Below are 511,000 nucleotides of genomic sequence, written 5' to 3' on the forward strand. Positions count from 1 at the left end.
TGTTCTTGTCTTCTATTGTGTTACCTCCACCTCCTTCATCCGGTCAGTGATACCAGCCTTGTCTGTCCAGCTTCTCACACAAATATTTCCATGCCCTCATCAGTCCTTCGCTTTCCCTCTTCCTTGTACCCTTGAACCACACTGTAAGGCTACTGCCCCCTTCCTCAAATCTTTGCTCAAGACCAACCTCTGCTGCCATGCATATAAGAACTCAGACAACCAGGAGTAGCGGGGGGGAAGGGGGGAAAGTAATGCTTACTTTATGATTTTTTAAAAGCTTGATTGGTTCCCTCTCACACCCTTTATAAGCCTACTGCTTAGGCCTCAATCCTGCACAGTGTTGTGCTGGAACGGACTGCTGTACCCACCTAGAGCTTCAATAACTTCAAGGGGACTCCATGCAGACACCGCAGTCCACCTGCACACCACTGATCAGAGGGGAGGAGCTGATCGGCGGGGATTCTGGTGGGTGCTGAGCATCCACTTTTTTTTTTCGTGGGTGCTCAAGCCCCAGAGCACTCATGAAGTCGGTGCCTATGAAGGGTGTTGCTACAGGGGGAAAGGGATAATTGTAGGATCAGGGCCTTCGGGCAGAGACCTGTATTCTGTGAAACACCTAGCACACTTGCGGGCACTATTAAATAAAGATTTTTACCCCTGTACTCCTAACATTTAGAATGTGGACAGAGGTGGATAGTCTGTTCTTATTTAAGGCCTGGATATCTCCATTTTCCACAACATTTCCCAGTGTTTAAATTACTCAGGTACTTATATGACCCAAATAATCACAGTGTCTGAGCACCTCACAATCTTCCATGTATTTATCCTCACAACACGCGGGGCAGGTAGTGCACTGCTATTATCCACATTGTACGGATGGGGAACTGAGGTGCAGAGAGGCTAAGGGCCAGATTTTTAAATGGATGTAGGCACCTAAGTCCCAAATCAATGGGAGTTAGGTGCCTAAATACTTTTTATCCCTTAGTGATTTGCCCAAGATCCCACTCCTTCCTATTGCTCTTGCAGGACCTGTGCAGCTATTAGGTGGGTCCCCCTGCAGCTCAGTCGCATCCAAAAAAGGTGCCCTAGGGAAAGTGAAAGCTGGTGACACAGCTCAGAGATGGGAAATCTAGAGAGGCAATGCTGTGGAGCATGGCTGGTCCTGTCCCCACTATCTGTGGACCCAAAATTCTATGTTTTGCTATTATCCCCCCACGTCATACACACTCACTTTGTCTCCTACCTGGTTTTCCTTTCCCCCTTTGTTATTGCCCACTTCCCTATCCCTCCACCTTTGTCTCTTTCTCTTGTATCAGGCTCAGGATGACTAAGAGGCTGCTTAGGGCTACTCTCATGCTGCCCTAAGTACTACTAAAGCTTCCCCAGAACCTCTTTCCAATAAGCTCGCTTCATGGCCGCAACAGCTGCAACCACTGACCAGACACACTACCGCATCCTTAATGGGATACTACACCCAGCAGCAAGGACCCACTGAGCACTCACTTGGAAGTCCAGGCCTTTGACAACTGCCCCAGATTTCCTCCTCTGGTGGCAGTTCTGCAAAGAGGAGTACCTGCTATGGACACTTTCCTCTTTGTCAATTAATGGGAAATATTGGACTGTATAAGAGTTAAAAAAGCCTTTGTGAATTTATATTTCAAGGGTCATTAATTGGTTAATATTTGTGCAGTGATCTGAAAATATAAAACATTATAAGTGTTAATTATTAAGTGGCATATATCAGCTTGGTACAATGGACTCCAACAGCACTACTCCTTTTAGCATACAAATTTTGCTGCAGATGTTAAACCCAGCTCTCAAGCAAATTAAACATGAGCCCCTAGCCCTGATGCTACTGCAACTGAAATCAATGTGAACTTTACTATTGACTTCAATGAGAGCAGCACTGAGCCCTTCTGTTTATAACCTACGTTCTCACGAAATCTTTCCCATAAGATGAATTCAACGGAGATGACTATTTTAAGAGAAATTTTATTAGAAAAATGGACAGTTTATCTCTTTACCATGATGCCTCACTGCTCATTTTTCATTCATTTTTTTTCCTAAGTGGAAAAATTTTAAAAGCCAATTAAGCTTAAAGAAATGCTTTAATGTCTTATCACAAACATGATTAATTCACAGATACAGCATTACCAATTAATACTCAATTTTGGCCATTGATTGTTCAGTTAATTTCAGAACTCTTTGCATTCACTATAATTTTAAATATCAGCATTTTACCTTATCTTGAGGAAATATGAAATCATTTATGTAAGCAGAATTTCAACAGCCGATAGAAAACTGCAAGGGTGAGGATTAGTATTAAGTAAGATAAATTGCATTAGGGGAGGGAAAGCAAGTTCTCTGTAGATGCTAATGGGATAATATTATATCATATCATACAGTCATGACTATTTTGGGTCCTGATCTTGCACTCTGTATTCAGAAAAACTTTGGTGAAAATGTTGCCTGAGAGCAGGATCAGATTCTTATGCAGCCTGGCAGTTATAATCACATGGATGAATACACCAGTAGATACATATTAGTACAAATCATTAGATTTTTACTTTGGTTGGGATCACAGAAACATTGAAAGAGACAGAGATATCTGCCTAAACTACAAGAAAAGAGAGAGGGTTACCATGTCTGAGTCATTTTGCTCCTAAAGACGAAGGCTATAAACAACTTCCAGTGAACACATCTGCTCACAATTTTAAATGAATTTACTTTACACACACTCCCAGATTTTTTTTTTTTTCTGATTATTGGTTTAACAGGCACAAGTATTCCCAGGTACTGAATTTTAAATTGATAATCACAACTATTTGGAAGTGGTTTCCACATTGATCCAATCAGGAAATAGAAGTGATATCCTGTGACTTCTGTCCATTCAGAACTAATTAACAACTCAAGTCATAATTATTGAGAGAGAAATTTGTGATAGATCTCAAATATCCCTTTATTCCAAGGGACATTATTCCTTTTACTCCCAAAATTACCACAAATTTGACAAATTTTATTGTTGAAAATTATTTATATTGAAAATTAAAAAAATCATGAAAACAGATTATAGAAAGAGTTATTGATGCTAAAGGAATGAATCCCAGTGTTTTAACTTTCCTGGATGAATGTTTTGTGCCCTCTATTTTGGGTCTTTGTCACAAATAGCATCACATTTGGGCCTTGGGAGGTTGAGAGATGAATCCATACAGTTAGGAGACATAAAAAGAGCCAGACAATGAGGAAATTGTGATATTCCATGAGCAGAAAGGCTACACTTCTGTAGTATGTTTTTATTTGTTGAAGCATTTTTTTCAGCTCTATTCTTCAGAAAGCCTGAGGAGCATACAGAGTAAAAAGCACAACAAGATATGCAGATTCTAAACTAGTGAGGAGCAATAAAGAGATAGCCAGATAGCAGAGCTACCATAGACTACTGAGATTTGCTGTCCAGGCATTTGAAAGAGAGAAAATGGTACCACTGATTCCTTCCTCCCCAAGGCTCTTTTGGTACTAGCTGCATAGACCTTCCATGGATTACTAAAGGAAGTCACAGAAATGAGTCAGTTCACTGTACCCAGGAGTATCAGTCTATTTTAGGATGTTATGTTCCAACTTCACAACAACTAAAAAATAAACAAAAAACTCCAAGGGAAGTTATGTTTTTGCTGCTTTGTAAAAGGTTCTGGGGTAATTAACTGCATTCATGTTACTGTTATCACTCTACAGATAGGGAGCAAGTCCCCTCCCATTGAAGTCAATGGCAAAGTGTCAATTGACTTCAATGGGAGCAGAATCAGGCTCTTGGTGATAGATATCCAAGGCCAACTTTACCCTAATATAAGGACATACAGTTTCCACTAAAGACAATAGTACTTGTATATGTGTATCTTAGAAATAGCCTTGATCCCAAAAATATCTGAGGTGAGAATATTAATTTGCATGTGGAAATCACAGCTACACAACTCTAGAGGACTGCTTGATAGAGTAATTCAGCTGTAGACCTGAATCAAATGTTACTATTTATAGTTTATTACTAAAGGTGAATAAAGCATCATGAGAAACATGCTTAACTCTAAGCTTATAACCAGGGTCCCAACAGATCATCTGAAAACAAAAGCTTTGAATTAACATACATGTTTAAAATGTTTGTGACTTTGATCAAACACAAAATTGCCCATGTCTGTGATTTATTTATCAGGGCTTGTCCATATTTGAAATGTCACAGCTTCACCACTGCTAGCGTTGCCAACTCTGACTGAAACTATTCCAGGAGAATTTTTTCCCCCAATGTGATGTAATGCCATTTTCTTAAAATATCCTACTCAAAAATCTCCCAGATTGCTTACAATAGTCATTGGGGGATCAATGCCAATTCCAGGGGACTCCTGGCCAATCCTGGAGGCTTGGCAACACAAAAACTGCAGCTGCACTGCTGAATTACCTCAGCGTAGACACTACCTACACTGATGAGAGGGGTTCTCTTGTCAGCATAGGTAATCCACCTCCTCGAGAGGTAGGTAGTTAAATAGAAGAATTATTCTATTGAGTTAGCTCTGTCTACACTGGGGGTTCGCTCAGGGATGGATTTTTCACACCCTTGAGTGACATAGCTGGGTCGCCCTAACTTTTTAGTTTAGGCCAGGCCTCAGTGTGGTCAGAAGCCAAGGAGCAGAGTTTCCCTGATCCAGTGATTCCTGAATTGTTTTTTTTAGCATTGTCAAGGTTCCTCCCCCACTCTGAACTCTAGGGTACAGATGTGGGGACCTGCATGAAAAACCTCCTAAGCTTATCTTTACCAGCTTAGGTCAAAACTTCCCCAACGTACAAAATATTCCACCCGTTGTCCTTGGACTGGCCGCTACTACCACCAAACTAATACTGGTTACTGGGGAAGAGCTGTTTGGACGCGTCTTTCCTTCCAAAATACTTCCCAAAACCTTGCACCCCACTTCCTGGACAAGGTTTGGTAAAAAGCCTCACCAATTTGCCTAGGTGACTACAGACCCAGACCCTTGGATCTTAAGAACAATCCTCCCAACACTTGCACCCCCCCTTTCCTGGGAAATGTTGGATAAAAAGCCTCACCAATTTGCATAGGTGACCACAGACCCAAACCCTTGGATCTGAGAGCAATGAAAAAGCATTCAGTTTTCTTACAAGAAGACTTTTAATAAAAATAGAAGTAAATAGAAATAAAGAAATCCCCCCTGTAAAATCCAGATGGTAGATATCTTACAGGGTAATTAGATTCAAAAACATAGAGAACCCCTCTAGGCAAAACCTTAAGTTACAAAAAAGATACACAGACAGAAATAGTTATTCTATTCAGCACAATTCTTTTCTCAGCCATTTAAAGAAATCATAATCTAACACATACCTAGCTAGATTACTTACTAAAAGTTCTAAGACTCCAATCCTGGTCTATCCCCGACAAAGACAGAATATAGACAGACCCACAGACCCTTTGTTTCAGTCCCTTCTCCCAGCTTTTGAAAGTATCTTGTCTCCTCATTGGTCATTTTGGTCAGGTGCCAGCGAGGTTACCTTTAGCTTCTTAACCCTTTACAGGTGAGAGGATTTTTCCCCTGTCCAGGAGGGATTTCAAAGGGGTTTACCCTTCCCTTTATATTTATGACAAGCATACAGGCATCCTTACCTCCAACTTTCTAATTTGAGATCTTAAGTAGAATGTAAGTGTTTCACAGGCCTTGTCCTGGCCCTCTGTATAGCAATGAATTTCGCTTAGACAGCTGTATTTAACAATTGTCTCCATTCCCAGATCTTTTGAAGCTGCCTTGAAAGGCCTCAGGCTTGCCAGTGTATTGCTCAGTAAATTTAACTAATTTACAGAACACGTAGGGTAAAATCCTGCCCCTGCTGAAATAAATTGGAGTCTCTACAGACAAGATAATTATAAATTTAAAGCTGTGTTAAAAATTAGGGCAGTTAAAGCTGCTCCTGAGTTAGTTTAACTTGCACAGCTGATAAATATACATCAGATAACCCAGGCCTCCAGGAGCTTAATCATTTTACAGGAGAGTCTGTAGGTCTGAGAAACTATTTATTCACTGTAACTAGTACAAGTAGGTTTTCTTCTTTTTTTTAGTTCATGTTTTTCCTTCCCTCTCCACTCCCATTTTAATGGACTGTTAACAAGATTAAATTGTAGAAGCAGTTTTTCCTGTCTATGAAATTAAACCAAACAGTTCATATGAAAGCAATTCATGTACATCACCAGTGGAATGATGAGAACTATTTTCTTACTGTGTCCTGTATAAAGTGCACAGTCAAGCGTAAAGACAGCTGACTTTCAAAAGTGCTGAACACCCACCATTCCTATTTGCTTCAATGGGAGGTGCTGGCACTCAGCACCTGGAAAATTCAGGCCCCCTTCTCCCAAATGGTCCAGAATTAGGAAATGTGTATACATATGCTTGCAGAAAGATTGTGTTGGACCAAATTCCACCCAAACACCACTTCCTTTGAATGTTTAATTACTTTACATACAGTATATCCTTCCTGTTATATAACCATATTCTTATGGGTTTGCTTATTTGTTTTATTATAATAGGTTTATACTTTGGCTGTAACACAAGGGACCTGTAGGCCACAGCCTGTATTTTGAGCTAAGGCAAAGTTAACATACATATGTTTGGGACCTTTCACCTTGATAGATGGCGATGAGCTAAAGCATAAGATCCACTTATGGCTGCGACCTTTAACAGAGAGGATGCGTTAAAGCAGGTTGGTATAGGAATTTTCCTAAGTTCATACCCTTTTAAACTGAACAGGTACACCACAACTTGGAACTTGGAAAGAAGCAAAATAACCAGTTAGGACAGAAATAACAAATGTTATACCTAATCACAAAAGAGCCATGGTAACGAATTGATGTATATGATAATAAGTTGAGATCACTAATATACTAATCTATAGGAAAAAGACACTCCAACATTAATAAGGTGAGGAAATACAAATGAGGAAAAGGGGGAAAAATCCCCTACTGAATATGCATCAAACATAGCGGTGTCAGCATAACATATTATAAAAGTGGCATCCCAGCAGTAGGAGAGAGATATGTAGTTCTTAGGAGGTGCCAGATTGATGGTCACTGGTGATGAGGGGGAAGGTGATGATGATGAGGAAGACAATGGCTAACATTTCAGATTGTCTGCTAGGGTTGGTGTGAGTATGTGGATGTGCAGATGTACATTCTGTAGTATCTCTAGATATATCTTATTAAGCTGGGGTGTTTGTGACTGTGCTAAATGTATTAATAAACTATCTTTGTCAATATAAAAGAGTTTCTATAGTGTCAGTGTTGCACCTGTGCACATCAGAGTTCCCAACTATGTAATAATTTGAATAATACTGGGCCTGATCTTGGGGCAAGAACCTGGCAACTCTCAAAGTGATAACTGGGGATTCTTAAGTAATCAATATAATTAATACATAATTTAAAGGATTGGGCAACAGGAACCCAGGAAGTAGAAGAAACGCTTCAAAATAAAATTAGATATGTTTAATTAATTCATGAGTGAGCTATACCATGTTAAATAAATGATGCACATTATTTAATAATTTAAGGCCCTGATCCTACCTTGAGAACTGTGCATGCACAGTGACCATGCAAATCCAGTGTAGGATCAGAGCGAAAGCCATATAAAAAATAACCAGCTTCTTGTCAGAGATATCAGGTTATTCTTAATCAGGTTATTCACCTCTTCTGTCTAAGGTCCTATAGTAAAGGATGCTTTACTATCTACCTCTGCTGAGAGGTATAATTTGATCACTATAGAGCTCCCAGCATTCTGTGATTCCCAAAATTTTTAAAGAGGTGAAAGAGCATCTCTTAAAAACCCAAAACTTAAGTTGGCAAAAGTCAGGGTTTTGGAGATGTGACATTTGGAGAGACAGATCTGAGTAGCACATGAGTAGATATGGAACCTTCAAACAAAGCCAGAGGGTTTTCTGATTAAATATTACATTGAAAACAGAGTCCCAGGTTTCTGATTTATTCCACAAAAAAGTCCTTGCACAAAAGTTCCAGCTCACTTCTTGTTTACTTGATGTTGCAGAAAAATTACTTAGGCTTTCCCGAAGGAATCATGTACTCCAGTGATACAGCTTCCTTCAGTCAAATGCACAGAAACACGCAGATAATCCCATTCTTTCAGTATAGTCAGGAAGAAATCATCTATCCTCAACATTTTTGGTTCTTGTACTACACCAAGAGCCAAATAATCAACTTTTTCAAATGGCTTTGTGTTCTGAAAAGCATCTATATCCTTATCTGTCAGGTTTATTCATGGCATCGTCTACTTTTCATTTTATGAACAAGTGAGATGTAAAGTAATGCTGATTAGGTGAACACTGTAGGTCTGCAATTTTGCATTTTTACTGATGGGAAATACTCTCTGAAGACTGAGGTTCAGATCTGCAAGCTCTACTCACATGAATAATATCACTGAGATGAAACAAACCTCATCCTGCAGGCCAACGTAGCTTTTTAGCCTTAATGGGAGTACGACAGGGCCCAAGGCAGGCTACAGTACGGTTGTTCATAAAGAAGGGTTTATGCACAGTGCACAAAGCTTAATGTGCTCCCTAGTTTGGTATTGATAGAAGCACTGTTTAATATTAGTCATTCACTGGGCTACTGTTATAGTACTAAGGGCCTAATACAGGGACGGGCAAATTTTTTGGCCTGAGGGCCGCATCGAGTTTCTGAAATTGTATGGAGGGCCGGTTAGGAGAGGCTGTGCCTCCCCAAACAGTCAGGCATGGCCCAGCCCCCGCCCCATCTGACCCCCCTGCTTCTCGCCCCCTGACTGCCCCCTCAGGACTCCTGCCCCATCCAACCCCCCTGTTCCCTGACGGACCCGCCCAGGACTCCTGCCCCATCCACCACCCCCCGCTCCCTGACGCCCCCCCGGGGACCTCTGCCCCATTCCCCTCCAACCCCCCGCTCTTGGTCCCCTGACTGCCCCAGACCTCCTGCCCCTAACTGCCCACCACCACCCCATCCAACCCCCCCGCTCCTTCCTGATGCCCCCCTGGGTCCCCCGCCCCATCCAACCCCCACTTCTCCCTGACTGCCCCGGACCCCTCACCCCTAACTGCCCTCCACCACCCCATTCAACCCCCCCTCCTTCCTGACTTTCCCCCCTGGGACCCCTGCCCCCCCCCCCCCCGCTCCCTGTCCCCGACTGCCCTCGCTGCCCCATCCAACCCCTCCTCTCCTTCCTGACTGCCCCTCCGGGACCACTGTCCCCATTCAACCCCCGTTCCCCGCCCTTTGACTGCCCCGACCCCTATCCACACCCCTGACCACCCACTGAACTCCCCTGCCCTCTATCCAATCCCCCCCCCCCCCGCTTCCTGCCCCCTTACCGTGCTGCCTGGAGCACTGGCGGCTGGCGGCGCGGCTGCACCAGGACAGGCAGCCGTGCCGTGGCCACGCAGCACAGAGCACCTTGTCAGGCCAGGCTCTGCAGCCCCGCCGCCCAGAGCACTGTGCTGCGCAGCGGTGTGGCTGCGGGGGAGGGGGGACAGCCTCCCAGGCAAGGAGCTCAGGGGCCGGGCAGGACAGTCCCATGGGCCAGATGCGGCCTGCGGGCTGTAGTTTACCCACCTCTGGCCTAATACAATGCCCACTGAAGTCAATGGAAGGACTCCCATTGCCTTCAATGAGCTTTGGATCAGGTCCTATGTACTTGACATCTTTAAAGTGCCATTCTAACCTGGACTAATTAATCTTGACAAGCACCCTGTGAAGGAGGTATTGTCTCCATTTAACAAACAGGGAAACTAAAGCAGAGAGCGCTTTTAGTGACTTGTCCAAGGCTACACAGGGAGTCAGTGTCAGAGGTCAGATTAGTGCTCAGAAGTTCTTGCTTCATATTGCATGATCCAGCAGATCACACTGTATCTTGAAATATATCCTTAGCTAGATCCCTGAATTGTAACAGCAAATGTATTGAAAAAGAATACTGAGATTTTTTCCCCACATAACACTGCTCAGGCTATGCCCACAACTGCACAGCTGCATCTCCACTGTTTCCTCTGAATCCCTGAAATGTATAGCACACTGCACATTCACTGAGCCTTACGCAGCACCACACAGCAGGAGTTAATGCTTAAACTAAACTTTTAATCTGCTGTTGTGAAAGGATTGCATGTTGTTTAAAGTCTGGGTTTAGTTCTGCTAAGACAAATGGAAATTAAAGGTTTTGGCAACCATTTTAAGGTCACCGTATAGACTATGCACAAACTTTGTGGTCACTTTTGCCACTACAGTCAGGACCAATGACTCACCCTAAAATATTTTTGTTTTCTTAAAATATAATTTTGATCTCAACTCCAGTACAGCACATATGGCCACATTTACTGGACAGCATCTTCAGGCCTAGAGGATATTTGTAAAATGCTCTCTGTTCTGCCTGTGAAGCTAAGATTGAATTCAGTGTTCCCAATAGGCAACAGATAGGGCTATAGTTCATTATTATTTTCAATTATTGTACTTTGAATCCAGTAGCAAATTGCTGGCTAAAAGTGTTTTAGTTACAAAATACCATTCACTGGATTCTTGTGCCCAATGACTATATATTCTCTATGACTGTGTCTAATCACATTAATGGAGAATCCTGAATAAACAAAGTCAATCAGTGGAGGCTGGTGACATGTGAAAACGGGCAAGGACACTTGACGTAAACCTTATTTTGAAAGAACAGAAGCAGGTTGGCTTAAAAAAGTAAAATAAAATAAAATACATCAGACTCTGGCAACTAAGGCTTCAAATTTGGCTGTCCAATGTAAAAGAAGTTTGTCCCAATTTTTGGTATGTGATCTCATTCCCTCACTGAAATTAAAATGAAATACTATTTAAGCTAAAAGAACAAGGACTTGTGGCACCTTAGAGACTAACAAATTTATTTGAGCATAAGCTTTCGTGGGCTAAAACCCACTTCATCGGATGCATGCAGTGGAAAATACAGTAGGAAGATATATATACACACAGAGAAGATGAAAAATGGGTGTTGCCATACACACTGTAATGAGAGTGATCAATTAAGGTGAGCTATTATCAGCAGGAGAAAAAAAACCTTTTGTAGTGATAATCAGGATGGCCCATTTCCAACAGTTGACAAGAAGGTGTGAGTAACAGCGGGGGGGGGGGGGAAACGGGGGGGAATAAGCATGGGGAAATAGTTTTACTTTGTGTAATGACCCATCCACTCCCAGTCTTTATTCAAGCCTAAGTTAATGGTGTCCAGTTTGCAAATTAATTCCAATTCAGCAGTCTCTCGTTGGAGTCGGTTTTTGAAGTTTTTTGGTTGTAATATTGTGACTTTTAGGTCTGTAATCGAGTGACCAGGGAGACTGACATGTTCTCCAACTGGTTTTTGAATGTTATAATTCTTGACGTCTGATTTGTGTCCATTTATTCAGCGTAAAAAAAGTTTGTCCCAATTTTTGGCATGTGATCTCATTCCCTCACGTAAATTAAAATGAAATACTATTTCAGCTGGGATTGTCTAACTTGGCAGCATCTAAATTGGGGATCTAGACCTGATTCTTCTTGTTTTTCCAGGACCCACCAGGGGGGACCAATTCTGTCCCTATGACCTTCCTTAGTCTGCCTACCTCAGCCCTTTCCCCGAGAGAGAGAGAGGGCAGGAACTCCCTACCTCCTCTCTCCTGGGTCTTCCCTCCCCAGCTGAGCACCCTCTTTCTAGTTATAAGGCCAAGCTTTGCCTCTTCTTGCCAGGAGGCAATTAAGTAATCAGCCACCCCCTAGACAAAGAGCATGACTAACTAGTGTTTTATCCCTTACCTTAGGTGATGGGGGTTAAGACTCATCACATCCCTAAAGATTTTTTTTTTTAACGTAAGGGCCAGGATTGTCTCTCAGTGCTGAGGCTGGGTCTACACTAGAAAATTGGGTCGGTTTAACTACATCGGTCAGGATGGGGAGAGAGGGTGTGAAAAATTCATACCCCTGAGCAGTGTTTTTAAGACAGACTAAGTCCCCATGTAAACAGCACTAAGCTGACAGAAGACTTCTCCCATCAACCTAGCTAACACCTCTTGGGGAGGTGATTACCTATACCAATAGACGAACCCCCCAAGTCAGCGTAGGTAGTGTCTACACTGAAGCGCTACAGCAGCACTGCTGTAGTGTTCTAAGGATAGACCCTAGACGCTTTTTCAAACCCTCAGACAATAAGACTTCCTTTCCTTGAAAAAAATGGGAAGGACTTTCATTTACAATGGTGATTAAATCCATTGTGAACTCCATAAGAATGTCCTCAGGACAACTCTAGCTATATTAGCCTGGCTTGATTTCTGCAGCATGTTCCAAATGGGTGACAAGCCCAATTACCATTTTTGATTGTTACCTTCAATTTTGGGGCCTGACTAGCAACCCAATGTACATTATATTTAGCTACAAACTGGCATGCAGTTACACCAAATGGCTCAGCATGAGCTTACAGTTACTGTCATGTTTTGGGACTTAAATAGTAAAATTAAAAAATATCCTTAAGCTAAAATGTAACTTTTTAAAGATAGGGATAATCTTTTTTTAAGAGCCAGAATAGTAAGCTCATGGTTGTCTGACTGCATAAAAATAATGAAGAGTATGGTGATATGCCGCTGGTGATATGGTCTGAGGCTTGGCTTGCACACTATTTAAACAGCTGCTATCACTGCTGCACTGTCTAAGTTCAGGCCAGTCAGTTTTGGTGTGAACTCCTTTGCCATTAAGTCAGTGGGAGTGGAAGCTGTTCCACACCTTGCAGAATCTGGCTAGTTTTAATAAGAACATTACAACTAATATCATAAGGCCTTACTCTGTCAGGTGCTGAGTGTCCTCCGCTCCCATTAACTGGAGCAGAATTTATAGGTTTGTTTCAGAAGAATTTCACTCAAATGTATGGGTTTTTCATGCACAGAGGGCTTGTAGGATTGGAGCAGATCTCACAGCATCAATTCTGGCAAAGAATATGGCTGGGAATTTCAAAGGGGCCTAAGGGAGTTAAGTACCCAACTCATAGAATTTCAGTGTAGCTAAATCCCTTGGGCTCCTTTGACAATCCCAACTCAAGTGTCCAACATTGAGTCTGTGTGCCACAGAGTTTGAGACATCCCAAGGGAAATGAAATTTCTGTGCTTTTCTCTGTCAACATTTATTATTGTGCAATAGAACAATGAAGCCTAATAAAAGAGAGAGGCTCTCTTTAAGCAGGTACATTCCAGTATTTTTGTTTCCTTAATAAAATTGATTAAAATTGTTTGGCATAAGACAGCATGTGCCCATCAATGCCAGGTCTAGAAGTCTGTAGGAATTCCTGCAAGGCAAAAATAACTGGGCATTCTTCTAACTGAAAATATAACTATCTACATCAGCAAGGTGTTATTGCTCATAGACTCTGCAATTCTAATGTAGCTGTTAAAAAGAAACACTGAGATTGGTTTTCTCTTCAGTATTTTCTGATAGGTCTAAATCCCATTGTTCTGCAACATTTACGGACTCTTTTGGGCAAAATTCTTCTCATTATATGCATTCTGGTTAAGTGGGAAAAGGGCAGTATTGCAGCCACAATAAAGTAGCAAGTAAATCTTTACTAACAAGAATCATGCTTCTTTTAATGGCCTGATTCAGCAAAAGAACTTAAGCATGATCTTAGCTTTAAACATGTACTTAATTTCTTTCGTAACCAGGCGTGGTTTTAAAGTTATGAACATACTTCAGTGCTTTGCTGAATTGGGGCCCACAAACTTCCTGGAAGAAGAAGAAAAGGGCCAGTGTGGTACAGAAGCCATTACAACCCCCTGACATAATCTGCAGCACACTGGGCCAAATTGCGTTCCAAATCTGCACAGGGGAAAGGGGGTTCTCATTGTGTTCATCTCCCATCCCCTACGCGAGGAAGGGATTCCTGGGCACTGTCCCCAACTTTCCAGATCCCGAAGAGCCTTCTCCACATGGTCCAGGGTCCGTGCAAGTGGAGAAGGGGAGAGCAGAGCAGCGGTGGGATGCGGGGGAGGCACCTGGGAGGGCAGATAGTTACCTGAAAAAGCTAATGCAACCTAGCCCAAGTGCCAGTGTACTGAAGTTACCAAGAAATTATGTATTATTAACATGCTTCCGTACAGCTGTTCTCAGACTGTAGGAACTAGGGTACTACTTCTCAGGGCCAGTCCTAGGCCAAATAGTGTCCCAGGTGAGGAGTATCTTTGGTGGCCCCTTCCCCCCCGCATTTGTTAAACTCTTGACTACCTTATTTTTATTGCATTTGTAGCCCATTTCATTACTTTGATGCACGATTTGCATGCATGATTTAGCCCTGTCACATAAGACGATATGTTTTCACGCTAAGATCTGTAAATCTAGGAGATTTGAGGAAAATGTAGTTCTAAAAAAGTCTGGAAGATTCCATGAGATTCTACAAGGATCCAGAACATTGTAGGAGGTTAGTGAAAAATGAATCCACATAGGGAATACCTGAAACATTTTACTTCAAACATTCTATTTTCCCTTTTGTCAGTAACAACAAAAACAGCACTCCAGGCTCGTCATCCCCTAAGTCCGGCACTCCAGGAGGTTGCCTTCCCCTAAATCTGGACCTGCTACTTCTGAAACTCATAAGTACTTGGGGTACCTCCTTTGTAATTTTAATCAGTGCAGATGGATTGTTACATTCTGATACTATAAATCACGCCATGTAACACCTGGTTGTGGCTTTCACACTACAGTTTAAAAACCATTTCCACATACTAAATAGCATGGTAAATAGGAAAGATGGTCTTATAGAGATGAAGGTTCAAGGTGCTGGTCTGGAAATCAGGAGATCTGGGCTCAATTTTTGATTTCACCACAGATTTCTGTGTGTATTTGGACAAGCCACTTAATGTCTCAATTCCCCCAACTGTAAACAGATGATGATACTTTCTTTCTCCCATGATTTGGCTGTCTTGTCTATTTAGATTTCAAATTCTTCAGGCCAGGGCAGGGACTGTCCTATTATGTGCCTGAACAGTGCTTATGAAAATAAGGCCTCAGTTGGGGCCTCTAGACACTATTGCAATACAAATAATTTAAGACAAAAATGTGTGATAATGACATTGTAACTAGTTTAGCTACAATGAAGTTAATTTCCTGCACATTGTAACAGCAAGGTGACTGCAGTGCAGTTCATGTATAAAATAGCATGGTGATTATCAAAGTTAAATTAAAATGTTATTACATTATACCCTTTGTAACTTGTAGGAGGTTTAATAGCTGTAATTAGTTTTCTGAATCTTTTAAAATCACAAATTGTGCCCCCAAATCTGTATTGGGGGGTTCATTGTGTTCATCTCCTATCCTCTACATCAGTGTTTCCCAAACTTGGGACACCGCTTGTTCAGGGAAAGCCCCTGGCGGGCCGGGCCGGTTTGTTTACCTGCTGCATCCGCAGGTTCAGCTGATCGCGGCTCCCGCTGGCCGTGGTTCACCACTCCAGGTCAATGGGGGCTGTGGGAAGCGGCGGCCGGTACATCCCCCTAGAGATCTATATAACCTCTCTGTCAACCAAGACATTTAATTTACACCCTGCTTATCTCCATAATACCTGAGCACCTAATATTGTATGTATGTTATTTACATTGATATCGGCCTTTTTTGTTTTGGGGTGTAAAGAAGAACCCTGCAATGAATGTTTTAAATATAGCTCTGGAAAAATAATGTAGACCTGAAAAGTCAATTGAGCAGTTTTCATTTCCATAGAGCAATGGTTCTTCACCTTTCCAGACTACTGTACCCCTTTCAGGAATCTCATTTGTCTTGTGTATCCCCATGTTTCATCTCACTTAAAAATGACTTGCTTATGAAATCAGACATAAAAATACAAAAGTGTCACAGCACACGATTACTGACAAATTGCTTACTTTCTCATTTTGTCTGTATGAAATTTTAGTTTGTTTGACTAACTTTGCTAGTGCTTTTTATGTAGCCTGTTGTAAAACTAGGCAAATATCTAAATGAGTTGATGTACCCCCTGGAAGACCTCTGGGTACCCCCAGGGGTACACTACCCCTGGTTGAGAACCACTACCATAGAGCACAGCCATTATCAGCCTTGGTGAATTGAGCAAAGGAGAGCTACAGATTAAAATTTGCACTTTTGGCTCAAAATAAACTATTTATTGCAAGGACATAGGGCAGGAAGGTGAATTTGATGAGGCTGGAATACTAGCCAGTAAACAGGATAAGCACTCTCACCAAGAGGTTATATGTTATGAAGTGAGAGTCCTGAGAGAGAACACAGGAACAAGAGAAGTAGGTGGTAAGAAAAGAAAGTAAGTAGGCAATGATAATATTGTTCTGCTAAAAGAGTAAACAGGAGTAGCCTGTAATGAGATTATCAACTCATTCTGTGAGGTGACACCCAAATAAAATAACAAGGGAACAGGAGGAAATTGGAAGACAGCATTGGGTTTATGACAGCAACATAGTCCACGAGGTTACATAACACGAATAAAGACCTGTTTATAATATATTTCACTACAGTTGTAGCCACAGGACTGAATTATCATAGAATCATAGAATATCAGGGTTGGAAGGGACCTCAGGAGGTCATCTAGTCCAACCCCCTGCTCAAAAGCAGGACCAATCCCCAATTAAATCATCCCAGCCAGGGCTTTGTCAAGCCTGACCTTAAAAACTTCTAAGAAAGGAGATTCCACCACCTCCCTAGGCATGGTTTATATTTATATATTTATATTTATATTTAAACATGGTTTTTAATAGCAAGGGTTTCCCTGCCTAGTGCACTGCAAGCTATAGCATGGGCCCCTTTTGGCGAATGAAGTGTTTTTTCTTAGTCATGCCACCTGTAAACTCAGTTTAGTAAAATGATGTCTGGTGTCACATCCGTGTGGTGAAACTGCATTTTTCACACACCTCTGAATGCCTCTCTTGCCCAGTCCTTGTTCAGTAACTGGAGCAAGAGCAGATTTAAAGTCCCATGGCGAGATTCTCTAAGAAACACAGCACAGAACTTGCAGCCCCATGGGAGGGTAGCTTTAAGCCTTTGTACTCTCCTGATACTGGGCTTCTCCAGGGGCTGAAGGCCCCCAGAGTAACTGAGTCAGCCCTGCAGGAACCTCTCTTAATTACAGCTGCCTCCATGGGCCACCACCTAGAATCTCCATGGGGCTGTGGCCTGCAGTGGACACATCTTTCCAACCCCCACCCTGCTTGTGGCTCACCCCATTCCAAGGCTTGTGAAGGGGTTCTCAGGAGCCAGCCGTATGGCTATCTTCCACTGTGGCTGTGCCAGGGCGATCCTCTCCCAGCCAAATATAGGGCTTTTGGAACCCCTTTATGATAGCCTTGCCCTTTTGCCTTCGGTACAGGAACCAGACTGGGAGTGAGGTTCTCATACTCAATACCTTGTTACTATTCATGGCTAGAAATGGGAGATTGGAAAAGAGAAGATTCCCAGCTACCCAGTGGAATACAGAGCATTTGCCTCTGATCTTGGAAGGCCCTCCAGTACTGTACCTCAGAATTATTACATATAAATCATCCACTGCAGGGTAATTTTTAGATTTCTATATGTTTTTGTTATAACCTCTTTCTCTGTGGTCTGTATACTTGTCTGCATACCAATAACATTTTTTAAAACTCTTTAACCACTTCTAACCTCATGGGGTTTGGGTTTTGTTTATAATGTAGCATTGTGAGGAACTCAGATACTCCAATAATGCAGGCCATATAAGTACTTTAAATAGACAGATAGCATCTACAAAATATATGCTGGTTTGGCGTAATGGTTGTATTGGTACTTGTTTGGGATGACCTGCTTAACTCGCTTATGGTGCAAGATGAACATTCCAAGCTCATGTCTATAATAAAACGGTTATAGCACAAACATCTGCCATGATTGCAGGGATTGCTGAACATCCATCCTCTCCCTGGTTTTTCTGAGTGCATTCCCACAGCTAATACCTAATACTCCCACAGGCTTTACCTTTGTTTGAATGGAATCATGTGATTTCTCCACTCATAGACTGGGTTGGGGCTACAGTGCATTGATCGTGTTTACCCAGAAGGTACAAGTAGGTTTGGGTACCTGCAGTTCTTCCTTTTCAGAGTTTGAGACTAGTGGTGAACACAGATCAGATAGCCTTCTCCAACCAAAGCATTATTTAATCTTAAAAGTAGGAATAAAGTATAACATAAGAGAAAAAGGATTTGAAAACAACAAAATTTCTACACATGTTTATCTCACCTAAGGGCTCATCATCCTCAGGATGGAGCTTAGGAAGGCTTTCCTTTCTTAATCTCCCCAAACCTTGGGGTCTGAGTGTCAGTCGGTTTCCTTCCACTGTGTCACCTCTCTGACCCCTGCTTGAGGGAGTGTCTTTTCAAAAACTAGTTGGGGGTCTTTATTCTCCTGTGTTTACAAGCTTAGACCCCAATCTCAAAACCAGTTTGGTAGTAACTACAAAGTTACCAACTAAGCTCAGCACTGGCCACAGCTGTTGAAAATAGAACAACAAAGAGAAGCTCTGGGATTGTCCTTTAAATGTTGGCAAATGGGTGGCTAGAAGAATATAAGAACGGCCATAATGGGTAAGACCAATGTTTCATCTAGCCCAGGATCCTGTGTCTGACAGTGGCCAGTGCCAAATGCTTCAGAGGGATTGAACAGAACAGGGAAATTTTGAGTGATCCATACCCTACCATCCAATCCCAGCTTCTGGCAATTGGATCTTTAGGGACACTCAGAGCATGGGGTTCCTTCCCTGACCATCTTGGCTAACAAAAATTAACGGAAATATGCTTCATGAATTTATCTAATTCTTTTTTTAACCCAGTTATTCTTTTGGCCTTCACAATATTCCAACGCAACAAGCTTCACAGGCTAACCATGTGTTATGTGAGGTACTTCCTTATATTTGTATTTAACCTGCTGCCTATTAATTTAATTGGGTGACTCCTTAGTTCTTGTGTTATGTGAAGCAGTAAACAACACTTCCCTCATCACTCTCTCCACACCAGTCATGATTTTATAGACCTCTATCATATCACCTCTGAGCTGTCATTTTCTAAGTTTATCTATCCATCCCTTTCCAAATGGCTCTTAACTTTTTGTTAGCTTTTCTGACTGCTACTGCACATTGAGCAGATATTTTCAGAGAACTATCCACTATGAGTCCAAGATCTCTTTCTTAAGTAGTAACAGCTAACTTAGACCCCATCATTTTGTATGTATAGTTGGGATTATTTTTTCCAACGTGCATTACTTTGCAGTTATCAACATTGAATTTAATCTGCCATTTTGTCACCCAGTCACTCAGTTTTGTGAGATCCCTTTGTAACTCTTCACAATCAGCTTTGGATGTAACTATCTTGAATAATTTTGAATTGTCTGCAAATTTTGCTCTCTCACTGTTCTCCCCCTTTGTCCATATCACTTAAGAATATGTAGAACAGCAGAGGTCCCAGTATTGATCCTTTGGGGGAACGCTCCTATTTACCTCTTTCCATTATGAAAACTGACCATTTATTCTTACCCTTTGCTTCCTATCTTTTAACCAATTACTTGTCCCTGTGAGGACCTTCCCTCTTATCCTATGACTGCTTACTGTGCTTCCGAGGCTTTGGCGAGGGACCAGTCAAAAGCTTTCTGAAAGTCCAAATACACAATATCAACTGGATCACCCTATCTACATGCTTGTTGATTCCCTCAAATAATTCTATGATTGGTGAGGCATGATTTCCCTTTACAAAAAAACATGTTAATTCTTCCCTTACATATCGTGTTTATCTATGTGTGATAACTCTGTTCTTTACTATCATTTCAACCAATTTACCTGGTACTGAAGTTAAACTTACTGGCCTGTAATTACCAGCATCACCTGGAACTTTTTTTAAAAACTGGCTTTACATTAGCTGCCTTCCAGTCATGTGGTACAGAGGGTGATTTAAGCAATAGGTTACATACCACAGTTACAGGTTTCAGAGTATCAGCCGTGTTAGTCTGTATTCACAAAAGGAAAAGGAGTACTTGTGGCACCTTAGAGACTAACCAATTTATTTGAGCATAAGCTTTCGTGAGCTACAGCTCACTTCATCGGATGCATTCAGTGGGGAGATTTATATACATAGAGAACATGAAACAATGGGTGCTACCATACACACTGTAACGAGAGTGATCACTTAAGGTGAGCTATTACCAGCAGGAGAGCGGGGGAGTGGGGGGGGGGAGGGGGGGAGGGGAACCTTTTGTAGTGATAATCAAGGTGGGCCATTTCCAGCAGTTGACAAGAACGTCTGAGGAACACCCCCCACTGTTCCTTCTGAACTCTTGGATGAATACCCTCTGGTCCTGGTGTCTATTACTGTTTATCAATAAGTTCCAGTATGCTACTCTATTGACACCTCAATGTGGGAAAGTTCTTCAGATTTGTCACCTAAAAGGAATGGCTCGGGTGTGGGGATTCCCTATATCAGGGGCCGGCAACCTATGGCACGCTGCTGCCTGCCTCAGCCGCTGGCCCCGCTCAGCCCACTGTCGAAACCAGGCCGGGACCCCGGCAGGTAGCAGCGTGCCATTAAAAATCTTGCCCCCCCCGCCCGCTCTTCTCCGCCTCTCCCCCTCCCCCCACGGGGGCAAGGTGAAGAAGCTTGGTCCTGCCGGAGGCTGCTGCAGAGCAGGCAAGGTCCCCCCTCCCGCGCCTCTTCCCCCAGCGCGCTGGGTGCCTGCCCCTCCTCCGCTCCCTCCCTGATGCCGATCAGCTGATGGCCCTTGCGAGGAAGGGGGAGAAGCAGAGCCGCAGTGCGCTTGCTGCTCCGGGGAGGAAGCAGAGAAGAGGTGGGGACGGGCCTTGGGGAAGCGGGGTGGAATCAGGGCATATCCCCTCCAGCCCCCTGCCATGAGCCGTTCTGGGCAGGGGGCTGGGAGCACTCTCATGACCCTAGCCCACACCCCCAGCCCTCTGCCCTGACCCCTGCACCCCCCACACACCCCAGCCTCCTGTCCTGACCCCTGCATCCCCCCACGACCCCAGCCCTGACTCAAGCACCCCACACACATACCCAGCCCTCCATGCCCTGACTCCTGCACCCCCCTCATATGCCCTCAGCCCCCTGCCCTGACTCCTGCACCCTTCTCACACACCCCAGCCCCCTGCCCTGACCCCTGCAGCCCCCCATGACCACAGCCCTGACTCCAGCACCCCCCACACATACCCGCAGCCCCCTGCCCTGACTTCTGCACCCCCCACACCCCATGCCCTGACTCTTGCACACACCCCCAATTCCTCCCCCCACCCTGAGCACCAAACGGGAGCTCCTGCACCCCCCCCCCCCATTCTCACCTGCACCCCTCGCACCAAATGGAAGCTGCCCAGGTAAACACTCCCCACCCAAACCTCCTGCCCCAACCCTGAGCCCCCTCCCTCATTCTAGCTCCTGGCCAGACCCTACACCCCAACCCCCAGCCTGCTCCTTCACCCCCAGCCCTCTGCTCAGTGCAGAGAGAGAGGAAGAGAATGGGCTAGAACCAGGGAGAAGGTAGGTACCCACTCTATGTGGGCAGGGCCGGGTTCCCAGACCGGCAGCATGCTGAGTGGGGCCGGCAGCCAGGACCCTGGCTGGCAGGAGCCAGCAGATGGAACCCCAGATTGGCAGCGGGCTGAGCCGCTCAGCCCACTGCTGGTCTGGAGTCCTGGCCGCCGGCCCCGCTCAGCCCGCTGCCGGTCTGGGGTTCTGGCTACTTGCCCCTTGCCAGCCGGGGTCCTGGCCACAGGCCCTGCTCAGCCCGCTGCTGGCCTAGGTGAACGGAACCCCAGGCTGGCAGCGGGCTGAGCGGGCCGGTGGCATAAGATCAGCATTTTAATTTAATTTTAAATGAAGCTTCTTAAACATTTTGAAAACCTTGTTTACTTTACATATGACAATAGTTTAGTTATATAATATATAGACTTATAGAGAGAGGCCTTCTAAAAAATGTTAAAATGCATTACTGGCACGCGAAACCTTAAATTAAAGTGAATAAATAAAGACTCAGCACACCATTTCTGAGAGGTTGCCGACCCCTGCCCTATATGCTCTGCAGTGAAAACCAATGCAAAGAATTCATTTAGCTTCTTTACAATGGCCTTGAGTGCTATGTTAGCACCCTGATCATCCAGTGGCTCCACTGACTGTCTGGCAGGCTTCCTGCTTCTGATATTCTCTAAAAAAATTTTGTTAGTTTTTGTGTCCTTAACCAGTTGCTCTTCAAATTCTTTCTTAGCCTGCCTTATTATACTTAGTGGAAACCAGTTTGTTCTCTGCTTTTGTGCATTTCAAGATTCTTCCTAATCCGATTGAGTGTGACGCGGGTGAAGACTTTATACACTTGTGAGAGGAGTGTGATCAGATGGTAGTTGCTCAGTTCTTCTGGATTGCCTTTATTTATCAATAGTATTGTTTTTGATTTCTTCCATGCATCTGGAACACGCTTGCTATTGATGTAGATGGTGAACCGTTGCACCAACGCTTTGAAGAGAGTATCTTCCCCTGCTTTGAGATATTCTGGCCAAACATCGTCTGCTCCCGGACTCTTCCCTCTCTTTGTAGTGTTATGAATTATGTATTCAATTTTTTCCCACATAACGTTGGGAACTTCTTCTGTAACCTGCTGCGTTGGTGTATGCTGGACATTGACATGCAAGGAGTAGAAGTCATTGTAGAATTTTGTACATATTTCATTCATCTTGCTCCTTTCCAATGTCCTTTCACCATTTTCATCTTTCAGTGCTGCCAGGATAATCTGTTTCAACCTAACACCTCTTTCTACCTTCTTCAGACTCTCATTCTTTTCAGCCACCTCTCTCAATTTCTTCTTTCTAGTCTTCTTTGATCTTCACATGAATTTCCTTGCATGGCATTCTGTATTCTTTGCCCATTTTTCCTTTTAATTTCATGCACGCCCTCCTTGCCACCAGATTCTGTTTCCTCGCTGATCCTCAGAGGATCAGCAAATATGAATGTGACAGTACCTAAATAAGACATTTTTAGAATGAAATATTTATCATACAAAGGCATTTTTCCCATTGCAGGACTGCAATATTACAAGACTTCTTATTCTACCCAAAGTACATAAAGCAGAATCTTTTGATAATTGTGAACCACTTATCACCTACGAGTAAAGTATGTACTTGTACACCATGATTTCATCTTAGCCTGCTTGGAATGGATCCTCAAAGTCATATTTTGCATGCAGAGCAAATGAGCTCTTCTTATACTAGTCTTAGTATGGACATGGGCAATGGTAGTGCGGAAGTGGCTGAGGCACTCTTCTTTGTGGAAGGGGAGCAATCTACATGCAGAGAGTTCCCTCCATCCATGGACCTAGGCAGAGAATCTGGACCATCTGTCTATTCCACTGGATGCATATTTACTGGACTTCATTCTGAAGAAACCTCTACTTTTTCTTTCTTTTCCTAAAAGTTCACTCTGTTTTATGCTTGCTATTTAAAAGTGGGTTTCTGCTTTGCTTTTTTAACCTTTTCTGTCCATGACCTTTAAAACAATAATTAGTAAATAAAGGCTCAGCTGGTCTCAATCCAACTGGCGGGCAGCAGCAGCTGGAAGGAAGCCAAAGTAAGCTTGGATCATGGTTGTGTAAATAAATATCAGCAGTACCTTGTTATTCCACTGTTTATCTTCTGTTATTCCCATTCACCTGCAAGTGTATGGCTGTCAGTTGCCTCCCCCATAGATGCTATGTCAGTGTTGCTGCAGGAGTTATGTAAGGAAGACAGAGGTGAAAGTAAGCCGGTACGCCCCTGTACGGCGTACCGGCAAGAGACAATGAGCCGTACTGGGGTGGATCAGCTTCCCCAGGTGCAATTTAAAGGGCCTGTGGCTCCCAGCAGCAGCTGGAGCCCCCAGTCCTTTAAATTGCTGCCAGAGCCCCGCTGCTGGAGCCCTGGGGTAACGGCGGCAGGGCTGGGGCGGTGATTTAGAGGGCCCAGGGCAGTAGTGGCCTTTTAAATCGTCCCCGGAGCCCCACCGCTACTTCCCCAGGGCTCCAGCAGGCTCTGGGGACGATTTAAAGGGCCCGGCACGGTAGTGGCAACCGGAGCCCCGTCCCTGGAGCCCTGCTGCTGGAGCCCTGGGGAAGCGGCGGTGGGGCTCCAGGGATGATTTAAAGGGGACTGCTAGAGTCCCCGGCTGCCGTTGTTACCCCAGGGACCGGGAAGGAGGCACTTGCCGGTACAGGGAGGGCTGGGGCTGGCTCTGACCTCCCCGAGCCATGCCCCTTCTGCCTGAGGCCCTGCCCCTTCTGGGGGCCAGAGCCGGCCCCAGCCCAGCCCCATACTAGTAAGTCCCTAGACTTACTTTCACCCCTGAAGGAAGAGAACTGGAAAATGAAACCAGTAGCACTAGATATTGCTCTGTGCTGGTGTGCAAAGGGGCTGTTAGTTCATGCATACCTGAACAACCTGCAGGTAGGATGGCATCAGTGGATGGGATATAGGTGATGTCTCTCTCACATCCTGCCCTCAAGCAAGCAGCAGGGCAGGATCCTTCTTCCCTTGCATTCATGACAGCACTAGATAAGTTGCCTGTTTACTAGCCAACTCCATGCACTCCAAGGATGTGCGGTCCGCCAGCTGGTGGTGGGATGTCCAGCCTCTTAGCACCAATGTAGACAGCAGTATGCTCTAGCCTGGCACATGCTGTTCCTTTTGATTTGCAACTGCGGTGAAGTGCAATCAACGGCATGCTTCCTATGCCCACTGAACGGAATGCAACAGGTGATCAGATATGGACAACAGGGGGTCATCTGGAGCCTGGGCTAAAATTCTTCCAGTAGCTGAATGAAGGATTAAGATAATTTCACTGTCTCTGATGGAGTCACGCTCTCCAGATATCACTACAGTAAACTACCCTTCACTAAGGCTCATAAAAATGCTTCTGAGGAGCATATTGTCTGCTTTTGGAATGGACTGTATTGCATGAATGGCAGGTATTGTGTCTCTCCTTGGTTATAAGGTTTGACTCAGGGTAAAAAGGGAGGAAATTGTGTAACCCCATTTTGTGAAAAATTACTGGCAGCATAGCACCAGCCTTCCAAATAAAGCATTTCTGTTCTCCTTTGCAGCATCAGCCAGGGCAAAATTTGGCCTTCACTCATTACATATCGTGAAACATTAGAGCAGGGACTTGGAGCCAGGACTCCTGATTTCTAATCACTGCTGTGCTAATGACCCACTGCATGTCACGGGCAGGTCTTTAAGGCTTACATTTTCAGGTGTGCCCTAATGGGTGCATCAGTTTTTGGGAGCCCATCTTGGGCCTATCTTCAGAGTGTTGAGCACACACAGCTCTTATCGACTTTAAAAGGACTTCAGCATTGCTCCTTCATCACTGATTTCTGGCTCTCTCTCTCTCCTTTCTGTTTATAATTATTCCACTCCTGTCTCTTAGCAGCCATTTACAATCATACCTTAACTCTAGCCAAGAAAGCAAGCAAATGTCTCCCTTTAGCACTCAATGCAAGTGGAGTTAATGGACTGTCTCCATGGGGTGCTCCCTGAGTGGTACAGTCTGAATATCTACACCAAGCTCCCATCAGCTTGTACTGCCATCAGAAATGGGATGCTGAGACTACCATCAAAACAAGTGTCTCCTGTGTGATCAGCAGAACAATATGCTGCTGGCTGATCAGCTAGTGTTACAGTATATGCTTTTCTCTCCTAAGATGTGCCATAAGGACTTGATGCACCAAATCCAGATTTGAATCTTTGGTATGTTGTGCTTCCTTTGAGCCTTCCCTCTCCTTTACAATGAGTATTAAACATTATGTCAAAACTGAGGAAATCTCTTTCTATATTTCAAGATATGCCTGCATCAAGATAGATGTAGCATGTGCATACATCTGTTTGTATGCACATGCTAGCTTCATATGCACATGCTACATTCTTGTAACATGACTGCTGTCTTCTAGAGTTTTCTCATCATATTTTGAACTTAAATTTGTCTTAAGTATTTCAAAGGAACCCTAAGTCCTGCAGTAAATGTGCTGAATACTGAAACTAGTAAAATGATAAAAGCCAAATTTAATTTTTTACTCCCCAAATGCCCCCTATTTAACCCATCTCAAGGCATACACCTAATTAAACATACATATTTTGCTTCCTTTATCAACAAGAACACGAGTTCAGATGACCTAGACTGGCTGCGTACTGGGCCAGTCTCTCAGCAGATCTTACAGCTGCCTGAAAGGTGCTCTAAATTACACTAACTGCCAACAGCTCCAAGGGGCCAAAATGGCAGCTAGGGAGCAGTGAGATGTAGGGGAGCCCCAGTGATGCCTCCTTTCCTTAGCCTGTCCCCTTTAGATGGGCAGGTTGTGGGAGCTACTACACTGATTCCATGTCACCAGATGATCCTGTTGTCACACAGGAGTGATCCTCTGACAGTTGGCTGCATTGGCTCTACAGCCAGATTCTGATCTCAGTGAGTGCAAAAGGTCACACCCCACCTAAAGATATAACCCTCCACCTCAGTTGGACCAACAGGAGAAGCAAGCACCAAAATCTATGGCTCACTGAGCACCATCTGTCAACAAGTCCTCAGATATTTAAATAAAGGGATTGTTAGCTTGAGCGTTCCAGCTGACCAGAACCACTGTGGTGATACCATCTACGGCTAAAGTGTCCTCACTAGGTAGATTGTAGTTGAAATGTTCTTCGCTCTGAGGAGACATAAGTGATTAATTCCTTATTTGTGACAACACTCGCACACTGAGAACTAATTTCTCTGTTGCTCAGACATATTGTACACTACACAAAATACATGATAAAAGATTATGATAATCCTAATTCTCTGTACTTCCATGGTATAATAAGGCAGTGAGATGCTGAGGCAATGTTATGTGTAACTTTATTACACTCTCCTTCTTCCTATACTTCATCTTAACTCTGCTGCAGCACAGACAAAATTTGGTCTTTTCAGAAATTAGCAGAGTTAAACCTCAGGGTTATTGTATGTAAAACCTTGGTAAGCAGGTGTTAGTAGTTACCATTGACTTCAGAGGGAGTACCTACAGTTTCCCAGTAAACAAATATTTAATGCACACAGAAAACATGGTAAATAGTATGTAATATACTAGTATTTAAAATACTATGAATAACTTTTAAACAAAATCTGACAGGCAGCAAATCTACTGGTGCTCCTTATACAGCCTTCCCCACTATGTTGATGTTACATTTATCCTCTAAATCTTCAGAAACAACTGCTGAGCCTGCGTAGAAACTGCCACACACCAGTTCTGGGAGTTTCTGGGCTATTTTAGGTGAGTTGCTCTGCCCTGCACTATGCACGTGTGCAGAGACACAGAGCAGTCAAAACAAAATTCATGTCTCCTCCTCACCGCCTCTCTCCTTTCCTTTGAGTTGTAGTATAAAATTTGTGGGTTACAATAGCAGCCAAAGATCTAAAAGCACTTATAAACTTGAATTATACATCACAACATGCTTACGAGGTGGGAAGTATTTTAACCATTTTGGCCCAAGCCTGCTCCCTTTACTCATATGAGAAGTCCCATTTAGGTCAAGGACTACTTGCATCCACAGCAGTTTTCAGAATTGGGCCTGATCTTGGGAAAACTGCAGCCGAAAAAGGTTCAGGGCCAGATCATAAATAGTGATGAGCAACCTCAAATCCCACTGCTGTAAAGGGAAATTGATAACACTCAGCACTGAACAAGCCCTCATTGACAGATTTTCAAAAGGGTTCAGCGTCCAGAAGCTCCCTTTGTCCCAGCCCCAATTGTGAGTGCTGAGCACTTTCACCAGTCAAACCCAAAGAGTCAGATTTTTAAATATCATTAGGTGCCTAAAGATATACCTAGGGACCTAGTAGGATTTTCAGAAGCACCTGGGACCAGATCCTGTAGCATATTTAGGCATCTAACTCCCACTGAAATCCCACTCGGAACAATCTACATCTTTAGGTGCCCAAATACCTATAAAATTCTGATTCTGACTTTCCTAGTTAGTGGATATGTCAAGAACAGAACTCAGTGGTTGTGCCTCTCAGTACTCTGGACAAACTGCATCTCCCCACAGCACACCCCTCTCACGTTACATTGTTTTCTTGCAATATCTGCAGACACTGTGGCACCAATGGGGCAATCTCTAGCCATCTTCTTCAAATCTAGTCCAGCAAAGTGTTTATAATGTGTGAAGGACTGTTATTTCCTGTTTTTAAGCCGCTTGTTATCTGGCACAATAAGAACTTTATTATTACAATGTTATTATTCTCCGGCACAATGAAAATACATTAAAGCTGAGAACATAACAATGTCTGGAAAATTAGGCCATTTATATTCACACTGATTAGTTTCATTCCTTTGGAAACTACCTGTTGGGTTAGAATTAGAGACTCACCCTTATCTACCCCCAGGATGGAACACTCACAAAATTCAGACCCAGATTCAGATGCAAATTTCACAATGGCCCCTATATTTACAACGTTTTCAACCACCTCCAAATTTTAAACCCTCTGATGTTTGGGTGTTCAAAATCCAGAGCAAAATTTTGCATATCAAGCCCATCCCTGTTGTTATTTGTATAATAGCAGATTGGAGCCTCATTGTGCTAGGTGTTGTACAAACACACACTGTGGGACAGTCCCTGACAGATTAAGACTGGGAGGAGAAACAATGGCACGGAGAGGTGAAGTGACTTGGCTATGGTCACACAGCATGTCAGTTGCAGAGGCAGAATAGAGAATTGTTAGGGAAGGAGGGAGAAAGTTCCTATTCCTTCCCTCACCCTGATTCCCACGACTACCTTACTCTAAATCCCTATAACTCTTACTTGATGTGAGGAATGGAATTTAGCCTTTATTGTGTTATTGCATTTAATTTGCCATCCCAACTGAAAATAGATGAGTTCTGAGATCGCCTATGGTCTTATTTCTTGTGTCTATCATGCCAGTCTCCTCACCTACTCTAGGAGGAGCTTGGGAGAGACCACTTATGGGCTTCCTTTTATCTTGGATATGAAATAAAGAGATCTTTATATTGCTGGAAACAATCACAACTACTATAACAAAAAAAAGCAAACAGACAGTTCCCCTCAGCCCAGACAGTACAGCACTCCCAGCCTGAAAATACAGTTTTAATTGAAATTACAAATATGTGGCCCAATTCTGGCCCTCCCCACATTTTGCCCCCTTTACACTCAAATCCTGGCTGTCCTGAGATGTACAAACCCAGCAGGATTCCTTGTGCTGTGAGCATGAAAAAAACAAATGAAAGAGGGCATGTAGGAGCTGTGGGCTGGTCTGGGCAGTATGTGCTAAAAAAGCCATAACATGCTGAACCAAAGATTCAGAGATAGGGAGCACCAGTATTCTCCAGGCTGGAGGAATTTTCTCCCCAGCAACCTGGCTAGGTTCCACATGCCTACTTCCTTAGCCATGCCATAAAATGCCACAGGGATCTGCAAAAGGTCAGATATGATATAATTTGGGAAGGCACCCTCAGGAACAGGGTACAACAGTTTTGCTCACTAATTCCCCTGCTCACCATAGCTTGGGATCTGAGTTTCAGAAATGCCCACAAAGAATTGTAACTTCAAACAGATTAATAAATTCATAGATCTATAAGGGCAGAAGGGATTATCAAATCATCTAGCCTAACATCCAATACAATACAGGCAACAAAATTTCATCCACTTCCTCCTGCACAGAGCCTAACTTATCTGCATTTGACTAAAGCATATCTTCTAGAAAGTTCCAGTTTGGATGTGAAGACTTGAAGACACTACAGCCACAATTGTTTGCAAGTGCAAATGATTAGGTCAATTAAACGTCTGCCTATCTGATTGCACCTTCTAAAAACCAGGCCCTGAAAATCAGGATGGTTAAACACAAAATTTAATTAAAAATAATAGGCTTGCACTCTAGTCAGCATTTTTATATGCTATCAAATACCAGTTCCTTTGTCTGTAAAAACACAGCTGAGGAGATAAAAAGTAAGAATCTGTAAGGCACCCTTATATTTATTATGCTTGAACCGATCCATTGTAATGTACATTACCCACCCACCTTTCTCCAAAGGAGGATGGATTTATGGGTTCAGCTTGCATGCTATTGTTGCATGACTGAACTTTTTTTGATTCTGGAATAGCACTATAATTTTTTTTAATCACTTGTGACATCTATCCCACTAGATAGTGAGCTCCACCACAAACATAGGTCTTGTCTACACATAAAACTAATCCAGAATAAGGTATGGTGCAATTTAAAGTGGATTAACTATTCCTGATTAACTCCATTTATTCTTATTCATTTAATCCACTTCCAAAATGGATTAAGCAAATTTGGAATAAGGTGTTTTTATTGAGGAATAAAATCATCCACACATGGAGTTAATCAGAAATAAGTCACGTGTAGACAAGCCCATAGGTAAATATCCCATGTTATTTATGTAGATCATGTTTTGGGAGCTGTGGTGCCTAAACTGATATTGCTGGGTTAAAATTCATTCACTAAAGCCAGAGATTCCTTGGCCCCTGCACAAGCATGCAGTGCAAGGAGGTCAGAGGGGGGACCCAAGAAGCCTACTTCCCCTTTCTGTCGCATGCGCGGCCTTTGCACTCGGCATCTCTGAAGATCAGACACTTATTTAGGTCAATGGGCCTGTGCATATAGGGACAAATCCTGGTCCCATTGAAATCAGCTGCAAAATTCCCATTCAGTGGGATCAGGATTTGACCCACAGGGGAAACCTGAGGACCCACACCAAATCTGAGGACAGTAAATCAGCTTGGCACTAGGAGGCTGAGATGGGATCCTTCTCCCCCTGAAGAGCAGCAGTTGAACTCATCTAGCCAGCTGCAGAAAAATTCCATTTCTGCTGTCTCCACTCTGACATGTAAGGAAAGAGGAGAGGTCTGGCTGGTAGGTATGCATAGTTATGGATCCACTGGCTGGTAGGTATGCATAGTTATGGATCCACTGGCCCTGCCCCCAAACCTCCTGTATCCTGTGTCAAGAAAGCACATCTGTGCTAGGGCATAAGGAGCCTACAGTGCAGCACAAGGGACGTGGACCCACTCTCTGCATCCTGTCCCTCCATGCTGGAGGATGTGCAGGGGGATTCAAACTGCCCCATCATGCAAGTGTGAAATCCTCCGATGGTTTGTTTGGTTATTTAAACTTGTACTGGAAATTTCTGGAATCCCGAGGCATTTTGTTTTATAATTTAACCCTTTATTGTAGTGTATTGGGGTGTACAGTCCCCCACACAGAAACTAAGGGACGGAAAAAGCAGTATTCGGTCAAGAGGGCCCCACAAGGATTGTTAGGCAGAGACGGGCTCCACCTAATGAAGAGAGGGAAGAGCATCTTCGCAAGCAAGCTGGCTAACCTAGTGAGGAGGACTTTAACCTAGGCTCACCGGGGAAAGGAGACCAAAGCCCTGTGGTAAGTGGGGAAGTGGGATACCAGGAGGAAACACGAGCAGGAGAGCGCAAGAGCAGAGGACTCCTGCCTCATACTGAGAAAGCAGGATGATCAGAGAGTTATCTTAAGTGCCTATACATAAATGCAGGAAGCCTGGGAAACAAGCAGGGAGAACTGGAAGTCCTGGCACAGTCAAGGAATTATGATGTGATTGGAATAACAGAGACTTGGTGGGATAACTCACATGACTGGAGTACTGTCATGGATGGATATAAACTGTTCAGGAAGGACAGGTGTGGCAGAAAAGGTGGGGGAGTTGCATTGTGTGTAAGAGAGCAGTATGACTGCTCAGAACTCCGGTATGAAACTGCAGAAAAACCTGAGACTCTCTGGATTAAATTTAGAAGTGTGAGCAACAAGGGTGATGTCACGGTGGGAGTCTGCTATAGATCACCAGACCGGGGGATTAGGTGGATGAGACTTTCTTCAGGCAACTAACAGAAGTTACTGGATCACAGGCCCATGTTCTCATGGGGGACTTCAATCACCCCGATATCTGCTGGGACAGCAAAACAGCAGTGAACAGACAATACAGGAAGTTTTTGGAAAGTGTAGGGGACAATTTCCTGATGCAAGTGCTGGAGGAACCAACTAGGGGCAGAGCTCTTCTTGACCTGCTGTTCACAAACAGGGAAGAATTAGTAGGGGAAGCAAAAGTGGATGGGAAGCTGGGAGGCAGTGACCATGAGATAGTCGAGTTCAGGATCCTGACACAAGGAAGAAAGGAGAGCAGCAGATTGTGGACTCTGGATTTCAGAAAAGCAGACTTTGACTCCCCCAGGGAACTGATGGGCAGGATCCCCTGGGAGAATAACATGAGGGGGAAAGGAGTCCAGGAGAGCTGGCTATATTTTAAGGAATCCTAATTGAGAACAAACCATCCCGATGTGTAGAAAGAATAGTAAGTGTGGCAGGCAACCAGCTTGGCTTAACAGTGAAATCGCTGCTGATCTTTAACACAAAAAAGAAGCTTGCAAGAAGTTGAAGATTGGACAAATGACCAGGGAGGAATATAAAAACATTGCTCAGGCATGCAGGAGTGAAATCAGGAAGGTCAAATCACACTTGGAGTTGCAGCTAGCAAGGGATGTTAAGAGTAACAAAAAGGATTTCTTCGGTATGTTAGCAACAAGAAGAAGGTCAAGAAAAGAGTGGGCCCCTTTACAGAATGGGGGAGGCAACCTAGTGACAGAGGATGTGGAAAAAGCTAATGTACTCAATGCTTTTTTTGCTTTTGTCTTCATAAATGAGGTCAGCTCCCAGATGACTGCACTGGGTAGCACAGTATGGGGAGGAGGTGACCAGCCCTCTGTGGAGAAAGAAGTGGTTCGGGACTATTTAGAAAAGCTGGACGAGCACAAGTCCAGGGGCTGGATGCACTGCATCTGAGAGTGCTAAAGGAGTTATCGGATGTGATTGCAGAGCGATTGGCCATTATCTCTGAAAACTCATGGTGATTGGGGGAGGTCGCAGATGACTAGAAAAAGGCTAATGTAGTGCCCATCTTTAAAAAAGGGAAGGAGGAGGATCCTGGGAACTACACGCCTGTCAGCCTCACCTCACTCCCTGCAAAAATCATGGAGCAGATCCTCAAGGAATCAATTATGAAGCACTTACAGGAGAGGAAATTGATTAGGAACAGTCAGCATGGATTCACCAAGGGCAAATCATGCCTGACTAACCTAATTGCCTTCTATGACGAGATAACTGGCTCTGTGGATGAGGGGAAAGCAGTGGGCGTGTTATTCCTTGACTTTAGAAAAGCTTTTGATACGGTCTCCCACAGTATTCTTGCCAGCAAGTTAAAGAAGTATGGGCTGGATGAATGGACTATAAGGTAGATAGAAAGCTGGCTAGATCGTTGGGCTCAATGAGTAGTGATCAATATTTCCATGTCTAGTTGGCAGCCGGTATCAAGTGGCATGCCCCAAGGGTCGGCCCTTGGGCTGGTTTTGTTCAATATCTTCATTAATGATCTGGAGGATGGCGTGGATTGCACCCTCAGCAAGTTTGCAGATGACGCTAAACTGGGAGGAGAGGTAGATACGCTGGAGGGTAGGGATAGGATACAGAGGGACCTAGACAAATTGGAGGATTGGGCCAAAAGAAATCTGAGGAGGTTCAACAAGGACAAGTGCAGAGTCCTGCACTTAGGATGGAAGAATCCCATGCACTGCTACAGACTAGGGAACGAACAGCTAGGGAGCAGTTCTGCAGAAAAGGACCTAGGGGTTACACTGGATGAGAAGCTGCATATGAGTCAACAGTGTTCCCCTGTTGCCAAGAAGGCTAACGGCATTTTGGGCTGTATAAGTAGGGGCATTGCCAGTAGATTGAGGGATGTGATCATTCCCCTCTATTCGACATTGGTGAGGCCTCGTATGGAGTACTGTGTCCAGTTTTGGGCCCCACACTACAAGAAGGATGTGGAAAAATTGGAAAGAGTCCAGTGGAGGGCAACAAAAATGATTAGGGGACTGGAACACATGACTTACGAGGAGAGGCTGAGGGAACTGGGATTGTTTAGTCTGCAGAAGAGAAGAATGAGGGGGGATTTAACAGCTGCTTTCAACTACCTGAAGGGGGTTCCAAAGAGGATGGCTCTAGACTGTTCTCAGTGGCAGCAGATGACAGAACAAGGAGTAATTGTCTCAAGCTGCAGTGGGGGAGGTTTAGGTTGGATATTAGGGTTCACTAGGAGGGTGGTGAAGGACTGTAATGGGTTACCTAGGAAGGTAGTGGAATCTCCTTCCTAGGAGGTTTTTAAGGTCAGGCTTGACAAAGCCCTGGCTGGGATGATTTAGTTGGGGATTGGTCTTGCTTTGAGTGAGGGTTGCACTAGATGACCTCCTGAGGTCCCTTCCAACTCTGATATTCTATGATTATATGATAAGCAGGGGGAAGAATGAAGGGGAGACTTTCTGAAGAGAGGAAGCTGGGTTGCAGCTTCTGAGAGCAAAGTGATCCGCTGGAGAAGGCTTTGGACAGAGCATAAGACCCCAACCAGAAGGATAGGGACCTCTTTTCCCTTGCCCACTTCCTGTGGAGGGAGGACAACTGAACACTGGGGAAGAGAGCTGGCGAATACTTATTTGACCAACTGAGCCGGTCAGATTTTCTAAACCTTTTATTATTTTTGTTGCAGCCTTTGGAATCTCTCCAGTTTGTCCCCATCTTTCCTAGAGTGTGGCACCTCAAATTGGACACAGCACTCCAGCCAAGGCCTCACCAGAGCCGATTACTGTGGGACACCTACCTCCCATGCCTTACATACGACACTCCCATTAGTACACCGCAGAATTATATTAGCCTTTTTCGCAACTACCTCACATTGTAAATTCGTATTTATTTTGTACCATTATACCCCCCAAATCCTTTCCAACAGTACTACCACCTTCTGAACCAGCTACTCCCCATTTTGTAGTTGTGCATTTGATTTTTTTCCTTCCTAAGTGTAGAACATGCACTTGTCTTTAGTGAATTTCAGAACACTTCTCCAATTTTCCAGGTCATTTTGAATCCTAATCCCATTCTCCACAGCTAGTAACCCCTCCCAATTTGATGTCATCCGCAAATTGCATTAGCATACTCTCAACTCCATGATCCAAGTCATTAATGAAAACATTGAATAGTACTGGAACAGCATTGACCCCAGAGATCACACTACATATGCCCTCCCAGTCTGATAGCGAATCACTGTTAAATACTCTGTGAATATGGTCTTTCAATCAGTAGTGCACCCACTTTATAGACATTTAATCTAGACAACATTTCCCTAGTTTGCTTATGAGATTGTCATGTGAGACGGTGTCAAAAGCCAACTAGAATCAAGATATATCATGTCTACTGCTTCCCCCGCCCCATTTTTTGCCAGAAGCTAGGAATGGGTGACAGGGGATGGATCACTTGATGATTACCTGTTCTCTTCATTCCTTCTGGGCACCTGGCATTGGCCACTGTCGGAAGACAGGATGCTGGGCTAGATGGACCTTTGTTCTGACCCAGTATGACCGTTCTTATGTCATCCTGTCAAAGAAGGAAATTAGGTTGGTCTGGCATGATTTCACAAATACATGCTGGCTAGTCCTTAAAACCCTATTATCCTCTAGGTGCTTATAGATGAATTGTTTGCTAATTTCTTCCAGTATCTTTCCAGGTATTGAAGTTAGGCTGATTGGTCTGTAATTCCCTGGGTCCTCTTTGTTCCCTTTTTAAAAGATAGGTATTATATTTGCCCTTCTCCTGTCCTCTGCGACCTCACCTGTCTTTCCTAAGTTCTCAAAGATAACTGCTAACAGTTCTGAGATTGCTTCAGCTAGTTCCTTAAGCATCCTAGGATAAATTTCCATCAGGTCCTGTCAACTTGAATACATCAAATTTATCTATCTATTCTTCAACCTGTTCTTTTCCTAAATTTGGCTTGCATTTCTTCCCCTTTGTGGTTAATATTGTGTTGAGTATCTGGTCACCATTAACTTTTTTTAGTGAAGACTGAAGCAAAATAGGCATTGAACACCTCAGCCTTCTTGTTGATGGTACAAGCAATGTGCCAAGAAATGCATATCAGAAATGAGACTGGCTCCTCAAGCATCAATCAGGTCTGGATTCAGCACTTACAATAGGCAAACTGGTGCATGGCATTAAAGGTCACCCAGTATCTACTAGGCCAAACTACGCAGCCCTGAATCTGCTGATGCCTCAACAAGCCACAGAGAATTCGGATTTCTGTGACTCTGGAGCAATAACAATGACTTCAGTGGATTTATACCACTGCTACTGAGGTCAGAAACACTATGTGGGCCAATGATCCAACCAACAGGGCAATGCAAGGAAAATGTCATAAGCTGCATTGATTGAAATAGTTGTCTGTGCATTACCTTCAAGAGGACCTAACCATGTGAATGTTCAATTGTTTTCAAACATCCACTGTTTGTCATTCTTTTCTAAGTATGAAGTAGGCTTTTAATTCATTCACAGTTTCACTTTAGATTCTCCCTGCCAGGGTGTTTGGGTTGCAACAGTGGGAGAACATTTAATTTGGTATAAAAAATAATGTTCATTCAGATTTCTCTTTATGGAAACCTTTCTATTATTCTCAAATTTGATAAAAGCTTTTTTTTTTTATCAAATCTGAAGTTGGTGCCAAATTGGAGCTTGCAATATCTCTTTTAAATGTGTTATGCTAAACATAAACAGGAAACTTTTAGCGTGCTGAACCAATGATTAGTGCTTCCATATAAATATAGGAGCCACTCTTTTCTTTCCTTGGAGGACTCTCTGTTGCATAATCTGCAAAAGGTCAATGACCTGGGAGCTGCCCAGGACATCCAAAACAGAAGCATGTGAAAAATAGCATTTATATGCAAACCCAAAGCCTCTTCCCCCTGAAATCAATGACCAAATTCACATTTACTTCGATGGGAGTGCAGTCCATGCCAATTTCTGAAATATTAATGCTTATTTCTCCTTTTGCTGCCAAAGATGCTTCCATTATAAAATTGCATAGGAACTCTCAGACCCACATTCCACACTCTATCATTAATAATTCTTTCATGGATGCCACTCAGAAGTATTAGATCTAGCTAGAGTTTGGTATAAACCTATTGATTTAATCCCTTTTAAATTGCACAGCACTTTTTCATTCTGAAGAAAAATTAAACTGTCTCACTGCTTCCAAGCCAAGTGGTTGTTCCAGTTATATGGATATGAATCTTAGTTAGCCACCCACATTTCTCATTTAATGCTGCCTGCCACCTTCCAAATGCATGTTAAAAGCAGAACCTAAGAAAAGGAGCTCTCTAATGTCCAGGCATGTTTCCCAGACAGTGCCAACTTAGGACAACAAAAGCACAGGACAGAATTTGTTAACTAGTACTCACTGTCCCCAGATCAATACACTCAGGAAAGGGGGGCAGGGAAATAGGAGTGTGCATTTCTTTAGCCATTTCTATTCCTTCAACAAGGATATAGGAATCACAGGAGCCTCAGAGATTCTATGACCTTCATGTGCCAGTCTTAAGCTCCAGGCCAAACCAATAAACAGCTTTGAAAAAAAATAGAAACAGCTCTGGCTGAAGCATCTCTGAGCAAACCAAAAGGGAAAACTGATTGGTAAAAGAAACTCATGCACCCAGCTTTCTAATTTACTCACAGACAAGTTTAGACTTTACGCCAAGAGCCAGGTGGCTGCTTGCCTCCTGAAAAGTATTGAGAGCCCTGAACTTTCACTGCCACCAAGGGGAGATGATGGAGTTTAGCCCTGGGCAGGATGGGGTTCCAGAACAAGATTTCTCTCTCATTTTAACTGTGGATGTAGTTTGACTTTTTTTTCTTTCAGTTTTACCACAGGCAAGACCCCATTGTTCTTGCCTTTGGGAATACTGTGCATCTGAGCTCTTTGTGCAAGACGTATAAATCTCTCTGTAAACACTTACGTACAATGAAAACACCATATTGGGCAATTATTTGGCAGAACTAATTTCTTCTGTAAGGGAAGTTGCACCACTAAAAACAAATTCCACCATGAATCTCACAAGAGCGAAGAATTACTTAAAGTTAATAACTAACTGTAAAATAGTTAACTTGCGAAAGTTTTTGACTGTTAGTTTTTACAGCAGCCTGTTGTGGCGCAAAAAAAGAAGTAGTGATGCTCTACTCTTGATTAACAGGTGTTGAAAAAATTCAATACACAAAGTCTATAGATGAGACACAAATACATGCATCAAAGACCTGATCCAAAGCCCACTGAAATCAGTGGAACTGCCATTGACTTCAATGGGCTTTGGATCAGGCCCAGATTGTCTAGCATAGTTGCTGGAGCCAAAATCTTCACACTCGGGTGTTTCTAGTTAGGCACCACCTTAAGTGGCCTGATTTTTCAAGCTTCAGTTTTAGCTTGAGGTGCTCAGCACCTCTGAAAACTCTGGTAACTTGTTTAACATTTCTACCTACAGATGTAGGTGTCCAATAGGATGCAAGTTTGAAAATATTGGTTTGTATTACTGAACCTGTCTATATGTTTAGAGAGGATTTCAAAGCTATCTATCTGCCTGTGCCAAACTTACACACAAATCAAATATTTTGTATATTCACATGGCTACATGCTTGATTTGTTAACATATATTAGGTATGAGCTTGCAAAAGCCAGGCATGAGCAAATGTATATTCACGTGTCTAATCCTGACCATCTGCCCCTTTATTTACTAGGATTTTTTAGTGATCTTCTTGTAGCTTGATGATACCTGAAGCCTCATAAAACTGGTGTGGGTTTTGAACACTGAATGAAAGAACTAAAAGCTGTGAATATATTGCAAAGTTTGCTTTTGTCAAACATTATGAAAGTGAAAAGAACTTTCTTTTATTAATTATTTTCACATTTTTTATGTGGTTAGACTGGATTTTTGCTCTGCATTTGACCTCTGGTTTGACTATTTAACTTACCCTGGAATATTGCCTTTTTTTTTTTTCTTTTCTTGCCAGAAGGTTTGGAAATAGGTATTCGCCATCTTTAATGGGCGTGAACTTGCAGTCTGGATGCCGGAAAAACTCTCAAGAAGGTTACATTCTTGAAGTGAAATTAATGAGATTTTTGCCTGCATAAGGACATTGGGTCGTCTCCCATTTACTGCAGAATGTTTTCTCTCATATACAGATTCTCTACATCATGTTTGTTAGCAAGACAGCATGCACACAAATATTCTGGCAAGCAAATCTTCCACATGACAGATATAGATATGGGTTTAATTATGTAGAGAGACCCAAACCAGAACACTAGAGCTGAAATCCCCACTTTGGGGGAAATTTTAAGTGTGTGGTGTGTTTTATGGCTTGGGTCTTAATTTGTAATGAGCTAAACTAGAACACCCTGAACTTTGGGGCATTTGGATTCAGATCTGACTCTGTATCTGAGCTAGCTTGGGTCTATTTCCAAATGTACATTAGTTATATATAACTGCAGGTGGGCCCAAGTTACCAACCCTGAAAGTATTCTGCAGTAAATGGAAGTCTACATAATCTTTTATGCAGGCACAATTTAATTATCTTCTCTTAAGGGGAAGTCTTTTTGAAGTGGTATAGACATTTTGGGCCATATTTTTAAAGGTAGTGAGACACATAGGGAGATTTTCTATATCATATAGGTGCCTAACACCCACTGAACACAATGGCTGTCAAGTGCCCAGGTGCTTTTGAAAATCCCACCAGGTGCCTAAATACCTTTTAAAAAATCTGGCCCTTTGGGCTTAGTTGTGATTTGGGGCCTAGCAGTGTCACTTTAAGAAAAGAAATGGCAACTGCAATTTGTGCCATTGTGAGTGGATCTTGCCAGTGGGTATCCACAGCTGTACGCACACATTATGCACAGTGCGTACCATTGTGGGGGGCAGGGTAGTCAGTGGGGCAAGGGGCACTGTGCCCCAGGGCTCCCAAACAGAGTGGTGTTGTGACCCCACACACTGGGTTGGTGATCCTGCTGGGGAATTAAGGAGCAATCCAATCTGGATAATATTCTCAAATCAACTCATGCCAAGAATTAGTTCCTCAGTGAATTCAAAATGATCTGGAAATAATCACTGATGTTCCTTTGCCCATGATTGTACTGCAGATTTCCATTCAGTTTTCACTGGCTCTGCTGGTCTCTCAGCCAGCATCTACCTTCATATTGAGGTTTTCATTTGAAGAACCCTGACATCAGGGTTTTTTTGCCACACACTTGCAACACTGAGCTCTGTCCTTGAAACCCACCTGATGTAATTCTGCCTACACTTGATCAGTCATGTGCTGAGCAAGAAGATACTTAAGTCCTCCAGTCTGCAAATATTTTGATGACAGCTCAAGACAGTAAGAGCCTATAACTTTTCAGAAACCGAGATGTTAGATCTGGTCACTGCAACTGCATGCTCTGGTTTCACTGTATGTTTTTGAAAACAATGAGATGTGAGGGTGTTCAGTCACTTATGCTGAGAGTGAGACACATTATCAGTGTCAAACACCATGACTAAAACCATAGCCTGCACCATCAGAGAAGAAACAAAGATTTAGAAGAAAATATTCACAAGATTGTTTTGTTTTTCTTTAAGTTTTAATTTCTCTAAGAATTAGACTCTAGATATTCGCAAAAAGAAAAGGAGTACTTGTGGCTCCTTTTCTTTTTGCGAATACAGACTAACACGGCTGTTCCTCTGAAACTCTAGATATTAAGCACGTACAGCTCTGCGACACTTGCTTTGGATGTTTCTTTTGAGCACAGTGCCTCAGATCTCTAATCTCAACAGTATCAGAATGTTTAACAGTATTATTATTTATTTGTATTACCACACTAGTAAACATTACAAACAGCAGGTGCCTTAATTTCAGGATTCCATCCTGAGCTTAAATACGTAGAGAGGAGGCTGAACACACTGGTCTCACTGCAAATTTTACAACTGCACTGTATTTTTTGAAATGTTAAACCACCGTCAGGTGCCACCCCATATATCCCATCTGCGCCTCATATTTACATCAGCCTTTTGTTACGTGCTTCTGTAATACACATTAAAGGGCAAATATTGGGGACCTAGTAGGACCAGCAGGATTCTGCTGTGCATGAAAAGAGTAAGCTGCATGGAGACTGCATCGAAGGTCTACATCACCTGTGCTTTGCAGAGCACAACTTCACAGAAGCTGCCTGTCCATATGTACGGAGGGGGAACTTTGGAGGCTGGGCAGGGCTGGCAGATCTGCAACTGTGTGTGGTTCCACGCCCCCAAAAATGGGGTTATACATCAGCTATGGGAACTACTTCAACCTTCAAGATGTAGTAGCAGCGGCTAAGTGGAGTACCTCTCCACTGCCTCAGGGGGTGGATCCCTTCTTTCTCTCCCCTAAGGCTAAGCTCTTAGCAGAGGATTTTAGCCTAATTGCCCTTTAAATCAATTCACCCTGCTTGCAGTTGCACAAACATAGTCCACAAACAGCTGAAGACATGTGGGTTGGTAAAAGTCAAGTATTTCTCCCTGACGAGTATAGCAACTTCTCATCAGTCTCATCTCATGGCCTCCACGGATGGGGCTTGTGCTGTCTTGTATGACACTGAGTGCTGAACTTTCTATTACCTCAGCAAAAAAAGCCCAAACAAAATCATATCCTAGCTTCCTTGCTAGGAAATAAATTTAGAAAACTCATTTGTTCTAGGAATGACTTTCTTGCAAGTTGAAACTTAGCTGCCCTGCTCCTCATATTTAGTTTGCTGCAGTTCAGTTTCTTGGAGCTAACACAAAAAGTTCAATCTTAAAGTTTAGCTTCTAGTGGAAATACTGTGATGTAATGCTCCTAAGCAATTAAGTCTATAACAATAATAGTAGCACTGATCACAGGAACAACCTAGCACATATTTCCAATACATAGAAGTTAGCACTGAGCTGATGGATTATATTCATTTCCATTCGGCTGTGAATTGTCTTGATCTACTTAGCTGTTTACAGTCTGATTATCCCATTCTTATCAAGATCCATTCATCATTACAGTTGTTTGGTCTGTTTTAGCTTACCAATATTATGACTAGGATCTCACCTAGATATATATATATATCTATATATATTGATGTGTTGGCAGTACAAAGTTAACAAGGAATTAATCATTCTATCATGGCATAAACATGAACAAAGAGTCAGGTTGTCTGGTATCTCCGTTGCTCTGTATACAGTAAGGGGAGAGGGGTGTGGTTTTATTTTACGTTATATATTTTGCATTTCTCTCAAGCAGGAGCGGAGAAGTTAAATTACCTCAATATATGACATTGGTGAGACCACCATTAGAATGTCCAGTCGGGTGCCCATGTTTTTAAATGGATATTGAAAAGATTTGAAAGAATTCAGAGATGAGCCACAAGAGAGATTCTTGAAAACCTGCCTTACAATGAGAGAGACTAAAGGAGCTTGATCTTCTTAGTTTATCAAACAGAACATTAAGAGCTGACATGATCATGGTATTTTAGTACCGACACAGGGAGAAGAGATCTGATACTAGAGGGGTCTTTAAGCCAGCAGACAAAGGCATCACAAGGTATACGGCTGAAAATTGCAGTTAGAAAAATTCAAACAGGAAATAAGATGCATATTTTAATAGTAAGAAATTAACCATGAAAATGGACGCAGTAAATTCTTTCATTTGAAATCTTTAAATTGGAATTTAATGTCTTTTCTAAATGTCTTGCTTGCATATTTATACCTGCCTCTGGAAATTTCCACTACATGCATCTGATGAAGTGGGTATTCACCCACGAAAGCTTATGCTCCAATACGTCTGTTAGTCTATAATGTGCCACAGGACTCTTTGCCACTTTTACAGATCCCGACTAACACGGCTACCCCTCTGATACTTGACACCATGCAAGGCACTGCATTTAGCCGTATAGAGTGGAAATCCATCAACCTCATGAAGAAACTTGCATGAGTACAGACAGATGTCATTTTCCTTTCCAAATGCAAACAGGTGGACATCATACCAAATGGACTGAAGGTGAAAAATCCCTTGCTATCTACACACTGCACAGACCACAGTGAGAGATTATGCCATAGACTATTAAAGAAACTGAGGAACCACCTGATCAGCATCCTATACAGCAAACAGGAAAACATCAAAAAAGAGCTCTCCAACCTGGAGACTCTCATAAATAACCAACCTTCCATACAAACAGCCTTTACTAAAATAAGACAGGAGATCTACATTACACACTTCACCTCTCTACAAAGGAAAAAGGACTGTAAGCTGTCTAAAATCCTACCTGCCACATAGGGCCCCAACAGCAATATTGTCAATCTATCCAGCTACACACTCAGCCCAGCAGAAGAGTCTGTCCAGCTACACAGTCAGCCTGGCAGAAGAGTCTGCCCTATCTTGGGGATTCTCTTTTTGCCCCACCACCCCCACAAACATGATACAGTTCTGTGGTGATCTGGAAGCTACTTTCACTGTCTCTGACTCAAAGAATACTTTCAAGATAACACTGAACAGCACACTGATACACAGATACCCTCCCACCAACAGCACAAGAAGAAGAACTCCACATGGACTCCTCCTGAGGGTCGAAATGACAGTCTGGACCTATACATAGAATGCTTCCGCTGAGGTGCACAAGCAGAAATTGTGGAAAAACAACATCACTTGCCTCATAACCAAAGTCATGCAGAACGCAATGCCATCCACAGCCTCTGAAACAACCCTGATATTATAATCCAAGAGGCTGATTGTCATAAATATAAAGGGAAGGGTAAACCCCTTTGAAATCCCTCCTGGCCAGGGGAAAGCTCCTCTCACCTGTAAAGGGTTAAGAAGCTAAAGGTAACCTCGCTGGCACCCGACCAAAATGACCAATGGAGACAAGATACTTTCAAAAGCTGGGAGGAGGGAGAGAAACAAAGGGTCTGTGTGTCTGTCTATATTCTGTCTTTGCCGGGGATAGACCAGGAATGGAGTCTTAGAACTTTTAGTAAGTAATCTAGCTAGGTACGTGTTAGATTATGATTTCTTTAAATGGCTGAGAAAAGAACTGTGCTGAATAGAATAACTATTTCTTTCTGTGTATCTTTTTTGTAACTTAAGGTTTTGCCTAGAGGGGTTCTCTATGTTTTGAATCTAATTACCCTGTAAGGTATCTACCATCCTGATTTTACAGGGGGGATTTCTTTATTTCTATTTACTTCTATTTTTATTAAAAGTCTTCTTGTAAGAAAACTGAATGCTTTTTCATTGTTCTCAGATCCAAGGGTTTGGGTCTGTGGTCACCTATGCAAATTGGTGAGGCTTTTTATCCAACATTTCCCAGGAAAGGGGGGGTGCAAGTGTTGGGAGGATTGTTCATTGTTCTTAAGATCCAAGGGTCTGGGTCTGTAGTCACCTAGGCAAATTGGTGAGGCTTTTTACCAAACCTTGTCCAGGAAGTGGGGTGCAAGGTTTTGGGAAGTATTCTGGGGGGAAAGACGCGTCCAAACAGCTCTTCCCCAGTAACCAGTATTAGTTTGGTGGTGGTAGCGGCCAATCCAAGGACAAAGGGTGGAATATTTTGTACCTTGGGGAAGTTTTGACCTAAGCTGGTAAAGATAAGCTTAGGAGGTTTTTCATGCAGGTCCCCACATCTGTACCCTAGAGTTCAGAGTAGGGGAGGAACTTTGACACTGATAAAGGAGGTGCTGTTGTCATCATGAACAGGGCTGACTACCAAAAGATGGCTGCCAGACAACTCTCCAATACCAAATTCTACAGGCTACTTTCCTCAGATTCCACTGAGGAATACACTAAGAAACTGCACCATCTACTCAGGACACTCCCTACACTAACACAGGAACAAATCAACATACTCTTTGAGCAGTGGTTCCCAAACTTGTCAGCCGCTTGTGCAGGGAAAGCCCCTGGTGGGCCGGGCTGGTTTGTTTACCTGCCGCGTCCGCAGGTTCGGCAGATCGCAGCTACCAGTGGCCACGGTTCACTGCTCCAGGCCAATGGGGGCTGCTGGAAGCGGGAGCCAGTATGTCCCTCGGCCTGCGTCGCTTCCAGCAGCTCCCATTCGCCGTGATAGGCCAAATCTGCGGACGCGGCAGGTAAACAAACCAGGCCAGCCCACGAGGGGCTTTCCCTGCACAAGTGGCGGAACAAGTTTGGGAACCACTGCCTTAGAGCCCCAACCGGGGCTATTCTATCTACTACCCAAGATCCACAAAGCCGGAAATCCTGGATGCCCCATCATCTCGGGCATTGGCACTCTCACTGAAGGACTGTCCGGATATGTGGACTCTCTACTCAGAACCTACGCCACCAGCACTCCCAGCTATCTCTGTGATACCACTGCTTTCCTGAGAAAACTACAATGCATTGGTGATCTTCCAGAAAACACCATCCTAGCCACCATGGATGTAGAGGCTCTCTACACAAACATCCCACACACAGATGGAATACAAGCTGTCAGGAACAGTATCCCTGATGATGCCACAGCACAACTGGTTGCTGAGCTCTGTGACTTTATCCTCATGCACAATTATTTCAAATTTGGTGACAATATAGACCTCCAGACCAGTGGCACCACTATGGGCACCCACGTGGCCCCACAATATGCCAACATTTTTATGGCTAACCTGGAACAACGCTTCCTCAGCTCTCGTCCACTCACGCCCCTTCTCTACCTATGCTACATTGATGACATCTTCATCATCTGGACCCGTGGGAAGGAAACGCTGGAAGAATTCCACCACGATTTCAAAAGCTTCCACCCCACCATCAACCTCAGCCTGGACCAATCTACATGGGAGATCCAGTTCCTAGACACCATGGTGCAAATACATGACGGTCACTTTAACACCATCCTATACTGAAAACCCACCAAACGCTATGCCTACCTTCATGCCTCCAGCTTCCATCCCGGACACACCACGTGATCCATTGTCTACAGCCAAGCGCTGAGGTAGAACCGCATTTGCTCCAACCCCTCATACAGAGACCAACACCTACAAGATCTTCACCAAGCATTCTCAAAACTACGATACCCACATGAGGAAATAAGGAAACAGATCAACAGAGCCAAACGTGTATCCAGAAGCCTCTTGCTGCGAGACAAGCCCAAGAAAGAAAGCAACAGAACTCCACTGGCCATCACATACAGTCCTCAGCTAAAACCTCTCCAATGCATCATCAGTGATTTACAACCCATCCTGGACAACAATCCCTCACTTTCACAGGCCTTGAGAGGCAGGCCAGTCCTCGCCCAGAGACCACCCGCCAACCTGAAGCATATTCTCACCAGCAATGAGACACCGCACCATAGTAACTCTAACTCAGGAACCAATCCATGCAACAAACCTCGATGCCAACTCTGCCCACATATCTACACCAGCGACACCATCACAGGACCTAACCAGATCAGCCACACCATCACCGGTTCATTCACCTGCACATCCACCAGTGTAATATATGCCATCTTGTGCCAACAATGCCCCTCTGCTATGTACATCAGCCAAACTGGACAGTCCCTATGTAAAAGGATAAATGGACACAAATCAGATATTAGGAATGGCAATATACAAAAACCTGTAGGAGAACACTTCAATCTCCCTGGACACACAATAGCAGATTTAAAGGTAGCCATCCTGCAGCAAGAAACTTCAGGACCAGACTTCAAAGAGAAATTGCTGAGCTTCAGTTCATTTGCAAATTTGACATCATCATCTCAGGATTAAACAAAGACTGTGAATGGCTCGCCAACTACAAAAGCAGTTTCTCCTCCCTTGGTGTTCACACCTCAACTGCTAGAAGAGGGCCTCATCCTCCCTGATTGAACTGACCTCGTTATCCCTAGCCTGATTCTTGCTTGCATATTTATACCTGCCTCTGGAAATTTCTACTACATGCATCTGATGAAGTGGGTATTCACCCACGAAAGCTTATGCTCCAATACATTTGTTAGTCTATAAGGTGCCACAGGACTCTTTGCCGCTTTTACAGATCCAGACTAACACGGCTACCCCTCTGATACTTTTCTAAAATAGAGGCTGTAGGTCAGCCACAAGCTATTGGGATTGATAGTGTTCACTTATCTAAAAAGGAGGAATCAATTTCTTCCACTGTAGGAATTACTGGGTGACATTCTATGGCCTGTGTTTTGCAAAGGGTCAGACTAGATGATCATAAGGGGCTCTCTGGCTTTAAAAATCTATGACTCAAAATAGTTTCCCGGGTTAATGAATTAAACATCACAATTCTTTTACAAAGAGGAAACTGATGCACAGAGAAACGAAGGACCATATTTTCAAATCCAGATGCTTAAATTACCAGCAAAACTTGTGCACAAACCTGTGTGTGTGTACAAACACAAATAGGTATTAATGTACACACAAAAATTATTGCACATACAAATTATTTGGGCTTGATTTAGGCACCAAGTAGTGTAAGTTTGGCCCTCCTTGAAAGCCCCATGACCACAGCAGTACATGAACATTGTCCTCATGCCTATGACTAGATAGATAATGCAGCCCTGTGGGGACAGTTTACATTATATTATACAAGAGGGAAATAGAGTGGTTTCATGGAAGTTTTAGAACCTAAGTTTCAAATGGAAGAACAAGGAACAGCCATATTCCACATCTGGATACTCAAACATGCTGGATATAAATGTTTATTTTTTTCATGAATTGAGCATCCAAATTCAGAATGTGAATACTGAAAATTGTGCTCTAAATGCATATTTCAACTTCAATTTTGGTCATGAACTGGGTCAGGGCCTGATAGCTCTTTGCCTTATCTTCTCTCAATGCTTGTTCTTCGTGTTGTCATTTCTTTTATGACACACTCATGAACATGGATAACTTCTGCCATTCAGCATCTGCAGCAACCTCCTCATAGCTCACTCACTAGCCTTTTTGCCCAACAGCTAGAACCCCCTCTAATGCTCAGCTTTCACAAGCCCACCAGCTCCCGTACCCAACCTCCTTCCCCGAGTGCTCCTAGTACCCACAAGCCCTACATCCTCCACCTAGCATCCAAAAAGGTTGAGAAATACTCATCTATAGGGAAACTCCAGCATCTTTGCCTCCACAAAACTTTTTTTTTGTATTAATGGCTCACAGATTAGGGTCATGAGCATAACCAGATGTTGGTGAATCCTTTTCCACCAGCGCCACAAACTTATTCCTTATGTCTGTTGCACTGACTAACATTTTCCCAGGTTCAGCCAATTGCATATGACAAGGAGGTGGTTTGTAGCAGAGGTAATTAATAGCAGCAGGATCAGACTGGACTGAGTGAATATTCAGAAGTACATTTGCAATAGTCCTGTGGGGTTTAGCAGTCAGATTTTGAACGTTATGGACTTTGCCTGTTGTATTTTCTCCTTTTCAGATTCTTCGCAGTCAGATGTAGTATAGCAATTTTTTTTCCACTTCTGGGATGAAATACTCATTGAAAGAGCATGTCAGTGATATCAAAATGGATCCCTCTGTGAAAATGCAGCAACAATATTCCTCATATGTTCTGGCTAGTGCCCACAAAGCAGGAAGTTCTTTCAGTATGTGGATCCATAAGTAGGGGTTGGCACCACCATGTTGCATGATGGACACATGACAAAATTACCGTACTTAGTGATGGACATTGGGGAGGAGGGGTTTATGTCATTCAATTTTTTTGAAAAATTACCACGGACCTCAACGTTTTTACCACAGGCACTTGTGTCCGTGTACAGACACGTTGCTGACCCGTCCATGAGAAATGGAATAGGCGGTAGGCAGTCTGTCGCCTACCCTGTTCTGAAGGAAGCCATGACTCTGAAAGTGTGGCATGGCAAAGTGAGACCTCCTGACAACAGTTATGCAAACAGCTTGTTACACTGCTTTGGCGGCAGGATGGTACAATATTCTGCTGTGGGCAGAATAAACTGGCTTTCACCATGGCCACACCTTCTTTGTAAACAGTGCACCCAGACTGCCAGTAAACCAGCACAAACATCCAGGCACATGTGCTATAGCCTGCCACAGTACTGGCAGAATCTCACCTGGGCACAGTGCAGGTGTGGGAAGAATTTCACAAAAATAATGCTGTTACTTCCCTTCATTACTCTTGCTAGGACCTGAATTGTTTCCTTTCCAGCCAACAATGTTCTCCTTGATTTGCTGACAAGTAGAAGTTTCCATTTCTTTGGTGAGATGACACTGGTAAGAAAAATGACAAGCTAGCGTGTTTCCTTATCCAAGCGTCTAATTTGGGTTTACTTTCCATGGGCTGCTTGATTTTCACTGGTGTTCATTGCTGAAAACCAATCTCCCTTTGGGGCTCTGTTTGTGGTTCCCTCAAGGAGCAGCACTGCAGAAAGAACCCAACCTAGCAAGGGGCAAGGACAACAAGCTTGAGTGATTACACCATAAAAAAATGTCAGTTGCAAAACACAATTTAACTTTGATTCCACAAATTACAGATAAACACAGAGGCAGAAAAATCAAAAGCAGAAACACACTGTTCTCTTTATTTAAAAATCCCCAAACTCCTATCAAATTACCCAGTCCAATTCCAGACATTTACACAAACAAACTAGCTTCTTCCTTTTGCTCTTAGTCCACGTACAAAACATGTCTGGATATAAAAGCAGACCAGAGAACTTGAGTTTAAAACACATTCTGTTTTTAAAATGCAGACATGCTCATCTTTACTTAAACACAGCAAGCACAGTCCTTTCCCATTCCCCCAAGATGCACTGGTGAGGAGGGGCCCACATATAAGATCCATTCTGTTGGAGCAGGGCAGAAAGCTTAAGAGGCTGTATAGGATGTGAAGTTTCAAAGAGTCTGGGGGCAACATCATCTCTAGCACACTTTGCTCTTCTCACTAAAAGGACCAGTGTGTGCTTCTCCACTCTCCCTGCCTCTGCCTAAGACCCCTCTACAGACTGTGCCATCCTTGAGATGGTGGGCTGCCAGCAGGTGCATTAGTAGGATCCCTTCCTCCTGAGTATTCAAGAGAGCAATAGACTTATAGTCTGTCCTGCTCCTGCTTGCATGCACAACAGGTAGGGGAGAAGGCTCCCAGAGCTCTCTGCCTTCACCCCATAGTACACCCATGCAAGACAGGGCAGGATTTTGCTTTCTAATATACAGGGAAATACATCCAGGTGGCACTTTTCTATTTTGACATACATCATAATAATCCTTTGCACTTCTGTAGCATCTTCTAGCTGAGGATCTCTAAGTGTCCACAAGCAGTAATGAATTAATCCTTTCAGTACTGAGGCAGGAAAATATTACATCTGCATTTCACAGATGGGGAAACAGTGATTAATTGACTTGCCCAGGATCACCAGGGAGCCTGCGGCAGAGCTAATAACAGAACCATGATCTCTTGACTCAGACCTGTATGTTTGCCACAAGACCATCCTTGCTTTCATCTACTCTGAGCCCTATGGATATTACACTGACGTGGTCATGTGGACGTCTGTAAAATCCTCTCATCCACTCTACATATAAATCTTTGACAAACAAGGGCACAGAAATTCTGCCTCTTTCAGCTTCTCTGCATCCTGTTTTGACTTTCTGTCTTCTTTGTAGCTGTCTGTAGTTTTCTAGACTTTCTCTCCGAGGTTGTCATCATTCAGACCAGGGTGAGAAGAGGCAAGTCAGAAGTTCTAAACTGCTCCTCTCCTGCAGGTCTCATCATAATCAGGGCTTATATACAGTCAACTACATCTAATATTTTATTGACAACATAACTCACAAGTTATTAAAAGATTAGGGGCAAACAGTTCGACCTTCCTGTTCCCACACAAATTTTTCATGATTGTCCTCTACACTAATTTTAGTCTTGTACAACAATGGGAGGAAAAATATGCATTGCAAAGTATTGTATATTGGGCATCAGGGGAGTCCATCGGAACCTCCTGCATCTCTGAGTCTCAGCTGGAACTTTCAGATTTAGCATCTGGAATCCCCACCTGATTTGCAGAGCTTCATCCTGTACCTGGCTGTGCCAGCTTTTAACTTGCCTTGCACTTTAATCTTTGCTGTGATACTGTTATGCTGAGGGGTTGGACAAAACCTCATTGAGGCTGGTGGGCAAAAAAGCTGCTCTTCAGTTAGGAAGAACGTAAGAAATAAACAAGCTCTTTTATGGAACCACAGAGTTGAAACAATAGGAGCCACCACCCAAAACACAGGCACACAGCAAGGCTTGAGTAGAAGCTGAACCATGTAGCCCAAGGGGTTTCTCTGGAAACTGACATAGCAAATGCTGGGGCTGGGACATTGAGTGGTGGAGCTGTGTGTGCCTGTATTTGTTGGAGAAGCAGTAGCACAGACAAAAGGACACAGAGAAGGAGGAAAAAAGCTCCAGACATAGCTAGAGAAGCTGTGGTGGCATGACCCTGAGGAAAAAAACCAAGAGAGAACTTTTGGGTAAAGTTTTGACTGAAAGTGTCTTGGAATTACAAGCAAAAAAACTCTCTCCTGCTGTTTCTTTCCTGCTGTGTTCAGGGAAACCGAATTTGAGGTCCATTCTCTGTAAATAAATAGGATTGCACCCAAGAAATAACCTGACTCCATCAATTTATCCTAATGGAAGCAACCTGCTAGATCCCCAAAATTGGCTAACCACTTGGATAAAAAAGGGGTAACAATATTTTTTTTTATGTTTAAATATTTTTGTCTGATTAACCCATCAACATTATTTGATTAACTACCTTGCCACAATTTATTGGTCAGAATTCTCATTTACTCCAAGACCCTGTTACACAGCCAAAGTGGTCTTAGGCCTTGACTGCACACAAAAGTTGCACCCCTTTAACTATACTGTTGTGAATACAGTTATGCCACTATAGCTTATTCCTGTATGCAAAAAAGAATAAGTTCTAGCAGTTCAGTGCAGCTTTATACCAGTATAACTGCATCCACACTAGGGGATACACGGGTATAACTATTCTGATATAAATGAAAATCAGCCCTTTATCTTTATCGATTAAAGTCACACTCCACACCCCAAACTGGCTGGTGAGCATGGCCAGTGACAATAACTGACTCTGAACCTTGGAGAAAGAACCCTCAGCAGACGACAGTATGGTAAGCCACTGGTCTGAACAAGTTCAACACACCACAGCACAGCACTCGTTCCTTCATTAATCAGACATATAGGTAGCCAGATTGTTGGCGGTGTTGACAGAAACATGATCAAAAAACACTGAAATGGAATGATTGCCTTGCTTGTTCCTTCTGGCACCCACCCCAGGAAGCATTTCCCTGTTACACTCTATGCTCTGTTAAGGAAAGTCCCCATTTCCCTCCAAACCCAACCTCCTTCCTTTTCCTCCCTTCAAACTACTCTAACCTGTCACATGCTGTGCTGCCACTGCAAAGGGCTAATCTCCCGCCACTTGTTTCTGGATGGATGGCATTGCTTCTCCTTGTACAGCTTCCCAGAATAGCGATGGAATCGTTGATTTCTGATGCTCCATAAAATTATTAGTGGGGGCTCGCGCCACCAAGTGGTCAGACGGAGGTGTCAGGTCCTCCTCTTTCCTGGCACTCCTATGGACAGCTGCTGTGGTCCAGCTGTGGCCTGTCCTTTCCATGAGCCAGCCCACGTGTTTTATATCCACTTCTTTCGAGGTATATAGAAAGAGTTCAGCAACAAGGTAGCCCTCTGGGTTAGGCGAGGGTCTCCAGGTCTCTCCCCATGCTGATGTCTCACAGTCTTGATCCCTCAATCCTCAGGACTTTTTCTCCCCTAGACTCCTCCTATCAGGGCTCAGCTTCTGCCTTTGACACCCCCTAGTGGCTGATAGGGGAACTCAGGCCCACCCTCTCCACTGGGTTCCAATCTGGGGCCCTGCACCCCAAAGTGCTATACTGCTGCCTCATTGGCTCACTTCCTATCAGTCCCCTCTTTCCCAACAGGTAAAGACATTAAATAACTGTAAATCAAAGAATGAATTCTCAGGAGGCCTGAGACTCCCAAGTCTCTACATTGCTATAATCAAGGCCTCAGGCAGCAAGAGCTCCTCCTCCAAGCCATGTGTAAGGGGACTGTTGCCCCCCTACTAACATTCAGTGGGGGTGTTTTGGTTGGCTAGCTCCTAGTACTAAAAAGGGGGAAGGGTCGAAGGGGAATCAGGACCCTAAGACTGACAGCCCCCAGGAACAATGGGGAGAGGCCAATGCTCCAGGTCAGCCTGAATGACAGGGTGGGCAGGCTAATCAGGGAGTCAGGAGGCCAGGGAGGTCCCGTCCTCCGTGTGAGCTGGAATTGCCTGGGTCAGACAGAGAGGGGCCGAGCTGAGGAGAAAGCAGGGCCCCAAGCTGAGCTGGGGGGGGCAGAGCTGTGCCAGATCCAGAGGGACCAAAAAAGCAGCCCAGAGAAAGCAGACCCTGTCCTGGGAGCAGAGCTGCAGCCCCAAAGCCAGAGGCACAGCCCAGAGAGAGCAGACTTGCCCTGGGAGGAGGGCTGCAGCAACCAGAGCCAGAGGGGCCAGGAAAACAGCCCAGAAAGCAGGTCAGTGCTGGGAGCAGAGTCACAGAAGCAGCCTGCAGAGCAGACCTGTGCTGGGAGCAGAGCTGCAGCAACCAGAGGGGCCAAAGAAGCAGCCCAGGGAGCTGGAGGCAGAGCAGCAGCAGTGCAGAGACAGAGTGGTGCAGCTGGGGCTGGAGCAGTCCAGAGCTGCGTGCGGTGAACAGCTGGGGAGAGCGAGGGGGACCCTGGGCAGCGGGCCCAGCACAGGGAGACGCCTCAGCCAAAAGGCTCTGCAGGTCAGGCTTGGATCGTAACCCCGACGGGGCGGGGGCAACACTGGGAAAAAGGGTCCTATCACTTAGAGCCTGAGAGCGTGTGGCCACCACCAGAGCAAGTGTCCAGCCAGGGCCTGAGAAGAAGGCCTGGGGCTTACAAGGAATAGACTGAACTGCCCTGACATTCCAGAGATACTGTTTGTGATGTTCCCTGCCACAGAGTGGGTTGATGTGTTTCCTTTAACCTTTCCCATTTTCCCTTATTCTTTTTAAAATTAATTGTTGATTAAATAACTTGCATTTGCTTTAACTTGGATGTAATGGTCAGTGGGTCAGAGAAGTGCCGAGTGCAGAGAGAGTGTACCCCGGAGTGGGGACACCCTAGCCCCTGTCCTAGGTGACCACAGCAGGGTTGGGGGTCGAGCCCCCCAGGAATCCTGGGCCCAGCCTTATTGGGGTTATGAGGACTCTGCCATACAGGAGAGTGGAAGGGGAGTCCTCAAGGGCAGGGAGGCCACTGGGTAAAGGAAGTGGGAGTGAGGACTCAGATCCTTTTGCTAGCCCACTTCACCGGGGTAGTGCAGAAACCAGGAAAGTTCCCCACAAAAGCAGGACTATTCCCCTGCTTACACGTGCATGCTTTTCAGGTGTGGCAGGGTGGGGTTGCTTGGGCCCAAAGCAGCTGCTTAACCCCTTCCTTACAGGTGCGGGGTTTGTATACCTTTTGTGACATCTCCAATAGCCTCCCATTGCTTGTTTTGTCAACCTAAAGCTACCGCCTGATTGATTAATTTTCCTCTGAATAGAGTTGTTCAGGAGCACCAAAAAAAAGGCTCTGTCCACAAAACACTTACACCAAATGTGAAACTTGACAAGATGGAGAGCCTTCATCACATCTGCAGATGAGTTAAAAGAGCTACCTATGGAAACCCTGACTAAACCCAGTCCAGCTGTGTTACCAGAACATCCTCTCATATTAGATCTGTTGTTATGTTGACATCATTACAGATTTATTTTTAAACTGATAATATATAGAATCTTTCATCCTAAAGGACTGCAATGTATTTTATAAGCTGCTTTTTATACACATGCCGGGGCAGAGCCACATGGACAACTGGAATGTGAAGCCTGAATAATAAATTCTCTGAATGACCAGCATTATTGGCCTCTCCAGGGAACTGGAATGTTGCCCACACAATGTGCATATAAGCCTATTTCTCCCTTCTCTGGGACTCCCTGCTCCTAACCCAGGCCTTGCACCCCTCCCTGCCATAAGCCCCAGGACTCTGCTGTTTCCTTTGAGGTTCTCAGTGACCTCTGCACCAATCAGATGCTCTCTGAGGCTGAGTACCCACTCTTCTTCCTCCCCGATTATCAAGGGCGTATCAGGTTGCCACTCTCCAATCAGCTCTCTTTAGGAGGGGTGCCTGGGGTGCCTACTGCTTCTTACTCCCAACCTCAAGATCATTTTGGGGGTAGGTCAGGAGCCTGCTCTCTCTTCCCATCTGGTGGCAGCGTGGACAGGAAATACTGGCTTCCGCTGAAGATATTCCAGTGCCCTTTTGTCACCCAAAGTCAGGTAAGTAGTTGATCAAACTGTCTCCTTATCTGTGTTTGCACAGAACCCTGCACAACTGGGCCCTGATCCCCAGTGGTGTCTTAGGGATTTAAATACTAAGTAATGATATCCCCACTGGGTGACTCTATATATTTTGGATGTTGTTTGTCTGTAGTTACCACTGTCCGGATGTGAAAAACAGATCTGACGGGCAGCAGTAGTGAACTTTGACTCGAGTCGATCAACATTTTTTTCATCAAAGTGTTGTTTTCAACAAAAAGTGGCTTTTCAGCTCAAGAAAAACTAATTTTCCATGGAAAATTTTCATTTTGGTTGAAATTTTTCATTTTTTTAAGCCAAAAAATCTGACTTTTTTTGAACCAAAACCTGAAAATTGTTACCCAAAACAGTGTTTCTTATAAAAATTCCTAAGAATAAAGAAAATTTTAAAATTTCCCATGAAAAATTCACTGATCAGGTCCAATTAACACCATGATCAGTGAATCCCAGATGTGTCAGAACGAGCACAATTCCTCATCCCTGAGCCCTGGTCAATACTACAAACTTATGTCAGTATAACTATGTTGCTCAGGGATGTGGAAAATCCTGAGCAACACAATTAGGACCCAATTCCTGGTGTGGACAGGGCTGTGTCAATGGGAGGGCTTCTCCATGGGCATAACTACCGCTTCTTGGGGAGCACCTACGCTGATGTGAAAGCTCTCCCGCTGCTGTAGGTAGCCTCTTCAATAAGTGTTACAGCAGTGGGAGAGCTTTCACATCAGCAACTGCAGTGCTGTAAGCTTCAGGTATGCAGATGAACTGGCGGAGACAGGGAACATTTCTCACTTGTATTCCAGTCTCCCTGCCCCATTTCAAAATACAAATTGCAGCTAGGGAGCAGCTGTCTGAGGAGCGACACAATGCATCACATTGTGTAAGCAGGGATTGCTGTGAAACCAACTGAGGCTAGAGCAGAGATTTCTGGGATACTATCTGAAGCAGACGGAGGAAAAACAAGCTAGTGAAATGGCCCGAGAAAAGAATGCAAAGTGAACATTGTGAGTTAATTGGGCAGGCAGGGAAGTATTTTTTTATGTGAGATTCCAGTATACAATCAATCAAGCAATAAATAAATCTGGTCCTCCCTCAAAAACACAACAATGCAATACCCTTACATTCTCATTTATCAAGAGACCTGACAGTCAAGACCCCATGTCTCAGGAAAGGGGTCAGATATACAGCTACTTCGCTTCCTTAAATCTCTTATGGCTCTTTTGCAAGTGACAAGAAGCATACCTCTTTTCTTTAAAAAGAAAAAATGGAAATGAGGTTCTTGTCAACAAATAATACCAGAGCTTGCATTAATTTGCTTTGCTTTCCACGAAGACACAAGAGTTCAAAGAAGCTGTGACCTCCTGTGATAGCTAATAACTTGGCTCAGTCTAAAACTCAAGAACTAGAAATAAACAAACCAGGGTTGTAACTGGAAATTCAACATGACCCTTCCCAGCAGTTATAATCTCTGGAATGCTGCACTTTGTGTATGAAGACTCACATTTGAACTCACAAAACAGCATGTTTTGACAGTGCTCTGTAAAACATAAAGCACAATATAAGTGCTTATTTTGTGCTTTTGGTTAAAAAGATGAGGGCATTCTGTTTTCAGTGTACTGCAGTTCTAAATATGTAGGAGTCTTGCTGCCAATACCAGAGGCAACTGTAAGGCAACTGCCATATTGTGTGTTAATTCAGCTGTAGAATGGTACAGGGAGTCACACTGTGTTCTCTCTTGTAGAAGTTTATAATTGTACTTACTTGGTTAAACTGAAATAAAAAATGCACGTCTCTGCTCTTTGTGTACAGGAATACAGAACCATGCTACATGTCATTAAATGAAATCTGGTATTATCAGCTTTATGGGCATAATGCACCACTCTGAAACACATATGCTACTTTAATGAAAATGAGCTACATCAAAAGCTGGAAGTAATAACATGCTATAATTACATGCTCTGAAAGTGTTTACATTAAACATGTGAGCGAGTAAAGCTCAATTGATCAAGTGTTCACACAAAGCAAACAGAAAACATGCGGGAGTGTGGCAGGACCAAAGCAAATTCATTACAAAATTGGAAATTCACAGACATTTTTAGCATTATTCTCCAGCCGTGGTTGCAAAGCAGAAGGCAAATTCTAGAGTGTGCAGCCTCACCAGGTTTCAGAGCTCAGGGCCCAGCCTAAGTGGGAATATCTACACTACTGTTTCTAGCTCTGTAGGATCAGCCCAGTGGACCCAGGCTCTGAGACTTCCTGTCATAGTTATTTAGTTTTTTTGGTTTTTATTTTTGTAGCGTAGCTTTACTCACAGATTCGTAACCAATTCCACATCCTACTAGCAAAATATTGGTTCTTAAACCTTTCGACTTTTAAATAGATTTCATTCATAGATTGATAATATAGGGCTTGACCTTGCAAACCTTTAATCATGAGAGGGGTCCCACTGATTTCAGTGTGACTACATGTGTGAATTCACACAAACAAATAGAGGTTTGCAGGATTGGTCCCAGAACAACAAGCCACACCAACCTGTGTATTCTCCAGATTCCATCTCCACCCACCCAACTGAAAATAATATCTATACACACACAATAGAGCCTTGCAGAGATTAATGAATTAACCCTTACAACAACCTGCTCCCTTTTTCTTCCCAGATATCAAATCCCCCTCTATATGTCTCATAAGATGGTGTCCCCTGACTTTACTTTGTTGAGGCCCATGCCAGTACAGAATAAAACAGCCCTGCCCTAATTAATTATTGCTCAGATTATGCAGACTGGATTTCACAGATCCTTCACTTGCACCATGACCTGATCCAGCCACTAATATTGATTCTTAAAGCTTCCTCCTTTTAACCAGACTTGCTTAAAATGGAAGTCATGCTGATGCAAGTTTGGCGTCGATAATCTGCTTTACTGGTATCAGACTTCTTTCTTAGCTAGCAAATTGCCAGTTTCAATGTAAACTCTATTGCAGGCTGCAATAGGACAGATAATTTCTGCATACACTGTATTTCTTTTCCATGTTTTCCATTTTCTTCATTTTATGTAAATCCAGTGTATATTTTCATTTACAGTATAATTCCAGTATCCAAATTCCTTTTATCTGAAAATCCTAGTTATCTGAACCACAGGACTATATGGGAGACATACTAAATTAATTAATCAGCACTTCTGTCCTTCTGAATGCCTATGATCTGAAATTTTTGGATGTATTGCATGCCATTCAGCTAAACGGGAGTGTACAGTAAATGTGGCAGCTAAGCATTTCCTTGTCTTATTTCCTTCACATAAAGTTACTATGTTCTTCTAGCAACACTTTTTCTCTTTAAATAGCAGTTCTCTTCCAGTCAGGTTCAATGGCTTCCACATTAAACATGAGAAAAATATTGAAAATCAGCTTTAAAATATTTGGTAATAAATTACTCCTTTATTACACAGAACCATTAGGGTGTCTCCAAGGTATTGCAAATAAAATAATTTATGGTAAATGAGATTATTATTGCTGGGAAAAGGACCACTTAATGCCAGTTTTTATGGGCAAAACCAAACCAGAGCAAGTCAATGGGGGTGATCAGAAATATATAAAGCAAATACTTAAAAGCTTCAAGGATACAAGGTGGTAAATGGAAAATATATGCTGAGACTGCAGAGTTTAATATTTTGTAGAGATTTGGAACTCAGTCTATTTATTCTTATCTCAGGAAGATAGTGTGTCCAGAACATGAAGATAATAGGCTTGATTCATGACTCTGTTACTGTCACGTTACTGTCTGTTACTCTGTTAGATTTATGCTATGCTACTGACAGGAGTTACGCCAGTGTGAAAGTGGAATAACATAGCGCTGAGTCAGGCACAGATAGGGTGTAACTGAAACAAAAATGTTCAGTGCTAGGAGGATTTGAATTCCTACCTGGAAACTCAGTCAATGGATCATCTCTGGTGTAACTACACTGCACTAAATAGTCACACAAGGGGAAAATTTGGCCCAATGTCCTGATGTATCAATAATATATCACTGCCTTACTTTGAAAAAAATTGTATTACTGAAAAATGAGATGCCAAGACCAGCTATACTGCTGCATCAATAAACCAACTGTTCAAACAATTAAAAGAGTAATTCAGAAAATACAAAACAGAAGGGCGTAATACATATGGGAGCCTATTTATTATCATTTGTGTTTTCAAAGTAAAGCTAATTTTATTTCCATATTTCTAGTCCTTCATTTAGTTCCCTGTTGCCAAATGACATCACAACAATTCCTTAGTCAAGGAGAATGGCGATGGAAGTATGTTAAAATCAGACATTCCCCTTCATCAATCTGGACAGCAAGGACCAAATCCTATAAGGAGTTCAATACTCTCAGCTCCAGATTTGGCCTTCAGGGCCTGAATTTCACACTGCCCAAGCTATATGGATCTGGCTCTTCTGGATGGCTGATGTCAAAATTCTAGACTTTTACTAAATTAATCTGGATCTTAAATCACAGGTTCAGCTAATCCTCAGATTATCATTAAGTATGAAAATCTGTCAGATAAATAATGGTCTGATTGATCTCAACAGGAACTGTATCTGTGAATCATTTTGAAAATCTTATTTAGATGCCTAAATACAGCTCTCAGTACTTAACTTGAGGCACTCACATTTAAAGTTTTTGAGATAAGGCTCACATCCTCACAAGGTATTCTTCCTCACAGTATTCTTGCCAGCAAGTTAAAGAAGTATGGGCTGGATGAATGGACTATAAGGTGGATAGAAAGCTGGCTAGATTGTCAGGCTCAACGGGTAGTGATCAATGGCTCCATGTCTAGTTGGCAGCCGGTATAAAGTGGAGTGCCCCAAGGGTCGGTCCTGGGGCCGGTTTTGTTCAATATCTTCATAAATGATCTGGAGGATGGTGTGGATTGCACCCTCAGCAAGTTTGCAGGTGACACTAAACTGGGAGGAGAGGTAGATACATTGGAGGGTAGGGATAGGATACAGAGGGCCCTAGACAAATTGGAGGATTGGGCCAAAAGAAATCTGAGGAGGTTCAACAAGGACAAGTGCAGAGCCCTGCACTTAGGACAGAAGAATCCAATGCACCGCTACAGACTAGGGACCGAATGGCTCAGCAGCAGTTCTGCAGAAAAGGACCTCGGGGTTACACTGGACGAGAAGCTGGATATGAGTCAACAGTGTGCCCTTGTTGCCAAGAAGGCCAATGGTATTTTGGGATGTATACATAGGGGCATTGCCAGCAGATTGAGGGACGTGATCGTTCCCCTCTGTTCGACACTGGTGAGGCTTCATCTGGAGTACTGTGTCCAGTTTTGGGCCCCACACTACAAGAAGGATGTGGAAAAATTGGAAAGAGTCCAGCGAAGGGCAACAAAAATGATTAGGGGACTGGAACACATGAGTTATGAGGAGAGGCTGAGGGAAGTGGGGATGTTTAGTCTACAGAAGAGAAGAATGAGGGGGGATTTGATAGCTGCTTTCAACTACCTGAAAGGGGGTTCCAAAGAGGATGGCTCTAGACTGTTCTCAGTGGTAGCAGATGGCAGAACAAGGAGTAATGGTCTTAAGTTGCAGTGGGGGAGATTTAGGTTGGATATTAGGAAAAACTTTTTCACTAGGAGGGTGGTGGAACACTGGAATGCGTTACCTAGGGAAGTGGTGGAATCTCCTTCCTTAGAAGTTTTTAAGGTCAGGCTTGACAAAGCCCTGGCTGGGATGATTTAATTGGGGATCGGTCCTGCTTTGAGCAGGGCGTTGGACTAGATGACCTCCTGAGGTCCCTTCCAACCCTGATATTCTATGATTCTAAAGTATTGAGGTGTCCAACTCCCATTGAAATCAGTGGGAGTTAGGCAGCTAAATACTTTGAGATTCGGGGTCTAAATGACCTGTCCAAGGTCACACAAGTCAGGGTCAGAGCCAGAATTAGTGCTCACTTCCGATCCTTGAATTTGTGCACATGTTAAGGCACGCCATTCATACGGTTTTAAGATGGACACGCTTCTTTTTCTGTGGTTCAGTGCCCTGACTGGTACGGAGACAAAACTGGATGTAGTTTTCTCCAGTATAACAGAAGGGGACGCCATTTTACAAAGCACACTGCTCTGCCCCCACTGGCATGACCTCGCATGCACCAGGCATGGTAGGTCATGCTGACAGGGCAGCACACTCTTCAAAATAGCATCCTCTGTGCAGCATGACCTTGCACACGCTGTGTGCGTGACATCATGCTACCGGGGTTGGGCCCAAGCCATTCCAGGAAGCACCAGAATGTCCAATATTCTGGGGATGGTGGAGGGATATATGTGTGTGTGTGTGTGTGTGTGTGTGTGCACGCAAGTGAGCAAGAGAGAGTGCACGCACATGAGAGAAAAAAAAACATATTCTTTTTCTTAAACGTTTTCATTTACATTTGTATATCGGTGATCAGACTCTCCTGGAATCACTAGCACATAACATGCTATAAATGATTAAATGGACAAGCAATAAGTTATTGATAAATTAAAAAGAAACAGATTTATTCTGAAGACTTCTCACTTCACTTCCCTGCTGATGTGTTTTCAGGTAAAGAGCTCTGCTAAGAGCACTGGAACACCCATCCTATTAATAAACAATGAGGAATTGCTGTCTGTTGTTGATTATACAGTGAAGAAGCAAATCAAGACAGCAGCTAAAGAGAAAACATACCACTTAACAGAGAAACAAGAAGCAGAACATGATGAAAACTATGAATAAACTGCCATTCTGGCCTAGGTGAACAAACAAGGGCCAAATCCTGCTGGTAATGAAATCAGTGTGAGTTTTGTTGAAGGTGCAAGCTAGATACAGTATGTACTCTGAACATCATGTACTGTGCCAGCTCATTAATTTTGCCTAAATTTTCCTGATCAAAAAAGCACACTGCTCTGCCCCCACTGTCCAAAATTTGAATCATGTAGTAATTCATAAAGACATAAAGGAGGAAGATTGGACACTTACTTAAGCATAAAAGCGTTGTAAGTGTAAGCACCCTGAGAGCTACATTTTTAGTTGAGAGCGTATGGGGATTGAGCTGCACGACTCCCTAACATTAATTGGTGGGAAATTCCTACACATCACATTAATGATGCACCCCAGCAAGAACAGATTTATATATATGAATAAGATATCAGGGGAAGAGAGGAAAAAAAGAGAGAGAATTCACTGGGTTTATAAACTCTGACCTAATCTCTCACTTTACTTCTCAGATTTTATTACAGCCTGTACAGTATGATTGTCCGCGATCTTTGACCAGCATGTTAATAAGCACCATTCACAGCACAGCAGAACAATATGCACAGTGTATGCTGAACTGGGAAGTGAGGCAGAAATATTTCCACTATATTCCTTTTATAGTGCATGTTGGAGTCATCTTTGCCCTTTCCCCCCGACCCCTCAACCTTATGAGCTTTCAGGTTCAACTCCCCTGCCTGCTATGAATGCTCAGTGAAATGCTTGGGCAAAGCAGACCCCCGAGCAGTCTTTGTTTGACCCTCGGATCTGTTATAACTTAAGCATTTCGGTGGTTTGCTTGGTAACAGAGTGCCATTGGAAACAAAGAACACCGCAGGGTCAGTTTCTTCTGTAGCAAGGAGTGGGATCACTGAGTGTTGTAAAGCCCCCAGACAAGATTGTGAATTCAGTGAAAGGGGCTTTAAAGAAAGATTTTGGGTGATAATATATTTACTCAGCATCAATGTTTATTGTTTCTCCCACATCATGTATCTTCTCTTTATCATGACTGTCATTTTGAAAGTCTTTTCCATGGTTTCTGGAATTGAAGTAACCACTGGGACGATAAGAACAAACAGAAATATTTTTAGCAAATAGGCCAATTAGCCAGAATTTTCAGCAGTTTTTTTCGGTTCACAGTCTTGAGTGAATTCACAGTCTTTGTCAGGACTGGAATGTGGGCAGTTTCACCTAATGGTTAGAGCTAGTCAGGAGCTGGGAGCCAGCACCACAGACAAAGCCGGACTCAGGAACCAGGAATCAAGCCAAGGGTCAGGGTCAGAGCCAGGAGTCAATAACCAGAGGCAGGGGTGAAAGCCAAAGCTACAGCAAGGGGGCAGGGCTGGGTCGGACTGGAACAAGACCAGAACAGGAGCAAGGTTAGGTACAAGGCAGGCACAGGCGCAATCACAGCTGCAGGCCTAAGCATTGAGCAGCCAGTGTGCCCTGCTGCTGCTGAGCTTAAATGAAATCTTGGCTCCTTTTAGCCAATGGGGGCCTGCCAGTCAGGAAATTCTGCTGCAGTCCCGCTGGGTTTATTAACCTGACTGAAAGCTGAACTGGCTAACCCCAGGCTCAGCGGAGGGAACTCAAGCCCATGGTTCCTGACACCTTTTGTGTTCTCCGTCTGCAAAGATTTGAGCGATCAACTTTTATTAGCACAAATTTGTGCAGAAGTGTGTACATTTTAAGCTCTTACTCTGGAATGCTCAAAGTAAGCAAATTGCTTTCTTGTGAGCATTCGTGGTAGAAATCTGATTCTAAGAGTTATGCTCATCCAATCAAGGAACAGAAACAATATCATGTGACTTACTAACCAGCAGTTAGTAACAACTAACCAGCAATTAGGACAACTAGCAGCAGTTTGAATTTAACCTACAAGCTAGAGAGAGTTCAAAACTTTGTGAATGATTTTTAACAATTTTTAATTCAGCGATGACTAAATTTGAGGAAACCACAATATTGTTATGGACAATCCCCAAACAAAATAGAAGCAAAAGTACATGCTGAATAGATCTAATTTACTTTAAACTCTGATTAGAGAATCTAAACAGGAATGTAGAAGGAACTGGTCTGAGTGTAGCAGAAGAGTGGCAAAATCATTAGGAGGCTCTCCTTCAGCATGTAATTTTCATTTATTTAGCAGACAAAAGCCAATAGCAAACAGTCTTGCCTTTTCTCCAAGAAATTTTAACAAGGTATTAATTAAAGAGAGAAAGAGAGAGACTAGCAGAAAATGGACAGTTTAAGCAGATATATGCCAGAGATCTGACACACCACCGACTTCCTGAGGAAACTACAATGCATTGGTGATCTTCCTGAAAACACCATCCTGGCCACCATGGATGTAGAAGCTCTTTACACCAATATTCCACATGAGGATGAAGACTACAAGCTGTCAAGAACAGTATCCCTGATGAGGCCACGGCACACCTGGTGGCTGAGCTTTGTGACTTTGTCCTCACCCACAACCATTTCAGATTTGGGGACAACTTATACCTTCAAGTCAGTGGCACTGCTATGGGTACCCACGTGGCCCCACAGTATGCCAACATTTTTATGGCTGACTTAAAACAATGCTTCCTCAGCTCTCGTCCCCTAGCGTCCCTCCTCTACTTGCACTACATTGATGACATCCTCATCGTATGGACCCACGGAAGGAGACCCTTGAAGAATTCCACCTGGATTTCAACAATTTCCACCCCACCATCAACCTCAGCCTGGACCAGTCCACACAAGAGATCCACTTTCTGGATACTACAGTGCCAATAAGTGATGGTCACATAAACACCACCCTATATCGGAAACCTACTGACCGCTATACTTACCTACATGCCTCCAGCTTTCATCCAGACCACACCACATGATCCATTGTCTACAGCCAAGCTCTACAATACAACTGCATTTGCTCCAACCCCTCAGACAGAGACAAACACCTACAAGATCTCTATCAAGCATTCTTACAACTACAATACCCACCTGCTGAAGTGAAGAAACAGATTGACAGAGCCAGAAGAGTACCCAGAAGTTACCTACTACAGGACAGGCCCAACAAAGAAAATAACAGAACACCACTAGCTATCACCTTCAGCCCCCCAACTAAAACCTCTCCAACGCATCATCAAGGATCTATAACCTATCCTGAAGGACGACCCATCACTCTCACAGATCTTGGGAGATAGGCCAGTCCTTGCTTACAGACAGCCCCCCAACCTGAAGCAAATACTCACCAGCAACCACACATCACACACCAAAAACACTAACCTAGGAACCTATCCTTGCAACAAAGCCCGTTGCCAACTATGTCCACATATCTATTCAGGGGACACCATCCTAGGGCCTAATCACATCAGCCACATTATCAGAGGCTCGTTCACCTGCACATCTACCAATGTGACACATGCCATCATGTGCCAGCAATGCCCCTCTGCCATGTACATTGGCCAAACCGGACAGTCTCTACGTAAAAGAATAAATGGACACAAATCAGACATCAGGAATGCTAACATACAAAAGCCAGTAGGAGAACACTTCAATCTTCCTCGACATTCTATAACAGATTTAAAAGTAGCTATAGTTGAATAGAAAAACTTCAGAAACAGACTTCAGAGAGAAACAGCAGAACTAAAATTCATTTGCAAATTTAACACCATTAATTTGGGCTTGAATAAGGACTGGGAGTGGCTGGCTCATTACAAAAGCAGCTTTGCCTCTCCTGGAATTGACACCTCCTCATCTATTATTGGGAGTGGACTGCATCCACCCTGATCGAATTGGCCCTGTCAATATTGGTTCTCCATTTGTGTGGTAACTCCCTTCTCTTCATGTGTCATTATATAATGCCTGCATCTGTAATTTTCACTCCATGCATCTGAAGAAGTGTTTTTTTACCCACGAAAGCTTATGCCCAAATAAATCTGTTAGTCTTTAAGGTGCCACCGGACTCCTTGTTGAAAACTGATATAGGCCTTTAAAATGTAAAAATATCTCATCACATCAAATTATACCAAATTGCCCTAGTGCAAATCAGGGCTTACTCTGTCTGTACTAGGGATTTGCATCTCTGCAGCTTCATCATGGGTTGGCTTTGATGGCAGGAATTGCAGAAGAACCCCATTGTAAACAAGGCCCATGCAGCCTACTTAATATCTGAACTTGGTCCATGACACAATTAACTTTGCAGCAGCATAAAATTGTCTTTATGTAAACAATTTAGACCTTTTTTTAATCTACAGAGAGAGAAGAATTTCTGAACATTCAGGAAAATATTTAGGAAAACCAGTAACTACTGCTCACCATATAACACCCAGAGCACAATTTCCCAGGCTGCTAAGTACTGCCTGCAAAGTGCGAGGCACTTTTAACTCTGCAGAAGTCAAGGAGGCAATCAGGGCTAGATCCGCAAAGGGGACTTAAACTCAGTGTCACAATTGCTAACTTTAGTTCCCCTGCTGTCTGTGGAATCCACAGGCTGGAGGGAGGCACCAATCTCAACCTGGGATTCTTAGCCATGAACCCTCTGCTGAAGTTAGGTGCTTAAGCAAGATCAGCCCTTTCTTGCACAAAAATAAAAGTGATGTGCTGTCTCCTTGCATAACCCAGCTGATAGGGAACTCCTCTGGATGTGGGAGAGTCAGGTTCAAGTCCCTGCTCCAATTAATATTTAAGTATATCACCATCTCTCTGAATCCCGCGGCCCCACCCCCAAGCCTGGAGCCCCCTCCTACACCCCAAACACCTCATCCCCGGCCCCACCTCAGAGCCAGCACCCCCAGCCAGAGCCCGCACCCCAACTCTCTGCCCCAGCCCAGAGTCCCCTCCCACACCCTGAACCCCTCATTTATGGCCCCACCACGGAGCCTGCACCCCCCAGTTAGAGCCCTCACCCTCTCCCGCATCCCAACCCCCTGCCCCAGCCCAGTCAAAGTGAGTGAGGGTGGGGGAGAGCGAGCCACCGAAAGGGGGGGAACGTAGTGAGCAGGGGGCGGGGCCTCAGGGCTAGGGTGTTTGGTTTGGTGCGATTAGAAGTTGGCAACCGCAGGGATTGGAGGAAGTACATTTTGGATTGAGGTACCTAAATCCCTTTGTGAATCTAGCCCTCATTGTTTTGGAGGAGTAGGCCACTGGAGAAGAGCACTCCCATCTATTGAACTCCAGTTCACACCTTTTCCTCGAGGCCAGCTGCGCTATCACTACTTTGTTGTTTTCCTGTCTCTCAGAACTATACTTTTTTACAGGCTGGCAGTCCTTAGGTAATTGCTTTACATTTGAGAATGCTTAACTATAAAGAGAGGATAGAAGTATGAGGTTAAGCAATGCCATTTTCTTTATATTTTTCCAACTAAAATGCATAATGGTACTTCTATAAGGAGGCTGGCCCTGTATGGGGAGCTGGGCCCAGCTTCAGGTGTGACTGATCAGCTGTCTCCCAGACTGATCTGCTATGGATCTGGTGATTTTAAAAGCCAGCAAGTGGCTCCATTTGGGTTAAGAGCTGTCAAGAAGCCCAGGAGTAAAAGGGGGAGTTGCAGGGAGGAGACCTAGAGGAAGTGGTTTGACTCCTGTGGCAGGAGAACTTCCAGGCAAACAACTTCTAGGAGGACTGTAAAAGCACTGCCAGGAAGCAGGAAGGCTCTGGCAGGAAACCCTTGGGGGAGGGGTAAAAAAGCACAGTTTGTGGATGATTCTAAGGCAAATAGCCTGTAGATAGGAAGCCTGAAGGGAATAGATAGCTCTTGCAGAAGATGCTGGATTAGGGAGAAGAAACGATTGATGTGGAATTTGTGTTACCAGCTTTTATTAGCAAGAAATATAGCTGAAACCCTGAGGAAAAGGGCCTGAACCAGATGCTGGATGTGCTATCAGGCCTTCCTGGGCTGGGGAGACAGGCCAGCAGCCTACAGGGACTAATGAAGAGTGAAGAACAAATAAGGGCAAGAGACAGGAATATAGTGTAGGTAGCTACTGGGTAGCCAATACGTCTCAAAACTAATATGTATCTGCAATGCCTTTCCCTCCCCTATTTTTATTCTCAGCTGATCTAAAACAGAGACTTCCAAGAGTGCCAACTATTTAGACTTGGGTATGTAGAGAGAAAGCCAACTGATAATAATAACCTAATACATACAAAAGATTAAGTACAGTACTCCCAAATAGTGAGCTACTAATAATCTGTAGGTTACCTGGTGATAATATAAAAAGTGAAGACCAAAGTACATTAAATCCTTGACAGATTTAAAGAAGCAAGATACAAATTTAGCTAAAACACGCCCCCCTCCCTACACCCCCCCACAAATCACTGACTCAGGTTTTACTATCACTTTATTTTAGAACTTGAATTTGTATGTTACTGTTTGCTCTGTTCTCCCATTAAATTATTGGTGGAGTTGGTAATGACTATAAAGTTGCCCAATACTTTCCATTATACACACCTGTTTTTTGTCACCAAACTTCAGCCATTCAAGATGAATTTTTAAGTTTCAGCAAAAATGATTCATCCCTTTCAGAGAATGAGCTTAGTGCAAAATAGGTAGGTTATCCAATGCTAGATGTTTCCAAAGTTATCTTTGAAGAGCTCTAAGAACTTCATGCTTTGGACGAGGATCTTGAAATATGGCACTGGTTCAGTCCCTGGGATATGAGCTCTTTTGCTATCTGCATGAAAATCCACCCAGATCTGGCCACGTTACAGGCCACTATAAGGTATGTCTACACAGCAACTAGACACCTGTGGTAGCCAACTCTGTCTTAGCATGTCTACTGCAGGGGCAGGAAGGATGATACAATGTACCTCATATACATCATACACTAAAGTTCCACATAATGAGTTTCGCCTTTAAACTAGAGCTGGTTGGAAAAAAATAATATTTGTCACAAAAAATATCATCATTCTGTCTCTTCCTTAAACCAAGCAGCGTCAGGGAAGAGAGGGTGCAAGCGGTTAAGGCCTCTCTGGTTAGACTGTTTGTTTCTTCCTGGGCTACTTCCTATGTTAGCTCACTTTCTTCCCATGGGGCTCGTATTCTCATCAGGGCAGGGAGAGAAGTGGGAAGGGTCTGGCTCAGGGTCAAGCCTCTAGTGCCTGTTTTCTAGACAACAAAGGAAAGGAAACTAAATTAACAGAAATAAAGAGCAGCATCAGCTTCTCTGTCCTTCCAGGATCCTCCAGCCACCTGTCCTACCGCTTCTGTGCTCACAGGCAACTGAAGGTAGTTTGGCTCTCTGCTGTGCTCGTCTAGGAGTGGAGGATGAGATGCCTCTCTGTCTTCCCAGACTGGGCTTTCTGAATTGAACTTATCTCTTTTTTAAGCTCCTCCGAGACTGGCATACTTGGCAGGTGCAGTGGCCAGCTCCTGTTTGAGCCCAAGGCTGCTCTTTAACCCCTTCTTTCCTGATGTGGAGTTTGTACACCGTGTCACAATGACCATTTGTTTGTTTGTTGTCAGTAGTGCTCCTGATACACTAGGCAATTAAAACGTATGATATAGGGCCAGTCCCTCCCCAAACAGGTTAAAAACCCAACCTGGACAGACAAGAGTAAAGTGTTCAGGTGGCAACTGGCCAGTCCTATGTTGCCATGCCACCTTACCCAGGTGGGGGTCATGCTGGCCACTGCCTCAGCATCTCTTCTTGGACTCCTTAGCTTACAAACGGCTTTCGCATGTCCAATACTAATACCCCTTCCCATTGTCTTGTTTATTAACAACGTTCAAAAGGAAGACAAGGCTTCCAGCTGAGGCTTTTCCTTCAGCCAGCTTGTTCTCTACATTGCAGCCTCTCGAGCTAGTATTGGCTCCTGTGTTGGTGACCTGTCCCTCTGGCCAGGTCCCTTCTGAAATTCTTACCAAGCACAAAAGAGAGTCTTCTGCCTACTCTCCAACTGGGCCCAGTCCCTCCTTCCTGAGGATCTCTCCTCTGACCTCAAATTTCAGAGGCTCCTCCTCTGAGTTCAGCCTGCAGCCTTTCCCAAGCTCTGAGTCTTTCCCCTCAATCCCTTCTGGGCTGTTTGAGTCTCTCCCTGCCCTTTACCGAGCAGGAACACCCAGAGCTTCCTGGAATCTTCCTCCTCTGTCTGGCTTTTCACAGACCTTTCTTAGCTACCTCCCCAGAGGCCCCACATGACCTATCTGTCACAAGACATAACTCATTTCCCTCACCACCACCTGGGGAGACAAGTTAAGTGTGTCCCAGGTGGGGCTGGGACCCATCACGCCTTAAAGAGTACAGCAACCTGGTGACATCCTGATGCTCTCAGGTTGCTCTAACACAGCACAGAGTAGAAGATATGCACAGAGCAGAACAGGATTAGGGAAAGCTTTATGTTGGTTTGAACTTCACTCTCCATCTTCTAATCTATGCATTTTGCTCTGATCCTGTGTCCATTAAGTCAATAGCAAAATTACCATTGACTTCAGTGATGCAGGATCTGACCCTTTGAGAATAACTGAGAATCTGGTGCAATGAACATTTTAATCTGTGTTGAAACAATGGGATCCCAGCTGTACACCATTGGCAGTTGTTGCATGACTGGCATCATCAGAAAAAGGCCTAGCCAGCCAATCTGCATGCAGTATGGCATTGGCTAATCAGTGACTCCTTATCCTTCTGCCCTTGTCATATTATAATCTTTATTAAATCTAAAGAAAAATAGAATATATAAAGGAAAGGCATTTCATTATACATCACAGCAGTGTTTGCTTAGAGTCCCTGAAATTTGTCTTTCCTAAGAGGCCTTGGTACAAATATAGATTTCTCCTGTTGTCTAGTACACACTTACATATGACTTAAATTTGCTGAGGAAGTTAGCTTTGCTTTGTCTTAGTATTTAAAACAAGCTATTAAACTCAATAAATCTGTCTGTAAGGAAAGAAAATGATAATTTTCCAGTGCTGATGCTATAAAAATTCTTGGAATCAGCCCAGATGAAAAACAAGCTTTGGGCAAAGTTTCATGTATCCCAGAGTAGCAGTAGTATACTTTCCATTGTGGTGATTGCCCCCAAATTAAACCTGCTTAATAGTATGTTACAAGGACGTGATCCTGTAGAAAATACCACTGCCTTTTGGGCTGTACAAATCCCAGGAAAGTTGGTGGCAGGCCGAATATCAAAGAGAGAGTGGCTCAGTGAAACAAGGAGGTATTAGCAAGCTCATAAGAACGGCCATACTGGATCGGACCAATGGTCCATCTAGCCTAGTATCCTGTCTTCCAACAGTGGCCAATACCAGGTGCTTCAGAGGGAATTAACAGAAAGGCAATCCATCCTGTCCTAGCTTCTGGCAAACAAAGGCTAGTGACACTCAGAGCATGGTGTTACATTCTTGCCCATCCTGGCTAATAGCCATTAATGGACCTAACCTCCAGGAACTTCTTTAGTTCTTTTTTGAACCCTGTTATAGTTTTGGCCTTCATAATATCCCCTGGCAAGGAGTTTCACAGGTTGACTGTGCGTTGTGTGAAGTACTTCCTTTTGTTTGTTTTAAACCTGCTGAGTATTAATTTTATTGGATGGCCCCTGGTTCATGTGTTATGTGGAGGAAAAAATAACATTTCCTTATTCACTTGCTCACACTAGTCAAGATTTTATAGACATCTATCATATCCCCCCTTAGTTGTAGGGTGACCAGACAGCAAATGTGAAAAATCGGGATGGGGGTGGGGGTAATAGGCACCTATATAAGAAAAGAACCCCAAAATCAGGACTGTCCCTATAAAATCAGGACATCTGGTCACCCTACTTAGTTGTCATTTTCCAAAGCTGAAAAGTCCAAACCTTTTTAATCTCTCCTCATACGGAAGCTGTTCCATACCCCTAATAATTTTTTTTGCCCTTCTCTGTACCTTTTCCAATTGCAATATATATTTTTTGAGATGGGGTGACCACTTCTGCACATAGCATTCAAGGTGTAGGCATACCATGAATTTATTATATTTTCTGTCTTATCTATCCCTTTCCTAATCAAATATTAGACACTGTAAGCTTTTTTTGACTTCCACTGCACATTGGGCAGATGTTTTCAAAGAACTATCCACGATGACTCCAAGATCTCTTTCTTGAATGGTACCAGCTAATTTAACCACCACTATTTTGCACGTATAATTGAGATTAGGGGGGGGCATGGATCAGCGTTCTTGTCACACTCCCCATCAATACCCGGCCCAAGACAGGGAAGCTAATGATCCAACCAGCGGATCCAAATTTGGTGATGAATTCTTGTCACGTGCCATGTGTGGCACATTGCGCATACACTAAGAAATCTGGATTATGTTTTCCAATTTGCATTACTTTGCATTTATCAACATTGAATTTCATCTGCCATTTTGTTGCTCAATCACCCAGTTTTGTGAGATCACTTTGTAACTCTTTGCAGTCTGCTCTGTGCGTAACTATCTTGAGTAATTTTGTATTGTCTGCAAATTTTGCCACCTCACTGTTTACCCCTTTTTCCATATCATTTATGAATCTATTGAACAGCACTGATCCCAGTTCAGACCCCTGGGGGACACCATGATTTACCTTTTTTCATTCTGAAAACTGACCCTTTATTCCCACCCTTTGTTTTCTGTATTGTAACCAGTTACTGGTCCATGAAAGGACCTTCCCTCTTATCCTGTGGCAGCTTACCTTTCGTAAGAGCCTTTGGTGAGGGACCTTGTTAAAGGCTTTCTGAAAGTCTATGTCCATTGGATCACACTTGTCCAAAAGTTTGACCCCCCCCCCAAAGTATTTTTGAGTCTTTTGGCAATTGCTCTTCAAATTCTTTTTTGGCCTGCCTAATTATACTTTTATACTTGACTTACTAGAGTTGATGCTCCTTTCTATTTTCCTCAATAGGATTTAACTTCCAATTTTTAAAGTGTGCCTTTTTGCCTCTACCCACTTCTTTTACTTTGTTATTTAGCTACGGTGGCACTTTTCTGGTCCTCTATGTTTTTAAATTTGGGATATACATTTAATTTGAGCCTCTATTACAGTGTTTTTAAAAAGTTTCCATGCAGCTGACAAGCATTTCACTTTTTGCTCCTATGAGTATTGCTGCTAGTGGAGAGGCGTGCTTCTGAAGTTCACTGTTTATTGCTGCAAGGAAGGGATAGTAACCTTTGGAACTACAAGGCTTCTCTTCAGGGTCCCTGGGTGACAGCTCTGCCTGGAGAGACCTGCTGGAGAACAACTGGAATGCCTGAACCAACATCCTCTGGCTTCTGTGGAGGGAGAAATACTCCCTACGGAAGGAAACAATTTCTAAGAAGTATATAATTCTCAGAAGCTTATAAAGCCTGCTGCAGCTGAACAGGGGCTAGATAGACTCCTTTGTTTGGAGGAGTTGGCCTCCCTAGCTTGCAGTGGTTCTGCCACCTATGCTTTGAGAAGTCAAATCTAAGATTCAAGATTGTGGTGGAAGTGCTGGTAATGGTAACCCCATTAAGGAGACAAAGTGTATACAACAAATTAGTAATCAGTTGGAGCTTGAGAAATATTATTTGAAATTATCTGAATTTTTAACACATGCTCCTTTAAAAGCTAGATTTGAAAGCTTCTCATTTACACGAAGGCTTCTTTTTCTTTACCTTCTGAGACCCTATGAAATATGAGTTAATTTGCAGAGTACAGGAGAAAAATGCAAAAAACCTCTCAAACCATTGGTTGGCTGCTGATTTACAGCTCTGTTATGCCTTGCGGGGTGAATAGCACTAGAAGTTAGGGTAAGTACCTAATCATTTCCCCAGCCTTCTGTTCATTCAGCTCAGACTTTCTTGAAGGGAACCCTATTGAGAGGCAGAAGAGATGGTTTATGGATCTACGCTGGTGTATCGAGCTTTCATTGATTCTTTCTCCTTCACTTGTGCTTTTATATTACCTTTTGTGAAGACGGACATAACTGCTTTTCCTCGAAATTAGCCCTACTTGCACAGATATTAGTATACTCTCAGAGTGCTTATGAAAGGTTATGTTACCAAGAAGCTATGTACAGATTGCATTTTTATTAAATCACTTACAGTAATTCTGTTCCAAAATCCTGACTGTCACAAAAGATCTTGAAGCAACTTAAAAGAAACTGAAGCATCTTCTTTGTTTCTCTCATGTCTAAATGAGTTGCTGATGCAAGTCCTCTCTGAATGTAAGATTAAAGGGTTTTATAAGTATTAGGTAAAGGTTTTGCTATTTTCATAGGAAGCAGATGACCAGGTTGATCTATAGCTCTGGCCACAAAGAACAGCTACATTTCTTTTTGTATTAAAGTTCACAACTTGGAAAGTCTACCGCCTTCTACCAAGTGGTCAAGAAAAATCAGGAAATATGCTACCATGTGAAAAAGTATGTACAGATCCAGCTTACTGTAAAGCAAAAAGTGCAAGCATAAAATGGCACGATTGTCAGCAGCAAGTAGTTCCATTAAGGATGGACTTTTTTGTTTATCTTTGCAGAGCTCTTCTGCCAGGTAGAGCCAGCAGCCAAAGTTGATTATTTGACACATCTGATAAATATGTAAACTAAGTAGGAGCAAACTGTATTTACATAAACACACCCATAGTCTCTTTCCCTCTCAGGTAGCTGTCAGGGAAGCATTTATTCAGACCCTGCTTACACAAGCAAGCTGGGGGAATGTGGAATAGTGCTGCATTGCCAAAACAAATAGCGCCGTTGTAGAAGTATTGTGTTGTATTGTGCTTGATGGTTCTGCAAGAGACGTCAACCACTATGAGACATGTTAACCATGGTTCTCCTCAGAAAAGAGACCAGGTGGTCTTTTGGTATGAGGAAAGGCCTGGGAACAGGGAGAATGCTAGCTGAGCAATCAGTTCTCTAATCTCTGGGAAGCCCCTTAATGTTTCTATTCCAATTAACCTGACTTGAAAAATTGAATAAAAGAACTTCCAAATTCAGAATATTTCTGAAAACCAGTGCTACAGTGTAGTTGAGCTTAGGTTTCCTAGACATAAACTGAATGTTAGTTTCCAAATTGTTGGGTTTTTGATTCAAACAAATGAGTCATGAGCAAAAGGGTATTCATCAAGGCAAAATAAACATTCTCTATGTTGAGAAGGGCATTATTAAATCTTCATGCCTCACAGAAAAAGACTGTGGGAATAAACACTGGATAAATTTAGCTTGCCTGTATAGCTATTTATTACAAGGTCAGATCTGAGCTAAACACTTGCTCCCAGGTCTAGCAACCAGCCTTACATTCCAGACTCATAAGACACCTGGTATTCTTATTAACAGTAGTATATTATACTCTGAAGACACTAACTGAGATCAGGGTTCTTCTGTCGGTTAGGAATAAATACAACAGTATTAGACTTGTCAAGGGATGGCCTGGCAACTAGGAGACCACACAGTGTCTGTGCAAGATTCTGAATTTGAGGACAAAGCAATGGAGGAGCAGGGATGATTTATTAATGCTGGTGCATCAGGAGTTCTCCAGACAATCAGAAAAACGTGTGGAGTTGAAGGAGAAGCAAAAGATGAAAGGGAAGAAGGCTGAGGAGAAGAGAAGGAAGGAAGAGAAGGAGCTGCTGGCAGAGTATGTCTGCCATGATTGTGAAATGAGGGAATGAGACATGGAGTTTCTCTCAAAACATGAGGGACATGTTTGAGAATCTATTCAAGGTCATGAGCCAGAGGGATGAGCCCCCATGAATCTTGGAGCCCCATGGAATTGCCTTAAAGTTACTATGTAGTACAAAATATGCGGAACAATTCCTGAGAGAGACAGACACTGAGCCACAGACCACTACACCATCAGCAGTATCAAATTCACTCCATAACTGATCCTGTGTGCCAGAAAGAGATACATTAGTGAGCATACAGTTCTTATGAGTGACAAGGTTTTGTCTAGAGTCTTATGTTTGCACATACTTTCACCAAGCTAGGGCTGCTGATATGCCCACTTTTTTAGTCTCAAGTGAATTTCAATAAATATAGATCCCTTTCTTTTCTCTTGTATTTAATGCCTGAAGAAACACAACATTTGAATACCAGTCAAGAGCATCAGTGTACCATAAAACAACCCCAGTGTGCCAAGCAACCCCATTATTTAGCCCCACGGTACTTGTCATGTAGTTCCAATATATTATCACAAATGAAATGGCATCCCATACAGCCTTTCCTTTAGCAGATCCTATGGCGGTAAAAAGCTAATTTGTTAGTTATCTGTAACTGCACCCCAATTCATAACTGTCCATCCCAAAGTATTCCCTATGATCCTCACATATACAAAACACACCCCAGTCACATGTATGGCATTAAAGATACTATAATCCAACCGAATTAGTAAGCAATGCCATCTTGTCTTTAGTTGACTAAAGGCATATTCCCGCACCATCCTGCAATTGCTCAGCCTGTCTTTTGTCCTATTGGTGCAGATCACGATAAGACTTTATCATCCAAGGCAGTGTGGAAACTGGGTCACCTGGGTCCCTCTTTAAGCTGGCCCAGACACCCCACTGATGATGACTGAGTTGTTAGAGAGGAACAATGTACCAGCTTGCCCACATTGAAACAGGCCAGATCGCCACAGCACCCTTGCATCATGCACCCTGCCGGTGCATACAATATAGATGTCCATGAATATGCCATTGTGGTCCACAAGGGCCTGCTTAAAGAGGGAATATGATCCTTTCTTGATAATGTACTTGCTTGTTTGAAATGGCAGGCATAGGATAGGTGTATGCGTCCCATCAGTTGCACTTGTGCAATTCAGGAACCCATCTGTTCAAACCCCTCAAATATTACAGAATTACAATATTTCTAGTTTTTACAATCCTGGGGGACAGCACAGCATTAGTTGTCTTGCAAACCCCCGTGTGCCAGCCATAGATTTTCCAACCCCAAATTGATGGCCAAGATCCATAGCAGTCTGGGGTTCCAAATTTCCTCAAGGTGATAGCATCACGCTTTTGGACCATTGTTGGCTCTCTCATATCTGGGTGCTCTGCCACTCAAGTGCTGGGGCAAGCTCCTCACACAGCTCCATGTATGGGCCCACTGCTGGTCATCCCATGTTTCCATCACAATGTGTGGCCTTGGCCCAGAAACAACAGTCTACGCAGAAGTAATCTGCCATTAAAAACAGCATCAGCTTGGTCCATGCCAAAAATTTCTAAAAGATAAACAGAAGAGGGAATTGGATTTTTCTTGCTTTCCATCACTGACTGAATGCTAATGGCCTTATCCTGCCAGTAGCTAAGAACCTCCTGAAAGGAAATGAGTTCCCTCAATTCCCATTATTTTAATGTAATTTGGGCTCACGCAGTGCCTCACTGAGGCTGGCACTCAACACCTCACAGAAATAGATGCTAAATTAACTGTCAGGCTTTAAACCCACCTGTTCCCCAGCTGAGGTATTTAAAATTCCTCAGCTGCAACAATTTTCTTACATGCAGCTGCCTGAGTAATGATAACTTCTGTGTGCTGACCTTTTCTAGAGAATATAAATAAATTATTAGTTGCCATACTGTTATCTCCTGCACATAATGATATATGGGATGCACTCTTATATTTGGCCTCATTTAACTTAACAAAATCATGTCTTTGTCTGACAAACTGCCTTCACGCAAAATGCTAATTTAGTAGCAAAGATGTGCTCGATCTAACCTTAGTTCATGAAGCTTTGCAAAACTATCCATTTTGGTTTTGTGATTTTTCCTCATTTAAAAATAGCAGCTTTTCACCTCCAGAAATCAACTCCTGTTTTCATGGAAAAGAGCAAAATATTTATAAGAAACCATAATTGCACATTTTTGGAGTACTCTATAAACCTGAGATTTTCCCTAAAAAGCCAGTAATGAGGCCTAATTAACTAATTAACTTCCCCAAGTACTTAGCCAACATTCTAACAAAGTTGATGCAAAGGACTGTCATTGTTATGTCATGAGAGTCTGCACATGGCTTTTCTATGTGGACTTTCATTTAACAACCAGTATGAAAAGTTCCCATTCATTAAAGCCACAAGGAGGAATGTGCTGCTCCCATGTTTATTAATGCTTCACTGTGTCGAACATGTGACTCTGTGGAAATTTACAGGATTTTAGGGACTAAACTTTTCTGGATATTTTATAATGTATTAATCTACGGCGCCACCTAGCGGCCACTAGTGGGTATTTTCTCTTAGGCCTTGTCTACACAGGAAAGGTATTGCTATAAGTCAGTGGTTCCCAAACTGGGGTTTGCAGAAAGTTACAGGGGGTTCGCCAGAAAAATTTCACTAATGGCGGACAGAGGACCCAGGGCATTGGAGGCAGCAGGTGGGACCTGGTTGCAGGGCAGACAGCTCGAGCCCAAGGAAGAGCGGGGCTAGGCAGTTGGGGCTTGCAGCCCAAGCCCTACCACTGTCAGTGGGGGAGCCACCAGCCCGAACCCAAATGCTCCGTGGAGGACTGGCAACCCAAGCCCCAGCAAGAGAAGGGCCGGGTGCTTTGGGCTGGCAGGCCGAGCCCTGCCCCTGTCAGCGAGGGAGCTGGTAGCCCAAACCCCAGCGCTCCATGTGGGGTTGGTAGCCCGAGCCCCAGGGAGAGTGGGACTGGGCAGTTGGGGCCGGCAGCCCGAGCCCTGATGGTCAGCGGGACCTGCAGCCCAAGCTCAGTGGAGCTCAGTTGACCGGGGGGTCAAAGGGGTCCAGCAGCAGGAGCCCCACGGCGTGCAGAGCTGGGAGCCTAGACCGTGGCACAGGGCCAGTAGTCTGAGTCCTGTGGTGGGCAGGGAGGCAGCTGAGACCTCAGGCTTGCAGGTGGCAGCTCGGACCCCTGTCCTTGTCAGAAAAGGGAAGTTGGCATCAAGGGCAGAGTGAGCAGGGGCCGCGCTGTATGTGGGGGGTGGTCCAAGCTAATTTGTCCCTCGCAGGGCACCCTCATAGGGACAGACCTTGTGGCAAAAGAAAAGCTGTTTACGACCCAAACCAGCCAGAAGCACATTGTAGCCAGTGTAGCAGTGTTAAGGTGCCTCAGTAACTGTCATTCTCTCTGGAGTGCTGTTTTAATTCAGTGAGACGTGAGTGAATCTTCTCATTTTCTAGTTTGTTGGTTGTTCGCAGTCTCTCTGTGTTATTTTTATTAGAACTTTTGTACACAAGTTCAATGGATAAGTGGCTGAAAAAGGAGAGTGTAAAGACGCAAGGATCAGCTAGTGTTTCCTCAAGTCCACCCTGGAAAATCTAAGTCTAATGATCATGATGGTCCTGGAAAGTCAATTACAAAGAAAAGAAAATATGATGATAATTATATAAAATATGGCTTTACATGCATTGGTGATCAAGAATGTCCAAAACCACTGTGTGTGATTTGTGGTGATGTTCGAGCAAACAGCAGCCTCAAACCTTCTCTACTTCGGCGCCATTTAGAAACTAGGCATCCTGCACAACTCGACAAGCTTGTTTTTTTCCAAGTGAAAATCAGCTGAGAGGAAAAGTGACATTACCAGTTTTATATCCAAAGCAAGTACTGATAATAAAATGCACTTGAAGTGTCATCCCGCGTGAGCTACCGAGTAGCGAAAGCAACAGAAGCCTATACCATAGCAGAGAACTTGATTGATCCATGTATAAAAGATGTAGTTCATATGCTTGGAGAAAAGGCTGCAAAAAGGATTGACATGGTACCTTTGTCCAATAATATGTTATCACGAAGAATTAATGACATGTCAAATAATGTAAAGACCACAATTGTACATAGAGTGAAATATAGTCCATATTATGCTATACAGTTGGATGAATCAACTGACGTAGCTAATCTAGCTATTTTGCTACTATTTGTACGTTATGTGAACGAAGGTATGGTTGAAGAAGACTTGTGATTTTGCCGACCACTGGAAGAACATACAACTGGAGAAGATATCTTCAATGTGACTAATGCATATTTTCAAGAAAAGGAAATAGATTGGTTTCGTTGCCTAGGCATTTGCACTGATGAGGCCACATCAATGATGGGGAAGTATACTGGATTTGTAGCTCAAACAAAAGAGGTTGTATCAAAAGCCTCTTGGACTCATTGTAGCATCCATAGACAAGCCCTCGCAACGAAATGCATGCCTGAGGGACTGAAGGAAGTGCTAGACAATGCAGTGAAAATGGTGAATTTCCTAAAATCATGGGCAACAAATTCCAGAATACTTCACGTACTTTGTGAAGAAATGGGTAGTATACACAATTGTCTGTTGACCCATACGGAAGTTAGATGGCTCTCACAGGGCAAAATCCTTGTGCGCTTGTTTGAGCTTAAAATGGAAATCCTAGTTTTTTTCAACAGCCACCCTTTCCACCTTGCCAGCTGTATGGAAAATAATGTCTGGCTCCAGAGCCTAGCTTATTTAGCAGATATTTTCTCAAGAATTAATTACCTAAATTTATCTCTTCAAGGCCTCAGTATAACAGTTTTCAATGTACAAGAGCGAGTTGAATCCATGATAAAGAAGTTGCAGTTCTGGGAAAGTTGTTTGGAAAACAATTAAACTGAGCGTTTCAGTACTCTTCATGACTTCCTGGCAGAACATAAACTTCAGTTGGATCAGTGCACTAAAACCAATATAACTGCACACCTACAAGGACTTTGCACAACTTTCAGAGAATATTTTCCAGCTATGTCAGGCGATAATGATTGGATTCACAACCCTTTTGATGATACCACTATCTCAACACAGATATTGAACACTGAGGAAAAAGAGAAATTGATTAAGATCTCCTGTGATTACGAACTGAAAAGGAGTTTCAGAAATCTGTCATTGATCAACTTTTGGCTGAGTTTAAGAAACGAGTACCCCCTTCTGGCAGAAAAAGCTGCTGCAGTTTTGTTACCATTTTTGACAACATACTTATGCGAGAAAGTGTTTTCCTCGTATGGACATCTGAAAACCAAATACAGAAACAGACTTGATGCCAAACCAGACCTGAGACTTTATCTTTCTCCAGTGGTTCCGGACTTCCAAGAGCTATGCAGAGCAAAGCAAGCGCATCCATCTCACTGAGGAAATTTACACTTAAATCCCTGGAAATATTCATTTTTAGGAGGGGGTTCATAAGATTTCACAATTTAGTGAAAAGGGTTCGCAGGCTGTTAAAGTTTGGGAACCACTGGTACCAGTGAAGGTGTGAAATTAAACAGATATAGTTATATCAATATACCTCCCTGTATGAAAAAAAATAACACCCCTAACTAACACGGCCAGCTAAAACTATCCCTTTGCCAACATAGCTCATTTAGCTTTGTGAACTGGCATAAGCTATCTGGGAAAAAGAGTTCTTACATCTCCATTATGGGTGTTTGTTAGTATAGCTCTAATGGTACATCTATGACAGCAAACCCTTTTAAGGCCTACAAGCATCCACACAGGGAGTTATAACTACATTGGTTTAACTCTACTATTATGACTGGTAAAACGTTCCCTGGTAGACAAGCCTTTAATTTTTGTGACTGTGTAACAGTGTGGCCTAGTCAACACTTAAAAATTTGATCAACCTACTGTGCCTGAAGCCAATTTTGAAACACTGAAGGGGGGAGGAGGTAAAATGGGGCCCAGGTGGGGCTACCTCTCCCTCCCCAGCATGTTCCCCCTGGAACCTGAAACTGTGCAGGGGAGACATCCCCATACCCCAGGGAAACAAGATGACATCTCCCCACCCCCTACTGCAGAGAGGAACCACCAGAGACTCCAGGCAGTAGGAGCAGCTGCAGAAGTAGCTTCAGACATTCAGAGAACTATCTACAGTTTTGACTGGACTTTCTCTGCCCTGTGCTGATTGACTGTTTGCTCCAATCCTCTTGCCCTACTTCTTTCACGTCTCTACACCTGCCCCCAATCTTCCTCTCCCCTAACCTGTCCCCCTCACTTCCCTTCCATGTTCCCATCCCTTCACCTTTCTTTCCATTTAGCTGATCTCCCTCCAAATAACACTCGCCCCCGCAAATCATGAAACTAACAGGATGTTTGCTACCAACACATAGCTCACTCTGCTTGTTGTGTTCTATCCCCTTCCTGCACCCTGCGTCCGTCTCATCCGTTTACATTCTAAAGTCTTCAGGGCAAAGACCATCTACTACTCTGTTTTTGTACAGTGCCAACCATAAAGGGGCCCCATTATTGGCTGATCTTTGGGCACTACCATAATACTAATATTAATAAATAATAATTGTAGCTGTTTCTTCTCTCACCAGAGTGAATATACTTTCTTTATGAGATGTCTACTGGAAGTTTTGAGTTGACAATTGGAAGTTCAGTTTTAAGTTATGTGGTTTGTAAAGAAGAAATTACTGTTGCAGTGTTGCCAACTCTCAGTGAGGAGGGAAAGACAACAACAGAAAATGTAGAAATGGCTAAAGTGTTAAATCCCTCTTGTGTTTCAGTTTTCACCAAAAAGGTTAGCAGTGATCGGACAATGAACATAGTGAACATCAGTGTAAATGGGTAGTATCTGGCAGCAAGTTAAAGAAGTATGGGCTGGATGAATGGACTATAAGGTGGATAGAAAGCTGGCTAGATTATCGGACTCAACAGGTAGTGATCAATGGCTCCATGTCTAATTGGCAGCTGGTATCAAGCGGAGTGCTCTAAGGGTCGGTTCTGCGGCCGGTTTTGTTCAATATCTTCATTAACGATCTGAAAGATGGCGTGGATTGCACCCTCAGCAAGTTTGGAGATGACACTAAACTGGGAGGAGTGGTAGATACTTTGGAAGGTAGGGATAGGATACAGAGGGACCTAAACAAATTAGAGGATTGGGCCAAAAGAAATCTGAGGAGGTTCCACAAAGACAAGTGCAGAGTCCTGCACTTAGGACGGAAGAATCCCATGCACCGCTACAGACTAGGGACCGAGCGGCTAGGCAGCAGTTCTGCAGAAAAGGACCTCAGGGTTACATTGGACGAGAAGCTGGATATGAGTCAACAGCGTGCCCTTGTTGCCAAGAAGGCTAACGGCATTTTGGGCTGTATGAGTAGGAGCACTGCCAGCAGATCGAGGGACGTGACCATTCCCCTCTCTTCGGCATTGATGAGGCCTCATCTAGAATACTGTGTCCAGTTTTGGGCCCCACACAACAAGAAGGATGTGGAAAAATTGGAAAGAGTCCAGCGAAGGGCAACAAAAATGATTAGGGGGCTGGAGCACATGATTTATGAGGAGAGGCTGAGGGAACTGGGATTATTTAGTCTGCAGAAGAGAAGAATGAGGGGGGATTTGATAGCTGCTTTCAACTACTTGAAAGGGGGTTCCAAAGAGGATGGATCTAGACTGTTCTCAGTGGTACCAGATGACAGAACGAGGAGTAATGGTCTCAAGTTGCAGTGGGGGAGGTTTAGGTTGGATATTAGGAAAACCTTTTTCACTAGGAGCGTGGTGAAGCACTGGAATGGGTTACCTAGGGAGGTGGTAGAATCTCCTTTCTTAGAGGTTTTTATAGCCAGGCTTGACAAAGCCCTGGCTGGGATGATTTAGTTGGGGATTGGACTACATGACCTCCTGAAGTCCCTTCCAACCCTGATAGTCTATGATTCTATGATCTGATGTTAAAATAGGGAAAAAAGTTAAGAATTACTTAGACAAGTTAGATATCCTCAAATTAGCATGGCCCGATAAAATACATCCTAGAACTCTTAAAGAACTGGCAGAAGAGATCTGAGCCATTAGAAATTATCTTTGAAAACTCATAGAGGACAGAAGAGATCCCAGAGAACTGGAAAAAGAGCAAATACACTACCTATCTATAAAAAGAGGAATAAGGACAACCCAGGCAATTATAGACCAGTCATCTTAATTTGCTACTGGAAAGATAATGGAGCAAATAAATCAAATAATCAATTTGTAAGCACCTAGGAGATAATAAGGTGATAAGCAACAGACAACAAGGATTTGTCAAGAACAAATCATGCCAAACCAACATAATATCCTTCTTTGACAGGATAACAAGCTTTGTGAATGGGGGGAAGGAGTAGATGTGGTGTATCTTGACTTTAGTAAGTCTTTTGATACTGTGTCACATGACCTGCTCATAAGCAAATTAGGAAAATATAGCCTGTGAGGTGGGTATACAACTGGTTGGAAAGTTGTACTCAGAGTAGTTATCAATGGTCCACAGTCAAGCTGGAAGGGCATAATAAGTGGTGTCCAGCAGGAATCTATCCTAGGTCTGGTTCTATTAAATATTTTCATAAGTGATTTGGATAATGACAGAGAATACATTTATAAAGTTGATGGACAATACCACGCAGGGAGGGTTGCAAGCTCTTTGGAGGACAGAATTAGAATTCAAGATGATCTTGACAAATTGAAGAAACGGTCTGAAATGAATAGAATGAAATTCAGTAAGGACAAATGCAAAGTACTGTGCTTTGGAAGGAATAATCAATTGCACAAATACAAAATGGGAGATGATTGCCTAGGAAGTAGTACTGCAGAAAAGGATCTGGGGGTTATAGTGGATCACAAACTAAATATGAGTCAGCAATGTAACACTACTGCAAAAAGGGTGAACATCATGCCGGAATGTATCAGCAGGATTGTTGTAAGCAAGATATGAGAAGTAATTCTTTCACTCTACCAAGCACTGATAAGGCCTCAACTGGAGTACTGTGCCCAGCACAGGCAACTGGTAACTGCTGATAGTGGGTGGTTACAATGGCAGGCCACTTCCCCTCACCACCACAGTCATGGTCAACTTCCTGGTGACTGCCAAGGCACCCTCCAGCAACACCCTCTTGACCACGGGGCCCCCCTGACCATGACAGGTGAATCTTGCCCATATGCTCAGGGTTTAGCTGATCGCCATATCTGGGGTCAGAAAGGAATTTTCCTCCAGGGCAGATTGGAAGAGGCCCTGGAGGTTTTTTGCCTTCCTCTGTAGCATGGGTCACTTGCTGGAGGATTCTCTGCTCTCTGAAGTCTTTAAACCATGATTTGAGGACTTCAATAGCTCAGACATAGGTGAGAGGTTTTTCGCAGGAGTGGTGGGTGAGATTCTGTGGCCTGTGTTGTGCAGGAGGTCAGACTAGATGATCATAATGGTCCCTTCTGACCTTAGTATCTATGAATCTATGACACACTGGGAGGTCACTCATATCGCCCACCCTTAAGGCTGGTCCTGTCAAGGTCAGCCTTAGGGAAAATGGCACCCTGACCCCTACTGCCTCCCGCCTCCACTGGACTCCCACCCCTCCCCACTGCCTCCTTGGTCCCCCAATCCCCTCTGGCCCCACTGCCTCCCTGGGCTTCCCTCCCCACAATTGCTCCTGGCCTCCACTGCCTCCCCTGAACACTGCCTATCCTGTGCACCGAATGAGGCAGGGGTCCTCTGGAAAAAGATAGGATGTGATCATGTAATTAAAGACTGTATCACAATGGATAGGTACAAGGGGGCTGAATTAGGTTTGTAATATTAAATCTGTCATTTCCTAACTTTTTAGTGCTTGACTTTGGAACCTGACATTTTTTTTAAAAGTGTGTGTGTGTGTGTGTAATTGTTTTCCTTAAATAATGGCATATGACCCTGAGTATTTTTTCTGATAATGATCTTGTTACTGTTATTTATGGTATTAAATTTTCATTCTTGTACAAACCTAAGCATTCTCTTACATGTTATAATAAATGTAGTCATACTGAGCCAATCAGATATCTCTTGATATAACACTTCTCTGCATCACCATGCTGCTATGTACTACAGTTGTTACCCAATCAGTGATACGACTTATGAATTCAGACTTTTAAAGAAGAAATTTATGCCAGGGCAGTACAAGGCTGTGGTACATGTGCTCAGATATTTCTCTCGACAACTCTCCTCCTCGGCTACTGCAATAGCGAAGCTCATTTGTTCAGTAGATTTTAATTTTCTCAGGGGTTGGTCAAAGATTGAAACTCCCACAGGAACGAAGATCTGCCATAAACCTCGCCATTTTATGGTCCAAACGAATAGTACACTTTATCTTCCCAAACACCATCTCATAGCACGTCAGCTAACAATTAAAGTGGTTTCTCACTCCAATGCTGCACCTTTTATATGTACTAACTCCTTTTTAAAATCCATTTTGGTTAGAAATAAAATCTTGCGGGAGGAACCTGCCCACAGAGTAAGAAAAGGGTTGCTATTACTTTTTTGTCAACTGCTCCCATGTATTATTTTCCATTTAAAAGGGCTTTAGATTTTTTTCATACGAGTTAGTTGGCTTTTAAAAGAGGCTCCACATATGGAATGAGCTGCCCAGAGTATCCCAGGGGATGCTCACAATGAATTCCTGAAGACTGTTTTCAAGAAACAACAGACACTCATAAAATATAGAAAAAGATATTTCTTCGATAATGTGTTCCTGGAAGGTCTTCCATTGCCATGGTCTTTTGTGAAACATTTCACAAGCCTGTTACTCTTATTCTGTGGAGTCTCTGAATCAGTGCCTGCCACATGCAGTGCTTTTTCATATATACTGTTTCCACCATGGATACTGTACATATTTTCCCCTTTTCTTTAGAAGAGTCACTGTGAATGTAGGTAGCATTGTTCCAATGGCTTCATTCCATCCCAAATAATTGAAAAACCTGCAAGTTATTCATAAGGGGCATATTTACCACATTGTAAAAGTCAGTACTCAGTAAAAATAATTGGCACGCCAAAGTAAATATAATGCTTAATCTGTATTTAAAGAGAGATGAAAGAAGATGCGGGTAAAGCTATAAGTGCTTTTGTGAAATATAGACCTTACCAGAGAAGAGCTGGGTTTAAAGGCTCAGATGCTATCGTAATTGAGTTTAATGTGTAAATGTATACACATCATCTTCAGTTTTAAGTATAGATAACGCCACAAAAGTGAAAGGTTTATTGTTCATATAAAGATCTATTAAATCATTAGATTTATACTGACAAAAGTAAGGTTGATATTCAAATCTAAGGCTAAAATCAGCACCTGATTTATCATCTTATGTAGCTAGTTAATTCCAGAAACATTTCCATTTCCAGAAACATTATTTTATAGCGGTGCCTAAAAGCTCCAGCTGGGATTGGGGTCCTTTTGTGTTAGGTGTTGTACAGACAATAGAAAGAGACAATCTGTGCCCTGAAGAAATTACAGTATACATGGACAAGACAGAAAGGAAGTATTATCCCCAATTCCCAGTTGGGGAACTGAGTCAGTAGAAGTTAAGTGACTTTCAAGGTTACACTTGAAGTCAGAAACTGAACCCAGATCTCCTGGTGTCCACCACAAGACAATCCTTCTGTAGATCTGATTCCTCTCTCTGTTTGAACAGATCACAATCATCTTGCATTTATTCATTGTTCAAAATGATGCAACCACATTTTCCTTAATTTGTTTATTCTATGTTTTTTTATTGAAAATCCAAAACATGGACTGTATTGCAAATTTGTGACTGTTCACATAAATCACATGATGCTGTTTCTGTTTCCGAATTGGAAACTCATTTAAAATTAGCATGAGCTCAAAAGTAATTTTCCTTGAGCATCCCTACTGGTAAAACTAATTTACATGAATATTTGCAGAAAGTGAACACAAAAGGGACAAGAACGTAACTACATCAAATTCATGTAGCAGTCTAACAAATATTTGCAATAAGCTTTTCTATATTTACGTGTCTAGGTGCAACAGCAAGAGTGACCCCAGCTAATCACAGCTGCCAGAGAGAGCTGCTCTCTCAAATAACATGCTCCCAGATCATGCAGTGTCATTTCAGACATAACCATACCTTGAATTCTACCAGAAGGCAGATAGGTAGCCAGTGCAGAGCATAATGCTGTGGTGCATTCAAAGGATGAGCTGCTACATTCTGCATTAGCCAACTTCCAGAGACTTTTTCAGACTTTTCCAGAAGGGTTGCTGCAAGCAGAGCTTCTGTAGTATGGAAGAGCCACATCAGAGAAGTCACAGCCCCTGTAAGCCAGCCACAGAATTTGGGAAAAGGCAATTTTCTGACCACCCAGGAGCAGAGACAAATGTAATGTGATCCAGAAACTATTAATACCTAGCTCCTATGTAGCACTTTTCATGAGCAGATCTCAAAGCAAAGGGAGTCATGATCATTACTGGGGATGTATTAGCAGGAATGTTGAAAGCAAGACACGAAAAGTAATTCTTCCACTCTACTCCACGCTGATTGGGTCTCAACTGGAGTATTGTGTCCAGTTCTGAGAGCCATATTTCAGGAAAGATGTGAACAAATTGGAGAAAGTTCAGAGAAGAGCAACAAAAATGGTTGATTAAAGGTCTAGAAAACATGACCTATGAGAGAAGATCGAAAACACTGGGTATGTTTAGTCTGGAGAAGAGAAGACTGAGAGGGAACATGACAACACTTTTCAAGTACATAAAAGGTTGTTTAAAAGGAGGATGGCGAAAAATTGTTCTCCTTAACGTCTGAGGATAGGACAAGAAGCAATGGGCTTAAATTGCACCAAGAGCGGTATAAGTTGTACATTAGTAAAAACTTTCTGTCAGGGTAGTTAAGCACTGGAATAAATTGCATAGGGAGATTGTGGAATCTCCATCATTGAAGACTTTTAAGAGCAGGTTAGCCAAACACCTGTCTGGGATGGTCAAGAAAATAGTTAGTCCTGCCATGACTGCAGGGGACTGGACTAGATGTGTTGAGGTCCCGTGCAGTCCTATGATTACCCTCATTTTAGAAATAGGGATGCAGAGTGACATGACTTACCCAAGGTCACCCAGCAGGCCAATGGCAGCACCAGAAACACACACCAGGTCTCCTGAATCCCCATCCAGTACTCCATGCACTAGTCTATAAGGACTTAACAGCACCTCCAACAGAATGTGCCCTTATCCTTCAAAGCAATCTTCTGCCTCCCTCCACCCCCACCCCTGCTTATCAACTCCACTTCCATTTTATCAGGGCTGAGCCTAAGCTAGATGCTCCCAGCTGTGTCTATAGCTCTCTGACCCTGTGGGGAAAACAGAGTCTGCAGTAGGTGGGTCTCTTGATAAGTGCATTCCAGATGTACATATATTGTTCATGTATTACTTGATCAGTGCTACTAGTGTGCTCTGCCCTGTGCGAGACATGGTTTCTTCCTTGAGTTTATAATCCAAGGTCCCAGTCCTGCAACATACAAGATGGGAATATTACTCCTGGGGGAATTCTGCACTACTGCGTTTGTGCAAGATTAATGAGCCATGCATCTTTTAATTTTTTTGCACAGAAAAAAGCTTCTGCTGAAATGTTGCTACAGTTCCACTTTTTGACCACCAGAGGGTGCTGTAGCATCAAAACAGCAACAGCTCTCAGCCAGCCACGGAAGAGAAAGAGCCTGCCTTTTTTGCAGCATCCGTCAGGCCAGGTCAAGAGATAGGGACTCTGGGGAGACAGACAGTGTGGAGTGGAGGAGGGGTCAGGTATAGGCTCATAAGGGCTAGTGGGGGAGGACAGACTGGGGTAGAGGCTGAGTGTTTGTCTCTGTCTGAGGGGTTGGAGCAAATGCGGTTGTATTGTGGAGCTTGGCTGTAGACAATGGATTGTGTGGTGTGGTCTGGATGAAAGCTGGAGGCATGTAGGTAAGTATAGCGGTCAGTAGGTTTCTAATAAGCGATGGTGCTAATAAGCGATGGTCACATAAACACCACCCTATACCGGAAACCTTCTGACCGCTATGCCTACTTACATGCCTCCAGCTTTCATCCAGACCACACCACACGATCCATTGTCTACAGCCAAGCTCTACGATACAACCACATTTGCTCCAACCCCTCAGACAGAGACAAACACCTACAAGATCTCTATCAAACATTCTTAAAACTACAATACCCACCTGCTGAAGTGAAGAAACAGATTGACAGAGCCAGAAGAGTACCCAGAAATTACCTACTACAGAATAGGCCCAACAAAGAAAATAATAGAACGCCACTAGCCATCACCTTCAGCCCCCAACTAAAACCTCTCCAACGCATCATCAAGGATCTACAACCTATCCTGAAGGATGACCCATCACTCTCACAGATCTTGGGAGACAGGCCAGTCCTTGCTTACAGACAGTCCCCCAACCTGAAGCAAATACTCACCAGCAACCACACACCACACAACAAAAACACTAACCCAAGAACCTATCCTTGCAACAAAGCCCATTGCCAACTGTGTCCACATATCTATTCAGGGGACACCATCATAGGGCCTAATTACATCAGCCACACTATCAGAGGCTTGTTCACCTGCACATCTACCAATGTGATATATACCATCATGTGCCAGCAATGCCCCTCTGCCATTTACATTGGGCAAACCGGACAGTCTCTACGTAAAAGAATAAATGGACACAAATCAGACGTCAAGAATTATAACATTCAAAAACCAGTTGGAGAACACTTCAATCTCTTTGGTCACTCGATTACAGACCTAAAAGTTGCAATTCTTCAACAAAAACACTTCAAAAACAGACTCCAATGAGAGACTGCTGAATTGGAATTAATTTGCAAACTGGATACAATTAACTGAGGCTTGAATAAAGACTGGGAATGGATGTGTCATTACAAAAAGTAAAACTATTTCCCCTTGTTTATTTCCCCTCCTACTGTTCTTGTAAAGTGCTGGAAACGGCCCACCTTTATTATCATGACAAAAGGTCCCCCCTACCCTCCTGCTGATAATAGCTGACCTTTCCTGGTCACACTTGTTACAGTCTGTATGGTAACACCCATTGTTTCATGTTCTCTGTGTATATAAAATCTCCCCACTATATTTTCTGCTGTAGCTCATGGAAGCTTATGCTCTAATAAATCTGCTAGTCTCTAAGGTGCCACAAGTACTCCTTTTCTTTTTATGGATACAGACTAACACGGCTGCTACTCTGAAACCTATGCCTAGTAAGAAATCTATTTGTCAAAAAAAATCTCCTGAAACTTTTTTGTTGTCTGTATTGTTACAGGCATACTTGCTGACAGGTATTTTGAAATAAATGACCAAAAATAATTGAAACTTGATTATATTGTGTTATTTTGACAAGTAAAATACACAGAATTTTGCAGAATTTTAAAATATTATGCTCAGAATTTTTGGCACAGAATTCCCCCAGGAGTAGAGTGCACATGGAAAAAATGGTTACTTACTTTCTCGTAACTGTTGTTCTTCGAGATGTGTTGTTCATGTCCATTCCACATTGGGTATGCACGCGCTGCGTGCACGAGCGTCAGAAACGTTTTCCCTTAACGGCTCTCGTCGGGCTGGCGGACCCCCCCCCGAATGGCGCCACTGTGCTGTGCATATATACCCCTGCCGGCCTGACCCCCTCCAGTTCCTTCTTGCCGGCAACTCTGACAGAGGGGTAGGAGGGTGGGTGGTGGAATGGATGTGAACAACACATCTCGAAGAACAGCTGTTACGAGAAAGTAAGTAACCATTTTTTCTTCTTCGTGTGCTTGTTCATGTCCATTCCACATTAGGTGAATTACAAGCTTACCTCTGGAGGAGGGTAGGAGTCACGAAACAACTGCTCGGAGGACTGCTCTGCCAACCGCCGCGTTCTCTCTGGCTTGCTGGTTGACAGCATAGTGGGTCGTGAAGGTGTGCACTGAGGACCAGGTGGCTGCTCTGCAGATCTCCTGGATTGCGACCTGTGCCAGGAACGCCATGGAAGTCGCTTGCGCCCTGGTCAAGTGGGCCATGACCGCCGGGGTCAAAACACCTGCGAGCTCATAGCACCTCTGGATGCAGCTTGTAATCCAAGACGAAATCTGTTGCGCTGACACCAGGAGGCCTTTCTTTCTCTCGGCTACAGCCACAAACAGCTGTGCGGATTTGCGAAAGGGCTTGGTGCGCTCCAAATAGAACACCAGCACTCGACACACATCCAGGATGTGCAAGCTGCGGCGACCTGGTCCATATGGGGTTTTGGGAAGAACACCGGCAGAAAAATGCCCTGGCCCAAATGAAATTGGGAGAATACCTTGGGGTGCGGTTGGAGCTGCACCTTGTCCTTGTGAAATACTGTATACAGTGGCTCAGAGGTAAGGGCCCTCAGTTCAGACACCCTTCTGGCCAAGGTAATGGCAACCAGAAATGCCACCTTCCAGGAAAGGTGGAGGAGAGAACAGGAAGTGAGGGGCTCGAAAAGGGGTCCCATGAGTTTAGAGAGGACCAGGTTAAGGTTCCATGGAGGGACTGGGGGGCATGAGTACAGAAACACCCTCTCCAACCCTTTAAGGAACCATCCCACCATTGGGTGGGAAAACACCAAGCCCCCCGAGAACCCTGGATGAAGGTGGAGATGGCTGCCAGGTGTGCTCTGAGTGAGGACAGGGCTAGCCCTTGCTGCTTGCGGTGCAGGAGGTACTCCAGAATGGCCTGCACCGGGGTCTGGCATGGCCACACCTGTCAAGGTTCACACCAACAGAGAAACTTTTCCACTTGGCCATATAGGTTTCCCTGGTAGAGGACTTTCTACTGCCAAGCAGAATCTGCTGCACGGGAAGGGAGCACTGGCTCTCCAGGGCGTTTAGCCCACAGAGACTCCAAGCCATCAGGTGCAGTGACTGCAGATCAGGGTGAAGAAGCCGCCTGCTGTCCTGCGTAATGAGGTCCCAGTGTAGGGGCAGGACTACTGGGGCCTCCACCGACAGCTCTAGGAGCGATGTGTACCAGTGCTGGCGGGCCCAGGCTGGGGCGATGAGGATCACCACCGCCCTGTCCCTGTGCACCTTGAGTAGGACCTTGTGTACCAAGGGGAGCACGGAGAAGGCATACATCAAGCCCCCTCTCCACGGGATCGCAAACGCATCTGCGAGTGAGCCCGGGCTGCGGCCCTGGAATGAGCAGAACCGTGGGCACTGGGCATTGGCCCTGGTGGCAAACAGGCCTACCTGGGGAAACCCCCACCTGCAGAAGAGCAAAAGCATGACGTCCACCCTGAGCGTCCACTCTTACATGCGGTATGACCTACTGAGGGAGATCTGCCAGCTCGTTTCATATCCCCGGGAGATAGGACGCCTCGAGGTGAATTGCGTGGGCTATGCAAAGGTCCCAGAGGAGGAGAGCCTCGTGACAGAGTGGCGAGGAACAATCCCCGCCCTGCTTGTTTATATAAAAACATGGCAGTAGTGTTGTCCATCAGAACTGTCATGCTGTGACCACTCAGAGTGGTGTGAAAGTTCTGGCAGGCAAGACCAACCGCCCTGAGCTCCTTCACATTAATATGGAGCAACCGCTCTGCTCCGGACCACAACCTCTGCATCATGAGGTCCCCCAGGTCAGCCCCCCGTCCATGGTCTGACGCGGCAGGTCCGGCTGTGGGGCGGCGAAGGGGATGCCTTTGCAAATCACAGGCTGGGACTGCCACCACCGCAGGGAGTCCAGCACGTCCCTTGGGGCTGTGACTACCAAATCCAGGGGGTCCCTGCCTCGGCGGTACACCCGAGCGAGCCATGCCTGCAGAGTCCTGAGTCTCAGTCTGGCATGTCTGACCACGTGCGTGCATGGTGCCATGTGACCCAGCAGCCGCAGGCAGCACCTGGCCGTTGTCATTGGAGACTGGTGTGGGGAGGTGACCGCTTGCTGGATAGCCTGGAATCGGGATACTGGAAGGCTTGCTCTGGCCTGCACCGCATCCAGGACCACCCCTATGAATTCCACTCTCTGCGTGGGTACGAGTGTGGACTTGGGGACGTTGACCAGGAACCCCAGCTCGCGGAACAAACTCAGGGCCACCTCCACATGGCCCCACACTTCCGCCTCGGATCGACCCGCCAGGAGCCACTTGTCGAGGTATGGGTACACCCGGATTCTCTGCCTCTGTAAGAAGGCTGCCACCACCGCCATACACTTTGTGAACACCCATGGAGCCGCGGCTAGACCGAATGGGAGAACCGCAAACTGGTAACGTTCTTGGCCCATGGTGAAGCATAGGAACCACCGATGTGCTGGGTGGATGGCGATATGAAAGTATGCATCCTTTATGTCGAGGGCGGCGTACAAGTCCCCCGGATCCAGGGAAGGGATGATGGTGCCCAGAGAGACCATGTGGAACCGAGCCTTGACCAGGAACTTGTTGAGCCCATGCAGATCTAGGATGGGGCGAAGGCCCCCTTTGGCCTTGAGGATGAGGAAGTACCAGGAGTAGAATCCCTTTCCCCTTAGGCTGTATGGCACCGTCTCTACCACCCCCGCCTCTAGCTGCAAGCAGACTTACTTCTCTAGGAGATGCTAGTGAGAGGGGTCCCTAAAGAGGGACAGAGAAGGGGGATGGGAGGGAGGAGAACTGCAGAGAGTACCTGTTCCACACCGTGCGTAAGACCCAAAGAACCCAATGCACCGCTACAGACTAGGGACCGAATCGCTAGGCAGCAGTTCTGCAGAAAAGGACCTAGGGGTGACAGTGGACGAGAAGCTGGATATGAGTCAACAGTGTGCCCTTGTTGCCAAGAAGGCCAATGGCATTTTGGGATGTATAACTAGGGGCACAGCCAGCAGATCGAGGGACGTGATCGTTCCCCTCTATTTGACATTGGTGAGGCCTCATCTGGAGTACTGTGTCCAGTTTTGGGCCCCGCACTACAAGAAGAATGTGGATAAATTGGAGAGAGTCCAGCGAAGGGCAACAAAAATGATTAGGGGTCTGGAACACATGACTTATGAGGAGAGGCTGAGGGAACTGGGATTGTTTAGTCTGCAGAAGAGAAGAATGAGGGGGGATTTGATAGCTGCTTTCAACTACCTGAGAGGTGGTTCCAAAGAGGATGGTTCTAGACTATTCTCAGTGGTAGAAGAGGACAGGACAAGGAGTAATGGTCTCAAGTTGCAGTGGGTGAGGTTTAGGTTGGATATTAGGAAAAACTTTTTCACTAGGAGGGTGGTGAAACACTGAAATGCGTTACCTAGGGAGGTGGTAGAATCTCCTTCCTTAGAAGTTTTTAAGGTCAGGCTTGACAAAGCCCTGGCTGGGATGATTTAATTGGGGATTGGTCCTGCTTTGAGCAGGGGGTTGGACTAGATGACCTCCTGAGGTCTCTTCCAACCCTGACATTCTATGATTCTCTGGTCTGATGTAATGTTGGACCATGCACGGGAGAAACGGGACAGACAGTTCAGGAAACAAAGGGACGGATCCAGTGACTGGTCTGGTACGCTGTCCTCGAGCGCACCTGGCTTAGTGACCGGCTGGGGTTTGTGCTGGCCTTGGTTCTGGCCCGGTACATTATTGTTACTCTTGTTGTTGCACCGTCGCCTGTTATCCCTGCCTCGCCTACGGTAAGGCTCATGCCTATGGCGAGGCTGGTACTGGCGTTGAGGGGGAGGCTGCGGCTTAAAGGGCTTCTTCTGGGTTGCTGGGGTGTGCATACCCAGGGACTTAAGCATAGCCCACGAGTCCTTAAGGCTGTGCAGCCTTGTGTCTGTCTGGTCCGAGAAAAGCCCGGACTCTTTGAAAGGGAGGTCCTGGAGCGTATTCTGGACCTCGGGCAGCAGGCCTGACTCCTGGAGCCAAGCCGAGTGCCTCATGACCACCCCGATGCGATTGTTCTAGCTGCCGTGTCTGCCGAATCCAGGAGGCCTGCAGAGAGGTCTTGGCTACTGCCTTGCCCTTGTCCACCAGGGCCATGAACTTCTGCTGGGAACCTTGCGGGAGGTTGTCCTTAAACTTCTCCACTGCCGCCCAGGAGTTGAAATTATGCCTGTTGAGGATGGCCTGCTGGTTTGCAATCCTCAACTGAAGGCCCCCAGATGAGTACACCTTTCTGCCAAAAAGTTCCAGGTGTTTCGCCTCCTTGGCCTTAGAGGCTGGGGCCTGCTGTCCAGGGTGCTCCCTTTCATTTACCGCTGAGACCACTAGGGAGCATGGACTCAGGTGGCAGAACAGGAACTCATAGCCCTTAGATGGGGCAAAGTATTTACGCTCCATTCCTTTGGCCACTGGAGTGCTGGAGACCGGGGTCTGCCATATAGTGTTATAGTTGGACTGAATGGTCTTAATGAGCGGGAGTGCTATTCTGGATGGACCTTTGGGGCTCAAAATGTCCACCATGAGGTCCTCCTGCTCAACCGTCTCCTCAGCCTGCAATCCCAAGTTCTGGATGACCCTGCGCAGCAACTCCTGATGGGCTCTATGGTCTATCGGTGGAGGGCCGGACACTGCCGTACCCGCCACCGCCTCATCCAGGGATGACGAGGAGGATAGCTGCTGCTCGACCCCCTTTGGCTGGTCCTCCTGCTCCCCTTCTCCCATGGGAGGGGCCTCCGGCTTGGGCTGGGGCAGGAGTCCATGGGATGGCACCAGACTCAGTGCTGGTCTCTCCAGTCTATCCTGGGGGGATGCTGGAGGCCTGGATACTGTAGCCTCCGGCACCGTCTGGCATCGGTGCGAGGACCGGGACTGCTGCACCGAGTAACTTGCCCTTGACAGGGCCCCTTGGTGCTCCTAATAGGCCCAGGGGGTCCAGAAGGGCCAATGGCCTGGCAGCCCCTGTTGTGGTTGCCAGCCCACTTGAGGGTCCCTGCTGTCCGGGGCCCGGTGTGGGTAACTATAGCAGCTGGAGTTGGTGCCAGACTGCGGCGATGCTGATCGCGAAGGCCACAGTGGTGCCAACGATCTGCGTTGGTGGGAGAACGAGTGGCTCCTGACTGAGCAGGAGCGGTACTGGTATCCCCAGGACCGGGACCGGGACCTGGACCGGTGCCAGCATTCCCTGGACCGGGACCGTCTGCAGAAGTCCTCTGGCGAGGGCCGTCTCAACCCCTCCCAGTGCCAGTCTCTGGGTGGTGCCGGAGAGCGGTGTGCCCTTTCCGGTGCTTCCTCGTGCCGACCCACTCCCGGTGCCGCGACCTTCTTCTGGGCTGCTGGTAACTGTGAGTCTGCGGAGTTGGAGCTTGACCAGGACCAACTCTGGGAGCGGTGCCAGGATGGCGTCATCGAGCGGCACACCATTGCCAGCTTACCCCTCGACAGCACCTGTGGCATGGGTGCCAGAGGGTTCTCCCTATGCTGGAGGGGACTTGCTGCCGACAGCTCGATGAGGTCCTTTGCAGCCTAAAAGGTGCCAGGCCTGGAGGGCTGATCCATTATGTCCTCGAGCGCATTGTCCGCACTGAGCTCATTTAGGTCTGGGCTTGGTGCGGCTTGTGCTGCCGGGACCACCGGTGTCGGTACAACGGCCTTCCCGGTGCTTGGGGCCTTGAGAGGCGCTGGCCTTCTGTACGGGGAACGACTGCGCCTTCCTTTCAGTTGCACCGGGGGCTGCACCGGAGAGGACGAGCAGTGCTGGGGCCTAGTCTGGCACTCTGGGGCTGACAGTTTATGGTGCATAGCTGGTGCCGGGTCTCTCGACGGCTCCGGGGCACTATGCACCGAGGAAGCCTGAGCCGTGTCGGGCACTCCAGGCCCGTTGGCTGCAACGTGGCTTTAAAAGAAAGTCTCTTTCTTTCCTTGTTCTTGGCTTAAACACCTTGCAAATCCTACACCGCTCAGTTTGATGTCCGTCCCCCAGGCAACGTAGACACGAGTCGTGGGGGTCACTAACTGGCATAGGTTTGCGGCACGTGGCGCAAGCCTTGAAGCCGTGTGCTTGCCGCATGCCCTGCGGCCTGGGGCGGGTGCTGGAAGCTTCCAAGCACCTAATCACTTAAGTGTCCACAAAAAAGGTATGTTAACTAACTGATAACAGCTACTCTGAAAAGGCTAAGGGACTGCTCTTCTACGAGAGAGAGAGAGGTTGTTCCAGCACCACCATGGACGGTAAGAAGGAACTGGAGGGGGTTGGGCCGGCAGGGATATTTATGCACAGCGCAGTGGTGCCACTCGGGGGGGGGGAGGCCACCGCCCAAAGGGAGCCGCTATGGGAAAAAGTTTCCGACTCTTGTGCATGCAGCGCACGCGCACACCTAATGTGGAATGGACGTGAACAAGCACTCGAAGAAGAAGAACCCTATTTAGGGGCGGCAGATTTGTAGAAATTTTAGTGGTGCCCAAACTCCTGCCCCCCAAACTTCACCCCCGACCTGCCTAAGGCTCTGGGAGGGAGTTTGGGTGGAGGGAGGAGGTCTGGGGTGCAGGCCCTGGGCCGGGGCAGGGGATTGGAGTGCAGGCTCTGGGAAGGAGTTTGGGTGCAGAAGGGGTGAGAGGTTGGGCTCTGGCAGGTAATTTGGGTGGGGGAGGGGGTCTGGGGTGCAGGCTCTGGGATGGAGTTTCGGTGCTGAGTGCAGGCTGGGGCAGGGGGTGGGAGTGCAGGAGGGGATGAGGGGTGCAAGCTCTGGGAGAGAGTTTGGGTGCAGGCTCCAGGCTGGGGTAGGGGGTGTGGGGGCAGGAAGGGGTGAGGGGTGCAGGCTCTGGGTTGGAGTTTGGGTGCAGGCTCTGGGGTGGGGGTTCAGGCTTTGGAAGGGAGTTTGGGGGTGGGAGGGGGCATGGGAAAGGGGTGGGGATGCAGGCTATGGGAGGAGGTGGGGGGGTGCAGCCCTTACTGGGGGCTCCTAGGCAGGGCAGACTGGGGGGGCCTCCGTGTGCTGCTACCCCCAGGCACAGCCCCTGCAGCATCCTATTGGCCACAGAGGCACTTGGGGCAAGAGCAGTGTGGGTAGACACAGACCCGCCCTCCCCAGGGACCGCAGGGAGAGGCTGGCAGCCATGTGTAGCAAGCAGGCAGGAAGCTGCTCAGCTCCGCTGTGCTGCCTGGTGGTGGGTGGGGGCCCTGGGCTGTTTTAAATTGCCTGGGGGACAAGCGGTGAGGGGAGCACCCAGGGGTGGAAGGTGGGGCCGAGGGAGAGACCCGGCCGCAAACATTGCTAGAGCTGGGTCCCGGGCCAGGAATATCCCTGGTGCCGAGGCACCAGGTGCCCACAGAATTCGCCACCCATGACCCTATTGATTTCAGCAATGTTCCAGGTGGATGCTTATGTGGATGTAATTGCAGAAGCACGGCCTAAAAGACAAATATTCAAATACAGACTAGGAAACTCAGATGGACTTGGCTTCATATCATGTCTTTAAAATAAGACCCCCACCACACATTACCTTAAGAAGATATTAAGGTTGCAATGTCTCACTCAAAAGTTAGGAAATGCCCGAAGTAAGGTTGCCTGTGCAAACTTAATTCAGCCCCCTGGTTACATGCATTATGATACAGTCTTTAATTACTTGATTACACACTATTTTTCCCAGAGGAAAAATATACTCCGTGCCATCTTTATTATTCAAGCCATGATCTGAATACAGAATTATTCATTTCCTCATAGGCTTTTCTGTGCTGCTCATCACAATGGTATCTGAGTGATTCATAAACATTAACTGATTTATTTTCATAGTATCCCTGTGAGGTGGGAGGGAACTGAGACACAGAGAGATTAAAATCAAGTGTCCACTAATTTTGGTTGCCTAGGATCTGATTTTCAAGGTACTTAGCATTATATAGGATTGTACTGATTCAAAGCAGCACTCCCATCGACTTCAGTTGCAGCTGTGACTGCTTAGCCCCAGTGTTGCAAGTAGAGCCCTCAAAAAATGACGAACATACAATGGCCATCTGAGAAAAGTTTGCTTTAAGTGACTCACCCGAAACTTTGTGGAAGAGGCAGCAATATAATCCACTTCTCCACGGCAGCATTCAACTGGCTTAACCATGAAACCACCCTTGCTCTACCTGCAATCCCCTACTTCACTACATTCATTCACTACACACCTTCCAGCTTTTGCACAAAATGAGACAGGGCACTTACAGACAACAGTCTCCTTCACTACCCAACCCTGATTCAGTCACAGAACTTGGTCCATCCTGTGTACTGAATGAAGCAGGATTCTGTGGAAAAATAGAATGGGATCACATAATTAAAGACTGTCATAATGCATATGCAGAGGTAGCCTTAATACTGGTATTTCCTAATTTTTAACTGCTTGCCTTTTCAATCTAGCATTCGTTTAACATAGTGTGTGTATACTATATAATTTCCTAGGTTTCTCAAAAAACCCCAAACTTTAAAAACAGAATTTCAGTCATGTAGAATCATACTGGGTCATTAACAGGATTGGAACCTTTAGATCCACTGCACAGACCCCTTCCACTTCAACTACCTGAGTAACAGATAAGAGTACTTGGTCCTCATCCACTATACTAGACAGAGGGAGATTTGAGATACAGGGATGTTTGCTGAGAGCACAGGAAGGGTGATGAGACTCAGGAGTCTTGGATTCCATTCCAGGTTTTGGAGAGAGCGTGTTCTAGCGATCAGACTCTTCTGCCTGTTCGCCCTCTTCCCCCAGCCCCAGGTCGACCCCTTTCTGTCCCTGCACCAACTCCTTCTTATACCCCCACAACTGCTCCTCCTCGTGGCCTGAGTCCTGTCTCTTTGCTGTGTCCGTCCCCAGTCTCGCCCTCGAGGCTCCGCATTCAACCTCCAGTCTCCCCCGCCCCCGTACGAAAAGCGGTCGAGTTGAGGTTGGGTTTAGCCCACACTCTGGCTGGGTGACAGCCCGGAGGCAGGAGCCCAGAACCCGACCAGCTAAAAGTGCTTCCTAAGGCCAGCGCGCGCAGGTCCGGGGTAGCTAACACGTGTTAGCGAACCCGGTGCGAGACTCAACCCCGGCCCCTCTCCGCACGCGGGACACCAGCAGCGCTCTCGGCCCCTCGCCTGCTTGTCGGACTAGCTCCCTGCACCCCGCCCGCGGCCCTAATTCAATCCTCCTCCTCGGGCCTGCCTCCCCAGCAGGCCCCGGGGGCAACGGGCCAAGATAAAGCAAGTCCCAGCCTCCTCCGCCTGGGAAAACGGCGCCTCCAGCCCGCGGAACTGATTCAACTTCCCCGAGCTGGAGTCAGCCAGGCAGGGAAATTCCCACCGCACCGTCGCGGCGGAGAGCGGCGGCCCCAGGAGGAATGCGCTGGCTGCCCGCCCGTCAGCCTTGGCGGGGGTGAAGCACCCGGCCCCGGCCTGAGGCACTGTGGCAGCGGCGCAGGCCCCCGCGCCGCCGGCCCCAGAAGGAGCCTGGGAAGCGCAGCCCCCTCCCGCTCCAAGCCGCGGTTCCCGTAAAGCCAGCTGGGGGCGGCTGGTTCACCGCGGGGGCAGCTGGCGAGCACGGAGTCGGGCCAGTCCCCGCTAACCCACACGGCAGCCCGGCCCAGCTGCTAAAACTCCCAGTTTCCCAATCCCTGGTGAGCGAGCGGGGAAGGGAGGGCTCTGCATGCGGCGTGTGCCCCGCTTCAGGTGCCTTCCCCTAGCCAGGCAAGACGCCTTCGTAGCGAGCCCGCGGCTACCCAGCCCCCGGCAGCTCCAGCAGCCAAGGCAGTGAGTACCCCTTTCCCCCACCCCCTCCTGCTGGCGCTCTCTCCCGCTCTCTTTACTCCGTTTATTTTCCAGGGCAGGATGATTCCTGGGCACTTAACATGGGTGGTGATTTGAGGGACGGTGGGAGTTCAAATTTATCTCCCCCACACACCATCCATGGCCAACAAAAGCCCTTGTGGTTCCACTGGTGGCGTTTGAAAGTGGGCTTTTCTGTCACTAGCAAGTCTTTATTGCAAAGGTCTCCTTTTTGAATTTCAAACCTCCTATTGCTTGGTAAGGGTCTAATTAATTAACACATCCTGCAGTTTTGTTCTCCGACTCCTCTTGCGGTGACCCAGAGAGGGATGAATATTTTGCCCACAAATTAGGCCTAATTAGGGCTGTCAAGCAATTAAAAAAATTAACTGTGATTAAGCGCACTGTTAAAGAATGATAGAATACCATTTATTTAAACATTTGTGGATTTTTTTTCATTTTCAAATATATTGATTTCAAATACCACACAGAATACAAAGTGTACAGTGCTCACTTTATATTATTTTTTATTACAAATATTTGTAAAAAACAAGAAATAGTATTTTTCAATTCACCTAATATGAATAATGTAGTGCAATCTCTATCATGAAAATTGAATTTACAAATGTAGAATTATGTACAAAAAATAACTGTATTCAACAATGTAAAACTTTAGTGCCTATAAGTCCACTCAGTCCTATTTCTTGTTCAGCCAGTCACTCAAACAAGTTTGTTTACATTTGCAGGAGATAATGCTGCTTGCTTCTTGTTTACAATGTCACCTGAAAATGAGAACAGGCGTTTGCATGGCACTGTTGTAGCTGACATCACAAGATATTTACATGCCAGATGCGTCCATGCCGATGACACATTCTGCTTGATTACAATCCAAAGCAGTGCAGAAAGATGCATATTCATTTTCAACATCTGAGTCTGATGTCACCAGCAGAAGGTTGATTTTCTTTTTTGGTGGTTCAGTTCTGTAGTTTCCGCATTGGAGTGTTGCTCTTTTAGACTTCTGAAAGCATGCTCCACACCTCATCCCTCTCAGATTTTGGAAGACACTTCAGATTCTTAAACGTTGGGTGGAGTGCTGTAGCTATCTTTAGAAATCTTACATTAGTACCTTCTTTTGTCAAATCTGCAGCGAAAGTGTTCTTAAAACGAACAACACGTGCTGGTCATCATCCAAGATTACAATTCTCCCCAAGTTTGAGTAGCAACTGTGTTAGTTTGTATTCGCAAAAAGAAAAGGAGTACTTGTGGCATCTTAGAGACTAACAAATTTATTTGATGCATCCGATGAAGTGAGCTGTAGCTCACGAAAGCTGATGCTCAAATAAATTGGTTAGTCTCTAAGGTGCCACAAGTACTCCTTTTCTTTTTGCAAATTCTCCCCAAGGAGTTCAGTCACAAATTTAATTAACGCATTTTTTTAACGAGCGTCATCAGCATGGAAGCGTGTCCTCTGGAATGGGGGCCAAAGCATGAAGGGACATACTAATGTTTAGCATATCTGGCACGTAAATACCTTGCAATGCCAGCTACAAAAGTGCCATGCAAATGCCTTTTCTCACCTTCAGGTGACATTGTAAATAAAAAACGGGCAGCATTATCTCCCATAAATGTAAACAAACATGTTTGACTGGCTGAACAAGAAGTAGGACTGAGTGGACTTGAAGGCGCTAAAGTTTTACACTGTTTTGTTTTTGGGTGCGGTTATTTTTTTTGTACATAATTCTACATTTTGTAAATTGAACTTTCATGATAAAGAGATTGCACTTGAGTACTTGTATTAGGTGAATTGAAAAATACTATTTCTTTATCATTTTTACAGTGCAAATGTTTGTAATAAAAAATAAAGTGAGCGCTGTACACTTTGTATTGTGTTGTAAAAGAAATCAATATATTTGAGAATGTAGAAAAACATCCAAAAATATTTAATAAATTTCAATTGGTATTCTATTGTTTAACAGTCCGATTAAAAGTGCGGTTAATTTTTTTGAGTTAATCGCGTGAGTTAACTGTGATTAATCGACAGACCTAGGCCTATTATCTGACACACCAACTTTGATTCATTTATCTTCCATTTTTTCCAAGCATAGTCCTTAGTCATATCAGCATGGCCTTTACTGTTTGGAGTAATGTAGTCTCACTGTCTGGTTCTCTTGCACCTGTTTATAACATTTATTACTGAAAGCAAATTAACCTACTTTCCACCACCATTTTTTTATTCTATGTTATATGAAAGTTCACAAGATGTTACAATACTTTTTACAAATGAGGTTACAACTAGGGCAAATTTGTAGCCTCAAATATTCCAACCGTGACCATAAAGTGGCTGGTATGTTGACTCTAGACACATTTGTCGTAGAACTTAGAAAGAATGTTGGGAGGGGGAGCTAAAAGCTGGATCCTGACACTTGTTGGTCTCAGTGCAACAATTTCTACTGCATAAACAGAGAACAAATATCAATGCTCCTCTTCAGACACCCTGACCCTGATGCATCCTGGCCCAGCAATACAGTCAAATATGACATCTAGTATCTGCTGGAGCAACTAATACTTGGTCCCGATACTTTGTTTCGTTGTTTAAATACATTGTTCCAGCAACAACAACAAAAAGCTGAACACATCCCAACAACGATGCTGCAAATCCTGCTGCTAGATCCTGCCAGATTTTGGCTCCAGTTTCCAAGATGCCACTACTTTAGAGAACATGTTTACCTGCTCCTAGTGCATCTCAGAAATCCAGACCTGGACGCATCTGATCACAATAGCCCTGCAAAAACTCAGCTTTCTCATCTGGATCCTGTCAAATCATACCAAATTTTGGTCACAAATGCAACTGTAAATCAAAACAGAGGAAAGAAGTACTGTATTGCTTCTGCTGTCTCTCTCTCCTCATCCCCCACGCTTACTTCAGCAAACCTCAACATATTTGGGTGGAAGCAAGCAGCAAAAACTTCAATAGATCACCTGTATCCTGCTGGATCAGGCTAATTTTTGGTTGCATGTCTCCCTCCCCTCCACCCCCGCAACCCACATTGCCCCCCTTTTACCACCCTAATTTAGGAGATATGCAATTTCCCCTAGTCCAGAGTAAACCAAATCCCAACATCAGTTCACATAGCTGATGCCTGAAGTAGATCATGATACTAGCCCTCTTATTGCTGCAGGATCCCTTACGTTGGGCTACTGATTCCATCAGTATCAGTCACAGACCTGGACCGTGGCACTTTACAGACTGCGATATAGCGCGTCTTCCTTGAGAGGTATGGGGAGTGCAAGGACTTCACATATTTGAAGAGACACATGAGCATGTAATGCTCTTTTTTTGGGGGGCGGGGGGGGGGAATAAAAGCCTTCACAGGAGACTATTATTAATTACATAATATCTTCCCTGTTTGGGTACTAATGCATGAGGTTAGGTTTCTAAAGAGCTTTGTATTTATCAGAAAAACAAGAGTAAGTGATGACTTAAGTACAACTTTATGTGTCTAGGAGACCTGAATGGTATCCGTTCATTTCTTCCATATGCGTTTTTAGAAGCCTGTTATTTACCCATTAAACACAACAGCTCATGAGATGCTTTCTGTTTCTCTCTCATGAAGATTTTATATATATATTCAGAAAAAGACTGCATATGTAAAAGAGATTGACTAATTTGTAGAATTCAGCTGTGTATTTTTTCAAAATACTAAGAGTTAGCAGGTCATATTATGACTAGTCAATGCCATATTTAATTTCTTAAGGGTTCTGTTCGGTTCCAGGCTGCCTCAGTGGATGCTACTCCACAGAATCTTTGTGAGCCTCCAAATACATACTAAGAACAAAGTAAAGGAGTACTTGTGGCACCTTACAGACTAACAGATTTATTTGAGCATAAGCTTTCGTGAGCTACAGCTCACTTCATCGGATGCATTCAGTGGAAAATACAGTGGGGAGATTTATATACATAGAGAACATGAAACAATGGGTGTTACCATACACACTGTAACGAGAGTGATCTCTTAAGGTGAGCTATTACCAGCAGGAGAGCGGGGGAGGGGGGAACCTTTTGTAGTGATAATCAAGGTGGGCCATTTCCAGCAGTTGACAAGAACGTCTGAGGAACAGTGGAGGGGGGGGGGGAATAAACATGGGGAAATTGTTTACTTTGTGTAATGACCCATCCACTCCCAGTCTTTATTCAAGCCTAAGTTAATTGTATCCAGTTTGCAAATTAATTCCAATTCAGCAGTCTCTCATTGGAGTCTGTTTTTGAAGTTTTTTTGTTGAAGAATTGCAACTTTTAGGTCTGTAATCAAGTGACCAAAGAGATTGAAGTGTTCTCCAACTGGTTTTTGAATGTTATAATTCTTGACGTCTGATTTGAAGATGTCATCCCATGTAGCGCAAGTAGAGTAGGGGCATTAGGGGATGAGAGCTGAGGAAGCATTGTTCTAAGTCAGCCATAAAAATATTGGCATACTGTGGGGCCATGTGGGTACCCATAGCAGTGCTGCTGATTTGAAGGTATACATTGTCCCTAAATGTGAAATAGTTGTGTGTGAGGGCAAAATCACAAAGTTCAGTCACCAGGTTTGCCGTGACATTATCGGGGATACTGTTCCTGTTGGCTTGTAGTCCATCTTTGTGTGGAATGTTGGTGTAGAGGGCTTCTACATCCATAGTGACCAGGATGGTGTTTTCAGGAAGATCACCGATGGATTGTAGTTTCCTCAGGAAGTCAGTGGTATCTCGAAGATAGCTGGGAGTTCTGGAAGCGTAGGGACTGAGGAGGGAGTCTACATAGCCAGACAATCCTGCTGTCAGGGTGCCAATGCCTGAGATGATGGGGCATCCAGGATTTCCAGGTTTATGGATCTTGGATAGCAGATAGAATACCCCTGGTCAGGGTTCCAGGGGTGTGTCTGTGCAGATTTGTTCTTGTGCTTTTTCAGGGAGTTTCTTGAGCAAATTGTGTAGTTTCTTTTGGTAACCCTCAGCGGGAACAGAGGGTAATGGCTTGTAGAAAGTGGTGTTGGAGAGCTGCCTAGCAGCCTCTTGTTCATATTCCGACCTATTCATGATGACGACAGCACCTCCTTTGTCAGCCTTTTTGATTATGACGTCAGAGTTTTTTCTGAGGCTATGGATGGCATTGTGTTCTGCACGGCTGAGGTTATGGGGCAAGTGATGCTGCTTTTCCACAATTTCAGCCTGTGTACGTCGGCGGAAGCACTCTATGTAGAAGTCCAGCCTGTTGTTTCGACCTTCAGGAGGAGTCTACCCAGAATCCTTCTTTTTGTAGTCTTGGTAGGAAGGTCTCTGTGGGTTAGTATGTTGTTCAGAGGTGTGTAAAAAACCTGTGTAAAAGAGTATGTTACTCCAGAGGAGATCTAGTAACTTAAAAGTGAAAAAGACTTCCAGCCTGCCAGACCTATTAGCACAACGTTGAAACTGTTAAAGAGTCATGCAAGTGGTAATAAAGCCATTTAACAGGCATTTGACAAACCCCAGGCATATTCCTGTCAATTTCTGAATTTACTGACAAAAGCAGTTGTGCATTACTGTAATATTTACTCAGAACATGTTAGTCTACAGAACCTTAGTTTAAAATTTGCTTAAAAAATATTTCATTAGTGAGTTGGTGAAGATTATAAAATCACATCTCTAAAAAATCCTTGCATAGATTTTTAGATGCACAATCATCTTTAGCCTTAAATGCTTGGATCTTCAGACATACAGTTTTTTAAATAAATCCTTCAAAAGACCACATTTATCTAAAATACACATTTTAATTTTAATTACTATAGTAAAAAAAACTTGCTTCCAAAATCTTCCTGTCCTTTTGATCCATCCCTTTCTCCCTTTTCCCCCTTGCCCTGGATGAAGAGAGCCCTTATAGAGACAACACCCCTTTCCTTCCAGATAGCTGGACAGAGAGTTTCCCTTTCTTTACTTCTGACTATCTGATGAACTAGTTTTAAAAGAACCCTCCAGCAAAATCAGTACCTAGTAAGATATAAAATCCTTTATGCCATGCCTAAAATCCATGGAAACATATTTTTTAAAGTTGGTGAAATTTCATAAACATGTCTATTGTTATGGAGATCACACAAAGTAAAATAGTGTTCCCTTTTTCTAAGGGCAATGAACATTGTTATGAACACACTAAATCTCTGTGACTTATTATTTTAAAATAATGTCTTTGTTTCAGTGAGTTAAATATGTAGTGATCTGGAATGATTACTTTATGAAGGCTTAAGAGTACATTTAAAATATAAAATCAGCTTAGAAATACTGATTAAGAAAATGTAAAAAAGAGAAGAGCTGCATCATGTATTCCATAATATTTAATGCTGTATTCAGCAAGACAGCTGACTTGCCCTTACTACAAAGTTTTTGGAAATAAATCTGACAAACTTCAGGGCATATCAAAAAACCTGTGACTGACATTTATTATTCACAAGTTTAGTGCTTTTAATTAGGTACCTTCTGCATGTCCAGTCTTCACCATCTGGCTTGCAGTGGAAAACATGCTACATTTTCTTTAGAAAGAAATTGCAGAAGAGTGTTTTTTTTCAAATGTCATTTGCTTCATTTGGGTTCAGGGATTTGGCTGGAAGGTGGTGAGCAGGGTGAGGGAGGGAAGAGAGAAGGGAGACAGTGGGGAGGGGTGGGGCCTGTGCAGAGTGGGGGCGGGACCTGGGGCAGAGCAAGGGTCAAGTATATGCGGGGCCACAGGCAGAAGAGGTGGGCTGGGGAGCTAGCCTCCCCAAGTGGCAGCTTCACCCACTGCCCAGGACAGCAGGTAAGAATGGGTCAGCTCCCGCACACCCAGCGCGCACTGCAGTCTCCTTAGGCAGGGGCCGTATTCACAGAGCCGAATACGCTGGCGCTGCGCATTCTGTGAGAGGGAGAAGGTACGGGGGTCTCTGCGGGGAACAATGACTCTCCACCGCCGTGAGGCGGGCAGGTGTCTTGGTATCCTTTGCTGCCTCCCCTCTGCCTCCCGGGCTGCCGTCAGGCATAGGGGCACCAGTTTTATAATACTGCATAGGGAACGCTCCTGGTGGCAGCATTCCATGTGATTCTCCCAACCCTTGCAACTCCTCTCACTGCACAGAGCAAAACCTACGTTGTCACAGAGCAGCATTAGATTACGAGTTTCCTTTGGCTGCTCTTCACACGTTTTCCTGAGGAAAGAGAGAGAGTGAGAAGAGGAAAACAGGAAATACGTGCAGGGTTGCGAGAGAGAGAGAGGAGTAAGCCAGGGAAAGGGAGAAAGGAATTAGCAAAGTGGGACTGAAGGACAAGAAAATTGCAGAAGAAAGTCCTACAGGGAAAAACTCAGCTGAAACCTGGTAGGTATTTGTGTTAGCATATTGTTTTTCAGAGTAACAGCCGTGTTAGTCTGTATTTGCAAAAAGAAAAGGAGGACTTGTGGCACCTTAGAGACTAACCAATTTATTTGAGCATAAGCTTTCGTGAGCTACAGCTCACTTCATCGGATGCATAAAATCCGATGAAGTGAGCTGTAGCTCACGAAAGCTTATGCTCAAATAAATTGGTTAGTCTCTAAGGTGCCACAAGTACTCCTTTTCTTTTTGCATATTGTTTTTAACAGTTTTCTTTGGTTTGTTTTTGCTTTTGAAAAGGACAGGCCTTTTAGAATAATGTCCCGTACTTCGGACACTCTTTGTTATTATTTGTCTTTTCTTTTTTTCCTCTTCAGCTGCAGTTTCTTTATTTCTGTCATCATCTGTCTCCCACGGTTTCTTTTTTTTTGTTTTGTTTTTTTTAATTCCTTCACTGTCACACTCACTTTCATGCTTGACAGTTCTTAAGCCGGACCTGAAAAGGCATGGGAAGGATTGGTATAAGCAATGTTGCTGTTAAAGGGTTCTTCCCATAGCCACTGCGGGGAAAGGGAAAGGTAACATGTTAGTCGGGACAGTTCTTGAAGGAATAAGGTTGGTGGATTGCTAGGTGTGCCTAACATCAATTATCAACTATCCGATGAAGTGAGCTGTAGCTTACGAAAGCTTATGCTCAAATAAATTTGTTAGTTAGTCTTTAAGGTGCCACTTTGACTTTTTATCCCCTCTACGAATCAAACCTTTCTTCATAAGCTGACCTCACTCACATGAATTGAGTTTGCATTATCAGGTTTTAAAAGTCACAAACTGAGGGTCCTTAAACTTGAGGAAACAGGCCAAACAGAGAGCAAACATTTCAAAGAATAGTGGAAACTTGGATCCTTAGCTGGTGTAAAATGGCATACCTGTACTGAAACCAATAGAGCTACACTGATTTACACCAAATGAGGATCTGACTCTGGGTGTTGAAATGTCCAGAAGAAAAATGTACATGACTAAAATAAGGAGAAAAAAATATTTGGCAAGTAATCAGTTAGCCTTATGTGTATTTCTGATTTTAGTGCAGATGTGAAAAATACTGTTATGCAAGCATGCAAATTCCGCTGTTTATTGTACTATGGAAAATATTTTTTTTAAAACCCACAATTTAGTAAAATAGTTTATTTATGGAATTAATTTCTTACTGGTAAAATTTATGTAAACAGGCATCTTTGCAGACACAAAATTAGCCCATAAATGTAATTTGAAGCAGCAGATTTTTCTCTTCAAGCTAATGAAACTTGTAAATAAAAATATGTCAAATTAGCAGTAAACTGTAAAATAAAAGACTTTGGAAACAGGGCCTGATTATCATTTATAGTAAAGGTATTTTACAGCACTCTGGCATGGGTCTTAAAGTGAGTTTCATTTAACATCCATTTAAGGCCCCTTTATATTACTAGAGTGGTGTAAAGCGGTTTAGTGTAAATAAATCTACTCACATATAGCCTATTAAATCTACACATATACAGCCTGGTCCTGTTGTGCCATACTCTAATATGGGACTGTATGTGCAGGTCACAGAATCCATCCCAAAATATGATGCTATCTTTTTAATCTAATCACTGAGTGATATTAGTATAAAATATTTGGTTGAACCATCGTAGTCAACTACCAAAGAATTGCTATTTCAAAATATGGAATTATTTTGATGACTCAAGTAAATGGCAAGGAAAAAGTATGAAAATTCCATGTCTACCTTATTCAGGCTACTCGAGTGAGAGTTAATCTTAAAATGACTGTTCAAGAATTATGTTTTATTGAAATTGAATTTGCATTTTATTCCAAGGTTGCAATTCTTTTTGTCCTCATGATGACAGCTGTATATTGCCTTCCTGTGTGTTGCTTCCTGATCCCTGTTCCTGTTCATTTTCTGGCTCTCTAAACTCAGTGTTCCAGTTCCTATTCCTGTGTATGTACATAGCATTGGGTGTGTGCAGTTACCCAGGGCCTGCTGCTACAAACCTGCCATTTGTACTGTTATTATGTTTTGTTCACACTGTTGCTGACTTGCGTGGTTCATGGTTATTATATGTTTTGGTTTGATTGACCACTTACTTGCTTTGATTTCCTTGTGTTTTGGGATAACTGTTCTGGGGTGGACCAGAGTGTAACATTATGGTAACGAGTGCTTCTATTCTGCAACACATGCTACCTGCACATCTTTGGCTGTTGACTGGCAATACTTTATTTGGAATTTTCTGAACTATGTGCAGATTCTGAACTTTCTGATGCTGCTAGATTACCCTCGCTACAGAACTGCTTAGCCCATGATGCTGTTGATATTTATGATGGACTCCCAGAGCCCAAGTCCTCCTTAGTCACTGAGGCGCTGCACAGCCACGTCAATTTTGAGACTGGAGATTCTGTTTTGCTAAAGAGGAAAACATATGTTGAAGCTTGCCCGCAGTCCAACAAAACCATATGTGAGTTTGCGTATCATTTGTGGTGGTTGGCCCAGGACTGTGAATTTGGGAACATTATGATGACTATGCTTAGGGATATTTTTGTGACTAGCATAGCCAAGGACTCCCTGGGTGAACAGTTACTGGCTGAAGATGTTAGAGCTCTAACTTTTGATGCTTCAGTTGCTAGCAGTGAGGCATTTGAGAGGGCTCGGGTTGAAAGGGGTCTGTGTCTCAGACTGCTGCTACCCTTGTGTCTACCCTTAAACTGTTGCCGGCACCCAGTGCCGAGAGGCTGAACAACAGCTTGAGTTGGTTCGTTACCCGGTGTGCTACACCCAATAATCACAACGGGGTGGAGAAGCAGAAAAGTTTATTTGCAGCTGCAAAAAGGTAGAGGGAGAATAAAATCTCAAATCCTGCACCCAGAGCAGGAAGTTACACAGGCTTTTATACATCCTTTTTCCCAGCATACTTATCCAATAGCAAGCTGCCCCAAGTATCCATATAGCCAGCCAATCCAGTTACCAGCTAGTTCTCTGATTCTCTGTATCATTTATTAAACTATACATAAAGCTGCTTTATTCAGCATTGTTCTTCCATATCTGCCCTGTGTGGCCTTGCTTAGTTTCAGGCAGTCTGACTCTGCAACATATTGTTGCAGATTCTCAGCATAACTGCTGTGTGTGCCTCCAGGCAGGGGGGCCAAGGGCACTTGGGCCTAGTACGCGGAGCTGCTGCGAGTGGCTCCAGGCGGGAGGGGGGGCCAAGGACACCTGGGCCTAGTGCAAGGGGGCTTCATCGACACTCGTGGTCTTCCATCCCCTCGAGTTACCTAGTGGCCATGCCCCAGTGTCCCCAACAAAACCATTAGCTGCTCCTGCTTCCATCACCCAAAGAAAGTCATATAATGCTACCTACTCCTGCTCCACACCCTCAGCAGCAAAAGTTGCCAGCTTCTCACTGTTTCTGCTGTGGTAGTACGAGTCACTTGGTCAACTTCCCTGCCTGCCTGTATAGAACTGCTGTGTGTTGGGCTCGTGGGAATGAAGAACACTTTAAATTAGAGTACTGTCGTATACTGGTTCGCAATGATGGGAGGCCTGAAATGCATGCTGTAAACATGGAGCCACATGAGACCACTTTTATCAGGGACTCTGATGTTTCCTTTCATATGGCAAGGCCCTGGGATCCCATATCAGATAAATTTATGATATACCTCTAAATGCATGGTGGATACAGGTGCCAAAGTTAACATTCTCCCCTCTGGATTAGTTCACAGTCTGGAAATTTTCCTGAATACAATGGTTATAAAAGGATGGAATTTGTACGCTTTGCAGACAGTGGGTGAAGCTATATCCTCTGTGCTCTACAAAGGCATAGCCTTGACTGCAACGTTTTATGCTGTTAAAGACACTTTGTGAATGCTGCTCTGTTGCGCTGTTTATAATGATTATTTTTATGAAATAAGTGATTGACAGTAATTGGTATTAATCATGAGGTAGTTTGTTTACTACAGGTATTTGCAATCTGAAGCTTTTGTATAAATGAAGATTGAATGTTTATGGCTCTGTGGAAGACACTTGAGTCAAAGCATTAGCCATAACTATATATTTTACATATTAAGAATTCTGTTTGTTACCTAATTCCTAATCAGATGTTAGTTATTTAAATGTTTAATACATATTTTTTGGTTTTTAATGGGGTGTTATAGCCTTTCTCCTTGTTATTTGGTTTAATTAACTACAATCACATACAAATATGATCAAAATATAGCATTATATTAGATCAGTGGTTCTCAAACTTTAGCAACCCGAGGACCCCCATTTTGGTTTAACATTTTTCACAGACTCCCAAACCCCCCACTTAGCTCTAGGCCCCACCCGCACCCCACCTCTTCCCACTCCACTCCTGCCCCTTCTTGTCCCTGCCTCTTTCTGCCCCGTCTCCACCTCTGCCCCTCCTCTTCCTGCCCCTCCCCTAGCATGCCCCATCCCCTCCCCTAGCATGCTCCTCACCCTCCCTCCCAGCGCCTCCTGCATGCCACTAACAGCTGTTCCTCGGTGTGCAGGAGGCACTGGGAAGGAGGGGGAGGAGTTGAGCAGCAGGGTTGGCAGACCCCCTGGAGTACCCTCGCAGATCCCAGTTTGAGAAACGTTACATTAGATCATTATAGTGCTGAATGCTGCAGCTAGCTCAGGAATATATATGATGCATAGAAAGGAATATAATATTGTACCAGCCATTCTTAATGTATAATAAGTAACAATACAATATCCTAAATGAAATGCACTAAATCAATTGATGCTGCACATGGATGGAGTTAGGTGGTCACATTTGTATTCATATTTAGAAAGTAGTTTAAAATTTCAGTTTAGATAAAAACTTTTTTTTTTAAACGAAAGTAGTTTAGGCAAAAGGCCTGATGTTGCAGTTCTTACTCAGTCAAAATTCCCAGTGAATTTAGAATAATAGAACCATAGGGTTAGAAGGGACCGCAAGGGTCATCTAGTCTAATCCCCTCCCAAGATGCAGGATTTGTGTGTATACCGTACAAGACAGATGGCTATCCAGCCTCTTTTTGAAAACCTCTAGTGAAAGAGATTCCACGACTTCCCTAGCAGTTTATTCCATTGTCCTACCATACTTACAGTTAGGAAGTTTTTCTTAGCTGGTTACGTCTATGACATCAAAGTCAAAGAACAGAAGTGCACGCAAATGCAGATGTGCTCTCTCGCCTGCCCATGCTAGTTGAAAGGCGACCTGTAATCGAGACAGAATTTATCAGATTTGTCAACTTTTTTCACATTAGGTTTGCCCCAGTGACTTGTTTAATGGAAAGTTAGCTTGTATAAGGACTACAGGATTGACCCCCCTGGTTAGAGATAAAGACCAGATAATTTCTGCTTTCTCATTTCATTGTGTGTGTGTCGTGAGTGAGCTTGATCCTATAAATTGCTGAGTATGCTAGCTCCAATCTAGAACAGCACTTATGTAAGTATTTAATTTTAAGTTGCTAGGACTGCTGATGTGCTTATGGTTAAGCATGTACTTAAATGCTGTGCTTAATCAGGGCCAGGGTATTCAGCATTTCACAATATCAAGCCCATAATGAGCAACAAATCAGATAAAATAATTTGGGCTAAATCCTACAAAACACTACAAGACATGACTCCTTTTGGGCTTAATTATCTTCAAACTGATACTAGTGTAAACAGGGAATAATGCAATAAACAGAGTTATAGATTGAGAGTCTGAAATAAACAGAGTTATACTGGCATGAAATTGGTGCGAGTGCAAACAGACTCAGCACCACTGACTTTAAATGATTTTTCCCCTAAATAAGGAGAGAAAGAGCTGTGTCTCTGAACTCTTTTGGTATAATTGAAATAAAATCCATTAAATAGAATGTTGTCTGAGGTTTAATGTTACTTGCTTTGAAAGGATTCTGCTTCGTTGCATATTGCACTTATGCAGCAGAGACCATCCATTAGTCTATCAGAAAGGGAAATTTGTGCAAAACTCATATGAATAATTTTCCATTGATCTCTCTTAAATTAGATCAGCTAGAAAAAAAATTTCTAAACTTTTAACAGTGCAAATAACTGGTTTGCTATAGCTAGCTCTTGCAGCGGTCCTTTGGTTATATGTGAATTCACTGAATATGAACATACTATGTGTTATAAGTAGGGAGATCAATTATTTGGCTAAACAGTACAAAAATTCACTCCACATGACAAATTAATATATCCCTGAATCGGTAATATTTTAAACAAATAAAGTAGGTATTTCCATTCCTTTGACCCCTCTTAACTGGCAGTCTCATACAACTAGATTCTGTGTTCACTTACTTCAGCATAAATGCAGGGAAACTCATTGAAGTCGGCGCTCGTAGTACAGTATGTAAAGATAATTGATGTTCAAATTTGGGAGAGTCCACTGAATACATTTGTACTTGTAAGAATTTTTTACAGTGGGTAGGGGAGTGGTTTTTCTTGCTTCCCTAGCATGAGAAATTAAACCAAAATTGCTTCTGTCTGTGTCTTTAGAAAATGAAAGATTGCATAGCACTGTTCAAAGAGAGTTGAGAATAACCTGAATATCCTAATCAGCATTCTCTCTCTCAGTAAAACAAGTTCTAACGTCCAGCACTCTGTGGCTTATTGTAAGCAGGCACTAGTTCCTCTCTTTGTCTACATTCAGTTCACTGTAATTTATTATTTTGTAAAGTAACCCACATGGTTTCACATAGCGCTTTTCAGATTCTGTTCTACCTGCGAAGTGAGCCTGACAAAGCTATAGTTATCAGTTCTTTGAGTCTTGGACAGACATGAGAACAGTGGATTTATGTTGCGTGCATCCACAAAGACATCTTATTAGCTTTCTTTAATCTTATAATATATGTATGTTAGAGTTTTTAGAGAAGTTTTCCATGCCAGCTGTAATAGATCTATACACAGTATGGTTTAAACACAGATTTTACTTTTAAAGCCTTGTGCTAATACAGAAACAAATGTGGCTGCATTCTGTTTGCCTTTACTAGAATGAGACAAGCAGCAGCATCAAATTAGATGAGCAACAGTTAAACTCCTGCTACTACGTGCAGTGCTTTAGGGCAGGGGTTCTGTGCTTCAACTTTTCCTAAACAGTAACATGAGATTGGAATGCCATAGCTGATTCATGCTTTGGGGGTTTTTCTCTCTGATCAGCATTTCTTTTACCATCAGGAATTGTCCTTTTCTTGTGCTAGGTTAAGATTACCACAATTGTTTATTTCTCATGAGATGAGTAAACCCAGCTCCACCACAAATATTCTATAGTTGGCAGTTTTAGTTAGTGATAAATTGAGGAGATTTTGTCCTGATTTTTGTAGTATGTATGTGTCAGATGATGGTTAAAACTTAAATAATGTCACAGGTCACATCATTGACACAAAGAACAGATGGTGACATCAACACCATGATTATCACAGGAACATGAGCATCAGCTAGTATTTCATGGTTTAAACAATTTTGAAGAAAGCAGAATGCAAATGGGAAGATCCTCTTGACTGAGTGGAAAAGAAAAACTTCCAAAGAGGAGGTTTGATTTTGCAAGTTTCTGAGCACCCATTAACCAATTCAAAGAGTCCTCAAATAGAGTTGACCTAAATCAGGTCCATTAAGCATGGAGTACTTTTCACAACTGCCCAGGGATACTAAGTTGGAATAACTGTTTCCTGTGGAAAATATCTTCTGCAGTGACAGGGCAAGGTGTTGAGACTGTGATGGGAATTGAGGGTGCTATGTATCTCACAACATCAGACAATCAGACCATTAGGCTCCAATGTTGCAAGTCAAAGCAGAATTCCTGCCTATCGCAATGTGAGTTCCAGAGAGCAACTCAGCCTGTAAATGGTTTAGACAAGGCTGTGGGTAATTTCCGGAAAGGCAGAGAACTGTACATTTATGTCATATTAAAGCAAAGTGTGAAAACAAAATGTTTTCATTTAATTTCAAGTAGGTGCTAAGGGTTTGATCCAAAGCACACTGATGTTCATGGGAGTCTTTCCATTGACTTCAGTGAGCTTTGACTCAGAACCTGTGTAAGGCAGATTTTGGTCCTAGAGCCACACGGTATTTTACAATTTTGTTGTTGTTCTCTCCTTGCTGAGGGGAATCTCTCTTTCACTTACATGGCAGACCCCTAGGAGATAAGATATGTGGAGCTGAGGGTGAATATTCATGTTTATTGTTCAATTTAGTAAGATTTATTCCTTGAAAGGAAAACCCTCACAGCATTTTAAAGACAGATTGTTTTGTTAAATTAGCTTAATTTAATCTTTGATGGGATTTGTGGATGTTTCCACATAGTGTAACCAGATCCAAAAAGATAACTGTAATTTCTCTTTATGTCTTGTTTTCCTTTGTTCATGCTACCTATATTTAAGTGATATGAGGCTCAATTTTCTAGCATGAAATTCAAACTAAAAGAAAGTTTATTCTTTCACAATTTGTCCTTTTCAGGAGAAGGTGGATAACTGATGGATAATTTTGTACTTTGGACAATATTCCTCTACACGGCGTTGTGCTTCAGTATATACCAAGGTCAAGGTAGAGATCTGAATGCATGCTTTTTACTTAGAAATGCATATACAACAAACAGAACTTTCTCTGTAGAAATTAGGGCTGACTCATTTCCAGCTCTACGGTTATTAGGTAACCTATCATGCTAATAAATCAGTCTGTCTTCATTACAAAGCATGAGGGAGGGTCAAAAGCACCACAGTTCACCTTGTAAAATTACCTTTTGTTAAATCAATAATTTATGTTGATTTGAAATCAGACACATTTATCTATCTACTACTACTTTTCTCAGCCATTTTTGACCTGTATTTTCTTCTCTGGATTATTCATTTCCAATTTGCCCAGTTTTGTACTCCTCCAAGACTCCTTCACGTGACACGGAGGCCCATTGCTGCCAGCTTGTTCATTGTTCTGTAACAGCAAATCCAAACAGGCTTCACAAACTCATTACACCTAGCGCACCACTTTTAGAGTATTTATCCAAAAAGGAAAGGAGTACTTGTGGCACCTTAGAGACTAACAAATTTATTTGAGCATAAGCTTTCGTAGCTCACGAAAGCGTATGCTCAAATAAATTTGTTAGTCTCTAAGGTGCCACAAGTACTCCTTTCCTTTTTGGATAAATACTCACTAAAACGGCTGCTACTCTGAATCCTATCCAAAAAGGGTTATTGAAGTCTCTAATCAGGCATACTGATCCTCATAATTGTTGTGAGATGTATGTACAGATGATATTAAGGAGTTATGTATATGTACTGAAAATATGTTTTAGGGATATGTCTCAGGCAGGGTTGACATACAGGTTTTGGCCAGACAAAGGATGTAGTCACATCTGTACTCGATTCATATGTTAAAAAAGAATTGTAAGCCAACACAATGGAATCTGGTTTGCATACAATGTCAACATAAGATGTAAGTCAACATGGAGCCAGCACACCAGGGAGTAAACCGCATGGGGTCATCCTGACTCTGGGGAGAAAACAATGACTTTGGGAAGTATAAGGAGAAGGCAGAAAGATATCCTTCATCCCTCACTGAAAAAACAAAAAAGACAGCAGTTTTTGCATTTATGAAAGGGGGATCCACATCGTGTTGGTTGGAGATGTTGAGAGAGAAACCCTCTCACCTAAAACAAATTTAGACAACAGTTTAGCCTGTTAAAGTTAAGTTTAGATTGTAGAAAGCATGGTATACTTTTTGTTTTATATGTAACCATTTCTGTTTACACCATTATACTCATTCATTATCTCTTAAATCTTAGCCTTTGATAATAAACTTATGATTGTTTTCACTGTAAATATATCTCAGTGCTGTGATGTTATATTGCATCTGATCCTCAGTTGAACCAAACAAGCTCATGTTTGTACCGTTCCTTTGGGAACAGCTTAGCTGGTAATTTCTGGGAGTGTCCAGTGGTTAAGGGCTGGACACTACAGGGGAAGTGCTTCAAGGGGGTTCAGGGGTTGGGATGCACCTATTGCAAAGTAAGGGCTGGTAGAGCCCTGAGGAGATTGTTTGTGTAGCCAACAAATGGGTGACGTCAGGGAGCTGACGCTCACTTAAACACAAGCAAGTCTCTCTCTCTCTCTCACTGAGGCAGGGGGATAACAAGGTGACTCACAGTTCTGGGCATCCCAAGGAAGCATCACACTTCTTGTTGCATTTGTCTTGGTTGTCTCATCCATGTAAATGTCAGCATTGGTCTTCTGCCTTCTAGTCACACTTATCCAAATCTTAGGGCTAAATCCTCAAAATTTTGCACCACAAATGCATGTGCTATTTCCGGACACGAGCGCATATGCTTAGATGGCAAGGGAAATTGTGTGGACACCTTTCACTAAGCCTGTGTATATTTAAATGAACATGGCTTGTAACAATAGTTTTGGAACCATGCGCATGAATCCATAATTAAAGCATTGTGTAGGTTATTGTGTTATTGTATTTTCAGTGGTTATCATGAAAAGACAGCGGTTACCAAGGGCTGATCTACACTAGAAAAGTTATACTGGTTTGACTATATTAGTTTGGTGGCTGATTTTTTGCATAGTTATATACTCCTGGGGCAATTCTGCACCTAAAAATTCTGTGCACAATATTTTAAAATTCTGCATATTTTATTTGTCAAAGTAATGCAGTATAATCACTCTGGTTTCAACTATTTTGGCAATTTATTTAAACTACAATACAATGGATGGAGATTGGGAATGGGGAGCATTGAATGAAATCCCCAAATCCCCTTGCCTAATAGTAATGTAGATAGGTTTCACCCTTTATTTCTAGTTATTAGTCAACAAATATATGCAACCATATGCTCAGTGTTACATCATGGGCAACTGAAGAGCAAGTGAGGACTGGGGAATCAAATTCATAATTTATATTGGCTACTGACCATCTCCAGAAAAGGAAGTAGCAAACAGTTCATGGAGCACATTTCGATAGGAAATTTTTTCTGTCCAAAAAGTTAGACCAGTTCTAATTGCTAAAGCAACATATGCATTTATAAGGCCATACTATCCTTTACACCACTCTGGCAATGTAAAGGAGCCTTAAAATTTTTACACCTGTTTTATGCTCCTGGGGGAATTCACAAAGACAATGGGAAAAATTCACTAAGCAGACAGGCTGCTATACTCTGCTCTCCTGAGGAGACAGAGCCTGTCCCACACCTACCTCCTCAGAAACACCCCGAAGCCCTGCCCCACCACATCAAGTGTGCTGCAATAGCGAGCGAGAGGGACAGAGTGTCTCTTTCTCTCACACACGACTTCCTAAACCCCCTCCCTCCCCTCACCACTCCCAGTGATTTACATTTCTACTGGCTGCTCCGGGCACCTGAACCAATCTGCCTGCACTGCTGGGGACGGGCATGTGACTGCTCTTGCAGCTTCCCTTTGCTTCACCGTCAGAAGCCCTTTTTCTGTAGGGAAGCAAAGAAATCTGTGGGGGACATCAATTCTGCGCATGTGCAGTGATGCAGAATTCTTCCAGGAATAAACAGTTATATTAGCTCTAGTGTGGATGCAATTATACTGGGAGACGGGTGCTTATACAAGATCAGTATAATTAAAGCAGAAAAACATTCTAATGTAGACAAGCCATTATCTGAGATACCACAGTTATTTCCCTTTTCTAAAAATCTCCATCACAGAAGTGCCAATTGATGGTTTCTTAAAGGAGTTGACTCTGTATGTGTAAGTGTAAATTAAAGGAGGAAAGCTTCTAATCCACTTATTGTAACTCAAATGTCTGTAGAGTCTTGAACTAGAAGATGAGCCCTTACAAGCACAAGAGTAGTGCTCAAAAATGCAGGCTGCAGCAGACCCATTAAGATCAGAAAACTGAGAGTGATCTACAAAGTTTCTTGAAACATGCAAAGTTTGACCATGTTTTTGATGAACAATCCACAGATTGTTCTGCAACTTGCACTTCTGAGCTTTTCTTAGTTAGTGAGGATGTTGATTTGGGTTTGTCAGACTTATTGAATGTCAGAGTCTCTGATTCCAGCACGGAGTTTAGTGCTGAATTGTTGGGACCCAGAGTGTCTGATTCTGGGACAGAAAGTTGTCCACTAGTTGCTAGTGCAACTGTTATGGGCATGGATGCCGAAAGAGGTTCAACTATTGAAAGCATGGGGCAGAATTTTGACTTTGACAAGGCAGATCTGGCTACTTGGCCACAGGAGATTAATTTTGTTCACTATTTTTTCATAGAGAACAGTCCTGTTGCTAATTTAGAACAAGACTTTTTGCCTAGCAAATGCAAAGGAAGGCAAGTATTAAAATCATGGTTCTCAAAAGTTCTAATGGGAAGTTACATCAGTAAGCTTGGTTGATGTACAGTCGTACTTTTACCTTTGCTTTGTTTGCTTTTCCAGCCACATTCTTCATCTTCTTTTGCGCACTGTCAAATTGGGTTCACTCTCTTTTTTCCATCTTAGTGAGCATGTATGCCAACATGAGCGTTCAAAGGAACACATTGCTTATTGGATGGATCTGGTTGGAAAAGGGTCTCACAAAAGACATGCAAACCTGCTGTAAGTTGTAGAAGGACGCGTGGAACATTGTTTTGCGTCATCTCATGGGTAATTTGCTGCACTTAATTGAGAGGTGAGGTGCAGTGCAGATGAGAAATTATACAAGCCTCGTAATGGCAGTGTCATAAATATAAAGGGAAGGGTAACCACCTTTCTGTATACAGAACTATAAAATCCCTCCTGGCCAGAAGCAAAACCCTTTCACCTGTAAAGGGTTAAGAAGCTAAGATAACCTCGCTGGCACCTGACCCAAAATGACCAATGGGGAGACAAGATACTTTCAAAGCTGGAGGCGGGTGGGAAACAAAGGGTCTGTCTGTTTGTGTGATGCTTTTCATAACTCCTTAAGTTAGTAAGTAATCTAGCTAGAAATGCGTTAGATTTCCTTTTGTTTAATGGCTGGTAAAATAACTGTGCTGAATGGAATGTATATTCCTGTTTTAGTGTCTTTTTGTAACTTAAGGTTTTGCCTAGAGGGATTCTCTATGTTTTGAATCTGATTACCCTGTAAGGTATTTACCATCCTGATTTTACAGAGGTGATTCTTTTACTTTTTCTTTTAATTAAAATTCTTCTTTTAAGATCCTGATTGCTTTTTCATTGTTCTTAAGATCCAAGGGTTTGGGTCTGTGTTCACCTATGAAAATTGGTGAGGATTTTTATCAAGCCTTCCCCAGGAAAGGGGGTGTATGGCTTGGGGGAATATTTGGGGTGGGGGGGGAAAGACGTCTCCAAGTGGGCTCTTTCCCTGTTCTTTGTTTAACACGCTTGGTGGTGGCAGCATAGGGTTCAAGGACAAGGCAAAGTGTGTAACTTGAGGAAGTTTTTAACCTAAGCTGGTAAGAATAAGCTTAGGGGGTCTTTCATGCAGGTCCCCATATCTGTACCCTAGAGTTCAGAGTGGGGAAGGAACCTTGACAGGCAGTTTTTGGGTTTACTTGAATTGCTTGCAAGTCATGATAGTGTGTTGTAAGTGCTATGAAAGCGCCCATTGATCTCCCTAGCTACATTCACAAAAGGCCTTTAGCTGGGAGCTCCCTAACACAGAAACAGCACTGTGTATTTTTTTGCTGTCTTTGTGCAACTGCAGATGCTTATGAAAGGTGTTTTAGCAATGTAAAATTAATTATGATTTCAGAACATAAATGATACAGGAAAGGTTAAGCGATCTCACAGTTTTTCTATAGAGAACTCAAACAAAGCGGATAGATTCAGAATATCTGATTACTGAGATTGCTTCAGGGAAGGCTAGGAAGGTTCCTTTGTAAAAGAACTTGATGATGATAGCATTTTTGCGGGGTGGGAGGGTGATGGAAGGGTAGGATTTGAGTTTTTAAACCAGCACCAGAACACTCTTGGCATGGCACTACAAGGAAGTCTAGCAAATCCCTACCAAACTCCATGTTCTTATAATTAAAAAAAAATGAAGTAACCAGAAGTTGGGTCTCTGTGACATTACCCAGGCTACAATCTGGACATCTGAACAGCGGTGTTCCCTCAACTCTCCAACCTGGGGTGCATTTTACATTGCTTTGCTGTGAGAACAATCACTCCTGGCCTATTCACACACAACCTCTAGCATGCAAAATCACTCCCAGCTGGATTATATGAGTGCTCTAGCCAGTCACTCCTGAATTAATTGCAGAGCGACACCAGCAAATTCTCAGTCCTAGACTTGTTCCCAGAAATGTGCTTCTTGTACTGCCCAGCACCCTCCTGGACAATACAAGCTCATAGAAAGTCTGTCATTTCATTAATAGAAAATGATATGTACAAATGCTGTTATCTCAAATGGAGGTTCCCAAACACTTCAATCCATGGAAACCTCCAGCTGCTCCATTGCCAATATGTAAGGTTCTCGCAAAACCCCTTCTTCCTGCCAAAGAATGTCCACTTAACTAGGTGATGGTCCACTTGATTTTCTTGATACCTGGTTGAGGTGTTGGCTAGCATTTTGTTTCTGGGGAACTGGTCTGAAGCTATTTTTCTAAACTTGGGACATGTCTTAGCAATTTCGTACAGTAGAATCATATAACTTTACATACAATGTTGACACACATTTTACCAGGACATAATGTTCCGCAGATTGAGTTTTCAAATGATACCTCACAAGGCATAATTTGTACAAAATTTATCATCATCTTGTAAAAAGGATGAACATGGGGTACAGATTGTCAGTGTCTCCATGCCATATGTTGCCCATGTGGTGAATGTAGTTCTTCAATCTTTGGAATGTTATAGTTGTCACATGCTGAATTCCTAGAATGTACAGTCTTCTTCCTACTTCCATCTTAGTCCACATAAATGGACTTTTACCCAAGTTAAACTGATACAGGGTGGCTTCCTGGTCTCCTGGAGAGCAGCCTCCCTGAATACACACACACCACCACCCGTAAAGTTCAGGACATCTCTAGTTATGTTCATATTCTTTTTAGGGGTCCCAAATGCTAAGGACTGCATATGTTTGCCTGCTACTTTTAGTATGTTAATTAGCATGACCCATTTCTGTTCCTTTTCCACCTGCATTGCTTTACTGATATTCTGTACATGGAGGCATCCTTGTCTCTCTCTGTGGGGTGAACCGCTTCATCTTAGTCCTGTTCTGGTTGCGGCTCTGCATTGTAGTTCCTCTGATCGGTGAAAGGGCCTTTTTCACCTTCTTCTTTTCTAATTCTACTTCCTCTGCGTTCACATCAGGGTAGCTCTTATCTTCCTCCAGCAGAGGTACCTTTGAGGAGCCAGCCTCTCTCTTTGCATATGTCCAGTTCCCTTTGCAAGGCAGCCACTTCAGCCTCTAGGATTTCTAGCTTTTATCCATCTCAGAATCAGATTTCAATCCTCCCTTCCTTTGAGGGTACATCTACACTGGAATACACGGTATGGCCATGTCTGGCCTGGGTCAGCTGACTTGGGCTCACAGGAGTAAAAATTGCTGGATAGACATTCAGGCTTGGGCTGGAGCCTGGGCTCTGGAACCCTCCCCTCTTGTCTACACAGCAGTTTTATAGTTCCACAGCCCAAGCCCCATGAGCCGAAGTCACCTGACTAGGGCCAGCTGTGGGTGTTTATTTTGCTGTGTAGATGTACCCTGAGGTTGATTCTGGAGCTTAATCAGCTCCTTATGTAGCAGTAAACACTGCTGTTCCCTGGTCCCCTTTGAGGCAGGTCAGCTCCTGCTCTTGCTGTGTAACCTGCACTAAGAGCCTTCCATGTGAAGCACTTGTCTCTTCCAGCTCCTACAGGTATTTAGCAATGTGCGTCTGTAGTCCCATCAGCAGTAGCAGTCTTCTCTTCCAGCTTTCTCCAGTCCATTATTGTATGGGTCTGCTAGGTAGCTGAGGGATCTATTGCAATTATCACATCTTCTATCACATCTTGGGATGATTTAATTGGGGATTGGTCCTGCTTTGAGCAGGGGGTTGGACTAAATGACCTCCTGAGGTCCCTTCCAACCCTGATATTCTATGATTCTGTTTTATGCCCATCCTCAATGTTTGTGCCACAGAATACACAGTCCTTTGATGAACTACTAATTGTCCTTTTTGGAAAGTCTTTCTGGAGGAGTGATGTCAGTCAGCTTCTCTGTATCAACACAGACCTCCTGGTAATCCCCTCACATGCTCCACCATTTTATCGTACATCTTATCAATATTTCAATGCCTCGGCCCTGCATTTCTATGTAGTGCTGGTCCGGCTTTCTTGGCAACCCAGCTTCTTCTGCCAGGGTGCGTAGTGCTACTGTTTCATTGACCAGTTCCTGGAGCTCACTGGTCTTAGTCTTCGGCTCCTTTTTCATCTAGCTCTCCAGGGAACACTTGACCTTCTCTAGCTCCAGCCTCTGTTTCAGAGCTTACTCCTCTGTTGAAGGAGAAGTCTGCTGTCTTGTGTTCCTGTACACTTCTATTTCCGTATGTTCCAACCTTTCAACAAGCAAGTCTTCTAACTTTTTCTGTCAGGACTTTATATTGGAAACTGCTTTTTTATGGTTCCTGTTTACCTCTGCTTGTTCAATTAGCTGCTTCTTCAGTCTTTCTTCTCAGCCTCCATCCTGTTTCATCTGTCCATCCACTCAAAGTCAAAAATATTAGCTGGACAACATCTATGTGCCCCAGGTCCCCACAACTTGAACAGCTTGTCTCTGGATTCTCACCCTTCCTTGCCCCAAGTTGGGTCTTCACAGTCCTCTGTGGAGGCTTTGCAGTAGCTTGGGCTCCAGCACCTTTTGGCAGGGTACCTTTAACAGCCCAGTGCTCTATTCAATATATTTTATATAGTCATTGTCCATATAGGGGCAAACCCATCTTACATGCCCCACTTGTGCACACAAGTGGCCAAGCCCCTCACCTTTTTCCTTGTCAGTATCCATAGCAGCCGAATTCTCCCGGTCACTGGACCTCTTTGACATGCTGCTGCTGCTGACACTCCCAAGGTTGTTGCTCCCCCTCTATATGCCACCTGGGGAGGGGGAACATCTGCCTGCCAAAGAAGGTATCCATGCTCTATCACTCAGTCATTCTTTCTTTATGGGAAGGCGTTTTGGATCCCGGCAACTACGCCGGTTGTGGATGGATGCCGTCCCAGGGAACCCTCTCTTGTCTACCCCGGCAGGCACCCTGCCCTCAGTTTCATCTTAGTTCTTTATAATGACTTGCTCTCAGGGCAGAGTACTTAAACAAGGTTCCCCCCATGCAGTCTTATTTAGTTAGTCTTTTCCCAAAAACACAGCTCAGCCCCCACCCTTCTTCATTTAGGACTCCTACAACTCCTCAGGGGCCGCGTCTGTTCTGTCAGGCTTGTTGCAGCCCTATAACTAGCTTCTCCCCACCTGGCCTCCCTTTGTAATTTCTGGGCAGAGAGGGGTCAGGTCCCAAACTCTTAAAGATACAGTAACCTGGGTCTTCTCCAAGCATTCATCTGGGATAACCATCCTCTCTCAACACCTGCCTCTGCCCTTCTCTAGGTCTTCTTCATCTCCAGTAATCCCAAAGACCTTAAACAGACATACCACCGAGCAAGGATTGACTGACATCTAGTCCCTACTACCTTTAAGGGTACAGTTATCCTGTTACAGGCAGCATGGGAAAAAGTACAAAGGTGCTTGTTTAACAAGTGGATGATGGAGACTGCCAGTATTGGCAGAGTGAAGGTTGGTGCCAACATTGTGATAGTGTGTGAGAGATAAGTGGCATTGGGAATAGGCCATGAAGGAGCTTGAATGTGAAGGCAAGTAGTTTGTGCTTGATGCTATGCAGTAGGGGGAGCCAGTGAAGGGATGCAAAAGAGGGGTGACATGATTAAAGTGACAAGCTAGGATATAAGTGGGCCAAGACTGCATTTGTGAAGGCCAGAGATCAGGATGTTACAGTAATTAAGATACAAGATAATGAGGGCCTGGATGAGAGATCTAACTGTGTGGATGGATAGGAAAGGCCAGATCTTAGAGATATTATGCAGGAAGAATAAGCAAGATTTAGACATGGCCTGGATGTGAGGCTTTAGAGTGAGATCTGAGTTGAAGAGGGTGTCCAGGTTAGCAATGTTCCCTCTAATTTTTTCCATCCATGTATGGAATAAATTTTGTTATTGCACCGAGCTATGTGTGGATGTGCGCCACCAGTAGAAACAAAAAACCTAGATATAATATACATTTAAAAAAAGTTAAATAGGGACAAGTACTCCAGTCAGAACTGGTTAGGCATTTTACAACTCACTATTCAAAGAATTAAATTTCAGTGTAAGAGAAATAAAAATGATGAAATACCTAGACCAGTCAAAACACTAAAATAACACACTTTGAAAGAATTAAATTATAGAGAATATATGTGCATTGCAGGAAGTACCAACAACAACAATACAAGTATGTGTTGGGAGGTGAGTGTGACACAGAGACAGTGTGTGTGTGTGACAGATTGTGTTTTTGTGTGTTTGACATAGTGTGTGTGTGCGTGACAGTGTGTGTGAGACACACTGACACAGAGAGAGTGTATGTGTGACTGATACAGTGTGTGTGCGTGTGTGATAGTGTCTGTAACACTGTGACAGTGTATGACGGAGTTTGTGACTGATACAGTGTGTGTGTGACACAATGTGACATGTGTGACAGATTGTGTGTGTGTGACAGCGTGTGTGTTTGACAGAGACAATGTGTGACACAGTGTGTGCATGTCACAGAGACAGTGTGTGTGCTGGCTGCTGGGAAAGTTTCTGAGAGACACGCTGCGCTGTCTCTTTAAGACACTCACTGAAAGCTCTCGGGCTCTGTCCTTAGCCCTGTTGTCTCCCCTCCCCTGCTCCGTGGAGATGGGGTACATAGGGAGGGAGAGAGAGAGACTGTGTGAGTGGCTGCTGGGGAAATCTCAGAAACATGTACTGTCTCTTTAAAAAAGGCACTCAGCCACTCAACCCTTCCCTGCAACAGCTCTGAGTCCCAAGTCAGGCAGTCTCCCCTGCTCTGTGGAGATGGGGTGGGGGACAGGGGGGCACCCTGACATCAGCACCCTCCCCCCCTGCACAGCCAGGGGAGCAGCTGCAGGACGGAGCAACATGGGGGGAGGGGTACCTGAACACATGATGCCAGCTGTGAGGGCTCTCCTAATCAGCTGAGTGGCACTTAAATCTCTCCAGGGCAGCCACTCAAGTGCGCAGCTTTACCGGGAACACAGGCTGAGTGACAGAGACGATGGTAACAAGGAGTCCGGTGGCACCTTAAAGACTAACAGATTTATTTGAGCATAAACTTTTGTGGATAAAAAACTCACTTCTTCAGATGCATCCAGAGAGGATGGTGGCACTGACCACAGTGACTGAGAAATGAGGTTAGAGGAGAAAGTATGGAAGGGGAGGGATTAAAAGCTCTGCTTTGGTCATGGTGGGCTTAGACATCCATTAGGAGATGTCAGACAGACAAGCTGAGATTTTTAGCTTGGACAGAAAGAGATAGATCCTATCTCTCTGCTCCAAACCTGTGAGTCACTGGTTGAATTTGTGTTTGCAAATAATACTGCCCAGAAACAAGATGCAGAGGAAGAAAAGATGGGGGTGAAGGACCCCAGTAGTTAGTTGGGTGGGAATAAGGATGATTCTTTATATGAAAAAACCTGAAGGAGAAAGTAGTGAGGTAGGAAACCTAACTAAAACTCAGCACTTTCTAGTCATTTAGAACTCTTTACAACCAGACAGTACTAATATACTAATTGCTGGGCTGAAATACAGTGGCAATTCCCTCTCAGCTTTCACAGAGAATAAATGTTAGATAGATGCTATGACGCTTATAGATCATCCCCATCTGTGGAGTTATTATTGTTTTTATTATGATAGTGCCTAAATGTCACAGGGTGCCACTGGCCCTTTATGAGGGAAGAGGCCAATGCACCTGTGTGGGGCCCGCTGACTCCTAATTAGGCTTAAAAGAGGGCACCTCCGTGACTTCAGGGGTTGGGCTATCAGTGTACCTCCCCTGCCCCCAGGTGGGTGGCAGGGCTCGGGCTGTCAGCCCTCCCATCCCAGGGCTGTCAGCGCCCCCCTCTCAGGCCGGGATCGGGCTTCCATGAATTCTTGTTTATTGCCCATGATCTACCTGTGACTTTTACTAAAAATAACCATGACAAAATCTTAAACTTATTCATTATCCACCTTCAAATCTCTCCTTAAAACTCTTCTGCCATGAAGCCTACAAAAAAACCTTAACAATTAGGTTTCTGGTGTGCTAAAACCGTTGTCTGCCATGCTGAGCAATACTGTCACTTTGTTTTCTTGTACTCCCCCATCGATGTCCTCCGTATCCATCTGTTGTCTCTTGTCTTATACTTTGAACAGAAGTTCTTTGGGAGAGGGACTGTCTATTTGTTCTGTGTTTGTACAGTACGTAGCAGGCACAGGATGGAGGAAAGAGATAGAACATCAGCATGAACAAACACGGTGGTATCCAACAGCATTCTAGTTTCACATTTGTTTGTAGTTTTTAAATTTATTATTTGCTGTCGCCCTGAAAGGAGGAATGTCAACATCTGCATGCCCCAGGTTCAGGGACTGTGAGGGGATATGTGGCTGGGCCCAGGTATGGTCAATTAGATTAAAAGAGGGGTATGCTCTGAGGAGCTTGGTCGAGCTGCCAGGTGGAGTCAGACTTTCCATATGAGAAGGAAATCTTGGCTCAGTTTTGTCTTCATAAAGCTGTCCTTTTAAGTTCATTTTGAAATGAGGCTAAAGGAAGCTTTTTGAACTCTCAGGTTTGTGATGAAAATGTTGACAGGCCATTTCTCTAGTGGCCCCGGTATTACAGCCTGTCCTGGCTCAAACAAATTTGATGGAGTTAAACAGGCATCAGTGTTAATATTTTTAAACCATATTTATTCTTCCAGAAATCCAGGAATTTCCACCTACATTCCTTAAAGTTTCCAAGAATTTGCCTCTGCAGCGTTTGTTGGTGGAATGGGATGTTAGTGACTCAGCCCACAAGTTTGAACTAGAAATGGTTTTTGACATTCAAGTTAGTCGAACTGAAGAAATGAATGTTGTCTGGACAGTAAGTATCTTTTAAAAAACATATATTTCAAATGTCTTCATGTATCAATATGATCAAAATCAAACATTCTGATGTGTAGAGGTAGCTTTGTCACATGGACATGTCCAAGGCTTCAAAAGAAAGGTCTACATCAGGGATTGGCAACCTTCGGCATGCGGCCTGTCAGGGAAAGCCGCTGGCGGGCCGGGACGGTTTGTTTATGTGTAGCATCCGCAGGTTCGGCCAATCATGGCTTCCATTGGCTGTGGTTCACCGTTCCAGGCCATTGGGGGTACAGGAAGTGGCGTGGGCCGAGGGATGTGCTGGCCGCCGTGTCCCGCAGCCCCCATTGGCCTGGAATGGCGAACTGCAGCCAGTGGGAGCTGCGATTGGCCAAACCTGCAGATGCTACAGGTAAACAAACTGTCCCTGCCCGCCAGCAGATTTCCCTGATGGGCCGTGTGCCAAAGGTTGCTGATCCCTGGTCTATATATTTTACTAGCGCTACACTCAGTTTAACATAGAAACATCGTCTGATCATGGAAACAGAATATATTAAGAAGGATCATTGAGTTCTAAGTCCATTACTAAGGTTTCTCCCAAGTGCATGAGGTGCCTTGAGGACTCCTCCACACTGCTCTAAACTCCATACTAAGGGTCCCTTATTAGAACCTCTATCCTTCTCGCTAAGAAAGATAAGACATAATTTCCATTAGAGTTTCTCATAGCTTCCCTCAAGAAACATGAGTCTAGAATGGGGAAACAAGCTTTGGTCTCCTGTGTGTGAGCACACTACAGCTAGGCCATCAAGCCTGACTATTGATTTGTGAATTTTATTCCTGTTTTCTTCTACTCACCTACTTTAGATGGCTATTGCCCTTCTTGTTTTCCATGCCGAGGAAAGAGCAAGCATAGGCCTTAACAGTTGATGCCACTGCTGCCTCTGAGGCATTACCTACCAGAATCCAGTGCATTGCATTGTTTGTATATTTTTCTGTGCCTTCCTGAGAATCAACACACACTGGGAATACATGTGTGATGGGATCCCCGAGGTGAAGCCTGGCACTGCGGGACCGCTGTGCCCCCTTAACTCTCCAGCCTGGCTTGTCTCTCACAATGCTTTGCTAGTGACAAGCAGCAAACCCCTCCAGGTGCTGTGATCACTCAGCACAACAACATGTGGAGCCCCACACCCAGCTAGATCGCATGAATGCCCCCAGAGCCACTCATGAATCACACAGAGAAAGGCACCAGCCAAACCCCGCCAGCTCCCAGCCTTGTACCTCAGGAATACACCATCCTGCACTGCTCAAGACGAGTTGTGCAAATTTATTAATTGGTTCACCACTTCATCAATGAAAAGTGGATATACACCAGCCTTTGTAAACCTGAGCAAACACCCTTACCAAACACTTCAGGCAAACTCATTGGTAAAGATAAACAGTTAAATAAATGTATTAACTACAAAAGATAGATTTTAAGTGAATATAAAAGTGATAAGCAAAAAGTCAGTTAGTTACCAAAATAAAATAAAATATAAGCAAACAGTCTAAACTGTCAACCCTATTAGAGTGGGCAACATCCCGATTAAGCAGTTTTTCTCACTCCACTGGATATTACAGTCCTTAATATACAGGTTTGTCCCTTAAACCTGGGCCAGTCTCCTTTGTTGAAGTCTTCAGTCTTCTGAGTGCCCTTGTTGCTTGCAGCGTAGGTGGGGGAAGGAGAAAAGTGAAGCATGGGCCCCCTGTGTTCTATTTTATACCCTACGTCCATATGCTTGGAGAACACAAGTCCAGGCATGTCTGGTGGGCATTGCTGAGTAACAAGGTGAAGCAATCCCTGGGTGTGTCTCCTGTGAGTGAGTCATTGAATTGTAACTCCTCTGCTGGACAGTGGCTGGTGATGTCTGTTCAGCACTCACCCGGGCACTGGTTACCTCTTCCCTTTTCATTGTTTCTGGAGAGCTAGTATCTGGGCACTTCCCAAAACCACAGCATATTTTAGTGACAACCATACAACACATTCTCATAACTTCATATGCATTAATGATAGACACATTTAGATTAAAAAAAATGAGTTTCAGCAGATCATAACCTTTTCCTGATACCGCACACGGCCCGCTTTATACGCAATATCACAATTATATACAGATGAGTAATATGGGGGTTACAGGACTTTCCCCCAAGGTATAGAATGTCACAACATAATCAAGAGGGAATAGCCTAAAATTGCTGCTAAGCTTATGCTCCAAGTGACCAAGTTAAATCGCCTAGTAAGCTGGTGTGAAACAAATATGCTCCAGAAGTGCTTTAACAAAAGTGATATTTTTGAAATCTGTGTTTGTAGGGCTTTTAAATATATTTTTTTAAACCATCTGTTGATTGAAATGTGGGAGAATATTAACCACAGATGTTAAAAACCTAGAAAAATCTGAGGAATGTTCTAATTCTCAAGGCCAGTTTATTATACAAGAAAGCCACTACCCAGGAGAATAGACCGAAAGGGTGGGATTTTTAGATGCATTCAGTGTTGATTGAACTCTGCTTCTGTTGAAGTCAATGGGAGCAGAATTAGAACTTATGCTGAATACTTTTGAAAATCCCATCTGCTAGGACATCAAGAATGCAACATACAGAATCATGCTTGTTAAAAACTAGTCTATACTAGAGGAAGGGAGGGTCCACACAGCTGAAAGCAAGAATTGCAAAACTCCCAGGAACTTAAATAGGGCCAGGATTTTGCCCATTGTGTTTTAAGGAAGCAAAATGCCTCCCAGGCTGAGTATGGTTCACAGTAAATTGCCATTTACACCTCTCTAATTTGTGTATGCAGCACAGAGGATGCTCCTTACCAATGAAACGCTATCACTCTCATACCTTACACAAGCTAAGCTGACTTTTGGGCCTTTTGCATCTAAGGGCATGGCTACACTTGCAGATGTAGAGCGCCAGGAGTTAAACCATCCCTCAGGAGACAGAAGCAGGGAAAGTGCTGCCGTGTGTTTACACTGTCAGCTGCAAGCGCAGTGGCGTGGCCACATTAGCAGCTCTGTAACGCCACAGAGAGCAGTGCATTGTGGTAGCTATCCCAGTGTGCAAGTGGCTGCAGCGTGCTTTTCAAATGGGAAGGCTGGAGTGTGACAGGGAGTGTGTTGTTTGTATGGGGGGGGAGAGACTTTTGGGGGGCAGAGAGTATGTCAGCATGCTGTCTTGTAAGTTCAGACAGCAGCAGGGGGAAACCCAGACATCAGCCCCCTCCACCTCCACACGCCTGCCTTAGCAGCAGCAGCATTCCACAGTAATGGTTTGCTTTGTCCTGGAGCAGATAAGCAGGCCGGGTGTCAGACACGGAGCTTTGAAAGGGGATATCTGCATGCCTGCAGCCGGAGTTCAAAACAATGACAAGAGTGGCCACTTGACTTCAAGGAATTATGGGACGTTTCTGAAGGCCAGTCACAGCGCCGTAATGCAACACATCATCCACACTGGCACCCGGGCGTTTCAGCCAGGGCACAGCAAGCTTTATGCTTCTTGTGGAGGTGGATTACCAGGAGCGCTTCAGCTGCAGAGTCCGGGCGCTCTAAGTGCCTTGCCAGTGTGGACACCTGAGGAGTTAGGGCGCCCGGGGTTGATTTAATGTGCTCTAACTTGCAAGTATAGCCAAGGCCTTAGGAAGAGAGAGTTTTGGCTGTAGATCCATTTTGGAAAAAAATGTGATTAATGCCAAGAGGACAAATAGCCTTGATTAAGGTAATAGCTAGTGCTTGGAAACAGACATGGCGTCCCATTAGTCTAGCAATAAAGCTAATGTTTCAGTATAAAATAAATGGCCATTTGTGGCACCCTTACTTAAAGAGTAATAGACTCATTATAGTTATTTAGATTTATTTACCATTTAGGGAAGAATATGGGAGCTCATTAGGTATTATCACTTCCCATAGAAATTGAAGTGATGGATTCAAAATCAACATGGTGTATGCTTGATTTGTCTTCCACCGAAAGACTGACAGGCTTGTAAATCCCAGGTCAGTAGGCTGAATTTATATGACTAGTATCCAATGCATAGGGTAAAAGCTTAACATACAAACTCCATTTGGTCAGTTGTTGTGTGTCAGTACCAGCAGCTTATGTTCTTTCTTCTTTACAATAAAATAGTAGTAAGTACCATAATAATACAGTGGATGAGTGATATAGTTCACATTGAAGCAAGTACAGTTTGCATACTATTCAGAACAGAAGCTAAAGAGTTTCCCTGTAATTAAAAACTAACATTAAATCATAAAATACTACTGAAATCAATTGTAAAAGTCTGGGGAGCAAAGCTATTGAAGAAAGCCCAGGTGTTATCTTATGAACAGAGATAGGTGAATTCTAATCCTAGTCAGAGCTGTCAGTGGAGCTATGCTGATTTACACCAGCTGAGGATTGGACCCAGTTTATTGTTTTTAAAAAGTGAGAAGCGTTCTGAACTGTACACTTGCAGCAGGCAATTTAATTAGGAGTGTGTGTGTGTGGGTTGTTTTGTCGTGGCCTTGAGCCATGCTCCTGCACTGGGGTTGTGCAGACTTGCAGCATGCTGGGAAAAATGCACCCCCCGCCCCTTCAGAAAACAGAGCAACGTTTGCCTGCATGGCTATTCTGGTCCTTGAATCAGTTTGAGTCGTAAGCACCAGGGGCTATTCCTGTGCACTATGTGCACTGGCAGGGATAGCCTCACATGGTCTCTGTACTCAGGAGGATGTCGGGAGTGAGATTGCAAGGGATCTTCCACCAGGCAGGAACCAGCCTCTGTCCGGCCCTTCATTAATTTTGCTAGTATGTTATCATTCCCTTTTATATGGGATTAAAACTACTGACTTTCTGTATAAATGATTTCCTAAGACCTCTTTGCTATCATCAACGTCTTTTCCATTGTATATTTTAGACAGTCACTATCCTCTTGACTTTCATAGACAGATAAAAAGAAAGGGAGTACTAGTGGCTCCTTAGAGACTAACAAATTTATTTGAGCATAAACTTTCATGAGCTACAGCTCACTTCATCGGATGCATTCAGTGGAAAATACACTGGGGAGATTTATATACATAGAGAACATGAAACAATGGGTGTTACCATACACACTCTAACAAGAGTGATCACTTAAGATGAGCTATTACCAGCAGGAGAGCGGGGAGGGGGAGACCTTTTGTTGTGATAATCAAGGTGGGCCATTTCCAGCACTTGACAAGAACGTCCCCTGAATAGATATGTGGACACAGTTGGCAACGGGCTTTGTTGCAAGGATAGGTTCCTGGGTTAGTGGTTCTGTTGTGTGGTGTGTGGTTGCTGGTGAGTATTTGCTTCAGGTTGGGGGGCTGTCTGTAAGCAAGGACTGGCCTGTCTCCCAAGATCTGTGAGAGTGATGGGTCATCCTTCAGGATAGGTTGTAGATCCTTCCACTAACCCAGGAACCTATCCTTGCAACAAAGCCCGTTGCCAACTGTGTCCACATATCTATTCATGGGACACCATCATAGGGCCTAATCACATAAGCCACACTATCAGAGGCTCGTTCACCTGCACATCTACCAATATGATATATGCTATCATGTGCCAGCAATGCCCATCTGCCACGTACATTGGTCAAACTGGACAGTCTCTACATAAAAGAATAAATGGACACAAATCAGACGTCAAGAATTATAACATTCAAAAACCAGTTGGAGAACACTTCTGTCATAAATATAAAGGGAAGGGTAAACCCCTTTAAAATCCCTCCTTCCCAGAGGAAAAATCCTCTCACCTGTAAAGGGTTAAGAAGCTAAAGGTAACCTCGCTGGCACCTGACCAAAACGACCAATGAGGAGACAAGATACTTTCAAAAGCTGGGAGGAGGGACTGAAACAAAGGGTCTGTGGGTCTGTCTATATTCTGTCTTTGTCGGGGATAGACCAGGATTGGAGTCTTAGAACTTTTAGTAAGTAATCTAGCTAGGTACGTGTTAGATTATGATTTCTTTAAATGGCTGATAAAAGAACTGTGCTGAATAGAATGACTATTCTTGTCTGTGTGTCTTTTTTGTAATTTAAGGTTTTGCCTAGAGGGATTCTCTATGTTTTGAATCTAATTACCCTGTAAGGTATCTACCATTCTTTTACAGAGGTGGTTCCTTTACTTCTATTAAAAGTTGTCTTGTAAGAAAACTGAATGCTTTTTCATTGTTCTAAGATCCAAGGGTTTGGGTCTATGGTCACCTACGCAAATTGGTGAGGATTTTTACCAAACCTTCCCCAGGAAGTGGGGTGCAAGGGGTGGGAGGATTTTTGGGGGAAAGACGTGTCCAAACTACGTTTCCCAGTAAACCCAGTTAAAGTTTGGTGGTGGCAATGGAAATTCCAAGGGCAAAGGGTAAAATTAATTTGTACCTTGGGGAAGTTTTAACCTAAGCTGGTAAAAGTAAGCTTAGGAGGTTTTCATGCAGGTCCCCACATCTGTACCCTAGAGTTCAGAGTGGGGGAGGAACCTTGACAACTTCAATCTCTTTGGTCACTCAATTACAGACCTAAAAGTTGCAATTCTTCAACAAAAAAACTTCAAAAACAGACTCCAATGAGAGACTGCTGAATTGGAATTAATTTGCAAACTGGATACAATTAACTTAGGCTTGAATAAAGACTGGGAGTGGATCGGTCATTACACAAAGTAAAACTATTTCCCCATGTTTATTCCCCCCCCACTGTTCATCACACTTTCTTGTCAGCTGCTGGAAATGGCCTACCTTGATTATCACTACAAAAGGTCCTCCCCCGCCCCCGCTCTCCTGCTTGTAATAGCTCACCTTAAGTGATCACTCTCGTAACACTCATTGTTTCATGTTCTGTATGTATATAAATCTCCCCACTGTATTTTCCACTGAATGCATCCGATGAAGTGAGCTGTAGCTCACGAAAACTTATGTTCAAATAAATTTGTTAGCCTCTAAGGTGCCACTAGTACTCCTTTTCTTTTTGTGAATACAGACTAACATGGCTGCTACTCTGAAACCTGTCAGACAGATAAGTATCCTTTCAACAGTAGTATATTTTAAAATTACTTTTTGCAGATTACAAAGCCCCACCGTATCTTTTAAACCATTTCCTACCATGCCTTTTGTTCCCCATCCCATTGTAGGACTTTCAGCTCTCTTTCAGTCTGAGGACTACAGTCAAATATAAAATTAATTCTCCACCAATACAGATATATATAGTAGTAGTGTAGAGTGAGGATGTACATAAGCCTCCAGATGATCAGAAAACTATCAAGTGTGCAGCTGTGCGTGGAATGGTGTGTGTGCAAATTAGCATAACTGCAAGCACAATCAACCTATTGGTCACCTGAAAGTGAAATTACTGCTTTTGAACATACAGGGCCTGATCCACCACTGCATGACTCTGATTTTATGCGGACATAGCTTAATTGATTTCAGTAGAATTGCACCGGCATGGAGTGGAAACTATATGATTGTGAATCAAGCCTGTAATCATGCATGTGTAAATGAGGTCCATAGTTACACACAAATTTTTCTGAAAATCTGAGATGCAGGATTACAACTGGGATTTTCAAGGAGCTTTAGGGAGTTACACCACCAATATTACCTGGAGTTTTCAGAACCCAAAACAGTGGTAACTTACCATTTTTTTTCAGGCTGTGTTAGGAATAAATTAATAGGAACACAGTGCTTCTGTCTGATAAATGATTGATATAAGGGAGCATGCTCTTATTTAAAACTACTATTTATTAGATATTAAGCACACACACACACACACACACACTTGGTTTAGGAAATTCCAGATATAGTTACCAACAATCTGAGATGGTTTTGAGTGATAAACAGCCAGGTTTCCGGGGCCCTTTCCCCATACAGCTGATGGGGAGTTTAGCTGTCAGCTCCTTGCCCGAAGAAAAGCTCCCTCAGACTGCTCTGAGGTATTTACTTTTGCCTAATTTCTATGGCGAACTTTAACAAAGCACATAACCTATAGTGACTCCTAGTCGGTTAGCATAACAACCTCTACTGGTTTTAGAATTTTTAAAATTTTAATAAATTTATTTTAAATATTTAAAATATTTTTACCTAACAACAACATGTCAGGGGCACCTAAACCCAGGTTGCTATTGACATACTTTTAATAATTTTTGTCCTATTTTATTATTCTGATTAACAAACTACAAGCATGCAGCTGTCTGACCTTGTGTCACAAAGGCCTAAGATTATTCCTAGCAATGTGATGTTTGGTTTTCAGTTGGCACTGGCAGAACATACAAAATGGCTGACTGTGGTACTGTCAAGTTCTGGGGCACACACAGGAATGTCAATTCCAGGGTAACAGCAACTCCTACTAGCCTGTCTTATGTCGTAACAGCTAAACCTAATTCCAAACTAAGCATTCTACACGTGTCTTTGTTCACCACACTCCGCCTTAATAGCATGCTTACCTATTGTTTGTTTTTAGGAGTATTATAACACAACTCTCAGTAAACTGAAAAAAACTCTGCACTGGAGTTGGGATTCAGAATTACCTTTGGAATGCTTGTCCCACTCTGTAAGAATCAGGAGCATGGTGAATGATGAAAGATTCTCTAAACTCTGGAGTCGCTGGAGTCAGTGGGAGACTGTGCTGGGTAAGCAAAGCAAGACTTTGGAATATTTCCTTGCTGATTTAATGCTGTGGTTTAATTTGCTAGTGTAAAGCCAGTAAAATACTGGAGTTCATGTCAGCAGTGGCTATGCAACATCAATGGACCATTTTAGAATATACTGCTAATACAGCAGAACCCTGTTTATCTGATTTAATTGGGATAGGCCGGGCTAGATCAGACAAGCAAAAATCCGGATAAACCAGACAATGGAAAAATGTGATGCTGCAGCGCCATCTAGTGGCCACAGGAGAGATCACCCGCTTCTGGTCTTGGAGTCCTGCTTGTTCTGTAAATGCAGGGAGCCAGTTAAGGGAGGGTCAGATAAATGGGGTTCTGCTGTACTTGTGTGCATGGTTTCATAGAACCATAGAAATGTGGGACTGGAAGGGCCCTCATGAGGTCATCTAGTCCTCCTCCGCCTTCCCTCCTGTCCCACCCCTCAGCACTGTGCTGGGGCAGGATTAAGTATACTTAGCACATCCCTGTAAAGCGTTTGTCTAACCTGGCCTTAAAATCTCCATTGGCAAGGATTCCACAGCCCCCCTAGGTAACATGTTCCAGTGCTTAACTATCCTTATAGTTTTGGTCTCTCAATCAACATCAAGAAGACAGAAGTGCTGTACCAGCCTGTACCAAGAAAGCCTTATGTAGAGCCTATTATCACAGTGCATGGCCAAACCCTCCAGTCACTGGACAAGTTCACCTACCTCAGCAGTACACTGTCACATGCAGTTCATATTGATAGTGAAACCAGCACCAGAATTGCCAAAGCTAGTGTGGCCTATGTGCAAATGTGTGGGAGTGCACAGGGATTAGTCAACAAACAAAACTGAGCTATCATATATAATGAGCTACAAAGCTATCATGTTTCTAACTTTGATGTATGCATGAAAAACCTAGATGGTGTATAGACGCCATGTTATGAAGCTGAATCACTTTCACATGGGCTGTCTGAGGAGACTGATGAGGATAAGATGGCACGACAGGGTTCCAGAGAGGGAGATTCTCATATGGGCAGGTATTCCAAGCACCCATACTCTGTTGATAAAATCACAGTTGAGATGGTAGGCCATGTCACCAGAATGTCAGATGGGTGACTACCAAAGATCTTTTATGGTGAACTAAAGCAGAGAAAGTGCTGTCAGGGACGCCAGAAGAAATGTTTCAAAGACTCCCTGAAGTTGTCCTTGAGGCATTTCAACAGAGTTTTGGGAAGATCTTGCTCATGATCATTCTACCTGGAGAAGTCTCATCCATACTGGAGCACCAGTCTGAGCAGAGGAGAACTACTGAGGCAGAACAGAAGTGCCAGCAGCATAAATCTCACAACAGCAGCATGTCCACTGTTAATCAAGTAACCCATAGTGGCATCTCTTGTTCAGTTTGCTACAGACAGTTCAAAGCTCATAGAATCATAGAATAACAGAATTGGAAGGGACCTCTGGAGGCCATCTAGTCCAACCCCCTGCCCAGAGCAGGACCAGTCCCAACTAAATCATTGGCCTGATCAGACCTCAAATTGGCCTGATCAGACAGTCATGTATTCACAGAAACCAAGTCAATCAGTGATGTCATGGTCATCTTCAAACTCGAAGGACGAACAACAACAACATCCTTATAGTTAGAAAGTTTTTCGTAATATCTAGCCTAAATCTTCCTTATTGCAAACTAGAATGTTTACTTCTTGTCCTTTCTTCAGTGGATATGGAGAACAATTGATCACTGTCCTCTTTATGACAGATTTGAAACCAGATATCAGGTCTCCCCTCTGCCTTCTCTTGACTCGAATAAACATGTTCAGTTTTCAATTTTTCCTCATACATTTTCCAGCCCTTTTTCCATTTTTTGTTGGACACTCTTCAGTTTGTCCGCATCTTTCTGAAAATGTAGTGCCCAGAACTGGACACAGTACTGACCAGTGCTGGGACAGTTACCTCCTGTGCCTTACATTTGATGCTCTGTGACATTGACACCTTGTATTCAATTTGTGATCCACTATCACCCCCAGATCCTTTTCTTCCTAAGTGAAATATTTCACACTTGTCTTTATGGAATTTCATCCTGTTGATTTCAGACCAATTCTTCAGTTTATCAAGATCATTTTGAATTCTAATCCTGTCTTCCAAAGTGTTCGCAACCCCTTCCAGCTTGGTGCATCTGCACATTTTGTAAATATACTCTCTACTTCATTATCTAAATCATTAATGAAAATACTAAATGGCACTGGCCCCAGAACAGACCTCTGCAGGACCCCTCTTGATACATCCTCCCAGCTTAACAGCAAACCATTTCAAACTACTCTTTGAGTATAATTTTTCAGCCAGTTGTGCATCCACTTTATAGTAATTTAATCTAGACCACCGTCCCTAGTTTGCTTATGACAATGTCATGTAGGACTGTGCCAAAAACCTTCCTTATATATTGTATCTATTGCTTCCCCGCTATTGAATAGGCCATAAACCTGTCAAAGAAGGAAATTAGATTGGTTTGGAATGATTTGTTTTTGACAAATTCACATTAGCTATTACTTATCACCCTAGTTTCCTCTAGGTTTGAACAATTGTGTCATTTAGTGCATTTTTTAAAATGTTTTTAATGTCCTAGAAAAATGATAGAACTTCCAAGTATTGTTTAATCTCATTAGAAAAACTGTAGTCCGCAAATTAAAACAACAGATAGGAGTATTACTGTATAAAAGCAGAGAAGAAAGATAGCTGCTGGGTAGAGCCAGGAACTCTTGCTTCTTTTCCTAGCTCTGAGGGCATGTCTTCACTAGCAACATTAAAGCACTGTTGCAGCAGTGCTTTAACATGGCTGTATAGTTGTGGCACCGTAAAAAAAACAGCTCCACGAGGGGAGTAGCTACCAGCGCTGGTGCACTGTCTACACTCGCACTTTACAGCGCTGAAACTTGCAGTGCTCAGGGGGGTGTTTTTTCACACCCCTGAGCAAGAAAGTTGCAGCCCTGTAAAGTGCCAGTGTAGACAAGGCCTTAGTCTTTGAGGATAAATTTAGTCCTACTTCATTGTATATCCGTGATGTCCTTGGCAATGCTGCTGTAGTAAACAAGGAAGGTGTAATATCCTTACCACTGAAGTCTGACTTGTTCCTTTGATTAAGGCTCTTCTAGGAAGAAAATGTCTCTTCGGAAGCTGTTGCATAATAATTCTTGGACTCAGTGCAGAATCACTTCAACAATTTCACAAAATTTGTAACAGCATCATGTGTTCTGTGAATGTGGGGCATAAATTAACCACCTGTGATTCTTGCTTCACTGTCATCAGGCTGTAGTATTCATATAAACTAATACTGAGAACCAAGAGTTATTAATGTTTCTCTGAAGTTTATATTTTATGCTTCTTTTTTCCTAAAGCAAGATTGTTGATTTGGCTCTGCATTCATGTACTAGTTTAATATGAATACACAGAAATCTCTCTGTAGCTAAGGTTATAACAAGGTTTCTATTGTAAGTCTTCTGGGACTTAGATCCACAATGGTTTAGGCTCCCTTGGTGAACTCCTGGCCACATGGCAGTCAATGGTAGAACTCCCATTTGCTTCACTAGGGCCAGGATTTCACCCCTTAACTCTGTATTTCAATATTTCTACATTTTTTCAAAAATGTAATCTTAATTTAGAATTTCTAGACATTTTTATCATTTAATTAGTGTGGGTGTGGGATGGGGAAGGGATGAGGTTGGGGGTTAGGATTTCAACTACAGCTCTCTAGTAAGTTTTTTCCTTTTTTCTTTTTTTATGTTTTGATACAGACTTATAACCTTAACTAGTTTCTCACAGGTTTGTGTCTGGCAATCGTAATTAATATTAAGGACAAGAGACACTAGCAGTAAACCAACTACTTACGTCACTTCTGAATGAACTTCTGTGAAATGTAATCGTAGAACCCAGGAAAAATTGGCTGAATACAAGGCAGTGATTAGTTCTTTCAGATTGACTGGAACAGCATAGTTTCTGGTGAACTTAGATGATTTTTAAAAATGTGTTTTGAAAGGATCACTAAACTTTCTTCCTTAATTACCAGGAAATGGTGTGTTTGATCCCTGTCCAATGTTAATTCATAAATGGATCCCTTATGGCTTCAGTCTAACAAGAATAAAAAGATTTCGTCCATTAAAAGGTGAGTTTGAAAAGCTTTTTATCTGCCAAGTTTAGTTATCCACACTGGTTCAGGTTTGCACAGGTCGTGCTTGGATTTAGATACTAGAAATGTTACCAAATGTAGCAGGGGAAGCACAGAGCCCTTAACTTGGGTCTTGGCAGATAACAAGCTTTTCAAACTCACCTTTTAATGGATGAAATCTTTTTATGCTTGTTAGACTGAAGCCATAAGGGATCCATTTATGAATTAACATTGGATAGGGATCAAACACACCATTTCCTGGTCATTAAGGAAGAAATGTTCACACCTATCATCCCAGCTTGCCTTTGCAAAATCGTATGTACAAATCCTGTGTTAGAGGCCAGATGTAAAGCTCACTAAAGTTAATGGGGCAAAGAGTCCTGTGGCACCTTATAGACTAACAGACGTATTGGAGCATAAGCTTTCGTGAATGAATACCCACTTCGTCGGATGCATGCCAAGTTAATGGGAGTCTTTCCATTGACTTCATTGGGATCTGGATCAGGTCCTAGGGGGTGAAATTCACCACTGTACAAAGGCTCATGCACCACTTAAGTTTTATATCTTACGGGTTTAAGTAGGACTGAAGTGGGAGAACATCACAGGAGGGTGTACAAATGGATGTTTGCATGTTGATAGTTGAGGTACAATTACCAGATGTGTGCAAATGCCCAGTTATGCATTCAAAGTCACAATCACCTATCTTGAACACCCTTTGGAAAACTTGTCCCTAGTGCTTTCTCAGCTATCTAGTCATGGGGTAGACTGCTCACAAGAGACTCCACAGCATAAAGAAAGAATATTCAAGTTAAAAGATTTATTCTTTTGTATCTTGCAGGCCTAGATACTTCAGATGACAACACACCATACATCTTCCCAGAAGATAAAGTTGTAGAGGAAGGTTCAAATGTCACTTTTTGCTGCATTGGAGGCAAAGATAGCAGAATTGAGTATCTTTTGTTTAATTACACTGATTATTATTACCCAGATTCAAACACCAGCCAGCAAAACATGGTGATTACTATGAAGAAGGTGTTGCATGCAGAAGTGCCTGGCATTCCTGTCTTTTGTAAAATCTCTGGTAAAGAAAACAAAAAATACAGTGCAACGCTTCTCTTTGTGGGCAGTAAGTACACACTTTGCTTTGGGTCTCTTTTTCTGTTGCTGATGCGTGTGGGAGGGATTGCGCTCTACAAAAATCACTTGTAAAGTTCAAGGGGTCGGTTCTGAGCAGCTATAAATTGACATTGCTCTGGTGGCCTCAGTGGAGCTATGCCTATTTACACCAGCTGAGGAACTGGCTCCAACAGCATGTCCTTACATTACACATTCCAGAGAAGAAAGAGAAAACTTTGTTTTCAAGTTTAAAGAGTGCAAGTAGATTTTGACTAAAAGAGGTTCATGGATGAATCCCAAAACCTATTAATGCTTTAGCAAACAGATAAACCAGGGAGCTTAAATTAATAACTTTGGTAGATACTAAAAATCATGGACTGAATAAAGACACTGGATTTATGGCTTATTACAGCAATTTACAACCCATTAACAACCCCTCCTTTTCCCCCTGCAGCTGCCTTCCTTCCCAACTGGAGGGGTGTTAACAGGCCACTTCACCTTGAACAGTCCCTTGAAATGTGTGTTAACTACTTATGCTAAACAATCTGTTCTACTTTGTATTTCCCTATGACATTCTGAATACATTTCCCAGGCTATGTCTCCACAACAAATTACTTCGGTAAAAGTTACATCTCTCAGGGGTGTAAATAATCCACACCTGAGTGACGAAAGTTATACTGATCTAAACTCCGGTGTGGTCAGCACTTTGTCAGACATAGCTATCGCCTCTCGCTAAAGCAGGAGTTGAGCCGACAGGAGAGAGCTCTCTTGGTGCTGCATCTGCTGTAGTGTAGACATACACAGAGCTCTTCTTCAGGTCTGAGGCTAAGCTCGAAAGCTGGTCTTTCTCACCAACAGAAGTTGGTCCAGTAAAAGATGATACCTCACCTTGTCTCTCTAATATCCTGGGACTGACGCAGCTACAACACTGAATTAACAACCACAGACAAGCTGGGTGAGGATCTTTTATTGAACAAGATTGGAGAGAGAGAGAGATTTCGAGCTTACACAGCTCTTCTTCTGGTCAAACACAGTCACCTAAGAATTCAGCCTGAATATGCATAATACTAGCATAGCATAAAATGTTTCCCCTCCAAGTATAGACGTAAGTTTTAAGTTGGGTGACACCCTAAACATTGAATAGATCTTTATTTTACATAAATAACATGTTTGGAGTGCAGTGATCTTTCAGAGTACAGTACATTTTAGTCTGCTTTCTTCTCTGAGGCTGTCTTTGTATGAGTGCAATTGAAATAATAATGTCTGTAGTCAGCCAGGCTTTGTACATGTTAATCGTTAGTTTGTCATGTTGATCTTCTCCTTGGTTTTAATTACAAGAACCACCTTATGAGCCTGAAGATATTTCCTGTGACACTCGGGACATTAAGACATTAACTTGTACTTGGAATCCAGGAAAAAATACCTATCTTTATGGGGCTCATTCAACAAAATACCACTTGTTTGAAAGGTAAGTTTTCTCAACTGATTAAATTAGTTCTATGGTCTGCACTATACAGGAGGTCAGACGAGATGATCCAACGGTCCCTTCTGCCCTTGGAATCTATTATTTACAATCTATTAAAGTATTTTTCTCTGTTTGCTATAAGAAGTTGCACCCTTTTCCAGATCATTAAGCAATACATTCAAACAACAAAGATTTAACAGCCCAGGACTTTGGAGCACCCACCATTAACACTTTCTCATGTTGAAAACTGACCAACTAGCCTCACTCTTCGTTTTGTCTCCTCACCAGTTTCTGATCCATCACACTAATAAATTACCTCTTTAACCAGGACTGACTAATTTTCTTTAATAGTTTCTTGTGAGAGGCTTTGTCAAAGCTTTTTGAGTGTCCAAGTGAGTCCTCGAAATATATTCTCTGTTACTCACTATTTTGTTGTCAAAAGGGCTGGATGGCTCATTCTGTTCCCACCATAGAATCATAGAATATAAGGGTTGGAAGGGACCCCAGAAGGTCATCTAGTCCAACCCCCTGCTCGAAGCAGGACCAATTCCCAGTTAAATCATCCCAGCCAGGGCTTTGTCAAGCCTGACCTTAAAAACCTCTAAGGAAGGAGATTCTACCACCTCCCTAGGTAACGCATTCCAGTGTTTCACCACTCTCTTAGTGAAAAAGTTTTTCCTAATATCCAATCTAAACCTCCCCCACTGCAACTTGAGACCATTACTCCTCGTTCTGTCATCTGCTACCATTGAGAACAGTCTAGAGCCATCCTCTTTGGAACCCCCTTTCAGGTAGTTGAAAGCAGCTATCAAATCCCCCCTCATTCTTCTCTTCTGCAGGCTAAACAATCCCAGCTCCCTCAGCCTCTCCTCATAAGTCATGTGTTCCAGACCCCTAATCATTTTTGTTGCCCTTTGCTGGACTCTCCAATTTATCCACATCCTTCTTGTAGTGTGGGGCCCAAAACTGGACACAGTACTCCAGATGAGGCCTCACCAATGTCGAATAGAGGGGAACGATCACGTCCCTTGATCTGCTCGCTATGCCCCTACTTATACATCCCAAAATGCCATTGGCCTTCTTGGCAACAAGGGCACACTGCTGACTCATATCCAGCTTCTCGTCCACTGTCACCCCTAGGTCCTTTTCCGCAGAACTGCTGCCTAGCCATTCGGTCCCTAGTCTGTAGCTGTGCATTGGGTTCTTCCGTCCTAAGTGCAGGACCCTGCACTTATCCTTATTGAACCTCATCAGATTTCTTTTGGCCCAATCCTCCAATTTGTCTAGGTCCTTCTGTATCCTATCCCTCCCCTCCAGCGTATCTACCACTCCTCCAGTTTAGTATCATCCGCAAATTTGCTGAGAGTGCAATCCACACCATCCTCCAGATCATTTATGAAGATATTGAACAAAACCGGCCCCAGGACTGACCCTTGGGGCACTCCACTTGATACCGGCTGCCAACTAGACATGGAGCCATTGATAACTACCTGTTGAGCCCGACAATCTAGCCAGCTTTCTACCCACCTTATAGTGCATTCTTCCAGCCCATACTTCCTTAACTTGCTGACAAGAATACTGTGGGAGACCGTGTCAAAAGCTTTGCTAAAGTCAAGAAACAATACATCCACTGCTTTCCCTTCATCCACAGAACCAGTAATCTCATCATAAAAGGCGATTAGATTAGTCAGGCATGACCTTCCCTTGGTGAATCCATGCTGGCTGTTCCTGATCACCTTCCTCTCATGCAAGTGCTTCAGGATTGATTCTGCTCCATGATTTTTCCAGGGACTGAGGTGAGGCTGACTGGCCTGTAGCTCCCTGGATCCTCCTTCTTCCCTTTTTTAAAGATTGGCACTACATTAGCCTTTTTCCAGTCATCCGGGACTTCCCCGGTTCACCACGAGTTTTCAAAGATAATGGCCAATGGTTCTGCAATCACAGCCGCCAATTCCTTCAGCACTCTCGGATGCAACTCGTCCGGCCCCATGGACTTCTGCACGTCCAGCTTTTCTAAATAGTCCCTAACCACCTCTATCTCCACAGAGGGCTGGCCATCTCTTCCCCATTTTGTGATGCCCAGCGCAGCAGTCTGGGAGCTGACCTTGTTAGTGAAAACAGAGGCAAAAAAAGCATTGAGTACATTAGCTTTTTCCACATCCTCTGTCACTAGGTTGCCTCCCTCATTCAGTAAGGGGCCCACACTTTCCTTGGCTTTCTTCTTGTTGCCAACATACCTGAAGAAACCCTTCTTGTTACTCTTGACATCTCTGGCTAGCTGCAGCTCCAGGTGCGATTTGGCCCTCCTGATATCATTCCTACATGCCCGAGCAATATTTTTATACTCTTCCCTGGTCATATGTCCAACCTTCCACTTCTTGTAAGCCTCTTTTTTATGTTTAAGATCCGCTAGGATTTCACCATTAAGCCAAGCTGGTCGCCTGCCATATTTACTATTCTTTCGACTCATCGGGATGGTTTGTCCCTGTAACCTCAACAAGGGTTCCTTGAAATACAGCCAGCTCTCCTGGACTCCTTTCCCCTTCAAGTTAGTCCCCCAGGGGATCCTGGCCATCCGTTCCCTGAGGGAGTCGAAGTCTGCTTTCCTGAAGTCCAGGGTTCATATCCTGCTGCTTACCTTTCTTCCCTGCGTCAGGATCCTGAACTCAACCAACTCATGGTCACTGCCTCCCAGATTCCCATCCACTTTTGCTTCCCCCACTAATTCTACCCGGTTTGTGAGCAGCAGGTCAAGAAAAGCGCCCCCTCTAGTTGGCTCCTCTAGCACTTGTGCCAGGAAATTGTCCCCTACGCTTTCCAAAAACTTCCTGGATTGTCTATGCACCGCTGTATTGCTCTCCCAGCAGATATCAGGAAAATTAAAGTCACCCATGAGAATCAGGGCATGCGATCTAGTAGCTTCCGTGAGCTGCCGGAAGAAAGCCTCATCTACCTCATCCCCCTGGTCCGGTGGTCTATAGCAGACTCCCACCACTACATCACTCTTGTTGCACACACTTCTAAACTTAATCCAGAGACACTCAGGTTTTTCTGCAGTTTCGTACCGGAGCTCTGAGCAGTCATACTGCTCCCCTACATACAGTGCTACTCCCCCACCTTTTCTGCCCTGCCTGTCCTTCCTGAACAGTTTATAACCATTCATGACAGTACTCCAGTCATGTGAGTTATCCCACCAAGTCTCTGTTATTCCGATCACGTCATAGTTCCTTGACATCACCAGGACCATCTTGTTGTAGTCAGACAGCCCAGAAGCCCAGATCTGTTCTCAGAGTGAGCCACACTAATTTTCCCCCTTCTAGCCCTGCCTAAGATTAGGCATTGCTAATTAATTTTTGTTTAGAGACTACACACATTTACTTGCACAAACTCATCCCAGCCCCTTTCCCCCCCACATCCCATACCCACCCTCCCCATAGGTGTAGTTTGGGCAGCATTTCCCCCCAAACAGAGGCGAGGCATGTGGGGGCACCCAGGGTCACATGCAGCAGATGGTGCTCCCCCATTAAGCCGGTCCTTCTCCCCCCCAGCACTGGCAGCCTAGGTATCACTCCAGATGGGGGAAAGAGACAGTGAACCAGGGGAACTGGCTTCAGTGTGCATGCCGTACCTCCCCCACAAAATAGCAGTCAAACTATGCCTATGCCATGCCCCCCCACACACACACACAGTTGTTGGACAGTCTGGAAAGCATCAGTGTTCTATGGCCTGGATCCTACAAACAGCTATAGACATGAGTAACTTTGTGCATGTGAGTTCAATCCATTCAGTATAACAGCTTAACCTCTGCTGAAAAGCCAACAGTACTGAAAATACTTATGGGCTGTACTGAACCGTCTTGCACAAGTGCAGAAGTGCAAGACCAATTCTAAAATTGGTCAGAATTTTAGCATTTAACTCCCATGGAAGTTTTCTGTGGTCAACAGCAAGAACATGGGGAATTCATCCAATTCTCCATCCCCACAGATCTCCTGCAGAATACTGAGTGGCATGAACAGTCAGCCCATGAAACAAGATAGAAGTATTAGATCACCTAAACAACCTCATTAGATAATCAGCCACAGTTGCTTACCAACTTCTGAAAGCCTTTTGCTTTTCAAATAAACCACTCCTGGGTACCCTCCTTTATACCACAGTTCTTTTAAAATATAATAGAAATTACTATTTCTGTTACATTTGTTGATAGAGAATTATGCACATACAACAACTATTTTTATTTAAGTTTTAGTTCTGTTCTAGATAGGCATCACAGTTTCTGAATCCATTATTGCGCTTCTGCAGCATCTATGATTTTAAACCAAAGAAAAATAAACCAATGACTTTTTCCTCTCTCTTGAAAGGTTTTCCCAAAAAACATTTTGCTACCAAGAAACAGCACACTATCTAGAACCCATCCATTGTTCTTGGGCTATAGACCAGCAGATGATATACAACCTAACACTGACTGCCCAAAACCCTCTTGGAAAGAGAAGTGCTAATTTTGTCCTTGATGTAGCTCACAGAGGTAAGGGTTTTTCTGCTCCTTGTTGATGTTTTGAAGGGTCTTTTGGGTAGGCTGAAGATCACCACCATGAAACATTCTGGGGCCGCCTGTCCTATTTCTCTATGGGGCAGTATTGTCTGAAAACCTCTCAGATTTAAAGATAAATGATTTTTCCTTCCCAGCTTGCCCTGATTCCCATCTTCTCTGTGCCCACACTTGCCTGCTCCCTCTTCAGTTTCAGTTTTGCAGCTGCTGTTACTGATGAACACAATCCGATCTCCAGGTTGAGAGCTAAGTGATCAAAATGATCCCTTTTGTGGCCTCAGAATCTGCCAAATGTCCAAATGTGGGGAGTGATATGCAACAAAGGGCCTAAATGAGAGGCACAAAAAAAGGAGCCACTCAGGAAACGAAGTGCTGTGGGATCATTCCTTTGTTGTACAGAACTTTGACACCACAGTTTCACAATTACACGTTTCTGATGTAAATCTTCAAGAACAAAAGGGAGAGGACACCAAATTTGTGTGGGATGGACATGATTTTGGCACTAGAATGAATGATTCCCTCATAATGATTGGCATTTGAGTGGTAAACGCATTATTACAGCGCCTGAGGGAGTGGGCATATGCCCCCCAGGAGCAGTGGATGACAGGAGTACCAACATGCTAGTGCATGAGACAAGAAGAGCAATTTACCATAAGTGAAGCAGAAAAATTGACTGTACACAAAATGCTTTCAAATGCATAAAGGAAACACACTGAAAACACAAGAAAATGAGTTTCTTTCTCCAACTGCTTTCAGTTCTAGGAATTGTGGGTGCTTCTTGTAACAATACTAGCTGTCTCTTTCTGATGGCATAAAGCTTGAGTGCTCTTCTAACCAGTCTTTTTAGGCAAGTCTTGCCATTTTTCTATTGCTACAGATATTTGCTGTAGATTTTTTGCGGATTTAAAAAACATTAGCAAATAAAGCAAAACAAAATTTACACCCTATATTGTAGCTCTGCAGTATCAATAATGGAAGCATTCAAGGGTCAGATTTGGACACCATCTAGCCTAATACTGCTTATAGAGCACATATCATCTGAGGATCTCAAAGGACTTTAACAAGGGAAGATGAATAGAAGTAGGCCCTTTTTTTGGATGCAGAAGCTGAGCCACAGAAAGTTTAATTGATCTGCTCACATTCAGTCAATAGAAGAGTGGTGAATAGAACTGCAGGTCTTTGGCTCCAAGTCCAGTGAACTACTTCTGGGATGCAGAGCCCCACTAGAGAAGTAGATAAACAATAAAAGACTCAATTTCTAAAAGCATCACTTATTTTTACTAATACATATGTCTCTCTGCCTGGAATCCCACTGGGAGAGATGTAATGAGGAAATCCTAGACTAAGCCTCGTATTCACTTTCATTGCTCAATGAGAACATTTTGAAAGTTCTTGAATTCAAGTTTTTCAGAATCTAACTTATCTTTCCCTTTGGCAGTTCATCCATATCCCCCCTCTGACCTTTCTGTGGAACATATGAAAGCCACAGAAGTCAGTTTATACTGGCGTATGCAGCCCAAGTACAAAGCAATTAAGCTGCTATGTCAGATTGAAAATCGCCACCCAAGTGGGCAAGTGGAACTGGTAAGAAACTTAAGTTTCAGTCTAAACAAGCAACTGGGGTTTTGGGGTATGGAGTATAGTATATTTGTATCATGGTTTTTAATGCCATCGGTAGTGGGTGGGTGAATCACTGGCCCTTAGTAGGTGGAATGCCAAACGTGCACAATATGTGTGATGGAATCACATTCTAGGAGAAATGTTCAGGTCTTTGAGGCTGTCAGTGTTGGTGGAGACCAGGTGAGAGACAAAGCTATTGTGAGAGGCAAGGTGGGTGAGGTCCATATATTTTATTAGATCAACTTCTGTTGGTAGAAGGGACAAATTTTCAGGCTTCGCAGAGCTCTTCCTCATGTCTAGAGAAGATAATCAGAGTATCACACCACCAATAGATGTTATCTCCCCTGCCTTGTTTGTCTCATATCCTGCCACCAGCATGGCTACACCACCACTGCAAAGGCCACTGAGAACATACAAATTATTGAGTCTCTGTAGGAGCAGCAAAAGAGATCTGATGAGAGATGAAATTCAAGAGCTAGGTTGGGACAGAGCCAATGGAGAGACTTTAGTAGTGAGTGATGTGGTCTGAGCAAGTGAGGAAGAGAATCGTAGCAGTTGCATAATTAATAGATATTTAAAGTCAAAATGGACCGCTGTTGTCATCTAGTCTGACCTTGTGCATAACACAGGCCATAGAATTTCACCCAATGATTTCTGCATCTAGCCCAACATGGTTAAACAAGAACAAAACTTGTAGAAAGACATCAGCAGGCAAGCTGTCCCAGTTGTTAATAACCTTCACTTAAAAATGGGCATTTGTTTCCAATTTGAACTTTCACTTTCCAGTCACTGGAAATCTTGGGAGAAGCAATAATCGAGGCTTCAGGTGAGGAAGGTGCATGTGTCTCGGTGGTGGGAAGGGAATCGGGCCATGGACAAGTGTTTTTAAAATGTTGTGGAGGAAATAGCAACAAGATTTAGTGACAACCTGGTTGGATGAGGAGCAGGAAAGGAAGGAATCACAGATGCCCTCTAGCTTGTGAGCCTGAGACACAGGAAAAAATGGCTGTGTGAATAGCAATGGTGAAAGGAGAGAATGCAGAAAGCTTAGGAAGGAAAATAAATTGCTCAGGCTTGGCCATGTGAAAGCTTGAGGAGCTGAAAACCATCAGGCTATGTCAGAGTCAACTCCATCAGAGTACTGCTGATGACTGTGATGTCACTGTGACCAAAGAACTGTTGCAGTTGGCATTTAGACTTCCAGATGTATTATGCAGACTAGTCTGCATATACATTACTGCCCTCTGTTGGATAGAATGCTAGACTTGCTGCAGTGTGTAAGAGCTTGCTACCATGTACTGGCAGGAGGCCTTATAAGCTCTAATATTACTGGAGCTAATGGAGATTTCAGCGTCAGTTCCAGTGGTAGAGGCTGATGTGGAGGGGGCAGAATGTCCTGAATTACAGCTTGGTGTCTGTGCAGCTACAGCATGTAGTATAGCTGATGTCCGTAAAGACCTGTGTGAACATATAGCTTCCTGGAGGGGGAGGAAGGTTGCAGCAGAGTCCATAACCTTGTTCCACATACTTTAGTGAGTGTTCAGCTCGCCTGTTCTTCACAAGTTCATCTAGGTTTCCCTGTGGTCCAGTCCACACAGGGGCAGCTCATCTCCAGAGTATTACAGGACAAGTAAGCTTGAAAGCCTGTCTCTCTCACCGAAGAGAAGTTGGTCCAATAAAAAAATATTACCTCACCCACCTTGCTTCTCTAACTAAAGCACAAGCAGGAGTGCTCCACTTTTGTAGGAAGTGTACATGGACAGGCCTCCCTGGAGACCTCCCAGTGGATGTTCTGCCTCAAGTGTGCCAGCTGCAGGAGATCATCACAGATGATCGTTTAGAGGAGGGGACTATACAAAACATGGGGTCCCTACGACATACCCACTTTATCTTGGGCAGAGTTGCAGAGTTCATCCTAATCCTTTTGAGGATGGTAGCAAGTTGTGGGGACACCCAAAGGGAGGGTCCAATGTGGAACATGTGTATGCTAATATCCCAATGGTATGTACGTGTCCAGAACAGCATCCTATTTACCTGATCCTAGTAAGGAGGTCCATGTTTTAAATATTTTAAATTTAAGTTTTAGATATTTTAAATATATGATAAAAGAAAGGGGCATATGGACAACAACAGAAGCACCACAGGCAGAAGTGGGAGAGAAAGGCTCACTAATTACACCTTTTTCAACCTACATAGATAAAAAATTAAGTAGCAATTTTGGCAGACCAACATGAAGGGATCCTGTCAACAGCATTGGCCAAAGGGGTTAATAGAGCTCTCTGTGCGCCTCCCATATGTCCATGTATTTGGACCTACTCTGACTTTTCCAGCATGTTTCCACATAATTTTCTGCATTGGGTCAAACCTGACAAGGCAGATGTAATAAACGTGCTGTTGGTTGAAGCAGGGGACAAAATGACTTCCCGAATCTTAGCCAAAAACCTCTTTCTCATGAAAGATGTCTGAACCCTAACCACGTCACATTTCTCCTTTGCTTTTGCAGCACAATAGTTCACCTGTTCAGTCAAATTCATATCCACACCTCACCCTAGGTGGCTTGCAGCCTTTCACCTATTACACCTTTAGAATGCGCTGTGGTGCAGCTAGCCACTTCTGGAAATGGAGTGAATGGAGCAAAACCCTCAGAGTCAGAACAAATGAAGCAGGTGAGTTCAATCCATTGGGAAATGGGGTGGGGGGAGGGAGGGGTTTGCAGCTGAAACTTGCTCTTCAAGTTGCTGTTCGCCATCTGCCAGACTGATGTCTGGAAATACCAGAAAGCTCGTTGTTTTTGGTGTATGGGGCTGCAAGCCTAAGAGCTGCAGGTATTGGGTCAAAACCATTTTAAAATATGCGCATATGTCAAGGTTCCTCCCCCACTCTGAACTCTAGGGTACAGATGTGGGGACCTGCATGAAAAACCTCCTAAGCTTATCTTTACCAGCTTAGGTCAAAACTTCCCCAAGGTACAAAATATTCCACCCTTTGTCCTTGGATTGGCCGCTACCACCACCAAACTAATACTGGTTACTGGGGAAGAGCTGTTTGGACGCGTCTTTCCCCCCAAAATACTTCCCAAAACCTTGCACCCCACTTCCTGGACAATGTTTGGTAAAAAGCCTCACCAATTTGCCTAGGTGACTACAGACCCAGACCCTTGGATCTTAAGAACAATGAACAATCCTCCCAACACTTGTACCCCCCCTTTCCTGGGAAATGTTGGATAAAAAGCCTCACCAATTTGCATAGGTGACCACAGACCCAAACCCTTGGATCTGAGAACAATGAAAAAGCATTCAGTTTTCTTACAAGAAGACTTTTAATAAAAATAGAAGTAAATAGAAATAAAGAAATCCCCCCTGTAAAATCCGGATGGTAGATACCTTACAGGGTAATTAGATTCAAAAACATAGAGAACCCCTCTAGGCAAAACCTTAAGTTACAAAAAAGATACACAGACAGAAATAGTTATTCTATTCAGCACAGTTCTTTTCTCAGCCATTTAAAGAAGTCATAATCTAACACGTACCTAGCTAGATTACTTACTAAAAGTTCTAAGACTCCAATCCTGGTCTATCCCCGACAAAGACAGAATATAGACAGACCCACAGACCCTTTGTTTCAGTCCCTCCTCCCAGCTTTTGAAAGTATCTTGTCTCCTCATTGGTCATTTTGGTCAGGTGCCAGCGAGGTTACCTTTAGCTTCTTAACCCTTTACAGGTGAGAGGAGCGTTCCCCTGGCCAGGAGGGATTTCAAAGGGATTTACCCTTCCCTTTATATTTATGACAGCATACATGTGCACAGAACAGACTGATCGGTGAAACTCGAGCTTTGGGTGAAACCAGATAAGGTTTCAGAACTCCAGGTGCATTATCTGAACCTTGTGCCAAACTCAATCCCATCACTTTTTTCCCTGATCAGTGAGACGTGCTGGCCAGCTCCTCTTTTTCCCTCTGCAACTCCCAGCATATCTTCAGCTATCTTCTATGGTACCTCTGCCTTGGCTCCCTCCTCCCTGTAACCCCCTCTTCTTATGCCTCCCCTGACTGTTGGCATACCACATCTTTAAAAGGTTCTGTTTGTCTGGAATCTGTCAACCTCCTAAGTCTCCACCGCTTTAAATCTGAAGTTGTGGTACTTGATAGAGCCCAGAATGCACCAGATGAATCAGAATTGGTGAGATATGAAGTGGGTGCAGCTGGACCACTGAATGGGCATAGTAGTTGCTGTGCGTTTTGTGTGTGGAGGCATCATTCAGTGGTGGGAACATCCATGTGTGTTGGGGAGGGAGGGGAAGTGGGGCTCGGCACGGAATGAGCCAGGAGTAGTTTTTGGTATGGAGGCACAGGGTCGGTGAGTTTTGAGGTCTAGCTGAGTTGCAGGTGGGATGGTCTCCTTAACAAATATTAGCAAAGGTTTGGACAGTTCACCCTTCCCAATATACAACAGCTTTGTTTTATGTGATTGATCACAGCTCCCTCAGGGAAACTTGATGTCTGGAGAGAAGTTACCCCAGTTTTGGGAGGACGGAATGTGACCTTATTCTGGAAGGTGAGTCTGGGCACAGAAATGGTTAAGAAAGTTTACAGAAATGACCGGCACAGTATCTGGGGTATTTTTCCTGGCAGGGTGCAAGATTTCTCTCTCATTTTAGTTTTCCATTATGATGTGTGGCTCTTGTGACAATGGAAACCATAATCACCACACTGCTTACACTGGTGCTGAGAGAGTCTGGATTTTTGTTCAAGCCATGGATTTGGACCATATGTTGCTTTTTTTTTTTCTTTTAGTGGAACCTGCATTTCTCCCCAAGAAAATGTAGTTTGGGTGCCAAAATGTTTTTTAAAAAGTGAATGAAAGCCTACTTTTTTTAAATTGTCCATTCAGTGAGCACAAATAGGAAACAACATACACAAAACCTTCAGGTTGCCTTATTTCAAAACTCCCAGTCACTTAAAAAAATATTTCTATATACTTACGGGTTAAGTAGAAATAATTCTGTCATTTGTTTAATGTCATCCATCAAGTGAAAACCAATTTTCTTTTTTCTGTAAAACAGAATATCACAAGTACAGTATCCTTCGTACCCTTAAAAGCTTCTACTATAAGAATCATGCCAAATACAATTTGTAGTAGTGTAAATTTAGCTGCAGATTAAATAGGTCTTGAAATATTTTCCATTTTTTTCCCCAGCCATTACCAGACTTTAGAGCTAATGGTGGAGATATTTCATTTGAGATAACCTGGGAAAAGTTAAAGAAAGCCTCTGAACTTGAACACATCTCCATTTCTGCATTACAAAACAGTACAACAATTTCCATCGATAACCATTCCTACAAAATCAGCGTGGCAGCAAGGAACAATATTAATTCTTCACTTCCTTCAGTGATGATCATCTCCCGAGCGACAGATAATGGTTTGTGTATCTTCAATCCAATTAAAATAACTTTTGAGGGCGCTTATCTTGTATAGTTATTTTACAGTCAGTAATATTTTATTTATCATCATGGAATAATTAATCTAGTCTTGGAATTAAAATGACTGTTTGCCACTGATGTGTTTAAAAACTACTTCCTTCTATCAATGGAGATCACTTAGTCTGTAAGATAATAGCAGTATATGTATCTTTATATATTCCCCATTCTCTACCCACCTGGGTTTTTTCACAAATATAATATGGTACATTCATGGGGTTATCCCAGTGAGCAAAATACATATAGGTTTAACCAACAAGGTCCTCTGTCCTGCATTTGCATATGGATGCAAGGATCCCACTCACACAGAACTCATTGCAGAATCAGGGTCTAGTGACCTATTATTTCAGGCTCCAGTTTTGTGAGCCTGCAGTTCAGTTCCTGATGTTACAAATTTTGATGTTAACTGATGTTAACCAACTACAAGGTATTTGAGTGATTAGCCTCTTAGTGGTAGGGATCAACTTTCAGGGTCCTTTCCCTATTGGGGGCGAGTATTTCGTAATGATGAAACATTATTGAAAAGACAAAATCTGCAGTTTTACCGGTATCCAGTCATCAGGTATAGTAATGGCAATACTAGCATCCTATGAAGTGAGCTGTAGCTCACAAAAGCTCATGCTCAAATAAATTGGTTAGTCTCTAAGGTGCCACAAGTACTCCTTTTCTTTTTGCAAATACTAGCATAGTAATTCTACCAATCTTAATTAGACCTAAAGTATAGGTCTTCCTGCTAGAAAACATATATTATAGATAGATGATAAATATACTATTTTGTGAAGTGCTTTAGTCCATTCTTTCCAAGGTGCTGAAGAAAAGGTTGATCGCACTGACCTTGAAGAAGAAAGAGTTAATGGCACAGTTGATGGCATTTATATTTCTTGGAAGGCCACAAATGCATTTGATGGATACATTGTCGATTGGTGCAACTTTCCGAGGTCCCAGCATTGTGACTTTCAGTGGAAGAGATTCGATTTCAACACCTCCAGTTGTTTTATCAAGTCAGGTGAAAGCAGAACAATTCTTTATTAAGATGTTTATGCTGCAACTCTTTGTTAGGGCATTGAGTGGCATGCACCTGAATTTTAGGAAACAGATTCTGGGAACTCTATTAAAATCTAACAACTGCCCAGTGTGTCAGTTTTTTCTTTCACAGAATCATAGACAGGTAGGGTTGGGCAAGGACCTTGAGAGGTCATAAAGTCCAGCCCCCTGCACTGAGGCAGGACCAAGTAAAGACCATTGCTGACAGGTGTTTGTCCATCAGGACCATCTGTGGTATTGTTTTGTTTACTATTTTGATCAAACACCACAAACAGGTGGTCAACATTACTAGGGTTAGCTGGGATTTGGTTTAAACACCTCCAGTTGTCTTACCAGCACTAAGTAAGAGCTGTGTTTTCTAGGGCCTCCTTTTGGCAACTTCAGTGGTGCAAGATCAGGATTTTTAATGAATTATAGAGCTCCATATAAATCAAATGTGGTTCCATTTTGTTACCTAAAACTACTGAAGCTTAATTTTTTAAAAATGGCTTTATTATTTTCTAGCTGCTTTCATGCCTGGGGTCAGATACAACTTCAGGGTTTATGGATCTCTAGCTAATGAAGATTTTTTCCTGGGGAAGAAGGTTGGGTATACCAAAGAACTGGGTAAGCTGAAAATATTTTACATGTGTACATATTTGCTAAATGGGGCTCATGAAAATAAAGGGGAGTTCTGTAGCTGTACTGTCTTTTCTCTGCCTCCTTGCACTAACTACAAGCAATGTTTGACATACACAATATTGCTTCCCCCATTCCCATTGCATATATTTAATAAAACACTACAAAATGGCCTCTGGTGACTGCTATGAGGCAGTTTGGTTAGTACAGATGTCAGGAAAACAAGAGTCCACACCAGTCAGGAAAACTGAGCTATAACTACATTAGCATATCTTAAAACAAAAAAACTTCAAATCCAGACTCCAGCGAGAAACTGCTGAATTGGAATTCATTTGCAAATTGGATACTATTAATTTAGGCTTAAATAGAGACTGGGAGTGGCTAAGTCATTATGCAAGGTAGCCTGTTTCCTCTTGTTTTTTCCTACCCCCCCCCCAGATGTTCTGGTTTAACTTGGATTTAAACTTGGAGAGTGGTCAGTTTGGATGAGCTATTGCCAGCAGGAGAGTGAGTTTGTGTGTGTATGGGGGTGGGGGGGATGTGAGAAAACCTGGATTTGTGCAGGAAATAGCCCGACTTGATTATGTAAAGAGTTGTCACTTTGGATGGGCTAGCACCAGCAGGAGAGTGAATTTGTGTGGGGGGGTGGAGGGTGAGAAAACCTGGATTTGTGCTGGAAATGGCCCACCTGACGATCACTTTAGATAAGCTATTACCAGCGGGACAGTGGGGTGGGAGGAGGTATTGTTTCATATTCTCTGTGTATATATAAAGTCTGCTGCAGTTTCCACGGTATGCATCCGATGAAGTGAGCTGTAGCTCACGAAAGCTCATGCTCAAATAAATTGGTTAGTCTCTAAGGTGCCACAAGTACTCCTTTTCTTTTTGCGAATACAGACTAACACGGCTGTTACTCTGAAACCTATGATTAAACAGTTGTTTCTGTGCATGACGTAGATGGGTCCACAGGTGTTCTGTGGTACCAGGAGGCTTTCAGGAAGAACAGGCTTAGTTCAGTTTTTATTTGAAAATCAGTGATGTTCAGTTTATAAACAACGCAAATTTAACAAGAGGCAACAGATGGGAATTCAGGAGCAATGCCAAGTGGGGAGATAAACTTTCTAGAAATCAAACATGTTTGTCAATTTCCTTCCTTCCAGCTCCTAGACTTAACCCTCAAGGGGAAATAGCTGAGATGACTTCCCATACTGTGACCGTAACTTGGGATTCTTATCCCGTAAATGAGTCACAGCCTGGATTCATAAGAGGTTATCATGTTTATGTGAAAACCATGGAAGAAGAATGCAGTTTGAAGGGATCAGCAAAACATGCTCTTTCAGGTAATTGATTCTTTGAACCCAGAAAGCTGTACACCCATCAATCCATCACATGCTGAAATGTGTGAAAAGCTGCAGATTTTTTGCTCAGGAGATCAATAAATTGGAGCCTCCTGAAAAGTTCCTCACATGTACATGTTAGGCAGATAAACAAACACACTGGGGAATAAATGGAATGATGTTGATCTCTAAAGTGAGGTAGCTGTTGCCTTCTCTCCAAGAACTGAGTGTAGAGTGCTTTTAATTGACAGAAGCAGGACTCTACCAATATACAGAAGATTACATAGGGCCCCATTTTGTAGGCCATTATGCAGGGAGCTTCCATTGACTTCAAAGTGCACTTCACAGGTGGAATGGCTGCAGTATCAGCTCCCTGTGTGTCACTGAGTTTTCATCTCTGATGAACTGAGCTCTGGCAGAGTTTTCAAAATTCCCACTCATTCTCTTTTTGGAAGATAGACAAAGAAGCTGCTATCAGTTTTATTATGACAGTGGGGATTTTTTAGAGGTAGTTGGGTCTGATTTGTGTGCTGATGTTTTCATAGCTTTAGGGTTGTGGCTCTGTGAAAATTCCCCATTTATTCCATTAAATGAAGATGTGCGTAGCTCTGCTCTACACAGCCTGTTTGTCTAGTGGTGAAGCTGACCTGGGGACTGTGTTAAGCATTTGCAGCATGGAGCTACTTGGCATATCGTCTCTGATTTTCTTGTCTCACATTGAACTCTACTCGAGATGACAAAATTTCAGTGCAGCCAAATTCTCAGACCCTCCCACTGAATGCAAAAAAAATTGTTTATTCTTACCTGTTGATTTCTCTTCTCCAACATGGACCGTGTCCTGATTCACCATCTGTAGGTCCATTCCCCTCTTCTGAGGGGACTGGTGTCAGGTAAAGCTGCGTGTCTGTGTGACCCTGGGCTGTCAGGGGCCTGCCCACCAACATCCTGTCAGAATAAGATTAACTGTGTAACAGTTGGCACTACTGTAACTGTACATACTTGCAAATATTCCCACCCGGGAAGGGTGTAAGAGCAAAGCCCAACCACCTCCCCATCTGAGGTACTGATTGGGGCTGGGGCAGGGGGGTTGTTATCTCAGGCAGAACCGGCATCGAGGCTGGGAAGGATGAAGGATGTGGCTAAGAAACACTTGAAGTGGGAACAGATTGCTAGCCCTGGTTTCTCTGTGTCCTTTGTATTGAACGCATTTCTGCCTCTCAGCTACCAGTAAGGTGTTGCGGGGTGGGGGATGGAGGGTGCAGAGAGAAGAAATGGACAGAGGCAGACCAAGAAAACAAAACCTGCTGAAAAGCTACTAGCAAAAGGTAAGTGAATTGTGGAAGTGGAAACAGAGTTTGTAGCTTGGCAGGAGCAGAGACTTCTGACAGGAAGTTGGTGGCTGGTCCCCTATTGGATTGGCTCTCTGAGACACACTGCTGCTGCTATCTCCAGTCCAATCAGAAGAGGCGCCATCCAACCCAGCAGTAATGAGGTAGAGCAGAGATTCTCAAAGGAATGTATTCTGTGGGGGTATGAGAAGCCGCTCTGCCTTCAAGCTGGGAGGCTTCCAGGGAGCAATGTGCCACCCTTACTTCTCTGCTGCTGCTCGCGGCAGCGCTGCCTTCAGAGCTGTGCGCCTGGCCAGCAGCTGCCATTCTCTGCTCTGCCTTCAGAGCTGGGCAGCAGCATGTGTATTTGTGTGGCGGGAGCTGGGAGGACGTAAAGGACTACAGACACAAAGAACGGGGACGCGATCAAATAAATCTGAGAACCACTGAGCTAAAGCATATCCCCCTTCCTGAAAGGCAATGCATATTAAAAAACAATTGAGAGTAATGGTTTGTAACATCTCCTTTGATTATAGATGGTTCAGTCCTATGTAAATACACTATAGAAAACCCAGAAGAAAAGAGATACGTGGTGAAACACCTGATGCCAGAAACAACATATGCACTGGCAGTTAAAGCTTACACTGGAGGAGGAGAGACCCCCATTGATGCCTATATAAACGTAGATACACTACATGACTGTGAGTTTAGAAAATGAAAATATGATTTGGAGGAGCCAGCAGAGGAGGGGGGCAAGAAGGGAAATTAGCACCTGTCACTGCTGGCTTGTTTTCTAAAAAGATTAGGTAGAGATGAATGGATTTGAGAAGGATCTCAGTTCGAAGATTTATTAATGGATGCAGTCAAATAATACTAATTGCCAAATTAAATGTTATAGTACTTGAATAGCTCCTTTCACCCTAGAAACATTGCCGCATATTTAAAGCATTTTACCATGTTATTTAAACCTCATAATCCCCCTGTAAGGTAGCTAAGCAAATTTATACCCACTTTGCAGATAGCAACACTGAGGCTCATTTACAGAATGGAACCAGTGACAGAGTTGAAACGAGAACCCAGGAATGCTGACTCCTGGTCCTCTTCTCCAAATATTAGAGAGGAATTTTATTTAGTTCCAGCTAATTTTATAAACTATAGAAGAATATAAAACTTAGCTTATATTGGCTGTTGCTTTCATGACCATGTAGCTAATTTTTGTGCAAATAAGAGCTCTAGACTTCCTAACACTGATTTGTATGAAAAACTGGCTTACAAATCCACCAACTCTTGCATTCCATGCTAGATGTGACCAAAGAAGGGTTGCTGCATTAGAATCATGCTCACTAACTGTGGCCAAATTAGACATCCAGAAAAACAAAAGTAATTAATTACTTATCTGTAATTCTGTTCGCTTGAAGATATCACACCAGAATCTCACTCTTGGGACTTGTGTTCCCAAGCTGAAACTCCCCAGCTTTGTCCTCAGAAGAGGTGGAGAGTGGATTAGTGCATGAGAGCCGTACATTTTACACGGAGCAGCATGCACTACCATTACACTTCAGTGCCTAGACCCTCCCCGACAGCTAGTGAATTGTATGTAAAAGCAAGGTCTCCTAACCAAAACCAGTGAGAAGTAAAATAAAAATCCATAAACTAACACTTAAAAATGTCCCAAGAGAAGCCATCCCTTCTGTCCCCCCTTGGTTAATTTAATATCAAAACTCAATTTCCTTCTTCGTTACACCACTGCATGACTCCGTTGGTAACTGTTGTGGACACTTAAGCTCTGGGGACTCACTTCGGTTTGGTGCTGAGCTCCCTCAACTCCCTTGCTTTGGCACTTGGAACACTGTAGTATTGGGGCCTTTGGCCCCCATTAACTAAAGCAGTTAAGCATGTCCTTACGTCCTATTTACGGCAATTCTTTCTTGCACAGGGATAGATGGACTAGAGATGTTTAAGTGCTTTGCTAAGTAAGTGTCTTCAGTGCAACCCCCCCACACCCAAAAATGTAATTTTTACATTGATGTAACCATTTCAGTGTAGCACCCTAGTGGAGACAGGGCACAGGCAGGTTTTGCTTCAGTGTAGCTGCTTGAGGTAACTCCTAGAGGGACATGGGGACTGAACTTGAGCAGTTACATCGAGGTCAGAACTACCCATGCTTTGTCTCCATTGGGGTTTTACTGCAAGATAGCAATCTCAGCATAAAAACACACCTTTTTTTTGCTGTGAAGACATAGCCAACGGGAGGGTATTTATTTACATAGCTACTCCTTGAAATCTTTGATAGTTAGCAAATCAACTCAGGTAAAATGATGGTGTCTGTAAGTAAAAGGCAATTAAAAAATAAAAGGACTGGTAAAGCTGAACTTTTGGCAATAAAAATAAATGCCAAAAAATACATGTGTTCACTTATAGATTTGCAGGCCAGAAGCTCTAATTGTATTGATTCAAACAAGGGAAAGTTAGAAAACTGTTTTTTGAAATACTATTTTTCTTTCATAGCAAAGATTTACCTTCCAGTTCTGCTAGTGATCATTCCTTTTGTAGTAATAACTGCTGTGTGCTTCTGGAAAATCAAGTGGTAAGTTCATTATAATACATTTTCCTTCTGTGAATAGAGAAATGGTCTGTTTTAATTCAAAATGGAGTTGTTGTTTGTCTATTTAACCCCCCTTCATAATACCTCCTTCATTTCTCTCTTTGAGCGTCTTAGTAAGTGGATGCCCTGAATATTTGGCTTCCTGTGGTATATAGTACATGGCATCTCCACTTATTTCTGTAAGAATCTTAGCCCTGCTGTAAAGGTGAAGGGAGAATGAATGTTGACAAATGAAGAGAACAAAGTTTACTTGTTTGTCTGTGTTTTTCTAGGGTGAAGGATTGCTGTTATCCTGAAATTCCCAATCCTAACAAGAGCCAAGTCCTCTCATTTAATGGATTAAAGGTGAAGTCATTAGACAAATCCAATAACTTTAATTTTTCTATTCTCAAACTAAGGTCCAGCAAAACGTATTAGAAGAATTTTCTTTCTGTATTGACAATTATTTTTAATAATGATGCTCATTTTACAAATGGCTTGTCTGATTAACTTTACTTTTGGTTGAAAAAAGTCTCCATTTTCCATCGACATGACTCTGTAGTGATTAGTTTACGCTTTGAAGTCTGTCTTTGCAAGGATAGGCTCTAGACAGTTACTTCAAAAGTTATAAAAGCTCTTTCCACACTCTCAGACCTGTCAGAGCAAAGTCCTTCTAATGCCCTTTGATATCTTAGCTTTCAAAATTAGAGCTTAAATTTGACTATTCCTCTGAGACATGCACTACATCTTGACTATGGGAGTCCTGTAAACTATGCATGATTGCTGCTCCCTCTCCTGATGTTTGCTACAGCAAGAAGTTAGACTTCTGGGAGAACTTAACCTGCCAATGTTTATGTTCCTTGTGGATTTTTAGAAGGACAAGCCCCCCAGACAGGTTTAACACAGTCAGGATATGTCTACACTTACAGAGTTTTTGCGCTGTAAGTTTCACCAGTGATAGGGAACTGGTGAAAGTAAAGCGCTGGTTTGTGTACTCACTCAATTCCTCAGGTGTCAGAGAGTGTTTACACTACCAGCACTTCCATCGCCAATGAGAGCAGCGCTGTAGGGCAGCTATCCCACAATGCAGCTCTCTCAATAGGTCTTGTCGGAAGGGGGGTGTGCAAACAGAAGGCATTCTGGGTCCCGTGCTGCCGTGCTTCATGTCCCAGCAGCCCCATTACTTCCTTGTTTCTTCTGTGGCATTTTTTAAAAAATCTCCTGCTGTCTGGCTGCTTTCCCCGTCACATCTACAAACTAAGGGAAAGGGAGCTTCAAACGTCCCAGGGCTTACAAGGGAAGGGGCAGATGTCTGTGCGTCAGAGCAGAGGAGGTGCTGAACAGAGTGGTCACTTTTGGAACTGTGGGATATCCTTCGGAGGTCAAAAGGGGTTTACAATAGTAGAATGTGTCTTCACTTTCACAGCAGCGCAAAAAGAACAGTGGTAAGAACTGTATGCCTCTCGTGAAGGTGATTTTGTTTTTGCAGTGAAACTTCTGAGTTTCAATGCAAAAAGGCATTAACAAGTGTAGATGCTCCCGTGGTTTTAGTGCAAAAAAGGGACTTTTTGCACTTTAAATGGTAAGTGTAGACATACCCTCAGTTGCAGTCTTAATTATGGTTTGCAGTGTTACATGACGGACACTAATTTAAGAACTTGTACATCTGTTCAAAGGGGCATGGTCTCTCATTGCTCAGCAAATTTCCTCTGTTGAGATGAGAAAAAGAGCTCTCCAAAACTGTCTTGTAATTAGATCCAGCTGAAGATCAAACTTCCAGCGAACTAGAATGATGTGTATGCCCTCCCCCTCTGATCCTATACATCTTGTAAAAATTCTGACTATACCGAATTTACTCTACATTTCTAAAAATGCTTAAAATAATCATTCCCTTTTCACCTAGTCAGTGTATTTTTCATTGTTCTAAAGTAACTGTCTTCTCATTGCTCTGCAGCTTAATTCTGAAGCAGTACTGAAGCTAAGTGACTGCATTCCTGATACTGTAGTATTGGAGAATACATCAGAAGCCAATACACTACAGCTGAGGAGCCATGGGACTATTTTAGAAAGTGAAAGCAAAGTTATCAATCCTTCCTGGGTGTATTTTATTCAAAATGAAGTGGGAAATTTGATGTGCACACAGTCGGCTCCAGAAGCTTGCACTTCATTTGAAAACTTAGCCTATTCTTCCCAGACTGCACTTGGTTCCAGCCTCTATCAGAACCTGTGGATGTCAGAAAAGAGTGAGCCACAGTTGTCTATCTTGTTGTACCAGCCACAGCATTACATTGAAATTCTGAGTAAAGACACTGTCACATCATTAAGAGAAATCACTGAGAGAGAAGGTAGTTTGAGATATATTTCACAAATGGAAGTACCTCGTTCTGAGGCTAAGTTGAGTGATTTGCCCCATTTCACTGAGCCCATAGAACATTCAAGTTACAAAATACAAACAGTCTTGGGTTCAGAGCTGGTCACATCTACATCTGATGAAGGCATTCAGAGTCAGGACAGCTCTACTTCTAGCAACTCAACAGCGTTATTGCTTCCAGGCCGGCATTAAAAACTGACCTGCACATTTAAACAATCCATATGCTGCAGTTCAATCAGAAGTTAAGGGCATTAAGTAGGAATTACAGGGTGAGATGGTATGGCCTGTTGTATCTACACATTCAGATCACAGCTGTCTCTTCTGGCCCTAAAATCTATGAATGCGAGAGATAAGATGCACCATGATTTGTGCAAGGTCACTAAACTACAACAGAGAACATTTTCATTCTCTGATCACAGCCAAGGGACACCCTTCACATGTATTATCCGGCATGGACTTATTGCATTGCTGACGCTAGCATAGAAGGCATGTATTGTGAACCTCAGCATGGAACATTACTCCTAACTTTGAACTCCCTGGCTTTGATTGGTTGGGGTCAGAATGTTAGTTAACTGTGTTTATTTAATTTTCCACATAACAGTAATAAAAAAAAATTGCCACGAAAGATCAGCTGAAGCCTTCATTCTGGGGGCTAAGTGCTTAAAGGAATTTATTGTGGTACACAGCACTAGCTGCACCTTTGACCCTTCTCTGGGCTCTCTGAGTGCACCCCTTCAGGTGCTAGGCCCCATGCCTTCACCACCTGCCTCTAGGGGGAATCCCATGATTCTCTCACTCTAAGACTGAATCTCAGGCAACAGCCCTCCTTCCGTGTACCAATCATGATTGCCCAACTGGGTTCGGCCTTGCAAACCCTGCAGCAACTCTGATCAGAAGTGAATATCAGGACCCAGAATGGCCTTTTCAGAAACAAAGGATTGTTTCATCTCAACAGTAGAAACAAAGCATAACAAGAGCAAGGGTGTTTTAACACAAGAATTACATACATCTCAATTTTACCTAAGCTTAGGGTCCAGGCACCCTCACTTCTGACTGCTGAGTTCAGTCTGCAGCTCAGTCCTGGTCTACATTACGAGTTTAGGTCGAATTTAGCAGCATTAGATCGATTTAACCCTGCACCCGTCCACAAAACGAAGCCATTTTTGTCGACTTAATAGGCTCTTAAAATCAATTTCTGTACTCCTCCCCGACGAGGGGATTAACGCTGAAATCGACATCACAGAGTCAAATTTGGGGTAGTGTGGATGCAAGTCGACAGTATTGGCCTCCGGGAGTGCTCCATTGTGACCGCTCTGGACAGCACTCTCAACTCGGCTGCACTGGCCAGGTAGACAGGAAAAGCCCCGCAAACTTTTGAATTTCATTTCCTGTTTGGCCACTGTGGCAAGCTGATCAGCACAGGTGACCGTGCAGATCTCATCAGCAGAGGTGACCATGGAGTCCCAGAATCGCAAAAGAGCTCCAGCATGGACCGAACGGGCGGTATTGGATGTGATCGCTGTATGAGGAGACGAATCTGTGCTATCAGAACTCTGTTCCAAAAGACGAAATGCCAATATATTTTCAAAAATCTCCCAGGGCATGAAGGACAGAGGCTTTAACAGCAGTGCCGCGTGAAACTTAAGGAGCTCAGGCAAGCCTACCAAAAAAAAACAAAGAGGCAAACGCCCACTCAGAGTCAGAGCCCCAGACATGCCGCTTCTATGATGAGCTGCATTCAATTCTAGGGGGTGCCCCTACAACTACCCCACACCTGTACGTGGACTCCTGCAAGGGAGTCTCATGCAACAGGGATGAGGATTTTGGGGACAAGGAAGATGAGGAGGGGGAGGTTGAAGATAGCGCACACCAGGCAAGCGGAGAAACAGTTCTCCCTGACAGCCAGGAACTGTTTATCACCCTGCAGCCAATACCCTCCCAACCTGGGCTTCCGGACTTTGAAGGCAGAGAAGGCACCTCTGGTGAGTGTACCTTTGTAAATATAATACACGGTTTAAAAGCAAACGTGTTTAATGATTAATTTGCCCTGAAGACTTGGGCTGCATTCATGGCCAGTACAGCTACTGGAAAAGTCTGTTAACGTGTCTGGGGACGGAGCGGAAATCCTCCAGTGACATCTCAATGAAGGTCTCCTGGAGGTATTCCCCAAAGCCTTTGCGAAAGGTTTCTGGGGAGGGCAGCCTTATTGCGTCCTCCATGGTAGGACATTTTACCATGCCAGGCCAGTAGCACGTAGTCTGGAATCATTGCATAACAAAGCCTGGCAGCATGTGGTTCCGGTGTTTGCTGGCATTCAAGCAACATCCGTTCTTTAGCTCTCTGTGTTATTCTCAGGAGAGTGATATCATTCATGATCACCTGGTTGCAATAGGGGAATTTTATTAAGCGGACATTCAGAGGTGGCCGCTCCTGCTGGGCTGTTTGCCTGTTGCTGAAAACAAATCATCCCCGCTGTTAGCCACGTGGTGAGGGGAGGGGTGAAGTGATCATCCCAGAAAATTGGGCGTGGGGAGGGTTTAGTTGGGTTTGTGCTGCACGTTAACCTGAAAACATCAGCCCCTCCTTTTAAATGACCAGTGTGTCTTTTTCAATTGTACTCTCCCTTTTTTTCCCTCCTGCAGCTGCAAATGTTTCAACGCTGCCACTAGCATCTCCGTCCCAAATGCTAGCGCAGATAAGAAGCCAAAAAAAAGTACTCGTGCCGAAATGTTCTCTGAGCTCATGCAGTCCTCCCACACTGAAAGAGCCCAGCAGAATCTGTGGAGCAGACAATGTCAGAGTCCAGAAAAGCACAAAATGAACATGAGGACAGGAGGGACACGTGAAAGGACAAATGGCTGGAGCAACAGGAGAGGTGGCAGCAGTGTGATGAGAGGAGGCAGGATGCAATGCTGAGGCTACTGGGGGGATCAAACTGATATGCTCCGGTGTCTGGTTGAACTGCAGGAAAGGCAGCAGGAGCACAGACCACCACTGCAGCCCCTGTGTAATCAACTGCCCTCCTCCCCCAGACGCCCAAGAACGCAGTAGGGGTGGCCCCTCCGGGCACCCAACCACTCCACCCCAGAGGACTGCCCAAGCTACAGAACGCTGGCATTCAATAAGTTTTGAAGTGCAGTGTGGCCTTGTCCTTCCCTCCTCCCCCACCCCACCCGATGCTTCCGTCCTGGCCCACCCCTCCCAGGCTACCTTGGCAGTTATCCCCCTATTTGTGTGACGAATTAATAAAGAATGCATGAATTTGAAACAATGACTTTATTGCCTCTGCAAGCGGTGATCAAAGAGGGGGGAAGGGAGGGCGGTTGGCTTACAGGGAAGTAAAGTGAACCAAGGGGGTTGGTTTTCATCAAGGAGAAACAAACCGAACTGTCACACCATAGCCTAGTCAGCCATGAAACTAGTTTTCAAAGCTTCTCTATTGCGCAGTGCGCCCTGCTGTGCCCTTCTAATTGCCCTGGTGTCCGGCTGTGCGTAATCAGTGGTCAGGCAATTTGCTTCAACTTCCCACCCTGCCATAAACATCTCCTTACTCTCACAGATATTGTGGAGCACACAGCAAGCAGTAATAACAATGGGAATATTGGTTTTGCTGAGGTCTAACTGAGTCAGTAAACTGCACCAGCGTGCTTTTAAACGTCCAAATGCACATTCTACCACCATTCTGTGCTTGCTCAGCCTGTAGTTGAACAGCTCCTGACTACATTCTGCATAGACTACATGATAATGCATGAGGTGTTTACAATGCTCATAACTGCCATGGTGAGCTGAGTGGGCTCCATGCTTGCTGAGGCATGGTGTCTGCAGGAGAGCAGAATTGCAGGGGAAGCGGTGGTTTGGATGACCAGTTTTGCAGACCTACTGCACTGTCTGCTGCCAGGACACAACAGCTGAGCGGGCTGCACGCTTGCCATGGTATGGCGAGACAAGAGCAGCCGAGCAGAGTTGCAGCGGAAGCGGCAGATGACAACAGTCTTATAGAGGACCTGCGAGACCACCAGGAGAGCAGAGTGGAAGCGGAAGCGGTTGCAGCCCTACTGCACCGTCTGCTGAAAGCAGTATGGCGCCCGCACAGAAGAAAGGCGCGAAACGATTGTCTGCCCTTGTTTTCACAGAGAGAGGGGTGACTGACGACATGTACCCAAAACCACCCACGACAATGTTTTTGCCCCATCAGGCATTGGGAGCTCAACCCAGAATTCCAATGGGCGGTGGAGACTGTTAGAACTGTGGGATTGCTACCCACAGTGCAACACTCCAAAAGTTGACACTCGCCTTGGTACTGTGGACACACTCTGCCAACTTAATGAGCTTCGTGGGGAGACACACAATTGACTGTATAAAATCGCTTTCTAAAAAATTGACTTCTATAAATTCGACCTAATTTCATAGTGTAGACAGTGCTTGGTTAGAGACCTTCATCAAAGCCTTCTTGAAGAAATTGAAGATAAGCCCTAGAAATCCAGGAATTCTGGCTGCTTCATGTTCTGCAAAACTTGGTCCAGACAGAGTATGCTTTCAAGGTTGATAGTCTTCTAGATGAAATAAGTGATCTGATGACTTTGGATGACAGACCCAACAGTACTAGTGCTTCCCTTTCCAATAGGAAGGCTGTTAGATGCAGCCAGTTTGGTCTGGATGAAGCAGAAGACCTTGTGAGAGGAAGTCCTGTCTCTTTGGAAGCTGTAGTGGCAGTACTATTTCAGCTCTAGTCCAAAAACCAAGGTCTCCTTGGCCAATGTGGGGTTACCAATATTACCGTAACCTGTTCTCATTTTATTTTCTGGGCCACATTCCCTAATAATGGGAAGGATGGAAATGCAGAGGGGGCCCTGTGGCCGTCTGTGTGATAGTGCATCTGTCTCCTTGGATCTGGGGTCCACTCCTCTGGTGAAGTACTTTGATCTTGTCACATTCATGTGGTTTGTGAATGTGTCAGTTGAGGGTAGGCTGAAAGATTGGACAATTAACTTGAAGACTTCCTGATACAGGCACAATTCAGAATTGCTCATTTTGGGCCTGCTGAGCCAGTTCACCTTCTGGTTCAGGTCTCCCTTTACATGAACTGCCCTCAGAGAGACGAGAGAGTGCTCCGCCCATTACGTGATTTCCATTGCTCTGGCATGTAACCCTGATCTTGTTCTCCTGTGGTTGTTCACATATGTGACTGTGGTCATGTTATCCGACTGGTTCCTCTCTAGGCTGGAATGAACCTTGGGTAAGCTCAAGCTTGACTGCATAGTTCTATGAGCTATATGTTGTGGGTCCTTTCCTCCATGTTGTAGATGTCTTGAGCTGTTTGGGATGCCAGGTGTGTTCCCCTGCCCTCCAGACTGTCATCGGTTGTCAGGATCAGGGGATCTGGAAGGCATATGTGCATTTTCTGGCAGGCATTGCCCTGGGCTGACCACTGATTTAAGGAGTTGATCACCTGTGCCGGAATCCTTATTTGATCTTTTATGCATTCTGGGAAATGGGTTCCATACCTTGAAGATGAAGCCTTGAAGGCACCTGATGTGTGCTTATGCACAGGCCTGTCCCATGGAGTGATCCCTACGCACAATACTAGAAGGCCTAGCAATTGAATTTTCACTGCAATAGTGGGCGCTCCTGCAGTTCCAAAACAATGTGAGGTCTTCTTGAACCTTCTGGAACCTCTCTAGAAGAGGGATATATCCTTGCTATCAAGGTATCTATGTCCACTCCCAAGTGAGTTATTTGGGTGGACAGAATCAAGGCGCTTTTCTCGAGGTAGATAATAAAGCCATTCGCGTACAGGAGATTCAAGGTTAGGGATGTAACAGTGTGTGCTGTTTCTGATTAAGATGTCATGCAGGAACAAGTACAGATGGATCCCCTGAAACCTGAGTCTGGCTATGATTATCACCACCACCTTTGTAAAAACATGTGGGGCTCAAGACAGGCTGAATGGGAGGCATCTGATATTGAGATTGCTTCCTGCTATAGGAAAACCCTAGGAACCTGTGATGGCACAGTCTGCCAGGGATGTGGCTATATGCATCTGCCAGGTCCACTGAAGTCAGAAAGGTTTCAGAGGGGTAGCCATGTTAGTCTGTATCAGTAAAAACAGACAGGAGTCCTTGTGGCACCTTAGAGACGAAAATTTATTCGGGCATAAACGTTCATGGGCTATAGCCCACTTCATCATATACATGGAGTGGAAAATACAGTAAGCAGGTATAAATATACAGCACATGAAAAGATGGGAGTTACCTAACCAAGTGGGGAATCGGTGCTAATGAGGCCAATTCAATTAGGGTGGATGTGGCCCATTCCAAACAGTTGACAAGAAGGGGGTGAATATCAACAGAGGGAAAATTACATTTTGTAGTTCTAACAAGGCCAATGCAATCAAAGTGGATGTGGCCCATTCCCAACGGTTGACAAGAAGGTCTGAGTATCAACAGAGGGAAAATTATTTTTTGTAATGACCCAGCCATTCGAAGTCTTTTTTCAGGCTTAATTTGATGGTGTCAAATTTTCAAATTAATTCCAGTTCTGCAGTTTCTTCTTGAAGTCTGTTTTTGAAGGGTTTTTTTTGTTGAAGAATGGCAACTTAAGTCTGTTATTGAGTGCCCAGTGAGATGGAAGTGCTCTCCTACTGGTTTTTGAATGTTACAATTCTTGATGTCCGATTTGTGTCCATTTATTCTTTTGCGTAGAGACTTGGCCATTGTATATGGCAGAGGGCAATTGCTGGCACATGATGGCATATATTGGTAGATGTGCAGGTGAATGAGCCCTTGATGATGTGGCTGGGTCTTATGATGGTGTCCCTTGAATAGATATGCGGACAGAGTTGGCAACGGGGTTTGTTGCAGGGGTTGGTTCCTTGGTTAGTGTTTCTGTTGTGTGGTGTGTAGTTGCTGGTATTTGCTTCAGGTTGGGGGGCTGTCTGTAAGTGAGGACTGGCCTGTCTCCCAAGATCTGTGAGAGTGACGGATCATCCTTCAGGATAGGTTGTAGATCCTTGATGATGCGCTGGAGAGATTTTAGTTGGGGGCTGTAGGTGATAGCTAGTGGTGTTCTGTTACTTTGTTGGGCCTGTCCTGTAGTAGGTGACTTCTGGATACCCTTCTGGCTCTGTCAGTCTGTTTCGTCACTTCACCAGGTGGGTACTGTAGTTTTAAGAATGTCTGATGGAGATCCTGTAGGTGTTTGTCTCTGTCTGAGGGATTGGAGCAAATGCGGTTGTATCTGAGGTCTTGGCTGCAGACAATGGATCGTGTGATGTGGTCTGGATGAAAGCTGGAGGCATATAGGTAAGTATAGAAGTCAGTAGGTTTCCTGTATAGGGTGATGTTTATGTGACCATCACTTATTTGTACTGTAGCGTCCAGAAAGTGGATCTCTTGTGCGGACTGGTCCAGGCTGAGGTTGATGGTAGGGTGGAAATTTTTGAAATCTAGGTGGAATTCCTCAAGGGTCTCCTTTCCATGGGTCCATATGATGATGATGTCATCAATGTAGCGCAAGTAGAGTAGGGGCATCTGATGAAATGGGTTATATCCCACAAAAGCTTATGCCCAAATAAATTTGTTAGTCTCTAAGGTGCCACAAGGACTCCTTTTTTTTTTTTTTTTTTTTTTTTTTACACTAAAGTCAGAAAATTGCCCTGGGACAGTGATGACACCACAGAGATTAGGGTCTCCATTCAGAACTTAATTTTCTTCATCTACTTTCTGAGCCTCTTGAGATCTAGAATGGATTGGATTCCCCCCAACACTTCTGAATGATAAATATGGAGAAGAACACTTTTGTAGTAGCCAGGCAAGGTACTAACAAACTTCAACAGGACTTTATTTTTAATAAAGTGGAAACCTCTTTTCCAAGCTGCTGCTGCACCCTCTGTAGCTCTCCCTCAGCCTCTTCAACTCCTCCCTCCTGTTTCCTGTCCTTTCAGACTCCCAACAGCCAGTGCTCCCAATTCTAATAATTACAAGCAACATCTAAACACCACAAACACTGAGATTCTTTCTTCTGAGGGAATGGTCCCTATTACTCCCATATCCAGGAGGTGAAAATTTTTGTTCTGGACTAGACCTTGCTTTAAAGGGTCATTTGAGATGGGGGAGCTGAATGAAAAACAGATGGGGTGGAGCCTATAACTCAAGGGACGATCCCTGGCTCACTGATCTATTTCCTCCAGAAATGGGAAATCCTGCCCCTAGGCTTCAGCTCCTGGTGGAAACCTATGCAGTCTTTGTCATAAAGAGGCTTTGGGAGCAGCAGAATTCCCTTGGGCTTGGCTTTCTTCCCAAATCAAGATTCTACAGCTTTTTCTGGAGAACCTGCTGTCTCTGTGTTGGTAGTTCTGTGAGGATGAAGGCCAAAAGGAGCACTTTCATCTGAAAACTGGTCTCTACTCTCTCTTAAAGGCATGGTGTGATGTCAGGAGGGCCTCTCTAGATTTTGCAGCATTGTCTGCCACTGCCTTGTCTAGCTTCTTTCCAAAAAGCAGGGCTCCTGTGAATTTGGCAGAGCACAGCACCAGCTTTGAGCGTCTATCCATCTTCCACAAGGACTGAGCCATATGTGATGCCTGGTCACTGAGCTCGTGGCCATAGCTTTGGTTGAGATTCAGTGTGTCCAATGAGGGAAACTTTCTTTAAATAGATCCAAAGTCAGGGTGACCTCTAGCCTTGATGGCTCAAGAAATCTTCCAGCCAGGAAAAAGATGTCTTAAGAAAGCAAGTAGCAGTCAGGGACTCTCTGAGGGAGACCTCAAAGCCTTTGAGAGTAGCCTCCATTTTTCTATCCATGGGATCCTTCAGATAGAACCATATCTTGAGAGGGGGATGCTACGGCAGGGTCAACCTTTGGTATCTCAGTAACTGGAACTTTCATTCCTAGATCCTACAGAACCCAAGATCCTTTCTGTTAACATGCTTGCCCTTGTTTGGCTTACCCCATTCTTCCCAGATTAATTCCTTGAAGGAGGAAGGTAGGGGAATCACAGCCTCAGGGGAGTATTTTGAGGAGAGAAATTGGCTCAGAGGCTTACTCTTGGGATTTTTTTAGGTTGAATCTGAATAGTAGATACAACCTTGTTGGTATATGGCCCTGAATTTCTCATGGTGGGGGGAGACAGGGGAAGGCTTTCCCCAATCCTGATCAAAGTCAGAGCCTGACAAGTCACCATTCTCTGTGGAGGGGGAAAAAGAAGAGGACTCATACCACCTAGATCTTTTTACACTTTCTTCCTCTTTTTTTGCATCCTTTGATTTTTTTTTAGCTTACCTAGAGAGCTTATGAGCTGTTGCGGCTTTGGTGAAGACTTGTGCAGCTAGCATTGCTGAGAGCCTGATCTCAAAAGATCTCCTCCTGAGTCTTCCCCTGCTGTGTCCCATTCCCCCAGGGATGTGGAAGAGAAAAAGTTTCTAGAGTCCTCCCGGCCAAATTGGGAAGTGCTTATGAGCCCTGCTTCTTTCCCCAGTATGCTCAGGACCCATTTTGGGACTTGGGGGTCAGGGGAAGGAGGAGGAGGGAGGGATTTGTTACCCTGCAAAGTCTGCCCTCTCTGTTTTCCAGGGGCCCCTTGGGACTTACCCCTTGAGTCAGCTGGCTGGGGTCCTCCTTGTCCTCGGAGCCTTTACCTGCTCTGCCCATTGACTCCTGGTTCATTTTACCCATGTTGAAATCACGGCAACTCTAGCGAGTAGCGGATCCCACATGCCTATCCAACTCATAGCCCTTGGACCTAAAAGAGTTAGATCTAGAAGGCTGGGTGCAGCCTGGGAACAACTCACTGTCTTCCAAGCCTCAGGAGGGCAGTCTAACAGATGGAGCACTGTATGGATTTCAGTTGGAGCTTTTTAGGCTACTCTCCCATACCTGGAAGTTGCAGAGAAGCAAGGGAGGCACTGCAACTGCAGCTCTCAGGAGTTCCAACACCCAGCTAAAAAACTGGCCAGGGAAGAGGAGGGGCTGAGAGGGAGATCACCACTGCCCCAAATTTTGACAAAGAAGTCCCCCACACCTTCCAAGCAGAAGTGAAGGTGGGAGCTGTCTGCATGCTGCCACAAAGGCAGAGAAATTGGAAACAAGTGGAAGTATGGCCAGACAATGCGACTCCAGAACTCTGATCTGTTTCCATCAGCAGCAGAGAGAGAGTAGCCTAGATGTCAAGAACTGAGACACACACTGGACTGCAGAACAACTGGGAAAGCTTCACTGTTCGCCAAGAGGACGTTTGAAAATCCTACATCAAGACTGGTTATCACTTACCTCAGAAATGAAGAGAACCCACCCACTAGTCCAGACCAATGGCAGCCACATCACATAAATTAATTGTACTTCAAAATAAGATACGATATGAAAACAGTCAAGCATTAGTAAGCCGATATCCAAGCAAGGATAATCCTTTTTGTGTTATTTTCTAATGACATATTAGTCAAAGAATAGTGGGAACACTGTAATAAAAACTATACACCAGTATAGTATATCCTGTTGAATCCTATGTCACTTGATATCTATACTATTATGGAAAAATTTCTTTATGGGTTATACTAAGAACTGGTCAAAAACTAAAAAAAAATCTGAAATTTTCATTTAGTTTTCAAAATGGAATTTTTTGCTTTTTGAAATATATCAACATGTTATCATTCATTTCCAAAATAGGAAACTTTCAAAAGTGATTTTTAATAATTTGAATTACTTTCCAAAAAACCACTTTGGTAATTACCACAAGTAAAAGATCATACGGTTAAAACTGTTTAAACATTTTTCAAAATTCAAAAATCATTTATGAAAATTTGTAATTTAAGTGATAAAAATTAAAGTTGATTCATCAATTTATAAAAATAGATTAAAATATTTTTCGGAAAATGGGAATTTTTCCTCAAATGGGCATTTCTGCCCAATTTTCATTTGAAAATTTAAGTTGTTCTAGTTATATTTAGTAACTCAAATACACTGTATAATAAGAAATTCCAACTCATTTCCAGTGCTTAGAGGTAGTTAAGACACCAGGACAAATGTAAGTAATTTAAGCATTTTATTAACAATGCATCCCTTTGATAAGATTATACTTCAGGAGGCTTTTAATGCCCATGAACATGAACTGTACGCACTATACAAAAACCAAAAAACACAAAAAAAAGATCAAGGTGGGCAAAGCCATGATGAGACAAGCCTCTGTTTAAATTATACACAGCTCAATGAAATATTCTTACGGAAAATATATAAATACTTTTTCTTTCTATGTTACAGGTATACAATATAAATCAGATTTCAATGTCTGTTCAGTGACCTACAAACACTAGAACCTCCAAATATGTAGCAGCGTATTACTAAATAATAATAATAATAATAAAAGTAAAGAAACCACATGGGGCAGGGAAAATAAGTCTTGAGATTTTAACAATCCCTTCCCTCTTCAGAAAGACTATTTTACATCATCTCTTATAATGCAGTTTTAGGGATACTGACAGCCAAAATTGGAACATTTTTTCAACTACATCTACAAAATGTCTGCCTTTTTCCCCTAAGACATTGCATTTTGTGCTAAAACAACCTATTCAGTGGCAAAATGGCAAGTTACACTTTTTTGGCATAAATTACATTTCTCAAATTAAATAGTGTATTTTACAAAGCAAGTCAAGCAAAATGTGCAATTTCTGCATGCTGTGGCATTGCTATCCGCCTATTTTACAAAAACAGTCCAAAGAAAATCCACATTCTTTAATGAACATAAAAATCTGTTGTGAACAAAAATATCTAGGAAATCAGAACATGGAGCTAATAAACAAATTGAAGAAACAAAAGGCTAACCTTTCCCACTTCCTACCAAGGGGAAAACTAACACGGTTTCTAACATGTTCCCAAAGGTCTTTCATAAATTTAGGATTTTACTTTCACTACTAGTATGCCTTTAAATAAGCAGAGTGGTATAAGTGAATGTAACCGAAAAAGATTACAGAATCTTTTCAGCTGCCTCCACAGCGAAGCACAACTCGTTAGAACCTTCTGTGTAAGAGCAGAAAGGGTATGAGTAGACGGCTACAGGAGACATTTCCAAACCTAATCTAAACTTCTTCCATGAAGGAGGATTCCTCATTATGAATGTACATTCACTTTACAATGTTACATAAATTTGCCCAAATCTAGAAAAACAACTGTGGATTACAGTGCAGACTGTAATGGAAGCATCTGAAAACTTCGTCGCTCATTACTCATTCTCTAAATATTTTAGAACTATTTCTAGAATAATTATTTCTCTTCTTTATACTACTATCATAGCCGTTACTGTTTTTTGTTCAACTCCCTCTCACCATAAATTAGATTCACATTCAAGATCACTGCATATGTTTCTAAGAATAATGGTAAAATATATGAATGATTTCTCACTGCTGCCTGGAACATACTTTAAGATGTACATAAATGCAACTTACTTCTGAGTGTTTCAACCCAACCCTCAAGTCACCCCCACCTCCAAAATCTCTAGACAAGTAAGCTTTTATGGTGTAAACTATTGAATACTTTATCATTTTAGTGTGTCATAACAAAAATCAGAAGACATCTGTAGGTAAATATTTAAGGTCAGATTAAACAGTAAAATTCTTTGATGAGCACTATTCTGTTTCTCACATACTTTATGTCCAATGGCCAACATTACTGAATGTGCACACCTAGCCACAGATAAGTGATGAACTACTGCAACTTTCCTTGACATTAGAGAGCTAGGAGTGTTCAACACCTTTGAAAATTGGACCTCTAATCTGATGCCTAAATATGGCTTTAGGTGTTTAACTTCAGGGACCCTCCTCTGAACATTGTGGCTAAACTGTAATATTGATTTATTCATGAGTTCTAAGTCACAGCAAATGCAACTCTTGTGAGTATACTTAAAATGCAAATACTGTAACTGAATGCTATAGGCTTTAGCAGATGTTAAACAGCATTACAAATTTTTAGGTTTGGAAAGATACAGAGTGGGCAGAGTCTGTCAGCTTCTTGTCTCCTTCTAAAATGCAGGAGGGGAATTAAGCATAAGGATTTTCAATTAGGTCTAAAATAAGCTGCATTTTACAATTCTTATTTTTCTCTTTATGTAAATATACCTAAATGATATTAAAAGAGCAGAATAAATGCTCTTAAATTAGGAACTTTGCAAAAGGATATTTTGAAAATTCACTCTAAAATTCAAAATTCACAGCTTATAACTAATGCAAATGTCACAAATTACTCCAAATCATACAGTACCCCTTCATTTGTCAATTAACATTAAAAATTAGTGTGAACTAAATGTAAGTGAGTTCTAGAAATGCTGTATCTATGAAGCTTACAGAACTGACATTACATCTATTATGCATATTTTGTTGAAATCTAATAACATTGATATAGATATTTGAAAAATTAATCTTCTGCTACCATTGAGATCAACCCTTAAATTTTTAGCAATGTTTCCATACATTAACTTCTTGGTGTAATGATTCCCCACATAATTGAGTACTTCAAAATACATAAGCATTCAAGGGTGGAGATCCAGACCTGGCGGCGAACAGAGGAGTTAACAGAGTAGCATCAATTTTTAGAAGTATACTGAAATCTTCATTTGCTTGCTTTTTGTTTATTGAGAGACTTTCTAATGTTCTTTCTATATTGTAGATAAAAACATTGACAAAGTTTTGTTTTTTTTAAATAAAGGTGGATAAATGGTTTACATTGCCTTAACTGCAAAAAATAAACAGATTTATTTGATTTAACACCATCTAGAGTTCTTAAAACAAAGAGTTCATACTCTATCCTAACTGAGGTAGTGTTGGAAACTACTGTATAACATATGCTAATCCCATTTTTGATGGGAATACTACATTATTTGCTTTGGAGTTTATATCACTATTTCTTATATTGTGGTTATTTTGGTTTTGCAGAAATGTTTATTCCTTAAGACCAGAGAAGTCCAAATGGGTACCCTACTACTGTTGGGTAATGTTTTCCGTTATCGAATATATTTCATAGACACAATATACTGTTATTGGTGTCATTGATGGTAAGAGTTAAAGTGGTTTCCTTCTGCTCTTTCCTTCAGTGGGATCTCATAAAAAGATGAAAAACTCAGGGAACTAAATTTTACTGTGAGAGAAGCAGTCTGTAGCCCTTCAACTGCTTTGCTGTCAGGTGTTGGCATAGAGTGACATGCAGTGCACTCAGTGAAATTAATTCTGCAAAGCAATGTTAGGCAACAACATGAAATTGCTTTGTCCCCAAAATGAATTTCCGATATGATAAAATTAATTCTACATGTCATTAGGAACTGTGTTTTGCTCTTATTAGCTCACAGGGCTATGGAAATCTCCAATAGCACATTATTTAATAAGGTAACATGAGGGTTATCAAATATTGGGATAAATTTAACCTATCTTCATCTAAACTATCTAATCTGACACTTTAATTATAACAAAGGTAAAAGTGAATGGGTTAAAAAGATGTTCTATCTAATACAGTCCAGCTGAATGATTCACATATCAAAATCAGGCTTTCTAATGAAGGTGGCCAAGCTACTGTATATACAGATTTGCATATATTTGTATTTAATTCTTGTCAAGGCTTCCAAATCTCTTTAGATACATAAAAGATTTTTTTTTTTAGGTTGCACTCAATTTATCAACCTCACTAATAACATGATGAAGGCAGTTATTGTACCCATTTATCGGTCATTGTATCAAGTAAATTGTGCAAAAGATCCTAAAGAATACCAATATAAAATTAAAGTACTGCTCTTTCAAAATTTGGTATTTAAGGCTTTTCGCTACAATTATTAGCATTATCTGGTGATCAGTCAGACATGAAAATTAAAGCAAACATTTGTTTTAGAAAAATGTTTCCCATGGAATGTGGAAATTACCTACTACTATGTATTTTACCAAAAAAAGCAACAATGATCAAATATTTTCTAGTTTAGCTGATACAGTATTCACCCCATCTGATACAAATCATGCTTGTTAAAGATTTTCATTTAAGAATAAGACCCATGTTCTCAATACATGAGCATGAATATAGAAATCCCAAACACCACATGCATAATGTACAGGGAAAACAATCAAATTTCAGTTGATTTAAAAAAAGGATTTGTTGCTTTTTAAATCAGAAACTGTAGTGAAAATCCTTAACCAATTTAGATAACATGTTGTATGTAATTGCCACAAAACTGGAGAGAGTGCTAATAAAATAAGAAATCTTGCAACTATAGTAACATTAAAATAACTTATAAGAAAACCCCGGATTCACGGAGGCTTTTCTTTCTATCTGAGGTTATGAACCCCTCAAGTAGTGTTACAAACATTAAGAAAACTAACATAGAAGGGCCAACATTAGTCTCTTGGTGTCCATGGTTACAGTATGCCCCACTGTTGGCAATGGGATATACTCTCATGTATCCGGACTCCTGGCGTCCAGGGGTTAATAAACAAGGCATCATTCTGTTTATCTGGAACAGAATTTGAAGTCAACCATTTAAAAGAGGTCTCTGCACACTGTCGTATATTGTTTAACTGTCGTATTAAAAATGAAATGAAAACCTGTGCAGGCGTTCAGTGCTTGTTTCTTGCATATATTGGTAACTACTATTATTAAAACTATGGTAATGAATCACAATTCCCCAAGGGCTCAGAGGGCTGGGGCAGTCCTTTTTGTTGAGAAAAGTCTTCAATTCACTCTTCATGTACCAGTAATTTCTGGAACTGTCTAGGAGATGGTGCTCCTCTCTTTGCTGTCCAGTCAATCAGAAGTTGTCTGAGGCTTTCAGCAAGTCCATATACCATGCACTGTACAAAACTGAGGTCAGGATTCAGCGGATGTGTCAATTACTGGTTGTTTTGGTGGTGTTGTTAGAACAGCCTCTGCTTCTTCATGCATCTAAAGGGCAAAGAGGATGCAGTATTAACTTACAGGTGTTCTACCACGAACACATCATAGAACCACAAAATTGGCATGAGTGCTCACTTCAGTTACAGCACGATGAAACCTGAATCCAATTGGTGCATCTTTTGAAATTAATACTGTGAAGAACTGGGAAATACCTATTTTTTATGAACACTGTGCATGCCTCTATATGTTGATGGGTTACTTACCATGGAGGGAATGCCAAATATAGGTAAGACACTATAAGAATAGATGTCTGTTTAAATCCCTGTCTCAGAGTGATGTGCACCTTCTGGCAAGTAAATCATACTTTGTTTTAAATAAACTGCTCCTGAGTTACTGCATACTAAACAGAGGCTCCCGAAAGGAAACCCTTCCCAAGACCACTGGGGCCTAGTAGATATCATGGTTGGAAACCTGGGGATGTAACTCAAAGACCGAAAGATCCAGTAGCTGGATTACAGGGTCCTACCGAAAGAGAAGTAGAGGCCTGGACCTATCACTTGAAAAGAGTACACATGGGATGACAAAAGGGTCTCAGAAGGGGCAGCTTACCCAAGGATCATGACAAATAAATCTTCACTTCAACTTACTTGTAAAAACTGTACATCTTGAAATAGCTCCTGAATGAACCTTCGAGATGGCAGTCGAAATGTGCAGTGTGCTAGCAAGTAGGACACCTCCGAGTAAAGGCATATGTCATCAAATGCTTGGGGGAATTTCTCTTTAATGCTAATTATTTAGGAAAAGAAAGCAATTTTAATATAATCTCACACGTAACCATCATAATATATTTGTTAAAAAATTGTTCAGCTAAATGTTGGTCATAATGGTTAACAAAAACTTATCTCTTCAACAACAGAAGCTGAGAATTTTGAATTTGATGAGCCAAAACAAATCAACTCATGTAAGAAGAGAAGCACCTAATCCAAATGATCTACAGCGATTATTATACTGTTTGGGTTACATTAGCTAATATTTTGTATCCAATTAGGGGAAATTTAGATTAAATGAAGTTCTATACAAGTATACAAATAAAAATCTCAAATTGGAAAGCACCGTTCAAATCCTGAGGCTAGATTTTATTTTAAAGTGAACAGCACAGCATAGTAGTTTATAACCAAATAGTACAGTATATAATTAAAAGCAACAGGCACTCACTCATTGCATGTAGTGAAGCATTAAGAAAATTCATACAATAAGGACTTCAAGCAGTCAAACTTTTTTTAAATGTACAAAACCACTGCATATCAGATGCACAAAATATCATAATGGTTAAAGGACTATTATGAAAGAAAACGACACAGAGAAAACAAGTAGATATTAATTTAAGGTTTATTAATAAATCTTAAAAAGGCAAGTCCTTAAAGTTTGTCATCCCTCAACCTGTCCTTAACTCCCACCAGTATACATAGGCATGACAGAGTTCCTACAAAATTGTACAACCATACCAAAACAAATATGTGCAGTGCTTAGAGTGCACTTATTAAGCAAAAACTGAGCCCTAATTTTGGATTCACTTAGTTGAGACATCATGCCAACCCATCTCTACAGACTTATGATGAAATCAGTTTTGATGCTTTTTAAAGCCAGGAGAAAAAAAAATGAAAAAAAAATATTAGTTACGATTTTACAAGATATCTACACTGAATGCTGGTAAAAACTATAGTTTGAAGGACATGTTTTACTTACGTTAGGAGTCCAGTTTCATGGCCTTTTGTTCCTACTGAACTACTCAAATTGATTACTAAGCGTAAGACTTCTTTTCGCAGCAGTATTCGGCACACTGGTGTATCATCTGGGATTGACTTTACTCCTTAGGAAAATAAATTCCACAGTATTAATTTCAATCAGGACACTGTTTCATTGTGTTAAATGGAAGTGTCATGTACTATATACAGCTGAACTGTGCTAATTCACAAAAATTGCTGCATTTTGTGAATTACCAACACACACACACACACAAGCTAAAAAATACAAAACCAACAAAAATCACTAAATATACTTTGTTCATTTATTTTCGCACAACAGTAATTTAGTTTTAACTAGTTAGATTACAGCTTCTTAAGTAAACTAGTAAATATTGTGCAATATATTTTACAACAACAAGGTCTTAAAGATGCAACACCTAACTACACTTCTGTCCCTGCTGCGGCACTGGCAGACCAGGTACCAGCTCTAGCCACGGCTTTAGGCCTTGGCCAAGCACTCACAAATTCACTGCTGCAAACCAGGCTGTTTCACCCGTGTGTTAGTATGGATAAGATGGGTACTGGACTTATATCAAAGTGTTGAGTCTTTACGAAAAACTTAAATAGCATGTGATAAAGGTATTGTAAGTGAGATTGCTGCATGCAATAATCTCACTTATCATACCTTTATCACATGCTATAAAAGTAATATTTACGTTTTTGCTTTGTAACCACAAAAATATGTTTGCGCTGACGCTATCATCTCCTGCCCATCAAGAAAGGCCATCCAAACTAAATGGGCCATTGTGGAACATCGGTATAGAAAGACTTTGTTAATTGCCCCCTCACACCATGAAGCAGCTACATGAAAAAGGGCTCAAGCTGATGGGATGAATTCTGGAAGAAGGAAATAAAAATAGCTGACAAGAACATTTTTCATCTCTTTTGCTATCTGGACTCTCACAGGGCCAGAGCTATGAAACAGAAGCAGACATCCACAAGGTCACCCTAGGATAGCCCTAAAAGACATTCAGAGCTGACATTACTACAGCTCGGTCACCTACTGGAACCACACACTAACTCATTTGTGTATATATGCTTGCCTGCTTTAACCTTGTAATAGCTCTCTCATTTCTTTTTCCTTAATAAATCTTTAGTTTATTACTGGATTGGCTGCAAGTGTTGTCTTTGGTGAGAGATTTAAGGTACAGATTGACCAGGGGTAAGTGACTTGTCTCTTGGGACTGGAAGCAATCTGAATCTTGTGTGACCCTTGTTGCACAGCAACCAACTATCATAAAATCCAGCTTGCTGGGGTGGCAAGAAAGACAGGAATACCCACGTGGACTATGCGACTCTAAGAGTTCACATTTGTTACTGGGTTGGTGAATTCCAATTATAGAACACACAACGAGTCTGGGATCTCTGCCCTGGTGCTTGACGGTATGCCCTGAGGCTGGCATTCGTGGTCATGAACCATTCCACACAACATGACACTTCCCACTACATTTTTGCTCAGAATTAGGTGGGAGAGCTGCCTTTGTATGTGAATTATACGCTGTTTGGGTTAGAAAGGTTCTACTTTATATGTAAAGTAATTACAATAATTCAAATTATTACAAACCAACAAGGAATTATATTCAAAGAGAAAATGTCTTCCCTAATATTTTAAAAGAAATCCAAACTATAAAAAGCTTAACATTTATCAGTTTATAATTGTGTTTAAATATGGTCCCCTATTCTATTTTGAAGGTCCAAAATATGGAATAGAATATTCTTAAGATACAAACACCTATTATACAAACACCTTTAAAGATAATTTTCAGTCTGCTAACACTAGGCTGGAAAAATAAGATGATTAATTTGATTTAAACTGAGGTTCAGAGAAGTTTAACTGACCTGCCAAAAGGCCACACTGAGTAAATGATAGAGCCAGAAACAGAACTCAGCTCTCCTGACACCCAGTTTTGGTGCTCTATTCATGCTATCTTCCTGATACTGACAGGAAAGCACCTAAATCATTTTAAAAAAACCACTGCTGCTCTATTACAGTAAATGCAAACAAAATTGTCTTTTAAAATATGTAAGTATAAGAAAGAAAATACTTTAAAAAATGAATTAGTACTTTTCTAATACTAGCAAGTTTGCATGCTTACCTAGTACAAGATCTGTACTCTTGGTACTACTAGCTGAACCATGCGATACTGCATCACTACATCCTGAAATCCCAGAAAACTTTGAGGAATGAGAAACCACATCTAAGTGATTATGTATGGTCTGCCCGCACCAATCAGAATACGGAATGTCAGGAAAATCTGGAAAAAAAATTGCCTATTTCAATTAACAAAAAGTACTGAAAACATACAAGTATGCATTTGAAGGGAGAAGAAAACAAATTGCAATGTTTAGTCCACAATATGTTGATGCATTAGAAATGGTAATTGTCGGTAAGTGTAAACAAACCCTCAGTATTTGCAAAAAGAAAAGGAAGTACTTGTGGCACCTTAGAGACTAACAAATTCATTTGAGCATAAGCTTTCGTGAGCTACAGCTCACTTCATCGGATTCATTCAGTGGAAAATACAGTGGGGAGATTTATATATATAGAGAACATGAAACAATGGGTGTTACCATACACACTAACGAGAGAGATCACTTAAGGTGAGCTATTACCAGCAGGAGAGCGGTGGGGAAAAAACCTTTTGTAGTGATAATCAAGGTGGGCCATTTCCAGCAGTTGACAAGAATGTCTGAGGAACAGTGGAGGGTGGCGGGGGGTAATAAACATGGGGAAATAGTTTTACTTTGTGTAATGACCCATCCACTCCTAGTCTCTATTCAAGCCCAAGTTAATTGTATCCAGTTTGCAAATTAATTCCAATTCAGCAGTCTCTCATTGGAGTCTGTTTTTGAAGCGTTTTTGTTGAAGAATTGCAACTTTTAGGTCCGTAATCGAGTGACCAAAGAGATTGAAGTGTTCTCCGACTGGTTTTTGAATGTTATAATTCTTGGCGTCTGATTTGTGTCCACTGATTCTTTTACATAGAGACTGTCCAGTCTGATCAATGTACATGGCGGAGGGGCACTGCTGGCACATGATGGCATATATCACATTGGTAGATGTGCAGGTGAACCAGCCTCTGACAGTGTGGCTGGTGTGATTAGGCCCTATGATGGTGTCCCATGAATAGATATGTGGGCACAGTTGGCAATGGGGCTTTGTTGCAAGGATAGGTTCCTGGGTTAGTGGTTCTGTTGTGTGGTGTGGTTGCTGGTGAATATCTGCTTCAGGTTGGGGGGCTGTCTGTAAGCAAGGACTGGCCTGTCTCCCAAGATCTGCGAGAGTGATGGGTCGTCCTTCAGGATAGGTTGTAGATCCTTGATGATGTGTTGGAGAGGTTTTAGTTGGGGGCTGAAGGTGAGGGCTAGTGGCGTGCTGTTATTTTCTTTGTTGGGCCTGTCCTATAGTAGGTGACTTCTGGGTACTCTTCTGGCTCTGTCAATCTGTTTCTTCACTTCAGCAGGTGGGTATTGTAGTTTAAGAATGCTTGATGAGATCTTGTAGGTGTTTGTCTCTGTCTGAGGGGTTGGAGCAAATGCGGTTGTATCAGACTCATCCTGAAAATTTGATAGCAACCAAGAAACAGATTTGGATGAACAGGCAGAATGGTGTGACCAATGGCTCCAAAGGGTAGTGCTTTCAGCACCTGCAGTAGGTCCCGTTTAGGAAAGGCTGGTCTGACCACAAGTCTAGCCACTCTGACTGCTCTGAGAAATCTGGATACTTGAAGATTTTTTGACAAGGAACCTGCATGTAAGATGCTGCTTAAGGCAAACACCTGGCATGATATGGTGTTGGGCTCAAGTCCCTTGCCCATACTGTCCTCAAGAAAGTGAGAATAGCTGGGATATCAGGGTACACGGGATTTTTATTGATTTTAGACACTATGCACTAAACATCAGCTTGGAAAAGAGGAGACTAAGGAAGGATATGATAGAGGTATATAAAATCATGAGTGGTGTGAAGAAAGTGAATAAGGAAAAGTTATTTACTTGTTCCCATAATATAAGAACTAGAGGCCACCAAATGAAATTAATGGGTAGCAGGTGTAAAACAAATAAAAAGAAGTTTTTCTTCACTCAGCGCACAGTGGAACTCCTTGCCTGAGGAGGTTGTGAAGGCTAGGACTATAGCAGGGTTTAAAAGAGAACTGGATAAATTCATGGAGGTTAAGTCCATTAATTGCTATTAGCCAGGATGCACAAGAAATGGTGTCCCTAGTCTCTGTTTGTCAGAGGGTGGAGATGGATGGCAGGAGAGAGATCACTAGATCATTACCTGTTAGGTTCCCTCCCTCTGGGGCACCTGGCATTGGCCACTGTCGGTAGACAGGATACTGGGCTGGGTGGACCTTTGGTCTGACCCAGTATGGCCATTCTTATGTTCTTGTCCAGATGGAGGAATAGGCATTTAGCATTAAAGCCAATTTCGAGGAGATTAGAGTCCCAATTACTAGGGAGGATAGAGTGTTTAAAGCTTCCCTGTCAATAGCCAAGCTGTCAGTTGTAGATGGTCTAGGTCTAGATTGAGGAGAGGACCTTGGTGAAGGATATCTCGTCTCACTGGTACATACAATGCAGTTTCAAGGCCAAGTCTGCCATATCTAAACACTCTACTCAGCCAGTGTGAAGCCGAGCTATCACTTTTGCTTCTTCTTGCCTTATCTTCTGAATCACCTTCCCTAAAAATGGGAAAGGTGTGAATGCATAAAGCAGGCCTTGTGGCCATCTGTGTCAAAAAGCATGCACTTTGAGGGACCTGCTTCTCTGGTATAGTACTTCAACAACTTTCTGTTCTTGTGACTGGCAAACAGGTCAACTGCTGGAGGCCATATTTCTGTGAAATCAGGCTGAAGACTTCCTAATTCAGATATAATTCTGAGTTGACTGCACATCAAACCAGCTAGTTTACCTTCTGGTTCAGTTCTCCCTTTGTTTGCTTGTATTGTATATGTACTGCTCTTGTGGAAAAGAAGTTCTTCTCATCTCATTCCATTATTTCTATTGCTTCTGCATGTAGAGTTGAGCTCCAAGTTCTCCCATGGCTGTTGATACATGTGACTGTGGTAGTGTCCAACTCAAAGTCCTCCCAACAGCTCATTGGGCTGACACAGCTAAGGCATGTGCATACCTGCTTATGACTTACCCTTGTTAAGGAATTCACATTTCTCCCTGATCACACCTTCAAAGAATGGGTACAGTGGGATTGCTGTCTCAGACAAAGATTTGGAAGGCAGGCATTTGCCCTGAGACTTTTCCTCACATATCTGCTCCTGTTGCATCACATGGTCTCAAATTTAAACAGAGGAAAATACCTTTGCTGCATTTCTTCCATGCCCTACTCAGAGCCTGAATATGAGAGCTCTCCTTCCTTACCTCAAGGGGTGGTGCTTTAAGTCAGGGCACAAACACCTCTTAGATTTCTACGTTTTTTCCTCATTTTTATTCTTTTTTGGTTTTTAAAAACTTTTTTTCCCACCCGCTTTGAAAGATTTACCACCCAGGTGTGGCTGGAGCAGGGTCTCTTGCAGCTCTTCTAGCAGGGTCTCTTGCAGCCCTAGCTCTTCTGGCTCCATGTCTAGTTGGCAGCCGGTGCCAAGTGGAGTGCCCCAGGGGTCGGTCCTGGGGCCGGTTTTGTTCAATATCTTCATAAATGATCTGGAGGATGGTGTGGATTGCACACTCAGCAAATTTGCGGATGATACTAAACTGGGAGGAGTGGTAGATATGCTGGAGGGCAGAGATAGGATACAGAGGGACCTAGACAAATTGGAGGATTGGGCCAAAAGAAATCTGATGAGGTTCAATAAGGATAAGTGCAGGGTCCTGCACTTAGGACGGAAGAACCCAATGCACAGCTACAGACTAGGGACCGAATGGCTAGGCAGCAGTTCTGCGGAAAAGGACCTAGGGGTGACAGTGGACGAGAAGCTGGATATGAGTCAGCAGTGTGCCCTTGTTGCCAAGAAGGCCAATGGCATTTTGGGATGTATAAGTAGGGGCATAGCGAGCAGATCGAGGGACGTGATCGTCCCCCTCTATTCGACATTGGTGAGGCCTCATCTGGAGTACTGTGTCCAGTTTTGGGCCCCACACTTCAAGAAGGATGTGGATAAATTGGAAAGGGTCCAGCGAAGGGCAACAAAAATGATTAGGGGTCTGGAACACATGACTTATGAGGAGAGGCTGAGGGAACTGGGATTGTTTAGTTTGCAGAAGAGAAGAATGAGGGGGGATTTGATAGCTGCTTTCAACTACCTGAGAGGTGGTTCCAGAGAGGATGGTTCTAGACTATTCTCAGTGGTAGAAGAGGACAGGACAAGGACTAATGGTCTCAAGTTGCAGTGGGGGAGGTTTAGGTTGGATATTAGGAAAAACTTTTTCACTAGGAGGGTGGTGAAACACTGGAATGCGTTGCCTAGGGAGGTGGTGGAATCTCCTTCCTTAGAAGTTTTTAAGGTCAGGCTTGACAAAGCCCTGGCTGGGATGATTTAATTGGGGATTGGTCCTGCTTTTGAGCAGGGGGTTGGACTAGATAACCTCCTGGGGTCCCTTCCAACCCTGATATTCTATGATTCTATCTTAAGCGATCTGAATAGATCTCCCTCTCTGTTCTCCCGCTCCGGGTTCCACTCCCTCTTCCTGGAGGATGGGGTCTCATTGCTAGAATCCCCAGACTTGTGTTGAGAAGAAGCGGAGCTGCATATGGTCTTACTTCTTTCCCCAGAAACCTTAGGACTCACTTTAACATCTGGTGGGGAACAGAAGAATAGGTCATGGTGCTGCTTAATGGTTTCCTCTTCTGACCTTGGTATGCCCTAAGATTTACCCCTTGGGCTGGCCAGATGGTGTCCTCCCCGTCCTTTGATTCTCTCCTCAATATGCTCTGAGACTCCTGATCAGGCTTTTCTGCATTTAAGTCATGGCTCCTTGGGGTAAAGAGGGACCCAATAAGACTGTCTGACTAAATCCCAGGCCTTGGCAGCATGAGGGTCGGCTGGCTATGAACAGGCCCTTTGAAGAGCCTGTAAATGATGCCTCACACAGATTTAGCTTGATGTTCGAAGGAGTGCTCCGTCATGCCTGTACCGGCAAGGTAATGGCCAGATCCTGGTGGCAGATACCACTACATTGCTTTTTACCTGATCGGAGGAGGAAGGAGAGTAAAAGCTCACAACTACCTGAAAAATTATTAAAATGAAAGCTGGCAAAGAAATGGTTGAGGGCAAAGTGAATTGCCTATGAACTGCTGCTGTGGAAGCAGAAGATCTGCACCAAGCTAGAAAATGGGATGTGACCAGAAGGGGCTATGTTACAGCACTGAACTGCCTCTGGAAACGGAAGGCAGAAAGCAAACAGCCCATATGTATCAGAATTGTGGGAGAGGCTGGACTGCAGAAAAAGGAAGTGTTAAGCTATTTTAACAGATGGAGAACTGAGGCATTACTCCAGTTTTACACCAGCATAATTCCACTGGACTTCTGTTCACTACATCTCTTCTCGGACAGACTCCTCAAGCATAAACTGGTTATTTCCATTTTAACATACATATTGTCTGACATGGAAAAAACTATTTTTTTTCCCAGTTGGTTTGAAAGTGAGTCTCAGTTTTCTGCATGCTGATCTATGTGCAGGCTTGAATTAGGTTTCAAACTTGCACATTTTAAATAACGTTCTTTGGTGAGCTTTTTAAAAAAAATTAGAAAAAGAATGTATGCACACAGTTGCATGAACACCAACAGAAGATGCAGAAAATTGGGAAATTACCATCTAGAAATATCACTGCTGATTGCACAAGATTTTAGTGCTATACAAAGACAGCATAGCCATTAAAAAGGATGTATTATTTTTGTTCATCTTCACAACAGACTACATTAGTATTTTTATTCAGCATTTCTATAAATCCCATTGAATCATAAGCAAAAGCAGATAGTAATGGAGGCAAACTAACCTGTATGACTATATGCAGGGTTCACTCTGTTATTATGCTGGTATCCCAGCATCTGGATACAGACACAATAAAGGCAGTTATCATCTGTGTGCTCCTGTAACCCAGTGTCTTCTGTGTTTTCTAAAAACTGCGAGGCATCTGAACGACTTGTATTCATTATCTCTGTGAGGCTGATCTGCTGTCTAAGCATTTGGAAGGGACTTTTGACAACATCCGCAGTCCCAGATGGATGGCCTGTAGACACACAATTAGAAATCAGAAAAAGCAAGATCAAAGTTAAGATTACATTCTTTTAATTAAATTCCTTTTAAAATTAGCCAAAAAACAACAAAATATTTTTAGTTGGGAAGTGGGGTATCTCCAAGAAGAGTTGTTAGTATTAAAACCCTGATTTCCTTTCTGTAATAAATCTCAACATCCCATACAACCTCAATTTCTTTATGAGTAAGACAGTCAAAATATTGCAAAATTAATACATCCATAAATTCAATTGCACATTCAAACTGAAGAATATATACACAGCCAATAATTAATCTATTTCAAAATATACATAATAAATATTGACTCCCTTTCAAAATAAAAGAATGAAACTTTGGTATAAACTCAATATACAAAAATAGAATCTGGTATTTGACCTTCTCTTTTACGGGTGCAACAAACTGATGTATGCAATCAAAATGTTTTGTATAATAGTTTTTGTATGTGACAAGTTTGACAACCACAAAACTTACCAAGACACTGCAAGTGCTGCTGACATACAGTTAAAATTACAACAAAGAAGAAAAGCAACCCCATAACATTAAATAACTAGGAAGCCCAAAAATAAACCAAATCCCCCACTTTCCCTTTACATTGCCACTAACAATATTTCTTTCTTCAGTAGCTCTTTAAAAAACAAACATGTGTCTTGCAGTGAGTCCTGAAGGTCAGTGGATTCTGACTATTTTGGACTAAGAGGGAAACACATTCCCAAAGAAAACATGATATCCACCATCTTTTACATCAAAAGAACACCATCTTTTACACCATACTGGAGTAGGGTGGGGTGTCCAGCTCAAGCGCCCTTGCTGATTTCAATTGTTACAATATGTCACAAGGAGAGAGGTGGTATTTCAGTAGAAAAATCACAAGCGGTAAGGCTTTGTAGGTCAACACCACCAGGAAATACAAAAGTAGTCAGAGAAGATCATGAGACAGTGGTTGAATATGCTTATGGCAAGAAAGTCAGGTTACCAAGCAGGCAAAGATGATCATCCAGAGGAAACGGGAATCTAACCAATCTTCCAGGTTACAAACAGTGAGCAACAATTGGCGGAGACATACCTTACTATCAATGCGGGAGAGAATTTCTGCCTGGTTTACAGTTAGTTTGCTTTCTCTAACCCATCATGATCAGTTGTTTCTCATTTGGGCTCTAGTTCATTTCCCTGGTCTGTTATCTTGCTTCCAAGCAAGACCCGGACACCTTGCAAGCAAGATCTGATAAGGGGCCAATGCTCCGTTATCCTGAAAAATCTAAATTCAGTCCTCAAAACTGAACAGCTAAGAATAACTTTTTCAAGAAGGGTAAGGAAAAAAAAAGTATGGTAAAGTCAAGCTATATAGTTAAATGGTATTGAAAAGAAAAAACAACTACCTCCTACACCAGATGCAAGGACTCTAGTTCCACGGTCATCAAATGGAGGCATGGTTTTCTTTTGGAAATAAGGAGTCTCCTTAACCTGAAACATTTTAAATGAAAGTTATGCAAAAGTGTTTCAAGAAAGTCAATAAAGGATCTTTGAACTAATATGCAGAATTTTTTTTAGATTTTATTGAACAGCTGGAAACTGAAGCTTACAAAACAAGATGATCGTAATTAGTTACGTTTTTATAATCTATATAGCCAACAGACAAAGTGCACACAATAACCTGAAGATTATATCATTTGCTGCACCTACAAATATTTCTACAATATCATACATGTGAAAGGTGCTTTAAAGACAGATCTCTGCTCAATGGAGTTTAAGATGCAAGTAAGGGCTTGATTACATGGGGAAGTTAGTGTGCAGAGACCCCAGAGAGTGTCCACGTCGGAAGTTAGTGTAGCATATCTACTCCGCACTACCAGCTACTGTAGGCTTCCCCCTCCCCCCGCCCATGTAGACAAGCCCTTATGTATGGCAAAACAACTAATGGTAGAGGGTGAAAGGAAATGTTGAAAGGAGGATTACAACAGTAAAAATCAAGGAATAAATTACTGTATGTAGTTACTATCTTATTAGTTCTTTGTTTTTTCCTCTGTGTACATAGTTTTTATATATTATATATTAATATATTATATGATAAATTTAATGGAATTAGGCAATATTGGTGAGAGATCAGTACTGAAAGTCTAACCAAAGTGAGTCATGAGCAGGAATTTGAAGGAGGACTGAAACTGCATCACACAGGATCAGAGGATATTCTATACTCCCCTAGGAATAGCTAGGTGCGCTGAGCTGGAAGTCAGGATAGGGAATGAAGAACTAGGCACAAGCAGTGGTATCTGCAGCCAAGATGATGAGAATGCGTGAGTTTGAATATGATGAAAAATGATCAGAAAAGAGTGCAGAAAAGCAAAGAGTGAGGGACATTCAAGGAAAATTATTTTAGATACAGCATGCTGGATAGGAGAGTAATATAGCCATGGCATCAATCGGGTTTTTTAGCACTAGGGGTGTAGAAGATGGGTCACACTTTGAAGATAAATTATTCATTACTTAGATTACAGTAGCACTTACAGAACTCCGTCAGGATAAGGGCCCCATCATGTTAGATGCTGTACAAATAGTAGGAAAGAATTGGCCGGATTTATCAAGTCTGAATGTGTGCACTGAAGAGTACGGTAAAAAAAATTCCATCCAGTTTGTGAAGCAGGGTAACAGGGAGATTGGTGCAATTATTAACAGAAATGAGGAAGAGGGCTTTGGGGATGAACAGAGTTCCACATTGCACTATAGTTGTTTTGAGCTGGCTGGCAGCTTGATGTCCATAATTGTATGTTATCATCTGTATAGCTATTTAGGTATGTGTATGGGTAGAGAAAGTTGCAGAACATTACTGAAGGGATACAAAGTTAGATTTGGGAATCACCAGCAGAGAGATGGCAGGTCTTAAAAGAAAAAGTTTACCTAGGAAAAGCGTGCAGTAAGAGGAGGGGGCCAGGGACAAAACCTTGAACACCACCAACAAAGAGGAGGTGAAGCCAATGAGGAAAATTCTGCTGAAGGAGAGTTTGATGAGAAAGGCAGAGAAACAGTCAAGTGAATGTTAAAAGAGGGGGAAGTGACAGGCTATCAGTAGATCAAAGAGGATAAGGACATGGAAGAGCCTCTTTAAGTTGGCCAGTAGTGAAAACAAATAAGTGGAGCAGAGGAGAAATGAAATCGCAGAGGACTTACAAAGGATTAGAGAAGAGAAACAGGCGAGAGAGCATGTAGAGGAGAAGAGAAATGAAGCAGTAGTTATTTAATGAGGGGAGTGCACTGGGAGTGGCAGAAAGAGGGAAGATCAAGTGCAGATGTAGGGGGTGCAAAATGATCAATTATGCCATTAGTATAAAACAATGTCAACAGGAAGTCCTATTGTAATGAACTACAAAGTAATATCACATACGTAGCTGTTAGCGACTGCTGAGATTTCAACCACAAGAAGCATAGGTTTTCTACTTTAATTCACTAGCATTTAGTCTAAGAACAGGTAACTTAAATGAAGAACACCCTTCCAAAATCATGTCACTACAACTAATTGGAACTTTTTTGTAAACAACAATGGTAGGAAAGTGTCCCCAGTTCAGAAACGTGTCCAACTCAGAAATTTCAGTATCCTGATATTCCTACATATGTAGATCTTCTCACTGAAGTAGATGAGAATTTCACATATCCTAACAGAATCCTGAATCAGTGGGGGAAGTTTTGCCATTACTCATGAAAATAAATGCAAACTCATTTTTATTCTGTACATCAGTTAAACACATTGCTGTGTACATACCTGAAATATTTCATTGATATCCACTGGGAGAGCAAGGCCAATGTAATCATCAGTACTACCATATGTAGCATTGGACACCATGGACCGAACAGAGGAGGAACGCTGCAGTGTGTTTTGGTTAATAGGGCTTAATAAATCTTCTTTATCTAGTGAGGCATAACTTAAAGCTTTCATGAACCTGTAACATAATTAAAAGAACAAATGACAAACTTCTGACAATCACTCCTTTTTAGATTCTGCATCTATAGGTGGGAGCTGTTAAGGTTGCCAAACACATCCCAATATATGACCCCATTTCCTGTTACTTATGACTTGGCCAAACTTTAACCACTTGGGCTTAACTTTTCCATGCTAGGTGTCTCTTCAGGTTGAAATTTTCCAAAAGAAATTTCAGCCAAAATAGTTTATCTATTTCCAAGAACAAGGTCAAGGATATATACATTTTGCCAATGTTAAAAAATTTCTGACAATCTTTATTTGGGAAACTAGCATCCCCATGATTTGGGGAAAGGACTTGAAATCTGGCAAGGTCTTGCCTCTGTGCCAAGGATGTGACTTTTGATATCTGTTCGAATTTGCCAACTTACAAGCCTCAGGATGGAAAAAAATCACATTTCACATATGCTCAACAGAGATTTCAGATTTCAGTGGCTAAATCAGGGGTGGGCAAACTACGGTCCGCGGGATTGCCACCCCCGTGGTGCCACGGGCCCCGCAGCTCCCATTGACCAGGAACGGGGAACCGCAGCCAATGGGAGCTTCGGGGGAGGTACCCACAGGCGACGGCAGCGCGTGGAGCCCTCTGTCCCCCTCCCCCAGGGGCTGCAGGGACATGGTGCTGGCCGCTTCCAGGAGTGGCACAGGGCCAGGGCAAGCAGGGAACCTGCCCTGGCCCCGGTGCATGCCGCTGCCACCCCGGAGCCGCTCCAGGTAAGCGGAGCCGGGCTAGAGTCTGCACCACCAACCCCTCCTGCACCCCAACCCCCTGCCCTGAGCCCCCTTGTACACCCCGCACCCAACCCCTTGCCCTGAGCCCCTTCCTGCACACAGCACCCCCTCCCACACCCCGCCCCAGCCCTACATTCGTGACCCTGCATGCAATTTCCCCACCCAGATGTGGCCCTCAGGCCAAAACGTTTGCACACCCCTGGGCTAAATTCTCTAAAGATTCTGTCTTCACTAGGCATGTTCCTGGTGCTGAGCAGATCTCTTCCTACAATTGCAGCTCTGGGCTGCTGCAGGCCATTCCAGGTCTGGGCATTAGAACTAAGAGCAGGGACTCTTTCTCCTATGTGCTTAATGATTTCCCTACCCTGGATGGGCTCAGGAAGACTGGAGGAAAAAAACACCTGAACTGAATGCAGAGGGGACAAGATCTGTACCCAAGGATGGAGAATGGAAGAAATGGGGACAAGGAACCTGGGAGGGTGGACTGGCATTGGTGAGAGGAGGAGAGGGAAATTGGGACGGGGAAGTCCGGAACTGGCTATGCAAAAGACTGGGACTGAAAGCCAGTGGGGTGGGAGACAGATCTGATAAAGAGCCAGAATGCAGGGCAAAAACTGGTACTGGCTGGAAAAAAACAGACAGGAGTTGGGGCTGAAGGGCACAATGAGATGAACCAATGCGGGGCTTGGGACTGGGAGCCAGTGATGATAGTGTATGCAGGAGGCAGGACTGGGTGAGTGGGGAGAAAGAGATCATATGATGTGCCAAGCAGCGGAGAACGGGACTGACTGATCAATGGGATGAGAGTTTTGAGGAATGGAGACTGGGAGTGGCTATGGAAGAACGGGAGGACTGGGAGGGGTGGGGAAGAGACAAGAACATGTTGGAGGGCATGGGGCAGAAGGGGGACATGTTTTGAGGGAATGCGAAGAAGAGTCTGTGCCCACTAGAGCACTCCCCCTACAGATCTTGGAACAGAACCCAAGATTCCAGAGTCTCCCCATCCCCCTGCTGTCAGCAAATATATGGCAAACTGTCTCTCTCATTCCCCTTTAGTACTGGTCCACATAGAGGACAACCTACTAACACCTATTAGTTACTCTGTTAGCTCAAGTGGCAGAGGTATGTGGTGGATCTAAAGGTCTCAACCCCACCAATGACCCATGGGGGAGGGGGGGGGTCAATATTATGCCATATAATTAAATTTCTTTTTCCCCCCCTTTCCCATTTGTTTTTTAAAAACATAGGAAATTAAATACAAAAACTATGTTAAAAGAACATTGTTTGCCAAGTCAAGCACTCAGAGCTTAGGAAATAGGACAATTAAGATTACCTGTTCAACCTTAATTCAGTCCCCTTGTGTGCATACTCAATCTTTAGTTACATGATCAAATACTACTTTTTTCACAGGACCCCTGGTACACTCAGTATACATGAATCAGGGTTGTGTAGTGAAGGAGATCATCTGTAGCACCAGTGCTTCATTTGCTGGTCTCATGGTTAAAGCAGGTAGGAGAACTGGATTTTATTCTTGATAACTTATTCTACTATCTCTGTGTATCAGCACTAATTAGAATGGCAACTGATGCAGAAAAAAATTCATGCCATTAATCTAGACCTAGACAACTACTTTTTACAATGAGTGAACACCACAAAACAGCCATACCACTTTAAATGTTCTAATGACACCTATTTGCCACTATTTTCCTCATTTTCAACTGCAGTGCTACGAATTTAATATTAACCTATGAACTTTATTTTTCTCAGGGAAAGACCAGAAGAAAAAACACTAGTGTAGGTAAAGAATGAGGACATTTTCCTGAGATCTAGTAAGTAATAATGTCGGATCATATTAAAGAAGTTCTATATTAAAATCACAAATGAATTTGATTCCCCATAGTTTAAATTCCAGGGTTTTACTAATTAAGAGGTCTCTTGGTTTTTGGTACTGCTTCTCTCCCTCTCTGTGTGAAACTTGGAAGCTGCTAATTGTGTTAGTACATTCTAAGACAGAGTCTGTTCTCAGAGCAATACACTGTAACAACAGAAAGAGCACACAGAGACTCCCCGCCCTTTTGTTGTATTTATCTCGCTTTGTTAACAATTGTGATTAAAATAGAGATTGAGGATGTATGTGGATGGATGCTTGGTGTGGATAATAAATGAATGATCAGGGAGGTGCCAGCCTAAGAATCCAGTGTCCATTGGCGAAGAAGGCATCAAGTGGAAACAACCAGAGGACCCCCCAGAAGGCAGACTGGAATCCACCCAACAGCCTCAAGGATGGGAGAACCGAAGAACAAGATAACATCTGGCAGCACGGAGCCATCAGGAATGTGCCATCTGCTGATTGATTCAGCAACAGCATGATGAAGCAATTCCCATAGACTGGCATAGGAATAAATTCCTATAAAAATGGACTCTAGAAAGTGAGAACTTTGGGGGTCTGATTCTTCAAACCAACTTCCAGGAGCATCGGATGTGCATCTGACAAGGCCCTGCTCTCTCCTCGTGTCCAGGCCACCTGGCCAGCGGCTTGGCATGCGCAACTCTAAGGCTGGTAACTATGATAACAACCTTGCAGAACGTGCGTGTGTGTGTGTGTGTGTGCACGTGTGTGTGAATAAATATGAAATTGAATGGAATATTATAGCTATAACTAACTGCTTAGTATGATTCTTTCTGTATTCACAATAAATGTGGCATTTTGCCTTTTCCCCTTTAAGACCCTGCTGGTTTTTATTTTATTGGTATAACAACAAAACAGGTGAGAGCTTATATGATGATTTGGGGCATGACCTGAAAAATGCTCAGTAATCATAACTTAAAGGGAAGTTGCGGGCACTAAGCATCTCTCGAATTACATTTGACTAAACAAGGACCATATCCTATCATAAGATCAAGATTTTCAAAACTGTGCACTTCAATTTAGAACATATGAGAAAGTCAAATATGTCCTATTTCATGCTGCTGCTGCTGCTTGAGAAAGCAATGAGCAACAGAGACAGGCAGCAGATGCCTGCCTCCTGTGCAGCAGCCAGGAGGCTCCAGAGAAGAAACAGCTATGGTAATCTCTCCCCTTTCTCTCACATCAACCAGTATGCTGGTGGAAGGATGTGTGTGTTGAAGGGAGAGGGGGGAGATGGACCAAGAAACAGAGCTAGAAAACTCCTTCTCCCTGCCAGAAGCAATCTCAAATCTGAGACAACAGTAGTCAAAGACTAACACAAAAGAGAAAACTCTGGAAACCGAGTCCAGGGACCGTGACCTGATAAAAAGGGGGCGTGTGCTGGGACTTCAGCAGCTGGTGGTTTCTCTCTAGCAAAGGCAAGACTGTCAATGTCATGAGACAAGCATTTTATGTAATGGCCTAATCGTTGCTTCAGTATGCCTGATATCACACTCATATAAAGGAGACATTGACTTTCTCTAAAAATGGGTCCCACGGATGAAATTCTGGACCCAATGAAGTCAGTGACAAAACTCCTATTGACTTCAGTGGGGCAAGAATTTCACCTAGTGTCTCCCTGTGCTGGACTTAATCCAGGTCTAATCCAGAGGTAGTGCTCTCAGTTTAAAATCTCAGTAAGTGAAACTCTGAGAAACTCAAGAAAATAAAACACTGTTTGTTCTCCTTGCATGAGCCTAGGGAGATCAGCCTGAATCATTATTATTTCAGCTTAAGTAATATTAGTATTTATTAAAAAACAAAAACAAAACAAAAACCTACCAAAAAAGTTAAAAGGGAAAAAACACCAAGGTAAATAAGAAAATAGTTGGTCCTGTGCCTGATCTACCTGGCAGAGAGGAAATGAAGACAGTTATGTGTGCTGGGCCTTTTAGAACAGCAACTAGGAAGTTCAGATCCCTAGTTGATTAATTATTCCTTAACACAGTTACACTTCTTCCAAAGGACTTGCAGATCATTAGGCATTGAATGTTACCTATCATTAGCAGAAAACTGAAGAAGTAATTTTCATGAGAAAAAAAAATTAATTTGCAGATATGCTTGTGAAATAATAAGTTAGCATGGATGTCTCTTACCTGCTTGGCGTTAGCCGAGAATCCAGGCTCCCAGACTTCATGGTAATAGCGTCAGTAAACAGCACATCCTTTGCTGGAGATGCTAAGGCTTCTGAATGCGACAGTGAAGGATGCATCCTTTGCTGCTGTAAGCGTTTCAATGTAGCGTAGCCGAAGGCATCTCGAGAACTTGTATAACTAAAGTTGTAGTCAGCAAGACTCTTTATGGTAGCAAGAGAAGGAGCTTTAAGGGACTGTGCTCTTCGAGGAAGTGTATGAGAAGACCCCGGCGGCACCAGGGATACAGAAATTGATTTTGAAAGAGGCAGGTGGTTAGATTGCGGAGTTGAACAGTGGCTTGTCTTAACTGTTTTTGTACTTACCACAGTACTCAAACTTCCACAGTCAGTGTCTACATTTGTAGTGTCCACACCCATCGTCTCCCTTGACGGACTTGAGCTCATTGAGCTTATGCCACTTGTTGTGGTATCCGTATTAAAACTTAAGCTACGACTCTTGAAATGTGTTTGTGTAGAACCATCTCCTATTAGTCTCTCTCTGCTTGTGTGTTCCCTGTGATTTTCATTTCCAAGACCTTTTGGCAGCTTTAGATCATTTTCTCCAATACTTGGGGTACTACCTGTATCTTCCATGTGCTTGCTCCCAACAAATGAAGTTTCTAAGCGTAAAGTATGGATTTTAGGAACTTTGAACCCAGGAGTGAATACATCCCCAGGAGTAAAGTCTATACTACTGGAAGGCTCTGTTACTGTACGATTTCGCCTCAAGCCTGACTTACTGTCTGATGATGACAGTTTGCCTCCTTTAGGATCGCTGCTACTTCTATGTTTTTTATTAGGCAGAGTAAGTGAATTTAGGATGCGATTCTTCACAAGTCTGCTGGAAGCAAAAAAGGGAAAAGGACTACGATCCTTATCCTTTAAGGGTCCAGGTTTGTCAGAAAATGTTTGTTCTGCATCCTCACTGATATCTAGGAAAAATGTGCTAGTGGAAGTACTGCCAAACCGGTCATCCTCCATGATAAACATACCTGAAATTAAATAAGGATTCTTATTGCGGAATGCTGGTATTTCCAGAAAGTGTAGCAACTAAACTGTAAAAAACCTACTGAAAAATTATTGGAACTTGATACACAGCAAGATCAGGTAAATACATTTAATAATTCTAAAACAAAAAGAAGTACACATGTACGTTATGATGCACAAATCACATTTTAAATGAGCATTTGTTTCCTGCTTAGAAAACAATCCCCTTCCCTTGCCCTTTCTTAGTTTTGTGCTTTGGAAAAGATGGCTGTTAATTCCACCTAGAGCCAACGCTAAGAAATTTCCATGAAAACAAACTGTAGTTACATTCTTTGTTAATAGAAGCTGCATGAAACCTAAAATCTGAATTACACAGCTTGATTTCACCTTTACTATTCATTCGAATTTTGTTCATTTCCTCATATGACATTTTTAAAATGTGGATGCCTAAATGGTTTGTACAAATATGAGTTTTGAGCATAAGCTAGATAGCCACCTGCACCAGAAATTTTAGTCTTCATAAAAGGGGAACAAAAACCAAAAAACCAACCAGCTATTTCAAGGGTTTTGAAAGGTATTTTCTCTGCACGTATGCATCTGCTAACACTTTGAGAATTACATTTTTGTGATCTCCCAACCTACACTGTTTGTTTATTCCTGATGACCATAATTATTGAATCTTATGATCTACAGAACAATTGCTTAAAAAGAGCTGCCTGTCACAAATTTTCTAGGATATCCTTTTGCCTGTCAATATGTACAATTTCTTTAAAAAAAAAGTAAGGCAAGTAACCTGACAACTGAAGGCGTCACATCTAAAGGATTTAGGCATACAAGTCTCACTGAAATGCAATGGGACTTGTGTTACTAAATTCCTCACAGGCTATTGAAAATAATCATTTCCTTTGGTGTTTACAATGACAATAGCAGTAAGTATTACTATGCTTTTGTTTCAATTTCTGCAACATGCAGTACTTGCATATACTAGTTTCTGTGCCCATCAGAAAAGGAAACCATCTTTTCAAATCCTGGTTTGTCAGGTTACTTATCTTTTACAAAATCCTTTATATGTTAAAGATTTCTTTAAAAAGAAAAGGAGTACTTGTGGCACCTTAGAGACTAACAAATCTATTTGAGCATAAGCTTTCGTGAGCTACAGCTCACTTCATCGGATGCATTTCATCATTTCAAAGACATAGCTACATTATTGTATTTAATACTTAACCTCAGACTAACCTTCAATCAGCAATGCTGCATTCTTTAGAGCTATTTAAAGATGTCTAAATAAAGTATGTTTAGCAGCAGATTTAAATTCCCAATATTGGTCACAAAATGAATGTATTATTATTATTAAGCCTAGAAAGTTTACACCAAGGTTATAGGTATAATAATACTGTACATACAAAAACATTTTCTAGACGTTGTTTTGAAAACTTACAAGGAAATATTTACCACTGTATCATTAATTCTAGTTATGCTTACTTGATGGTGCAGATTCACTTTCACTGTTATGCCTAGAACTGGTGGACCCCGAGTTCAAGCTAAGAGTGCTGGGTATAGAAGAGAGTTCATTGCAGAGTTGCTCCATGTCATCGGGGACTACTGGCCACAGCTGTCTACGACTGTGCCTCACTGCATCCCAATTGTGCTGCTTCAGAATGTCACAACCTTGTTTAGTTTTGGCTATTAAACCAAGCACGTAGACACAGGTTCTGTATTTAATAAAAACAGTAACAATAATGTGATTTAATCAATAGATCTGAGTTACTCAAACATACATTTGATTTTTAAGAGGAAACAAAGTTGCAAGATAATCCAATATAGATAGACCTTGCAAACCAGTTGAGTAGCTTTTTTTGTTCTATCTAATGGAAAAACAAATCAGAGCAAGTGTCGTACAGGTAACAACTACACATTAAATTTATAAAATGGAGAAAAAAAACCTTGTGTAGTACAATGTTAATATTCCACAGTTTTAAAAAGTTAATCAGGAAAGGCTAAAGTTAAGGTTCTTACAGCAATGTTAACCAATTCATACTTCCTGTTTGTTTTACGGTACAGAACTAAACAAAAGGTAAGAAACTGCCCATGTAACAAGAAATACAGTAATAGAAAATTATAGGCTGAACCGGTAGCCTAACACTTTACATTATAAGACCGCTTTTTCAGTTGTTTATAACTATGACAAACTAACTGTTAGGGCTGAAATTTTCTGTGTTGAGTATCTGCCTCAGACTGCTGCTCGTTGTGGGTTGTTTTCTGTTTTTGTTTTTTTGGTGGGTGTGTGGTTTCTTTTCCTGAAGTTTCAGATAATATTCCAAAAACAAGTTTAGGGGAAAATGTCATTTGCCAATGTTAAAAAATGACCATTTTAAGCAGAAGCTATAGCATGTCCATGCTTTGGCACAGGAACATGAAATTATGCAAAGAGATGTACTGATGTTAGGGATATGCCTTTTGCTGTCCTTGTGAAAATTCAGCCAAATGTGGCCAAGTTATAAGCCTTCTAAAATTCTCAGTTCACCCAATCTCTATAGAGATTTATTATGGCTGCAGCGGACTGAGCAGAACTGCAACTGTTCTTCCTGCCAGATGGGGGCTAATCTGGTGCCACACACAGGAATTGAGAGAAGGGAGACATCTCTCCTGTCCTCTCAATGCTCCTCATGCTGGCAGCTAGGTAACATAGAGAAACAGAAGCAGTGGTTCTGATTCAAATGCAGAAAGGTGAGGAATGGAATGGGGTGGAAGGGAAGAGAGAGAAAATACGAGTAGAGGAGGAGACAAGGTTGCAGAAACCAGACTGGGTGGGTGGAGCAGAGGGGAACAAGGGAACAAAACAGTCTAAAACCACTAGCATGCACTCTGCTGCCACAAAATTGCTATGGGATCCATTTAACTCAACATATTAACTGTGTTTTTCTCATTTTCTATTACATTCAAAGAGTCTATGGGGTAATGTGATAATAGGCTTTTGGAGACCAAATACATTTTATCGGTTTCCTCCTAAAATCTTGTACAAATATTACTGAATAAAAATCAAAAAGAATAGTGGTATAGATTTAAGAACTTCTAAAAATTTTACTTGCTTCTTTAAAAATAAATAAATTAATGCCTTCCATGATGGCCTTTTCCTAACCTAGTTTCCATGACACTTCCTGCAAATAAACTTTTGACCTATTTAGAGGACCTGGAAAATTTCTCAAACTTTGTCAATGTTTAATAAAGGACATCCAGTGTAAGCAAAAGTAGAAATCTTTATACATCTTAGGCTTGTCAGGAAATACTATTTTCAGACTTTAATTTTAAAATTAGATATACATACCCCCTAATGGACAGAACTTCACAGTGCTGGGCAAGTGCCATTATGTCAGGAATCACATTCTCTTCTTGAAGCAAGTTAAGGCCCCAATTTGATGATCCGATATTTCCCTAGAATGAAGTTGTTATTTGCCATCAAATATAATTAACTGCTGATGTCATTTGTAGTGGTGCCCACAAAACTCTTGGCATGCTAATAAGGTGAAATGCCACCTGGCCACAATTTTAGTATAACTTCAAACCTTTAACTTTTAAGATCAGATAGCCAATCCTTCTGGTATTTTTCATCTGTGAGCAATGAAGGACTCAGGGCACCATATGTCACCTTGGGCTCTGGGATAACAGAACAAGGATAATCCTACATTTCCGCTCATCATACAGGCACTTTACTTGTTCCCATCAATAGTCAACTTGGACTGGGGCATAGAGAAAAAAACATTGGTGAGGGAGGGAAGACAGACCCATGATATATGATGAAACTAATGTCCAGTTTTGTTCCTGCTCCACCCCAAAAGGATTTCAGACTTCCCTTCTATCTCCCCCCAGTGGGCCAATTGAACCAGGTAGGTTCAAACCCACCAGTCGATGTCTCCCCTCAAATGTTTTGGGAAAATGATGGTGACACTAAGCAGGTCACAGCAAGTCATATCCCCTGAAGATTAGCCACACATATTACCATACATGCTACATTATGGCAGTCCATTCTTTTGCTTTGTAAAAAAGTGAAGAGTAATAATGATTTTTTAAAAAGAACAGGAGTACTTCTGGCACCTTAGAGACTAACAAATTTATTTGAGCACAAGCTTTTGTGGGCTACAGCCCACTTCATCGGATGCATAGAATGGAACATATAGTAAGAAGATATGCATATATACACGTACAGAGAATGTGAAAAAGTGGAGTAAGAAGCTAATTAATTAAGATGAGCTATTATCAGTAGGAGAAAAAGAAAACCTTTTGTAGTGATAATCAAGATGGCCCATTTAGACAGTTGACAAGAAGGTGTGAGGATACTTAACATGAGGAAATAGATTCAATATGTGTAAACCCAGCCACTCCCAGTCTCTATTCAAACCCAAGTTAATGGTATCTAGTTTGCATATTAATTCAAGCTCAGCAGTTTCTCCTTGGAGCCTGTTTTTGAAGCTTTTCTGTTGCAAAATTGCCACCCTTAAATCTTTTACTGAGTGGCCAGAGAGGCTGAAGTGTTCTTCTACCGGTTTTTGAATGTTATGATTCCTGATGTCAGATTTGTGTCCATTTATTCTTTTCTGTAGAGACTGTCCAGTTTGGCCAATGTACACAGCATTGCTGGCACATGATTGCATATATCACACTGGTAGATGTGCAGGTGAACAGCCCCTGATTGCGTGGCTAATGTGATTAGGCTCTATGATGGTGTCACTTGAATAAATATGGCAAAGAGTCCTGTGGCACCTTATAAACTAACAGACGTATTGGAGCATAAACTTTCGTGGGTGAATACCCACTTTGTGGGATGCATCAGTTGCATCCAACAAAGTGGGTATTCACCCACGAAAGCTTATGCTCCAATACGTCTGTTAGTCTATAAGGTGCCCCAGGACTCTTTGCTGCTTTTACAGATCCAGACTAACACTTTTACCCATCTGATACTTGAATAAACATGTGGACAGAGTTGGCATTGGGCTTTGTTGCAAGGATAGGTTCCTGGATTAGTGTTTTTGCTGTGTGGTTACTGGAGAGTATTTGCTTCAGGTTGAGGGGCTGTCTGTAAGCGAGGACTTGTCTGTCTCCCAAGATTTGTGAGAGTGAGGGATCATTTTTCAGGATAGGTTGTAAATTTTTGATGATGCGCTGGAGAGGTTTTAGTTGGGGGCTGAAGGTGACAGCTAGTGGCGTTCTGTTATTTTCTTTATTGGGCCTGTCCTGTAGTAGGTAACTTCTGTGTACTCTTCTGGCTCTGTTAATCTGTTTTTTCACTTCAGTAGGTTTCCGGTATAGGGTGGTGGTTATGTGACCATCGTTTATTAGCACAGTAGTGTCCAGGAAATGGACCACTTGTGTGGTTTGGTCTAGGCTGAGGTTGATGGTAGATGGAAATTGTTGAAATCATGGTGGAATTCCTCAAGGGCTTCTTTTCCATGGGTCCAGATGAAGAAGATGTCATCAATGTAGTGCAAATAGAGTAGGGGCATTAGGGGACGAGAGCTAAGGAAGCGTTGTTCTAAGTCAGCCATAAAAATGTTGGCATACTGTGGGGCCATGCGGGTACCATAGCAGTGCCGCTGACTTGAAGATATATATTGTCCCCAAATGTGAAACAGTTGTGGGTGAGGACAAAGTCACAAAGGTCAGCCACCAGGTTTGCCCTGACATTATCGGTGATACTGTTCCTGATAGCTTGTAGTCCATCTTTGTGTGAACAGTTCTACGCAAAAGAATAAATGGACACAAATCTGACATCAGGAATCATAACATTCAAAAACCGGTAGGAGAACACTTCAACCTCTCTGGCCACTCAGTAAAAGATTTAAGGGTGGCAATTTTGCAACAGAAAAGCTTCAAAAACAGGCTCCAAGGAGAAACTGCTGAGCTTGAATTAATATGCAAACTAGATACCATTAACTTGGGTTTGAAGAGAGACTGGGAGTGGCTGGGTCATTACACATATTGAATCTATTTCCTCATGTTAAGTATCCTCACACCTTCTTGTCAACTGTCTAAATGGGCCATCTTGATTATCACTACAAAAGGTTTTCTTTTTCCTCTTGCTGATAACAGCTCATCTTAACTAATTAGCCTCTTACAGAGAACATGAAAAATTGGAGTGTGTGTGTGTATCTATCTATCTATATATCTTTTTACTATATGTTCCATTCTATGCACGAAAGCTTATGCTTAAATAAATTTGTTAGTCTCTAAGGTGCCACAAGTATTCCTGTTCTTTTTGCGGATGCAGACTAATACGGCTGCTACTCTGAAACCAAAGATTTTTTAAAGAGCCACATGCAATGCATAGTATTCCATCAGCAAGACCAGCTAGGATACCAGAAGAGTAAGTCTTGTGAACGACTTTTACTTAAAACTAATTCCTTAATTATTTCAGTATGTGAAAAATTACAGCAGAAATAAGAGGAAAGAAAAGCAATAGACAGATATTTCTATTACTAACCAAGGCCCAAAGGGCTGCTTTCAGATGTTTAATTCCTTCCCACTTATCCAACATCGGGGAACGAACAGTGTAACTTAAATCTGGGACAACACTCTAGAGGACGAGAACAAAACAAACTCAGTTCAAAGTGACTAAATATTGAAAGTTTTAATACATCAGGTTCTCCTGAAGCTTTTAACAAATGTTTACATACACACACTTTAAATTGGACAGTTCCAGCATATAAAAACTTTGACTGATTAACACCAAAAATGCCGAAGGAAAATTATAAACTTAACACTACCTCATCTGCCAAAGAAGAGCAAATGATTCTGTAGTCAGTGCATACAACATGTTAATACTTACTTTTACACCATTGGAAAGCCTTCTCATTGCAGTTTTACAATTCAAAGGGTAAAGAGATTCCTAGTATATTCTTTTTCCTTTCCCTCATATCCAAATGATTTACAAATCAGAGATTAATAGCATGATTATCTTTATTTAGGGATGGCATTATGTAATCTCCCCAGCAGAGCTCAATCCAACATACTTCAAACCTAATCACAATCCCCCTGTTGTCTGGGTATTCCAAAAGGAGGACAGGAGACACTTGATATGGATTTTAACCAGGCTACAACTTTATTATATAGATGTATGGGATTACCCGGCAGATAAAGTGTACAGTGTAGGCAAACCCATGTTTATTCAAATTGTTACCCGGGGCTTCCACCAGCCACCCTTTATTTTCCAACCAAGTTCCCCCAGCCAACCCATGGCTTGGACCTTACCATCCACCCCACTTGTAGAGGGTTAAGGTTGGCTATAAGAACGGGGGGCAAGAGGATTTGGCTCCCTGCCATACCAATCATAGGAGTCTCCAAGCCCCCTCCCCCATTCCGTTCCTTTATCCAGCACGTCCTTTTTAGTCCTTTACCAGGTCATTTATCTGGTAAGTGGATGCCTTCCCTAGGGAGTACCTGCATAGGACAGCCGCCCCACACTTACAAAATGAGTTGCGACATAAGGCCTACCACCTTTTCTTCTTACCAGGAAAGGTCCTCCCTGACACCTGTTGGTGGAGTGAGGATTTTTTGCCTTCCCCACAAGGCCAATCTGGTGGTGCAGGAAAAATTACTTCCCAGCCTTCCTTAAAAAGGAGCAACCAGCACAATGCCCACAACAGGTCCTAGACCAACCTGATATTTGCCACCTCTTGGGGAGGGACGGAGGGTGCTGCCTTGCCTGCTGTGTGGAAAAAGGGGCTTACAATGCCCAGGTCTTGCACCTTTATAGCCTTCCGACCTCACATTCCCAGGGGGTGAGTCAGCGCCGCAAAGCTGACCACTGTTCACTTTTTGCAGCAGTTTCTGACCTCATTTCCCTCCCTCCCCGCAGCCATAAAACACAACTGCCTTCCCTCGCCAAGCTGAGACACCATTCCCCCTGCTTTTGGTGCGGTCACTATCTGAGTTTCGGGCCTCTTTTGTACAAAGACTGTCAACAATTTCACATTCTGTCCAATTGTGCGATGGTTTTAATTACATGAACAGACAGAGGCTCACCAGCAGCTTGAGTGAAAGCATCAAATATAATTGTTAGTGAATTATGCAAGTTTAATTCAGGTCTCAAAAGGGGACGGATTCATTGAATTAACTCAATGCATTATTTGACCCTCCACTTGAAGTTATTTTATTTAAACAATTCTATAAAACTCACTCTATAAGATAAGTTTACAAGTTAATTTTTAAAAATGAAAAAAAGACTTATTTATTTCTCTCTCCATTTTCATGGACCTAAAATACACATTTGTTTTAACAAAAATTCTCAATCCATATTTTCTATATGCATAAAGCAAAAGCATAGCTTTACTAATCATTGCTTATAGTGTTCATCCAGCTAAAATATACTCTCCAGAAAGCATTTCTTATTGGTGATGTGTTTGCCTTTCCTATTTCGGTCCTGACCATTCAGAATGATCAGTTGTAAGAAGCAGATTGAAAGATATTTCTCTGATGTTTTCAACAACAGGGAAGAATTTCACATGATGACAGAATGCAGGTAAAGATTGTCCTTGCAAGATATAACTTCTTTGAAATTTGGAAAGTCCATAGTTTTATGAATCTTCATTTAATGACTGTTCAAATGATGATCAAAACAGAGGTTATCCAAGTCAGTTATTCCAGAAGGGTTACATTACACTTGAAAAGTTGTTTTTACTTTCAGTTAGGGCTGCCAAGTAATTAAAAAAATTAACAGCGATTATACATACTGTTAAACAATAGAATATCATTTATTTAAATATTTTTGGATGTTTTCTACATTTTCAAATATATTGATTTCAATTACAACACAGAATACAAAGTGTACAGTGCTCACTCTATATTATTATTTTTGATTACGAATATTTGCACTGAAAAATTGATAAACAAAAGAAATAGTATTTTTCAATTCACAGGGGTAACCGCTGCAACCCCTGGAGTGGTGCCTCTATATCGCGCTAAACGGGGAGCTGCGAGTTCCCCCCCACCCTCGGTTCCTTCTTGCAGGACAACTCTGACAGAGGGGAAGGAGGGCGGGATGTGGAATAGACATGATCAACACATCTCGAAGAACACCAGTTACGGAAAAGGTAACTGTCTTTTCTTCTTCGAGTGCTTGCTCATGTGTATTCCACAGTAGGTGATTCCAAGCTATATCTGTTGGAGGTGGGTAGGAGTTCACGAGTTCCTGGGACACAGTACTGCTCTGCCGAACCCAGCATCATCCCTAGTTTGGGAGACGATCGTATAGTGTGCAGTGAACGTGTGAACTGAAGACCAGGTGGCAGCCCTACAGATGTCCTGGGTAAGGACATGGGCTACATAGGCAGCCGACAAGGCCTGAGCCCTCATTGAGTGCGCCCTGACGATCGGTGGTGACGGAACCCCTGCCAGATCATAGCACGTGCGTATGCATGAGGTGATCCAGCGACAAAGGCGCTGGGTGGAAATAGGCTGCCCCTTCATACGCTCAGCCAAGGTAACGAAGAGTTGTGAGGATTTACGGAACAGTTTAGTACGAACCAGGTAGAAGACCAGTGCCCTGCATACGTTGAGCGTGTGGAGGCGGCATTCCTCATTGGAGGAATGGGGCTTGGGACAGAGCATGGGAAGGAAGATGTCCTGTTCCATATGGAAGGCGGAGACCACCTTTGGGAGGAATGCAGGGGATGGGCAAAGTTGGACCTTATCCTTGTGGAAGACCATATATGGAGGTTCTGAGATCAAGGCCCTGAGCTCCGAGACACGTCGGGCCGACGAGACTGCTACAAGGAAAGCTATCTTCCAGGAGAGGTGAGACCAGGAACATGTGGCCAAGGGTTCAAAGGGAGGCCCGGTGAGGCGGGACACCACCAGGTTTAGGTCCCACTGCGGTACAGGGGATCTAGCATACGGGAATGAACGGTCAAGGCCTCTCAGGAAGCGGGAGGTCATAGTATGGGAGAAGACCGAGTGCCCTTGCACTGGTGGGTGGAAGGCCGATATGGCCGCCAAGTGTACTCTGACAGAGGCGGTTGCCACTCAAGGATACACTGGAGTGGTGTGGACAATGAGGGAAGTCCCCGCTCCCCCGGAAAATCTGGACCACTTCGCCAGGTACGTCCGGCATGTGGACAACTTCCTACTTTCTGGGAGGACCCGCCTGACTTCCTCAGAACACCTCCTTGTCTAGCCACTGAGCTGCCATGCTGTCAGACGGAAAGCAGCCAGATTGGGATGAAGGAGGTGGCTCCCCCGTTCTGGGAGAGGAGGTCTGGGCGAAGTGGCAACCTCCTTGGAGGGGCCGCCAACAGGTCCAGTAAGGTCCCATACCAATGTTGACGGGGCCAGTCTGGGGCGATGAGGATGTGCCTTGTCTGTTTTCACTTTTTCTAGAACTTTGCCTATAAGGGGAAAATGGTGGAAAAGCATAGAAAAGCTGGTCCAACCACTGCAGGAGGAAGGCATCTGAGATCGAGTCCCTTCCCAACCTCCGCCTTGGAACAAACCCGGGGGCAACGCCGGTTCTGGCGGGGCGCGAACAGATCCATGTGGAGAATTCCCCACTCCTGAAAGAGCCGGTGAGTGACCTCCGTGGGGAGCGACCACTCGTAATGGGGGGAAAAAGCCCTGCTGAGGCGATCGGCCTGTGTATTGCGGGTGCCTGGTAGGTGGAAAGCCCTCAGGGAGATGTTGTGGGCTATACAGAACTCCCACAGGCTCAGGGCTTCCCGGCAGAGGGCCGAGGACTGTGCCCCACCTTGCCTGTTGATGTAGAACATTGCGGTGGTGCTGTCCGTAAGGACTCTGACCACCTTGCCATGAAACTGTGTGACGAATGGAGGGACGTGTCCAAGGTTGACCACACATCCCTTGGGTTTGCATGCTCCCTATGTGGGCTCCCCGGCCCAAGTCCGACGCATCGGACACCAGGTCTATTGACGGGGCTGTCTCCCGGAAAGGAACCCCTTGGAGCATGTTGCCTGGGGAGGACCACCATTCTAGGGAGGCAATTACTGGGTTGGTACCGTGAGGACCTTGTCCAGGCCGTCCCGTGCCTGGGAGAAGTGGGAGGCTAGCCATAGCTGGAGGGGCCTCATTCGGAGCCTGGCGTGGTGGACCACATACGTGCACGCCACCATGTGTCCCAGAATCTGAAGGCATGCCCTTGCTGTTGTCACCGGAAAAGCCGTGACTGATGCGATGAGACCTTTGAGGATTTCGAACCTGCCCACTGGGAGAGAGGCTGTGGCCCTTAAGGAGTCCAGTAGTGCCCCTATGAATTCTATGTGCTGCACCGGGACCAGCATTGATTTGGTCTCGTTTACCAACAGGCCGAGATTGGAGCATGTAGACAGGAGCAGATCCACACGGGCCCTCATCTGAGACCGTGAGTTTCCCTTGAGAAGCCAATCATCCAGATATGGGAACATCTGGACACCTTCTCATCTAAGGTAGGCTGCCACCACCACCATACACTTTGTGAATACCCTGAGCGCCGTGGATAGGACAAACGGGAGAACTGTGAACTAGTAGTGGTCGGGCCCCACCAGGAACAGGAGGAAGTGCCTGTGCCTTTTGAAAATATGGATGTGGAAATATGCATCCTGAAGGTCCAGGGCAGAGTACCAGTCCCCCGGGTCCAAGGAGGGGATAATAGAAGCCAGGGATACCATGCGGAATTTAGAGCGGACCATAAACCAATTGAGATTCCGCAGATCTAGGATTGGCCTGAGACCCCCTTTCGTCTTTGGGATCAGGAAATAATCGGGAGTAGAAGCCCCTGCCCTGGAATTCTACTGGCACTCTCTCCACCGCCCCCAGGCGTAGTAGTCGTTCCACCTCCTGACCTAGGAGGTGAATGTGCTCTGGGTCCCCTGAGTCCACCAGGGATGGAGGTGGTTGGGCAGGGGTGAACTCAACTGCAACATGTAGCCCTTGGAAATGGTGTTGAGGACCCAGCTGTCTGAGGTTATTTGTGATCATTCGCCACGGAAGGCAGACAATCGGTTGCCGAACACAAACTTTATTAGTAGAGGGGTTTCCATGGCAACTACCCTGGTGCCCCCCTGCAAATAGTCAAAATCGCCTCTGTCCCTGCCTCTTGACCTTAGAGGGCCCAGGCTGTGGAGCAAAGCGGGACTGTCGTTGAGGCCGGCAATTTTGGTCTCTCAGCCTCTTGAAAGGGGACTCATATCTGCTCTGTGCAGGGTGAGCCGACGTCTGCGGTTTGGCCTTGTCCTTAGCTGGAGGGACGCACAGGCCCAAGGTCTGCAGGGTGGTGTGAGAGTCTTTCATCCCGTGCAGCCTGATGTCTGTCTGTTCGGCGAACAGGGCTTTCCCGTTGAATGGCGGGTCCTGCATGAGGGACTGGACCTCCCCCGAAAGCCTGGACAGGAAGAGCCATGACTCCCTGTGCATGGAGATTGCAGAGGCCATCGAGCGAGCTACCGTATCCGCCGCGTCTGACACTGCCTGCAGGGAAGCTTTGGCTGCCGTCGCCCCCTCATCCACCAATGCCTTAAAGTCCTTCCTATCCCACTCTGGGAGGAGTGGCTCGAACTTTGGCAGGGACTCCCATATATTAAAATCATATCAGCTCAGTAAGGCCTGATGGTTGGCACCCAGAGCTGGATGTTAGGATATAGATATTCAGGCCTGTCTGTAAAGGCCTATACTCTAAGAATTTAGGTGTATTCTTATCGCTTGGCTAGTTCTAGAGGTATAAAAGAAAGAAATCACTGTCTGCCGGTGTAAGGGCCTTCTCTTACTGTGACAGTCTGAGGCCCTGTTCTTAGGCTAAGGCCTTTGGCTAAGCAGCAGAGGCAGCCATAAGCTGGGAAGCGAACAGTCACATCCTCACATTCCAAACTAGTCACACTGAAATAAGGTGCTATTGGGCTGTTAGGCATTATCAGGACAGGATTGTATTCCTATCACCTCCAGAGAAAGGGAAGTGCCTAGAAAATGTAAAAGGAAACTTAGTTTGATAGCATCCTGTCTGGCAAGAACTCACTTATCAATAGCTGGGATGTGAAATCCTCACTTCTGTATTGTTTTGTCATTATAGTTCCCACTTTGCTATTGTTTGTCTGTATAATCTCTGTCTGGTTCTGTGATTGTTCCTGTCTGCTGTATAATTAATTTTGCTGGGTGTAAACTAATTAAGGTGGTGGGATATAATTGGTTACATAATCATGTTACAATATGTTAGGATTGGTTAGTTAAATTTCAGGAAAATGATTGGTTAAGGTATAGCTAAGCAGAACTCAAGTTTTACTATATAATCTATAGTCAATGAGGAAGGGTGTGGGTGGGGGTGGGCATGGGCATGTGGGTGAGGAAAATGGGAGCAGGGAATGGGGGTAAGAAAATTGGAATCATGTTTTGCTAAAGGGGGAAATGGGAACAGGGAATGGGAGTAAGAAAGTTGGAATCATGTTTGGCTAAGGGCAGGAATGGGAACAGGGACACAGGTCTAAGGCTCTGTGGTGTCAGAGCTGGGAAGGAGGACACTAAGGAAGGAAACTGGAATCATGCTTGCCGGAAGTTCACCCCAATAAACATCGAATTGTTTGCACCTTTGGACTTCGGGTATTGTTGCTCTCTGTTCATGCGAGAAGGACCAGGGAAGTAAGTGGGTGAAGGAATAAGCCCCCTAACACTGGAAACTCAAAGAGAAGTAAAGTTTTCAACCAAAAGAGTCTAGTCTCCTGGCCTCTTTATTCTTGGGGGTGGGCGAGGGCTGGCTCTGCTGCTCCCAGTGGTTCACAGATTCCACCACCAGAGAGTTAGGTGCCGGGTGAGAGTAGAGGTATTCATGGTTCTTGGCCGGCATGAAATACTTCCTCTCAGCCTTCTTGGAAATCAGGGCCAGAGAGGCAAGAGTTAGCCACAAGGCGTTGGAGATGTTGGCTATTCCTTGGTGAAGGGGTAAAGCCACATGGCCCGGCACCGAGGAGGACAGTACATTAAAGAAGGAATTGGACAGGCCCTCCATCTCCTCGGCCTGCAACTGGAGGCTCGACGCCACCTGCTTTAGCAGGTCTTGATGAGGCCTGAAGTTTTCCTGTGGAGCAGAGGGCGGTGGTGCCGTGATGGTGTTATCTGGTGCAGGAAAGGAGGCCGGCACAGGGCTGTGGGCCTCAGCCGGTGCCGGGGGATCAACCCCCAGGTCGGAGTCCAGGCGCAGAGCCGACGACTCATGACCTGTCAACTTGTCCCTCTGCCTAGATAGCGAGGCCGACGAGGCCTCAGACGCCCCGGCCACCGAGCAGGTTCCAGGCTGGGTGGGCATCGGCGGCCACGGTGCCCATTGACACCATTGTCCCTGCCATGGGGCCCCTTGCCACTGTCCATGCTGCAGGCCCAGTGGCACTATCTGGTCGGGCAGTACGACCCAGCGAGGAGTGGCTGAGTGCTGAGGCCGAAGCCACCACCGACCGAACGGTACCGTAGGAGCAGCGGTGCCTATGATGCTGTCTTCCATGGGACCAAGACCTCAATGTCGAGACAGGTACCTGCCGGAAGTACTGTCCCAAGACTCGCTTCGGCGCCTGGACCTGCGGTGGTGGTGACACGCGGCAGGAGCCCCGTGTGTGATGCCTGACAGAGCGGAAGCCTCAGTCACACAGAGACCAGATATGATAGCTGCGTCGTGAAGAAGAGCGCCTTTGACACCTATCTCGGTGCCTGCGTCTGCTGCTGCGTGGCGTGGAGGGACCCGGGGACTCCTGCCCAGATGGAACCCTGGTTGGCGTCGAGGGTGATGGACACGAGCTGCGAGTGGACCGGTTGCTGCGCACTGAACGAGGCAGAGAGTGGTCTTCAGGGTGAGAGCTGCGACGTTCTGGGGAGGCCTGTCGAGTGCTGAGAGGTGGTTTGCCTAGGGACCAAGGGCCCGCCACTGGCAGCGCCCCAGGCACCAGCAAGCTCAGAATGTCTCATGCGGCCTGTAGAGCCTCTGGCGTTGACGGCATCCTGACTGCGGGAGAGGTGTGTGTCGACGCTGCCAGGCTACTCCGCTCAGCACGAGTCAGAGGTTTCGAGCTCGGGGGGAGGGGGGGAACCGAGGGCTGTCCAACATGGGACCAGCCTCTCACCCTTCATTCTCTCAGCGCTGCTGCGAGGTCGACCTCTTCCTTTATTTCTTGGAAGGGGAACGGTGCCGACTGGTGGAGGGGGCTTCGCTGCGCACCAACGATGCGGCGCCTGGTGCTGAGTCCGCACGGTGTGCCGGAGTTGGAGCGAGTGCCAATTCCATGAGGAGAGCGTGAAGCCTGATGGGTCTCTCCTTCTTAGTTCGCGGCTTGAAAGACCTGCTGATCTTACAGCATTCACTCACGTGAGTTTCGCTAAGCAGCAGAGACACTCAGCATGTGGATCGCTCTTTGGCATGGAACGGTGACAGGAGTTGCACGACTTGAAGCCTGGGACACAGGGCATGCAGTGGGCCACTCTAACAACTGAGAAACTACTTTCTACGAGCTAACAACACTAGCTAAAGGTACCACTAAGATCAACTGGAAAGGCTGCAGCAACGCTGGAGCAAGACGTTCTGACGCACCTTCACTGGCGGCAAGAAGGAACTGAGGGTGGGGGGAGCTCACGGCTCTCCTTATAGCGCGATATAGAGGCACCACTCCAGGGGTCGCAGTGCTGCTCCCCCCCATGGGTACTGCTAAGGGAAAAACCGGCACGGGTGTACATGGCGCGCACGCACACCTACTGTGGAATACACATGAGCAAGCACTCGAAAAAGAATGTAAAACTTTAGAGCCTACAAGACCACTCAGTCTGTTTCTTTCTGGAATGGTGGTTGAAGCATGAAGGGGCATACGAATGTTTAGCATAGCTTGTGACGCTGGCTGCAAAAGACCCATGGGAACATGTTCTCACTTATCAGTGACAATGTAAATAAGAAGTGGGCAGCATTATCTCCCCTAAACATAAACAAACTTGTTTGTCTTAGCAATTGGCTGAACAAGAAGTAGGGCTCTGTGGACTTGTAGGCTCTAAAAATTTTTTTGAGTGCAGTTATGGAGCAAAAAAAAAAAAATCTACAGTTGTAAGTTACACTTTCACAACAAAGAAATTGCACTACAGTACTTGTATGAGGTGAACTGAAAAACACGGTTTCTTTTATCATTTTTCAGTGCAAATATTTGTAATAAAAAATAGAGTGAGCAGTGTACACTTTGTATTCTGTGTTGTAATTGAAATCAATACATTTTAAAATGTAGAAAAACATCGAAAAATATTTAATAAATTTCAATTAGTATTCTATTGTTTAACAATGCGATTACAACCATGATTAATCGTGATTAATTTTTTTTGAGTTAATCGTGTGAGTTATCTGGAATTAATTGACAGCCCTACTTTTAATTTATCTATAGTCAATGTCCTCACCTGAACTTCCAACAAATGACAGCCTGTTTTGTGGTGCACCAGTTGGCCATAAAGGTGAACTGGCAGGTAGACATGTGGCCGCTGTAATCTGGTAGAAAGAGAGATGATCTGTTTAGATGGCAATAATTATGACATTTTAAAAAGCAATCACAATTCATGTCTTTCTTAAAACAAGTTTACGTGTAACAGAAGTTACCTTTGGTTGCTCCGACGAACATAGTTATCGCCATCAATAGGTTTACGGTAAGTGGTAAGTGCTTCATTAAGTTGTTCTTCAATTAATTCAACATATTTTAAATTGTACTCCTAAAAAGGAAAATTAAAATATAGAGCCTATCACCTTGTTGATAATATGACCGTCAACAAATGTTTCTAGTACTTACAATATACTACCGTATTATGGAGAAACTATTTCTGACTATAATCAAGGTTGAGTTTTTCAGCTAGTGCAGTAATTACAGCACTTAGAGTACAGAATGAATTTTCTGAAAATTTACAGTGAATCTCCCCAACTACTTTAGGGGACAAAATTAGTTAAAAAATGGATGCTAAGAGAATTAGCACCTGATATAGCACTTTTTCTCTCAAATAATCCTAAAAGGACAAGAGATAATTCAAGCTTTTAGTTTAAACACTGAAATCTTGTGTGTAGGCTATATTTGAATATTTTTTGTAGGATTAATGGAAAGACAGACTTATTTTAATAACTAATTTTCTCCATCAACAGAGGCTGAAGAATTATGGACCTACTATAGAGAATTCCAAGAACTGCCCTCTTTCAAAATGGCGGTCATCTCCAATGGCTCTCAGTGTACTGAAGCAAGAAGCTGCCCTCGGGTACCTATCTCTCCATTGTTGTCAGTGAGTCTGAGTGTTCCTGTTCACTTTCTAACAGAATAGTGTGTCAACATCTTCATTAGACCACCTAAGCTTCACTTTCTTTGGTAACCATTAGAGCCAGTAGCCATTTGGAAAAAAGGCAATTCTTTGTAAAAGAAATTCTCTCTCCCAGAGAAGGTATTATGCACCACCTTCTGCTGACAACTCAGCAGACCCACCACTCTTCTAAAGCATCTAATCTGTCATGTAGTTGTGTACATTTGGGGAAAAGGGAACTGTTGCCAAATGTTGGAGGGTTTTTTTGTTAATTTTATATCATCAAAAATCTCATCAACATGCTCTTAATAAGACAAGACAGTATTCACACAATGGAGTGAAGAGTCCCTAATAACAGGATGTTTCACTAGAAAGACTCACAAACCCTTAATCATTGAAGCAACAGAATGTCCTGACATTAATATTGTACAACTGTGAATTCCTTCCAAGCTTCTAAATGACTATATTCACATCGTCCCTCCTTTAAAAATAATTAGAATTACCTTTTGCCATTTCTCCATTTGTTTTGTTACATAACCTCTCTCATTTAGATAGGAAAACCCCTTTGGAATGGACAGAAATCTGTAAAGTAACAACAGACAATGAATAGTCCATCTCTAACAAACCACTTTGAGTATGAACGTTTTTCTGAAATGAAAAGATGCATGTAACACCTACCTTAGAAGCAAAAGCAACCCTTTGTCTCCAAGATGGGAGAGAGCAGGTTTCATCTGGATAAGGGCATGAAGATTGGCCTAAAAGAGAAGAAAAACTTATTTTAAAATCCTGAATTTATGTAAGCCATTTAAATTAAAAAGACAACTATTTATTTAGAATAAGAAATATCTATATAGAAGCTCTGAGCACCTTTAAGAATGAAAATTACAATAGCAGTGATAACCACCCAGAAGCACGTGAAATTGAAAGTATATGACAGAGAGTAATCAACATCACAAAAATGTCCTACAATATATGCTATTGTAGTTCACTAATATTCATTATATAGGCACTCTGTAGCAGGCAAATTAAAACACTCTGCAAAGTGTAATTATCAAAAAAGGAAATTTGATTTAATTTTTTAAAGAAAGAAAATATAATTTTTCTACATACATTCTTAAGTTATTGCTGTAGACTAATGATGCTCACCTTATCTTCACACGCCTCATCTAAGATATCAAGTGCTTCAGAAGATATGGTTTTATTTTTATCATGCAGCTGGGTCACCAGTAATTCAATCCCCCAGTTACTAAAGAATTCTACATTGGCCCTCAACAATACTCGTAAATGTTTTGTTGCATATAACCTGCAGCTCTGCAAAAGGAAAAAAAAAATTTGCAAGAGAGAATATACAGTAGTTAAATATTAAATGGATTTTTCATATTCAAAAGCAGTGCACTTCCATCATAATGTTACACAGCAAATAAGTGCAGTTTACACATTGTTTTGCATGTGTTACTAGAATTACAACTGTCTACATGTTTTTCTCTTACAGAAAGTGTGATGTAATTATTTTTTCCATGACCACAAGTTATCTGGTCAGGACAAGTCTCACTTGTCTCATCTGAAAGCCAATACCATCTAACAGTCCACTGTCTTTGGCACGGTGTAGAAAATTGTCAGTACAGTTATAAGTGCTGCCTTGTGAATTGCCAGCACTATTTCATACAGGACAGCTTCTATGCTCTACCTGCAGCAATGATTTGAAAAATCTACTTTTCTCTGATGAGTGGGAAAGCTGGCCCTGGTACCTGAAGCGATTTATACTATCAATTTTTGAAGAATTTAAGATCTCTTACAATATGTTGCTTAAGTTGTGAAGATAACCTTCTAAATGTGAACAAATTCAGTGCGGTTTTCCCAAGCCAGACAACTCCAATGCTTATGTTGCTACTTGCAGCTTTCCTAAGTAGCAGAGTGAAATGAACAAGACATTGGTCCATTGCTGCTACAGTAGAACCTCAGAGTTACGAATGCCAGAGTTACGAACTGACCAGTCAACCACACACCTCATTTGGAACCGGAAGTACACAACCAGACAACAGCAGAGACCAAAAAAAGCAAATGCAGTACAGTACTGTGTTAAACGTAAATTACTAAAAAAAATAAAGGGAAAGTTTTAAAAAAAAGATTTGACAAGATAAGGAAACAGTTTCTGTGCTTGTTTTGTTTAAATTAAGATGGTTAAAAGCAGCATTTTTCTTCTACATATTAAAGTTTCCAAGCTGTATTAAGTCAATGTACAATAGAAAACTTTTGAAAGAACCACCATAATGTTTTGCTGAGTTATGAACAACCTCCATTCCCAAGGTGTTCGTAACTGAGGTTCTACTGTACTCAGAACCCTGTGGGCAGCAATGAAAACTGGTAACTATCAAGTCAATTTCACTATTGCTACTGGGGAAAGCTCTGAGGAAAAGTGGAGCCAGGTAGGCTCAACCTAGGCTACAAACATTTGTTGTTTAGCTTAAGCTTATCCCTAGGAGAGTTGCGGACTAACTTTTACATGCATTAAATAGCTAGTTAGCTGGCAATCAATTAATTTTAGACAAGAAGTCTAGTGAAGACAAGCCAAATGATGGTGTAGGATGAGGGTTCTGGGGAGAGCAAAAGCGGAACTACAAAAATTCCTTGATTATCTGGCTTTGCTCAACACAAGGGTAACCCCTGCCCTCCAAGTCTCCCCCTCCTCCCACACCACAAACTTAGACCTCATGGAGTTCCTCCCTATCTCACGGTGGGAGAAGCATGAAATCCAAGAGTTTCTATCATCACGATTTCTTTAAAGGTTTCAGAGTAACAACCGTGTTAGTCTGTATTCGCAAAAAGAAAAGGAGTATTTGTGGCACCTTAGAGACTGACCAATTTATTTGAGCATGAGCTTTCGTGAGCTACAGCTCACTTCATCGGATGCATACTGTGGAAACTGCAGAAGACATTATATACACAGAGACCATGAAACAATACCTCCTCCCACCCCACTCTCCTGCTGGTAATAGCTTATCTAAAGTGATCATCAAGTTGGGCCATTTCCAGCACAAATCCAGGTTTTCTCACCCTCCGCCCCCCCACACACAAACTCTCTCTCCTGCTGGTAATAGCCCATCCAAAGTGACCACTCTCTTTAAAATGTGTATGATAATCAAGGTGGGCCATTTCCGGCACAAATCCAGGTTCTCTCACCCCCCCCCCCACACACACACAAACTCGCTCTCCTGCTGGCAATAGCTCATCCAAACTGACCACTCTCCTTACAATGTGCATGATAATCAAGGTGGGCCATTTCCAGCATAAATCCAAGTTTAACCAAAACGTCGGGGGGAGGTAGAAAAAAACAAGGGGAAATAGGCTACCTTGCATAATGACTTAGCCACTCCCAGTCTCTATTTAAGCCTAAATTAATAGTATCCAATTTGCAAATGAATTCCAATTCAGCAGTTTCTTGCTGGAGTCTGGATTTGAAGTTTTTTTGTTTTAAGATAGCGACCTTCATGTCTGTGATTGCATGACCAGAGAGATTGAAGTGTTCTCCGACTGGTTTATGAATGTTATAATTCTTGACATCTGATTCGTGTCCATTTATTCTTTTACGTAGAGATTGTCCAGTTTGACCAATGTACATGGCAGAGGGGCATTGCTGGCACATGATGGCATATATCACATTGGTGGATGTGCAGGTGAACGAGCCTCTGATGGTGTGGCTGATGTCATTAGGCCCTTTGATGGTGTCCCCTCAATAGATATGTGGGCACAGTTGGCAACGGGCTTTGTTGCAAGGATAGGTTCCTGGGTTAGTGGTTCTGTTGTGTAGTATGTGGTTGTTGGTTATCATTCACATTGTAAGGAGAGTGGTCAGTTTGGATGAGCTATTGCCAGCAGGAGAGTGAGTTTGTGTGTGGGGGGAGCGGAGGGTGAGAAAACCTGGATTTGTGCTGGAAATGGCCCAACTTGATGATCACTTTAGATAAGCTATTACCAGCAGGACAGTGGGGTGGGAGGAGGTATTGTTTCATGGTCTCTGTGTATATAATGTCTTCTGCAGTTTCCACGGTATGCATCCGATGAAGTGAGCTGTAGCTCACGAAAGCTCATGCTCAAATAAATTGGTTAGTCTCTAAGGTGCCACAAGTACTCGATTTCTTTAAAGAATATGAATTCCAGTCCAAGGTCTTACTGTCCACTTTCAAACTGCCATCTTGACACAAACTTCCTAGTCCCCACTCTCAACCACCCACCTCCCTTACCCTCAACCTCTCACCTTCGCATACAGAAATCCTTCAATATTTGCCAGCCTCAAAGAAATACAGGGCATTTATAGTAACTGTCTGACTTCCCATCCCCTAACTCCCTCTTGGCACTTAATTTTGTCCTCTCCAGTCTACAGAAGAGCTGTTCTCACCAAGGTATATCACTGAGACAAGGTGGGTGAAGTAATATCTTTTATTGGACCAACTTCTGTTGGGGAAAGAGACAAGCTTTCAAGTTGCACACAGCTCTTCTTCTGAAGAACAGCTCAAAAGTTTGTATCTTTTACCAACGTAAGTTGATCCAATAGAAGATATTACCTCACCCACCTTGTCTCGCTAACATCCTGGGACCAACATGGCTACAATACTGCAAACAAGGTATACAATGACTTTCTTGGGCAAGTCTCAACTTTATTTATCCTTTTTGACATCACTCAAATTGAATCCCTCCACTGGTCGCTACTTGTCTACGATATCAACCTAAACTTCTTGCTCTTTTCTTGAGGATCCAGTAGGCTTCTTTCCTTAGCCTATATAATCCCACTCACCTCCTTCACTCCAGCAGTTCCAGTGTTAATGCCAATTTTTGTATCCTTCTCTCACTCTGCAATCACGCCTTCCCCTACGCATCTTTCTAAGATTTACTTCTATCAGCTCATGTGTTAAAACTTGTTTTCACTAGGATTTTAACATGCGTTAGCTAACATTAAAAATCCAACTTTCTCCTAGTGAAGATCAGGCCTTCCAGTTATTCATCAAGAAGATAACTTGGCATTGGTTTATATTTGGTTCATGCATTTAAGAACATTTCCCCTCCACCATCAGCTCCCTCAAACCTGAGGGCTAGAAACTATTAAATAAAAGCTTAAATTCTCGAGTCCAATTAGGTGGCAAGGAATGGACTCTATGGCAAGTTGTGCAGTTAACAGTATCACAGAATACATGAGGCCCACGTTATATTTTAAAAAGTTTTCTGTGGTATGCTAGGAGAGTGTGTTACATAAAAAAGAAAAAATGAAAGCCTGTTTTAATGAATGAACATATGACATTTTAAATTAACCAGTTTTAGCTTACTAAATTAAACAACAAAAGAAATAAAATATTTAATAATAAATATTGACAAGCAGGGTGCTTGATTAATTACACTTACATCAGTAGATGCAGTTAAAATTTTGGAAAGGATCACTCTTGCTAACCCATCTCTGCTGTAATCCAAACTAGAAACTGTCAGTTTTAGTAAGTGATCTTGGTTCTTCAAGGAGCAGAGATTAAGAAGACTGAAAAAAGTTGAAAGAAAGTATTAGTTGGAATCCACTTTAAACTTTATTATTTTATGCATGTACACATAATATATACACCACCTTGCTAATTATCATTTTTACCATTCAACATAATGTGTTGAGTCAAAATTAAGGTAAGGACAAATGTTAATCTGATACTGGCTGCTTAAGAAACATTAGCATGATATTTGACAATACATGCTGACCGCCTTTTTCTCATATTTCCAGTGCGTAGATAGGTTTCAGAGTGGTCTGGATGAAAGCTGGAGGCATGTAGGTAAGTACAGTAGGTTTCCGGTATAGGGTGGTGTTTATGTGACCATCGCTTATTAGCACTGTAGTGTCTAGGAAGTGGACCTCTTGTGTGGACTAGTCCAGGCTGAGGTTGATGGTGGGGTGGAAATCATTGAAATCTTGGAGGAATTCCTCAAGGGTCTCCTTCCCATGGGTCCAGATGATGAAGATGTCATCAATGTAGCACAAGTAAAGTGGGGGGGGGTAAGGGGATGAGAGCTGACGAAGCGTTGTTCTAAGTCAGCCACAATAATGTTGGCATACTTAGGGGCCATGCGGGTAACCGGAAACCTACTGACCGCTATACTTAGCTACATGCCTCCAGCTTTCATCCAGACCACATCACATGATCCATTGTCTATAGCCAAGCTCTAAGATACAACCGCATTTGCCCCAATCCCTCAGACAGAGACAAACACATACAGAATCTCTATCAAGCATTCTTAAAACAGCAATACCCACCTGGTGAAGTGAAGAAACAGATTGACAGAGCCAGAAGGGAACCGAGAAGTCACCTACTACAAGACAGGCCCAACAAAGAAAGTAACAGGACACCACTAACCGTCACCTACTGTCCCCAACTAAAACCTCTCCAACGCATCATCAAGGATCTACAACCTATCCTGAAGGACGATCCCTTACTCTCACAGACCTTGGGAGACAGGCCAGTCCTCGCTTACAGACAGCCTCCCAACCTGAAGCAAATACTCACCAGCAACTATACACCACACAACGAAAACACCAACCCAGGAACCAAACCCTGCTACAAACCCTGGTGCCAACTCTGTCCACATATCTATTCAAGAGACACCATCACAGGACCTAACCACATCAGCCACACCATCAACAGCTCATTCACCTGCATATCTACCAACTTGATATATGCCATCATGTGCCAGCAATGCGCCTCTGCCATGTACATTGGCCAAACCGCACAGTCTCCACGCAAAAGAATAAATGGATACAAATCTGACATCAGGAATCATAACGTTCAAAAACCAGTAGGAGAACACTTCAATCTCTCTGGTCACTCAGTAACAGACCTAAAAGTGACAATTCTTCAACTAAAATCTGCAAAAACAGACTCCAACATGAAGCTGCAGAACTGGAACCAATTTGCAAACTGGATACCAACAGTCTAGGCCTGAATAGAGGCTGGGAGTGGTTGGGTCATTACAAAACCTAAACTTAATTTCCCCAATACTGATTTCTCCCTATTATTACTCACACATTCTTGTCAACTGTCTGTAATGGGCCACTCTCATACCACTTCAAAAGTTATTTTGCCTCCCTTGGTATCCTGCTGTTAATTGATTTATCTCGTTAGACTCTCCTCACACTTGGTAAAGCAACCCCCATCCTTTCATGTATTTATACCTGCTCCTGTATTTTCACTCCATGCACTTGATGAAGTGGGTTCTAACCCATGAAAGCTTATGCACAAATAAATTTGTCAGTCTCTAAGGTGCCACAAGGACTCCTCGTTATTTTTAGTGTGTAGACAGAAACAGTCTCCCTGATGCAGTCACCAAGATGTTTTTGTCAGTCAGACATGCATGGAAAAAAAGGCCATTCTACAAAATCCATCTGTATTACAGGGCTTTTTCTGAAAAGGTTGGAGAACCCAGTGAGATTTGGGAGGTTTTTCGTTTTGTTGGACATAGATCTTTATTTACTATTTGCAGTTTTTATATGGATTGTACATGTTACCCACAGCATATTACAAACTGAAGTAAATACAAACACTCACCACTGAAACACATTGCATTTTTCAAGCATTTTCACTCCATGAGGGTGACAGGAGAGTGTACCAAAAAACAGAAAGTAGTGCTGACTAAGGGTGCTTAGTAACCCATTGTTCTGAAGACTGCGTTCTGGTTTCATTCCAGAGGAAGAGTTCAGCCAATGCACAATATCTTTTACCAATTCCTCCAGATAGCCTTGTCCATCCTACCCAAAAGAAGTAAAAAGATATTTTCATTTATTACTGGTAATGAACAGCTTTAGTTGGTTTATGTTTACTAATATGTATTGATTTAAATTTTTCAGAATGCACTTACATCAAAATGATAAAATAAAAATGTTAACTAGCGCAAACAGTTTAACTACATGAAAAAAGCTAAAGGCAAATATAAAAAGACTGTTTGGTTTCAGGGGGAGCTCTGTACCAATTTTGACATATGAAGTATGACAGTTATGAAAAGTCCCCTGAGTAAAGACAAAGTAAAATATTTTAGTATAGTTGAAGGAAAGGAATTTGAGCATGATAATAGGGATACATCTCTGGTATTGAACAAGAGGCCAGGGAACATCCCACAAAACCCATTTCTACTTTAAAAAACATCACAAAACCCACTCCTTTTTAATAAACAAATCCCCACAGTACTGAGGCACTTCTATATCTGCTGGCCAGCGTGCCACAGGATTCTAATTAGACTTGCCAAGATGGTCTTTTTAAATTTTAAAACCCTAAAGTTTTCTTGCAAAGCTCATTATTAAAATTAAGATTTTGCTTGTCTAGCACAGAGAACTGTCATTTTTTCTTATATCTTGTAGCTGAAATCATTTCTCACCTCTTCAGATTCAAGAAGAAATTCAGCAAACTGGCAACCCACAACAGTGAGTTGCTTAGACTTGGCATAATCCAGATCCAGGTTGGCATACAACTTACTGCTAGGCTTGTAAAAATACAGCAGTCGTCGGACAAACCTAATTAAGATTAAAATGAGAAGAATTAATTGATTACCCTAAAAAATTCTTACTGTGCTGCAAGAAATAATTTATATGAACATGTGGTCATGAAAGGGATATTTTGTATGTGAGGAGTTAGGGTGATGGGTACCAAGTAGATTTATCCCCAAATTACTAAAATTGTAGTCTGCAGAAACAAAGATCAGGCAGCCCAAATAACAAGTATATCAAGAGAACAATTTCAGAGATGTGACCATGTGAAGAGTCACAAAAGTTCTTTTCTATGCCTTTTGGGAATGCCACAATATAAGATAAACAAAAAATTCAAGTTATCAAGAGGAACTTTTTTTTTTTTTTTTTTTTTTTAACAGTGAACAACAAAAGCAGGCAATAAAACAAGTTAATTCAATTATAATCTCTTCTGTAACATTTCTCCTGTGGAAAATTTGGAGATTACTCCCATCTGTCTGTCTAGAAGAGTGACCCACTTCCTGTATTAAACTATTCTTCTCTTGGCAGATTTTTAAAAAAATTAATGTGTCCTGGTATTTGTTATGTATTCCTAAGAGAAGTCAGACCACATAGTGGCTAGTATGTGTTTGTCTTCAAGAAAAATACATGCCTTCTACGAATGTCACCCCATATTTTCCCAAAGTGATACTTCTTGTTTTGACAGTTTAAACAGATCTCGGGCATTACTAATGATCAAATATGAAGCCCTATAAGTGTCTCAGTGCAAAGCTACACTGATTCAGGTGGAACCAATTCAGGATTGCAGCAGTGGGGCCCTAAGTTTGTAATTAAAATATATATTAATATTTTCCATAAATCACTACTCATTTAGTATAAGAGAACACAGAATGCTTTTTAAGGGGTATCTATGACTCTCTCTACAAACACTGATTTTTTTTTATTGTTGTTACAGCAGGAATGAGAGAACAGGCCTCTGTCCAAGTCTAACTGACAAAACACAGGGCAGAGAAATTCCTGAGGAGTCCTCTCCAGGCTGTTTTATATTTTCACACAACAACCAACCTATAATGAGAGCATGTGAGCGAACATAAGTCATAATTAAACATTCTTATGGATTATGTTTATGTGCATCTCTCAAAGATTAAGTAAGGCTAGCAATAACTTGAACACCACAATTATGATTTAATCATTTTTAAGAGCCATTTTGATTACTTTAATAGTCATAAGATTTTCACAACATACATTAGACTAAATGCACTAACACACAGCACAAGTTGTGTATTTATACAACGGAGAATATAAAGCCTGAAGAAAAAAAAAAAGTGTTTTGGTGTCAACAACTTTTGAGAATGATCCAGTTAACAGTTCATAGCTCTGAGTCATCCAAGACTGCAGAGGTTGGTTTTTTTTTAATCTATGTTAATTGCAACCAAGAGTTAGAGTAAAAGCATGGAGATAGCGGTTTGCAATTCTGCAAGTGCAGAAATAAGTTTTATAATAAAGTGTCCTCGCTTTTCACAATTTATTGAGCATTAAAAAATCACTCATCCACTGAACAATGAATGAATACAGTACAATGTACGAAACAGTTACACAGAATAGTAGACATTCCTTTGAAAAGAGTGTTATTACAAATTAGTGAATCTGGAAAATACTCCTGTATCACGTATTACCAGTTAGCAATTACTTTTGTATTGTGTGTGTATGAAAGGGTCACGAGGAAAGAGGAATACAGTTAGATTGTGGCCATTATGATTATCATGACACCACCACTCAGGTTTAGAACAGAATGTAAAGGGTAGCAATCCATTTTTACATTTACATTACAAAGTAGACTGATTATTTTTACTAAAAGAAATTCAGAGGTCAAAGTGTAGTCCTTAAGGTTGTATCTTAGCAGAAGGTTTTCCTCATAAGTCTACACAAAAATATCTTGTCATGGCAGCAAAATGAGGGAAAACTAAAAGATTGTTTATTCAGATCAATGTCTAAGGTCTACATTATGAATGACATCCCAAAGATATTTACTAACACTTGAAGCTGGGAGTAGAAGTGAGAAAAGAAAAATGCCCTTGTTCCAAAGATTACAAATGCAGATGAAAAGCACTGTTAAGAGTTTTTAGTTCTTAAAAAACACCTACATTTGATTTCAAATTGTTGCCCCCCCCCTTTTTTTTTTTTTAAATATTCACCCTTTTGTTTTATTTTTTGGTACCAGCTGAGTGACCAGGTTTGCTTTACTCAGGAATGTTTCTCAAAATGTTGCCACCAAACACTAAATTGAAGAAATATAATCTTTTGAGGTTTAAAATGTAATGAAGAGTGTTTGGCTATTTGATATACTCCTGTTTTAGGGGATAAATATATTAAAAATATTTGCACAGAAAATAACTCTTAGCATACATAAATGGCTCCTTATATTTAAGCTTTACAACTTAATTGCCTAATTTTCATTTTCACAGCAAATATACAGAGTAGAATTTAGAAATGTTGCATTTCCAAGGAATAGCTGATTGAAATATTTCAAACACCGCCCCCCCCCCCACACGGGAAGTCTAAATAAGTTTTACATACCTGTGCAACTGTTCATCTTTATAGTTCCTTAGATTTACATTTGGCCACTAGAAAAAGAGCAGATATGGCATTATGTAAGACTTGTACATCACTCTTGAGTTATTCAGTAAAATTTCTTCCCTTCTATATGGACACAGATGCTTCAGTTACTATTTAAAAATTTCTCATTAGTTATTCTCTTTGTGCATGAAAGAATCTAAAGAAACCTCTGAAGAATGATTTCATTCCAGTAACAATTAAAGTGTCATCACATCTTTATTTTCTTTCAATTAGCTTCACAGTTGAACATAGTTACTCACTCATGGTTCTGGCTGTTTATAAATATAAAACTAATGGTTATCAAGTCTAGAAACATTTTTTAAAAATTTGTGTATTTATTTATTTTTTATGGAAAAGCCCATTTTCTCTCTGGTGAGGAGTTGGGGTTGACAGGAGTGGGCCATTTGTGTCTGTGTACAAAATTCCAGTGAATAAAATTTCAAAATATTGAAAACAAAGTCTGCTTATTTTTCTTATCTATAAATAAACAGCAACTTTAAAAACAGGCATTTTAGAGGAACACGGGCTACGTGAATTGTTTGTATTAATCAAAATTAATAAGTTTGAATAAATTCAATATTTTGATACTGCACCTATTAAACAGTATTTTAATAAGAATTTCTCTGCTCCCCAGTTGATGTTTATAAGGATCTTTCGGCCAGGCCCATGAACACCACAAAGCATGCCTGAGCCCACCCCACCTTGAACCACCACTTCCCCTTTGTGCTCATTCTTTCCTGTTGTCTCTTCACAGTCATCTGTACTTTTATTGTTACAAATAAATACCCTCTTGCAAGGTCTTCGGGAAAAAAACACACACATGAACACTGTCCCTCCTGCCTAGGCAAGGCATGAGAGCAATATCATCATGCTAATACACGAGAAGTAGGGCAACAGATTATGTAGTCAGTATCACTTTTCACTAAGTTTGAACAGCACAAAGTTAACAGCTAACAAAAAATAAAGAAAAAAAATTCTACTCTTTCAGTTATAGCAATCCTATGAATGATTTGTAATACTAGCAGTAAAAAATTATCAGATAAATGTGATTTTTAAAGTCAACAGTGCACAGCTGTCTATTCTATTTCCCTGTCACTCCCTCCTCATTAGCATTAAATAGAATTTAACATTAGTGTTAAGGAGAACACTTTATTTTAGCAAAGCATTTCATGGTGCTGCATGATCATTTGAATAGTTCTGAATACGAGCAATGTCACTGACAGAAATATCTGAGACCTTTCGCCTAAGGGTAATGGATAATAGCCAATGCGAATTTGAAGAATGGTATTTAGGTGGGGAGTTGCAGGGATATGTGCTAAATTGGGTTTTTATTAATAATCTAAAATGGGTAAATACCAAATAATTCATATTTGAGGTACTAACTTAAAAACACCAGTGAATACTGAGAGATAATAAAACGGCATCTAAACAGGTAAAAATACAAGCAGAAAACAAAATGGGATTTCATTTTGGAGGATCTGAAGCTTCATTCTTTGAAACATTTAAAATTTAGTTTGACAAAGCACTAAAAAAATATATTGTATGGAAAATCCTCCATTGGCAGGAAAATTAACCAGATGGCTTAGCAGTTTTTTATTATCTAATTTCTCCAATTTTATGAGGAGAAACCTTAGTGGTCTACCAAATGCAATTCTTGTTTTTCAATTCAGAATAAGACAACTGAATAGAAAAACTAGAAGTCATTTTGAAAAGCAGAAATACCAGAGTATACAAACACTCCTGGTGAAAAAAAACAAACAGGAACCTACTTCTATTAGAAGATTTCAGAAGTGTCTACTTATAGCTCTCTTCTAATACTATAAACTTTAAGCTCACATAAGAAATAAGACAATTATTTTTTCAATCTATTTCATAAAACCACTATTATGAATTTTCTTTGCTCACCTTCAGTATGGTCCCTATCAGATTCCAATTCCACTCAAGGTTCTCTTTATGATGAAGTACTTGACTATCTCTAAGATTCATTACAAGTGCTTCTTCTGTATCCTAGAATATTAGAAAAGAAGTGAAAATAGGAAGTTTCTTTGCTGCAAATTATCCTAACATAAAAATGCTTATGATCAAATCTACAATCGTTTAATGAACTGTTGTTGATTATATTGCAACTGTACTAATGCTTAACAGCATTCTACATCAAACAAGGTTACACTATCAGCAGTGAAATAAGCATTATAAAGTCTAAACCTCAAATTAATTTATACTACATTTTTGAAACTGAAGATAAATTCCAATGAAAAGCATTTCCTACTTTTTTGCAAAAACCTATCATGTGTGTATACAACTCAAACTGCAGCATTCTGGTGCCGCAATGACAGTCTAAAAGTGAAACTGACTAAAAACTAGTCTTGAAATTAAAGAGAACTAGTTTAGTTTCATTGCCAAAGCTTAGAAAAAGTAGTCTGTTGCATCTTAGCAGTAGGTTTGCAAAGTAGCAGACAGCATAAAAAGCAAAAAGTAAATTAGATTTTCAGAATGCCTTCTAGTTCTGTAAGTCAAATATGTTCATTTTTATTAGAGTTAAAAATTTCATGTGCGAAAGAGGCAATTACATTTATTTTATTAAAGTTAGAAGCAAACCTCACAATATCCCTAAAATGGTCTGGCTGCTGAAGAGAAAGTGCATAAAGGATCGTGGGTTAAAATCAAACAAACAAACAAAAAAACCCCAAACAGAAATCGTGATATTAAAAAAAAAAACAAAAAAAAACCACCCAGCATTTCTGGAGAATGGTTTAAAAAAATCACAACATAAATTAACGTCAGAGTCTCTTAAATTTAACATTAAGCTTACTATCAGTTAAATGGTTAATCAAGATACCTTTAAAACAAAGATATCTTTCTGCACACGGTATTGATCCCTTTTTTGGTGTGTTGAGATTGCCTTCTGAACAATATGATCTAAATGGAGGCTGTAAGGTTTAGGTCCTCGTTTCTTCATCTCATGAAAGCGTTTTAAGCAATTTAGCGCTGCGCTGGCTCGTCTAGTAGGGAAAAATATTGATATTTATCACTGTTTAACTGATTTTATTACAATAAACACAGGCCACTATTGCTAAGTCTTGTATTAAATAAGCCTGGGTCAACCAAGACGTTGTCAATGAAAAAATCACATTCTGAATTCAAAAAGGATGAGTAAAATTACTGTTGTCTTATAATTCTAGAAGGAGCAAGTTCCAACAGATTTATACTCTCCAATCTTGTACCTTCAGTGAGAAATTAGTTTTGATAATCTTAGCGATAGGAAACCAGGGGAAACCAGGACATAGGCCATTCAGGAGTTAATCAAACTAGCATCAGACATCAAATAGCTTATGAAATCAAATATTCATCATAAACTTTAACACTGAACTACAGAGACATACCACTTGCCTAGAGATAAGACCTAATGGTGTGCATTAATTACAAGCTTACAAATGCTTGAAAAGGATGGTTTGGGAGCTTGTGTGCGTGTGTTTTTAAAAAGTACAGAAATCCTACGAATACCAGCACTTGTAGATATGGATGTAATACTTGGATATACACTGTTCCCTACTTGGGAGATATTTTCATGTACCCCCTTTTTTTTTTTTTAAAACAATTTTTAATACATGTGTTATTTGATGGATAACTACACTCACAACTTGTAACTTTGGAACTCCTAGATCAAGACAATGCAGACAGGGTCAGGGTCCCCAGATATAACAGATGCAATATCAGTAAGCCCTGGTCTACACTAGGACTTTAGGTCGAATTTAGCAGCGTTAAATCGATGTAAACCTGCACCCGTCCACACGATGAAGCCCTTCATTTTGACTTAAAGGGTTCTTAAAATCGATTTCCTTACTCCACCCCTGACAAGTGGATTAGCGCTTAAATCGGCCCTGCCGGGTCAAATTTGGGGTACTGTGGACACAATTCGACGGTATTGACCTCTGGGAGCTATCCCAGAGTGCTCCATTGTGACCGCTCTGAACAGCGCTCTCAACTCAGATGCACTGGCCAGGTAGACAGGAAAAGAACCGCGAACTTTTGTATCTCATTTCCTGTTTGGCCAGTGTGGCAAGCTGCAGGTGACCATGCAGAGCTCATCAGCAGAGGTGACCATGATAGAGTCCCAGAATCGCAAAAGAGCTCCAGCATGGACTGAACGGGAGGTACGGGATCTGATCGCTGTATGGGGAGAGGAATCCGTGCTATCAGAACTCCGTTCCAGTTTTCGAAATGCCAAAGCCTTTGTCAAAATCTCCCAGGGCATGAAGGACAGAGGCCATAACAGGGACCCAAAGCAGTGCCGCATGAAACTTAAGGAGCTGAGGCAAGCCTACCAGAAACCCAGAGAGGCGAACAGCCGCTCCAGGTCAGAGCCCCAAACATGCCGCTTCTATGATGAGCTGCATGCCATTTTAGGGGGTTCAGCCACCACTACCCCAGCCGTGTTGTTTGACTCCTTCAATGGAGATGGAGGCAACACAGAAGCAGGTTTTGGGGACGACGACGATGATGTGGCCAGGAGCACCTCGGATATGACGATGACGGCTACCAGTCCTATTGTACCGTCTGCTGCCACAAGGCAATGGGTTGCTGCAGCCGTGTAGCAATGCAGTACCACCTCTGCCAGCACCCAGGAGACATACGGTGACAGTTACCTGAGCGAGCTCCATGCTTGCCGTGGTATGGAGTCTGCACAGGTAACTCAAGAAAAAAGGCGCGAAACGATTGTCTGCAGCTGCTTTCACGGAGGGAGGGAGGGAACGGGGGCCTGACGATATGTACCCAGAACCACCCGCGACAATGTTTTAGCCCCATCAGGCATTGGGATCTCAACCCAGAATTCCAATGGGCAGCGGAGACTGCGGGAACTGTGGGATAGCTACCCACAGTGCAACGCTCCGGAAGTCGACGCTTGCCTCGGTACTGTGAAAGCACTCCGTCTAGTTAATGCACTTAATGCACTTAGAGCATTTTCTGTGGTGACACACACACTCGAATATATAAAACCGATTTCTAAAGAAACAACTTCTATAAATTCGACCTAATTTCATAGTGTAGACATACCCTAAGACTACATTTCTTCAGTAGAGACAGGTAGGGAGAAATGGAGTTAAGTGGCTAAGGACTCCTTCGACCCTTTGAATTATTTTCAGAGGGGCCAAGAAGCAGAAAAATTGTAATCTAAAGGGAAGTCAAACCAGTGTGGAGGGAGGCGTGCCATTTCTACTCTTCAGTTCCTTTCCTCACCCACTGTCCTAACCAAGTGTGAACGTTACCAGTTATTGCTACAGTTCTTCTATTCCTTCCCTGGCATCCACTTAAGTCCAATGTTAACAGATTAAAATTAGAATTTCACCACTTCTTTTAATATGCCAACATTTATATTAAAACCATTTTGTGGATTTTTTTTTTTTTTTTACACTTTCAGCAGAATTTTTAGACATGTAATACTTACACTTTCACAAATGTGTCACCACTAAGACTTTCTATGGCTTTCTTCATACTAACTACTCTCGCAATGCAAAAGAAATATAGGCAGAATTATAACCACATAAAAAAGAATCCCCCCTCACCCCCAATATGTACAACTTAGTTAAGAGTTAACATTCTTGCCAAATTGTACTCAAGCTTTTCAATAACACCTTGGAAATACACCTCTACCCCGATATAACACGGGTTCGCATATAATGCGGTAAAGCTCTGACACGCTGCTCTGAGCAGCGTGTTAAGGGTGCCAGGCCAGGCCTGAGGGGTTGGATAAGGGGCAGAGGGTCTCTGGGGCAGCCAGGGGCTTCCCCCCGCCCCACCAGGGTCTGGGAGGCAGGAGCTGTGGGGGGGCACTTTTGGGGGCCCCACAATCCCAGAGTGCCCTGTGGCATTAGCGGGGGGCTGGGAGCAGCCAGCTCCGCTTCCCTTGGCCCGGCCCCAACCTTGTCACTCGGGGGAGGGATCCCTCCCGCACTCACCAGCAGTGGCGGAAGCGGAGCAGCCCGGCCCCAGCCTGCTCTGCTCCGCTTCCCGCCGCAGAGGACCTTTCCCCAACCCCCCTCAGCGACACGGGACTGGGACAAGGAAAGTGGAGAGGGCTGCAGCAGGTGAGTGCGGGGGGTGGGTGGTGGCCTTTCCCCAATCTCCCCACAGGCGGGAGGCGGAGTGCTGCGGCTGGGAGGTGGCGGAGTGGAGCGGGCTGGGGCAGCGTTGCTCTGCTTCCCGCCACTGCCGGTGAGCGCCTGTCAGGGGGCAAGGGGCGTGGATGGGGTTGGAGCAGTCAGGGGACAGGGAGCAGGGGGGTTGGGTAGGGGGGTGGGGTCCTGGGGGTGATTAGGGACAGGGGTCTCTGGTGGGGGCGGTCAGGGAACGAGGAACGGGGGGGCTAAAGCAAGTTCGATATAACGCGGTCTCACCTGTGAAACGGTGAGATTTGTCATCTCCCGAGGACCGTGTTATATGGGGGTAGAGGTGTAGTCACAGAAATCTTTATTATTTTTAGTATTTATGATACCACCTACAACCATCAACAAAGCACCAGAAATTTTACAACAGTAGTTTAAAAATAATTCAGTGATTATCATTAAAAGCACAACAGAGAAAGTAAAATATCAAGGAATTTCTTTCCTGGTTTTATCACCACCAGATACAAATTTGAAAAGCCAGATCAAAAATAATACTGAGAATAACCTGAGTCATCGCAAATAATGACAACAATATTTTGCACAATTTACTACAAAATTGTTTAGCTTTGTAGAGGACAATACTTAAGCATACTCAATAAAGTAAAAGCACCTAGAGTTATGGTTAGGCAATTTATAGAAATTTGGAATAAATAAAATTAATCTGACTTCTGCCCCAAATGCAAAAATTCACTCTTCTGAAATTGAACTGCAAAAAAGTGAAATTTCAGTAAAAAATCGTAAACATTTAATTAATTTTCTTCTTTCATATTTACTGTGAGGAATAAATGGCTTTTATAGAAATTTAGTTTTCGTCAGTATTGCTGGTATATAGCTCTCATTTCATTATTGTGACAGTGCCAGACAAAAAACTATGATTGGTGTGTAACTACTAGCAAATACAGTATGTCTGCTCCATCAAATGCAGTGGTAATTGTTTGAAGCTTCTGCTTTGTTTGCACCTCATGTTTAAACAGACCTACAGTATAAGAAACATTTTGAAAATTAGTAGAAGCCTCAAACAAAAGAAGCTGTAGCAGAAGATAGAAGCTATTTCTCTGGGTTTTTTAAATCACAGTCTCTTGGACAGTCCATCTTTCTGAGACTGAGCATTTTCATTTCTAGTTCCTGAGTTTTCAGACAAAGTCTAACATTGCTCTTCAGTTTTCCTATTAATGCTTCATAAATTTGATAAATTACTAATTAATATAGCTAGAGTTAAAGGAGACAAAATTCAGAACACACCTCAAGTAATGTGGTTCATACTGTTGGTTAGATATTAATTTACATTATTATTATTATTAATAATAAGATCTCTTCTTAGTAATATGAACTGCCTCAAAAATAATTCTTTTAATACCTGATGCAAAGTAATTTTGATATGACAAACTTGCTCATATCAAAATCTTTCTTCCAATTCTGTCTTAATTTCAGAATTAATTATGGTCACTATATTGCAACTTGGAACTTATACACTGTACACTGAAACAATATTTACCTGTACTGCATATATGTACTAACCATTCATAACGACAGACATAAATCCAGTAAGGGTCAAAACACATTTATGTATGCACACTTGTTAAAAAACAGCAGTTTTTACTGTAATAAATATATATTGAATATGTTCACACATTCTCAGTATCTTAGTACAACGTAATATGCTTACAGTCTTTTCTCCTTCAGGATATCAAATGATGCTGCCATATTCATTAGCGTTGGTAAGCAGTGCAAGTGATGGCTATGTGAATGAGGAAGGATTGTGTTTGCCTGAAAGAGATACATTTGTTATTAAAAACTAGGTCCAGCTATTCATCAGTATTACACTTTTTTGGCCATATTCCACAAGCAATCAGCACACAAAAATCCCACAGACTTTAACAGAACTTTCCTATGCAAAACAATGATACAATATGGCTCCATTTACTCTTTTCATATAAGACAGCTCTATGTTAGAACACTTTCTTATACATGATTAGAGATTCCTGTTATAATAACCCTTTTTTACTAAAAAGACAACTTTGAAATATACCACATTTGTTAAAAGGCATTTAAAATAGTTCTAGAGACTGCACTTGCCTCTGAAGTCTCCTGTTAACTTGTGGTTTTACAATCAAATTAAACCGTGAAAATGATAATACAAAATGTTGTCAACAGCCCAAAGTCAACAAACTGAAAGATAGCAAAAAATACTCCTTTCAACCATAGTAGTCCATGATGATATTTGTTACAATACTCAGGAAAAAATATGAAACAGAATTGAGAGGTTTTCAGTTGCTAGTGACCCTTTGGAATACTCTCAACATTTGGCTGCCAAAATGTTGTTGCAGATGCCATGACTATGGAAGTGCACAAAAATATTTCTTCAGGTGTTGAAATAAAGATCAAACCCCTATTGTTCGGATGGCAAAGAATTTAATACAGTCAGAATAAATTTTAAAGGCCTACACACAAAAATCTAAGTCATAAGAACATTATTAAGATTCAAAGTCAAGCACCAAAATATCAGAAAATACTAGAATGCAGGGTTGCCTGTCAAACCATAATTTACTCACTCCCCCTTCGCACACACACCCCCCACCGCCTGCACTCGCCATGGCTGTATGCATTATGACAAAGTCTTTAATTACATATTTTTTCCATTGTGCCTTTGCCTCATTCAGCACACAGGATGGACCTGCTCTGGGATGAAAAACGTTGCATAATGAAGATTTCTCTGTAGCACTCCTCCCTCCCCCTTTATTTGTTGCAGAAGTTGTAAGGTGTGTAGTGAATGAAACAAAAGACTGCAGGAAGAGAAAAGTTGGTCTCATGGTTAAGGCAACCTTAACAATATGTGACACTACCAATCCTATCTATAATGAACAATAAGCCCTGACTTACCATGTGCAAAAGTTCTCCTAACAGGATTGTTGCTCTAACAGACACATGGTCATCACTGCTTGTAATTACCTCAACCAGACCCTTAAAGAAAAGTAAAAATTTACTGAAATAGCTGCATTTAATGTATACATATTTTATTATTATTTTGAGGAAATGATAATTCTAACAAACTCTGTACTTACTTCTAAAAGTCCATTAGTAATAAAAGCTGAAAGCACCAAAGCCAAATAATTATCCATGAGGTCAGGTCTAAAAAAAAACAAAAAAAAAACAAACCATGCACATAATGTAAAATGTGTAGTTTCTTCTTCTATTTTTATTTCTCATTACAAAAGTTAGAAAACAATACAGCTTGTGTCACAAACACCACAACAATCATCCAGTCTCAGTTACAAAATGCTACCTTGATCTGGCTCGATGGGGTAATATAGTTTTAGATTCAGCTGCTACAAAACCATCAGAAAGTCTCCAACAGTCCTGAAACCGACCTGGATCTAGAGCAAGAAAAATGTGGACACCAGTAATTGTAACATTTAACTTTAAAGGGTCATTTTAATACCTGCAGTTGCATTTATTAGAGTAAATTATTCATTACATTAGCAACAAGTGGTTTTGTTTATTTCTTCTAATCTCAAGTGTAGACCAAAACAGTACAAATATGATTTTCACATTCTTCACTTTAATATAGCACTGAACTTGTTATTAGCAAATATCATAATTTAGATTAACTAAAACTTAATATGAGACACACAAGGTGGCTGAGGTAATATCTTTTACTGGATCAACTGAAAGAGACTTAAAACTTAGAATGTACATTACATGAACACCAGTTCTCAGATTGCAGAGAAGTAGTATTGCTAACTATATGAGTATGATTTGTTCTACTAGACCCTGACTGCTAAACAGTGTTCAGCCCCCATGTTCATACAATAGAATTTTGTAATTTAGACCAAGCTTTAGTCAGCAACTCTGCCCAAGGTTTAACTTGTGAGGCTGGGAAAACTGCACACTACTGCAGGGTAGAAGGGAGAGGCTGTCCTCTGTCCTTCCTCCCGGGTGCATACTCCTGCAGTGAAAAACAAAGGAGGGGCTGCTTCTACAGAGTTGCAGGAGAGTGTGGCTTCTACTGACATAAAACTAGCATCACATCTGACGCTGCAGCTTCACACATCCACCTCAAGGGGATTATGGAAAATCTGCAGTACGGATGAGAGTTCCTATATAATAGTAAACATACAATGTTTGTTAATTATGTACTACTAGTAATCAAAGGCAGATATATTGGGTATTTAGAAATTAAACATTAATGATAAGTGCTAAATTTATAAATATTAAAATTAGAACTCTCAATGTATTACTTAATAAAAGCACTTCTATGTTGCTCTGGTAGTTAAGTGCAGTAGCTGGTGTAACAATCACAACATAGGAAAGTGAGTTCTGATGTTTGTAATCTGCCTGGCTGTAGGTAGGGAAGTATATTTGTAAAGGCACTGGAAAGTCTATTTGCTGTGTGGAAAAAATGCAACAGAAAGAAAACTACTGAAAGTTAGATGTTTAGAAAAATCAAAGATTACTTTAAAACACGGTTTTAACAGTCAAAGTGCTAGCTACAGGTTGTCATGGGTAATAATACCTTTAAATAATATTAGCAGCAATGATGCATTTCAGAGGTGATGTTCTTTGAAACGATATAATTAGCCTACTAAAACTTAGCTCACCTAGAATTCTTGTGTATTGCTGACATGTATCCTATCCCTCCAATGCATCTTAGATGAAAAAAGTCTACACAGCAACATTATTATTTAAATTTGACAAATGAATCTAAAAAAATTTACTATTTTAATTAGACTTATTTGGAATATGTTTAAGTGAAATGTACCACTGGTAGCAGCAAGGATTCACATTATTAAAGGTGAATTCTCTTATGTAATAGGATATAATCCGACAACATTCCCCACCCTCCCAATAACAGATATCAACTATAGATTTCTGTGACTCTAACTTGAGATAACTCCTTCTCTACAGTCAAAGTATCCTGTTAACCTACAGCAATACATTTACTGGTGTCCTTTAAGATTAATTGCCCCCCAGTGATAGAATTGAAAGTAATCAACAGCTGAAAACAAGCCAATTTTTAAACAAGTATTTTTTAAAAACAAATTAAATGATGAAATTGTCAATATTGACATGATTTACTGTGGCACGGAAAACCCCAAAGGACTCAAATTTTAGAAGAAATAAATAAGTAGGATAACCTGTACTGTGCATTGATTCTTAATACCTACCTACACTCAGAAGCGCTTCTATGAATTCTTCTGTCACAACAGGAAGAGGAAGGCGAAATATATCATAAAGAACCTCAAGTAGACCTCGCTACAAATACAAAAGGAAAATACTTATTTTCACAAGCTATTAGAAACCAGAACTTCACTTTAAAACTAGTAGAAAAAGTCAGTCTTGAAAGTTAGAAAATTATCCAAAATGAAAAATACATTGAAATGTAACTATTTGAAGCAGTTTGAAGCAGACTATCAAGCAGCAAAAACTCAATTTGTCTTGACTTTATTTTTAAACTTTATCTTTATGGTTTTTATGCAAAGGAAGCATATAATGAAACAAAAAAACACATACAAGGAAGAACTAGCATTTAAAGTTCAATGTTCATAATTTGCTAAATCTGTTAAAAAAAATTAAACACCAAAACAAAACAAAAAAATCCTGAACTCAAAAAGGTCATGCAGTGACTAAATAGATAAATAAGTGAGAACACGGTCTACGAATATTAGCATCTAATATGTACTAAACTTCAAAAGGTATGCAATATTTTCTTGTGTGACTAGACATCCTCATATTTTTTCCAAGTGTTTCTATTACATAGAGTCATTTTTTTTCCATGAATGCAGGTAGCAGAGAGCTCACTCAGCCAGCCTGCATATGAAGTGGAAATTGCAGATTTTCTAAAAGTAACTTCTGGCCACTAGAATAGTTACTACAAACCATTTCTTAATGTTAACTAATAGTTCCAACTCATCCAGCACTCCTAAAATACACAAGCTTGGAGAAGGGAAAATAGTAACAATGTTTTTGAGAGAACCCTGTATATAATATTCCGTAACGTGTTTGAGAGGTTTAGAGGATGTGCGAAACGTTGGTATGGTCTCCAACACTCACTCTGCATTGCTAATCGACCCTTAAAGAGTCTGGAGTCCAGTAGCACCTGTTTTATATCTTGCTCTGGAAGAATAGCAGGGACTTAAAGTATCTTTCACATTAAGCCAGGTATCTTTCCAGATTTCTGTTGAGATAGTAAGGCTATGTTTTTTTCCAATTTTCTTTGAGACTGAGAGGATACTGCGAGGATACTGCAAAACATTAAGCCATCTAGAAGTAATTCCTACACAGTGACTTGTTTCCATATTTCTTAACTTGTTCCCCTAGAGGAGAGAGAGTTAAAACAGACCAATTGTTTCCTATCAGTGTATAAATCCTTGAGCATAGTCACTGAAAGAAGGAACTGAGAGACAGCAGTGGCTGGTATTTGTTACACATGTAATAGAAAATCAGTTGATCATCTTCAATTTTTGTTAATCCTTTTTCTATCCAAATGGTCTTAAGTATGGAGTTGGCCCTGATCCTGAGGTGCAGGTTATCCTATAGTGATACAGAGGATAAGTAAGACTGGATGCTGTAACGTATTGCAGTATGCCCCACGTAGAAGCAAAGATTGGATTTTTCCTTAAGGGTATGGATAGACTCCAAATGGTATAAGCCACCACTGGATGTGAACCACCTTATGACAGAATGCATTTGGAATGCTGGATAATATAAATACAAATCTGGCAATACCATACCTCCAGTTACCCAGGATTTCAGGATCTTGTGACACCCAGGAGGCAATTTTTTATCCCATTTAAACTTCATAATACACCTATTTTTATTTGAACAAAGGGCATGGGAAAGATTTTGAAAGGCAAGAGGCTAATCATATAAGTCAATCCTGGGAAAACATTCATTTTGGCTACTTCCATTCTCCTCAGTAAAGATGACAGGAATCATAGAATCATAGAATATCAGGGTTGGAAGGGACCCCAGAAGGTCATCTAGTCCAACCCCCTGCTCGAAGCAGGACCAATTCCCAGTTGTCCCAGGACAAGACACCATCTTGCTACAACCTTGGAAGTTTAACTATATAGTGCATACTTATAGAAACAATTTTCAGAAGATTAGGACAAATCTTAACACATTAGTAAGTGATTTCCATGTATATTTGAAATTGAGAATACTGAAATTGACAAGGGTCTAATCTTTTGGATATACCCATTGCTTGTGATTCATTCCAATTAATGAGAAAACCAGAGATCTCTCCAAAAATGTCAACTACATCAATTATGGCACAGATGAGGATGGATTCTTCAAAAAAGTACAAAAATGTCATCAGCATATAAACTGATTTTGTTCTTCTCAGTTCATATCTTGAATGGCGGAGAACTGATAACATACACAGCAGTGTTTCAAGAGAGATTAAAAAGGAGAGAAGACAGAGGACAACTCTGTTGTCCTATTTTCTAGTTGAAATCCTGGAGAAAAAAATCCATTAGTTGACAAGGGAGAGTTGTATAATACACTAATCCAGTTCAGGAATATTGGACCAAATTCAATTTTTTTTGTTTATTTTTTTTTTTAAAAGAACAGCCATTGGATAAATCAATTCAACCCTGCCAAAGACCTTCTCAGCATCTAGAGATAACGCTATAGAGGAAATTTTTAACTTATGAGCTTGCTGGATTGAGTAATTTTTCTCCTACTATTACCAGTCAATCTTTCTTTAATGAAACCAGCCTGATGGGATGATGGTGTTCAGTTATGTAGCAAAAATTTTTATAATTATTTTGCAAATCTGTATTCGACAGATATGGGCAGAAGCTGATACAGTTGCAACTGTCTTTGATCTTCTTCAGTATTAAAATAAATAAAGCAGTTGTCATTTCACTAGACATAGCTTCCTTTTTGGACTGTTCCAGGGAAGACCTTTGAAAGAATAGAAGATAACGGAATACAATGTGTTTTGTAATTTACAAATTTACCATGTGTCATCCATTCCTGGAGCTTTGCCAGAATTAATTTTTTTATAGCGTGTTCAATCTCGTGTTGAGAAATCTTTGTCAAAAAACAACATTTGTTCTGAAGTTAGGGCATTAAAAGGCAAGTCTTCAACAAAATGATCAAATCTGTTAGTGTCAAACAAACTGGTTGTCTGATTTATATAAAAGCTTGACAGAATTGCTTTAAGTGGTTATTTATATCTATTAGTTCAAAGATGACACTCCCATCTCCTTGTAATACGGAAGAAATATTGTTACCGGATAGTTACATCTTAAGTCTTCTGGCAAGTAGTTTACCTCCTTTGTCTTCCCCATTCATAAATGTCTTTGTTTGGCCGTCAAGTGTAAATTCAATTTGGCTGGATAAGCATTTATTAGATCTATATTTGGAGCAGATTAGGGAACACAGGAGTTATTCACTATTTGGGTCAGTCTTGTGCATTCTCTCCAAATCGTCTATTTCCTTGGCCAGAGTCTAGTAACTTGAGTCTCTCTCCTTTTTGGGAGGTATACTTTCGCATCCACCCAGTAGCTTTGCAGTAGCTTTCAGAGCTTCTCAAAAGATGGTAACTCAGGCAACCGAGTCCTTATTTTCTCATATGAAGTTATAGTTGACTGAATCAACTATGCAATAAATTTTTGCATCTTTTAGTAGCAGAGTATTCAGCTTCCCACCTAGAAGACTTCAGTGAAGTGTAACCAGCATCTATGGTGAATATAATTGGCATATGATACAAAATTAGCATATCAATAGATACTTCTAGGCATGCTAGAATCAGATAGGAAAGAAAAGTCAATTCTAGGAGTAAGATGAATGTACTATACAGAAATAAGTATAGCCATGCTCCTCGGTTTGTCTCAGTCTCCATATATCTTTTAAATAAAATTCATTAATTAATAATGACGGCTGGCCTATTGTGTTTTGAAGCTGAGTCTTACGTAATTGGATTTGTCCAGATGTCTTTCTAGGATAGTATTTCAATCGCCTCCCTTTAGTACAAGAATATCTTTTATATTACAAAGGATGTTGGCAGTGTCTTTGAAAAAATTAGAACGACCTCCACTTGGATTGTAAAGGCTTCCTAGAATTAACCTTTTTGAGACAAAACCAGGATCATCATTTAAGTAGGATCATCTTCCCTAAGGATCAGACCAACACTGTATAAAATAAGATGGATGTGCTTTTGCTCTTAGAATTCAATGATGAATGATATGCTACACCTTCTTGATTCTTTTGGCATCTATTTGTCAGGCTTGACAAAGGCCTGGCTGGGATGATTTAGTTGAGGATTGGTCCTGCTTTGAGCAGGGGGTTGGACTAGATGACCTCCTAAGGCCCCTTCCAATCCTGATATTCTATGATTCTATGATTTCTGCTAGATTAATTTCCTGAAATCAAGCTACTTGGCATTTATTTTAAAATCTGAGGTGTCTCAAGATTTTTAATTATTTTGGAAGATTTATTGAGTCCCCTCATGTTCCGGAATCATACCCTAAGAAAATTCATGGCAAAGTTTTGAAAGATATATTAAGATATACAACTTGACTGTAAAGATATGTATTTCTAGTTAATATTGTTAAACCACATCTCTAAAATATGGTGTGTATTCATACACGTTCAATACTGGTTAGTTTTCAAAGAATTTATGCCTTCAATTTGGCCTCTAAGGTTTCAGATATACAAAAAGATCTATAGTTAAATATCCAAAGAATAAATAGTTGTATTCCAAAGTATATCTGTAACGGGGGCAGCGGAAGACACTTAAAATAAACCACTATGAGCATGTTCAGATCCCTGATGGCATCTGTTTCATTCTCTCTTCCCCTCCCATGTTATCTAATAATATTCTAATCTTCACTAAATGCAAACACATTTTCTACGAACATGTACAATAAATATATGCATATACACACATGGAGTCATCACATATAAATTTCCAACTGATTTGGTCAATGAAATACTAATCTGAATAAGAAAAAGTACAAAATATTCATATTCATAATATGAAAATGTCCTGCACAAACTGAGTAACTAGTGTTATTTATGGTTTAGGTTTGAAGTACTTTTCATGTCAGAAATATTGACTGATCCAAAGGACTTGTGGTTAACATAACATGATCTATCAGAGGAAGAACTAGTGAAGACACTGTCTAGCAGTGCAAGTTGTGATGACTGGGGTTGATAATACTTCCTTGAGTACATGGTGCTATATCCCCCAGCTTAGTGTTAAACTGTACTCCATGCATTGCAGTGTTGTTTGTACTCAGCTCCAAAGTGCGTAAACTGAAGAGTTCAGCCTAACTGCTAGATTATATAGGTGATTATTATTATAGCATATCTACAAGGATACATAAGAAAAATGGATTTTTCAGCATGTGAAAGTATGCTCTTTATGGTGAGCCATTATGGGTTTTTTTGGTAAAATCTGGCTGCAATATTAAGCATCTTACAAATTTTGCAGGAAGTTTTGCAAAATCTTTTGAAGCCTGCTAAATCCACAGTGAAAGTATATGGGACTTGATGCTGTAGCTGATATTGGTCCCCTGGGATTTGCTTTATGTCACTGAATGCAGTCCTCTTTTTGTTAAGCTCAGCTGAGAAGTCAGGACAAAGAAATCTTGGGCCCTTTGTACATAAGGGTTTTGGCTTTTCTGGCAGCATTCATTAACATTACTTGATCATTGAACTTCAGCAACCTGAAGATAAGTCTGGGCTTGTCAGATTCCAACTTTCTAGCATCAGGAATTCAATCGATCTTTCAATATTTTAGGGAGGGCAACAAGGAGTCCAATTTAAATGTCAGGGAGCAGCTTCTGGAGAAAGCTGATAATATTCTTTTCCTTTAGACCTTCAGCAATACGCAAGATGTGAAGATTGTTTCTTTGAGATCCATTTTCCAAGTAATCTTGTTTTTCTTCCAATTTGTTTAGTCTAAGTTTTAAGGAGGCAGTTTCTTCTTTAATTTTACTCGTTTCAATGGCAGCCTATTGTGGCTCATTTTCCAAGTAACCAATTCTCAATTTTATACCTACTTCTTGAGAGAGGCCACAAATATCTTTTGAGATTAAATCCACTTGGTCCTGAGGAATTCCTTCAGAGCCATGCATCCGATGAAGTGGGTATTCACCCACAAAAGCTTATGCTCCAATACATCTGTCAGTCTATAAGGTGCCACAGGACTCTCTGCTGCTTTTTCAGTGCCATGATTCCTGAGGTAGGTTCTGCTGTGGCCCTTCTCCCCCAGCTCTTTAGGTGATTCTGGTTTAGGTCTTTGGTTGCCTCTCATTTTTTCCCACTGGAATCCATGTTCAACCGTTTGAAGTTTATCCAGGGAATTTAAACCTTTAGGACAGAAACTTAGTCAAATTTGCTAGAAAAGTAATAATTAATATATGGGGTGACAGGAGCTCTAGGACTAGGCTGTCATCTTTCTCACAGAAACCTTCAAGGTGAGAGGCATGTGGTATCCAACTGTAGATTTTTTTTAGAAAAATGATGCTAGCTATATCAAAATTTGGCCACAATAAAGTAGAAAATTACTGTCAACTGTTATATTACATTTTGTATTGTGTTTTGTATAAAGACGCTACAATGCTAATTAAATGACAAAAGGGGGGAATTTATGGGTTGCCACTCCATTCTTAATTAGCAAGCAACGTACAAGCCTTGCAGTGTGTCCAAAATATAGCTACTAAATGATACACAAATAAATACAAAAGTCAAATTAATGTAGTATTATGTATTAAAAACAATAAAATATTTCTGTGTTGACAAAGTAATAAAATGAAGGGAGTTAAATATGAAAAACACTTATTAGAGCAACTAGCTCATCTCCCTGTCAATGAAGGATTGTCTCCAAGTACACATTTTCTAGTGTTTAGTCAGTCTCCAACTACATGTGTTTTTTCCTACTTCACACAGAGACATGAGTGATCAATTGCATTAAAAAAAAATCGCTGGAAGCTACTGCACTTTCGCTTCTCTCTCATTCTTGCCAGGATCATGGACAATTGCTGCGACAAAAATTGCCTCAATCTCAGAAAGAAAGTTCTTTTCAGCTCCAATTAATCACAGTGTAAGTCCATATAATGGAGTCTTGATATACATAGGAATAACAAACAGATAACATGCAAATAAAACTTATGTACTCTTCTAGTTACTGTATCTATATCTCAAGTATTTTAAAGAAAACTTAGCAGAATTCAATTTTTATATTTTATAATTTCAACTGATTTTAAGCTTGTTTTAGATCTTTACTGATTTAAATTTTCACCATTGCACAAATTTATGGGTTTTAAGATTTTCTTTGATAAACTTTAATTTTCACAGTTGTTGGAAATCATGGGAGGTCTGAATTATTAACAACAAACACTGAGATTCAAAAAGTTAAAGCTTTTTAATCCTTAAAACACACATTGTCAACATCACGTCAAAATATGCAAAGTAACTATCCTTTAATCAAACTCTAATACGTTTTCAAGCAGCATTTATCTTACTTTGCCTATCTGTAAATTTTAACAGTGATGTAATATTTTTGGATGGGGTGTGTGTGTGTGTGTGTGTGTGTATATGTGTGTACAGTAAAAAATCTGTTTACCAACATTTACAAATAAAATCCAATCCTTCCAAGGCTCTTTACAAGGCCCTGTTTACTGTAGTATACGACTGCCACATGATCTTTCATGTAATTATCCCCACAACACCCTTGTGAAGCAGAGCACTGCTATTATCTTCATTTTACAGAAGGGGAATTGAGATACAGAGAGGATATCTGATCTATCCAAGATCACACAGGAAATCTGTCGAGGATTTGAATCCAGCTCTTTCACGTTCTAAGCAAGCAACCTAACCACTCGACGAATCTTCCTACCATTAATGTTAAAATTAAGGGTTAAAAATAAACAAGAAACACACACAAATGCACACAGTTTTAGAATACTATTCCCTCTGTAATTATCTTATTTATTGCCTACCCGTATTTCCATATTTGGTATACAAAGTACCCCAATAAGAGACTGGATCCCAGAGTTGCCAGGTTTGCATAAATTGATAATACCTAGAACACACAAAATATATAATTAGTGTCTCAATCAAAACAACAAATGTTTTAAAAAACACTGCTTGAAATACTAATAAAAATAACTAAACAATTGTCTCATAGGATTATGCAGTTACTAAATCATAACTACAGTTTTTCCTCTAGTTATGCAATCCCCAGCAACAGGCCATGTGTGCTTTGCATATTCACTAGTTATTTCTCAATAATTATGGTCCCTATGCAGCTCCTTGTATTCTGACTCTGATAATTGTGTAATTATTAAATTAAAATGTAATAGATTGCTCTGCCTCCTGTACACAGAAATTTAGATTTGTTTGCAAGCAATAAGACTGAGCTTTAGCTGTAAATTAATTTTAAATGAAGGAAAAGCAATACAAGGCAAACAAAATGAGGTTGTCCAACTTTATTTTTGTACTTGTTTCTCTAATTTCTCTTCTCCTTTCTACAAGTTAGTTATTATGGACACAAGTGCATTGCTATCTTATCCCAGACACTCCCTCTCAATTCTGGGGGTAAATGTAGATTTTCTTACACTGAGCTAAAGACCTAATTCTTCGAAAAAAGAATTTTTCTGAGTGGATGATCATACTGCTTTGTAAAATCAGCCCTTGAACAAGTTGTCACAGTACGGGAAGCCTAAAATCACCTCACGAAAAAGGTAAATGATCGCCGTCACTAGGAGCCTTGAGAACACCCTTGGCGCTGAGGGGAGGCTGAAGGGAAGTACTTGGTACTGTAAATGTTCCTGGCCTGTATTTAAGCATAGGTATTTTCTGTAAGAGGGGTGTATCACTACATGGAAATAGAGATCTTGTAGGTTGAGGTCCGAAAATCAATCTGCCTCTAGTGAAGTGATTTATAGCTGCCAGTCATCATCCTGAACTTTTGAGACTAAGAATGTATTTAGTAGTCTAAGATCCAAAAATCAGTGTCCACCCTCTATCCTCCTTTGGCACAAGGAAATACCTCAAATAGAACCCCTTTCCTTTGTGAGGAGCTGAAATCAGATCAAAGGAGAGAGTCAAATCAAATCAAAGGGGAGAGTCTATTTCTTGTCTCAGTAAAAGCTCATGAGAAGGGTCCACGCATAAGGATGGGGAAGAAGGGTAGTTGGATGGTATAGCCCAATGCTCTAATTTCTATGACCTACTTGGCTGTACAGATCCACCTCCAGGCATGATGGAAATGGCAAAGGCAGTCCCCAAAAGGGGGTATGTGGGCAAAGCATTGCAGCTGCTGAACTAGAAGCGTGAGAGGATTCAAACACTTGACTGAGCCACCAAAAATGTGGTTTTGATAGTGACTGGGTACTTGCTGAAAAAGGAAGAGCACCCCTCTTTCTTTGGAACTTCTGTCTCTTTCTGTGCAGTTCAGTGGATCTATGAAACTCAGAGATCTGAGCAAAGCAAGATCTCTGGGAAGTCTGTGAACTACTAAATCATCTTTTATTTGCAGGAGTATATATAGCCAGAGATTTTAATGTGGCGCGGGAGTCTTTAGCATGTGAAGAGAGTCATCTGTGGTTTCTGAGAACTTTCGACCACTGAAGAGGAGGATCTCAACAGTTTTCTGAACTACTCTCACGATCCCAAGAATTGAAGCCATGACACCCTGCACATAACTACCACCATAGAGATGGACCTGGCAGCAGTGTGTGTGGCATCCAAGGATGGTTGGAAAGATGTCCTGGCTATTAATTGACCCTCCGTGACAATAGCCTGAAATTATTGTGTGTTCCTGTGCAATATGATCAATGAAAGCCACATATTTATTATACTTTGTGAAATTATATTTTACCACAACCAGCTAACAGTTTGCAGCCTGAAATTGTAGTGTGGCAGATGAACAGAATTTCCAACCAAAGTGGTCCAAGCACTTTTGGTCTGTTATATGGGGTACACTTGGAGCAGTGTTTGCTTAATGAACTCATTCACTGCTTCTATCATCAGAGAATTAGGTGAGGGGTGGAACAACAAAAATTCAGTGTTCTTGGAGGGGACATAGTATTTTTGTATCCACCCATTTGCAAGTTGGTAGAACAGTTGCAGGTATTGCCGAACAGTTTTTGCTGAGTCCAGGAGTGCCTTATTAAAGAGTAACATACCTCCAGTGGGTGTTGCTGATTGTAAAACATCAAGCGATTTGTGATGCTAATCCTTCATCTCCTCGAGTGGCATTTGAAGATCAGCTACCCCCTTTATAAGGTCTTGAACCTGCTAGAAATCACTGGTCACGGATGGTGGTGGAGGCATGATCACATCAGCTGCAGAAGATGAGATAGGAGTTTGATGGATGGCTTCTTTATCTGCTCTAGCCTCCTTTTCCTCAAACGTCTCCTTAAGTTGGGGTCCCAGTTAAGGAGGAGAAGACTGAGCATCTCTAGCCTCCCAATTCTTTGGAGCTGGTGGCCGGGCAAATTGCTGTCTGTATGCAGCCCAGGCATCGCAGTATGGCCACTGCAGGGGCCCATATAGGAGAAGGGGTGGCATTCAGGGTTGGTGCCACCACCTTTGGTGTTGTGCACCAAAGGTCTTCCCTAGGAGTGTCAAAGAACTGATTTCTGTATGGATGGCTATGAGAACCCTGCAGTGACATGGAAGAGACTGAATAGGTCTCCCTCACCTTCTTGATATCCTCCAATGGACGGGGGGCACCAGCAGAAAAGGATGGAGAGCCTGGCAGTACCAGAGAGCGACAGTAGTCCAGAGACCAGGGTCTCAGTATTGAGAAGCATTCAGTAACCATGAGCAGTGGAGATTCTGGTTCATCTGCCACTGATAAGTCTTTTGGGTATCTAAATTCCTGTGGTACCAAGTGGAGGATTGGTGCTGATGCGGTAGCATGCTTGGCAATTGAAGCAGAGGAGTACCACAGATTTAAAGTGTAACAAAATAGGCATCGATGATGTCTAATGCTTTAGTTTGCATGGTACCGAGGGTCCCAATTGGGGAGGTATCAATGACAGAGTTGTACTTGATGGTACCAGTCTGGATGAATGCTTGTCCTTGCCCTCCTTGTACTTTGTAGATGCTACTGGGGTTCTGTCGGAGCACCGTTTCTCCTTAGAGCTCAGGGACTTGCCAGTACTGGAGAAAGAGTCTTTCACCTCTAAGGCACTGAACCAAGAGGTCGAAGCTTCCGATACCATGGACTCAGCAGGAGGACCAAGGTTTTTGGGAGCAGCCTCCTTATGATGAGAGCCAGAGCTCCGCTTCTGGGAATCATCACTGGGATCTCAAGATTCTTCCATTTCTTAGGGGGAGATCTGCACCAAAGTCAATTGGTGCCTAGACACAGATGTTCAGGGAGGGTCTCCTAACCTGATTCTGAAGCAGATAAATGGGAGCGCTTCAATCAGCATCATTAGCTTCAACCTGGTCTCCTGATTCTTCCTTGCTCTAGATTTAAGGGCCAGGCAGAAGTTACACATCTGGGATATATGTAACTGTCCGAGGCAGGTAATGGTCTCAAGTTGCAGTGGAGGAGGTTTAGGTTGGATATTAGGAAAAACTGTCACTAGGAGGGTGGTGAAGCACTGGAATGCGTTACTTAGGGAGGTGGTGGAATCTCCTTCCTTTGAGGTTTTTAAGGTCAGGCTTGACAAAGCCCTGGCTGGGATGATTTAGTTGGAGATTGGTCCTGCTTTGAGCAGGTGGTTGGACTAGATGACCTCCTGGAGTCCCTTTCAACCCTGATATTCTATGATTCTATGATCAGGCAGCACACACATTTAGAGGGGCTGTCACTAACTTTCTGACAACAGAGGCAACTTTTGAATCCTAGAGAGCTGGGCATGCCCTGCCAGGAGAGTAAGGGTCTCCAGAGGGAGAAAGCGGCATAAAGTTAATCCTCTCATTATGTATCTACTAACTACCTAACAAACTACCACCTATTACTAAACTATAAACAAAGAGTTAGCTGAAGCATGCTCAAGGCAGACAAGCTAGGCCTCAGTCTCAGGCTGAGATGGTTGAGAAGAAATTGAGGGTGATTCACCTGTGCAGTCCCATATAGCTATACACGAGCAGGCCAAATGGACACTACTATTGAAAAATCTCGAGTCAAGGGCTCACAAAGCACTTGAAGTGAAGCACCTATGTGGACACTACTTGAAGAAGAATACACTATCCCAGGATATGTTTATCATATTGGAAAGTGGAAGCACCCTTAAGTTATCACTGTATTATAAAATACAGTAACAGAGAAATTAGGTATGGAACAGCCCAACAGGACGAGTCAATGACTGCCAAAAAACATGCATGCTCTGTCTTAAATGCAATCTCCAATGAACAAAAATTTGGGCTTCTGACCTTTTTCAATTCTTTGATGTACAAAAAAGCCTAAAGTTTATGTATTTGTTTTAAAAAGGTATTTTCCATTTGAGAATGGAAAACTACGGATGACTAGGAAAACTACTGAAATGGTGAAATCACGAAAGCTAAAAGTGAAAAGTGAGAAGGGAAGGGATTTTTAGACAAACTTTAAAAATTAAATGTATTTACTTCTGTAAATATTTCAATGACTAATTTTTTGGATAGAAGGAAGGTTTTATCCAAACACCCTTATACCACAGCTCACAAAATGCACTTCTGAGCCCTCCCAATTCTACATTCCTGATATTTATAAAGGTAAAAAACACAAGTAGGAAAAAGTTAGCTTTTTATTTGTTTTAAAATATTTAAAGCCACCTTTATGTATGAAAGCAGCAAAAGAGGGCACAACCCCTTTTTAAAAATCCTTTATAAGTACACCTTAAAAACTAAAATTATGGGGTGGGGGGTACCAAAGGGGCAGAAAAAGGGACAAATAATAAAGAAAATGTCAAGGGAAGTGGCATATTACAAGCCCACTGTTCCTTTAGTCTTCTGAAGGGCCTTTCAGGTTTTTAAGCTAGCTCCCAGTGCGTGGGTGAGGGAGGTTGTATAAGAGGCAACCAGGGAATGGTTTGTTAGATGTTTCTAATCAGACATCTGCCTGACAAGCTGGCACCAGCGTAGCCTCACCAATGACTGGCCACTGATTGCTGTAATTGGGGCAAATCCCTCAAAAACCTTAGGTGATGTCTACATTGGGGATTTGCCCCAATTACAGCAATCAGTGGCCAGTCATTGGTGAGGCTACGCTGGTGCAAACTCTTCAGGCAGACAAACAGTGGCGTTATTTGCACTGGTTAGTGAATAGGGCAGATCTCCAGTGTAGATAAAACTTTAGACTACGGTGATCATCAGCCTCACCCATCAAATATCAGGAAACACAGCTAAAGTAAACAGATATTGGATATGGAATTCCCAAATTGGCAACAAGAGTTGCATCTCTTGGTGAGGAATGACAATCAGAGCACGCCACATAGTGGAACCTCATCTGATTTGACACATCAAAACACATTAATATCATTGCAGACAAGGTACTGATGAAGACAATACAAAGTAGACTCACAGGAACAGATTCTATATTTAAATGAGCCATTCTCTCACTCTTTAAACTCCCTTCTCTGCACACAAACAGGGGGTAGGGGCGGGGTGAAATAAAACAAACCACTTACCTGCCCATGACCGAAATGCTGCCACTATTCCCATTTTGCTAGCTAGGAAGCGTGCTTCTCTGTCCTCTCTGTTATAAAAACAACAAATGCCAGACAGATATACTACCATTACGTTACTGTTAAACCTAGAGCAGTACTTTGTTTACCAGCCACTTCAAACAAGAGTACAACTAACTATTAGAGGCTTTTTGATAGGGAATGGGACACAACGTAAAAAATTCAGGTTCCATATTTATAATATAAAGATTACAGAATCAGAGTTTTAATTTTATGACTTTTTTTCTTGTAAAATTAAAGAACCCAATCTCCCTAGCAAGTTACCTTGCTAGCCATGGAATGCTTCTCTAATCTAAAAATGAAAAAGCCAATTATAAACAAGATTTTTTCAATTTTAAAGATAGTGGAGGGGATAAAAGATCAGGTTTTAAAAATATTTAGCAAGTGATTCATACAGAGGTGTCATCGTTATTTGTCACATTCTTTACTATGGTTAACAATGAACTTTTATACTACTGTGATAGGCAACAACCCCTAAGATAAAACATTCAGGCCTTTTCTGTTGAAAAATGTATTTCTGAAAAGATGTAAGTTCTGATTTAGACCACTACCATCACAGACCAAAATAAAATCCCACAATAATTTTATAAAGAAGTCACATAACTTTATAAGCATTTGGATAGCAGATTTTTCTTCAGTTGACATAACATTTTCAGAAGGATGCACCTTGGCATTTTTGACCATCAAGCCAAGAGAAGTTATTGTAATAGTAAATGTTATAGATATTCCCCAGTCAACTACACAAAGAACTACGCGGCTTCACAGAATTCACAGAAAGGGATTCTCCCCCATAGGCCAACCCCTGAACACAGCTGTAGCAGCATAAAGTGATCATGAAGTCATTTCACTAGCTGGGACAGAATTCTCCGAACACAAAGACTACGTAATGTTGCCACAGCAACCTTAGACACAATCTCTTGGGAGGCCCAACATAGAGGGTGCAGGGTAGGGACAGAGCACATCACTGTGAATATTTTGGGCAGCACTGCCAAAAATTATGCTAGGGCCACTCCAACCTCCAGAACAGCCCAGAATCAGGAAGGCAAAAAAGTAATCATAAAGCCACTAAGATCCCATCTACCATGGGCTGTACCCCCTCTAATTTTCTGGTAGTATAACACACAACCATACCCATGGATTTTTAAGGCCAAAAGGGGTCTATAGTCTGACCTCCATAATGCATATCACAATTTTATACAGTAATCCCTACATCAAGCCTACAATTTCTGATTGAGCTAGAGGATCTATTAGAAAGCCATCCACTTTTGATTTAAAAAATTAAGCAATGGAGACTCTATGACAACCCTGGTAAGATGATACAATGAGCAATTATTAAAATCACTGGTAAAAATTTGCACTTTTTTTCTAATTTGAATGTGTCCAGCTTCAACATGAAGCCACTGGCTCTTGATTTGCCTATATTATATTAAAGACCCCTTTACTCTCAGTAATACTCTGCCCATACAAGTATCTCTAGATCATGATGAAGTTGTTCCTAACTTCTCTGATAAGCTCAATCTATTTAGCTTGTCTTTTACTGTAAGGTAAGTTTTCCATACTTCAAATGATTTGTAGCTCTTTTTAAACCCTTTCCAATTTTTTCAACATCTTAAGTATGGACACCAGAACTGCACTTAGGATTCCAACAACAGCCTCACATAGGTGGTATACAAAGTGATGCCAGTTCCATATTGCTATGTGATATTTCTGTGTTTGTACAGCCAAGGATTTCATTAGCCTTCTTAGCCACATCATTGTACTGACAACATATATTCAGTTACTTATCATGATATCGATGTCCTTTTCAGAGTCGCTGCTTTCTAGGATGCAATTCACAATCCTTTACATAAACATGACCATTATATTTTGTTCCTAGATGTAGGTCTCTGCATTAGATATTAAAAGGCATGTTGTTTTAATGAGCCCATTTTACAAAGCAATCCGGATCATTTAGTATAAATTACCTGTTCTCCTTACTTACCCAGTCTGTGTCATATGCACATTTTACCAACAATTTTACATTTTCTTCCAGCTGATAGAGGCACAGAATAGGAATGAGCCAAGAACACAGCCTTTGTGGGACCACACCAGAAACACCCACATTTGATTATATTCCCCATTAATAATTACTTTGAGATCTGCAAATTAGCCAGTTTTTATTTTCTTTAATATGTGTTATATTGATTTTATATAGCACTAATTTTATAATCAGAATATTGTTCAGTACTGGTTCAAATGTTATAAATAAATAGCATATTGTCAGTTTCCATCAACCAAACCTGTAATATGACCACAAAATAATATCAAGTTTGACAAGATGTATTTCCAAAAAACCATGTTGACTGTCATTAGTTATACTTCAAATCTCTTAATTCTTTTCTGATTGCATCCCATATCAGTCATTCCATTATTCTGCTCTGAATTAATGTCACGCTAACAGGCCAATAGTTGCCCAGGTTAACCAATTTACATTTTGAAATATGAACACGATATTAGGGTTTTTTTCCTCAGTCCTGTTGAACTTCCTCAGTTTTCCAATAATTATTTAAAAAAACAAAACCAACGTCAGTGGTTCAGAGAACTCCTTGAACAATTTTTTTTTTAAAAAAAGAACTCTAGGGTGCAAGTTAAATGGTCTTGCAGACTTAACAATATTTTACTTTAATTGGTGCTATGTAACAACTTACTGCTCAATACAAACTATTCCTTTACTAATAATATATGAATTCATCATCCAACTTCTTTCCAAATACAGTCAGAAATATTTATTGAATCTTTTGCCTTTTCAGTATCATAACTTACAATTCTACCCTCTCCATCTAGAAATGAACCTATGTCACTGCTAGAATTTATTCTTTTCCTGAATTTAATAAAATTTTAAAATTCTCATTCTCTTTAGCTTCCTTTTTCAGATGTCTGTACTTCATAATTTATAGTCCTTGCTGTCAACTTTTTTCCATGTTTATATACTGTATTTTGTCACTATTTTCACTTCGCTTATTAGGCAGGATGTTTTGAGAGGTTTTTTTTTTAAACCTTAAATAGCCTTCTTAACTGATTACAGACTTGTACCGCTTTAATTATCTAGCAAACATTATTAAACAATTCCCAATTAAATTTTTTCCTTCTAATCAATTTTGCTGTAATTTTTCAGTTTTGGGAAATTGGCATTGTAAAGTGCCAAATATGTTACATTTTGGGATTATATTCTGTTTGAACCTAACGAATGTACTCAGATTGTGATTACTGGCACATAGGCAACCACTAATTTTTAGTTGAGCCATCAACTGTTTTATGTCAAAAAAGATATGTAATACTAAATTACCCAAAGTTGAGTATAATACTCGGTTAGAAAATTATCTATAATTTAGAAGGGAAAATTAGATCTTACCTATAAGGTTATTACACTCCTGGTCCAACATTGCTCTCTGCCCAGGAACGGAGGCAGAAAACTCTGGAGAACTTTAGTATGGTATGAGCCTAGCCTCTGTATGCAGACAAATCTACTGTTTTGTCTCCTTGCTTCAGGGACATGGAAACACCCCATAGTTCAGAATGTTGTGCACAGAGATGCCATAAACTCCAAAGATGGTTTACTACTGGCAGAATGACACCTTGAGCATATGTCCTCCAGGCTGAAAACCTACAAGGTAATGAAGTTTTCCCTCTATCTATATATTATAGACAGAAGCTTATGGAACTATTTCTCCTGTTTTCTAGTCTGATATGATGGTCTACACTAGACCTCTACTAATCCCCCTCTCTTTGCTTTATTGGTCAGAAAATTATCTAAGAACATTCCAGGTCCTGTGCTGCTGAGCTGTCAATTAATTTACATCAAAGATACCATTACCTGGTTTAGAAGAGCATTTCTGCAAACTCCATCCTTCCTAAACTGAGTGTATGCAGAAAATTTTAACATTCTATTCATGTGATTTCTACCAGATTTCAGTAATACCAGTTTCTTCTGATGAATGAGCACTTAACTTTTGTTGATTTCTCAGGCTTCTAGCATTGATATACAGGCAATTTTTTTCTCTTTTTGTCCCTTCATCAAGGGTTATATGCTTGAGCATTAGCATTATGTTTAGCCCCTTCCCTTTTGTTGTTAGGTTAGTCCAGGAGGGTATTATACTAACTAGACTGTCACCCTGAAGGCTGGTTTGCCTACTACTGAAATGACACAAAAGGGGTCCAATGTTCCTTGACACCAAAACTCTCTACTTCACACAACAAGGTTTATAACTCCTTTTCTAATTCATGCCTTTGATAATTTAAAGAGAACTACATTTATAACCCATTTAATTTTTAGTGTTTAAGTTATAAGTAACTCAACAAGCTACACAGTTTACACTTTTAATTTTACCTAGGCTACCATAAATCTTTATTCTTTTACTTTTGTGAACTATAGTATATTTAAATCTCTTACAATGGAAAAAAATGTTCAGTTATAATACTGCAACTTTACCACAACCTGTGACATAAGAAATAGTACTAGTACTTACTTCAGCTGTCCTTCTGCTGTGTCCGGATTGTGCCTGTAGTGAAAGTCTGTGTATGGAGCTAAAATTCGCTAAGCAGATAGAAACACACACATAAGTGTATCCTCTTGACAAATTAAAGAACTTTGTTCCTTCCCCACCCCCACCTCTCAAGTCTTCAATTTATGCTTTTATTTATCCATTTAAAGATTTTAAAATAACGTGTTTCACTTAAAAATGGACACTTTTATAGTAGAGTACAGAATAAAATTTGAAGTGAACAGTAAATTATTATGGTTTAATTATTCATGTCACTAATTAGTAGCAAAATAACCAAAACAAACTTTTACCCCTCCCCACCTTCAGGAAGAAAGAAATTATTAGCCTAAATGGCACTGTATCCCCACTTGTCAGAGACAGCTTTCAGTTACTAGTGAGAGTTGCAGTAAATTCTACACTGTGTTCACAAAAAGGACACATTAGTCAAGACAGAATAAACAGCTATATCCATGAGCACGAAGTATCTGCCTAATTCTCATTTCAAAACTCAACGATGCTCAATTCTATTAACATTCATGATACAAATCAGCATCTGATTTATCAATTTATTCTTGTACAGCTAGATATATTCCTCTCCTTGTCCAGAGAAGCAAACCAGAAGGCTCATGTACTAATGTGCACTAGCACATATTTTGAAGTGGTAAAGTAAATCCAAAAATTTATTAATTTCTCTCATATACAGAGCAAACAGCTCTTTTCCTAGAAGCTGGAACAACTGATTACAGGTTTGAGTCAAGCTTATTCTCAAAGTGAAGCCCTCAGTTACTATACAATAAGTTATACCAGCAACTGTGGTCCACTTCCATTTTTTTCCTATTTTGAAATGGTACTGCATCTTGCATGTGACAAGTCACCCACGCTTCAGGATTTCAAAATAAATATAATTTAATAACATTTAAGAATGGAAAAGAAAATGAAATTACTACCTCTAATTCAACATCTGCTCGCACATATTGTCGAGTCTTTGGATGATTAAGGAGGTGCAAAACTGTAGTTATGAGAGCCTCATTTATTCGGCTTAATTGACAATCAATCACATTTTTCAAGATGGTACTTAGTCCACCCCGAAGAGCTACCACCTCTGGATTTTGAAGTGCTAAAATAGGAGAAAAATGTCAATTTAACAACTCAAACGAAAGTAAAAATTTTAAGTGCCTCCAATATAGTAACCGCCATACTGGATCAGAACCTTGATCCATCTAGTTCAGTACCTTGTCCCAAACAGTGACCACCCCACAGATGTTTCAGAGGAAAGTGCAAGAAACCCTACAGTAGGCAGATGTGGGGTAACCGGTTGCCCATGAAGGTTTCATCCTAATCCCTAATGGTTAGAGATTGGATTAAATCCTGAAGCAAAAAGTTTTAGCTCCCTTCCAATACTCTTTGTTAGAATTCACTTATTTAAACCCTGGATATTCTTATCCACATAAACCTCTGAAGCCTCTTTGAATCTTGCTAACTATGGCTAATACTGGAATATGTAATGGCATTATCTATAAACTTGCAGCAAGAAATCAGGAGTGCAACCCATTATATTTGAGATTAATATATCAAAAATTTGTTTATAAACTTTTTTTCCTGTAAATGCCATCAGGTGGTGGTGGTCATAAAAAGCTTTTAATGAAGTCAAGTTATGTTGTTGATACCCCCATCAGCTGCTGACATATTGCAATAATATTTCATCAATATAAATACTGGCAAGAGTCAGTCACTGCACAGTGCTTCTTGACAAAGACGAATATGCTTGCTTCTGAGCACACACACAAGAGTACATGGACATTTCATTATAGGTATATTGTTTTTGGAATAGAATGAATTTGCACTGCGGTATAAATGTTGTATATGTGTCAAAGTTCAGTTTCTACTTTTTTAAATCTAAAATTTAAATCTTGAAAACAGCAGTTACACTTATTTCCCATCAGTTGATACTAGCATGAAATGATCTCAATGAAACTGTTCTACACTAATTCTACAAAGCATGGTGGATGCAATAAAGGTCACATTGTCCAAATGATCTCTGTGAAAACAGACTTATTTTTTGTTGTCAGTAGATATTACCAATTTTAAAACTTTTCATGCAAATTAAATGTTACAGTTTAATATCTGATTGGAATGCATATTAACATGTGTAATAAATGTGGGGATTAACATATTAAAAAGACATGGCCAACTTGAATACTTGCATTTTTCTCCGAAACTACTGCCACCTATTATTACACGTAATGGTCACCATTACTATAACTGAAAAGTACTTGAGGAAAACATTTTGCAGCTTCATTTGCACATTTGACAGTGCCTAGTAATTTTCAGTTTCCCCCTCCCACAAAGACAATTATTGCCAGTTTGTGTGCGTCTTTTACACAGCAGCTGACATGGGGGGATGGGAGGGAGGGACTTTTATTTTTTTATAGCAAAGATTAATTGTAAAAACCACAAAAAATGGCAAAGAGCTGAGGGCAAGGATAAAACTGTCAATTTCTTTGTTTTTTGGGTGTGGTGTTTTTTTTTAAACTGACTAGATTTCAAATTGACTGACTTTTTTGACAACTAAAAATATTCACTAGATTTGTGGCATTTTCACAAAAAAACCCATGATTATCTGCTTTACAAACTACCTACTATAATATATTCGATTACTTGGGGGGGAAAGCACTTTAGTAAAAACCTACAAAAGAAAGGATCCTTTAAAGATTTGATGAGTTGATGCTTTGTATTGAATTTGATAATTGTTTCAACATTCTCACCTAGTTCACAGATAATGGCAATACAAGCTCGAACCATTCTGTCTCTCTCCTGAAGGCCATCATTTCCAACTGCTATCAAGGAATTAGTAATAGAGCTAGGGAACAAGGAAGCATTCACAGTGATCATCTGCCAAAAGAACAAAAACCAAAAAAGGATGAGCAATTTCTAGGTTGCCACATGCACACCCACGTCCAGAATCATGTGTATAATATGATGTAGCCAAACATATAGCCCCTTATATTACTTGCTTATATTACAAATCCTCTAAACCACTGCCTTCTGCTCTTTAGCTTCTTGGCTGACCCTTTTGGTTTTCTATCTTATTCCTCCGTTTGTATTTTAATTTCTGCACATGGGCATTAAGAAAATGGAAGGGGAGATTGTTCCAGAGGGTAAAGCAGCAATGAAGAAAGTGATTACTAGCCTACTCAGAACTTCTGCAGGAGCCTCTGTTAAATTTTACTGACAGAGAGAGAGAGAGAGAGAGAGAGAGAGAGAGAGAGAGATGGACTGCAGTATCTTAGGCCTTGTCTACACTAGACAGTTTTGTCGACAAAAGTCGGGTTTCGTCGACAAAACAGTGGAGGTGTACAAACTGCAATGTTCCTTCTACTGACAAAATGCTCCTGCTTTGCCAACAGAATAAAATCACCTCCATGAGAGGCGTAGAGATTTTTGTGGCAAAGTTATATTGACAAAGTGGCAGTGTAGACACAATGCTTGATTATATCACTCTAAATAGCCTCCAGGAGGTGTCTCACAATGCCCATCCTAACCGCTTTGGGCAGTGGTTCAAACTCCGCTGTCCTGCACCATGTACACAGGCATCCACCCCTCCCCCTTTAAAGGCATGGAAATTACTGAAATTCCACTTTCTGTTAGCTGGGTGTGGACAGCTCACATCGCATCTTCTCAGCTGACCATGGTGACTCCATGCAGCAAACGCTCTCCTGCTTCGAGCACACTTGAGTTGCTGGATCTGCTGGCACTGTGGGGAGAACAAGCTGCTCAGTCCCAGCTCCGCTCAAGCCATAGGAACTTCGATACTGATTGTCAGATTTCTCATGGCTTGTTAGATACAGACTATGTATGGGACATGCATTAGTGCCGTGTGAAGACAAAGGAGCTGAGGCAGGCATACAAGGGAAGCAAACCGTCGCTCTGGTGCTGAATAACTGATGCTTCTATAAGGAGCTGGACGCCATCTTTGGTGGCGACCCCACCTCCACTGCCAAAAGCCCTGGGGATACTTCAAATGGGGCTGGAAGCGGAGGACAGTGGACTGACCCTGAGGATGAAGTCGTGGACAAGGAGGTTGAGTTGGAGGACGATGTGGTGCACACATCAGGGTTGTCCAGTGGCGCAGCAAGTCAGGACCTCTTTTCCACACCAGAGGGGTCTACCCAGTCGCAGCAGTCTGTCTCTGGTGCGCATGATGCAGGAGAGGAGAGCCCTGGTAAGTGAACTTTTTGAGTTGATGCTCCTCGGTTATATGAGATAGAGCTGTCCTTTGCTCTGTATATTCAAGAAGTGGGTGAAGGGACAGAAACGTACAAGACCAGTGGTGTTTGAGTGTGCTCTACATTTCCTTCTGCAGCTAAGCAGTACAGCAGAACAGTGTGTTAAGGCACACCAAGATTTCATGGGAATCCTAGAGAGATTTCAGGGAAACTTTCCTAGAGGTACTCACCAATCCTCTGCAAAGGTTCTTTCCTCCACTTTCTCCGCACCAATTGGCAATCACTTGTGCAGGGATCAAAGTGGCACAAAGGCGAGCAGAGTAGGGACTGGGTCTGAAGCAGCACGCATGCAGAAGATGCATCCTTGCATCCTTGTTTACCCTCAGAAGTGAGAGATTGGCTTCAATGACCCCTGATGTGTAAAATGGTGACAAAATTTACAATATTGGCCCTAATCCAATGCTGACTGTTACTTATTACCTTATTATCTTCTAGATGTTTGCAAATTGATTGCTTAATTATTTGCTCCGTTATTTTTCTGGGTACAGAAGTTAAGCTGACTGGTCTGTAATTCCCTGCATTGTCATTATTTCCCTTTTTATAGATGGGCACTATCTTTGTTCTTTTCTAGTCTTCTGGAATCTCTCCCATCTTCAATGACTTCTCAAAGATAATCGCTAATGGCTAAGATATCTCCTCAGTCAGCTCGTTGTGTATTCTAGGATGCATTTCATCAGGCCCTGGTGACTTAAAGACATCTAATTTGTCCAAATAATTTTTAACTTGTTCTTTCCCTATTTTGCAATGGACTACATTAATAGAAAGGGGTACTTCTGAATGGTATTGCAGGTGCTTGTGGATCACTGTGAGTGTTTCATTGACATTAACGCGGGGTGGTCCAGGAAGGCGCATGACGTATGCATCTTCAGTAACACTGGCCTGTACAGAAAGCTCCAAGTAGGAACTTCGTTTCCAGATCAGAAGTTTCCGTCGGGGAATGTTGAAATGCCCATAGTGATCCTGGGAGATCCAGCATATCCCTTACTCCTATGGCTCTTGAAGCCTTACATGGGAAACCTGGACAGCAGCAAGGAGTGCTTCAACAACAGGCTGAGCAGGTGCACAATGACCATAGAATGTGCCTTTGGCAGATTAAAAGTACGCTGATGCTGCCTTTACGGCAGGTTAGACATAAATGACCAAAATATTCCTGTGGTCATAGCAGCCTGCTGTGCACTCCATAATATTTCCAAGGCTAAGGGTAAAAAGTTCCCCCCAGGTGGGGCGTGAAGGTGGATCACCTGGCAGCTGAATTTGCGCAGCCAGATACCAGGGCTATTGGAGGTGCACAGCTGGGGGGCTATTCAAATCAGGGAGGTTTTGAGGCAACATTTTGACAATGAGCATGAATAATGTGTTCTTCTATACTGCATTCTGCCATGCTTTGTTAACTTGCCGCCTTGCATAAAAATTGTGATGATTCCTGACTGGGATTTGTAGTCAGCAAATGATTAGACTGCCACTATATTTTACTACCAGCAGCAACCACCGTCTGTAGGAGACAAAGATTGGTTATCTTTCAGAGAGTTTGTTTTTATTAAATACCAATTAACACCACCCACAAGACTTGGTGGGAAGGGAGATAAGAGTGCAGGGCAGTGAAGGCGTTAATAGCGGTGTGTAAGTCCAGCTATCATTTTAGACGCTGTATGAAAGGGTGGAGCGAATAGGATACCAAGACGTTCCAGGATAGTGCAAAGAATGTGTGGGAGGAGTTTGGAGAAGGCATGGAAAGCAGTTCTGTATCAGCTGCAGGGAGGGGCAAGCATGCACATGTTCTGCCAGGAGAATGATGCGATCCCACCACTCTGTGCTCATTTCCTAAGCCCAAAAGTGACGGTACCCTGTGTGCAGCTGCTCCATGAATGCTAAAAGTTATCTGGTATTGTTTCTTTCCATGGCACAGAGCAGGTCAGGAACTCTGATTTCTGTTCAGATTGGAAGCTCATGATATACTGCATGATCATCTGCAATGTATTCATAACAGTGACCACAACAGTAGAGAGCAGTGCAGGATCCATCCTTCCACACAGAGATGGCACGCACATAGTAAACAGTAGCCATTGAAAAATGTCACAAAACGCAGTCGGAAGCCCATGAAAAATGTCACAAAACGCAGTCGGAAGCCCATGGAATGCTGGGACGGAAAGAACTGCATCATGAGACATTGAGCCCCCACCCATGCTGCACTGCGATTCACTCTGCCTTGCCACAACTCCTAGCTGCAGAAGGTAGCAAGTAGCAGAGTGGGATAGCTACCCACAGTGCACTGCTCTCACTGTTGATGCTAGAGCACCGACTGTAAATGCACTCAGCCAACAGAAGGAGCGTTGTATTAACATGCACAAGCGATATAATTACACCAGTTTTTAAATTGTCGGCTTAACTTGCGTTGACAAAACTCTGTAGTATAGACAAGGCCTTTCAAGCTACTTCCTTCCTTCAGGGCTTAAAAGCTCTGCATGGCAGCCACTTGACAGCTACTCAGCTGCTGAACTGCAGAAATGGGCCTCCCATCTTGCAGAGCTACTAAGGTCCATAGGAAGGGAAACTGTGTTGCAGACTGGAGTAGAAAGAGCAGCCAGCAGCAGAAGGGACTACAGTACTCCTGGGGTTAGACGGAGGTGGCTGCCATGTGAAGCTCATAAATTCTGCTTTAATGAAGCTGTTCTCCCAAACATTACAACACAATTCAACTCCGCTATATAATCTGTGGGGCTGTGTCACAAACCTTAGGTCTAATACACAACATAAGTACACAGGGCCTTTTAAATACATATATAGCACTACATGGCAAGTAGAGATAGTTAATTAAAGTTAGGCAAACTTAAGCTAAGAAAATATCTGCTTTATGGTTTGTGGCAAGTACAGAAAAGGCCCCAATCAGCAAGTAAAAGGTCAAGAGAATAATAAGCAATATTGCTTACAGTGTGGGAAAGATGTACGGTTCAAAAGTAACTGACAACATGAAAAGCTGCAGAAACAAGACAGAGGAAAACTGTCTTAAAAGAAACAAGCATAAACCCTCCCACTGTTCTACTGGTAAGCAAAAGGGCTGGGGAGAAAGGAAGGACTTGGAAGAAGGAAAGTAGCAAGGATGAACTGCTTCAAACTGAGTTTTTGCAAAAGCTAGCTGAGGTGCATAAAGAGAGCTATGAATTTGAAGGTTCTTTGTCAGACTCTAGCTGATCATGCTAGGGTATGTCTGAATGAGATGATCATCCCTCGGTGTGGCCAGTTTGTAAGTGTACTGCTCATATGCTTAAGAATACTTTGTTACTGTTTTGGATATAGTGACTGCTTGTTTTCAGGCAGATAGATATGTTTACAGCAATTGTATAAATACTATGTGGCCTTTGGATTTAATAAAGTAATTTACAGTTCAATTAGTGTTGTGGTAATACCTTTCATAAATAATAATTCTAACATTCTGGCAACCATGAAGGGACTTCCACCAACATTAATTTCAGTTGCTCTAAAACCCCAGGGTAAAGTGTAGTGACTTATCCTCTGAAGCCATTATAATTTCTCTCCTAAAGTAAAAATCACGAGCAAAAGAGAAATGGAAAGTACCTTGGATACCTATGCAGAAAGCTTCTTGGCAAAGCATGGCAGAGGTCCATTGAATACCACTGAAATTTTAAATAATAAGACCAGAGGAGACCAATATTAATACTGCCTTCTTAAACAATCCCAAGGTAAAGAAAACAGACAAACGCAGCTGTGTTACAGGGATTGTACTTGGGGGCTAAGGGCGGGTGCCTACACTACAAAATTAGGTCGACTTAATTTAGGTCAACCTGCAGCCGCCACAGTCATTCAATCAGCTGTTGGTGTCCACACTACCCTCCTTTTGCTGATGGAGTGTATCCTCACCAGAGATTCTTGCAGTGACTAAAGTGGGGCATTGTGGAAAAATGACAGCCATGCAGGGCTCACAGCTGGAGCCCCTCCATTCACTCGAGGGTGACAGCCCCAGCTGTGAGCCCCAGCCAGGCTCAATTTCATGCTGCTATTGTCTCCTCTCAGAGCAGCTGCAATGTGGGGAGCTGGGAGGCCTGGCCCTCAGCACCTAGCAGCTGCGTTCAGAGCAGGGAGCCCAGGCAGCAGCCTGGCTGGGAGCGGGGAAACCGGGGGGAAGCAGGGCTCCCTGCTGGGAGTGGGGAGCCTGGGCAGCAGCCCATTGGGAACAGGTAGCTGGGAGCCCAGGGAGCAGCTGGGCTCTAGTTGGGGCCCCCCATCCACCCAAGTGTGACAGCCCAAGCTGTGAGCCAGGGATGGAGCCATGAAAATGAAGAGAAAATTTAGTCAACAACCCATGTTAAGTAAGCGTCTACATAGACACTGCGCTGCTCTAACTACATCGACATACACCCTAAACCTTTTGTGGAGCAAGGCTGTAGTGTAGACAGACACACTTAGGGCAACATAAGCTGCCTTACACTGACCTAACTCTATAGTGCAGATCAAGCTGGTCTTTGCAGGCAAAGTGCACCACCTTGAAGAATGAGTGCAAAAAGCACAGAAATAAGCTCAGAGCTGCTGAGAGAGATCAGCTGATGAATGTGTCATTTTGGGAGATAAACAAGTGATTTTTAAGGAGAGAGAGTGAGTTAAAAAAGTAGCTTTTGCACAAATTAATGCTGCAAATTTTGGAGGGAACTGAACAGTCGAAGTTTGCAGAAGTGTTAACAATAGAAACAGAACTGTTAATGAGGATGTTAAAGTGTTAAAAGGTTGGTTTAATAATGAAACTAACTTATGGCAATGCAATACAATTCTAGTAGTCATACCCAGTGGAAACCAGGTAGTCAAATCACGCAAAGGGCTGGTCAGGTGGTGAGACTACCCCCACTACACTTTTGCCCCAGTAGCCTTTACAGATCCTCTGAAGGAAAATGGGCTCTTTTCCCAAAGAACTGGTCTGTAAATAATCAACTGTAAATGACTGCTGCATGCAGAGACACATCATCATTTGACTATGGATGAGTTAGTCAAAAATCACTGAAAAGGAAATAGGGATTTCTATATGGCTTGAGTACTTCCAAATGTACAAATGGGGACATAACCTATGTACAGTTGTGCAGAAAGATTATTAAAAGCAACACAAGGGGTCCTGATCAGCTAAAACAACAGACTGTAAGAAAAAAGGGGGACAACACCTCGTAAATTAGAACAGAAATACTGCCTGTCAGAAAAAGAAAAATGTAAGTGTAAATGAGCTTACTAAAGTTGCAGATAGCTGAGACACTGAGGAAAATAAGGGAGTGAAAATAGCAGTTAAAAAAAAAAACATTGCTAGGATTCAGCAATTAGCAGAGCCTAGGCCCAAAAAGTTATCTTGCCTGTGAAAATTTATCTAAAGCATAAATATAAAAACAAAATGGCAGTTTAGAAATGTGAGGAACTTAAAAGTATCATATGCTCATAAATTGCAATTTGCAAAGGTAACCATTTTAGGAAAGAAGGTTCAGAGGCTCAGTGGCAGGGTAAACTGAGCAAGTTTAAAGTATTTATTTGGTCTTTCATAATAAACTGTTTACAGTACAGCAATGGACCTCAGAATTTAAAAAAAAAACAAAAGATCTAAAAAGAAAATGTAAGATGTGTGAAATAAATTGGCTTTTAAAAAAAATCCACTAATCGTCTATCCAAATCTTTCATTCAAAGTTGCAAAGTGGATAGAGATGTTTTGCCAAACACAGATATCTAGTGTCATGTGGTTTTGTTATTTAGCATTTATAAAAGCAGTGAGGTACCAAAAGGGTTAAAGTTCAATATCTTCTTAAATAAGGGCCAGAGGACATGGTCAGAACTGTGGCAGGGCCAGCCAGAACCAGGATAATGGGGAGAGATCCTTTTTCAGTAATAAAACAGCAGCTAAAAGCACTGCAGAAAAAGAATGAAAAACTAAAGACAGTGCACCTCTTAAGAAACAGCGGGGGGGGGGGGGGGGGAGGGGGAGTGCACAAGAGACACCATATTAGAAAGATTGAGCCTTAAAGGTGGCTCTGAGAAAGTCACATTGATAAGGATACATGGAAACTCTTTAAGCACAAAAAGTTACACTTCATGTGGAAATTGATATGGCTAATATAATGCAATAGCAAATAAAAAGTGGAAATTAAACTATAAGAGTTATGATTAACTGTGAAGTAAATGTCATTAGGGAGTAAAAATCTATACCGTGGTGTTTTGTAAGTGGAAAAGATTAACAGTATAAAAACTAAGAAATTGTTTAATAGATTGAAATGCCCCAGACTGAAAAAAAATCCTACTAATGGCTTAGGGCTAACCCTATTAAGAAAATGCTGTGCAATATGTAGATGATATTCTGGTGCATACTTCTGATAGGGAAAACCATTTAAAATGTACTGGAAACCTATTTGCAGGAGGTTTCCTTCCTGGAATTAACCCTGCATCCTGGCCAGCAAGCTCCAGAAAAACAAAAGGTTGAAGTGATTTTGGAGCTGCCCTTCTCTAACACAGAAACAGTGCTGCTATCTCACTGGGCAGGACAGGATTTTGTCAGGATTTCTTCCCTGACTACACAGCAAACACTGCACCTCTCTACCAGCTCCTGCAGAAAACGGTAGAATGGGAATGGACATCCCCCCGTAGCATATAAGTTAAAAGAGGCTTTAACAAAAGCTCCAGTTCTTAGCACTCCAAGTTATATAAAACCTTTTGGATTGTTTGTTGCAAACAGGGACACAGCCATTTCAGCTGTGTTAATTCACGACTATCATGACAGAAAAAAACCTATTGCTTATGCTTCCAGGATACTGAATGGAGCTGGAAAGTAGCATACCCAATGTGAAAAACATTTATCGACTGTTTGGTGAGCTTGACACATTTAAGATGTCTGATGGGATTGGGGGACACAATTGTACACTGCTCATACTCCTTTAAAGTATCTTTTGACACTATACCATCTCTGATTTTACCAGACTAGTCCTAGATTGACACAGTGGTCCTTGCTGTTGGAAGAGCACCAAATTGAAGTCTGTCATCTTAAACAACCCTCATCTTTGCCTGCGAGACTGTTAATTGTGGTACTCCACGCAAGTATCCTAGAAAAGGAGCCTCTAACCATTTTATCCCATGTGCAATACATATTTTAAATTCTGAATGGCTTCACCCTGAGGGTCTGACAATATATGTTGATGAGTCATCTTATCACCAAAAATAAGATGTACGGTTTGGGTGCCTTCGGTTTAGGTTAAACACGTGCAGTACAGGTGTAGTACACACTCAACCCAGTATGCTGAAGTGGCTGCTGTAGGAGAGGTATCATCACTCTGTAATGAAGGACAAGCACCGGCAACTATAACACGTTCAAACTCTCAGTGCATCTGTGAGGCTCTGACAACATATCTCCCTTGGTGGAGTATGAATTTATTTTGCAGTACAGATCAAAAGCCTTTACACCATTAAGCCCTTTTGTCCTGTGTATGGGAGCTAGCTAACAAATTGGGTAACTCAGTGGGTATGTATGCTTAAGGTAAAAGCTCATTCCAGACACGGGGAAGTGAGCAAGAAAAACAATAGGGTGGATGAAGCTGCCGCTAGTGGAGCTCCAGTATAGGTCCCACTCATGATGATCGAGTCCTTGGTGCTACCACTTGAGCACAAGCAGAGAACACTGATTTAACAACATTACAAGAATCTGATCCAGAAGTATTTGCTCTGAAACAAAACGTATTACATGGGGAGTTAAATCAGTTAAATGGCAAATTGCTCCTTGTGAGGGAAAATTTGTTGCTCACTGAAGGGGATGATTTACCTTACCTGGTCTGAATTCTACCACAGCCCCTTAAAAGGGAAATGTTAAGATCTGTGCATGATGTATCATTGGGAGCCCAACAAAATACTGATGCCACTTATCAGTGACTGATTAAAATGGCCTGATTATAAAAAAAAAAGTTAACAGATCATGTTAACAATTGTGTTATTTGGTGCTAAAAGCAATTCACCAGGGAAAACAAAATGTGGATTTATTCAGGAACAGCACCTCAGGGTTCCTTGGGAAAGACTGCAGATTCACCATGTTGGGGAGTTATTGCGCACAAGAGGCAGCAAACCAATATCTACTTGTAATTGTCGATGTCTTTACTAAATGGATGGAAGCCTTATCTACTGGAAAAGCCCTGCTCCTGTTACAGCAAAACTATGAGTAGAACGTCTTTTCCAGGGGGGGAATGCTCCAGAGACAGAGACCAGGGAACAACGTTCACAGTGAAAGTGATGAAAGATGCTTGCATTATGCTGGGAATAGAGCAAAAATTCCGTATTTCTACCAAGCCAGAAGCATGTGGCTGAAAAGTAAGTACAAACAGAACAGTCAAAACAACGCTAAAGAAAATGGTGTGTGAATCAGGCAAAGATGAAAAAATGACTATGACTCTTCCGACTTTAATGGGAACCCAAAATAAAACTGGATAAATGGTGTGTCTCCTTTTACTGCTATAACAGGCAGAGAAATGAGACTCCCAGAACAGAAGAGTTGGCCATAAAACAATGGATAAGACAGATGGGGGAAAATTATAATTTATGTGTCTAGTGCACAGCAGGATCATGCCAAAAATGAGGACATGCTTTAACTGACAAGCCCAAAATGCAGCCTGGCAAGTAGGGGACAGAGTGCTGGTACACTTAACCTTGGGAAAAAAAATATTTCCAGCTCCTAGATGAGGAGGCCCGTACTATATAATACAAAAAAGCCAGCACTGCAGTTTATCTGGCACAGTACCTTGAATTTTCCATGTGTATGTTAGACATGAGAGGCATTATACATGCTTTGTGTTTCCTGTAAATTTTACTCAAATAAGGTCTCATGAATATGTACCTTTTTGAGAATCAAGAACAGCAGAAATAAGGGTGGCACAAATACCATACGATGAAAAGAAAAAAATTTCCCAAAGTGGAGGTAGAACCCAGTAATGGATTGGTATTATAGTCCCTTAAAGAAGTGCTGTACAGTGATGTTCAACTGCTACATGTACCTATGTTGTTCAGCTTGACTTCACTGCATTTGCCAAAAGGATTATGTCCACCAGAGCTTGACCAATTGTATGGCAAATGATAAAGGACTATTGTAAAGACTTTGTTGATAGAAATGTAGAGGTAAAGGCACTCGAATCAATTCAAAAGAGATGCTAACAGAGCCCTATCTGCCAGTGATTTAGCAGAGTGGTTTAGAGCAGGAGCATCAATCTGAAACCTGGAACTAGTGGACATTAAGACCCTGTGGGAACATGACTGAGCATTCCAACACAAGCTGGCTGCGGACACACTAAGCCCAATGAATGAGCAAAGCAAAGAACTCGTTAATCAAAAACTTCTGAATGTATATAATATGCACAGTATAGTGAATGCATTTAAGGAAGTACAGCATAAAGTAAATGAAATAATCAACCAAACCAGTGAGGATCATCAAAGCAGGGCAACAGCCAGGCCATAGCATACCCTTCATACATAGGGTATGCACTAGACAAAAATCAGCCTCTCTCATTGATACATAACAAGGTAAACTGCCCTCTTTATTCAACAGAGAAATTGAAAACTTGGTATGGCAGAGATCATATTGATAGGGATAAGGAGCCCTACCGCCTTTCCACAATTAACCCCCATGATACTGGACCCTTGAGAGGGTTGGGTTTTTTTTTGCAATTTTTTTCTTTTCTTTTTCTTTTTTTTTTTTGGGGGGGGGGTTGTTTTACACCATTCACACAATCCATATCAGTAACTGCAAAATACCACCAGTAGGAGTACTAGAAGACAATGAAGCCGATAAGGTTTGAGAAGTTTGTTCTCCTCAAATACTGTGGCAAAACAACAACAGGTTCTGGAAAGCCCTAAACTTGTCCTGTTGCTTGCACCTAGGGGACACCCACATGTGCAGGTATAATGTTTTACAGTGTTGCCAGCAGGTGGGTTCTCTCTGGGGGAGCAATCTCCAAACTTCACAGTACTGTTGAGACACTGGGGAACTGGTGAAGTATAAGCCACTTATGTTGGGAATGGTAAATATTGCATGGTGGCTGGAAATCACCACTTTTGGTATGAATCCAAAGATTGTTATTCTTATTGGCCAATGTTTTGTTTCCACACCAAAATTCACTATGGGGATAAATGGAAAGACCTTACATTCCATGCCCATTTTTCATACTGTAACTGAATTACAGGCTGAAGTCAAATTACAGTAGAACGCTTGAAAAGCGGTACCCAAGTTTGGGCGTCTTCGAGCTTGGAAAAGACTGTCTTTTCTTCTCCGAGTGATTGCTCATGTGTATTCCACAATAGGCGATTCCAGGCTATATCTGTTGGAGGTGGGTAGGAGTTCACAAGTTCCCAGGACAGAGGACAGCCCTGCCGAACCCTGCATCATCCCTGGTTTGGAGGATGATTGCATAGTGCAAGGTGAACGTGTGAACCGAAGACCATGTGGTGACCCTATAAATGTCCTGGATGGGGACACGGGCCACAAAGGCAGCCAACGAAGCCTTTGCCTGAGTCAAGTGTGCCCTCACAATGGGTGGCAGGGGGACACCCACCAGCTCATAACAGGAATGGATGCACGAAATGATCCAATCGGAAAGCCGCTGAGTGGAAATCGGCTGGTTCCTCGTGCGCTCAGCCGAGGCGACGAACAGTTGCGAGGACTTTCTGAATGGCTTGTTCCGCTCGACGTAGAAAGCCAGAGCCTGCCGCGCATCAAGTGTGTGGAGACGGCACTCCTCACTTGAGACATGAGGTTCGGGGCAGTGGACAGGTAGAAAAATGTCCTAACCCATGTCGTAGGCAGAGACCACCTTCGGGAGGTCAGGGCCCCGAGCTCCGAGACTCGCCTGGCCGATGTGACTGCAACCAGGAAGGCCACCTTCCATAAGAGGTGAGATCAGGAGCACGTGGCCAGTGGTTCAAACAGGGGTTCCGTGAGACAAGCCAGCACCAGGTTTAGGTTCCACTGCGGGACCGGGGGGTCTAGAATATGGAAAGAGACGGTCCAAACCCTTAAGGAACCGGCCAGTCTTGGCATGGGAAAATACCGTGTGCCCTTGCACCGGCGGATGGGAGGCCGATATGGCAGCCAGGTGCGCCTTGACTGACGAGGGTGCCAGGCCCTGGGACCTCAGGTGGAAGAGGTAATCAAGGATAAGCTGAATCGGGGCGGCCACAGAAGAGACACCCTGGTCCGCCGCCCACCTAGAAAACCAAGACCACTTCGCCAAATAAGTGTGGCGAGTGGAGGGCCATCTACTTTTGAGGAGACTGCACTGAACCTGTTCTGAGTACGTCCTTTCCTCTCCACCTAACCACTGAGCAGCCACGCCGTGAGGTGAAGAGCTGCTAGGTTGGGATGGAGGAGGCGACCCTGGTCCTGAGAGAGCATGTCCGGGCAGAGCGGCAATGGCCACGGCGGAGCTACTGCCAGGCCCGTGAGGGTCCCATACCAAAGCTGCCTGGGCCATGCTGGGGCAATCAGAAGGACCCTGGTATTGACCGTCTTTATCTTCTCCAGCACCCTGCTGATTAGAGGGAACAGGAGAAAGGCAGAGAAGCCAGCCTGACCAGGACAGGATAAAGGCATCGGAGATAGCGCCCCTCCCTGGGCCCTCCTGGAGCAGAACCGGGGGCATCGACGGTTCTGCCAAGTCACAAATAGGTCCACCTGGGGAGTTCCCCACCTTCGGAAGAGCCAGTGGTCCTTCCGGGTGGAGGGACCACTCGTGTTGTGAGGAAAAGTCCCTGCTCAAGTGATCCGCCCTCTCGTTCCGGGTGCCCAGTAGTGGAAGGCCTTTGGGTGGCTGTCGTGGGCTATACAGAAGTCTCACAGCCTGAGGGCTTCGTGGCAGAGGGCAGAGGATCGTGCCCCGCCTTGCCTGTTGATACAGAACATCGAGGCCGTGTTGTCCGTGAGGACCCTGACTACCTTGCCCTCCTGGTGCGAGCGGAAAGTCATATGCCAGCCACACCGCTCTGAGCTCCTTGACATTTATATGTAGGATCAGGTGTTGAGCCAACCACAGGCCTTGGGTCTGAAAGTTCCCTACATAGGCCCCCCAACCCAGGTCCTACACATCGGATACCAGCTCCAACAACGGGGCCCTGTCCCTGAACGGGACCCCTTGGAACATGTTGTCTAGGGTGGACTACCACCGTAGGGAGGTGATCACAGAGTCTGGCACGGTGAGGACCTTGTCTATCCTGTCAGTAGCCTGTGAGAACTTCGAGGCCAACCAGAGCTGGAGGGGCCTCATCCTGAGTCTGGACCATGTATGTGCATGCCAACATGTGACCCAAGAGCTGCAGGCAAACCCTGGCTGTTGTCACGGGGAACCTTGTGACCGAGTCAATGAGACTTTTCAGGGTCTTGAATCTGTCTGGTGGGAGAGAGGCCCTGGCCGACACTACGTCCAGGAGTGCCCCGATAAACTCTATGCATTGGACCGGGACTAACATGGACTTGGTGTTTACCAACGGTCCCAAGGCGGTGCACGTGGACAGGAGGAGCACCACGTGATCCCTCACCTGCGACCAGGAAGTGCCCTGGACAAGCCAATCGTCCAGATGGGGAAATATCTGGAACCCCTGCCATCTGAGGTAGGCCGCTACCACCTACATGCATTTTGTAAACACCTTGGGGGCAGTGGACAGACCAATTGGAAGGACCGTGAATTGGTAATGATTCTGTCCCACCACGAAACGGAGGAAGCACCTGAGCCCCTCGAATAGGTGGATGTGGAATTACACGTCCTGTAGATCGAGGGCAGCGTACCAGTCCCCAGGATCCAGGGAGGGGATGATGCAAGCCAGGGAAACCACACGGAACTTGAGTTTCACCATGTACTGGTTCAGACCTCGCAGGTCCAGGATGGGCCTGAGCCCCCTTTTGGCCTTCGGGATAAGGAAATAAACAGGAGTAATACCCCTTGCCCATGAACTCCTCGGGCACCGCCTCTATCACTCCTAGTCCTAGGAGCCGCCCCACCTCCTGCTCGAGCAGAGCTTCGTGCGAGGAGTCCCCCAAGAGGTACGGGGGGTGGTTGGGCAGGGAGGAAGTGAACTGGAGGGTGTAACTCCAGGAGATAGTGTTGAGGACCCCATCAGTCCGAGGTTAGCCGTGACCATTCTGGGAGGAAAGCACACAACCAGTTGGAGAAGGGGAGCTTTATTGGGGGTGGATCCCTGATGAGGACTGGCGGGGTGCCCCCGAGGGTCCCATCAAAAGCGCCTTTTCCCCACCTGCTTGCCCTTGGAGGACCCAGGCTGGGGGGCAGGCCAAAACTGCCTCTGAGGGCATTTCTTATAGTCTTTCTGCTTCTTATGGGCGGCCTCATACTTCGGGAGGGCAGCCTGGCCGGGAGTCTGCTGTGGTTTGAACTTAGGTTTTGCCAGAGCCGGGACAGAAGCCCAGAGTCTGGAGGGTTGTGAGGGAGTCTCTCATGCCATGCAGCCTTATATCTGTTTCTGCCGCAAACAGAGCTTCCCCGTCAAACGGGAGATCCTGCATGGAAGACTGCGCCTCACTGGATAGCCCAGAGAGTAGGAGCCATGATGCCCGTCTCATGGACACCGCAGAGGCCATGGATTGTGGGGCCGTGTCCGCAGCATCCGAGGCCGCCTGCAGGGACACCCTAGCAGCCGCTACCCTTCCTCCACTAGTGCCTTGAACTCCTTCCTATCACTCTCCTGGAGGGAGTCCTCCAACTTGGGCAGGGAGCCCCACAGATTGAATTCATACCGGCCCAGGAGAACCTGATGGTTTGCCACTCATAACTGGAAGCTCAAAGAAGAATAAATTTTCCTTCCGAAAGAGTCCAGTCTCCGAGAGTCTTTGTTCTTTGGGGTCGGGGCTGGCTGACCCTGCCATTCCCTGTGGTTGACTGACTCTACCACCAGGGAGTTGGGCGCTGGGTTGGTATACAAGTACTCATGCCCCTTAGTGGGTACAAAGTACTTGCGTTCCATCTTCTTAGAGATGGGTCTGGTGTTTGCCACAGGGCATTAGAAATCTTAGCCACCCCTTCATGGAGGGGCAAGGCCACCCTACCCGGTGACGACGAAGACAGCACATTAAACAGGGAGTCTGAGGGCTCCTCCCTCTCCTCTACCTGGAGGCGGAGGCTTGCTGCCACCCTCTTTAAGAGTTCTTGATGGGCCCTGAAGTCCTCCTGCGGGACAAAGAGGCAGCAATCACCTCCTCCAGGTGGGGCAAGGAGGCCGGTACGATGCTCTGGGTATCGGCTGGCACTGGATGGTCCACCATCTGGTCGGATTCCGGGCATGGTGCCAAGGACTCACGTCCAACCGACTCCTTTCTTGGGAGTCTGGAGAGGGAGGCCGACAGTGCTTCCGAAGCTCTGGCCACCGAGTAAGCTCCCGCCGGGGGCCACGGTGCCCACTGGGCCAACCACGATGCTCAGTGCCACTGCACCTGCTGTGGCACCGGCAGGGCCGGCTGTTTGGGTTGGCTGGCCTGGCCCATTGAAGGACGGCTATGAATGGAGGCCAGGCTGGCATAAAATCTGCTGTCTCTGGACCAGGAGGAGTGGTGGAGCCAGGATCTACATCAGACACGGGACTGCAATCTCAGCGTGGAGGACTGGTACTGACGGTAACAGCTGCTCCACGAACGGCCTCGATGGGCAGACCCACAATGGCGACCGACACCCCGGGCTGCAATGTCTTGGCGGAGACTTGGAGCAGGAGTCCGAGCAGGAACGGCATCAATGACTGTGCCATGACTGACTACGGTACCTCCTCAGAGATGAGCACGGATGCCTGCCGCTGTCCCGTCGATATTTGCTCCTTGAGGATGAGCAGTGCCGAGAATCCCGGCTGGCCGGAACCCAGCCAGACAGTCTGGTCGGCATCAAGGGCAGTCCACGTGGACTCTGCCCTGAACGGTCGCTGGGCGGCGACTGGCATCGGGAACGTTCCCTCGACCGAGACCGGTACCAGGATGGAGGCGACTGAGAAGATCCCAGCAGCGGCTTGCCTCTGGAGCGTGGGGGTGACATCGGCAGCACTCCAGGCACCAGCATAGATATAGCATCCCAGGCTGCCTGGAGGGCATCGGGGCAGGCCTGTTCCAAGGGGCCGGGCTACTCCACTCAATGTGAGTCGGAGGCCTGGGACCCGGTGGGGATCGAGGACTACCCGACATGGGCCCAGCCTCTGTCCCAGACTTCCCTCGGTGCCGCTGTGAAGAGGGAGTCTTTCTGGCCCTCTTGGCATGCCCCGTGGATGGGGAGTGGTGCTGACTGGTCGATGGCACCGGAGGGTCGCCGCGTACCGATGCCGCGGTGCTGGGTACCGGTTCAGAGCTGCGTGCTGGAGTCAGGGTCAGTGCCGATTCCATCACGATAGCCCAGAGACTAATGTCCCTTTCTCTTTTGGTCCGAGGCTTAAACGACTTGCAAATCTTGCACCTTTTGCTGATATGGGTTTCGCCCAAACAGCGCAAACAGTCTGCGTGCGGGTCACTTCTTGGCACAGAACACCTAAAAGAGCAGAACGACTTAAACCCCGGGATGTGCGGCATGCCCCGGCTGGGGTCACTGACTAACTAAACTAACTAACTACACAGCTAATTAACTACAGGTACTAACACTGAACGAACAAACAGTTCTGGGGAGGAGCTACAGCAAAGCTGGAACAGAGTAGTTCCGACACACCTTCACTGGCGGCAAGAAGGAACTGAGGGTAGGGGGAGCGCACAGCTCCCCTTATACCACACCAGGCAGGCGACACTCCAGAGGTTGCAGGGGGCGCTTCCCCCACCCCCAGGTACTGCTAGGAGAAAAACTTCCGGCACCGGTGCATGTGGCAAGCACACACACACGCCCCCACCCCTATTGTGGAATACACATGAGCAATCACTCGAAGAAGAACTAAAAATTGTAAATAGGCAGGAACAGGGAATTTGGTAGTTAACTAGTCCTTTCTGGTCAGAACACTTACAAGGTAGGATTACATCCATGGTGAAGATGGTCATTCAAAGCTTTGGCAGTTGTCAATGCGACTGTGGTAACTTATTTTGAGGTTGTATTTGTCAAATTTATTAATTGTACAAAATGTTGCAAAATAAAAAGAAATGTTTGAAATGCTTAAATGTAGTAAAACCCACATGGTATGGTATGGTTTTAAGGTGGGTAATGTAGGGATAGTTAATTAAAGTTAGCGTAAGTTTGCTTAAAAAAAAAAGTATCTGGTTTGTGGCTAGTAAGGAAAAAATCCCAATCAGCAAGTAAAAGAAGATCATGAGAATAAGTACTATTGCTTACAGAGTGGGAAAGATATATGATCAAAAAGTAACTGATAAAGTGAAAAGCTGCATTAATAAGACAAAGGAAAACTGTCTTAAAAGAAACAAGCATAAACATTCTCACTGTTCTACTAGAAAGCAGGGGTGGAGGTGTGGGGAACAATAGGAAAGGAAAGCCTTAGAGAAAGGAAAGTAGCAAGGATGAACTGCTTCAAACTAGGTTTTTGCCAGAGCTAGCAAGTTAGCTGAAGTGTATAAAAAGAGCTATGAATTTGAAGGTTCTTTGTCAGACCCTACCTGATCATGCTGGGCCATGGCCAGAATGAGACTGTCATCCCTAGGTCTGGCTTATTTGTAAGTAAACTGATCGCATGCTTATGAATACTTTATCACTGTGTTGGGTGTAGGGACTGCTTATTTTTAGGTTGTTAGACATGTTTATAGCAACTGTAATTACCATTTGGCCTTTGGATTTAATAGAGGGATTTATGAGTAAATTAGTGTCATGGTAATACTCTACATAAATAATAATTCCAGCACTGCCCCAGAAGTAGACTATTTAGGACCCCTTATTACAGAAGGACATACTTTACAGATAAGTGCAGTGATTCAACAAGAGAGTCTTAAATGACTGTCTAGCCATCACATTTAGGTCAGAGTAAAAAAACAAAACCAGCCAGCAATAAAATTTAGACAATCTCAGCACAGTTCTGTTCAGCTGATGTTAATTCAAAAGAGTATGGCAAGAAAGTAAGTACATATAAAGTACTCTACAGGGAGCTCGACAGGCTGTTTCATTTTGCCTCCTGCTCTTGAGCTTTCCCCCAGTTTTGCAATGTACTTTGACATTAAAGGAAACTATCATTAATACATTCAATAAACAGCACAAACGCTCATATATTCTTATAGGGAACAGCATCTTGTTTGTTTGCACTACTATATTAGGCAAAAAGTTAGCACATTTGTTATTACTACATGTATTTTCTATGGTGCCTCTCTATGTAATATCTTGGCCTTATTTACATGAGTTGGAATTTACATGGACAGGATGAAGTTAGCTTCCACAGAGAACCCTTAGGCGTGGAATTTCCTCTGCTGAATATCAGACAGATCATGAATCTGGCCAATTTTTATACAACTGTATAAGACATCTTTCTACTAGTCTGAGAATTTCATCTGAAGAACAGCCCCTTGCTGTGAGCTCTGAAGAAAACAGAGACCTGGTTTTGCCTCAAGATAGCTTATCTCTTTGGGACAGAGTACAAATTTTGTTTCTCTTCTTTGAGGAGCTTATATGTAAATACAGTGTAATGTGTTCCCAGGAGTCTGTCCTATCAAACAGATGAGTTATGTAGTGAACCAGTTCTATAAAGATACACCATCTTTAAATAGAAAATGCTCCCAATATACATCCTGGAACTTCTGACAATTCTTCCCTTAAAACCCCGTACAGACCAGGCTTGGTATTCTTGATAGTTCTAAAATTTAAAAAAGCAAACAGAACCCCTTTTCTCAACCTTTATTTGCTCTACACACATTTCAGGCCTTCTTTATGTTTCACATAGAGCAGCAAAAAAAAAAAAAGTGAACAAGCCTAGTTTGCTTCCTTTGCAGGTCACTATTAAATGAGAAGTCACTAATGCTAAACAGACAGATTTAAACATACAAAACAAGTTTATTTTTGTAAGATGTTTTTAAGAAACTACTGCTTGTCATACCATGATGCTCTTACCCACAAAACAGGAAGCTCTTTAAAACCGAACTTTAGAGAAAAATCCCAAATTCCTCACCCACCCACGGACATACTGAGCCTTTCATTTACTATAATGGTATAAATAAGAATTAATTAGCAATAGTGGGTGGGACTAATCACTTTTACAAAATATCCCCTCCTGGTCTTGAACTGACAGGATAAACGTTATTACACTCATCATGTTGGGAGAGTGTAAACAATCTCTTAAAATGAAGGCTGCTTTGCTTCTCAGGTTTCTTTCTGTTTTTAGAATATGGGAAGGAAAAGATCTTCTGTTAAATAATCAAATTCCTAATGTTTTATTACAGTAAATGTCAGCTGAACCCTGCCTTTATTTTAATGCAGATTTACATAAATTTAGGCCTCTGAAAGATCAGCAATAGGTAAATGAGAGCTTCTTGGAGGCAGCCAGGAGGTTCTGTCAAGAAGAAAGCCAAATGTGGAGTCTTAAAAAAATGCAACTCTCCTTTAAAGAGTAAGGGGTCACATTGAAATTACCTCATCTTGACCTCTGTCTGTAAGGTCTGAAATAGAACAGTCTCCTTTTTGAATTATCCAGGAGAGAGAATGATCCAGGATTCCTTCAGATATGGAGAAGTGTTTTACGGAGCTGCTCTGCAATGCTTTCTTCAGAGACCCAACACTCAAGACAGCTTCTACAAGAGCTTCAAAGTTCCCAGTGGGAAACTGGCTGCCAGATCTGTTTGGAGATGGCAAGTATCTAGCATGAATGACCTCCAAAGGGTACAGGCACAAGAGAAAAAGAATGCTTGTGCCAAGGCCCTCCATGAAGCTAAAAGTCAGGATAAAAAGGAAAGTTTATAATGGTCCACAATGAAGATGTTTTTCTTTCCGTCTCCTATTCTATTTTGGATTTTATACCAGTCCCATCACTGAGATCTGAGTACCTTCCAGAAGCACATAAAGCAATACAATTATCATCATACATATGTGAAGTTTTATTTTATATCTGTAGTACTATGATATTTTGTATGGTTATTGAAGGCAAGGTTGAAGAAGTGAACCTTGAACTTGGAGCAGAAAGTGGTGAATTCTTTGGTGGTTCTAACATCCAGAGGGAACCCATTCCAGTATCTGACTGGCTCCAGAGAAAGCAAGGTCTCTTACACAAACAAGATTTATGCATGCAACAAACAACTTCACTGTGGAGAAGCATAGCTATGTTCCTTGTCTTGGAGCTTTAGACAATCTTTTAGGTATCCTGAACTCAAAACACTGAATACCTTGAAGAGAAGGACTGAGACATTGAATCTGACTGTAGGATGCTAGCGTACTTCACAGAGGACAGGTCTGATATATCGTATGCTGCCAAGGAGATGTGTCGCAGTGTTCTTTACTAGCTGGAGTTTCCTAAGGGCCGACTTCATGCCCAGATATATTGCACTGCTGTAGTCGAGCCAGGAGGTGACTACAGTGTGTATTACTGAGGCCAGGTCATTTTCCTCCCAGGATAGGACACAGTATCCTTGTCAGCCAAAGATGTTAGGAAACATTGCTCACCAGTGTCGCTATATGAGGGCATAGCATCACAGAGGAATCCAGTGGCACTCAGACTAGGGACTGAATTGACTAATTGCGGTTGTGTATCTTCAACCAAAGGAGACTATATCAAGGCTACACATTCCTCAAAGACATTTCCTCTGCATCCATCTTACTGAGGTTCATCTTCAACTAGCTGTCCTTCATCTGTGTCCTGATCTTGACCAAACACCGCACAAACTTGGTGACTGCTTTGTTATATGTTGTGACATAGAAGGTAAAAAGCTGTGCCGTATCTATGTCCCATTGGCAGGTAAGTCCATGATAATTCACCAGTTCTAGTAGCTGCATATAGATGTTAAACAGGACTGAAGGAGAACAGTCCTTGTGTGACTATGCAAGTGTAAGTTCTAGTAGTGAAATGAGTAATTTTCTATCACTATCCCTTGGGTGCATTGTAGGATGGACTAACGCAATTTGAGAGTTCCTCTGCACTCCAGTGGCATTCCTTGATCTACTATCAAATGAGGGAGAGAGGTCAAGGAATATGAGAATGGATGCCTGCCCTCCACCCATCAACAAGAGACTATCTATCAGCACTATTAATAGTGTCCATTCCATGTATTGATCTGAAACCAGAGATTGTACTTGTCTTAGATTATGGAAGGTCTCCATTTAGCTGGATTTTGACTTTTGTCCATATAAGAGAATCCAGTGAAGGAAAAAGTCACTATTACCCTAAAGGACGTTTGCTTTTTTCCCCCTCATTCTTTGAGCCAAAGCTGTTTTACCCAAGAACTTAAGGCTTGCGTGTAAGAGCTATGAATGCCACAACTGAGATACATATGAACAACAAAGGTTTTCTTAAAATGGACTCTAAATTTTGGTGTCACAGATATTCTCAAACAACTACATAAACAGAGGAAAAGCAGTCATTCTGAACTCACTGTTCCTGTGGACACCACCCTTTGGAACTGCTCCAAACCTCAACTGAGTCTTTAGGTAAACCTTTGTTCTGTTTCTGTGATGTTGATGCTGCCTAGAGGAGTAGGAGCTGAATGCAGAACACTCAGGTCCAGTCAAAGGCAGAGTACCTTATGCCAGAATAAAGATCTCATCATCTGTGACTAGTCTACAAGTGTCAAGTAGGAAGGAATTACAGGTGCTAGCTACAGCCCTACAAATCTCATGCATTTGAGCGCAGGACTGACCAGCATAGCTCAGATTGTCTAGGTCCTCTTGCAGCCCTGAGAAAGGTACCAAATAAAGCTGTGGAATAATCCTCAGAGCCAGAGGATTCTGAAGAAGGGGGCCATCATTCTTACAGGGCAGAGACAAGCTCCTCTATCCAAGACTGTCCATCTAGAAAAGTAACACAGGAAGGCCTAAACCAGCAAACTAGACTTGCATTGTTGTTCCCAGGTTGTCTTACCCTCTGAAGAGGACTGGGCCTCTTTAGGGTGATATCAAGAGAACCAAAGCTCCTGCCAAAACCATATCCAAAATAGGGGTATTCAGTGGGATTCCCTTTCCTCACTCAGGGGAAGGTTGTCAATGGCAAAAGATGAAAAATCGAGCCAGGTCTCATCTAGTGCCTTTCCTTTTTACTTTAGAGATAGCAGCCAAGATATCTGCAGCCAGCATAAAGTGAGATAGGGAACCAGAGACTGTCCAAAGATGGACGGTTGATGGGACAGTTCTGGAGCAAATATGACTTACTGACTGGGCTACTGATGTAGCCAACATGAGAACAGTACACAGTTAAATTTTTACCTTTCTCACTAATCGAAGAGCTTGTGTTCTCTCTACTTCATTACTCTGCTGTATGTCAATGCACCTAAAATAAAACAAAAATTAAATAAAAAATGTGGTTTGTAGATAGAAGTTACCCCTATTCCTAACTATTAACACCTTGGTGCTACTATTCAAGAGATTGAATGAATACTATAACAAACTTACTGTCCAGAAATTCTAGCTTTCAGAGAGCACATGGATCATGACTGGTCACAGAACTTTAGTTTGAGGTTTCTCTTCAATAATAATCTTTATTATAGATGAAGGATCATTAAAACAATTTTCTTATATACGCGCATTTACATAACACTGTGGCGAGATATAAAGGTCTTAATAGTAGTTTTGAGATGCCTGCAAAACTGCTAGTCATTTCAGAGGAGTACCAATAACATATTTATAATATAGCATATCATCAATCTCATCTTTCCAGACAAAACAAACTAAATTAAATGGCATTAGGATTGAGAGTAACTATCCCCACAACAAACATGGAAATTCAGAGTTACAGTTAAACTGTAAAGAAATCCAAACATGTTAAAGTATGGAAATATAGTTAAGGTATCCAATTTTATTTCTGACTTGTAGTCATGTCATACAATTACAATTAATTCAGAGTTCAGGATCACATTAAACTGATTTTTAGAGACAAGTTTATTTCCCCCCACACATATACTTTTGTTTCCTCATGGTATCATTTCACATGATAGCATTTTCTTTGGATTTGTGTTTCTTTTGATTTGGTTGGCATTCTTGTATAATATTTTATTTAAAAAGGAAGTTTCCCAAAAGAAAATACCTTAGAATACCAAGAATCAACATTTACAGAGAATATTAAGATAGTCATTTCCACACATACCCCACAATCAGTCAAAGATGAGAAAATTAAATAAGTCATTGTAATATAATAAAATCTAGGAAAATTACCTAGCTATCAAGTAATCCACTTTCAATTTTAGCACCTTTTGTAGAACACTGGAGTCTCGGATGAGATAGCGAAGGGCTCGCAACCCTGCTGCTCGCACCTCTTTTGCTTCATTCAGTAAAGCTAATCGCAAACTACAATGGAAAAAAAATAAGTGGGAAAACAAATTACACAACAACAAATAGAGCTCCCATTTGAGGGATAGACACTGTTTACTTACATGAAAATAAGTTAACACTTAAAGGGAAATTTTCCTTACCTTATTAATTTTCTTCCTTTGAGATCTACGCCAGTCCAGTCACTTGGGTAAAGCACCTTTCAGCCAGCAGATGTAGACAGTACATTGAGATTTTTGGTTCTGTCACTCCCCCCATACACAGAGGTTTGAAGGCTCCCAGACTTAAGATGAATCTTTGAAAGCAGGTCATATAATATTATTTGCTAAATGAAATATATCAGAGAACTGATACTTTGTTCTCTCATGTGTGACTTGCTATTTGGGGGAAAAAAATCAAGAGGAGATAATACTGGTCTTCAAAAGAAGGTGTTCTGCACTGTCAATATTATAAAGAAAACGGTTAGGAAAATTTCCCTCTCTGGTAGACCATGTCAGTTCATACATATGGAACTTATAAGCGGCGTCCTGCATGGAATAAGGAAGGAGTAGTGCCTGATTGCCTGCACTACTCACTAAGTCACATAGTGGCCACTTCCTGAACATTAATTTGAAGTACTTAGAGAAAGTAAACAAGGGAAAATATGTGGCTGCTTACATATCACTAATACCATATCATATCAGTAATGATGCAGCTCATAATGTAGATAACTTTCTGGTCAGGTAGACTGAAGAAAAAAAAGTCTTATCTGCACTGTAGCCAGTTTCCCTACCTAAAACTTTATCCACTTAAGGATATTGATGCTGCACGCTTTTTTTTTTTTTTAAACCCCTTCTCTTTCCTTATAAGGTGCTTGTGCACGATAAGCAGCTATTCCAAAAGCCCAATCTGTTGTACCTTTTTGAAGATTAACCTTTGTAAGATTTAGATGCTAGGACCTAGTTTCTTTGCTATTTCTAGACTTAAAGCAGAAAAACAGCAAATCTGGTCATATATCATCCAAAATTGGGTCATATATCACCTTCAGCATTAAGAGTTTCATCATTAAGGAAATATTCTAAGAATTGCCTCCTCTCAGTGAAAAAAATCAAGTGTCTCTCTTTATAGGGCAGGGCCCCACAAGTTTTTCTTCTGCTAGCTGAGTTGGTGACAAACAAACAGTAGGTGGCTAAGATATTCTTCCTCTAAAAAGGTTAAAATACAGGAGTAGAAATGAACTGGATATCAGATTTAAGTTCCAAGTAAGTCTGGGTGGGCATGACTACTAGCTTCTTAAGAGCGTTGAGTAAGAATCATGTTCTCATGAATTTTGGCTGTGTCACCTGACAAGTACTCTAACATTTTATACTAGGAAACCTAAAGGATGGACCCAGATTACGTAGCAGCCCTTTTCAATATAGTTGAGTCTTTTTTTTCCTGTTCTGTGGTCCTTAAGGGTGCCAAGGAGTAGTTTGTTTGGCTACTCAGGACACATCAATCCAAGGGTTTTCAGTTAGGACAACTAATTTCTTCCCTTTCTGACCAAGAGCACCCCCTGACAGTCAATTATATTTCTGGCATGAGAGTGCACAAACAAAGCTTTTGGAAACTTGTACTAGCTCAAGAGACTAGAATTTCCTAGTATTAAAAATACTGGATGTTTCCTCTCCAAATTTAAAGTAGGGGCTACTTTTATAATTAAGAATAGATCCTTCTTGAATGACAAAAGGACAAAGTTTAGAGAAACAATTTTTAATACTTCAAGTGACTGGCTCTTGGAACAGCTAGTTCTAGAGCTCAAAAGAATAGAAGATATTTCTTGATTTAGTCTTAAGTTACACACAGGAGCTAATTCAAGAACGGACAATAGTTTAGCAACTAATGGTGACCACATTATATTTAGGGTTAAGGCTCAAGGGGGAGGCAGGGTACCAAAAGTAACTGACACTAAACTTTAGAAAGGGAGATTTTAATAAAAAGTGGAAAGGCTAATCAATAAACCCCTAAAGTTACAAGCAAAGGAAGTAAAATCCACAAGTAAAATCCATGGCACAGATGCTACTTTAAAAAAAAAAAAAAAATAGAGTCTTAGACATGCATATTGCTAAACAAAATGTGACCCCAAAAGACAAGGAATAAATCAAAATGACTGAATGGCAAGGTTTGAGAGGCTATTCAAACTGCCTTTACTGCCTTTCAGGAGTCATCCCATAATGCTCCACACTGACAATACAATCGATACAAGCACTCCTGGTGAGAACGTGCACTGCTGACAAGTGTAGCGTGGACACAAACAAGCGATGTAATACCTTCAGCTACTGTATGCTGACATGACTTAGGTCAGATCGAAATGGTATTTCCAAGAGTTCTGAAGGAACTTATGAAGTAGCTGAGCTGCAAATAAAAATATGCTATCATTAAAAACAGCCACTGTCCAAGAAAATTCAAAGGTAACAAATGTAAGTATATTTTAAAAAAAGCTTCTAGGAGTGATCCAAGCAATTACAGAGTAGTGAGCCTTATATATGCACCTGGAAAACTGGTTGAAATGTTAGTTAAAATAGAACAAAACTCTTATAAGATCATATGACAGAATGTGACCAGCACAGTTTGTGCACTGGAAAACTGTGTCTCACTAATCTCTTAGAATTCTTTGGACATATCAATAAAGCGGTGGATAAAGGAGAACCAACTGACATAATATTACTTCTAAAAGATCTCTGATAAAGTTCTGCAGAAGAGGCTATTAAAGAACCTAAATAGCCATGGGGTGAGAGGAAAAGTATTGTCATGGATCACAAACTAATCCTATTCTTTATTTTGTCTCCTATGTAAACTGTCAATTTTCATCATGACAAAAGATGAACAGCATGGTCCCTCAAGGATCCCTAGTAGGTTCCATGGTGTGTGATACATTTATTGTGATCTGGAAAGGGAGATGAGGTAGCAAATCTGGAAAGAAGAAGGGTTTAAGTTAATCAGGATCAGAGAGAACTATGAGGAACTTCAGAAAAACAAACATGCTAGGTGAATGGGCAATATGATGGCATAAGAAATTCAATATTGATAAATGTAAAGTAATGTACAGTGATGGGAAAAAAGTTATACTACTCATTTATTACAGGATTCTAAATTAACTGATCCGCTCAAGGAAGGGCCTTGGGTATTACTACAGACGACTCAATGTGCAGCTGTGATTAAAAAAAAGCTAACAATCTGTTAGGATGCATAAGGAATAGGATGGTAACTAATACAAAAATATTATAGTACTTTTATATAAATCAATAGTGCAGCCTCATCTGGAATATTGTGTATAGTACTGGTCACCCCACCTCAAAAAGGACACTGCAGAACTAGAAGGGAGTTCAAAGAAGAACGACAAGAATGATCAAGGTCAGAGCGACCTAATGTAAGGGTCTGAGGCAGTAGGGCTATTCCTATGAATATCTTGAATTTTCCCTCTCAACTGTGGAGGTAGGGAAGGAGAAAAAAACAAAACAGACATTTCCAAGTTGCCCTCATCGCTGTGGCTCTCTCCTTCCTGAAGAGGATTTTTGTTCCCTAGTGATTACCTCTTACAAACAAGGTATCTGAAGGACTTCAAGTCACCAATCTTAAAATAGCACTGGTCCCCATGGTGGGTATCAGGAAGAGAGAGAAGATATTTGATCCTGGAGGAGATTCATTTTCCCTCTTATGCTTACCCTGGCCACTCTGACTACCCCAAGGTGAAATGACATTCCTATGTACCTTTTTTACTTCCTAGTCCTTGAGCTTGGGTAGAGGGGGGCATGAACCCCATGTATGGATCTGCTTTGTGTGTGAAAGCTTGGCACTTCTTGGAATTTTTGTAGGAGTCAGTTATGCTATACTCCTGTGAGGACTAAATCACTGCATGTGGGATAGAGTCCACAGACTGACAGCTACTCCAGGACAGGGCTAAGAACCTCAAAGACTTCTGAGGCCCAAAAGTACTCCACTCTCTCCTTTGCTCAGGAGTTTCTTTCACCTGTCAATGGCACTGAGACTCCATCTGCTGGAGAAAAAACAACTGAACTCTGTGAGCTGTCAAGATCCTTCTATGCAGGGAATGATGTCAAAATCTGTCAGTGTACTGTCTCCATCTGTTGGCAGGAAGAAATTATAATCAAGCACATGGACTAGCAAAAAGGACCAAAGAACAAATTCTAACAATTGCATTTATTCTTGGATAAAAATCTAGCAAATATACACATGGTCTTTAGTTTGCTTAAATATTCCATTGTAATAATAGGTTAAATTAGCAACCTTATACACCTCTACCCCGATATAACGCGGTCCTCGAGAGCCAAAAAAATCTTACCGCGTTATAGGTGAAACCGCGTTATATCGAACTTGCTTTGATCCACCGGAGCGTGCAGCCCCGCCCTCCCAGAGCGCTGCTTTACCACGTTATATCTGAATTCGTGTTATATCGGGTCGCATTATATTGGAGTAGAGGTGTGTATGACTAATTCTTAATACCTCATGGTTCAAGAAGAGACAAACATTTTTGTAGAATACTTCCTGTGTCTCCAGCAAAACAAATGTATTCTTTAAAATAAATTAAAAACAAAAAGCAAGTTCTTTAAACAGGCTTCTATCTGAACACTTTAAGCATTCTGACATAGGTATTTTTGAAAATGTTAACCTAAATGACTTAGGAGTCAAAGTCTTAAGTCCTATTTTCAGAACTGACTCAATCACTTAGTCTCTACTCGCACTAACTTTCAATTAAACTTAAGTTCCCAAGGCATTTTTGAAAATGCAATATAGGCACTTTTGACATTTTTACCCCATAGTTAAATACAAGAAATCAAAGAAGAAAATAGCAACACCATACACTTAAAGATCCAGGCAGAACAAAAAAAAGACCAATTCTTTATTCTTCTTTCAAAAGATCAGTATCAACAATACTGGCTTCAACAGCAAGCATTAAAGCATTGCTTTAAAAATGAGCATTTCTATATAAAGTTCTTTATTCTACAATGACATTTTCAGAAGATCACAAATGACACAGCCAAGGCTGACTGTTCATCTCTGAAGACTTAGTCAGCTTCTATACCCATCTGATCTCTACTATGGCAGAATAAACTGCATATATAAATGCATGAAGGTACTGAATAGATTATTTCAATGCCTTTTTAAAAGACAGACTCTCACGCAGATCCTTGAGCAAAGCATCTTCCATGAAAAGGGTCCTCTTTGGCACATCTGCCTTTGGATTTTCAGAAAATATCGTCATTCTTCCTAGAGAGAGCTTATAGATTTTTATGAGTTTGTTGGGTGTGAATTTTATATCTAAAAATGTTTATTCTTCCTTAGTCATGTCCTGGACTAGGAGGACTTCCTAACTTGGAATTGGAGTACTTGTGGCATCTTAGAGACTAACAAATTTATTTGCACATAAGCTTTCGTGGGCTACATGCTCATATAAATTTGTTAGTCTCTAAGGTGCCACAAGTACTCCTGTTCTTTTTGCGGATACAGACTAACACGGCTGCTACTCTGAAACCGGACTTGGAATTGTATAACAAAATGCACTAGACATGCACCTCTTGAGACCTGTATTAAAATTTGATTTGGTAAAGAAATGAAACTTAATTTGGACATTACAGTCTCTCCATCACAAAGCAAGCAAACAATCTGACATGAATTCTAATATACTCAGAAAGAGGATAATGAAAGTGTTATAATTCACAACAAAAAGGAGTATTAACAGAAAGGTACTCAGTAGCACTGACTGAAGCATTAAGTTCCATCTGAGAAAACTCATCATTTAGGAGAAGAAAGTTGCAACATGGTCAGTTTTTCTGAAAGAAACTGAACAAATCCCCACAAAATTTAAGGCAATGTTTTCTGATTTGATTTGATTTTTCTTTGGATCTACTGAGTTCTCAATATCAGAAGTTCACCTACACTGAATGGCAAAACAATTAGGTTGACTGGAAGAGCCAGCCGCATTTTTGTTGTTTCTGCTACCTAGGCTGAATCCACGGCAAGTTAGCAGTGTCTGTGCAGAAAAGAAGGAATTTAATAAATATAAACAAAAATATTTTTATTCTAAGACATGGTGATAAGATCGAGGCAGATTCCTTTAGAAAGTTTATCTAAAAGTTGCCTTAGTTACCAATAGGATGATACTGCAAAAAACTGTTAAGTCTCTCTTCAGGGAATTTAGTAAACTATTATAGAAACTTACAGGTGAAATCCTGGCCCCACTTATATAAAAGGAAGTTTTGCCATTGTCTTCAGTAGGGCCAAAATTCCATCCCAAGAGTTTCTGCAAGCCTTTATGAGAGCTACATTTCAGAATATTCTTATTTTACATTACATTCGTGATTAATGCAGCATGAGTTCTGTGCCTTACCTAGAAATGATGTTCTAGTTTATTATTTCCTGAGTTTCTCTTTCCTATTTCCATAAAACTGTTTTATACTTGTATGATTTTACGTATTGTGTGTTATGGAATATTAAACCATTAAAAAATAAGAACTACAAAATACTTGAATTGGGTTTTAAAACTACTTAAGGTTGTTTTCTTTCATTTAATTCAAAACAGCTACTTTAAATGTATATTGTTTAAAGTGTCCAAATATTGCTCAGAAATAATTTACAGAATACTTACCATATTATGATGTCATCATAGGTAAAACCTAACTTTTCTTCAGTGTGGCCAGTATTACAAAGAAGCTGCAAGCAAAACAAAATATTCATGTTTGATAATGCTTTAAAACTCTGATTTATTCTTTAACGCTTAAAAATATTGCCAGAGACTTTTAAAGCAATCTAGAGGATTTAGCACTTCTTCCATGAAAATTAACAGATGATGTGTCAATCTCAGAGTGATTTAAAAATCTCAACCATTACTTTTATATAGAATATTTTATTCATTTAACAGCGGACATACCGAGCCCTTCTGCAAAGCTGTACAGAAACAGCGTAGCATGAGAGTCAACAGAATTGCCTCCCAGTCAATTATTGGACTACTCAGTCATACAAGCACTACTTCTGAAGCTGTTTCCCCGGTCTTCTTGAAGCACTGATCAGATGATCCACTGCATGCACTAGTTGGGTGACTGGTCAAGAAGCCTGAAGATGGCTAAACTGAACTACAGTCAAAGCACTTTCTTTTAAAGATCTGCACTCAGAGGGTTCTTTAAGCAAAGAGAAACAGACAGTCCATTTCCATGTTTTGTAACAGCAGCACAGACTTTCGGACCAAAATTTTCAGAAGCAGCCACTGATTTTGCGTGTCCAATGTAATACATCTTTGGCTTGATATTCAGAGGTGCTGAACTCCCATAGCTCTTCAGAATCAATAGCAAATGAGGCCCACAGTGTCAAGTTGAGTACCCAAAAAGGGAGGCAATCTGTAATTAGCGTCCGCTTTTGAATGGTTTGGTTTTATCTATGACTTTCCAGTAACAGATTGATAAGTACAGTTACCATACCATATCTGGGCCTAAAACCAGACAGAGGTGTCAAGAAAAAGGTCTAGAAAGTGCTAGTGTTACTTCTCCACAATCTTCCCTAAAGAAGGAAGACTGGAAATAAGATAATGGGTAAAAACCTCAAAATCTAGTTTTCGCTTCTTGAGTGGGATCTGACAATTCCTTTTTGCCTTTCACTAACAAACTCCTCTAATAATGGCCTCACCACCCCACGATACAATTAGACTATTCAAGTACAATACAAATCCCACTCAGACTGGAGCTCAACCTTTTTCCAAGCACTTCCAGAACCTCAGTGAGTAACACTGGTTGAAACAGAACAGACTTTGCATATGCCCCCTCTGTCCTGACATCAGAGACTGACAGAATCTAAATCAGAATGAGCTTACTAACGTACACCAAAACCCCTCACAATGAGAAACTCAACAGGAAAGGGGTATACCGACCTCAAAATAGCAATCTTTAATATTTGCTTAAGATTCTTACTATATTTCTGGCTCAGTATTCACAGAATGCATCCATGAAGTGAGCTGTAGCTCACGAAAGCTTATGCTCAAATAAATTTGTTAGTCTCTAAGGTGCCACAAGTACTCCTTTTCTTTTTGCGAATACAGACTAACAGCTGCTACTCTGAAACCTATTCAGAGTGTGTGTTTAGTGCCATCAATAATACACAAATTAATAACAAAATGTAATATTGAAAATTTAGTATCCAATATACTTACTGTTCAATGTACTAAGCCAAAATATTTAATGTGTGTTCTGTATTCTCCCTACCTCTGTCACTCAGACTCCTGTAATCAGTGGAGCGCAAATCATTTAGATAGGATTCTATTTTTAAAAACCAGATTTTGCTGCCGATAAACTAGATTTAAATGATTTTTTAGGTATACTTCCTGCAAAAAATGTGACCCTTCTAGGTTTTATGTTGTGACTCTTAGTCCTTTCAATGTTAAGGCCATTTAAATTTAAAAACCACTTCACAAATACATGTAATTAGATGTAAGTACATCTTGCTTAATGAATTTTTTTCTATATTGTGAGAAAACAAAAAACAAACACAGTTGTATGTTGAACTCCAACACCATTAAAAAGGAGCAGACCAGATAGTAAAAACTTGATCTAGAATGGCTACATTTTGCTTCAAAACTATTCTGAAATATTTGGGATTATGTATTTGCCTTAAAAATAAGTACACACATTGTTACAAGGTAATTTCAATAAATTTACAAATATAAAGCCTAATTTTTCTCCTGGTTTCCAAATTGTAGTGAGCTCAACACCAGACATCTGCATGCATTAACTGGTTATGACAGTGTGTCACATCCTGGTATTAATCTATTTTTGTGACTCCACCTAATATTGAATTGCCTATGGCCACTTTAGCATTTCTACTGATGTCTTATGAAGTGTAAAAATTGGTTGACAAAACGGTGTGAGGAAATACTTGCTAAAAGTGTTTTTTTGTTGTATTCCAGACAAGTGAGTCAATACTTGTTTAGGTACATCATTTTAGGAAAAATTATTCACGCCCTCTCCCCCCAAATGTAAATATCTGTGAAACAAGAAAGTTATGCTTTCATAGAACTTTCTTCAGGAGCCTTAACAAGCATTTTCACTTTGAAAAATCTGAGTGATAATTTAAGTATGAAAAAAACATCTTTCCAAAGAGCAAAAGAGTAGAGAGATTTCTTTTTTTCCTGTATAAGAAGGTGTGAGAACTAGAAAACAATGTCAGACAACAGTAGTATTGGCAGGTCTGAAAGCGTGGGTAATTCTGCAAAGGATAAGAGAAAGATGAGTTTTTCCAGTATCATGCACCAGGATTTAGATTACACTACTGGCCTGTAAATTACTTTAAAATGGGATTAGTTATAAATTACAAAGTAATATCTCTTTGAAGGGAAGCTGGAAGACTGTCCACCATGTCAAAGTTGGTGAATCATAACAAAATAATTTTAGATACATTAGATATCGGCAAGATTCTTCTCTATAGTATATTTTTAGTGCTTTGTACAGTCCATTCTCCAATAAAGTTCCTTTTAGAAAATATTCAAATTCAATATATTGAAACTTATTCCTGAAGAAAGAGAGGCTTAATCTAACCCTGATTTGCAAGGAAAAATTCATAACTTAATCTGATTACACACATGGTTCCATAATTCTGTTTCTATCCTAATAGTTTTAATGTGAATTGGAGAGCAAAAAAGAATACACAGATACAGAATTCACACTAACGTAAGAGCCAGACGTTAACTATAACTAGTGGGTATATGCCATGTAATATGCTATAGAAGTAAAATGTAACATTGGAATTTTCTCTCATTAAACGAACAGATAGCATTCTATTGTTTTTAAAAACTGGTCAAAAAAGAAACCTGGTTTGACTGCAATGGTTTCAGTTTTCCATCAGCGTAGAAGAACACATGCCTTCCAGCACTCCCAAACCCCACCAGTCCTCATTGAGTTCCCTCTGTTCCCACTATTACAATAGTGGAAACAACTCTCCAGGGATCTGAGAACAGCCTTTTAAAGACTTCATCTCCATGGACAGTAGGAGCATCAAAACCATACTATCACAGCCTACAATACCCTGACAACATCTTCAGAGTTCTTCACTGCTCTCATCAGGTCTTCTCACTTCTTCTGTAAGGTCTCCAGACAACTTCTCAGCTAAAAATACATTAAATAATTTCCTAATATTACTTTTCCATGCAAGCCATTGCCATTAACTGGGCCATCTGCATTGTTGTTCGATTTAGTTCACTAACTCCCTGTTGCCAAGCCTATTTAATGATGTCACCTCTACTTATGATTTTGTCCCTTATTTCTCTTCCCTTTGATCATTTTTACCCCTTCATCTTTGACTTCGCCTTATATCTCCTCCTCTCACTATTTTTCTACTTTCATTACTCTAGTTACTTCATTTCCACAACACAACTGCATTATGGAGGGAAAAGAAACAGAGGAGAGGATAAATTAAAACAGTGCTCTAGAACAGTGGTGGGCAACCTGCGGCCCATCAGGGTAATCCACTGGCAGGCCGTGAGACGGTTTTACATTGACCATCCGCAGGCATGGCTTCCCACAGCTCCCATTGGCCGGGAACGGCAAACCGCGGCCACTGAGAGCTGCGGGCAGCCATGCCTGCGGATGGGCTACTTCCTATTGAACCACCAAGATGGGCTCATAGCCACAATGATCTTATTGATGAAACCTTCACCCTTCCTCTCTTCATCTCTGTCCTACCATTTTCTGTCATGTTTAAAATCAGATTTTAAGAAATTCAGTGCAAGGTCGTGGTCTTTTTATTTGTCCTGTAAAGTGCCAGGCACTGTTACAAATAGGAATATTAAAAATTATGCTTGCTATAAGGAAGGCAAGGTAAAGATCTTAATGTAAAAAAAAAAGAGAGAGACTTAAGATAAGGAGGAAGTAAGATGGATTGCATATGTGAAGGAGAAAAAATTTAAGGTATTTGATATTACAAGCATTTTGTTCACTTTCCATAAGACATTAGACTTCGTTTTTGAGCACATCACCATTACTCAACAAATAAGCCATTTGTAAATGTTTCTAATCTGGTTCATTAAAAAAATGCTGTTCACAGTGTACACAAATACAATGACAACACTGGAAACTCAAATCTTCCAGAACATTGTCTTCAACTAAATAAGAGAATAAGTGTCTTTACAATGCCTCCCTTCCCATCCCTAATTACTTAAATGAAGAATGAAAATTCATCTCTGGAATAATTTAAATGGTATTTTATGCAAATCATATTAAAAATATTATTTTTATGTTCATTCTTCTCCCCTTCAACACCCCCCTCAAGTTGGAATGTTGAGGAAGGAGTGATACAGGGGATAAAATGGATAAACACTTAAGATTTTTTTCTTCAGTTCAACTATTGTTCAAATACATAATCATTTCTATTGAGAGAGATTGGAGTCTAAGGGTATGTCTACACTACGGAATAAAGTCAAATTTATAGAAGTCGTTTTTTTAGAAATCGGTTTTATATATTCGAGTGTGTGTGTCACCACAGAAAATGCTCTAAGTGCATTAACTTGGCAGAGTGCTTCCACAGTACCGAGGCTAGAGTCGACTTCCGGAGCGTTGCAAGGTGGATAGCTATCCCACAGTTCCCGCAGTCTCCGCTGCCCATTGGAATTCTGGGTTGAGATCCCAATCCCTGATGGGGCTAAAACATTGTTGTGGGTGGTTCTGGGTACATATCGTCAGGCCCCCGTTCCCTCCCTCCCTCCGTGAAAGCAGCAGACGACAATCGTTTCGCGCCTTTTTTCCTGAGTTACCTGTGCAGACGCCATACCACGGCAAGCATGGAGCCCGCTCAGGTAACCGTCACCCTATGTCTCCTGGGTGCGGGCAGACGCGGTACGGCTTTGCTACACAGTAGCAGCAACCCCTTGCCTTCTGGCAGCAGACGGTACAGTACAACTGGCAGCCGTCATCGTCATGTCCGAGGTGCTCCTGGCCACGTCGGCTGGGAGCGCCTGGACAGACATGGGCGCAGAGACTTAATTTAGAGTGACTTGACCAGGTCATTCTCTTTAGTCCTGCAGTCAGTCCTATTGAACCGTCTTATGGTGAGCAGGCAGGTGATACGGATTGCTAGCAGTCGTACTGTACCATCTTCTGCCGAGCAGCCATGAGATGTGGATGGCATGCAGTCCTTCTGCACCATCTGCTGCCAGCCAAAGATGTAAAAGATAGATGGAGTGGATCAAAACAAGAAATAGACCAGATTTGTTTTGTACTCATTTGCTTCCCCCCCTCCCCTGTCTAGGGGACTCATTCCTCTAGGTTACACTGCAGTCACTCACAGAGAAGGTGCAGCGAGGTAAATCTAGCCATGTATCAATCAGAAGCCAGGCTAACCTTCTTGTTCCAATAAGAACGATAACGTAGGTGCACCATTTCTTATTGGAACCCTCCGTGAAGTCCTGCCTGAAATACTCCTTGATGTAAAGACACCCCCTTTGTTGATTTTAGCTCCCTGAAGCCAACCCTGTAAGCCGTGTCGTCAGTCGCCCCTCCCTCCGTCAGAGCAACGGCAGACAATCGTTCCGCGCCTTTTTTCTGTGCGGACGCCATACCAAGGCAAGCATGGAGGCCGCTCAGCTCACTTTGGCAATTAGGAGCACATTAAACACCACACGCATTATCCAGCAGTATATGCAGCACCGGAACCTGGCAAAGCGATACTGGGCGAGGAGGCGACGTCAGCGCGGTCACGTGAGTGATCAGGACATGGACACAGATTTCTCTGAAAGCCTGGGCCCTGCCAATGCATGCATCATGGTGCTAATGGGGCAGGTTCATGCTGTGGAATGCCGATTCTGGGCTCGGGAAACAAGCAGAGACTGGTGGGACCGCACAGTGTTGCGGGTCTGGGACGATTCCCAGTGGCTGCGAAACTTTCGCATGCGTAAGGGCACTTTCATGGAACTTTGTGACTTGCTTTCCCCTGCACTCAGGCGCATGAATACCAAGATGAGAGCAGCCCTCACAGTTGAGAAGCGAGTGGCGATAGCCCTGTGGAAGCTTGCAACGCCAGACAGCTACCGGTCAGTTGGGAATCAATTTGGAGTGGGCAAATCTACTGTGGGGGCTGCTGTGATGCAAGTAGCCCACGCAATCAAAGATCTGCTGATATCAAGGGTAGTGACCATGGGAAATGTGCAGGTCATAGTGGATAGCTTTGCTGCAATGGCATTCCCTAACTGTGGTGGGGCCATAGACGGAATCCATATCCCTATCTTAGCACCGGAGCACCAAGCCGCCGAGTACATAAACCGCAAGGGGTACTTTTCAATAGTGCTGCAAGCTCTGGTGGATCACAAGGGACGTTTCACCAACATCAACGTGGGATGGCCGGGAAAGGTGCATGACGCTCGCATCTTCAGGAACTCTGGTCTGTTTCAAAAGCTGCAGGAAGGGACTTTATTCCCAGACCAGAAAATAACTGTTGGGGATGTTGAAATGCCTACATGTATCCTTGGGGACCCAGACTACCCCTTAATGCCATGGCTCATGAAGCCGTACGCAGGCAGCCTGGACAGTAGTCAGGAGCTGTTCAACTACAGGCTGAGCAAGTGCAGAATGGTGGTAGAATGTGCATTTGGACGTTTAAAGGCGCGCTGGCGCAGTTTACTGACTTGCTTAGACCTCAGCGAAACCAATATTCCCACTGTTATTACTGCTTGCTGTGTGCTCCACAATATCTGTGAGAGTAAGGGGGAGACGTTTATGGCGGGGTGGGAGGTTGAGGCAAAGCGCAGCCAGACACCAGGGCGGTTAGAAGAGCACAGGAGGGCGCGGTACGCATCAGAGAAGCTTTGAAAACCAGTTTCATGACTGGCCAGGCTACGGTGTGAAAGTTCTGTTTGTTTCTCCTTGATGAAACCCCCGCCCCTTGGTTCACTCTACTTCCCTGTAAGCTAACCACCCGCTCCTCCTCCCTTCAATCACCGCTTGCAGAGGCAATAAAGTCATTGTTGCTTCACATTCATGCATTCTTTATTCATTCATCACACAAATAGGGGGATGACTACCAAGGTAGCCCAGGAGGGGTGGTGGAGGAGGGAAGGAAAATGCCACACAGCACTTTAAAAGTTTACAACTTTAAAATTTATTGAATGACAGCCTTCTTTTTTTTGGGCAATCCTCTGTGGTGGAGTGGCTGGTTGGCCGGAGGCCCCCCCACCGCGTTCTTGGGCATCTGGGTGTGGAGGCTATGGAACTTGGGGAGGAGGACGGTTGGTTACAGAGGGGCTGCAGTGGCAGTCTGTGCTCCAGCTGCCTTTGCTGCAGCTCAACCATACACTGGAGCATACTGGTTTGGTCCTCCAGCAGCCTCTGCATTGAATCCTGCCTCCTCTCATCACGCTGCCGCCACATTTGAGCTTCAGCCCTCTCTTCAGCCCGCCACCTCTCCTCCCGGTCATTTTGTGCTTTCCTGCACTCTGACATTATTTGCCTCCATGCATTCGTCTGTGCTCTGTCAGTGTGGGAGGACAGCATGAGGTCGGAGAACATTTCATCGCAAGTGCTTTTTTTTTTTTCTTTCTAAGCTTCACTAGCCTCTGGGAAGGAGAAGATCCTGTGATCATTGAAACACATGCAGCTGGTGGAGAAAAAAAAAAAAGGGACAGTGGTATTTAAAAAGACATTTTATAAAACAGTGGCTACACTCTTCCAGGGTAATCCTTGCTGTTAACATTACATACATAGCACATGTGCTTTCGTTACAAGGTCGCATTTTGCCTCCCCCCACCGCGTGGCTACCCCCTCAACCTTCCCCCCTCCTTGTGGCTAACAGCGGGGAACATTTCTGTTTAGCCACAGGCAAACAGCCCAGCAGGAATGGGTTCCTCTGAGTGTCCCCTGAAGAAAAGCACTCTGTTTCAACCAGGTGACCATGAATGATATCTCACTCTCCTGAGGATAACACAGAGAGATAAAGAACGGATGCTGTTTGAATGCCAGCAAACATACACTGCAATGCTTTGTTGTACAATGATTCCCGAGTACGTGTTACTGGCCTGGAGTGGTAAAGTGTCCTACCATGAAGGACGCAATAAGGCTGCCCTCCCCAGAAACCTTTTGCAAAGGTTTTAGGAGTACATCTAGGAGAACCGCGAATGCCAGGGCAAATTAATCCTTTCACATGATTGCTTTTAAACCATGTATAGTATTTTAAAAGGTACACTCACCAGAAGTCCCTTCTCCGCCTGCTGGGTCCAGGAGGCAGCCTTGGGTGGGTTCGGGGGGTACTGGCTCCAGGTCCAGGGTGAGAAACAGTTCCTGGCTGTCAGGAAAACCGGTTTCTCCGCTTGCTTGCTGTGAGCTATCTACAACCTCATCATCATCTTCTTCGTCCCCAAAACCTGCTTCCGTATTGCCTCCATCTCCATTGAAGGAGTCAAACAACACGGCTGGGGTAGTGGTGGCTGAACCCCCTAAAATGGCATGCAGCTCATCATAGAAGCGGCATGTTTGGGGCTCTGACCCGGAGCGGCCGTTCGCCTCTCTGGGTTTCTGGTAGGCTTGCCTCAGCTCCTTCAGTTTCACGCGGCACTGCTTCGGGTCCCTGTTATGGCCTCTGTCCTTCATGCCCTGGGAGATTTTCAGAAAGGTTTTGGCATTTCGAAAACTGGAACGGAGTTCTGATAGCACGGATTCCTCTCCCCATACAGCGATCAGATCCCGTACCTCCCGTTCGGTCCATGCTGGAGCTCTTTTGCGATTCTGGGACTCTATCATGGTCAACTCTGCTGATGAGCTCTGCATGGTCACCTGCAGCTTGCCACGCTGGCCAAACAGGAAATGAGATTCAAAAGTTCGTGGTTCTTTTCCTGTCTACCTGGCCAGTGCATCCGAGTTGAGAGTGCTGTCCAGAGCGGTCACAATGGAGCACTCTGGGATAGCTCCCGGAGGCCAATACCATCGAATTGTGTCCACAGTACCCCAAATTCGAGCCGGCAAGGTCGATTTAAGCGCTAATCCACTTGTCAGGGGTGGAGTAAGGAAATCGATTTTAAGAGCCCTTTAAGTCGAAATAAAGGGCTTCATTGTGTGGACGGGTGCAGGTTTACATCGATTTAACGCTGCTAAATTCGACCTAAAGTCCTAGTGTAGACCAGGGCTAATAAACACTTTTCTATCACTAACGCTTAGTGAACTTCATTAATATGTTACAATAAAATGTAAAAATCAATAAAGATTATACATACAAATAAATGCCTCTGCACAACAAGCATTCTTGATGGCAGTTTCACCAAGACCAAAGACCACACAGGTTTGGGGAATAAGCTATCATTTTACCCTCTACAGACGGTTCTGTCTCATCAGGGTTGAAACACTGGCATGAAAATGTAGACTATTACACTGACTCGTCATGTATCTTAGTGGTTTCTCAAACTTTTGTTCACAGAACATTTGTCCTTTTTGGTCCAGAGAACAGCATAAGAACCCAGGCGTAGGGAACTCGGAAGTTGCTAGGAGGAGGTCTCTCTTCATGAATGATCAAAATGATCCCTTCTGGCCTTGGGATCTGAAAGTGATGGTAAGCCACTCCTGAATCTCTTAGGGTATGTCTAAACTTCCAAAATAAAAACAAAGCCACATGCACACATGGCAGAGCATCTCAAAGCCCATGTCAACTGACTTGGCTTTGCAGGGCTCACACTATGAAACTAAAAATAGTGATGTAGACATTCCTGCTCGGGCTGTGGATGGGTGAGGTTCTGTAGCCTGCTATGTGCAGACTAGAATCAGGTCTAGTCTAGAATCAGACTAGAATTGTTATGGTCCCTTCTGGCCTTAAAAAAAAAATCTATGACTCTGTACTGCTATATTAAGCCCCGTGGTGTGAGCCCTGCAAGCCCAAACTCAGTTGACCCAGGTTCTGAGACCCTGCTGTGGTTTTTCTTTTTTTTTTTTTTTTAAAAAACACACAGTGTAGACATACTCATAGAGGGTTTAAGATTACAAGTCTTCTTAATTTGGCACCTTTCACTAATGCTAGTTTACATATTTCAAAAGCCCACAAAGTAAGACTGTAGAAATTCAGTCCTTCTCAAATTAACACAGCTGTTCTCCAGTTATGGTCCACAGAACACTGGTGATCCATGAAGCACTTGCTGATCACGTGGTTGTGGTTCCTCTATGTTTGCTGATGCTAAATTGTGTAAAAATCAGTTAAAAATACATTAGTTTTCTAATATTACTTTTTCATGCAAGCAATTACTACAGTTGCCACACGTGTTATGGAATCAAATGAGGAGGGAAGTGCTCCACACAATCACAAATGGGAGGGGCAGAGGGTCCACAAGATTCTCAGTATTAAAGCCCATATATCTATAAATATAAAAAACATTTGGTAACTTTTGTATATCTGTACTCCTATTGTATATAATGGAGAAGAGGTTGCAATTTAATCTGAAAGTTTTATTAGTAAACAAAACCCTCTTAATTACATTAAGTTTTAGAACAAATCTCCAATCTATTAATTTGCCAATTTCTTCTCATTTCACCTTCATATGCCTTAAGTACATCAATCTATTTGTACAGAATGCTAAACTCTTGTTAAGAATAGATACACTGATCAGAAGGACTTTTGACCTCCACGTTTAACAATCAACATTTACTTCATTTCATATATCTATAAGTTCAAACATGGCTAGAATACAAAACTGTCCTCTACATTCCAATATTTGGCTTAGATACTCATGTAGTTTACTAAAATGGAAATGGGCTAGCATACCTTTTAAATTCCTGGAATTAATACAAGCATACCAAGAGAATTAGTTTGTAAGTTTTAACATTAATACTCTTTTGCTGCCTGTCACTCATTCGTATTTACTGGCTATAATTCAGTTCTGAAATTCACATATTTCAATACAACAGCAAATCAAAAAGAAAAATAGAACAGATTCCTGGAATGGTTAATTTAATATTAGCACAAAAATGTTACGCTAGGCCACACAGTGGCTTTTTATCCCACATATTTCAATGAAGATCTTTTCGTGCTTATTGTCACCCATGAGTTGTTCATGTTACTGGGATGAGTCATAGCAATTCTAGCACCATAGAAGCATGACTTAGAAACAGCAGCTCAAAACAGCAAACCCACAGAAGGTCCACAGCATATACAAAATTGAATATAGTCTATTAACTGTAATGAATAGGTAATACATTAGTGAGATACAGAATAACATAGAATTAAATAATAATGAAAGAACTTGTGACATGCCCTAAAGATGGCAACAGAATCTAGATCTGAACTAGTCTACTCCGAAAAAAGAAAAGGAGTACTTGTGGCACCTTAGAGACTAACAAATTTATTTGAGCATAAGCTTGCGTGAGCTACAGCTCATTTCATTGGATGTATTCCGCAGCTCACTTCATCGGATGCATTCGAAATGCATCTGATGAAATGAGCTGTAGCTCACGAAAGCTTATGCTCAAATAAATTTGTTAGCTTCTAAGGTGCCACAAGTACTCCTTTTCTTTTTGCGAATATAGACTAACACAGCTGCTACTCTGAAATCTATTCTGAAAGTTTGTTACACAGCTGAATCTCTTTGACAGAACGTCATTGTTGGCTCTTTCATGTTTCATCTTAGCCTTTCTGAACCACCTTGTATCACAGTAATGTAGCTGTCATGGTGGGTCATGCAATCAGTCGATGAATGCAAGTGTTAACACAACAACTTGAAAAGGCAATGGCAGCAGACTAGAAGCCAATGCAAGGACCAAAGGCACAGCCTATCCTGTTGAGCTGTCAGGTTACTATGTATTGCATGAACTGAAGGTTCTGCCTTAGACTTCCCCATTCTGCCCTTGCTACAGTGAATTTCAGCAAATATATGGAACATTGTGGCTGGATTCTCATCTAGCAGGAAGGGGCAAAGTTTCTAGTAAATTGGAAGGCAACAATATGAAAGGGAAGGTGAAAACAGCTTTGACAACATTTCACCAAAAAGAGCCCCCACAACTTTCCTGCATTGCTTACGATCTCTTTTCATTCTCTTCTAGAACAAAATGTTGCAGTCAAAGTAATTTCTGCTCCTATTTCTTTCTACTCTCTCACGCCGTTCATTCACCTAATCCACATGCCTTCTTCCTTTTCCACCCCAAAGCCTGCAACAGCTTTCCTTGTGCAATCAGACCTCTCCACATTAAAATCCCCCCTGTGAACATGCTTCTATAAAGCCTTAAGATAATGTTCACTGCTCTACTTTAACACATCCAACTGCTACTGGCACAGCACATATAAATTTTCATCTGAACTAGTTCACAACATCCTTAGTACAAGGAGCATGTCATCTTTACATATAAAATTCCGAAGTTAGTACTCAAAATTAGTAGTAATTATGATCTTTACAGAACAGAAGAAATGCACGGAACAAGAAAAATGAAGCGTCTTTTCTGTTACACAAGCCTAGTGAACTGCTTCATGAAAAAGTCAGTTTAATTTTTGCCACCATCATGTGCTCTTATGAAGAAATTTTTTTTCAAGCCTATTAGTAGCATTTTAATTATAATAGCAAAAATTCATAGAGCCTGCAAAATTAATTCTTCATACCTGCAAACTCTCATTCCCAAGAGAACTGGACTTGTAACTCTTATAATAAGCAATCTGAAAAAAGTCAGAGCCAATATTCTAAATAGCTATTAGACAAATATATTTAACTGCAGCACATGAGTCTTTTAAAATTAAAATAAAATCCTCAGATTTGGCAAAAATATTACCCCACTTTTACCAAACCTATATTTGGTAAAACTGAACCAACGGATCTTTGTTCATGCAGAAGTCAGATAAATAAATTTGGACTTTTCCTGCCAGAACTCATGTCTGATGTTATGATTTCTAGCCATTCTGGGACATTTGAATGTGTTAGCTTCAGATTTATTTTCTTTTAAAAGGATTGGTTTTGAACAGAATTTATTGCACAAAATAGGTCTACTTTTTTTTTTTTTTTTGAATGTATGTATTTACATTCCAGGAATTTTCAAACAAAATCCTTTAGGATTTTGTTGGTCTGGAGTAGATATACTCATTACTTTATCTACTGAAGTGATGTCAGAAGGTAGGCACGATTGTGGCACATGTACATGCTTAAGAGATCATATCACCAGTTCCCTCTGCCCTCACCTTAAAAGGAGCTTTTAACTCTTAGGATATAGTCCTCACTAAATAATGGCATTTCAACCATCAAATCAGCGAGTGTTAACATAGAAAACATATCTATAAATAGGATAATTTTGAAAATGTTACATTTTTTCATGACATACTTAATTTTACCTAATGCTGATGACTAGCAACCCACAAACACATGAATGCTTATATACTGCTGGCCCTCTGACTGAACATTTGCTTGCTTTTCCATTATTAAGGCTACAATTCTGTCACAGAGGTTGCGGAAGTCACGGAATCTGTGACTTCCAAAGATCTCCGTGACTTCAGCACCGGCGGCTGGGCGCTGCAGGGTCCTGTCGCCTCCCGCACCGGCAGGGCACTGTGAGGCACCCCTGCTGCCTGAAGCAGCAGGCCCCCAAGCTCTGAGCCTCCATGGGCAGCAGAGGTACCCCAGAGCCCACCGGCTGCAGCAGCAGCAGGGGGACCTCCGCAAGCCCCCGGCTGCCACTGAGGGGGACCCCACACAGCTCCCCACTGCAGCAGCGGCAGGGGGATCCCTGCAGCTCCCCATTGCCAGGGAGGGGGTAGGGGGACCCTGCAACTTCCCACCATCATGCGGCTCAGGGGACTCTGGAGCTCTGAACCCTCAGAGATGATGGGAGCCCCAGAGCTCCCAGCCACCCTACAGCTGCCCAGCCCATTCCCATTTTATCATGGATATTTTTAGTAAAAGTCAGGGACAGGTCACAGGCTTCCATGAATTTTTCTTTATTGCTCGTGACCAGTCCCTGACTTTTACTAAAAATATCCATGACAAAAATCTTAGCCTTACCCTAAAGGGGACCCACCCATCTTTGATCCCTTCTGTGATCACAGAAGGTCTGTAAGGTTCCCAACTTCTCGCCGGCTAATATTGAAACCATGTTAAACTTTTTTACGAATTTCCTTGGGTTTTTCCCCATCCCAATGGTATTTGGGAAGGAAATGACAAGTGGTTTATATACCAGCATTTGCTCTACTTTTACAATTGTAATCCAGTGGAAAATATCCACTGGATTCCAAGTATATAATTCAGAAGCCATTTATAGAAGCCTAAATTATAAAAAATTATTAAATTTACTCACATGAACTTTTTCACCTCATATTTGCCTACTGTGAGGTTTCTTGCCCGTTTCAAGCCTAAGAGTAGAATATAAATAATGAACAGCAAAAAAATCTTTCACAGGATATTATAAAAACCTCTTTCCAAGAGACAGGTTTATTTAAAAAACAAAAATTTAAAAAAACCATTTATTTCCACTTGCATTTCCTATCAAACCACTCACTAAGGAAAATCACCTATCCAGTTTACAAACATTACAATCTAGATCAATCTAATATCATAACTCCAAAACATAACACTCAAACACACTCAGACTCCTTAGGTCCGTAACAAACTCCTTTTCAATACCAGCATACAACCACCAACAGCTCATACATTTTTTAATTCCTCAAAAAACACAGAGATGTAAAATCTTATCTCTGTCATCAGCAAGATTAAGAAACATGCTTGTGGCAGAAAAATCTATAACGTATTTATCAAGAAAGAAATATAAAAGGTCAGAGTTAAGTTGTGCAAGAAATTTTTTTTGAGGAGTTGGAGGGTACATCTTCAGTGAAATCTGCCTACAAGTCTAACCTTTCCCTTTCCCATTTTACTCTCCTTTGTGCCTCCATTACTACTAATATTGGGGGATGGGCAGCCTTGCAGGCAAATTTGCCTAACACGCACAGCTTGTGTCTCCTAGCCCACTCCCTCCAACCTTTTTCCAACTCTTATGGCATGTCTACACTTAAAACGCTACAGCAGCGCAGCTGTACCATTTCAATGTAGACACTACCTATGGTGATGGGAGGAATTCTCCCATCGGCGTAGGTAATCCACCTCTCTGAGAGCTTGTCTACACTGGCAAGTTTTGTCACCAAAAACTGACTTTTGGCAACAAAACAGCAAGACCATACACACTACAATGGGACTTTTGTCGTGAAAAACGCCCAGTTTTGGCGACAAAAAACTTCCACCCCTATGAGAGACTTTAGTCTTTCCCCCTTCCTTTATTGTCAACAAAGAGCCAGTGTAGACACTGCTGATTGTTTTGTCGACAGAACTGGCTTCCGCCAGTATCCCACAATGCCTATCCTGATTGCTTTGCTCAGTGTTTTGATCTCTGCTGCCCTGCAGGCATGCGCCCCTCCCCTTTCAAAGCTCTGAGAAGTATCTGTGTGCTGCTCCATTTCCAAATCATTGGAATGCTCCTGTTCTGCCCTGCACTAGGAACACAGCAGCAGGCAGACTGCTGCTGCAAGGGGAGGGGGACAGACTGCTGTGCTGCTTTGCCCTTCCTCAGCATGGAGAGCTCACAGAACTACTCATGATGCTGCTCTCAGCAGCTGAGGGGGCTGTGGAAGAACTCTGAGAAGAAAGGCATCTAGGACAATACCATGTCTCTATCAATAGCCTGCAGTTGGAATGATAGCCTGGCATAAAACTGAAGAAGGAAACAGGGATGGCTTGGGAGTGGAGTAGAGATGTTTATGAGAGAAGTGGTGCTGTGGAGCTGGGAAAGTTGAGCAGTAGCATCATGAAAAGAAGTGGTTGACAACGGAAGTACACGATGGCCACTGGGACATCTGTAAGCTCTTGATCGCTAAGGCTTTGTCTACACTGGAAACTGAATGACAGTTCAGGTTGCTTGGAGGTATCTCGTGTACTTCCAGAAAGTCAAGTTCAGCAAAACTCAAAACTTCTAAAAGCAAGAAATACAGAATTGAGGTAAAGGCCAATGCAACCTTAATTTTGACTTCCTTGAGCTATAGGAATAATCTCCGTGCACTTCAGCTGCACTCACTGTATAAGGTGTAGCTGTGTTGAATGATGCAGGAATTAGATGGGTTTCAGAGTAACAGCCGTGTTAGTCTGTATTCGCAAAAGCTTATGCTCAGATAAATTGGTTAGTCTCTAAGGTGCCACAAGTACTCCTTTTCTTTTTAGGAATTAGAAGGAGCAACTCTGCAGAGTTCTGATTGTTATACAAGGTGATGGGGGGGGAATATGACTCCACCCCTCACCTCACCCCTATGCATGATTAAAGGAAAGAGGTGCACAGGTACTTTCAAAGATCTAGTATGCCTCCTTTCAGCACCGTGTTGCGTAGGTTGCATTAGTAACAGGGCTTCTTCTTGCAATGGGGCTTCCCAACAGTTAGTTACAATGTAAGTGTGGACTATGGGCTTAATGAAAAGTAAGTGAAATTTAGCAATAAGTGGTATTGCGTGCATAAGGTGAAGGGGTTGCAAAATTTAAACAGATGCGAGGGTTTTTTCTGAGTAAGGCTAAGCACTTGAGTGTTGAGCAGGTAGAGGCAGCTCCTGTTCAGTACAGCACAAAGGCAGAGTGCAGGTATGTGCGTTATGGGCATACTGGGCCATCTTTCAAACAGAGCAGAGTTAAGATTTTGTGGAACTGCACTTTAGCTCTATTTCATAGTTTTCAGCCTTTAAGATTTGCTGAACTCAACTTTCTGGAAGAGCATGAGATAACACAGAGTTAATGTTGTCCATTGGTAATCAAGTATGTCAGTGAATTTCCTTCTTTTGTCAATTGGTTCCCGCAAAGAGTGCCATATATAGCTGGGGTAAATGCCCAGGGACTGAGACAATTTTGGATGGGGACAGGAGAAGGGTGTTGGTAGAATGTGTCAATCTTAAAAATAAATAGTTGCCCCTCCCCACCTCCAGGGGGCTTTATCTCAGAAATCCCTTGGTAAAATGACCCCAAATGCGGACCACCAATCCTACCCTGCATACCACATTTCACGATATTCTGAGAAGCCATGTGGATTTCAGAGCACTTAGAAGAGTCTAAGCTTTAAAACAGAAAGTTGATTTTAACCTTTAACTGGAGATCTGCTATAATCACAGAATCGTAGAACTGGAAGGGACCTCAAGAAGTCATCTAGTCCAGTCCCCTGCACTCAAGGCAGGACTAAGTTATCATCTAGACCATCCCAGACAGGTGTCTGCCTAACCTGCTCTTAAAAATCTCCAATGACAGAGAGTCTACAACCTTCCTAGACAATTTATTCCAGTGCTTAACCACCCTGACAGTTAGGAAGCTTTTCCTAGTGTCCAACCTAAACAACCGCTGCTGCAATTTAAGTCCATTGCTTCTTATCCTATCCTCAGAAGTTGAGGAGAACAATTTTTTTCCCTGCTTCTTGTAACAATCTTTTAAGTACTTGAAAACTATTTTCCACATTTAATTCTCCACATTAAACAAACCCACTTTAAAAAAAAACAAAACAAAAAAAAAAAACTTTCCTCCATCACCATGTATTTTAGACCTTTAATAATTTTTATTGCTCTTCTCTGGACTTTCTTCAATTTGTCCACATCTTTCCTGAAATGTGGTTCCCAGAACTGGACACAATATGTCACTAGATGCCTACTAAACTCAGAGCAGAGCGGAAGAATTACTTCTCGCGTCTTGCTTATAACACTCCTGCTAACGCATCCCAGAATGATGTCTGCTAGTTTTTGCAACAATGTTACACTGTTGACTCATATTTAGCTTTTGATCCATTAGGATCCCTGGATCCTTTTCCACAGTACTCCTTCCTGGGCAGTCATTTCCCATATTGTACGTGTGCAACTGATTTTTCCTTCCTAAGTGGAGTACTTTGTATTTGTCCTTATTGAATTTCATCCTATTTATTTCAGACCATTTCTCCAATTTGTCCAGATCATTTTGAATTGTAATCCTATGCCTCAAAGTACTCGTAATCTCTCCCAGTTTGGTATCACTTGCAAACTTTATAAGAGTACTCTCTTTGCCATTATCTAAATCATTAAGATATTGAACATAAGTGGACCCACAACTGATCCCTGCAGAACCCCACTTGATATGCCTTTCCAGCTGGACTGTGAACCACAGCTAACTACTCTCTAGGAATAGTTTTCCAACCACTTATGCACCCCACCTAACACTAGCTTCATCTAGGTTGTATTTCCCTTGTTTGTTTATGAGAAGACCATGTGAGACAGTATCAAAAAGCCTTACTATAGTCAAGATATACCACATCTACCACTTTCCCCCCTCCCTATCCACAAGGCTTGTTGCCCCGTCAGAGAAAGCTATTATTTTTGGGGAACACGATTTGTAATGAAGACTTGTGCCAAACAGGATTTTTTTCCCCGTTTAATTTTAAAATTTTAACAGAATTCTGTGATCAAAGCACCATGATAATGCAGAGTGAGTGAGTGTAGTTTTGATTTGCAGTAACTGTGGTGGTTTAAGCTAAAAGATGCTAAACACACATACAAAAACACCCTTTCGGGGCTAAAGTTCAAAACAGATTGATTTAATTGTTTTTCCTAGAAGAGTTATTAAACTATTTTATTCAAAATGTTTCAGAAAATTCAGTTGTCCTCTCAACTGTACTTGTGGTAAACTAACACTGGAGTCACTACTAATTTCATAATATTGACACACTATGGATCAAATGACTGATTGTCCTGCACACTTACACATGGCTTTAGCATCCAGCCAATCAAATAAGAAAATGTGCCAAATTTCTCAACTGTGAGGGTGACTCATTAGAACAAACCACAAATAGAATGGTCAGAATCTGAATCTCTTGGATGTCTTAAAATCAAGACTGAATACCTTCCTGGAATAAATGTTTTAGCCAAACTCAAGTTATGGGGCTCAATATAGGGTAACTGGGTGAAATGTAAGGCTTGGGATATAGAGGCCACACTAGATGATATAATGATCCCCTTCTGGCCTTAAACTTTATGAATCTATGAATTATCAGTTGCCTAAAGAAATAAGGATCTCCCGTGAAGAAGAATATGAAAACATACTTTGGCTACAGAATTAAGCATGTAAATACTTTGTTTGTGCTTTGTTAGATCCATTTGGGATATCCTCATGAGGATGACATGACCTTTCATAGTATAATCCACAAGTATTTATTACTCCTGGGGGCATTCTGTGCCTAAAAAATTCTGCACACAATATTTTAAAATTCTGCAAATTTTATTTGTCAACATACTATATAATCGTGCCAGTTTCAATTATTTTGGTAATTTATTTCAAAATACCTGTCAGCAAGTATGTCTGTAACAATACAGAGACACACAAAAATTACCCCAGGAGAAGAGAGTTAAAGAAACCCCTATGACAACCCAGTTCCTATTTCTCTGTCCCCTTTCTCCCCTCCCTGAGCCAAGCTGTGGGGCCCCCCTCAGCCAATAGCTTTTCAGGTCCTTCTAAATACATCTTTATTTTGTGCTACACTGATTATATGAATTGGCTGCACTTCTGTACAGTGTGCCAAGTACATACTTACATAAGATTTAGTTCTGCAAACATGCACAAAGTTTCATAATTTAAAATAATTTTTAAGCTCCTTTGGAGAAGTTACTTCATATAATGGATTCCAAATTATGTTTACTCGTGAAAATACATCTTATTTTCCTTAGCATGGAAGTGTCAAACTAGCTTATGAAAATCAAGCTCACTTGCTTCTGCTTCATGTACTGCCTCTAACCAACAGAAAATGTTCTTAATGTAGAATCATTATGAGGAGGAATGATGGCTGTAAGTTGAAGGAAACCAAAAAGTCTCTTAGGGGTAAATCCATAGATACATTCTAGAGTAGAAGCAACTTTTTAACCCGAAAGCTGTGTAAAGATACAAGACCGTGTGCTCTTCAATTTAGACACACTTTGATCTAAACAAGAACCCCTCCCCCCTCCAAAAAAAAAAAAAAAACGAAACATTAACCTAAGATGCCAACAGCACTCTGGACTCACTTTAAAATGTTCCAATTTTTCCACAAAGCAAAGAGACTTTCCAAATCTGGCAGTCCACTTTTGAATATAAAAAAACATTTCTAGAGGAAAACTTAGAAGCAGTTACTGGATCAGCAACTACTGATCTAATCACTACTACTTACTGCTAGCTACTAATTACTGAAACAAACGGTTGTATTTAGACTAGGTTTCTACATTCTTGGCTTAAGGTCATATGTATAAAACATAGTATCTATCTTTTAGGACGGGATGGGCAAACTTTTTGGCCCGAGGGCCACATCGGCATAGCGAAACTGTATGGAGGTCCGGGTAGGGAAGACTGTGCCTCCCCAAACAGCCTGGCCCCCGCCCCCATCCAACCCCCTTGTTCCCCATCCCCTGACACCCCCCCCCCGAACCTCCGCCCCATCCAACCTTTCCCTGCTCCCTGACTGCCACAACCCCTATCCACACCCCCACCCCTAACTGCCCCCCTGGAACCCCACCCCCTATCCAACCCCCTGCTCCCTGTCCCCTGACTGCCCTCAGGACCCCCCGCCCCACCACCACCACCGCATTACCATGCTGCTCAGAGCAGCAGGAGCTCGCAGCCCCGCTGCCCAGCAGAAGTGCGCTTCCCGGTAGGAGAGGCGGGCCAGAGTGCTGGTGGCACAGCACACTGAGGCTGAGGGGGAGGGGCCAGGGACTAACCTCCCCAGCCGGGAGCTCAGGGGCCAGGCAGGACGGTCAGCCGTAGTTTGCCCACCTCTATTTTAGGAGATATGTTGAATGTTGTACTATTGACGCAGCAGAAGTAAATGCAATACATTCTAGAGCATAGGACATAATTTAGGGAAAGCAAACAGAGGGAAGACAAGATGGTGGGAGCACTTCCATTTACATTAGTTTACTTAAATAAAGAATCCAATTGTATCTGAAATCCCTGCTTAAATTAAAAACCCATTTAAATCCTGACTCCCTACTTGTATCAAATTCTACCACTGCTTCATAGAGAGCTCATATTCAATTAGTCATATGTACTCCTGTCTCTTTCTGAAATACAGCTGAACAGAGGAGAAATTTAACCAAAAAGTAACTGTTTGATGGCATACACAAGGAAACTGTAAAAGGAATATATAAACAGAAGCAAACAGGAAAAAATATTGATTCCCTGTTTTGGAAATAAAGGTAAGCCTCATCTCATCCTATTCACTGACTCTTTGAACATAAAATGGTCAATGTGACCAGAAGTCGCCTGTTCCAGGAAGAGATAATGAAGTATTAATAGAAAATCATTTTTACTGTACATCTAAAATATACCACATTTACTCCTTCATTTTTCCTTATTAAAGAAAAATGAAAAATAAAACCAGAAGATAGGAAAGCATAATGAATTTAAGAGTAAACATCTAGTATCTCTAAATATTCTGGGACCAACAATAACACCGCCTATAAGTAAGAAACTGGCAGTTGGTATCTATGTCAGTATGTTTCCTAGGGTCACATAACTGAGGCTCTGCCTAGGGTTCTAAATTCTTGGCTTGTTACTCAGCTCCGTCAGTCATATGCTGCAGACAGTGTCAAGTGTGGGAATCTATAAGATTCACCTTAGCAGTAAACTATTTCTTCAAACTATTCCACATATACACTCATATCTACAAAAAATGAAAAAACATATTAGATAAGTCAAAACTGGTTTTTAAAGAGGAAAAGTATGCACTTTGTAAAAGTCAGTCTTAGGAATACCAAACTGACACAAAAACAGAAATATTTAGACTATTTGCAGTGGGTTGGAATTCTATAATCACTTTAAAAACTCTAATCTTTTGCAAGACACTGAAAACCTGAGTACCTAACCCCCGATTATGTCATTCATCTTATTTCAAAGTTTCAAGACATTGTTGCTAGCTTGATTCAAAACAATATGATATTTTCAATAAATATACAATATACTCTGCAAAGAGCTAGATATTTGATATATATTTGTCAAGGGAAAAAAAGATCTGTTTGTCAGTGTACAAAACTGTGTTAGAAGTTGGTCTACTCATAGTTCTGCCACTAATCGGTCTTTCCTAATCTTCCTAGCTACTAGATTTTCACAGAATTCTGAACTAGGTGAAAGGAAACTGCCTCTGTTCTCCAGGCCTCTGGATGATAGTGTCTTCGGTTGCACAGATAACAGTATATTTGGATGCTTCATTCCTCAAAATTTGAGACCATAATTATTGTTAGGTGTGGTAACCACAGTATCAAAGAAGATGAAAGACTGCATGACATGGCTACAAAGTATTGGTCCTCAACTGCAAGTCTCAAGAACCATAGTTGGCATGGGAATTGGGATGTGAAGATAACACAATGGAGTCGCATCTTACGCAGGGGTTAGGTTCTAAAGTCAGCGCGTAAGGTGAAAATCGCGTTATAGTCAAAATTACCCTTGAAAATCCCTTAAATCGCCCATAAAGTACAGTATACTGTACAGGGTTGTGTATACAACCCTGTACAGTAATGTATAAATGTATAATGTATACAGTAAAGAGTACATATGCAAACTATAATTTTACAGTATTGTATTTTTAATTACAGGGGGTCGTCAAGGTTTGATGTCGATCCAGGAGACAGATGACAGAGCTTGGGTGATGGAGAGCGAGTCGTAGATGAAGTGGTTGGCTCTGGTTCAGCTTGAGAAGTTGATTGCGTAGGCTCATCTACTGCTGGTTGTTTTTCCTTGAAAAAACATGGTGATTGGCATCTGTCGCTGTTGTCTCTTGAGGTGCTCAAACATTTATTGATACGGTCTCAAATCATCCGTAATACGATGTGTGATTTTGAGGCTTCGTTCCATAGAGGGATCGTATTCAGAAATTAAATCATTCAAGTGTTTCGCTGCTTGGAACACTTCAGCAAATTTATGAAGATTCCAACTTGCTGGCTCTTCCTGTTAGTCGTCATCATCTTAGTCTTCTATAGACCAGTGCTACTCAAAGCGGTGGTCTGCAAGCCATCGGCTGCCGGTCTGCGCACATATTGAAAAAAAAAATTGCCAGTCCCCCACATCAGATAACTTGAGAAGCACTGCTGTAGACGATTTCATCAGTTCCTCTAACTCTTCATTAGTCAATGTTTCTCTATGGCTCTCAATTAATTCTTTAATTTCTTCCCCAAGGATGTCGACAAAGCCATCACCACCCACTTGCCTGGCCACCTGAACAATGCGTTTCACTTCTTTGTCAATGGTCAGGAAACCCTTAAAATCATTCACGGATTCTTTCCATAGGTTTCACCAACATGTATTGACTGTTTCAGGCTTGATTGCATCCATTGCCTGTTTAATATAAGTGATACAATCGGCAATGTTGAAGGACTTCCAACACTCCATCACATAAAGATTGGGATCAGCATCCATAGCGCTACGTATCCGTGAGAACGTAAGCCTTGCGTACATGGCCTTGAAACAGCGAATCACGTCTTGGTCGAGAGGTTGGAGGAGATATCGCGGGGGGGGGGGGGGGGGAGAAAGACTACTTCAACATCGTTATGCGCAAACCAGAGTGCCGCAGGGTGGCCAGGAGCACTGTCTACGATCAGCAACACTTTAAAGTCAAATCCTTTCTCTTCAAGGGACCGCTTGACCTCCGGAATTAAACACTTGTGGAACCAATCCAGAAATAATGCTGCCATCACCCAAGCCTTTTTATTTGATTGCCAGAACACAGGCAGGAGATTTCTGTTCTTGCCTTTTAGGGCACGGGGATTTGCAGCCCTGTAGAGCAAGCCCGGCTTTATTAAATGCCCAGCCACACTGCCACAAAACAACACAGACACACGGTCTTTAACTGCTTTGAAGCCAGGGGCTTGTCTTTCTGATTTTAAAGTGTAAGTGTGGTTGGGCTTTTTTCCCCCCAGAAGAGCCCAGTCTCGTCAGCATTAAAAACTTGTTCCGGAAGATAGCCCTTTTCTTTTATGATTTTCTTTAATTGTTCGTGGTAGGCTTTTGCTGCCTCTTCATTGGCAGATGCAGCTTCACCAGTAGTCTGCACGTTTCTGAGGTTGAAGTGGTTCCTAAAACTGTTAAGCGAACCTTAGCTGGCTTTGAATTCCTTCTCATCAGAAGGCTGTCCCTCTTTGGCGGGAGCTTTGAACAGCGCATAGAGGCTAAGAGCCTTCTCTTCCAACATGTTGCCATCGATAGGCACGGGTTTATGGTTCACGTCTTTCAGCCATAAGTTTAATGCCTTTTCAGTCTTCACTAAAGTCTTATCACGCACCTGGCTCGTCACGGTAGCAGTTATTGGAGCACTCGATACCACGGCTTGACTAATTTCTCTCTCTCGAATCTTGATGGCACAGATGCTAAATTCATTGCGGCCATATTTATGCGCCACATTGGAGACCGACAAACCATCTCTCAATAAGTCCAACACAGCCAGTTTTTCCTGCAGTGTTGAAACAGACCGCTGTTTTTTCGGTTGAGCACCAGATGAAGTAGTTGACTTGCGTTTAGGGGCCATGTTGTATGAAAAATACATACAGTATCTTTAAACACTAGAATCCCACTCAGCGCGGCGAGATGCTTGCACTATGAGAGGCACACGAGAACTGAGACCGAATGAGGGAATAGCAGATTCCCCTCTCCCATCTCACGCTCACTCCGAGGCATATGCTCATTGAGTGGAAAGGTGGGTGGACGCGCCCGCACTATTTACAGATATCTTGGTTTTGGTTTTTTTTGCCGAGCACATATAGCTGAATTCACGTAAGTTAAATGTGCGCATGATGCGACTCACCTGTAGCTCTAAAGGAAGCCAAGCTATATCCTGATGAGTATCAGGATCGTTAGTGTCTCTATGGGAAATCTCACTTTCATGTCAAAGTTAAACAAAATTTAAAATAAGCCTATGAAACTGAGGTAAGGCTTCTTATCTGCCTATAAAACTCTATGCATACTTTAAAATATTAAACATGAAATGGCCCTGCTCCCATTTGTGTGCAAAAGACTATGATACTCAGACATCTAGGTATTATACATTATCATTTTTGGAAATGTTTTGTAGGACATAAGGAATAGACTGAGGCAGTTAACAGCATAATATAAATGACATAATTGGCCCATAGAACGGATTTATATTTGAAAGATCAGGACTGGTCACAAGTCCCACTCTTTTTAGATACTTGAAAAAAAATTTGAAGTAGAAATCTATGCTTTTTTTCAGATAGGGACAGTAATGATGGATCCAATGTCTATCAGGGTGTGCATCACTAACATTTGTAATTAGATGGGAGAAAAAGAAAGTTTAAAAAATTTAATTTTTCATTTAGAAGTGAAGTTGGGGCCTGGCCTTCAATCACAAAATATTAGGGTTGGAAGAGACCTCAGGAGGTCATCTAGTCCAATCCCCTGCTTAAAGCAGGAACACCACTAACTAAATTATCCCAGCCAAGGCTTTGTCAACCTAGGCCTTAAAACCTCTAAGGATGGAGATTCCACTACCTCCCTAAGTAACCCATTCCAGTGCTTCACCACCCTCCTGGAGAAATAGTGTTTCCTAATATCCAGATCTCCCCCACTGCAACTTGAGACCATTGCTTCTTGTTCTCTCATCTGCCACCACTGAGAACAGCCGAGCTCCATCCTCTTTGGAACCCCCTTTCAGGTAATTGAAGGCTGCCATCAAATCCCCCCTCACTCTTCTCTTCCGCAGACTAAATAAGCCCATTTCCCTCAGCCTCTCCTCATAAGTCATGTGCCCCAACCCCCTAATCATTTTTGTTGCCCTCTGCTGGACTCTCTCCAATTTGTCCACGTCCCTTCTGTAGTGGGGGGACCAAAACTGGATGCAATACTCCAGGTGTGGCCCCATCAGTGCCGAATAGAGGGGAATAATCACTTCCCTCAATTTGCTGGCAATGCTCCTACTAATACAGCCCAATACGCTATTGGCCTTTTTAGCAACAAGGGCACACTGCTGACTCTCATGCAGCTTCTCATCCACAGTAATCCCCAGGTCCTTTTCTGCAGAACTGTTGTTTAGCCAGTCGGTCCCCAACCTCTAGCGGTGCATGGGATTCTTCCTTCCTAAGTGCAGGACTCTGCACTTGTCCTTGTTGAACCTCATTAGATTTCTTTTGGACCAATCCTTCAATTTGTCTAGGTCACTCTGGACCCTATCCCTACCCTCCAGCTTTTCTACCTCTCCCCCCAGTTTAATGTCATCTGCGAACTTGCTGAGGGTGCAATTAATCCCATCATCCAGACCATTAATAAGGAGGTTGAACAAAACCGGCTCCAGGACCAACCCTTGGGGCACTCTGCTTGATACCAGCTGCCAACTAGACATCGAGCCGTTGATCACTACCCGTTGAGCCCGACAATATAGCCAGCTTTCAATACACCTTATAGTCCATTTATCCAAGCCATACTTCTTTAATTTGCTGGCAAGAATACCATGGGAGACCGTACCAAAAGCTTTGCTAAAGTCAAGATACATCACATCCACCACCTTCCCCATATCCACAGAGCCCATTATCTCATCACAGAAGGCAATCAGGTTGGTCAGGCATGACTTCCCTTGGTGAATCCATATTGACTGTTCCTGATCACCTTCTTCTCCAAGTGCTTCAGAATGGATTCCTTGAGGACCTGCTCCACGATTTTGCCAGAAACTGAAGTGAGGCTGACTGGTCTGTAGTTCCCCGGGGTCTCTTTTTTCCCCCCTTTCTAAAATATGGGCACTATATTTGCCTTTTTCCAATCGTCCGGGACTTCCCCCGCGCACCATGAATTTTCAAAGATAATGGCCAATGGCTCTGCAATCACATCAGCCAACTCCCTCAGCACCCTTGGATGCATTAGATCTGGACCCATGGACTTGTGCACATCCAGCTTTTCTAAATAGTCCTTAACCAGTTCTTTCACCACTGAAGGCTGCTCACCTACTCCCCATACTGTATTGCCCAGTGCAGCAGTCTGGGAGCTGACCTTGTCTGTGAAGACCAAAGCAAAAAAACCACCAAGTACTTCAGCTTTTACCACATCATCTGTCACTATTTTGCCTCCCCCATTCAGTAAGGGTCCCACACTTCCCTTAACCTTCTTGTTGTTAACACACCTGTAGAAACCCTTCTTATTACCCTTTACATCCCTTGCTAGATGCAATTCCAATTGTGCCTTGGCCTTCCTGATTAAACCCTGCATGCTCTAGCAATATTTCTGTACACCTCCCTAGTCATCTGTCCAAATTTCCACTTCTTGTAAGCTTCCTTTTTGAGTTTAGACTCACCGAAGATTTCACTGTTAAGCCAAGCTGGTCGCCTGCCATGTTTGCTATTCTTTCTGCACTTCAGGATGGTTTGTTCCTGTGCCCTCAATAAGGCTTCATTAAAATACAGACAGCTCTCCTGGATTCCTTGCCCCCTCATATTAGCCTCCCAGGGTATCCTGCCCATCAGTTCCCTAAGTCTGCTTCTCTGAAGTCCAGGGTCCGTATTTTGCTACTCTCCTTTCTTCCTTTTTTCAGGATCCTGAACTCAACCATTTCATGGTCACTGCTGCCTAGGCTGCCACCCACTTCTACTTCCCCTACCAATTCTTCCCTGTTTGTAAGCAGCAGGTCAAGAGAAGCACAGCCCCATGTCAGTTCCTCCAGCACTTGTACCAGGAAGTTGTCCCCAACACCCTCCAAAAACTCCAATCAGGAAACCCAAATGCACAGTGCACTTCAACTGCTCTGAGCCACAAGTTGCAACAACCACTTTTATTACACTAAAAGAGTATGGTACGAATTTGATGGCATCACAAGCTGTGTCAGAGAGAAGTCTGTTTTTATACCTCTTGGGAGTTTTTGAACCCTTCCATTCATCTACAACCCTACTTTTTGGTGTAGGGCAGTGGTTCTCAAACTAGGGCTGCCGCTTGTTTAGGGAAAGCTCCCGGTGGGCCAGGCCAGTTTGTTTACCTGCCGCATCCGTGGGTTTGGCTGATCATGGCTTCCACTGGCTGCAGTTCACCGCTCCAGGCCAATGGGGGCTGCAGATAGCGACATGGGCCAAGGAATGTGCTGGCTGCCCTTCCTGCAGACCCCATTGGCCTGGAGTGGTGAACCATGGCCAGTGGGGGCTGCCCTTCCTGCAGCCCCCATTGGCCTGGGGTGGTGAACCATGGCCAGTGGGAGCCGCAATTGGCCGAACCTGCGGACGCAGCAGGTAAACAAACCAGCCCGGCTCGCCAGGGGCTTTCCCTGAACAAGCGGTGGCCCTCGTTTGAGAACCACTGGTGTAGAGGGAGCACTCGTGAACTTGTAATCACTGAAACTACAGATTCTTAATCCAGTAGATAAGAACTCAAAACCCTGTTTGAATGATTTTTATCCTTTTTATTCACACATTTCTTTGGTGGCACCCACTCTGCCCACAGACATCAGAATTTTCTGTGCTTGATGGTGGCTCTGCCAGGGGGTGAAAAAAAAAATCTATTTTTAGGACAGAAACGAACTTCCTGTTCTTATCAAACTCAAAAAATAAGTTTCTTTCTTGTTTATGTAGCATGTACACTTGGATAATTCTAATCTCCCAGATGTTAGCGAATAGGAAAAACCTAACCATTCTGGTTTTGAATTGAGATAATCCCACTTGATCTGGGGTAATTATAATTCTTTGATCCCCACTATAGTATCAATTCACTGGATGTTATAGACCACTGGCATTAAATAGCCTCCCCTAAACTGTCCCAGATTCTTCTGAAGGGAAGGAGGAAATTCTGCCCTTTTATGAGAGAAAAGTTGCAATTGTTTGTGGGATGGCACAGTAAGAGTTTTTTTTCTGAATTCTGATGAGCTGGAAGGGTGTTATTTGGCTCTTTTGTTTATTTGGCTCTTTTGTTTAGCTGACTTTGATAAATTAGTGTAAAGTATTTCAAATAAAGAGGAAGAACTTTTGATGTGTGTGTCATGATAAGGAGCTCTGGATGGGACTGCTGGTCCAGGACAGATTTCTGAAAAGGAAGTCTGGACAAAAATTGTTGAGAATTATCCAAAGGGGCAAAAATCTCACTACACACTGCAGACTCTCCAAATTCTCTGTAAAGGCTAAGCCTGCATGAAGCGGGTGTCAAGAGATTCAGAGCCGGCCTGGAAGAGAGAGATTTGTCAGTGGTACTGAGGATGATCAGCTCTAATTTAGGACCTTCTGTGCTTTGTACAATGGTAGATGTAACTTCACTTGTGGTATGAAGAGCTCTTCCTGTAGTGAAGGGAACCGTGGGTGAAGCTGATCTGCTTGACTGCATCGACGCAGACAGCACTGATGCATAGCTCAGGCACTCAGAGGAACTCAATTCAAGTTTCAACTTCAAGGATGCACACTTTAAAGACTTCGGATTGGCTTCTGGACAGGTTTCAAGGAGTCCTTTGTCTAACCGCTCTTATGCTCAAATAAATTGGTTAGTCTCTAAGGTGCCACAAGTACTCCTTTTCTTTCTGCATGAGAATGAAGCAGATTTGACAACCTTCACTGTTGTTGGAACCAGTGGCATGAACAGGTATAAAAAATTGGCCACTTTTGGAGGGGCACTTTGTGTCCCTGCAACCAGAGGAGCTGCCTTTCCTTCCTCCACCCCCACCCCAACTCCTGCGTCCAGAGGAGCTGCCTCTCCCCATCACGGCCCGGTGGAGTTGGCTCTCCCTCTCTCCCCCACGGCCCTGGGACTAGAGAAGTTGTCATCTCCTGCCCTGGACCAGCACTGAGGAGCTAGTTCTCCCCGCTACAGGAGGTGGAGCTGGCTCTCCTCCTTTCCCACAATGGCCCAAGGGCCAGTGGTGCTGGCTCTCCCTCCCTCTACCGCCCAGGGGCCGAGCAGTTCGCTCTACCTGCCCCAGCGGAGTTCTGTGCCCAGGCTGATTTGTGGGGAACTGTGCCCCTGCTTGCCCCCCCCTTGTGCACACCCCTGGTTGGAACTTAATAAAAATTAGTTGATGTACATGTAGTAATAGAATCCAGATCATTTTCTTAACTATGTTGGTTTTACAGTGACAGGAATAAATATTTTAGTCACTAAAGATAGCAGGTATAACTCAAATATACATAATGCGAAAAAGTGTCATAATTCCTATTCATTTCCTTTTATCAGAGGATTTTGGTATTTAACACAGAACAACTTAAGAAGTTACCTGTATCATCCTTTCCATCACAGATTTCTGAATGAAATTTCAGTCAGGTTTTTCCTTCCCCAACAACACTCGCTGAAACTGTCAGCGAGGAGACTATATTTTCAAGCCCATATAATCACCCCCTTAAAGTAGGAGTTTTGAAGTATGAGTAAGTATGGAATAAATGTAACTGGAAAGGGATTAGCTTGATCAAAAGAGATACTAAATACACTTTTAAAAACATTAGTCAATTTCCATACAAAATCAGGATCTAATATACTACCAAGGCATTTATATACCGCTCACTATTTTGGTGTTTGTGCACCAGTTACCTGGACTGAAGTGAAAACTATAAATCATACCACCGTGAATCAACAGTAAATATAAGTAGGAAAAAAAAGGCCTCTTACCTAACCCTCTCTGTTCTAGTCTACCCAAATTCTGCTTTTGAAATATTTCTTGCCTCCTGTTAAGACCAAGTCACAACTCTTCTCTCTGAACTGCTCTACTGGCTATCCATTGCTCTGTGTATTTCTGCCTTACATTAAAAGGTACATTTCTACTTATAACCAAATTAGTCTCCTTTCACTTTCCCCAGATCTCTGGAAACACTCCCTCTATGTCCTCCCCCCCGCAAACATCTCCATTCCTTTTTCCGTGCAACTCCATTCCCCTCTCAAACCTATTCCAGCTTTGCGCACGTCATTCAAATTTCTACTAAAACTCACTTCTGTCACAAAACCCATGAGTGAATTAAACAAACAAAAATTCAGCCACCAAGAGGTAAGTGAACTAATGCATGATCTTGTTTGTTCTCTCTCGCGATGGTGTCACATCTAAATTCTGAATCATAAATTCTTCGCAGCAGGGACTACTGTGAGGGTCCTAACAAACATCTGGCATAGTAAAAATAAAATAATCATTAAAAGAAATTACCACTGAACAAGCTGTACCAGTTAAGTTCTTACCTTAGTAAAATTATTCAAGTGGCCTAGTTTTCTCATATTTGAAACACCTTGTAATTTGGCCACATTTTGGAGAATCTCCCTCAAGTTATCATAGGGTTCTGCAAAAGAAACAGATTATTGGTAGATATGATTCAGAAAAACAAGCATTCACCACATATTTTCCCAAACATAATAGGTACCCTGTTTATTTTTCCGGCTTTTGGTTAAGGATCTAGCCTGTTTTTCTTCAAAGAGTTCCGATTTGGCTTACACCTAGAACCGCAATATGCGTATTTGCGTTCCCAGAATAAGTGGCACAAGCCCAAGAAGTGGACACACACCTATTTCAAAGGAAAATTTTAGCAATACCCTGTTATTAAACAAACTTCAGCAATTTGTAAATCTAGATATTTATATATTCTCCAACACTACAATACTTGAGTACATCATAAATCTTAATGAATTTATCCTCAGCATCTCTGAGAGGGAAGTATTACTTGCTTTTTACAGACTGTGAATTAAAGCACAACGAATGAGCAATTTGTTCAGCGTCACTCAGGAATTTTGTGGTCAAATCAGGAAGTGACCCTGATCTCCCAAATACTAGTGCAGTGCCTTAGCCAGAGGCTATTCTTCCATGATACCAAACTGTAGGCATGCATTGTTTAACAGAAGCTGTACAACATTCAATAAAATATTCACCTTCTTAACTTTTCTGATATTAATACCTTATATTTCCCAACCAACCACTACCCCAGGCCATACCACGGCCAGAGACGGACCCGCTAGGAAGCGGCGGCAAGAAGGAGTTTGCCTGGAGGTGGATCTATTGTAATCAAGACTCAGGGAACTGCTTTTCTAAAGCAGCCAGGACCGGCTACAACTGAGAACATGGGACATTAGCCCTTTCAAGTAATCCTATCACAGACTGGAAAAGCATTATTAGTGAAATATGTAATGCATTTTCTACTGTCTTAGTGAAACTTGCAGCTGGAAAAAAAGGACAGCAAGCACGTTCTGACCAGCCAGCTCCGTGCAAAGCAGTTTGAAAATGACTGCTCTCATCACAGAGAGCGCTATCCCCCATAACTCCATAAACACATTACTGGTCTCTGTCGTTCAAAAAGATTTACTGCAGATCACAAAATCTGAATAAATGGACAAGTCTCTACTCAAGACATATCCTGAACTGATGTAGAAGAACAGGGCAAGAGCCTGCCCTACCACTAGGAGATGCAACCTTTACTCCTAAAAAATTTACTCCAACAGTCTAACTTCCAACTGAACAGTCAGTAAGCACCATCAATTAGGTAACTGGTCAAACACATACACGATAGCTTGGGGAGAGAGTGTATGGTAGAATGTTATGCATCCGGGTTAAACCAAATAAAACCCACTAAACAAACTGAGGTCGATATAAAACATTTCTACACATATATTTGGATACCACATCAAAAGCATTTACTTTTGAGAGGATCATACAATTTAAAGATGGAAGAGATTCTATTGGCAGGTCCATCATGATCCAAGTTCAGGATTATTCTGTATAGTTTATTTTTCTAGGATTTTATCCAGTTTTAGATGCTTCAAGCTGTCAAAGCCATAACAAAGGAAAATTAAAGAGAATGATGCTAGGGTATAGTTATGGTACTGCTTTCAGTTTAGGTCATAACCCCTCATTTCAGGGCTTAAACCGAAGGGGGAAACTACCTCCCTGTTATTTGTCTTCTCTGAAAATATAATTTAACTGACTCCTATTCTTTTTGGTTTTGCTTTTAGCATGGCATAGGTGGGAATTTCCCTAGCTCACAAAAGCTTTTGGACCTGTAACACACAGCTGCCAATACCGCCGAGCCTTCTAAAATGTTCATCTTCAGTTCTCTGATAATCGGGGAGCAAAGAATGCCGTAAATTATCAGACTTAAGCCGATAAAGTTTAAACTTTGAGAGGAAGGAAGGTGGACAAATAGGAATTTAGTTATATCTTCAGAGAGGCTGAATTATAGGCAAGTACGTTTCTCTAATGATACAGTCATTCTTATTCATACAGAGTACAAAGCTTGAAAAAAATTTTGCTAAACTAATTTTCTAGCTTACCGAGGGGCCAGAAAGCATCCCAAGCTTTTCATGCAACTCAGAGTCCTGGATACTTTCCAAAACCCCTACCATCAAACAGGGGAGAAAAAAAAAAAACACACACACACACAAATCCCCCAGCAAGATCTCACTGCAGCACAATCTTGCTGTCCTGGAGAAGGGACTCCAGTATACAAGCTACAATATAAGCAGGAAATTGAGAGGACAAGTGGTCTTTTCTATTACTAAACTACAAAGATGAGTAAAACAATTTGGTCCATTATGATCTGTTCATACCAGCAATATACAATTGCAGAAGGACCAGGCTGATAAAGAATTACAGAATGCCACCTCAGAATACACTTATTCAGGAGAGAAGTATGAAGTAGTCAGCATGTAGGTCAAACATCGTCAACTCAAACCTTAGTTCCAATCAATACTCACAGGGAACGGATTCCAACTAGGTAAAAGAGGTATGGCTCATTTTCATATCATTACCAGAAATAAACTTGAATAAAAGGGCGTAAGATGAGAGAAATACCAGTGGGAGGGGTGGGGTAAAACACAGAGTGAACACAGTTTATGGAAAGTAATCTGGCTCAGCCTGACTACAGCCATTCTTTTCCTACCTGCAACTGAGATATAAATCCTCACCCTAACCAGATCTGAGGTTCTGCAGCTAACTGGATTCCCGTTGAATCAAAGATCCAAGATTCAGTGCAGAACTTTCTCCTTGACATCCCTGTAAATTCTTATATCATGGCAGCAGGGGGAAGTCCAGAACTGGTGTGTGTATATTTGCAGAATAATGGATTGAAATTTCCTATAAATAATAGGAAAAAGTAGGAAGATTGATTGGCAGTGTTGCCAACTCTCACGATTTTATCATGAGTGTCACAATGTTTAGTTTTCCTGAAACACTAGCTCCTAGAATCAATCTTTCATTTAAAAAAAGTTTTTTAGCCCTCCTGGTTATGGAGAAAAGCTTGAAAATATGACAATCATAGAATCATAGACTTTAAGGTCAGAAGGGACCATTACGATCATCTAGTCTGACCTCCTGCACAACGCAGGCCACAGAATCTCACCCACCCATTCCTGTAACAAAACCCTGAGCTATGTCTGAGCTACTGAAGTCCTCAAATTGTGGTTTAAAGACTTCAAGGTGCAGAGAATCCTCCAGCACATACGCTAAAAATGCAAAATCAGAAAGCAAGAAGAATCCATATTTTACAAAATTCTCATGACTTTTAAGCACTTGAGGATGGAGATACGTTATGATTCAGGTGGGGTAAATGTGGTGAGTCAGAGATTCTATTCCCTAGCGTGTTCAAGATAACACCAAAGAGCTCTACTTCATAAAGCAGCCAGTGAAGGGATGGACCACACGCTGTAATCATCACACTAGCACCAGTGACACCACCTTCCCCTAGCAGATTTGGCAGCATTGTCTGACCACATGTAAAAATAATGTTCCAACCACCGTTCCTGTTAAGCATATACTGGCAGAACAAACAGGAAGCATGGTAGATTTCCACAAAAATGTCAATGACTCTATAAATAAGTTAATTGATTAATGTGTAATTTCACACACATCCCTTCCAAGATGCTTGATCAGTAGTTAATACAATAACCAGTGCATGTATTGTGAGTATATTTACAGTAGAAACAGCAGGCTGAAGCACCAGCCAATATCACTTCTATCAAAGGATCCTACAAAACTAGTCTAAAGCAGAACTACCCAAACTTCCCCTTCTACACTGGAGTCTCATAACAGCCCCGCTGCTAACCCACTCCCATCTACTGCAGAAAGTGACTCACCCAAGAGGTTTCAGAGTAACAGCCATGTTAGTCTGTATTCGCAAAAAGAAAAGGAGTACTTGTGGCACCTTAGAGATTAACCAATTTATTTGAGCATGAGCTTTCGTGAGCTACAGCTCACTTCATCGGATGCATACCGTGGAAACTGCAGAAGACATTATATACACACACAGAGACCATGATCTCATGGTCATCTTTCATGGTCTCTGTGTGTGTATATAATGTCTTCTGCAGTTTCCACGGTATGCATCCGATGAAGTGAGCTGTAGCTCACGAAAGCTCATGCTCAAATAAATTGGTTAGTCTCTAAGGTGCCACAAGTACTCCTTTTCTTTTCACCCAAGAGGAGCACAGTGGGTGGCAGCATTTAGTTGGCTCCACCCCCGGAGGTGCCCAGGGCAGAGTGGCATGGAATGGACAAGGGGTCCTTGCCTTCCCCCCCTCTTGCCAGAGCCTCTGACTCCCACAGGCTCAGGACAGTTTAAAAATACCCAGGGCTGTTGACCAGTGGGCATCCAGGACTGGGCAGCAGCAGGAAGAGCACTCAAGGAGTTCCCAGAAATCACGGAGGGGAGAGCAGCAGGCGGCTGCTCCCTGGGGAGGGCTGGAAGGGGCCATGCTCTCCCCATCTCCTTTACAACCTCTGGTAAAGGAAGGGTCCTGTCCTGCCTTGGACCGGACACTTGGCTGGCCGGAGCCCTGTGGAAACCTCACTCCCTGACCCCTGATAACCTCACGGCACCCTTCCCAGGGGCAAAAGTGCCTCACAGTTTGAAAACAAAATGGTCTAAAGTGCTAAAAGTGAACTCAAACAGAAACTTCCCTAAAGTCTTCTCTCAAGTAACTAAAACTAAAGGTCAGGACCTCCTTTCACCTCATAACATTGTACTTAGAGACATAAAATGGGTGAGGGCATATCTTTTATTGGACCACCTTGTCTCTCTAATATCCTGGGACTAATTTACAACTACAATTCATGCAAAAGCTCATTTAACAACTCCGACTAAAAATTATATACATTTTTTTTTCTTCCTCTCACTTTAAGAGGACCACAGAATTAACAACCCCAGACAACCACTGTGTTACACCTGAATCACATGAAGATTATACAAAGTATTTGGGTGCAATGGAGTTGTTCGCAAACAAGCCTCTGAGAACAGCCTTCCAAACTCGATGCTGTCCACAGGAATTAAGCAGAGCATAAAGGAATAATTTGACTAGAAACATTCAATGGAATTGAATCAATCACTGGTCAGAGTTAAGTAGATAGATGTAAATTATTTTTTGAAAGTGAAAGTTCTTTACAAGTACTCATAGCTTATCAAGGTGTTCATGCAAGTTTGGAAGATCGTCACATATCAGGCTCATTAAGAAGTCAATAAACAATGTTTTATCAGTAAACAATGCAATCTGAGGCACTGCATGTGAATGAAGGCATAACCTTCACTATCAGTTTATTAAGGTAATGTCTGGAGGGAAAACTATTCACAATGACAATAAGCACTCTGAATTCACACCCACATGCATGTGAAGTCCAGAATTCAGAAACTACTCCAAAAATTTGAGTTCCCTCACTCAAGTAGGCAATGCATCTGACTTCTAAGATTTATAGGCGTTGTTCTCCAAGACACACCATGCTGCCCTTTTCATAGATGTGAATAGATTAAGGATTATTTGTTCTTTGTCCCCAATCAAGGATCAGAATCCAATTGTGATAGATTTGTGATAGATCTGTACACACAATTAAAAGAATCTCTGAAGACTTTACACTGAGTATATGATTCCCAGACAGAAAAGATGGAGTTTAGTAGAGGGCATGTATCAGTAATTTAAGAGTAAAAAAATATATTAAAGGGATGCAATTACCACACAAAACAAAACAAAACACACCACACAGCATAACTCTACATTTCCTGGGTTTAAGATTACACTTAAAAGAAATCCAAATATGTTAAAAATACATAGTTAATGACCGAAACACACTTAACTCTGCCCTGCAGTGACAATGACTGGACCACAAGTAAGGTGGGGCAGAGTTTGTCTGGGGCTCTGGTTTATGGTGGGGGCGGGGGCTGGGGAGAAAGAGGTCAAAAACTGCTGTAAAAAAGATGCTCGGTGGACAGCTTTGCAGCAATGACTCCCCCCTCCCAGGAATCTGAGGTCCAAAGGGCATAAAGGTATGAAACTTGGGTGGGGCAAGTGTGTCTGTTCCACGCAGCAAGGAAGCCAGTGCCCACCCTCCCTCCCCTAGTGGAAGCAAATGGCAGGCTGGGTTAGGACCTGCTGTGAGTACTACACTAGTCGCTCCTTTTAAAGGGGGGCTGGGAAGGAATTTTTCCCACACCACCTGAATTTGACTTCGGCAGAGTGAGGTTTTTTCACTTTCTCCACAGTGGGTGTGAGAGAACCTTTTCTGGTGAGAGAAAAAGGTGGTAGGCCATATGTCACAATTTAGGGCTTGGCTACACTTGTGAGTTAGAGCGCATTAAAGCAGCCCCGGGCGCCCTAGCTCACTACCCATCCACACTGGCAAGGCACGTAGAGCGCTCTCACTCCACGGCTAGAGCGCTCTTGGTACTCCACCTCGGCAAGAAGATTAACACTTGGTGCGCCTTGGCTGAAATTTCCAGGCGTCAGCGTGAACCAGGTGTTGCATTACTGCCTTCTGATCAACCTCCAAGAACATCCCATAATCCCCTTAAATCAAGTGGCCATTCTTGTCATTTTGGAATCACTGCAGGAATGCAGATATGCCCTTTGAAAGCTCCGTTTTGACAGCTGGCATGCTTATCTGCTCCAAGACAAAGCAAACCATTACTGTAGAATGGTGTGGGGGGCGGAAGGGTGCGGCGGGGGGGGGGGGGTGCTGCTGTCTGAACTTACAAGACAGCATGCTGACATGCTCTCCTCCCCCCCACATACACACAACACACTCCCTGTCACACTCCACCCCATTTGAAAAGCACGTTGCAGCCACTTGTATGCTGGGATAGCTACCACTATGCACTGCTCTCTGTGGCCGTTGCAAGAGCTGCTAATGTGGCCACAGCAGTGCACTTGCAGCTGTCAGTGTGGACAGACTGCAGCGCTTTCCCTACTGCGCTCTACGAAGGCTGGTTTAACTCAAAGCACTCTACATCTGCAAGTGTAGCCATGCCCTTACTTTGTAAGGTTGGGCGGATGTCCAGTGCAAGTACTCCATAGGGAAGGCAGCCAGTGACCAGATAAATGGCCTGTTAAAGGACTTAAAAGGAGGTAATGGATAAAAGAACAGAACGGGGGAGGGGATTGGGAACTTCTCTGATTGGTATGGCAGGGAACCAACCTCCCCTCTCCCCCCATTCTCATAGCCCACCTTAACCCTCTTATGAGGGTGGTGGATGGTAAGGTCAAAGCCAAGGATTAGCTAGGGGACTTGGATAGAAACAAAGGGGGGCTGATGGAAATCCCGGAGAACTGATTTGAATAATCATGGATTTGCCTGCACTGTACACTCCATCTGCCGGGTAGTCCCAGACATCTATATAATAAAGTTGCAGCCTGATTAAGATCCATAACAAGTGTCTCATGTCCTTCTTGTGTTATACCCAGACAATGAAATACCTATAGGATTAGGATTAAGGCATTTTAATGTTTGTGGTCCCTGACTAGACTAAACCGATTTTTAAATACTGGATTTTTTTTTCATATACTCCCCCCTCACGCAGATGTGATGGAGCAGTAAAAAGCTCTCAAAGCTCACTGGTGAATCGGGATTTTAAATTGCAGTTAATATATTAGTTTAAAGAGCAGTACTATTAAAATGAGCATTATGTGAAATGGAGGTACTTCTATTAGATAACTGGGACAAAGAAAAAGATTAACAGGTGAATCAATTTAAATCAAGGCCATTTAAATCATGAAGTGGAAAGCCTCAATTTAAATGAGCTTTTCCATTTGTACTTCAGATATTTTCTAAAAAAGGCACACTCATTGACGGATATAACCATTAAATCATGTTGATTTACAATTAAGTAGAATCTTTATACTAGATTTGGTACATCTTTTTGTGACTAGAAGGGTACACTATCACATTTATTTAAGCAATTACATAACTTAATATTTGCAAATTCTTACTAACTGTAAGTTTTTAGTATTTAGAAAACGAATAATTAACTTCTCTCTCATTATTTGTGTCAAGAGCATTAGGACAGTAACTGGAATTTAATTAAAGACACAAAACTGCATATAAAATGTATTTTTATTAAACAAAATAACCGTAAGCGTTTTGGATACATAACCATCTTTTATCAAAATATGTTTCACAATTACAACTAAATGATTTATTAAACAGAGAGATTATTTCAGGGCAGCCTGGGAAACATTTCAAATACATCTAAGTAAAAGTAATGGGAATGTAAGTTCCTACTTGCCCAAGTCTCTTGAAAATGAGCAGTCTCCTAAATTACTTAGGCTGTCCTTCAGACTTTTAAAAATAGTAGATTTCATCCCCTTCTCCCTCCTTGTTTTTATTCATAGACTGGATGAGGAAAAAAAAAACAAAGCTTTCCAGCTTTTTCAACTCCCAATAGATTTTCCAACTTAGAATATTTTTTCGTTTGAACTAATTCAATCTGTGCTGCTGAAGAGACTACTGCTGTCTAAAGCTGGTTTAGCACTTCAATAAACTCTGCGCAGGTGCTTAACTAATGACGTCTACCAGTCCAATGGTGTAACTTTTTTTAAAAACATTAGCAAAACCTGTGCTGCTTAAATAGTTCACCGCCAGCCCTGAAATTTATTACGATTGGCATGACTGATGGGCATTAATTGTCACCAATGCCATAGCTGCATCATCTTGTCTAGGAGTTAGGCATCTACCCTAGTACTCTGGGTTGAAAATATTGGCAAGAAAAGGAGGAGTAAGTGCTTGATCCATCTGCTTCTTTACAGCCTGCAACAGAACTTTGTTGTTGGGTTTTTCCTTTCTTCAGTGTCTCTTGAAGTTCTTTCAAAATTGCAACAGAATCAACAATACAGCAGCAATCTTTCTGCAATTTATCCAAGGCTATGAAAATATGTTTCAGTATAGTCAGGAGATCTTCCACATTTCTCTTTAGTCTGATGTTGACTACTGTGGTGTGATAGTTCCATCTGTGTTGTCATGATTTTCTTCACAAATTGTCATCAGAATTGGCCAGTTCTTAATAAATAGCTCAAAAATCAATCACTGAATTCCACTGCACATCTTGGGGAAGAATTAATTTGGATCTTCCGGCTCTCTTCAGTGAAGCTGAAGCAAAGTGATTGGTACCAAAGTATTCTGCAATTTCAACATTTTCCGTTTTTCTGGAGTTGTACTTAAGTTTTTGGCTAAAAGACGTACCAAACAAGCTCCGCATCCATATATTATAAAAATTGCAGGTTCCCTTCATTATCTTCTTCTAGATTTCTTCTCATACATTTGCAACATTGTCAGTACAAAACTATGCACTTGACACTTTTTTTTTTGTTCATAGTTTGTTACAGCTTTTACTGCTACTTCTTTTAAGTATTATATTAGGAAATGCTCACACAGCATATCAATTGTTTCTGTAAAACAGACAACCCCATCTTCTGTTATCACAAAATCACCTACGATTAGATTATTGTGTACACACTGCTCCACCCATCAAGACTCAGATTAATGAGTATCCTGTCAATGTTTTTTTCACACTGTTCAATTTCCCTCTCCTACACTGCATCAACCAACCTTCAAGTGACGTCTGCTCTTTTGGGTGGCGCATAGCCTGGTCGTAATGATTGAACCATGTCAATGAAATGTTTCTTCTGAAGATGATGAAAAGGAGAATTTGTTGCATTAATGAAGCAAGCAATCTTTTCATCTATGGAGTCTTGATGGAATTTGCTGGTCCTGATTACAAACTCATCCGTGGTTATACTGGATGGCGAAGTCTTTTTTTTTTCTTGGGGATAGGGGGGGGAGAGGAGGGATACAGGTAGTTTACCTTCTGATGTATGCTTACTTGCAATGCTGCTGGTGGTACCAGTAGATGACTCCAGCAGTAGACATGGCAGATGATGGGCATTCATAACCTCTTATGTCTAAGGTGGACCCTGAAACAAAAATGGTTAAAAAATAATGAAAGATTCCCCCTACTGCAGATGTTTGTACCAATGTTTAAATGATAGAATTTAATCAAAAAGTATTATAGGGAAATAGATAAATAGATAATCCTTATGATTTAAGTCTATTTAAATCCTTATCTCTAACAACATCCCAAACAGTTTGAAAGAACATTTAAAATGTTAATATTCATGAACTGCCTAATAAATACTTTTACTTTTAAATAGGAAAGCTTCACCTAGGATATTTGATTATATTGAGCAATAAAAAAAATCTGAAAAAGTACAGCCGTAAGAGCAAAAATAGTAATTGATAAGTACTCCACAAACATACCAATTATAATTTGAAAATAAACATTTTGAAATTCATAAGTAATCCACCCAAAACACAAATTTATGACAATAATCTAAGCTATCTTTTATCATAGTAAAACACGGTAGGCAGTCGATAATAATGCAAAAATAATTTTACTAACCAGTTGACCCAGACTGTTCAGAGATGCACTTCATCTTCAAAGTCATTGCCTTCTGAAGAGCATTTTTCATAATGTTGTTTCATTCTGACAGCCAAGTCTTGCATCTCTTTGTTGCATTGTTTACATTTGGCATATGTTCCTTTTTACTTAGAGGTACAGGCATTTTCTTGAAAATATTCCCTACAGAATCTTTTTAGGACCTGCGGGCGTGACAGGCTTTTCTTTCCTCCCAGTCTCCAGATGTTCAAATCAACACTAGAGGCTGCTCTCTGAAGAATGTTGTCCTTTCTTCCCATAGTCCTGATTTGACACCAGTGCTGCTCCTTTCTGGTTGCATACATTGCTCCTTCTCCCCTTGTTACATAATTTCCCTGCCACACCCAACCATTACCCCCCAGAAAAAAAAACAAAACAAAAACACTAACAAAACAAGACTTCTGCTCATGTAACCCACATACCTTTTGCACGGCAGTATTTTATTTGCTTATAGGCCATTGAGATATTAATGCATGCCTGTTTGTTTGTATCTCTGTGTACTCATGCAAGGAGACAGAGACTTCAAGAAACCATCCAGAAGCAAGGGCTGGTAGTTACTGGGCAGACCAGTGGTCTTCCATAAGTTGGAGAGCAAATTTTCATGGTGGGTGGAGACATAATTTGAGAATTAAGAAAATCAGAGCTCAGGTAGGGAAAAGCTATAAAAAAGTCCCGGCCCACAGGCCATCTGCAGCCCAAGAACCTCCCCAATGTGGTCTGTGGGGCTCCAGCAATTTTGGGGCCAGGTCTCTCCCTTGGCCCTGCCTGCTGGCCCCCCAGACACTCTCCCTCACCTGCCTCCCCCCCCCGGTGCGCAATTTAAAATGGCCCAGGGCCGCGCCCACCAGCAGCAGAACAGCGGAGCTGAGCGGCTTCCTGCACGCTTGCTCCAAGTGGCTGCTGGCCCCTCCCTGCGGCCATGGGGCGGGGCTGTGCGTCCACACGCTGCCCCTGCCCTGAGCACCCCTGAGGCCAATGGGAAGCCGTGGGGTCGGTGCCTGGGGACAGCAGCACGCAGAGGCCCCCCCAGCCCGCCCTGCCTTGAAGGCCCAGGTAAGCGATGACCCCCCCACCCCTCTCCCAGAGCCTTCACCCTCACCCCCTCCCACCCCCAAACTCCTTTCTAGAGCTTGCACCCCTCCTCCTTTCCACACACCCCTTCCCACCCCTAAACTCCCTCCCAAAGCCTGAAATCCCACCCCCTCCTCCTGAACCCCCACCCCTGCCCCAGCCCAGAGCCTGCACCCAGCATCCAAACTCCATCCCTAAGCCTGCACCCCAGATCCCTTCCCGCACCAAAACTTCCTCCCAGAGCCCAGCTTTTTAAAATTGGGAAAGAAACTTTCCCTTTGTCTATTGTTCTCTGGCTGCAGGGACACAAAGCAGCAATGCTATAAGCAGGAATGCTGTATAAGGTTTGAACCAGGTATGAAAAAGTATCTTCCATACCTAGAAGAAATTATTTGGATAGGGAATGTTTAGTTAGACACAATAAGCTTTATTTCTTATTTTGGGTTGTGGATCTCCTCTGTGCTGATGCTCTTGTTTGCTTACAAACTTTAAGCTGAACCCCCAAGAAAGCTAGTTTGGGTGCTTAATTTTTGGAATTACTCTTAAAAATCTAACAAAAGCCTAAATTCCAGATTTTTTTTTCCTTTTTTGTTTAATAAAATTTACCTTTAAGAACAGGGATTGGATTTTTGTGTCCTAAGAGGTTTGTGCATGTTGTTGGATTAGGTGGTAGCAACAGCTAATTTCCTTTGTTCTCTTTCTCAACTCTTCCCCAGAGGGAGGGGTGAAAGGGCTTGAGGGTATCCCACAGGGAGGAATTCCCAAGTGCTCCTTCTTGGGTTCAAAGGGGGTTTTTTGCATTTGGGTGGTGGCAGCATTTACCAAGCCAAGGTCAGAGAAAAGCTGTAACCTTGGGAGTTTAATACAAGCCTGGAGTGGCAAGTATTAATTTTTAAAATCCTTGCGAGCCCCCACCTTCTGTACTCAAAGTGACAGAGTGGGGATTCAGCCTTGACATGAGCATCCAAGTAAGGCCCAGGGACGATTGTAGATGTCCCAGCAACAGAGGGTGGTGGAAACAGTACTGTCTCAAGACCTCCCTTGCAGGCCTCCCCTGCTGTCATCTTTTACAGCTAACTCTGACTAGCAGGCTTAAGTCTTCCTGTCAATAGGTATCCAAGTAAAGTTTTCCAAATCTTGGGTCTACTGTATAAATAAATATACATGTAGAAGAGATAAATCACTCCTACATGAGACTCTGTAAATTTAAAAATAAGTTGTACAACTTACTGGGCGTGGATAACTAAAATCTGTATGAAAAATATACCATCATATGTAGTAGCCCGTTTAAAATGACCATAATTGTTATCTTTGTGTCTTTTAAAATATCCAATCTCTTGCCAGATTACTTTCTTCCTTTTTATTTTGTTTTAAATCTAAGTTACATGTGCATACAAGGCACCCTAAACTAATCATTTCTTTTCCTTTAAGTGTTCTCAGATTGGAACCTTTTTTGAACCAAATTCATAGGAAATCCAGAAAATTATTGGGTTTCACAGTTAAGTTATAAAGCCCCCCCCCCCCCCAAAACCAAAAACAGATTTTATAATGGAAATGGTGACACAACTTTATTATATCAACTATAGCTACAGTATTTACCTTGAACAGAAACACAGAGAAAAGCCAGAAGACCTGTTGTTCAGGCAATTTCAGGCTGCCACATAGTTAACACTCAAGATACTTTTACATTTTGGAGAAGAGAAGGGGGAAATTGAATCAAGGCCATTCCTGAGCAGGTAAAGGACATCCCTAATGGCTGAAACAAATGCTAAACTTCAGGAATGCTGCTTTGAGAATGAAACTCTTAGTGCTGAGGGAGGATACCAGAGAATAGTTTTAAAATGAGAGAGTTTTGTGCTAAATTTAAAACGTCAACCTGGTATCCTGCAAGCGGTCACACAGATATACAGAATAAAATCAGTTACAGTACAGTTTTGGAAGATAGTATGGGCCACATGTTGTATCCAGCATCTCTTATAATCTTGTTTTTACAGCGTTATAGTAAACTGATATTTTCAAAGCACTCAGAATGCACTATGTATTTGAAGCAAAGCAGTAAACCCGAGAACATTCAACAAAAGATCATAACTGAAGCCACAGAAGCCGTATGTTGAATTGAACCATCTGAAAAGGTCCTATGCTCTTAATTGTTCAGTCCCTTTAAAGTTAATTATGCAAACGAAAGTAGTGATCTTCTGAAATGTCAAATATTAATTTAAACTAGGCTATAATTTATTATTATGAGTTATTACAATAAATCTCCTCCCCCTTTGCCAACTCTAGTCAGAAAATTCTAGCTCGTCCAACCATATCGGAAAAATGTTTAAAGCTAACTTGACAAAAATACATACTTCCCTTCAGTTAATATGAAATAGTCATTGTATCCGATCTACCAGACAAGCCTCCTTTCAAAAATACATAAAAGAAAAAAAATCCAACAACTTTAGGCCCTTCACAGTAGATATCAATTTTTGAAAAGTATCTATTTTTCAAATGTTGACATGGAATATCAATTGATATCAAGTAATTTAAGAATGTTAAATAAAACATACACGTTCTTATTGAACCATAAAGCCAGACAAACCTAAGTTCAATTTTCTTATTAAGCTTAAGTATTTTTGTAGTTAGCAAATAAAAAAAATAGATTGGAACCACAGGCCAACAAGTACAACTACATTAGTAAAGGTACTCTGCAGTTCATCAGAACAATTGTAAAATCAAACATAGGCGTGCGTATGGGGTGTGCCGGTGAGCCCAGGCACACCCTAATGCAGGGGTGGGCAAGCTTGTCCTGCCCGGCCCGCCTGAGCTTTCGGCAGGGAGGCTCCCCCCGGACAGCGCTGCAGCAGCGTGGCTCCAGCGGGACCTGAGCTCCTGCTGCTCAGAGCCACGTGGTAAGGGGGTGGGGCTGCGAGTTCCAGCGGACCGCTCCTGGACGCTGCACACAGAGGCTCCAAGAGAGGGGGGAGGTGAGGGTAAGCAGGCTAGGGCTGGGGGCGGGGGGGGTTGGATAAGGGGCAGGGAGTCCCGGGGACAGTGGATTGGATCGTGGAGTTCACGGGAGTCAGGAGGCGGGGTGGATAGGAGTTGGGGCAGTCAGAGGACAGGGAGCAGGGGGAGTTGGCGGGGGCGGTCCCCGGGGTCATGGTTGGGGGAGGTTTTGGGCAGGTGTTCTGGGAACAAGGAGCAGGATGGGTCAGGGATTCTGAGGGGGGCAGGAAGTGGGTGGGGATTGGATAGGGGGCAGGGGCAGGCTGTTTGGGAAGGCAGAGCCTTCCCTACCTGGCCCTTCATACAATTTTGGAACCTCGATGTGGCCTTTTAATTTAATCACCATACGCTCTATATAGAAAGCCCACATTCGCTCGCAGCATGCGCCCCCCACTACTGCGGCACCGCGTTACCATTAGTCCTCCCCTCCCCTCTGACTACTATTCTAGAAAATTCTTTGACCTATATAAGCAGCCGCGTCAGGCAAGCCCAGCACAGTGTCTACAGTGTTTGTAATTTTTATCGCGTGTACTCTACTGAAATAGCATAACAAGCCCGTGGCTTTAAGTTTTAATTCAATCGTATGTTCAAGCTGTTCATGTGAAAGAGCCTTTTTGAAACTAGCACATGTAAAAAAACAAACTAAGAAGTACAATGTCCCAACAGCACCTTGACTCACTCATGATTTTGTACATTGAACAAGAATTGGCTTAGTCAGTTAATTACAATGATGTGATTGAGGAATTTAAGTCCAAAACACCTCATTCTCTACGACAGGAAGATGAAGAAACTTAATCTGTTTTGGTCAATTTGGGTTAGCTCATTATCTGGTTAAAGATAAAGACCATGAAAATTGACTGTATCTTTGTATACGGCTGGTTATCACTACAGCAAACATTTGGTATTTTGTGTCTCATTTTTTAAGTGAAGTTTAGTTTTTAATTTAAAAAATTAAGCTTAAAGAAACTAAAACTTAACTATTTTTATTCATCAAACAAACTAATGTCCTTTATGACTGAGTATTCAATAAATGTTCGCCTTTAAAAAAAACTCCCTGGGTGCACACGCTAATGAAATGCGCTGCGCTAGGAAATTAAATCAAATTGTAAAATACGTCCATGTTAGACAGACTAGTTAACCTCAATAGTTGCAAATTCCATTCTTACTCAGATAAAATTAAAACAGAAAAAACCCAAATCTGTGGTACATACAGACAAGCTTTAAGTTTGACTCTGACTTGCACTGTTCAGCTATTCAAAAATGAACATTAAACCAAAAAAGATTCAAAGAGATCTGAAGTGTTAACAGAAGGAAAAAGGACTTCTAACGAAATATACAGCTTGAGCCCAATCCTATGAGGTACTGAGCACCCTCAACTCCCATAATGTCACTCAGGACCTTGCAGGGCCCAACCAAAGATTGGAACCCATAATCATATTAGCCCTTATATACCAATATATACCAATTACTTCACTCTCTCTGCAATAAGATTATCTTTGTACTTAACGTTTAAGGGTTTGTCTATACTGCAATTAAAAAACAATGCTGGTCCGGGCCAGCTGATTCACGCTCATGGGGCGCAGGCTAAGGGGCTGTTTAATTGTGGTGTAGACGTTTGGGCTCAGATTGGTGCCCAGGCTCTAGTACCCCACAAGGTGGGAGGGTCCCATAGCTCAGGCCTGAGCACAAATGTCTAAACCGCAATTAAACAGACTCGTAGCCCAAACCCCACAAGCCTGAGTCAGCTAGCACAGGCCAGCTGTCGGTGTCTAACTGTAGCGTACATAGACACCAACTCTGTGGGTGATCCAGGGCTGGAGCACCAATGGCGGAGGTGGCGGAATGGTGGCTGCTGAGCACCCACTGGCAGCCTCCCCACCTCCCCCATTCCCTGCCAGCACCTCCCGGCGAGCCCCGCAGATCAGCCCTTCACCCTCCACAATGAATATAAATAAGTCAAAATACCGAACACAAAACCATCTGATGCACACCTTCCTGCAATCCTGAAGGTTTCAATTGCTCAGTCACTGAGGCCAAACATCAACAAACAGACAGAACTAAAGCGTTGCCAGGTGTCTGGCAAACACTAAAAACTCTCTGGCAGGCAAAGAATTAATTGTATAAAGTTGTATGACAGTTTTATTATTTCCAAGAAATTCGAAATAAAATACACAATATAAACGTTTTCTTTTCTGAACACCATCTTCAGTGACATTATTGGCCCGCTGGGAGAATTTGAGGACTGGCACTGGCCCTAAGGTAAATTGAGTTTGAGACCCCTGCCCTAGATTGTGGTGGACCTACTGAAAACTAGCACCACCTCCTCAAGTGCACTCAAAGAAATGGACTGCCTGGGCTCTGATTCATCCTGCTGCAGACAAGACAGGCCTGGTTTCTCCTTGGCTCAACACTTAAGCATCACCAGACTCAGGAAGAATTATGACTGTCCAGTCCCATTTCTGCCTACTAAACTCGTCTCCCCCTTCAGAGAAGTAGGAATAACAATCTCCTGCTTTGATAGGAATTGGGACAGAGGGTAAGAGAAGAGAAAACAGATCCAATCTGCACCTCTTCTTCCCCTCCTCCCTCCACACCAACGGAACTTCAAAACAGTTACCCACAGCATCAAGGAGAAGTAAAAGCTACTATTTCACTGGAGAAAAATAGAAGAAACTGAAGTCCAGGTGACCTGTTTGGAGAAATAACTAACCCTTTATAAAGTATCACTTATACTTTAAAGTCATGTGTAATTAGTTCTCTTGGGATAGGCCTTTCTGGCTTACTCCATTTAAGGTTTACTAGCATTGTTTTCCTGGACCTAATCCTGCAAACCCTTACTCCCATAAATCATTTCTAATAGTAATTTCAATGAGTCTGTCATGAGTAAGGATTAGTTTTGTGACAAGACCCCCCCCCCCCCCCCCACTCATCCTGCACACACTTTTGTATGTGCATAACTCTACAGACAAAAAAACAAAACAAAAAACCTGGAATCATTCTTGTGGAACCTTAGATACTAACAAATTTATTTGGGCATAAGCTTGTGAGCTAAAACCCACCTCATCAGATGCATGGAGTGAAAAACACAGTAAGCAATACAGGTCTTTTCTTGTGCTGTAATATATATACACTGCTTACTGTATTTTTCACTCCATGCATCTGATGAAGTGTGTTTTAGCCCAGATTCTAACTTTCCAACGTGCTGGGGGGTGCTCACTGCTCGACTGCAACTGCTCAACCCCCTGCTCTGCTGCAGTGGGAGTGCCGGAACCACACAAGGCACATTCAAGTGCTGCCACGGCAGTGCTTTAGCGTTGCCCAATGTAGACTAGCTCTAAGAAAGAGGTGGACAGTGGGAGGGGGGAGAAGAGGAATAAAAAGGAAGACATGGTTATTTTACCTATACCAGAGGCCAAGAAAGCCAGCAGGATAGACAAAGGGAGTAAAATTCTTGAAAGTTCCTGCAACAAAGAGAGAAGGACAGGAAGATGCAATAGCAGATAACTGAACTGATGAGGAAACACCAAGTTGCTTGAGGGTATAAATACCAAAGTAAACTGCATCTCACCTCCTGAATAGTCATTTCCTGACAAATACCTTGCACTGAAGCAAAGAGAGAACAAAAAGTGCTGGGGACGCCCTTTCACCCACTTCCCCTCAGAACAAGGGCCTCCATCCACCGATCTACACCACAGGCCAGAAGCAAACAACTTTTTAAAAATGCTATGCACAACTGTGTAACATGTCTATGCATACACAGTTAAGAATTAGATTCTTTGCACTTCTGTCTACTTTGGTAATGATGGGTGAATGAATGGCTGGATTCTGCCTTTTCTTGTTAATATTTTTGCTAATTATTAAAGTTATATTTGTTTTCAAAATATGAAAGCTAGGGTTTATTAAGCAGACAGTCATATCAGTGTTAAAAAAGTAAAGTAAAAAGTAGTCTTAAAAAAAAAATCAGTTTCATTAATACATTTGAAATCTAGCCAAAAGCACAAAGTTATACATACTGTATCATGAAATATTAGCATTATTATAGAATCATTGAAACGTAGGACTGAAATGGCCCTTGACAGGTCATCTAGTCCAGTCCCCTCCACCGGGGAAGGACTATGTATTATATCAGCGGTTCTCAACCAGGCATCAGAGGCCCCCTAGGGGGCCGCAAGCAGATTTCAGGGGGTCTGAAATTAGACTCATTAGGGCTCAGGGCAGAAAGCTGAACCCACGCCACGCTGAGCCCTGTCAACCAGGGATGAAGTCCAAGCCTGAGAAGCTTAGCTTCGCAGGGCCCACTGGGAACTGCCCTACTTGCTACCCCCTAACACCAGCACTGGCTTTTATATGCAGAAAAACAGTTGTTGTGCCACAGATGGGCCCATGAGTTTTTATATCATGTTCAGGGGGCCTCAGAAAGAAAAAGGGTGAGAACCCCCGAGCTACACCATCCCTGACAGATGTTTATTTAACCTGTTCTTAAAAACATCCAATGACAGCAATCCCAAAACCTCCCTAAGTAATTTGTTCCAGCACCTAACTAACCTTACAGTTAGGTTTCAGAGTAACAGCCGTGTTAGTCTGTATTTGCAGTTAGGGAGTTTTTTCCAATGTCTAACTTAAATCTCTGTTGCTGCAATTTAAGCCTATTACTTCTTGTCTTGTCCTCAGTGGTTAAGGAGAGCAATTTATCACCTTCCTCTTTATAACCACCTTTTACGTACTGAAGACTGCTTTATCCCCCTCAGTCTTCTCTTCTCCAAACTAAACAAACCCATTAAAAAAAAAAAAAACACCACATACCACGTTCCTCCTACACCATGTTTTCAAGATGCTTCATCATTTTTGTTGCTCTCCTTGGACTTTCTCCAAATCTCTCTCTAAGTGCAGTGCCCAGAACTGGACACAATACTCCAGCTCAGGCCTTATCAGTGCTGAATAGAGTGGAAGAATTACATTTTGTGTGTCTTGCTTACAACACTCCTGTTAATACATCCCAGAATGAGTATTGCTTTTTTGCAACAGTATTACATTGTTGACTCATATTTCATTTGTGATCCACTACAACTCTCATATCCTCCTCTGCAGTACTCCTTCCTACGCAATCATTTCCCAATATATTTCACGTTACTGTACAATAGCAAGGTAAATTTCATAGTTAAGCTGAATCTATGCCCGGATTCTCAAAGTGCATGCATAGAGCATTCCAGGGCCTGGCACCCCTGCTATCAGCAACCTTGTCAATAGGTCCTCCTCCTATATGCTGCTCCAAGTCACAGATAGCCACAAGTAATAACTTCCCCTTCGAGCTCATAAGTGTTGGGCAAAACACAATATGCAGAGATAATACAGTGGAGATATTTCTACCATCAAGCTAGGAGAGACATCTTCACTTGCCTTTCAACCTATCAAATGGGCTCTCCATATACAAAACTAAAGCTATTTGTAGTTAAATAGTTCTTACTCCCATTAAGACTTCTAGTATATGGTTTCATAAATAAGGAAAGCAGAGAGTAGCCCGGATTACCCAGCAGAGTTGATCCATGCACCCCATTAATGTCTAAAGTACTACTGGGCAAAAAAAGTTCCCTGTTGCAATCTTGCAAACAGTTGAATATCTTGGCATCATGGACTTTTCCTGACCAAGCAACATTAATCTTGGCAAACCTGTGACTGTGATCCACCAAGAACAGAAGAATTATAACGAAGCACCCCTTTTACCTGATAAACTGAGGCTTTGGCATGGGACAATACCACGAATTTAGCACATAGGTCATTTCAATAGCCCCAGCACAACTAGGAAACCCTAATTTTAATTTCCAACAGTCATCTCCTCCATGCTTCCTTCCATGATCACATGATGCAGCAGCACATACTGAAAATTTTTACCATATCTTCATAAATCAAACTGTGGATTTCCCAGTGATGAACTTGCCCCCAGTCACCAGTGGCAACTGCAGAGTTCCAAAGGGTAGTTGCCACTAACTTCTCCACGCTGAGGGGCGCATTCATCTGAGTATTCTGGGGTTGCTCAGCCCAGGACTCCAGGAAAGCACTTTCCTCATCCTAAAGGCCTGATGCTACTTCTAGTCATCCGAAGTCTGCAAAACTATCCAGTCCCACCACTCCACATTTGCTGGCATGGCCCAGGAGAGGTTCTCCAACAAATACATATATCACAGAAAAACATCCATGTGGTGCCATCTGTGAGTCCACAAGGAATTCTAACAACTCTCACCACCTCTGTGCTGTTGCCACTGATGCCTTGCAGCAGGTGCTCTTCTATAATAGGATTTATTTTTCAAAGCACAATAGTGGACAAGCACACAACATTCCTCTGTGCCTCCTCCAGACAGCATGCTGGAAATGGTGTGGATGCCAGTCCACCAAGTGACCTCTGGGACACAATTCTGCCAGCTTCCTGAAGATCTCACCATCTACCATAAAAGTTATCCAGAATTGTCATGAGCGAAGCAGCAGCAAATGCAATACTTACCCATACTGCAGGGCACTGCAACTGATGCAGCACAGTGCTGTATGGACACATGGATTGAAATGTAACCTGTCTTGTACTGCTGCAAATGCAAACAGTGTGAACACAGTTTAGTTACACAGATATAAGCTAAGTAAAATAGCATACTTTTCAGCATTTTTAAGTTGAGAGTGTCCCTTTAATGTTAATTCAGTCTTGCTGTCCATGTATTTTGGTTCATGTTTCCCTTTAAATGTGTAGATTAATATATTTTATACTGTTATAGGTCTACAATAAGACCATACAAGATGTATAACGTAGACAAGTTATTATGGGAAATGCTGTAATTCCCTTTGTTTTCCATTCTCCCCAAATATTAATTTTGGGGTATCTTTGCATGTAGTCAGTGCATGGAGAGACTGTATGAATGTGCATGCATATGTTTTCTCAAAAAGAAAAGGAGTACTTGTGGCACCTTAGAGACTAACCAATTTATTTGAGCATAAACTTTCGTGAGCTACAGCTCACTTCATCGGCTGCATACTGTGGAAAGTGCAGAAGATCTTTTTATACACACAAAGCATGAAAAAATACCTTCCCCCACCCCACTCTCCTGCTGGTAATAGCTTATTTAAAGTGATCACTCTCCTTACAATGTGTATGATAATCAAGTTGGGCCATTTCCAGCACAAATCCAGGTTCTCTCACCCCCCCCGCCCCCCCCCCCCCCACACACTAGTCTCTAAGGTGCCACAAGTACTCCTTTTCTTTTTGCGAATACAGACTAACACAGCTGTTACTCTGAAACCTGTCATATGTTTTCTGCAATTTAGAAGAGTCTGTGATGAAGAAAGCCTAGGTTGTTTTACTGATTTTTGTTTGCTTGTTTCACTTTTAACTATATGTATTGGGGTGAGAATTGACTGTGAGGAAGGAAAGAGAAAGGGGAGAAAGGGTTTCCATCAGTCACGTCTATGCCCATTTTCTTAAATTGTTTTACACGCAGGAAAAGAAGTAAGAGCTCCCACAGACACTTTGTTCTTATTTGTTGTCTCATGTTGCAGATAGAAGACAGCTAGTTTGCGAGGTCATGGGAATTAAGAATTAGCTGGGCAAGAGAGTTGGTAAATAGAAGCATCTTCAAATACACTTTAATTTTATTTATAACCAATAAACAAGTGTTGATCTTGGGCCCTAAGCGCCATTGAGATAATTAAAAGCACATCACAGATTAGAGTTAGCAGCTTCTGCTCCCCCCAAAACCAGAACATAAGGAAGTTGTCCAGATGTGAAAATCAAAGCCAAACTACACTAATGGCTGTTGATTGTGAGTGATTCATTGTGCTCCTTTCTTCCCCATAATCTTGAGGAAAGAGATGAGCATACTTCAAAGCCAAAGTACAACAAATTCAGGCCATTACAAAACGTAAATAGGGTGAGAAGAATGATAAGATGATGGTTCCTCAAAGAAAATGTCCTCTTTTATAAGAATGGGGTTCTAGTGCCACTGTTGACTACAGCTGTGGCTAGGGTAGATAAAAATCTAGGCTTTTTTTAAAAAAAATAATTTAAAAACCCCAATTTTTCAATTTAAATCGGACTTTTTAATTCAATTAAATTTGAAATTGACAACTTATGTTAAGGCTTACATTTTAATCTATTAAAATCATTTAAATAAAAAAATATTATGCAGTACATATTTGCTGACAAGTTTTAAATAAAGTCAAAGCACTGGTGGAAGTCACTGGCTAAAGCCTGGAACAAGAGTTTGTTGGGGTGCTAACCCACATTTTGACAGCAGTAGCCTCTTCTGCAGGTGAGCAGAGAATATTTTCTTCATTGTGATTTACTCAACTACTTCAGTTCAATTACTAGTTCATTCAGAGCCGAGAAACCAATAGGGAGTTGAAACCAATGAAACAGTAGGAAAGCTTGTTTTCCTCTTCCAATCTATGAATTAAAAGTAAATGTGCGAGGGCGAGATCTACTGGCTCAAAAACCTTAAAGGACACAGTGACCAGAAATAATCAGTTCTGTTCCCTAACTATAGATAGGTTTCAGAGTAGCAGCGAGTGGGGGTGGGGAAGAAACCTGGGGAAATAGTTTCACTTTAACTGGACAGTCTCTATGTAAAAGAATATCACTACAAAAGGTCCCCCCTTCCCCTCCGCTCTCCTGCTGGTAATAGCTCACCTTAAGTGATCACTCTTAAGTGATAACACCCATTGTTTCATGTTCTCTATGTATATAAATCTCCCCACTGTATTTTCCACTGAATGCATCTGATGAAGTGAGCTATAGCTCACGAAAGCTTATGCTCAAATAAATTTGTTAGTCTCTAAGGTGCCACAAGTACTCCTTTTCTTTTTGTGAATACAGACGAACACGGCTGCTACTCTGAAACCTATACTTGTCAATGACTTTTTGCGGTGAAACTCAGAAGTTTCACTGCAAAAAAAAAAAAAACAAAAAAAAACACCTCCACAAGAGGCGTACAGCTCTTACTGGTGATGCTTTTGCGGCGATGTACAAGTGAAGACACGTTCTTCCTGTTTACAGAGCTTTTAGTCTCTGCAGGTTATCCCACAGTACCTAGGTGACCACTCTGGCCAGCAGCTCTGTTGCTCGGTAAACAGACACCCATCCCCCACCCTGTAAAGCCCTGGGAACTTTGAAACTCCCCTTCTGGTTTTCTTTGCAAGTGCTCACTTATCTGGCCAGGTGACAATGCCTGCTCCTCGAAGCAAAGGATCCTCTGCTTGGAACAATGCTGAGCTACTGGAGCTGATCAGTGTTTAGAGAGAGGAGGCAGCTGTGCAGGACCCCAGGATACCCCGCAATCACCGCCCCCCTTCCCACAACACCTATCCTCAAAATGGAGAGAGCTGCACTGTGGAATAGCTGCCCTCAGTGCGCTGCTATCATAAGCGATGAAAGTGCTGCAAATGTAAACACTCTCTGATGCCTGTGGAAGTAAGTGAGTACACAAACCAGCGCTCTTCTTTCACCGATTCATCATCACTGTTGAAACTGACAGAGCAAAAACTCTGCAAGAGTAGACATAGCTTAAGAAGCAGCCAATGCAGATCACAGAGCACAGGTGTCATGTGTTGCCAAGTGAAATACATCACGTCGTAAGAGAGCTGCCACATTCTCCCAACAAACTCAGTTTCCATTCCAGGTAGATTTAGGTATAGCTCCAAGCAGAGTGCCTTGTTACAGTCTAATCTTGATGTAACTAAGGTATAGGTTACAGCAGCCTATTAATAATTCTAATGGATAAGCCTTGAGGATGGTAGGAAGTGCCTTGGTTTTAGGCTTCTTCTGCAATTTACTTTGGCATCTCTTGTAAAACATGCAAAATTTCAATGTGGTTTTACCCTGAATGTTAAAAAAGAACTCCCACAAGCTGACCACATTGCAGATCATACAATGCAGCTATTGGATTTGAAGCAAGAATTAAAATTCATGGAAGTCCTATGATTTTTGTTATACAGGAGGGTAAGACTAGATGACCACAACGATCCCTTCTGGCCTTAAAAATCTATGGGCTTGATTTGGGTGTTCCAACCATTATCTCCCATTTCAATGTAGGCGCTATTCTACATATAGATCAGCTACCTAGTTTGGAATTTAATCCCTATTGACTTTTATAGTCATCTGAATGGGGTCAGCATTTAATAGTGACCTCCCTTTCCAATCAGGGTTCCATGTAACTCACAAAATGCTATCATAAACTATTACAAAAGGATTCTTGAATTCTCAGACCCCTTCTCACATTCTAGTGGTTTCTTCTGCCTGGAGGCCACCAGGGTTCAAGAATGAGCTCTGACAGGGTGGAGTTGGCAGTGGCCAGGAAGCCCCCTGAAGTCTGCAAGTCAATACAATCATTTTATGCTGAAGTACAAAACTATGGTTGAGGTCAACATCAGTTTCTCCTCTGTTTCTGGCGAAGAACAAGTAACAGGTCACCCTGAACTCTTTCAGGGGGTATGCAGACTAATTAACATAGTATGCCTCACCCTATTAGTTCCTTCAAGTTGAATGCAACGGGAATGTAACATTAGTGATGACTCAGGCCCATTAGCCCTGACTTGCACCATTCTGAGTAAGCAGTGTAGCACAAATAGCCAAAGCCTGTTTACTTTAGGTCCTGTCCACTCTCCAACTTTTAACTTTGATTTTGTAACCAGATAGAGGCATGTTCACCTTAACTAGTTACAAGTAAACACGAACTTGCATCTACACTGCAGCTTTTCTACCATCCCAGCATCCATGTTGCTGTGTAAACATGTTTGTATCAGTGTGTAACTGATAATTTTCCCCCTTAAAACACTCAAAACCTCTGGCAAGTGTTAATTTTACCAGGAAAGAGGTTAAGAGGACTAAGGTAAACTCACTGAGGAAGATTTCAGAGTAACAGCCGTGTTAGTCTGTATTCGCAAAAAGAAAAGGAGTACTTGTGGTTAGTCTCTAAGGTGCCCCAAGTACTCCTTTTCTTTTTTCACTGAGGAAGGTGGCTCATTACTGCATCCAGATATAAGAGGAGAGGAGCTAGGTGAGCATTCCTGACGTAGGGAACATAGGACCAACCAAGCCCCTGGCTGGATGTAAACTTTATGTTCTTTGTTAACATAAGCCAAAATCCAAAGAGGGGTTTTTTTTATTTACACCATGTGGGGACTTTGGGAGGAGTTGGGTAAAAATCCTGATCATAAAGTGCATTACTGTGACTTATTATTTGTTGTGAAGTAGCTCTCAAGAGCCCCAGTCAGATTGGAACCATATTGCATTAGGCAGTGTAAAACCATAATAAAAGAAAATTTCTTGCATTTTGGGAATGCTGAGCAGCTCTTGGTCTCAGCAAGGGACAGTGCCCGGAGGATATGCCCAGAAAAGCTACACCAGCTTCACGTGAAGCCACGCACTCTAGAATGTCTTACCACACAGATAGCTGGGAGGAAGGAAGACCAGCCAAAGTGATGACAGACATGGTTGGGTGCCCTGCCTGCTTTATGAACACTGGTTCAAAGTTAGTTACTCAAAGACAACCAGGTGCCAGTCTAGGCCTCTTGCAGAGGCAAAGCACAGTTAACTGCCATGTTTTTAACCATATGTTTGAGAGCCATTTTAGCCAAATAATTGTATGTTAAAACTTGTTCTAAACAGGTTGTTACTGATTAAATGTATAATAAATAAGGAGACCCCTTGGAAATTGAAATGGATAATGATTAAGAAAAAGAAATCAGATATTTCAGGTTATTTCAACAGATTTTTAAAAAAATATTTAGCTCTCTCAATGATAAAAAGTGTTTTTTTTAAAAAAAAGATCACAACAAATATTTTAAATAATTTAAATATCTCTTGTAGCAAATATAGATACATCCTTCAAAATAAAAGAGTGAACCAAAAATATATTTAAAAAAAAAACTTATTTCTGATTGAAAATATCATTATGTATATACTAATGCATTGTTTAGTAGGTCATGAGATTAGGAGTTCGGAGTGCTATAACCAGCTGTGCTAACATCTTTCTGGGACGTCCTTGTTGATTTAGCCTCTCTATGCCTTAGTTTTCCTTTTAGTAGGCTGGGGGAAAATACATGCTAGACTTAGTGTGTACAAAAGCAGTAGTTTTCCCAGATGAAGACACATGGTTGGTGATACTAAGGGCTAGTCTACACTAGAATCGATGCAGCTGCACAACTGCATCAGTGGAGCTGCGTCGCTGGTAGTGTAGACGCGCTATGCCGATGAGAGAGAGCTCTCCCATCTGCATAACAAATCCATCTCTGTGAGCCGCGGTAGCTATGTCATTGGGAGAAGCTCTCCGGCTGACATAACGCTGTATGCACCAGGTCTTAGGTTGGTGTAACTTACACCACAAGAAAGGTGGCTTTTTCACACCCCTGAGTGACGTAAATTATGCCGACATAAGTGCTAGTGTGTACAAGCCTTAAGGTAGTGAGCCAGCTGATGTATCTTCTGTCTTATCGCTATTAAGTTTGGGGGACAAAAAGGATCACACTTCTGTGCTTGGAACTTGCCATCATGTTTGGTAGGACTCTGGGCTAGTTTACTGACTTTGAAATCAAAGCTTAGTTGGTGACTGTCTAATTGTGGGTAAGGTGCCCAGCAATTAGACCTGCTCTAAACTTAAAAATTAGATCTACCTAGCTACCTTGCTCAGAGCTGTGAAAAATTTCACATCATGAGCTCTATAGTTAGGTCGACCTAGCCATTGTACAGGTCGACCTAACTACAGAGCTCATGATGGGTGAGTTCAACAGATGAATTCTTCAGTTAATTTAGCTACCACCTCTCAGAGAGGTGGATTAACTACATTGACAGAAAAACTCCTTCCATTGGTTATAAGTATATATGCTATGGTGCTGGAGCTGCAGTAGCAGTACACATGGCCTTTCAGATGAATTAGCACCTGATTTATAGCATGGCTCTGAAGTGAAAATAGTGCAGATTTTCTGAACAGGTCAGTAATTGAAGGCGGCTGAGTTAGAGGAGGCAAGTCACCCATTCCAGCTGAGGGTGGGACCCAGGCTTTAAAAAAAATAAAAATAAAAAAAGCAGCATTCAGGCTCCCAGGATATAGCTACACTGCATTTTAAAACCCACAGCAGCAAGCCTCATAGCCCTGGTCTACAGACTTAGGATAACACTATGACACTAAAAACAGCTGTGCAGATGTTGTGGCTCAAGCTGGAACTTGGGCTCTGATGCCTGGGGATGGGGGAGGGCTTCAGAGCCTGAGCTGCACTATTTACACAGCTGTTAAATCATAAGGTGATCCTGAGTCTGCAGACCCAGGCTCAGCCCTGGTCTACACTACAAACTTTGGTACAACTATGTCTCTCGGGAGTGTGGAAAGTCCACACCCCTGAGCAACACAGATAACCAACCTAACCCCCAGCATAGACAGGAGGCGTCTCTCGTTGACATAGCTACTGCCTCTCGGGGAGGTGGAGTACCTATGTTATCAGGAGAAGTTCTCCCATCGGTGCTGCTGCTGAGCTGTAAGTGTAGACAAGCCCTTAGACTCGCTGCTCCAGGTTATAAAATTGTATAGATGTATCCTTAGTGGCTGGTAAGATGAAAGCAGCTGGGAGACAAAAGCTATGTTTACACAAGGATGAAAAACCCACGGCATGGCTGTGGCTGGCCCAGGTCAGCTTAAAAAAAAAAAAAAAAATCAGTGTAGATGTGCAGGCTCAGACTGGAGCATGAGCTCCAGGAACGCTCTACTCTTGCAAGATCCCAGAGCTCAGGCTCCAGTCTGAGCCCAGACATCTACATAGCAATTTTTCGGCCCCCAAGCCCGAGCCCTGCAAGCCCAAGTCAGCTGACCCAGACCAACAGTGACCATGCCTCAGGTCTTTTAATCTGTAACTTCTAAAGGAGTTAGCCAGCTGAGTAAGGCAAGGATTTCTCTCCTCCCCCTTAACTTGCAGGTACTCTACAAGGAAGAGCTCACACTGGGAGGAAAATTGTGTATCATCAGCACCACTGCTAACTCTTCCTCAGCCTGCACATGTGGGGGTCCTAGCCAAACAAGGCAGCCTGACCCTGGAGGCTTCTACCCAGGTCCTAGTCTTGACTTGCAGGGAATGCAGCTGCATGTCCCTGCCAAGAAAAATCAGGCAAGGGGAACCACCCAGCATGAGAGATGTCTGTTGGTGGAGTTACTCAGGAAGCAGGTATGAGGGCTAGAGGAGGAAGTGGGTCATCTATGTCACATCTGGGAGCTACATCAGTGGAATGAATACAGAAATGCCTAGGTTGGTGGATGCTAGCCAATTAAAGAAGACTATAGCAGCATCAGAGAAGGAAGGAGAACTAGCTGCTCTACTGGGGGGGTTGACTGGCAGCTGGTCATCTCGGACAGTAGATAGTGTTCCATCCCTCACCCAACACCCCATCCAAGTCAAGAACTAGTTTGCTGTACCGGCAACAGGAGGAGAGGATCAGACCCTAATGGGTGAGGAAGAGGAGCCACCTGCCCCTAAGGCTGGGAGACTCACAGCAACCACACCTAAGAGCAGATATAGGGTAATGCTGACCAGGGACTCGCTTCTGAGGAGGACAGAGACATCCATCTGCAAATCTGATGGCCCAGGGTCCTGCCTGCATAGAATCTGCATTTAAGACATCACAGGAAGGTTGCAGAGGCTCAGCTGTACCACTGACCGCTACCCCACACTGCTCATCCATGTGGGCATTAATGATACCGACAGGTATAATTCTGAGCAGATCTGCAGTGACTCCAAGGCTCTGGAAGCGAAGATGAAGGAGTCAGGGGTGCAGGTGGTATTCTCAGCCATCCTCCTGGACGAAGGTATGGGCCCCTGCCGGGACACATACATCCTAGAGATGAATGCCTGGTTACGCAGATGGTGTTGATGGGAGGGCTCTGGCTTCCTTGACCATAGGATGTTGTTCCAGGGAAGAGGACTGCTGGGAAGAGATGGAGTCCACCTGACAAAGTGGAAGAGCATCTTTGGTCACCAACTTGCCAATCTAGCAAGGAGGGCTTTAAACTATGGGCTTGTCTACACAAACTGCTGCAGCAGCACAGCTGCGCCACAGCAGTGCTTCAGTGAAGGCACTAGCTACAATGATGGGAGAGGTTCTCTCATTGGCATAGGTAATCCTTCTCCATGAGAAGCTACTCTATGGGTTAAGACGGTTTAACTGCTTCACTCAGCGTGTGAATTTTTCACACCTCTGAGTGACATAGTTCTACTGACCTGATTTCCTAGTGTAGGCCAGGCCTAAGTAAAAAGGAGGTAGGGTCAAAAGCCCACAGGCAGGTATATATTTTTTTAAAAAAGGTAACCTTTACAGAAGGCTAGATGTTGGGGGTTGGAGGGAATGGAAAATTACAATACACAGTTACAGGAATAAGAGTGAAAATGGTGGGGAAAGTCTGCTCAATTTCTTTGATGTCTATATACAAATGCAAGCAGTATGGAAGAACTGGAAGTATTAGTACATACACTAAATTATGAATTATGACACCATTGAGACTTGGTGGGTTAAATCTCATGTCTGGAATTATTGGTATAGAGGGATATACCTTGTTCAGAAAGGTAAGGCAAGGGGAAAAAGGGAGGTGGTGTTGCATGGTACATCACACAGGTGCCAACTTCCCAATGTGCCGGGGGGTATTCAACCCCCTTCTCTGCCCCAGGTCCCGCCCCCTCCCCCACTGCACCCCTTCCTCCAAGGCCTGCCCCGCCTCTTCCCGCCCCATTCCATCCCTCCCCCAGCACGCCACACCCTAGCTTTTCCCCCTCCCTCCCAAAGCCTCCTGCATGCCATGAAACAGCTGATTGTGTGTGGCAGGAGGGAGGCGCAGATTAGTGGGGCCTGCTGGTGGGCGGCAAACACTGGGGGGGTAGGGTGGGAGCTGATGGGGGCTGCCAGTGGGTGCTGAGCACCCACCATTTTTTCCCCATGCGTGCTCCAACCCCAGAGCATCCACGGAGTCAGCACTTTTCGTACATCATACTCATGTTCTGAGGTCCAGAAGGAAGAGAGGCAGACCAGGTGAAAGTCTCTGGGTAAAGATAAAAGGGAAAACACAGTGTATTACAGACCACCAAATCAGGAGGAGGTGGTGGATGAGACATTTTTAGAACAAACATACATCCAACACACTTAACCTGGTAGTAATGGGGGACTAACTACCCACATATCTGTTAGAAAAGTAATACAGCAAAACACAAGATGTCCAATAAGTTCTTGGAATGTATTGGGATATCTTTTTGTTTCAGAAAGTGGAAGAAGTAACCGGGGGGCAGCCATTTTAGATACCATTATGACAAGAGAGAAATTGGTTGTAAAACTGAGGGTTGAAGGCAATTTGGCCATCAACAATCTAATGAAAGCAATTCTAAGGAAAAGAAGGAGTGAGCAACAGAACAAGGACAACGGACTTGAAAAAAGCCCAGACTTTAACAAACTTAGAACATGTAAGTAAGGTCCAATGGGAAGAAAAACTAGGGGGAAAAGGAGAGCATGTGGGGCCAAAAATCAGAAAAGCTAGCAATAAGAAGTTCTATAAATATATTAGGAAAAGGAGAAAGATGAAACAAAGTGTAGGTCCACTACTTCGTAGGAAGGAGAGCTAATAACGGATGACATCCAGAAAGCTGAGGTGTTTAATGCTTATTTTACTTCAGCCTTCACTAAAAAGATTGTGACCAGATATTTAAAAGAAAACAACAAGGAGAAGGACCACAAACCAGAATAAGAAAATTACACGTTAAAGAATATTTAAATAAGGTAGATGTATCCAAGTCAGCAGGGCCTGATTAAATTCATCCTTGGGTACTTAAACTAACCGCAGCAATATCGGAATCATTACAGATTATATTCCCGAAGATAGGTGAGGTCCCAGATGACTAGAGAAGGGCAAACATAGTACCTATTTTTAGAAAGGTGACAAAGATGACCTGGGAAACTACAGACTAACTTTGATAACTTGTTCCAGGGTCTGTCAGGGTATCAAACAATCCGTTTGTAAGCACCTAGAGGACAACACGATTGTAAGGAATAGCCAGCATGGATTTGTCAAGAACAAATCATGCCAAACCAACCCAATTTCCTTCTTTGACAAGGTTACTGACCTAGTGGACAGGGGAGAAGGAGTTTCTAGACAGGATATCTTGATTTTAGTAGTGCTCTGACACAGTCCTACATGACAGTCTCGTTAGCAAACTAGAGAAATGTTGTCTAGATGAAATTTCTATAAAGCAGTTGCATAACTGGTTGAACGACCATACTCAAGGATTAGTTATCAATGGTTCACTGTACAAATGGGAGGACATATCTAGTGGGGTCCCGGAGAGATCACTTTAGGTCTGGAACTATATATTTTTTTCCATTAATGACTAGGACAATGGAGGGCAAAGTATGCTTACAAAAATCAGCAGATGTCCCCAAATTGAGAGGGACTGCAAAAACTTTGAAGGCCCAGGATCAGAATTCAAAATGACCTTGATAAAGTGAAGAACTGGTCTGAAATCAAAAGATGAAATTCAATAAGATAAGTGCAAAGTACTGCACTTAAAAAGGAAAAAATGCACTACTACAAAATCGGAAATAACTGGCTAGACAGTATACTGCTGAAAAAGATCTAGAGGTTATAGTGTATCACAAATTGATTGTAAGCCAACACTGTGATGCAGTTGCAAAAAAGGCTGTCATCATTCTGCAGTGCATTAACAGGAGTTGCACATCTAAGACACTGAGGTAATTTTCCCCACTTTATTTGGCACTGGGGTAAGGCCTCAGCTGGAGTACTGTACCCAGTGTTCACTTTAGCAAAGATATGGACAAACTGGAGAGAGTCCAGAGGAGAACAACAAATATGATAAAAGGTTTAGAAACCCAATCTATGAGGACAGGTTTAAAAAAAAAAAATCAAGCATTTGTAGTTTTAAGAAAAGGAGACCGAGGGGACACCTGGTCAGAGTCTTCAAACATGTTAAGGGCTGTTATAAAGAGGGCAGTGATCAACTGTTCTCCATGTCCTCTGAAGGTAGGACAAGAATTGATCAGCTTAGTTTAGAGGAAGGAAGATTCAGGGTAGATATTAGGAAAAACTTTCTAGCTATAAGGATAGTTAATCACTGGGAATAAGCTTCCAAGGGAGGTTGTGGAATTCCCATCATTGAAAGTTTAAGAACAGGTTAGGCAAACACCTGTCAGGACGGTCTAGATACACTTGGTCCTGCCTCATGGGCTGGACTAGATAACCTTTCAAGGTTCCTTCCAGCCCTACATTTCTATGACTCTATGAAGGACCTACAGAAGAGTCAAATACGGTTGAATTTTTAGTGCAAGAAAACATCTTTGACAAGGAACACAGAATGGTTTTCACAGTGGTCCCACATGAAGCTGCAATCATAGAACTGAAACACCTACAGAAGTAAAAATTGTCAAAGCACAAGGCATTTCCCCCCATTCTATTAATATCAGACATTCAGTTGCACACACAGCCAGAATGCCTCACTGTTCCAATGGCCCAGAATGGGAAGTGGTGGCCTCAGCTCATTGCCAAATAGGATTGCTACCTGACTTGGATCATGTCTCTGAGTCTTACTAGTCAATACGAATGAATCAGTTAAAATGCTATTACTAAGTTCCCCTGGATATGCTATATTAACTTTTTGCCAGGTTGTTTCACAACATCCTCAGCCAATGGCAACTTTATATTGGTTTTTTTGTAATGCATTTCAAACAAAATTTATACAAGGATTAACAAAGGTGTTAAGATCTAATGTACAGTTCTACTGAAATCAATTAGATTTTGTATGCTCTCTCTATTAAGTACATGTACAACATGTGAAACCTGAATGTACAAAGTCAAAAGGAGTTACTCTCCATATGAAGCAAACATGCAAGTGTTTTACTTTATGCACAAGTAGCCCCACTGACTTCAGCAGTACCAATCATTAATGTGTTTGCAGCACTGGGAACTTAGTGGTTCATTTTGTTTATAGAACTCACCCACTTCAGTTTTAAAGACCACCACATTAGCAACAATCTACATTATATTTGTGGTAACCAGTGTTAAAACAATATACCACAAAACCTCTCTTTTTAATTTTTTATTTTTATTAGACAGGTGCAAAAAAGTATCAGAAACTTTGTTTTTCCAGAACTAAAAAAATAATTGATCTTGGTGACATTTTATTTTGTAAATAAATTATGTATGGCCTGAGACATGGTATGTCAAGTTCCAGCCTATAGGTAAGTAGAATTGCTTATTAATAACTTCTCAAAACAGGGCTCATACCAAAAAGTACCCTTTTTTTTAATTACTCTGTAAACCTGGAGCTACTGTTTCTCTAATACAATTACACATGAAATGGAAAACCTTATAGCTGTTGCTATAATTCCTGAAATATTTTTCTAACCAGTATCCTATTTCCTTATAGTGCGCAGACTATTTTGACACTCAGCTTCCATCACTTCCCCATCACCCTACCTCCTTGTGAACACGCATCTAGTCACAGCATTAACATTAAAATCTTCTGAAGCAAAACACTTATATTACAGGTTTCAGAGGAACAGCCGTGTTAGTCTGTATTCGCAAAAAGAAAAGGAGTACTTGTGGCACCTTAGAGACTAACCAATTTATTTGAGCATGAGCTTTCGTGAGCTACAGCTCACTTCATCAGATGTATACCGTGGAAACTGCAGCAGACTTTATATACACACAGAGAATATGAAACAATACCTCCTCCCACCCCACTGTCCTGCTGGTAATAGCTTATCTAAAGTGATCAACAGGTGGGCCATTTCCAGCACAAATCCAGGTTTTCTCACCCTCCACCCCCCCACACAAATTCACTCTCCTGCTGGTGCTAGCCCATCCAAAGTGACAACTCTTTACATAATCAAGTCGGGCTATTTCCTGCATAGATCCAGGTTTTCTCACATCCCCCTCACCCCCATACACACACAAACTCACTCTCCTGCTGGTAATAGCTCATCTAAACTGACCACTCTCCAAGTTTAAATCCAAGTTAAACCAGAACATCTGGGGGGGGGGGGTAGGAAAAAACAAGAGGAAACAGGCTACCTTGCATAATGACTTAGCCACTCCCAGTCTCTATTTAAGCCTAAATTAATAGTATCCAATTTGCAAATGAATTCCAATTCAGCAGTTTCTCGCTGGAGTCTGGATTTGAAGTTTTTTTGTTTTAAGATAGCGACCTTCATGTCTGTGATTGCGTGACCAGAGAGATTGAAGTGTTCTCCGACTGGTTTATGAATGTTATAATTCTTGACATCTGATTTGTGACCATTTATTCTTTTACATAGAGACTGTCCAGTTTGACCAATGTACATGGCAGAGGGGCATTGCTGGCACATGATGGCATATATCACATTGGTGGATGTGCAGGTGAACGAGCCTCTGATAGTGTGGCTGATGTTATTAGGCCCTGTGATGGTGTCCCCTGAATAGATATGTGGGCACAATTGGCAACGGGCTTTGTTGCAAGGATAAGTTCCTGGGTTAGTGGTTCTGTTGTGTGGTATGTGGTTGTTGGTGAGTATTTGCTTCAGGTTGCGGGGCTGTCTGTAGGCAAGGACTGGCCTGTCTCCCAAGACTTGTGAGAGTGTTGGGTCATCCTTTAGGATAGGTTGTAGATCCTTAATAATGCGTTGGAGGGGTTTTAGTTGGGGGCTGAAGGTGACCGCTAGTGGCGTTCTGTTATTTTCTTTGTTAGGCCTGTCCTGTAGTAGGTAACTTCTGGGAACTCTTCTGGCTCTATCAATCTGTTTCTTTACTTCTGCAGGTGGGTATTGTAGTTGTAAGAAAGCTTGACAGAGATCTTGTAGGTGTTTGTCTCTGTCTGAGACAACCGCATTTGCTCCAACCCCTCAGATAAGCTATTACCAGCAGGACAGTGGGGTGGGAGGAGGTATTGTTTCATATTCTCTGTGTGTATATAAAGTCTGCTGCAGTTTCCACGGTATACATCTGATGAAGTGAGCTGTAGCTCACGAAAGCTCATGCTCAAATAAATTGGTTAGTCTCTAAGGTGCCACAAGTACTCCTTTTCTTTTTACTTATATTACAGGCATCAGCTCAGCACAACCAGGTTTATATACAAATTGCAACCCTCATTCTCTTCCACAAATCAAGAACTTTAGATAAGAACATTTTTGCCTTTAAACTTCGGGGGAAATATCAATGCTGCCAGCAGGGCAATTTGTTTTCCAACAGAGGCAGAGAAAAACCCCAAAAAATAGTTAAACGTATACGTTAGTCCTCTACAATCATGTTAGGTAGGCAGTGGTTTTGTATTTGCCTAACACATGGCTGATTAATGTTACTCCTGGGGGAATTCTGAGCCACTACATGTGCGCAGAATTTATGTCCCCCGCAGATTTCTTTGCTTCCCTGCACAAAAATGACTTCACTGTGCTTCCCTGCCAGAAACCTGCAAGAGCAGTCAGACACCACTCCCTAGCTGCCCAGGAACATCCTTTCAGGCACCCGGAGCAGCCAGCAGAGAGCTAAATCACAGCAGGGCTGGGGATGCCCCACCCAGTGGCTCCTACCCTGAGCCAGGACCAGCTGCTAGTTCCAGCTGCGCTGGAGGCAGGAGAGGATGAGACTTCCTCTTCCCCTGCAAGACTTATCCCACCCCCAGAAACATCCCCCAGCTGCAGGAAGCTCAGCATCCTCCCCTGTTTCCCGCCCCCATCACTCCACAGCTACGGTGGGGGGGAGGGGTCGCTGTACAGGGAGCTGCTCCCCCATCCGCCCAACCCCCCTATATCCAGACCTCCCATTCCCAGACACCCTCACCAAGCCTCCCCCCGTACAACCAGAACCTCCCTAGCTCTCCTACCCAAACCTTACCCCACTGATCCTCAACCCCTCCATCTAGAGCCACCTGCGCCCAGAAGCCCTGCCTCTGGATCCCAACCCCTGAACCCAGACCACCCTGCATTCAAACCCTCACCATGATGAGTCCTACGCCCCTGCACCCCCCTGAGCCCCCACACCACTGACCCCCAATTAGCTTCACCCAGACCCACACTCCCCCAGCACCCAGACCCCTCCACTGAGCCCCAACCACTTCACCTGGAAGGCCCTGCAGAGTCCCATTGCCCCTGCACCTGGAATCCCGACCCACAACAATCCTCTGTGCATCCAGATCCCCTGCACACCTAGACCCCCCACTGAGCTGCCTGTACACTGATTGTCCCACAGAATCCTCTCACGCCACATCAGGATCCCCCACACTGAGCCCCTCCATACTTGCAGTCTGAATGTTTGAGCCTGCATGCCCCACATGTGGTGCGCCTGGCACAGAGGGGCAGGGCCCCAGCATGTTTCTGGGATATGTCCAGGCCTTGTTCTGTTTCAGGGTCGGGTGCAGCCTCACCCGAGTCCAGGGCACGGGGTGAGGAGGCTGCAGGGTGATCTCCCATCTTCATGCAGCCAGTGGCCTGTGCTCCCCACTACGATGCTGGAGCCTCTGCATTTGTTAATTGAAACTTGAAGAAACTTGCAGAATTTAAAAATATCATGCGCAGAATTTTTAATGTTTTGGCACAACATTTTTATTTTTTTTGGCACAGAATGCCTTCAGGAGTATTAATGTGTAGCAAGTGTCTTTATAGTATCGTAATATTTTGCCACAGAAAAGGACGTATGTTTAACGAGAGCCAGTCAGCAAACTTTGAAACAAACTAACACATACAATAATTACGAGATGAAGTGCTTTCTTAAGCTATAACATGGTGACAGGAAGTCCAGAATAAAGAGGTCTTAAGTAGGGCTGTCAAACGATAAAAAAAAATTGCAATTAATCACAAGATTAAAAATATTGTCATGATTAATCACAATTTTAATTGCACCATTTAATAATAATAGAACACCATTTATTTAAATATTTTGGTTGGGGAGGGTGTGTGTGTGTGTGTATGTATATTTTTGGGGGGCATTGTCTCTTTAAGCAGAGTATTCAGGAGCCTGAACACTTTTTCAATCAGCAGCAGTTGCTATCTGCAGCACTCACTCCTGAGCCAGCAGCAGACAGGTTCCCCCTGCTCCCTGACCCCAGCTCAGCGCAGCACACAGAAAGCAGGCTCCGGGTCTGGAGCAGCTTGCCCAGGGATGGCTCCATGGGGTGGGGGGGGAGAGAAGGAGGTAGGAGCAGCAGTGGAGCAAGGCAGCAGGAGGAGGGGCACTCATGCCCCGGAGGCACACAGCAGCACCCCTTGAACACCGCACCCTAGTGGGTGATTAATGCTGGTTAAAAAAACATGTTAATGTGTTCTGAGTTATTCACATGCAAAACTACAGTTGACAGCCCCAATTATTATTTTTTATTACAAATATTTGCATTTTAAAAAAGAAAAGAAGATCATGCTTCTACTTGAAGATTGCACCAAAGGGCATAAAAACGTTTAGCATAACTGGCATACAATTACCTTGCAACGCCAGCTACAACAGTGCCAAGAGAACACCTGTACTCACTTTCAGGTGATGATGTAAATAAAAAGCTGGCAACATTATCTCCCATAAATGTACATGAACTTGTCTGTCTTAGCAATTGGCTGAACAAGTAGCAGGACTGAGTGGACTTGTAGGCTCCAAATTTTTATACTGTTTTGTTTTTGAGTAGTTATGTAAAAAAAAACTATTTGTAAATTGCATTTTCATGATAAAGAGATTGAACTACAATACTTCTGAGATGAACTGAAAAATACTATCTCTTATTTTTACATTGCAAATATTTGTAATAAAAATATTAAATAAGCACAGGTTTCAGAGTAACAGCCGTGTTAGTCTGTATTCGCAAAAAGAAAAGGAGTACTTGTGGCACCTTAGAGACTAACCAATTTATTTGAGCATGAGCTTTCGTAAGCTACAGCTCACTTCATCGGATGCATACCATGGAAGCTGCAGAAGACATTATATACACACAGAGACCATAAAACAATACCTCCTCCCACCCCACTGTCCTGCTGGTAATAGCTTATCTAAAGTGATCATCAAGTTGGGCCATTTCCAGCACAAATCCAGGTTTTCTCACCCTCCGCCCCCCCCCCCCCCCACACACACACAAACTCACTCTCCTGCTGGTAATAGCCCATCCAAAGTGACCACTCTCTTCACAATGTGTATGATAATCAAGGTGGGCCATTTCCTGCACAAATCCAGGTTCTCTCACTCTGTCACCCCCCTCCAAAAACCACACACACAAACTCACTCTCCTGCTGGTAATAGCCCATCCAAAGTGACCACTCTCCCTACAATGTGCATGATAATCAAGGTGGGCCATTTCCAGCACAAATCCAGGTTTTCTCACCCCCCCACCCCCATACCTGGATTTGCGCTGGAAATGGCCCAACTTGATCACTTTAGATAAGCTATTACCAGCAGGAGAGTGGGGTGGGAGGAGGTATTGTTTCATGGTCTCTGTGTGTATATAATGTCTTCTGCAGTTTCCACGGTATGCATCCGATGAAGTGAGCTGTAGCTCACGAAAGCTCATGCTCAAATAAATTGGTTAGTCTCTAAGGTGCCACAAGTACTCCTTTTCTAAATAAGCACAGTTCACTTTGTGTTCTGTGTTGTAACTGATATCATCATATTTTAAAATGTAAAAAAATCCCAAAATATTTATAATAAATTTAAATTGGTATTCTATTATTGTTTAACGGTGCGATTAAAACTGTGATTAATGATGATTAATTCTTTTAATCTAGTTTGTTTGTTTTTCATTCATCACTTAAGTGAACTATAATTGACAGCCCTAGTCTTAAGCACCACAACTGATCCTACAAACCAGGTACATATGGGAAGAGATGGCTATACGATCTATCACAGCCAAAAATTCATTCATCAGAAAATGCTGAAGCAATTCCAAGCACGATCTGATACACAACACTGCCAAAATGAGGTGGAGCTGCACGTTGATTTAGGGTGAGATTTGGGCTGGAGGGAGTAACAGGGGAGCCTCTGGAAAGGCAACTGGAGTTTAGAGTACTGGCTAAATTAATAGAACTGTCCAAACCCCAAAAGGTGTAAACAGCCCCATCTGCAGCCAGCAAATAATGACCCTGAAGAAGAGTCTCTCAAAAACAACTCCAGAGGACGTAAACGTACATTAGATGTAAACGTACGTCTACCAATAACCCATCGCCCCCACCCCGCACACGCACGCACACACACGGAGGTGGGGGAGGAGAGCTCTACATACCTAGCAATACCCCCTCCCCAGATCTCACCCCTTCCCTGCAACAGCTGTCCAGACCAAGACCGAAAATAGCATCCCTACGCTCCTGCAGTTTGGTGACACACCGACGCACAAACTGATCCCCTGACTAGAAGTCTAGCCCCCCACGACAGTTCATAATCGCCAGCGGCACCACCCAGGGCAGCGGACGAGCAGCAGCTCCGCTCTCACCTGGGACGCACTCACTCTGCAAGGCCCCTCCTTTCCACAGAGCAGCCACCTCCCACGGCTTTGGCGGACCCCCGGGACGCACCCAAGCCCCTCGCCCAGGGGAGGGACTGGACATGCCTCCCCCGGCCCAGGCCCCTCTCCCCTGGCCGCGCCTTAGAGGCGGGGTTTCACCCACCTCCCATGGGGCAAGGGTGGGGCTGGACTCCTAGGACACCAGCGATGCCCCAGCCCGGCCTCCTCAGGGCCCAGCCCACCCCGGCACGGGGCGCCCCCCCGGCCTCGCTTACCTCGGCTGAGATCAAGCGGGACGTTCTCCTCGCCGCTATCATTCCGACCTGTGTGGGGGGGAGAAGCGGAGAGCCCGTTAACCTGGGCGGGGAGGGAGTGATGGGGCCGGGGGAGCAGCAGCAGCGGCGCCTCCCGCCGGGCCTAGCCGGGCTCCTTACCTCGGATGCGGAGGTGCCTCAGCGAGCGGGCGCGGAGGTTCACCGCCATGTTTACGGCCCCGCAGTCACAACACCGGAAACCTCGCCCTCTCTCGCGAGGAGACCGAGCCGCCGCCGACGACTCCCGCGGCCCCCACCGGCCTGTCGCGAGGGGGCGCGGGAACGCGCGGCGGCGAGCGCGAGGAGCTGGGCGCTCGGCGGGGCCTGGCGCCAAGGAATGACCCCGGCGTGCCAGAGGGGAGCTGGCGGAGCTCAGCGAGGTCCCGGCCTGGGCTCCCCCGCCTTGAGAGAGGAGGCCGTCAGGACACCCACCCACACACACACACCATCGCCCCGCCCCGGCTCGGGGGCTTTCCCTCGGCACCCTCCAGGGGGCGTTTCCCTCCATTCGCTGCCCCCTTTCCCCACCAGGGCAGGGGGTGTCTCTTCACCACCTGCACATTAGTATGATTTATGACGTCCACCATGGGGGCAGCCGCCTTCAGGGGTGTGGGGGGTCCCCTGGCCCGACAGCTTTAGCAGCAGAGTTGGGGGCCTCTCCGTAGCGCCTAGCTCGCTCCTAAACCTTTGTATGCTGTCTGCTCCCCGCCCCCACCGAGTCTTTCACAATATTGCAAAGCCCAGCATTCAAAAATCCCGAGATGTGACTTAAAATTGTGAGGTTTTTTTATATATATAAGGGGAGGGGGGTTAAGTGCTTCCTGGGGTCATTGTTTACTGGGTAGACTTGAAACACGTGTTCACCCTCCTCTGTAACCATGAGGGCTGGAGGCTTTTTCTTTCTTTTTTTAAATTGTGAGCTGCAATTCTCACTGCATTCCAGGAGCTAGGGCTTTAAAAACAGCGAATGTCCCCAGACTCGTAACAAAAATCACAATTGGTAAAAGCATTGCCAACAAGTCACTAGACCAGATTGCTGCTGTTTAAAATACTTTTGCAGCCTTGTAACAGACTTCCCAGCAGCTTTACCTCTGACCTGCTAAGTGGTGAAAATGAAAATGTTGAAGAAAAGGCCCAAAATGGCAGATTCAAAGAAACATTTTAAAACACTCCAGACTGCCCTTGTCAACTTACCCTGTTGTGCTGCCTTCAGTCTAATTCTACACCTTTGTAGAAAACGTGGCAAAATGCCTTCTTTTCCAGGAGAGCTTGCAGTTCTAGAAATGACTTCCTAAAAAATTGTTTCAGCTAAACAACTAAAGATGGTGGTTGGGTTTGTCATGTGACATTACTTTTTTGACTCCCATTACAAAAACGCCACACCTTCTATACCTCATGCCTGCCCTATTCAGGCAAAAGCTTAAATAAGCAGAAGTGATTTACAACATGTGCTAAAGGTCAGGAAACTCTGCTTCTGAAGGACCACAGATGAAGCAAGTTCTTAGCGGATGGCCCTACACATAAGAACACCAATGTCCTGATATTTCAATCTCCGTTACCTCAAATATCTCAAGTAGGGTTGCCAGTTTTGGTTGGATGTATTCCTGGAGGTTTCATCACATGACATGAACTTTAATTAAACATTAATATTTAATTCCTGGAGAGTCCAGGACAGTCCTGGAGGGTTGGCAATGCTAGTCTCAAGTGATTTTAATAGCTCAGGTCACTAATGGGAAGAAAGGTGTTTTCTCACACAGCCAGGATAGAAAACCATATTGAGCTGTATAGATCAAGGTGAACACCTTGAATTGCATCTGCAAGCAAATAAGAAGTTAGGATAACAGCTTTGTGCCCTGCAGCTGATACTACTAACTAAGCAGATTACTAGCCATTCTCCTCTCTGAAGTCTACCCGGCATCCCTAGGACAACCGGAAGGCTAGAGGTATCCTGAATTCTGAACTTTGGCAAATGATGGCTATACTCCTTCATTATCAGGAGAGTCACTAGCTTGTCCACCATCTCACCATGCTTCCTCTCATCCTAGCCCTTTTTCCCACTTTACACCTAGAAATCAAAAGACCACTGGACCAGGGGGATGAGGTGGACGAGGCTTTCTTCCAGCAACTAACCGAAGTTATTAGATCGCAGGCCCTGGTTCTTATGGGAGACTTCAATCACCCTGACATCTGCTGGGAGAGCAGTATAGCAGTGCACAGACAATCCAGGAAGTTTTTGGAAAGTGTAGGGGACAATTTCCTGGTGCAAGTGCTGGAGGAACCAACTAGGGGCAGAGCTCTTCTTGACTTGCTGTTCACAAACAGGGAAGAATTAGTAGGGGAAGCAAAAGTGGATGGGAACCTGGGAGGCAGTGACCATAAGATGGTAAGAGTTCAGGATCCTGACACAGGGAAGAAAGGAGAGCAGCAGAATACGGACCCTGGACTTCAGAAAAGCAGACTTTGACAACCTCGGGGAACTGATGGGCAGGATTCCCTGGGAGAATAACATGAGGGGGAAAGGAGTCCAGGAGAGCTGGCTGTATTTTAAAGAATCCTAATTGAGGTTACAGGGACAAACCATCCTGATGTGTAGAAAGAATAGTAAATATGGCAGGCGACCAGCTTGGCTTAGCAGTGAAATCCTTGCTGATCTTAAACACAAAAAAGAAGCTTACAAGAAGTGGAAGACTGGACAAATGACCAGGGAAGAGTATAAAAATATTGCTCGGACACGCAGGAGTGAAATCAGGAAGGCCAAATCACACCTGGAGTTGCAGCTAGCAAGAGATGTTAAGAGTAACAAGAAGGGTTTCTTCAGGTATGTTGGCAACAAGAAGAAAGCCAAGGAATGTGTGGGCCCCTTACTGAATGAGGGAGGCAACCTAGTGACAGAGGATGTGGAAAAAGCTAATGTACTCAATGCTTTTTTTGCCTCTGTTTTCACTAACAAGGTCAGCTCCCAGACTGCTACGCTGGGCATCACAAAATGGGGAAGAGATGGCCAGCCCTCTGTGGAGATAGAGGTGGTTAGGGACTTTTTAGAAAAGCTGGACGTGCACAAGTCCATGGGGCCGGACGAGTTGCATCCGAGAGTGCTGAAGGAACTGGCGGCTGTGATTGCAGAGCCATTGGCCATTATCTTTGAAAACTCGTGGCGAACCGGGGAAGTCCCGGATGACTGGAAAAAGGCTAATGTAGTGCCAATCTTTAAAAAAGGGAAGAAGGAGGATCCTGGGAACTACAGGCCAGTCAGCCTCACTTCAGTCCCTGGAAAAATCATGGAGCAGGTCCTCAAAGAATCAATCCTGAAGCACTTGCATGAGAGGAAAGTGATCAGGAACAGCCAGCATGGATTCACCAAGGGAAGGTCATGCCTGACTAATCTAATCGCCTTCTATGATGAGATTACTGGTTCTGTGGATGAAGGGAAAGCAGTGGATGTATTGTTTCTTGACTTTAGCAAAGCTTTTGACACGGTCTCCCACAGTATTCTTGTCAGCAAGTTAAGGAAGTATGGGCTGGATGAATGCACTACAAGGTGGGTAGAAAGCTGGCTAGATTGTCGGGCTCAACGGGTAGTGATCAATGGCTCCATGTCTAGTTGGCAGCCGGTATCAAGTGGAGTGTCCCAAGGGTCGGTCCTGGGGCCGGTTTTGTTCATTATCTTCATAAATGATCTGGAGGATGGTGTGGATTGCACTCTCAGCAAATTTGCGGATGATACTAAACTGGGAGGAGTGGTAGATACGCTGGAGGGGAGGGATAGGATACAGAAGGACCTAGACAAATTGGAGGATTGGGCCAAAAGAAATCTGATGAGGTTCAATAAGGATAAGTGCAGGGTCCTGCACTTAGGACGGAAGAACCCAATGCACAGCTACAGACTAGGGACCGAATGGCTAGGCAGCAGTTCTGCGGAAAAGGACCTAGGGGTGACAGTGGACGAGAAGCTGGATATGAGTCAGCAGTGTGCCCTTGTTGCCAAGAAGGCCAATGGCATTTTGGGATGTATAAGTAGGGGCATAGCGAGCAGATCGAGGGACGTGATCGTTCCCCTCTATTCGACATTGGTGAGGCCTCATCTGGAGTACTGTGTCCAGTTTTGGGCCCCACACTTCAAGAAGGATGTGGATAAATTGGAGAGAGTCCAGCGAAGGGCAACAAAAATGATTAGGGGTCTGGAACACATGAGTTATGAGGAGAGGCTGAGGGAGCTGGGATTGTTTAGCCTGCAGAAGAGAAGAATGAGGGGGGATTTGATAGCTGTTTTCAGCTACCTGAAAGGGGGTTCCAAAGAGGATGGCTCTAGACTATTCTCAATGGTATCAGATGACAGAACGAGGAGTAATGGTCTCAAGCTGCAGTGGGGGAGGTTTAGATTGGATATTAGGAAAAACTTTTTCACTATGAGGGTGGTGAAACACTGGAATGCGTTACCTAGGGAGGTGGTAGAATCTCCTTCCTTAGAGGTTTTTAAGGTCAGGCTTGACAAAGCCCTGGCTGGGATGATTTAACTGGGAATTGGTCCTGCTTTGAGCAGGGGGTTGGACTAGATGACCTTCTGGGGTCCCTTCCAACCCTTATATTCTATGATTCTATGACTGGAAAAAGGCTAATGTAGTGCCCATCTTTAAAAAAGGGAAGAAGGAGGATCCTGGGAACAACAAGCCAGTCAGCCTCACTTCAGTCCCTGCAATAATCATGGAGCAGGTCCTCAAGGAATCAATTTTGAAGCACTTAGAGGAGAGGAAAGTGATCAGGAACAGTCAGCATGGATTCACGAAGGGCAAGTCATGCCTGACTAATCTAATTGCCTTCTATGAAGAGATAACTGGCCCTGTGGATGAGGGGAAAGCAGTGGATGTGTTGTTCCTTGACTTTAGCAAACTTTTTGGCATGGTCTCCCACAGTATTCTTGCCAGCAAGTTAAAGAAGTATGGGCTGGATGAATGGACTATAAGGTGTTTAGAAAGCTGGCTAGATTGTCAGGCTCAATGGGTAGTGATCAATGGCTCCATGTCTAGCTGGCAGCCGGTATCAAGTGGAGTGCCCCAAGGATCGGTCCTGGCGCCGGTTTTGTTCAATATCTTCACAAATTATCTGGAGGATGGTGTGGATTGCACCCTCAGCAAGTTTGCACATGACACTAAACTGGGAGGAGAGGTAGATATGCTGGAGGGTAGGGATAGGATACAGAGGGACCTAGATAAATTAGAGGATTGGGCCAAAAGAAATCTGATGAGGTTCAACAAGGACAAGTGCAGGGTCCTGCACTTAGGACGGAAGAATCCCATGCACCACTACAGACTAGGGACTGAATGGCTAGGCAGCAGTTCTGCAGAAAAGGACCTAGGGGTTACAGTGGACGAGAAGCTGGATATGAGTCAACAGTGTGCCGTTGTTGTCAAGAAGGCCAATGGCATTTCGGGATGTGTAAATAGGGGCATTGCCAGCAGATCGAGGGACGTGATCTTCCCCTCTGATCGACATTGGTGAGGCCTCATCTGGAGTACTGTGTCCAGTTTTGGGCCCCACACTACAAGAAGGATGTGGAAAAATTGGAAAACGTCCAGCGGAGGGCAACAAAAATGATTAGGGGACTGGAACACATGACTTATGAGGAGAGGCTGAGGGAACTGGGATTGTTTAGTCTGAGGAAGAGAAGAATGAGAGGGGATTTCATAGCTGCTTTCAACTACCTGAAAGGAGGTTCCAAAGAGGATGGATCTAGACTGTTCTCAGTGGTAGCAGATGCCAGAACGAGGAGTAATGGTCTCAAGTTGCAGTGGGGAAGGTTTAGGTTGGATATTAGGAAAAACTTTTTCACTAGGAGGGTGGTGAAACACTGGAATGCGTTACCTAGGGAGATGGTGGAATCTCCTTCCTTAGATGTCTTTAAGGTCAGGCTTGACAAAGCCCTGGCTGGGATGATTTAGTTGCGAATTGGTCCTGCTTCGAGCAGGGGGTTGGACTAGATGACATCCTGAGGTCCCTTCCAATCCTGATATTCTATGGCTCTATGAAAAGAGTCTATCATCCAGGTTTGACAAAAAGTAGACAAGGTGCATATCAATAGCATTGCAACACAAAACTTTTCATAATTTACCTTAGTGACAATGCAACTTTGGAGAACCCTAAAATACAGAGCTCTTGGGTCAATAGACAAAGTTCCAATACCTCCCTTTGAGATCACACAGAGAAGAATGAAATCATTCAAGCAATCTCATCTACCCAAGGCAGCATCTTCCAATGATTCAACAGAGCTTTGGTGTCCATACCAAAGACACTTAAGATTTATCTAAATCTCCAGAGTCCATCAATCTCTATCAGTAGACTAAGGACATGACTTGTTCCTGTGAATTTTTTTTTTTTAATTGACTAATCTCATCCAACAGCAGAGCCTGATCCAAAGCTTATTGAAATCAATGAATGTGCATATGGATTTCAGTAGGCTTTGGGTGGGGCCCATAAGGCCTGGAAAGATTTAATTTAATTTCATATATAAATTATGTGGGCCCAAGCTAAAAACTGCATTTGTAAGTGATTCTTCTACCACTTTTGCAGGGAGTGTAGCAAGATAATGCAATTATTAAAAGAATAATGTCAAGTAGTTTATATCCACAATTTCACTTACCGTAACATTTATAATCTGATAGAAAATATACTCCATATTTTAAACATTTGACTTTTAAATCCACCCATTTGTGAAAAATAGCTGTTTATTAAGCAGAAGAAAAGTTTAAAAGACTTAGCACACAAGCCATGACATTAAACTATGAACACACAAATTTAAAATAATAGCATGAGTCTCCTCAGGTGAGCTCTGCACTTCTCAAAGTGCAGTTTTACTCTGAAAAGTGTCTATATAAAAATGAAACCTTCTTACTCCACAGATCATCATCCTCTCTCTATTTTTTTATTCAGATCTTCAGCCAGTACTGGTATCTCCTCCTTCTAACTTTAGTGACTAAAATGAGTTTTGACTACTGTTTGCAGAGCCAACCCAGCAAAAATTGAATGAGCTACAGATTGTATTCTATTCATACATCATCAACATAATTATTTACTGAATTTCAGTCAGTTACATACCTCTGCAAATCAATTGAAGGCAACAGATGGCTCAGATGTAATTGAAGGCCTAATTTAACTTTCAGTACCTTTATTATCGGTAATGGCATGAGCTTGCTTGACTAGCAGATCTTTAAAAAAAATCCCTTTGCTTGTAAACTGAGCCCTGATATGAAAATTGTCTTGTCTTTACAGGGATTCTAGCAAGCATGTTTGATTAAAAAAAACATATGACTATGCCATTAAAATTGACTTCCATGTTCTTTGTTAACTTTTAAAAATTAACTTAATTCTTCTGAAAGCCATGGGATTGAGAGCTCTGGATATCAAAGTCTGATCTATCCATAGAACTGGGGCAATGTAGTTCTCACTTCCTCATACAGCTTTGTCAATATACCTCACACTTTAGCCTGTAAATGTGAGAGAAGGTGTCAGGGTTACAGTGTCAATTGCACCTGAGACCCTTAGTCCCTCTTGAGTGCACCCCTGAGAGAACTGGGTTACAACACCTCACTATAGATAGAATGATACAGTACAACCACTCTTAAACTGGTTCTCTTGGCTGCAGCCCCTTGGTTTCCAACCATATTAACAACATAGGCCCAGCTTGATTTTAGCACCTGTTTTCCTCCAGAAGCCTGTGGCAGTATAACTTTGCAGCTACAAAGAAATAGCATCTTTAAAACAACACATTACTTATTCATTCCTCAAAGCTATAAAACACATAGAGCAAAAGGTAAAACCAATAAAAGGCCCACCCATATGGGTCTTTTTTATATCTTTGATCCTAGGTTCAGTCTTAGGAAGGGGGTAATCCATTCTAGCCTGGATGGAGCCAAACAAGGGATATTCCTCCTTAGTTCCCCCCTCCTTTGTTTCCACAAGGAGCTTTATCTTTGCCATTATCTTGTTAGGACTGACAAGTGATTAAAAAAATTAATCCCAATTAATTGCAGTGCTAAACAATAATAGAATACCATTTATTTAAATATTTTTGGATGTTTTTACATTTTCAAATATGTTGATTTCAATTACAACACAGAATACAAAGAGTACAGTGCTCACTTTATATTTATTTTTATTACAAATATTTGCACTGTAAAAAAAAAAAAAATTTCAATTCACCTAATATAAGTACTACAGTACAATCTCTTTATCATGAAATTTGAACTTTCAAATGTAGAATTAAGTATAAAAAATAACTGCATTCAGAAATATCCACTCAGTCCTACTTCAGCCAGTCACTCAGACAAACAAGTTTAGTTACAATTTGCAGGCGATAATGTTGCCTGCTTCTTGTTTACAATGTCATCTAAAAGTGAGAAAAGACGTTCGCATGGCACTGTTTGTTGCCGGCATTGCAAGATGCGCTATGCAGATGCGCTAAAGATTCATATGTCCCTTTAGGCTTCAACTATCATTCCTGAGGACATGCATCCATGCTAATGACGGGTTCTGCCTGATAACGATCCAAAGCAGAGTGAACTGAAACATGTTCATTTTCATCATCAGAGTCAGATGCCACCAGCAGAAGGCAGATTTTCTTTTTTGGTGGTTCAGGTTCTGTAGTTTCTGCATCTGAGTATTGCTCTTTTAAGATTTCTGAAAGCATGCTTCACACCTTGTCCCTCTCAGATTTTGGACAACACTTCAGATTCTTAAATCTTGAGTGGAGAGTGCTGTCACTATTTTTAGAAATCTCACATTGGTACCTTCTTTGCGTTTTGTCTAATCTGCTGTGAAAGTATTCTTAAAACGAACATGTGCTGGGTCATTATCCAAAACTGCTATAACATGAAATATATGGCAGAATGTGGGTAAAATAGAGCAGGAGACATACAATTCTCCCCCAAAGAGTTCAGTCACACATTTTATTAACTTTTTTTTTTTTTTACGAGCATCATCAGCATGGAAGCATGACCTATGGAATGGTGATCGAAGTAGGAAGGGGCATACAAATGTTTAGCATATCAAGCACGTAAATACCGTGCAATGCCGGCTACAAAAGTGTCATGTGAACACCTGTTCTCACTTTCAGCTGACACTCTAAATAAGAAGCGAGCAGCATTATCTCCCATAAATGTAAACAAACTTGTTTGTCTTAGTAATTGACTGAACAAGAAGTAGGACTGAGTGGACTTGCAGGCTCTAAAGTTTTACATTGTTTTGTTTTTGAGTACAGTTATGCAAAAACAAAAAATCTACATTTGTAAGTTACACTTTCACTATAAAGAGATTGCACTACAGTACTTGTATGAGGTGAACTGAAAAATACTATTTCTTTTGTTTATAATTTTACAGTGCAAATATTTGTAATAAAAATAATAATATAAAGTGAGCTCTGTACACTTTGTATTCTGTGTTGTAATAGAAATCAATATATTTGAAAATGTAGTAAAACATCTGAAAATATTTAATAAATTTCAATTGGTGTTCTATTGTTTAACAGTTCAATTAATTTTTTTAAGTTAATTGCATGAGTGAACTGCGATTAATTGACAGCCCTAGTTCTTGTGGTTTCCCCTTTTATCCTCCTTTGATTTAATTGGTGGCCTACAGGCAAATTAATATCAAACAGATAACCTGAGGGGTATATGCTATTTATAAAAAATACTACACATAACTCCCTCACTCTCCAAATATGGTAATTTCTATTTCCATATCCAGCCAATCCTGAAAATGGCATAAAAGAGTGCAGTTATGATAATGGTTTCATGATATGGAATTGTGTTCACTAGGAAATGTACCAGGATTAATTCATTTCACACAGGCCACTAAAATGCCATGTAATGGCATTTAGTCACTACTAACCTCTGGTCTGTATTTAAACCCAGGTGTGGCTGAAACTCAGGGAGCTAGGGGTTGGTAACAACCAAATACAAGGTTTTTGCTTTCAGCACTCCCATTATAAAAATTGTTCTCGCACCCCTGTTTGAACCTGTGACCTACAAATTATAAACTATTAATCCCATTACCAGTGCCATACAGACACTTACTCACTGTGTTAAAAAGAACTCCACCACTATTCTCCCCAAAAATAGGGCTAATTACAAAAGAGTAACTTTTTAATTGTCGGATAATATTCTTTGTTGTTGCAGAACAAGTCAGTCAGCCAGTGGAGGGAACACAGTTTAACCAATGAACTCCATCCCACCGCTCTGCTAACAAAAACAGAAATTACCTATGATGATGACACACAAAGCAGTGTCATATCCAATGGGAGCCATATTTATTTCCACTCCATCGAAGACAAGGGGAAAACCAATGTTTGCAACATTAAAAAAAAGGTTGAGGTTTTATTTTTAAGCTTCAATTATCACAAAAAGAGTAAATAATGAAAAGTACAGTAGCTTTAACTTGCACTTGGATATTTGCCAGGTGTCCACAGAAGCATGCTGCAGAATGAGTCTGCTTCCCTATCCAGTGACTTGTGAAGCTCATGCTCTGGAAAGAGCTGCCTTCTCAGGATTGGGAACAGCACAACTTGGATCCTTCGTACTGCCCACTCTCCTCTTGTTTAACAGGTAATGCAGAAGAAAAAATGATGTATAATTATACCAATATAAAAAGAAAAAGAGTACTTGTGGCACCTTAGAGACTAACAAATTTATTTGCTTATAAGCTTTCATGAGCTACAGCTCACTTCACTGGATGCACGTGCATCCGATGAAGTGAGCTGTAGCTCACGAAAGCTTACGTTCAAATAAATTTGTGAGTCTCTAAGGTGCCACAAGTACTTCTTTTCTTTTTGCGGATACAGACTAACACAGATGCTACTCTAAAACCCTATACCAAAATAGTTAAACTGCTATTGTTATACAGGTGTAACGCTCCATGTGGACACTTTTATGCCAGAATAAGATTGGTGCTTTTTTTTTTGTTTAATTTAAACCCCTTTCAAAGAGACATGCCTCAGATTCAGCAAAACAGCATGACCTAATTGGATGTGATACCAACGCAGCACTTTACAAGTTTGTCATTCTTTAAAATAGGAACAATATACAGTCCTAACTGATTGCAACCAGGTAAAATATACTGTATGTCTAGTTATGGAGAAAAAATAATTTAAAAAATGCACATAACCATGCAGTATAAAATATAAAAACTCTGACAGCTTAAAGCTTTTCAAGTGACACATCAGGTCTTGCTAACTTATATATACTATGTGGTTTGGTTAACTCTTGCTTAATGCAATCATGCATTTATGGGTCCATTTATGTAAAGTTATTCATGGCATTGTGCACCACATAAGCTCTGAAAAGCTGCAGACATTGACTCTGCCTGTTCTTGACATATTAATAATGGAAATTTGCTCTGAGGCAAAAGACTTTAAGAAACAAAACTATTATATGGCTCGAAATTTAAAGTGTTGCCACAGAGAGGAGGATGTATATAAATGAGGCTCTTCACCAACCCAAATTGGAAATCACCTGATTCAAAACTTTAGTGACTGCAGAGACAATTTTCTTTTAAATTTTGTGTCTGTTCTTCTGAAAGTTGCAGTCACATCTGCGGAAGCCTTTGACTATGTGCTTGGGTAGTGACTGGAAAAATGCTAACGACATATTTATACCAATATTCTTTTACATTCATATAACTGTATGAAAATGGATGAACTCCCTGAGAATTTACTGGACTCAATGTACAGCATGAGAACTGGCTACCCTCATACAGTCAGTATGAAATGGCTTATTGTGACCATCTATTCTAGTAATGAAAGGGGTAGAAAAAAGGGATGGGATGCAAAAGAAAACAACTGATACTTTTTATTGTTTTTCAGCTGGCCCCAGTGAGACATGTGGTTATGGCTTTCTTACACCTTACAGACTCCCTGTTTGAACTCTGAAGGAAGTTCCCCGCGTGATAGTGAGAGAAGGAAAGTGCATTTGGCCTAATTTCAAATTCTATTGGATAATTGGAATGAAACTCAAAATACCAGAATCATAGTTCTCTTTAGTGGTTGCTGAATCACTGAGCCTCTGCTACTGTCACCCACTGAGTTAAGAATCTTGCACAAAAAGAGTCTTTAAACAGCAGAGCCATAAAAAAAATATGAATGTGCGGGGGCCAGGGACACAGGAGCAGGTGAGCAGTGAAGAGGGATCAAAAAAACAAGGAACAAAGAAGCAGGAGAGCAGGGGACAGAGCATCCTGGTCAAAGAATCAGGGGACAGTGGAACAATTAATAGTGATAGAAATTTAGGAGAGCACAGGATAGGGACAGGGAGAGGAATAGGACAGAGAAGCTGACAGCATGGGGCAGCGCTCCTGGCAGGGAAAGGAGTATGGTGCCAAAGAGATAGCACTTCTTCAAATCAACACAGAGACAGGAGACTGCAAAAGACTTGGAAATAGTGTCCAGAGTAGAAGAGCGAGCTGGGGAGAGTGCCCAAAGTGCCTGGAGAGCTGGCAGAACAGGGAACTAGGGAATGTGGCCCTTCCATCCGTCAGGAGGAAAAGGAGACAGGACTCTCAGTTTGTGTGTGTGCACATTTTGGAAACAGTTCCCACCTAAAATGCATGCATACAAATGGGAAAAGCAGGGAGCTTTTCCTGCTAAGAGTTTGAAAATCAGAAGTCAGGCCAAAAACGGATTAGAAAAAAAAGCCAGGTTTAAGGGTTGTTGGGTTTTTTTATTGCCTCATAATGCTTGTGCTTACCGAGCTGGCAATATTGCTACTCTCAGGCTGCTGCTTTATCTAAGGGACATTGAAAATGTCCTATTCAAATAGCAGCAAAATCCCGAAAAACAAACAAACCCTATGTTGATATCAGGACCCGGGGAATGTAGATAATACAATTTTAGAATTTTCCCCTATTTTTTTGCTGCATTCTACAATATTCTGTAACTTCTAAGGTTTTGTTTAAATACAGTTGTCTTATAAGGTTGCAGCCACCCAAGCATAAACAGATATGCTGTGCAACTGGTTTGCATAAAACTGACCCCAGTTCAGTGAAACATTTAAGCATGTGGTTACCTTATATTTAACATTGAAGTCATTTGGACACCCAAAATTAGTGAACACTTTTGACAGTCTTGGCCTTCCTCTGTTGATACCTCTTTTCCTCATCTCAGAAATAGGAATTATAATATTTTCCTATCTCACAAGAGAATTGTGAAGATAAGTTAATTAATATTGTAGAATCATGGAGCAGGTCCTCAAAGAATCAATCCTGAAGCACTTGCATGAGAGGAAAGTGATCAGGAACAGGTAGCATCATGGATTCACCAAGGGAAGGTCATGCCTGACTAATCTAATCGCCTTTTATGATGAGATTACTGGTTCTGTGGATGAAGGGAAAGCAGTGGATGTATTGTTTCTTGACTTTAGCAAAGCTTTTGACACGGTCTCCCACAGTATTCTTGTCAGCAAGTTAAAGAAGTACGGGCTGGATGAATGCACTACAAGGTGGGTAGAAAGCTGGCTAGATTGTCGGGCTCAATGGGTAGTGATCAATGGCTCCATATCTAGTTGGCAGCCGGTATTAAGTGGAGTACCCCAAGGGTCGGTCCTGGGGCCGGTTTTGTTCAATATCTTCATAAATGATCTGGAGGATGGTGTGGATTGCACTCTCAGCAAATTTGCGGATGATACTAAACTGGTAGGAGTGGTAGATACGCTGGAGGGGAGGGATAGGATACAGAAAGACCTAGACAAATTGGAGGATTGGGCCAAAAGAAATCTGATGAGATTCAATAAGGATAAGTGCAGGGTCCTGCACTTAGGACGGAAGAACCCAATGCACAGCTACAGACTAGGGACCGAATGGCTAGGCAGCAGTTCTGCGGAAAAGGACCTAGGGGTGACAGTGGACGAGAAGCTGGATATGAGTCAGCAATGTGCCCTTGTTGCCAAGAAGGCCAATGGCATTTTGGGATGTATAAGTAGGGGCATAGCGAGCAGATCGAGGGACGTGATCGTTCCCCTCTATTCGACATTGGTGAGGCCTCATCTGGAGTACTGTGTCCAGTTTTGGGCCCCACACTTCAAGAAGGATGTGGATAAATTGGAGAGAGTCCAGCGAAGGGCAACAAAAATGATTAGGGGTCTAGAACACATGACTTATGAGGAGAGGCTGAGGGAGCTGGGATTGTTTAGCCTGCAGAAGAGAAGAATGAGGGGGGATTTGATAGCTGCTTTCAACTACCTGAAAGGGGGTTCCAAAGAGGATGGCTCTAGACTGTTCTCAATGGTAGCAGATGACAGAACGAGGAGTAATGGTCTCAAGTTGCAGTGGGGGAGGTTTAGATTGGATATTAGGAAAAACTTTTTCACTAAGAGGGTGGTGAAACACTGGAATGCATTACCTAGGGAGGTGGTGGAATCTCCTTCCTTAGAGGTTTTTAAGGTCAGGCTTGACAGAGCCCTGGCTGGGATGATTTAACTGGGAATTGGTCCTGCTTTGAGCAGGGGGTTGGACTAGATGACCTTCTGGGGTCCCTTCCAACCCTGATATTCTATGATTCTATGAATATTCATGAGTATCTCAGATTTTATTGTGATGAGAGCCATAAAGAAACCCAGAGGAAAGAAATAATTCTGTATTCAGTGCAGAGTTTGGAAAGTGTGCTGTAAAAGATTCAGGGGCCACTAACTGAATGATGAGGATTGAACAGTGCCCTTAGTTTCACTTTGTGCACTGAATGAGGCAGAGGTTCTGTGGAAAAAAATAGTATGTCATGTAATGCACAATTAAAGACAATAAGATACATATCCACAAGAGGGCAGAATTAAAAGTTGCACAGACAAGCTGTCATAAATATAAAGGGAAGGGTAAACACCTTTAAATCCCTCCTGGCCAGAAGAAAAACCCTTTCACCTGTAAAGGGTTAAGAAGCTAGGATAACCTCGCTGGCACCTGACCGAAATGACCAATGAGGAGACAAGAATCTTTCAAAGCTGGAGCAGGGGGGAGACACAAAAGGTTCTCTCTGTCTGTGTGTTTTTTTGCTGGGACCAGAGCAGGAATGCAGGTCAGAACTCCTGTAAAGGGCTAATAAGCAATCTAGTTAGATATGCGTTAGATTCTGTTTTGTTTAAATGGCTGATAAAATAAGTTGTGCTGAATGGAATGTATTTTCCTGTTTTTGGGTCTTTTTGTAACTTAAGGTTTTGCCTAGAGAGATTCTCTTTGTTTTGAATCTGATTACCCTGTAAGGTGTTTACCATCCTGATTTTACAGAGGTGATTCTTTTACTTTTTCTTCAATTAAAATTCTTCTTTTAAGAACCTGATTGCTTTTTCATTGTTCTTAAGATCCAAGGGTTTGGGTCTGTGTTCACCTATGCAAATTGGTGAGGATTTTTATCAAGCGTTCCGCAGGAAAGGGAGTGTAGGGTTTGGGAGGATTTTGGGGGGAAAGACACGTTTCCAAGTGGGCTCTTTCCCTGTTATATATTTGTTAGACGCTTGGTGGTGACAGCAATAAAGTCCAGGGGCAAAAGGTAAAATAGTTTGTACCTTGGGGAAGTTTTAACCCAAGCTGGTAAAAATAAGCTTAAGGGTTTTTTCATGCAGGTCCCCACATCTGTACCCTAGAGTTCAGAGTGGGCTTTGACATAAGAGTGGGAGTTGACATAAGCTTAATTCTGGCATTTCCTAACTGCCACACCCTTCTGGCCCCATCAGTTCCTTCAGAATCTAAATTTTCATTTACAATTTTTTTTAAGTTTGTACCTTTGATTGCAAATATATCCATCTGAACATGAACAGACACAGTGTTCAAGTGTGCAGACAAACAGACTGAAGCTGTAGCTCCCAAGAGTAAATTTGCCCCACCTCCACCAAAGGCCCTAAAAGCACTAGGATCTATGGGATTGGTGGTGGGAAGGGTAGTGCAATAGGACTCTCCAGAGAGATGTGGTTTATTAATATAGTGTGGGGAGTAGCCAGAGGAGCTGCAGTTATATGGATTAAAAAATAACCCTCCGTTCAGGAATGCACAGAGAATCAATTGCTACTGTACAATCCATAGCCTGTAGTAAAAGCAGAGAAATGGCTCCGAAACCACTGAGTTGGAAGGAGAGTTCCTTTTCTCTCAGCACTCCTTGATACTCAGCCCTTTTCCCTGGACATGGCACAGGCAGCAACATTTATATCTAAAGATATAGAGCAGGTTGCACAGAGGAGCCAAGAGGCCAGTGAAGAAGCTTGGCAACATGTGACCTCCAGAAGAGGTAAGCGGAATGTCCGGGTTCCAGTAACACAGACACAGGTAACTAACCGCTTTCATGTTCTCTCTACAGGTAACATTGCGGAGAGTGGACCACATGATATGTCTGGGGCGAGAAAGCAGAAGGAGACTCCGCTGGTTGGAAGGCATGAGATGCGATGTCCTGAGGTTGGGGGTTCCACGACCACCACTCCCAAGAGGAGAAGGCGGGTGGTGGTGGTCGGGGACTCTCTCCTCCGGGGGACTGAGTCATCTATCTGCCGCCCTGACTGGGAAAACCGAGAAGTCTGCTGCTTGCCAGGGGCTAAGATTCGCGATGTGACAGAGAGACTGCCGAGACTCATCAAGCCCTCGGATCTCTACCCCTTCCTGCTTCTCCACGTGGGCACCAATGATACTGCCAAGAATGACCGTGAGCGGATCACTGCGGACTACGTGGCTCTGGGAAGAAGGATAAAGGAGTTGGAGGCGCAAGTGGTGTTCTCGTCCATCCTCCCCGTGGAAGGAAAAGGCCTGGGTAGGGACCGTCGAATCGTGGAAGTCAACGAATGGCTACGCAGGTGGTGTCGGAGAGAAGGCTTTGGATTCTTTGACCATGGGATGGTGTTCCACGAAGGAGGAGTGCTGGGCAGAGACAGGCTCCATCTTACGAAGAGAGGGAAGAGCATCTTTGCCAGCAGGCTGGCTAACCTAGTGAGGAGGGCTTTAAACTAGGTTCACCGGGGTAAGGAGACCAAAGCCCTGAGGTAAGTGGGAATCGGGATACCGGGAGGAAGCACAGGCAGGAATGTCTGTGAGGGGAGGGCTCCTGCCTCAACCTGTTGATCGCCCCTCATTCCCAGTATATCTCAAGTGCTTATATACAAATGCACAAAGCCTTGGAAACAAGCAGGGAGAACTGGAGGTCCTGGTGATGTCAAGGAACTATGACGTGATTGGAATAACAGAGACTTGGTGGGATAACTCACATGACTGGAGTACTGTCATGGATGGTTATAAACTGTTCAGGAAGGACAGGCAGGGCAGAAAAGGTTGGGGAGTAGCACTGTATGTAAGGGAGCAGTATGACTGCTCAGAGCTCCGGTACGAAACTGTAGAAAAACCTGAGTGTCTCTGGATTAAGTTTAGAAGTGTGTGCAACAAGAGTGATGTAGTGGTGGGAGTCTGCTATAGACCACCGGACCAGGGGGATGAGGTAGATGAGGCTTTCTTCCGGCAGCTCACGGAAGCTACTAGATCGCATGCCCTGATTCTCATGGGTGACTTTAATTTTCCTGATATCTGCTGGGAGAGCAATACAGCGGTGCATAGACAATCCAGGAAGTTTTTGGAAAGCGTAGGGGACAATTTCCTGGCACAAGTGCTAGAGGAGCCAACTAGAGGGGGCGCTTTTCTTGACCTGCTGCTCACAAACCGGGTAGAATTAGTGGGGGAAGCAAAAGTGGATGGGAATCTGGGAGGCAGTGACCATGAGTTGGTTGAGTTCAGGATCCTGACGCAGGGAAGAAAGGTAAGCAGCAGGATATGAACCCTGGACTTCAGGAAAGCAGACTTCGACTCCCTCAGGGAACGGATGGCCAGGATCCCCTGGGGGACTAACTTGAAGGGGAAAGGAGTCCAGGAGAGCTGGCTGTATTTCAAGGAACCCTTGTTGAGGTTACAGGGACAAACCATCCCGATGAGTCGAAAGAATAGTAAATATGGCAGGCGACCAGCTTGGCTTAATGGTGAAATCCTAGCGGATCTTAAACATAAAAAAGAGGCTTACAAGAAGTGGAAGGTTGGACATATGACCAGGGAAGAGTATAAAAATATTGCTCGGGCATGTAGGAATGATATCAGGAGGGCCAAATCGCACCTGGAGCTGCAGCTAGCAAGAGATGTCAAGAGTAACAAGAAGGGTTTCTTCAGGTATGTTGGCAACAAGAAGAAAGCCAAGGAAAGTGTGGGCCCCTTACTGAATGAGGGAGGCAACCTAGTGACAGAGGATGTGGAAAAAGCTAATGTACTCAATGCTTTTTTTGCCTCTGTTTTCACTAACAAGGTCAGCTCCCAGACTGCTGCGCTGGGCATCACAAAATGGGGAAGAGATGGCCAGCCCTCTGTGGAGAAGGAGGTGGTTAGGGACTATTTAGAAAAGCTGGACGTGCACAAGTCCATGGGGCCGGACGAGTTGCATCCAAGAGTGCTGAAGGAATTGGCGGATGTGATTGCAGAGCCATTGGCCATTATCTTTGAAAACTCGTGGCGAACCGGGGAAGTCCCGGATGACTGGAAAAAGGCTAATGTAGTGCCAATCTTTAAAAAAGGGAAGAAGGAGGATCCTGGGAACTACAGGCCAGTCAGCCTCACCTCAGTCCCTGGAAAAATCATGGAGCAGGTCCTCAAAGAATCAATCCTGATGCACTTGCATGAGAGGAAAGTGATCAGGAACAGCCAGCATGGATTCACCAAGGGAAGGTCATGCCTGACTAATCTAATCGCCTTTTATGATGAGATTATTGGTTCTGTGGATGAAGGGAAAGCAGTGGATGTATTGTTTCTTGACTTTAGCAAAGCTTTTGACACGGTCTCCCACAGTATTCTTGTCAGCAAGTTAAGGAAGTATGGGCTGGATGAATGCACTATAAGGTGGGTAGAAAGCTGGCTAGATTGTCGGGCTCAATGGGTAGTGATCAATGGCTCCATGTCTAGTTGGCAGCCGGTATCAAGTGGAGTGCCCCAAGGGTCGGTCCTGGGGCCGGTTTTGTTCAATATCTTCATAAATGATCTGGAGGATGGTGTGGATTGCACTCTCAGCAAATTTGCGGATGATACTAAACTGGGAGGAGTGGTAGATACGCTGGAGGGGAGGGATAGGATACAGAAGGACCTAGACAAATTGGAGGATTGGGCCAAAAGAAATCTGATGAGGTTCAATAAGGATAAGTGCAGGGTCCTGCACTTAGGATGGAAGAATCCAATGCACCGCTACAGACTAGGGACCGAATGGCTAGGCAGCAGTTCTGCGGAAAAGGACCTAGGGGTGACAGTGGACGAGAAGCTGGATATGAGTCAGCAGTGTGCCCTTGTTGCCAAGAAGGCCAATGGCATTTTGGGATGTATAAGTAGGGGCATTGCCAGCAGATAGAGGGACGTGATCGTTCCCCTCTATTCGACTTTGGTGAGGCCTCGTATGGACTACTGTGTCCATTTTTGGGCCCCACACTACAAGAAGGATGTGGATAAACTGGAGAGAGTCCAGCGAAGGGCAACAAAAATGATTAGGGGTCTAGAACACATGACTTATGAGGAGAGGCTGAGGGAGCTGGGATTGTTTAGCCTGCAGAAGAGAAGAATGAGGGGGGATTTGATAGCTGCTTTCAACTACCTGAAAGGGGGTTCCAAAGAGGATGGCTCTAGACTGTTCTCAATGGTAGCAGATGACAGAACGAGGAGTAATGGTCTCAAGTTGCAGTGGGGGAGGTTTAGATTGGATATTAGGAAAAACTTTTTCACTAAGAGGGTGGTGAAACACTGGAATGCGTTACCTAGGGAGGTGGTAGAATCTCCTTCCTTAGAGGTTTTTAAGGTCAGGCTTGACAAAGCCCTGGCTGGGATGATTTAACTGGGAATTGGTCCTGCTTTGAGCAGGGGGTTGGACTAGATGACCTTCTGGGGTCCCTTCCAATCCTGATATTCTATGATTCTATGATTCTATTTGCTCCTAAGACAGATGCAAGCAAACTGATCCTATTTGACACAACCGGGTTTTTTTTTTAAAGCTGACGTTTAATTACCTGCTTTTTAATGTCAACTTTGTTAACTGTTTCATTGTTGAATACTTTAGCAGACATATCCAGCAACTCCAGGATTGTGGATGGAGTTTGGGATTATGAGGGTAGGAATGTTAGCAGACTACCAGCAACTTTCACCTTCTCTTGGGAAGTTTTAAAGATGGCAGAATAGACTACATAAGAGAAAAGACCAAGATACAGTCTTTATTATGCTGTTCCATACTTTGTGTTTTTCAATAATATAGGCATAGACTTTTCTATCTGAAAGTTTTCCTGCTTACATTTCACATTTTAAAAAGTTATTACTAACAAAGTAATGTCACATCTGTAGTAGTACGCTGTCACATCAAGTGTAACATCGACTTACATATTGTTTGCTGCTCAGTGACAATTTTGGCAGAATGCAGTGCACCCACATTTCTCACTGGAAGTGCACACTTTCATTTAGAGAAAGAAAAAAGATTGGTTCCAGAGAATGGCATTGGTAAAATAAAAATGTTACTCCAGTGATTTGCTAGTATATTATGACACTTTTAATCAGTCTGAACGGGCCATGTTACGTTATGATTTATAAAGTTGTATACTATCTATGTCTGTTTTATTATGGTTATAAGAGATCATATGATTATTTGGAAACTGAAAGAAATATTCAAAATGTATTGCTAAAAGCCTCACTACTCACAAAGTCACACCTGTACAGGGGGACAACAAGAGGCCCATGTACCACTCAAGTCCTACTTAAGCCCTTGTACTTGTCCTCTGCACAGGGGTAAATTGTACACAATGATTCGGGTCTGATTCCATTCTCACTGACGTCGTGTCAGTGACTGTAAAAGGAACAAGACTGGACATTTACATAGGAAATCAACACAAATCTTTTTGTCAGTAATTAAAGGTGGCTAGGTATGAAAATATTTTTCCACTAGCAGGCAGGTAGCCCTATATTGCAGTGTCTGAATTCCAGCTGAGCCTTCTGTCACATCCCTATTTTGATACGCTGTCGTCAGTGCCTTTGAAAAATAAAACAGATTGCAGCTGCTAAATAGTTTAAAACATTCATGGTACTTAAGAGAGGCCAGATTTCAAATTGGGATGCTAACAGTGGTGCTTAAATGCCTAAAATAGGTATTTGTGTGCCTATGTGCTGATGTGAACATTCAGATGCAGAACTGGAGGCTCTAATTCAGTGCAAAACTTCAAAACTGGCTCCAGATTATAAAAACCTGTGATTTTAAACTATTATTTAGACTATGGTTTACAGGTGGTTATGTGATGTTAAATCATGTTTGCTACTAAACATCGTAAAAAATGTGTTCTATTTCATTTTATAGTTGATATCCTTCTATGCCGTGATTACAGAGGAGATTAGGGACAATAATTGCTGTAGCTATCCTAGTGCAAGCCCTAGGGTGAAATCCTGGCTCTACTGAAATCAGTGGCAAAACTCCCACTGAGCCAAGATTTCACTCTGGCGTATGCAGGCTTAACTGCTATAAGCAGTAACTTTTACTTACTTTGGTTTCAAGCTTGGGTAAGCTGCACTATTGCAAGTCATAGTTTATAGCAGTTTTGCCTGTCTTCATTCAGGGTTTGCACTAATCCTACTATACTGGTGTTAGCTAGTTACTGATGGCCAAAATTCCCAATGTAGACAAGACCTGAGAAGCTACAAATAAAATCTCATTTTCTAAACATTCTGTTCTTCTGTGTTTGGGATTCATTGTTAATATTATTGTATTTTCAATGGACCTGATACGAATAAGTGCAAAGTAATATTAATAATTTATTACATAACTTATTTTACTATAAAGACTTGCTTATTTGTATGATAGCATCATCAATGAAGCTGGCAGTTTTAGAAATAGGTTTTGTTAGTTGCGTCCTTCCTTTAACTGACTCTAGTGTAAGAAAGCAATATTTAAAAGAAAAATCTCAGCATCAGAATGTTGCAATTTGAGACTATGTATATACATTAAATCGAGAGGCTATTTCCCACCAGATTATACAATTATAAGAAGTAGATTTTCATGCCTAAACTAGAGTAATGACTTGGCAAATTCCCTTTAAACTAAACAGAGAGTAAAGCCTTAGGATAAACATCCTGAAAATCTGCTGAATAACAAACGATGTGCTATATAGTTAAGGAGAGCCTTCCATGGCTAGTATCTCAGAGTTCTGTACATAAAACACATAAAAAACCCCGATAAATTATGTTTATTATTATGTAATTATTATGTATTCAAAAATAACATATGAAACATTTAATGATTATTTTAGAGAACTACAGTCTGTTACTGGTACAGTATAAACTTTAGCAGTGGAGGCACATGGCCATGTTTATCACATTAATCCTGACTATTAAAATTGGAATATTGAGTCAATGATATATTGGCTTCTCTGCCACCCACTTCTATTTTCTGCTTTCACAACAATGGTGGTTACCATTGGTGGTTACATTTCTTTTCATGATGCTGTCCTCCACAACGTGGGCAGTCCATGCCACCAGGGCCTAGTGGCCCACATATCCTTTGTAGCCGTGAATTGGCATCTCTGGGTGAAGTTGCCTGATGAATTATTTTTATATGGACCAGTCGACTGTGGCAGAGGCAGAAAGGACACATTTGATGAAAATTTTAATTTCAGTTCAGATTACCCAAATTTTAGTTGTGCTGATACATGACAAAGAGGAAATACCATTCAAAGCAATAAATCCAAAAGATCTAACGTTCGACATAGATTAACCAAAACTTGGTACATGTAGAAGGGTAATCACTGATGATAGCCATAACTTGTGACTAATCAGCTTTGGTGATGTTTTATGCCAATTGGAAATCCAGAGGAGATAGTACCCCCAATGAAGTTCACACTTTAACAATATTCAAGATTAATCATTATCATAGATGCAACCTGAATGGGAAAGAAAATGCAAAAATATTAGTATTGTATAATAATTTACTACTAACATAGATTTAAAAAAGTGATTTATTTCAGTTACATTAAATGTAACAATTACTATATTGTTTGAAATGTGCAACATACCATCAGCAATATCATCGTAGATATCTCCATCACTGTAAATTTAGAAAGAGAAAAATATATTTGATTTTAAAAAAACCTCATAGTATATATTATCATTTGCAAGTAGATACAAAATCAGGTAGCATGGTCTAGACACATATCAAGTAATTAAACACGATTAAGGAAATACCATATTTATATATAGACTTCAGATATTTCTATATTTGGAAGGAACATTCTGAAATCAAGACAGGTAGAGAGGACAACATGCTCAAGGAACTTGAAAGTAAAGAATAGACATGGATAACATTTTTTTGGAAAATGGCATTTTTAAAAACAATGTAAGAAAAATGATGACTAAAAAAATCATCATTTTTGTGAGTACTTTTACAAAATGTTGATTTAAAATGAAATGGTCATTGATTTTCATTTTTATTTTTTTAACCAATAAATGAAAACAGTAGTAGAGGGAATCATCATATCCTTAAACTTTCTCAAAAGATGCTCAGCAATATAATAATGGAACTGGAGAAAGTAAATGCTAGACAACACATTCAGCTATTGTCCGTTTACAAACAGTACATGCTCTCCAAAGAGTATATTTTCAAAACAAGTTATTTACTTATGCACTTATTTATGTAATTGAATAGTCCCATTGTTTTTAACGGGACAACTCATATGTTTAAAGTTAAGTGCATGTATAAGAGTGTGCAGGGTTGAGGCCTAAATCTGTCATCCAATTTGGTGTTTAAGGGCCTGATCCAAACCCTACTGAAGGCAATGGAAAGACTCCCATTTACTTTTATGGGCTTTGGATCAGGCCCTAAATGCTAAAGCCAGTGCACCTAGACTGAGTATTGGAAGCATAAATACTGAGCCAAATTCTGCTTTGGATTACACCTGTGCAGCCCCACTGGAATTAAACAGGAGAAAATTAGAGGAGAAATTGGTCTAATATATTTAAACATTTGAAATTGCCATCATTTTAAGTAATGTGCAGTTAAATAATGGTTATTATAATATTAAAATTATGGATTAAGGCATGTGTTTTGTATAATTTTTCAATGCTGAGTCCTGAATTTTTCAATGCTCAGTCAATAATACAGGAGTGGTTCCACAGATAATTTCAAACACAAATGTGGGAAGGTTAAACTTCATAACCAATTTAGCAATAAACTCATACAATAAAATATTTTATTTTCACTTTTAGTTGCACAATGAGTAGTTAACAGCAAAACTGAATGTTTTATGACAAGTTTCCAGAAGATCATTTTGTACTTACTTCTCCATTAAACTGCTTCTCAGGACATAGCCATCTGTAAAATTAAATATACATATATATATATATTTAATTTCAATTTACATTGTATTTCTTGTGTTCCCAGAGAAAGTCATTTGAAATGCATAGCGCATTTTTTAATACATGAAATAGAAATATATATACCTACGGTACAGTAGAAAGGAAGAGGTGGTAATCACAGAGAATTTACACACATGATACTGAAATGAATTTAAAGTGATTAATTCATCATTAATTATTATTGTTATGAGAGGTAGCAGTAGAAGTAGTAATATTATGGTAGCACCTACAGGTCCCAATCAGAGATCAGGGATCCATTGTGCTAGACACCGTATGTGCACATAAGCAGTAATTTTTCATGTCATTGTAATGAATTTCCATTGCTCAGACACCTAGTGCTATGGGGAACAGAGGGGAATTCAAGATGTACAGGATCAGATTTTATTTTTTATTTTAATTTCTTGGTTACTTAGCAGATATGTGAAACAATGTTAGATTGCACAAGTTTTAACAGAATTTACAAAATGTGTCGTGTAGCCAAATAACATCTTCTCTTACCAGATGTTTCAAAAAGACTGAATACCTGCCGCTCTGGCTGCAAAACTACCCATTAATCCACAAAAGGTGACTCAGACTCATCAGGAGGTACACTTAGAGTCAGAGTGTGACCCCCATACTCCCACTCACAAGAGTAGCCTCATTAAAGTAATTTAATGGTGTTTAATAGGAGCTTACCTAATAATTAAGCAATATCTGTTCAGAACAGTGTAAAACTACATGATTAAATGAGACACCTTTTCTTGATTGGTCCAATAACCTGAATTTAGTCTCAGTATTCATTAATTTTTATAGGGCTGTCAAGCAATTAAATTAATCGTGATTAATCCTGCAGTTAACCAATAATAAAATACCATTTATTTAAATATTTTTGGATATCTTCTACATTTTCAAATATATTGATTTCAATTACAACACAGAATACAAAGTGTACAGTGCTCACTTTATATTTATTTTTGATTACAAATATTTGCACTGTAAAAAACAAAAGAAATAGTATTTTTCAATTCTCCTAATACAAGTACTGTAGTGCAATCTCTTTATCATGAAAGTTGAACTTGCAAATGTAGAATTATGTACAAAAAATAACTGAATTCAAAAATAAAACATTGTAAACCTTAGAGCCTACATGTCCACTCAGTCCTATTTCTTGTTCAGCCAATCGCTCAGACAAAAAAGTTTGTTTACATTTGCAGGAGATAATGCTGCCTGCTTCTTGTTTACAATGTCTCCTGAAAGTGAGGACACCTTTGTAGCTGGTGTCGCAAGATATTTAAATGCCAGATGGTCTAAAGATTCCTATGTCCCTTCATGCTTCATCCATCATTCCAGAGGACGTGTCCATGCTGATGATGGATTCTGCTCAATAATGATCCAAAGCAGTGTGGACTAACTCATGTTCGTTTTCATCATCTGAGTCAGATGCCACCAGCAGAAAGTTGATTTTCTTTTTCAATGATTCAAGTTCTGTAGCTTCTGCATCGGAGTGTTGCTCTTTTAATACTTGTGAAAGCATACTCCATAATTCGTCCCTCTCAGATTTTGGCAGGCACTTCAGATTCTTAATCCTTGGTTGAGTGCTATCTTTAGATATTTCACATCAGTACCTTTTTTGTGTTTTGTCAAATCTACAGTGAAAGTGTTCTTAAAACGAACAACACATGATGGGTTATCATCCGAGACTGCTATAACATGAAATATATGGCAGAGCTGGAGACATACAATTCTCCCCCGATGAGTTCAGTCACAAATTTAATTAATGCATTATTTTGTTAACAAGTGTCATCAGCACGGAAGCATGTCCTCTGGAATGGTGGCCGAAGCATGAAGGGGCATACAAATGTTTAGCATATCTGGCACGTAAATACCTTGTAATGCCAGCTACAAAAGTGCCATGCGAATGCCTGTTTTCACTTTCAGGTGACATTGTAAAATAAGAAGCGGGCAGCATTATCTCCCATAAATGTAAACAAACTTGTTTGTCTTAGTGATTGGCTGAACAAGAAGTAGGACTGTGTGGACTTGCAGGCTTTAAAGTTTTACATTGTTTTGTTTTTGAGTGCAGTTATCTAACAAAAAAAATCTACATTGGTAAGTTGCACTTTCATGATAAAGAAATTTCACTACAGTACTTGTGTGTGGTGAATTGAAAAACACTATTTCTTTTGTTTACCATTTTACACTGCAAAAATTTGTAATAAAAAAATTGTTATTGAAATCAATATATTTGAAAATGCAGAAAAACATCCAAAATATTTAATAAATTTCAATTGGTATTCTATTGTTTAACAGTGCAATTAAAACTATGATTAATTGCAATTAATTTTTTTCGACATCCCCAATCAACAATGCTAATTTTTTATTTTCAAAGTATTGTTAAGACAAATTGGTTTTTATCTATACGTACAGAGAGATGGACACACTCATATTGTGGTGAATGATAACAGAAATTACTGGGACTGCCATACCGGACCAGAAAATAAAAATGGCACTTTTAAAAATGTATTTGTTAGGCCTAAGTAACAGAAATGTAGCTTGTTCCTGGGACAGAAATATTCTTGGAGTTGTGTGGAAAAGTTAATTTATTGGGTGACTATAATTGAACTTTGTTAATAGACAAGATTAATAAAAAAACTCAAAATATAAGAATATAAAAGAAACTGAGAAGAGCTCCTCATCAATGAATAAAAATAACATTTTCTTCTATTATTGCTGGATCAGGAGACAACTACACACAGGATATTTTAATCCCTTTGAAAAAAATGTCTTGTTGACTTTGGAAAAAGATACCTGATATTCTAATTCTTATATAATGGCAATCCCTATAGTATCTGACAGCTATTGGACGATCAGTTATGAAGGAGAAATTTCCAAGATTCCCAATCCATTACAGTCGTTGGGGAGAGTCAGTATATAATTATTTTGTCTAGTTTGGTTTAGATTACCCTTAAACTACAGTATCTGATGACTCAAATCCAATTACAAGAGATGTCACCTTGAGTGCATACAAGACACAAGCAGGCAAACTCATTTCAAAACTTGTGCAGATGGCAGACTATATGGATCCCTAAAGTACACAGAATTTTAGTGTAAAGTTTTAGAACTCTTATAATAACATAAAATCTAGCAGAAGTGTCACTGTGCCTTTAAATTAATACCAAACATAAGTCTTCTCTGCATATACTACTGTTGATCTACAAATAGGTAGTTCTTGTTATAGATTTTTTCTTCTGCAGCAACTCACAAACAATGGTATCAAAGAGTTGCTAGTGTTACTGGAGAAACTCTCTTTCCTCCATTTTGTATGACTAATCTCTATTCTGAATAAGCAGGAGTCACTCCACTTTAAAATGGAAGCTACAGATCATGAGCATGCATGGTATAAAAATCAGCTAAGTAGGTCAAATTTGGACCATGCCCAGTTAATGCAGAATAAAATGAGGTATGGTCACAAAGTAAATGTCCTAGAATATGAGCAGTGGGGTCAGATGAGGTAATCATGGTTCTGAAATAGAAACAACATGAGTGAGCATGTGCAGAATGAGATACAGTAATGTATGGTGATAAGCATGTACAGCCTGAAGATGAGGTAATGTGTGTTAGTAAGTATGCTCAATAGGGGTTAAGAATAGCATTACAAAAAAACCTCTGATAAAACAGCATAAAAGGCAGGAAGTTAAGACACTTGACAGAGAACAAGATTGGAGAGCAGGCAAAGAGGTCAGTCGGGAGCCAGTGAGAAGAGCTGCTGGAAAGGAGCAAAAAGAAAGATCCAAGGGCTTACCGAGCAAACAGAAATGTTGTTGAGGAGATCGAAGAGTTCCAGAGAGAGAGGGTTTAGAATCCCGAGAAGAACGCTGCTAAGAAAAGCTACTTCAGCAGCAAGTAGCAGCAACATTAGTAACAATGTGGTGGAATCACCAGACAGTAAGCTTGTTAATTTTAACTATAGTTTAGCATAAGTATAGTATACTTAATATGAGTGAATGTGTGAATGAATGGTTGTTAATTATAATTTTCTTATGTAAAACTCAAAATACAAGATAAGAATTGTCAGTGATCTATTGCAGACTGACACCTGTAATAGAGTGCATCACGTAGAATCATTTAAACTATGTGCTATTGTGGTTTAAATGCTCTTTAATTTGCAATAAGGGATTTGTATCTTATTTACAATTTTAGATTACATTGTACTTAAATTAATAAAAAGATACTTTGTTTTGGAAAATATGCAACTTGTGTCAATCACTTTAGCGGAAGGTTACATCCGTGTCCCTCAAGTGTTTCCTTAGCTACCCTGGAGACGCATACCCCAGGAAGAGCAGATTAAGGGGGCAATAGGCAGGTTATTCTAGGGGCGCCCAAAAGCCTAATTTTTGGGGTAACACTAGCAATAGAGATTGATACCACCATTTGGGAGTTGCTGACAGAAGAGAGAACCTATAACAAGATCTAACTGTATGTAGATCAACAATAGTATATGTAGAGAAGGCAAAAGTTTGGTACTAATTTAAAGGTACCTTTTTAGGGAGACTGCATCTTGGGAACCCATTGCTCAAATGAACCCAAATTTGAACCACTAACCCCACCTTGCACCTCCATGAGTGCAATCCAAGTAAGCAAGTGGATTTTAGAGCACTTAGAATAGTTATTCTTTAAATATTAAGTGAGTCTTCATCTTAACTATAGCAGAGCTGTCATTTTGCTATAGTGAAGAAATTTTGTCAATGCAAAATCAAATCATAGAGAATCATATACACCTAAAGATATTGTTGAACTAGGAATAGAGACACTGAATGGAAAAATCTTTTAAAAGTAATTAGCCAATTAGATTACGAAATAACAGAGAATTAGTATTTTTGGAGAAGCTCTAAATTGTGATGAGGTGGCCATGAGAGTAAAGAAACATTCAGCAATATTGTATCCATAGTCTGAAACCTCTCAATCAGGGATGTCAACTACCCACTGTCTGGTAAGGATCTGGCCCCCTGATGTATTTGTCTGGCCAACAAGTCATATTCAGATTCTGCAGAATTACAGCTTCTATTAAAGAAGGAAGTTTGAAGTTTTCATTGTTGTAAAGAAAACCTTCCAAATGTGAACTAAGTGTAGCTGACAGGGTGATGTCTGTCTGAGTCTGCAGACAACCTGAGAGAATAGCTCTGAGTGGTGCATACTCCTCAAGCTGTATTCTACCCTTGATTTTTGTGCAAACCACCCATTGACATCAGTGGGAGCCCTGCAGTGGAATGAAGGAAACATGTAGTCTTAAATGTATACCTTCATTAAAATGGAATTCAGCACGTTCTGCTGAACAAGTTTGGCACTGCTATGTTAGATACTCCCCCACCCCTTTATTTTTCAATTACAACTCAAATAGCAAATATTACAAAGGCAACAATTGAAGACCTGATCGTACTGCTCTCCTGGGGCCTTTGAAACCAGAGTTCCTGTAATTCATTTCATGTTAGCATGCTTCCCTCTTAAAATAGGGAAAAATCACCAATTACCATAATTCCCAAGGGGAAATGAGCTTCTCTCTGGCATATACCACTCTGCTTTCCTGTCTCATGTTACTGTAATGTAAATTTTCCAATTAGCAGACTTAGTAGAACAAATTATTGATTTTTCTGTGTCACAGCCACAATACATAAATCATGTAAAATTGTTTAGAGAGAATTTATATCTAGGGTCAGAGTTGAAAATTCCTTTAAAGATAATCTACATTAATTTAATATAATAAAGTAATTATTTGGATGCTATTCAGATTTCTGAGATCTGCTTTAGCCTCAATTTCTTACTGTTAATAGTTAAATTAACACAATCACATTTAAAAATAATCTTCTTTAATTAAATAATTATGTCCAAAGTTAACAGCTACAGGTTAGTGACACTGTTCTAAACTAATTACCAAATGACAGCTTCTCAGTAAAGAAGTTAGCAACCAAATTATCAGTTCTTTTTTTTTTTTTTAATATGGGTTCCAAAAGCTTCTGAACTAAAGTCAGAACAGGAATGCTTTGAAAAAGGCACATGAAATCTTGTTGTCATTAATATGACTCATTTTCCTACACCTTTAATATTTGATTAAAGATATATTAGGGAAAATATTTATGCTCTTGCCTGTATTAATCTTGCCTGTATTAATATAATGAGAGTCATGAAGAGTGGCTATTTAAATAACCTCTACCATAACTTGTTCATTCAAATATTTGACTACAGCTGTCTTGCTAATGGGCTGAAGGACCCAATCTTGCACATTTTTACTCACACAACTGACTAAATGACACTGACTCCAATTACATGAAGTTCTATCTATTTAGAATTTTACCATTTCTCTTTCCTCAGCTTTCATTACTAGGGATGTCACTGGCATAAAAACAGGAGTTCTTTTTAAAGACTTTGTCTGCTTTTGACTCCAGCTGAGTAGAGACTAAGGGCTTGTCTACACTACAAAATTAAGCTGACTTAAGTCAATGTACAGCCACCACAGTAATTAAAGCAGTCGTTTATAACCACATTGGCTCCTTCTGTTGGTAGTGCATGTCCTAACCAGAAGCACTTCCAACTACTGAAGTGAGATATTGTGGGACACCGGCACCTTCAGTCCTCACCCAGGGCCTGACTGACAGCTCGGGCTGTCAGCGCTGGGGCTGGGTGGAGGGCTCTAGCTGTCAGACCCACTTGGGCTGACAGCCAACAACTGAGGTAAGTAATGCAGTGTCTACACGGACACTGTGTCTCCCTAACTTCATTGACATAAGCAGTACGCCTCTCATGGAGGTGGATTTATTATGTTGGTGTAGCGGGCCACTAACTTCAGCAGGAGCAGCATTGTAGTGTAGACCCTGACATAATTGGGTCAATGTAAGCTGCCTTACGTTGACCAACTCTGTAGTGTAGACCAAGTCTAACATTTTGCAGGACTGGCCCGACAACCTGCTGATATCTCGTGGAGAACTCTGAGAAATATTCCATTTAAAAATCATTCTGTCTGTCTCATTTCTGCTTTTTATTCTTTCTTTCTTTATTAGGCACATTCACAAGAGAGCAGGATTGCTGTTTCTCAAATAGTTCATGGGCTCCAGCAACTTTTCCCCTTCTTGAAGTCACAGGATTGTGCTACTATTGCAGGAGACTGGACTCATGAGGCAGGAGCTAGGATTTCTTGCAGCTCTCTGGTCTCTGAGTTTGTTTGACACTGCTCCAGCCTATATTGCATTTCTTTCTCTGTGGGAAAATATGGCCCAAAAGCTATGTATCAGAACGTGCTGGGTTTTAAAACTCCTTTGTTCCCTTTTGTGTATTTTACGTGGTATGTGAATGTAGGTGCCTGTGAGTAAAACTCTGCTCTCGTTTATCTGATAAAAATGGAGGGCCTGATTCTTATTTACTCCAAGGGCTCTTTACAACACTGTGGCAGTGTAAAGGGGCCTTAATGTGGACATAAATTACATTTACAAACACTTTAAGGTCCCTTTAGGCTGCCATTTAGTCTACTGAAGTGAATGGAAAGTCTGCCATGGACTTTGAATCTGGCCCAGAGAGCAGTGTTGATGAAAATTTGATCCACAGCATACTTCTAATAACTCCAATGTGTGTATTCTACATTTATACCAAATAACTGAGAGAAGAATCTGTCCCTATAATCGTCATTCCTTGTGCATCAAGATGAGAATATGTGTTGATCTATGTAGGCATGTATGTAGGTAGTATATAAGTAAGTATGTAGGTATGTTAGTATTTGAGCAAGTTAAAAATTAAATGGGGGAAATCGGTGTGCAAAGAGAAAAAGTGACAAGAAAAGTCCTTAACTGCTGAGTTTTGCTACCATGGATTTCACAGATGTTTTACGGTAGTATGTTTGTTATAATTTTATTTTTGTTGGGAGAAATACCAGCTGTATTGCTTTAGAATTCTTGTCAGTATTGGCTATATTTAAGGCTAAGATTTTGTCATGGATATTTCTAGTAAAAATCACGGATATGTCACTGGCAATGAAGAAAAATTCATGGAAGCCCATGATCTGTCCGTGACTTTTACTAAAAATATCCAAAATGGGGAGTTAGGTGCAGGTCCCCACATTGCCTGGGGAAGCTGTGCAGCTGCGGGGGCCCCGCTCTGAACTCTGGGTGTTCCCACTGCCTGTGAGGGCTCAGAGCTCCAGGGTCCCCCATCGCCTGCGGCAGCTCAGAGGTCTGGAGTCCCCCCCCGCCCAGAGAGGCTGTGAGCTCCAGGGTCCCCCTGCCACCTGCGGAGGCCAGGATCTCCGGGGTCCCCCCGTTGCCCACAATGGCCGGGAGCTCTGGGATACCCCCACTGTCCGTGGCAACGCGGAGCTCCAGTCAGGAGCTGCAGCCCTGCCATCCTCAGCAGCCTGGAGCTCAGGGGTGCCCCACTGCCCATGGCAGCCAGGAGCTGTGGGGTCCCCCTGCCTCCTGTGGTAGTTGGGAGCTGTGGGGTTCCCTCCTGAGCAGCTCCTGACCACTGAGGTAAATTCACGGAAGACCTCTGTGAAAAAATCATAGCCTTAGCTATATTCAAATTTGATTTAATAAAATCTTTTTGACCCTATAGATATGCATGTATCATAATGCCCTTAGCTGGGGTGAATTCACTAACAAAGAAATTATAAAAATCACGTTGAATTTTCAAATGTCTAGAAAATCAGCAGAGTCTTAAAATCTGCATTTGAGATTCACAAATGAACCCCATCTAGCATAATCATATAATATTAGAAGAAGTGATTGGATCATAGTATGTGCTACTATGCATCCGATGAAGTTAGCTGTAGCTCACAAAAGCTTATGGTCAAATAAATTGGTTAGTCTCTAAGGTGCCACAAGTTTCTTTTCTTTTTGCGAATACAGACTAACACGGCTGTTGCTCTGAAACTTTACAACCTCTGCAATTCCACTGACGTCAATAGAATTAACACAGAATTTGGACTGCTCTACCCATTGCTTTAAAGCATAATTATTCTTTAAAAGGCATGAAGCTATTCTCACTAAAGTCAATGACAGAAGTGCAATAGACTTCAATGCGGTAGGTTTTTCGCCTTTCATCCACTTATTAATGTGGAAGTCGACAGGGACTTGTTCAGGGATTTTCAGTGAAGATGTTCTTGTTTGTTTTCACTCCTTTGTGCACAGCAGAGTAGCAGCTTCTGTCATTTTTCAAATGATCAAAGGACTTTGAAGAAATCCATAGGGAAAACTAACACCACAAACTATTTTCTGTTTTGTTGTTGATGATCTATTTAGAAAAATGCTACAATGAAAGTCACCCATTGGGGAAGGGCCCAGGCCAGGGGCCTGTCCACACATTGGAAAACCCACATGCAGCCATGCCGGGGAGCCTCCACACCCTCCAGGTGCCCTGGGGAGAAGACTCTGCTCCCAATTAGAACAGATTAGAACATGGGGAACAGAGTGGACATGCCAAAAGAAAGGTCCATGCTTATGTAGATCCAGTGACCAGTAATCCCCACATAGGAGATATGAAAGGGTAAAAGTCACTGTTTTAGCCCATGGCATGGGCTGGGAGAATGGAAGAGGAGGGCAGCTGGAAGAGCAGTGTTGTATCCCCGCAGCCTATTCATCCATCTTTTTATATACAACATGGATTTCTACCGATTTGGGAATTTTATAAAGTAGGGTAATTAAATATCTCTGGAGGATTCAAAACCATCAGGACATGGGCCAAATTTACATAAGGGACATACCAGCTTCTGCTAGACAGACAGAAGAAGCCAAGACATTTTTCCAGGATGTCTGGCTGCAGCTGCTTTATGAACCCCTAATAACAGGCAGCACTGGCCAGGGAGGACATGTGATTAAGATCTGCTGAGTGGAGAACTCCCTGGTGGTGCTCCCATAGAGCCTCCTGAAAGGATTAAACCTCCCTCCCTTACAATAGAAATCTAGCATGAGGGCAAGTCGGACCACCATCACTAGTCCTCCTATGGGTGAATTGTAGGAGAGCTGACACTGGAGGTGCAGGGAGGGTGAATTTGGCCCCTACTGCTTCATTAAATTCTATCTGAAATTTTAGTTGTACTCTATATGATGAATAGAGTGATCTGAGCAGCAGACAAAACCTGTTAATCTTGGGAAATGCAAACTAATATTTAATTAAATAATAATGCTGCCTTTCTCTCACCCTGATCTGTCTTGTCTATTTAGCTGGTAAGCTTTTTAGGACAAGCACAGTCTCTTATCATGCATTTGTGTAGGCACTACTGTAAGTAATAACAAAATAATAACAACAAATAATCTATATGCTGTCAGACATAAAGCAACCAGAAAAAGCGATCATTAGTCAATGCTTGATCATAACAAGGTTGTGATTCTTCTAGTTTCATGAGTGATGTTGTGCAGTAAATTATTATTCTCTACTTGCCAGTTTGTTCCACAATATGTGTCATGTTGTACCATGTGTTATATAACTTACATTTCCCTTCTTCGTTCCTACACAGGACCTTGGCATCATCTATGATTTGTATAACTTCAACTGACTCCCCTGGTTTCACTGGTAAGTCTTTTGCTCCCCATTTTTTAGACGGCAGATCTGCGATAATCATAGTGGAATAAAGAACTCTAATTTCACCTTCAAACTGCAAAAACAAAATAAAGAGATGCAAGATGCAAACATTACAGGAGGTTTATAGTCTCTTATACATTGTGTTACAGTTTCTTAACACTTATGGTCTGGTTTTCAGAAACTTAGGCAAGTAATTGTGTGCGCTATTATGGTATCTATACTTTTGACTGCACATCTCTTATGCCTCTTTATTCCATGCAGAACACAGGGCCTTCCATCTTTGCTGATCTCCTGCTGCTGCAGTCTTAGCTTCTTCCCATATTATTTTGATGGCTTTCAGTTCTGCTTCTGTTGTGTGCTTCCATGTTATTCTTGGTCTCCCTCATTGCTTGTTGCCCTGGGTCTGTTCCAGTCCTATGTCTATCTTACGTTATTCAGGTCTTTCCTCCACGTATGTCCGAGCTATCTCCATTTTTGTTCCATAATTTCCTGTCCTATCGGTTTCTGTTTTGTCCCCCAGAGTTCTTCATTTGTGTTTTTTTACTGGCCATCTGATATTGAGGATTTTTCTAAGGTAGCTGTTTATGAAAACTTAGAGTTTAGATAGGAAGGTCTTAATAAGTCTCCAAGTTTCAGTGCAATATAGTAATATTGAGTTGACAATAGTGTTAAATATTTGAAATTTAATCTGGAGGGCAAAATTTATGTTTCTCCAGATCAACTTGAGCACTACAAAGGCATGTCTGTCTTTTGATATTCTGGCTTTAATGTCTGTTCTACCTGTGACATTTACAATCCTGCCAAAATATGTGAAATATTGGATCTTTTTTACGTCAGTCCCAGAAAAGGTTATTGGTGTTTCTTGTTGTGGGTTAATTCTCATGGTTTTAGTTTTCTTGGTGCTGATTTTTAATCCTACTAATCTGGATCATTTGATTTTGGCTTGCACGTCTCTATGGGTATGGGATAGCAAATTGATGTCATCTGCAATGCCATTTGCTATGCAAGTACCCAATTTCCTGGTACAAATAGAGAATGCAACTGCGTTTCAAAGTGTTTGAAAGTCAGCCCTTGGTGTGAATGAACGGGATGCTGTATATTTTATTCTAGTAATAAACTTATCATACATTATACACATGATGTATTATAGACAGAACTACCAAAAGAGAAAATTGGCCATGTCAGTCAAAAAATCACAAATGACAAACTCTTATTGACATGAGACATACATAATAAAATCACTTCTTTCCCTATAGGCTAGTCCTTTCACACAATTATTCAGCTGCATTTGAATAATTTTACTGATTTCTAAATTTTTGTAGAGGAATTTTGGTGTTAGCAAAGGTCGCGGAACTGGCACAGGCAGAGAGTGAAACCATCTTTCCATCAAACAAACAGGGTACAGCACAGGCAGCGGCAACGCAGACTTCCCTTCACTGTTTCCCAATATACTCCCGCTCTGAGCTGGATGAATCACTCTAAGGGTATGTCTACACTACGAAATTAGGTCGAATTTATAGAAGTCGTTTTTTTAGAAATCGGTTTTATATATTCGAGTGTGTGTCCCCCCACAGAAAATGCTCTAAGTGCATTAACTCGGCGGAGTGCTTCCACAGTACCGAGGCTAGAGTCGACTTTCGGAGTGTTGCACTGTGGGTAGCTATCCCACAGTTCCCGCAGTCTCCGCTGCCCATTGGAATTCTGGGTTGAGATCCCAATGCCTGATGGGGCTAAAACATTGTCACGGGTGGTTCTGGGTACATATCGTCAGGCCCCTGTTCCCTCCCTCCCTCCATGAAAGCAAGGGCAGACAATCGTTTCGCGCCTTTTTTCCTGAGTTACCTGTGCAGATGCCATACCAGGGAAGCATGGAGCCCGCTCAGCTCACTGTCACCGTATGTCTCCTGGGTGCTGGCAGACGCGGTACTGCATTGCTACACAGCAGCAGCAACCCATTGCCTTGTGGCAGCAGATGGTGCAATAGGACTGGTAGCTGTCATCGTCATGTCCGACGTGCTCCTGGTCGCCTGTATGAGGTCGATCAGGAGCGCCTGGGCAGACATGGGCACAGGGACTAAATTTGGAGTGACCTGATCAAGTCATTCTCTTTAGTCCTGCAGTCAGTCCTATTGAACCATCTTATGGTGAGCAGGCAGTTGATACGGATTGCTAGCAGTCCTATTGCATCGTCTTCTGCCGGGCAGGCAAGAGATGAGGATGCCTAGCAGTCCTATTGTACCATCTTCTGCCGAGCAGCCATGAGATGTAGATGGCATGCAGTCCTTCTGCACCATCTGCTGCCAGCCAAAGATGTAAAAGATAGATGGAGTGTATCAAAACAAGAAATAGACCAGATTTGTTTTGTACTCATTTGCAACGCCCCCCTCCCGCCCCCCGTCTAGGGGACTCATTCCTCTAGGTCACACTGCAGTCACTCACAGAGAAGGTGCAGCAAGGTAAATCTAGCCGTGTATCAATCAGAAGCCAGACTAACCTCCTTGTTCCAATAAGAACAATAACTTAGGTGCACCATTTCTTATTGGAACCCTCCGTGAAGTCCTGCCTGAAATACTCCTTGATGTAAAGCCACCCCCTTTGTTGATTTTAGCTTCCTGTAAGCCCACCCTGTAAGCTGTGTCATCAGTCGCCCCTCCCTGCGTCAGAGCAATGGCAAACAATCGTGCATCTGAGTTGAGAGTGCTGTCCAGAGCAGTCACAATGGAGCACTCTGGGATAGCTCCCAGAGGCCAATACCGTCGAATTGTGTACACAGTACCCCAAATTCGACCCGGCAAGGCTGATTTAAGCGCTAATCCACTTGTCAGGGGTGGAGTAAGGAAATCGATTTTAAGAGCCCTTTAAGTCGAAATAAAGGGCTTCATCGTGTGGACAGGTGCAGGTTTACATCGATTTAATGCTGCTAAATTCGACCTAAAGTCCTAGTGTAGACCAGGGCTAAAAGCCAGAGCACAGATCGTTCAGTCCTTGGCCACTGTGTTGAGACTGTCAACCAAAGCGCCACTTTTATTCAGTTTGTATCCATGTCCCAAGTGTGTGAAACACTGGATCTACTGAGACAGAGGAAACAAAGCACTTTCAAACTGTCCCAAGGGAGGCAAACATTATTCTATGATTTATAGCTAATGTAATGCTGCTTTTTTTTTTAAAGGCTCCAGAGGCAATCCTGGCAATTACAGGTCAGTAAGTCTCACTTCAGTACCAGGCAAACTGATTGAAACTATAGTAAAGAACAGAATTATCAGACGCATGGATGAACACAATATGTTGGGGAAGAGTCAACACGGATTTTGTAAAGGGAAATCATGCCTCATCAATTTGTAGAATTCTTTGATGGATCAACAAACATGTGGACAAGGGTGATCCAGTGGATACAGTGCACTTGGACTTTCAGAAAGTCTTTGACAAGGTCCCTCACCAAAGACTGTTAAGCAAAGTAAGCAGACATGGGATAAGAGGGAAGGTCCTCTCATGGATCTGTAACTGGTTAAAAGACAGGAAATAAAAAGAGTCGGAATAAATGGTCAATTTTCACAGTGGAGAGAGGTAAATAGTGGGGTCCCCACTGGGACCAGTGCTGTTCATCATATTCATAAATGATCTGGAAAAAGGGGTAAACTCAGGTTTCAAAGTTTGCAGATGACAGAAAATTACTCAAGATTGTTAAGTCTAAAGCTGACTGTGAAGAGTTACAAATGGATCTCACAAACTGGGAGACAGGACAAGAAATTGGCAGAGGAAATTCTTTATTGATAAATGCATAGTAATGCACACTGGAAATCATAATCCCAACTATACCATACAAAACGATAGGGTCTAAATTAGCTGTTATCAGACAAGAAAGAGATCTTGGAGTCATTGTAGATTGTTCTCTGAAAACATTTCCTCCAGGTGCAGAGGCAGTCAAAAAAGCTAACAGAGTGTTAGGAACCATTAGGAAAGGGATAGATAATAAGACAGAAAATGTCATAATGTCACTATATAAACCCATGGTACGCCCACATCTTCAATACTGCATGTAGTCCTGGTTGCCATATCTCAAAAAAAGATATATTAGAACTGGAAAAGGTACAGAAAGGGCAACAAAAATGTTTCTGGGTATGGAACAGCTTCCCTATGAGGAGAGATGAAAAAAGACTGGGATTGTTCAATTTATAAAAGAGATGACTAAGGGAGGAGATGAGAGACATGTATAAAATCATGACTGGTGTGCAGGAAGTGAATAAGGAGGTGTTATTTACTCCTTCACATTAGACAAGAACCAGGGGTCACCCAATGGAATTAATAGGCAGCAAGTTTAAAACAAACATAAGGAAGTACTTCTTCACATAATGCACAGTCAGCCCATGGAATTCATTGCCAGGGGATATTGTGAAGGCCAAAAGTAAGACTGGGTTCAAAAAAGAATTAGATAAATTCGTGGAGGATAGGCCCATCAATGGCTATTAGCCAATGGTCAGTGAGGCAACTCTATGCTTTGGGTGTCCCTAAAGCTCTGATTGCCAGAAGCTGGAACTGGGCAACAGGGGATGGAGCATTCGATAACTGCCCTGTTCTATTCATTCCCTCTGAAGCATCTAGCACTGGTTGCTGTCGGAAGACAGCTTTCAGGGCTAGATGGACGATTGGTCTGACCCAATATAGCCATTCTTGTGCTTTTATTGTGTAAGAGGAACAATCTTTATTACTTTGCAGCTTATCAGCATCATATAGTTTTTGAGATTGATTAAATGCCTAAATCCTATTTCAGTTATTAATGGCAGCAGCTGTTTAATGTTTTGTGTACCACAAAGCAAAAAAAATCCTTTAATTAAAATGATACAATAAATGATGAGTCTGTGTGAATTGTACTATTATTACTAATTTGTGCCTACTGTGGTAGTGTCAGACATAAGGCCAAAACAACAAGGAGTCTGGGGGCACCTTAAAGACTAACAGATTTATTTGGACATAAACTTTCGTGGGTAAAAAACTCACTTCTTCAGATGTATCATTTTGTGGATACTGACTAACGTGGCTACCTCCTGATACTAGACATAAGGCAGAAGCCCTCACAATGTAAATTAATCTTGTACAAATTACTGTACTTCTAAGGTGCTGAGCGTTGGCCTAAGTTTGCCATTGATTTCAAATGGCAGCCAGACAGGGTTAAGCACCATTGAAAATTGCTGCCCTTATCCAGTGGGTCTGAATATAAATAAGTCTACATCATTGCACTAACTTTTGTTCCTAAACTGTCATTTGAAAGAGCTAAAGTTGCCACAGGAACACACAACTAAAAGATATATAGATTTTATGTTACTATAACATCTGCAGTTTAATTTAACTTTACCAAAAAGAGTGTCAGATAGATGAAGGCCAAAGTCTGAAGTAGGTCAATTCCTTGACTGAGGAGTTGGGTACAGAATCTCCTGAGTTCTAATCTGAGTTTTCACACTGATTTGGACAAGTCACTTATGATTTCTAGGGTGCTGAGCGCCCATAAACCCCTGATTAATTCAGGAAAACTGAGGATCTCAGCACCTCTGAATTCACCTCTGTGGGCCAGTTCCATCATCTAAAGAAGTGGGGATAGTAATATTTTGCTACTTCAAAAGGTGGTTGTGAGGATCAAGTATCTAACTTTGCTCAGCACTCCGAAGATGTAAATTGTCAATTATTACAAGCACTCACTGACTCTGTGTCTATGTGCAACTCACTCAAAACTGCTTTGATTTTATATGTTTTTATTTCATTGTTAATCAAGTATTGACTTAACTGAGATAAGCCTTGTCCTTGAAACCTTTGTTCATGCAGAATATACTTACTTGCTGTAGTATTTCCATTTAAATTGATAGGATTTCTTATGTAAAGCTTTGCAAGATTAACATTTAGGGGGAGAAATCAATGCTGATGATTGGAATTTTTAAAGCTACGTTTAAAATATTGAGTGGAGTAAATATTATTCCATTAAAGCTGATCACGTGATCTCCAAAAATGAGTACTTTACCTTTCAGTGGCAGAAGAAATCAATGGATAATTTACAAATTAGAGAATAAATCATACAAATATTTTCATTTTTAGATTGTATTCAAATAAGACTTACTTTAAACTTTTTTCTGAACTCTTTCTCCTCTTTTTCCATCTTTTTAAGCTTTCGTGTGTCTTTCTCATCTGATTTACCCCTTCCGAGGCTCAGAGATTTCATCATTAATGATGATCTAAAACACCAGATTAGAGACAAAACACAATTAGTAACATGTGATAGGATGTGATACACTTTCAGACTCTTCAGTAAACTTGCATTTACACTTCATTTGTCTTTGATCAATTTCTTTTACATCTACTGTGCTAATATGGATAATCATTACACACTATGAGTTGGATTTTTAAAAGCATAGAAAAGTAGGAATATTTTCTTTTCTATGTTTATTAGGTGTATGTGAGTTCTGACTGTTATTTATGTACAGTACTACCCACACAAAATAAGAAAACTATTAAAAAAATACCTCTCACCTACATACTATAGATTAGATAAATGACACCATTTTAGAACCCTATGCAGGATGTGGTTTTCCGGGGAACATGTATGCTTGTTGTGCTACAGGTTTTGTAATCTAGATGAATTGTAGAGCTGCCTGGATAGTTCTAGCCTCTCACAGAGTAGCAGCCTTAAGCCTATGTGACCATACATGGCCTCACTATTCCAGGGAATCTGCACCACACAAATATACACAAGGTCCACCTAGAGTGCCATTGTTATTTCCATGCTTGTGATGCTGTCAGACTGTCTGTGGCAGAGACTGAATTCCTTTGTCACCCTCCATCCCTCCACTTCTGGAAAGTTGAGCTTTGACTCCACCTCCTGTCTTTCTGATCTTTCTAGGGCTGAAAACCACAGAACCTTTCACACAGGGAGGCTGTTGAAATAGCCTGGAAATGGTGGGTCCAGTCTTTCCTTTGTATGTGGATGTTGCTAATGTTCTGTGTCTTTGTCACCTCCAGATTGGGTTACTGACCTGCTTTCTACTGGGGCTGTACTGAAGTCTATGATGAAAAGTCAGCAAGGGAAGTGTATGACAGCCTGTTTAGTTACTGGTCCTCTTAGCAAGTAGTGTAATACATCTTTGATCCCGGTGTATAATACATCAAAATACATAATATTAGTATAATACATCTCTGCCCTGATTGCCAGTTCATCTCCAGGTACAAAACCAGGTGTTAATGTAACACATAAGTCTCTAAGTGGTTTGGGTCCTGGATACATTAGGGATGTAACCTTAGAGGTTTTTAAGGCCTAGCTTGACAAAGCCCTGGCTGGGACGATTTAGTTGGGGTTGGTCCTGCTTTGAGCGGGGAGTTGGACTAGATGAACTCCTGAGGTCTCTTCCAACCCTAATCTTCTATGATTGCCTTCTCTCTTCACATGATACTGGAGCAGCTGAGATCAACCATAGCACACAAGGTATCAGTCCCTAGGTTTAAATAAAGAGACTAAAGGCAGGGCATTTACAGCAGGAAGTCCTTGACTCTGGAATTCATTTCTCCCTTTCGGCCAACAGAGCATGAATTTGTTGAAATTCTGGGCATGTTGCAAAGCCTATTTACTCTACCAGCCTAATTCCATTGTTGTTTTAACTGCAAATGCAGGATTTGAACTTTTAATTTACAGTGCCAACTCCCAGGCAACGAGAACTACAGTACCTGGCAACAGCAAACAAGATATACAAGCTGAGTAATGTAACAATTTGCCATTAGCAAATACTTTGAAAATGTGTCACACCATATATAATCTTTTCCCACAAGTATAACTTTTATTTTCACTTACCCAATTTCTATTGGTGGAGGAGGGAATTCAGATGATTCTACATCATCATAAACATCATTGTCTCCTGCATCTGAAACAGCAGTGTTCAAAACAAAGATTAGTATGCAGTCTTTGGGAAGTGGATACAGTCCCAAGCTGTAACAAAATGTATGTTCAAGAGGACAATACATTGCAGCATGAAGTGTATCCATATATTTTATAGTTAACAGGCAGCTTTTCATTGTGTCTCACCATGCAGGACAAATTTACACTAAAATCAGCCAGTCTTTTCAGAATAAAACAATTAATAATAAACAATGAGTATTCACTAACACTTTAATCTTTTTAAGATTAAACAAGTTTTAGCACACGTTGTTTAATGCAGTGGCCTTTAATCTTCAATTTAATTAGGTCATTTCCCACTGTGCTACCTCAAAGTACGTATTTTTGGCTTGATTTTCATTGACACTAAGGCCATTTTACACCACACTGGTAACATAAAGATGCCTTATACTGGGTATGAATCAATTTTATGTTATCTTTATGACTACTTTATATTTTACACTGCTGGAGCAGTGGGAAGAGGCCATAGCGTAAGTGAGAATCAGGCCCCAAAATTATACTTTGAAGCTGGACCTCTATGTTTGCAGAAAGGCATTAGTTGTTGATCAACACATCAAGTCAGTCAGTGTCTAAAAAAAGTGATTACAGGAAATGTAGGCTTAAGTTCTGGTTTTAGGCAGCAGCAGCAAGAATCTTAAGAATTTGCTTAATATTCTATAGCTGGGTTGATATTTACCAGTGTTTGTGGCCTTAACAAGAGAGTGCATTATTTAAAAACAAAACAAAACTGTTCATCACTTCTGTGTAATTGCACATTTTTAAAACCATGCATTCAATATTTCTTTCTAACTACAACTGTTTATGCTGTATGATGAATGAAATAAGACATGCGGAAGAGAAAAATTGTTCTCTTTAACCTCTGAAGATAGGACAAGAAGCAATGGGCTTAAATTGCAGCAAGGGCAGTTTAGGTTGGACATTACAAAAAACACTTGAATAAATTGCCTAGGGAGGTTGCAGAATCTCCATCATTGGAGAATTTTAAGTGCAGGTTAGTCAAACACCTGTCAAGGATGGGCTAGATAATACTTAGTCCTGCCTTGAGTGCAGGGGACTGGACTAGATGACCTCTTGAGGTCCCTTCCAGTCCTACACTTCAATGATTCTATGACTCATAAGCAAAAAAGCATGACAATTTATTAAAGGTACACTGCCTTTTACAGACCCAACATTACATTTGTAGGTCAGCTAAGGTATTTCAAAATTTAATCAATGGGAAATCCTGATTCTTATTTTTGATATTTTTTTTCTGTGAATAACACAATTCAGAACAATATATGCAGCAGTGTTGGTGTGAACTACATTATGCTGCAAGAATTAATATAAAAATAAAACAGTAACAAATTACATTGGGTTATTGCTTACCTTTCCCAAACATCTTTACTGGAGGATTCATGCTGAAAAAAATGCAATCTTCATTAAATAATTATAATCAAATAAACAGACTTTCTCCTTATTTAAACCCGTGATAGCCAATTCACAACACTGGTGCTGCACATTACCTATTGTTAAATTTGTGCCACTCCGCCAACACTAGAAACAGGCATGTGGTTTTTACCAGTGTACCAGGTAAACGTGTTCAGAACTGGGGTACTCTATTTCTACTTTATTTCTCCATCACTGGTAACACTGGAGGAGATGTGCGAGTCATATGACAACTGTGGGAGATAACCCAGAAACTGTAATTGTTGACAAAGCCAATGGGAGCAGGATTAGACCAAATAAAGGGGTTCTGCTGTGATTTTTTTTAATGTTTCTCCATATTTCATAGTCTTCTTTTAGACAGAGAGCATGTGATTTGTGGCTTCATTGAGTCTTTGGAATCAGAAATTATGGAGAACTGCTTGTAAGAATTGGAGAGGTTTTTTGAATAGGAGGAGAATCTGGTAAGAGGAGGAGACCATCTTTGCAATTCTTCTGTTTTGCATATTATCCATATTTTGGGCTCCTGGGCCAGATTCATCAGTATACAGCAGCTGGTTAGTGCCATGCTGGCGATGCAAATAAAAGTAACTTCTGCTGAGTTTATAACAAAGTCGTGTCACCAGAAAGGCACAAAGTAGCTGGGATGTTCTGATGAATAAAGCCCTGTTTTTCACAGCAAAAATAATATTTTAATTTAGTGATTGAGTTCTTTGGGCAAATAAAAACATTTTATTAACACAGAATGCTTATATTATACAATTGAAAATATGTCCTCTGGACAGTTCTAAGACCATATTATAGGATGATTTCATGTTATAAGCTTGCAGAAATCAATTAGTAAGCATTTTGACCCAGTTCAGCAGTCCATCCCTATTCATCAAAGGACTTAAGCACATGCTTCACTTTAAGCACATGCTGAAGTCCCATTGAAATCAATGTTTTACTGAATAGAGAAGAACTTAAGAATGTGTGTACATGCTGTGCTGGATTGGGACATCTATTCTCTTTGAATCTGAAGTCAAATGTATGTGCTTCATACATTCTGTCATTAATAAAGATAGCATAGCATGGGAAAGGACATGCTGCAGTAGGTAACGGAGAGCAATATTATTTCAAAGTCTGTTTATCTGTGGGCAGTTTGATTCGTGACTGATTAAGTTGCTGTGAGAACATGTTAGTAGCACATGATCAACACTATGTTAGCATTAGTTGTTGTGCACTGTATTTTCATGGCAGACTCTTACAAGGAACCTCCATTATCTTCTGCCTCATTGACTTTGGTTGTTTTCTCTCGTACACTTTTCTTTTTGTCATCTTTTCCCTTTAACATCTTCAAAAGTCCCCAGGACCGGAAGTCATTCTTATCTTCATCCTGTGATATAGACCTTTGGAGTATGCATGCAATTATCACAATGCAGAATGGGACATTCTCTCTTAAATTGGCCATTTTCAGCTCCTGGTTAATGCACGTAATTCTCCTTAGTGAGAACTAGGGGCATACCATGAAGTGAGAATAGACACCTATTAACTTATTTTCTAAAATGTTCGTACCTAATAAATATAGAATTAAAAATGCTATTAGAACAACAGCCGTGCATAAACCAGTGGCTAACTAAGGCCCAGATCCTGGAAATACATAACCACATGCCTAACTTTTGCATAGTCTTATGCAGCTCAGTAAGACTAGACATTTGAGTATAGTTAGGTATGTGCTGTAGGATCAGAGTCTAAGGCCCCAAGCCTGTAATTGGCTCAGTGCAGTTGCAAAGGTCTGCTTGAGAGGTGTTGGTTGCAGACTGAGGCCTATATAGCACAAGCACACAAGATCGGACATACTGCAGTGTACTTACAGCAAAGTAGAAAGTGTTAAGAACAACTTTGCATTGCACTGGAAACCTTCCCAACAGTGCAATGTAATGTATAGGAGACAGAAAGTGGAAGGAGTCAGAAAGTATCCCCTGTTTTAGGCATTTATAATAAGTAACATCCTGGACTGGAAGAAAATGATCCATCTCTTTTAGGTCATTCACATTTAATGTTTGTATGTTGTCATTTAGCAAGCTAGCATCTGTACCTTTCTTCTCTTTCCTCTAAGGATCATTGTGTTCAGTTGGGTTTTGGATGCAGCTTCTTTTGCTGCCTTTATTAATCCATTCCACATATTAATTATCCTATTGTTTAAAAAAAATTTCTCCAGAAGTACCATAGAGCTCAGTTCTTATCTTCAGTTCATACCTTCTTGTTTTTGATTCTGTTCGCTGCTGGAATAGTTTGGTGTCATTCAAGTTCTGTGTGTCTTTCTGAAGTCAATGGAACCATTCATGTTTACACCAACTGAAGAGCTAGCCAAATACTTGTTAATGATTATCCCAAATTTAAAATAAAAAGCTATGGGACTGAGTTCAAATGGGTAACAATCATAAATGATATAAACACTTACCTAGCATTAACATCTTCGTCATCAATTCCATCATAAATTTCTTCATCCGGAAGAGGAGGTGGGAACATCACTTTAATAGATTGAAAAGTGAAATAACCCATGAATACTCCGATTCTGTTACAGTGGGACATTAACCACTAGTTTGCTATAGGCTGCTACTTCTCTGAGGCACTTGTAATGTTAAATGTACTGGACTAGGTCCTCAGCTGGTGTAAATTAGCAGAGCTCCTTTTGTCAATGAAGCTCTTCTGAGTTATACCAGCTTGAGACTGGCCGGTAGTAAGTAAATAAAATAATGGCAATAATAATAAGTTGAACATTGAAAACGAATAAGTAATTGATGAAAACTGGAGAGCTATTATGCATTTGACCAACTCAGTAACAGGGTTTGTAACTTTTTAATTTTATTTTTGTGTGTGACTTTAGTACAGGTGAAAGGTGCCAGATGAACATAAAGGTGCCAGACTGACATTCTTAAAGATTGACATCCTCTATTCATGTACAGAAGATGTGAATCAGAGGCAGCAGCAATGCAAGCTTCTCCATATTGGTGTCGTTCCCCCCCCTCCCCATGCCTCAATCCTGGTCTATGAACACCATCTGATGGAGTGAAAGGATAGTTCAGTCTCCCTGTCCAGTCAGGTTTCAGAGTGACAGCCCGCAACTAAAACCTCTCCAACGCATCATCAAGGATCTACAACCTATCCTGAAGGACGACCCATCACTCTCACAGATCTTGGGAGACAGGCCAGTCCTCGCTTACAGACAGCCCCCCAAGCTGAAGCAAATACTCACCAGCAACCACACACCACACAACAAAAACACTAACCCAGGAACCTATCCTTGCAACAAAGCCCGATGCCAACTCTGCCCACATATTTATTCAAGTCACACCATCGTAGGACCTAATCACATTAGCCACGTCATCAGGGGCTCATTCACCTGCACATTTACCAATGTGATATATGCCATCATATGCCAGCAATGCCCCTCTGCCATGTACATTGGCCAAACCGGACAGTCTCTACGTAAAAGAATAAATGGATACAAATCTGACATCAGGAATCATAACATTCAAAAACCGGTAGGAGAACACTTCAACCTCTCTGGCCACTCAGTAAAAGATTTAAGGGTGGCAATTTTGCAACAGAAAAGCTTCAAAAACAGACTCCAACGAGAAACTGCTGAGCTTGAATTAATGTGCAAACTAGATACCATTAACTTGGGTTTCAATAGAGACTGGGAGTGGCTGGGTCATTACACATATTGAATCTATTTCCCCATGTTAAGTATCGTCACACCTTCTTGTCAATTGGGCCATCTTGATTATCACTACAAAAGATTTTTTCTCCTGCTGATAATAGCTCATCTTAACTAATTAGCCTCTCACAGTTTGTATGGCAACTTCCAACTTATCTGTATGTATATATATTTCTTCTTACTGTATGTTCCATTCTATGCATCCGATGAAGTGGGCTGTAGCCCACGAAAACTTATGCTCTAATAAATTTGTTAATCTCTAAGGTGCCACAAGTACTCCTGTCCTTTTAATCAGTCTCTGACCTCTCTGCTCAGACTGTCAACTGAGAACAATACTTAGTTGGGTGGGATCTTCCTTCTGTGTTGCTGGAAGGGGGGAGAAGGGGGAAAGAGACCAAGAAAGGTGTTGTATCTGATTCATCCAAGTTTCCACAGGTGAAAGACAACTGCATTAAACCATTGTGCCTCATAGTTTACCACTTGCTAAATAATATTTGCATACTTGTGGGTAATTACCTCATTATCTGGAAATCACAAAGGTCTGCATCTGTGGGTAAGCACTAAATAAAACACAAACCAAAAAATATATGTAATAAAAATAAAACTCACCTCCAGTTCCACTTTGACCACTTTGGCTGAAAGAACAAAAGAACTTTTCATTCATTGTAAAAAGAAAACAACAAACACCCACACATTTTCTTGACATCTGCTCTAAATGTAGTATACTTTAAAACACATGGATCCATCCAAATACTACATCCGAATCTAGATGGGCACTCAGGAAAGTAAATGTCCATTTTGCGTGCCGAAATACTGACCTTCTAAATGCCCAAATGTACCAATTCTTTCTCTCTCTCTGTCTTTCTTCACCACACTCATCACTATGATAGATGAGTGTCCATTAGGCACCCAAAATCAGAAATTGGTTTCTCTCTCACTGATGCACAAGAGAGCTCCTCATCCCATTCATGAATGAATAGGCTCTTATATGAAGAGAGATAACCCTAATGATTTGAATATGTCAGATATTTTCTGGTAACCTAGTATTTTACTCCAACAATTCCTGCCTCTACCCACTTCCTCTGGAATAGTTCCTCCCAAGGAAAGAAGCACCCAAAACTATTATAAAGTAGCATTCTAGAAGAAATATGGTACAATTATCTATAGCTCTGTGTTTAATATAAAAACAAATAAGGGGACTCGATCTCGTAATAAAAGTTAGGACCCAAATTCTGTGTGTATATAAACTGGTACAGATTCACTGAAGACAATAGAGTTATGCCAATTTACGTGAGCAGAAAATTTGCTCCTTGTTCTTTAAAACATAGTTAGCAATTTCCAACAAAGCCTCGTTTTCATTTGATTTCAGAAAGAAGTGCTACTATTTATTTATATTTGTAGGTATTTCTAAGGCACTCATCACTGTATTTAATTTTAGATGTACTTTATGTTCCTGTTGACATCAGTGAGAGTATTAATGGACTAATGTACTGCTTATTGTAAGTAAGGGTGGCATAACCTGACCCCAAAACTTTAATTCAATGTATATATAGATAAGATTCCATCCCCGATCATGCCATTTTCATAAGACATAAAGGTAAATAAATGAAATTATGCAATACATCTTAACTAGATCTGATCAAATGATGCCTTAATTTTCTAAATTTCATGTTCCTAGAGTATTCCAAGTGCTATATAAATTGGCATGAGCTCATTTTTCTAACTGTGATTCAATGCAACCAATAGCAGGGTTATAGCAACTTAAGCATTCCTACTTTCAAATCAAAACCATACATAACATTTTTTCTTTAAAATGCCTCATGCCATCAAATTTCAGTATATCATGAACTTCAGCAGTCTTAGGATTTTATTAAAAATTGGAGTAATTACCAATGACACATTACCAGTTACAATAAGTTTTGATCAATGAATTTTTTATTATGGGGATCTTATGTTGGTCTCAAAACATATTGGTGCATGTGTCAGATATTTTGATATATGCAGGATAATTCAAGCTCATGAACTGAATACAAGGCTATAAATCACTAGAGAAGATAAAAATGCCAGAATATAGCTTGAAGGGTGTAATGAATTACAGGGCCTAAAAGCAAGTTCCAGCCCTGTATTCACTGTACAGCCTTTTACTGTTATAAGTAATACACAAAAGTATAAGGAATCATCCTTAAACCCACATATATAGTCAACTGTTTTCTAAATTATCCAGTTTAATAAATAAATATGAATCCATCCTGATTGGCTGTTGAAAACACAGCACATCTAAATTCCTTGAATTGAGATGGATGATTGTAATATCCATCATGAAAAGGAGAGGTCTAAAAATGCTTCTGCAGTGAGGTAATTAACGCTGGAATTGACTCTGACCTGGACTAGTGAGTGTAGCTTGATTCTCCGGTATGGCTAAACTGTGATTGGCATAATCCAATGCGCAGCAGAGGAAGGTAGCTTTAAGCAACCTCTCTGCTCCCAGCTCCAGGGAAGCACCAATTGCTCATTTGGGCCCCTCTTAAAATAGGGAGAAAATACTATCCTGTTATTTTATGTCCAGCCGCTCAGAGCAGCCAGGGGATGTTTTGGCAGCTGAGGAAAAGCTGCATGCAGCCGCAACCCAGCCACCTCCCCTTTATTCCAGCAACACGTGTGTGTCAAGAGATGGGGAGTATCCTAGATACTAATAGGAGGGCTGCATGCCACTGGAGAATTCTCCTCCAGAAGGGAAATCCTCCACAGCCTAGATATGGCATTTGTTGAGGCTGCGAGGTTAACTATGTTAGCCACTGATCCCTCCCAAGGTCTATCCCAGTCATGCCTCCAAACATCCCTCCGCATTTGTGTGAAGAGACACAGAAGGCCCAAGGCTTATGGGCTGAGGGAATGCATGGGGGTGAGGAGTACACCTGTGCAGCTGCAATGCTTCCTTCGCTTTTAGGGCCTTTTGTACCTGTGGACTAGAAAGGGCATCATGCAACTTTAAGAGAGAAGGAGAGAACGGTGTTGTTTGTTCTGTGATCTGTTTTGTGCTTCATCGATGGGAGTCCTGCAGTTCATCTCATTTCCTTCTATGGAGTTCTGCTAGTATTTTCTACACTTCCACTGTTATTTTCCTCTATTATGCATAAATGCTTCTAGATGCTAGATTCCTTCTTTCATTCTTACTTCTCTCACTACTTCATTCTTTTTAGGCCAGTTACATTTTTCTTATATGATTAGCTGTTTTTCATTTGCTACAAGAGTCTGTTTTATATTTGTAAAAAGTTGAGCAGTGTCATAAATTGTGGTAAATAGAGAACAGCCACTCTGCTCACAGCCTAGCATGCATCTCATTGGGCCAAATCCTGAAGTCCTTGTGAAGTCAGTGGAGGTTTTACCTAAACAAAGGCAGTGTAACTACTGAAAAAGGATTTATGGATTTCATCCAGAGTTTGCAGTTCAAAGTCATTTTCTTCTCACAGAGAATGTAATTAGCTAAACGAGGTAGAATTTTGTCTTCTTTCATACATCTCAACTCTTTATGGGAGATCTGACAGTAAGTTTTATGTCACCCAGTATTGTTTTGATTGTATTGACAGTTTAATGTTCTGAACCTAGAGCTGAAATGAATCATGAAATGATTTGGATGCCTGATTAAACAAGCAAGATGGCTTCTGAAGCTGAAAATATTGACTAAGACAGGCATATTGAACAGATTGGCTTAGATACTGTAACTTAAAGTTACAGACTGCCTGGAAAGAAGTCCCACAATGCCTCCAACTCATACAGTGGGTATCATTAAACAAGCAGCATTTAATGTGCCATGGTTGTGAACTTCACCATGGAATTTGTAGTATTTCCCATTCTAAGTACAGGAAATATTATGGTAAAACTCAAATGCCTCAGACCAGCATATGCTGTTTTTTAAACCATACTCACTGTAATTTCAGGTATTTTAAAATCTGATGTTTTGTGTCAGCAAGAATATATAAATTAAAAATGCTTTGTTTCTGTGTTGTAGTTTTCCTCATTTGGGTTGGTTGGGTTAATCTATCAAATTGGATTAAATCAACTTTCTTGAGTAGGTTCACACATACCTGCTGATACTATCCTGCTCTCCAACATCATCATACACTTCTTGGTCATTGTCTACACGTCTCAGGGAAGCACTCATGGAAGGTCTTTGTTTTCTTTTTAAAGAATCATAGTCAATCTCCACCACGATTGTTTTAATGTATCCATCTAAAACAATGAAAGCTTATGATCAAGCAGCAACAATTTTCATTTCACAACAGCTAAGGAAGAACTTTAATAGAAGGCTGAGAACTCAAATGATTACCGCTGTATTGTGTGGCTGAATAACTCTATAGAAATGTCTGAATCTAAGCATATTGGGCCTTTATCTCCTCCACTTACACTGCAAATCAGGTGTAACATCGTGGAATTCAATGGATTTAGACACACTTGGGTCATAGGAGAATCAGGCCCCTTATCGACATAATCACTCCAGTGATATCCACTAGAGACCCTGGGTCGGATGCTCAGCTGTAGCAGAGGAGCGTGCAGTGCAGCTGGTGGGGAGTGTGGCAAGTGGCAAAGTTGCTTTAAGACACCTTTTCTCAGTTAATCCTGGGGTTACTGTGCAAATGGCCAGTCCTCCAGCGTAACTTAGAGCAGTCTATGGTCCAAACAGGCTAGTAGATAGAGCACTGAGATGCAGGGACATTATAGCCACACTCCTTATGCTGTGAGCTCATAGAGAAGTACATAGGAGTTACTATGCCGGCCCTTTGCCACTGCAGATTCAGCCTACATGGGGGTGATCCTCTTGCTACCTGGGTATCCTGGCTAGAGGAGCAGTACAAAGCAGCTTAGCTCATCTGAGGATTGGAACCTCCACCTTTATCACTTGCACTTGACTTCACTATGTAGATGTCCCTGGCAAAAAATCTATTATAATAAGATGGATTTAAACACTGTATCTGCTAGGCGATAAAATGATGGGCTTGCTGACTACACAGGCTGTATTTGACAATAAGCATAAATATGTTCTTTCAAAAATGAGAAAAGCACATAGGAATGAGCACAGAAAACCTTCCTCCTCTCCTGCTGCAGTAGTCCAATTTCTGATGCATTTCCCTCTAACCTACATGTGAATTCCACATGAAAATTAAATAACTGGAAAAAAGAAAACATATGATGGAAACTTGGAAAGTAAATTACAAACAAAGCCATTGTTCCTTATTTCAAGTGAATTATAAATACTGTTTTTTATACCATCTGATACTCTCATTCCCTTTTCAAGCCCTCCCCTCCCTTATCTGTTTGTATGCTTTTAAGTAGGCAGATAAGATTCCGGTTGAAACATTGATGAACTACACTGAGTTGTACCTTTAACCTTCACCAATGGGAAGGCTGGTACAACTTCTGCTTTTGCTGAAATAAAAATCAGTTTATGACAAGCCAAAATAAGTGAAACTAATTGGCTTGCAACAACTGCACAAGAACCATAACTCCCCTACAGAGATTTTTTTCTGTGTGTATAAAACCTCCCGAACAGAACGTATTTTTAAAAATGAAAGGTTCTTTTAAAGTATAAATTAGCATGCCTTTTCTCATAAAGCACTTATGCCCTGATCCAGGAAAGCATTTAAACATGCAAGTAGTCCCATAAAAGTCAATGGAACTACTAATGTTCTTGAAGTTAAGCCTGTGCTTAAATGCTTTGCTGGATCAAGACCCTAATGCCCGGGTCTCTGTAAATTAGAGACCAGATCCTCAGTTGGTGTAAATGAGCATAGTTCCACTTATTTCACTGATTTACACCAGCTGATGGTCTGGCCCTAGCTGCATATGTGTGGGAGGGGCTGGGGCTAAGGGTAGGGGAAAAAGAAAAGACACATTTTTGATTTCAAAAACAACTTTTGATGTTAGGAATCAATATTCAGATAAAAAGTTGGAATGTTCCCATTTTTTCTTGAGACTGGTAGGAAGTTCTAAAGGCTACTTCTCTTCTTACTTACACTCCTCTCACTTACACCAGTCCTACATCTGTGTAACTCCAGTGACTGTAAATGAGGGGAATATTGGGCCCTTTAGTCTTCTGAATGCAACATTTTATCTAATCTAATCTCTCTCTCTTTTTTAACAGCTCTGAAAATACTTCCACAGAGGCAGGCTCGGTGCTGACGCTAAGGCAGACACACTGAGCCACATGCTCAGTGGATGTGAACTGGTGTAGCTCCAGTGAGAATCTGGCCCATTGTCCTTAACTAATCCCAGAATCTCTAAATTTGACACTCTGTTGTACATAAGGACAGGTTTCAGAGTAGCAGCCGTGTTAGTCTGTATTCGCAAAAAGAAAAGGAGGACTTGTGGCACCTTAGAGACTAACCAATTTATCTGAGCATAAGCTTTCGTGAGCTACAGCTCACTTCATCGTATGCATAAAGTGGAAAGTACAGTGAGGAGATTTTATATATACACACAGACCATGAAAAAATACACATTGTAAGGAGAGTGATCACTTAAGAAGAGCTATTACCAGCAGGAGAGTGGGGTGGGGGGAGAGAAAACCTTTTGAAGTGATAATCAAGGTGGGCCATTTCCAGCACATTTCCAGGAGTTAACAAGAACCTCTGAGGAACAGTGGGCGGGGGGGGGGGGGGGGGGTGTGTGTGTGAATAAACAAGGGGAAATAGTTTCACTTAGTATAATGACTCAACCACTCCCAGTCTCTATTCAAGCCTAAGTTAATTGTATCCAATTTGCAAATTAATTCCAATTCAGCAGTCTCTCGTTGGAGTCTGTTTTCGAAGTTTTTTTGTTGAAGGATACTCACTTTGAGATCAGAAATCGAGTGGCCAGAGAGATTGAAGTATTCTCCGACTGGTTTATGAATGTTATAATTCTTGACATCTGATTTGTGTCCATTTATTCTTTACATAGAGACTGTCCAGTTTGCCCAATGTACATGGCAGAGGGACATTGCTGGCGCATGATGGCATATATCACATTGGTAGATGTGCAGGTGAACGAGCCTCTGATAGTGTGGCTGATGTGAAAGCTTATGCTCAAATAAATTGGTTAGTCTCTAAGGTGCCACAAGTACTCCTTTTCTTATTGTACATAAGTTTACTGTACGAGCTGTGCCCCATGTCAGATTAGCACAGCAGTATGAGATTTGGCAATTTATGCTATATGTCCTTGTCCATATTGGCTGGGGACCCAGCCTAGCTAATATTACTCTCCCATGTAATGCTGTGTGTACTCAGGCAGTCAGTGTTTGACAGGGCAAACATTCAGGGGTAAAGTGGAGAATCAAAACGTACAATATCCTTTTGTTGTCCTGCCCAGCCACTTTCCTTCAGGGTTGTCTGTAATACGGATGATTTCAATATTATCACCCTGTTTGACAGTCAGCTCATTCTTCCCTCCCTTGTAGTCCATGCAAACTCGTGCCTGATGAATGACTTGGATGGGTCCTGATAACTGCACAGAAAAAGCAATAAAAGAAGTCACACACACATACAAACATGCGGAGGATGTGCTGATTGCTTTGACAAAAATTCAGATGAAACACAAAACAATAATAATTTGTTTTCAGTACCACCCACATCAGCTAGGCACTTTGCGAACAAACACAAAGGCACAGGCCCTGCTCCGAACAGCTTACACTTTAAAGACAAACTAAAAAGCAAAGGGTGTAGGGGAGGGATACAGCATATAATTAAAGTAGTTGAGACAGTAATTGGCCACATTTTGAGAATACAATGGATTAATAACATAGGACTAGATTATGTAACCCTTGTTCACATAGGTGAACATTCATTTACTCACAGGAGCAGTTCCATGTACTTCAGTAGGACTGTTCGTATGAGTAAGTGCTGACCAACACATAATGATCTTTTTTTCAAGATATGCTGTACAGATGATCCCCAAGTATCCAGAAGCTGGCTACAATCAGCCAGTTTCTTGAATTCAGGCATCATGAAAGAAGTGGCTTATAGGACAGATTTGATTGTAGATTGGGTAGTGGCCATGTGGAGCAGTGCAGAAAGTCTGTGCATTAGGGGCAACAAAAGAGAAGATATCTGCTTAGATGAATACACCAAGGTGTTTGTTTGCGTGTTTGCATTTATGGATAATGATACATTTTAGCCTCCATGATAGGATGGTCGATAGCCTAAAAACACTGAGGATGTTAATGCTTATACTCCAGCCAAGAATTCGGTGTGAGAAAGGGATTTTGGGGCCAGATCCCTGAAAAACACACAGGTAGATGCATTGCTATGGTGTCCACTATTTACTATCCCAAGTGCCAAATCTTTGCAGCCTTTCCACAGTGGTGGGATGCCCTAGACACAGAAGAATCACTGTGGTTTCTTTGTAGGAACGTGGCAGGGGGTTGTGGCCAGGCAACAAGGCTGGTGGAGAATGACTAGTGGGTTTGCAGACTGCATGGGTCCATTGGTTACAAACTATGCATACAGGGCTTTGGGGCACAATGAACTTGGCTCACTACTACACACCATGGGCTTTAGCAGTGGCTGTGGCTCAGCTGCACAGGTGCCTCATTCCCAACCTCTCTACTGAACTGGGAGATTTCATACTTCTGTCCCAAGTGTTGCTCCTGCAGGCAAAGGTCATTTACAGGCTCAATCCTGGAAGGTGCTCCAGCCCCAGTTAAGCAAAGCATGTGTTTAACTTTAAGCATGTGAACACTGTGAACCTAATTCTCCTTTTCACTAAGGCCCCTCTATGCTACCTTAGCAGCGTAAAGGGGCTGTAAACTGTAAAGTACAGTGCACATACAGGAGACTTTATGGAAATGAGAATCAGGCCCTGCAAGCACTGAAATACTTGTGACTTCAACGGGAAATTTCACATGCTTAAATTCAAGTGTGTGTTTAAGTTCTTTCGGGGCCAGCTGGATCGAGGATCGAGCCGTTCCTGAGGCTTTGTCCAGGGGACAAACCTTCACCCCAAATGCCAAGCGAGCTGGCATCACCATGCAGCTTTGCAGCCAAACTGTGTCCTTGCACTGTAATGTATGTTTTAAAATGCACAAGGCTAAATAATGACTGCTGCACTTCTGTGTGTAGCCTGCTAGAAAGGGACCTTACTTTGAACCGCTTTCTGATTTCTTGCTCTTTCTTTTCTTTTTCCCTTTGTTCTTTCTTCTCTTGTTCCATTTTTTTCTTTTCTTCCTTCTCTCTCTTCTTTTCTTGTTCTTTTGATGTGGCTCTGAACAATGAAAACAGATTATTTCACAGGTAAGGGGATGAATGTGGAAGTGAGTGGGCAGAAGTGGGTAGGCACTCACTAGAGCTTTCTCTTCCAAGATCAGCAAGAGCAGCTAGGAGGAGACTTCTCCTAATAAGAGCATGAAAACATTTTCTGAACCCTATGGTGGCTGGTCCTGCATGGATGAGCTACATATGGGAGAGGGTATTTACAGACTCTTTCCATGCGAGGCATGTGCACAGGATGCAACCATAATTTAGCTGGCTATGCTGGAAAGGCCCAACGTGACTGTAGCCCCAGAGGGTATGTCTACATTGTAATTAGACACCCATGGCTGGCCCATGCCAGCTGACTTGGACTCGTGGGGTTTGGGCTAAGGGGCTGCTTAATTGCAGTGTAGACATTCAGGCTCAGGCTGCAGCCCAAGCTTTGGGACTCTCCCACCTCACAGGGTCCTAGAACCCAGGCTCCAGCCTGAGCCTGAACCCAAATGTCTACACCACAATTAAACAGCCCCTTAGCCTGAGCTCCAGGAGCCCTTATCATCAGGCACAGGCCACCCACGGCTTTTTAATTGCAGCGTAGGACATGTCTGAGAAGCATGGCCCTGCTCCTGCATGCTGGACAGCACCTGGGGTGGAATAGGGAGGACTGGCTATAGCGTTGGAATGCATAGCAAGACTTGTTACTCCCCAGCACCCTGGAAGCATTGTCCCTAATGATGTTCTTCCCCACTGCACAGCAATGAGTCTCACAGATATAATGTAGCCCCCCTTTTTTGTGTACTTCTGCTGAACTGACGTGAATGGGCCCAGAGGTTGAACTACAGCATTACCCTGCGTACAACTCAAATGTACCTCACTGTGAGAGACATCACTCATTTCAGTCTCAACATCACCTGTGCTCTCTGTCACAGGTTGCTTCCCACATGTGGGCTTTAGGAGATTGTGAGGTAGGCTGCTGGTCCCTTCTGATGAGAGGCACTGCAGAGGCACTGGGAGGGAAGCTTGCATTTCTGCTGTCTGTACTGTCCCTGCTCTGTGGACACACAGTGGGTTTCAGACCCATGGGGATGTCAGTCCAACAGTTTCATGAGCTCTATTAAAATTCACCTTGAGAACAACAACATTAACAAAATAATTCAACTAGTATTGGGGTGGGGGTGTCATATTTTGTTCCCATTTCAGGGAGTAACTCTGTGCAGCAGCTCAGCCATATTCCAAAGAGCTGAAGAGCATACTCTTTTGCTACCCAATTCAAAATAGTCACAGGACTTCATTTGAGGAAGCATCTCCACCTGCATGCTACATCTAGTTTTAGGAGGGAGTTAACTTGTAAACTGATATGCTTTCTTTAGGGAAGATGATTAAGGTGGATGGAGCTCAAGATTGCAGTGCAGTCATGCTTCTGGGCCAGATTAAGTATATTTCCTAGCATATTTCCTAATGGTCTGTTTCTTCATTCAGTAACAAAGACACAATGGATTATAGCTGTATAAGTTAGATTTGATACCTGATGTCATTGATATCTTCATACGTCTCTCCATCACTCTCTTGACCCTATAAGAAAAATTAATCATGATTCAGTCTCCAGTGGCCTAAATACACTGGAGTTCAATTTTTTAGCTAGATACAGACAGACATAAATTAAAGCAGAAAAATAATCAATTGAAAATGCATTTAATCTTTCCAAGCCCAAATTACTAAATTGTTCAAATACCTATTTCTTCTGTTCTGACCTTGGTTGTTATTATCTATCTATAGCTATATGGATAGATATAGATATAAAATAAAACTCAGCCTCCTTCCCATCACACACACACACAGATTGTTTATTCTGAAGTGAGTCTCTGTGCTGCAACTTTGATTACACTGCATCTGAAAGATGGCATGGCTTGAAAGGACTACAGGGTTAAAAACTAATTATGGGAGATGATGCATTGAGAGGGGCAAAGCTATTGAAGGTATTGGAATAGGGTTCAGAGTAGAGTTCTGTTCCTGACTCTGCCAGAGACTTATTGTGTAAACTTGGGCAAGCCACGGAGGCCCTGATTCAGGGAGGTACTTAATCACATGCCTAATTTTAAGCACATGAGTAGTCCCACTGAAATCAACAGGGATACTCACGTGCTTAAAATTAGGCACATGATTGAATACCTTGATGTAGGCCTATATCTCTGGAAAATTTCAGTGAAACTGAAATGTCAGTGGAAATGGAAGATTTTGTGAACTTTTTGGATTCCAGCCAGCTTTATAATTAGTGCCACTTTTGTTCTGGGTTCAACCACTTTCATTGTTGCCCTCTACATTTCTGCAATTTATCAGCAATATACTGGATCTATTCTGCAACAAACTGGCTTTTCTAATGCAGTGATGTGTTGGAAAGAATATGTTTTCGGTGTGTTATAAAGGATAATACTTACCCCATTTGTATTTCCGTGACCTGAATGACCAAAAATACAAACAGACTATTATTTTATTTTGTAGAGAAAGTGCCTCATGCTGATGCTAACTATATGGACACATACACAGCTGTACCTTAACTAGTGCCAAATATAGATTTATAATGATCTTATCTGTTTTAATAAGGATAAGAATGCAAACTAATTGGGATGAACAGAGCTTCCTACTGTGGTACTTTGTAAACTTCTAGCAGTAACTGATTTAAGGACTTTCACTTCATCTGCCATAGTGTGTATTATATCACATATACCCCAAATCAGAACGTTCACTTTAAAGCTTCCTCAGAGACAACAGTGTCCTTTCTATCATATCAGTTTACAAAAATCCAGTCACTTACAAGCAAGGAAGTGAATAGTTAAGAACATAACATCTTACACGGGTCACATAGGGCACCACCAGCCCTCCACAGCCATGGCAGAGAGTATGGAGGCATAAGGCCTGTACTCTCCTGTGCATGCTAGCTATACTATGGCCTGCAGCAAAGGAAAAGAAGGCGAGGCAAAGCTGCTGATTTCCCCAGGCTCTGCAAGGGGTAGCAGGCTTCATCTCCACCCCACTACATGCTGTGCTGGCCAGAATACTGGGTGAGGGGCACTGTGGCTGGTATAGCCCTGGCACAGTTTACTTTCTTCCTAGGGGAGTCCAGGAGAGAGAGTCATAATCTGCTTCTTGGGCTACTCCTGTACAACACATCTATGTGCTGGCTCTTCCTCAGGGCAGATGACAAAGTGATGACCTTACCTAACAAGCAAATTATTTTTATCCAATATAAAAGCAATGCATTTTCATGAGAACACAATAACTAACTCTGAAAAAAGAGTATTCATTTCAGATCAGCGTTGAAAGTTATTAGGCTCAGCAAATCTTCCAAGCCAAAGTTACGTGGATGCTAAAACAAGGCTTTCCAAGAGAAAGTGCCTTCCATGTTGACTGTGGAGTGGTTACTGCTGTTATACACCACTCCAAAATATGACTTGCAGTTCACTAACACCATAAATATTTATGCCAGTCACTTATATTATAAATACAACATACTTAATTCTTAAATGGTTGCTATTAGTTAAAATGTATTCTTACCATCTGAACCAAATTCAACATCATCGTAACTTTGTTCATTGTCTGGATTTCTGTGAATATGAAAAGAAAATGTAAAATCTGAGAAGATAGTTCCTATAATTACATCTTAATTTAGCTTTGTTCTGCTGCATGTGCCAAGTATTTGGGACATTGACTGGATAGTCTGTTCACTTTCAGCCCTAAACATTACAGAGTTTAGATATGTGTTTAAGTACAGTTGAGATTCCCATATGGATTAAGCGTGACTTTGGTTTTTACAGGGTGGCATCTTGACTCTGAACATAAAAACAGAAAATAAATGAGCCAAAGGCATTCATATCCAAGTGTAGTATAAACACTGTAATTTGGTAGAGTGACAGACAGACAGAATAGTCAGAAATCTATTTGAGGGTTTTGGAACACTAATAATCTCTGCATATGCATAAGCATAGCAACATATATTTGCATGTTGTACAGGTCCTTTCAGGGAAAGAGAAGAAGCTTGAATCTTAGGCAGACAGGAAGGAGAATGTACAGGAATGCTTTTTAAGGAGGCTGCAGGACCTGCTGTGGTTTAGCTGCTCTCTGGCCACTAGATGGAGCACTTAATGCACTTCATACTCAGTAATATATTCGTGGGGTTTATGAGAATTTTCTGTCTGAAAATGTTTCTCAAGCTCAAGAACAGCAGCATCTTTAGACGGTGTGCTTTCACATCGTCAGTAGCAACATACAGTGTGTTGTGTGGTAAGAAAGAAACCTCTTATGTCTGAGAGACACTCTATGTGTGCAATAAGTTGTTTACCGCAAAATTGCTTATTTTGAATACTGAACCTGCTTCCATTTGCTTTTCACTTTAGAAGCATATGCATTTAACACTTTGGTGGCCAGCAGGTGCCGACTTGGCAAGCCAAATTTGAGAAGAGCATGAAAATAGCACCACAATGGGTAATAGAGGCTCTGAAATGTAAAACTATGAGCCAAGTTCCTCTCTCATGTGTGCAGTCTCACCTACTATCCCCCAGCCCTATTGCCCTGTATGCACTGACTGGTGCCCATTGACTTCTCTGTCTCTTCCCTCCTCTGCCATTGGCCCAGAGTGCTGGAGTAAGGTTCTTAGTTGCTGCTGCTTACTGGACTACTTATTCCCTACACATAAGGGAGAGGACAGAGCACCTGCCCTTATACCTTTGTGATACAGGACATGGAAGGAGTTTTCTCCCACCACCACCTGTAGAGTGCAAGGGAGGGATTTGATAGTATATTTCCTGGGGCTGGCAGCAATCAGCTAAGTAGAAGGTCTCATCAGCTAGGGCCCAATCCAAGTTCCATTATAGTCCATGTAAAGACTCTCACTTTAATAGCAGACTCAATGTGGCATGGGAGCTTGGGTCTCCAGGCACCTGAGAGCTGGCCTTAAACTGCCACTGCCTGAGCATGCTGGTTTCCCATGATAGATATGGAGCTGGAAAGTAATAGCAAAATATAAGCAAAACGGATTTCATGTTCACTTACAAGGGATCAGAGCTGGGTTTGATGTTTCTGGGAGGTAGGCTGGGAACTGGTGGTGCTTGTGTTGATGGGTGAGAAGCTGAAGGAGGAGGCGGCGGTGGTATCTGTGTAGCAGAATGTGAGGGTGGAGGTAAAGATGAGGAGAGCACTGAGTGGGAGATCTGTTTAACAGCTTCTTTGTTAGAACCTAAAACCAACAAAACAAAGACAATTTATCTAGTTAGCAACTCAAGATGATCCAAAGACAAAACATTGCTTGTTTAGATAAACTCTAGATATAACATATTAATAGGATACATACCCAGAAATTAACATGTTATTTAAATATTTGTAGAGGTGCATGGTGCCTTATAATACATACAGAGACAGATATTATTTGTATTATTGCAGCATCTAGGAGTCCCAGCCATGGACCCCATTGTGCTAGGCAGTACAAACCCAGAACAAAAAGATGGTCCCTGCTTCAAACAATTTACAATCTAAGTGTAAGATAAGAGACAACAGATAGATACTGTACCTTGGGGGAACACCCTACACCCCCATGTTCATCTTTATAAAATGATTGTGTGGTATCCAATGCAAAGTTTATCACGTTGGGTGTCTTCGGAAGGCTCATGATGCGCTGAGCATGGGTGTTATAATGATGTTATAAAAACAATAAAGAGTCTGGTGGCACCTTAAAGGCTAACTGATTTATTTGAGCATAAGCTTTTGTGGGTAAAACCCCACTTCTTCAGATGCATGGAGTGAAAGTTACAGATGCAGACATAAATACACTGACACATGGAGTTACCTCCCAAGTGGTGAGCCAGTGCTGACAGGGCCAATTCTATCAGGGTGGCTGTGGTCCACGCCCAACAATAGATGAGCAGGTGTCAATTCCAGGAGAGGCAAAGCTGCCTCTGTAATGAGCCAGCCACTCCCAGTCCCTATTCAAGCCCAAATTAATGTGTTAAATCTGCAAATAAATTTTAGTTCTGCTGTTTCTCTTTGAAGTCTGTTTCTGCAGTTTTTTTGTTCAAGTATAGCTACTTTCAAATCTGTTATAGAATATCCAGGAAGATTGAAGTGTTCTCCCACTGGCTTTTGTGTGTTACCATTCCTGATGTCCGATTTGTGTCCATTTATTCTTTTACGTAGGGACTGTCAGGTTTGGCCAACGTACCTGGCAGAGAGGCATTGCTGGCACATGATGGCATAAATAACATTAGTAGACATGCAGGTGAATGAGCCTCTGATGGTGTGGCTGATGTGGTTGGGTCCTCTGATGGTGTCGCTAGAGTAGATATGGGGACAGAGTAGGCAACGAGGTTTGCTACAAGGATTGGTTCCTGGGTTAGTGTTTCTGTGGTGTGGTGTGTAGTTGCTGGTGAATACTGGCTTCAGGTTGGGAGGCTGTCTGTAAGTGAGGACTGGCCTGTCTCCCATGGTCTGAGAGAGTGAGGGTTCATTTTCCAGGATAGGTTGTAGATCGTTGATAATGTGCTGGAGAGGTTTTAGCTGGGGGCTATACGTGATGGCCAGTGGTGTTCTGTTATTTTCCTTGTTGGGCCTGTCCTGCAGTAGGTGATTTCTGGGTATCTGTCTCGCTCTGTCAATCTGTTTCCTCACTTCCCCAGGTGGGTATTATAGTTTTAAGAATGCTTGATAAAGATCTTGTAGGTGTTTCTGAGGGACTGGAGCAAATTCGGTTGTCTCTTAGGGCTTGACTGTAGACAATGGATCATGTGATGTGTCCTGAATGGAAGCTGGAGGCATGTAGGTAGGCATAGCGGTCAGTAGGTTTCCGGTATAGGGTGGTGTTTATGTGACCATCACTTATTGGCACTGTAGTGTCCAGGAAGTGTATCTCTTGTGTGGACTGGTCCAGCCTGAGGTTGATGGTGGGGTGGAAATTGTTGACATCCAGGTGGAATTCTTCAAGGGTCTCCTTCCGTTGGTCCATATGATGAAGATGTCATCAATGTAGTGCAAGTAGAGGAGGGGCGCTAGGGGACGAGAGCTGAGGAAGCATTGTTCTAAGTCAACCATAAAAATGTTGGCATTCTGTGGGGCCATGGGGGTACCCATAGTAGTGCCGCTGACTTGAAGGTATAAGTCGTCCCCAAATCTGAAATGGTTGTGGGTGAGGACAAAGTCACAAAGCTCAGCCACCAGGTGTGCCGTGGCCTCATCAGGGATACTGTTCTTGACAGCTTGTAGTCCATCCTCATATGGAATATTGGTGTAAAGAGTTTCTACATCCATGGTGGCCAGGATGGTGTTTTCAGGAAGATCACCAAAGCATTGTAATTTCCTCAGGAAGTCGGTGATGTCTCGAATATTGCTAGGGGTCCTAGTAGCATAGAGTCTGAGGAGAGAGTCCAAATAGCCAGATAATCCTATATAAGCTATAAGAGTGCCGATGCCTGAGATGATGTGTTATATATATATAATATATAATGATCATATATATTAATGATGTTATAGTAATTGTTATAGTAATGTTATAGGTTATAATTTCATATATATAGTTATGAGGCTGAAAACGTATCCTCATGGCTTAAAGCAAGCTCAGGCAAAAATCTCTCCAAGAACAGAGAGGAAGTTCACACCTCATCAGGGCATGTATGGAACAATACCAGCCCAGCCACACAGGAACAAAGGACGCTGGCCTAGGCAGCAACAAAAGAATCTGTTAGACTCTCGAGGGAATCAACCCCTCTTCCTTTGATCAATTTGGAACTGCGATGAGGTAATGCTCACCTACTCTGAAGGGTGGGGGGCTGGGGCGGCAAAGCCAAAGGGAAGAAAGGACATTATAAAAGGGAGAGAAATTTGCCATGCTCTCTCTCTCTTCCACCTACATCTACAGACACCACACCAAGTGATTGAAGTGCTGATCAAAGAGGAGAGCCTGGCTGAAGAGCAACTGGCCAGCTTGTAGTGAGAACCATCTAACTCTGTAAGGGCACTGAAAGTGTTAAGATCAGCTTAGGATGTGTTTTGCTTTTATTTCATTTGACCAAATCTGACTTGTTATGTTTTGACTTATAATCACTTAAAATCGATCTTTATAGTTAATAAATTTGTTTATTCTACCTGTATCAGTACATTTGGTTTGAAGTGTGTCAGAGGCTCCCCTTGAGATAACAAGCCTGATACATATCAATTTCTTTGTTAAATTGACAAACTCATATAAGCTTGCAGTGTCCAGTGAGCATAACTGGACACTGCAAGACGGAGGTTCCTAGGGTTGGGTCTGGGACTGGAGATATAGGCTACTGTCATTCAGTTGCACAATCCAAGGAGTAGCTTACTTGCTAGAGGCTGTGTGTGAACAGCCCAGGAGTGGGGGTTCTCACAGCAAAGCAAGGTAAGGCTGGCTCCCAGAGTCAAGGATTGGGGTGACCTAGCAGATCACTGGTCCAGATACCACCAGAGGGGAACATCACATACAACAGTGGGGATAGTACAAGAAAACAATTAGGACATACTGGTCAGCATGATAAGCTGTAGTATCAGCACACCAGCCAACATGAAAAAATTATAATAGGTGATGTTGATAGTGAAGCCCAAAATTAACGCAGCCAATTTTTTTCCATTTTAAGACCCTGTTTTCAGTTGCGTATAACTTTTCCAAACTTTAAACATGGGCTGAAATTTCCCATTCTAGGCATCTCCCTCACACCACTAGCGGTCACCTTCAGCCCCCAACTAAAACCCCTCCAATGCATTATTAAGGATCTACAACCTATCCTAAAGGATGACCGAACACTCTCACAAGTCTTGGGAGACAGGCCAGTCCTTGCCTACAGACAGCCCCCCCAACCTGAAGCAAATACTCACCAACAACCACATACCACACAACAGAACCACTAACCCAGGAACTTACCCTTGCAACAAAGCCCGTTGCCAATTGTGCCCACATATCTATTCAGGGGACACCATCACAGGGCCTAATAACATCAGCCACACTATCAGAGGCTCATTCACCTGCACATCCACCAATGTGATATATGCCATCATGTGCCAGCAATGCCCCTCTGCCATGTACATTGGTCAAACTGGACAGTCTCTACGTAAAAGAATAAATGGACACAAATCAGATGTCAAGAATTATAACATTCATAAACCAGTCGGAGAACACTTCAATCTCTCTGGTCACGCAATCACAGACATGAAGGTCGCTATCTTAAAACAAAAAAACTTCAAATCCAGACTCCAGCGAGAAACTGCTGAATTGGAATTCATTTGCAAATTGGATACTATTAATTTAGGCTTAAATAGAGACATTATGCAAGGTAGCCTGTTTCCTCTTGTTTTTTCCTACCCCCCCCTCCCCCCCAATGTTCTGGTTTAACTTGGATTTAAACTTGGAGAGTGGTCAGTTTAGATGAGCTATTACCAGCAGGAGAGTGAGTTTGTGTGTGTATGGGGGTGGGGGGGATGTGAGAAAACCTGGATCTATGCAGGAAATAGCCCGACTTGATTATGTAAAGAGTTGTCACTTTGGATGGGCTAGCACCAGCAGGAGAGTGAATTTGTGTGGGGGGGTGGAGGGTGAGAAAACCTGGATTTGTGCTGGAAATGGCCCACCTGTTGATCACTTTAGATAAGCTACCAGCAGGACAGTGGGGTGGGAGGAGGTATTGTTTCATATTCTGTGTGTGTATATAAAGTCTGCTGCAGTTTCCACGGTAAACATCTGATGAAGTGAGCTGTAGCTCATGAAAGTTCATGCTCAAATAAATTGGTTAGTCTCTAAGGGGCCACAAGTACTCCTTTTCTTTTTATTGAATTTTTAGAGGGTTTTAGCAACAATGGTTCATCTGTCTCTGTGAATGAAATTAGGGAAATACATTGTTTTGTTCATGATAAGAAAATCTTATTGTTTCATTGAGAAGCTGTGCCACTGTCTTTCATTGGAGCAGAGACTTCAAATTTGGAAGTGGAGTGGGATTGTGTGTTGCTCTGGTGTTAGGGACGTATTCTTTGCTGTGCCTGTGAAAATCCACCTAAATCTGGCCAAATTATAAACCTCTGAGAATAATCCCAGTTCACACATGCTAATAGTCTTGATCTGAAGACATCAAGAGATGGAGAATTCACCACTTCCCTTGGTACTTTGTTCCAATGGTTAATTCCCTCATAGTTAAAAAAACTTTGATTAATTTCTCATCTGAATTTGTCTGGCTCCAGCTTCCAGTCATTGGTTCTTGTCATGCTTTTCTCTGCTACATTAGAGAGCTTTTCAGTACCCAACATTTTCTCCCTGTGCTTTATTAATATTGTGTAGTGCTAGTTTTTTAATCAGAATGTCATGCAGTATTAAACCAAACTCCTTACAATAGTCTAAGTATATTACATCTATGCACTTACCTTTGTCAACCAAACTTGTAATCTCATCAATGAATGAATCAGTTTTGTTTGACAAGTCCTATTTTCAGTAGAATCACATTAACTGGCATTAATTATAGTCCTATCCTTTAGTTCTTTATTAATTGAATCCCATATCAGCTTTTTCGTTATTTTACCCTATGCAACCTTAATCCTCCCCTCTTGTGCAGTCTTTAATTACACAATCACATTCCCCCCCCCACACACTTCTTTAGTGATTTCTATTGGACCTATGTGCTCAGCATAGAGAGTAAGAGCTATAAAATCTGGTTCTTCATGATTTGTACTAGCCCACTGTTGGCACTTAAGATATACTAAATAATTACATTCTTTACAAAGCTCTGTCCTTGCCTTCGTGGGTCCCGCGTTTCCTGGCAGATTTCACTAGCCTCAGAGGCTCACTGTGACCCTCTGAGGCTAGTGGATAATACTTTCTCTAGAGACAAGGGTCACAGTCTACTGAGCCATTTTCATCATGAGCCATTTTCATCATAAGCCAGCAAGGGAGGTGAGGAGAAGTTATCCTTCCTTGCACAGTCTCTGTTGTCTCCCAGTCTCAGTGATTAATCAGGGGACAAAGGTGGGGGGGAAGCCCAGGCCCACCCTCTACTCCGGGCTCCAGCCCAGGGACCCTAATAGTATCAACTATGGTAGCTGACCTTTTAGAAACATGACATGTACAATTCCCTGGGCCACTTCCCCCACAGCAGCCCTCACTTCCTCAAGCTCCACTTCATCCTTACCTCAGGGCCTCCTTCCTTGTGCCTGATATGGTGTGTACAGCTCAGCCTCTCCAACAGCACAACTTCCTTCCACAGCTCCTGACATGCACACCCACCTGACTGACTGGGAGGCTTTTAACTAGTTTCAGCCAGCCGCTGATTGGCTTCAGGTGTCCCAATCAACCTAGCATTCTCCCTGCCTTCTGGAAAGTTCTTAATTGGCCCCAGGTGTCTTAATTGACCTGGAGCAGCTTCCATTTCACTTAACCTGGTACCAGGGATTTGTTTAGCCTGGAGCTAATATATCTATCTCCCACTACTTTTCTATAGCCATCTGGCCTTGCCCCGTCACAATTCATTCTCAAAATGTTTCTTTTTTCTTTTGTCTCTGTGGGCCTCATTATCTCCTGTGTTGCACCTTCTGTAGTCATCCACACTTGTGCAAACTGAAACCAATGTGGGTGCAAAATACTTCCATTCTAGTGTTGAAATTAATGGGACTATTTGTGAAGGAAACTACCACTCAGTGAAAATAGTGCTGGCAGAATCAGGTCCACAGTGATTGCAGATTAAACCATAATAATGTTTACTGCTTCTTTTCTGCTTTAATTGGATGTTTTGAATTAACCTTAGTTCCATATTTGTCTGTTTCTGCAAGTCTTAATACACAGCATGGAAAGGAGCTATATTAGTGATGGAATTGGAGTCAGCTGAGAACACTCAGGTAAAACAGAAAGAGAAGCAATAATGAAATACCATTGTGGTTGCACATGTAAATCAACACCATTCAAAGACCTGGTGAATCATTATCACTGTGCACTAGCCTCAACCACTGGCACACCAAAAGACTCCTTCCTCTCCATTACAGATCTCTTTGGCTTTCAGACATCCTGCACTGGATCCAGACAGAGGAGTGGAAAGCCGAGCACCGATGGCAGAAAATGAAAGCTGAATCAGACAGGATGAATAACAAATTACTTGAAGCCTGTGCTGAGGCTGTATGACAGGTCAAGAGAACCTTCCTTTCAGTCTCCATTGAAGCTGCCAAATCTCACCCCAAGGAGCTGTCCAGGGCATAAACTGATTCAGCAATCCTGAGTGCCTACAACCTGGATCAGAGCTAAGTACCAAGCGCTGCAAAGAATTATCCTACTTCACCAAAAAAATCACACACATTAGGAAGCCTCCTCAAGCAGCATGGATCTACTCCACCTGCACCCACCAACCAACCGCCCAGCTGCTTTCCCACAGATCAGTACACTCACTCATCAAGAAGTTCTAGACACATCTAAAGGAGTCCCAACTCAAGACTTGTGAAATTGCACCTCCACCACTAGACCCCTCACTTGTGGAGTCCCACAAGGAACAATTCTCTGTCCAGTTCTTTGCAACATTCAGCCATTAGGTGTACTGATCATACAACATGGACTCAGGTGCCAGAACTATGCAGAAGATAAATAGCTCCACCTATCCTTCACCACAGATGACCATACCACTACCAGCAAGATGGCCCAGTGCTTGGATAAGATCAGCTCATGGATGAAGAACAGCTGTCTGAAACTGAACCTGAGCAAGACTGAGGTGATGCTGGAGGGCAGAGGATAATACTTTGAAAAGTTTTCCATCACAATGCCATCACCTTTGATTGAAGATACACACCCACAATTGGTCATTTCAGTCCATACTTTTGGAGTGCTCTTTGATTTCGCACTGATGCTGAGCTCTCACATAGCATCATCCATGAGTAATGCTCTCTATCATCTCCAGTTGGCTAGGAGGCTCTGTCCCATCCTGGTAGAAGGTGACCTGGCCTCAGTTATTCATGCCTTTGTCGCCTCTTGGCTAGATTGCAGCAATGTGATATACCTGGAACGAAGCCTTCAGCACTTAGGGGATTTCCACTGGTACAGAACACTGCTGCACATCTCAGTAACACAGGCTACTGTGTGCACATCAGTCTTCTGTTCTCTACACTGGCTTCCCATAGAATTTTTAATCAAATTCTAGGTGTGGTCCTTATCTTGAAGGCGCCCCAAGGCCTGGGCCCAGGATATTTAAAAGACAATCTAAAGCCTTGGGATAAAGACCCTGGTTGACAACTAACCCCTTCCCCTGGTACAATGGTACTTTCTGTTGCAAGGATAGAGCTTGTCTGTGTGAGAGTGAGAACAATCTTGGGGGCTGGTCTGATACTGTAAAATGAACTCTTCTAGGAACTCATCACCTTCTTCTCTGAATGCAGGGTGCACTTCTTTGACCTTGCCTTCTCTAACATAAGTACATAGAAATATGTATAACAACACAAAACAAAATATCTACCACAACAAAACCCTCCACTGCACACGGATCTCCTCTGGGGAGAGGATGAAAGAACAAACAACACGTGACAGCTGTGTAGTCACATTACTGAATGCACTACTGGAAGGCACTCAGATACTATGGTGATGAGTGCAATATGAGAACCTATATACATAAGAATGGCCATACCAGGTCAGACCAGTTGTCCATCTAGTGCAGTATCCTGGCTTTTGACAGTAGTCAGTTCCAGATGCTTCAGAGGGAATGAACAGAAAAGGTCAATTTCAAGCAATCCATCCCCTATCATCCATTCCCAGCTTTTGGTACTTGGACGTTTAGGGACACCTGGAGCATGGCCAATAATAGCCAAGTCTTCACTGAACTCATCTAATTGTAATATTGAATCGAATCACTAGGGCCTAATTCTGTCACATTTACACTGATGGTTCTTTCCTATGCAAGTAGTTGAATTTGCTTCAATGGGACTGCTTATTAAGCATTGTGAGTATGCTTTCAGAATCAGACTCTGAAATAAAAATGAAATCTGGATCTGATACTTGAGAGCACTTAAGCTTGTGCTTAATTTTAAGTCTATGCTTAAGTTCCATTGACTTCAATGTGACTTTTATTTTCCTGAATCAGGGGAGAAATAAAAAGTGATCAGTAAAATAAGAGTAAAGATGATTTTCATTTACATTATGAACCTCTCCTTTTCAGGTATAAATCATGGCTGAAGGTGGTCTCAAAAAGTCATAGCCTGCTAGCCTGTTTTCCATAAACACTGTGGCTATTTTTCACAGAAATTGCATAAAACTCATCAGTTTGAACACTTTTAATTACAGAACACCTCAAACGTAGATTGTAAATATTTGACAGATTATTATGCATCTTTCTAATTCAAAAACAAGTTTGTTTTTAACGAATTCAGGCCATTAGTCATTGATGTCTGGGAAGCAGTCACTTTCCATTATTTTTTCTTTTCTTTCGATCGTAGAACGTTAGATGCCTGACAGAAAACAGAAGAGAGTTATTCCATAATTAAGATTCTTTTAACATATTGACCACTTCCTAGAAATATAAGTGCTATTGGACCTTTAACTATGATTGTTCTTTTCTTTCATGTTTTCTGTCAAGATCCTTAGGGCTCAGTTCTCCACTGCTGAAGATGCAAGGGTGCAGGGTGAGCGCAGGGAGCCAGTTATGGTTCCCAGATCTAGCACTGTCACTCTGACTTATATCACCTGAATAAGTGATGTTATACCAGTGAAGGGCTCTAATGGATGTAACAGACAAGAGAATCTAGCTTTTCATATTGTTTTAACAGAGCCTTTTGGAAGGGTGGTGAAGGGGAGATGAATATAATTTACTGAGCTATTTTAAAAGGTCACCAGCAACTCACATACAACCGAACACCAGTACACATCTCTCCGAATCCTCTGCTTCCTACTGTTCTGGAACAAAACCACCCAACATCATGTAAGCAATCACTACAATTAAAAATGCAGCTCCCAACTCTTGTATTACTCCTGGGGGAATTCTGTACCACTGCATGACACAGAATTTTGCAGAAATTAACATTGTGTGCGCAGAATTTCCTTTCCTCCACAGAAATGGGCTGCAGTGCTGCTAGCTGCCTCTAAGGGCCACTGGATCTGGCAGAGCGCAGCTTGCACATAGAAGACACTGCTGGAGGGAGGGAGAGGACACTAGAGAGTTCCTGGAAGCTGCAGTTCCCAGCATGCCCTGAGGGAAAGAGAGTGTGGTGCGCATGCAAGCCTGGGACTAAGCATCAGACTGTTTCTCCCTCTGGTTCCCTGGGAGGGAGGGGGGAGAGGCGAGGATGTCTGGGCTGGGGGCCATGGCTGGGCTCTGGGGGGCAGGGGGTGTAGGTATCTGGCCGGAGGGGGGCGTGGCTGGGCTCTATGGAAGAGGGGTTCAGGTGTATTGGCTGGAGGAGACCCTGCAGCTGGGCTCTGGGGGGAGCGGGGGAAGGGGTGGTGGGTGTCTGGCTCCCCAGCTGTGCTCTGGGGCGGGGAAAGGGGTAGAGAAACAGGAACTGGGCTGTCATAGGGGTTTCTTTAACTTTCTACTCTTGGGGGAATTTTTGTGTGTGTTTGTATTGTTACAGACATACTTGCTGACAAGTATTTTCAAATACATTACCAAAATAATTGAAACTGGCATGATTATGTAGTGTTATTTTGACAAATAAAATTTGCAGAATTTTTTAGAATTTTAAAATATTGTGTGCAGGATTTTAATTTTTTTGGCACAGAATTTTAAATTTTTTGGTGCAGGATGCCCCCAGGAGTACTGTATCTTCCATGGGTTAGATTGTGCCTGGCCCTTATTCCATGTTTACATAGGGAGTGCTTGCACAGAGAGGTCAAGAAGAACTGCAGCCCCCTGTGTAAAAATAGCCACTGCAATCAGTGGACATTGACCTTCTGTAACCCCTGATCCATATCAGGTGATGGGGACTAGTAAATAAAAACTAGTCTTTTACCAGCATGTGTATGACACCTTATTACTGTGCACTCTGGGGACTGTAGAGGATGTACTGTGCCTGTTCCTCCACAGATGATCCATGGCACCTCAAAGGGCGGAGAGGAAGCAGGACCATGGGTCAGCCCATTATATACCTGCCAATGGAGCTCCCCTACCATACCAAGTGATAGTTTCCTGCATCCCACACAGTGATGTAGGAAAAGCAGCACAGCCTAAATGACACAATCAAGTTCTATGCAGTGTTGTTGTAGCCATCTCGGTCCCAGGATATTAGAGAGACAAGGTGGGTGAGGTAATATCTTTTACTGGACCAACTTCTGTTGGTGAGAGAGACATGCTTTCAAGCTCATCAACAGAAGCAAGCTCCCCTCAGACCAGGAAACACCAACTCAAAGTGGCACCAGACCCCCCTGCCAGAACAATACAGGCAAAATCTGAAGACATATTTCCACTGCTACAATGATCAACATCCTCCACAACACACCTTTCAAGATCCATGGGTCCTACACATGCCTATCACACTATGTGGTGTACCTCATCCAGTGCACTAAATGCCCTACTGAGAACTATGTGGGTGAAACCAATCACTATACTCTCAAATGAACTCACGCAGGAAAATTATAAAAGACAGACACCATATCACCTGTGGGAGAACATTTTCCACAGAGCAATCACTCTATATCTGACCTATCAGTCCTCAACCTCAAAGGAAACCTGCACAACACTTCCAAAAGATGAGCCTGGGAGCTTAAATTCATAACTTTGCTAGACATGAAAAATCATGGTCTTAATAAAGACACTGGAGGTATGGCTTATTACAACACTCTGTAAAACTCTCTTTTTTGTCCTATGACTACAGGGGTGTTAATGGGCCACTTCATGTTGAATGGTCCTGCCTATTATGTACTGACTACTTATGCTAAACTATCAGTTCTATCTTGTATTTAGCTGTGAAGCTCGTATTACCTTTCTCAGACCTGAAAAAGAGCTCTGTGTAGCTTGACAGCTTGTCCTTCTCAGCAACAGAAGTTGGTCCAATGAAATATATTGCTTCACCACCTTGTCTCTTGAACAATCAAGTCCAGCATTTTATCCCTACTTCACTGATTTCAGAAGCCTTCTCATTACTTGCACTAATCTCATCCTAATTTTACTAATTTCCAACATCTTCCCGTCCTCCCTACAGTTCTAATAACAGTGTTCCTTCATTTTGCACACACCACAATGGAGACCTCCATGGACACCTCGATGAAATATTAACTTGACCTTCCTCACATGAGGCCTGAGCCTGTGTGATGAGGAACACTCCTGATCGGTACTGAATGCTTTCTACTTTCACTGGTGTAAAGAACAGATGAAGATGATCAACACCTCCAACAAGGCACCAACCAACTCACAGCAGAACTGGTTGATTTCAAAATTTGAGAAGGTGGGGACAATTTTTATGACATGTTCTCAAAAAACATTTTCTCCCCCCCCCCCAACCATTTATACTGCTGGTCAAAAGGTTTTGTATTTTGAAATTACGTTTTTTTTTAAAAAGAGGAAACATTTTCAAACAGCTTTACTACAGAGGCAACACGTAGTGGGGAATGCGGAGTCAAATGCCCCCCCAGATTGGCCTGCTGGGGGAGGAGAGAAAGAGGGGCTCTGTCCTCCTCTCCCTGCCCCTCCCCATCAGCATGTTCTGCTGCTTCTGCATGAGAGAGATTGGCTGGGAGGCAGCAGCGGCCTACTCCCTGCCTGGGCTTGGCTGCTGGGGACAGAGGCCCAGCATGCTGGGGCGGAAGGGCGGGCTCTGGCTCACTGGGCCCCTGTTCCTGGCAGCCAAACCTGGGCAGGGAGCAGGTCCCCACTGCCTCCTAGCGAGGTTCTCTCAGGCAGAAGTGGCTCCATCCCACTCTCCGTCCAGTTGTCAGGGAGAGCAGCTGAAGTGCAGGAGGGAGGCTCAGGGAGAGAAAGACAGAGCCCCCCCTCTCCTCACAGGTAACGTGGGGTGGGAATAGCATGGTGTTCCTAGTCTGGGCACAGGGCGGTGTGGGAGGCACTGGGCAGAGGAGACACGTGGGGCAGTCACGTGTCCTCCCCTTTAGATTGTGCTCCCCCAGTATGAGGAGGCATGAGTCGTCTATGCCTAGTGCACAGTGTTATGTCTCCATCCACTGTTTCTTCAACCTCACTTTTGATCCTTCCAGAGACACAGTCAAACTCTTTCATTTCCTCAAATCTACATACAACAAGTGTATTATCCAGGAATACATGGAAGAGCTAGAGACTACAGTCATGAGAACATGAGAAAAAGACAGACAGATGCAGAGAGGCTGGATGTCACCAACTTGTTGATGAGGTAGCAAAGAAATACAGGTCGGAAAATGAGTGGTAGTTGTCATGAATTTCCCAAAGTGTTTATATGCCTCCTCTTTCAACAATAGAGAAACACATTTCACCGTTTTTTGGGGGGTTTTTTGGCAGAGAAGTACATTCAAGCTCGCTGATTCTAATTCTGTGAATTTCAATAATCATTACAAAATATTTGCCATCTGAAAATTGTACATACTTTCATAGATTTTTAAAAATATTTTGTATTAAATTTTGCAAATTTCTTGAGATTTTTTCAGTTTTAGTAGGAAACATTTGAAAAAGCAAAAGCAATCACATTTAGTCACTTCTATCTGAGAGCCTGGGGAGGTTTATTGGTTTTAAAAAGAGCTTGCTTGCAGCTCTGGCTGTAAAACAAAGAAGCTGCAACAGTGCTTGTTACAGCCGAGCACCCACTTCCTACTTTATTTATGTTTTGCAGAAAACTGTTCTCAGCTCAGCTTCCCTATCTTGCATGCTATTTTAGCAACAGACCAATTAGTCTAGGTTTCCCACTAATATTATTTTAGAGTTGCCCAAAATAAACAACCATGCTCATAGCATTATTGAAACTGAAATCTTTTAAATAAGTATCACACTGCTATCATTTATGTTACTGTGAAAGAGGTACAAAGATGCTAATTATTGCAGGCACTGGGAATGCCTACTAAAGTGAAGTTTACAAAAAGTTTTAGTTATGGCTACCTGTTTTTGCATGCCCATGACTTTTCAAAAAAATTTCTTTCTGTGCAGAAATTTTACATGTGAGGGCCTTGATTCTGCATTGAGAACTGCATAGCACTATCACTCTCCTCCCTTCTTCTCTGACACGCTGTTCTCCCCCATATTCCTCCCCATCCTGCACAGCCCCGATACAACCCCTCCCTACCTCGCCTCCTCTTACTCCAGTTAGGTGATGGAGCTTCCTCTGCCTGCTCTGTAGCAAAAGAAATTGCCCCTACCTCAGGGAATTCTCCAATACAAATCTCCAGCTGCTCGAAGTCGACTTTGTGCCATGTAAGGGTCACAAAAGAAACATGGCAAACTGGAGAATCTGGCCCTCAGTTTTTAAACAGAACTTCACACTGGTAACAGAATCTAACACACTGTTATTAAAATACTTAGCTCCTACTTAATGCCTTAATTTTCAAAACACTGTACAAACACTTATTAATCCTCATTCCTGTTTTTGAACTGTGGTAATGGAGACATGGAGTGTTTAAGGGCAATGTGCTCAAACTTAAGTGTTTAAATTCAGCACCTAAATCCATAATTAGAGCCGGAGATCCTTAAGAAAATAAAAACAAAACCCAACCATCTTCAGCACATGCGTAAATTTACGAACCCAAGTAAACCCACAGACTTCAATGGGACTATTCTGGTGAATAAAGTTATTCAATGTGTGTTTGCAGGACTGAGCCCTTTGGCTTCTAAATAGGTGGCCAGATATTAAGAAGTGTTAAAGATATGCAGCACTCATTGATGTCAGTGAAGTTGCTTCAAATTTACATTGATGCAACTGAGAGCAGAAATCTGGCCCCTTTTATGGAGGTACCAGAGATTTAATTAATGCCAAACTGTCAGACAAAACTCCTGATTATTTGAAAGAAATCCTTAATAACTGATATTGAAGTATTTACAGATATTAGCCAATTAATTTTCATGCTAGAAGAGTTTATTTCTATAGTTTTTGCCAACAAAAAAAATCCTAATTTAAATTATTCAGACATAGAATATGTATGTTCTAACAAGATGCTGATAATTTAAAATAAATCATTAATAAACCGTTGATTCAGTTCAGAAAGGGCAGGGAAAGGAAAAGGTGTGTGTGGGGGGGGGCGCAGGGGAGATTTATTAGAAAAGGCACAAATTAATCTAAACACAACAATTTGGTGTCTCCTCTGTTTCCCAAATTAGCAAATTGGAGGCACTTTGGATGAAACACCGATCATTCAATTTTAAAAACATTCAGATCTTTTTATATGGCACGTAATAGTAACATCAGTTGATAGAAAACAAGTGGTATTTTAATTAAAAATTAATTATAAGGTTATATCCATTGGAGAGCTACGCAAAGCTTCACTCAGACAAGCAGTCCCAAGCTTTGCATTCAAATGGTGCTTCTTTGCATATTTTCCATTCAAGAGCAGCACACAAGATGCATCATTGTTCCAAAAAGTATCACTTTACAGTATGTACATTTGGTCAAAAACTAGAAATAGTCACAAATTTTCAACTTACAAAAATAATATTGTAGAATAAAATATTTTTCCAAATAATAGGAAGTTTGGCATAAGTATATTTGTCTGCTAAATTCCTTATTATCTTTACCATAAAATGACTGAACCTTTTCTTTTTTTATTTTATTTTGGCTGCTGTTACATTTATTTAGTAATTAAGGCCAGGGATTTCAAAAATGACTAATGATTTTTCATGTTGAAATTTTTCAGTGCCCAACATGCAATACCTTAAAGGGTCCTGATTCTCCGAATGTGGGTTCTTAGTACATTTTGAAAATCAGGCCCCTTTAAGGTAACCCCATGGGAGCCTGGTCTGCATAACTGAGGACAGAAACTATACCCAGTTGATCTTCTGTTTATTATTTCCATGTAAATGTATATTTCCCAGAGTATGCCAGAAGAATGTATGCACTGAGCTTTTATTTTAAATTTGGAACTGCTTTTTCTGTGGTAATTTTTTACTGGAGTTTTTGTATTTTATGCCCTTGAGATGGACAGTCAATACAAATAAAATAATGAGCATTATTTGTTTGGCAAACTGTGGGCATACCTATGGCCCAGTGTAAATAAGAAATAATAATAGTAACACTGAATATTTGGAGACTCTCAGAAGAAATAATGGACAGCAGTCAGGGCTACCCCTGTGGCTCTGACCTGGCCCGTCCAGGAGGGTAAGAGAGTATCTGGGCCCCCTACTAATAAAGACTGAGAATGGTAATCTATCGCACACCCTAAAACATACAGTAGGACAACCAGTACTAAAGCAACCGTCGCTCGACACTAGAGACCTTGCAAACTACTGTCTGAATTTGACAGTTGAGCAGTTTGCAAAAAACAGTCTCTGCCACCATCTGTGAGTGGCCAGTGTAACGGACCCCCTGAGTCATGCTTCAGGATAGAGAATGGCACAAAGTCAGCATTTCTTGCCCTGGCGGAAGACCTCCTCGTGACCATAGACAAGAGATGTACTTCCAGACCCCTCCTGCAGGACCTCTCTGTGGCATTTGATACCACTGATCAGCAATACTCCTGCTGCAGGGATCAACAGAAATGCCCTGAAATGGCTCAGTTCCTTCCTCTGAGACTGACCACTGAGAGTCCTTATGAGAAATTGTTCCTCCACCTCTAGAGACCGCACCAGCGCAGTCCCACGAGGCCCGATCCTCTCCCCCACATTATTCAACATCTGTATGGAGCGACTGAGAGAACTGGCGAGACAACACAGACTGAAGTACCAGAAGTACGCAGACTACTCCCAGCTTTATAAATGTAAACCATTTTGTCAACCTGCTTTCCTGGCTTCTCATTGCTTAGCTGACATCAGACCAGCGCGAACATAAGCAGGCCTAAGCTAAACCCAGGCAAGACTGAGATGGTGCTGGTAGGAAGAGATATATGTGAAGCAATTGCCTTCTCTATGAAGGACATCTGCCCTCAAATTGCTGAGTTGCTCAGCTGCCTTTGGGTCCTTTTTCAGTCCTTGATGCTATTGGATGGCCAAATAGTTATGACAGCAAAACACTTTCACTTACATTTGCAACTCGCCGTAGGTTTGCACCTTAACTTATTTAACACAGAGCAGGCCATGCTGAGGCATTCACGATCTCCGGATTTAGTCACTGCAGTTCATGTCTAAGAATGAAACTAGACACCCTGAAAATGCTTCAACTTTTACAAAATGCAGCAATCTGTCCGGTCAGCAGTACGGATCACTGTGAATCTATCATCTGAATGCTCCACTCCCTGTACTGGCTCCCCAGTGAATTCTGAGTCCAGTGCAAGGTCTCTGTCCTGATATTTAAAGACCTCCATGGGATTGCTTGGAAATACCTGAAAGATCACATCTCCCCCTTGTGCATGACTGCATATTGTATTTGGATTCAGGATTATTTTACTGGAACAATGGATTGATCAATCATTGGGGAGGCTTGTGACTGTGGGAGACAGAGCTTTCACAGGAAATGGATATATGCTGTGGAACAAACTCTTGCAAGAGACAGAAATGACCATGGACTTTATTACTTTTAGAACTAAATGCAGAACTCATTTCTTCAATTTAGTTTTCCTTCAACAAGTTCTTCACACATGCATGCGGACACCTGCACACTCAAAAAGCCACTCATTCACTCTGATACAGCCACCCCCCCAACCAAAATTAACAAAAGCCATAAACTAATCAAGCTGGTTTTCCAACAGAGAAAAGAAAAGGAGATGTGATTATTTGTATTGTTAAATACTCGGGGGTAATCAGGAAATAGAGTGAGTCAGGCCATAAAAGCACAGAGAGAAATAAATAGGTGAACAACCAGATAGATGCATAGCAATCAGACCCACACAATACCAGAGGTTGTTCAAGTAGAAAGGACATTTTTCTTTTTGGAAAAATTTCCAAGAAAGAATTCAAAATTAACCTGAACCCAAAAGGAGCTGCAAGTGCTCAGCAGCTCTAAAAAAATCACGTATTTAGCTACTTAACTTTCTTCTTTTTATGTGGCATCTCCATTACTGGAGATTTGCAACCTAGGCAGCCCATTCCGTATGATCCACTGCTAATCTCTTTTTGGAGGAATAGCCCTTTTCATCTACTCAATGCCCAGCTGAGATCTTCTTTTTTTGGCTTCATCTTCTTCAGCCATCAACTTTTCCTATCAGTGCCTGTAAATATGCATGATTGCCCATTAAACCCATTAAAATGTGCCTTGCAAATTGAATCTTTCTTTTCATAAGATCTAGGACTAGCATTAACTAGGACTAGTTGAGTTCCAATCGTCTCCAATACTTTTTAATTGGGTACGCAGTCTGTCCATGATTTTTTCAGAATTCTTCTATACCACCATATTTTGAAGGATTGTAATTTCTTTATTAGGAATTGTTTGAATGTCCGTTTTGCACCACTGTAATTTAACACAGGCCAAATGTAAGTTTTTAAGAGTCAGAATTTAGTTTTCAGACTTATGTCTCCTGTCATCGGATGTTTATTCTTCCAGAATGTCTCTTTGCTCTTGCTGTTCTGCTGCTGACTTTGGTGTCTGATCTTCCATTTTCTGTAATGATGCTTCCTAAGTAGCAATAATTTCTCACTTGCTGTATGGCTGTCTTTCACTGGAATTCTCCTAAATTTAGGCATTTAAATATGAACATTCTGTCCCTAGTGTTATATAGTAATTTCATATATAAATTTTGTACATCTTGTGTAGGTTTTTATGTATGCAATACATTGAATTGTTTATTAGACATTATTTTAAAAGTATAAAGTGTATAGAAATATAGGCCCCAGTTCTGCAAGGTGCTTCAGCAAATGTCAAACTTTAAGTGTAGTCACATTAACTTGAATTGGAGCCAAAATGGATTATCTAATAAACAGTAAGAAAAAGTTTTATTCATTACAGTGAAAACATGGATGCCTTGTCTATATGAATAAGTTGAATCTCTTCTAGCTATTGGCTCTATATTGAGGTTGTGCACTCCTTTGGGGGCTGAGATAATATTAGCCATTGTATGCTAAATTTTCACAATTTTGCGTGTGTTTGTATGCACGAAGAGTGCAGGCCCAACATTTGTGAACACAGAATTAGAGGCATGTTTGAAATCAGCTGAAAAGTAGGTCATTACAGTGCAAGACACATATTGGTATCATTGTATTAATAACCAAAGTCTTGCTTAAGCAAAGTTTTGTTTCTGTGGTATTTTTCCATTGCTGGAGAAAGAAGAAATATTGCTGTCATAGGCATAGGGTCTGATGTGAGGTTTTGGGTTTCACATCACAGGCTATTGCTATAACTGGTTAAAACTATAACTATTTATAATCTATAAATAGATTTTCAGAAAAAGATGTACTTAGAGTTTAAAAACTGAGCACATCTGACAAATGCACAGCATTCTTCTCAGGGTCTATAAACTGGCTTGAAATTGTGTCAATATTAATGGCGTTCATATTATTTTCTTGTGGAAGGGCACCAATAATGATGTAGTCTATGACACTGGTGGCAGTTTAGATTTTGAACAGAACTTGGGTAGCTGTGTGATGAGCATTATTTCCCATGGGCTCAGGCCAAAAGATCCCAGGAAATAATAAGTACAGTTTGAAAACCGAAAGAAAAAACACCCTTTTTGGTAAGCCCTTGGTTTTACTGTAGTTTTCTTTCTAATACAGTGTCCTCTTATCTCCCTTTTGTGAATCCTTACTGACCTTTCAGAATTAAATCATATGGTTCTTATAATTTCATTGTTACTTCCCCTTTCTGACTAGTGTTTTCAATACTGACCCTAATGTAAATAGAATGAGGAGTACTTGTGGCACCTTAGAGACTAACAAATTTATTAGGGCATAAGCTTTTGTGGGCTAAAACCCACTTCATTGGATGCATGCAGTGGAAAATACAGTAGGAAGATTTATATACACGGAGAACATGAAAAAATGGGTGTTGCCATCCCAACTCTAACGATACTCATCAATTAAGGTGGGATGGCAACACCCATTTTTTCATGTTCTCTGTACATATATATCTTCCTACTGTATTTTCCACTGCATGCATCCGATGAAGTGGGTTTTAGCCCACGAAAGCTTATGCCCTAATAAATGTGTTAGTCTCTAAGGTGCCACCAGTACTTCTCGTTCTTTTTGCTGATAAGGATTAACACGGCTGCCACTCTGAAACCTAATGTAAATGTAATCCAATTCCAACCCCGCTGCCTGTGGTGATCTCCTCATAGCCAGCACAGTCTCCATTTGTTAGTATACATATGGGCTGATTCAGCAAATCTCATGCAAAACTCCATCACACAAGTCCATCCCTACTCAGCAAAATACTTAAGCATGTGCTTAACTTTAATTTGCTATAACATTAATAGAAAACAAACATCAAAGAGGCACTAACACAACTGAAACAAACACAGGTGAAGTGAATTCATTTTGAAATTCAAATAGGTACTTGTAGTATTTTTATTTTATAATATTTGTTCAGCTCTGCTGAACAGCATTGACAGCTATATTTACATTATTTATATTGGGTCTAATCCTGAAATCCTAACTCAGGAAAAATTCAAATTGATTTAATGTAAGTTTCCGTAACCAGGACTTCAGGACTGAGCCCCCCCCTAAAACCTACACATAAATTGTAACCTCATATCTCAATAATGTTGTAATAATTTAGGACTTATTTTTATAACCCATATCTTGGGCATTGTTTCTCAATGACTAGCTCGTATGGAAAGGAAAGGGCGTCCCTATATTTGATAGTAAAGGAGGAATAAGAATGTGGAGATATTCCTGAGAAGATCCTCAGCTGGTGGGAATTGCCAATTGATGGAGTTACAATTCACACCAGTTGAGGACTGCCCTCCCTTCAGTATATTTTTATGGATAATTTTTCTCTCTCATCTTAAAAAAACATTTCCCCCCCAAAAATATTGCTGAGCACACAGCAAAGGAAGTAATTGGTAGAGTGCATGTGTATAAATACAGATTTGCAACATTTTTGCATTGTAGCAATCTTTGTGGTATTTTGCTTCCTCTTAAATATTTACAACAGTGGCATACAGTATCTTACACAACTTTCTGATGGGAAATACTGGAATTTACTTTCTTCCAGTAGATATTCTTTCTGTGCAGTTAAGTAGATTTACTTGTTTAAAAAATATATCAATCTCCCTGTCTAATTGGGTGTTTTTATCTCAAAGCTGTAATGATTTTGCTTACTATGCACTGCAGGACTGATCCTTAGCTGGTATAAATTGGAGTCACACTCCTGATTTCAGTGGAGTTTTGCCAGCTTACACAAGTGGAAGAGCTGGCTGGCCATGAATGGTTGAAAAGGCAGTAGTCAGACAGAGCGGATACACAGGGTAAAATCTGGTGCCCCATGAAGTCCACGGCAAACCTCCTGTTTACTTCAGGGGGCCAGGATTTCATCAGTAATATTAAGCGAAGATACACTCTGTCCTCTCTCATGGAGACTTTCTTCCTTAATCTAAAATAAAAAAAATCTCTCAGACTGAAAGCATATGGCTGCTCTCTTAATTATGTGATCTATCATCACCGTGAATTGAGTTTCTACTCTGGGATTAACAAAAAGCAGAAAGGATTTGGAGAAGAGGAGTGTTTCAGTTGGTCCGCAACACAAACATTTGGCTTATGAAAGTTGCCCGGAGCACTTATGCTGCAATTGTGGAAGAAGTCAACACTATCTCTAACAAACCTTGAAACAGACATTATATTGATCCGGTGCTGTCAAACAACAATTTGGGAGCAGACCTTCAGATGGTGTAAGTTAGTATAGCTCCACTGAATTCAACAGAGCTAACAACAATTTATATCAGCTGTGAATCTGGCTCAGAACTGCTAAAATTATTGGCCCAGCTCTCTCTTGAATAGGTTCACAACTTTTCTTCTATTGCAAAAATTGGTAGTCTATTGCACATATTTATTTGTTTATCTTTTCTGTAAAGTAATTTCTTCTTGCTTCCTCTATCATGAATGAATCTAAATGTACCTGTGTGACCACCATAGTTCTGATATCAGAGATGCCCCTAACCAGTTCTTCGAGGATTTCATTCTTCACCAAATTTATCCCGAGAGCACAGGCCTCATCACTTTAATATTTCTATTTTAACCACCAGTTACATTAACATTGTCCTGCTTTTATGTGGCAATATAATCATGGTTAGAGAGGTTTGGAACTAAAAAGTTATGAGTTTGTGACCCAAATTCCAACCCAAGCAATCATAAACTTCTGGTTTGATGATTTCAGGCACGTCTAGATGACCAATCTCCTCCTCCCTGCAGGTTATACTGAAAACTTTATATGGACTGATTTTCTCAGAAAGTAACTAAGTAATGGCATAGCATGTGGGAAAAAGTCCACCCCTTTCTATTCTAATTGCTTAAGGGACTACAGCTTTCCATTGCACCAGATACACTGTATCCCATCACACACTTTACATTATGATGGTTTTCATGGTAATTTTATAACATGGCTTTGAAATGAGTCATATTTGCCAGGAGCTTTAAAATCTGATTCTCCTGGTCCTTAGAGATATAAAATGTTATAGCCCAATACACACCTGGAAGCAGAAGCCTTTGGGCTCTTTCATTCACTAACATAACCGACAACTTGCTTTCCACTAGGAGTCACACATAATAACAAAGGGACAAATTCTTCTCTCAGTTAAACCACTGTAAATCAAAAGTAACTCAGCTGACTGAAGTAACAGCAGTGTATACATAGTCATGTGGACAAATATTAGATTTATTAGTACGTCTGTGAGGCAAAAATTTCAGCTCAAATCTTGTTTTTCACTTCCACACTTTAAATTTATGGATAATAAATAATAATAATAATAATGATGATTAACATAAAATCATGGAATCTAGAGATGGAAAAGACCTCCAGATCACTTAGGTCAAATCCCTGCCAATGTCAACTGGCCCAATCAGTCATGTATACTTCATGAATATTTTTAAATGTATGGCAGGATATTTTATCTATCTGAAATGACGAGGTAACCAAGATTGAGGCAGTCTGTGACACTTGTTGCTACAGCACTGTTGGTCTGAGAACTCTTTCAGCCAAGACTTTGTGGCATGTTGTATGACAAATGTGATCTCTTCTATTAGATACTAAAAACAAAACTATGGTCTCTGATAAAATGCCTGTTGGAGTTTTTGCTTTTTTTTTTTTTTTAAGCTTCAATTGTTTTAGAAACTGATATTTCTGTCTCAAGTGAAACTTCTTTTCTTACCATATATTTTTGTTCTATTTATACCTGTGCTATTATATATATATATTTTCCCTTTCTAGCAGTGAGGTAACAAAAACCAAAACCTACCAATCAAGCAAACAAACCCCCCCGGTAGTAATCCCTTAGGTCCTGATCCTGCAAACATACATGCACATGAGTAAGTTTATTCCATTGCATAGTTCCATTGAATTCAGTTTGTGAAATTGATTCACATTTTTATGATTACCTGATCATTATCTGAATACTCATAAATAATGAATTACTTGAAGAAGAACAGGACACCTAACTTGATGCTTTTATGTATAAAAATATTCACAAATCAGATTTTAAGACTTTTGACCAACTCTAGTATGTTCTATTTTTTTAAACAAAGTTGCTATTTTAATAGTGACCTATTTTAAATAACTAAAATAAAAAAAACGTACAACTTTGCAAGTCACTGTTTTGTTTTGAACTCGAATCAGAACTGCATTCCCTTTGCTCCAATATATTGTGCATCAGACAGTTAAGATAGTGTCATATTATTTTATTATCTTATTTGATTGTTAATTATTTAATCTGCCAATCTGTGATTTTGGGCAGCTCTCTGTGCCTTCCTCCCCTCCCCCTTCCACTCTTTGGCTGTTGTATCCATTTAGGGTTTGTCCACACAGTAGCTGAGGGGTGTAATTCTGAGCTAGGGTAGATGTACACAAGCTAGCACTGCTAAAGCTAGCATGTTAAAAAAACAGTGTGGCCATGACAGCATGGGTGACAGCATGTGCTAGCCCCCCGACTATGCACCCAGGGAATCAGGGGGGATTGTTCTTGGGCAACTAGCCTGAGCTGCCACTGCTATTTTCAATATGTTAGCTCAAGCAGAGCTAACACGTCTCTCAACCCGAGCTGGGAATCTCACTTCCCAGTTGATGTGTAGACATACCCTTAGACCGTAAGTTCTTCAGGGCAAGGTATGTGTTTGTACAGCACCGAGCACAATGAGGTCTCAATATTGACTGGGCCTATAACAAAAATATTCATGATTATGATTATTGCTGCTTTTTAGTTATTTATTCCCACCTGCAGTTAAATACAGTGATTACAACAACTTTTGTAACATTTCCTTTATCCTTCTTTTCTTCTCAGGTAATTTGCTTCAGAAAGCGTCATCTCTGTGAAGTAATTTTTCTTTAAATTAAAAGGAGAAATAGGAGAGGTACCCTAAATGCCCTCCCTCCTAACTGATTCATACTCATTGCCTTTCAGTTCTGCAACTAATGTTCAAAAGCACAAATGCTCTTCATTCACAGGGTAGAGAAAAGGAAGGTCTTTGAGGTATTTAGGATCTTATCCTGCAACTGATTTCACATGGGTGAACATCTCTACCCACATGAAGCCACAGGTGCAGGACTTCCTCTGTGTAATCAGTTGCAGGGTTGAAAACTTAGGCTGTCAATTGTTTGGGGGAAAGGACTGTGTTTTTACTTGTTTTTGTGAAGTCCTAGCACACTTTTGGGTATTCACTAATAATTATTGTTTTTATTATTATCATCTGACTATGGAAAGCCAATAGAGTACCTATGATTTATGACTGAACTGATAATAGACTGCGCTGTATTTCACTCTAAGTGGGAATGGCATTAGTGGATAATACCACAGTGGTTTGCCAGCAAGTTTGCTCGTTCTCTGCTTACTCAGCACCCAAAATCACAGAAGTAAATCCCAGAACAAAAAGGTGCCAATGGGATGCAGAAAGTAAAAATGATGACACTGTTGCAAAGCTACTATCCCAGGAAGTCCAACAGCTATGAATGATCTGTTTACTTGAAAACTCATTTTTCCAGGAGTTATTTTAATTTAAGCTACCTAAGAACTCACCCATCCATCCTCAAGTACAAGGTATGTTGAGCAACCTACAAGGATATTAGTGGTACCTATTGGAAGCTAGTAATTTTGCTTCGACATAGTTTTATTACTATTATTATTACAGCATATTTGAGGCACTTGACAGCACTAGTACGATCACATGGACTCTTCACCAAAGAGTCTACAAATGAAGTCCCTGATCATGCAAGCTGGTATGCATGGTTGAACCTTTGCACCCATGTGGAGCCAAGTGCAGGATCAAAACCCAAATCATTTATTAAAAATTAGATTTCTAGCCCCGGTGGTTGCAGAGGAAAGCTTGAAAACATGACCTGAGAGCACCCTGACAGCTCAGAAAACAGAGACAAATATGATGAACCTCATATTTATTATTCTTTTAAAATCCCTTGATCTTTTTGGGGCCTGATTCCTAATTTTTTTTAACACTGGTTAGTAATTCTGCTGTTGTTTTTGATTGATCTCTCTGAGTGCGTTTCACAATTTATAGTGTCACTAACTTAAACAGTTTTCTCTACACTGTCACATAGATGAAGATTTGGCCCATGCAATGAATTAATGAAAACACTTAAAAAATACAGTTACACAGGAAAACCAGAATGTAGTGACTGATAAGACTGTGCACTTTAATTAGCCAAGCTTCAGCACGAACTCAGCACTGAAGGAATTAGCTGAATATAATGTTGCACCCATACTCTGTGTTCATAACATGGCTTTTATCATCAATGGACTCACCTCACCACTCTGAATTCTTTTCTCTATGGAGTCTTCATCTGGGCATAACATTTTGTTTATGTCCATTCAGCAGTATGTAAAAACAAATACCACAAAAAGCATGCAATGCAGTGTTCTAAATATGAAAGTAACAAAGGCAATGGGGCTTGTAGACCCATGTCTACAATGGGCCTTTTTGCACCATCATAATTACATTGATGTAGCTGCACCAGTGCAAACCATTAGTGTAAAAAGTGACTTACACTCATACAGCTTAACCACCTCACACAGAGCTTTACCTGTTTGTGAAATGAGTTGAAGTCTTCAGCCAAAGAATGCTAGAGAAATTCAAAGTATTATTGTAACTATTAATCTGTGTGACATAACCCGAAAGCTCACTGTGCCAGTATTACTAACAACAAGCATTCAAAATTCATAAAACAAGCCCAGAAAGATCATGAGATTGAATTAAAATGTCATATTTTAAAAAATAATAATAAATTTGGTGTTTTTTTATTTATCTTCCTAAGCCCTCAGAGTACACTTGGGTCAAGTTTTGCAGCTTTTCTCTTAAACCAGGAGGGAGAGAAACTTTCTTTTTTAAAAATGAAAGCTGAGATTCTTGACTAATCACTTGACTCCTGGAGCTCAGGCTTTAAGAGAAACATCAATTATTGCAAGATTTGCAATAAATTGTGAGAGTTGACAACACTGAGATGCACGGGATTAGTTCAGAGAAAGTGCTTGCAGTCACTATATAGAAAGATACCTTAAACCAACAATTTCAAACCTGGGTGACTTCCGTGGAAACTAAGGGTGTTCAATACATTTGAAAATCTGACAACTTCTGCTTATATGGATTTAGGAGCCTAACTTTTAGGTACACATATTTTGAATGTTTGGCCTTAGTGGGTGACACATTTTCCAGAGTCTCAGAAAATCCAACCTGCAGCAATGGCAGGCACACCTGTTTTGGTGTGCAAAACTGTATCTGAAAAAGAGCAATTTATATGCACCTGCCCAGGTGCTGCAAGTGCACCAGTGAGAGGGAAGGGGTCTATCCATGCAGAACTCCTTGCGCAACCAGAGCCAACATTACTTATTTTGCACAAGACAATGATTGCATGCACACAGCTCTGTATTTTAGACAGTGACAGGCAGGTACTCACAAATACTGGAGGCATGTTTGCAGAGGCTCTCTGTATAAAGCTGTCTCGGTTTTTATGTATAGGTGATCACAAGCCTCGAAATTCAGATTGGGATTACTATTGCCAAAAAATTCAGAGGTTCTTGCTTCTTCATAAAAAATGAGCCAGATCTTTAGCTGATATAAATCAGCATAGCTCCATTGAAGCCAGTAGTGACACAATGATTTACACGAGCAGATGATCTAGCCTAGAAGCTGTTTGTGAAATCTGTATTCAGATCTGGATCTGAATTTCAAACAGCTCCAAATTTGGAGGACACTTGATTCTGAGGTTTTGCTTAAGGCCCATCTTTATAGATACATTTTAAAAAGGTGCTCTCAGATTCATGCATTGACCTTAAGTAACCACACAAACGTTTGGGCATTTAAAATGACAAACCACAGTGTATCTAACACATGTAGCTATTTAGCTACCCATCTCCACCAGGAAATTGCTTTGCGAAAAAGGACATTTTACGACAACGCCTCATTTTAAGCAAACAGAAAATAAAAGCCTCATAGAAGAAATACTTGAAATATTTGATTCAAGTTATAACCACATCTAAGCAATTTTCAGAAACAAATACACAAATTAAAGAAGATGCCCCTTCTCCACTGGGTAATAATTGGAAGAATCAAATGATTTTTATTTTGCAACTATTTTTCTCTTGCTTTCAGTAGGTTTTGCCCTGTGCAGGGGACAACACTTGCAAACGAAAGGCTTAAGTGGGATTGGCGTGATGCACAGGCCTTACACTGTCCCTGAACACCATGGGAAATTTTACCCTGAATTAATTAAGTAGTAAATCAATACATAAAATAAGATAAAAAAAGGACTCACTGTCTCTTGCACTATTTTTTCGGAATCTTTCCAGCTCCACAGTTGGGGGTCTGCTGGGCTTTTGGGGAGGCTGGCCCAATTTAAATAATGGAGGTAATGCTTTGCGCTTGGGAGTTGAAGAATTCTTGTCTCCCTCTTCTCTCTCGCGGAAGCTGCCCAATGGTCCTCCTGCAGCAAGCTTGGCAGTTGGCTTGAGGAATTTAGGAGGAGTTGGACCAGAATCTTCCTGATTAATTTTACTGAGGAAAATATTCTTGGCGACCCCCGATCTATTATCTTCAGTCTTTTCTTCAACATTTTTTGGGACCTGTCCTGCATAAGCAAGAGAGCTTGGGGTGCTCCGATTACCAATAGATTTCAGAGTCACAGTAGGAAAATGACCACCTGGGGAATCGGTTCCATTACTGCTGTTTTCTGCTGTTTCCTTTGGTAATTTAAATGAATGTATTTTTGGTTTTGGGCCTAGAGAGCCTGAAGATCCCTTAGTCAGAAAAGCATGTCTATTGGAAATATCTTCGTGGTGGGAGACATCAGGATTTAGAGAAGGTTTTTGCCCAAGGGGTGGTTTAGGGAAAGGAGGCTTGGGGTCATTTTCTTGTGATGCAGCAATGAACTTTTCTTTAACCCCAGCTAGTTTGGGGAATGCTGGTTTTGGCTCACTCTCTTGTGATGCAGAATTAAAATTCGGCTTAGGTCCTGGCGGCTTTATGTCATTCTCCTGGGCAGTAGAGCTAAGGAACTTGTTTACAGAAGGTTTTGGAAACATAGGCTTGGGTTCTTCTTTTGACAGTTCAGTGGCTTTAGGACCCAGATATTTAGGGACTCCAGCTTTTCCATCAGCTTCTCTGTTAGCTGCATTAACTGGAGACCCGAACTTGTGTGCCACAGGGTTATGTTTCAGATAGGGAGGTTTTGGATCCCTTTCTGTTTTATCTTCAATAGAAGGTTTTACTCCAAATGACGGTTTAGGAGATGCAGACTTGTGAAAGGTATTAGGACCTGAAGTAGGACTGGTAAATTTCTCAAGTGCAGCTTTCCTTGCCTGTAGTCCTGAAGATGAAGGTTGTCCTGGGATTTTGAAGGGTTGATTGCTAACCGAAATGTCCTCCGATGGGTTGTTACCAGTGTTAAATTTCGCCATGAGGGACTTCACATCTGCCTTGCCATTCTACAGCCAGAAAGAACAAAAAAAGAAAGAGCAGCAAGTGAGAAGTCTTAGTTGCAATGTTCACATATACTGTACTTTAAGGGTTTCCTGGTCTGAGGCTTGCAGCACTACTGATTGGTTGGGGAGATATTGTGACATATCTTCCTGTATGGCTAAAGAAGTTGAGTGTTTTGTTATATCTTTGCCGTGGTTAAACATTTTTTCAGAGTTTTCAGTTCAGACATTTTTTTTTGCTGAGTGGTTCTGTAGCTACTGTGCTGTTATTGTAATCTCTGTTCTTCTTTTCTTTTTATTTGCAGAAACTGGAAGTGCCACATTATACATAAACCTCTCCTTAATTCTGTAAATAACATCGCTAAATAAAAATTAGGCTCATCAGTCAGATTAAGCTGGTTTAGGGCCCAGATAATATACATAGTGTTATCTTGCCAACGATTTTGTGTTAACTGGAACTCTCTGGGATTTTGTTTTTTCAGTTTTCCTTCCCCCTCCTTTTTTCTCCCCTCCCCTCCCCTTTCTCTATTTTTTCTTTTCTATTTTGCCACTGAAAAAGGGGGACAGATGAGGTGGGGAGGAAACCGAGGGACAAAATGGGCGGGGAGGGGTTGAAATACTGTACACACCAAACTGGGTTTTTTTCCTCCTGCTTTCTTGAAAAAAATTAGAAAGAAAAAGCAAACCAAACCCCCATGCATACCAAAAACATTTTGTTTTGGTGAAGATTTCTGATTGTTAAAAAGCCCAGGTTTTGTTTGTTTATTTTATCAACTCTGCTCAGCACCTTGCAGGATCAAGCCCCAGATGTGAAATGAGCACAAATGCATGACACACATAGGCCATACTATACTGAAGGTTCTATGTAATTCTGGAAAAGGAGGAAGCAATGAGTGAACTGCCTTATCTCACACCCCTTTTCCTACCCCAGATCCTGGCACTGGGGGTAAGATTCAATCTCCGAGAAGTCTATATCAAGGATACCCTTGGAAAGAATGGCTCATGAGAGACTGTCTCCTAAAACATACTTGCTACAGCAAATATGGGGGCATATGCTACCAGATGTGCAGACTATTTGAAATGGGAACTGTTTTGTTTGCGCATTCGGTTATCACCATTTATTAGCCTCAAAGTTAAAGTGCAGAGTTTACCATTCTAAAATGTGGGGTGATGTGTGAGTTGTCTGCAAACAAAGGAATATCACTGCACAGAACAATACAGCATAACTTCCGTACCGAGGCAAAGGGCTGAACAAAACTCAGAATTTTTGAAGGAGATAGAAGAGTTACCTATGTGCAGTTTGTTCTCTCACCCTCAATAACGGTGGGCAGTAGAACAGTTTTCTTTAGATTCACACTGTGCTAGTTATGTTTAATTCTGATAATAAATTAACCTACATGCACAACACACACTGAATCAGGGTTATCCACTGCTTTTGCCTACCATGTTATTGCAATGAATTAGATGAACTGTTTATGAATCATTCTAGCTAGGTATGTCTGGATTTAGTTTTTCTGCATTTCTCCCCTATCCTTTTAATGGCATCAGACATTTAGTCATTCCACACAGTTTATATACTGTACTGTGCAGTCACTTAAATAATACAGAAAGTGAACTAATGTGGGTGTTGTTTAAGAATATAGATAGACAAACTTCAGCCTTAAAGCACCCCATTGTTATCTCTGTCCAGCTCTCTTGCTTATGCAGGAAAGGGAGGAAGTTCACATTCCCTAGAGATAATACCTGGTTTAAACTAACTACTATGAACATGCGTGTAGTTACCAGACTAAAAGCTTCAACGAGCACTGATTTGCTCAATGGAAAGAGAAATTAATATCAGAGCCACAAATAGAACCCAGGCGTTCTGGCTCCCCGGTCTCTGTCCTCACTACACTTTTTAATATTGCCCTATTTATGTCACAATACACATATTTTAAAAACTTTGCAATAGAATCCTAGCAATCAGAGATGTTCAAAACCTCCCCTTCAGTGTGTTTGAATGCTTCAGGAACATATTCCTTCCATCCACTAGTAGTTTGGTCAATTCACACGTGGCCATTTAAATTGATCCCTATAATCATACCGTGTTAAATGACAGTAATGTGAAGCTCACAGATACGAGCCGGTCACAGAATCTTACCATAGCTCTTTCCAACAGGTGTTGGAAATCTGGCTGCTAATAAAAAAGCTTTTTCTGTTTAAATCTGAGGTCTTGATGAAATAAAATTTCTGGAGCATCTTTTATTAAAAAGACAAACCATATGGAAAAAAATTCCAAATCCTACCAAACTGAGGCCGAGATGAATTGCTGCAAATAAACTCCTTGTAAATCGAAGATAAGAATGTAAGAATGGCTATACTGGGTCAGACCAATGGTCCATCTAGCTCAGTATTCTGTATTCAGAAAATGGCCAATGCCAGGTGCTTCAGAGGGAAGATACAATACTTCTGCCTTCCATAGTACACCTTCAGTGGAAGGATGTTTTCAATGGCAGGATAACAGTATTTGCCATATTCCATCTGATTTAAATAATACAGATTATTTTGGTTTGCATTATTCATGGTAATTTGTTCTCATATTATTTGGGCACAGTGCTTTGCTAATTCCCTTTGGAGCCTTCTGGGTCTTTGCAATAGGCAGCACTTACTACATTTATATATGCTTTCAAAATGTAATAAATCATTCACATAACAGAATCAAAGGACTGGAAGGGACCTTGGGAGGTCATCTAGTCCAGTCCCCTACACTCATGGCAGGACTAAGTATTATCTAGACCATTCCTGACAGGTATTTGTCTAACCTGCTCTTAAAAATTTCCAATGATGGAGATTACACAACCTCACTAGGCAATTTATTCCAGTGCTTAACCACCCTTACAGTTAGGAAGTGTTTCCTAAAGTCCAACCTAAACTTCCCTGTCATAAATATAAAGGGAAGGGTAAACCCCTTTGAAATCCCTCCTGGCCAGGGGAAAGCTCCTCTCACCTGTAAAGGGTTAAGAAGCTAAAGGTAACCTCGCTGGCACCTGACCAAAATGACCAATGAGGAGACAAGATACTTTCAAAAGCTGGGAGGAGGGAGACAAACAAAGGGTTTGGGTCTGTCTGTGTGCTGCTCTTGCCAGAGACAGAACAGGAATGGAGTCTTAGAACTTTTAGTAAGTAATCTAGCTAGGTATGTGTTAGATTATGATTTCTTTAAATGGCTGAGAAAAGAATTGTGCTGAATAGAATAACTATTTCTGTCTGTATATCTTTTTTGTAACTTAAGGTTTTGCCTAGAGGGGTTCTCTATGTTTTGAATCTAATTACCCTGTAAGATATCTACCATCCTGATTTTACAGGGGGGATTTCTTTATTTCTATTTACTTCTATTTTTTATTAAAAGTCTTCTTGTAAAAACTGAATGCTTTTTCATTGTTCTCAGATCCAAGGGTTTGGGTCTGTGGTCACCTATGCAAATTGGTGAGGCTTTTTATCCAACATTTCCCAGGAAAAGGGGGGTGCAAGTGTTGGGAGGATTGTTCATTGTTCTTAAGATCCAAGGGTCTGGGTCTGTAGTCACCTAGGCAACTTGGTGAGGCTTTTTACCAAACCTTGTCCAGGAAGTGGGGTGCAAGGTTTTGGGAAGTATTTTGGGGGGACAGACGCGTCCAAACAGCTCTTCCCCAGTAACCAGTAATTGTTTGGTGGTGGTAGCGGCCATTCCAAGGATAACGGGTGTAATATTTTGTACCTTGGGGAAGTTTTGACCTAAGCTGGTAAAGATAAGCTTAGGAGGTTTTTCATGCAGGTCCCCACATCTGTACCCTGGAGTTCAGAGTGGGGGAGGAACCTTGACATGGTGGCACAGTGGTGGGATTAACCTGAAATCATTTGAGATCCAGTTGAGATTTTTTGAACTAGAAATACAGAGTTTAAAAAGGAAATTTTTTTTTCTTTGGAAAGAAAGTCCAGAAAGCAGCTTTGAAACTTTGGCCAAGCAGAGACAAAAGGGGATTATCTTGTGAATTGCAGGTTTTTTTGCCTGGAGGCAGGGTACTTAACTCCTGCAGGGAAATTCACAGTCTTCCAACCCATTGTTTTTTGTTTTTTTTTTTCTTTTCTTCCTAAAAGTAAATAGGGGGTGTGTGTTCTACCCATTTGCTTTTTCTTTGGGCTGGGTAAGCAGGTTTCCAAGCAGTTGGAGGTTTTTTGCTTTAATTTGGGCCCAGAGCAGAGACAAGGGAATTGTCTTTTTCTGTAGGCTGACAATCACTATCAGAGAATAGGTATTCTATTGCAGCACAGCAAAATTTTACAGCCAAGTTTTGTTTGTTTATTTCTAAACCTCGGGTGTAAAGTTAGTTAAAAACAGAGAGGTTAGAATGACCAAATCCTCAGCTCGACTACAGCTGGAATTAGCCAAATTTCAGGCTGAGGAAAGACAAAGGGAACATGAAAGACAGATAGAACTCATGCGGCTGAAGAAGGAACAAGAAAGGGAGGCAGCGAGAGAAGCAGAACAACACCAAGCGGCTGCTCACAGGAGAGCTATGGAAGCAAGGGACAAAGAACTGGAGGAGAAGGAAAAAGAGAGGAAGTATGTGGAGGAGATGGAGAAGATAAAGGCCCAGCAGAATATACCAACAAACCCTAGCAATCCTTCTCCAGGTACCACTTCCCATCCCAGAAAGTTCCCCACCTACAAGGCGGGTGATGATACTGAGGCCTTCTTAGAAAACTTCGAAAGGGCCTGCCTTGGGTACAACATCTCTACTGACCAATACATGGTAGAGCTGAGGCCGCAGCTCAGTGGACCCTTAGCTGAGGTGGCAGCTGAAATGCCTAAAGAACACATGAACAAGTATGAACTGTTTAAATCCAAGGCAAGAGTCAGAATGGGGATAACACCCAAGCAGTCTCGTCGGAGGTTCAGAGCCCTAAGGTGGAAACCAGACGTGTCATTTACCCGACATGCCTACCACATTGTGAAACATTGGGATGCCTGGATATCAGGAGCAAGTGTTGAATCTCCAGTAAATTTGCCCTTCCTAATGCAAATGGAACAATTCTTAGAGGGTGTTCCTGAGGAAATAGAAAGATACATCCTAGATGGGAAACCCAAAACTGTAATTGAGGCAGGAGAGATTGGAGCCAGATGGGTGGAGGTGGCAGAGAAGAAGAAAACTGGTCGCAGTTGGAGCGGAGACCAGAAGGGACCACCCCAGACCACACCTTATTACCGGGGGCCGCCCAAAGCCCCACCTACCTCCCAAAGAACCCTCCAGACCCCTTATCGTCCCACCACCCCGTTCTCCAGCAACCCTCCTCGCCCCAGTGACCCGTCAGCTGGACGATGTTTTAAGTGTAACGAGCTGGGGCATGTAAAGGCCAACTGCCCCAAGAACCCCAACAGATTACAGTTCATTGCACCGGAATCACACCAGAGGTCCACAGGCCCAGATACCTCCCAGATACCCTTGGAGCGGAGGGAAACTGTGAGTGTGGGTGGGAAGAAGGTCACCGCGTGGAGGGACACCGGAGCACAAGTGTCAGCTATCCATGCTTCCTTAGTGGACCCCAATTTAATCAACCCAGAGATCCAAGTGACGATTCAACCCTTCAAGTCCAACTCTTTCAATTTGCCTACAGCCAAGTTGCCTGTCCAGTACAAGGGCTGGTCAGGAATGTGGACTTTTGCAGTCTATGATGATTATCCCATCCCCATGCTGTTGGGGGAAGACTTGGCCAATCATGTGAAGCAGGCCAAGAGGGTGGGAATGGTCACCCGCAGCCAGGCTAAACAAGCCGTGAGGCCTAGCTCTGTTCCGGAAACTTCTATCAGGACCCAGTCAGAGGTGATGGACCCGGACCCCAGGCCAATGTCTGCAACAGCAGTAGTGGATCCAGTCCCAGAGACCCAGACGGAACCAGTCCTAGAACCGGAACCAGCCGAACAACCAACACCAGACCCCGTGTCAGCACTGAATCCAGTACTTGCAACCTCAACACCAGAGGGCCCCACCGAACCTGAACTGGCAGCAGCCGATAACCCTACACAAGAGGCTCAGCCGGAGCCTGAATCCCAACATAGTGCACCAGCGGAGAGCGGTTCACAGTCAACAGAAACAGCTCCATCCCCTATATCGCTTCCAGAGGGACCAAGCCTAGGTCCACAATCCCATGAGGAACTGATGTCTCCAGCATCAAGGGAACAGTTCCAGACCGAACAGGAAGCAGATGAAAGCCTCCAGAGAGCTTGGACGGCGGCACGGAGCAACCCACCGCCTCTCAGCTCTTCTAATCGATCCAGGTTTGTTGTAGAAAGAGGACTTTTATACAAGGAAACTCTTTCTGGTGGACACCAGGAAGACTGGCATCCTCAGAGACAGTTGGTAGTTCCAACTAAATACCGGGCCAAGCTCTTGAGCTTAGCCCATGATCACCCTAGTGGCCATGCTGGGGTGAACAGGACCAAAGACCGTTTGGGGGGGTCATTCCACTGGGAGGGAATGGGCAAGGATGTTTCTACCTATGTCCAGTCTTGTGAGGTGTGCCAAAGAGTGGGAAAACCCCAAGACCAGGTCAAAGCCCCTCTACAACCCCTCCCCATCATTGAAGTTCCATTTCAGCGAGTAGCTGTGGATATTCTGGGTCCTTTTCCGAAAAAGACACCCAGAGGAAAGCAGTACATACTGACTTTCATGGATTTTGCCACCCGATGGCCGGAAGCAGTAGCTCTGAGCAACACCAGGGCTATAAGTGTGTGCCAGGCACTAGCAGACATTTTTGCCAGGGTAGGTTGGCCCTCCGACATCCTCACAGATGCAGGGACTAATTTCCTGGCAGGAACTATGAAAAACCTTTGGGAAGCTCATGGGGTAAATCACTTGGTTGCCACTCCTTACCACCATCAAACAAATGGCATGGTGGAGAAGTTTAATGGAACTTTGGGGGCCATGATACGTAAATTTGTAAATGAGCACTCCAATGATTGGGACCTAGTGTTGCAGCAGTTGCTCTTTGCCTACAGAGCTGTACCACATCCCAGTTTAGGGTTTTCCCCATTTGAACTTGTATATGGCCGTGAGGTTAAGGGGCCATTGCAGTTGGTGAAGCAGCAATGGGAGGGATTTACACCTTCTCCAGGAACTAACATTCTGGACTTTGTAACCAACCTACAGAACACCCTCCGAACCTCTTTAGCCCTTGCTAGAGAAAACTTACAGGATGCTCAAAAAGAGCAAAAAGCCTGGTATGATAAACATGCCAGAGAGCGTTCCTTCAAAGTAGGAGACCAGGTCATGGTCTTAAGGGCGCTCCAGGCCCATAAAATGGAAGCATCGTGGGAAGGGCCATTCACGGTCCAGGAGCGCCTGGGAGCTGTTAATTATCTCATAGCATTCCCCACCTCCAACCGGAAGCCTAAGGTGTACCATATTAATTCTCTAAAGCCCTTTTATTCCAGAGAATTAAAGGTTTGTCAGTTTACAGCCCAGGGAGGAGACGACGCTGAGTGGCCTGAAGGTGTTTACTACGAAGGGAAATGTGCTGGTGGTGTGGAAGAGGTGAACCTCTCCATGACCCTTGGGCGTATGCAGCGACAGCAGATCCAGGAGCTGTGCACTAGCTACGCGCCAACGTTCTCAGCCACCCCAGGACTGACTGAACGGGCATACCACTCCATTGACACAGGTAATGCTCACCCAATTAGGGTCCAACCTTACCGGGTGTCTCCTCAAGCTAAAACTGCTATAGAACGGGAGATCCAGGATATGTTACAGATGGGGGTAATCCACCCCTCTGAAAGTGCATGGGCATCTCCAGTGGTTCTAGTTCCCAAACCAGATGGGGAAATACGTTTTTGCGTGGACTACCGTAAGCTAAATGCTGTAACTCGCCCAGACAACTATCCAATGCCACGCACAGATGAACTATTAGAGAAACTGGGACGGGCCCAGTTCATCTCTACCTTGGACTTAACCAAGGGGTACTGGCAGGTACCGCTAGATGAATCTGCCAAGGAAAGGTCAGCCTTCATCGCACATCTCGGGCTGTATGAATTTAATGTACTCCCTTTCGGGCTGCGGAATGCACCCGCCACTTTCCAAAGACTTGTAGATGGTCTCCTAGCGGGATTAGGAGAATATGCAGTCGCCTACCTTGACGATGTGGCCATATTTTCGGATTCCTGGGCAGACCACCTGGAACATCTACAAAAAGTCCTTGAGCGCATAAGGGAGGCAGGACTAACTGTTAAGGCTAAGAAGTGTCAAATAGGCCTAAACAGAGTGACTTACCTTGGACACCAGGTGGGTCAAGGAACTATCAGCCCCCTACAGGCCAAAGTGGATGCTATCCAAAAGTGGCCTGTCCCAAAGTCAAAGAAACAGGTTCAATCCTTCTTAGGCTTGGCCGGTTATTACAGACGCTTTGTACCGCACTACAGCCAAATCGCTGCCCCACTGACAGACCTAACCAAAAAGAAACAGCCAAATGCTGTTCAGTGGACCGGAAAGTGTCAGAAGGCCTTTAACAAGCTTAAAGCGACACTCATGTCTGACCCTGTACTAAGGGCCCCAGACTTTGACAAACCGTTCCTAGTAACCACAGATGCATCCGAGCGTGGTGTGGGAGCAGTTTTAATGCAGAAAGGACCTGATCAAGAATTCCACCCTGTAGTGTTTCTCAGCAAAAAACTGTCTGAGAGGGAAAGCAACTGGTCAGTCACTGAAAAAGAATGTTATGCCATTGTCTACGCTCTGGAAAAGCTACGCCCATATGTTTGGGGACGGCGTTTCCACCTGCAAACTGACCATGCTGCACTAAAGTGGCTTCACACCGTCAAAGAAACTAACAAAAAACTTCTTCGGTGGAGTTTAGCTCTCCAAGATTTTGATTTCGACATCCAACACATCTCAGGAGCTTCTAACAAAGTGGCTGATGCACTCTCCCGTGAAAGTTTCCCAGAATCAACTGGTTAAAATCGTCCTTGAGATGTGGAAAATATTGTTAGTCTTTATGTACTTGGTAGTATATTTAGAGATGCATGTGTCTTATTAACTCTGTTTTCCTAGAGCTCCAGGAAGAAATCCCAGCCAGTGTTTCACCCTAGCTGAGATTTGGGGGGCGTGTCATAAATATAAAGGGAAGGGTAAACCCCTTTGAAATCCCTCCTGGCCAGGGGAAAGCTCCTCTCACCTGTAAAGGGTTAAGAAGCTAAAGGTAACCTCGCTGGCACCTGACCAAAATGACCAATGAGGAGACAAGATACTTTCAAAAGCTGGGAGGAGGGAGACAAACAAAGGGTTTGGGTCTGTCTGTGTGCTGCTCTTGCCAGAGACAGAACAGGAATGGAGTCTTAGAACTTTTAGTAAGTAATCTAGCTAGGTATGTGTTAGATTATGATTTCTTTAAATGGCTGAGAAAAGAATTGTGCTGAATAGAATAACTATTTCTGTCTGTATATCTTTTTTGTAACTTAAGGTTTTGCCTAGAGGGGTTCTCTATGTTTTGAATCTAATTACCCTGTAAGATATCTACCATCCTGATTTTACAGGGGGGATTTCTTTATTTCTATTTACTTCTATTTTTTATTAAAAGTCTTCTTGTAAAAACTGAATGCTTTTTCATTGTTCTCAGATCCAAGGGTTTGGGTCTGTGGTCACCTATGCAAATTGGTGAGGCTTTTTATCCAACATTTCCCAGGAAAAGGGGGGTGCAAGTGTTGGGAGGATTGTTCATTGTTCTTAAGATCCAAGGGTCTGGGTCTGTAGTCACCTAGGCAACTTGGTGAGGCTTTTTACCAAACCTTGTCCAGGAAGTGGGGTGCAAGGTTTTGGGAAGTATTTTGGGGGGACAGACGCGTCCAAACAGCTCTTCCCCAGTAACCAGTAATTGTTTGGTGGTGGTAGCGGCCATTCCAAGGATAACGGGTGTAATATTTTGTACCTTGGGGAAGTTTTGACCTAAGCTGGTAAAGATAAGCTTAGGAGGTTTTTCATGCAGGTCCCCACATCTGTACCCTGGAGTTCAGAGTGGGGGAGGAACCTTGACATTCCCTTTCTGCAATTTAAGCCCATTGCTTCTTGTCCTATCCTCAGAGGTTCAGAAGAACATTTTTTCTCCCTCCTCCTTGTAACAACCTTTTATGTACTTGAAAACTGTTATCATGTCCCCTCTCAGTCTTCTCTTTTCCAGACTAAACAAACCCAATTTTTTCAATCTTCTCTCATAGGTCATGTTTTCTAGACCTTTAATCATTTTTGTAGCTCTTCTCTGTCCACATCTTTCCTGAAATGTGGTGCCCAGAACTGGACACAATACTCCAGTTGAGGCCTACTCAGAGCAGAGTAAAGCGGAAGAATTACTTCTCAGATCTTGCTTACAACGCTCCTGCTAATACCTCCCAGAATGATGTTCGCTTTTTTTGCAACAGTATTACACTGTTGACTCATATTTAGCTTATGGTCCACTATAACCCCCAGATCCCTTTCCGCAGTACTCCTTCCTAGGCAGTCATTTCCCATTTTGTATGGTGTGCAACTGAATGTTCCTTGATAAGGGGAGTACTTTGTGTTTGTCCTTATTTCATCCTATTTATATAGACTATTTCTCCAGTTTGTCCAGATCATTTGGAATTTTAATCTTGCAACCCCTCCCAGTTTGGTATTGTCTGCAAACTTTATAAGTATACTCTCTATACCATTATCTAAATCATTGATGAAGATATTGAATAGAACTGGACCCAGAACTGATCCCTGTAGGACCGCACTCGTGATGCCCTTCCAACGTGACTGTGAACCACTGATAACTACTCTCTGAGAGTGGTTTTCCAACCAGTTTTGTACCCACCTTATAGTAACTCCCTCTAGGTTGCATTTTCCGAGTTTGTTTATGAGAAGGTCACGTGAGACAGTATCAAAAGCTTTACTAAAGTTGAGATACACCACATCTACCACTTCCCCCCATCCACAAGGCTTGTTATCCTGTCAAAGAAATCTATCAGGTTGGTTTGACATGATTTGTTCTTGATAAATCCATTTTGACTGTTACTTAACACCTTATTATCCTCTATATTTTTGCAAATTGATTGCTTAATTATTTTCTCCATTATCTTTCCAGGAACAGAAGTCAAGCCAAGTTAACATATGGCTACAGTAATATTTTCACTATGGGCTTCATCCAAAGCCCATTGGATTCAGAGAGTCTTTTCATGGATTTCACTGAGCTTTTGATCAAATTCAACATGTCTTCATAACCTCATGTATCATTTTTTCTTTCACATTATCAAAGCTAAAAGAACCCAAACCAGCAAATCAGATTCAGTATTCAATACATCGAGAACAAATAAACGTAATAGCATAGTACGTGTTTGCTCTGTGGGAAACCAAAACTTTCCCTTTATACATGCATTAGAAAATTAGGTACTCAGCTGTGTCCTCATTCCAACTCTGAAACACAATGGCTATCAATTGAAAAATGGAAGGGAATATCCTGAAACCCTTTCAATAATTTAACTAAATACACTATGGGACTGTGAAGTGCTGAGCTCCTCCCCTAAGGTGTTGGGTGCTCCTGCCTCCTGCTGAATTCATTAGAGGTTGGGAGAATTCAGCACCTTGCATAATAGGTCCTTCCATCTGTAAACTCTACCCTGGAGTTCTATTGTGCTTTGAACAAACAAGCATTCTTACCCTCTTCATACATGAATGCAAGCTCTGCAAAGAGAAGAGAGAGTGGTGACTGAGCATGTGCAGCAAGGAGACACAATTAACTATATGTCCTTTCTTACTTGTTTTTAGTAGTCAAGGTAATAGAACAAGAATCTTTTTCTCTTTGATTTTTTATTATGATTTCAAGTTGTGGAGGCCTTGTTTGTTATTCCTACTTGGGCTGTCAAGCGATTAAAAAAATTAATCACGATTAATCGCGCGAACAATAGAATACCATTTATTTTAAATATTATGAGATGTTTACTACATTTTCAAATATATTAATTTCAATTACAATGCAGAATACAAAGTGTACAGTGCTCACTTTATATTTATTTTTGATTACAGATATTTGCACTGTAAAAAATAAAAAAATTGTATTTTTCAATTCACCTCATACAAGTACTGTAGTGCAATCTCTTTACCATGAAAGTTGAACTTACAAATGTAGAATTATGTAAAAAAACCAACTGCATTCAAAAATAAAACAATGTAAAACTTTAGCACCTACAAGTCCACTCAGTCCTACTTCTTGGTCAGCCAATCACTCAGACAAACAAAGTTGGTTACAATTTGCAGGAGATAATGCTGCCTGCTTCTTGTTTACAGCGTCACCTGAAAGTGAGAACAGGCATTCACATGGCACTGTTGTAGCCGGCATTGCAAGGTATTTATATGCCAGATATGCTAAACATTCGTATGCCCCTTCATGCTTCAGCCACCACTCCAGAGGACATGCTTCCATGTTGATGATGCTCGTTAAAAAAAAAAATGTGTCAATTAAATTTGTGACTGAACTCCTTGCGGGGGAGAATTGTATGTCTCCTGCTGTGTTTTTCCCACATTCTGCATATATTTCATGTTATAGCAGTCTCGGATGATGACCTAGCATATGTTCATTTTAAGAACACTTTCACAGCAGATTTGACAAAACACAAAGAAGATACCAATGTGAGATTTCTAAAAATAGTTACAGCACTCAACCCAAAGTTTAAGAATCTGAAGTGCCGTCAAAAATCTGAGAGGGACGAGGTATGGAGCATGCTTTTAGAAGTCTTAAAAGAGCAACATTCTGATGCGGAAACTACAGAACCCAAACCACCAAAAAAGAAAATCAGCCTTCTGCTGGTGGCATCTGACTCAGATGATGAAAATAAACATGTGTCGGTCCACACTGCTTTGGATCGTTATCAAGCAGAACCCATCATCAGCATGGAAGCATGTCCTCTGGAATGGTGGTTGAAGCATGAAGGGATATATGAATCTTTAGCGCATCTGGCACGTAAATATCTTGCAACGCCAGCTACAACAATGCCGTGCAAATGCCGGTTCTCATTTGCAGGTGATATTGTAAATAAGAAGCAGGCAGCAGTATCTCCTGTCAATGTAAACAAACTTGTTTGTCTTAGCGATTGGCAGAATAAGAAGTAGGACTGAGGGGCCTTGTAGGTTCTAAGATTTTACACTGTTTTGTTTTTGAGTGCAGTTATGTAACCAAAAAAAAAAATCTGCATTTGTAAGTTACACTTTCACGATAAAGAGCTTGCACTTCAGTACTTGTATGAGGTGAATTGAAAAATACTATTTCTTTTATCATTTTAAAGTGCATATATTTGTAATAAAAATATTACACTGTGAGCACTGTGCACTTTGTATTCTGTGTTGTAATTGAAATCAATATTGAAAATGTAGAAAAACATCCAAAAATATTTAATAAATTTCAATTGGTATTCTATTGTTAGAAGTGTGATTAATCATGATTAATTTTTTTTAATCATGATTAATTTTTTGAGTTAATCGCGTGAGTTAACTGTGATTAATTAACAGCCCTAATTTCTACCTTGAGGGCCAAATTCTGGCCCCTTGTGCACTCCTTGACAGGCCAGGTGGTGCACTGGAATCTCTGTGGGGACTAGGCCAGATACAAAATCTTCTTCATTCTTCCCCGGCCATGGAGTAGTCACCATATTTAGTGTGCTTCTTCCTCCAAAGGGGACAATGGCAACCTATTCTGGTGACCACATGTTTGTGCAGAAAGCTGCAAACAGTATGTTGCAGTTAGTGATATGGGCACTGGAAAAGACTCTGAAATTAGATTCAGTTTGAATAAATACCCAGATGTTTGGGTGCCTCGTATTCAAACCTGTTGGAGGAGACGGTCTCATGTGACCAGAGTTTAGATTTTTTACAATCTAGCAGGAAATACAATGAGAAGTATTTTGGCCTTTCAGCATCCACTCCCAGTCAGAAACAGTAAAATAATGAGGGGGAAAAACATACCCATGGTTTTCTAACTTCAGAAAAGATTTGATGTGAATGTGCTGAGAATAGGTAGCAACTGTGATTTTATCCAGACTAGATGGTCCAATCCTAGCTGCATTTCTCACATAGCCCAGTCTCTGGCTCCCACGGTCTTGATGCTGCAAGGAGCTTTGTATGGGCAAAACCCTATACCAGCACAGACTCCTATTGTCTTCAACAGAGCTCCACACCAGCTCTGGGGCCCACTTGCATGGAGTGCCTTATAGGACCAGGGCTTAATTTAATCTTGGTGTAAGCAGGTGCAACTAGCTATTAAATTTAGTGTAAGTGTGCCGCGTTACATCAGGCCAGAATGCAGCCCAAATGCAACAAAGCTAATGGGCCCAATTCCAATCTCATTGAAATTATTAGGAACTATGCAATTGTACTTAAGTGGGAGCATGGTTTGGCCCCGAGAAATGATTTGTGCTCCATATACGCATCACATATACTCCATATACACTCACACTTTCCACTCTCTTTAATGCAAAGAGATGATTTCACTTTAACTTCCTCTTGTGGGTGTTCTTTTTCAAGCAAACAGCAGCACTGGATCAATCAACAAAGGAACAAAGTAATTTTGCTCCGAGCAAACGAGCACACACATGGGCATGCCCCCTTCCCTCAAGAGAGATACCAATCTTTACACAAAGCATAAGAAACACCCAGTTCTCATGAAAAATACATACAAACCTGACTTATAAAGGCAAAGCCATTTCCTCATTCTGGATACATTTTCCACCAGTGACAGCTTCTCTTCCACCTGCCATGTCTCTGTAACAGCTGGGGGAAGTGAGGGGCCATAATCAGAGCTTCTAAGAAAATCGAAACTCTGCAAAGGACTGAGGTCTGGTTGAGTTTGCAGAAGGCTTCATCAGTTGGATTTATGAGAAAACAATAATGGCATCAATTATAGGAGAAAAGCAATGTACTCCAGCATGTTTCATTACTTAATGAAAGAGCTGCAGCAGCTGCTAGCCACTGAGGGAAGTGAGACAGGTCAAATAAGGAACTGGATAGTAACAGTCCAGGAAAACTGGCATTGAAAGTGATAGAAAAATATAGATCTGAAAATTATTTTGCAAAATTCAGGCGTGATCCCTGGGAGGTCCTGGTGTCTTTTGCCTCCATTGAAGTCAAAGGGAGTGGAGAATGTTCAGTCACTTGGTGAACATGCCAGTACTTTTCAGGGTGTCTGAGTGACCGTTTTCTTCTCTTGGCTATCACTCTCTCAACATAGGGGCTGCAAGATTGCCACCATGCAGTGTTCTCCTTTCAGAGGAAATAACTATCGTCTCTCTTTCCTTTCCCTTGGGCAATGTTGTAATAACTGGGCTCTAGTTGACCTACCCAAATTGTAAACTCAACAGCTGGAGAGTGGGAGAAAGTCCACAAAATGTTGCAATAACCTGTAATAATAAATGTTGATGGAAAAGGTATAAAAGGACAGATTTCACCCATTCAAACAGGGCTACAGATACAACTTAAGGACTGTGTTAAGATCATTATTGGTAAACGAGATTGGAATAAAAAATTAATGGAGCAAAATTGAAAGCATTGGAAATAATGCCTAATTCGTGAACAAAATAATGAGAGGATGGGCTATTCCAACCACCAATCTGCTCCTTTGGGGTTCTCAGAGAAGCAGACTCTAGGGATCAGAATGGAATAGAATTGTGGGGGATTCTTTGGGGATAGCCCAACAGACTTCTGTTTTGCCCCAGAAACTCTGTCCTCCATCGGTGAGCCTCAAATATCAGTATGTCTAGATCAGCACATGGCTGAGGATGCCAGACCATCATCTCTGTATCAGTGAGGACTCCAGCCTGACACATGAGGGACCCTGCTCTGTCTTCCCTTTTCTCTTGTGTCCCTTTTTGTTACTACCATCTGCTTCCGGTCCTCTTTCACTATCTTTTGGCTTTTCACCCGATTCACTATGGCATGGCATCAGCGTGACCGGATGAAATGGCCCATCCAGTTTGCCCAGACTCAGAAGGACCAGTGAAGGAGAGGGACCTAACCAGATCAGCCAGTCTCTTCACCTCAGCTTCACTCCATATCTGTCCCTCTTACCCTCTTTACCTCGGTCACCCACCTCCTTCCCTTCCCTTTTCTTTTCTGTCCATTTAGCTGATTCTCTCGTAAGTAACATCCTTCTTCCACAAAAAAAAAAGTGGAACTAACATGGCCATTGGTTATCATCATATTGTTCATTCTGCTTGTGCATTATATCCCGTCACTCACCCTGTGTCTGTCTTGTCTATTTGGATTGTAAATGGGTCCTCATTCTTAGTTGGCCCTTACACACTACGCTAATAAACTTGATTATTAATAAACTAATAAAAATAGATGACATCCCAGACCAGGGAAATGAGCCAGGGTCAAGAGCAACAACTGTCATGGCCAACCTGCCATCCTACAATGTCCATCCATCACTGAACAGCAACCTTGTATCCTAAGAACATCAACAAAAGCTGTATTCTGCCCCCTCCATCTCTCCTTTTTTGTGCATGCCAGTTTTGTCAAAAGCAGGAAGAGTAACTACTATTTACAGCTGCCAACTCAAAATTCAACAGCTTTTATCTCCATTTAGGACAGAGGTTCTCAAATTGGGGGTTGGGACCCCTCAGGGGGTCGCAAGACTATTACATGGGGGGTCGCGAGCGGTCAGCCTCCAATCCAAAGCCCGCTTTGCCTCCAGCATTTATAATGGTGTAAAATATATAAACAAATGTTTTTAATTTATAAGGGGGGGTTGCATTCAGAGGCTTGCTGTGTGAAAGGGATCACCAGTACAATAGTTTGAGAACCACTAATTTAGAAGTATCAGCTGACAAAATAAGAGTCTCTCTCTCTCTCTCTCTCTCTCAAAAAGTGGTTTTGATTAAGTTTGTTTTACATAACCACTCGATTTCAAAAAGCTTTTTAAAAAATTCTTCTTTTTCTTTCTCGTGTATCCTAATCAATATTTTTTTTCAAATTTTGGCATGAATTTTCTAGTGTTTCTAGTTTGCCATGGGACTAAGCAGGTCGAAATCTCTGTACTCAAAACCCCAAATTATGTTTGAACAGACAGCATGGATTCACCAAGGGAAGGTCATGCCTGACTAATCTAATCGCCTTTTACGATGAGATTACTGGTTCTGTGGATGAAGGGAAAGCAGTGGATGTATTGTTTCTTGACTTTAGCAAAGCTTTTGACACGGTCTCCCACAGTATTCTTGTCAGCAAGTTAAGGAAGTATGGGCTGGATGAATGCACTATAAGGTGGGTAGAAAGCTGACTAGATTGTCGGGCTCAACGGGTAGTGATCAATGGCTCCATGTCTAGTTGGCAGCCGGTATCAAGTGGAGTGCCCCAAGGGTCGGTCCTGGGGCCGGTTTTGTTCAATATCTTCATAAATGATCTGGAGGATGGTGTGGATTGCACTCTCAGCAAATTTGCGGATGATACTAAACTGGGAGGAGTGGTAGATACGCTGGAGGGGAGGGATAGGATACAGAAGGACCTAGACAAATTGGAGGATTGGGCCAAAAGAAATCTGAGGAGGTTCAATAAGGATAAGTGCAGGGTCCTGCACTTAGGACGGAAGAACCCAATGCACCGCTACAGACTAGGGACCGAATGGCTAGGCAGCAGTTCTGCGGAAAAGGACCTAGGGGTGACAGTGGACGAGAAGCTGGATATGAGTCAGCAGTGTGCCCTTGTTGCCAAGAAGGCCAATGGCATTTTGGGATGTATAAGTAGGGGCATAGCGAGCAGATCGAGGGACGTGATCGTTCCCCTCTATTCGACATTGGTGAGGCCTCATCTGGAGTACTGTGTCCAGTTTTGGGCCCCACACTACAAGAAGGATGTGGATAAATTGGAGAGAGTCCAGCGAAGGGCAACAAAAATGATTAGGGGTCTAGAACACATGACTTATGAGGAGAGGCTGAGGGAGCTGGGTTTGTTTAGCCTGCAGAAGAGAAGAATGAGGGGGGATTTGATAGCTGCTTTCAACTACCTGAAAGGGGGTTCCAAAGAGGATTGCTCTAGACTGTTCTCAATGGTAGCAGATGACAGAACGAGGAGTAATGGTCTCAAGTTGCAGTGGGGGAGGTTTAGATTGGATATTAGGAAAAACTTTTTCACTAAGAGGGTGGTGAAACACTGGAATGCGTTACCTAGGGAGGTGGTAGAATCTCCTTCCTTAGAGGTTTTTAAGGTCAGGCTTGACAAAGCCCTGGCTGAGATGATTTAACTGGGAATTGGTCCTGCTTCGAGCAGGGGGTTGGACTAGATGACCTTCAGGGGTCCCTTCCAACCCTGATATTCTATGATTCTATGATTCTATGGTTAGTGTTGTAGTGATAGGGCTTGTTAACCCCTTGGACTTTCTGGAGCCATCTATTCCATCAGAATTAACACAACAGCCCTGTCTTCCCAAGCACTGAAAGCTATGGACCCCCACCATTACTTTCAAAGGATTTTATGCTAGCAAACAAGATCCTATGTAGTTTCAAGGAGATTTAGTTCAAGTTTTGGTCCAATGAATAAAAATGGTATTATTAGGAATAATAAATCACCACAAAGTCGCTTCCTTGGCCAGTTACAAACAGGGAAGATCCTTAAACTGATATCTCATTCCAGGCTACCATAAAAAAAACCCCAACTAAAAACAACCACAACACAACACGCATAAGAAAACCCAACCAAATACAAAGAACGCTTAAGAAAATGCAAGGAAAGAAATCACTGGTCACAACCATAACATACCACTTGAGGTCACTATTTCTGTTAACCTTCAAGATGTAAGGTTTTTTTGAATCAGGGTGACTTTTAGTAAAGTCAGGAAATTACACAATGTGCATTTTTCAGAGAGAGAAGGGGCAATTTTGTGGCTCTTAAGTCTTGTGGTAGGTCTGCTTTGAGGTCTGTAAACAACGTATCATATTGTGCCGTGATCTATTCTGCTCTCCATCTAGCTCAATTAACGCTCCCAAGAATAAGAGATTTTATTGAGGCAACTGGTATCGAATGTGCCTTTCTTCTCCTGGAATTCTGTAAAGTCATTTATAAAATAAACATACATGACATTTACAAGCATTCCGTTCTCCAATAATTTGGCAAAGACAGAAAAACTGGCAGTCTTCATGCTCTCTCAGTGCTGCAGAATCACAGGTTCACCTCCATTGTGGCCTTGCTATCTCTGTCTGTGCGCTCAGGAATCCATGCACAGAAGCGCTGAACCTGGCAGAAGGTTGCAGAATAAAACCTACTGGGGATTCCATTAGCTCAAGATTCCAATCAACAAAGAAGCCTTCCCTCTCTAATACTTACAGGATATTGGGCAAGAAGTGTAGGAGAAAAGGAACTAAAATGTGTTTATTCAGACTTCTGCTGCTGCCATCGGCAATATTCTCCATGTGATATCCGAAAGAAAGTGAGTGGCAGTTATACATTTAGCTCAGGAATCAGAAACAGAGCCTGCACCCCAGGAAGTCAGGGTGCATTTTACAGGATCTGGCCCTTTCCATGCCATGATTAATGAAACACAGGTGGAAATTCTTTCTTTCTTTCTTTCTTTCTTTCTTTCTTTCTTTCTTTCTTTCTTTCGCTTTTGTTTTAAAAGATTGTTTTAAAATTTTGCTACTGGTAAACATTGCTGCCAGAGTTTGCATACAGCATCAGCCCTAAGCAAATCTTGGGATGATCAAAGAAAGAGCTGCTCTTTGCAACTCTGATAAGACTGTTTTTGGTTTTCATCTTTGTCACACAATGCAGAAGAGTAGAGTAAAAACAGCCCTGATTGCTATAATGCTGCTGAGAGAGTATACCTTATAACCAAAGAATGTCATTCAGTCGGAATCACAATCTATACAGTGAACTTGCAGTGAAGTTGCCCACTTTCAACGTTTGCAACAGATCACTAGATTATTTACAGTAAAAAATGGTGTTCAAATGCTTCAGGGGGCCATTTTACAACTGCCACAGCCTTCCAGTTCTTGTGGCTTTCCACTCAGTTCTCTGGTGTCACTGTGGCATTTACTGGTGAGTGATTTGGGGCACTTTTAGCAGGCACGTGAGACCTGCAGCTTTGAAAAGAGTCTCAAAGAGTCTTTTTTCCTTTGCTTTCCAGCACTCTCAACAGTGCAAGGAAACTGCTCCACGACCAAAATACCCACACAAAATGATTCAGGCTTCCAGTAAAACAGACATATCACTCCGAAGACAGTAATGCCTGTTTGTGCCATCCCGGTCACTGTGTATAGATTGGCTCATTTGTGTGCCTACCTGTTACACATTGACAAGTTGATTTAATGCAGTCCATACTGACTTCCTATCCCCAGTGTAGTGGTTTGTTAATATTCCTGTACACATCAGCCACCTCTATAACATGAGGTATATTCTGTGTTTCCAAGCATTTACTTAGTTGATCACCTTCCTGTGCCTTGGAAAAAAAGTTTTTTTAAAAAAGAAAAATAAACAAGTCAGCAGTAAAAAGGCAAAAACCCCAGGAAAAATAGTAAGTTTCCTCATAGAGCTTCCATAGGATGAATGGTGGCCTGGCCTGCTTGTCTGCCCTTTCATTTGCTCACATCAAACATCACAGACAATTGTCCCCTTCTCTTATTGTATTTTGAGGGTTGGACATTCTCAGTAGAGGGAATTCCTTTAGCTTTGGAATTCACTGCCCACCAGAGTCGGGATCTTGTCACTTTTAGGGCACGATGAAGCACAAATCTCCTTGTTCCTGCTTATTCCTAACAGTTGGTGACATCCGGTCTCCTGGCTGGTTATCCCTTAAACTTGGTCCCTCAGCAAGTGGGTATTAGTTGAGAGGGGGAAAGGAGGGGAGCACTGTGCCTAATTTGGGAAGTGTTGCACTGTATGTAACCAGTATCATGAAGCTATGGTGATGGACACCTGTAAATAATCAATAAATAACCAGCAGGAGAATGCATAAAGTGTCTAAGCAAGAGCAAAGTCCCCTTAATACAGTTTTCTCCGGAAGTTCTCTTGCTCCTTCTGACCACTATGGCAGTACTTCACCCTCCTAGTCCTAGGCCAGGGACCAAAGATGAGATGTCAGGTTCCCTGTCAGGCAGCCAAGTAGCTCCTGCCTGCCCTCTGAGATTTAATGCCATTTGCGGATGTAGTGCTTCCAAAAGTTTGAATGTCTATAAATTACAGTACAAAGATGGTGAATTAACATACCAACAATAACCAGCCCTGTTACGCTGCTCCTGGAAGGCAAGAATTCTAGGAATGATTTCTCATCTATCCCCATTCTCCCAGAACAGGTAATGGCTCAGATATCCCAATACCAATCCTATTAGGGAATCATTTTAGGAAATACCAAAATCTTCAGTGTGTACTTGCAGCTTCTGAGTACAGACAAGCTTTTCCTTGTGTTTACCAGCACAATACAAAAGGAGAACAAGGCATCAGCCAACATTTCCTTCAGCGATCATGCACCTTATCTTTGCCTCCACAGACGGGAATAGATTTCCTGAACAACATGCTATTAAAGCTCCATTCAGCTGCCATTTTAAAGTGCTTTGAGTAGTGTAGTTCTGAATTGATAATTAGCACATTAAATTATTATGGAAGAACTGAGCAAAGCTCTGATGTCCACAGGTAGAACTGGGCCATAGGTATTGTATTGTTATGAGCGGGATTAAATCTTGTTACGGATTAAATTAAAACCTTGTTTACACTGATGTGTGAGCATGCCCTTCATTTAATATTGCTGTAAGAGACAGTACTTAAGAGACCACACCTAAAACAAGGTCTAATAGGCCTGGTCTACACTAACGAGGTAAGTTGATCTAACTTATTCTAGTTAAATTACATAAATTACATAATTTAAATTGATGTAGCTTAGATCGATTTACAGCAGTGTCTACACTAGCCTATGTCAACAGGAGATGCTCTCCCATTAATGTAGCTTACGCCTCTCAGGGAAGTGGAGTACTGAAGTCAATGGGAGAGCACTCTACCATTGATTTATCGCGTCTTCACCAGACCCACTAAATCGATGCCGCTGCATCAATTGCAGCAGTGCTGATTTAGCTAGTATTGAGGACAAGCCCAGAGTCAGCGGAGAAACTAGCACCACGTGGGCAGAGGGTTACACTGGGTATTGTTCTGACCAGGTGGAACTGGGGGGGGGGCAGATAAGAAAGAGCGAGACAGAGAGCGACTCAGAGGCAGAGCAAGAAGCCAAGCAGGAGCCTATGAGCGCAATATAATCTTGGGAGAAGCCTAGAGAGATATTTTGGTTTGGTGCTGGCTAAAGAGGCTGGGGGCTGTAAGCAAAAGAGGCAGACTACACTGCTGGACTGTCTCTTCAGTGGAGGGGAGGCCTGTGCAAAGGATGAAGTGGGCCATTTTGGTAAAGTGGTCCACTACCATCAAAGCTGTTGTAAATTTGTTGGACTCTGGTAATGCTACAATGAAGTCTACAGTGATGACCACCCAGGATCGATAGGGGGTGTCCATGGGCTGGAGACTGCAGGGCTTGTGGCATGGTGTCTTGACATGGGCACAAACATCAGAGGAGGCAATGAACAACTGTATTGCTGGTTGTATCTAGGGCTGACAAAAGGAGCAGGATGTTATTTGTTGGGTCTTGAAGCACCCCAAGTGTCCTGCTAGGAGGAAAGTGTGGTATAATTGCAGGACTGCAACTCTTGTGGGTCCAGAGGGAACATATATGTGGTCTCTCATGTATATGATCCCTTCCTGGGAGTCATGCAGTTTCTTGTGGATAATAGCTTGTTCATCAGGTGGAATTCCTGAGACAGAGGGTGAGCATATCAATCTGATATATCCTGGTGATGAGCTGCACTGACAAAGTTATGGGGTGTTGGGTCTGGGGCAGTATGTAATAATGAAATTGCATTGTGAGAAGAACAGGGTCCACCAATGCTGCTGTTGTTTTAAGGCTTTTGTCCTACATAGCTATTCCAGATTTTTTTGATCAGTGAGTACCTGCACCAGGTAGCCAGCTCTTTCCAGGTAGAGCAGCCATTCTGCAAAGGCAGTTTTTATCACCAGGAGTTCCTTATCAAGTATTTCATAGTTTAGTTCTGTAGGAGTGAGTTTCCTTGCATAATAAGCATATGATGTAACACTCGCTTGGGACCAAGTCTCTGGGAGAGGACACCCCCAATTGCCATACTGGAGTCATCAGCTTCTACAGTGAAGCCTTGTGTGACATCTGGATGAGCCAATATGGGTGCTGTAGTGGAGGCAAATTTCAAGTTTCAGGCCAATGGAATTGGGTATTTTTCCAGTGAAGAGTGGTGACAGGCTTGATTTGTTTTGAAAAATGCAGGATAAATCATCAATAAAAATTGGTGAACCCCAGGAAGCATTACAGGTCACATACCATGTGGGGAATCAGCCAATCTTGGATGGCTCAGGCCTTGCATGTGTTCACCTGCATCCCTTCTGGGGATAAGATGAAGCCCAAGAACTCCAGGAGGCCTGATCAAAGGCACACTTCTCACGCTTGGCGAAAAGGCCGTGCCGCCATAAGTGTTCCAGGCCCACCCAGATGGGCGCGGTAGGCTGTTCGGGGCACTCAAAGAAGATCAATATGTTGTCCAGGTAGACTACTACATAGTACACTACTACCTAGTGGTCCAAGCTATCTTGGAACACATCATTCATAAAATGTTGGAATTTGGCCAGGAAGTTGGTCAACCAGAAGGGAATTACGAGATATTCTTAATGGGGCCATAGTGGGTTTGGAAGGCAGTTTTCCACTCGTCCCCTTCTCTGATTTGCACAAGGTTGTATGCACCCCTCAGGTCCAATTTAGTGAATATATGGGCAGCTACCACACAATCTAGCAACTCAGGAATCAGGGGTAGCAGATAACAATTCCTGATAGTTATCTGATTCAGTACACAGTAATTAATGCAGGTTTCAGAGTAGCAGCTGTGTTAGTCTGTATTCGCAAAAAGAAAAGGAGGACTCGTGGCACCTTAGAGACTAACCAATTTATTTGAGCATAAGCTTTCGTGAGCAGAGTCTGAGACTGCAGTCTTTCTTCATGACAAAAAGAGTGGTGTGTCAGCTGAAGAGCTCGACTTGCAGATTACCAGGAGAACCTGGCCTGAGGGTATTTCTCAGAGCACAGTCAGTTCAGGTTCTGACATGGTGTAAATTCCCCCAAATTATATTTTTGCACCTGGCTGCAGCTCTGTTGTAGTTCTGATGCAGAGGGAGAGTTCCCACATTCTTCTATTCAAAAATATCAGTTTTCAGAGTAACAGCCGTGTTAGTCTGTATTCGCAAAAAGAAAAGGAGGACTTGTGGCACCTTAGAGACTAACCAATTTATCTGAGCATGAGCTTTCGTGAGCTACAGCTCACTTCATCGGATGCATACCGTGGAAACTGCAGAAGACATTATATACACAGAGACCATGAAACAATACCTCCTCCCACCCCACTCTCCTGCTGGTAATAGCTTATCTAAAGTGATCATCAAGTTGGGTCATTTCCAGCACAAATCCAGGTTTTCTCACCCTCCGCCCCCCCCCCCCCCCCCACAAACTCACTCTCCTGCTGGCAATAGCCCATCCAAAGTGACCACTCTCTTCACAATGTGTATGATAATCAAGGTGGGCCATTTACTGCACAAATCCAGGTTCTCTCACTCCCTCACCCCCCTCCAAAAACCACACACACAAACTCACTCTCCTGCTGGTAATAGCTTATCCAGAGTGACCACTCTCCCTACAATGTGCATGATAATCAAGGTGGGCCATTTCCAGCACAAATCCACTTTTGAGGGGAGTTCAGATGTGGCATCAATGGAAAGTTCTGCCTGGATAGCCACCCCCCCATCTGGGCCTCTCAAGTTTTGGATGCTGGGACAGGAGCTACTGGTTCCCAACAGTGCTGCTGACAAAACTCTGAGAGAAAACAGACTTCCTGTGCTTGCCACCAAATGAGTGGGTTATGGAGAGCCTGCCAGGAAACATTGAGGATCAGGGGAAAGTGTGGAGCATGGACCATTCCAAATTGTAACGTTTCTTGGTGCCTTTGAATCACAGCCTCCATGGGGACTCTTTCCTCTATCACTGAAGCAGAAGACAAAGGGGAACCATAAATACCCTCTATAGCAGGGGTTCTCAAACTGGGGGTCCACCCCAAACCCCGCTTTGCATCCAACATTTATAATGGTGTTAAATATATAAAAAAGTGTTTTTAATTTATAAGGGGGGTCACACTCAGAGGCTTGCTATTTGAAAGTCTATTTTGTCACCAGCACAAAAGTTTAAGAAGCACTGCTCTATAAGGTCAGGAGTGACCTTGTGTTGCAGGGGAATCTACAGGATCTGGGCTGCTGCTGCGGCTATGAAGCAGTCTGCTGCACCTGAGTCAATGAAGGCTAGTAGGATGAGATTTCGAAGGGTTGACCCAGGTATGTGCACCTGGATAGGCACCAGCAAGTGAAGAGCCCTCAGGCGGGGCTCTGGATGTGTTCCAGTCAGGACTGAAGTGTAGGGGAGCTCTTTCCCCTAATGCCTGGCAGTTCATATGGGGCAGGAAGACATGGAGTGATCTGACTCACTGCGGTAGAAGCAGAGATGGTACGGGCAGCTTCGTTCCTTTCTTATGGGGGTGAGCTGTTGACAGCCCACATCCATCTGCATTGGCTTGGCGGGAGGCGGGGTGAAAATGTCACAGTATCTGGACTGGAGGGTTTCAAGACCCCCGTTTTTCCTCCCTTCATTCCCATACCCGATTAACTATATGGATGGTGAGATCCATGTAGGCATCTCTATCTGGGCTAATTCATCTTTAATTTCTTCTTGCAGGCCCCACCAGATCTGGTAGGCCTGTGCCACCTTGTTCTGGTCTGTATCAGCTGTGAGGCAGCGGAATTGCACAGCATATGAGGCTATGGTGCCCTGCCCCTGTCAGAGCTTCCTTAGAGCAGCCTCTGCCATTTGGGTTCAGTGTGGATCATCGAATAGTACTGACATGGCTGGGAGGAAGACCTCCCAGTTCAACAGGGCTGAGCTGTCACACACCAAGGAGGGAGAGGGCTAGTCCCCAGACAGCCGGCTGATGACGGGGCTCACCTTGGCATGATCACTATTATAGGACTAAGGTTGCATCATGAACAGGCGGTGGCATTGGTTTATAGAAGTCCGGAATCACTAGTGATTACCATGAAACCATTCCAGCAGTGGTGTCGGGGAACAGGGCTGGGTGAGCCATGTCTGGAGAGCGGCATTTTCCAGAGACAAACGAGTGACTTGCTTCTGCAAGAGTTGGTTCTCTGAGGTTAGCTGGATGACCCAAGTCTGCAGGGGTTGCTGTCTGCCTGAAGGCAGGCAGCCCACTTGAGCATGTCTGGTGCTCCCAAAGGGTTAGCCAGGTCCATTCTGCTGGTACTAGTCCCACTCCTGTGGCCTAAATGGTCCATGCAAGCTGTCATGACCAATATGTGGGTGATCTGACCTAGTGGCTGGAGCAGGAGTTAGGCAGGATCAGGTTACCAGGAGATCAGAGTCTGAGATAGGCCAGTGGGCAAACCAAGAGTCATGTGTCAGGAGGCAAGCAGGGTCAGGTTACCAGGAAATCAGCAGCAGACTCAAGGACCAGGTATTGCAGGGGAAGCAGTCCTGAGCGGGGAGAACTCAGTTGCATAGACAGCTTCTTGTTCCTGTGCTGAGGTTAAACAGAGGCCAGGGACCAATCAGGAGCCCCAGTGTTCCACCAATCACATCCCAGGACTGGCTTTATTCTATTCTAGCAGCTGTTAGCAAGTCAGGAGGTGGCAGGTTAAGAGCCCTGTGGACCTACATTCAAGACCTGTGGCCCCTGCCAGATCTGCAGCACAGCTGAGGCTAGCCTGGGTCATCCAAATTGGGCTCAGGCTGCAGGGCTAAATATTGCTGTGTAGATTCTTAGGCTAGAACTGAAATCTATAGCCCTGTGAGCCTGAGTCAGTTGACCCAGGCCAGCTGTGGGTGTTTAATGGGTACATCTATACTTCCAAAAAACCCCTGTGGCAGTGAATCTCAGAACCTGGGTCAACTGATTCAGGTTTGCAGGGCTTATGTTACAGTGTAGATGTTCCTGCTCCGGCTAGAGCCCAGATTCTGAAACCCAGTGAGGCAGTCTCTGGGGGCTATGCTAATTATTTTTGGCTATTTCTGCTATGTCAGTTGAGCCAGGCTCTGAGACTCACTGTGGTGGGATTTTTTGGGGGAGTGTAGAGGCACCTTAGGCCTCCAACCCCACAATGTAGAGTGCATGGACAGCACACAGTGTCTACACAGCCTATCAATAATGAGTAATCATAGTACATAATAGGTGCCAACTCCGGGGTTGGGGCTTCGAGCAGAGTGGAGGTTTGAGCATGCCAGGGGTCTGCCCGGGCATATCCCATGACAGGAACTGGATCAGACTCTTTGAGTCATTCCAGCACTTAAACTCTCTATTTTTTAATCACTCTGCTTTTTAAAAGTATCAGTTATTTTATTTTAAGCCCTAAAAGGTGACAGGCCACCTGAACATATGGAACCTACCATGGCTACAAGTGACTCTTTAGACTACTGCAGCTGAAAGATTAGAGAGAAATGCACATTTTCTGTATTATTATTATTATTTTTTTTTTTTGCAGTTTATTTACGTTGACCCAGATCCACAAAAGGACTTAGGCACCTAACACCCCACTTTAGGGGCCTATGTCCAAAATGTAGGTGCCGCTGAGATCTTCAAAACCCCTGCTTGGCTGCCACCTAACCTTGTAGGCATCTAAAATCCCTCAGCCCCTACATTTCTACTCTAAAAGTCCGCTAACTGCCTCAGTTTCTGGTCATGCATGCTGGAGGCCTTCCTCTAGGCATCCAGATGCCAATCACATGCCCAACCCTCAGCGGCATCCTCCAACCAGGGGAGGATGGGCGTTCCCTTGCCAATTTGGCCTGCAGGGCCCAATCCAGAACGCATGCTCAGAAAACACCTATCAGATTAGCTCCAGACAAAATTTGACCAGAGAACAAATCCCTTATAACTTTTAGCCTAGTGGCTAGAGTACTTAGCTGAGATGTGGGAGACCTACTTTCAATTCCCCCACACCTGCATGATGGGGAGAAAGGATCTGAACGGGGGGGTCTCCCAGCTCTCAGCTGAATGCCCTAGCCACTGAGGTCCAGGATATTCTGATGTGGGTCATTCTCAATCTCTTCTGTTGAAGCGTGTCCACTTTGGCTAAATAATTCAACAGCCATTAGAATCAGGGCAATGGACTAGACCCTGGCTCTCCCAGACAAATGCCCAAGCTACCAGGCTATAGAGTCATTCTCATTCTTTCTCTAATGGGGGTCTTTCCATCAACCACAATTAATTTCAGACCAGGCTCTTTGTGCACACTCAATTTCTCTGTTTTGTGGCTGTCCACTGATCTTCCCCAGTCCCTGCCAGACTGTCTTTACCAGCAGCAGCGAAGCTAAAACTGATGAAGCAGCAGGCTGGAGTCTGGACAGAGGGAAGTGGGGGGTGGGGATGGGGATAGGGATAGTGTGTGTGTGTATGTGTATATAGAGAAAGTGTGGCCTGAATGTGTTTGTGTCCTTGGGCCCGCCCAAGAGATCATCTACGGGAGCAGAAAACCTTTTTTAAAATTCAGGCTCTACTGTTTAAACTGTGCTCAGAAACCTGAACTGAAAACCCCAGCGTTTCTAAAACTGAAAGCTGACAGTGTCCCTGTCTCTTTACTTGAAGCCCTTGTGCAGCTTTTCCTAGGATAGCATAATTACTTCCATTCATGCTGGACATGTGTCGCTGCTAGGACATAAAAATTACTCAGCATGTGCCTTCAGCACAGCTGCCACGTCTTGTGCGGCGCCATGTGAGACAATTTAATGCGAATTATTTAATGAGATCATTTGCATATTTGCACATAATTTGCATGTAACCATAATGTTCAGTTATATGGTCAGCAAACCCTGCCCCAAGCAATGGAGAGGGGAGGACATGGAGCGTCATGAAGCTTGGTCTCTTCAGCTATGGGAGATGGCTGGAAGGTATCTGGGGTTGCTAGAGGTGGCTGAGGTGTTGAGGGTAGCTGGATGCTGGGGCGAGGTAGCTGATGACTGTCCAGGGAGTAGCAGGGTGGGAAGGTCATAGAATTATAGAATATCAGGGTTGGAAGGGACCTCAGGAGGTCATCTAGTCCAACCCCCTGCTCAAAAGCAGGACCAATCCCCAATTAAATCATCCCAGCCAGGGCTTTGTCAAGCCTGACCTTAAAAACTTCTAAGGAAGAAGATTCCACCACCTCCCTAGGTAACCCATTCCAGTGTTTCACCACCCTCCTAGTGAAAAAAAGTTTTTCCTAATATCCAACCTAAACCTCCCCCACTGCAACTTTAGACCATTACTCCTTGTTCTGTCATCTGCTACTACTGAGAACAGTCAAGATCCATCCTCTTTGAAACCCCCTTTCAGGTAGTTGAAAGCAGCTATCAAATCCTCCCTCATTCTTCTCTTCCGCAGACTAAACAATCCCAGTTCCCTCAGCCTCTCCTCATAAGTCATGTGTTCCAATCTCCTAATCATTTTTGTTGCCCTCTGCTGGACTCTTTCCAATTTATCCACATCCTTCTTGTAGTGTGGGGCCCAAAACTGGACACAGTACTCCAGATGAGGCCTCACCAATGTCATCTGAGGTGACAAAGGTGGCTGCAGCTCAGTGGGTGCATGTGGGATCAGTGATACTGGAGCATGCAGTTGCTGAGGAAGGTGGGTGTTTGCTAGTTGCCTGGAGCTGCTGATGAAGAAGTCTGAGACCTTGCCTCCTGAAGCCCTTAGTGCCACTGCCTCTGTCTAATTGCTCTGCCGGGCTAGATCCAGCAGGGGGAGCACCTATAGAGAAGGCACTGGGCTATCTGCTCAGCTGTCGCCACAGTGGCCCCTGCTGGCAGAAAGGCAAAACCAAAGGCCTGCAGCCTTCCTACAGCAAACTGGGTGGCTGAGGATCCAGCCCAGCTGTAGAAAAAGCTGACAGGAAGGCCAGGTGAGTGAGATGAGGGAGGGTCATGTACGGGCATCTATGACCTTTACATGAATGCAAATATTTTCCATTCTAATTTTTGTCTATTTAGATTAATTTTAGAAACTGCTTGGTCAGGAATAACCTCAGACAAGCAGAAGAGAAGTGGGGGAACTATAAATGGGGCTTATCAGATTTCCCTGACCAAGGAGAAGTTGCTTCAATTTTTTCTCTGCTGCTATGCACTCCGTTACTGTCCCTGAACTCAAACCAGGAATTTCTCACATTGATTTGCTTCCGCTCAGCATCCCCAAACAGCTGATTTCTCAATGAGGAGGGAGAAGGGGAAAGAAAAGAGGAACTGATAGAAGTAGCAAACACAGTGGACTTCCCCTTCTCATCTATAATGTATCCTCCCCACTTTCTGCCTGAAAAGAAAAATGTGCAAGAATGTGCAAATCTGTAGCCAGAAGTTATGCAAATGATGTGATGTAAGACAAGGGCCTCACTTAAAGGGTCTTTGTGATTTACCACTCATAACTTTGCACCCTTCTTTGGTACCATACTATATCTTACATCTGTAATAGGGTCTGAATCCAATTTTGCTAACTGTGTCCTTCAAAAAATGCCACATGATGCCCTTGTCCTGTGAAGCATTCAAGCTCCAGGAAGCATTCCATCCTCTATGTTTGTTCTTTTGTGTATTTTAGCATTTGTCTCACCTGTGCCTTCAGAACAAGTTGCAGTGGGGGAGGTTTAGATTGGATATTAGGAAAAACTTTTTCACTAAGAGGGTGGTGAAACACTGGAATGCGTTACCTAGGGAGGTGGTAGAATCTCCTTCCTTAGAGGTTTTTAAGGTCAGGCTTGACAAAGCCCTGGCTGGGATGATTTAACTGGGAATTGGTCCTGCTTTGAGCAGGGGGTTGGACTAGATGACCTTCTGGGGTCCCTTCCAACCCTGATATTCTATGATATTCTATGAACAGGTAGGTGAGATTTCTCAAGGTACATACCACAGTTAGGAGCTCAATTACCATTAGCTTTCAACATGAGCTGGGTGCCTAGCTGCCTTTTGTGCCCTTAAAAGCTCATTGAAGAAGGGACTCAGTGTTTGGCCTATTTACATTTTGTACAAAGACCTGTATTTTCATGGTCAATGTCCACATCAGGTAAACCACCAGAAGTGGGTAGTTTTTGTTTTTAAAGGATTTTTATAAAATATGATCACAAAATAAGATTTTTAAGTTACTATCAGTCACAGAGAGTCTCTGATTGATAAATCTCTCTCTAACACACACTCACACATGGAGTTAGAAAACAGCTAAGGCCTTAAATATGTTTCTGTGGAGTCCAGCTAATATCCTCCTCCTCCATCCCAGAAGTACATTTAACAAAAATATTATTTAAAAGACTATTTAAAAGCTGCAGCGCTTCAGTGTAGACACTACAGTGACAGGAAGAGTTCTCCCACTATTGTAGTAAATCCACCTCCCTGAGAGGTGTTAGCTAGGGCGACCTCCTGCTGTCTGGGGGTGTGTGGGGGAGGGGCTTAAGTAAGCTTAACTTAGTCCAGGGGTGCAGATTTTTCACACCCCTGAGAGATGTAGCTATGTCAATGTAACTTTTCAGTGTAGAACAGCCCTAAAAACTTTAGAACATCTGGCAACGAGAAGAGGAGGGATCCAGTCAATTCACCATGGCTGTGTAATCCTATTACTGCCCCAAATCACGCCATCCACTGTTGTTGCCTATGGGTTAATTATATGTTATTTAGTGTATCCCATGGCTAGTAACAACATCATCAGGGTTCTTTTTCAAGGCCTAACACTTTATCTCCTTAATTAGCACATGCATGATATTAAACTGTCTATTTTTATTTATTAAAATATAAAAGGAAAAACTGTGAGTTACAAACCCCAGTATTTTCTTTAAACCTCTGTTAAGCAATGGAAATATTACCTGCATTGTGACCAAAATTTGCAGTTTACTCACAACACGCTAGTTGTGTTGAGTCCGTTTTCCCAGCCAGACACACAGACAGAGGGATTTTGAGGCTTATGTGGCTGGTGGATGATGATACTTATCACCCTTTGGCCAGGGATGGCTCCTTTCCCAAGCAGGTAGAATAACTCTGGTCTTGCTGAGACTGCTGGTGAGCTGGATCAGGAGACAAGGCCCAGTTCTCTCCAGTGGTGAAGTTCCTTTCCCCCCTCCCCCAGTTCTGTCAGGTGCAGCAGAAACAGAAACCAGTGAGGAGGCAAATGCCATTTAGGATATATTGTTAGGCTCAAAAAACACCGTGCTGCCCTGTTAAGCTTGACACTCATTTGTCCCCTAGTTAAGAGCAGGATATAAAGAACAGGACAGGCATACAACAAGCAAAAGAAAAACTGACATAAAGCCAAGAGAAGCCCATTTTCTGAGTAACAAGATGTATGACTTCTCAGTCGAAGGAAAACTACCCAGACTCTTATAGCAGCCTGTCCCAATAATCTTTTTAACTCTTGAACAAAAACAAAACAGCAGCCACTAGAAGGGAGTCTGATTACAGTTGATTTTAAGAAGCCCCAAAGGAGCTCTTCTTCTGCAGATTTAGCAAGCATATAGAAAGTGCATATTGTAGGGTAAGTTACAGCTGGGTGAGATATGGAGATGGGATATGGCAGAGGGCTACTACCACTTCATATCATCTCATTTTCTGGCTTAAATGTACTTTATAGTAGGGAGTATGCACCTGCAACTTTTCAAATTGAATCCTTAATCTTTTAATGGTGACTTGAGTTTTAGCAAAAGAAAGTGCATTTACCGGGCACTAATCTTCACATGGTTCAGTAATACTGAATTTAGCTTTAGCCATTTTTGTCTATTTCTTTCCAAGTTTTTTCAAACCCTTGCCTTTGCACTGAGAAAGCAGTTGACTAATATTGCTGATCACAACAGCCACACTAAGTTTAGGACAGTGACAAACATTTCCCTAGATTTAATCCTGTATTAAGTTTTAATCACTTCTTTAGAAGTGCTCTGCTTAAAAAGTTTACAAGAGGTGAGAAACTATTACAAAAAAAGTTTACAAGAGGTGAGACAGTCTGGCCTCTCTTTCCACTCCAAACCCTCCCTCTTTGCCAATCAGTCATGAGTCACCCTGAGATGAAACTTCAGCTTTTGTGTCTACGTGCAGAGTATGCCACTCCGGTTGCAAACCACCAACTTACATCAGTGAAGAATTCACAATAGAAGAGAAAATAGGCCACTCCTATGCCAATGGAGCTGATAGTATAGAGTCACTTTGAAAAACAGTTTGTTAGCTATAAAGCCCTTTCTTGGAGCACTGGCACAGTGCATTGAGTTACGGCACAGTTATGCGTTTATAAAATTTGCAAAGCAGTTGAGTTTGCTACAGATGTAAGCCAGCAGGCTAGCTAACCATTCCAGGAAGGAGCAATGCCACGCCACAGTCTGCTTCAGGCCCTTCCCTCAGGGAACAGAACAGGGCTGAACAGAAACTTAGGCAAAATAAAGTAGTTCCTCTACCCACAAGGGCTATAGCCCCCAAAGGCTTTCCTTCACCCCTCTTATGCAGCACCCTGACCCAGACACTCACAAGAGCCTTTCTACTCCCTACAGTTCTCGTTCTCATTCCTAGCTGGGAGTCAGCTAATAGCTGGGTTCTTTCTCCTCACCCAGGTCCTACTAGAGACATCTAACTACTGTCTACACAGCTCCAGCTCAAATGAGCTCTTGCTGGTTTTTATAAGGAGGAGTTGCTGTTCAGGCTGTCACATGACCTTAGCTCCATACCATCATTTGGGAGGTAGCTGATTAGCCACACATGGGGCTGGCACTGTTTCCCCTCAAAGGAACCAGTTGCAGTGTGACACATCTGACCCCCCCCCCACCACATAGGTGAAGGAAAGGAAAGTTAAGCCAATTACCAGTATACAGTGTTGCCCCTTCACTACACAATAGCTGCTGTCAGGGTCCTGCCTGTCAGTTTCCTGTCTGGAGCAGAAACGGGCGATGCAGTGTCAGTGCAACTTGCTCTTTAGAAAATGTACTTGAGTCCCATTCCCTGCAGCAGGGATGGTGAGACATGGTACACAGGCAATTCCCCTTAGCATAAAACTCAGGTCACCTCTGCCCTATTCCCAGAGACAGCTGTTTTGACCTTCTATGTCTTTCCAGGGCCTCACACATGTTTCTCTGCTTAAAAAACTCTGTCCGTTTTTATTCCTTAGGCCCTGCTCTTTCTACATGGGAAACATTGTTCAAGGCAGAGACTGCAGGGACCGGCCAAGTGGGCCTGGGAGCCCACCTTCCTTTAGTGCAGCTGCTTTTCAACAAGAAGGATCTTCAGGTTTTAATGCACCCAATACCTGTAATCACTCAATGGGGGCACTGGTTACATGACATCTCAATTCTATGAGGAGTTTCAGCCTGGGTGTGTATACCTCAATCATCCCTGATGCACAGGTCATTAGCATCTTTTGCTAATCTATAGCAATACCCTGTCTGTACTCCTCCACAAGTACTATGCACCGTGCAGCACACCCTTAACTCTACCCTCAAGGGATGCCAGTCTTCCAGCACCCCAGGCACAAGCCCACCCTTTCAGGCCAGTTCCTCTGTTTGTGAGTAGAGTGCACACAGGGCAGGGCCACCACTGTGCTGTGTCTGCAGCTGCTGCTAAGCAGTGCCCCCCTGCTGGCCACCTGCTGCCTTACTGCATAGGGAGAGGAGCTGTGGCTGCACACTTAGGCTCACCCAGGCAAGGTGCGGAGACTGACCTATTCTGTTCCCCTTGCGGTGCTGGTAGACCCCAGAGAGCCTGCAGGGGAATAAGAGAGATGATCTGTTGGCCCTATTGGAGTGAGCCTATGACAGGGCTGAGCCTAGCACAGCATACCTTCCAGAGCAGCCATAGGAGAAAGGTGCCTCCTCATAACGGAGGAGCTGCAGGAGGGATGAGTGGATCAGCTTCTGGGTCATGCCTGGGTGAAGGATCCCCTTGCCAGGAGTGTGTGGGGAGCACAGGCTGAAGTGGTTGGAGCAAGTGACAGGGAGGAGCAGCACCAGCAGAGATTGCACTGATTGCAGATCACAGGATGCATTGAATGTATGGGAGTCGGGGAACCGCAGAGATGGACTGGGTAGAAGGGTGGCGAGGAGAGGCATGGAGGGTGGGCTGGGTGAGTGGGTGGCAAGGAGGGGCAAGTGCAAAGTGTGCTTCTCTTCTGATGAATAAGCGCTAGGACTTCCTTGTCGTTTTCATCCAACCAATCCTGATGGTGGTGAGTGGAATCCAATCAATTGAGCATGTTCCTTGTGAATAATGATCTTGAACTCCTCCCAGTGTATTTGGATATCACTGATGTTGTCAGGTAGACCAGAGACCCCTCAAAGAGGTGTTGGTGAACGGTCTCACAAAGAGCATGATTTTGAAAGACCCTGATGTTAAATCTCTTCTGCACTCCTTTCAGTTTTTATGGTGTTGTGGTACAAGCTGCATGTTCATGATTGATCTGAACAAATGATGGTCCGCCCAGCAGTCACCTGTACCTCTCACAGCTCATGCAATGTGGGCAGGCGTGTGATCACTGGAGCTGATGAGGACATGGTCCAGAAGATGCCAGTGTCCGGAACAGGGGTGTTTCCAAGTGGTCTTATATTTGTCCCTCTGTATAAAGATGGTCTTTGTGATAAGCAAGTCATGCTCCACACATTTGCTGAGGAGGAGAATGCCATTAGAGTTGTCTTTCCCCACCCCTTCTTTCCGAATGGTGCCTAAGACCCCACTGGTGGAATAGGTATATTCAAGGACCTGTCAGTTCTCTGCGACTGTGAAAGCAGATGAGGGATGCAGCAGGATGGAGGCCTCTGGCTGTCACAGGCTTCCCTGCCACCAGGTCCAGGGCTCCTTCCAGTCAAGTTTTGTGAGGTTGCCGCCTGTGCACCAGCTCCCCCACATTAGAAGATTTCACATGCAGGCCTCTGCCAAGTGTGGGTTAACATTCCCACTAACAAGGTCCTGCAGTGATGGATAAGTGGGGGTGGGGACAGGAGCAATGATCTCTGGGAGTCCCCAGTCACAAATCTGCACACAGGTGGCAGCCGCGTGTGGCTCATCTTGCACTTGGACTTGTGAGACAGAAGTGCAATTTGGCAGCTGCGGCTGCGACTGAGCAGTCCTTTTCAGGATTCCCTCTGCTCACCCTGAATGGGGAGGGAGCTAGAAAAGGTTCCCTAAACATAGGCTGTCTCAGCAGTCCCTGCCCCCCACCTGGATGGCTGTGTCCAGTGGAATCACTCTACCTACGGTTAGAACATACGAAGCAAAGTAATGAAGTTCACCACTTGGATGGTCACATTCCCTGAGCAGTGACTGGCCTGAAAGAACTGCCATAATAGCTAGAGAGCTGCAAGATTTGACATCAATATTGCTGCCCTAAATGAGACACACTGAGCAGATTAAGGCCAACAGAAAGAAGGTGGAAGTGGCTATACTTTCTGTTAGAAAGGAAAGTCATCTGAAGAGAGGCGTACTCATTGGATTGGTTTTGTCATCAAGATCAAGATTGCAAACCAGCGTTTAGAGTTCCCTATGGATATTAACGAATGTCTCGTGACTCTTTTCCTTAAGTTTAGTAACAACCAGGTTGCCATGGTCATCAGTGCATATGCTTCCACATTTGACAATAACAAAGAAAACAAGGAGCAGTTTTACCATGCTCTTGTGCAGTCCTGAAGGCTGCAGCCGAGGAAGACGAGTGTATCCTCAAGGGTGACTTCAGTGCAAGAGCTGGTGACACCCTGAACTCTGGATAGGCAACACTAAAAAAATAAATCTGTACTTGCAGACATCTTTGTGGGATGTCACCCTAACTCCTGTGAGGTGACATGCACCATGTAATTATCACAGGAGGAAGGAGCTGAGTGACAATGGGGTCTCTATAGTAAAGTATAATATTCCAATGAGAGGCTGTTACCTGCTCCCCCATAAGACAAACAACCCCCACAAAAACCCAGTAAACAGGGTGATGGTAATCCCATCACTGGGTGGGTGAATGAGTTTGTATTAGAAGATAATATCTTTAACCAACAAAGACAAATACAACGTTTCAAGTATATGTCAAATGAGTGAAAAAATTACTAATGGAAACAAAGGGTGTGCTGTGATGCCTCAGCTTGTGTTTGCTTAGACAAGCCCTAGCCAACCCTGTGCTGCTGGAGCCTGGATCCTTTGTGGCGTACAGTTAGTTCACTGGGCCTCTGCAAGGGTACAGAGGTCAGCTTTCATGGAGTACCTTGCAGGATCTGTGCACATTGCTAATTTTGCAGTGAAACGTGAGAGATACAAAGTACACAGCACACGCTGATAAAATGAGGAAAGATTGGCTTTATAATGAAACATTGCTAATTGCCTTGTTTAGTTTCTTTCACTTCTCAGTAATAAGCCACAAATACCTGGTGAGCCAGGACTAAATTCCTAGTACTATGGGTCCTAACCCTCTATCACTTGAGCTAAAGAATGAGCTGTTAGTTCTCACCTATAGAAGGACTCATGTCTTTTTTTTTTAGGTTGCAACCAGCCACCAGGTGCAACAGACTAACCCAGACATATAGACCCTGAGTCAATAAAGCACATGCTGCGCATTACGCACCTGAGAAATCCCACTGGCTACTCATGTGCTTCATGTTAGGCAGGTATTTAATTATCTTGCCAAATGATATTTATAGGCTATATAAATATATAGATATAGGCTATTGTACCTAATCCTGCCCCTCCTGAAGTTAATGGCAGAAGATTCCCGCTTAAATTAATTGGAGCAGAACTGGGCCCCACATCACCCACAACAAAAATCGTCAATAATTTATGATCTATTACCCTTTAATGTAGCACAGAGAGCTTTCAGAGATCAATAGATTCTAAGGCCAGAAGGGAGGGTTGTGAACACCTGTTCTGATCTCCTGTCCAGCACAGGACATAGCACTTCCCCAAAATAATTCCTGGAGCAGATCTTTTAGAAAAAGATCTAATATTGACTTCAAAATTGTCAGTGATGGAGAATCCACTGCAACCCTTGGTAGATTGTTCCAATGGTTAAGTACTCTCATCATTCAATATTTATGTCTTATTTCCATCTGAATTTGTCTAGCTTCAACTTCCAGCCATTGGATCACGTTTTACATTTCTCTGCTAGATTGAAGAGCCCATTATTAAACAGTTGTTCCCCATGTGGGTACTTATAGACTGTAATCAAGTCACCTCTTAACCTTCTCTTTGTTGAACTAAATAGGTTGAGCGCCTTAAATCTATTACAATGGGGCATATTTTCTAGTCCTTTAACCATTCTAGCGGCTCTTCTCTGAACCTTCTCCAATATATCAACATCCTTCTCGAACTGTGGACACCAGAACTAGACACAATATTCCAGCAGCGGTCACACCAGTGCAAATACAGAGGTAAAATAACCTTTCTACTTCTACTCAAGATTCCTCTGCTTATGCGTCCCAGGATCATAGGCACCGACTCCGAGGGTGCTCTGGGGCTGGAGCACCCACGGGAAAAATTGGTGGGTGCTCTGCACCCACTGCAAGTTCCCCAACCCGCTCCCCCTCCCCAGCTCACCTCCACCTCTGCTCTGCCTCCTCCCCTGAGCGTGTCGCCGCATCCTGCTTCTCCCCCTACCCTCCCAGCGCTTGCACCGTGAAACAGCTGTTTCACGCGGCAAGTGCTGGGAGGGGGGAGGAGGAGGAGGAATGCAGCATGCTCGGGGAAGAGGTGGGGCCAGAGTGGGGATTTGGGGAGGGATCCAATAGGGGCATGGAGAGGCGGAGTTGGGACGGGGCCAGGGAGGGGGGGCGCGAGCACCCATTGGTGCCAATGAAAGTTGGCGCCTGTGCCCAGGAGTGCATTAGCTCTTTTGGCCACAGTGTCACAGAGGGAGCTCATGTTCAGTTGATTATCCACCACAACACCCAAATCTTTTTCAGTCATTGCTTCAAAGGACAGGGTCCCCCATCCTTGAAGTATGGCCTACATTCTTTGTTCCCAGAGGTATACATTTACAGTTAGCTCTATTAAAAGGAATCATAGAATCATAGAATATCAAAGTTGGAAGGGACCTCAGGAGGTCATCTAGTCCAACCCCCTGCTCAAAGCAGGACCGGTCCCCAATGTTTGCCCCAGCTCCCTAAATGGCCCCCTCAAGGATTGAACTCACAACCCTTGGTTTGCCCCCAGTTTACCAAGTGATCTAGATCTCACTGAATCAGTGACCTGTCCTCTTCATTATTTTCCACTCCCCCAATTTCTGTGTTATCTCAGACTTTATCAGTGATAGTTTAATGTTTTCTTTCAGGTCATTGATAAACCTACTAAATAGAGTAAGGCTAAGAACCAATCCCTGTGGGACACCACTGGAAACAGATCCACTCAATATGGAGTCCCCATTTACAATTACACTTTGAGACCTATCAGCTAGCCAGTTTTAAATCCATTTAATGGGTGCCATCAGTCTAGTTTTCTAACCAAAATGTCATGTGGAATCAAGTCAAAAACCTTATAGAAGTCTAAATATATTACATCAACATTATTACCTTTATCAAGCAAACTTGTATGCTCATCAAAAAAGATATCAATGTAATTTGACATGATCTATTTTCCATAAACCCATGTTGATTTTCGTTACTTACATTATCCACCTTTAATTCTTTATTAATTGAGTCCCATATCAGATGCTTCATCGTCTTGCCTGGGATTGATGTCAGGCTGACAGGCCTATAATTACCTGGTCATCCCATATACCCTTTTTAGATAGTGGCAAAACATTAACTTTTTTCAGTTTTCTGGTACTTTCCTAGTGCTCCAAGACTTATTGAAATGAACGTTAATAGTCCAGTAAGATCCTTAGTCAGCTCTTCTAAAATGCTTAAATGTAAGTTATCTTGATGTACTGATTTAAAAATGTTTAACTTTAGTTAGCTTCTGTTTAACATCCTTCAGTGATAGAATGGAATGAATGTTATCTCTACATGATGAAGCTGTGTCATCTGATTTTTTCCCCAAATGAAGAAAAGAAATATTTATTGTGCACATCTGCCTTTTCTATCTTAGAATGATCAATTAATACCACTTCCATCTAGTAATGGACCAAAATCATTGTCAGGATTCTTTTTTCCTAATATATTAAAAAAAAACACATTCTTATTGTCCTTAACTGTGCTGGCCATAGAGGTTTCTGTCTGTCTCTTGGCTTCCCTTATCAATTTTCTACAATTCCTAACTTCTGATTTATATTCATTATTTCATCCATTTGCTTATATGATAATAATAATAATTTTTTACAGTGATCTCTTCCCCTCTAAACCAAGTTGTTTTTTAAAACCAGCACAGCCTTCTTCCTCAATTGTGGGATTGTAGATTCTTGGGTATCTAGTCAGGTGCTCTTAAATGATTCCCAATTATTGTTCACATTTTTCTGATTAAATTCTTCCTTACAGCTGATTTGGCTCAATTTTTTTCAGCTTTGTGAAACTGGCCCTAATAAAGCACCGTATATATATATATATATATATATATATAGTGACAAAGTTCCTGCTCTACCTTGGTGGGTCTTGCACTTATTGGCGGATTTGCTCGCCTTGGAGTTTCACAGCAGACCTCAGCTTGGCCGTTTTTCTGAATTCACAGTCCAGGTCAACTCCTCCTGTGTCTGACCAGGAGTTGGGAGGATTTGGGGGGGACCCAGGCCCTCCCTCTACTCTGGGTTCCAGCCCAGGGCCCTGTGGAATGCAGCTGTGTAGAGTGCCTCCTGGAACAGCTGTGCGACAGCTACAACTCCCTGGGCTACTTCCCCATGGCCTCCTCCCAACACCTTCTTTATCCTCACCATAGGACCTTTCTCCCGGTGTCTGATAATGCTTGTACACCTCAGTCCTCCAACAGTCCGCGTCCTCACTCTCAGCTCCTAGTGCCTCTTGCTCCCAGCTCCTCACACACACACCACAAACTGAAGTGAGCTCCTTTTTAAAAGCAGGGTGCCCTGATTAGCCTGCCTTAATTGATTCTAGCAGCTTATTGATTGGCTGCAGGTGTTCTAATCAGCCTGTCTTAATTGGCTCCAGAAGGTTCTTGATTGTTCTGGAACCTTCCCTGTTACCTTACCCAGGGAAACGGGACCTACTTAGCCTGGGGCTAATATATCTGCCTTCTATTACTGTCCTATAGCCATCTGGCCTGACCCTGTCACAATATATACATATATGTGTGTGTGTGTGTATATATAATTGGACGTTAGTCATCTTGCACATTATAAATATGATCAAGTTATGATCACTTGTATTAAGCTACCATTATATTTTAGTTCTGTGATCAGTTCCTCTTTATCTGTTAGGAGAAGGTCTAATATAGAATTCCTCCATGTTGGCTACAACATGTTTTGAGTTAGGAAATTGTCATCTATAATGTTTAAAAATTCCAAGTATGTTTTCGTACTGGCAACATGTGACCTCCGGCATACGTTACTCAAATTACGATCCCCCATGATCTCACAATTTTTTCCTCTATACATTATAGACAGGTGCATAAAGTGATAGCCATCCTGTTCCTTAGTGAGATTTGGTGGTCTGTAGCAGACACCAGCTAATACCCCATCTTGTGCTTTATCTATTATGATCATCCAGAAGCTTTTAAGATCATTTTATTTTGAGTTATCAGTGACACAGAAACAGTTAGTGCCATTTTTGACAAAGTCCCACTCCTCCCCTTTTGTTCATTCAATCCCTTGTAAATTGACATTAACATTCCAGTTGTGTGAATCATCCCACCAGATTTCAGTCATACCAACTAGGTTGAATTTAGACTCATAAATGGGCAATTCCAGTTCCTCTTGTTTGTTATCCAGGCTCCTAGCATTGGTGTATAGGCAATTCAAAAATTTCTTCTCTTTATGTCCTTTGATTAATTCTATTGTCAACATCCTTGCTCATAGACTTCAGAAGCCTATCCATAAGAAGTCTTATAGTGACATCTCATGTCTTGGCTTTGGGAAGGCAGCACATTGTCCCTGTTGTCTGCCTGTCCCATTTAGAATGTTCCTTTGAGTCTTCTGAGTGTCTAATCTCCAACAAGGTGCATCTGGCTTCCTTGGATGGTTGTTCCAAGGTTTGTGGGTAAGCTTGATTTTCTTACAAGTTGTGCTGAGCTGTCATCCACATATGTGTCCTGTACATCTCTCCATCCCCTTGAACCTGCTGGAACTTGATAAGTATCTTCCATAGTTTCAGTGCTGAGGATTGGTATCAATTTGAAACCTCTAGCTGTATGGAATTCTCTTTGGTGGCAATAGTCTGTCTATCCTCATTGGTCTCCAGAAGTATAGAATGCCGCCGTGACCTCTTGCCTCTGATGGTTATGAACTGCCAGGCCTCTTCTCTGACTTCTCTCACTGATTCCTTTGTGGCCATCTCCATTCTTCCTTGAACTTGGGGTACTGGTGTTTCCTAAATATGGCTGTCCAGGAATTTGGCTTCTCAGCAGCATCTCAGCTTGCCCCTCCAATTTTTCTCTAGCATAGCCACAAACTTGCACTTCACAGGAATCCCTTCTGTCTGAGAATGTGGCACATCCGTTGCAGGTCACCACCACTCTTCCATTGCTGGGCATCTTGATATCACATATGGTGCTGAACCTGGAAGGAAAGCCTCTCATAACTCCCTCTCTCAACTCTGTCCAAAACTGTCCTGTTAGCTGCCTCTGTCCCTGTCTCTTGAGTTCACCTAGTAAGTGACTTTTTATTTCAAGTCATCTCTGCTTTCAAGAAGATTTAACTAACACCCACAAATGCTGTTACTGTTATGTTGTTCCCATTTGGGAGTGCTACAGCCAGGGCTACACAGAGATTTTCAGAGGCCCAGGGCAAAATCTGAAATGGGACCATCCTTCTAAATATATTACCACCGACAGGAGGCCCTGGGGTGGAGGTGGGCTGGTTTGGAGCGCAAGCCACACAGCATAAACTTGGCTCCTGTCCCACAGGGCTGGGCCCTGTGCCCAGTTCCCTGCTCTGGGCATTGTGACCTGGTGCATGGGGTCATAGCACCACTTAGGTTTGGCTTAGTCACCCTTCCGTCATGACAGAGGGACTAGTTTTGGTGAGTGGCATTTCGACCCTGTGCATCAGGTAACGAAGTCACTCGGTTTGGGGGCCCTCTCAGATAGGAGCCTCGGATAAACTCCTCCCTCCCTCAGGCAGCCCTGGTTATAGCACTTGTATTCCAGGCACCCTATTGTGCCTCAGTGCATCTAATTCAAAATCAATGAAGAGGTCAATGTACGTTATGTGTGTAAGGGACTCCAGTGATGTTCTTTTAGGCATGAACTCTATTCCCCTCAGACCATTCCTTAAATTAAAAAAAAAATCTATTTGTACGTGTGTAGGGGATGCAGGAACAGTGACATAGGCAGAGGGTGTTTAATCCAGACTGTGTAACCCTTAAGCTGGTCTGAGTCAGCAGCAACAAGGGCCGGGTTCAATATGTAGGGGTTCATCTTCACAGTACAAAACAGAGCAAGCGCTAGCCCCCACCCAGTAGGCTGTGAAAACTTAACATCACTCTGGTTGCCTCTAAGAGGCAATACTTCCCCAATCGCAAGCACTGAGTGTGTGTAGAACAAAAGAGCAATTTATGAAAAGGGAGAGGGAGCTCAGCGTTAATTTGGGTAAACACCACCACCGCAGTTCAAAAGCATGTAACCATCAGTTAACAAACGCCCATCCTACAGTAGTCTGGGCAGTGTCCTTCACCTCAGTTTCTCACCTTGTGTTGTGAGCGTTCAACGAACGAATGTCCCTTTAGCACACCACTCCCCTTTCCCTCTGCTGCACCCCACTCACAGGGGGTTGTCCTTGCTCAGAGAAGACCCAGAGTTCAGAAGTGTGTTCAGATGGGTTCACCCCCACCCCAAAAAGGAGGAGGTTGTCAAGCAATGTCTCCACTTTTGCCACCACCTCCGCAACTGGCTCGCTGCCGCTGCTGTTTTCTCTGCCACCACTTGCCGCTGTGCTCTGCCATTGCTGGCTGCTCGCTGCTGTTGTCGCTTGCCACTCACTGCCACTTCTGTGATGCCCTGGTCTAAGTTTCCACCACTTAGCCCAGCTCTTACAGCTGCTGCCTCTTCGTTGTTTTTCAATGCCATACTGCCCTTCCCCCTGCCAACCAGGCCCAAGGCTTAGCCCCTAGGTCTGCTCACCAGTGATTTCAGTTCTAGCAATCACTGATCAGAAACAAGGATGCTCACTTGTGTCCAATCAGCTCTGTCTTTAAACACTGGAAAGGGGAGGTGAAATGGAGTCTAGGACTCTCTAGGCAGAGTCTACACCATCCTGTAGGAACCCCCTATCCTCTTTCCTTTCCCTGGGAATTTGGCATCCCCACCTCCTGCTTACTAAGTGAGGTTCTGTTTAGGGTGACCCCCTTAGCAGGGCATGCTAAGTATAGTTATGCTGCCCTTTACTCATACACTAAGGATAACAACATTTCATTACCTCTGCATCCAAAGTGATTTGTAACCCAAAACCAGTCAAAATTGATCACTTTGGCAAAACAACTCTGTCCTCTGAGCACCTGGGCAGAGTAAGTGTGTCAATGCACATACGGTCTGCACCTGAAGTCTTTTCCCTCAGTTCATTACTAGATGCCAGGGTCTGAATGAGCCCTTGCCTGCTTACATTTGGAATGGCATGATGTATAGAGGTTGGCATTTTAATCTGTATGGGCAAAAATATCTTGTGCCCTGTACTTAGAATCATAGAATATTAGGGTTGGAAGAGACTTCAGGAGGTCATCTAGTCCAACCCCCTGCTCAACGCAGGAACAACACCAACTAAATCATCCCAGCCAAGGCTTTGTCAAGCCAGCCCTTAAAAACCTCTAAGGATGGAGATTCCATCTTCCCTAGGTAACGCATTCCAGTGCTTTCACCACTCTCCTAGTGAAATAGTTTTTCCTAATATCCAACCTAGACCTCCCCCACTGCAACTTGAGACCATTACTTCTTGTTCTGTCATCTGCCACCACCGAGAACAGCCGAGCTCCATCCTCTTTGGAACCTCGCTTCAGGTAGTTGAAGGCTGCTATCAAATCCCCCCCCCCTCCCCACTCTTCTCTTCTGCAGACTAAATAACCCCAGTTCCCTCAGCCTCTCCTGGTAAGTCGTGTGCCCCAGCCCCCTGATCATTTTTGTTGCCCTCCGCTGGACTCTCTTCAATTTGTCCACATTCCTTCTGGCCCAAAACTGGACACAATACTCGAGGTGTGGCCTCACCAGTGCCGAATAGAGGGGAATAATCACTTCCCTCGATCTGCTGGAAATGCTCTTACTAATACAGCCCAATATGCCATTGGCCTTCTTGGTAACGAGGGCACACTGCTGACTCATATCCAGCTGCTCCTCCACTGTAATTCCCTGGTCCTTTTCTGCAGAACTGCTGCTTAGCCAGTTGGTCCCCAGCCTGTAGCAGTGCATGGGATTCTTCCTTCCTAAGTGCAGGACTCTGCACTTGTCCTTGTTGAACCTCATCAGATTTCACAGAATATCAGGGTTGGAAGGGAAGAGACCTCAGGAGGTCAAAGCAGGACCAATCCTCCAATTTGTCTAGGTCACGCTGGACCCTATCCCTACCCTCCAGTGTATCTACCTCTCCTCTCAGCTTAGTATCATCTGCAAACTTGCTGAGGGTGCAATTACTTAGGAGGACGTTCCATCCAGCAGAGAGATCGGCACTTACATGCACAAGATTATTTGCATACTTCCTGATTACAGAAGTATGTTATGGGGAAGTGAGATATGCAGAAAGGAATAAGGGATAGAATTGTTAGTGTGAATCCATGCATGTAATTGTATAACTTTTGTAAAGCTTTGTAAAGTTTTAATTCTTTTAGCTACTAATAGCAGGTGGTAAACAACAAGGAAAGAACAATCCATGAAAACACAACTGCCTTTCTTTCTGGGATCTGTTGAGGCTTTGCAGTGTATTCTCATCTCCATGGGCCAGCCACCCCACTATGTAAGGGGGGATTCTGTACTGGCAACTTAATCACTGTCGTGCACAGAGCAATACGTTTTATCCTGAAGCTGCTCTGGAATATATGGGTGCATTCTGAGGGACCAACAGTGAAAACACACCTTTCAGAATAACTTTATCAGTCATTTTGAGTACTTCAGTACCTGGGAACAGGGCCGTCCCTAACCATTTTGGTGCCCTACGCAGCCCCCCCCACCGTGGGTGTGTGGGTGGCCCCAGGCCTCCGCAGGGAGGGGGCAGGAACAGGCTTGGGGGGCAAGGCAGAGTTGGAGTGCATTGGGGCCAGGTCACTCCACTTCCTGCTGCCTGGTGAGTGCAGGGCAGGCCTGACCCCTGCTGCAGTTCTCAGGTGAAAGGGTAGAGTCGGGGCGGGGCTGGGGCAGAGCAGGGCAGGGGCGGAGCAGGGCAGGGGCTTTGGAGAAGGGATGGAGTGGGGGCCATGGGGAAGAGACGGAGCAGGGGCTGGAGCAGCATGCAGCTGCTTAGGGCACCAGGAAATTTGGTGCCCTAAATTTCCTGGTGCACTATGCAGCTGCGTACTTTGCGTATAGGTAGGGACAGCCCTGCTTGGGGAAACCTCTTTACTACCCACATGTGGACCTGGAACACACACAACTTCAGCTATCAAAATGGGATCTGTGTCCCCACAAACCCGGGATTGTGCAGTTGGGTTACATAGGACTGGGCTGCGCACAGACTTATCCTGGCTTCCACATAACCCATCAGTTACCAGGTGGTTCTTTCAGCTCTGATCCCAGCCCACCTCCTATTCCTGCAGCAGCTGCCCATCATTATACACCAACCTCGTGTCGATCTCCCCCACTGGGATTCATTGCAAGGTCTCCACAATTTAGGGTGACGTAGCTGGCCACTGCCCAACCTTCCCCAAACATATAGGGCAGGGTCTAAACACACAAACAAACTGCCACAAACTTGGTAAAATGAAAAACAATTCTACAGCCACCATTACCAGCTTCCCAAGGGATTTGCATATGCAACCTAGGAGTTCACCTAATCTCTGATCTGACATGGATCACTGTCCTCACATAGAATCAATAGGACTCCTCGTGGGCTCAGGCATCTGCTCCAACTGCATTGCAGGACTTAGTTCAGGTGGCAACAATGTATTAAAACATTCAGTGATGGGTCCTATACCCTTTGCACAGCGGCACAGGGATTGCAAATTGCTCTTCCCCCCGGTGTCAGTGTGGCAGCTATTTTGATGGAGGTATTCATGTTGTAGGGAAAGGCAAACAGAGGGTAGGAGAGGGTAGCTCTAAATTCCAACCAGGGCTCCATGGAAGACCTGCCGGCAGTGAGAAATGTGCCAAATCAGCATGTCTCCAGGCCAGCCCTGCCCTGTCCCCTCCCCCTCCTTCTGGGCCATTTCCAGTCGCTTTGCAGTTGTGACAGCTGGCTCTGGGTGCCCAGCAGAGAAGGGATGCAAATAGCTTTTGCCTGTGCACCGCTCTCCCCGTAACCCACTTCTCCCACACAATTTCACACTGCCATGTGCCTGCAGCTGAGGTTCCAACTATACACCATGAATCCAAGTGTGAGCTTAATGCTTGTGTGTGGAGTGCTGAAATGAGACTATAGGCCAAACCTTCAGCCAATTTAAATTGGCATAACTCTATTGACTTCCGTAGAGGCATAATGAGATTTACACCAATCTGAGGCCCTATACCTCAGAATATCACTTTTGCCCTTCATCAGGGCAAAGAGCAGAGTGTGTTGTGGCGCACACCCCTGCAGTGACGCAATGGCCAGGGAATGGTTGTGTTACCAGCTCCTTGAAATGAAGAATTAAAAAAGAAAAATGCTGACCGTGTATGAACAGTAACTGCATTTGCTGTAATGTTTTATCCCACAACCCTCTCCCATCCCTTCTTTCTTTCTCTGCTTCCAAAGAAAGGCCTGGGGGAGCGAATGGACATGGTGGTCAACAAACTAAGGCACAGGTGAACCGATGAGTGAAATCAGTTCCTCTGTCCAGGACCCTTCACTAAAAACATCTTATCTGTTCTCCCTTAAACAAGGGGGACTAAGTTGAGAAGTGAGGCTATTAGGTCCCCATCCATAATAAACGACTCCAGAGAGTAAACTTCAGTATCTTCAGTTGCTCCCAGAGATGATCTTGAAGCCAGTGCAGATGATGGAGCACATAAAGCATTTTCTGAGCACAGAACATTTATGCTCACTTGTTGGCAGGTGCAGCTAAAAAGGAACACTGCATCTGTATACATCCGATGAAGTGAGCTGTAGCTCACGAAAGCTCATGCTCAAATAAATTGGTTAGTCTCTAAGGTGCCACAAGAACTCCTTTTCTTTTTGCGACTACATCTGTAACCCTTCTTGTGGGAAAATGATCCCCCCAATGGAAGGTCTTTCAAACTCTGAGCATCAAAACAAATTACGTTTAGGAAAAAATATGTGCATGCAACACCTGTTGTGCAAAACCTGTTACGCAGGCATCTTATCGTTCATATCGATGGGGAAATAAAAAGTACAATTTTTTGGTAGCCTATTGGAGTAAGTAGGCAACTATGTTTTAAATGGGTCAGTGATAGCCCATGTGTGGCTCATTTCTGACTGAATATATATAGTTTGTGGATTTCAGCCAATACTGAGAATAATCCTCTATTATTTATGTTGATTCACAGTCACAAATGTGTCTTGATTCAATATGTGACAGATTGCCAAATCCTGTCTTGCTCTGACACCACAGAGCATAGTGGACGCTGACAATAGCAACAAAGAAACCACCATCCACTTAGTATCTTTTACATCATCTAGTTTCTCAGCAACTTTAACCCTAGTGGGCTAAAACTCATGTAGTAAAATAATTACATCAACAAGCTTGCTTCTCCCAAAATGGAGAAGAAAACTAAATTTGTTTGCTATGTAGACTCTTTGCATGCACCTTTGTTTTTGTAGTTATCAGTTTATTTCTTCAATGAAATTGAATTTGACACATCATCTCTTTTTAGGTTGTTTGTTGTTTCAGTGTTTGCACTTTTAAAATCACAGTAGGGGAAGTTTTCTAAGCAACCAGATCAAGAAGGAATTTGCTAGAATTAGAAAATCAAAGCAGAATCATTCAAAAACTTGGAGACAGCATGCTTGTGTGGAGGAGAAGCATTGAAGGCTGAAACAATGGTGCATAAAATATCCCAGTAGGCCGTCTTTCAGGCAGTCTTTGCAGAGAGCTCAAGAAATGAACAGCCCCAAACTCTGAACTACTCTGCTACCATTAGAAATGATCCTTCACCCTCAAAGTCATCCCCATGGGTCATGCTTTAGTCATATTGTCTGGGTGACATGGGATAGCTTGCACTGCATTGGAGAAACAGATTACTTCATTGTTCAACACTGTCTATCCTGTACCTGTCAGAAGCATTATGTGCCCTTTTAAAAAGTGCTGTAGATAAGAGTGTTGCAAATGGATTTATTTCAGCAAGCTCACTCGCTTGATAGGATTTGTCCCAAAGTCTGCTCAAACACACCTAGCAGTCTTCTTTCTAACCCTACTTCAAAGCTGTTACCATTCCTTCACTGTCAATTAACGAGTTCACTATTTTTCAAAATATTTACTAAATTCATATTTTTCATGCTGCTAGTCTGAAGTTGGTCTCTGAAAATAAGATGCTCAGGGTTTTGTCCTACTTAGTTAAAAGATGGTTTGGAAAAAACAACCAACCTCCCAGTTCATGGCCCTAAATATGTGCATAACTTTTAATACATGAGTAGTCCCATACTTAAAGTTATGCATGTGCTTAAGTAACTTGCTGAATTGGTGTCTAAGATTGTAAAGTCTTTGAGGCAGGGATTATCATTTATTATATTTTTATTTATTATATATTTTATTTTTATATAGTGCCTAATGTGGGACCCTGACCTGGTTGGGAACTCTAGGCACTACCATAAGATAAATATTTAATAATAATATTAATAAAACAATCTAAATAGCCCCCAAATTGAAATGTATTTAAAATCTGGATTTGAGATTGTATTTTCATCTTGAACCCTGTTGTGTGAGAATAGCAAAGAACTAGAGAAAAAAGTTGATTTAGTCTCAAGACTGAAAAAGCGTCTTTATTGGAATAATGAACAGTATAAAACCTAAAGCTACACTAGCTCTCTGCTTCTCTCTAGAGCCTTCCCCACCTACAGATTGAAAAGCACAATACACACACCACCCCCTGCTTTTTCTGTACAGTCTTCAACAAATAAACCAACTGCATGAAACAGGAGAACTCGCGAATCCAGGTGAATTGATCAGATAAACCCTTATCCAGAAGTTGACCAGATCAGGATGAATGATGAAATTGGTGACTCATTTGGATCTAGAATTTGTTGTTAAAGACTCTTATCAATAGGATTATTCTACTTCAGGAAGGCTGGGGTCTAAGAACTATTTCTAACAGCATTACACAGCTGGATTTGAAATCATCAGAAAATGGTACCTATTTCTCATGCTTACATTAGTTAGTTTCAGCCATGTAGTAACTTGGGTTCAGTTATACCCATTAATAGCAACTAGTATTTTTCTCATCCAGTGCTAGCAGACTGGGCTTTGGTTTAAGATTGGATAAGCTTACAGCCGCATTATGGCAGTAAAGTGAAACCTTAGATATAGCATCCCTTAGCCTCAAACACTGTAGACAGGGTCACTTAGGAGAAAGCCCCCAGAAAAAAAGTTTTGCATGCTTCCAGACCATGGCTACTGGTGTATGCTGAAACATCATCAAATGCCAGTATTGGGTCATGGTCATTAGATTATAAAGTGGACTCTTGGATCTATCAGTCTCATGCCTTAGTTCATTTCCACTTCCTGCAGCTTTGCAGAATATTGCTTATTTGCCGTTGAAAGATTTCTGGGACACTTGTGATGCTCAGCAGAAGAGAAGAAAACAGTATCTTTGAAACAGTATTATAAAAGTGTCAGTTTAAGATAAATCTAGCATAAAAATGCCCACAGTTATTTTATATTACTTTGAATGGTCAGTGAAATCTGGATTCAGACTAAGCAACTTGGAGAACTTTTTTTTAATTTTAAAGAAAAAAGTGGCACTGTTATTTGTTCTTTATTTTCAAACTATATTGGAGCACAGAACAACTGGTGTATTCCACATACTTGCATACATACTCCCTACACTGAAACAACCCCATTTGGATAAGCAACCAGACATTTGAATTGTGCCAATAGAGTAGCTCTGTGCCAGCCATACGTATTTAAATATAGAGGTTTGCAAGTGCTAGGAGTACATGCAAATTTGGGGCCTTATTGACTAGCTCTAGTGATGAGGATGGAATTTCTGCAATAAATAGAAAATTGACATGTGTTCTGATTATGGGATGCTAGTCTTGTACAAATTTAGAGGCAATTTCTTTTCCCAGTTACACATGTGTAAAGATAGCGTAAATTACCTTCAGTGAGTTTGAATCAAATTACTCTGGTGTAACAGAGCAGAATTTTGTCTTTGGATATTAGATAGTTACTATCATGAATACTAGTAATTAAAATCAAAGTAAATTAGTGATGAATAAGAAATGCTGTTTTTACATATCCCAAATTTTACTCTAAGCCTCTGAAGCCATTTCTCAGACTCATGAAAGATTTCATCATTGGAGAAGGGCTTAACCAAAAGCCCAGATCCATAACTTCCAAACTGTGTGTGTGTGGTGGTGCAAAATAAACCTGGATCTGGATCTGAACATTTACACATTGTCTTTCTCTTTATGATGACCTGAACCAAATCCACCTGAACTTTGGGGTGTTCAGAATCTGGAGCCAGATCAGAATCTTTCAGATTGTGTTAATCTCTGTTTACACTTTTCACACAATTGCACTGACATGGAAGTGTTCAAATGAAGAATCTATCTTACAAAATCACCCTGAAAGATTGCTTTGTTTGCATACATATACCATGTTGTAGAAATACTGTGAGTATCTGTATATTTTCATCATCCCCAGAGGAAAAGGTAGACCATACTAAATGCTACTCTCATTCAGACTTCATATTGTTGACCCCCTATCCACCATCTCCTGCCTCCAATCACTGATCAGGATTTCCTAATAAAATAGCTAAAAAATGTAAACTTTATAGTATTATACAGAAGCCTTGAATTCCATTGAAGTTTTATTTTTAAGGAAACAAATCTAACAGATTACTAAAATGTGCAGGTCTATTGTACAGCCACATAAAAAGCTTTATGTTTCTGAGCTACAATGTTCTTACATTTCAGATTAGGACACTGGAAAGGCTTTCTGGAGGTCTAATTAAAGTGCTTGACTCATTCCCATTTCCAATGTGTGGCTGTTGCTATACACTTACATTGGCATCGGACTCCCTAAGATACACAACATTTCTCGCCCCCCCACCCCCTCTTACTCTTGAAGGCAACAATTGTTTTCTCTTTCTTAATTTCAAATGCTAGAATCAGTAAAATACATCCTTTCCTGTACAGATCACTTGGGCCATATCTACATTACAGGTGTACCATTATTACGCTATAATGTAGATGCTTCCTACCTCAACAGAAGGGGATTTTCCATTGATGTAGTTAATCCACTTCTCTGAGAGGCTGTTCTTCCACTGACCTAGCTGCATCTACACCTAACTACAGCACTTAGGATACAAATTTTTTCCACACCTCTGAGTGACGATCAGGTTGTTCCAATTTTTAAGTGTACAGCTGGCCTTGGGAAGAGACAGTAAAGAAATGTAAAAGTGTCATCATTTGCTAAACAGCAGGAAGTTCAACTGCAGGGAACTGAAATGAAAATTGCTGGGAGCCGACAGCAACTTTTACAGTCATGTCCACTGTAGTTTTAGTCCTAAATCATACACATGTGTGTATGAAAAGTAAATGCATAGAAAGTTCTGTACTTACCATAGTGTCAGCAACTTCGTGTCTGCAAGTCTGGTAAAGAGCATGTACTGCAATATTGTGAGGCAAAAATGTTCTGTCCTTCAGAGTGCACTTCCTTTTTTGAAAGTCTGTGTGGTCTGTCCAGCCTTCACAGGAAGCCATAACAGCAAAATCCTTATTTTGCATATTATCAGAGGCCTAACAATGCTTATAGCTGTATGTATTTTCTTGGGATACAATGTAGTACTGAGAAGGACAAGTGAAAGTGAATTAACATATGTTCATTATATACTCTCCAAAAGGATGATAAACAGGTTAATGACTATAAACATTTTCTCACTAGTGCTTGGTTGAGTTCAAAATCCTATTTTGACTCCTTTCTTTTTAAAAGCCTTTCATGCTTGTTTTCCAGCAACATTCAAATGTCCAGGCTTTGGTAACATCTTCCTTAATCCATCACCTTCCGGGTCTAACACTGAGGGGTGTTCGGAATTTGAATCCAGAACCCTGACTCTAACAGGTGGAGCAATAACCCTCTATTCAAATACCCCTGAATGTTGGCTGTTCAAAATTCCACTCTAGATCGCAACAGAAAGGCATGATGGTTCAGGACATGTTCCTGCTCTAGCACACGTGGAATGTGGTCAAGTCAGTTTCTCTATGCCTCAGTTCCCCTCTGTAAAAAATGGGAATAATAGTACTTCCCTATTTCACGGGGTGTTGTGAGGATCGCTAAATTACAATAGTGTGAGGTGTGTAGGTACTCCTTCAATGCGAACCAATAAGTACTTAAGATAGGCCCATGCTACAAAAGTCTATCTCTCTTTAATTAACCCCTCCCTGCCAAACCATTTGCTTAGCTAAGATGCAATACCAGGCAAAAATCAGAAGTAGGGGGAGTGATGGTGCTATTTCTGATGTTCTTATCTTTTGTCAGTGATGCCTCCCTGAAAGCGTTTCTGTAAAAACCTTCAGTGATTCAGAGCCTGAGGCAGATGTAAGGCAGGCTGGGTTGGCTCACATTTCTTGTGAAATCAACAACGGCCTTTTCACGCAGAATAATCACTCTGGCATGCTTTTTAAGCAGCCTGCACATAGAGTAACCAATTTTACTATATGTGCTATTCCTCCTCCCCCGAGTTTAACAATGAGCGTGAAAGCTTTAAATATAGATTTAGAAACCTCTGTCATGAGCAGCAGTAATAGCAGCTCTGGCAAGAGTCCGTCTCTTGGTACTATGTTCACTTGCTCTCCCACACAGCAGTTCTCAAATGTTACCTCTCCTGGCCCCCGCAAAAAATTCATAATAAACCAAAATGTTAGTTCCATGAATATTCAGAGCTTTAAAAACTAGGGGAAACATCCAAATAGTTTCTAAACATTTTATTGACTAAGAATATGGATCTAACTCTCAGCAGGAAGATGAAACAGGATGTGTGGTGAAGAGCAGGAGATGAGATAGTAATTAAATTAGATGAAGGTTTTTTTAAAAAATTGGATGTCACAATAATGGGATTCCACCGAAACCAGTAACTCTTCACCCAGCTCATCATGTAAAAAGTCTGACATGTCATTGTGAGGATCCCAAAAACATCCCCCAAACCCAAAGTTACTCTTCCTATCTACAACTACTACTGCCTAGTTTTTATACAGTGTTTTTCATCAGCAGATCTCAAAGTGCTTTACCATGGAGGCAAGTACAATTATCCCCATTTTCCAGAGGGGGAAACTGAGGCAAGATAGGTGAAGTGACATGCCCAAGATCACCCAGTTGCAGAGTCAGGAATAGAACCCAGTCCCAATGCAGTGTTCCATCCACTAGGCCACCCTCTTTCCTACATTAAGTACTGAGAGTTATCATCAGGGGCACTTCCTCATGTCTGATGTATGCAAAAATATGCCGTGCTATATTCTCATTTGCTTTCTCAGTGTAAAGGGAGCCTGAGTATAAATATGAATCAAGCCCATTAATTTTTGTGTTGCAGCTATAACCAATGGCAAACAAACAGATGAAAGGTAGGTTAGATTTTGGTCAATGAGAAAATGATTTGATTGTCATATGCATGTTTTTTTCCCCAATGTTATGCCTCACTCTGCTAGCTGGGGACAGAACCTGTGTTTGAAGAGCAAGGAAGAAAGCTAGAACAGAGAGAAGAAAGTTAGGAAGCCAGTAAAGCTGGGAAGTTGGGGAGGGTCCAAGTTGGGAGCCTGTCAGGTTGTCTGGAAAGTTGCAAGGGGGCCTGAGGAAGAGGTTATGGGGAGTGGCTAAAGCTGGGTATCTGTCATGTCATGGAGAGGGAGTGGGAACCTGTCATTGCCTACCCAAATCTTCTGAGATTTGACCATCACTAATTCCAGGCAGGACACTGCCAGTCCTGCAGCCCCTGGCTACC

At 42.4% G+C, this 511,000-nt stretch overlaps 5 protein-coding genes and 1 long non-coding RNA gene across 20 annotated transcripts; 2 read left to right on the plus strand and 4 right to left on the minus strand.

Moving 5' to 3' along the window:
• Nucleotides 1-22,188: 22,188 nt before the first annotated feature.
• Nucleotides 22,189-39,038, minus strand: LOC142072075 (uncharacterized). Its single transcript, XM_075128283.1, has 2 exons — nucleotides 38,974-39,038; nucleotides 22,189-22,907 (listed from the first exon to the last, which is right to left on the minus strand). Exons 1-2 carry the CDS (start codon nucleotides 39,036-39,038, stop codon nucleotides 22,313-22,315), a joined length of 660 nt encoding a protein of 219 aa, XP_074984384.1. The 3' UTR covers nucleotides 22,189-22,312.
• Nucleotides 39,039-100,804: 61,766 nt separating this feature from the next.
• OSMR (oncostatin M receptor) lies at nucleotides 100,805-169,302 on the plus strand. 12 transcript variants are annotated; one of them, XM_075128438.1, is made up of 20 exons: nucleotides 100,805-101,300; nucleotides 104,495-104,590; nucleotides 117,132-117,218; nucleotides 129,585-129,748; nucleotides 138,201-138,369; nucleotides 143,366-143,653; nucleotides 144,982-145,111; nucleotides 149,467-149,630; nucleotides 151,093-151,238; nucleotides 153,778-153,940; nucleotides 155,750-155,826; nucleotides 156,469-156,691; nucleotides 157,555-157,755; nucleotides 158,298-158,399; nucleotides 159,572-159,751; nucleotides 161,613-161,777; nucleotides 163,585-163,663; nucleotides 163,954-164,026; nucleotides 165,615-168,013; nucleotides 168,674-169,302. In XM_075128438.1, the coding sequence occupies exons 3-19, from the start codon at nucleotides 117,149-117,151 to the stop codon at nucleotides 166,221-166,223; spliced, it is 3,003 nt and encodes a 1,000-aa protein (XP_074984539.1). In that variant the 5' UTR covers nucleotides 100,805-101,300; nucleotides 104,495-104,590; nucleotides 117,132-117,148; the 3' UTR covers nucleotides 166,224-168,013; nucleotides 168,674-169,302. The 12 variants fall into 12 exon arrangements, with proteins under 12 accessions (XP_074984539.1, XP_048707146.2, XP_074984543.1 ...); XM_048851189.2 differs by lacking the exon at nucleotides 104,495-104,590; XM_075128442.1 differs by lacking the exon at nucleotides 117,132-117,218 and having other exon boundaries at nucleotides 100,807-101,300.
• Nucleotides 169,303-177,052: 7,750 nt separating this feature from the next.
• Nucleotides 177,053-364,637, minus strand: RICTOR (RPTOR independent companion of MTOR complex 2). 3 transcript variants are annotated; one of them, XM_048849237.2, is made up of 39 exons: nucleotides 364,488-364,637; nucleotides 364,329-364,376; nucleotides 333,931-334,021; nucleotides 324,050-324,147; nucleotides 292,610-292,674; nucleotides 285,871-286,002; nucleotides 284,926-284,989; nucleotides 262,106-262,232; nucleotides 260,288-260,457; nucleotides 259,326-259,393; nucleotides 254,764-254,831; nucleotides 249,136-249,218; nucleotides 241,345-241,432; nucleotides 239,463-239,553; nucleotides 239,242-239,308; nucleotides 239,060-239,140; nucleotides 237,846-237,946; nucleotides 232,855-233,017; nucleotides 231,921-232,022; nucleotides 229,977-230,023; nucleotides 227,312-227,447; nucleotides 226,489-226,688; nucleotides 224,315-224,441; nucleotides 220,067-220,231; nucleotides 219,599-219,675; nucleotides 219,424-219,502; nucleotides 218,241-218,350; nucleotides 218,045-218,132; nucleotides 208,140-208,232; nucleotides 204,990-205,096; nucleotides 203,147-203,376; nucleotides 200,640-201,669; nucleotides 195,648-195,825; nucleotides 193,273-193,357; nucleotides 191,637-191,870; nucleotides 185,782-185,940; nucleotides 183,627-183,750; nucleotides 182,528-182,666; nucleotides 177,053-181,928 (listed from the first exon to the last, which is right to left on the minus strand). In XM_048849237.2, exons 3-39 carry the CDS (start codon nucleotides 333,995-333,997, stop codon nucleotides 181,854-181,856), a joined length of 5,118 nt encoding a protein of 1,705 aa, XP_048705194.1. In that variant the 5' UTR covers nucleotides 333,998-334,021; nucleotides 364,329-364,376; nucleotides 364,488-364,637; the 3' UTR covers nucleotides 177,053-181,853. The 3 variants fall into 3 exon arrangements, with proteins under 3 accessions (XP_048705194.1, XP_048705193.1, XP_074984548.1); XM_048849236.2 differs by lacking the exon at nucleotides 333,931-334,021; XM_075128447.1 differs by lacking the exons at nucleotides 284,926-284,989; nucleotides 285,871-286,002; nucleotides 292,610-292,674; ... (2 more) ...; nucleotides 364,329-364,376; nucleotides 364,488-364,637 and adding an exon at nucleotides 262,968-263,042.
• LOC142072110 (uncharacterized) lies at nucleotides 300,073-302,735 on the minus strand. Its single transcript, XM_075128448.1, has 2 exons — nucleotides 301,175-302,735; nucleotides 300,073-300,585 (listed from the first exon to the last, which is right to left on the minus strand). The coding sequence occupies exons 1-2, from the start codon at nucleotides 301,749-301,751 to the stop codon at nucleotides 300,431-300,433; spliced, it is 732 nt and encodes a 243-aa protein (XP_074984549.1). The 5' UTR covers nucleotides 301,752-302,735; the 3' UTR covers nucleotides 300,073-300,430.
• Nucleotides 364,638-386,583: 21,946 nt separating the features above from the next.
• FYB1 (FYN binding protein 1) lies at nucleotides 386,584-508,708 on the minus strand. 2 transcript variants are annotated; one of them, XM_048851132.2, is made up of 19 exons: nucleotides 508,629-508,708; nucleotides 454,468-455,635; nucleotides 426,622-426,805; nucleotides 425,128-425,177; nucleotides 424,011-424,030; nucleotides 423,101-423,147; nucleotides 421,468-421,588; nucleotides 419,674-419,833; nucleotides 416,440-416,584; nucleotides 412,964-412,989; nucleotides 411,095-411,164; nucleotides 409,899-410,039; nucleotides 408,595-408,626; nucleotides 407,128-407,197; nucleotides 405,406-405,520; nucleotides 399,213-399,375; nucleotides 388,686-388,719; nucleotides 387,425-387,456; nucleotides 386,584-387,292 (listed from the first exon to the last, which is right to left on the minus strand). In XM_048851132.2, the coding sequence occupies exons 1-19, from the start codon at nucleotides 508,629-508,631 to the stop codon at nucleotides 387,270-387,272; spliced, it is 2,604 nt and encodes an 867-aa protein (XP_048707089.2). In that variant the 5' UTR covers nucleotides 508,632-508,708; the 3' UTR covers nucleotides 386,584-387,269. The 2 variants fall into 2 exon arrangements, with proteins under 2 accessions (XP_048707089.2, XP_048707090.2); XM_048851133.2 differs by lacking the exon at nucleotides 409,899-410,039.
• Nucleotides 392,340-404,148, plus strand: LOC125637070 (uncharacterized). The gene is made up of 4 exons (XR_007356819.2): nucleotides 392,340-392,687; nucleotides 399,238-399,293; nucleotides 400,625-400,786; nucleotides 402,472-404,148. It is a non-coding gene; the product is annotated as an uncharacterized LOC125637070 (long non-coding RNA).
• Nucleotides 508,709-511,000: the final 2,292 nt, after the last annotated feature.

This window comes from Caretta caretta, chromosome 5, assembly GCF_965140235.1.
Source record: "Caretta caretta isolate rCarCar2 chromosome 5, rCarCar1.hap1, whole genome shotgun sequence".
Taxonomy (NCBI): Eukaryota; Metazoa; Chordata; order Testudines; family Cheloniidae; genus Caretta; species Caretta caretta.

What these genes read in the sequence shown, in the direction of transcription:
- LOC142072075 (XM_075128283.1), bottom strand. Translation starts at nt 39,038, where the DNA reads ATGGCGAATACCTATTTCCAAACCTTCTGGCAAGAAAAGAAAAAAAAA. An exon ending in AAAAAAGGCAATATTCCAGG is followed by an intron (nt 22,908 to 38,973) that starts GTAAGTTAAATA and finishes ATTCATGTGAAG; the next exon opens with ATCAAAGAAGACTAGAAAGA.
- OSMR (XM_075128438.1), top strand. Translation starts at nt 117,149, where the DNA reads ATGGATAATTTTGTACTTTGGACAATATTCCTCTACACGGCGTTGTGC. An exon ending in CCTTGATGTAGCTCACAGAG is followed by an intron (nt 149,631 to 151,092) that starts GTAAGGGTTTTT and finishes TCCCTTTGGCAG; the next exon opens with TTCATCCATATCCCCCCTCT. An exon ending in TGGGTATACCAAAGAACTGG is followed by an intron (nt 158,400 to 159,571) that starts GTAAGCTGAAAA and finishes CCTTCCTTCCAG; the next exon opens with CTCCTAGACTTAACCCTCAA.
- LOC142072110 (XM_075128448.1), bottom strand. Translation starts at nt 301,751, where the DNA reads ATGCAGAGCTCATCAGCAGAGTTGACCATGATAGAGTCCCAGAATCGC. An exon ending in AGGCGGAGAAGGGACTTCTG is followed by an intron (nt 300,586 to 301,174) that starts GTGAGTGTACCT and finishes TTTCTCCACCAG; the next exon opens with CTGCATGTGTTTCAATGATC.
- RICTOR (XM_048849236.2), bottom strand. Translation starts at nt 364,536, where the DNA reads ATGGCGGTGAACCTCCGCGCCCGCTCGCTGAGGCACCTCCGCATCCGA. An exon ending in ACAGCAGAAGGACAGCTGAA is followed by an intron (nt 254,832 to 259,325) that starts GTAAGTACTAGT and finishes TTTTTATAACAG; the next exon opens with AGAGGACAGAGAAGCACGCT. An exon ending in AAGATGTACAGTTTTTACAA is followed by an intron (nt 181,929 to 182,527) that starts GTAAGTTGAAGT and finishes TTTGCCCTTTAG; the next exon opens with ATGCATGAAGAAGCAGAGGC.
- FYB1 (XM_048851132.2), bottom strand. An exon ending in GTCACGGAAATACAAATGGG is followed by an intron (nt 423,148 to 424,010) that starts GTAAGTATTATC and finishes TTTTTCTTATAG; the next exon opens with GGTCAAGAGAGTGATGGAGA. An exon ending in CCTCCACCAATAGAAATTGG is followed by an intron (nt 405,521 to 407,127) that starts GTAAGTGAAAAT and finishes CTGGTGTTTTAG; the next exon opens with ATCATCATTAATGATGAAAT.